Source organism: Xyrauchen texanus, chromosome 11, assembly GCF_025860055.1.
Source record: "Xyrauchen texanus isolate HMW12.3.18 chromosome 11, RBS_HiC_50CHRs, whole genome shotgun sequence".
In the NCBI taxonomy this organism is placed as follows: domain Eukaryota; kingdom Metazoa; phylum Chordata; class Actinopteri; order Cypriniformes; family Catostomidae; genus Xyrauchen; species Xyrauchen texanus.
Window position 1 is genome coordinate 8,878,107 of NC_068286.1, and position 576,716 is coordinate 9,454,822.

General features: G+C 39.2%; 1 protein-coding gene across 1 annotated transcript; it reads right to left on the reverse strand.

Annotated features, from left to right (window-relative positions):
* Nucleotides 1-71,874: 71,874 nt before the first annotated feature.
* LOC127651440 (VPS10 domain-containing receptor SorCS3-like) lies at nucleotides 71,875-420,920 on the reverse strand. Its single transcript, XM_052137262.1, has 27 exons — nucleotides 420,219-420,920; nucleotides 256,910-256,977; nucleotides 223,765-223,864; nucleotides 207,443-207,601; nucleotides 161,076-161,149; nucleotides 159,878-159,942; nucleotides 159,217-159,335; nucleotides 147,175-147,264; nucleotides 145,026-145,205; nucleotides 140,430-140,576; nucleotides 134,206-134,308; nucleotides 131,786-131,862; nucleotides 131,320-131,411; nucleotides 130,083-130,190; nucleotides 122,849-122,966; nucleotides 122,621-122,754; nucleotides 116,938-117,051; nucleotides 109,004-109,175; nucleotides 96,011-96,197; nucleotides 93,762-93,895; nucleotides 93,474-93,597; nucleotides 92,253-92,365; nucleotides 86,672-86,803; nucleotides 84,654-84,753; nucleotides 76,720-76,825; nucleotides 74,825-74,985; nucleotides 71,875-72,393 (listed from the first exon to the last, which is right to left on the reverse strand). Exons 1-27 carry the CDS (start codon nucleotides 420,918-420,920, stop codon nucleotides 72,335-72,337), a joined length of 3,738 nt encoding a protein of 1,245 aa, XP_051993222.1. The 3' UTR covers nucleotides 71,875-72,334.
* Nucleotides 420,921-576,716: the final 155,796 nt, after the last annotated feature.

Below are 576,716 nucleotides of genomic sequence, written 5' to 3' on the forward strand. Positions count from 1 at the left end.
GGTCTGATGCTGGCGTCCTCTGGACTCGTCTGAACCGGCCGGCCGGGGAACAGTCGTGAGGCTGAAGGCGGGGACACCGCGTCCATGGAGCCGGGACTGTTGAGGCCTGAAAGCAGAGTGCCGTGAGAACGGCATTTGCGGGCCAGGTGACCCCAGAGACAACAAGGAAATAGCTCTATAGAGTGTAACGAATTTAACAAAAAATTCTCCTCCCGGCCCTCCACCGGGGAACGGAGTGGTCTTACCAGCTCCGGAGCTAACGTCTCGGTCTCTGGGTCTGTCATCTCAGGAGCGCCTGGGAGCCTTCTGGGTCCTCAAGGGGGTCCGTGAGACGATGGGCGTCCATCTTCTGCGGGGGGCTCAACGCTGGGGCTGAGAGCTGGGCCCACTCACTTGTTAGTTGAGGGCGGAGCACCACTTTCTTTCTTTCTTGAAAGCCGCAGGAGGACGCCCTCGGCGAGCAGACAGGGCATGGCCCCTGGCGGCAGGTTTGCGGCAGGGCAGGATGCTTTTTTTGCTTGAAAATAGCCTTCGTCTGTTTCTTCACCACTGAGGACTGCTGGGCGAAGTCGTAAAGTGGTGTCGTCGAATGGACGGAGCTGGGAGACGGGGGCGTTTGAGAAAGCGTGCTTTGTCTGCCTCCCGTACTGCCTGTCCATCGTTGCGTTTCTGGACCACGGAGTGGCCATCGCCTGTTTGAGTGCAGTTCCTGCAGCACATCAAGAACAGGACTACCCAAGTGCAGATTTTGAAGTGCCCTGGCCCGGTGGACTTGCAGGAGGGGGCCATGGCGTGCAGGGGGGAGCGGTCTGGGACCGTTCTACCACCGAGGGTAGCGAGAGCGGAGGAGCGAGGAAGCTGGGCTTGCTCAGCTCGTCATGCACGTCCGGGAAGGAATCCAGGGGGGGGCGCGGCTGTGAGCGGTGCACATGCCCGCGGAACCAATTAAGCCCGGGGAAGCATAGCGGACCTTCTTGCGTCAGGCTCAGACTGGGCGGAGACCCGAAGGTCGCGCCCTGGCATCCGACGCCGCTGTTACGCTCTCCAATGCAGCGGTGATGTCATCATCCAATGCTGGGGAGCTCGAGGGACCGGACGGTAGGCCGTTAAGTGGACCGCACTAATCCCGAGCTCGAGGGAAGCAGGCAAGCGTGCCGGGGAGGCGGGAGGTTTTCGGGGGGATTTACCCGGCGAAAGCGTCCCGTTATTCTCCCCAGATCGTTCTCCATCGCCCGCGGCGCCTGCCTCAATCCCGTAGGAAGGAGGCGAGGCGCGGGGGGCGGCTGAGATGGCTCTCTCTCACTACAAGAGAAAGCAGAGATCGCAACGCTGCCGCGGCTATGTTCTCACACTGAAAACATAACCCATTGGAGAGAATGCTCATCCCGAGCTCGGACAGAAACAAGCAAGCGTGCCGGGGAGGCGGGGGGTTTCGAGGGGGTTCACCTGGCGAAACGGAGCCCGTCATTGTCCCCAGATCGTTTTCATCGCCCGCGGCGCCTGCCTCAATCCCGTGGGAAGGAGGCGAGGCGCGGGGGGCGGCTGAAGCGGCTTTCTCTCACTACAAGAGAAAGCCTACGACCGCAATGCTGTCATGGCTATGTTCTCGTACTGAAAACATAGACCATTCATAAAAACGCTGCCTGCGTGTGATCGCAACCCAGGAATGCAAGGCAGTTTTTATGACCGTCAGAGGTGGGGAGACATCAACCACATCCAGAAACTACACAGGGGCAGAAATATCGTCTTTAAAAAGACGCGTCCTGAGAAGGACGTTCAACGCCGCTGTGTTTTGCTCTTTAGAGCGAAATTACTCTTTTAGAATAACTCTTTCGAGTTGTCTGCGCTGTCGAAGCGCCCAGGTGCAAGAATGCACAGCCGTGCACGAAGGAGAAAGCCGCTGTTATGCGCTGTCAGATCCAACAGCATGCAGAGCGTCAGAGGATTAACCAGGAACTTGGTGTGTAACTCGCAGCAGAGTTCATGCACGACCATCGGTTCCGAAGATATTTTCTGAATGAACTCCCGTATTTGCGCCAATTAAATACCCGTATGTCCGGGGGCGGGACATGCAAATACTGGTTGCCAACTCTCATTGGCCTTTTTTCATAGTCCAGAGGTGAATATCGGCACTCAAGAGAGACCCCTAGTGTCGCTTCTCTGACACAACGTGGAGAGAGCGACAGAAGGGGAACTGGAGGTATAGACAAGTATCTATATCCACAGTAAAACAAGTCCTATATTGACATAACCTGAATGGCTACTCAGCAAGGACTAGGGCTCCAAAACTACCATAAAAAAAGCCAGAATACAGTTTGCAAGTGCACATGGGCCAACGATCTTACTTTTTGTTTTCCTCTGGTCTGATGAAACAAAAATTAAACTTTTTGGCCACAATGACCATCGTTATATTTGGAGGAAAAAGGGTGAGGCTTGCAAGCCGAAGAACACCATCCCAACCGTGAAGCATGGGGGTGGCAGCATCATGTTGTGGGTTGTGGAAAATGATGTGGATATATTGAACCAACATCTCAAGACATCAGCCATAAATGTAAAGCTCGGTCGCAAATGGGTTTTCCAATGGACAGTGACCCCAAGCATACCTCCAAAGTTTTGGCAAAATGGCTTAAGGACAAAAAAGTCTACAAAAAAGTCTCTCTATGGAGAGGCCATCACATAGCCCTGACCTCAATCCAATAGAACATTTTTGGGCAGAACTGAAAAAGCATGAGCGAGCAAGGAGGCCTACAAACCTGACTCAGTTACACCAGTTCTGTCAGGAGGAATGGGCCAAAATTCCACCCACTTATTGTGAGAAGCTTGTGGAGGGCAACCCAAAACTTTTGACCCAAGTTAAACAATTTAAAGGCAATACTAACAAATTGTAGGTAAACTTCTGACCCACTGGGAATGTGATGAAAGATTTAAAAGCTGAAATAAATCATTATCTCTATTATTATTCAGAAATTTCACATATTTAAATAAAGTAGTGATCCTAACTGACCTAAGACAGGGAATGTTTTTTTTTTTACAATTAAATGTCAGGAATTGTGAAAAACTGAGTTTAAATGTATTTGGCTAAGGTGTGTGTAAACTTCTGACTTCAAATTTATATATATATATATATAAAATCTTCTTATAACTAGGATTACTGTTTATATATATATATATATATATATATATATATAAATTCAATAATTTTAACATAATATTTTACATGGTTTATTTTGATTTATTTGTTTAGATTATCATAAATATAAACATGTCATTATTATTATTTTATAAATGATTTCCATAGTTTAATATTGAATTTTATTTTTGGACAAGGCTAAAACTGTAAAAGCTATACAAAATTTCAAAAAAACGTTTATGTAAATGATACCTTATAATATGTATAATAAACTAGATGCTATTTTTGCAATGTTTTTTTTCTTCATATAAAACTGTTTAATTAGTTTAGGCATGGGTGTTGGGTGAACAATACATTATTTAGTTATGTTTTAATTATGATAGTAAAATTAGAATGCAAAACGTAATAATGAACTGAATATGCTAAACAATAAACACTAAAATCAATCTCAAGACTTTTTATAGCAATGTTAACTAGCCTCTCAGAACCAATAAACTGGAACAGTAATCCTGGTTATAAGAAGATTTGTGCTCCCTTGTAGAGGGAAAGAAGTGAAGAGAAATGAGCGGCCATTAGCGATGAATGGCTCTGAGACAGCCTAGCTAAAGAGAAAGAAAGAGTGTGAGAAAGAGTGTGAGAGATAACTGGAAGGCACATGAGACTGCAGATTAGGGAGCAATCAATGCTACCGGGGGCCCAAGCTCAGCTGACATCTCAAGGTAACTTTCAACAGCGCCCAGGGAACTGTAACTGTGTTTGTATATGTGCTCGCCTGTTATGCAAGTGCAGTGAAGGGCACAGCTAATTCAAACATAATGATACATTTTGATTTGCTCCGTAAGACATTATGTGCCCTCGTTATAAAACATTAGGCAAACAGCCTTTTGTCTTTCATTTGTCTTGTGTACAAATGAAAGTTTATCATGGCCATTTCTTGCTTTTCTTGGATAATAACCAACTTAATCTGCTCCCTGTGGCTTCATACTCCAAGGACATTGGACTCAATCTTTTTCTGGTGACACATGCCTACGGCGAACACTGTCCACTGCTGGCATCTCTGCTAGCAGCCATCCGACTCACTATATTTAATTACCTTTAGAGCGAGAGAAACATGCACACAAGCGCAAAGAGAGAAAGGGAAATTTCATTAGCAATTAATTTCATATTAAAATTCAGACAATATTTTACATATGAAAGCAGATTTTTCTTTCATAACAGGTAATGATTGGTGACATGCACAAAGAGCAAACATCATTTGATGAGTAAAAATCTGGGATTTCCTGTCAAATGTGCTGCCAAGACATCATACTCCCTATATATGCATAGTTTCATGATGGTATGGCTGTGCTTTTCTACACAAAACATAAAAGGCTAGGTTTTGGGATAATGTTGAAATTCATGCTCTTAAAGGACAGTTTCTCCAAGTGGACTTTGCTGAGCACAAAAGGAAATATTTTAATGAAGACCCCACTGCATCTTTTCAATATGATGGCAATGGCTAGTGGCTCACTTTAACCCCTTTGTGTCTGTTCAACACACTCTCACTGCGAATCACTCCAAATGTGTATCACTCTGATTGTGTTTGTGCCATTGTAAACTAAAGTGTAAGAGCAGTGCAGATGTGTTAAGAGCTACTGTTTGTCTTTTTATATGCATTTATTTTGACATTACATATATTAGCCAGCAGGTGGTGGCAAAAGATAATTTTTATGTGTAATATGAGCCAATGTTTACATACAGCACTTGTGATCGCTCATATTACTACTACTCTACTACAGCTAGGAAATAGCTTTAAACGGCTTTAAACTAACAACGTTAGCATTACGGATCATCACAGCTGAGAGACACAACAGACTGATTATTACACAAACTGAAGGCGCTTCTTATCAGACTTTCCACATTGGAGTGGACACACTGTTTAAAATGGCAGAGGACATTGCGGTTTCTATAGTGATCGACTCTTGCGCACCGGCTACCACAAAAAGTGAGAAATACCCCCACTTGGATGGTTATTTTTCCACTGAGAAAACAGAACTTCAGAAAGCTGACAGCACCTCTGCTTGGGTGTGGCAACAGGTAATCACACACGCTCCGTCTCTCTCTCTCTCTCTCTCTCTCTCTAACACACACACATCCATCCATCCATCCTTGTTTAACCAATGACTTGTTAACCACACTCGCAATCATGCTATATGGCTCTAAAACAGCACTGCTGTTATTACCTGCGGCACTCGGCCTGCAGCCACTCTTGCTTGTGTGATATTGCTTAAAAATATATTGACTTATATTGAAAAGGTTCCACACATAAAGTATCTAGAAATGAGGATATCAAAGAGACTTGGGGATGGTCTCTTTTGACCAGGTAACCATCTAGCAACCATTTAGTAATTCCATAACATTTGCCCTAGCAATGGCTCCCATCACACCCTGCAAAAACACATTGCATAAACATAAACAAATATCATACAGTGTATACATTTTTCATTTTGAATGGCATTTTGACCAAATACAAGATTAAACAAGGTTTTAAAGTTATTTTTCAACAAAACCTTGCCATCCATTGCACGTTCATGAACGCTGCGAGAATGAGAAATGAAACGAGAGTGTGCAAGTGAAAACTTGCATTGTTATGGCTCTAAAAACAACTGTCATGGCACTCATGAACATGCAACGTAAATTTTGTCACCGAAAAATTACTTACAATTTGGTGTTGTTTCTCACCAAATCACTTTCAGATGGTTACATAACTTGGAATATATATTCAAGTATCATTTGAATTATTAAAATACATTACATTATTGTGACTGATGAGTAAAGCATTGAAAAGACAATACAAAATATTGCCTTCTGAATCCAATATATATGTATTTTCATAAAATTTAACATAAGTCAATCACAGTTCACAGGGATTCATTTTGTTTTTTAATATGTCAATATGTCTTAGATAGTTTTATTATAAGGGCTTTTGTAAGGATGCGTCAATGTACTCTATACACTTTTGTAGCATCTCACTTTGGTTGCGTCGTGTCACAAATTTACAGTTTTTAGGTTGCCGTTTCACGTTAAAAGTAGTTTGAAACTTTGAAAAACACACCTTGGGGCATGGGTAGCTCAGTGAATATTGACGCTGACTACCATACCTGGAGTCAGGAGTTCGAATCCAGAGCATGCTGAGTGACTCCAACCAGGTCTCCTGAGCATCTAAATATGCCCGGAGTCACATAGGGTAACCTCCTCGTTGTCCTGATTAGGGGTTCTCGCTCTCAGTGGGGCATGTGGTAAGTTGTGTAGATCGCAGACAGTAGCATGAGCCTCCCGTGCAGTGAGTCTCCACGGTGTCATGCACAATGAGCCACGTGAAAAGCGGAGGCAACTGTGACTTGTCCTCCCCCACCCGGACTGAGGTGAGTAACCACACCACCCTGAGGACCCTGAGAAGTAGTGGGAATTGGGCATTCCAAATTGTGAGAAAAATTGAAAATATATAAAGAAAATAAAGAAAGAAACACCTTGAGATCCCTGCATTCAGATTTGGGCTCCATCAAGGTGTTTTGGAATGCAAGAACATGTTCTGATTTTGTGCTGTCTGCTGTCAGAAAGTGTGGTTTATTCGCTGGAGTTCTGCTTACTGCCCCCTGGAGAAAACAAGTGGTACTTCAAGACTGAATGGCTCTGATGGTAGGAATAATCAGGGACATAAATTACATTCAATGCATTATATATATATATATATATATATATATATATATATATATATATATATATATATATATATATATATATATTATTATTATTATTTTATATTCACACTGAATTAACACATTCAATTGACAGCCCTTTTTTTTATTATACTTAATATTGTTTTTTTTACCTTAACTCACCTAATACTTTATTTTACAATGCTGCAACATCTGTTTTGTTAACTAGCTAGATTGCTCATTGTTAAGAGAAACAAACAAGTTACACATCTGAGTTTTCACGCATATTCACAGAGACAGACAAGTATTCCTGCTCAAATTCTTACATAGCACCTATACTGTGAGTTAAACATAGTTACACCATGACATCAAAGAAAAAGAGAAAGAAAGAGAGATGTGCACAGCTCAAGCACTTATCCAACCATTCACTTCATTAACTCGCCAACTCTCCCTAGGGACAGATTGTATTCTCTAGATGTTAAAGTGGGCCAGAGAAGAGAAAGTCACTCTCCTCTACAGACTGATTTGCATGGTCTGCTAGTAATTGGCATTCAGGAAAGCTGTATTTGATTAGGGGAACAAACCTGCACTTCAGGAGACTTTATCACACAATGTCCTTGTTCTTAAATACCCCATGAAATTGCTAGATGAGCACAGTTTTCTGTCTTGAGTTGAAATATTTTCTCCCCTGTTTTAAAAATAGCCAATGGGCTTTAATTACATCACTAACATTCTTGGAAGAGAAAGACTGTACATTTTAAATGTATATATATATATATATATATATATATATATATATATATATATATATATATATATATATATATATATATGTTAAATAAATCTGCTAAAATATAATTGTCACCTTGCAAAGTAACAAACATCACTGATGAAGAGATAGACAGCTCTGTTTGTATCTGTAAAGAGAACCACGATTATTTGATAGTGGGTTTTTTAACGTAGTAATCATGTTCATGAAATCACTATGTTAAAAAATATAGTTTTGTTACTTATGCAGCAGAACAGAAAGAAAAGAATATTTTAATGAGAGAGCAACTGTGAACCATGGCTGAACTACATGCAGTGGTCTTAAAGACGCCTGAGGAAAAACGAAAATGGGCCAAGAGTAGGCCCTTGCAGTACTTCCTCGTGTTTCAGAGCCAACGCACCACAAATAAATTATATTTCAAATGAATGGATGCTGAACTCTGTGTTTGGCCTGATTGATTACCATGCATAGTGGAACTGCAAAATAAGCAAACTCGAATGATGCATACGTATACGGCTGATTACTCGTTAATCTGATTGGTGCAGTTTTGAATAAAAGCCAGAGCTGGAGGACTGAATAGCTTCTATGCAACCTGTAAAATATGTTCATGTATTGATCAAACTGTTTCTTTATATTTGCACAATGAAACAACCCAACATGGCAGAACAGGTCATTAAAACCACTCTCCACTGGAGTGTAATTCCCAGGCATTTAGCTGAAACCATGACTGAATTAATTACTTTTATTCTTCAATTATTTTCTCTGGATTTTTTTTATAAAGGCAACAAGAAATGGTGTTCACAACCCCCTTAACTTCTGTAACAAACTCGCACCAATTTAGGGATCTTTACCATTTAAGGCTTCTGACACCCAGATACTTTTAGGGCAAAAATAGATTATGGAATAGAAAGACAAACAGTACAAGTACAGATGAGTTTCACCCCTTTGGTGTTTGGAAACCTAATGACTCCAGAGCTTTGCAGATGTACATTTCTGAAATACAAAAAAATTTGATATACAGTAGGTATCTCACTTACTAAAGAGCCACCTGTGTCACTTATTCTTCATAATAGTGTATTTTTGGACACTTTTAAATCGGGATTCTGACATTATTGTTTTTATGTGAATAAATAAAGAAATATTTCTAGTATCCATAATGTTATTTGTCCTTCAAACCTTTGTTTTGTTGGACAACAAAAAAAAAATGCTTAATACTATGTGTCCCACATTTGTTTTTTTTGTTTTTGCCCATTGAAAATTGGTCAGATTTTATTTATGCATAGAGCAACTTTGAGTGCCCCATATCTCAGGGGCTTAACTAGGGCCTTAAAAATTAATATACAAAAAGTGAAGGTCCTGAACCATAATCTAAAATGATGGGATGAAGGATATCTTTAATAATTCTGCAGTAGGCACTTCAACTTTGGAAACGAGTTGTTTTTAGCTGTACTGGCTGTAATACAGTGAAGATGAATACATATTTTATAAACTGAGACCCCCAACCTAAACCCCAAACTTAACCTTACGAGTAGAAATATAATGTTAGAATGAAAAATGCAACCACCTACTCATCGCTCAATATGCAAAAGTGATTACTTCCTGATTTCAAAGAGGGATCAGAAACCAGTCTCCCACTCTGTTGATGAAATGCATTTCCAGTCGTGCCACAAGGGAAGGTAAACACACTTGAGCTGATGCAAAAATGTCTGATGGGATATGGCGCATTCCATTAAGTCTGCCTAATGAGTCCAATTGTAGGGCGCTGTAAGTCTCCGAAACAACATGCTGACTTCCCGTGTGATCATGTTTCACTACACACCACAAAACTACATGTACAGAAAACTGGTTGTGTGAGATGCCTAGCTTTGGCTGTTCAATGCTTTACATGAATAATCTTTGGAAGCAAAGCATTTTAATGAACAAGACTGGCTTTGCCATAATGAGCTGCAATTTAAGCTCAGCAGTCTCATTGAAATGTAAGTTAATAAAGCCTTTGACATCCTTATTTAATTGTTTATAGTGCCCAGTTGCCCCCTTCCTTTCCCTTTGAAAACTTTCTGCATCAATTGACAAGAATAAAACTGCTCTAACAATGTAGTTTGATGGACAAATTACCACACCTCATGGTCAATGCAGTTAAGATTAGTGCTCATGGGTAATTATGTTATGAGCTGTGCAGCTGATTTGTTTTAATTAATGAGAACATTGTTTGTTTTGCAAACAGAGGCAGTCACGCAGATCATTTGACAAGAGATCGTTGAAGGTACAAAGGCATGACGTTAGATATTCAGGAAAACAAATAAAAAAAGGAAAGCAAGAAAAATTTTGAGGCTTGCTGATTATATAAATGACTTTATCCCCTACAAAACTTTAGCTCTAATCAAAAGCATTAATCACAGCTGTGTGAATGTAAACAATTGCTCCATATACTGTTTTTGTTGTTCACTTGTACTCTTTGTTATTTATGCATGATGCAATGAACTGCTGTCATTGCATCATGCACCTAAATAACATCTCTCATCATTACTGCATCTTATAGCTGACACATAACAGTTTGCCAAACTTGCCTTTTAGGCATAATTCACCAATAAATGAAACTGTTTTGATCATTTAGTCACCAATTTTGTTTTTCCATTCAAGTGTGTAAGTTGCAGTACCATAAACTCTCTATAGGGGGAGATGTGGGACCACCAGCACACTTTCAGCTTTCAAAAAATGACCATCCTGGAAGGGAAAAATGGGATAAGTCCTGGGCATTGATGGAGACTGTCTCTCCTCGCCTGTCTTACAGCTACGACTCCCTTTGTTTAAATAACAATTACTGTCAAGTCATACATTCATTTCTTGGGTTAAGTGCTGAAAATATACATTGGGTCAAAATATAAGGTCAAGTGAACAGAGGCAGCTCTTAAGGTGACACCGTAATCATAAGATATTGACAAAAAAACTTGGAAGTACTTCTCTTTCCGTGATTTAAAGTGAAATAAAGAGCAGTTACAAAGTTCTGTTCCTCACAACACCTCATTCTGCCACAGCTGAGGAAAGTAAGTGCTGTCCTAGTCATTCATTTGTAGTACTATGCTGCCTTTTCTGACACCAACCATAGGAGAACGTAACAGAACAAGAGGCAATACTGAGCAACACTAATTCAGTCTACACAGGTGTCAAGTTAACACACAGTATATTTGTTAATACTTTACAATAATGGGACAACATAAAGTGGAAAACAACTAGTCTGTGCATGCAAATTGTTCTAAGAGCTGGAAAAAACTGTTCCAATGCCTTTAAATGAACAAGAACTTCAGTCTTTCCATTTTTACTGTCTATCAAGCAATATACATATGTCAGATACACACTGTCTTATATGATGTAAATATACTCTGACTTATATGAATTAAATATACACTTGACTTCTTTAAAGGGACAGTTCTCCCAAAATTTCAGTTGTCTCATCATTACTCACCCTCATACATCCCAAATGTGTATGACTTTCTTTCTTATGCTATTTTTAGAAGAATATTTCAGCTCTTTCCATACAATGCAAGTGAATGGTGACCAAGACTTTGAAGCTAAAAAAAAAATAAAACACATAAAGGCAGCATAAAAGTAATCCATATGACTTCAGTACTTAAATCCATGTCTAAGGAAGCGATATGATAGGTGTGTGGGATAAAAAATATCAATATTAAAGTAAATTTTTTACTATAATTTCTCCTCCATGCCCAGTAGGTGGCAATATGCAAGAAGAATGCGAATCGCCACAAAACAAAAGAAAAGAGTGCGCTTAGGAGGGCTGTTTGAAAGGGGAGATTTATTGGTAAAAATGACATAACTATTGATCTGTTTCTTACTCACACCTATCATATCGCTTATTAAGGGAATTAATCAATGGAGTCATATGGAATTTTCACCAAAAATGACAAAATGTATAAACCTGGGTTAGTTATTTATTATACATTAGGATATCTTTTTAAGAATCTTAATGCAGCCCTTTTCCATTCAATTTCCGCAATTTCCGACGTAATTGCCTAATTCATGATAGAATTCTCATTTTTGTATGAACTATTCTTTTAATCCTCAAGAATGCTCACCAACTAGCATGCATTAGAGCTACAAGATTTCCAAATTCATTTTCAAATTCATAGTCATATTCTCTGCATTTCAAACTGGATAAACCTTAGAAGGAAGAACAATCATGACAGCCATGCTGTAAAGTCAGTCCAAACAGAATTAAAAAAAAAAATTACTTTAAAAAGTGAGTTCCAGATTACTTACTTTTACAGCCCCCCAATGCTCTCACAGTAGATGGGGCATAGAGATGATCACTTCTTTTTTTTTTTTATATTCACCCCTTTTCACCCCAATTTGGAATGCCCAATTCCTAATTCGCTCTAAGTACTCGTGGTGGGAGTAGTGACTCAATCCGGGAGGCGGAGGATGAATCTCAGTTGCCTCCACGTCTGAGACTATCATTCCGCACATCTTATCACGTGGCTTGTTGAGCTCATTACTGCGGAGATGCAGCAAGTGTGTAGGTTTCAAGCTATTCTCTGCAGCATCCATGCACAACTCACCATGAGTAACCCCACCAAGAGCGTAAACCACATTATAGTGACCACAAGGAGGTTACCACATGTGGCTCTACCCTCCCTTGCAACCAGGCCATTTTGATTGCTTAGGAGACCTAGCTGGAGTCACTCAGCACGCCCTGGATTCGAGCACGCGACTCCAGGGGTGGTAGTCAGCGTCAATCCTCACTGAGCTACCCAGGCCCCTGAATGGAACACATCCATTTTTTTCAGTGTCTGGGAGCAGCTCAACTCACTTCTTGTTTGGTATAATTTTTGGTATCTCCAGTGGATTCTCCATGAAGAGTATTGAAGATCTAAGACCTTAAAAACAAATCTGGACAAGGCAAGGAAATAAGAAAAAACTATGGTGAATACATTTACACAGGCAGCACAGTTAGGTTCAACTTACTAAGGTAAGTTCAAAAGTTAGCATTCCTAGAACTGGCCATCCTCCAGAAGAGATTTTACAGGTAAGAAGAACTTAAGAACTGAAGTTAACCCAGATGCCCTGCAACACTAAAGAGATGGTTTAAATACACAATAGTTCACAACGGTAGTAAACACACAGATCTGTATGGAATGGTGGCAAGAAGAAAGCTTTGGCTGAAAAAACTCACTCAGCTAGGGTTTGCCTGCAGGCATGAGAGAGACTGAGGGAAGATTCTATGATACTAAAATTGAACTTTCTTGGCCTGAGTGGTAAGCGCTATGTTTAGTGCAACCAAACACAGAGCATCACCTGTAACACAGTCCTTTCTGTGAAGTATGAGTTTTCTGTGGAAAACTCATAAAGGTAGAAGGAAAAAAATGGATGGTGCTAAATACAGGAATATCTCACAGGATAAAGTGCAACAATCAGCAAGAACTCTGGCACTTTTTTCATCTTCCCACAGGAGTGACTTTAAAGGGGGAAAAAAAGGTTAATGTCCCAAGTGGCCCTGCCAAAATCCAGACATCAATCTAACTGAGCATCAGTGGAATGACTTAAAAATGTCTGATCACCATGCCTATCCATCTAGCATGAGGAATTTTGAAGAAGAATGGGCAAACATTTCACTGATAAAATGTGTAGCACTTATACAGACCTATTCAATGAAAGTCACAGCTATTGTATAGTACAATTAAAGTGGCTCGACTATGTTGTCGAAGTCATTGAAACATGAAATGGTGTTCGCTATCCATTGTTCTTTCTTAATCTGACGTACTGAGTGAATGAAGATACAATAAAGAATAAAGAGTGTAATTAGGTTTAAAAAAATGTACTGTAGGGTGGGACTAGATTTTATACGTTTATGACTAGTCAAAAAGGAAAGTATTTAAAGAAGTGAAGCAAGTAAACATTGTTGTCTTTAGAATAAATTGCTCTGATCAATTGTTCACAACAATACATGGAATAAGTATTACAAGAATTTGCAAGGCCAATTTTACTATTAAACATAGTGGGGAGGTATGAATCAAATTAATGCACTTTAATGCAGTTCATACAGGTTTCTCCTTTGCGCTTTTTAGCGCTCAGGCTCTTGTTACAGTTAGAGTTATGATTTAGGGAAGGTTTCTATTCCAGATGCATTTACCTCATCTCCTATCAGTAGTACAGTGGCTCATGCAGTAGATGGCACTGCATAAATACTGTTTAGTGAACAGAATGCTTGCACTAACTAAGCAGATGCTTTAACTGGAAGGAACAACACTTACATGAGCTCAGTCTTCTGATTTTTTCCCTGTGAGACATTATTCTTGTTCTCTTCTTTGTGGTGCCTGTCTGGAGATAATGAGTCCCAACTAAAGCACACTCTGGCCAAGTAAATTTGGATGTACAATGTGACTGTAACTCACATTGTAACTTAAAACATGTTTAAAGGGTTAGTTCGCCCAAATATGAAAATACTGTCATCCTTAACTCACCCTCATATTGTTTCAACCCCATATATGTTAGGCAGAATGTTCATGCTACTCTTTTCCATATAAAGTGAATGGGAATGGATCCCAAACTCCAAAAATAGCAGCATAAAACTACCAAAATATCAACTTTTATTATATTTCAAGTTTTCTGGAGCCACATGAGTTGAAAGAAGATCCATATGTGTCGCTTATTCTTAAGATAAATTATATTTTTTTGACAATTGAAAATCAAGATTTTGACATTGTTTTTATAGGAAAAAAAATAAAGGTACTTTTATAGTTTCAGCAGAATTTGTACTTCAGAAAACTAGCTTTTGCCCAAAGAAAAAATAGCCTCATACCACGTCACCCACATCTGGTTTTCGAACATTGAAAATGGTTAAAATGTAACAATTTACTACTGGAGCCACATTGAGAAACCATATATGGCCATTACAATTAAGATAACAAAATTAATGTTTGTTCTGAAACAGAATATAAAAGGATATCAAGGATATCTTTAATAATTGTAGAGATATTGGCACTTCAACTTTCGAAAACACAATTATTATTATTATATATTTTTTGGACTGTTGGACTCAAACCATTGACTTTTCTAAGGTATTTTTTCCCCTGTAGCTTTGCTCCAAAATCATAGGCAAATATTGTCATTTTGACCCTCTCTTCCAAAATAATGGATTTCTCATTAAATATATATCCATGGCTTTTATATTTTCATTTAGAAAAGGTATATACAAAAAAAAAAAAACAGCTTAGGAAGTTTTGGTTAAGAAAATGTAAAAAATTTGGTTGATTTGACATGACCCAGATCTAAATGAATTTTGTCCATAAAGAATTCACAAGAAAACCTCACCAAGAACAAAAATTAACACCCACTTGAACCTCTCAGACTGGATAGATCCTGATAATCCTTACAACCATCTCCATTTGGTGAGAACCTTTCTCAGATCTTAGGAACACAGAGCAGTCAGTCCTAACTGTTAGAATTTCCACATCAGTCGGCCAAGTCTTACACCAGCTCTCCTCTTTGAAGGCTAAAAGTCCAACTTTCAATCCGTCAATGAAAGAAAACAAAGGGGTTTGGAATGAGACGAGGGAAGCATGTTAAAAGTCATTTGTGCTGCATAAATAAATATGGAATGAGAACCCACATTTTTTGATAGATGTTTCCTGTTTTTAAATAAAGCATTTGTTAAAATTTGATGCCTGTATTGTCTCGATTTTAAATTCTGTTTGATGACTGGTTGGTCTCTATCAGAATAAAAGTTGTACCTTTTGTAGTTTTCTTCTACGTATTACTATTATTACTCTCACATTGAGGTCTACAGAACCCTTTAGGACCATTTGGAGGAAAGTTTTTTTTAATTTGGGACAGTACATACAAAACATAATTTTAGCTGTATGACATTATTTTTATTCGCATTTCCATTCACAAACAGTAGCATATGCGATGGTGGAGAGGGGATCCAGCTCTTCCTGTTCGTTAGATCATATTTAGCCTCATATCTGTCATGGCGATTGCACTTTGGAAATTATAAACAGCCGTTTGCGATCGGAGTTTGTGTGATTCCTTTACAAAGTTTGAATCCACCAACATTAGCTGCAAGCTAAGTGGGTCTCGTTACAGTAGACGCAATAACAATGACAGTGATCCGTGAGATATCCATAATTATGTCAAATCCTGATTAATCACGATTCACCGAACCTGATGGAAATTTTAGAAAGCCCAAATGTCCAGTAATCTTTTGTAAACACACTGTTTCAACCAAAAAAACAACACTTGTGGGTTATTTTTCAGCTCAATTTGAGCAAAGCAAAAAAGAACCCGGAAGTGTCAGAGTGGAGCGTCTACAGATATAATCACAACAATGATCTTTCTACATCTGCCATATTGGTTTCCCATTCATTTTAGAGGGGTCATGTCATGAGCAATACAATTTTCCTTGATATTTTGACATATAAGAGGTCATTGTGCTATAACTAAAAATATCCTCTCCAGCCCAAAAAGAGCATTTAATGTATCAACCCAGCAAAAATGACTCGTTTTGAAATCACTTATCATTGCGGCCAGTGAGTTGACAGAGAGAGTAAGCAGCTCGCATACTGAAACACTGAAAGTGGTACTATTGTAACTGCAGTTGCTTTTACCAGTGAAAAAAGTGGAGTGGTGTTGGTGTAGTGGGCTAAAGCACATAAATGGTAAGCAGAAGGTTGCCGGTTCGATTCCCACAGCCACCACCATTGTGTCCTTGAGCAGTGCACTTAACTCCAGGTTGCTCCAGGGGGATTGTCCCTGTAATAAGTGCACAATAAGTTGCTTTGGATAAAGCATCTGCCAAATGCGTACATTTAAATTAGGACCCAGACACTGTTGTGTTCCTGTTTGTGGAAAAACAATATTTCTGCATAGGAATTTCGTTGTTGGAATCCTTTAGTAGGCTCAACTCATCAATATAGGAATAAATGTTTGAATTATTTGGACTCATGGATTAATTCTTCAGAGAACAAAGGATTCAGGCTTTGCGAAGAAGCTTGTATTGAAAGATGTGGCAGTGGCAACAATATCGGACATGAGAGTAATGCTGGTGAGTAATAAGTGTAATTCTAAAGTTTCATCTGCCTGTGATTGTTTGATACGTAAGAACTGTCAGATGTTTTTATAGCAAAATTAACCATGATTATGACCCCAAAGGGGAGTGGAGCATGCTTATTACATTACATTACTTACCAAAGAAATACATAATTCTTCACGAAATATTGATTTGAGATTCAATTATTTAAATATAGCCGAAGAACGTGGAGTGCAACGAAAACAATATGGCAGTAAGGCTCCCTTCTTTCTCATCTGTCTCATATTAGCCATGATGTCCTACATTTTGGCGAAATAAACGGATCGGGATGCACCATTTCACTTATTTAAGCAGCAAAATTATTGAGGGAGACGCTCTTCCTTCAGTCGAACGGCGACTCATTTAAAGGTTATTCCCAAGCTGGTGAACATCCCTTTTTACCAGACATGGGATGAATATTGAAGCTGGGAGATCAAACAGGGGAATCCCTGCCCCGACCATCCCTTAAAACACTCCCCCTAAAGCTTAATACATATTTATTAACCTTCACATTTGTAGCTATTTTCACTGTTTAAATAGTGTTATTTTATCACCAAATCTTGAATGCATGATAAGTATTGGGGAGTAACAGTGTGACGATTTTGTTCAGTTTTTTATTGTTATTTCAGTCGAACAACTGTTGAAGTTTAATTGTGTGCTTTTAATAAATTGGGACATACTGTATATTCATATCAATGATTGCAAAGGAATGAGTGCTTTAGGGCATTTTGTAAATCGCTTGCAAGTTTTCATTCCTTCGTCTGCTTTTCAATGATGCTAGCCAATCATAACAGTGGGTGTGTCTTAAAGCTGTACTATGGGTTAAATGGAGTGTTTCAGACAGAGGACTAAACGCAGGGTAGAAAAAGGTCATGTAATACCACATTATTGTTTTTTTGTGCTAAAACTTTACCACTATTTTAACTTTACTAACATTAAAAGTGAATTTCAAGTAATAAAATAAAATAAAATAAAATTTGCCCTTTTACCCCTTTAATAAAAGTGCTCTGTTTCGGGCCAAAGACTCTCTAACCCAACATTTCCATGTCACCCAAATTGAGTGTCAGCTATTTTGAATGTTGTTGCAAAATGCTTTATCATTCTGAAGATCGGGGCCAGTGCCACAAATTTTTACACCTAAATTGTTACATTCTATTAATATTGCTTATATCTTTTGTTTAATCTGGCCTATTGTCATGAGCATGATATCTTCACATTTCTTGTGTCATACAAAATGCAATTATATAAATGTTGCCATGGTTGTCAATTTTGCCCTAAAATTTTTAATTTCCCTGAAAACATACTTTTTTTTAACTCTTCCTACTGCGCTCTTCTGATCTTCCCAAATTTGGGTCAGATCATCATCAGGCCATGCTGGTTTAATTTATGGAAAAGTTTTAGAGAGGCCAATTTATCCCATTTGGAACACAGTGTGTATCTTGGCAATGCTTTTGACATATAACTTTATTTGATTCATACAGTGCCACTTTCTGATCAAAATGTATAAGCAATCAAATAATGTTATTATAAGCAGTTATACTTATGGTAATGGCTACAAAATCTTCAATGTAGGTTTCATAAATGTACTGATTAACAGATCTGCCCATGTCGTGCTTGTGATATAATGCAATTGAAATCTTTCTTTTGGTATTATAGCTTGGTTTACAGGGCTGTCACAAAGACACACAATTTATTTTTATTTCATTTTATGTGTGGTATTCCAAAAAATTAAATAGAACACACACACACACACGCACGCACACACACACGCACACACGCACCACACACACACACACACACACACACACACACACACACACACACACTCATTCAGTAAGTACACAGAAAGAAGGTAACAAGAAGCCATCAACAGAGCTCATTTAGAAAGCCTGAAGCATCTCCCATTTCCTCACAAACAAACACCCCAATGTTCACAGAAAAAAATTAATGATAAAAGCAAGTGCTCATTAAGAGCAATGTTCTCTTTAAAACCAGTGATTAACTGATTGTTATTTCTGCCATATCTTTAATTCAGCACTCACCATGAATCTCAAGCCTGTGCTGTACAAGCAAGGCGTTTTTATTATTATAATTTTTTAAGTCGATATATGTTAGTTGAGAGGAATGGGGTTGTGTAATAGCCTGTAATGGTTAAATGTCGTTAGCTGTTACCCCTGAGCTCTGGCAGATGGAAGGCAAACAAAGACACGTGGTCTCAGGGGTGGGACTCGCAAAAGCTATTTACACATTTCCTTTGCCAAATGGCCAGAGTATCTGTCTCGACCCTCAAAGCGAAATCAATCCAATACCGTGAAATACCTCCAAAGGCGCAGTGGCAATACGAAAACTACAAACGCTGATGATGATGAAAAAATGAGCTGCATGCAGTGTACTCTTTTTGCAATGACTGTTCTTTGGTTTGAAGTCTTGCGGCGAGTCTGTTTTGAACAGCTTTAGCATACGGTGTAAAGGAGTCAATGGAAAGGAGGAGGCGAGAACCGGCTTTTCAGTATAAATAATAGTTTAATATAAAACTTAAACAGAAGACACCAACACACATGACGGACATGTCCGTAAACTATCTCTCTCTCGTCGCACCACCGTCTGTCATCGGCCTTTATCCCTCTCGGAAGCTTAATTATCCTGATAAGGGACCGGGTCTGTATAATCACAACCCGGCCCTGCCCTCCGACCTGCCACATACGGTTTTAAACATCTGTTAAAAACAGAACTGCACTGCACATTCCATAATGTAGATAACCACAAAAATGTATTTGACTCATCCCACCTTTTCTTTAAAAAAAAAAAGCAAAAATGGAGGCACTTACAATAGAAGTAAATAGGGAAATCTATTGGAGGGTTTAAAAGCAAAAATGTGAGGCATGTAATTTTATAAAAGTACTTAATTTATTGTTAATTTATTATTCTACTAAAACTCAGGCATTATTTGAGTTGTAAAGTTGTTTAAATTGTGATTTTATACAGTCGTTTTAAGGATTGTTGATATTACATTGTCGTGGCAACAAAGATGTAATATTGGCCATAACTTTAAGCTGAAAAGTTTATTAAGCAATTTTATCACACCAACATCATGTTACCAAACATATTGTTTCCATCTTGTGGCTATACTTTTGAAACAGTGAGTATTTTAATGTTTACTGATTGGCTGCATTTACTTATATTGTAAGTACCTCACTGGAACCCATATTTTGTATATTATTAAACAATTTTAAAAGGAGGGGCAAGCTTAGGGGGGAAAGCTTAGAGGGCATCTGAGGTAAAGTAATGGCAATTTTCCACTGCACATTACAGTTCAACTCGACTCAACTCTACTCGCTTTACTTTTCTGAGTTTGCATTTCCACTGCATTTTAGTGCCTCATTAGCGTGGGTGGGATTAGGCTGATCGTCATAGTTGCACCGCCTCTACTCCTGTGACATCATCTTAAACACGACACAAACTGACCAAAACATGTGCTGCATAAAGCAGTTGTTGCATGGTGATTTTACACAAGTGTAACAGTTATATTGGCATGGTTGTTTTAGAAGCAAACTTCCAGTAGCTGGTCAACTAAATAAATTGAAGCTTTCAAGCAGAGTATAGAGTTAACATAACAAAATGTACCATCCTCCAAATGTACCGTCCAGGGCACTCCCCCTCCCATTGATTTAATTTTATTTGATTTGATTTGATTTGCTCACGGGTTTAGATAGCGTCCATGTGATTCTCCCTGACCAATCAGTGATCTGCAGGATTTTTACATCACATTTAGTATCGGCTCGGCTCGCTTGGAACCTCGACCGAGGTGGCACTAAAAAAGTATCGGGTACCAGGTACTATCCACAGTTGAAAACCCCACAGTTGTACCGTGCAGTGGAAAAGCCCCATAAGAGACAGTAAGTGTCTTGAATTCTCCACAGTACACAGCTTCAATATTTATCATCTTTTATCATAGGAGGCTACAGAATGCCTTACATAGACCTGTTTACACTACTTGACACACAGGAAATAACAGTTTGTGGGTCAATGCATGTCAACATGCATATTAGGTAAAAATAAAAATAAAACCTGAGTAGATCCATCAATAAATAATAATATTAACCCAAGAAAATGTAGTTATTGTGTAACATAATTAATACACACAATCATACATTTTCTTACCAAATTCAGACATTTTTGATAATATGTCCTAGTGTCATGTTCACTGTTGTCTTTTGTTTTTGTTCTGTTATTTTGAAGTTTAGTTTAGCTAGCTTGCGAAGAAAAAAAAAAGTACTATGGCGATAACATTGGCCCTTCTCAATCTTGGCCTCCTAATAATCCCCATCCATTCATTGGCTCTATAACTCTCCTCTCTCCTCTCCACCAATAGCTGGTGTGTGGTGAGCATACAGGTGCACTATGGCTACCGTGGATGCTGCACGAGATTCCCTCTATACTATGAAAAGTACTTTGAGTGCCTAGAAAAGCACTAAATCAATTTAAACAATTATTATTCATTATTATAATTATTATTATATCATGACTGGGTGAGATTTACCATGTTATTTAATTACTGCCATAATCGTGCTCCAAGTTTCTTCATATAATACCATAGTACATAAACCATATTACCATGGTGTTTTTGGTGCTTTTTTGTTAATGAAATGAATGCTTAATTTCTTGAATATAAAGACAGAATGAAAATAATTTACACACAACATGGGACCAGTGAGCTGAAGATATTTACAAAATGCAATACTGTCATGAATATCCAGTCATCCCTATAAAATCACTGGAATCTGTGACATTCTCTGACTTTGATATTAAATCCTCAGCTCCACTCGGACCCATTTTCACTCCTTGACTGTTACATTATAGCTCTTTGCCCTGGTGGCTCCTAAATCATCCCACACCTCCATAAAATGTTTCATCTTGTTGTAGCGCATCAGTGACACACCCCTGTTATCCAGACTACTGCGAGTGTCTGCAGTGACTGCCATCTATGCATATTAATTTACATTGGGTCTGTTTTAGCTTGGCAGGTGCGGGTCTCCGCAAACCAAGCGGGAGAATGTATTACCTCGCTATTCTCTGAGGAGACAAAGATCTATATTAGGGTGTCAGTGCTAACAGCTAATCATTAGCAGAGCCTTTCCAGGGCTGTAATTAAAGTGCAGGACTTCATTTTCACAAAGGTTAAAGGCAAAGTCATTGAGCTTAAAGAGCCACATACAAAAGGCCTAGAAGATGGAAAGGCTGTTGTTGGATTTTTGCAGAGAAGGAATGGTAAATCCATTATAGCAAGCATATTTGTAGCTTTCAGTAAACTCTGATAAAGACATAACCTTAATGGAGCAATTGTGGAAACATTTGACTGACCTTTGTCTCAGGAGAGGATTTTTTTATATATAAAACGTATTATAGAAGTAAGGGGGCAATGCATATCTTCGAAGATCTGTCTGAATTACTGTCAGTACTAACTTCAGTGAGGGCTATTTAAACAGATTTTGTAAGAATAAAATGCAAATCATCTGACGCATTCACAAAAGAGCACAAAAGTGGCAGTCCACTTTTTCAGTGACCTTGGTTCTGGAAGTGTTTTCCCATTCATTTTCTCCATAGAGAGAAAAAAAAAAAAAAAGCAATGAACCAAACCAATCAAGATGTATAAGGGTAGTGTAATTCTTCATAGTATGCAATGCATAGGGTCGCCGGCAGCTCACAAAAGCGACCACAATCATCCCTCTAAGAAATGGATGGTTATACCCATGTACAAAAACATATAATATATCTTAACCACCTTGGAGTTGGTAGATGTGTATTGAATGGTTCATGTTATCATTAAAAATCAAATTTTATATGGAGAAAAATTAATTCTACTTCAGGAAGCCTATTTTTTAAATCCTCTGTTTCAGGTTGGTGCACCCTCAACACTGCCAACAATTGAATTATTTTCTCTGTGTTGGTAACGCGAGTCAAGATTGAGTAACAGGAAAAACCAAGCACTGATTTATGACATCTCAATTTGTCGATTTGTTTCGACAAGCCATGATGATTGAAAGCTAATGCTAAAATTAATCTGTATTATGCTAACTAATGCTTTTGTCTTGAGGAGTTTATGAGCAGCTCTCTCTGTTTCTGATATTACAACAATATCATGCAAAAATATGAAAGTGTTTGACAGATTGGACAGTCGGGACATAGCTAAAGGGGCTAGATTTGAGTTGTAGCCTTATACAGGAAGTGATGAATGGGCTAAGGCGGGAGCGATACATCACGCTGGAGTATTAATTAATGTTGTAGGAGGAATGCCAGAAAGACATCTTTCACATCAGCAAAAAAGATAAAGAGAGTTAAAAAAGAGAGAATATTTTCTCACGGTTTTTCAACTATAGCACAAATTGTAGCCTCTCCAGCAACAAAGGCTAAGCGAGCTACAGTAAGTGCTTTGCTGACAGACATAAATGTTTAATGAAAATCCAGAAAGGGGTGCAATCTCCCAGAACTGTAAGACATCAGTTGCTAATGCCATCTGATTGATTCAAATTCTGACTTTAATAATTGTAATCTTAAACATTAGCATTTATAAAAATGCTAATCATTAGCTATCTTACAAATTCACTTATAAATCTATATTTTTGCTGTTGACCTTACAAAAAAAGTACTCTGGTGGTTTAATGCACAGTTATGTTATCACATGGTAACACCATGGTACTTCAATAAGTTTAATAATACTTAATGATTACCATGTTCATGTTTAATGTAAGGACACTGCTAAAATCCTTTTAATAGGTGGGCCAAATGAGCAGGCTATATAGGACCTTAGACACAAAGATAATCATATTTAGGAAGAATTGTGTAAAGTAAGGCCCCTTTTAACAGTCAGATTCCCAAAGGAATCACTGACAAATCATGATCTTAAAAGTGACAAGACAATTTTCGCAAGGATACAACTGCCAGTCAACCGTTTTCACAAACAAATTGTTGATTCACATTCAAGAGCTTGTTATTGCCAGCAAAACAGTTGCTGTTGAAATGTTTAGAATTACAAAAAAAAGAGGTCTGTTCTTTTAAATAAGAAGGGAATTGCACACACTCACTCACTCACATGTAAAAATAAATCAAAAAGAGTTTTACTTGAATGTATATACTTTCCAAAGGAAACACTGCATGTTATGGAAACAAATAATCTTAATTAAACAAATTTTCTTTATTTAGATATTATATTTTGATATTTGAAACAAATTATTCATAACAAAATGCATATTCTGTGTAATCTCTTTGTAACACCATGGTCAGGTTTGACTGACTAGATATTTGAAACCAGTACACTGTAAAAAATGATTTTATGGCAAAGTAAATAAAGCAGGAAAAATCATGTATCTTTTGCTAAGAATCATTTTGTAAAAATTAAAACTTTAGAATATTAAGTAAATCCTAATTATATACTCAATTTTTACTTGTAAATATTAGACATCCAACAGACAAGTAAATTTGACTTCTGACTCTCTGCCATATTTACACGCATTAATCAAGTACTTGAAGCAAATATTAAAAAAATCAAGTAAAATTTACGTCCTTGAAGAAAGGAATCTGCGCGTGCGCGGAAAGAAGAAAACCCGCGATCACTGAGGGATTTCCAATCTCCACTCCATCTGCTCTCGACGGGTAAGTAACAGTAAAAAACTTATTTCGGATTTGTTTTTGTAATTTATTCAGTAAATGTCTTAATCACTTATTTCTATACATTTGAAAAGTTTAATGTTCTTAATGACGAGTTAGCTTCGTAAGACGCGTTAGCCATATTTTTTTCCTCAGTTTTAAACTTTACGTTTTACACACAAGTTACGCCTAAAAACCATGAATACTTAAATCATGATCTTTTTGTTTAAGTAAGGGTTAATGCCCGACGAGGTGTCCATTGTCAGGTAACGTTATTGACGTTAATGGACGACGGTGAGGCGTGCGCGGAGGACGGTTGCCTCCGCCGAAGTCCATCAAGTTAATACCTAACTTTAGACTATGGACACCTCGAAGGGCATTGACCCGCTTATACCATGGTCACTTGCCAAATAACACATTTTTAAAACATCAGTTTAATAATAACTAATTATTTCATTTTAATTAGTTTTACAATCGAAATCTAAAGTTTTTACAAACAATAACTTGGATTCCCTGGTTACGCCTGACGGTTTATTTAGCAACCAAAGATATAGTCCGCTCAGCTCATAGAACAGTTTTTTTAAATTGTTAACGGATACTTTGACTGCCTGTTGCTATGGTTACTCACAGCTGATGTAGCCAGCGCATTTATTTATTAATTTCGAACGGTAAACAGTCAGTTTCACCAGAACTCCTTTACTAGGTGTAACATCATTTCGATAGACGCCCCGTGGGGCCGCCATTTTAGACCGTCACCCGCTCCACTCAGTGTAATCTGTTTAGCAGGTGCAATGAGCTGTCAGCGCATTTAATTAATCATACCGAACTGATTTTCACGCGGGTTTTTTTTCTGCAAATGTCATACAGGTAGCTATGATACAGGACACATGGTTCGGCGTATTTTATTATTCATAGTGGGCTTAACAGTAATAGAATATTCTGATATATGATATAAAGTGGCCATTATCCCATAAAAGGGGGAAAAACTGGGACATTTTGACTATCAATCTGATTGAAAAACCTAATGTTGTGTCTTCAAAAACAAAACGGGGACAGAGGTGGCAGTAAAGTCAAATATTTTAATAAGTTGAATAAACAATATAATTATGATTATATTATATTAGAGTCTACTTAAAACTTTTTATATTTGTCTCTCTCTGTCACACACACACACACACACACACACACACTGTACTACCACGTTGTTCTGCATCCATCTCTTCCCAGCCCTTGACATTTAGCAGCCCGCCTCCCGCCTCCCGAGTCCCAACACACACACACACACACACACACACACACACACACACACACACGAAATAGTGAAGCTACCACCATAATTCGTTGCCTTATTTAAATCAAGACGAGTAAAAAATTAGTACTCTCAAATTCCTAAATCGTTGCCATGATATATTTATCTGCATGCTGTGTGCATTAATGTGAGGAAATGGCTATGAGAGTAAGGTCATGCAGGATGTTTTAATGTTTTTGATATGATTTGGTATGTGTGAAATTAATAATGTGAATGCAAATTAATCAACTTTTAATTTAAAAGTATTTGCTGTTTACTGATTGTTTGTTTTCTCTTTTCTTAATTTCAGAATATTTCTCAAATGCAAACTGCATACTCCTTTGTGGCCTCGTTGCTGTAAACCGGACAAAGAGAGAGACCGAACACACTGAATTGTTCTCCTTAAGTCCACACAGGGGTACAATGTTTTTTATATATTGATTCAAGCATTTCAGAATGAACTTTCTTCAATCAAATCTTCATTAATTTTCACATGAGGTGGTTGTGCAAAACATGTAACTATACTACATTGAAAAGATCTGACCTTTTAAAACATTACAGACTGAAGCACGGGCACAGCACACTAAAAATATCCTGATGATTCTTGTCCATGGAAACGGAGACGGAGAGCCAGTGGTGTCCATTGTGCTTGAAGGAAGCAAGGTCCTAACTAAATGCGGAAATACTGCAAAAGCTTGTGCTCTCCTGATGGGACTGGTATATGCCTTTAATCTTCAGTATCCCTCCAAGCTGAAGTACACTTTTGAGGTTTTCCAGAAACTGTTTCTGGATATTGATGGTCTGAAGCTCTCTCCTAAAGTACGATCTTTGAAAAATAAGCTGCTTGCTTGAAATATTTCCATGGATGTTCATAGGCATTGATCTGCCTTGTTGACTCTTGCTCCAAAATGTTCATTGTGTGCAACCTTTACATTTATATTTGTATTTGTTGTTAACATAACAGATGTGCATTCAACTGAGTTGATAATGGTTGCCTCATTTGATAACTGTTTTGTACAAATGTTTTTATATTTACAATTTGCAGGATTTGTATTTCAGATTTTTTATTAGCTTAAAAAGGCTTTCTAAATGCACTTGGGCAAGGACTTTATGAGTTTCCTTTTTAAGGGTAGGGGGGTGGGGGCTTGGTTAGCAAGTTTTATTTGTGACAGCAGTTTGTTAAAGGATTAGTTCACCTCAAAATGAAAATCTCCTAATAATTTACTCACCCCAATGCCATCCAAGATATCCATGTCTTTCTTTCCTCAGTGGAAGAGAAATTAAGTTTTTTGAGGAAAACATTTCTGGATTTTTCTTTGAATAATGGACTTCAATGGCAACCACGGTTTTGAAGTCCAAATCAATGCAGTATTCAATGGATATAAGACATGGATATCTTGGATGGCATTGGGGTGAGTAAATTATTAGGAAATTTTCATTTTGAGGTGAACTAATCCTTTAATGTCATGTTTTGATACTGAGATTTAGAATTAACTTGACTTAAGTTACATGTTTTTGTATCATAGATCTTCATAGGGATTTATCTGCTTTGTTGACTCACTCATTTTGTGACTGCAGAACTGTACCCTTGAGGAAAAACCTGTTTGATGCAACTGCTAATTTTAGCGTTCTATATTATGCATTTAATGTATCATTGAAAGTAAAGGTTTAATCAGCTTGTGCGAAGATAAACTCCAGAGTGATCTTAAGCATTATAGGTTTCTGTAGATGATGCTTATTTCATAATAAATTACTCTTAACTGCACATTGTCACAGTATTATTGTCACATTATAAGAGTAACATTTAATTTAGAATAATTACCAGCACTGCATAAAACAAGTAAAATGCATTTAAAATAGCAAATGGTTTTACTTAATTATATTAATTACATCAGATTTGTAAGTAAAAATTACTCAATATAATTGAACAGGCCAAGTTATATGTACTTTTTCACTTTGTTAATTTTACTCTGCTTACTTAAGTAGATTTACTTAATTTACATAAATGTGAAATTTACTTGAAAAATATCAGTGCAAAAACTTGCCTTATTAAAATTGAGTAAATTCTACTTATTGTTTTTCTCAGTGTATATAAAACCTCTGAAAGAATAAAACACAGGCTTGAGCAATTGGACTTTTGAATTTACTGAGATTTACCCCTTGTGACAACTTCCCCTTGTGACAACTAGTCCCAATCTCCCGAATAAATCTAAACAATGATTTTAGACATGATTAACAGCTTTGACTGTCCGCAACCAGGTCTGACATCCTTATATATAAAATTAAGTGGCAACATCATGGCAAAATTTACATAGTGTGTATTTGGCTTAAGGGAAGTGGGGAGGCTGAGCTTGTGAATCCTGTTGCCTCAGTAGTATTTCTGTCAGGAGTGACGGTGAAGGTAGACATGGGACGAGGATCTAATCGCAGCAAGGTTTATTAAAAAAAAAAAAAGGCAACACAAAAGAACACGAACAAAACATCCACGATGGGAAACGGTAAACTAAACACGAAAGGCAAACACAGGGTTAACGTAACACGGAAGGCATACAAAGGGATAACTGCGGCGAAAACAATGACGGGAACATGGGAAACAGGCATCTACATACAACAAAGACCGACAAGTGAAAGGAGAAACAAACAGGGTTAAATACACAAACACAATGAAGACTAAACGAGACACAGGTGAGAACAATGAAGAGTGCAGGCAGTGAGAGAGGCCAGGAATTGTGGGAATTGTAGTTTATACACAGACAGTGAAACACGTGGCGGACAACAAGGAAAACGTGACATGGAATGTGACGTGCTGAGTGAAACAGAAAACACGGACTGGACCACAAGGAACGTGACATGGAATGTGAGAAGTGGCGTGTGAAACAGACAACACGGGGCATACAACACACGAACGTGACAATTTCAAACGTTCTTCATTATGACCATTGTAAACAGGCTGATGGAAAACATCCATCACTCCAGCATGCAGCTCTGCAGCAGGTCAAACATTACAGGTCTGAAATTACCACTGACCATTTAGCAATAGGCTGCTCCCTGATTTTGTTAAAAAATCCTTATCTGATAGTGCTAGTGTGAAAAAAAAAACTGTTGCTGGACCATTTAATATTGAACCGTATTGATGCTGCAGATGGAAAGGTTTTCTAATAATTAATTAAATTTTGTTTTATGTTCATAGCTGTGAATTCTAATGACCTTGGATATTTTACTACGCTTTTGTTTTACTACTCTTAATTGCTTTGTTAAGGCTTTGATGACATGATTCCCTGTCTGTCACTCACTCGAAGTTGTGTTAATGTAGTGACACTAGTGGTTCGCACTTGAGAGTCCCAATAAACTTTGCTTTATTCAGAAAAGTTGCCGATAAAAATTGGCAAGTGGAATTTGCATGCCGCTCTCTGCCCCGGACATACGGGTATAAAGGGAGATGCACCACTCATTCAGATTTGTTCTTCGGAGCCAAGTGAATGTGTGTGTTTGTCCCTTCACCTTGCTATCTGCTGGAATTATGCTGTATATCAGTGGTCACCCTCGCACGGTCAAGAGTCCACAGGTGTAAAAAATATATTTCTTCTAAAATAGCTCACACAATCGATTGCCGTCTTTTTAAATATTTCCTTTTGCATTTGTGCTACTGGGTGTGGCCGTTATCTCTCCCTACCGGATGGCCACGAAATCTGCCATCCGGTGATTGAATCCTCTTTCCGGTCAACGAGCGGGATGTAAGTATCTCACATTCCCTTTTTTCAAGCGAGAGAAAGCCGGCAAACAGGTAAGTGTGGCGGTTTTTGGGGCCACTCGCCCGTCCCAGCCGCCGGCCATCGTTCAGGGCTCGTGGGGCAGTATGCCCCCCCCGGACGATCTTTTTTTTTGCTCTGTCTCGCCAAGAACCACCTGCCCCGGGCCTGATAAAACCAAATCATCCCCTTGGTGCCATTAGTTCAGAGGCTGGAAGCCTGATTAGCGCTTTCCAGCCCGTTGAGATGGCTCATCAGGACAAACCGTCTCAGCTATCCGGCGATCGCCAGAAGGCCTAACGCATGCTGGCATCAGTACGATATCAGGATTGGCTCATGGCCATTGACCTGAAAGACACATACTTTCATGTATCAATCCTTCCTCGACACAGACCCATTCTTTGGTTTGCCTTCAAAGGACGAGCATACCAGTACAAGGTCCTGCCTTTCAGTCTGACCCTGTCTTATTGCATCTTTACCAAAGTTGCAGAGGCCGCCCTGGCCCCACTGAGAAATGGGCATTCAAATTCTCAATAATCACAATGACTGACTGATCCTAGCTCACTTGCGATATCTATTGTGTGCGCACAGGGACCTTGTGCTTCAGCACCTCGACCAACTGGGGCTTCAGGTCAACTGAAAAAAGAGCAGGCTTTCCCATGCACAGAGCATCACTTTTCTCTGTATGGAGTTGGACTCGGTCACCATGATGGCACGCCTTACGATCGAGCATGCACAGTCATTGCTGTCCTGCCTGAAAACCTTCAGGCAAAAGGTAGGGGTGCCATTGAAACAATTTCAGAGACTCCTGGGGCATATGGCATCCTCGGTGGCGGTACTCCCCCTCGGGTTGATGCATATGAGACCGCTCCAGTACAGGCTACAGACTTGAGTCCCGGGGTTGGCGTGGCGCCATGGCACCCAGCATGTGACCATCATGCCACGGTGCCGCCATACTTTCAGCCCTTGGTCAGATCTAGCATTTCTATGGGCAGGGGTTCCCTTAGAGCAGGCCTTGAGGCCTTGAAAGATGCCTCGATTTCAGGCTGGGGTGCCATGTGTGACGGGCAGGCATTATCAGGGCTCTGGACAGGGCCCCGTCTGCAATGGAACATCAACTGCCTAGAGTTACTGGCAGTATTGCTGTACCTACTGAGGCTTCGGCTGTTGCTTCAGGGCAAGCACATGTTGGTCCAGACAGACAACACAGCGACTTGGAGTCAGCAAATGTTGAAGTCTCTGCAAGCCACTCATCTTCCGGGCGTCCTCAAGCAGGCAGCAGACGCGCTCTCACATCAGGCCTCAGGGGCTGTGCATGTACGCATTTCCCCCACTGAGCCTCGTTGCACAGATATTGTGCAAAGTCAGGGAGGATGGGCAGCAAGTCCTGATGGTTGTTCCTTACTGGCCCAACCGGACCTGGTTCTCTGACCTGATGCTCCTGGCAGTAGCCCCTCCATGGCGCATTCCCGTGAGGTAGGACCTTCTCACTCAGGGCAGGGCAAACTCCTGCACTAGCGGCCAGACCTCTGGAGCCTCCACATCTAGCTCCTGTATGGGACGCGGAGGACCTAGCAGGCCTTCCACCAGTGGAGATAGATACGATCACTCAGGCCACTCCCTTTCGGGATCAGGTGGTTAAACTCTAAGCACTCCCTTCAGAGGAGGAAGACCCGGCCTCTGTTCGTGCCCTGCGCATTTATCTGGACCGCACGCAGAGCTTTAGACACTCAGAGCAGCTCTTTGTCTATTTTGGAGGACAGCAGAAGGGGAAATCTGTCTTCAAACAGATGCTGGACCATTATATTGTGGATGCCATTTCTTTGGCTTACCAATCACAAGATATTCCATGCCCCTTGGGAGTTCAGGTGCACTCCGCGAGAGGTGTTGCATCCTCGTGGGCACTGGCGAGGGGCGCCTCTCTAACAGACATATGCAGATCAGCGGTTGGGCTATAACCAATACTTTTGTAAGGTTCTACAACCTCCGTATAGAACTGGTTTCGTTCAGAGTGTTACAGGATAACAACAGGTAGGCCGGGCGGGAGGTCAGGTGTATCACTTGTATTTGCGCCTTTCCCCATTCAAGGAGATAATGTGCGCTATCTTGTCCACAACAGTTCCCTGCAACTGGTGAAAACTGGACACCTCTTAATTTCTTAAGTTCTATTTGGTGATGAACTCGGCGGAGGAGTAACACCGCCAGGCCCAGTACTCGTGGTATGCCCCTTTTCTGGTGACCCTGCATACTTGGGCTCAGTGCTCCATATGTGGTGATTCCCCCTTTGGTAATCCCGTATGATGCCTTTCCATTGTTCGGTTTCCCCTCAGGTAAACCCTGTGTTTCCCCTCGACAGATTTATGCTCTGCCTCGGCCACTGTTTCTGTGTACCCTCTTTGTAGACAGGTTCCTCCCTGTGGCTTCTTTCCATATATGTACTTCCCCGTTGGTAAGTCCATGTGAGGTATTTTCCACATGTTAAACTCCCTCCAGTAGGATGTAGTCTCCATAGTGCTCTTCCTCCTGGAGAGGGAAGAGCAATTCTCCAGCGCTATTCTAGCAGGTGCTTGGCAGGAAATTGTTTAATACAAAAATCAGGAAAGGCCACTGCCTGAAGCCTCCTCGGGTAAGTGCTTACTCCTCCGTACTTCGTGACACGGCTAAGCGACTGCGATGTTTCGTATAGGAAACACTAATGTTAATACATCAGCACAATGTCGAGTGAGTGACAGACTGTTCCCTGATGGCGGGAATGAGACATTGTGTCCCTCCTGCCATGGCGCTGAAATGACTGCCTCCATCAGGGAACTGAGGTTACATCTGTAATCAATGTAATAATTTTCCTGTTAAACTTTGTCCCCGGTTGAGTTGGTCAAATGCTGTTTGATCATCACAGATTTTGAGCAGCAAAGGCTATATATGTCTCCCAATGGGTTCAGTTTACTCCTGCTGGTAGATGATGTAACCACACCATTCAGTGGGAGAAAAGTCTGTTTCTTCATTTATGATAATTTAAAGTAACATTACATTCTGAAATAATAATTATTATGAATTATTAAATAATTCGATTACAGTACAAATTGTAAAAACTTCATTATATTATAGTGGATGGTTTAGCAGTGCCGATTTGTGCAATTTTACGGCTCAAGTGATTATGTGATTATGTGTAGCTCAATTAAATATGTACAGAACTGAGTGCCCATGAACAAAGATGGTAGTATGTAGGTTGCATACTTCCCCATATCCCAGTTACTGCTATAGAAATGAATGGGAATGTTAGTGACTAGTTCTATCCAGGTATTATAGATCTCCTTGATCATCTCTGCTTTGTGCTGCATGCAAATATGGATAAAAAAGACAATGAACAGTTAATATGGGGCATTTTATGTATGCCACCATAGAATTGGATATGCACCATTGTAAAGTGTTATCACATTTTGCTGAGCTTTCAGCTGATTATCATTCTCCCAGTTGGCTCTTAAAAAGGGACTCTGCCTTGCTGTGGTTTTTATCACAGTTTCTGTTTTATGCCTTATTTTGCAGTAAGAATAATAAATACAGCTTTAGAGGTGTCTTGGAATATTTCAGGGTTCTTGCCAATGACATTGCTCTTGAGTATCTTCTCAGCAGTCCTGGCTTGCTGTATTTGAATTTATGTTGGGCTGCAAAAGTGAAATTGATTTCCAATCGAGTCGAGGAGCACGACTGGGTCTCATCCAGTCCCATTAGCTTTGCATCAGAGGAGACACGTGTAATTGCTGGCGATCACATACTGTATTAGAGCGAACCCTCTCTGACTGCTGACTGTGCAGAGACAGAAGCAGAGGTAACAATGAAGCCAGCACTCATATGAAAGCTAATTACGATTTTGTAGTGTGTAGTTGTGAATGTATAGCTCTGAGCTATAAATGAAGGCCCAGCAAAATTGGTAAAGAGCAGAAACAATCCATTTGCAACATATCATAGCCCCCCAAAAATGTATTTGGACACTTCCTGTTTGTCAAATGTTAGTGGATCATGTCCAGTTAATGTGCTGAACTAAACCTGTGGTTTCTCTGCTAGAACACCTGTGTGAACTTAAGGAAAGCTGACATGATACAGTACATTCAATGAAAGTACTCATAATTGCAAAAATGTCTTAGAAATGTTCTGACAAATGGTCTAGGCCAAATAAGCAAGATGACATTCAGTACAATCAGTATCTTTTATTTAGAAGACATACAAATGTTAGTTTGTCAATAGATTTAAAGCACCGTTTTTGAAGAGTGTGCATGTGTGAACGTGCTCTAGTGCGTAAGAACGAGCCTATGATTGAATCTGGAAATAAAGCAAATAACTGAGAAAAATATGAGATAGTCCTCAGATGACATGTCCGTATTTTATAGCAAAACATCTAGCATTAATTCAATCGCAAACAGATTCATTAAAAGTAGTTTTTACTCCACCACATGTGTGACATCATTAACCAACGTGGTAGAACAACCAATTTGCGACAATACGGTTTCGGGAAACAGTTGTGACTAGCAAGTTGAGTTCTTCAATCTTACTAAGGTAGTGGAGCAGCAAGTTACGTCGTTGTACGGGAAACGCACCCCAGAGCCGTTAAATATGAGAGTTGCGAACATAGATGGTTGCGACAGTGATCTCGCCGCCGCGCGGTCACGTGATTCGTGTACCTCTCAGTAGTTCCAAACAAATTGCGTTGCCAATGATTTTAAGCGGGGCAGAGAGCAGCAGCTATTATTGCAGCAATTATCGGTAAATATTGACGCATAATGTACATTGCTTATTATGTTGACACTAACTGACTTGCATATAATAGCATTTTTTTTCTGGGGAGTAGCAGAAACACTGCATTAATACGTTTTTGTGTTTAATTTTGGAGGGAAATTGGCTGCTCCCATAACATAGAATATATATATATATATATATATATATATATATATATATATATATATATATATATATATATATATTTAATGGCGTTGTGCAGGTTTATGTGAATGTATCATAACATTAGGATGTTAATAATTATGACCATAGACACTCGAGAAAAATATATACAGTAAATAATGTAAATGTATTATACCTTATGGGAACAGTCCCTTCCCTCCAAAATTAAACACACAAAAAATGTATTCAATTCAAATATATATATATATATATATATATATATATATATATATATATATATATACATCTGACTAATTAATGTCATTTTATTAATAAATTGGTGTGTCAAGAGTGACATTAAGCAAGAGTTAAGCAAGAGTCTTGTGACAAATTATAATAGGACATTATGGCCATAAAAAAAATCATAGCACTTGGATACTTAAGTACATTTGAAGGCAAATACTTTTGTGCTTTTACTCAAGTGATTGTTTAAAGGCAGCACTTCTACTTTTACTTGAGTAATATTTTACCTTGAGTATCTATACTTTAACTCAAGTACATGGTATGTGTACTTCGTCCACCACTGCTGCTGACCCGTCTTGATCCCTTCCAATTTTTTCCCCTCCCCTTGTCCCCCTCCCCAAGCTCTAGAGAGGTGGGGCACAGCCAGAGGTGCAACGCTCCCCACCACAGAAATTAATCCATTTGACTCCAATGGTTAAATCCATGTGTTCAGACATGGTTTGATAGGCGTGGGTGAGAAACAGATCAATATTTAAGTCCTTTTTCCATCACTTTTTCCTTCTGTTTTTTAATCATTCACTGGGCAGGGAGGAGAATTAATGACAAAAAGAGACTTAAATATTGATCTATGTTGAGCAAATTCTGTCAGTTAATGAGGGTAGAAACATAAGCTATACAAGTACGTTTACGCAGACGCATCTTGCAGTGCAAGCTTGATTTCATGCGTTGTTGCATTGCTGCAAAAGGCACTGCTGCAGACAATAATGTGAAATGTCTGCTTCTATGGGGAGTTTTTTCTTTCACCTCAACTACTGTCATAGTAGCTATGGTCATATGGGTAACAACAGGGACTTCCTCTATGGGACATTTAGTCAAGTCAAGTCAAGTCAAGTGGTTTTTATTGTCGTTAAACCATATACAGTGATTTTTGGTTTAAAAACTAAAAAAAAAATAGCCTATAGCCTCTAGTGGCTATAGGCAGCACTTCAGTACAGCAACACAACACAGACACAACACATTAATCATCTTGCATCGCTTAGTCGGCCAGCAAAAAAACACATTTAATTGGTCCAGATTTCCATCTCTCACCCTTCGTGCAAAACAAGATTAGTTCCATTATATTCACTTGCACTGTAATTTAATGTTACTATGGTCACAAACAGTACATTAATATCGAGCGTGATTAAAAGTGACCGAAACTACCTGTGCATTAATCGGTTTGAACTGAACGCATTCCTGCCAATCAAAATAGGTTATTAGAACAGACCATCGTATATTTTTTTCTTTGTTTTTTTTAAACATAGCATAAAGTAAACATTATAATAAATCAAGATAATATATTATGATCTTTCTGACCATGATGTCAAAGGAATGTAAGTAATCCAGGCCACTGAAGCCAATTTCTGTTTCATGCTAACTGCTATTCCATTCTTTCCTATCACTATGATATTCAAATATCCATAACACCTCTCTATATGCTTCAATCAAGAAAACAGATTCACAGTTCAATGATTATTCCTGATTTGATTCTTACAAACCAAGGATTTATATCCTCAATTTGTCCCCTGACATTCTTCAAATAGATTGTTCCAGGTGGGACCCAACAGGAGCTCTGTGGGACATTTATTACATACAGTATAATTCATCTCTTTTGAAACACTCGCTCAAGCCTCATAAAAGCATTATTTTAGCTGTCATCAGCCTCGCTTCTGATCAATACAAGAAAAAAGAGAAAGCATAAAAAGCTAGATTTGATGGAGAAAATTCACTCCATGTGTGGAAAAGGTTTCAAAATTGCCCACTTCCGGCAATCTCTGATTAGATTTATGGCTTTCCTCAGATAATGGTTCACCCCCCGATTCTGGTTAGTGAAAAGTGGCCCAGGGTCATGGACCATGTGTATGAACACAACCTCAACTAAGGCTGATTTTCCCAGGTGATCAATCAAGTAGTGTATTGAGACATTCATATACACTCACAGTCCACTTCATTAGGTACACCTGTACATCTACTGTACATATTAATGTGATTATCTAATCATCCAGTCATGTGGCGCAGTGTAATGTATAACATCATGCAGATATGGGTTAGGAGCTTAAGTTAATGTCCACATCAACTATCAGCATGTGGAAAAAATTTGATTTCAGTGATTTATACTGTTGCATGATTGTTGGTGCCAGATGTTAGATGTGCAGGTGTACCTATTAAAGTGGCCGGTGAGAGTACGTGTCCTGGGTTTTAGTAATATCCCACATTTCAAACAGAACAAATAGCTAAAGCGGAAGTGTGTAATTTATTTACTGGCGGAATACTTTCTCATTCCCTAGCTTAATATGTATAGACAACTGTAAGCAAACCATTTGTAGGTAGATTTCCTTGAAAAGTGCAAACACTGTTTAAACATGCTCTGCTTATTTTAGCATTCCGGCAGGCCCAACACAGCAACATTGACTCAACCAATGATGTGAGTTTGGGGCAGGACTATCTGTTTGTCCCACAAATGGAAAATGGAGGGAGTGTTGGGGAAAACTGTTTGAAAACTGGAATTACATTTTCGATTCCATTTAGTGTCGCTACAGTGCATGAATTACACACTTCTGCTATTAAGTACAGCCACGATAAAGCAAAGACAACCAATTCAATTAGTTTGCTTGAAAAGTTTTTTTTTCATAAACAGAAAGATATTAAATTGTTTTGTTACTTCAGCTCTGGGAAAACCTTGGGAAGACTTGGGTATTTGGTTCGTACATAACTAGAAGACATTGTTTGTTAATTCCGACAAATACATTTTCAAATCCTTCATTCAAGAAACTTTTTTCCATCTTGAGCAATTTAATCTTGCTCCATTCCTTGACCCTTGCCCAGGGGAAATCATGGATTTTGTGTGTACAACAAAACTCTTCTAATATATTTGAATTTGAAAGAACACTAATTCCTCCTGAAGGCAACTACACACACACACACTTAATTGTTTATCATAAAATAAAATTACTCCATTGGTAGATGCAGAACCTTGTAAACACACACACGTTGGTGCAGATATCATTATGAGGGCTCTCCCAACTTTCTGCATTTTTACATTTTCAATTATACATTGTCTAGTATGTTTTTAAATCGATTTGAATTATGGGGACACTAGAAATGATCTAAACATTACCAGTTTGTAACCTAAAAAAAGTCCTCATAAACCACTTAAACCTGCCCAAACACACACACACACACACACACACACACACACACACACGTTGTGTTTCCATGTTTTATGGGGACTTTCCATAGACATAATGGTTTTTATACTGTACAAACTTTATATTCTATCCCCTAAACCTAACCCTACCCCTAAACCTAACCCTCACAGAAAACTTTCTGCATTTTTACATTTTCAAAAAACATAATTTAGTATGATTTATAAGCTGTTTTCCTCATGGGGACCGACAAAATGTCCCCACAAGGTCAAAAATTTCGGGTTTTACTATACTTATGGGGACATTTGGTCCCCACAAAGTGATAAATACACGCACACACACACACACACACACACACACACAAAATATATAACTAAATATATTATTTAATATATAAAAAGGTTACGTCTCAAAAATAGAAATCATCTATAGAGCTTGATCCAAATAATAATAATAAAAAAGGTGTAAAGTAAAATCTTATGTCAACTCAAAGGCAAATTGATCAAACAGTAGTCATAGCATGGAGTTTATACCGAGAGGTGGAGTTAGAAGGAACCACCTTTTTATTTTGTTTCATTGTTCCTTTACTATTTCTTTAATAGGACTGGGAATTAAATTAAATATACAGTATATCATAATTTCTATTTGTAAATCAGTTCTTTCCTTTTTGATACTCTTTCTCTCTTGTTCTCCACTCTGACAACAGTTGGACTTCTGTGTGTCCGTGAGGAATTGTCTGATCTAAAGTCCATCAATAGTTCCTCTCTCCTTGTGGAAGTGGCTGCCTCATTTATAATCACATAACAAATGCTCTCTGGGATTCATCCATACAGGAGCAGAAGCTTCATGCATCAGCACTTCCTACCCAAATTCACAATGAAGAGGAAGTCATGGCCAGCCGGGGTGAATCTGATACAACACACCACATGAAAACACTCGGTAAGGAAACCTCTAGAATATATATGTCGTTTTTGGAGAGGAAGGGGAAGAGGTTTCAGGCAGAAAATATGTAGTGAGGGAACCATTTTGGAAAATAAGAGCTATAAAGAAATATGTGGCCTTAAAACCCTAATGGAATGTAGATAAAGCCAAATGATGGGTTTTATGAGGTGAATATTTCCAGGATGGTGCTAAATACACAAAGGTAAAGCTGTACGCAGGTCTATAGCCTCGCTTATGCTCATTTACTATGTATTTTAAAGGAACATTTCACCCAAAAAAAAAATTAAAATCTTGTCATTATTTACAGTACATAGCTCCCGAATCTTTCTCGTGGTTGAATTTAAAAAAAATGTTGCGTTACTAAAATGTGCTAATACCAAATTACCAAAACTCTGATTATTAAAAAAGGGAAATCTTATGTTTATGATACCTTACATGTGCTCTGCTTATGAAGTATAATTAATGTAATATTGTGCATGTAATTGAGCTTAATGATGTTAACCCTGGTGTGTCGTGTCCAAAGGGGACATTTTTTAACTAAATACAATCTTATGACAAAAAAGAAAAAAAAAGTGTAATAACAGATAGGCCCATATAAATAATCTAGTTACATATGGACAAGAAGAGCTTGTACATTCTGCTAAATTGATCCTTTTGTGTTTCACAGTAAAATAATTAAGCAATATCACACGATCAATAGTGCGATATGGCCCTATATCAGCACTGCTGTGATTCGGCCGCAGGCTGAGTGCCATTGTTAATATCAGCAGTGCTGATTTAGGGCATATAGCATGATTACTAGTGTGATATTGCTTATATACAACAGTTCAATGAACAAGTACATTTTAAAACAATTTGGAAAAACTGAGTACGGTCATAAAAACACATATGTGCATGGAACTACTTTCTTACGCAACCGCTCAGAATCTGCTGTTGCTGGTTCAAAACAAATGATGCGTCCAAGCCTTCGTTACTAATTCATAAATGTCACTTCAGAAATAGTATCATGGCTTGTTCTGTTTTGAACAAGTTATTGGATAAACAAGAATGGATGGATGGAGAGAGAGACAGGTGTGCGATCACCTGTTGCCACACCCATGTAGAGATACTGTCAGCTTTCTGAAGGTCAGCTTTCTCAGTGGTAAAATAGCCATACAAGTGTGGGTATTTCTCCCTATTTCACGGTAGCTGGTCTACAAGAGTCATTCCCTATAGAAACCGCAATGTCCTCCACCATTCTAAACAGTGTGTATCCAATGTGGAAACTTCGGTAAGAGGTAAGCATGTTGAGTTCTGTAATCAATCAGTATGTTGTGTCTCTCATCTGTGATGAGCCTTAATGCTGAAGTTGTTCATTTAAAGCCATTTAAAGCTATTTCCTAGCTTTAGTAATGTATTAGTAATACTAGCGATCACGGAGCTGTTCTAGTAAACAATGACTGACGGATTCACTTCACGTCACCAACTGGCTCATATTACACACAAAAATGATCTTTTGCCACCACCTTATGGCTAACATATGTAATGTAAAAAAAAATTGATGTAAAAAGAGACACATAGCCTACATTAGCTCTTAACACATATGTGTACACACTGCTCTTACACTTTAGTTTAGGATGACGAACACAAGCGGAGTAATAGACACACAGTGAAGCATCGGAGTGCTGATGTATCAGACCATCAGTACTCATGGAACATATCTATGAGTATGAGTATATAAACACATATTATGGGTTTTGAAATGACAGAAGGGACAGTAAATAAAACAAAATCTTATTTTTTGGGTTGAACTATTCCTTAAAATGTACAGTATTGAAACCCACACACATTTACATAAAAAGAGTGTAGGTACGGTGAGAAAAAACTCTGGAGGAGTTCCAGGACCTTGTCCACATTTCATGTCACAGACTGATGCCAAACATATTGTGTATGTCTGAGAGAAAGAGTAGAGGACTGAGGCTGCATACTTATTAGCATAGCATACTGGGTTGTCTCTTCATGCCTCAACAAAACATATCAAATATGTAAATATATAGTTATATAACAGCTATGACACATAACACCTGTACACCTCACTACAGTATATATATTTGCCCATATAAGACTACTATTAACTATTAACCTTAGCTTACAGTTCAGGGACTATGTATTCTAGCAGAAGGATGGCACTTACTAAGTTAATTCAACGTTTTAATGAACATTTGGGTCATAAAAAAACTTGAATTGCTGTGCTTTAGGATGCGACAAAACAAGGCAAAACTTTTGTTTCTATTTATAAAACTTAAAAAAATCCTAATGCAACCAGATTTTCCCCCCTTTAATAAATGTAAGCACAGCTTAGTTCTAGCGGGAAGACTAGCAGCTGTACATCATCACACCATTTGCTAGTTAACTCCTAGCCAATCACATGTAAGCCATTGCTTTATAAGTCTGCTCACAATTTATCACATTGCGGTTTCATTGCGCTAACACGACAACCTCCACCATCCCACCACCACCAGTTGAGTACAGTCCTGCATGGGGGTAGGCTTCTCGCCTCTGCATCCTATCTCCGTCAGGATATGACGTTCCAAGTAAAACTTCTTAGGACCGCCAGACGGGGTCAACGCCAAAGAGAGACATTACTTTTCTGTTTTATATTCATCAAATAAATGTAATCTTAATCTCACTCAAGTCTGCAAGTCTTCCTGATAGAAAGCTATATATTTTAAGTGATATGCCTTCATTTCACAAACACTTAACCTCGATGAAGGGAAGAACTTAGCACTTAGCACATGTAATTATAAAATGTGCAGAAAGTCCTAAAACAAACAAACAAAAAAACACACAAAAAAAACATATTTAACATGTCAGATGACATTCCCTGTGCCGATTAACATAATCAAGTCAGTGACAGTTAAACAGGAAATGCACAAAGGACAATGTTAAATGCATATGAACTGGACTGTCTATTGTAATGAAGGTAGATGTGATAACTGTGACAATAACAAAGCACTACTGTGTATAATGTCAAAATACTGTACATTATATGTTTAATGTGTATAATGTTTGTCAATAAACAACACAGACAAGGATCAAAAGCAATTTTGCTATTACATTTTATTATAAAATATCCTCTCTGTACAGTAGGTGGTGATGTGCACAAAGAATGTGAATCACCAAAACCAAAAGAAGAATGTGAAAGTGAAAGTGGAGAGTTATAGTAAAAAAAAGTCAATAATAATAAAAAAAAAAGACACTGTATATATTGACTTGTTTATCACTTACACCTATTGAATCTCTTCTGAAGACATGATTGAACTACTGGAGCTGTATGGATAACTTTTTATAATACCTTTATGTTCGTTTTTGGAGCTTCAAAGTTCTGGCCACCATTCACTTGGATTTCATTGACCTACAGAGCTGAGATCCTCTTCTAAAAATATGTATTTGTGTTTTTCAGAAGAAAGAAAGTCACTCACATCTGGGATGGCATGAGGATAAATGATAATTGTTTGGTGCATTATCCCTTTAAGCATCAATCCGAATTAGCAGGTTGCCCTGCTTTACGGAGAGTAAAGCAAGGTGCAATTCAAAGCACTGATAAACAATATGGAATTTTATTAAATTAAAGGTTGATCGCTACCTTTTATGTTACGCTATTTTATTTATTTATAAAAAAAAATTTGCAGAGTAGAAATCAGTAGATTTTATTACACATAATTTAGTTTGTTGCTGATAAATTAATCAGTGCGCTACATTTATTGTAATGTGGAAATGCAATAAGTCAAGATGAATGAAAGTTGTCTTGATGACCAGGTGTGAAAGAATGTCATTAGTTTATGCCTGGCACAGGTAAGGAAAATACATAAAGTCTGATTTGCTTACATGCAGAATTTCACTTTTGAATGGATTACTGTGCTGGCAGTGGTCTATAATCAATTCTGCAAAGACATGATTGTGTGTCTGTTTGCTTGTCAGGCATTATCATTAATTTTGTCCTCTTAAAACAATAACAAAAGTAGCTCAATAACTCACTGCAGTGTAATAGACTGTGACAGCCACTGAATCTGTGGTTTGTAATGAAAATAGTATAAATCAGATGTATAAAATCAATAACAGACTAAAGGAGGCTTACATCTTTTGTATTGCAACAAAGAAATAAAGTTATAGGTGTTTGGAGCTAATGAGGGTGAGTAAATGGTGACATCATTTTCATTTTTTTCTATTCCTTTAAACATATGTGTTGCATGAGGAAATGGGATAAAATTGTTTACTAATCTTCCAATATCAATCCAATTTCAATCCATTTCAGCTTGCTAGAACTTTGGCATATGTGTATGGATAGAGAAAAATCTACCCAGAGGAAATGTCTGTAAAGCATATCCACATAAAAGTTGATCCACCTTGAACAGCAGTTACATTGGGCATTAAAACAACAATCTTTGGTGCAACTCCACAGCGCAAACAATTCAAGCTGCAAAGATTTGCCATTAAACCCTTCCTCTTAGCTCCAAAGGCTTTTATTGTACTGCAAGTGCATTACTGTAAACATGATTTTTGTTTATTTTTACAAACTAAATGGCAATTTGAAATGATGTGATTTGAAAACCAAATGACATGACAACCAAACATGTCAATAAATAATCAAGTAAAGTTTACTGCAACTATTTTTGCTGCCTCAATAATCACTGGAGATGGCCAAATACACGCAAACACAACAATACACAAGCACAAACTGCACACACAACCTGCCAACACCTCTCCCAGCTGGAGTAGTCTCTATGGAACAGGCATATCAGAGTGTCTACAAAGTACACATCTGTGTGCAGACATACTGTATGGACGAGACCTGCAAGCACACACACACACATACACACACCCACACTCCAAAGCACAGGCACCTGCGCTCCCTCTACGTCTACGCTGTAATTACATTTACTACTCTATTTCTGGGCACCGCAGCACACACACCAGGCATTGAGAGACATCACTTTCAGTTGCTCATTTTTGAGACACAGATGCAGATGTGCTCAGCTGGATGGGACACGATGATGGCCTCAGAGGTTAGTATTAACGTTGTGTTCAAAAATATCCGTTACAGTGTACTCCGCTAAACATCCCCTCTACTTTGGAGGTAGTATTTCTATAGTGCTGGAAGTCAGGCCAAGGGCGTGGGTTTAGTTTTTTTTTCATTGGTAGGGACATTTTTAAATCAGTCAAACTCTATTCAGCTGCACATACAGGTATGTAACTAATTCTGCAGTCCTTATATTTTAAGGGTTGTCACTCTACTGTTAGAGTTTGTACTGAATGATGAAGGACACATTTTTTGGCTGGTAAAACAGCACATTCTTTAGGTATGCATGTCGGTAGTAGTAATAGATTCTGGATATACTTTATCTGGGGATATGGGAATTGACCCATGGCCCGAATATATGACGTAATAACAACAACTGCGGAAATAATCTACTTTGGTTGTTTTAAAGGGATAGTTCACCAAACAATGAAAATTCTCTCATCATTTACTCACCCTCAGGCCATCCCAGATGTGTATGAATTTGTTGCTTATGCAGAATACAAATGAAGATTTTTAGAAGAATAGTTCTATGTAAGTGAATGGTGACCAAAACTTTGATGCTCCAACAAGCACATAAAGGTATTATGAAAGTAATCCATACAACTCTAGTGGTTAAATGCGTATCACCAGAAGTTATATGATACTCTAAGCGTGGGTGAAAAACATTTTTTTTCTTTTTTTTATCTTTTGTTTGTGCTTATAACCACCCACTGATTGGGACTGGTCAAAGGTGGAGATTTATAGTAAAAAAGGATTTAAAAATGTATCTGTTTCTCACATGATCTGATCATATACAGTAGTCCTGGAGTGCGTAAAGGTAAATGATTTACCATTCTGTCCACAATGGAGGGGCTTTAGAAAGGGACTGGGCTTGAGCACTGACATCCAAACCCTGCCCCGCGGACTACTTGACTACAGCAAGAAATAAAGATAATTTTTAATAATAATTTGTATAGGCCTTATAAAATATAAAGGTGGAGATGGTGAGGTGGATGGATGCCGGAATAATCGTCACTGGTGTAAGGGAAGCAGCTACTTATTTATCCTTGGGATATGGTTGGCAGGCCTAGATGAACAATGCCAAATTACATTGGGAATTTATTTGGAGATTATTACTTTTGTTTGCCCCAAAAAGACTATTCCATTCTAAATTATAAAAAATCTCTAGTAAAAATGTTTGTATTTTAAATCAGTAAAAAACTTAAAAAATGCTTCCATAAATAAAAAGAACTAAGAAAACAAAACAGGAGGAATAAATACATGAATCAACCACCTACTAGTTTGAAAATATTGTGTAACTAAAAAGCGGTTACTTGCCTATCAACAGGGAATAGAGTGCTTCATTTCAATAACACACATATATGAAACAGCTGCGACAGCAGTATTCAATTAGAAGGTTAATGACCAGCTATACACTGCATATGTTTTATCACTTAATCTATACTGCTGATTCAAAACACTAATTCATTTTTATTTAAAGGTTTATATTTTAATGAACCTTAAATATCACTACCTTCAAGGTACTTCACACAGCTCTGCTAAAATTCTATAAACCTCCTCCCAATATTGTGTCCATTATTGTATGAGATTAATTGAATGAATTACGTTTTAAGATTTCTATAACAAAATAACATCATTTGCAAGTATGAAAGCATTTTGTGGCTACTATTTTGTAAAATTGCAAGTGTTTGTCTTATCAAGCCATGATTCACATATTACAAGAGACTGCCTTGTACTCAGGTAATGCGAGGGCACATTAGAGTGGACAAGAAAAATACTGTGTTTAAGGGGTGTTGTTATTTACATCCTTATGACCAAGCTTGATTTAACAGATGTGACTCAGGGCAGCTGGCTTTATGGATCAAGCCAAAAAAATACAACAGGTCGTGTTAATGCAACATGACAAGACAACACTTGAGTAATTAAAGACTCAATTAAAATGTTTAATAGCATAGCTAACAAATCAATGGGGGTTTGAAAAGGTCACTGAAGATTTGAAATACAACAAAGTAATTGAAGACGGTATGTGACTGCATTTATCTGTTCTAAGATGGTAAAGGGACCAATGTAGCAGGGACTTAACTTGCGGCATGGCAGTTGAAGTTTAATGTTTCGGGTGGATAACCAGACCGTCTGCATGGTACACATTGGAATGGAGTGAGGTCGGTGGTTGGTTGGCGAAGGGAGTTCTGGGCGTAGTAGGCCCAAGGAAAATGACGACTCCATTGGTGCTGATGGTGGTGGCTGTATGTCCATAGGTACTGGCCTATTTCTTGAATCTCCCTCTCCATTTGCCCATTTGACTGCCTTTGGTAACCGGAGGAGAGGCTTACAGACACAAAGGAGCCTGAAGATCACCTTCCAAACATTTAAGGTGAATTTGGGGCCGCAGCCGGTCACTATGTCTTTCGGGAGGCCATAATTCTAGAATTCCATTAAAACAAGTATTAATATATTTTGCTTCTCAAATAAATCTTGTTTTAAAAATGATATTGCAAGGTACTGATCTGAAATCAGATTTTTTTTTGGTTTAGTTGTTTATTTTGTGTAAACTCAGCAAGTCTGTTTTAATTTTTGAAATCCATACAAATAAAATGAATTTGGATCCTCATTTGCTTTTTTGTATTTTGTTCAGAACCAGCTGGATCTTGTTTGACAGATTGTTGACCACGAACACATCAGCCTACAGGAGATACTGAAATTTACAGGCTACTGTTATATTGAATAGAATCAGCCTTTAGCAATCGTGCAGAAGGGAATTATATTTCCAGTGTTTTCTCCTGTGAAGCTGACACCAATCCCACAGGATAATTCTTATGGCCTGTTTCTGGTCAATCGGACAGACACACGCCTCCATCTGTGAAGCTCCATTAATTAATTTCTCAGTCCATGCGGAGTCTTTCTCTGCAAGCCGCAGGAGGAAAAGCAAACTAAATTGACCTTTGCATTGATATTTGAATTTGGCGAATTGTGCAGTACCTTTTAAATGGTCATTCCCTGTTGTTTCATGTCAGTTTATGTCTGTAAATAACATGCTCCAGCCTCTGAAACAGCAGTGAAGTCTGTGGTATCCCGCAGAAACATGGGGAGAGTGCATGAGAAAGAACCAATGTGAGATTCCTACTGTGAAGTCTAGTCTTCATGAGCTCAAATCAAGTAAATGCCATTGTATCTACACTCATACAAAGCCTTCATGAAATATAGACCATGTTAAGGATATTTGTCAGTTTAAGGAAGTGACGTCTTTGTTCCTTGAACATTTCCTACTAGTTGTAAAACTCATTTAAACCAACAGCAGGAGGCGCTTGTTTCATGGTGACTTTAACACGATTAACATTAAAAACATTAAAGGAATGCTCTGGGTTACAAGTTAAATTCAATCGACAGCATTTGTGGCATAATACTGATTACCACAAAAATGAAGGTTGACTCATCAATCCTTTTCTTTAAAAAAGCAAAAATCTGGGTTACAGTGAAGCACTTACAATGGAGGTTACAAGTACAAAGAATATGCATGTAAACATGATTTTAGTGTGATAAAATCACTTACTAACCTTTTCTGTGAAAAGTAATAGTCAATTTTACATTTTCGTTGTCATGACGATATAATGTCAATAAACCCTCAAACCCTGAAATGACTGTATACATGACAATCTAAACAACTTAACAGTTTAAACAAAACATCTCAGTTGTGAATGTAACCTCAGTTCCCTGAGATGATGGGAACAAGACATTAACAACATTTTCATCCAATAATTTTAGAGAAGTTTTAGTGCATCAAAATAAAGCTGATGAAATGCAAATTGTCGCAAAAATGTCACAGGTGTCAACATTATATTTTACCATTTAACTCTAGTGCATAAACTCTATGTCAATACTTCAAATGTCGTGAAAAACTGGTTTGGAAACACTTTTTGTCAAGAAAATTGGCATTAATGCAAAACTATAGTGTCACATGACAGAATTTACCCCAGTGTTAATCATGGCGATGGTATACATCCATGAAAGCAAATTTATTGTAGGTGATTGATCTAATGGCGGGATGTGCCCCTCGCATAAGGAACACTTCCGGAATTACATCTTTAACACATGCAAACACGTAAGCAGCTCTTTTAGAACAGTTTGTGGAAAGGAGAGAAAATTCTGAGAAATTGTGTTTTTCGCACACACTTATATACCGGACAGCTTTGCGACTAAAATGGCAGTGCTTAAACACCATGGCCAATCCTATAATTGCCGATATTGTAGAAGGGTTTCAACTAAGTCGTTGGAAAAGGAATTTCCCATGCGTCAGCATGACACTATGTCGAGTGAACTGTAATCGTAAGGGAACATAAGAATTAATATAAGTGCAATTATAAAATTCTTAACTTCACATTTATGCCTTTAAACTCTCCAAAAATCATGCTGCTTCATCTGATTTCAACTGAAAGGCTAAAAATCAGTGTAGAAGACACACTGGCTTGTGCTCTAAAGATGTCATTGAATAACTCACAAGATGAAATCTGACAAAACCGCATATAAACACACTCAAATTGTTCCCTACTGTAGCCAAAGGCAACTATATTTTGAATTATTGTCACAATTATTATTTTTTTCATTTCAGTCACGACCTGGAGCACTGGAAAAGTACCAAACTTGCTGTTTTACTTAATCGTAGAGTCGTATGTGGTAATCGTAAAGTAGTAGAAGCAATCAAATTATGTTACTTTTTTGGGGGATTTGATTACTATTTTTTATTATTATTATTTGTAATTAGTAATTAACATCAAAGCAATTGTTTAAAGTAAAAAAAAAAACATCTTAGAATGTAAGCATACATTATTATCTGTTTAACTTTATCATAATATCATACTAGCGTGAACTTGAAGTGTAAAATTGTTACATAGGCAAGAGTCAGGAACCAAATACATGCACCTAGATTACAATTAAAGGGACCTTATTCTATTCTATTTTGTTTAAGCTTTTTATGTTTTCTTTCCATGAAGTCCATTTATGTTAGTCAAAGATTTCTGCACAAAACATTCCATTCACTCACTGATTCTTAGAATTAAAAGCTGATTTTGATACGTTACAGATTTTTCTACACAAGCTGGTACACAGTGGCATCTAGATATGCTCGCCCATTTAAATATTATCTACAATAACTAATCAATTATAAGACTGCAGGACCATACACAGTAGCATCCATGGCTGACCTTTATTTGACTTCCTCTCTTGTTCCAAACTCTGTTATCTCTAACATTCCTGAGCATTATAGAAAACACCTTTGCACTTCAAGGGCATTTGCGAACAGGTTTAATAGTTACGTGTTGGTTTGTTGTTAATCTAAATTGCAACATCTTGGTTGTGGAAAAAACATTCCAGATGCTTATTTCATGAGCCATCACTTTCATCCATATTCACTCAAATGATGCCAACACGTTGTGCATTTGCAGCAAGCTCGCCTTGTTTGTTATTTATGTAAATAGGATCTCTAGTCAAACAAAACATATTTTGATGTACAGTACAAGGACAACCATAGAAGCACGGGATTCGGATTACTTTTAATTCTGAAGGTGAGCCTATAAGAAATCTGTCTGGGGACCAAGAACAATCATCTAGTTTTTTTAACCTGATCCATCATAAGAAAGATGCAAATACGATTCAAATTCAGTGACTTTCCCGCGCCGCTGAATGTCAAATCTTAGATTAAAGGGAATTGGCTCATTTGGATGTGTAGCACAGGGGATTTAGGGAAATTTTAGAAAACTGAATGTGGTTTTTCTATCCTTTACTGTTGAATGAATTCTGCAGGGGTAACAACAGAAAGATTATTTTTATTTGTTATTATTTATTTGTTTCATTTTTTTTTTACAAACATTCATTTCCCAAAAACGCAGGCAAACAGTGCACAATAACTGATGGGAGGCAGGACTTGTACCTGCTAATTAAAGGAATAGATAGTTTACGTAAAAATGAAAATTCTGCTATAATTTTTTCACCCTTGTTGAGAAGAGTCCCCTGTTCACTGTGTAAAGTGCTTTGAGTGTAGTGTCAGAAAATTGCTATATACAGTGCATCCGGAATGAACTCACATCGCTTCATTTTTTCCACATTTTGTTATGTTACAGCCTTATTCCAAAATGAATTAAAGTCATTATTTTCCTAAAACTTCTACAAACAATACCCCAAAATGACAACATGACATTTTTTGAAATCTTTGCAAATTTATTAAAAATAAAAAACAAAACAAATCACGTATACATAAGTATTCACAGCCTTTGCCTTGACACTCAAAATTAAGCTCAGATGCATCCTGTTTCCACTGATCATCCTTGAGATATTTCTACAACTTGATTGGAGTCCACCTGTGGAAAATTCAGTTGATTGGACATGATTTGGAAAGTAACACACTTGTCTATATAAGGTTCCACAGTTAACAGTGCATGTCAGAGCACAAACCAAGCCATGAAGTCCAAGGAATTGTCTGTAGACCTCCGAGACAGGATTGTATCAAGGCACAGATCTGGGGAAGGGGACAGAAAAATTTCTGCAGCATTGAAGGTCCCAATGAGCACAGTGGCCTCCATCATCCGTAAATGGAAGAAGTTTGGAACCACCAGGACACTTCCTAGTGCTGGCTGCCCGGCTAAACTGAGCGATCGGGGGAGAAGGGCCTTAGTCAGGGAGGTGACCAAGAACCCGATGGTAACTCTGACAGAGCTCCAGTGTTTCTCTGTGGAGAGAGGAGAACCTTCCAGAAGAACAACCATCTCTACAGCACTCCAACAATCAGGCCTGTATGGTAGAGTGGCCAGACGAAAGCCACTCCTCAGTAAAAGGCACATGAAGGACTCTCAAACCATGAGAAACAAAATTCTCTGGACTGATTTTGGCCTGAATGGCAAGCGTCATGTCTGGAGGAAACCAGGCACCACTCATCACCTTGCCAATACCATCCCTACAGTGAAGCATGGTGGTGGCATCATCATACTGTGGGGATGTTTTTCAGCGGCAGGAACTGGGAGACTAGTCAGGATCGAAGAAAAGATGAATGCAGCAATGTACAGAGACATCCTTGATGAAAACAACTGGTTTTTCACATACGGGTCAAAATGTACCTTTTAAAACTATAGACAATTTGTTATAAATTGTAATTTCTCTTAAGAAATTATATATATTGTTAGTCTCAACAATGTCACAACATTTGGTTCCAGTACTAAAAACAATGCAGTATTTATAACATATTATTTATTCACGACCCTAAGACAATAGGAGGGCTAAGTAATTTTAGCACTAAAACACCACGAGTTCTTTTGTATGCACACTGTGCCACTGTGAATGTGTAATGGACAATAAGATTGGAAGTAAAATGTGATCGGCACAAACCAGGTTTATCATTCACTCCAAAAATGATTTTCAATCGACACAACGTCGAGTGTGTGACAGAAGGGGAACTTCATGTTTACTATTGTAACATCCGTTACAATAGTGCTGTGTCCCTCCTGACACAGCACTAGACCTACCACTGTAGGTCCACTTGCTCCTCAGTGCAAAATTCTGACTGGCACTTGCTGCCCCGCTTCCCTTTATACCCGTATGTCCAGGGCAGAGCATGCAAATTCTGTCTGCAAACTTGACATTGGCCTTTTCTCAGGTTCAGAGGTACGTTTGGCGTCCCAGGAAGACCCCTTGTGTCAATTCATTCGACACAACGTCTCATTCCCTCCCTCGGGGAACTGAGGTTACAACAGTAACCAAGACGATTTGACTTCTTTTGCACTGCTAATTTCCAAGGCATAAATGAGTCCAAACAAAATTGCCGATGCAACATCTGCACTCCACAAAACTCGTCACACATACACTGTACCGGCACAGATGCAGTACATGGAGATTGAGGGGCTCGCAGGGCATGTGCTGGCACAAGGCACACCTCAATTTCATCCTGCTCAAACCTGCGGCCCTGCATTTGAGAACTACAACCCCTTCGATCATGACACCAATGTCCACAGGATCATCCATTGGTTCCTCATCTTCACGTCGAACAACATAAATGACCATTACCCTATGCTTCTTGTCTTTTAGGGCACTCGGGCCATCATCCTCATTCAAGCAAGTGATCTTGGACTTAATGAATATAGATCATTCTCCCCTTAAAAAAAGTTGATAAGCCTATTTGTTTGCTGTCCTAATATATGCAAATTTAAACAGTCAGTTGCATTTTAATTTTTGAATTTAAAATTGTTTGCAGCCCTGTTGATCTAGTGCTTTAGTTAACTATTTCTAATGCAGAGGGCTAAAATATCCAAAGTTCTGTATGCATATATTATGTCCAAAAATATTAATCACAAGTAAAGAAATGAACGTATAACACAGTGGTGACACTTGCACATTTTAGAAGCACAAGATATTCAAGAAGCCAATATACATTTACATTTATGCATTTGGCAGACGCTTTTATCCAAAGCGACTTACAATTATTACAGGGACAATCCCCCCGGAACAACCTGGAGTTAAGTGCCTTGCTCAAGGACACAATGGTGGTGGCTGTGGGGTTAGAACCTGTGACCTTCTGATTAACAGCCCTGTGCTTTAGTCACTACACCACCACCACTCTAATATAGATAGCCTATGGCAAAAATTTTCCATTAGAGCTGGATAAATCTGGGCATTAATGCATTATTGAGGTGGTATTCTGAGGCTATTTTTAATTTCAGGTGGAAGATTCACCTTCACATCCACAGCTAATGGCACATCAAGTATTAAAATTTACGGCTACGCTTAGATCAAAGAGCCACCAAAATGACAGTCTAGAGCCAGAGTGGTGAGAATTGCTTGAGGTAAACACCTCTGCTGAAAATTCTATGAAAGATGTTCTTACCCAGACTAAGCCTTTTAAGTAATTAACTTTATGATATTAAGATATTAATTCTTTGCAAAGCCTTTTACCTTATAAGGGATAGTTGGCCAAACTATGATGTTCCAAACTCATGATGTTCTTTTTACCATAGAAATCAATTTTTAAGAATATCCTGGCCTCTCTTTAATATAATGAAAATGAATGAGGGCTGGGTCTGTCAAGCTCCATGAATTACTAGGAATTTTTTCAAGTTTCAGGTTGGCAGTGACATCAGGGTGAGTACTGTAAATAATGACACAATTTGTATTTTTGGGTGAACTATCATGGTAAATCTAAGCAAATATTTTTGTGCAGGCTACTTCAGGAGTTTATCTACACTTAAGATACAGAATCCTCCTGATATTACTCCACATGCCTTTTGTTAGAATGTTTCTCAAAATCCCATTCTTTGTTATTGAAAATTCTGATGTAAACCATTGAAAAGTTCAAAAATAGTTTTTAATGTAGCAAAGGGATGTTGTAATTTTCCTAGTACACGATCAGTTTAGTACAAAAGCCCTCTTAATACCCAATGGATTAAAAGTCTATAAAGATAAAGGTGGGTTGCAGAGGAAGCTTGGGAGTCTTTTCACAGAGAACACAATAACTTCAGACAGACTCCATATGCTTGTTACACTATCTGGAATAGAAAGTGAAGGGACAGATGTTGTCAGGATTCATCTGGGGATATGACTTCGTCAAAGAGTTTCAGAACTCTCATGGAATTCCAAAACCCCCCTGTGAACTCACTGTGCATTTCTCGTCTTAAGTGTGTCACCTTATTGGTGTCGTACTAAATGTGGTGATAATTTTGGCACATTGTTGACATTTCTGGGTCAACGTCATATTTATTTTAGCAGGAGTGACAGAACCATCTGTGTCTGCCAAAGGATGTGAAGTGTTGCACAGAATAGTCAAGTCATCGTTATGATAATTTGACTTCTTTAAGAGAGAAAAAAATTCAGAACGATGCGGAAATGTAAGATGGGATTGGCATTTGGCATCTATAATGTTTCAGTAAAGCTACATAACTAAACTAAACTTATATACAATAGATCTCCAAATCTAAATTCTGATTAGATAAGCCATATTCCAAGATTTTGTGAAATTCAGATAAATGCACATCTGTGACTGCGCACATTATATATTAATGCAGCAAGTCTGCTATGTTGCTTGGAAACCGTACACAAACCAGACTGATCTCACAATGAAATATTAAACTGCAGATTGACCTTTTTTTATCTTTAGCTGAAATCGGTCTGTACTACCTGAAATGCAAAACACTGCCCCCAGTGGCCAAAACAGCAACTGTTGCTGGGCATATGGGCACATGTGAGCTCCAATTCAACATGATCACATGCAAAGTCGGCATGTGAGTTCTGGCACCATAAGATCAGCCACATTTCCAGATTCACCGACAAGGGCCATTTCCTATCAACATTTTTTGCATCGGCTCCAATGTGTTTACTTTCCCATGTGGTGTGACCGGATGCACATTGTGTCAGCAGCGTGGGATACCCAGGTTCAGATCCTGAGTTGAATCCAGGAAATACTAGTGCTTGCATAATCAGTGAAAAGCATGAATTTGAGGTGGCATTTGTACCTCTAACATTACATTTTTACTCTACTGATGGTTAGGTTTATGCTTGGGCAGGGCCGGAGCGGCTAATCGGGTGGATCGAGAGAATTCCCAGTGGGTTGATCAACAATTGGGCTGGCAGGTCTGCATAATAAACTTTTGCGTTTAATTTGCCATCTGTGTCATCCAGTATTTAAGGAATCAGAATTGCGTTCTGTATTATAGCATACACAGTCTCTACCATATTTTATCGTCTCACACCCAAACAAATTAGAGAGTGGACTGTGAGAGACACATTGGCTGTTGCACCATCACCGATGCTTCACTTGACAGCGGGGAAAGGATCACTGAATATCCAGTGAGAACAGACACTATTAGTTGAATGGATGAACGTGCATATCACAAGTTCAATACTGACTGTAGTCTTACAATCTCAATCAGTTAATCTCTGAAACCCTCATTCCTATAATTGCATAATGAAAACAACATTGTTTTTTGACACAAAATAAAAGAATACTTAAAGTAAATCAATACAGATGCAACAGCACAACACAGTATAATGAGTATAATGCAGCTCTCAAAGATTGAACTCAATGAAACATACTGCCTTATTGTATCATGCTCGAAAACTCTCTTTAAGAGACAGTAACCATATTGCCGCAGTAACATTTACATTCCAAGTAAATGAAAAGTAAAAAAAAAAAATATATATATATATATATTTTTTTTTTTACTTTTTCACTAATTTTTATTAAATGGCATGTAAAAATGTAAGTGCAATCACTCAACCTTCATTGTTTCCTGAGCATTTAATTGTTGCATGTATTCATTGGATCTATTGCAATGCTAATTATCTAAAAAAAAATAATAATAAATAAAAAATAATGCACTGACAATTTGAATTGTAAGTCTTTACATTTTGAAATATTTATGTACAGTTACAGTTCTATAGTGTTATTATTTGTCTAGGTAGACTTTAAAATAAACTTGACATTAAAAGGATAGTTCACCCAAAAATGAAAATTCTCTAATCATTTACTCACCCTCATGCCATCTCAGATGTGAACACAAATTAAGACTTTAAGAAGAATATCTAAAATCATACACATCTGGGATGGTATGAGGGTGAGTAAATGATGAGAGAATTGTCATTTTTGGGTCAAATATCCCTTTAATATTAACTTATTTTTACAGCTGATACAATGAAGTCTAATATCAGAAAGTGAACACTTAAGTGAATGCCATATGTGGCATAAAGATATGGAGAGTTTAAATAATTTTCAAATAACTACACATTTTGTATTTTGTTGCTGTGTTCTCATTTATTGCATTGTTTATTACCTCCCCCAACCCCGGGCTGAATATTAATTGTACTCCGGCTCTGGGTTTGTGGTTTGAATTGGGATTACGGTTTCTGAAAAATGTATTCCTTATACAGTCTTACAGCCTGTAAAGCTGAAAACAACTTACTTCATATCTCACTTTTGGTGCCCATCCGTGGACATTTCACCAAGAAAATGGAGCTCACATGTGTGCACATGCCCAACAACACTTACCTCTTTGTCCACTGGGGGCAGTGTTTCACATTTTGGTAAGCACAGAACGATTACAGCTGAAAAAAAGAGGGGGGGGGGGGGATTACGGGTGGCCCTAGCCCTAGCCCTAGCCCTAGCCCTGACCCTCCGATCCAACAGGTCCCAAAAGTGCTCAATGCAATTGAGATCCGGGCTCTTCGCTGACCATGGCAGAACACTGACATTCCTGTCTTGCAGGAAATCACGCACAGAATGAGCAGTATGGACATGTCAGGATGAGCCTGCAGGAAGGGTACCACATGAGGGAGGAGGATGTCTTCCCTTTAATGCACAGCGTTGAGATTGCCTGCATTGACAACAAGTTTAGTCCGATGATGCTGTGACACACCGCCCCAGACCATGACAGGACCTCCACCTCCAAATCGATCCCACTCCAGAGTACAGGCCTTAGTGTAACGCTCATTCCTTTGACGATAAACTCGAGTCTGACCATCACCCCTGGTGAGACAAAACCTCGACTCGTCAGTGAAGAGCACTTTTTGCCAGTCCTGTCTAGTCCAGCGAAGGTGGGTTTGTGCCCATAGGTGAAGTTGTTGCCGGTGATGTCTGGTAAGGACCTGTTAGCTGTTGTTACCTGCCTACACGCCCTCAGTCCAGCCTCTCTCAGCCTATTGCGGACAGTCTGAGCACTGATGGAGAGATTGTGCATTTTTGGTGTAACTCAGGCAGTTGTGTTGCCATGCTGTACCTGTCCTGCAGGTGTGATATTCGTATGTAATGATCTTGTGCAGGTGTTGTTACACGGGGTCTGACACTGCGAGGACTGTCCTTCCTGTCTCCCTGTCTTTGGCATATCACAGTATGGACATTGCAATTTATTTCACTGGCCACATCTGCATTCCTCATGCCTCCATGCAGCATGCCTAAGGCACGTTCACACAGATGAGTAGGGACCCTGGACATCTTTCTTTTGGTGTTTTTCGGAAGAAACGTCTAGAGGCCTAGAGGCCTACCGTCTGTAAGCTGTTAGTGTCATAATGACCGTTCCACTGGTGCAGGTTCATTAATTGTTTATGGTTCATTGAACAAGTATGGAAAACATTGTTTAAACTCTTTAAAATAAAGATCTCTAAAGTTATTTGGATTCAGATAGAGGATACAAAATTATCTTTAAAATACTGTGCCGTAAAAAGGGCATGTGCAAGACCTTCAAGTTTGGAGATGGAAGGAAGGAGACGGAGTGCAATGATGGAGTCAAGTAAGGCTCTTTTTTTTGCTGCCTTCAACACTCTGCGTGCACTCTCATTTCAATCAGATCAGTGTCACCCAAACTTTATCAACATAAACTTCTCTGAGACTTCAGCTTCACAGTGCATATAAACTTCAATCTAAACTCTTCAGTTTCATAATAAACATTTAATAAGACACGCCAGTCACTGGTCACTCATGTCGTTCTCTCTCTCTCTCTGCGGTGGTGTGGCCATTTATATGCCACTCTCCCCATGCTCACTGGAATTAGAGACCGGTGTTAGACATAATTTAGCTCAGGTGTAAGCGCCCTTACCGCTTTCTCTGTCTCCGAACGGACGCTTGACCACGCCCCGTTTCTTTTTTTGAGTTAATATACAGTATATACTGTATGTATATATATATATATATATATATATATATATATATATATATATATATATATATATATATATATATATACATGACATATGTACATACATACACATACATATGTACATACATACTCACACATACATAAATATACACACACATACATACACATATGGATAGCCTGAGGGAAAATAAACTTTTCCTGTTCCTGATGGTTCTGGTGCTCAGTGCTCTGTAGCGCCGGCCAGAAGGCAACAGTTCAAAAAGGTAATGGGCTGGGTGAGTGGGGTCCGGAGTGATTTTTCCATTCTTTTTCCTCTTTTTATTTGTGACATAAACTAAAGTCTCATGGCTATTAAAATAGGAAGAGTCAATCAATATGTCCTGCCCCAATACATGAAAGAACATTTCAGAGGGTCTTAAAAGTGAGTCATAATATGTCATGTTTTTTGTTGGTATTTTTGTTTCTATTACTATGTGCATTGCAAAATATATGAAACTCCAGCTATTACAGTGACTGTATCCTTTGCCTTTCATAAGCATAAATGTGTCTCCAGCAACAAAATTCACAGAAGAAGACATGATGATAATTCCTGACTGTCCACTATCTGAAGGTTAAAAATATGGTAAATATGTAGTCTCTTGGCTGATAAATCACCACTGGCTGATGGTGATAAATGATCAAAAAGTTTCACGGTAATTTACATGTTGGGTATATGCTGAATATTTAGTACTTCCATCTGCTCCAAAGACAAACACGTGTGTATAGTCATACATAAATTTATGAAATCCTCCACTCTAACCTTTAGCAGAGAAGATTGGAAATATGAAAGCTTTATTCATTTGGAGGATTTGAATAAAATTCAATACATTTTATAAGAGCCCAAAACAGAGAAATAAAAAGCTATTCTAAACTCCTGGGAGCCAGCAAAAATAATTTTTTGACATTAAGATTTATTTATGTAATTTTCATCTAACATTTTTTTAAGATAAAGATAAAACAGAGCATTTCAAAAAGGATTTCCATTACCGCATACTTTGGAAAAGGATGATATTGAGAAACTGAAAGTTTTTCAATGAAAACGATTAGTGCGGACATGGCCTTAGGGATGTGCGATATTGACAAAAAATTATATCTGGATATTTTCTGGAATTTTGCCGATAACGATAAACAGACGATATTTTGCATCCTACAAAATTTGTTTTGTAGAAGGCTTGTATTGTACTAGTTCCCTCTTACAACATATTAATAGCATAACATGATAATAATGATTGTTGATATAATTAATCAAAACAATATATTGAAGGAAAAGAGATCTTTATTGTTTTAAACTGAAGCATTCAAGTAAGAACAATACAAAACACTGCTCTGCTGTAAGGTGAACTGTGCAGCATACAAGCAAGAAACAAAAATTTGACATTGTAATAAATGTAATATCTTGAGTCGAAAGTCTTCAATAGTTGTTTAAAACCATCTCTCTCAACCACTTGAATTGGCACCATGTCTCTTGCGATGTAATTGGTGACAGCGTTTGTTATATCTTTCCTTATGTCGCTTTTTTTGTCGTAAGGAACATTTTTGTTAAATGATTCGGCCAAAGTTTGTTGCGTTTTTTTTGGTTGCTTTAACCATGTCCACTGCAGGCGTGTTGTGTTCAGTTGACTCGCGAAGCTTTTCATATTCCTCATATTCAATGTGGTGGGTAGTTCGAAGATGGTGAAACAGGTTGGTCGATGAGCTGCTTTCGACTGTAACTGATTTTTGGCACAGTTTGCTTTTGACTAGGATCTAACCTTTCAAAACCAAACCACCTCCATGCTATTTATGACGAACCACGTCTAGTAATTTAATCTAGCGTGGGTTGCGAGGTTGTTGATGTTTGATGATTTTCTCCTCTCACTGTTTCTTCGCTCATTTTTAACTTCTGTCATACACACTGCAATCTAATGTCAAACATCACGATCTGAATGCGCATGTGCATTAGTATATACTTCTTTGCTGCAGCACGCAATGAATTCGTGGACACTTAATACAGTTTTTTGATTGTTTTTTGAAAATGAGTGACTTACTCGATAATGTGATTTCGCATATCGTTAAAACAACAATTGCGATATTATCGTAGACAGTATATATCGCACACCCCTACATGGCCTTTTGGAGTTTTTGATTTTTTATAAACAGCTGTGTGAAAACCGTAATATAGCACTCTTAGTCAGAAAAGTCTGAAGGTCTGTGCCAAGATTGGTGGTTGTAGCTTAAAAGCTCTAGGACTTACAGTTGATAATAAAGGTCTTGGTTTAGGAACTTTGAAATAATCTAAACCATGTCTGCAGATAAATAGTATTGTCAAACAGGTTTCCCTGAACACTCCTCAACATGCCATGGGTCACAAATGCACACCATTGGTTGAGGCACTGTTGCTATGGCAGGCTGGTCAATGATGTTCAAACCAACTTAGCAATGTTTGCTTAAAGCTATTACAGGAAGACCCTCAAATCATTAAGGGTGTCTCAAAAGCGGCACAAAGTTTAATGAGATGTTGATTGTTTTTTGTTTTTTTTAAAGCAATTGTACCAAATTAACCCCACCAGTATTGTGAAACATTCTCAGTCATTGTTTCAGTCAAGGACTTTTCATAACGTCTTTCATTTTCAGTAACCCCACTAGAGGTAAGCCTGCGTCTTTTTGTATACAGAGATGCAAACCATGCCATGACCCACTCTCAAGGTTGAAGGTGATAGAATGATAGAGCACAAGGGGAGGAGAGAGATACAGATGGAGGGGTAGATTGGATGTGAAATGTAGATAGCAATTGTGCTAGTGTATGAAAGAAAGAGAGGAGAGAGGGGGCAGGAGAGAATGAGTATAAGTGGGTAGGGGAAAGAAAGACAGACAGCTAGAGAGATTAATATATCCTGTGGTGTAATAAGGCCTCTGTCTGTCTTCTTTCCTCCATGAATAGAGAAAAATTGACGATTTTTGTGCCTACTAACCATCATGCATGTCACTTCCATGTCTAAGTCAAATCTGCCAGCTGTACCCCCACCCCCAAAAAGATGAAATAATGAAGAACTTTAATGGAGGAAAGTCCTATTAACTGACAGAGTACTTTCTTACCTTGGCAAGAGCAATCCTGTGGGTCACGCTGTGGAATGACAATGTGAAATGACAATGCTGCCAACATCCTTGACCAGGGTCTTTTATCAAGCCAGGTCCCCATCATTTCATTCCCAGAGAGAGAGACAGAATAAACACGAGAGAAAATATGGATAGAAACTCCAACATACACCCACATAGACTGTTTACTAAATGTTGTTACGGGTTCAGTTTATTTCAAAGGCGCAAGATGTCACATTAATGAATATGTATCTACTGCTGGCCGAAATATGGAGCTTTGATGAAAGCACTTTACAGTGTTTGTATGTGTGTGTGCATGGCCCATATGTTCAAGGCTACGAACACAAATCCCTTAGTGATAATTAAAGCAATGCCAGCAGGAGTATGTTTCATATATCAAAGTTTGATTACTGAAGTCACAGATCCCCTACCACTGGGAGAATTTATGTATTCACAGGCCCACAGAGCTGCATTGGAACTCAGCCTTGGCTAAACATAGATTTGCTAATCTACCCATAAATCATTAACTCAATATCAGAATGAAGACATCCACTTTCATCCTGCATAAGAATTACCCAGTTAGTTTGTTAAGATTTTTTTCTTTTAATTAGTATTGCTGGCAACTGTTTAAACATTTTCATTAAATGGTGATGCATTCTTTAAATTAATCACAATTAATCACACACAGCAATATTTTATTTTATGTTACTTTTGTTTGTCTGTCATAATTTGTCACTCTTTCCTGATCAGTTTCACCAGGGATGAATTGCTGAATATTCGGCCGAGCATACCTGATAATTTTTTGCCAGTGTTTGATTAGTCAGAAGTTTTATTAGACATCTTATTTTGAGGCACAATGGTGCTATACAAGTGATCCAAAAGACGCAAGCGAGGGAAGCAAACAGGCGCACTTGTGAAGCTTCGTCAATGCGTCTTTAGGACTCTGCTTTCGAGCATTCATCTGGTAAATGTCCTCTCCCTCCCAACAAAATGAATGAACTGCTTCTGCTCACTCAAACAAATAAGGACTTATATAACTCCGGTGCTCTGTGTTTCACGGAAACCTGGCTGAATGAAGCCACCCCAGACAGCGTGTTACATCTGCTGGTCTTTCAACTGTTCAGAGAGGATCGCATCACTAATCGGGGAAAGAAAGAGGTGGTGGAACATGCTTTTACTTCAATGAAAGTTGGTGTACAGATATAATAAAATTAAATATGTGCTGTCCAAATTTAGAGGCACTCTTCTTCAACTGTAAGCCTTTCTACTCACGTCAGAGTTTTCTTCGTTTATTCTGGTGAGTGTGTACACAAACATGTGTGAACGCAATGCTGCAACAGCTGGCTGATCAGATCACAGACATAGAGCAACAACACCTGGACTCACTTATAATTATTCTGGGAGATTTTAATAAAGCTAACCTCACCCGTGAACTGCCAAAATACAAACAACACATCACATGCCTCACCAGAGAAAGAAATATATTGGCCCACCACTACACTGTAAAGGATGCATATCAATCCATGACATGTGCAGATTTAGGACTTTCTGATCACTGTCTGGTTCACGTTCTCCCAACCTAAAAGCAGAAACTAAAACGAGCTAAGCCTGTATTAAGGAATGTAAAGACATGGACCAATGAAGCAGAGCTGGAACTTTAAGCCTGCTTTGACTGCACTGATTGGAATGTTTTTGAGGCTGCAGCCACAGACCTGGATGAGCTCACAGATACTATGACATTATATATCATTTTCTGTGAGGATATGTGCATCCCTACTAGGACATTTATATCATTAAATAATGATAAACCATGGTTTACATGAAAAATTAAACAGCTTTGTCATGCCAAAGAGGATGCTTAGAGAAGTGGGATATAATAACGTACAACCAGACCAGGAACACACTTACTAAGGAAATCAGAGTGGCTAAAAGAACAGTTTTCAGCCAACGAACCGGCATCTGTGTAGAAAGGCCTAAAAAGCATAACGAAGTACAGGACACCTCCCCCTCACTCTTTAGAGAGTCAACTAATGGCTGATGAATTGAATGTGTTTTTCTGCAGGTCTCACTCCCAGTCTCACATCCCTACCCCGCTCTGATCTTCACTTCACACACACACACACACACACACACACACACACACACACACACACACACACACACACACACACACACATACGCACACACACACACACACACCAATACCTCCTGGAACCACCCTCCTCCCCCCTCTTGCTACTCAATCAGCACTTAAGATATGTGAAGAGGATGTGTGCCGGGTATTTTGGAAACAAATAACTAGGAAAGCTTCATGACCAGATGGTGTTTCACCTGCCTGTCTGAAAGTTTGCGCAGCCCAACTGGCGCCCATCTTCACACAGATCTTCAATAGATCACTGGAACAGTTTGAAGTTCCCTGATGCTTCAAATGCTACACCATCATTTCGGTCCCCCAAAAATCCAAAATCACAGGAATACAGAGCTGTCGCTTTCACATCACATCACATGAAATTGCTTGAGAGACTGGTTTTGGCCTACCTGAAGGACATCACTGGACCTCTGCTGGACCCCCATTCAGTTGTCAATATGGGACTGCATTGTATCCTGCAACACCTCAACAGACCTGGGACTTATACAAGAATCATATTTGTGGACTTTAGTTCAGCTTTCAATACCATCATGCTCATGATCATGATCTTCTCTCAACCAAACTGACCCAGCTCTCCTTGCACACCCCAATCTGTTGATGGATCACCAGCTTTCTGACAGAGAGGCAGCAGCTAGTAAGACTGGGGAAATCCACATCCAGGACACCCACTATTAGCGCTGATGCTCCTCTGGGAAGCGTTCTCTCTCTACTTCTCTTCTCCCTTTACACGAATGACTGCACTGCAAAAGACCCCACTGTCAAGCTACTGAAGTTTTCAGATGACACCAAGGTCATTGGCCTCATCCACAACGGTGACGAATCTGCATACAGACGGTAGGTTGATCAGCTGAGCTGAACACGCTCAAAACAGTGATAGTGGACATCAGGAGAAATCCCCCCGAATCCCTCCACCCAATCACCAACCTGAACAGCACTGTGGCAGCAGTGGAATCATTCAGGTTCCTGGATTCAATCATCTCTCAGGACCTGAAGTGGGACACCCACATCAATAGGTCAAGTCAAGTCAACCTTTATTTATAGAGTACATTTAAAAACAACAGAAGTTGACCTAAAGTGTTTTATTGATCAAACAAACAAATTATATATAAAAAACATTGATTTAAAGTTAAATATAAAACATAACAAAATAAATAAATTAGCCACAGAATAAAAATATGTTTTTAAAGAAGATTTTAAAATGGCTAATGATGAAGCTGACCTCACATGGAAAGGGAGACTATTCCATATATTAGGACCTATCAAAGAAAAGGCACGGTCACCCTTAGATCTATAGCGGCAATGAGGAACCTTCTATAGAAGTTGATCAGAAGAGCTGAGCGCTCTTGTTTGGGAGTAAGGGTGTAGAATGTCACTGATATTTTGGGCCATGAGACCAGATAGTGCCTTGTAGACAAAAATCTGAATTTTAAAATCAACCTTGAATTTCACCAGAAGCCAGTGTAGGATATTAGAGGCAGAAGAATTGCTGGCAATGTGACTTCAAGCTAGAAAACCCAACCTTTTAATCCTGAATTTCCTCAACGTCATAAATTAAAAGAATCTGTTGACTAAGGCGTCAAGAAGCCTGGCTGACGCTCACATCTGGCCAATAAAACTAATAAAAGAGACTTGTCTAGATCGCACATGATCACAAATTAATGATTATAGCTGATGTACCTTTTAAAATATGTGTTGTGATTTGTCATCACTGATAACTGATAAATCGATGATTATAATCATTAATCATGTATAATTCATCTCATTCTAGTAAGAATGGTAACTATTCAAGGTTATCCATGTTGTAAAACCAAATCAAGTATGATTTGTAACCAGGGATTTTAATGTTTTGTTACTTACACGTGTAATATTCTTGAAAGCATGTCACATTTAGTATGTAAATGCTTGCTTGTTTACGAAGAAAATGTTGATGACAACGAATGTCATAACTCTTGCACTATTTTCAAGATATAAGAGTTCATGATTAAACATGCACTATTTTTAGAGGGAAGTTGTACGAATCCTCCACAAAAAGGATTGTAAATCAGCTTTGAAATGGACAGACCAGTCAACCATGTGACTCTGAAAAGCTACTTCTGATTGGCTCAGGACACCTTTAGGGTGTTCAAAACTGTCCTACCCAAGGAAGAACTTCTCTTCTTCCTCTTCTGCTCTAAGGATCGTCTCTTAGAACTCTCTCTTGGAACTCAGCTTGGTGGTGCTATCTTGCACTTCACTTCCTCTGCAGCTCCTCATCCTCCGTGCCATGTAGAGTCCAAGGAAGCTCGGCACTCGAAGTCCAGAGGAAACCTCTCACTCTCTGCTTTACGGTTCATTCACCCAATGGGAGTCATCCATCAACACAATAGATATCCCAATCTAACAGAGGTCCAAAACATAGATGGAACAAACTTTTGACAAAGAGCCAAAGAACCAAGCAACACAAAGAACGCAACACAAGGAAACAAAACAACATGCAAGTACATCTCCAGACTTTTGCACAAAGTGCTGGTGGATTAGTTAAATACTTTGGGCGATCCGATTGCAAATCGATTTAGATGATGATATAGAATGATAAATGTTTCTTAAGGCATTGTCAAAAGACTCCCATTTTCTCTGTATTGATCATTGACTTCACATTCTGTCACTACTCACCAACCTGTTTCATGTTGTATGTGTTAGATTAGTTCTATGTTTAGAATAGCAATAAAGTTTGTCTGTATTCAAAGATAATTTGTCTGTGGTATATTTTGATGAATAAACTCATCCCTGTTTTTAAAAGGTTTCACTTCAAAGCTATACCTAACTTTGTGTGATATTATTTTCAATAAGCCATGAGAATAACAGTACTCCAATTATTGAATTAATCATAATTCCCTTATTAAAGCTAATTCCTTACAATAGAAATAGTGAGCAGATACAACGAGAAGTATTACAATTTTAATGGTGGAGTTCTTTTTCATTTATCATTCTTATAATTGTTGTCGAAATTGACTAATTCCATTGTAAATTTCCTTACATAATGATGATGTAGAATAAGGACAGTTTAATTTAAATCCTAGCTCACATAATGTTTTGCAAAATATAATGGTGAAGAATTGCGGCATTTTAATCTGTACCGTGTACATCTACATCAACTGAAATTTGCTACATGTAATGGTGGGTACGTGGGCACTTTAACCCATTGCATCTACATTTATACTACCAAATTTCCAACACCAGTGTGGAGATGCTAAAACTGGGGAAACGTGATCCCTCATTCTTTACCCTGTTAAAAGCCTAGCTGGGGTGTTTTGAACAAGCTGTAGGCAGGATAACGCAGTTTGGGGCAGACCAATGTACAATGATTTGCAATGGTCTAGCCTTCATGAAATAAGCGAGTGGATCACAATTTCCAAGTCTTTATGGGAAGGAGATTTTTTTTTATTTTAGCAATAGATCTAAGGTCTATCACAAAAAATTTAGGTTTTAATTGACAGCTCCAGTAACTGGACAACAGTGAATCAGAATAAACTTGAATGAATCAGAGTTCTGTAAGGAATTATATTGTCTCCATGGAGCAGCAGTTATTTTAAGAAAGGACTAAACAAATTCAAAGTCATTTCTCCCTCTTTTGCTCATCTTAACCATCTAACATGTCACATATTCGCACAGCTCCAAATGCTCAGAGCACCAATGTGCTTCTGTTAATAAACAGAGTTCAGAGGTCTGTGATAGTTTTATATGTTATAGGCTTTGCTTGTGTACTGCACAATTTGCCTCAAGCACACACCAGCAGTGCACATATTGCCTAAAGACACTAATGACAAAAAATGTATTTACAAAACAAACATTTTCCACTTTAGTTTGAATATTGTACTGTAAATTAAAAATATATCACAGACAGTGACACCTGGAATCCATACCTCATGTACAAAAATACATTTATTTGAAACAATTCCAAAATGACAGCAGTTTTCCATAGAAATATTGGAATAAAGTTAAGTAACAATAGCCATGATTCATGCAACTGTAGAATTTGTGCAACGGGAGATTAAGTATTACAATTATTTGCTTGTAAAAAGACTGATTTTCTATAACACATACATTTTATGGCAAGTATATTTTCTATCAGCTTCATTTTGCTTGAATGTTCTCAGTATCATTACTGTTACAACGTTATGATCTATATCACAAAGAGAGTGTCAGTAGAGCAAATAAAATATGATGAACATGATACTATGATAACTGCACCAAACATGATAAAATAAATAAATAAATAAAAAATCAGCCCACACTAAAAGTAGAAATTATCAAAATCAACCAATCAGAACATATATTTTAACTTTAGAGGATGAGGGGAAACTTAGAATTCACAGTGGGTGAAGCTACCAAGCACAACGCAAAAAAATAAAATAAAAATAGAACACGCCCCCAAAAAAAAACCTAAACGTAAAAATTTAAAAAAATAGAATAAAAGAAATGCATTTACATGATATTTGAAATCATCGGATTAGTCTCTGACTTTGTCACATTAAAATTTAAAAATTAATGCGCACAACACTTTCACACTTTGGATAAGCCGGTAACAATGCTGGTAAAAATGTTTACATGCAATGCGAAATCTAAACATTTTTATGTGTTGATTGATTTATACTTAAACCGTTTATAACCAAACCCTGGAAAAGGAAAGATGAAGGAAATGATGTCTTATATTACTACACACATTGTCCATTATTAAAGGAGTATTCCAGGTTCAATCCAAGTTAAGATCAATCAACAACATTTGTAGCATAATGTTGATTACCACAAAAAAGATTAAAATAAATAAAAACATAAATAAAAAATCAAGGTTACATTGATGCACTTACAATGGAAGTGAATTGGGCAAATTTTTGGAGGGTTTTATTTTATAAAAGCAAATTCATTATTCTGTTTAAACTTGTGTACGATTTGAAATGTAAAGTTGTTTAAATCATTGTTCTTTTTAGGATTGTATGGTGTTCAACATTGCGTTATCAAGGCAACAAAGTTGTAAAATGGAATATAACTTTATGCAGAAAACTATTTTGCACTAAAATCATGTTAATGCACATAAAGTGTTTATGTCTTGTGGCTATACTTTTGAAACAGTGAGTAAAGTTTCAAACCATTCACTTCCATTGTACGTGCCTTACTGCATGCATGTGTCTGGGGTTTTTACACACTGTCAAAATTGTCAGGATTTTTCTTACAATAAAATACTGTATTCAGAATTTTACTGTAAAGCCAATGTAGTCTAAGTCATTTTGTGTCAAACACAATTTGTTGCACTTTGATGTATGGAGAAAATTTGTTTAGTTTAATGATCGACTTTATGTCTGGTCATGATGTGTGGGCTACATTATATAGTGTAACTGAAAGTAAAGAAACACAATCATTTAAAAAATAGAAAATGAGGAAGGGATATTTGCAGTGCTATCACATGTTTGGTTTAATTTCATCAACTTAAAGAAATATTTGTCAACCAGGCATGCACAGATATCAACACTCAGCATATAAAACTCAACGATGGTGACAATTAACAAGCACTTTAGATAAATAAAAAAAAGATATAACATAAAATTCCAGATGATCGTTGTGATTCTACAAATGCAGCATTGCTAAATTACAGTAATTTATTGGACCTGTTCACTGTGAAGTCACACTATACAGTTGTCTATAAATTGTAGAAATAATTTTGTAAAATTTACTGTGAAAGTAATGCAACTAGTAACCAGGAATATACTGTAAACTTACACTAAAAACTTTTATAATGTAGATTTTCCTTGTGCTTCCAACATCCCCTGGACCAATGGTGAAACACATAGAGATAAACAGTTACCTACCCTAAAGATAAAAACAACCCCTAAAGATCACATCCTAGTATTGCCGCTGCCTTACTGTAACCCAGATTCACTTTTGTGGTAATCAACATTATGCTCCAAATGCTGTCCATTGAGCTTAACCTGTATTGAACCCTGAATATAATCATGTAAGATTGCTTTTATATGTAGGGTCTGGTAAGGACATTATGATATGTTTAGGCTAGAAGGGGGTTTACTGATAAACCCTTTACATTTTCATCAGAAAGTCAGAATAACCCAAAATGCTGATTAAAGAAAGGAAAAAAGGTTTAAACCTTCTTTCCAAGTTACCATGTCCGTGTTACCATTACCATGAGACAGCAACTGTGCATTTCAGAGATAAAGCAGAGTGCTAAGCTGAACATGTGAGTGTTAATGAGAGAATGCGTGGCAAGATGAAAACTAACAGCTTTCCCCTGTTCACTCAGCTCAAGGCCTGGGCTGCTGTAATTGCATGCTGACTTCAGCACACCACGGAGCTTTTGAGATGTAGACAGCAGCGATTAAGGGTAAAACACTGTTTCTTGTCACACTGCTTTTGGACTGCACGGTCTGCTATGCTTGAAAATACAGAGAAGTCTCTGTAGTCTATTTGAAGTTTATCCATGGAGAAAGCAGTGTTAAGCATAAACAGTGTACCCATATGTATCTTTAGAGACAAAACCAATGTGCTACTTAAAAACACAATGCCTTTTAAGGGGTTCTACAGCTGTTGCAGCAACTGTAAAATAAAAAAAATATATAAAAATATCAATAAATGCCAAGGTGGTATAACAAAGACGTGACGAGGCATGTGAGAATTGAAGTAGGCCTAGATATGTAAATGTTAAATGAAGGTTCTGGGTTTAATGAAAGTTTATTGACAGCATTTGTAACAATGTTGATTACCACAGAAAATCATTTCGACTGGTCCCTCAGTTTTAATTAAAAACATTGTGGTTACAGTGAGGCATTTTAATTAAACTAAAGAGGGCCGATATTCTAGTGCATTTTAAAAACCAAAATGATCACAAAGGAAATCGAAATGTTGCTTCCGAATGTCCATGTACAATGAAATCAACCCCATTCTGCCAAATTACCGGCAAGCGGCATCCCCCATCAGACATTTTTGCATCAATACAATAGTGCAACTTCCAAGACTTGGGTTTGAATCCCATGGAAATCAGGAACAAAATCACGTTCACATAAATAGTGGTGAGCGTGATTCAGAGTTTGTATGTTTGCTCAGATGGTTACATTTGGGTTAGGGTGTAAAATAAATACCATGCATTTTTCTTAACTTTAGTACATCTTTCACAACAAAAAATACAACTCACCTTTGGCGCCACTCTGTGGACATTTCACCCAGAAACTGGAGCTGTGCCCTTCCACTCAACAACATTTCTGTCTCCAACCACTGAGAGGCAGTCATTTTGGTAAAATAAACCCTTTTTGTTTTTTCAAATATGTTTTGCATAAAAAAAGAAAGAAAGAACTGAAGGATGAATCAAAATTATGTTTTGTGGTTATCAACATTATATACCACTGATGCATACAACTGAGCGTTACAAGAATTGATCTGGGAACATTCCTTTAAAACCCAAATTTTCTGCTCAAACTAATGAACCTCAAATTTCTCAGATATTAAGTTAAAAGTTTAATACCAAGTTTAGGCTAATTAGGAATCCATTTTTACCATAAAAAAAAAAAAAAGTTTAATCACGGCGAGAAATCACGTCACGTTTTGGTGTGAAAAGGGCTTTAGCCTCAAGTTATCTTGATAAAATTCTGGACATACCAATACAAACAATGAGGTTTCGGTTGGTCCAGCTGGTTTATAAGTAAACTTTGAGTCTGAGATGATCAAAGCACAAAGATGGACTTAGTGTATCGTACAACTGTTGAAGCCATATTATGAAAATGATCATATACTTGATTTAATAAGAGTATATATATATATATATATATATATATATATATATATATATATATATATATATATATACATATACATACATACACACACACACACAAAACACTCCTTGAAAGGAACTGTCCGATTGTAAACCATGATTTAAACATAAAAAAGGTAAAGCCACGAGAACTTAACATGCTTTTTTTGGTTTGTAATAAATGCCACTAATTGAGTTTTAAATGTAATTAATTGTGTGGGATGTCATTTTGGCCAAAGTCACTTCTATTCTGATATATTGCTATACATTTTCATTCACAATGGAATCCCCCCACCCCCATCTGCTTATCCATGAGTTTTTTTTTTCCATCAAGTCCAATACAAAAAAAGGAACCATATACTGAAACATTGCGCTCTATAGGTTCAGTTTTAAATAAGAGATTAAAATCAAAATGGCAACATAGATGCATATGCAGAACATATTTACTTTTGTTGTACAATGAATGAATAAAAAATATTTACAGCACTGGCTTATCTACAGCACATCAGTTAATAAAAGTCTTGATTCTGAACACACTCTTTCTGTCATTGTGTCCAGTGAAGTCCAGTCTTCACTATTATATGTACAATAAAAGCATATGAAAATGAAAATACACTTGCTGTATATATAGATAAGTTAGAGATCTCTTAAGAATACTTTACAAGTTCAATGTTTTTTTTTCTCTGGGACATGAGACACCAAATAGATAAAAAAAAGAAATTCAAATTCAATTTCATATGGCCAGACATTATGATGAATACACATAATTACAAAAAAGGCATTCTTATTTGTAAGGCATTCACTTATAAAGCAAAATGATTCTGTAAGCCATTTTATCTATAAAAACAAGTTCAAAGAACAAGATGGATGTAAAATAACTTCCTGGAATGTGCACAGATATGAAATACAGTATAAGAGGAGCTTACTGGAACTTACGTTTATCTGAAGGTATTAGTTAGATTTAAGGTTAAGCTTTTGTACCATTTGCCCTCCAAGCCACAACTTGCATTTTGTATGTAAACCAAAAGGTTTATTCCATTTAACATTGTCAAAGACGAGTAGTTAATGGACTTTGAACTAAATCTGGGAAACACAAATAGGCTTGTGATTGTTAACTTGCTAAATTCTTCAATTAAAAAAATAACTAGCCATAATATTTTTTTTTTCACAGTGCTTTTTTGAGAGGTTATTTCCCTACCTGACTGAGAAATTCACATTTTGGTTCATATCTATATGCCTTTAGATATGTGAGATAAAGGTATAATTAAAATTGTATATAAAAGCAACTGCCAATTTAATGATTCTATCAAGGCAAATGTGTTATATTGAGAGGGCTATAAAAACTTTTTTTCCCTGTAATTTTGCTCCCTCAATTAAAGTTAAAACAAGAATTAAAAAATGTATGACCTACTGAACATAAATAAAATAGAAAAAAATAAATAAAAAAAGTTTAACTGTATTAGTAACAGACAAAAAGCCCAAACTAAGCAAACTTGCAATGTCATTGTGAAGCAACAAAGTCACAATTATTTTACACTAAAAGCCACTTCTTCCAAAATGTCAACCAGAAAGAAAGAGAGAGAGAGAGAGAGAGAGAGAGAGAGAGAGACCTTTAACAACAAATGTATGTGAATATAACCTGTGCAATGGGGAAAAACTATGTTAGCATTGTGGCTTTTTATGAAACAGTCCATTAAACTTAAATTTTTCAAAATATTCAATTTCGAATGTGGGTCCATTTTTGGATTAACTAAAGATGCTTTAATCATAATCAATGGCATGTGGTTAGGTACATTTAAAATTTTCCACACAGATTGTACCAAACAAGACACTCATGCAAATCTTAGCTCCTTAGAAAACTATTAACAATGACAGTGTTTTCAAATTACAAAAAAGCAAAAGAAAAACTGTCGACCTTTAAAATTGTGATACCTCTGTACACATTATTACATTACACCACCACATTGTCCTGACTTTTTCAGACACTCGTACAATTTGGGATCTCCCTTGTGCTTTCACTGATGTTGATCACTCCTCCTAGTAAAAAGAAACATAACAAATTGATTCAAATAATTTTCTTAAATAATTTTTTTTTTTAAATAATAATGGTCAAAATTTGTTTAGTTCCAAACATGTATTACTTCCTTTCTTACAGTACATGGAACACAAAAGGCGATTTTAGGCATAATGTTAGGGACTGACAGCCCTCAGTCACTATAACAGCAATGTCAACATTATCCAAAATTTATTATTTTGTGTTTAACAGAAGAATGTCAAAAAGGTTTGGATAAAATAAAAATTTAAAAATAGCCCAAGTTCAATGTAAAAAAAATCAGGTCCTGCCCACTGATATACTGTATATAGAACTGGATTGCTCATGACATCATATCAGTGAAGCAACTGCGCCGCCATATTGCTATGCCCGAACATCCCAATGTCCCTATTGACTTAATAGGAAATCGTCTAATTTCAGCGAATAAACATTAGTCATTCAATCACCGATTGCATATATTTCCCAACAACGCAGATGTCCTACACGTGCAGTTATTTATTTATTTAAAGTCGGGAATTTTTCCTGTTTCTTTAAAACCCGAGCGAGCAGATCAGCTGAATGTAGACAAGTTCACTGAAACTGAGGTAAGATACAAGCAGATATTTTCAAGACTTATTTATTGTGAACATCGAAGTGTTTGTTCAGAGTTACTTGTTTTATGTTTTTATCAATTAAGTGCCTTTTTCTCTGCGATGGACTGGCGACCTGTCCAGGGTGTCCCCCGCCTTTCGCCCGATGTTAGCTGGGATAGGCTCCAGCCCCCCGCGACCCTGTACACAGGATAAGCGGTTGACGATGGATGGATGGATGGAAGTGCCTTTTTCTCACGGTCACTTGGATAAGAGCGCGCGCCCTCTCTCTCTATCACGCAAAGCTGTTTAAAATGAAACTGATACGTTAGATTTAAATGGCAAATGAACATGGAATGTATGACATTATCCATGTATGACTACAGAGAGCACTTCAATATGAAAACAGACAAATCCCAGGCATTTTAGGAGAATTAAAAATCCTGGTTTTACCCTTTTAAGGACCGTCCAAGGCAAACGGACATTGGGTCACACCAAGAGAGAAAGAGAGAGAGAGAGAGAGAGAGAGAGAGAAAGAAATTGTATATATTTATTCATTCAGACCCCTATTAATCCCCACACAAACTGAGATGTGGTGGAAGTCATTATTTATGTGGCACAAAAATGTTTAATCATCGCAGTTGTTGTTATCACATCGACCCCAATTTGACCCCAGGGTTCCCATTTTATTGTGTAATTAGTGCTCCTTTATAATCACTGCTTAACAGCACCAATTAAATATTAATTTACAGTTATTAAGCAATTACAGGATCACAGACGCATCCACTTGGGAAATTAGGGCACTTTGGGCCACTGTAGAGAGTTCTCATTAGTATGCAATATGTGTCAGATTATAAACTCTTATAGAATCCTGATTTCAAAGGGTGTTTTTGGGCGAATGTGTAATTATGAAAACAGAATGCTATATTTTTGTGAAAAGAGAGCTTAACAGATCAGATCCTTGACTCAAATATTCCTGAGGCTGACAAAGACTTTTGCTTTCATTATCTGTTATCCATGGGTACTACAAAAGCAGAGACTCAGTTTCTAAAGTATTCAAGGCCTAGAAATACAATGGAGCATTAAATAATGAATTTTCTAAAGATACGAGTCCTCAAAATCAGAGGTTCTCAACTTGTGGGTTGCAACCCAAAAACAGGTCTAACATCTGCTCTGGCAGGGTTGCTGAGGACAAGGAAAACTTTGCTAAATGCAAATAATAAAATAAAACTAACTAATATCAACATGCATAGTTATATAGCAATATATATTGGTTTATACATTTTTTAAATCGAAGAGAAAACACTTCCCATTTATTAAGTTGTTGATGTCAAAGGCCATGCATCCAATCAAACTCTACGGTACTTTGTTGCAAATTCATCCGTCACTTGGTAGAAACTAGTCAAATTAGACAGATGCCAACATGGACAGTTTGTGTAACTTGCATTCATTCTTGAAAACCATCAAAACAACACAGCATAAAAGAAAATACAACCCAGACTACATTAAATTCAGGTCCTTCGAACACAATTTGTTTTGCGTTAAGAATTATTGACCACCGAGGGCAAGAAACCATCAAAATCAAGAGACTTCTAGAATCCAAACACTTAAACTGTAAAGAAAAGTCTCTTGAAAAAGCCAGTTCTTTCATGGTATTAATAATAAATTACCATTTCAGTGTTTAATATTAAGTAAATGTGTTTACTTTTGTACAATAAAACTGTGGTACTGTACCGGCTCACCACCTGAGTCCAATGTAAAATCTAGGTGTTAAAGCAAAACCAGTTGAGAACCACTGATCTAAATCTAAAGGGTTGATGAGAAAGTGACTGATCATTATACTGACGTTTGGCGCGGGTTTCCAGCTCTTTCTCCATCAGCTCTTTCTGTGTGGAGAACTCACTCAGGGCGATTTTAGGTGTGGTGTCATTTTGCCCCACCGTATTAATCATCTCCTGCTCTTTCTCATGGTTCACCTCCGCATAGATGTTAATCCAGGGGATTTTTCTGTAGATGACAAAGTTTTTATTATTTGTGTTACTATTACTGTGAAAAAACATGGGTGTTGTGTGGTTTTAAAGCTAAAGTGTGTAATTTCTGTGCAGCAAGTGGCTCCAAATGGATTTCCAATCTGTTTGTTTAAATGTTGTCGGACAGACTGATCACACTGTGAATTTGGCAACAGTAGGTCAAAAGTTCTTCAGCTGAAATCGATTTGTGCTTGCAAATCACTACCCCACCAGTGGTCCGAACTGGAAGTGTTGTTGAACAACTGGGCACTCCAGCTTCTGGTTGAAATGTTCACAGATTGGCACCAAAAATAAGTAATTTTTTTTTACTAACTAAGAGTTAATAAGTTTTATTAACTCTATCCTCTAAGCCTTACCCAACCCTAAATCTAACCATCAGTGGAGTAAAAGTGTAACTTTAAAGATTAAATCCAATTTCAGAATCACACTTAACATTGTTTATGGAGTTTATGGAGTCTCTGTGTTTGCTTACGCAATGCGCTAACAGTAGCACTAGAGGAAAATATGGTCATAGTTGTCAGTAATTTGGCAGAATGGGTTTGATTTCAGGGTACATGAACTTTCGCAAGCTATAAGTCAGTCAATTCCCCATGTGATCATGTTGTGTTGGGCATGACAACATTGTCTCAACCAATGATTTTGGAGCAAGACTACCAATTCCCTACCAATTACAGAGTGTTTGAAACTTGTTGGAAAACAGATTATTTTGGTGCCGCGAGTGAAGTTAGACACATCAGCTTTACTGCTTTTCTGAAGAACATCAGTTATCAAATCAATTGACAATAAGAAATCATATGGTATTGAAAAAAATTATTAAAATGGACAAATGTGTTACATTTTGTGTCCATGACAGCAGCAAGTTGGCATTACATGCACTACGACACAAGCTAATGGCTGTGTGCATGCAAACTTGTTATACTGCGCTTGTATACATGCAATACAATACAAACATTATTTAATATTTTGTGAGTGCAATCTTTCATTGTGTTTCTGAAATTACTATGATAATTGCTGACTTTATTTAATAATTTCTTGAGCAGAAGTTGCTATACTACCATGTCTTCCAATCAGAGATAGCTAGAAGCAAAACACATTCACCACTTGTCTTGATAACTTTGCGGGACAACCCGAAACCAATTACAGAGATGTTTTTGTTCTTCCCCCAAATTTCATGGTGTGCTTTTGCAACACAGAAACCATGATGTAAATTGTCTGCCATTTCCCAAGCTCTCACTTATATTTTATTAATTAGAATAAGTGTCTTCACTTTTCAAATTATTATTAATTTTGTGAGTTAATTGCTTTGTTTTTTCAAGTGTGACATTTTCATAAATATGCTTCCTCTTTAAATTACTTGGAGGGAAAAATATATTTATTATTAATGATTGTTACCCTGAGTCTTTTCTGTTTGAATTATTTTGAGAGCAAATAAATAATTACAAAACAGTTTTCCAGTAGAGGTACCACGGCTGCATATTAAACAATGTATTTATTTTATTTTTCTCAATTTCACATAAATGTTGCTCTCATGTTTCTGCCATAGGCAAACTAATTTGCTGGAAAGGAAAAACGATCCTAATACTATTCCATATCTTGCTTAATGTGTCATCTTTGTAGTATAAAAATCAGCAACAATGGAAACTATGGAGTGCATGGAAGAAAATTATTTTTAAAGGAATGAGTGATGGACAAAGTGTTAACATAGATGTACCTCTTAAATTTGTAGATAAGGAATACAGCTAAACCCAAAAACACAACCGATAGAAGCATCAGCATAGCAGAACTGCTGTGTTTCGGGATGGAGTCAACCAGAGGAGCTTTGGGAGACAAAACAAAACAAAAAACAACAGAAGTAATTTGTGTTCGTACCCCTCTGATCTCTTTTATATGAAAATCTTTCATTTGAAATGCTTTTCACTCTGGAGAAATATAGAAAGACTGTTTAATAGATTCAATGGTTTTCTTTTCAAGTGTATAACCCTTGATTAATAGCCATGATTGTCTGATCCTACCTCCCTTTGGCCTTACATCCCATTTGAATTCAAAAGAGCAACATTTCAATAGTAAGAGGTTTTTCCAACATTTGCAAGACCACTACTGAAAATCATACTTTTTCTAAATGTTATGTATTTTCCATTTTATAATTGAATGCAAATGTTTCTTAAATTTTTTTTAAAGATTTTTAGTAAATTTTAGAAATGCTTGGTACACCAAAGCTTAATATTTTGCTTTTAATGCCAGCATGTCTTGAGCTCGCTTGGAATTCACAAATTAGTATAAAACCTGTTGATCCACTAAATTAAGACTGCTAAGCTAAGCTTTCATTACGTCTAGATTGACAACTGAATACAGATCTTAAAGAACCAAACTTCGTTGCCTTTATATCACAAATAACGTCTAGGTTACGTATGTAACCTCCGTTCCCTGATGGAAGGAACGAGACGTTGTGTCAGAGAAGCGACACTAGGGGTCTCTCTTGAGCACCGATATTCACCTCTGAACTATGAAAAAAGGCCAATGAGAGTTGGCAACCAGTATTTGCATGACCCGCCCCCGGACATACGGGTATTTAAGCGGCGCAAATACGGGAGTTCATTCAGGATTTTTCTGAGGAGCCGGAAATGGTCCGGCCACAACAGTGGCTCGGCTCAGCGACGTGGCAGGGGAGACACAAAGTCTCGTTCCTCCATCAGGGGAACGGAGGTTACATACGTAACCTAGACGTTCCCCTTCTGTCGCTCTCTCCACGTTGTGTCAGAGAAGCGACACTAGGGGTCCACTTATAAAAGTGCCACGGCTGAGCTGTGTACGTGAACTGCTGATACAGGAGCGAGCAGGTATTCTTACGTGCAGGGCGACCAACTGTATCAGGCTGCACGTACCCTTCCCCAATGCCCCATTTAAGCCATCAGGATTCCTTATCGTTACCCTGGAGGGGAACAAGGTGCTGGCCGCCAACCTGGGAACGGGCCAAGCCTGGCCGGGCCTCTTTTCTCTCTATGTTTCTCGCATAGAGCAACTTAGGCCGGGGCCCTTACACGCATTGAGGGAAGGGGGTCTTAGCCCTTATTCAGGGCGGAGAAGACCCTGTGGAGGCCACGCCTACCGAGAGGGGAGGCAGGTTTAAGTGGCAAAACCATCAGAGTCCTGACTTACGGCCTATGTGGAAAAGTCAGTGCGGTGGTGGATCCAGCCTATACAGGGGGGAACATACAGCACGGCAATCGAGGCAGCCGTGGCTGCCTAAGGGAAGCACGGGAGTCCACTCGCCAGAGGGGACAGAACCGTGGCGTTACACACAGGGGGAGTCCGAAGGAGGCCTTAACTGTGGAGCACCTATACCAGTGCAGGGTAGCTTGCGGTACCCGCAGTGGCTTGGGTTGGCGAGTTCCTCCACTGAACTGCGACCCACGAGGGCTAGGGAGGAATCAACCAGTGTCCCAAACCTTAGATCTCCTGGGAATGAAGGCGCACTGTTTCCCCTGGTTAGGGGGAAGGGCGCTAGATGCAAGCGATTCACCTGGTCAGATCGTGGGCGTGCCACCGAGTTCTACGGGCTCGGTACCTGAGAGAACACGGGACGATACTGACTCAACTCGGAGATTGTAGAATCTCGCAAAAGTGTTAGGTGTTGCCCAGCCCGCTGCTCTACAAATGTCTGCTAGGGCAGTGCCCCTAGCCAGTGCCCATGAGGACGCAACACTCCTGGTGGAGTGGGCTCGGACCCGCAAAGGGGGGGGGCACGGCCTGGTTGTGATAAGCCAGGGAAATGGTGTTGACAACTCAGTGGGTGTGTCTCTGCTTAGAGACAGCATTCCCCTTCTGCTGTCCCCCGAAGCAGACGAAGAGCTGCTCAGAGCGTCTAGTGCTCTGTGTGCGGTCCAGGTAGATACGTAAGGCACGTACTGGACACAGCAGTGAAAGGGCTGGATCTGCCTCCTCCCGGGGCAGCGCTTGCAGGTTCACTACCTGATCCCTGAAGGGTGTGGTAGGAACCTTGGGCACATAGCCCGGTCGCGGTCTTAGGATCACGAAAGTGTCTGCCGGACCGAACTCCAGGCAAGCGTCGCTAACAGAGAACGCATGCAGGTCCCCGACCCGCTTGATGGAAGCGAGCACAATCAGCAGGGCGGTCTTGAGAGAGAGGGCCCTGAGTCCAACTGAGTCAAGCGGCTCGAAGGGGGGTCTCTGGAGTCCCGTAAGGATGACCGAGAGATCCCAGGAGGGGAACAGGTTAGGCCGGGAGGGAGCTATCCTCCGGGCACCTTTTAGGAACCTGACGATTAAGTCATGCTTACCAAGAGACTTTCCGTCTACCGTGTTGTGGTGGGCCGCGATAGCGACATACACCTTGAGGGTGGAGGGGGACAGCCTCCTCTCCAGCCTCTCCTGAAGAAACACGAGCACTGACCTAACTGCACACTTCTGCGGGTCTTCGGCTCGGGAAGAACACCAGTCAGTGAACAGACGCCACTTTAGGGTGTAAAGATGCCTGGTAGAGGGGGCTCTGGCTTGATTGATTACATCTACGACGGCAGATGGTAGACCGGCTAGATCTTCCGCATCTCGTCCAGGGGCCAGACGTGGAGGTTCCAGAGGTCTGGGTGCGGATGCCAGAGCATGCCCCATCCCTGAGAAAGAAGGTCCTTCCTCAGGGGAATTCGCCAGGGAGGGGCTGTCGTGAGGAGTGTGAGGTCCGAAAACCAAGTCCGGGTAGGCCAGTAGGGGGCTACCAGAATGACTTGCTCCTTGTCCTCCCTGACCTTGCATAGCACCTGTGCAAGAAGGCTCACTGGGGGAAATGCGTACTTGCGCAGCCCCGTTGGCCAGCTGTGTGCCAGTGCATCTGCCCCGAGGGGAGCCTCTGTCCGGGCATACCAGAGCGGGCAGTGGGAGGTTTCTTGGGAGGCAAACAGGTCTACCTGGGCCTTGCCGAACCGGTCCCAAATCAGCTGGACCGACTGGGGTTGGAGTCTCCACTCTCCGCCGGGCAAGCTTTGTCTTGACAGCGCGTCCGCCATAACATTGAGGTTGCCGGGGATGTGAGTGGCGCGCAGTGACTCCAGTCGCTGCTGACTCCATAGGAGGAGACGACGGGTGAGCTGTGACATGTGGAGGGAGCGTACTCCGCCTTGGCGGTTTATGTAGGCTACGACCGTGGTGCTGTCTGTCCTGACTAAGACGTGTTTGTCCCAAATTAACGGAAGAAACTTCTGCAGGGCCAGAAAAACAGCCAGCAGCTCTAGGCAGTTGATGTGCCAGCGCAGCGGGCCTCGGTTCCACCAGCCTGCGGCTGCGCGCCCATTGCACACAGCGCCCCAACCCAATTTGGAGGTGTCGGTCGTGACCAGAACGCGTCGGGACACCTGCTGCAAGGGTACTCCAGCCCTTAGAAAGCAAAGGTCTGTCCAGGGTTTGAAGGTCTGGTGGCAGGCAGAGGTAACTTTTACGTTGTGCGTGCCACGGCGCCATGCTCATCTCGGGACTCGAGTCCGGAGCCAGTGCTGAAGTGGTCTCATATGCATCAACCCCAGCGCCGCGGCCGCCGCGGAGGATGCCATATGCCCCAGGAGCTGTTGGAAACGTTTTAGCGGGACCACGGCGCCTGGCTTGAAGGAAGCGAGGCATTTCAGCACTGACTGAGCACCTCGTTGGAGAGACGTGCTGTCATTGAGACTGAGTCTAACTCCAGACCGAGAAAAGAGATGCTCTGGACTGGGGAGAGCTTGCTCTTTTCCCAGTTGACCTGAAGCCCCAAACGGCTGGTCGATGTCGAGGGCAAATTGAGACGTGGAAGTACGCGTCTTTCAGGTCTACTGCTGCGAACCAATCTAGATGCCGGACGCCAGATAGAATTTGTTTCTGGGTGAGCATTTTGAATGGGAGTTTGGACAAGGTCCGATTGAAAACTCGCAGGTCCAAGATCGGTCGTAAGCCGCCGCCTTTCTTGGGTACAACAAAGTAAGGGCTGTAGAAACCCTTCTTCGTTTCGGTTGGAGAGACAGGCTCTATCGCGTCCTTTAATAGAAGGGAGGTGATTTCTTCATGCAGGAAATGGGCATGTTGGCCGTGTACTGCAGAAAAATGTACGCCCACGAAGGGGGGCGGAGACCTGGCAAACTGAATTGCGTAACCGAGTCGAATGGTCCGGTGCAGCCAGCGTGACGGGTTGGGCAGTGAAAGCCACGCCTCTAAACTCCGTGCTAGGGGCACCAAAGGGACGGGTTTTTGGGCGTACCGGCGGGGCTCGCGGCGGTCGCGGAACAGGTAGCGTGGCGTCGGGAGGCAACGTGGCGTCCCGAGGCTTTGGTGCTGAGAATAAACTCAAAGCACTTACCTTGCTCCGCGCACCCGGCAGGGGGCGGGTTCGTGACTGAGGAGGAGGTCTGATGCTGGTGTCCTCTGGACTCATCTGAACCGGCCGGCCGGGGAACAGTCGTGGGGCTGAAGGCGGGGACACCGCGTCCATGGAGCTGGGACTGTTGAGGCCTGAAAGCAGAGTGCCGTGAGAACGGCATTTGCTGGCCATATGCCCCAGAGACAAAGGAAATAGCTCTTTTATTGAGAATTTGGGTACCGCAGCCCCCGTTAAGGGGTGCGGCAAATGAAAAAACAAAGGATTCTCCTCCGGCCCTCCACCGGGGACGGAGCGGTCTTACCACCTCGGAGCTAACTTCTTGGACTCTGGGTGCATTGTCTCAGGAGCGCCTGGGAGCCTTCCGGGTCCTCGAGGGGTCCGTGAGACAGAGGCGTGCGCTTCCCACGGTTTGCTCGACGCTGGGGCTGAGAGCTGGGCCCAGGTTGAGGCGGAGCAGGAGCTTGTCTTCTGGCCGCGGGAGGACGCCCTCGGTGAGCAGACGGGGCATGGGCCGTGGCGGCAGGCTTGCGGCGAGGCATGATGTGAGAGATGGCCTCCGTCTGCTTCTTTACCGTGGAGAACTGCTGGGCAAAGTCCTCGACGGTGTCACCGAAGAGGCCGAACTGGGAGACAGGGGCGTTGAGGAAGCGAGTCTTGTCGGCTTCACGCATCTCGACCACGTTCAGCCACAGTTGATGTTCCTGGACCACTAGCGTGGCCATCGCTTGCGCTGTGACCTTCGTCACTCTCAGGGCGAGGTCGGTCGCTGAGCGCAGTTCCTGCAGCGTGTCGGGATCAGGGCCAGCCCCGTGCATGTTGCGAAGTGCCTTGGCTTGGTGGACCTGCAGGAGAGCCATGGCATGCAGGGCGGAAGCGGCGCGTCAGGTGGCGCTGTAGGCCTTCGCTGTCAGCGAGGAGGTTGCTCTACAGGTCAGGGAAGGGAGTACGGGGCGACCTCGCCAGGTGGTGGGGGTACCGGGTTATAGATGGATCGCAACCGCCCTATCCACCTGGGGAATCGCCGCGTACCCATGGTGCGCTCCGCCGTCGAGGGTGGCGAGGGCGGACGAGCCTGTGGCGGTGTGACGAGTGGAGAGGGGTGCACTCCACGAAGACGTCAGCTCGTCATGCACTTCCGGGAAAAACGGAACCGGGGGCGAGGCTGTGAGTGGAGCGCAGACCCAAGGAACCAGTCATCCAACCGTGATGGCTGTGGGGAGGATGGAGGGTTCCAATCCAAGCCCATGCTTTTGGCTGCCCGGGAAAGCATGTCGGACATCTGTGCGTCAACCTCAGCCTGGGCGTGCAAGCCCGAAGGCAGCAGCCCAGGGGAGTCCTCTGCATCAGATGCCGTGCCCTCCGATGTCGCGGCGAGCTCATCGGCTTCCATCGCAAGAGGGTCGGCTGACTGGCTGTGAGGCGAGTCGCCGCCGCCTCGAGCACGGACGGGAATCAACGAGCGTGCTGGGGCGCGGGTGGTCCGAGGGGGTGTACCCGGCGGAGCTGCACCCGCAGCCATCCCCAAATCGCCTCCATCGCCAGCCGGACGGTTGTAAGCAAGCCGCGACCGCAACGTTGTCATGGTCATGTTCTCGCAGTGAGAACATGAACCATCCACAAACGCAGCCTCGGTGTGATCACTACCCAGACACACGAGACAGCGCCTGTGGCCATCGGAAGCGGAGAGCACTCTACCGCATCCAGAAACAACACAGGGGCGGAAGGGCATCTATATAAAGACGCGTCCTTAAAAGGACGTTCAACGCCGCTGTGTTTTGCTCTTTTAGAGGAAATTACTCTTTTAAATAAAATCACTCTTTTAGGGAAAAAACTTGTGAGAGTTTTTAAATCTGCACTGTCGATGCGCCCAGGGGCACGAATGCACAGACGTGCAAACAGGAGAAAGCCGCTGTTGTGCGCCATGGAATCCAACAGTTATGCAGCAGAGGGATGACAGGAACTCGGTGTGTAGTATGCAGCAGTTGCAGACACGACCATCGCCCCCAAGAAATTTTCTGAATGAACTCCCGTATTTGCGCCGCTTAAATACCCGTATGTCCGGGGGCGGGACATGCAAATACTGGTTGCCAACTCTCATTGGCCTTTTTTCATAGTTCAGAGGTGAATATCGGCGCTCAAGAGAGACCCCTAGTGTCGCTTCTCTGACACAACGTGGAGAGAGCGACAGAAGGGGAATCATAATTTTCTTCAAAAACATGAGCAACACTAGGGGTGGGCTACTGTGGCTTTAACACCGAATGTTTTCAGTAAAGCATGAATGTTATCATCTTTTAGGAATGTCAAAAATACCAGTACTTTGGTATTAAGTCGATACAAAAATATAAATATATTTTGATTTTAAGTAACACTGTATATAAATAATGATACTGGCCTACAGTTTCCGTAATAACAATACACATTGTCTTGACTTGCAATCATGGATTTGTGTGAACAGTCATAATGCCTTGGAGAGACATGGAAACATTGCTGACTTAGTGCATCCAGAAGCAATAAGTACAAAATATTTAGATATATAACCCTGAAAACAGAGTAATAGAGATTGAGGAATTTGATAACTTATCTAGGACATTGTGTTTTCTGCAAAGCACTCGCTTTAGCCTATTTACAGCATCCTAATTTTCTAAACTATCTTCTATCTTCAAAACACCAGATGAATGAATACGGAAAGCTGAAAGGGACAAAACAGCAAAGAATAAATAAACAAAAATAAACAACGTTTTAAAGATAAAGCATGCAAATTCTGATTGTTGCGTGTATTTAAGGCTATGACAAAAGTTACTTTTAAAAGTTAAAAGTAAACTTTTATTGTTAAGTGTATACTAAGATTGGCCCCATGTAGAGGCCTGGGCGAAGCCCTGAATACTTAATCTACAACAGCCCTTGTCAAAAAATAGTTCAAGTTGAAGCAGCAGACTAAAAATCTTTTCAGTAGGGACCTTGTTTTATAGTCTAAAAATCGAGAAGAGCCTGTCAGCCATGATTGCTGGTGAGATATTATCCAATTATCTTACGTAAGGCTTTCAGCATCACTGGTGGAGTAAAACAGCACAACTTTTTAACAAAATATGCTCTCTGGTCCCATAAAGCAACATAATTACTTACAAGAATCTAAACAATAATGCACAGCACCTAACAGAGGCTGGAGAAGGAGATTAACTGAAGGCCCACTATGCAGTCTAATAAAATGTAAGCAGGTGTACTGTAAATCATATACAATATCTCAAAATAAACCATAATGTCATTTGATATGCACAATTGTTTCTTACCTAAAGTTAATTGTGTGATGTAAACAATAATCCGAGAGCCTGGTTTTAACTCAAACTCCACTGAGATCTGATTCAATGAGCTGACCAGGATTTCTGAAATCTAGGAAGCCAAGAGAACATTCAGAATTGTTAGACACAGACCCAAGGCTGGATTCACGAAACATTCTTAAAAAAACTAAACTACTACATTGCATCTGGAAAGTCTTCACAGCGCTTCACTTATTCAAAATTCTACAAACAATACCCCATCATGACAACGTGAAAGAAGTTTGTTTGAAATCTTTGCAAATGTATTAAAAAATAAAAAATGAAAGAAATCACATGTACATAAGTATTCACAGCCTTTGCTCAATACTTTTATGAAGCACCTTTGGCAGAGATGTTCAATTGGGTTCAAGTCTGGGCTCTGGCTGGGCTACTCAAGGACATTCACAGAGTTGTCCCATAGCCACTCATTTGTTATATTGGCTGTGTGCTTCGGGTCATTGTCCTGTTTGAAAAGGAACCTTCGCCCCAGTCTGAGGTCCAGAGCACTCTGGAGCAGATTTTCATCAAGGATGTCTCTGTACATTGCTGCATTCATCTTTCCCTCAATCCTGACTAGTCTCCCAGTTCCTGCCACAGAAAAACATCCCCACAGCATGATGCTGCCACCACCATGCTTCACTTTAGGGATGGTATTGGCCAGGGGATGAGTGATGCCTGGTTTCCTCCAGACATGACGCTTGCCATTCAGGCCAAAGGTTTCATCAGACCAGAGAATTTTGTTTCTCATGGTTTGAGAGTCCTTCATGTGCCTTTTACTGAGGAGTTGCTGGCCATTCTACCATAAAGGCCTGATTGGTGGAGTGCTGCAGAGATGGTTGTTCTTCTGGAAAGTTCTCCTCTATCCACAGAGAAATAGTGGAGCTCTGTCAGAGTGACCATCGGGTTCTTGGTCACCTCCCTGACTAAGGCCCTTCTCCCCCGATCGCTCAGTTTGGCCGGGCGGCCAGCTCTAGAAAGAGTCCTGGTGGTTCCAAACTTCTTCCATTTACAGATGATGGAGGCCACTGTGCTCATTGGGACCTTCAATGCTGCAGAAATTTTTCTGTACCCTTCCCCAGATCTGTGCCTCGATACAATCCTGTCTCAGAGGTCTACAGACAATTCCTTGGACTTCATGGATTGGTTTGTGCTCTGACATGTACTGTTAACTGCGGGACCTTATATAGACAGATGTGTGCCTTTCCAAATCATGTCAAATCAACTGAATTTTCCACAGGTGAACTCCAATCAAGTTATAGAGACATCTCAAGGATGATCAGTGGAAACAGGATGCACTTGAGCTCAATTTTGAGTGTCATGGCAAAGGCTGTGATTTTTTTCGTTTTTTATTTTTAATAAATTTGCAAAGATTTCAAACAAACTTCTTTCATGTTGTCATTATGGGGTATTGTTTGTAGAATTTTTAGGAAAATAATTAATTTAATACATTTTGGAATAAGGCTGTAACATAACAAAATGTGGAAAAAGTGAAGCGCTGTGAATACTTTCCGGATGCACTGTATTTATTGTTTATTTTCTAACTAAAAAATATACATATTTTTTATATTTTGTATTCCTTTAGACTCCATAAAATTATCTCATCTTTTTATTGCAGTGTCAACTTTTATAGCTAGATACCTTCTCTGAATTTATCCTAAGAAAAGACCTATTGAATAGCTCTTCAAAGGGAGGAGCTATTCACATGTCCTTGTCAAGTCTAATTAGGCATTGGTCCTTTAGACATTATCACAGAGATAAAGATGTCTTACGGGGGAAAGAAATATTGTGAAAACCATGGTAAAAATGTCGTCCAATGTCCTTCAGAATAATTTTGACCTACTGTATCCTTTCAGGTAACAATTACTTTTAGAGTAGCCCCAGGCAGAAGCCGATCTTTAATTCTGATCAAGGACCATGCACCTAAAATTCAACCTTGAAAATGAATAGGAAACAGTACAATTTGCATACTTTCTCTCATGTACATGTCTGACCTGCTCTAGATTCTCCTCGCTCCTTTTCCTGCCATCTGATTGGTTCCTGGGAGGAAGCAGGAAGAGTTCGGCAGCAGTTGGAATTCCAGGAAACACGGCGACCAGCAGCTGTTCCTCTGGAACATCAGCAACCTGGGTGTCACAGGACAAAATCAGTCCTCTAATTTGCATATGACTGATGTGTTATGGCCCCTTATATTTATGAGGGTTACATTAATTTAAAAAGAGTCTGATGGCTTCCAGTGTTTGATATAGAATGACTTCTAGCCAAGAAATTATTAGACGCAAGTGCTATGTTTGAGAGCAGTTATACACATACTGAATACCTAAAAACCATGATACGTACACATGTCAGAGAGCCACTAAAAACACAATGGTTGAGTCCTTATGGGCTACCACAAAACCAGTAAAAGGAAGTCTACTGACACTTACCACAAATGGGTAAAATATAAAGAAAGAAAAAAAGTAACAGGGTTGCAAATTTAGCCTAAATTAAGCTATAAATCAGTAAAGATCAAACTACATTTTGCTTTTCCCATGGAAAAACAAAGTATTATACCCTAGCCTTAAGGAAATAAAAGTTTGTAGTTAATGATATACTGTACTGTTACTCAACACTACTCCACTACTCCACTTTAAATTACCAATTACTTTTCTAATAAACCATATTACACAATATGGTAAATGGTCTGCACTTATATAGTAATTTTTGTTTTAACCTTAGCAGTTTTCAAAGTGCTATACACTGTGAACTCATTCACCCATTCACACACACAATCACACACCAATGACGGCAGAGCTGCCACGCAAGACGCTAGCCAGCCATTGGGAGCAACTTGGGGTTCAGTGTCTTGCCCAAGGACACTTTGGCATGTGGAGTCATGTGGGCCGGGAATCGAATCACCGACCCTGCGATTAGTGGCTAACCTGTTCTATCACCAGAGCCACAGCCACCCACAGTATACTGATTACTTCATGGAAAAAAGTACTCACATTACTAATTACTTTATGTTACAAGTTTATTTTTTTCACTCATCTAATTGAAAATAATGTCTATATTTCCTCCTTTTTCACTGTTGCATGCAAGTCTTACATTCAGTAGCAGATGTTTCTCCCCTCCAATGACTCATATGAAGCACACAGTAACTGTACATGAATTGAAAATATAATGCATTACACTACATTTTTACTAAAGTAATCAGATTACAGTGAATCATTATTTTGTAATCAGATTACACCTAACACCGTGGATGTATTTACCATATATTAGAGAAAATATTGATGGGTCATTACAATCAGTTATGTAAGAGGTTTGAATGGTCGTTAACAGCTAAATGTAACAAATGTAGTCAATGCAACAGTATTTGTAAAAACTGAGAAAATAGAATTGAATAATTTACTTGTCCTCTTGCAATGCTTTAGAAAACATTTAATAATTGTTACTTCTTTGGTTTTCCAGTTTTATTGAATGTTACAATTTTTGTAACTGGGTTGTATCCAAATGAGCTAAACACAGCTAACTATTATGTTTTTAGATTGATAAAATTGGCTAAATATTTAAAATAGTTTAAACATGATTAATTAAATATCAGTTCAATAGATTATGTCAAAATATGACTATTGGACTGTAAGATTTTAACTGTTGGATACAGTCAAAAATGTCTAGTCCTTGGAAGTGTGACAGGCCAAAATAATAATAATAAAAAATAAATACAAATAAATAAATAAATAGTCTACATTTAAAAGGGAAAATATCCAAACTCTGGTAAATCATCTTTGTTTTATCAGATATTACCGCATAGGGCTCAACCAGTTGTAAGACACTGGCTCAGGCTCAGACAGGCATAATTTACAATGAGCAATGCATCCAGACCCAGAGCAGTTTTACAAATCAATACTTTGAGTCAAAGTTTGTCCTCACTGCTGCAATATCTTATCGAAAAGCCCAGGGGCCCATTGAAGGATTCAGCCTATGTGCCACTGCTACTGATATTTCTAATGATTAACACACATCTTCAGTATCTAGCCTCTACATTTCTCTCAACTTAACATTAGAATCAACATACACCCCTGTCTCCCAGTGAATTAAGGTATAAAAGGCCATTAGACAGCAAAAGAGGGTCATTTTTTTAATTAAATCTCTAAATGTCAAAATTTTGCTTCCCATTCAGAAGAACTGTGAGATATTAAAGGCACAGAAGAAAGAATGCATGGTAGTCGAGGACAAAGTTGTTTTTAAAAAGTTGTTTAGACATCTGTTGTCTCTATTGTCTGCATTGTTCATCTTTTGATATTTAAGTCAATTCCTACTCAGCTATGTGTAATATTGCCTCTCCTCTATAATGCAAATGCTTTACAGGTCTAATGAGGTCTTTTGTGGATAATAGGCAGTCTGATAAGGTTTATGGGGGCCTGATGTGGTCTCTATGGGTTCATTTGTGATCTAAATGTAAGCTGACACTGTCAATTGGGGTCTGATGTGATCTCAAGGGGTCTGATGAGGTATTATGTTGTCTGATGATGTCTTATAATGTCTGATGTGGTCTCTATGAGGGCTTGAGGTATCTAATGGGGTCTATTAGGGTCTGATGTGGTGTTAAAGAAGTCTGATGTGGTCTCTATGTGGCCTGATGGTGTCTATAGGGGTCTGAAGTGGTCTCAAAAGAGTCTGATGAGGTCTATTGTGGTTTTTATGGGTTCTTATGTGGCCTGTATGCAGTCTGAATAGATATATTGGGGTCTAATGTGGTCTTTAGGGGGTCTAATTTGGTCTCTAGGGGGTCTGAGGAGGTCTTATGGGGTCTTTAGGGGGATTTGATGATGTCTAATGAGGTAATGTGGTCTCTATGGGGTCTGAAAGTGTCTAATTGGGTCTGTTGGGGTATTATGGGGTCTAAAGTGGTCTCTATGTGGTCTCATGTCATCTTTTAAGTTCTTAAGTGGTCTATTTGCTGGCTGATTAGGTCTTTTGGGGTCTAATTTTGTCTTTAGGAGATCTGATGGGGTCTAATGGGATGTTTGATAGGGTTTGATGAGGTCTAAAGGAGTCTTAAATGGTTTTTGGGGGGGTCTCTGACAATGTACAGTGAGGTCTCTAGGGGTCAGAATATGTCTACTTGGGTTTAATGTGAACTTAAAGAGGTAAGATGTGATCACTATACGTTCTGATCGGGTCTATAGGCTTCTGATGTGGCCTTGAGGGGATATGATAAGGTCTTATGGTCTCATGTTTTCTGTGGTCTCTGTGGAGTCTGATGCTGTATCTATATTGTCTGATGAGGTCTACTGAGGTCTAATGTGGTCTTTATGGGTATGTATGTATACATATACTGCCGTGAGCCTAATCTCATAAAAAATCTCATAACCGATAGTGTAATAAAGAGCAAATAAACTGGTGTGCTCTTCAAGACTCGTACCCCAATCTTTTGCATTGCAAGAGCAACGCTCTACTGGTTGAGCTACTGTGCAATTTGAACATGTAGTTTGCTATGTAAACCAAATGTTATATTGTATCACCTTACAAGCCATGTGCTACAGTAAAAGTGTCTTAAAGTCCCAAAATAGCATTGTGTGAGTAACAGGGTGAAAAACAAGTGTTTATGAGTAGATTATCTGCAATTAGTCATCATTTATGTGAAAGGGAATGTCCTTTTTGTTTTAGCACCTCTAGTGTTATTTCCCCAGGGAAATGCCAGGGTATATAAAATGAGCCATGTTAAAAAACAATTAGCAAAAATGTACGTATAGTAACATGATTCTATGAGCAGGTTGACCGCTGAATAGTGGTGCAGAAAACACAGCATTTGTATTGCTTTCAATGTCAAGGTGTTTATGGCATACATTCTGTTGAGTCTGTATGACTGACACTGCCTCTAAACTCTACTACTGAAACCCTTTCCTCTCAGGCTGTTATACCGCTATCGCCCTGGTGCACCAGAACAGACACCCACCCCCATTCGTCTTGCCTGCCCATTGCCTCAAACAGGCGTCTTAAATGGACCTTGACTTTGAGTATTCCCTCCTACTCCCTCTCTCTCCATTTTTAATACACTGAGCTGTTTATCAGCAACAGTGTGGTTAAAGTGTATCTCTGCCTCTAGGGCTCTATGGCATGTATGAGAGGATAAATGAAAGGAGTGGAAAAAGTGAGTCACTTTATCATGAGGGCTCGATGCTGAGCCATTAGGCTATGAACTTGATGTTGAAACAAAGGGAAAAAGTTGGAATAGTACACTTTCACTTCAGGTTAATCCTGTTATACCAGGTGAGCCAGGGGATCTGAGGACAGGAAGCCAGGCTGGAGGAGAATGTGTGAGAAAGCATAAGTGGAGAAGACTGAGCGAGTGTTGTCGAGGTGCTTAAGAGGCAGATGTGAGATCCATAGTTGTTTTTTATTTTTTGTGCACCGCTTTATATTCTGTCCTCATTATCAGGTGGATTTTTTTAAAGAAATGGTTAATCTAATATTGAAAAAATTGGTCATTATTGACCAAAATTGATCAAACCACAAGGATCCTATGCCATTTCTTTTTAAGGACATTGATATTGAGCTGCAATGATCCTAGTGTTGGACTGACATTCCTAGTACTGTAAATGTGTATGTGCACTTGAGAGCATGTGTGTAAGTGTCAATATATTGACCAGCAGTGTGTTCAACCTCCCTGTCAGCACAGAGCGGAGCTGAGATTCTCAAGAGTGCGAATCAGTGCTGTTGTCAGCTGACATTTAAATAAACCCCACACATGCACACACACTGCAGAGGTGCTACCAGTGCTGCAGGTTGTTTATATGATCTTCAAACACACTTGTACTCATTGACCCCTCTGTGAAATGAGAAACTCCTGAGAGACATAGAGATGTCAGAAGTAAACTGCTCAAAATTGTTTTCTTAATGAGTGCTTTTGTCTTGTTTTCTTAATTAATAGATTCATTTACTTAAGAAGTAAAAGATGATAGTACTTGTTTTCAGAGAACAGATTGATTGTATTTTTCAATAGGTGTGGGTGAGAAACAGATTAATGTTTTAGTCCTCTTTACTATCAATCTCCACTTTCACTTTCACATTTTTTTTTTGCCGTTTTGCATTCTACGTGCATATTGTCCCTTACTGGGCAGGGAGGAGAATTTATAGTAATCTACTTAAATATTGATCTGTTTCTTACCAACATCTATCACATCGCATCTCAGGATATAGATTTAACCACTGGATTCTTGTGTATTACTTTAATGCTGCCTTTATGTGCTTTTTAGAGCTTCAACATTTTGGCCACCATTCACTTGCATTGTATGGGCCAATATAGCTGAGATATTCTTGTTAAAATATTTTTTATTATTATTTGTATGTGTAGAAATAAAGGCACACACATATTGGGATGGCATGAACTTTCCCTTTAAATATGTTTATTTTATTTTATTTGTTTTACTGGACAATAAGACCAAAGTAATGACCAAGCAAATTACTTTTTGCAGTAAAAGAGAATACGGAAGAGACCTGTAAAGCAAAAAGACTCTGGGAGTTACAGAAAACAGCCAGACAAAGACAGCGAGAAAAAGAAGACGGATGGAATAAATTCCCACTCACTTGGAGAACAGCCTTCTTAATTACCCGACCAACATCCTGTCTCCATTCAGGCATGTCGGGGTTGGCCTCATCCAGATTAGGTGAGAAGGATAAAAGAAGTGATTTGAAGAATTCTGTCACAGGCCGAGGGAAGGAGAGAAACAGAAAGAGACAGAGAGAAAGAGAGAGAAAGAAAGAGACAGAGAGCGTGAGATAGAGAGAGAGAGAGAGAGAGAGAGAGAGAGAGAGAGAGACCCTTAATTCTTTCTCCCATAAGATGCCCAACCCCCTTCTATCTGCTATGATTTGTTCCAGATGATTTAGTCGAGCTGTAACGGAGTTATCATTACTGACAGGTATGGAAAGGTTAGTACTGATCACAAAAATGATTACATTCTATTTGGCTGTTGCCAGAAGGGAGTTTTTATGACTAGCTTGCAATGTCAAGAGACAATTTCCTTTCATTCTGAATGCTCCGAAAGCTGCGATAATACTTTCAATCAAGGTTAGAGTTATTTATATTTATATATAGATCAGTGTTGCCATGGAAGAAAAAAATCTCCTCACTGTGATACATATAAATAACATATGTTATACAAATCAATGCATAAACAATTATTAGCTTAGCATAATGCATCCATCAAATAACTAACACTTAAAAGACTTTATTTAGTTTTCAATAGGACAGGCTATTGATAATGATAACTAATAGCCATATAGCTATTTAGACATTGTTGCAGCAAACTCACATACAGGTCAGGCATCCATTTTGGTAGGAAACAACCACTTTTCAGAATCCAATCAATTCCCAAATTTTTTTCTCTTTCGCAAATATCCTTTAACTCACGATGACATTACTTTACAGAGGTAATATGGGTTGCGAACACCATTTCTTTTTGACTTGTACAAGCAAAATTAAACAAAATTGCACCCTTTTGTGCAGAATCAGCCCAACGTTCAACACTACTGTCAATGCAAACACTTAACATAATGTGACCAGCTCCACCATTCTAAGTCACTTTGACCGAGAAACACATTTAGAGTTTTGTGCACTAAAGTAAAATGGAATGTCTTAGCCAACATTTAAATGATTAAACCTCTGCAATGAAGCTTTTTACTTTAATGCATAAAACTCAAAATGTGTTTCTGGGTCAAAGTGACTTAAAATGATGGAGCAGGTCACAAATCTGAAATTCCAGTGAGTCATACCTGTCACAGTGTTGGACGAACGTGTTCACTCACCTTGTACTGCGATGGTTCTGGTGTCTTGTAGTATGGAGTCACTTGACGAGACCTGAACTGTTATGGTGATCATACCCTCAGTGCTAAACGTGTAGGAGATGCTGCTGTCCAGCGTGATAATCGGCTAAACCCAAAAAATGAAAATACGATGCAAAAACAAGCAGGAATTCTCATTTTATGGAATTTATGAGACATCTCATGTTCTGATTATCTTCTATACTAAAATGCCTCGGAGGCCTTGGAACCATAATGAGAGGCAAAAAATATGTAATTAGGTGCTGCTTGTACCTCCGTGTTGTTCCCCAGCCACCAGAAGTAGGTGAGCGTTCTGAAGTGAGAAGGCCAGACCACTGCCGTCAGGTTCACCTCCTTATTCTTAATGACCACATATGGTGCCAAAAGCTGAATATGCTCCACTGGGCCTGAAATGCGCGTGCACACACACACACACACACACACACACACACACACACACACACACACACACACACACACAGTGAGTACTACAAGACACCAAAACCAGGGCAGTGAAAGGCGAATGTAAGCAGAATATGCAACAGACCACACTAGGGACATTTCTATTCTTTAATCAGTACTGGAGCACAGGCTCCCTGTTAAAGTAATAGTTCAACTTAACATGGAATTGTAATTCATGCCATCCCAGATGTGTGTGACTTTCTTTCTTCTGCAGATCACTGACAAAGATTTTAAGAAGAATATTTCAGCTCTGTTTGGTCCATTCAATGCAAGGGAATGTTGCACAGGAAAAAAAAAGCATATAAAGGCAGCATAACATATATCCATACAACTCCAGTGGTGCGATGTGATCAGTATGGGTGAGAAACAGATCAATGTTTAAGTCTTTTTTTTTTAACAATAAATCTCCACTTTCACTTTAATATTCTTCTTTTGTTTTTGGCAATTAAGATTATTCATGCATATCGCCACCTACTGGGTAGAGTGGAGAATTTTAAGTGAAAAGAGCTTAAATATTGATCAGTTTCTCACCAATATCAATCATACTGCTTCTGAATACATGGATTTAACCACTGGAGTTTTATGGATTACATGTAGGATGCCTTTATGTGCTTTTGGTGCTTCAAAATTCTGGCCACCATTCACTTGAAATAAATAGACCAACACAGCTGAGATATTCATCTACAAACATTGTTTGTTTTCAGCAAAAGAAAGAAAGTCATACACATCTGGGATGACATGAGGGTGAGTAAATGTTAAGAGGATTACCATTTTTGGCTGAACTGTCCATTTAAATAAAAGAGTGTATCTTTTTTCAGGGGGGTCAAAGGGGAGCATGCTCACACCAGAATTTATGGTGATTTTGGGAGCTGCATTTTTAATTGTAGAACTACTACGAGTACTAGAAAATACCTTTTTAGAAATGGAATTAACATTGTTGATCAGATCATCATTCATGGATATCGCAATCTACTGGGCAAGGTGAATAATTTCTAGGAAAAATGGACATACATATTGATCTATTTCTCAACCACATCTATCATATCACTTCTGAAGACATGGATTTAACCACTGGAGTCTTATGGATTACTTTTATGCTGCATTTATGTGGGCCTACAGAGCTGAGATATTCTTCTAAAAATCTTAACTTGTGTTCTAGAGATTCTGAATTTGGGGTTTTCATAAGCTGTAAGCCATAATCATCAAAATTATATCAAATAAAGGCTTGAAATATCTTACTTTGCTTGTAATGAGTCTATATAATATATTAGTTTCACCTTTTAAGTTGAATTACTGAAATTAATGAACTTTTGCACGATATTCTAATTTTTCGAGTTTCACCTGTATATCGCTTCTGAAGATATAGATTTAACAACTAAGTTGTTATAACAGAGTCATATGGATTACTTTTATATTTCCGTTATGTGATTTCTGGAGCTACAAATGTCTGATCACCATCACTTGCATTTTATGGACCAACTTGAGCTAAGACATTTTTCTAAAAATCTTTGTTTTTGTTCTGCAGAAGAAAGAAAATATATACAACTTGGATGGCATGAGGGTGAGAGTAAATAATAAGAAATAAGAAAATTAAACAAGAAAAAATGCGGGTGAACACTTTATCAGTGTTTTCTTTCAATCATGAGACTTTATTATCTGCGTGGCCACTATAATTTAGCTTGGCAAATTAGAGATTTACTAAAGAAACTGATACTAAAGAAGATACTGGCTTATTTGATGTAAACATATTTACATTGCTTCATAATTAGGCGTGACAGATAATCCTGTAAAATAACATCTAAAAAGCCAGTTTTTTTAATACATTTAAATAACCCTTCGAAAGCAGAATGACCTCATAGATGACTATATTTGTTTTACAAATTTTGACAAATGCAATAAAAATACTCAGATTAATCAGTTATTTTGGATACCTCTGCATATGAAGAATGTTTTAAAGGTAAATTATAAGCTAATAAAAAGTTAATTCATATCATAAAGCATTTGAAATCACATCCTTAATTCCTGTAAAAAAAAAACAAACAAAAAAAAAAAACACCTACATGTCACATGCAGGTAGAGTGAAGACACGTCGAACCCGAGGCTGTTCTCCGCCATCGCTGATACTCTGAAAATACCAGCACTGCGGTACATATGTCTGATGCCCTCTTGCGTCCAGCTTAGGTTCGAATAGGAAACCGCTGTGCCATCTCCAAAGTCCAGCTGAATGTTTGTCCTCATGGAGTCCCCCTAAACACAACACACAGAGCCCAGTGCAATTAATACAGCAGCCCTTTAGCACCTCCCTTAATAACTTAATAACTGTTCCCTGTCTGTCTGTCACTCACTCGACATTGTGTCGATGTAGTGACACTTGGGGTTCAATCGAGAGCCAATCACCTTTGCTTAAAATAGAAATGGCATTGAGATTTGGTTCTCAAGATCGAACCCCTAGTGTCACTACATGGACACAACATCTTGTTCCCTCCATCAGGGAACAGTACACCAGTAACCCAGATGTTTTCAGCCTTGGAGTAATTCAGTTTTAGAGAAAAATATACAATTCTGCATCATTTGGTCACTAATCACAAGCAAAAATGTGTGACATTGATACATTGAAACCGGGGCGTTGCTAGACTTCAGCAACATCAAGGGCTTAGCACACAGGGCATATAAAATATAAAAATAAGAAGAATACTTCCTTCTATGACTTAAAAAATGTGTCCACCCTACCTTTCAAATAACAATTAGGGTCTATATTAAGTGCACAACACTGAAACCAGTTCAGAACTTTATTTGAGCAAATGTCAGGCACACAATAATTGGATCAAACATGTTTTGATTTTAAATTGCAGATCAAAGAGAAAATTCAAACATTTCTTCTCATTTGATAATTGCGCAGAAACTAACGCTAACAATACAATCTAAGTAATTTAACTATTTGAATTTGGAATTGTCATATTTTGTGAATAAAGTAAAAAAATAACGAGAAGAAATTTGAAGCAGCATGAGATTAAATTCATAATATTTGAGAATAAATCAAAAGGAAAGTAACATCAAAGTGATGTGGTGGACAACAGCAAAGTGGAGTGTCTGGGTCTTTACATACAACATCACTAACCAGGGAAATAACTTGGCTATGTAACCAAGCTGAATTTGCGGTAAGTTTTTGTAAGCTGAACGAAGTGTGGATTAGTACATGAGGTGTTTTTCAAGGGAGTCGTGAGATATAGGCTCAGGCCTAGTTCACACTAATACGTTTTCTTTTGAAAATGCATCTTTTTCTCTCTGAGCTTTTTGAAAACGCACATAAATTTGCACATAAAAGTGCATAAATTTGAAAAAGCTTTTCGCATTATAGTGTGGCTGTGAAAATGGATGCTTTGGAAAACGATGACGCATTATTAGTCATGTGATCTATCCAACCAAAACAATCAAGATGGCGGCCTGTTTTCTAGCTGCGCTGTTGTGCCTGATACTCACTTTGATAGCGTTGTTCAAAAATAAATGTCACTTTGTACAACCTTCACATTGCATTCCTTCAAAGGCAAAGGGAAGTTTACTAGCATGACCTGTAATGTCTCTTGTATGCCAAGGATTCCATACATGGCTTATTTGTATGGAATCATAGCATAGCAGAAGAAAAAGTGGCTGTGAGAAAAAAATATGCAAAAGTAATGCTTTACTTTCCATAAAAAAATTAAATTACTTTGTTTAGGAGTAATGCAACAAGTTACTTTAAAATAATGTTAACCAACACTGCTAATATATTACTTTATTCTCGTAATGACTATATTCTAATAATTTCTACTTTATTTTCAAAATATTTTGACTTCAGTTTCAAAATGCAATGACTTTATTCTAATAATTTTGTATTTATTCTCAAATTATAATGACAACAATTTCAAAATGCTATGACTTTATTCTAATAATTTTTACTTATTCTCATTCGAATATCATAATGCTACAACTTAATTCTTGTCATTTGTACTTTTGTTTTTATTTATTTTTTACTTGGCAATAAAATGCCATTGTGGGATCACTGAGTAAGTTTTTTTATAAATGCATCTCAAAACACCTGCATTGGGTTTCATTATTCCAGGTTGTTTTCAACAAAGCAAAGTTTAAACGCTTAATAAATGGTAAGACATTGTACAGACTAAAGTACAAAAATTAGACAAGTTCAATGTAATTTCATTATAAACCATTTAAAAACCAAGGCTCCCCAAAGAGGCTATTTAAACACAGCAGCTTAACCTTTTACCTCAGCACGGGCAGAGCACATAAACAGGCAGTGACAGTTTGATCCTTTTTGTTTGACTTTAACGTGAGATTTATCATTTTAAAACCTTTGTATTGTGCTATTTAGGCTTATAGCTCACTGTTCTGTTCTGTTCTGTTCTGTTCAGTTACATTTGAGGAAATGTCCTTGCAATAAACATTCTTTATTCCCATGTAGCCGACTGACTCCTGACAAAACCTGAAGAACCAAACAAGTTGACTGGTGCATGAATTAAAATCTACTTGGTGTGTGGATTGTTAAAAACAAATGAAGGTTAGAAATGAGGCTTATAGATTATATATTTAGAAATAAGGCTTGCATAATAAAACCTCAGTGCCACTGATACAGAAAAGCTGAACCAACGTGAGAGAAAATAGAAAGCTCCCACTCGAGGCGTTCGTAACGTGTCTGATGATCTTGAGCACGAATAGCAATTAAAAGTCAAAGTGTGAACTGTCAATTAATGCAAGCTGGGCTCACAGATCAAAATTAATTTACATTTGAAGCCATAATTGCAGCCTGTCTTGTTTCTTTTGTACACTGATATAATGAACATTAAGCCTTACTTTTTTTTATTTTAATGTTTTTAAGCACACACACACACACACACACACACACACACACACACACACACACACACACACACACACACACACACACACACATTCAGGGCCATTAACAAAAAATCTGGGGCTTCAGACCTATCAGCCAGGGTCTAGTTATGGCGCTGTTTTGAAACATGCACACTGTTTACAGCAAAAGTGGCATAGCAATAAACATCTTGGTTAATGATGTAACCTCTGTTCCCTGATGGAGGGAACAAGACGTTGTGCCGATGAGTTGACACTAGGAGTTCACTCTTGGGAGCCCAGAAATCTCTGATCTTTGAGAAAGGTCAATGAGAATTGGCATGTGGAATTTGCATGCCACTCCCCCGGACATATGGGTATAAAAGGAGTGTCGCTTGAAAACACACACTCAGATTTTGCACTGAGGAGCCGAGCCAAAGAATCGGCCATTTCAGCGGTTGGTTCAGTGTTGTGACAAGGGGAACACAACGTCTCATTTCCTACATCAGGGAATGGAGGTTACATCAGTAACCATGATGTTCCCTATCTGTCACTCACTCGATGTGTGTCGATGAGTTGACACTAGGGATCCCAATGGAAAACGCCACAAGAGCTGAACCGAGTTACGCAGACTGGCGGTGCGAGACGGGCAGAACTCTGTGTGCCTCGTAGCCAGCGCAGCAAGCCGTCGCGTAACTACCCCCAACACACTGACAGGCATGAAGCAGTCCCCTACAGTCCCCTACACCTTGGGCTCAGAAGTTTAAGGACTGGCTGGCCCAGCTATAGCCTTCTCTCTATTGTTACATGCCTGGAGACCTGGCCTAGGGGAACTCCTGCCCATAGGACTGCTAGGTCTGACCAGGGGCTGAACAGACGGCAACAAGCCTGCATGACGAGAACGCGTTGTGTGCCGTGGCGCGATGTTTGTCTCTCAACTCGGGTCTGAGGCCAGTGCTGAAGTGGTCTCATATGCATCGACCCGAGTGGGGAGACCATCACTGAGGATGCCATATGCCCCAGGAGCATCTGAAAGGATTTCATTGGTGTACGCAGACATTTCAGCACTCATTGCTGAGGCGTGCTGTCATTGAGACTGAGTCTAACTCCACACTGAGAAAAGAGATGCTCTGAACCAGGGTGAGCTTGCTCTTTTCCCAGTTGACCCAAAGCTCCAGCCGGCTGAGGTGCCTGAGCACCAGGTCCCTGTGCACACACAGCATGTGCTAGAAGTAGCCAGTCGTCGAGATAGTTGTCTCCGAGGCGCCATGCCTGCCATTGAGAGAAACGGTGTCTGGTGGTCGTGATAAAGATGGCCGGGGACACTGACTGTGAGCCCCAGGAAATTAGAAAACTGCTCTTTTCTTAGAATGTGGATACCGAGGCCCTTGGGGCATGAGATGGAATAAGAAAAGGAAATTAAAGAACCTCCACCCGGCCCTCTACCGGGGGAAGGAGTGGTGCTCTTACCAGCTCCTGTGCAGCGGATCTCATACTTCCTGGACTGGAAATGCTTTGAAGCCTTTCTTGGGTTCTTGGCAACCGGCCATGAGACGGGTAGCATCTGCTTTCTGCGGGTGGCTCGACGCCGCGTCCAGCCTACTGGGGCGGGCTGTGTGGGAGCCAGTGTTGCTGCCGCAGGGGGACGCCCTTGATGACAAACCGACGGGGGTGTGAGACATTGCGTCACGCCGGTGTAGGATGTGTTTTATGATCCCCGCCTGCATTTTAACCACTAGGAATTGCTGGGCGAAATCATCTTTGATATGGCCGAATAGGCCAACCTGGTTCGACCAAGCTTCTGAACCAATAAGGTAGACATCGCCTGCCCGAGAGACCAACGCCGTGACCATCATCGCTCGGTGGGAGAGATCGGTCACCGAGCACAGCTCCTGCATCAATCTCGGATCAGAACTACCCTCGTGCAGTTATTTGAGCGCCTCGGCTTGGTGCACTTGCAGGAGAGCTGTGGCGTGCAGGGCGGAGGCGGCCTGTCCAGTGTCACTGTAAGCTCAGTTGTGAGAGTGGTGACTCCGCCAGGTGGTGGTTCTCTGCGGGCACAGGTGCACCCCAAACGCCTTCCCAACCTGGGGAGTCGCCAAGCACCCCCTGGCAGACACATCGTCGAGGGTAGTGAGAGAGGATGGGCAGTAAAAGGTGCCCGCCGCTATCACGTGAGCTCATCGTGCACTTCCGGGAAGAAAGGTACAGGGGAGTGGCATGCAAATTCCACACGACAATTCTCATTGGCCTTTTCACAAAGATCAGAGATGTCTGGGCTCCCAAGCGTGAACCCCTAGTGTCAACTCATCGACACAACGTCGAGTTCATTCAAAATGTAATCTTTTCACTTATGTCAAAGTGTTACTAATAAAACTAATGTGTATTGATATTAGTATGCAATAAGTATATAAAAAAGTATTTACATTTTTTTTACATTTAAACCCCTATATACTGTTTACGTGTGTGTGTGTGTGTGTGTGTGTGAGCGTGTATTTATCACTTTGTGGGGACCAAATGTCCCCATAAGGATAGTAAAACCCGAAATTTTTGACCTGGTGGGGACATTTTGTCGGTCCCCATGAGGAAAACAGCTTATAAATCACACTAAATGATGTTTTTTGAAAATGTAAAAATGCAGAAAGTTTTCTGTGAGGGTTAGGTTTAGGGGTAGGGTTAGGTTTAGGGGATAGAATATAAAGTTTGTACAGTATAAAAACCATTATGTCTATGGAAAGTCCCCATAAAACATGGAAACACAACATGTGTGTGTGTGTGTGTGTGTGTGTGTGTGTGTGTGTGTGTGTGTGTGTGTGTGTGTGTGTGTGCTTTTTTTTTATACATTTAAAAAAAAAAAAAATTTATTATTAAAAGAGAGAACAGTCAGTCAATCAAAATAATTCTCAGAATGTAGGATATTTCAAGCACCTTAGCGAAACTTCCAAATGACTTTTTTTTATAAAGTATCCTGTATATCATATATCCAATGTTTAATTGGTTTAGCTTATAGTGAAATACTGTTTTCAATATCTCAAATATCTTGATGAGACAATTTTCATCATAATACCACTGCAATCATAATTACTGTTTATGAGTTTTGGTATTGTGAAGGGAATATGAAAGTACATACAACTCATATATGGTTGTGAGTGAGACAGCTGTCAGGTATTCCTCCACAATTCATATAAGCTAAAAGCAGGTATATAAATAAAATAAAACAGTTATAAAATCATCAACTTCTCATCTGCTTAATACTGTATATGGGATTACACAATTCACATACAATCCTAGAAAAGATAGAAATAGAGGAGAGAAAGTTGAGATGAGTCCAATCCTTGAACTAGATCACCCTGATACACTTTTAGCCCTTCAGGCTTTACATCTGTTATGGGAGTCTCCTGCCATGAGAGAAGGAATGCTGAAGTGTACGCACAGATGTGTGTGCATGTGTGTGAATATGTGATATTCCCAAATCCATGATTACACTTCCCAAAATCACTCTCCTTTCTCTCTTTCCGCCTTTAGCACATTGTAGACAAATGCTATTGGGATATTAATTTGTAACACCGCATAAGCAGCACATGAAGGAAAGGGAGGTTGTTTATACCCTGCATAATGACAAATCCAAGCCTGTCTGTTTTTTCCCTGTTTGTTTGCTTTTAGGCACTGCTGACTGTGAAAGCAGCCCGCCTCTGCGCGCTTCTGTGAGAGTTAGTGCACCGGGTGGCTTTTAAGATATTTCATGGCACTTTGTGCAGAAAATCAGAACTACATTTGTGGGGAAAAAAGGCGTTTGTACGCAAGATTATGGACAGTGTGTGTGTGTGTGTGTGTTGAACTCAGGAAGTTCAGACAAATTTATTTTAAGTCCGTTCACTTGGTGGCCTTCTTCCTGACTCTCCTAGGCAGGACAAGCACAGCTACTATTTACTTGAATTAGGAAATCTCCTCAAATCTCTAAAGTTGTTTGCAAAGCTTATATTAGCTTACAATTAAATCTGTTCCCTGAAAAAAGCGGAACGATATGCTGCGCTGCTAAGCTCTATGGGGAACAATCCTTATTGTGACCGAGCTGTGAATATGTGTGTGTAACACATCAATGAACATTAACCGGAATGTATAGCCTCGGCTGATGTAATCATTAGATGCACCTGTGGCCAGGCTATAAATGGATGCGTCACCAGTTGTCGTCAGATACTTCTATTTGAAGAGCAGTCCTGGGACGTCTCAGTGCGGCAAAGAAGCGCAGCATCTCGTTCCGCTTTTTTTAGGGAACAAGGGTTACACATGTAACCCGAGACGTTCCCTTTACAAAAAGCTTCACTATGATGCTGCGCTGCTAAGCGCTATGGGGAACGCAATACCCACGCCGCCGCACTGGGGTCTGTCCGAACCCCTACGGTTGTGCAGTGTCCTCACAAAAACGCGAGAGGTCTCAGACATGAGCTTGAGATGTCGGTTCACTGCACACTGCCTAACAAATTCTAACTCCTAACAGAGGAAAGAAAGTTTTGACAGGGTTTGTGAAACACACAGCCACAGAATCGCTCTGAAAAAAGAGGATCTGATGACACTTGGTGACGCATCCATTTATAGCCTGGCCTCAGGTGCATCTAATGATTACATCAGCCGAGGCTATAAATTCCGGTCAATGTTCATTGACGTGTTACACACACATATTCACAGCTTGGTCACAACTAGGATTGTTCCCCATAGCGCTTAGCAGCGCAGCATCATAGTGAAGCTTTTTGTAAAGGGAACTCCAGTTTCACATTCTTCTTCTTTTGATTTTGGAAGATTTACAATCTTCATGCATATTGCCACCTACTGGGCAGAGAGGACAATTTATCATAAAAAAGACATAAATACTGAATTGTTTCTCACCCACACCTATCATATAATTTCAGAAGACATTTAACAACTGGTTACTTTTATGCTGCCTTAATGTGCTTTTGAAGATTCTAAGATCTGGTCACCATTCACTTGCATTGTATGGGCCTAAAGAGCTGAAATATCCATCTTAAAATCTTCATTTGTTCAAGCACAAGCAAGGTCTTTGATCCATTACATTTTAAATTTTTTCTATAATTTTTTTTTTTTTTTGGCATCATTTGTTGTTTATCATATATCTTCATAGTAGCTTTCAATTAAATTTGAAAACTACTAAAGTTTTGAATGTGTTTACATGCACAAAATTATGCTTAAAAAGCCAACAAAGTATGTGGGTATGTAAATGCCATGTGGTCACGGTTTTCCTTTAGGGAGGTAAGGTCATAAACAGTTCAAGCAAAAATTGATTGCACATGTAGATATTTGTCCATTACCCCGATTTTGCTCCCCATATAAACACATTTACAGACCTTCTTACAGACTGATAACGTGTTCCAGTGTAGATATCAAAAGCAGAAAATAACCCAATGATTTCAAATGTCATGTAAAGATGGTTTTCATGCATTGTTGGGTTTTTAAACTGATATGTTGTAGTTATCTGTGTATTGGTGTGTACATAAATGAGATTTGAAGGGATTTGAGAGATTGAAGAATACATGTCAACATTTTGGCCATGTGAATATATTGAGCAGCCGTTGCTCACTGGTTTCACAGTGCATAACAAGAATTTCTAGGGAGCAAATGCAGAGATCTCATTTACTGAGATAAAAACCTCCACATTTTTACAATAGTAGAGAGCATAGTGGTCAGATAAAATTTGTTTTGACAGTAAGTCACTGTTTGCAGATACCATACAAATTAATGGGGAGCTGTGAACATATACCTGCTTGTTGCAAATGTATCTGTGTCTTCTCTTATACAACAACATTTATACAGTAGTACTGCAAATTCCACACTTACAGTAGTTCATTCCAAAATAATTGATTGCTGTAAAACAAGGCCTATTGTCTCTTTGACAGTTTAACACCCATAGAATATCTATGGGGAGCAGGGAGTAGATGGGTTAATTCAGGCTAATGTTAAATCTAAAGAAATGACTGTTGTAAAACCCAGGTGATGTATTTGCCAAAAAAAATAAAAATGATAAAACAAAAATGTTACTGAAATGTTGGACTTCCTTTCCTAAAGCCATGTTGTGTGTTGAAATTTTTTCAATACATTTATCTACAAAAATGGCCTGTCTCTTCCTACAAGGGATAGTTCATGCATACAAACACACACCCACACACTCACACACACACACACACACACACACACAAAATGTCAAAATGTACTCACTCTTGACCCTGTTAATTCTGCGACAGAAGGTTGAAAGTTCTGTTGTTGAAATTAGTCTGTGCTAAGATAAATTTGATCCACTGCCCCTGTGGCCAAAACTGGAAGTGCTGCTGACCTGATTTCAAGTGAAATTTCCATATGTTGGCCCCAAAAGCGAGTTGTAGTTTTACTTGTAAAACATAAATATATATTTTATAACTCTATAATACAATTGTGGCAGGGTGGAGGGCGGGGCCGGGTCGTGATCCTACACACCCGGTCCCGTATCAGGCTAATCAAGCCTCCCGAGAGGGATAAAGGTCGACTGCAGAGGATCGTGCGGGAGAGAGAGAGATCGTTTACGGACATGTCTGTCATGTGTGTGTTTGTCTTTTGTTTAAGTTTGTCATTAAAACTATTATTTATATTGTCAAGCCGGTTCTCGCCGCTTCCTTTCCATTGATCCCTTTACAACAATGTTCTCTTTTGGCCCATGCCACTCAATCAAGTTTGATTGTTGGCACTTTGTAGGTAAATGTTTGGGCACCCCTGGCTTAATATATGGGATTACACAATTCACATACAATCCTACAAAAGATAGAAATAGAGGAGAGAAAGTTGAGACGAGTCATATCCTTGAACTTGACCATCCTGTCACACTTGTACCCCTTCAGGTTTTACATCTGGTCGTGTCCCCTGCAGAGAGAGAAAGTACGCTGAAGCTTACGCACAAATCTGTGTGTGTGTGTGTGTGTGTGTGTGTGAATATGCGTTTTTCCCAAATCTGTGATTACACTTTCTTAAATCACTCTCTCTCTCTTTCTGCCTTTAGCACATTGTAGCCTAATGCTATTGGGATATTAATTTGAAACACTAATTTAGCAGCACATGAAGGAAAGGGAGGTTGTTTATACCCTGCCTAATGACAAATCCAAGCCTGTCTGTTTTTCCCTGTTTGTTTGCTTTTAGGCACTGCTGACTGTGAAAGCAGCCCACCTCTGCATGCTTCTGTGCGAGTTTGTGCACCGGGTGGCTTTTAAGATATTTCACCCCAATTTGTGCAGAAAATCAGAACTACATTTGTGGGAGTATAAAATGAGAGATGAATTAACAAAGTGAGAATTTGTATAGTGAAGCAAGGTTATGGAAAGTGTGTGTGTTGAACTCACGAAGTTCAGACAAATTTATTTGAAAGTAAGTAAGTTCACTTGGTGGCTATCTTGGTGACTCTCCTGGGCAGGACAAGCACAGCTACTATTTACTTGAATTAAGAAATCTCCTCAAATATCTAATGTTGTATATTAGTTTATATTAGCTTACAATGAAATCTGTGCATTGAAAAACAATAATAATATTTATTTAATTGTTGAAAAAACTAAAAAGCTAAAACAATTTGGGGAGTTCAGCGGTCACAGCTTCGCTGGATAAAACACCACGAACCACCTGCCCCCCAGCACGCTCGTTTGCATCCGTCCGGGTCCGAGGTGACGTCGCTGCAGCATCAGAGAGCGTCACGGCATCTGACGCGGAAGACTCGACTGGGCTGCCACCTTCGGGTCTGCCCGCCCAGTTTGATGCTGATGCGCAGATAGCCGACTCAGGGCGCCGCTCACTTCACAGTTAACACCAGTGCCTGCTCCCATTCCTGTCGACTCGAAAACCTTGAGCTGCTTTCTCACATTTTTTTCAAACCTGTGTTGCACCTCAATGACATTAAATATTAAGGTCCATTTGATTTGCCTAAGAAACAGCCCGGTCACTGACCATCATGAATATAAATAAGTGGAAACTCATCTGGAGAATTTTCTAAATTTTAAGACTATTTTCAAGACAATTCTCTCTCTCTCTCTCTCTCTCTCTCTCTCTCTCTCTCTCTCTCTCTCTCTCTCTCTCTCTCTCTCTCTCTCTCTATCTATCTATCTATCTCTCTTACTACCTCTCACTCTCTTAATGAAAGGAATAAGCCCTCATTTCCTCATCTCATCATACTGTAATATGACAACTCTGCTGTGGTGAGACGCCAGGGGAAAAACACTTAACTAGGATGTGTGTGTGTGTGTATCTGTACGAATCCCAGAGAGGCAGAGTAAAAAAAAAAAATGTGTGGCCATGTGTGCATTGCACCTCAATGAAAAGCTAATCCCCAGAAGGCTCGTAATGTGTATCCGACTCGCCCCACACCATCTGTAGAGAACGAAGCCTTCTCATCTGGTACAGATCTTCAGTACAGCTCAGAGCAGAGAGCAGAAAATGATGAGAGGATTCCAGAAAGTTTCCCATATCAGAATGCTGGTGAAATATGGTAAAGCTTTCTGTCCCATATTAGGACAGCATTTGATATTGAGTAGTTTTGATGGTCAGCATAAAGTCTGGTCCATTTTGCTGCTTATTCTGACCAGAAACCATCCACTTAGACAGGAAGAGATCGTCTGACCAACATGAAAGTGACCAGGGCGGGAAAAAGATGTGAAAACAGCTGTACAGAAAGCACAGAAGAAATTAGCAGAAATATGTGTGGACTTTGTAATCAGAAATTCTGTCGACAAAAAGTAAAAAGAGGAAAGCACAATTCTGTTTGTGGATATCTAATTGACTTGCTACTAAGTGCAACAAACAAAACTTAAAATATATTTTAATATTTGGTGACACATTTATGCATTTGGCAGATGCTTTTTATCCAAAGCAACTTACAGTGCACTTATTACAGGGACAATCCCCCTGGAGCAACCTGGAGTTAAGTGCCTTGCTCAAGGACACAATGGTGGTGGCTGTGGGGATCGAACCAGCAACCTTCTGATTACCAGTTATGTGCTTTAGTCCACTACACCACCACCACTCCACGAGCCTTGCAAAGTTAGGGAAATCCAGTGATTAATTCTAACTCAGGCTTATTATTATTATTATTATTATTATTATTATTATTATTATTATTTTATTGAGTATATATTGCATTCATGAAACTATTGGCTAAAGCATTTCTACAATAGGCTATTTAGACTATTCTATTAAATTTATTAAATTTCTACTAAATGTACTTTTCTATTAAGGGGTAATATTTTCCCCTTGAAATATTTTTAAGGGCTTTTTTCACCATTATGAGGGAATTGTTAGGGCATATGTTTTTATAACCATACATAAATACTAGGCATTTTTGCCCTGAGCCCTGGTTAATTTCTGACCTTGATTCCGACCAAAAAAGCAAGATGCAGTGCAATGAATAAGACAGAATGCTGGTGTCTCGAGAATGTTTTTGTCCATTGACATTCTTTTACAGCATCTAAAAACACAGCAATATGCATAAAATAAAACATTCATCCAGCTCATGTTTATATGATAACGACTGAAATGAGGACAGAGGAAGCTTTATGAGGAGGCTTGTGCGAGGATGCACAGGTAGATTAATGTGGAAATCATTTGTGTCAAAGCACCTGATGCACACATACTTTGTACTCACATCTGACACATTACTTCTAATTCAAGTTTTGATCCTGTTTGGTGGTACTAGTGACGCACACATTACATACTTCAGCTTTAAGTAATAATTTACATAAATATGCAGTTGTATTTCTTGTTTGTATTGGATATAGTGTATTTTTGAACATCTAAGCATCTGGAACCTTTCAAATTCAACAGATTGTTCAATGCAAAAAACCTGCATAAGTGTTTGCAACAACTGGAGGGTGAGCAAACAATGGCATAATTTTTTTTTTTTTGGGTGAACTATCCCTTAAAAATATACTTTTCTAGTTAACAGATATAATTGTCTTACAATTTCAAATCGACTGCTTTGAAATTGATATCTGGTCAATGATTATCTGCTAATAGGGAGTTTAGCACATCAATTGGCTAATTATTGTTCTATAATTTAGGTCTTGACTTTATATCAAGCCCATAATTATAGCTTCTAGTCAAGCTGCACTTACATTATCTGATCAGTGAATCTAATAATCTTTTATTAGCGTCAGATTTTAGTTAATCAGAATCATGATGGATCTCACCTCTTCTAGTCGCACCAGGAAGGTGACATTGCTGCCTAATTTGGTGGTGAGTTTGTCGTCACGAGTCGTCAGGACTAAACCTCGCGGTGGGCGTTTCGGGCACTGCTGCTTCCTGGCAGTATACATCTCTTTAACTCCCTTGGTGCAGTTGTTCGCTACCACTTTACGATACCTGAAATTATGATCATGCAAGAATTTCAGATGATGATTTACAATTTGCAAATAATAGGGAGTTATAGTGGCGCCAAAAAAGTTACAGTGAGGCACTTACAATGTTAGTAAATGTGGCCAATTTCTGGAGGGTTTAAAGGCAGAAATGTGAAGATTATTATTCTGTAAAATTAATGTATTATTTGAGCTGTATAGTTGTGTAAATAGTCAATTTACTGTCATTTTAGGGTTTGTTTACATTACATCGGCATGGCAACGAGGTTGTAAAATTGGCTATAACTTTACACATTAAAGTTTAGAAAGTGATTTTATCACACTGAAATCATTTTTAAATGCATATCGTTTATGTCTTGTGGCTAAACTTTTGAAACAGTGAGTATTTTAACGTTCAAAAATGAGCTCCCGTTCACTTCCATTGTAAGTGCCTCACTGTCATTTAAATTTTAGCTTTTCTTTTTTTCAAAATACATTTTTGTGATAATCAAAATTATGCCACAAATGCTGTTGATTGAGCTTAACTTGTATTGAACCCGGAATACTCCTGTAATGTGTTACAATACATAGGCCTGTCCCGTTTTATCATGTAAAACCTAACATACGTATTTAAGTGTTTTGCATAAAACATGATAATGACATGATAATCTCGCTTTTCTATAATACTCTCTTTCTTTTTCTGTAATGTGGCACTCTTGTTCAAAATAGACATCCTCTCTGATTGCGGTCAGACTTAAATTGGGTTTAAATGAAGACTTTCCATTTCACAGAGTTATCTGTTATTCTGTCTCTTTGTATGGATTGTCTATCCAGAAAGTTGTTGTAAAGACGAAGGTTACAATCTCCAGAATGTTTAAAACCTGCTCACATCAATACAGCTTGTGTCTGCTCATCAACAATAGGTTTACATCATGGCACACTTAATTAAGATGGGTTTAAAGTTAGTCTGGTTGAAATTGCTTTTCAAATAAAGTAATGCTCTCCACTTTATCTCAATGGAACTGCGGCATTCATGAAAATATTAAATACATGGACAGACTGTAATATAAGTTAACTATTGGTTGGTAAATATCTTTTTCCCTCTGTAATTTGTGTGTACAAGTCTTATACAGTATATACATATATATCGGTATATGTTATATCATGTTTTATAACATATATAACATATAACTCTAAAAATGCACAAAATGCAAATAAATCGATTCGGTTACTAACGTAACCTCGGTTCCCTGAGAGGAGGGAACAAGTATTGCGTAAGTAGCTTACGCTATGGGAAAACTCAGTTTCTCGAGAAATATTGAAGTCTTTATGTAAAACGCATTGCAGCTGCACAGCAGACAGCAATGAGCGAGGCAGCTCGGTCATTGGCTGTGCTGCGGCAACTTGCTCGAACCAATGACGGGGCGACTCTGAATGCGCAACCAATGCGCACGCTTCCCGCGCTCAGAGCCCGCCAAGATGGCCGTGGCTAAGGCTATATATTAGGCGCCCCATCATGAGAGTTCTTTAGGTTCAATCGACTGACCAAGCACAAGCACGGCAGCTTACGCAATACTCGTTCCCTCCTCTCAGGGAACCGAGGTTACGTTAGTAACCGAGTCGTTCCCTCTCGAGAGGTCTCTCCTATTGCGTAAGTAGCTTACGCTATGGGAACACCATGCAAAACGCCATGCGTGCTGACTTCGCTCTATAAAGCCAGAGGCAGATGCCTGAGCCTTAAAGCAAAGTGATTATTCAACGAGCCGGCCAACGGCGAGCTATATAATGGGATAATACAGAGCGCCTTTGCCCCAAGGTGGCCCATGGTGGGGCGCTCATTGTAAAAACACAAGCACATATCTTATGTACTGATTTTTCAATTTACTGATATGCATAAAAAACCCTCTAAGTCAGTCAGAGACGGACCTTATAAGGGAGGAGATAATGCTCAGCATATACGTACTCCAGTCCATACTACAGTCAGGCTGATAGAATATTGGAATGCAATGAGGGGACCTGTGGGATATAAAACCTGATAAATGTCGAAGGCGAGGCCCAGCCTGCCGCCGCACAAATATCCTCAATGGGTATCCCACTCGACCACGCCCATGAGGAGGCCATGCTCCTCGTAGAGTGAGCTCTGACGCATAAGGGGCATTGAAGGCCCTTGGCTTCATAAGCCAGCGCTATAGCATCTACTATCCAGCGCAATATTCTTTGCTTTGAAACTGCGAGACCTTTAGTGCGGCCGCCAAAGCATACGAATAATTGTTCTGTCTGTCTGAATGAGGCAGAACGTTCCAAGTATACTCTGAGTGCCCTGACCGGGCAGAGTAAATTAGCGTCGCTTTCGTCTGCTGGAGACGATAGAGCTGCCAGAGATATCACCTGTACTCTGAAGGGTGTGGAGAGCACTTTAGGAATATACCCGTGCTTTGGCCTAAGGACAACTCTGCAGTCGTTAGGTCCAAATTCCAAGCAAGCAGCGCTTGATGACAGTGCGTGCAGGTCGCCCACTCTCTTGAGTGAGGCGAGTGCCAGCAAGAGCGCAGTTTTGAGCGAGAGCTGTTTAAGGTGCACGGTTCGGAGAGGTTCGAACGGGGCACTCTTGAGTGCGTCCAGGACCGTGGCTAGGTCCCAGATCGGTACCAAGGGGGGGCGAGGAGGGTTCATCCTCCTAGCGCCTCTTAGGAAACGAATGATTAGGTCGTTTTTCCCTAATGAGCATTCTTTATCAGGATTGTGTGACGCTGCTATGGCAGCCACATAGACTTTGAGCGTGGAGGGTGTGCGGCCCGCCTCCAGCAGCTCTTGCAAAAAGGCGAGTACACTTGGTATCTCGCACGATTTGGGGTTCAAGCTCTTGGTATCACACCAGTCACTGAACACTTTTGGGCAAATAAGCACCTCGTAGAGGGTGCTCGCGCCTCAGTGATGGTTCTCAACACTCCGCTGGGGAGGTTCTCTGGACCCCGTTGAGGGGCCATGCATGAAGGGCCCACAGATCGGGGCGGGGATGAAGAATCATCCCGTTGGCCTGCCTGAGGAGGTCCAGCCTCAACGGAATTGGCCATGGGGCAGATTGCATCATCTGCATTAGTTCTGGAAACCACGTCTGGTTCTTCCAGAGTGGGGCTACCAGGAGCACTGCACATTTCACCTCCCTGATCCGACTGATGACCTGAGGTAGCATCGCGATCGGGGGAAAAGCATACAAGGGGCGGCTCGGCCAGACTTGGGCGAGCGCGTCCGTGCTCTTTGAGAAGAAAAGAGGGCAGTGCGCATTTTCCCTGGAGGCGAAGAGCTCGACCTCTGCCTCGCCAAAGGTTTGCCATAACCACTGAACCGTCAGGGGGTGGAGAGACCATTCTCCTGGGAGAACTTTGTCTCTGGACAGCATGTCCGCTCCCTGGTTCAGGACGCCTGGCACATGCGCTGCTCTCAGCGAGCGCAGGTTGTGCTGTGACAATAAGATGAGCTCCCTGGCCATAGAGTGCAGGGAGCTCGACCTGAGTCCACCCTGGCGATTTATATACGATACTACCGTCATGTTGTCCGTTCGGACCAGGACGCGTTAGTTTTTCAGGTACGGAAGCAGGGCTCTGAGAGCTAAGGCGACCGCTTTCATTTCCAGACAGTTTATATGTAGGCGCTTTTCCGGGTTTGACCAAAAACTGGAGACAGGCCTGCCCTCGTAAAGGGCCCCCCATCCTATTTTGGAGGCATCTGTCGTGATCATTTTTCTCCGTGTGTTCACGCCCAGACTCACGCCGGTTTGATACCAGTCGACGGCCTTCCAGGGCGTCAGGGCTTTTATACAGTCGTGATTCGCTCTGATTAAAAAGTGGCCTGAGCGCCACGCGTGAGTGGGGACACGGCTCTTGAGCCAGCGTTGGAGAGGATGCATGTGCAACAATCCTAGCTGGAGTACAGCTGATGCCGAGGCCATGAGACCGAGCATCCTTTGAAATTGTTTGACGTAGCGCTACCGCTCTGAATGATGTTGCAAAGCGCCGAATAGCGGCGGCTCTGATGAGAGGCGCGCTGTCATCTGCACTGAGTCTAGCACTATTCCCAGAAAAGAGATATTCTGGCTGGGGGATAGCACGCTCTTTGCAAAATTGATTCTCAGACCCAGGCATTCTAGATGGCTGATAATCCAAGATTTGTGCGTCGTTAACTGTGCTAGGACTAGCCAATCGTCGAGGTAATTCAGTATTCGCACTCCCCACTGTCTCAGGGGGGAAAGTGCTGCGTCCATACATTTCGTGAATGTACGGGGGGCCAATGATAGGCCGAATGGTAGTACTGTGTACTGGTATGACTGTCCCTCGAGCGAATCTCAGAAATGGCCTGTGATGAGGCGCTATCGAATGTGAAAGTAAGCGTCTTTCAAATCCACTGATAGAAACCAATCCCGGGCGAACTTGCGCGAGGATATGTTTGGTCGTTAACATTCTGAACGAGCGAATCATTAAAGCTTTGTTCAGATGTCTGAGATCTAGGATGGGGCGGAGGCCACCGTCCTTTTCGGAGCGAAAGTAGCGGCTGTAAAACCCGCCTCGCTCATAGAGGGAGGAACAGTTTCTATAGAGCCCTTCTCTATCAGTTTGAGCACCTCGGTGCGTAGAACATGTGAAACATCTTTCCTCACTTTTGTCTCGACCACCGCTGAAAAGGTCTGCGAGCGAATTGAAGCGAGTAACCGTGTTTTATTATGTTCAAATCCCATTTCGGCATGTCGGTGATTTTTTCCCAGGCTTTTGCTCGCACAGATATGGGCTGAATGCTGGCTGGGGGCGTCGCAGTGACGTATGGGCCCTGCCGGCGAATTGCCTTGTGCTAACACTGAGCTTACAGCTCTCAGAGGCGCGGGAGGTCGCTGAGCAACTTTGTTGAGTGCCGAGTGCAGGGGTGCGTGTGAGATTACAGGCACGCGCGCTATCTCCGTAATGCTCGCAGCATGAGCTGGAGAAATGTTTGAAACTGTATAGACAGTGTTTACGGGTGGGGGTGCATACATTGTAATAGGCATGCGCGCCACGTTCATAAAGCTTCCCGTTCTTAGCGGGGAGTTTCTTGGCTCGCGCGTCGCATCTGTGATGCTTGCGGCATGAGCCAGAGAACTGTTTGAAACTGTATGGGCAGCGCTTATGGGTGGGGGTGCATATACCGTAGTAGGCACGCGCGCCATTTTCATAAAGCCTTCCGCTCGCGGCGGGGGGTTTTTGGGCATGCATACAGTGTTTGTGTGTAGGGGTGCATGCATGACAGCAGGCACGTGCGCTACCTTTATAGTATTTCCCGCTTTTACTGGGGAAGTGTTTATAACTGTGGGAACAGTGCTTGTGTGTAGTGGTGCATACATGACAATAGGCACACGATCCACATTTATGGGGCGTCCAGCTTGAGCTGGGGAAGTATTCGGCACTGTTTGGACAGTATTGATATGTGGGAATGCGCACTTTAGTGTGGACACGTGACCCCTTAGTGACACAGGCAGAAAATGACTCTTTTTGTGATTTCTGTGTGTTGCCGTTAAAACGGCGTTTGATTGCAGGTGAGCGAGTTCTGTGACTGGCCCATTGACTGCTGTACAGACATTTCCAGCTGCCTGTAAGGGGACTGGGTAATGTTTTACACGTTTTGGAGAGAGTGGTCCGGCTTTTGCGAGACACGCACTCTCTCTTTTTCTTCCTATGGCTAGGAAGACTTACGAGGCTCCGGGTTCAGCACGATCTTGGGCCGAGGTCCCCGTCGCTCAGGCGGCTGCTTTCGGTTAGCGGAATGCGAGCGGCATCGAGCGTCCGTTTCAGGTCTGGGCTGGGAGATGGGAGGCGCCGCCCTGGCTCGCTGCTGCAGCTGAGGCGGTCTCTGGCGGCTCTGTGACAAGCTGGAGCGCTTGGGCAGGAAGTGACGCATAGCCTGCAAATTCTTCTGGGCTTCAGTGAAGCGTTCAGCGAACTCTCTTACCGCCGGTCCGAACAGGCCGCTTGGAGCGATAGGCGCGTCGAGGAATGGCGTCTTATCCGCGTCCTTCATTTCTGTTAGCGTCAGCCACAGATGGCGCTCAAGGACAGTCAGGTTAGCCATGGCCCGGCCGATGGATTGGGCGGTGGCCTTTGTGGCTCGCAGGGCTACATCAGTGGCGCTGCGCAGGTCCTTGAAAGCCTCAGGTTCAGGTCCAGACTCGTTCATGGTGCGGAGAATTTTGGCCTGATAGACTTGCGGCATATGCGCGACCGGCGAGAGCTGAGGTAGATCGGCAGGGCTTCGAGGGATGAGAAGCTTTGGCTTTCCATCCAGCGGTGGAGGGTGGGCACAGATGGTTGGCCATAGCCTCCTCGAGGGGCGAGGTCCCCTCGTAGCCTCTTTTTCTCGCGCCGTCCACCGAGGAGAGCGAGGAAGAGAAAGAAGGCTTCAGGCGAGCAGCGTGCTGGGCTTTCCACGACTTTGTGAGTTCGTCGTGAACTTCGGGGAAGAAAGGGGAGGGTCTCTGTCGAGGGGCCTGCCGGCGCCCTTGCAGGAACCACTCGTCCAGCCGGCTGCGGGCGGGTTCTTCCGGAGAAGACCAGTCGAGCCCGAGGTCTTCCACGGCTTTGGACAGGATGCGGACGATCTCTGAGTCCATGCTGGTGCCCCTGCTCATGTCCGCTAATGTCGACGGCACGGGGTCGAAGGCCGAGCCCGGCCAGTCGTCGGATGCAGCGTCAATGGAAAGGCTGTCATCCTTTTCACCGTCGTCCCCTGATGCGCCGAACGAGACGAGACCCACCGCTCCGGAGGGGTGCTGGTCTGTCTGTGTGAATTGAACTGGCGGCAGGGATTCCTCGGGTGGTGGTGAAGGCATCGGGTGGTGGCATGACGTCACTGAAGTCCGCGTGCTCTGGCGGCCTCCGTGAGCGGCGCTATTTCTTGCGCGGCTCGAACAGAGGGGATGGCAGCACGGTGGTAGCAGGCTCATTCGCGGCGAAGGCAGCAAAGCGAGCGCGCAGCTCGGTGAGGCCCAGGGAGTCACATTCGGGGCATCCGCCTCGAGTGAGAGCAGCTTCTGCGTGGTCAGGTCCCAGGCAGCGAGCGCAGAAAATGTGGCAGTCCCCGTCAGGAAGAGGGCCTCTGTACGAGGCGCAGGTCGAAGGCATTTGAAACAACGCCTCGAATTTGCTCTTTTACTAAATTACAAAAAAGTGTCGCAGAGGCGAACACTTGCAAAGTAGCTTAGTAAAAGGATATCAAGGTGATGCGCGCCGGATGGCGTAGCAGAAGGCTTTGAAGGCGGCTGAAGGCGCCGGCGTCCTCGTAGCAGTCCTGCTGTAGGCTTGTCGACGGCGGGCGAAAAGACTCCAATAATCCGGAGGATCCAGCGAAGAGAAGGTCTTTGCTGAAGGAGATTAAATCTAAAGAACTCTCATGACGGGGCGCCTAATATATAGCCTTAGCCACGCCCATCTTGGCAGGCTCTGAGTGCGCGAGCGCGAAGCGCGCTCATTGGTTGCGCATTCAGAGTCGCCCCATCATTGGTTCGAGCAAGTTGCCGCAGCACAGCCAATGACCGAGCTGCCTCGCTCATTGCTGTCTGCTGTGCAGCTGCAATGCGTTTTACATAAAGACTTCAATAGTTCTCGAGAAACTGAGTTTTCCCATAGCGTAAGCTACTTACGCAATAGGAGAGACCTCTCGAGAGGGAACAATACATTAAAGATTTAGAGTATTTATTTTAGAGTGGTCGTGAGTTCTCATGGTGTGTTCTTATTTAGATAGCTAAGCAAATCTGTGTGTGTGTTTCTTACCCTGTGCTGTTGATGTAGTTTTGTCCTTGGATGCAGCTTTTAGACACAGATGAGGGGTTGAACCAAAATGCCGGTAGACAGTTTCCATCCCCTCGTCTTTCAAAACCATAATCACTGCAAAACACACACAATAAAAATACTTCAAAGATAAATAGTGAGAAATAGTTCACCCAGTATTTACTTACCCTAATGTCACTCCAAACCTAAATGACTTTCTTTCTTCCAGGGAACATACAAGGTACATTTTGAAAAAAGTCTACATGATATAATTAAAGTGAATAGTCAATCTGGTCTGTCAAGCTCGAAAAATTACAAAAAAACGCCATTAAACCACATTAAAAGTAATCGATACGACGTGTGCACTATATTCTAAGTCTTTTCAAGCGATATGATCACTTCGTTCAATGAACCAAATGGAAATTATGTCCTGATTCATTCTCAAATTAAATAATATACTGTAATTAATAAAGCACTTAAATTAAATATGGCAGCTCTGCTGATAATGTCAAATCTTATTGGTTCTCATCGCATCACATGATCAAACATCATGCCACACGTAGAGGAGGTCGTTTTCATTTAATTAAAACTCAATAGAGAATTAACGTTAAAAGCCTCATCCTTTTGGGAGAAAATTGTACTCACTTTTAGTGCCACAAAGTGGATATTTCAAGTTTGAATCTAGCTTGAGACATTTGCTGACCATCTTTTCCCCTTACATGTCAATACTGTTGAAAAATAGCATGTTTTAACTACCCACGTCAAGTAATACATCTTGCATTCAACCATTTGCCCCTTTTCATGCCCTTCAGACAATTTCAACCATTGAGATGTATTAATTCTCTCATGACAAATGTCTTTTTTTAGGCTTCAGCATACTGTATGTCCTCAACGTCTGTTCATTCTCTCAAGTCGCAGAAACCCTGAAACCTGCTGAAGTGAATGTCTGTTCAAATATCACCAGTGACTTTGATTTATCAATTAATTAGTGATCCACAACAAAACTCGGACCACACATGGTCCCTCATGGCACAGAGGGGCTTCTGTTTTCCAACAGGCATTTGCTTTTTTAATTATGTGCAGTTCCAATCTAATATTTGATTATAAATGGTAAATCTTTACAATAAGGTTGTATTTGTGAACATTAGCTCATTTACTCAATTAAGCTTTTTACTGCTATTAATACACAAATCTATGCCCATGTTTATTGCTACAGATAAAGATATTATGATTTCCTAATTCCAGATGTCCTCACAACAAATACATAATGGTTGGTTATTCTGTTTCCCACAGTCATTGTTCATTCTGACAGGATACAGTATTTTGTGATAGTCTCCAGTTAGAAGACAAGTCAGAGAGACAGCACAATCTAAACCAATCACAGTCATTAGATTAGCTCTCAGTATCAGAACTATTAGATAGACTCCAAAAGATTTATAACACTTCATATCACGTACCCTGTTTTACCCATTTCAAAACAAATCAAAAGTTATCTGGTGGTTTCACAGCAAATGTGAAGTAGCAAATAAAGTTGTTTTAGTTTTCATGCATTTTTATATCATTTAACAGCAGTCTAACCTATATTAGAGTGGGTTAAATTGATCTGGCTAAAGAAAAGAACAAAAAATTAAAACAAACTTTCATAGGAAATAATGGACTTAAATTAGACTGCGGCAATTTGACCTCCTTCAGAAAGAAATCATAAAAGGGTACCAGAGCTTTTCCACATGCTGTCAATTTAAGATAACAAGCATAACTGGGTACAAATTTGCATGCAAATTAAATCTGTTTAGTAGCTTGTCGTCTCAGTATCATCACAAATATTGCTGGTGCAAATTCCATAAAAACCCATTACATAAAGGAAATAGCAATTAAACTATGCTTTATGGATCTATAATTATACAAGACAAAAAAACCTAAACAAAACAAAGCAAAATTCATAAAATTGTAAATGTGTTGTAAAGAATTTGATAATTATTCGCCTTTGTTCTGGCAGAAATTCTCTTAACTTTATTCCGATTTTAAAGACTTCATAGTCACAAAGCCCTATAGGGTTGTAAACTAACTCTTCAAGTTTGAACCAATATGCTGAAACAAAATCTAGAATTACATGTTGAAACTTGATGTTATTCTAACTCCATTAAGGCTAATTGTTTGGAACTGTGGCCTAGCGTTAAATGCATATGCTCCTAGGGTGAACTTACAAAGCCATAAATCAATCATTTTTATTTTACAAGCATTTATTTTTTTAAGAGATACATGGTCTTAATTTATTGGCTGCTATCTGACAATCTGCCAAACCATTTCCATTGCCAGTTATCTTACAAATATTACAATGAGAAATCTTAAGCTGAATTCAGGTTGGCAATACAATCAGAAAAATGCTTTGTGCTGGATTTCAATATCAGGATGAGAGTAACCGGAACTTCAGACCGGAGGCATGATTTAGAGTTAAACAAATTACTGCATCATTAAATATGCATCTTTTACAAAGAAAAAGCATTTTTTTAATTTAGAAGACATTAATTTAACAGCTGATGTCATATGGATGACGTTTATGCTGTTTGTGAATTTTGGAACTTCAGAAGAGAAATCTCCATTCACTTGCATTTTAAGGACCTACTGAGCTAAGATATTTTTCTGTTATTCTTCAAATGTGTTCTGCTGAAGAAAGAAAGTCATACACAACTGGGATATCATGAGGGTGAGTAAATAATGAGAGAATTTTCATTTTTGGGTTTATTTGCCCATGTACAGAGTTTTGGTATACACTTGTTGTTTGTAAATGTGCTCTATAAATAAATTGACCTTGAGATTGTCTTCTTGTGGTGTGTCCAACGATCATATGTATCCAAGCCATATTCATTAAGCATGTTTATTTATTTTATGATTTTTCATTATGGTCACCTATATGCTCCAGATGCGGAGATATGGTGCTGGGGGTTGAAGGTTTGAGTCAAGCCTGCAATGTGTCCTCATCTCTTTCCTTATTTCTTTACTCTTCCTGCCTCTGTCATTAAAAGTGGCCAAACTTAACATAAAGTTGACATTATTGTAAAAATTGTACCTAAAATAAAAGAAAACACAATTTGTTCTAAATTGTGCACTGCGGCTTTGGCAAGAAATCTTCTAACCATATTACTATGTGCAAAACAGTGACTCAGACCCTTTATATAAATGGTGTGGAAGGAAACTATAAGAGGAGAGCTGAGGTTTATTGTTTCCAAGAGCAGGTTTCTGCAGTAGCAGAGGTAAATCTGTAAACACAAACAGTCTGCAGGGAATATTTAAGTAAGGAATGCTAAGAATAAAATCACAGGTGTGCTGGAGAGGTTGACTTCAATCATTATCCTGACATGTAAGTGCCACAGATGTGGTGAAGAGGATGTGTACTCTCTTTAGTGTAGTCTGTACTTTTGCACATTGAGCCAAAAATGGCTCAGTCAAACAATCCAGCATTGGAATCAAAGGAATAGGGAAATTAAACAGCCAGAGATATCCTTTGGAATACTTGCATTTAGATAAAGTGAATTAGCATATCTCTAGAACAATGTTCAGATCCCTCTAATAACTTTATATGCTTTTTTTCCGAAGATACTGTTAGCTGAAAAATAAGACCAAACATGGCAAGAGAATAAATTAAGGAAAAATTGTGTTTGACAGAGCTTGGGCTCAGATGGAAGAAGATTAAACACTTAGGGGGATTCGCAATTAATGCATTGTGTGTACTATTACCGTTGTTTATTTGCATATGCTGTTTGTGTTGTTTTACCACTAGAATCACTTACAAATTAATGATGAATTACTGATGTCGTGATTAACAGAAATGGTGACTTTTTACTGCTTATTGTTAACTTCCTGCAACCTGTTGATGGTAATAATGCAACTTAAATTGTGCCAGGCAAATAGCGCAATCTGTAATGAAAATTATTATGTAGCCAAGTTGAGAAATTGTATGTATGTTAACCTAATCATAATTGGACGTGGCCCCTTTAAGGGTTTTGTTACACTTTCCAGTACTCTCTCATGTTTGAGACCTGAAAACAAACATTGTGCAAGAGAGTTTCAGGTTTTGTTAATCGGTTGATAATTATTTGGGTAAATATCAAATCTGACACAAGATGCTCATAAATTGCATTAAATATATGTTCTGAAGAGTTGTATGTTAAAATTGAGAGTTTATTATGGATCATTTTTGAAGGATGCATATGGAATGCATGTGTGGAGTTTGGTGCACACATATGAGAACTGTGTATATAAATTTAGTTTGAATCATATCTTATTGAATGATTTATAGCTCAGAGTGTTTTCCAAATAGTTGTAATACGTGTTATGCAGAGTAACGGTATTACGTATTTAAAATACTAAATATAAGTAACTGTATTCCACTACAGTTACAATTTGAATCATTGGTAATTAGAATACAGTTACATTCAAAAAGTATTTTGATTACTGAAGAGATTACTTTGCATTTTATTGTCATTTGTTTCATTTAATATTTAGTCCTTTCACATCTAATAATAATCTAATAATCTAAAGCACATAACTGTTAATCAGAAGGTTGCTGGTTCGATACCCACAGCCACCACCATTGTGTCCTTGAGCAAGGCACTTAACTCCAGGTTGCTCCAGGGGGATTGTCCCTGTAATAAGTGCCCTGTAAGTCACTTTGGATAAAAGCAGCTGCCAAATGCATAAATGTAAATGCAAATGAACCACCAAACAATCGGTCTCGGAAAATTGGTGCATCCCTTTGAAAGCATTGACGTCCAGTGACTGTGTTTATTATGCATCTAAAATCTGATAAGGAAACAACCCCACCTACACTGACCTTAAGAGGAGGTTAAGTAGCAGACTGCTGCAGAAGCACTATTCTGAGATCCTTGAAAACAGCTCCCGGACCTCCAGTCAACAGAACGCGGAGGCAGTGCAGTTTTATAAACACCTACGAGCCCACCAAAACAGCACACAAGTCCACAAAACAAAACAACTGCACTGCACCAGGAAATCTACACCACACTCAACTTTATAAAGAGGCTCTTTCAGTTCATAAATGCCAGATGGCTGTGCTATGCTGTGATAGACTAGAGAAGCACCACCTTTGCATGAGAATCAGTGACTGAATGCACTTTTTAATAAGGCTAGCTCAATCAATTATGTTGTCGTTTCTGATCGCACTGTGAACAGTAGGTCAAAAGTTCTACAGCTGAATCGGTCTGTTTACATACATAAATTGAAACCATTGACTCCAGTGGATGAATATGGAAAGTGTGGTTTTTGTGTGGAGTGTCCAAAGAGTGGCATCAAAATGGAGTTGACTTTTAAGAAGTAAATGATGTAATCAATCCACAAGAATGCATCATTTACTAATCCTTCCCTGAACCTAACCATTCATGATTAAAAATATACATTTAGAGCAAAAATGCACCATCCGAATCATGCTTACCATTGTTTATGTGAACCCGATTACATGAATTCTTACGTATATCTGCCACTTGTCTTAGGAAGACTTTATGTGCTTTTTAGGCCATATTTGGAGCTGTAAAGATTCTTCAAAATTTCTTCTTTTGTTTCTCCATTTGTTGTGGAGCACAAAACTCAAATAACAAAACAAAATAAAGGTTTCAAAGACCTTGGGGGAGAATAAATAATTACAGAGTTTTCATTTCTAGTGTGGTTTACTCACCACTCAAAGTCATGTGCTCTGCAGATGCAGGGTTCTGCAGACAGGATTCTGGAGCTGTCCCAACCCACCATACAGTAGTTACCTGGACGACGTTTCATGTAGATCTGCTTCTGACCCATTATGCATGGCTCACCCTATAAAACAACATCAAAGTTAGTTACAATGAATATCATGATTTAGAAATAGTAAATGCCCATGTACGGCTTAGGCTTACGTTTTTCTTTTTACCTGGTTATGCAGGTGCCAGGTTTGGTAGTCTCCATCTGTGCACCTTTTGGTGAATATGGACTTGTAATTAATTTTGATCAGCTGCCATTCAGACCGATGGCTGAAGTGTCCAAAAAACCTGACAACACACAAAGAAAGGGTAAGATCAAGGGAGCTCAAGCTTGCTTTACTGCAGAGTGTCATTATCATTTTGTTCTATCACACCTGTCTGCATAGCTGCCGTAGCCAGTATTGCCATGGCAATACTACCGTTATTTTAAAGGAGCAATATGTACCATTGACATCAAGCATTTTAAATGGGTACTGCAGACCAAATTCAAAATACTGCAGAGAGTTGTGTCCCCTACCCCTCCTCCCCAGACGCGAAGCTCACGCGGGTTACCAGGTTAAGGACATGCAACAGGAATGAGCAAACTGACAATGGCAAGCGACGAGCCTTACACTGTAAGTTGATCAGCTAATGTATACGTTTACAATGTTTTATTGTTTGAAAATGATAAACCAGCTCATTTGGATTGTCAATGTTGGCTAGATGTATTGCTAGCTTCCATGGCTGCAGGCGCTGTGTTTGCCTGCCAACTTGTTTCAGTTCTGCCAACCCGGGGTGTCAAAATACTATTGGGATATTGGCAGTGAGCGGATCACACAGGCCAAAACACAAACAGAAATTCTGTCCCAGAATGGACATTTCAAAGTAGAAGATACTAGCTGTAGCATTGTTTTCAGAGAAGCCAGTATTTCAACTTAGCATGTTTCATAAACCTCTAATAACATATTATGATAATTTTATTTAAAAATATCTCAGCTATGTAGGTCCATACAATGCAAGTGAATGTTGATCAGACCTTTGTAGCTCCAAAAATCACATAAAGGGAAAATAAATGTAATCCATATTACTCCAGTTATTAAATATATATCTTCAGAAGTGATATAATAGATCTGGGTGAGAAACAGAACAATATATAACAGAAGAGCATAGAAGGTTCTAAAAACATAGACCTTCCTCTCTCCCAGCACCAGAAGTGGTTGTGATGGACGAAATGGTAGAAGGCTCGAGTGGACTAACTAGTTTGTATATTCTTTGTAATCAGAGAACAAGGCATCAAGAATGCTGCTTTTAAGCAGTGTGCTCCGAGGGTAACGACTTTATACTTTTATTTAGTGATTTTTTTACAGTTTATAACATATTTAAATATAAAAATAAAGATATTGAAAACACCATTTGAGCAGCTGGTTCATTATGACAACCGATTTTGCTGGTAAATAGTAGCATGAATGCAGATCTCACTGGTTTGATCATACGCGTCTGGGTTCAGCGTAGTGCAATCACAACGGTTTGATAATACATGCAAAAGAGTTAAGTCCTTTTTGTTACTAAATCTACACTTAAACTTTCACGTTCAGATGTAAAAGTGAAAGTGGAGATTTAGAGTAAAAAAAAAAAGATTTACATTTTTATCTGTTTCTCACCCACACCAATCTGTTTCTGAAGATATGGATTTAACCACTAGAGTCGTATGGATTACTTCTGTTTCCTTTATGTGATTTTTGGAGTTTTAACGGTCTGATCACATTCACTTGCATTGTATGGACCAACAAAGCGGAGATATTCTTCGAAAAATCTTCATTTGTGTTCAGCAGAAGAAAGTCATACACACCTGGGATGGAATGAGGGTGAGTAAATGATAAGAGAATTTAAATTTTTGACCGAACTATCGCTTTAAAGGCATCTGCCAGAACAAAACTATAAATGTAAGTCAGCACATTACGGCATTACATATTGGTGGGAAACAAGTGACTGAAGAGAATGGTTGTAATGTAGGCTACTGTATATACGACACTTAAAAAAAAAGATTGTGAGATTGTTTCTCGGGCAATAAAGAGTTTCGGAAAATTTAGAAAAGAGAAAAAACAAAGTGCTGGATGAAGTGGATATTTATCTATAATCAATTGAAACTAAAAGCAAATTTTTGAGAGGTAACTCTGAGAAAATTCAATTAGTGCTTCTCTCAAAATCACCAAAATTGAACACTTTTATGCTGTTTTTGCCAAAATATTCTCACGGGGGTGCATGCCCCCAGACACCCCTACACAGTAACTTATTTATTTGGTTGGGTTTCTCTGTAGGCTAACAAATTAATTGCATTAATAAATGTATAAACAAATATACTTAGATTTGGCAATACTACTTTGACACATGTGAAGACACCTGTCTGTTATTCTCAAGTGAACCTGAATGCCTTGATTGACTGATTCAGGTGTGTTAAATACGTTATGGAAGTAAACACTTCAGGAAGGTAGATCTCCAAGAACAAAATTGAGAACTGTAAATTCCACCAATTTTCAGTTTGTGAAACCTGAACTTACTACATTGGTTTCCATACATTTCTGTACAACTGTGACATCCCCTTCTGGGCTTGTGGTTTTTCTTCTCCCTGGTGTTTGTGGGCTGGTGCTTCGCCTTGAGTTGATGAGCCCTGCTCATTAAGCCAACCCAGATTCACCAGTGCGGAGGGCAGAGAGGGCTTTTAAAAACCGTCTCTCATCATCCCCGCCTCTCCCCGATCCAGACATGCGTTGTTTTGCTAGTATTATCTTCTGTTACAATTTATTCTATGTTTTAACTTTTTTTTCTTCTTTTTAATAAATTATACTTTGAGTAAGATATCCAATGTGTAGTCTCTTATGAGCCGGCCGTGACACAACCCTTTGTGGAGACTGCTCTGCCATATTTTGCATGATTAATTCTGTATTATTAACAGTGTTATATAGTTATTATTATGATAATTAACTACAACAACCATAATCCAGGAAGAAATTCATAACTGCGATTTTACTGTAAATATGTAAGTTTTGCGGTGTGCAGAAAGTAATTACACATGCTCACAAATACTGTAATAAATAAAAAAAAAGTTAATCATTTAATTATTATTTCTGACTACTTCTGAAATAGCAGGCATTTTGAAAAAAGTCTGCCAACTTCTTTATTTCTCACTTTGCTCTACTAGATTTGAAAGAATATATCACATCTGTGTGGGTGGTTGCATACTGTTTAATCGCATAAGTTGAAATATTTCAACACAGCCAAAGATAATTTCGGATCTGAAAATGCAGAGATCTGTCGGAACCCCACGCTGCCCTTGTGCAACTCTCCATTGGAAAGAAATGAATTCCGGTTTGGTCGTTTGTCAGAAACAGTGAAAAGGTTGCTTAAAAGTATATTTTAAATACATAGTACGCTCATGTATTCACCCTCAGGCCATCCCAGATTTTTAGAAGAATATTTTGGCTCTGTAGGTCCATAAAATGCACATTCAAACAATATTATCCACATGACTCTAGTGGTTAAATTCACAATTTCATAATAGGTTTGGGTAAGAAACAGATCAATATTTATTTAGTGATTCACATTCTTCATATATATCGCCACCTACTGGTCGAGGTTGAACAAAGGTGGAGATTTATAGTAAAACATGACTTAAATTTGTATCTGTTTCTCACCCACACATATCATATTGCTTTGAAGAAATGGCTTTAACCTTTTCATGAGTAGGGTCTAAATTCCTCTGCAGCGCCCCCTGGAGTGATTTATTTTTGCATGTGACACTGCACAGCCGGCAGAGGTGGGCAGAGTGTAGACATTTATTTATTTTTATTATTATATTTTAATTATTGATTTCTTGTCATATAAAATACTGTATGTAATATAGTAAACCTGAAAAAATGGGTTATGTCTACTGTACTGTTTTTGTTTTATTTATTTTGTTTTTATAGCTGTAAAAAACAAATGAACAAATAATACCAGCAGTCCTATTTGCCTATACGCATTAAATGTTTGTGTGTGCATGCATGTGTGTGTGTCTGTGTGTGTGTGTGTGTGTGTGTGTGTGTGTGTGTGAGAGAGAGAGAGAGAGAAACAATTGCTAATGCAAATAGACTTGGCTGTGTGCATGGATAATCATGCTCAATCAGCATCTGTGAGGATACAAGGTTTAAACTGTAATCGTGGTGCTTTTGTGATAGTCTCTTTCAGAAAACAAACATATTATATGCCTGAAAAGACTGTTAAAGTAGCTTTTTGTCTGAATGAAAACCACATCTGCACCTAATAATAAGCAGATGTGTCTGCGTGCATGGGAATATTGCGTTTATATGATGGCTGTGCATATGCAATAGGCTGTGAACTGTTATCGCAGTTATGATAAGCGGTACTTTGGTGGCAATTTGGCTATTTGTTACATAAAATCAACATATTAAGTGCTTGAAAAGACTCTTTGCGTAGCTGTTTGTTTGACGAATGACAACCGCTACTAATTTAAACAAATGGCAGCATGCATCTGAGGATGATCGCATATGATGTACTGATTGTGCATATAAGAGCTGTAAACTTTTTATCGTGGTACTTTGGTGATGATTTGGATGTATGTATTTAAAATAAATGTATGCTGTGGTTTAAAAAAACTGTATGAGTAACTGTTTGAGCAAATATAAATAACAGACGCATGACCACTGCAGCCTGTGTCGGTGCGAAAGCCGTTTTGAATCTGGCAGCTTTTAACGTAACTGGCTGTTGCAGAAACACATATGCGTGACATTACTCTGCGGGGTACAGCTATTAACCATCACATATGTGGGATGGTACATATGAAAGGGTTAATCACTGGAGTCATATGGATTACTTTCATGCTGCCTTTATGTGCTTTTTGGAGCTTGAAAGTTCCGGTCACCATTTACATGCATTGTATGGACCTACAGAGCTGAGATATTTTTCAAAATGTATTTATTTATATTAGTCACTATTTATATTAGGTGGCCTTTATTACTATGTACTAACATTAAATATATACAAGACTATGCATTTACTGTGTAACTACATGTTGTTCTGCAAATGAGTAAGGGTGGGTTAGGATTAGGGGTTAGAGTTAGGTTTTGGGGAAGGGGTTGGGAGTAAAGTTAACAGTGTAACTACAAATGTAATCAAATGCTTTACTTTAAATGTAGTTACAATGCAACAACATGTATGCACATAATAAGTGCATTGTATCAAATGGTTAAGTACATAGTAGTTAAAGGAATAGTCCATCCAAAAATAACAATTTGCTGATAATTTACTAACCCTCAGTCCATCCAGTTTGTTTCATCATCAAAACAGAATTTAAGATTTTTAGGATTTCATTTCAGGCCTCCTCCTTTAAATAATGCAAGATAATGTAATTTTTTGATGGTCCAAAATGCATATTTAGGATGCATCAAAATAATCCACACAACTCCAGTCAACAAATAAAGTTTTTCTGAACCCAAATGATTAATTATTTTAGAAACAAAACAATACTTATATACTTTTTAACTATAAATGTTCACTTCCGTACTTCTCTGTGACATGCGCTCATGAGAGGGATGACGTAAGCTCTTGGGAAGGTCACACATCACATAGAGGAGGAGCAGCGCTGTACGAAAGTTTAATTGTCTTTGCTTTAGATTTGTAATCGTATAAGTGTATTGTTCAAATTGGTCGTTTGGCGTGTGTATCCGGGATGCTTCAACCTTCAGAAACCCCAAAGAAATTGCACGCTGGGAAAAATATGAACGTTTTCATCGATTGCACATACATGATCATGAACGACTGAAGCTCTGGCTTATCGCGCTGAATCTGGATATCTGTACACCCCTACATTCTCTCAAATATTGGAGGGTGTGCAGTGAACATTTTGCCCCTGAGAATTTCAGACCACTAAAAGAAACAAAGGGTCGATATTTGAATTCATCAGCTGTGCCCATGCTGTTTTTCTGGCGAACTCAGGTATGTGTGAAAACTTTGTCATTGTCACGCCTCCCTCAAGCTCTGCACCTCCCTCAGTGCTCCGCTCCTCATCACCCGATTTCTAATTCACCGCACCTGCACTCAATTCTCTCGCTCACCACTACCTGCATAAACAACTCACCTTCATGCCACTTCACTGTCAAGTCTCACACAAAGGACTCTAGTTTGACAGCACTGCTCTCACACAGTATTTATTTACCTGACTGTATTGCTCTTGATCTTGCTCTTGATCTTCGTCGATATCTGTTTAGTGCTTACCCTGGTGTTTCGCCTGTTACCTCTTCTTCAGTTCTGTGGACATCAACCTTGTGAATCCCTCTTCAGTTTGTGAAGCTTCTCTTTTGTGTGATATCAGCTGTACCATTGATCTCATTGTATAAACAATGTAAATCCTGTGAATCTCAGTAGATAACGCAGCAATTTTATTTTGTATTGTTTTGACATTATTTTGGACTGTTTTGGTTTGTGAACGTCACTTGGTCAGTTTCTCTTGTAAACAATTATGCGCTTCCTCCCTCCTCCTCCACGTGACGCATGACCTTACCAACAAGCTCACATCATCCCTCTCATGAGCGCATCACAGAGGTGTACGGAAGTGAACATTTATAGTTAAAAAGTATATAAGTATTGTTTTGTTTTGTTTGTTTTTTTTTTTTTTTTCAAAAAATTGTCAATCATTTGGGTTCAGAAGAACTTTATTTGTCGACTGGAGTCGTGTGTATTATTTTGATGCACCCTACATATACAGTTTGGACAGTCAGAAAAAGTTCATTCACTTGCATTGTTGAAAGGAGGAGGCCTGAAATTAATTCCTAAAAATCTTAAATTCTGTTTTGATTAAGAAAGAAACTCGTGGATGGCCTGAGGGTGAATAAATTATCAGCAAATTTCCACTTTTGGGTGAACTATTCATTTAAGGCCATCTAAAATAAAGTTGGTCCAAAATATAATTTATTTGTGTTCTGCAGAAAAAAGAATGTAATACACAACTGGGATGGCATGAGGGTGAGTAAATGATGAGACAATTAACATTTTTGTTTGAACTATCCATTTAAGTGTATGGTTCTTAGCTAGGATAAGCTGCAATGTGGACCAGACTTTATGCAGATAGAGAGAGATGGAAACTGCTTTAAACTACATACCATCACCAAGACATAATGGGAAGCATTGTTTATCCACTGAGACTCATAACATTAGCATAAGAGTGTAATTAATTAACCTTTCTTGAATGAGCAGTTTATATGAGTTCGGAGGAATCCATTCTTCTGTATAGCATATGAAATAACAGGGACACATTGGCTTTCTGTTTGAGTGTGTGTGTGTGTGTGTGTGTGTGTGTGTGTGTGTGTGTGTGTGTGTGTGTGTAGGAGAGAACCTGTCAAAAACAAACCATGGCCACCCACATACACTTACGTCATGATCTGGTTTTCTGCGCCTTCCTCCACCAGAACACCATCCACAAACAGCGGCATGGCAGAGAAACTGTGGCGCATCCACTGACGACCTTCATCAAAGCTGATCCTGCGAAAGAAAAACTTCAGTATATGTGATGCGACAACAATCTTGGGTTCAAATAGTAATCCCAAGAGGGTCTAAAAACACTGCTGAAAAAAACAGCTTAGACTAGACTAAGGTGGTTTAGGTGAGCTCTCAGCCTGGCCAAAGTGGTTAGGCTGGTCTGTTTAGCTGGTTTTTGAGGGTATTTGGTTACTTGTCAGCTGATCAAGCTGTGAAACCAGCTGGAACCAGCTATTGAACCAGATAAATACCAGCTAGACCAGCATAAATCAGCTTAGAACAGCTAAGACCAACAAACCAATTTATACTGGTTTAGGCCCTTTTTTTCAGAAGGAGAGGAGTGTCAAAAAAAAATTCAACTTCTTAACATCTAGAAAAGTGACGGAGGAGGGGGAGTCGACACAAGTAAGAGTTGGAGTACTTTCATCCTGTGAGTCTGATCGTGATCTCTACTGACAGCTTATCAACACTTCACAGGTGCAAACAGTAGGGTACTATGTGCGAGGTTGAAGGTTGAAACAATGCAAGGACCAAGGTACGATGTGTTGCTTTGGAAACATCCAAGACCTCTCCAGTCTGCAATAAGCAACAGTCGATGGCAGAGTGTTGACACATATCCATTAAGAAAACATGCGGTCAGGCGATTATTTGAAGTCATACTTGCAGGAAAAGACACGATTGCTCTGCACAGTTTTGACTCTGCTTACCGTCTCGCTTGAGTTGTTTAAGAGCACTAAAAACTAAAGGTGTCACACATCAGTGGGCCTAAAACTAAAGCCAAGTGATAAGAGAGAAAAAAATTTAGACTCTTGAGGATTAAACATCACTGAAGCAAAACCAGGAGGGCCAATTTGAAGAAGGAACCAATGTGTGAACTCAAGGGGGATAAGAGGGAAGTTGTGGAACACTTCCCATGGTGCGTAAAAACTAATTCCAATTTGTTCACTGCCAGCTCTTTTGACGAGGCATTTCAGTTTTCCTCCCTTGTCTCCTGTTCAAAGTATGTTTAACTAACATCAACTTAATATCAGAAAACTGACTATCAGAGAGATAGAGTACCGAAGACATGTAGGATTTTCCCCAAACAAGTATGAATAAAAGTAAAACACATTCTAGGAGGTTCTTGCCATACCAAAGATGTCTAGTGGGAATTGTGGGCTGTTTAACTGCAATCAAAGCTCCACCTTTGTCCAAAAACCAGACGTTGTGCTCTTCCTCAAAAATCTGCAAAATGGAAAGAACAATACATAATTATTTCTATCTTAGTTCTAGCTTTTGTAGTACTCTGGTTTACTCTTGAAATGTGATAATGTGACATGATAAAATCCATCCATCCATCCATCCATCCATCTATCCCAAACAGGAAATGATTACATACAATTCTAAATATATTCAGTAGTTATAAATCAGAATATATATTTAATACTCCTGAAAATATAGTTATAAATATACATATACATTTTAGGCACAATTTTTAATATATACATTGAGCAGTTATGCACAAGCCTTTATCAAATGGTTTTGACAATCATGAGATCGTGTTATTGATCATCATCAATAACATGAAACAGAGTCACAAAGAGTATGAACCCACGTACCTGTCTCCAGTTATTTCCTGCATCTGATGAAATGAACATCGCCACATTGTTATAAGACAGTTCGGAGCCAATATTTCCTGGGTAACAAACCAAATTCAAACATTATATTTAAAAATGGGAAATGAGAATGGGGAAACAATGAAGAGCACTAAAAAAAACACATAGAACATACATACATATACACTTAGCAGTGAGACTTTTTGAGCGCATACAATATGTCGATTATTTATATGGATTATCAACTGGATTATGTGGATTATCAAGAGAGCAGAGGCAACATTGACTTGAATAGAAAGAGTGTGTGTGTCACTCCACCAGGGCACTACCATAACCACAAAATAATTGCTACTCTTGTGTACTAGTTTCAATGTGTTGTATTTCGTTTTTAATGCCTACACACACAAACTCACCCACACACATCACGTCTAGCGTGAAGCCTGCCTGCAGTCAGCTCTGTTATTTGCCATTGCCCTGTTCTAAATTTATGAAAGTGAACTAAGGGGTGTAGTGATAATGTCCTTGATGGACTGTAAAAAATTTTTTATTTCCTTCAAGTGATAACTTTAACAGCAAACTCTATGGGGATGTAAAACAAGAGAACTGTTCATGCTTATAGAACGTCCATGTTCTTAAAATGAATAAATATTTCAGAACTGATATCACTTGAGGTTATTCCAAGACAAATACATCTGACCTTGAATTAAACTACACTAAGGACAAGTGAAAGGTGAAATGAGTCATAGTAGACCGAACTCCCCAACTGTTGTTCTACTTTTGATCAAAGCATATCAGCATTTGTGATACAATGTTGATTACCACAAATAAAATTTCACTCGACCATGCTTTAAAAAAAAGAAATTTTTAAAGTAAATTTTTTTATTTTTTTTAAATATCGAGGTTATAGTTAGACACTTACATTGAAATGTGAATAGAGCCAATGTTTGGAGGTTTTTAAGGCTAACGTGATAACAACTTGGTAAAAGCATTTCACCTTTATATGTATGTATGTTGTATGTGGTTTTTTTTTTTTTCATTATATAAGATATAAGTTGAAACTCATGCATTATTTGAACTGTAAAGTGGTTTAAATCATCGTTTACCTGGATTACAGGCTTTACAGTGTTATGTCGCCATGGCAATAGAGTTGTAATATTGGATATAACTTAAAGAAAAGCTAAGTAAGAACTTTTATTAGACTAAAATCATGTTAACATGCATATTATTTATGTCATCCATATTGTTTATGTCTTATATTATGTTCATGTCTATAAATGTTATAGACATAAACAAAACAATGTATGTTTACAGATTGGCCCCATTCACTTTAATTGTAATTTTTCCTTTTTTTTTTGTTGACAGAATTAAGTGTTGTGGTAATAAATGCTGTTGATTAAGCTTATTTTGTATTGAACCCGAAATCTGACCCAAAAAAAAACAATAACTACTTCAAAGTGTTATCATCAAAAAAATATCCACTTGCAGCAATGACAGCTTTGCAGATCCTTGGCATTTTAGCTGTCAGTTTGTCCAGATACTCAGGTGACATTTCATAGATGTGTCTGTCTTGTCGGGCACTTCTCTTGTACCTTACATGCTAGCTGTTCCCACAAAATATCAATGGGGTTAAGATCCATAACACTCTTTTCCAATTATCTGTTGTCCAATGTCTGTGTTTCTTTGCCCAATCTAACCTTTTCTTTTTGTTTTCAAAAGTGGCTTTTTCTTTGCAGTTCTTCCCAAAATGCCTGCACCCCTGAGCCTCTTGTTTAGTTGTACATCTGGACTTCCACAACTCTTTCTGTCCTTGTTAGAGCCAGTTGTCCTTTTACTTTGAAGACTGTAGTGTACACCTATGTATGAAATCTTCAGTTCTTTGGCAATTTCAAGCATTGTATAGCCTTCATTCCTCAAAACAATGATTGACTGACGAGTTTCTAGAAAATGTTTTTTTTTTTTTGCCATTTTTGACCTAATATTGACCTTAAGAAGTTAAGACATGCCAGTCTATTGCATACTGTGGCAAACACAAAGAGAATGTTAAGCTTCATTTAATGGACCAAATAGCTTTCAGCTGTGTTTGATATAATAGCAAGTGATTTTCTAGTACCAAATTAGCAATTTAGCATGATTACCACTTGGGTGAGTTGAATGCCACTTGGGTGAATTAAAGTACTTTTTTCCTTCTGAAACAGAAAAATATGTACATTATTCCAAACTTTTGGCCACCAGTATATATATATATATATATATATATATATATATATATATATATATATATATATTGAACAACAGCATGTTGTTCCCCTTTTTTCCCCTTGTGCTTTTAGTAACTGGCATGACGAAACAAGAAATGTGTTTGGTGCTTACAAACTTGTTCACACACACCCAGATAGTACATGCTTCTCAGTTTTGTGGTTTACCTGTAGCCACTATGATTCCAGGTGCCGAGCTCTTTGTGAATATAGAGCCTGAAAGGTATGGATTCTCCGACATCTGCAGTTGTAGGTGTAGGGAACAGAATGGCTGAGTGGAGAGAAAGTGACACATCCTCCATTAGCCACAACAGAGTTATTATGTAACTGTCAATCAAAACAAGCCTGCATGATCCCGTAGGCACAAGAAAGTCTAAGACAATAAGCGCACAAGCGGTGCTGTGTTTGCCATAACATAGGCGACTTTACGCTGAATATTACACAATTCAAAATGCAAAAACCATTCCCATAATTCACTGTCATGGCACTGGAATAATATGGATGACATTGTGTGATCTATGGCATATTGGATTCACTAAATCTTTCAGTAGAAGACTTGCGTGTACACAAAATAACAGCTTAGGTAAATCAAGCCGATAGCTTTTCATAAATCAATAAAACAAAGTCAGCCAATCATTTTTCCAATCAGCCACTCAAGGATGATAAAAGACAATCATATGGAATAATGGTATACCACAGTAGCAATCCATTGCTCAATACTTGGATTATGATCTGTATAAGGACACAGTTTTAAAAATGTATGTTCTTTTAACTTGACAATGTATCTTAAACTCTTGCGATCACCCCGCATCCATATGTGGATATTGCATTTTGGCTTCACTACATGCAAAACATAATTCAAATTAATTTAAACTGACTGAATATGGTTTACAACACTCTACTCTGTCATTTAAATGTTAAACTTCTGGAACACCAGGTCACGAGACACAACAGAATGACATACATTTTCGTGAAGCGCTCCTATGAGCTCAGCGCTGACACAAATGCCTCTGATAAGGAACCTCTTTAATTTTTTTGATTGAAACCTGTTTGCTTGTAAATAATTGTGTCTCTTGTTTTGTTTGATATGCCACTTTAAAAAAACTGATTCATTATTCGCGAGACAGCTCACTGATAAACATAGTGTAACGTCCACACAATGTATGTGGAAAATGGACCTTATTCCCTCAAAAGTAAAACAACAACAACAACAAAATTATTGTTATTTTGAATAACTTTCAAATGTACAAATCTGTGCATTATTTCGCTTCATTTTAATATAAATTTGTTATGTTTTTTTTTTTTATCACTGTACAATATGGTTCTATTAATAAGGGGGCATCCTTATAGTTTTCTATACAGCTAAGTGCATTCACTCCTAAAATCTGACAAGTTTCAGGCTTCAGATACATTTGGATCATTCAACATTTTTGGCAGACATTTGACAAGATTTATCAATACATAGATACAGAAATATATACTGCTAAATTTTATTTTAACAAGGTTGCCAGTGATTGGATGATGCTGGCCATTATTTGAATAATAATTATTTATTCAGCTTTATAGAAAATCAGCTGTAATACCTGTAGCATCTCAAAAATATGAATAACCAACACTCCTGGAATCATAATAAACAATTTAATGAAAACAATATGACTTTCTATATGTCAGGCGAGAGGAAGGATGAAAGGAGACAAAGGTTGTGTAGATCCAAATGTAGCATTTCATAAAAAACAGAATACAAAACAAACAAGTTGAAAACAAGAGAACAAATAACACTTAACATGATCAAAATCAATGATAAAGAGGGTCAGACACTGTGTACACATGATAGGTTGGAACACAAACAAGACTTGACAAGGAATAAAGGAAACTGAACCACTTAAATACACACTAGCTAATGGGGATAATGGGAAACAGGTGAGTCCAGTGAAGTGCTGATTAGGAGAGGTTGATCTTGTGAGTTAAAGAGAGACTGGAGTGGGCGTGACACTATTGCTTGGTATTATTTAAAATTGTACAAATTAGTCCCACATATGTGAATATCAATTGTTTGGAAAACTATTTGCTCATTTATCAGGTGCTACCAGTTACAAATCAAAAAGGGAAATGGACGCAGCAGTCACGCTCGTGTCTCAAGAGGTTAAAAACATGGCACTCCTGCACGAGACACTGAAAAAAAAAACAGTGAGACATGGCACAATGGTCAAAGGTGTCAGTTTACCGCATGTTTACAAAGAAACACAATTAAAAACCACGCAAATGGATCCAAAAACTTGTTCGGTATGAACAATCCCTATGGAAACAAAATGTAGCTGTTACGTCAGCATTGCTGGTTTTTGTTTGTCAAAGAAGTCTCCTTGTAAGCAAATCGCGCAACCAAATATGTAGTTGTAGCAAAACCATTTAACTATTCTTAAAATGGCCAGCCAAAGCATTTCCAAGCATTTGGAGAAAAAAAAAGTGTGATTTTATTTTATTTTACTTTTGAAGTGTAGCCTCGAGCTTACAGCCTGATTCTAATTCTGTGGTTGGCCGTGTCCACACTTTACCAATTTTGGTTGAAAACTTAAAGTCTTTGTTGAACGAAAAAAACATTCCAGTGGTGGCCTTTATAAAAATTCTCAGTTGGCAGATTAAAGATGTTAAACACTCAGATGGAGCAAAAGCATGTGTTTTGTTTTTAGATAAAGGGCAGGTGCAATGTTTTATTACTGAGTGTGACAGTGAGGAGCATGTTCTCAATTACCCAATCGTATAAGGAAAACAATGTGAAGAGACCAAATGAATAATAATGTTACAGCTGCACTAAAGAATCCAGAATTATTAAATATAATCAGGTTCAGAGTGCCCTCTGTAGAGGCCGATACCCTTACCGTGAGTGCTAATTGCTTTTTACAGTCATTATCGGCAAAGACTGGAATTTGACATTAAAAAGAAAAGCAACTCTCCTGGGACCTCCAACAAAACTAAACGAGAATTATATCTGAAATCTGTGCACTGCAAATCATCCCTTTTCACCCTCTCAATGGGTGTCATGACATTATTATGTGAATGGCAAAGAAAAACAGGATTTTAATGTCGGTAATCATGAGGATTATAAGAGGCTAATGAGAGCGTCAGAGGAGAGGGCCATTACACTCAACTTGGACAAAAGCCTCTTTAATCTGGTGGTGCTTCCTGTGTGTGTTTCTTCATTCTTTGTTTGTTTCACTTACACACACATACTGTATCATAACAAGGTATGGCTAAAAAACATTCTTGGTTCACTGAACATATCCATGGTGCTAAGTCCCTAAAACTACTTTTCATAAAAAATGGCAGTGGTAAAGAGATAACAGCATATAGAACCTGCATATAGAGTCTGTTGACTTAAATCAAATCCTTTGGCAGAGAAATATTACCTTGCAAAAATTGGAAAGTTAAGCTAACCACAAGCCCAGCCATTCTTGCACGGCAAGACATCTGTCCTATGAGATAAATATTTCCTATGTTTACTATACTTTTGTTCGTGACTCTTTTGCATTTTCATGAATAGTTAATAGTGTTGGGTCTGGAAGATCGACTAGTCATCCAACAAACGACTAGTTGTTGGTTAACAGGACTCATGGATAACTGGTATTCACATTTTATTACTTTACTATTTCATAGCTTACTAAAATTCATAATTCATTAATAAATGGTTCTTCACAGGTGTTCTCTTTACATTAAGGTACACTTTAAAAGTTTATTAACTTTCGTAACTGATTAATAAATTGCTTATAGGTGTTCACTTTACATTAAGGTACACTTTCATAGCTTATTAACTTGCGTAACTCATGAATAAATTGCTTATAGGTGTTCACTTTACATTAAGGTACACTTTCATAGCTTATTAACTTTCTTATCTCATTAATAAATTGCTTATAGATGTTCACTTTACATTAAGGTACACTTTCATAGCTTATTAACTTGCGTAACTCATGAATAAATTGCTTATAGGTGTTCACTTTACATTAAGGTACACTTTCATAGCTTATTAACTTGTGTAACTCATTAATAAATTGCTTTTAGGTGTTCACTTTACATTAAGGTACACTTTCATAGCTTATTAACATTCATAACTCATTAATACATTGCTTATAGGTGTTCACTTTACATTAAGGTACACTTTCATAGCTTATTAACTTTTGTAACTCATTCATTAATTGCTTATAGGTGTTCACTTTACATTAAGGAACACTTTCATAGCTTATTAACTTGCGTAACTCATTAATAAATTGCTTATAGGTGTTCACTTTACATTAAGGTACACTTTCATAGCTTATTAACTTGCGTAACTCATTAATAAATTGCTTATAGGTGTTCACTTTACATTAAGGTACACTTTCATAGCTTATTAACTTGCGTAACTCATTAATACATTGCTTATAGGTGTTCACTTTACATTAAGGTACACTTTCATAGCTTATTAACTTGCGTAACTCATTAATAAATTGCTTATAGGTGTTCAATTTACATTAAGGAACACTTTCATAGCTTATTAACTTGCGTAACTCATGAATAAATTGCTTATAGGTGTTCACTTTACATTAAGGTACACTTTCATAGCTTATTAACTTGCGTAACTCATGAATAAATTGCTTATAGGTGTTCACTTTACATTAAGGTACATTTTCATAGCTTATTAACTTGCGTAACTCATTAATAAATTGCTTATAGGTGTTCACTTTACATTAAGGTACACTTTCATATCTTACTAACATTCATAACTCATGAATAAATTGCTTATAGGTGTTCACTTTACATTAAGGTACACTTTCATAGCTTATTAACATGCGTAACACATTAATAAATTGCTTATAGGTGTTCACTTTACATTAAGGTACACTTTCATATCTTACTAACATTCATAACTCATTAATAAATTGCTTATAGGTGTTCACTTTACATTATGGTACACTTTCATAGCTTATTAACTTTCTTATCTCATCCTTAAATTGCTTATAGGTGTTCACTTTACATTAAGGTACACTTTCATAGCTTATTAACTTTCGTAACTCATGAATAAATTGCTTATAGATGTTCATTTTACATTAAGGAACACTTTCATAGCTTATTAACTTTCGTAACTCATTAATAAATTGCTTATAGATGTTCACTTTATATTAAGGTACACTTTCATAGCTTACTAACATTCATAACTCATTAATAATTGCTTATAGGTGTTCAATTTACATTAAGGTACACTTTCATAGCTTATTAACTTGCGTAACTCATTAATAAATTGCTTATAGGTGTTCACTTTACATTAAGGTACACTTTCATAGCTTACTAACATTCATAACTCATTAATAATTGCTTATAGGTGTTCAATTTACATTAAGGTACACTTTCATAGCTTATTAACTTGCGTAACTCATTAATAAATTGCTTATAGGTGTTCACTTTACATTAAGGTACACTTTCATAGCTTACTAACATTCATAACTCATTAATAAATTGCTTATAGGTGTTCACTTTACATTAAGGTACACTTTCATAGCTTATTCATATATAACTCAATAATTGGTTCACAGGGGTACACTTTAATGTACATTTTCATTGGTTGATAATTTGGTTAATAAATGGTTCATGATTAACTCATGATTAAACAACATGGGTGTCCATTTTGCATTAAGGTACCCATTTTTAGATTACAAAAGTTGATAAATTATTCTTTAAAAAGTATGATTAAAGTTTAAAATCCATATATATATATATATATATATATATATATATATATATATATATATATATATTGTTTGTGAACAATCTTTTGCTAAACAATAGAGAAATAAGAACTGTCAAACAATGCACTGGGTGAGCATGAAGACCCGCAAAGGACTGTGCAAGACATCACTTGGAGTAGCACCATTCTTTTTACACTAAAATGACCAGGAAAGTGGCATAAGTCAAGGCATTAGAGTAATGGATATAGACACAACACCTTTTAAACTCCAAACTAGTCACTTTTTGCTGGATCATGACATAAATCATGAATTTTTACATTTTATGATTTTGATTAAAATACGTATGATAAAGTCCCTTTATTAAGCATTTATAATGCAAGTTAAAACTTGCTCACTATTTTGGAGGCATTCCATGAAATTCATCCTTTTTTACTTCATGCTGTTATAACTGCACATAAATTATAATAATGCATTTGTACTGTAGATTAGATATTATTTATTAATGAATCCTTTTATAAACCTTTTCAAAGGGAACCTTAAATGTAAAGAGTTACCAAAAAACTGTTCCTTTTATAAAAATGTTTACTGTATCTTAATAATCACAATTCCCTCTGATTTTCTTATCCACACTTATTTCTTGCTTTTCCACATGACCTCCATATTTTCCTCTAAACTCCTTACCAGGACACAATGAATCTGATTTCCTGCCAGGTCCGTATTGGGCGCCTGCAGAAGCCTCCAGTCGTGGCCCTTATTGTAAGTGATGTACGTCTTTACCTGGTTGTCCACCTTCCTATTAGCGATGAGCATACCTTCAATCCCTGCTACCTGGGAACAGGGGAAAAGAAATATGAAACAAACATGAGCATCTACACCCAGGCTTCAAAGCTCTCGACTATCACCTAATAAAGCCTCTTAATTATGTAGACACTTGTCCCCACACTTACGATAGCTAACTGAAGCTATATCTGACATACTCACTGCTGTTTACTGCAGCTGACAAGCATCTAACCCACTGCTCATACTTGTCTTGAAACAAGTCCAAACTTAGAAATATTGAATCGTGCCTGCTGACGGCACATTTTAAAACGTGCCCCGCTAGCAAAGCATGCGCTAAGGCAGTGTCCGACTCTGTATGTGGTACTTATAGGGAGTGCACTTGACAGTGTCACAGTGACAGAGTTGCATTGGAGGGACACTGCTAATGAGGTCCCCACCTCTGTTGACCAGACCTGTCAATCACAACGTTAATTATTTATTATACTTTTTCTTCCATCTCTCCATTCCAATGTTCTCCCTGTGGACAGATGGACGGAATTTGGGAATGGTTGCAGTAGAGTGGTTCATATAAAGCATACTCTGCAAATCGCACTGAAAGAATGAACTGAGCAATCTAGTTCTGGGTTTTTGGTTACAATAACTTCATCAGACATACATGTGAAGAATTATGGAAATGAATAAAAGAAGCAATTGAACAAACAAAGCAAAGATCTGTTCCATGAACTAATACAAACATCAGTCATTCTGTCTTACATCTAATTTTCTATTTCACAAAGGGGTAAACTTAATACATAAAGGTTTTGAACACTATAAGGCAGGGTATCTGCTTATTCAATATCACTTTTGGGTGGACTATACCTTTAAGAAGCAGTAAGAAGCAATGCTGAAAGACATAAATTGCAACACCACAACGTTTGCACAGGATGCAATCACACCCATTATTAAGCATTACTGTAATATAAAATATTTAAAAGGTAAAATAACCTCACTTTTCACTGATCAATAGATAGATAACTATGAAAAATGTCCAGTCATGAACTGTATATATCCTGCGGCTCCAACTGGAGCTTCAGTGAAACAGCTTTCAATAAGCTTTAATGAAGACTGCTGCAATCTATTAGTGATATGGATGGACTGCAGATTCAGTATTGGCAGGGTGAGCATGCATTGAGCCAGTCTTGGCATGGCAGTGGGGAAACGCATCATAACCCAGTGCATTAATGAAACTATCCTGGCTTGCACTCACTAATGGAGACTATTTTAAGCTCCTTGGATGAGAGGAGTGAAATATTTCATTCCTCAACATTTTTTTTTTCATACATTTTAGAGGGACTTCTAATTTTAAAGTGATATGGTACATGCTAAGATCAGCCAATTACAGATGCCAACGTCTTACTGACATGAAGAAGCTGGAATGATTTTCCTCAATAGGCAAGCTTCTTTTATGGAAAAAAAGATACAGCAGTAGCTTGCGGGTGTCCAAATTTGGCCTCAAAATAGGGAAGGGCGAATCATTCTGTATTGTTTAAAGAAATATGCTGGTTCAATACAAGTCAAGCTCAATTGACAGCATTTGCTACATAATATTGATTACAAAAACAAAACAAAAAATCTATATAAATATATATATATATATATATATATATATATATATATATATATATATATATATATATATATATATATATATATATATATATATATATATATATAGGTTATATATATTTTTTTTGTATTATTTATTTATTTGTATTTTTTTACTTGCCACTCCTTTTCTTTAAAAACATAAATAAATACAAAATAAAATCTGGGTTACAGTGAAGCACAATGGAAGTGAGAGGGGGCCCATTAAAATACTCTTTACTTTTTCAAAAGTATAGCCACAAGATATAAACACAATGTATATAAACATGTTTTTAGTGTAATAAAATCACTTACTAACCCTTTTTGTGGAAGGTTATAGCCAATTTTACAACTTTGTTTCCTTGACGATGCAATGTCAACAAACAGTACAACAGGGCTAAAGGCTCTGCGGGGTAAAATGCTCCACTGATTTTATTTCCTCACAAAACACTAAATTGCAAACAAAACTTGGCAGTCATATCACCCTGCATCTCTTTCCTGGTTGCCCACTAAAGCTAAGCAGGGTTGAGCCTGGCCAGTACTTGGATGGGAGGCCTCCTGGGGAAAACCAAGGTTGCTGCTGGAAGTGGTATTAGGGAGGCCAGCAGGGGGTGCTCACCCTATGGTCTGTATGGGTCCTAATGCCCCAGTATAGTGACGGGGACACTATACTGTAAAAAGGCACCATCTTTCGGATGAGATGTTAAACCGAGGTCCTGACTCTCTGGTCATTAAAAATCCCAGGACACTTCTCGTAAAGAGTAGAGGTGTAACCCTGGTGTCCTGGCCAAATACCCCCCATTGGCCCCTATCTACCATGGCATCGTATTAATCTCCATCCCTGAATTGGCTACATAACTCTACTCTCTCCTCTCTCCTCTCCACCAATATCTGGTGTGTGGTGGGTGTTCTGGCGCACTATGGCTGCTGTCGCATCATCCAGGTGGATGCTGCACACTGGTGGTGGTTGAGGAGATTCCCCCTATACTATGTAAAGCGCTTTGAGAGCCTAGAAAAGCGCTATATAAATGCAAGGAATTATTAATTATTAAAACTTCCACAGCACATTGCTGAACACCTGATTGTCACAATACACAATACAATGTGTGTGGTGTCTATAGGTTGATTTTGAGGCAATTTGATCTAATTGATTATTTTTTGTTAAATGTTGCAAAAGTATGACACTAATAAATATCCCTGAAATTAATACATTTATTTTGAGACAAAATACTTATTTATCTTTTTCAGTTTTGTTTAAGGTCATTAAATCAAACATTTTTCAATAACTGTCAAATAAGTGCAAGGATAACATCTGTGATAAAAAGCCCCCCTGTTGCAGGGGCTAAAGGTCCCTATTTAACACATTGTTTTTCTTAAGTGGGTTGGGGGGAAAAGATTTGTTATAAAAAAAAAATTCAAAGCGGGCTCCCATTGACTGATCCGATCATAATAGATATTAGTTTGTTTATAGAATACTTGAGATGTAATAAAATGCCAAACGTGTTTGAGATTAACAGGAAATGGTTGACTTTTTTCTGAAGTAGTTATTTTGAGTAAGAAGCATCTTAATTTGTTACTTAAAAAAAAGCACCTTTCCATTTCAAAATGCTTTGCATTAGATGACAAATTGTGCCCTATAATTATTATTATTGTTAACATATATATTTTTTTTACCTTGATACATTCTGTTACCATAAAAAATGGGTGCCTTTATCCCCATTGTACCCTAAGTATTTTTTTTTGCTACTAAGACTTAAATGTTAACATTCTCTTTGCATGTGAACACGAGTTACAGTGCAGTGTTAATTTTTTACAGTATTTACTGTTTTTTTATTTTGCCATATTTTTAGTCTTATTTAGTCAATATTTCAACATATTATATGAATTCATTTTAGTTAGTTTTACTCAAACTAGAATGGCATATAATTTTAGTCAACGAAAATAACATTTTAATTGATGATAATGTGAAAATAAAATAAAGTGTCAAACTGTAACAGACCAAACTTAAATAAAATATTTTAAAAAAAATTAAACAATCTATAAACATGTAGCTTGAGTTGGAGATTTGCTGTCCAGTACAATGATGTTTTTATCTGTCCGATACGTCATTCACAGCCTCTTTTCAAAGTTCAAAAACCAATTGATGCTGAATTGTGCTTATTGTGAATATCAGACTAAAATTATCAGAGACCTTGTTGAACGTAAACCTAAACCACTTTTTTTACTCACTGTATACACTTATTGTTAGTTCTTCTGCTGTTTAGAATAATTATCTGAATGAAAGTATAACTTTCCTCCTCATTACCTCACCATGACTGGGTGGAATGAGTTTCTAAACAAGGACGAGGTGTTATGGACATGCAAATGTGATGGTCGTATGTTAATGTTGTGGTTTTATAACGTCAGTAACGAGCCAACGAGCTGATTTCAGAACGAGACTTTTTTTTTTAAGCTTGGTTTTCAATAGCTCCTTTAAGGACTGTCGAGGAAATTTTGAGTTCTGAAAGTTACAGTGTAAACTCATTTATCTCTAAAGATCAAGGGCAATTACGACCAGTAATTAATTTGAAAACCCTTCCCTACAACACGAAACCCAAATTGTTCCCACTGAACTAGCAATGTCTCCCTGTGAGCCCCCCTCAACTCATTTAACTACAACTCAATTCATCTCTCTGTCTTCTTTGCTAACTTTCATTTTCACTTGTAAACCCCCCAGATGCTTTTGACAATGTAGGCTATGCCTGAATGTCATGGTGAGATGTGGGCTCTGATTTGAATTTTAATTCTGCTTGAGGAGTAACAAGAATCTTAGCATGTCACCGCTGTCATGAGGGATAATGTTAGCATGTTAACAGGTTCAAGGTGAAGTTATGCCTCGTAAAGGTCGATCATGCTGTTGCCACTGAGGCCACGGCTTGTCCTGATGTTCTCCAGGGCCAAGGTGAAGTACACCCCGCACGTATCAGATATGTACAGGTTATAGGTGTCATTCTGGTTCCACTCCTGGACAGCGGCGAAAACCTGGCCCTGATCCGTGCTTACAATATGCATGTCCTATAAAAGAGGGAGAAAAAAGACAGCAGAGAGAGAAAGAAGAAAGCAGAAGTCATTAGTGAGGACCCCTGCTAGTTCTTGGTTGGCAGCCGCTGCAGGATTACATGCGTAGAGGAACATGTGTTTTAATGTATACCCAGCTGACAAAGGGAAGCCAACTGCAAAGGAGATTTTGCCCTTCAGTTCTTCAAGACGGAGAATGAAATATATGCTGGTTTTATGTTGAAAACCTCTATATACAGCACACTTGAAGATGTCCACTCAGTCTTTTTTTCCTCATTAAAAAGTTTTACATATCAAGAAATAACCTGTACTTTTGACAAATGCAGTGGCCCCAAAAAGTATCTAGGTACATAATCCACTCTTAAAAATACATATGAATGGCAATGCATTAGATAACCAATTCAAAGAGAGATAGCACAAGCACACTTTTCAAGCTAAATAATCTGCAAAAAGAAAATTGATAGGTTTTTCAAATGATAAGATTCTGTTCAAAATGAAGACAAATCGTATCCGGGCAATTTCTGTGTCCAAATGTATACTTATATGAGATGAAACCAGTCATAAGAGTGGTCTAGAGAAATCTGTTTTATTCTACACAAGGGTGGGCCAGATCACATGACCAACCAAATACAACTAACTACTGCATATCAGTATTCCCCAAATCACCAATCTGTTTGCCGAATCAATTAGTCAGGCATAATAAATGTGCATGTGAATAGAGTATTTCTACATTGTGGTATTTAAATTGCATAAGACGCCGATGGGAGTCAGAATTAAAGGTAAAGTTTGCCCAAAAAATAAAATGATCTCATCATTTTCTCACCCTCATGTCATTCCAGATGTGTATGACTTTCTTTCTATTGCAGAACACAAATTATGATTTTTAGAAGAATATTTCAGCTCTTTAGGCCCATACAGTACAAGTGAATGGGTGCCAAAATTGAAGCTTCAAAAAGCACATAAATACATAATTAGAATCCATCTTCAGAAGTGATTTGATAGGTGAGTAAGAAACAGATCAATATTTAAAGGCTCACTCAGTATTTTTTTCTCATTTAAAGTTTTACTTCTAAAATAATTAATAGAATTTTAAAACATAGGTATAAAATCATGACCACTCTTGTGAGATGAAGAGTTCAGTCATATCAGTAACCTTATAAAACCTATTTTATTCTACATGGGGTGGGGGTGCCCTCAAAGGGGCAGCCATGTTAGCATCATATGACAACGGAATACTTCTTCTTTAATCTAAGTATCTGCCATGTTATTGTACACTTTCATCTGTGGAATAAATTAATCCTGGTTTAAAGTGAATGATATTGGTAACTGAAAACTACTGTGTTTGAATGATGCAGGATCCAGAGCACTTGGTGTCACTGTAAGCCAATGTAAGCCACTTCAAAATACTTTTCTCTCTCTCCCTGCCCATTAGGGGGCGATGTGTATAAAGAATGTGAATCACCAATAACACAAGAAGAAAAATGTGAAAGTTAAATGGAGATTTACTGAGCTGGGAAGAGAATTTATAGAAAAAAGGACTGAACTATTGATCATTTGATCAGCCACTTCTATCATATCACATCAGTAGACATGGATTTAACCACTGAAGTCTTATGGATTACTTTTATGCTGCCTTATGTGATTTTTGAAGTTTCAAAATTTTGGCACCCATTCACTTTCATTGTATGAGAAGAGCTGATAAATTATTCTAAACATCTTCATTTGAAGTCATACACATCTGGGTTGGCATACGTGTGAGTAAATGATGAGAGAATTTTCATTTTTGGCCGAACTATTCCTTTAAGTCCAAGACCACTGTTGTATCAGCCAGTGCAACATAATTACAGAACGCCTTTATAGCAACTAATACCATGCAGTAGCTATAAAAATAGGAAATCATTTTGAATACATTTCCAGTATGACAGCAAGGGTAATTAATTTGAAATTTTTAAAACTAGTATCTTACCTTAGGCAAGGAGTACTTAGGAATTTTAATGCGTACAAAAGGTTCCCTTTGATAGGATACATAGTAACTCGCTCGACCAGATGTCGTTACCTGCATGGAAATGAAATAACACAAATCTTACAAACCAAATAACTGAAATCAACATAACAAGATGTGCAAACATGTATTGATTCATCTATGTACTTTAAATAAAATGTGCACAAAATGTGCCCGGTTTAGGGTTGGGCGATATGACCAAAATCTTACATTGCAGGATGAATAATTTTAAATCACTTTATTGGTTTTATGATAGTAGTATCATCATTTTTTATCATAATTTATTTTTAAATACAAATTAATGGTAGTTATTCATATTTTATTATTTTCTCTTTTAATTTGGAACTAGTTGGACTAAAAATTATTATTCATAATAAATTATAACATTATAAGTCTCACATTATTTAATAGCTATGTAAGAAAATTAATAAATAAATAATACAAATACTCAAAACAAGTTACATTTTACAGGAATATTCCAGGTTCAGTACAAGTTTAGCTCAGTTGAGAGTATCTTGAGCATTACGTTGATACCAAAAATAAATAAAAAAAAAAACTTAATAGTAAAGCATTTACTGTACAATGGAAGTAAATGGGGCAGGTCCATAAACATTGAAATGCTCACTGTTTTAAAATTGTTGTCACAATACATAAACATTATGTGTTAACATGATTTTATTGTGATAAAATCTATTTTGTACACTATTTTAGCTTGCTAAAATCGCTTAAAAGGTTTAACGGCATTACGTCGTCATGGCAATAAAGAGAGTAAAAGTAGATAGAGATAAGAGATAGCAAGACATTATGAGAATAATTTTACAACGACAAGGTTAGTAAATTATTTCTGTCACACTAAAGTCATGTTAAAAATGTATAATATTTACTTCTTGTGGCTATTTTTAAAACAGTGTGTATTTTTATGTTTATGGACATGTCCCATTCGTTTTCACTGTAAGTGCAGAGGGACGAGTCAAACATATTTTTTGTGGTAATCATTATGCCACAAATGCTGTAGATTGAGATTAACACGCATAGAATCCAGGATATCCCTTATCAACAGGTTAAGCCTTTTCTAAGACTGTGATTACACATTTCTAGATTATCTTGAAGCATAGCTTTATTACAGCTGCTGAGGGAGTACACACTGACTGTCGAAATCCACCGCTCTCTCTTTTTTATTTTTTCCCACATATGGAAAGTAGTGGAAACATAATAGTGGATTTTTTTCATTTGCTGTTGTAGCTAATGGGATTGCAAAACAATATGCAAATATTTGCTTTGGTTTCCCATTCACCACTATAAAAGTTTACCCAGCTACACTTTACTATTGTGTTCCAAACTAAGACATTTTGAAAAGAGTCTAGTAAGGCACAATGTTCCAAAGTTGCTTGGCGGCCTTTAAAAACTAATACTGCAATACTGCAGATATTGTTGACTTTTGTATGACAAATTACTTATGAACTTCATTTGTCAGTTGTGTTGGAAGAAACTGTCTGCTAAATGACTATTTGTAAATATACACTCAGTGAATACTTTATATGGAACACCTGTAGACCTAATATTCATACAATCATCTAATCAGCCAATCTTGTGGAAGAAGTGCAATGGATAAAATCATACAGATTCTGGTCAAGAGCTTGAATTAATGTTCACATCAACCAATAGAATGGGAAAAAATATGATCTCAGTGATTTCGGCCATGGTATGAGAGTTGGTGCCAGATGCGCTGGTTTGAATATTTCTGTAACTGCTGATCTCCTGGGATTTTCACATACAACAGTCTCTAGAGTTTACTCAGAATGGTGCCAAAAACAAAAAAGATCCAGTGAGTGGCAGTTCTACGGATGGAAATGTCTTGTTGATGAGAGAGGTCAGCGGAGAATTGCCAGACTGGTTTGAGCTGATAGATAGGCTACGGTAACTCAGATAACCCCTCTGTACAATAATAGTGAGCAAAATAGCATCTTAGAATGCACAAGATGTCGAACCTTGAGGCGGATGGGCTACAACAGCAGAAGACCACTTTGGACACTTCAATAGTGCTCCTAATAAAGTGCTCAGTGAGAATAAATGTAAAACGTCTCAGTTACGAATGTACAGTAAACTTGGTTCCCTGAGAGGGAACGAGACATTGTGTAATGATGCAATTGGGACTATGTCAGTGGTCTCACGTGGTCAGAAGCCTGTATAAAATCAAGCCAATTTATTGGCTGAGGGCGCTTAAGCAAATAAGCCACTGTGGCAAGCTTATGAACTTCATGAACTTACTGCTGTTCCATCAGAATGAACTTGAGAAGCAGGAGTCAAACTCTTGTCCAAATTATAAAATCTAACAAAAGTATGTGAGAGGAACATCCTGCCGTCAAACAAATGTCTTCCAAGGATGCACCTCTAGCCAATGCCCATGAGGATGACATGCTCCACAATCCAATGTGACAGTATTTGCTTGGAAACCGAAACACCCCTCACTGCGGCCACCAAAGCACACAAACAACTGCTCTGACTTACACCATTGGCTGATATATTCAACATATACCCACAGAGCCCGTACTGGGCATAGCATATGCAGCCTCTTATATTCCTCTGACTCAAATGGTGAAGGAAAAAAGGGCTGCAAATTAATAAACTGTTGATCGACAGGGCATGCGAATCACCAATCCTCTTAAATGATGCCAATGCTAATAACAGCGTCATCTTAAGAATCAGAAATGTATCAAATACTGATGTTAAAGGCTCAAACGGAGCAGCTGAGAGTGACTCTAACACCATAGATATATCCCATACAGGGACGTGGATGGGACGAAAAGGTCTAAGCCTGCGTGCTCCATTCATAAAACGAGAGACAAGAGAATGTCTTCCAATAGATAAAAAAAAAGAATCCAGCACTGAACCAACTGGGCAGTGGACTGGATCCTCACTCCTCCACCAAGAGGCAAAAATACGCTATTTAAATGTATATAACCTTCTCGTTGATGGAGCTCTAGCATTTAAGATTGTATCAGCCACAGCGGGGGCCAAACCCACAACTTCCATAACTTGGGCCAGGGGTGCCAAATGCTGCCCTGTGCCTAAGACAACATGTATATTCTATCCAAGGCATTCTCTCCAGGAGAGAGACCAGAGTCAAAAACCATACTTGAGATGACCAATACGGCGTCACTAACAGAAGCCGAACATGATCCTCCCAAACCCTCTGCACAACCGAGTGCAGCAGGTTCATTGCTAGAAATGCATAAATACACACAGTCAGCCACTGATCTGCCAGCTCATCGATGCCCAGCAGTGCTGGGGTGAGAGAGAAAACAAGATGGGACAGTGTAACATCTCGCTTGATGCAAACATGACCTCTCCAGGCACCAGTACCTGTCTGGACAGAAGATCCACCCCCAAATTCAATGCTCTACATGTACTGCTCAAAGAGACAGCACATTGTCCTGTGCCCACAGAAGAATACAACGTGCCGGCCTTAGCATGGCATGAGAGAGAACCCCTTCCTAAAGGTTGTTGTAAGCCACCAACAACCTGTTGTCTGATCGGATAAGGACACAAACTGCCATGAATGTCCGGAAGGAATAACCTCAAAGCCAACAGCACTGCTAGCATCTCTAGACAGTTTATGTGCCAATTCAGCCACTGATCTTCCCATACTCCGTGAGCAGGATGGTTCAACCAATGGCACAGTGGAGAGAAGCCCTTGCGCCTACCATCATTGTGACTGATTGAATGGGGTTTAACAATGTTTGCCTTATATGTAGTCATAATGACTGTCAACCTGAAGTTTGTTTACAGCAGGAAAATTTACAGAAACAAATCTCTTTTCTGGTGTTTTGAAAGGGAAAGTGGGTATGAATATTGGGAAAGAGCACTTCCAATTCTGTTATATCAGTCCGGAAACCCTTGGTCATGGGGACAAGGCCGAATTTGGTCAGGCAATTATAAAAAGATCTCACTCTGAATGTATTTTCAGTAGAGGACACCAGATAAACCATCTTGCCTAGCATAAAATGGGGAAGAATGTGCGAACATGGTGGAAATTGAGAGCAAGCAGGTTTGCCACAATGGCCCGAGCATTTATTATGAGGGGAACATCATGTGGCATTTATGACAGTGTGATTTGTGAACACTTGTGCTTATTATACATCAAATTATGTTATGCCTGTACCGAGACCCTTGGCCATGGGGACAGAGGCCGAATTCGATCAGGCAAATATAAAGAATGGTTCACTCTGAGTGCATTTACTGCAGAGAATGTCAGATAACCAATCTTCCCTAGCATTCAAATGGGTAAGAATGTATGAACAAGGGAAAGAGGCTGGATTCAGAATGAGTAAAAAAAGAACTTGCTTCCAAGAGTGAGCCACAGGGGAAAATGAGCCAAAGCCTACCTTTATTAGGCAAATTTTGACACCAATTGGCCCCATAGAAGAATTTTGATAACAATTTGTCTCCATATGACCCAGTGGTTTCTTATGACCTTGTCGATCATCCACACGTGCTAAATCTTGAGTGTCCGATGCGTATCGGATGGTGGACTCGCACAAGGGGAAGCAAGAGTGTGACCGATGGAGAACTCAAAACACAACTCCTTAATGATGGAAAGACTGCAAAATCTGTGAGTACAGAACTAACACATCTTAAAAGCAGAGAGATGCGCAAAGTATGGGCCACCATTGAACAGGGGCAGAGAATGAATTCGCATCTCTTCACCTGTCAAGAAAAGACAGCCGAGCAACCATTTCGGTTTCACAGCCTTGCAAACTCCTGGGACCCAGGCAGAATAGTAACACCGGCAAAGCATCCCATACGTCGGTTCAAAATACTGTATTGCAGAAAAATACAATTTTTTGAGCCTCTTAAGTCTCTGGGCCTGAGCACTGATCAAGTTCAAAAACAAATTTGTGCACTGAAGTAAGAAAATCTAACGAGATGGTGCCAAGTGCTCATTTGTACTGTATAAACCCCATATACGTTGCTCCTTATGGGCGTCGCTTAAGCGCCATCAGCCAATAAATTGGCATAGTTGCGTGCAGGCTTCAGACCACATGAGACCACCCAGAGAGCAAGGTGATGTTGATTCAATGTTGAAATTCCATTAGAATCATAATTTTGGTTGAGGTTGAATTTTCATTGCTATAATGAAATATATTATCAATATTGAATCAATGTTGATAATTCCTTGTTTTTCAGTGTTGAAAAGACAAACATTGAATCAATGTTGATTTTTGGTTCATTGACTGTCGTACATCTCTGACAGCGATTCAGTGACGTCAGGGCTACATTATGATTGGCTATCAAGGCACACGTGATCCAAGTTGACAGTTACACCTTCTCCAACGTTAGAGCAACTATCCCTATCTCACTATAGACTCTCTCACCCTCCAGGTAAGCATTAATTAAAATGTTGTCTTTAGTATTTTCTGAGGTAATTTATCTGTTAAAATTTGCTAAAATTATTGTAGACAACTTAATTGGCCTAAATTTACACCCATTTTGGTGATTAATTTAAATGGGAGTGTATTAATTGTTTCTGTTCAAACGATAAACAGATTTAACGGACAGTTGGAAAAGCAATGCTAAATTTCAAAATTGATTCAATGATAGTTTGGTTGATGTATTAACATTGATTCAGTCCCGGTCTGCAATCTGGGCACTGACATAGTCCCAGTTGCGTCATTACGCAACGTCAAAGTTTCCTCCGAAAGGGAACTAAACTTTTTCTCGCATTACCTCTTAATACAAACTTCATCCTTACCTACATTTTAGACAGGTTGCACTCTGTATTTTCGTATTCCTCCATGTTTCTTTGTTTCTCTCATGTGTAAATAATGTGAAGAAGTCCTGCCCACTGATGCACATACTCTATATCGACCGCGATGTAGCAGAATCTCTATGGCTTGAAACGTTTCTACTGTTGCACGCTATATACTAAGCCCTAACGTTTTCTGTATGCACTGTCAAATAATAAGAGCCTGTTCGAGCACATCTAACTAAGCTATAAAGTAGAGCGCTAATTTAGTTTCTGAGTGCGGTGGTTACTTCTAGAACAATCCGTTTAAAGAAACCCCCGACCATGATTGTGAGGATACTGTTTGGCCTCAGTTTGTTGATACCCTTTGCAGCTCAGGAGTCGAGAGTAGTAAATATCTTGTAGGACAATCAATGGCCTCATTATTCTCTGTCAAGAGAAATCTTCTCGTAAGCAACGGGCCTCCCCTATCCCACTCTGAGGGGAATTGTTGGTAATGATAGCACAAGTAGCAAATGCACACTGGTTGTTAGCATACACAGCAGGAGCTGTCAAAGTCTTGTCATATCTACAGCTGCACAAGAGGGAACGGAAAAATTTAATAAATTATTCTTCGGCAGCACAACAGCTACTTCATTCCTACAATGTAGCAGACACATTTAATTTATCCCACCTCTTTTTATCATTTCAATTAGAGGACATATATACACACAACATTCTTGTTAGTCTATTATGAAAATAAAATGGGTCCCTGATTATATGAGAGAAACAATTAGGGTTCTTTGATGGTAATATGCACCATTCAATAATAGAGGAGAGAGAAGGAGAGAAAGAGAAAGTTCTAAACAAACAGCATGTCTAACGTGTCTCCAAAATGGCTCTGCATGCAACATAAGCTCAGTGCAGACAGGATCGATGGTGTCCAGGGGTAGTTGAACTTCGGAAGAAACTGGGATGATCGATTTTTGTGTTTCACATTCTTTGGACTGTGATGTGATGTGACAAAACATTGGACTTTAATGTCCAGTCCTTAATGGCAGAATTTGTTATCTGCTCTGCAGAAAGCCTTTTGGAGCATCACGAGGAAATATTTTTAAACTCATCGACAATGTGTGAAACTTTTCAGTTGCCTTAGAAATACTGTAATTTGCTAAAAACAAAAAAACAATAATAACAAAAAAATAAAAATGTATTTCCAAGTTTGAAATAGAGGGACCAGATTTTGATATAGACCAAACCTATATATAATACAATTATATGTATTTTCTTAGGTACCCTATAATAATTGCTTCCTCATTTGACCTGAGTTGAAGACATTACTGTTCATGGAGTCAGAAATGAAAATATTCTAAAACTGTCCTGGATCAGAATTGGAAATTTAGGCCATTACTATTTCACTTCCTCCCATAGGCATACGATCATTATTCTGATCCACTGTGCAGTCCAAATGACACAGATAAGCAGATTTGACTTCCTTTTAAAACCACACTGTTCCTTTATACAACTAACATATTACAGCCTTAGGCTTAAGGTTTATTGATAGCGATTTGCAGCAACTAAGCATCCTGAAGTAATTCATTTTCAATTAGATTTGGTGATGTAATGCAACATTACTGTTCTTTTTGCAACTTTACGCCAATTAGCAGCAACCCGATGGGAACCGAACACAGATAACTAAAACAATTACTTTCTGTGATATCTCTCCAACAAGGAACATTATAACAGATGTTAATAAATCAAACTTTTTTCTGTAGTCCATAGAAAGACAGTCTAACACATACATACTAATCACATACTAATCATACCAGTCAATTGGTCATTATTGCAAAATAAACCCAACAAGGTGATCAGGACATTGACGTAAAACGTTGAGGACTTGGATCATCCTGAAGAGGTTTACTTTGTAATAATAACCAATTGACTGTACACTATCACATTTAATACATGGCTACTTAACAAATAAATTATTATACTTGGAATATAATTGTTTGAGTTAATTGTTTTATCATGTGAAAAGAACTAGCACCTTGTATGAGATTGCCTGCCAGGGACTATGATCATTTATACAGTTTAGTGCTCCATCCATCCATCCATCCATCGTCAACCGCTTATCCTGTGTACAGGGTCGCGGGGGGCTGGAGCCTATCCCAGCTAACATTGGGCGAAAGGCGGGGGACACCCTGGACAGGTCGCCAGTCAGTTTAGTGCTCATTATACAAAAATATTTGACCAAAGAATGCTGTGATTGTCATCAGAATCAAGACTTCCAGAGAGCTGTCTAATTATGTTTTTGCACACAGACACCAAAGTGATTATCCGAGGAAACTCGTAATATAACACTGTACTCCACAAGTTATTAGTCCAATTTCTTGATTCAAATTCTCAGTCAAGTCACAAAGTTTTCTTCTTTGCAAGACTGTGGGTTTCAAGATCACCATTCTGCCAGTGCCTTTTAAATTGTGAGCAAGGGAAATGAAAGATAAATCAATCCTAAGTGAACCTGCAGTAAGAATACATTGTGAGAGCCCAACAAGTCTGTTCTTCTAGGAAAGCCTTATTTCAGAATAACGGCAAGACAAAGGGTAATGCCGTTAATATTGTTTTAATATTATTTACACACTGTCTGATTTTCATTAATTGTGGATTTCATTGCATAATCCAAAAATAATAAAAATCTGCCATTGTTTCTATACTCCGAAAAAGTTTCAGAAGAGTCCATAACAATAGTTGTTCTTCTTGTTGAGTAACCACCATTGGTCACCTGTTCTACCAAAATTGTTTGAGTTGCAATGAGTTGCATTTTAGGTGACATTTAGTAAAGGAAAAGGACTAAGCAGTCAGCAATATATCATATACGAGGAAAGAGAAACTAGATAACCATGAAACATCTGAAGCAAAATTTGCTACTTTATGGGAAAAGAAAAAAAAATTATATCTCTTTTGAGTAACACAATGTATATACAGTATTAATTAAATTATTAATTAATTAGTAGTGGAACAGTATTTATTGGTTTGCATGGTTTGCATTATTGCAGTGTCTGAAGTAAATTTATATGCCAAGCCTAGTGTAACTGCACATTTACTGGTATCTGGAAGCGTTCTCAAATTAAACTGTCCTGTAATTGCTTTAAGTCATTTGGCTAACTGTCACAATTTTGTTAAAGGACTATTCTGGGTTCAATGCAAGTTAAGCTCAAAAGACAGCATTTGTGGCGTAATGTTAATAACCCCAAAACAAATATATACAGTATATACAGAACATTGGTGGCCAAAAGTTAGGAATAATGTAAAGATTTTGCTCTTATGGAAAGAAATTGGTACTTTTATTCACCAAAGTGGCATTCAATTGATCGCAATGAATAGTCAGGACATTAATAACGTGAAAAAGTACTATTACACTTTTGAAAAAATAAATAAAAAATCAGAACTTCTTAAACCACTTCAAAGAGTTCTCATCAAAAAATCCTCCACATGCAGCCTTGCAGATCCTTGGCATTCTATCTGTCAATTTTGTCCAGATACTCAAGAGTATTTCACCCCATGTTTCCTGTAGCACTTGCCATAGATGTGGTTGTCTTGTCGGGCACTTTTCACACACATTACATTCTAGCTGATCCCACAAATGCTCAATGGGGTAAAGATCCATAACAGTCTTTTCCAATTATCTGCTGTCCAACGTCTGTGTTTCTTTGCCCACTCTAACCTTTTCTTTTTGTTTTTCTGTTTCAAAAGTGTTATTCCTTTGCAATTCTTCCCATAAGGCCTGCACCCCTGTGTCTCTCTTTACTGTTGTACCTGAAACTGGTGTTTAGCGGGTAGAATTCAATGAAGCTGTCAGCTGAGGACATGTTAGGCGTCTATTTCTCAGATTAGAGACTCTGGTGTACTTATTCTCTTTTTTAGTTGTACATCTCTTTCTGTCCTTATGAGAGCCAGTTGTCCTTTGTCTATGAAGATGGTAGTGTACACCTTTGAAAGAAATCTTCAGTTTTTCCCGACAGCCCCACGTAACCTCTCCATCCCCACCGCCTCTGGTGTTTCGGGGTGCAGCGGTTTCCAGCCGAAATGTTGGGTGTTCTGTTGCTTCCTGTGGTCGCCCAGGACACAGAACATCCGACATCCCCTCAACAGGAAGTATCAAAATTGGTAACCATTTCAGAGAACCTGGAAGCGTTGAAGCTACTGCCGGGAATTTGTATGTGAGTCCTAAAGACAGTTGAAAAGGGATACAGATTTCAATTTGTCCGCTGTCCTCCGCGTTTCAATGGTGTGGTCCCCACTATCGTGAAACCGGAACAAGCACATTTACTGTCACAAGAGCTACAATATCCTCTGGTCAAAGGGGCCATAGAGCATGTTCTCATTCTAGAGAGCGAGTCAGGTTACTACAGCAGATACTCAAGTTCAAGATGCTAATTGTCAAAACGATCTTGTCACAAATTCAACATTGCAATTGGTTAGTCACAATCGATCTCATGGACGCATACTGTCATATAGAAATACTGCCACAACACTGGAAGTTCCTGTGGTTTGCTTTCGGAGGCGAAGCGTACTATTGGTTTCAGGTTCTTCCATTTGGTCTAGACTTATCACCTCGCACATACACAAACTGCATGGATGCAGCACAGACTCCATTGCAACTCCAGGGCATCAGCATTTTTAATTATATAGATGACTGGCTGATACTAGCACCATCACAAGAACTGGCATTACAGCACTGAAATATTGTCTTTACTCATCTGGTTTCCTTCCCAGAGAATGACATATTTAAGATATTTAGGGATTGTATGTAATTCGATCATGATGCTGGCACAGCTGTCTCCCGCTCGAATCAAACATTCAGAATACCCTGAGTGTAGCGGCGGGAAGTATGCCACCGCCTTGTGGGGGAAATATACGGGACTTAACTAAGGAAGACTGAGTGAGCAACAGGATCTTAGTCCCCCCACCCAATACTTTTAGTCTTTGTACAATGGTTAGTTGTATGTTGCACCTATAGTGTTGCACTTTTAAATGCTCAAGATGAGGTGCGGCTGGCTCCAGGGTTTACTCAGTACACGGCAGCCACCTGAAGTGTTTGTGTGCAGAAAACTCAGAAAGTATGTGTAGTAAACTGCAAAAACCCACCCTCACCGGATCTAACAATATAGGTAAGACGCTCCCACTCCTTAGTATAAGTGACTTGAGACAATTTAAGATTAATTAACAAAAACATTTATTTATACTAATTAAATTAAAAGTAGGTTATTTTCTTTTGTTTTCACAGGAAAAGTGAATCAATTTCACTTCCAATTACAACAATAATGAAATAAAAATTTATAAATCAATAAAGTATGAAAATTAACGATTCTGTGTCAGTTCCAGATGATTCTCAAACAGAATAACAATCAGTGTACTCTTTTTTAACAACACTGAAAAGTTTCACATGAACATTTACCTCACACTTTTGAATAAGTTCACTTCAAAAGTTTACTTAAATTCACATTTCAAAAACACAAAAAGATAAATTTGCTTCAGTTCAAAAATGAGTTCACCGTCGAATCCAGGACAAAACAATGGAAAAATGTGTTTCAGTCCATTCACGATTCAAAATGGTCATCAATGCACACGAACATGAAGTGTATGTATCCCTTTAGCCGGATGGGTCACTAATCACATTTCAACGAATGGAAGTTGACTCAACTCAACAGTTCTGTTTTTACTCACAGTAAAGATGATTTGCTTACCAGCAATAGGTAGAAAAATGGAAAGTAATGTACATCACCCATCTTTGGTTGCGGATGAGGTGCTGAACGATGACCAATGGATGGCAGGGTAATATCTCTCTACTCAATAACTCTCAGTGATTGTTTCTCGTGATCCTGACGACAGCAGCTTGATCCAACGAGGCCCACAACCCCAGCTGAGTGGCGCGTTGAGAAGACGAACAATAACACAACCCTACTTCGCACGACAAGCGACGGCATCCATGCTGTTTTAAGTTCGTTTGAACAAATAAAACATAGACCGTATGTAAAACACAAAAAAACAAGAGAGTATTTTAACTCCACTCACGCACGGATGCGGGAGAAAACTTTCTTTCACCTTCACATGTCAAACACCCATTAACACAAGACGTTCCCAAAGCGCTGAATCAAGCGCAGCATCTCGTTCCGCTTTTTCAGGGAACAAGGGTTACTGTCAAGCAACCTGAGACGTTCTTCTGTGCAGTCCTACGCAAATATAAACAAGACTAAAACATAGTAAGGAGAGCTCCATACCTGCACGAACATGTATTCATCCTGAACCACAAGTGAGTTGGTCTCAATATAGCTGGGGAATGGATATGTCTTACTGGATTCAGAACAGGCTTGAGCCCTGCATATCACATACTGGCAGTCTGATATATAGAGAGAGACAGAAAGAGGATCCTTGCTGTTAATAAGATTTTTGATGGGGCATTCAGTCCAACAACCCCTGTCTGACTCTCAGAATCTCTAAGAATACCCCAGAAATACAGATAAATAGGTCACATAAGTTTTGAAATTAAATGTCCAACATTAAAAGAATCCTCCCCAGGGGATGAGAGGATGGGACATGGGGGGAGTGCGAGAAATAAATATTTTCAAGGTTTTGTGGGACAAGTAGCAGGAGAGACAGATGAGGCACAGTTAAAGGGGATGAAATAGAAAGAGCAGGACACAAAAAAAGTGCTGAAAGTTTTGATGAATTTAGAAGAGGAGAAAGTTAAAGATGCTTGGGGCAAACAAACCTTACAAAAATAAGGATAACACAAAGAAAAAGTTAATAGGACAATATATATATATATAGGAGAATGTGGCTAAGAAGGAAGGAAGGAATGAAGGAAGAAACGTTTATATATATTTGCAAGATACTGTAGGAAAGAAAGAAAGAAAGAAAGAAAGAAAGAAAAGAACTCACGGCCATCAGGAGTGTGGGCTTCCATGTGCACAAGATCTAATTCCTTGTCCAGACCTGTTACTGACCTGCATTGGACACACACCACAGGAAGCAGAAATAACTTTTATTTACAGGGACAGCAAAAAAGGAGAAAAAAAAAATCACTGCTCCATAATAGATGTCTTACTGAAGGTCCATTTCAGCCAGCCAAGTAAAATAAGAGCATCTTTGTGGGCTGCCACTTCACCAAATGCCACATGATGGGAAATGGAATCAAAGTACATTTTATTTCAGAAGCAAAATGTGTGTATAAAGCCATGTATTTCTAGGTGTGTATTTGTGAATAACAGTGGGATGGAGGGTGTTGGGGATGGAGTACAGTGGTAATGAGAATGATGACACCTGTTGGAAATGTGAGAGTAGGTGTGTGGTGCATGTATTTGCATAACAACACACCCCTTAAACAACCCTACCATTTAGAAGACTAAGAGTTTCTTTTAGCTCAGGTAGGCTGAACCACATACTACTTTCTCTCTGCCTCATTAACAACTTTTAAATAAATCAGCTAAAAGCTCTGTATCCTCCCCAACCTTTAAACATTCTTCAGCGTCTAGCATTGGGTTGTACAAGCAGGGGATAGCAAGTACATTATTTCGGTTTGTGCTAAGTAAAATTATATATTCAAAATTGATGCAAGGACATTTCACCTACATTTACTTTCTTAGTAGAGGACATTCTTACAAAAGCAACTTACTAGAAAGTGCACAGATTAAACAAATAGTTATTTTTGCAGATGCATGCAATGATGAATCTACAATATTCCATTCTCTTATGGCCTCCTTAGCCACATCTATGCTTCTATTTCCTTTCCATCTTCTCCTGCCATGCTTATTCTCTCTTATCCTCAGTGCATCTTAAATTTATTGTCTCCATACTGAATGAATAAGACTTGTGCAACAAAACTCTTAAAGCTTATACAGTGAAGCGGATTTCATCTCATGTAGAAATGCACAATAGCCTGCCCATTTTCTGAGCATAAGGGGAACAAAACATGGAACGTTTTGCAACCATGTCCTTCTTCTCAATTGCTCAAAATCTTAGGATCTTGTCAATGTCAACCAGCACTTTACCAAATCCCACTTGTTCAGACAGAAAATTGTAAGCTAGTAACAATGTCTGAGAAATGGAGATGAGGTGTGATTGCAACTTTATCACATACCAGTAGAAGCGGTTCGGAGTCACTCGCTCGTGAACTAGCTGCCACTTTCGACCAAAGTCAAATGAGCTGTATAGCTGGAAAAAGAGGGAAAAAGTAAGAAGAGAAAAAAACAGGCAGTCATTAAAATCTGCAATCCTCCGCTCGGTTAACTTAAACTGTGAAGTCAGATTCTTCTCTTTGCAGTTAAGAGCTGTTATGAATAAAACTGATTCACCATTGTGATTTGGATTTTATTACATAGTTGAATGATTGCATGATGCTTTCCAGTGGCTCATTGCAGAGAACTAAAGTGATAAATTGTCATGGGTTAAGAAGAAAATCGTCATTAAGACCTAACAAATCCTATTTTGATTTCTTGGGGTCTTTAAAAGAAGTTGGTTAGAACTTTAACATCTTGTTTAGACTACTTTTCTGTATTATATATTTTTATGCCAAACATATCAAACCAATTATGTTTATCAAAGTATTATACTTCCAAATTTATCTTACGCATTATTATCACTCAAATTCCAGAATATGACAGGAAGGGAACATATACCAGACAGGAACAAAAAAAGAAACTACTGGCAGGAGTAGAAAGCACAGATCATTCGAGGTTAAGCGATTACCTGGAGCTGACAGAGCACACATCAAAATGTGTCTAAATGGAATTATTTGGACTTGAAGCTGCAAGGTGAATTTCAAGGGAGTCCTAATGGATGAGTCCACACAGGCCCTGAGGGAATTTGTTTTGTGGCTGAATCCAAGATTTCTGCCTCACTGTGTGTTCTAGTCGGTAAACTCAATCTGAGGACAAGAACATAGACTGTGCCTTCAGTTTCCAGAGCAGCTAAGCTCCAGCTTTTTTTCTAGATCTGTTGGGGATATGATTTTTTCCCCTATTTTTTTCTGCATTCTGTGGTAACCTGCATGTACAGTTTGTACTTCTTTTTTTATTTTGTATTTTTGATCAAATTTGACATAATTCTTAGTATTCCCTTATAAACTTATTTATTGTTATCACAGACATTTTTTTATTTAATGTTAATTTCATTTTATGGGTATGAGGTAATATTCTGTATATTATCAGTGTAAATTGAAAGGATTACATTAAAGTATTTTGTTATAAGAATGACACAGCATATTACATATACAATATATTCAGATAAAAAAACAAATTATGCAGCTGTTCATATCTTCAAATGAATAGAACCATAACAGTCAAACAAAGGCCTGCAGATTGCATTTTACATCTTGACAAGTCGCTGTGCATTACATTAGGACAGAACAAAGAGAGTTAGCATCACAAGCTGTTTACTGATAGGAGCTGGGAGCATTTCACAAATATCCAATAACAGGACTGATGATTTTGAGGACAGAGTTTCTAAGAATGCCTCCAATTGTTAAAGTTCAAACTGTTGTACTGTTTATATATAAAACAGTAAAAAGGTACAAATATATTTACAATTGATTTTTGTATTCAAATATATTTGTAATGGATTTGTCAATATGTTACGTTTCTAAAGCTGTAAATACGTAAAAATGCTTACGTTTTTGATGCTTTCAATTGTCAATATTGTAGATTTTATTGTCTATCCAAACATACAAACGTGTACGGTTAGATGTTACAAATATTAACGTACAAATAGTTACGCATATTAATTAGATCAGGCTGTACATGGTGATGTACACTCACGTTCTTATTTTAGAAAGCAACTGATTGGACAATATTCTGTGTAGAGATAATATTTCCCAGAGGAGAAAGACTGTTGGGGGAATTTTATCCCCATCATTTACTCTCTCCCCTATACCTCTTTGTCTTATTAATAAAAGTGACAAAATGGAAAACAATCTGGAACACAAATAGTACTAAGAGGAAGAAAGTGTGAAAAAATAGTAAGGAGCTAACAGTGGAATGAATGAGGAAGGAGAACAGATTGCATCCATCAGGAGATACAAACTATGACCCATAGATTAAGGTCCTATTCCGCCATACATAATGTTGACAGAAGCGTAACACAAGACATATTGACCATGCTCTCAAAAAAGTGCAGAGTGATATCTTACTGACTCGCTACACAACTCACCAGCCGCTACATGACATATGAAAGCCAGCATGACCCCTACAAGTTGCTAAACACATGGCCTAATTTCCACTGCTCTAATTGTGTTTCTGCACGCCCAGCCACACAATTAATGGCAACCCCTGGCACATTCCTATTACACTGATTGATGCCACTGTTGATCTGCCCCCTGCTGGGAACAGCGCACTGTTATTCTTGTCTTACAGAGAGAAGTCACAGATCCAGTCAAGCCATGGCCTATTTCAACTAAGATTTATTATGATTATTGATGGCTGATGCATGGAGATGGACAAAAAAAAAAAACCCTGAAAAAAATAGAGGAATAGAGGAACTTTAAATTTTGTGGAAAGCTTTCTTGTAGCTGTCTTAAAAGTTCAGTGGAGCTATGGCAGCTGTATTTTGTTTTGCCATTAAATGGAGACATACAGTACAGTAGCCCCCTTTGGCCACTTAAAACGATCGTGCACCTAAAAATAAAAACTATGTAATTATTGTGACATTGTATTTTTATATTTTTGCAAGTTTCCAAATCTTTATGACTTTTTCTGTGAAACGCAGTAGGAGATGTTAGGCAGAATGACTGCCATCGTCACCATTTACTTCCGTTGTATGGAACAAAGATGCATTGACATTGGATGTTAGTGTAAATAGCATACTGCCAAAGGGGGCGTTCACATTGAATGCATCCTTGCTCTAAAAACATTTATATATAAAAAAATAACAAATAGATGCAGTGCCACGGATAGAGCTAAATTAATGATCTCGAGGCGCATTTTTAACAGCTGAAGTTATTTTTACTTGACACAGTCTAAACAAACAAGGCGCTCCAGTGCAGGACACTGGCAAAACATTGACATGTGGCACAATGGTCCAATACGTCCAACTAGCATGTTTACAAAAAGAAAAAAACACTGAAAAACTGGACAAAATACAAACAAAAAACATGTTCGGTTTGAACGGCCCCTTACATTCTACAAAAGAAAAAATAGGTTAATATAGGTTAGGAACAGCCCATAATGTTATAACATAGTCTTCATTTTTTAAGGTGAACCATCCCTTTAAATCACACAGAAAATTGTCAAATTTTGTAACATGGTTGTAGATGCAAACTATCAAAACCTAGTGGCAAGGAAAAGACAGTCTGCACTCAAATGATGTGATGCTATACCTTTTCACAGAACTTCAAATTTGTTGCCATTATTTTTAACCAACTGGTCTCAGTTTAATTTGAAGTTGATGTATGAAGTCTGTTCCCCTCTTGTTCACACAGGTGTCAAATGAACTATATACATGTTCCACAAAGTTTGACAACCAGATTGACAATCACAAATATATTATATATATATATATATATATATATATATAATATATGAAAAAAATCCTTCTCAATGGAAAAATAGTTTTCAAAGTTAATCAAATGAGAGTTTTAGTTCCCTGTCAATTTTGTATACCTTTCAAAACTAGTTTCCTTATTCAGATCAAATCTCGAATTATGTGAGGCCTTTCACATTTAACGCAGTCTGTCCAAATGCAGAAAGAGACTGGATTGACACGGCTCATACTGTATATCCCTTGTCGGTGTAAGAGCCTTTTGGACCAGTGGGTCCCTCATAAGCATGGACGATGACATATTGTGCCGCTGGGTGAGCTCAACCTGTAGTCATTTATCATCCCAATGACATGCTCAATTTTAAAAGCTCGGAGCTGTCACAAAGTCGGCTTCATAGCTTCCCACTTACATCAATAAATCACTAGCTGCGGCAAGTAATCATGACAGTTGGTGACTGCCAACAGGGTGACTCCTGTGCTTTCTAATAGGAGGTGAGGGGCACCAGTAGATGAGAGCTGATTTTAATAGTGTACTTATAATGAAAAGAAAATCTATAGCTCATATTTGCATAACGCCCTGAACACTTGGATCATTTCCATTAAATTCTGATGGAGAGATGGAATAGGGAATACAATGGATGAGTGTAGGAGGAGGGTGAGGCAGAACCATGGAAGACAAGGAAAAGACAGGACATAATATATTGCATAAGTAATATGGTATCACATTATAATAAGGTTACATTTGTTAACATTAGTAAATGCTTTAGGTATCATGAACTACTAATAGTTCACATTATTTACTACTAATTAACTACTAACTAACTAACTACTAATAGTTCAATGTATATTAACTAATGTTTTTCAAATGTAACCTTATTTCAAAGTGTTACCAGTCATTTAATATCATGTAACAAGAAAATAATTATTTTGAGAAAAATATATTATCACCAAAACAATTTGAATTTAAAGTTGAATTAAAAAATAATAATAATAATAATATGATTTTGAGAATTTCTTAGTATTTGGCATGTCCCTCATTTTGCTATACTAACAGCATACAGTCGAGTCGGCAATGATTTCCAAAAACAATGTAATAAATAAATAAATAAATAATACAACATAAAAAAAGAAATAACAAAATGCTAAACGTAATGATCCTTGTTATCCAGGATGTGCAAATAAGCAAAAAAGTCTGACCAATTGTAAAAATGAGTTCAAATGGTCAATGCCCCAATTTTGTTTTAAATATTTTAAATATTTCTAATTAATTTTACATCATAAAGTTTCTTTATTTTACTTTATGGCTGAGCGATATGGCGGTATATATCGTGGCAAGGATAAAAAGTGTCAATTGCTAGACACTTTTATGTGAATATCCATGTGCGTGCCGTGTGCATATCTATCAGCGGACAGGACTTGACATTAAGAGAATTGAACAACCATGGACAGTGTTTTCTGGCATTGAAAATGTAAATGAATTTCAGCATATTCACTGACATTCATCTTGCATTCAGCGCTTCATAAGCACTAAATTTGCTTCTCATATGACACACTCATTTGAAAGACAGATGTGTGTGTCATATGAGAAGCAAATTTAGTTGTTACACACACTATCTCTGGAGCAGGAAAATGTGCGCAAGTGCAGCAGGCTTCCCGATATTTGTGTTCCAGAGACAGGAGAGCACAGAGCAGGATCAGCTAGACAACCTAACAGTTTGACCACCACTGACGAGGAAAGAAGTTACAACACTATTTATGTGCCAAAGTTTAGGGGTTTTAAACAAAACATTATTATCCTTGCTAAAATTCTGTTCAAATTATTTTAGATGTTAAGAAACAAACCCTGCCATGTTTGCCTGCAGAAATTCATATATTCTCTATAGAGATGACTTAATCATTAATTGAAATTTTCATTGGATATATATTATTTTCTTTGTTGCATAGCTTTGAAAATATGTACATTTTATTTAGGAAAGTTTACAATATTAATAATACTCAACAGCATATCAGACTTAATTGTGGCATAATGTGAAGTATTATGGTAAGGTTGATTTAAAACCAAGCTGAGATTTTTTTTTTTTTTTTTTTTTTATGTCCATGAAATTCCAAATAAGATAAAGATAAAATTCCAAAGAAAAAATTATAAAAGAAGAAGTAATTTAATTGATATAATTAATTCAATGTCTGGATTATTCAAAAATTAAATATATTATTTAATATACACCCATTTTTATTTATTTTCCAGAAATATATAAAAAGTATATTGTGATGTAATAATAATAATAATAATAATAATAATAATTTTATATCACAAAACATATATAGTACTACAAAATTATTCAGATTTTGGTCATATCGTCCACGCTATATTTTACATTTTAAAAATGTTAAAACTTTAAATGTATTACCAGTCTTAAATTTGATTATGAGTCCCAAATTTTCTGCAGTTGCTGCATTTTAGCTCTGAATCATAAGGTCTTGTTTCTCATCTCAGTCGATTTACAGAAGACTACAAGTGGGGCGATTTGTTCGAGTCTTAAAGGTGTCAATTGGATTTTAATTTTATAATGTTCCTTGAAGTCCACTTATAATGTTAGTGTGATTTTTTTCATTAGAAATAGTCATAATTTAGGAATAATTGCTCATTTTATATCCAGTTTTTGTGCCTCTGATTCAAATGTTCTGTTTTTTGGGCCGTGTGTTCTTGAAAACTTCAGTATAAACACCCACTGCATTGATTGGGACATCTTTGGATGTGGATAAGACACCCCCTCCATTACATGCATGTGTGGGGTTCTTTTGAAAACATCGGATGGTTAAAAAAATGACAACCGGAGGAATGCATCCATACATGTCAGAGTCTGATCCTGAATTAACCCCCTCCACAAACACCACAGATACTGCAGTCTGTGACAGCGTGGTAAGTAATCACTGTAATTTACTTGTCTATTTGTGTAATAAGAATTACTTTTATTCTTGTTTAAAACAAGACGTGTCATAAATGTTTTTCTTGTTCCATAGTTGGGGCATTTTCCAACGGTGAATCATTTCTGTGTTTAACAAATCCTGAGTAACGCGTGACAATACCAAATAAAGTGTAAATACATGGTGCTATCACGTCTATAATATATAATCAATATAATAATATATCTGTAAAAGAATACACTTACTATGCAACATGTAAACGCAGGGCCGCCATCAGGATTTATGGACAGGAGGAAAACATTTTCCAAATCGCAATAACAGCGGGGGGATGGGGTATCAGAATCAGATGACAAGTTGAAATGTGTTTTAATGATAAAAATGTAAGTATTTATCATGTAAATACATATGCATTCTATTTTCGGTGATATAAGTCAGTAAGTAAATTGTTGTACTTGATCCCATTAAGGGTCAACTATAGACCTTTGCATGGCCCCCCCTGGGCCTTGGGACCGGGGTCATCTGTACCCTTTGACCCCCCCCCCCCACCCCGATGACAGATCGTTATATAATCATCTATCATCATATATTCAGTGTAGAGACAAATGCATACGTTGTTCATTACAATGAGTCATGTTTTCATTAAAAAGGAAAGAGATTGTCTAAATATATTGATATCTATACTCTTTAGGTTCATTTGTGGCAATTGTGCAATCATGCCAACAGAACAAGAAATATATGCTGCTTAGTGATCCCTGTGCATTACTAAACTAATACACAAGCATCTAAAATCACAAGGATCAAATCAAATACTCAGTACACATATAACAGTCTGTAGCATATGAAGCAAAACAATTAACATGGATACACACACTTGTTTATTGCGACATCACTGTCGGGTCCAATATAGCCTGCTTCAAACTGTGTCTTGTTTGTGAAAGAATCATCGCTAAAATGAAGCGAGCAAACAAACACGCTCTTACCGACGCGATCCGAGACTTCATTAAAAATAAATGTCAGCCACTCTTTCTTTATCCTAGAATCCTTGCGAAGCAAATGCAAGAGATCTAGTTTCCCACAACATGGCAGTGCACAATGTCTTGACATCTTCATGGCCATCTTGACACCTCCTGTTGCTCCAAAAAATCTCACCGCTCTACTCTAACCGCAAGACCGGTGGGCGGGCCTAAGCAGTGTCGACGATAAATTAGATGTTAATCTGTTCATGCAGAGGCTGGCCTGTGCTTATGTAACGCCTCACTATTATGTTTTAGTGAGGAGGAAGTAGAGAACAAGCCATTTTGGCACCTAGGTTTCAATACAGCATTTTTTCTGACTAACAAAGAAGTTTTCGGATCTGACATTTACAGAATGTTTTTATAGTGCTATGAATTCTTATATGTCAAGAAATTATGGTAAATTAGATTTTCCAATTCATGACCCCTTTAAGTAAGTGTGAAAATGTTCAGTGAAGGATTGATACCATTCTGGCTTACCGCAACACCTCACATCTTTCATCTAAAGAACCATGCTCTTCATAGCATGTCTACTCACCTCGACAGCCTGAAACCTTGTCTAAGTGTTTGCTTTGAAACTCTCACATTTCCAAGCAAAGACAGCTTATACTTAAATAACTTTACAATAAAGTTGTATTTGTTAACCTAAGTTAACATTAGTTAACCCAAAAGCGCAATGGACAATACTTTTACAGCACTTATTAGCGTATTAGTTCAACATCTACATTTTTTGACATTACTGTTGATTTAGTAGAGGAAACTGTAAATGTTATGTAGCCAGGAAATAACATTTACATTTATATTTAAGGGATTATGCTGATGCTCTTTGCCAGAGCGACTTACAAATGCTTGAGACCATTGTGATCAAGAGAGGTCAGGCATGCAATTTGTATTGCTATCTGCTAAAAATGAAGTGCTTTCTTTACATAAACAGCCTTTATTGTGCTGCTAGTATAACATATCTTTAGCAGATACAATACACTAGAGAAAATGAACAAGGGAATATGAAATTCAGAACAGATTAACAGCTTTTTTCAGAAGTCACTAGGTATTTGGAGTCTTCAAGGTCTCAGCAACAGTGTTTAAATGATCCGTCAAGCACAAAATGTTTATGCTAGCAAGGCAGATGGCAGAATTAGCCCAATTTATGGCTCAGATTTGAAGCAAGAGGACAGATTTAGCTTGCTCAGGTGTGATTTTCAGAAGAGACTCATTTTCACAAAATCCAAAACAACAACTAGTTTGGCAAAATTGAGAGTGACACTGGCAATTTGGACGTTTTCAGCCATAATTTGAACACATAATTCTCTGCCATAGTAATCAGGACTGTTTTAGAGTGGGTATACCAACACCATTGGTATATCCTGATGTGTACCACCAGATTAAATAGAACACATCATATGCAAGAAAGTTTCAAATTTTAAAGATAACTAGATTTAGTTACTAAATAAACTGTTTATACTACAAAATATACATCTGAAATTTACTCCATACCATTTTCTATGTTACACTTCTTAAAAGAAATAGTAGCAATATAATTATGTTTCTCATTTCACTCAATGTACAACAGAAGTAGGGGCAGTTAGGGGAGTGATCAGGTTGTGGAATTATGGAAATGAGCAACCAAATGTTATTGTTCCTGTATCTGACCATTATCATAATTCACTTTTATACTGGCTAATTAAGTTAGCTATACATTACTGATGCACTTATATACACCATTCTAAATCATCTGCCATCCTGCAGAGAGAACTCACAATTGAAAAAGCTGAGCTAATCCTTTCTTTCTTCATTTCCCTGTCAAGCTAAGAACATGCTTCATGATCATGATCCCGAGACAACTGCAGAAGAAGGTAGCTTGGTGAAACAGCATATGCAAATCATGCACTGGTATTTTTTGGGGTTGTATTTATCTGTGACACACAGGCCTCCAACATTACACCTCTCTAACCCATCACTCTCAAGTAAGTTTGCCAAAACTGTTTGTCTCATGGGTGTTTATAAGTGTGACACATTCATTAATATGAGCTCATATTAATATAATGAATGAGCAAAAATAAGTAGAGGCTTCTGACTCACTTTTATCCTAATCACATCATTTCAACCCTAAAATGTACCGCTAAATTTACTCCCCTAGAAGTAATATGAAATTAAATGCATATTCCATACAGGATACAATTAGATGCCTGTTCTTTACAGGATACAATTCAATGCATATACTTTACGGCAGGGGTGGGGAACATCAGGCCTATAATTTCAATCCACAATTCATGGTTCACAATTCAACAAAGCATGTTCTTCGTGTGATACAGTTAGAGGAATATTCTTTACGGGATGCGATTAGAAGCTAATTTGTTATGGGATACAATAAAATGCATCTGTATGCACTGTCAATTCTGTATACATTTACTCTTATAATGTTGTAAACCCTTTATGACTAACTTTCTTATGTGGAACACCAGAGAAATTTTGACAATGTTCTTTCCCATACAATGAAAGTGAATAGAGGTTTTCGGTTCTTAACATTCTTCCTAACGTGTCCTTTAGCGATCCAGAGAAGATAGAAAATTATATGAGTTTGGAACAATATAATGGCGAGTTAATAATTATGTTTATTTCCTTTTTGTGTGAACTATTCCTTTAATAATGCAATTTTGGGATTCTTAACTAAACAAAAATTGGATGCAACGTATGCATTTTAGGGTTAATCTGCTAATAGATTAATTTGCTTAAATTATAGTTTATTTTAAGTTTAAATGGCAAAAACACAAAATATTTGAAGAAACCTTTTGTAAGCCTTTTTAATATTTTATTATTAAGTAATCCCAGGCTTGTTTAAACTAGTCCGATTTTTCTTAACTTTACAAGTAAGTTATTTATTTATGCAATGTTGTGCAGTTTTGTGTAGCAAATTAAACAGACATTGGTTGGAATCGAAGTTTGAGAGTTAGAGTTCCGAAGATGGATTATTTTTTTATAATTAAAAATATATATAAAATATATATTGGTTTTATGGTCATAGCAAAGCTACTTCAGTAAAGTGCCAGGAAAGTGCATTTGTGCATTGTTTTGGGCAACAGTTGATGAGGTGGTATTGTCAGCCCAATGAGGCAGTCAGACCTTGAAAATTAATGAACGGATTATATTATTAAACAAACTCTATTAAAGGCACAGACTTCCATAATTCTGTCTGGCATAGCATGATGCCCTCAAAAAGCAAACTAACTTAACAATAGACAAATATATAAATAGAAACTGGAAGTACTCATGCAAATAGTTTCCTCATTAGGTAATATCTGCAATGCCATGCTCATTAGAGCATTTCTTTAAAAAAAAAGTCCAATCTCAGACATAAATTGTGTTCTTCCTTTCTTTATTGCCGCACCAAGATGTGTTGAGTTTCTTTCCGAAACCTTCACAAAAATTGTGTTTTTAAATAATGACAGAATTTTCATTTTTGGATCAAATACACCTTTACCCACACACATCCCCAGAGCACAAATATATAGTACTTATTTAAAAAAAATAAAAATAAATTTTAAATCTGAAATGTAAATATGTCCCTAAAAATGACTACTGTGCATTTCACACGCTGCAAATATTTGAATAATTCATCGCAATAACACGTCAGGCTCAAGTGCCTCAATTAAGAATTTCATCATTACTATGTAAAACATATACAGAAGACACAAAACTATTAGTCCTCATAAATATTCTGAGCGGCTAAGTGGCCTTTTGGCTTGGCACTGCAATTGTGTTTCCACATTAAGGGAGCATCAGAAAGCCTGGGAGGCTTCATCGGGAGGCATTCACGCGAGGTATGAAGGGCAAGGTAAAACAGAGAGGTGACAGGCGGGAATCCGGCTAAAGATACACGCCATCTGGAAGTGCAATGAGCTGAGAAATTCAGCTCAAACGGCACTGGAACAACTGACTTTACAGCAAAGAGGCAAAGGTGCACATACATGCTCCTTGCTCACGCACACAGTCAGCCAACTTAAAGAGAGGTCACGTAGAGACATACACAGATTGAGAGTGGTAGAAAAGAAATAGCACATGCACAGAAACGAGGGAATACACACACAAGCACAAGGTTATATATATATATATATATATATATATATATATATATATATATATATATATATATATATATATATATATATGAGAGAGAGAGAGAGAGAGAGAGAGACATTTCTTATCAGCAACTTCTCAATGTAGGATCATGTGCACATTTTGGATTGCTAATACACATCTATAAATGCACCCTTGGCATCACAGATGCCATGCAGTGGCTCTGCAGGAGGAAGAATCCTGATGTGGCAACCATCGATTGCACTGGCAGAACAGCGGAATGCCTCATGGCCAGCAAAGCAAACAAAGATGGCATTTTTAACATTGTTGATTAATTGTTATTATATTAATTATGTATTTATTGCTTATTTATTTGTTTATATTATTTCATATTTATTCAACTATTCTAAATATATTGTCTGATATGAATTGTTGAAGTCTACCAGAATAAAATTTCCCTCTAACATCTGACCTGCTTGGTCAGGTACTTGCTTATGCTTGAGAAGGTTTCTATTTCTTTCATTGCTTGATATGCAGTATAAGAGCACACCTGTCTTCCCAGGTTCTGAGTTAAAAAAGTTACTGTACGCTACATGATTACTGTATCATAGACATGAAATGTCCTGTTTCTGTTGAAGTATGTCCTGGTTAATGACTAATGTTGTCCGTGACACAGATGAGGTACAGGTACTTCTTGTACAGTATATCGATGTTTGTGCACCGAACTGTACAAAGGCGGATTGAGTATCAGATTGAGTATCAAACTCTTGATGTTTGAGTTCAAAGACGACAAACATCAGGCAAGTATGTGGAATGTAGGCTAAACTGTGTCAATATTACTAAGTGTCAAACCTCCCCTGTACTTGCCAGTTTATTATAAATCGAATGTAGTCTAATACAACAGCCCTGCAATACATTTTAAAATTATAACCTTGCTGAGGTTATGTTTTTTTTTAATGTAATCTGTTTTTGAGAGGTGTTTGTCCATCCCATTTATGTGAATAAGGATAGACTAAATATTGGAAACACATCTCAGTATTACCCAGTACAGTTCAACAGCATCAAGCTGAACTGCATTCGTTTTTATCTAGGTGTACAAAGTAAACTGCCATGTCTACATATAAATGCGTAGACAGGTTAACAAAAAAGCATATTGATTAGACAAATGTACAAAGCAAGAGAGATGCAAATATGACACGTCTCCTCTCCATGACACTGCATCCTGACTCTTCTTTGATGGATTTGCCTCCTCGGTTGGGCAGCCTCCTCTTCAGCTTCTTTATAAAGCGCACCAACGCCAATCAGGTCTGATCCATTTGGATGCTATTTGTTGTATTATGTATTCATTTTCTAATGTCTGATGTCTCATTTAGTTACTAAGTCCACAATGACAACCTTTTTCCCACCACTGACTTTTTATATGTAAGCTACAGATCTTGGAACACTTAAAATATATATAGCCTATAGTCATATTTTTCAAATGAAAACGAAAAGAGGCAGTTTTATTGTTTTATTGTAAATATACGTTACAGTGAAGATAACCGGAGCATGCACGTCTTGCCAAGATCAGCTGTGGTGGGACAGAGAGAGAGAGATTTACGAGCAGCTGTCCGACACCTTTGTGCGTTTGTCATCTTGTTTAGTTCTTCATTAAACTATTATTTATATCATCAAGCCGGTTCTCGCCTTGTCCTTTCCCTTTAACCACTTTACAGTGATGTCATCAAGTTCGCTGATACGACAGTAGAATGACCGTACTGTGTCCTCCCGTCCTCGGGAGTTTGTACTCTCGAGTCGAACTTGTCAAGATCCAAACTATTAAGTACGCAAGTCTGAACTTTGTGCACTTGGTATTGAGAAACGGCCAATGTTTAGAGGAGCACAGTGGAATTAAATAGCTCTGGTTATATGACTATTTGTACCACACGTGAATTGATAACTCTTTGTAAAATACATCAACAACTACTTTAGACCCCTTTCATCCTGTTCGGTGGGATTATATGAGCTAATGAAAGTGTAGATTACCTGCAGGGTTCTAGAATCTTCTGCAGTTCTACAGTGGCTCATGCAATATCAAACGCAATATTATGCAGAGACACTGTAACAGAACCTTGGAGACTGTGCACAGCAGGGTTTCCGTTAGCTGGAAATGTCAGACAAATTCAAAAATTGTTTGTGCTGCACTGCCACAGAGGACTTTCCCAACAGTTTGCGAAGTACAAAAGCAGCCTGCATTATTCCCATCTCGCAAGCCAGTTTAAAAGTCTTCACTTAGCGCATCAGTTGATTAACAGGTGAGTAGATCCCAAAATTCATACACAAACTCAGCAGGAGAGTTAATTAATGGTAACATGTAAACAAACAACATAAAAGTTGAGCTCGCACCTGTTTGGGGTGATGTGGACAAGCAAGACACATCATTATTATAACTGGTCATATTATGCTTCACATTTTGACCACTTGTGTTTGCATTTTGTGGGAGAGGCTCTGGTATATTGACACATTAATCATTAGGCCTATGTTAGTGTATTATTGCATGATATAGTGCAAAAAGTAAAAGAAGAAAAATAAATGTTTCTCTTAATTAAACTTACATTTAATCTAAGCACAAACGTGATATTACAAGGAGCGTTCGAAGTAATTTAGTGTATACCTGAATTAACAGAGCTTCAGATCTGCATATTTAGAGATGAGATGAGCGGATTTTTTCCAATTTATCTGGCAAAATGGTGCGTATTGTTTTTGTATGCTTACTTCATTCTAAATGTACCCACTGCTTTGCTACATTAATAAAATGCTTGGCACAGGTCTCTATCTGTTTGTCTCCCATCATCTGTTTTCATATAAGGATGTGCTTTAATGGCGTTAAAAAAAATAACTTCGACAGTTCTAATATATACAGTATATATATATATATATATATATATATGAGAGAGAGAGAGAGAGAGAGAGAGAGAGAGAGAGAGAGAGAGAGAGCGAGAACCAAGAATGATAAATGTTGTAAAGGTATTTCATATTCACATTTAGTTCTTGTTAACAAATGTATTAACTAAAGTCAATAGGCCCTTTCCCACTTACAGTCCTAGGCTGTCCAAAAAGCATCATAAGCCTTAGTAGATCATAGATACCAATGGCGCCAATGGTTTCTATGGTCAACTTAAGCTTGTAATGCTTTTGGGAAATGTAGCCCTGGTACTTTTCCCTTAGTAACTTTCTAGATGTGAACTCCTATGAGGAATGGGTCACCCGAGGAGACTTTTCCCTAGTTGCATTTGCATTCATAATGTATCATCATACTCATCTTTTATCAACCATTATTATTCTGCCGTTATTTGCACGTGCGTATAAAAAGCAACAACAACAAAATCAACAAAACTGACAGAGGATGCCAGGATCAGAGCTACAATTTTGTTTGCTTTAGGGCTGTTTTATATTAACTTTGGCTGCATCGGAAAATGTAGGCAGTGGCCTTATCAGTTAATGGTTTAAACAACAGGTTTTTTTTGTAAGAATGGAACTCTCTGAACAGTTTAAAAAACACTTTATTTCATCCTACCTTCATCCATTTGTATACAGCCTCTGAAGGCATCATTTTCCAGTTTTCAGAAGCAGCCTGTCTTCAGGTTACATTTTAAACTGGGCTCATGAGCCATACACTGACAACATGTTGAAAGTGAACTATAAACCTATTTATCAACACAATCTTTTACAATAAAGTCTTTTATGATTCAACATTAATTACTGTACTAAAATTCTCACCCACTGACTTAAAAAAGACGTCTTGATGAAAGTTAACAATACAGTAATAGCATACAATACTTCCCTCATGTAAACTAGATTTAATGATGGTTTAGTGTATAATACATTTCAATTAGCCACCTTCCAAGGGTGTAGCAGCCATGGGGGATGTGGGGGACACGTTCCCCGCACTCTTTAAAAAGGAGATTTTTGCCCCCCTCACTTTTCCAAGCTAAAACCATATCTAGTCCAATGGATTTGTATACAGTATTCTTTGTGTTGTGTTACTTCGGGCTGATTGAGCGATCATCCAGCCAATGACAGGTGAGTTTCATGAGCAAAACAACCCTTATGTAACAGGCCATCAGTCAGACAAGTTGCTTTCATCAATGCTCATTTATACATGTTTTAATTTTATCAGCATTGATGTTGATCTAAATTAATAATCTAGAGATGTGGTACACACAAATGAGAGATATTTATCGGCATATTATTCTTGATTGGCAGCATTACTTGAAATGTACTGCAGAAAAAAACAAAAACAAAGGACAATCCTTCTTTAAAGCACACCTTGTAAGTCGAGTTTATTAGTGATCGACAGATATGGATTTTAAATGGCCGATGCCGATATCCAAAGAGCAGGGTGGCCTATAGGCCAATACTAGGGATGTGCTGAAGTCAAATATCTTAATCAGAAAGGCATGAATAATGACTTCAAAATGGATAATGGATTAATCTGAATAATTAAAAATATATATTTTTGTGATTTCAGATCGGATGGGAGCGGTCTCGACTCTGTTGTGGTCTCTGTTAATTGTGCACGTCTGGAGCTTAACAAGTGCAACATTAAGATAAGATTCATATACACTTTCCACTTTTTTAAATGTCTATTTTAATGTATCACACGATTCACACGTGATTCCCATGTAATCATTTATAGCCTAAACCTGAGCGCAATGTTCAATTCCTGACCTGAATTGATGATCCCACAAAGCACAAGCACAGAGTAAAAATAGATATTGTGCACATGCACAATTGTCATTATTGCAATTGATTAAATAATTTATTCAGGACCAGCTTTTGCCCAGTCTTTCATTGTCATGTGAATAAATTATGCAATTATTTTGCAATACATTAATCTTTAAAATACTACAAATATTAAAAATAAATAATATGTATATATTAATATAATACTTATATCATACTTATATATTATTATACAGTATGCTGAAATCTATTAATACTGCACTGTAAGTGTTGGGTCTGTGCGAGCCATCTAATGACAGCTTCGAGGAACTATAGTTCCTTAGGTGCAAAAGTGAAGAAAATAATTAGTTCCAGGGGAAAAGTACCTAAAACAAGCTATAGTACCACCAGTGGGAAAGACCTTAATGTATATAACCATTTCAGCTTGATTTCATTAAAATTACGTGACCATGGGAACTTTATTTGAGAACAATATTATGTGGTTCATTACACATAATGTGGCTGGTCTAGAAAAAAAGGCAAGTTAAAATTGAATGGCAAGTTAAAATTTCTCCAAGCAATCAACAAAAAAAAATCTACAAAATCTAATTTGCTACCTACACCTGAACCTATCTAATAATGTAATCAAAAGCAAATGTGAGATGAAAAACGCAATTGCTGAAGTAGCCATGTCAACTCAGTTGAGTTTAAGTTCTGTGCAATTTGATCTTCCTCAAACAAGCTTGTAAATGTTATTAGGTTAACTTATGTAAATGTTAAAATATATCGGCCTTCAAAGTAATGCACTATAGTCCGGGTGATTTGATGTCATAAGATAGCATTGTGTGTGGTACAGGGCATAAAGCAAGTGTTTATGAAATGAATATAAGCTGTTTTGCTTGTATTAAGCACCTCTAGTGTCCATTTCATCATTAAACTGCTGCGAAAAAAAATTCGCAAAAAATGTAGGTATGGTAATGTGTGTCTTTGAGACCAGGTAGTGGAGACCAAACAGTCATCATTTGAGCAAATCCATTTGGTGCCCCATAGTGGTGAAAATTACACACTTTACCAAAGATGTATCCTGTTTATGGTGGTCCTTTTAGTGGTAATCAAGGTAGTTATAACATATAAAACTGATGTGAATGGACATCACACTAATGTTGAAGGCCAGCAATATACTTCTCTATTTCACACAATGTAATCCTTTAAAAGGGCACATTAAGAGCTACACCCAGATCTTCCTTGCAAAGTCATTCTGCCTTACTAATCAAAGCAGTGATAAATAAAATGTGTCACTCTAGGCTTAAATTACATGATCCTATACGCTTAGCATTAAGAGACACAAATCCATCCGCTTCAGTAAGACATGGTACAAATTACCACCAGTAATCTCTCGAAAGCTCTCCAGAACCGAGGAGTCATCCGCTGAGACTGTGTTCGCGTGATTACTATTAACATCTTGTTCTGGTGCTAATTTTTAAAACACAAACAACACAACCAAACAATGGCATGTTGCAGGGATAATGTTTTCCTCCCGATGCATTCTATTTCAAGTATTGCCACCGATGCATGGTAGCTAGCATTTTGCCACTGTTACAATTGTGGGCAAAATTTATTAATGGCATACATTTGCATCATTAGCAAGGCTTAAGTCAAAGAATGTTTGTGAATTCAGAGAAACAACACGAGTGCTAGACTTTCAATAAAGCAGCTTTTCCCTTAGGGTTAACAACGTCGAAAACTGCTCAATCGTTGCAAGCAGGTTTGACGTTAGCAAACATACTTCAGAATGCAAACAAAGACAACTAATTCAATTTCAAGCATTTGAATGAGGGCAAACTCATTAGGAAGCACTACAAAAACAAGATGTGCTTTGTTTTGTTGCCCTACGTGTTGCTAAATCTCACAAATGCTAAATTAATTACATTCCAGGTAGAGCTATAGAGGAAAAAGACACTCATGGTCCGTAGATACTTACATAACAAAATGTTATGTAAATCACTGCTGTATCCCTGTCTCGTATGAACAAGTAGCATCCATCTGTTTTAACTAATCCTGGCCTAAAGCTGATAATAACTTTAATGAGATGTCAATTTTTACAAGCAAACATTCTATTTTGCACCCACTCCTCCTGAAAGCTAACACTTACAATCCCAGTCGCGAATTTAGGCATGGGTGAAATCAACATCTTGCAGGGGTCGTTTCCTCACTTACCCGGTGAGGTAGGAAGGTGGGCTCTCGCATCTGGCAGGTGGGGAGTTTGACTGGGGTAGTACACCTCGAAAGCTCGCTTGATCTTGATTTTCAGTATGAATAAGGACCGTGAAAGTAGGGCCTCAACATCCTTCTGGCTCTTTGGGTTTTAAGAAAAGTCAGAAAAGTTACCACAGGGATAACTGGCTTGTGGCGGCCAAGCGTTCATAGCGACATTGCTTTTTGATCCTTTGATGTTAGCTCTTCTTATTATTGTGAAGCAGAATTCACCAAGCGTTGGATTGTTCACCCACTAATAAGGAACGTGAGCTGGGTTTAGATCATTGTGATATTTTTACCATACTGATGATGAATTGGTGCAATAGTAATCCTGCTCAGTTTGAGAGGTACTGCCGGTTCAGATATTTGGTGAGTGTGCTTGGCTGAGGAGCCACTGGTGCGAAGCTACCATCTGTAGGATTATGACTGAATGCTTCCAAGTCAGAATTCCCCCTAAACATAATGATACCAAGAGGGCCCAGCAAGGAGAGCCATTCGAGACTCGTTTGTGGAGAACCTGGTGCTAAATGACTCGTAGACGACCTGATCTGCTTCAGTTTGTTGGGGGGTTGGACAGATTTCACCCAGTGTGCCATACAATGCTAAAACCACTACTGTATAATCCTGTGGGCATCTGTCAGGTCCGGTTAACCCAGGTGTAGCAGCATCTGTTCAGTGTGATCTCAGGGAAATTACTGGAATAAATATGTTGTTCCGCAAATCCTCCCAAAATCATAATCTTTTTAAAGGTAGCCATTCCTACTTCAGAAAAAGTGGTTACAAACAGTTGTTTCCTTAAGATGCCATTTCTACTAGATTGACCCTTAAAAATGACTCATATTGGTATGACATGATGCATTTAGATTGCTTGAGTCTTATTAAATAATATTTTGATGTTTGAAGTTAATATAAATGTAACACATGAAGAATACTTTTGGGGGTATGTCATAAAAAACTGTGTTTTTGTGCTTTTATTTAAAAGTATAGAAGGTGTTCAAAATAAATACATAAATTAACAATACATAAAAATAATATGAGACCGGCCCTGCGATGGACTGGCGACCTGTCCAGGGTGTCCCCCACCTTTCGCCCAATGTTAGCTGGGATAGGCTCCAGCCCCCCGCGACCCTGTACACAGGATAAGCGGTTGACGATGGATGGATGGGTGACTATGAGACCGCATGGTAAATCTTGGATTTATTTCATGCAAACCAGGAACATACAAACAAAACCACTTATGACATTAAATTAAGTTTTTTTGAAAGAATATTTTAATATACTACTATTTAATGGTAACTAATCAAATTTGAATACATTTGTGACAATGAGGTCATATTTCATTCCACTTGCTGGAAGCACAAGATTCTCTTTGCAACCTGCCTAAATCATGCTGGGATAACAAGGATCATCAAGTTTTTCACAATCTTTTAGAGTGCATGCTGGGATGCATGCCAAATATTAAGAAATTATTAAATTAATTTAGATAAAATAGTAATTACTATGTTGACAATATAATTTGTAATTAACATTTTTGTATTAAATTAGAAAAATGCTAAATAGAGGCATTTTCACTAGAGGACCACACTGTATGTCACATTCAATTGACAGCATTTTATCTAAAAATATGCTCTAAGGTACAAAAATGGACAAAACGTGATTTTAAAACACTTGGTAAGGATTTTGAGTTTAAAGTCCAAATGTGTGATTTCTCTCTAAGAGTGCTCTTTTTGTCATCTTGGCGGCATGCACTCAGGTCAATAGTTTGTGTCTGTCTCTCTCGACCTCGGGTGAGCTTCACGTTGCGCTCGTTTTGCGCTGTGCATCCGGGTCACAATCTGATTTCACATTGTGCTGAGGTTTGGTCACTTAGGTCTGAGATGTCGGGCTTATTTGTGGCCGAACTCACACACAGGTGTCTTGTCTCGTGCGTTGCCTGTTCTGTGCGTTGCATGGCGGTTGCCTCACGATGCATGCTCAGGTTTAGTGTAGTGTGAAAGTGCATCGCATTGCTTTGTTGGTGTATCCGTGCATTCTCCTGTCTCGTCTGTTGTTTGGCATGAGCGTGTGTTACCTTGTAGTTTCTGGCAATATGCACTTGTGTCATTCGTGTGTTTGTGTTTTGTTAGAGTGTATGTTTTGTTTCTGTTTTGCCACGTTTCTTACGTCATACCCGCCTCCTTGTATGTCCATTATTAGAGATGAGTTACTTCTATTTAAATGAATGGGATAATTGGAATGCCAAGACAAGAAGCTCTAGCACCCAACAGTAATTGGATGTAGAAAGGAAGTCCTGCCTTGCAGGTAATAGAGCTAATCACCTTTTAGATACAGACATCGCCAGTCAATCAAATCGCTAATGTGCATGCGCATTAGCTATACAATCTCGGAAAATTGTGCGTTTAAGCTTAATATGAGGTCAACATTTTGTTAAGTGAAACGCATTTGATTCAATACACACTGCATTAAAACATTAGTTTGCACGTTTAGACAGAGGGGTTATAAGACAAGTCTTCCATAGGCCACAACATGATACACAAAGTGAAATACTCGCTCAATTCACTGACTTATGCAGCCGAACTGCTCTGTTTTACAGTTCCCTGTAACTGGGAGAATGGGATGAGACAAGCTGACTCTGGATCAGTGGCTCCGAGCAACGTTCTACATCAATTGTGTTATGCAGAGAAAATGACTTAGTTTCTAAAAAGATTCTACATTTTTTTTAAATAATAAACGAGTAGTTTGATTTACGAAACAAATCGTTTTTATGACATTTTGGTAGCATTAAAAACAATTACATTCAAGTTGTATCAGCATGGATCTTTGAAGTTGTATGCAATCAACCAGTGGCGTCTGTAAGCACCGTGGATCAGCTTGCACTGAGATGACTTAAGTGAAAAATATAATTTTATTATCAGATACATTCCTTACACATTAGGCTGGCATTCCCCACTGAATCTTATCCTGACTTTTGAAAAACATCTTAAATGAACTCTGACATTGTCAATGGGCACAGCACATGATGACACATATGATGCAGGTTCAAGTGTTGGACTTTGCTGCTTTAGACAATGCAGTGGTTATTCTTCATTATAAAATTGTCTGCCAAGTTAATGGGAAAACAAATCATGCATATTCAAGTTACTGATTCTTTATTATAAATATGATATGAAGACCTACATTCTAAATATCTGTTTGTTTTCTATGTTGTTTTGACATGTGTTGAACAGTAGCTAGCATGACCTGTAATGTCTCTTGTATACAATGCATGTCTTATTTGTATGGAATGCATAACATAGCAGAAGATAAAGTGGAAATAGTGCTGTATGGTAACAGTTGCACAGTTTCCACTGTTTACAGTGCAGTATTGACTAGGTGAAACCACACATAAATAAAACCTTAAGTATAATCTGTGCTAACACATGTAACTGTTAGTCTCACGCTGGCTCTAAAGCCAATCGTGTCACAAAACCATGTCTGGGTGTTGTTGTATCCCAAAATCAAAAGGAAATAAATTATTAAGAAATTACATTCTGCAAATTTTTTTTAGTGCAATCACTCTGTCAAGACATAAAGACTCCCTTTTATAAAGTTGGCATAACTAAAACCAGTACAACTACAATTCTTGTGTGTCTCTCGCGACATCGGGTGCGCTTCACTTTGCACTAGTTTTGCACTGCGCATTCGGGTCGCAATCTGTCTTCACGTTGTGCTGAGGTTTGGTGACTTCGGTCTGAGATGTCGGGCATATTTGTGGCCGAACTCACACACAGGTGTCTTGTCTCGTGTGTTGCCTGTTCTGTAACTTTACACACAAACCTGTTTCATGTTGTATGTGTTATATTAGTTCTATGTTTAGAATAGCAATAAAGTTTGTCTGTATTCAAAGATGAATGACTGTGGTATATTTTGATAAATAATCTCATCCCTGTTTCTAAAAGATTTCGCTTCAAAGCAGTACCTAAATATGTGTGATGTTATTTTCAATAAGCCATGAGAATAATATTCCTCCAATAACTGAATCCATCATAATTCCCTTATTAAAGCTAATTCCTTACCATAGAACTTGAGAGCGGATACAACGAGATGTTGTATTACGATTTTAATGATGGAGAATTGTATTCAGACAAATAATCTAGTTATGATAATTTATCTAATTTATAATGGTTGTCGAATGCGAGTAATTCCATTATAAATTTCCTTACATAATAATGTAGACAGTTTAATTCAGGGCTGGACTGGTAATCTGGCATACCGGGCATTTTCCCATATATATATATTTGAAAAACACTTGCATACTCCACCAAATGTGGGCAAATGGTGAAATATAGTAAGACTCCTTATTTTGTTGTCCCGACAGACATCCTGTGGGTACAGAGTGGTGACACTAAGCTGCTCCTCTTTGCGTAAGTAAATGTCAGCCTTGTCTAGTGCCCCAATGAGGTCTTTGATAGTAAACAGAGACGACAGGTTAAGAAACAAAATAGGCAGAGAGGAAAGGATGGATGAAGTAATATGCAGTGTGATAGAGGATGGGTAAAAGGTTGAGTATTTGAGCAGCACAGCAATAAATGCCTGTCACCATGGACTTAAGTGGTCCCATGAGTCCTTAAAACCTTTGGAATCATAAAACTGCAAATTCTGAAAAGGTGCAAAAAGTAATAAAACTGCATTAGAAAGTAATGTGAATTAAAAAATTGAAAACACATACAAAATTTGAAAAATAGAAGCAAAATGATGATGATTGTAGGCCAAATATTCAAGTTTTGTTTTTCTTTGCTCACATTTCTAAGTTCTTCTTTTTTGCTCTCTTTAAACGATTACAGTTTAAACAGGGTAGGGCGAGGTTGGTACACTAGCGTCGCCATTAGTCCACTAGTTCTTTATTCACAGCTCTTCAGAAGCAATCAATGAGCCCAATTCATGTTTATTAGTTGTCCTTCTGAAGGTATTACATTGTCATTACATTACAGATTTCCCAATTTGATTTAAATCCGATTTTGATTCAATATAGATTCATATGGGTATATTTCAGTTATATTGCCCATCCATCCATCCATCCATCGTCAACCGCTTATCCTGTGTACAGGGTCGCGGGGGGCTGTAGCCTATCCCAGCTAGTTATAATGCCCATTTTACTTAAATATGAAAGACATTATCTCCAGTTAATGCTGTTAATTACACAGGGGACCTTCTAACTTGTACATTATGAAAATATTAATTTTACACATTTGTGGCCATATATTAGCTTTTTAAAATTATTAACAAAATACAGGTACATGTATTCAATTAATAAATATGATATTATATTGCATACCTTATTTTTAGCTACATGTTTATTGTTTACATGCATAATTTACTATATAAAGATATTACAGGAAGAAAACCGGCATTGCTGTAAAAAGCATCTGTTGATGAAGTCATTTTAACAAAAGAGATTTGAACGGCTTTATCTTTAGTCATGATTAGAATGAAATGCTGCTTTTGTTGCCGTTTTTGATCAACAACTGACTGAAAAGAAGAGAAAGTGTATTAAAAGAGACATTATTTATTGACAAATGGGTCGTGTGGATCTCGTATTTGGACACGCATTACACGGAACAACTTTTACTCTCAACATGCAGTGAAAAGATCTCACTGCTGAATAATCCACCACTATACTACAAAATCACTGGTGAGTGAAATCTATAAATGTATACATTTATAGGGTTTTGAAAGGGATCACATAACATTCAATAACATTCTATACAAATTTCAGTTAATCTTTGGTTATAATGAACTTGGAAACTTCATTTGATCTAAAGCATTTCAAAGCTAAAAAAGGTTTGTAAATTATTAAAAATAATCAGAGGGCATTTCTTACTGAATTTGTTATTTCATTACAAAACATCCAAACCAGTCAACCATAATGGAAATTCAGTATCATGTGATCACATTTCAAACCCTTATGACTTACTTCTGTGGAACACAAGAGTAGGTGTTATGGCCTAAAAGTGTGGTCACACATACATTCATATGGCAAAATTCTCAAAACATCTCAATGGGAATCGTGAATTTCGCGCGATGAAGACTTTTCTCAAGTTCAAGTTTAGTGAACTTTGACAGGCGAAATCGGCACAATGACCAGCAGGATGTTGCTTGGCTCGGTGACCTCTTTGTGGGCGCTCCTTCGTTAACAGCTATGTTGAATATTCACAATAGACAAGAATATAATTTTAGTGGTGAGATTCTTTATATCTTAATTCTCACTGAGTATAAAGTACAGCATTAAAAGTGATGCTTGACAATTATATTTTTGCTGGTTTACACAAAGTCAATGTCCGTCAACGCCATGATAAGGTACTGTATCCACAGAAGAGAAAACAAGTAATACAGGTTTGGAACCACACGAGTGTGAGTACATAAAGACAAAATTGGGATTTAATTTTGGGTGAACCATCCCTTAAACTTTACTTCTTTGGTTTGCTTAGTATGCCTCTCAGCATGGCTCCTGACTCCCACAGTCTACCTCTCTCTGTGACTAACACATACAGCTTTCTAGCAGTTATTATCCAAGATGTCAAAGGCTAAGTGACGGCTCCCACCTTTAAGAGAACTGGTCAGGTAAAAATTAAAAATAATAACAAAAGGCCAGTGTGCAGATGAAAAATTGCCTACAAGATATCTGAATTCTAAATACTTTCTGAAGATAAGGAAGAATCTTGCAAGGCCAATAGCACCCAATCTTCAATCAGAACTATGCCTTTTCTTTTCTTTTAGAAATCAAAGAAGGTTTTTTTTTTTCTCAAAGGACCATTACTCATCATTTTAAACGCAGTTATGCCACACTAAATTGTGAAATCTTTCAAGTGTTGGATATAGCCACAGTGCACACATTGCAAATTTCTCCTGCTAAGCAAAGTTGTGACACTGAATCCGAGCATCGATAAATATTTTTGAAGCAATTTAAACAAGGACACCGGCAACGGAATATACGGTGGTCACAAATTACGCTTGTGCACCATACCTGCCTTGCAATTTAGCCAAATGAAAGAATCACACACTGTAAATAGACATTATACCCACAGAGCCCTGTTTGTTTAGATTGAATATTGCTATATGAAACCCATCTTGTTTGTCAATATTTTTGTCACATCCTATAACAGATTTTATTTTGCAGCATTTGTACCTATAATGCACCATCTGCTAAATTCACAAAACAAGCACACTTTTTTCCAGTCCAACACAAGTGTTAATCCATCTGTCTCCTAGCACTCTTCGATATAAAGCAACAGCGCTTTATTTGAGCTTTAATATAACTTTCATTCTATTTGTGTTTAATTTTGTATCATTATTAAACAGGGTGACACTGATTCGCAGATGTGTGGCTGAGATGCATTCTTCAGAGAAACAACAGGTGTACGTTCACATTCACCTGTCTATTTCATCTGTATCCTCGACAACAACCACAGAAAAATGTGTGAAAACTTCACAGATGCAACAATTTTATATTTATATGTTGCTTATTAACATAATAAAAGTATGTGTTATTACCTAGCTATTAAACATGTATAAATGTGTAATAATTATGTAATAACATGTACTTTAACATGTACTTTTTTATTATGTCTATATAAATGAACTGTAGAAATTATGTCTAGAACAATGCATCACAATTATTGACATTTATAGATGTGTGATAACTATGCAAAAACATGTGTTTATAGCATCACTATGAGGTTTATCTTACTAAAATGTTAATGATGATGACACTTAAAAAAAATAAAGATTTAAATGTATGCATTATCTCTAAAGCTTAGCATTGGGCTTTGCAGATTTATATATGTGTAATAGTTGCAGGGGTGTATAAAGTGCTCCAAAATTATAATTAAGTGAAAGTACGGATACTAAGTGAAAATTGTACTCAATTAAAAGTCCAAGTATCTAGCCAAAAACATACTTGAGTGAAAGTAAAAAAAAATATTCACACAAAATTTACTTATTAAAAAAGTAAAAAGCAACCTTTTTCCTAACTAAAATTAAATCAAGAGAGGAAATTCCGTGAGATGATGTTGTCAAATTCGATAGGTTTAAGTCACCTTTTTAAGTCTCCTATGACTGTCATATTTCTCCCCCAGTGGGATTCACAACCTGGTCAAAAAATCATGTTACAATAACTATATTTTTGCAAAATGATTTGTATGTGGCCTGTTGTACGTAACACTGCATTTTCTAGGTGGAATGAACACTAGAGGTGCTAAAACAACACTGACTTTTATCCACTTTCACACATCACAAGTTAAACAACAGATTATCAGTTCATAAACAGGTACTTTTCGTCCTGTTCCTCACACAATGCTATCTTATGACATGTAAGCACTTTTACAGTAGCGCATGACTCATTTTAACATTTTCATTACATAACAAACTACATTCACAAACTTATTCAAAAATCTAATTGCGCAGTAGTTCAAATGATGTACGAGTCCTGAAGGGCATGCAAGTCAACATGTGAGCCCAAAGTGTCATAGAAGCACTTAAAAATTTTACTGCGCTATTTTACCACCGTCTGTGTTTGCTACTTCCCTGTCCTTGTTTTCTATTTTTATCTATCAACATGATTGGCTAGGGAGAGTCTTGTGACATCCGTCAAATCAAATCACACACTTGACCGGCAGCTGTAGATCCAGTGCCATCCGGAGGATGCCTCAAACATAGTTCAACACCTGAACATCACAACCGCACCTAAAGGGCTTTTCGCAGTGAAAACGGCCAATTGCTTGATTGTGTCATTTGAGTTTAACTTGCTCAAGCCAGATATCAGCATTAATCCTGCCTCTAATTTAAAGAAACATATTGAGGCAAATTTCATATTTTTGCTTACTAGATTCTGTGTGTCTATGATGTATCCTGTAAATTAAGTTGATGTGAGAGATTAAAGCAATGTTCTCAATAGGGCTGGACGAGAAAACAATCTTGAAGTTTATCTGAAAAATGTCCTCGATAATCGATGATAAACTTATTAGTAATGTTCTATACTTAGTCTATGTTCTACATTTAGAACAGGGGTGTTGATTACATCACTCGTGATAGCAAGACAACCACTGGTTGGTTGATCTAGATAAAATATAAAAGATGACTTTTATTTCCTGACATCTGTCGCTGCGTGCTGTTTGAATGGCAGGCGCTAATGTTTGTGAGCTAATGCGGATTCGCACCTAAATTATCAAATGCATTTTACAATTCCACCAATGCCCGTCTTGATGAGACATTAATGTCGGTTTGGTCTAAAATGAACTTTAACAGTGGGACAAAAAGCGTATTTGCATCAAAAATGTTGTTCTTGAAGTGTATATGTAACCAAATTGAGCACTGTCTAGTAGGCTATGAAAATAGAAAAGTATCAATCTTTGAAGAGCAATATTTCAGGCAGAATATTCAGTCACAAACTTTAGAAAATTATGCATCATGCACAAGAATGAGAATACAACTATTGCTGGGTTTAAAAGATACAATAACTAAATCAATGTTGAACAATGTATCTCAAAAGGAGGATAATGTGGCCCCCCATGTGCTACTTAAAGAAATAGTCCACTCAAAAATGAAAATTCTCTCATTATGAACTCACACTCATGTCATCTGTCTACAACTTTCTTTCTTCAGAACACAAATTAAGATTTTTAGAAGAATATTTCAGCTCTCTAGGCCCATACAATACAAGTGAATTGATGCCAAAATGTTGACGCTCTAAAAAGCACTAAATGCAGCATAAAAGTAATCCATTTGACTCCACTGGTTAAATCCATGTCTTCAGAAGTGATATGATTGGTGTGGGCAAGAAACAGATCAATATTTAAGTCAATGTTTGTTAGAAATTCTTCACCCTGCCCAGTAGGAATCAATATGCATGATGAATGTGAATCAACAAAAACTAAATAAGAAGAGTGTCAAAGATAAAGTTGAGATTGACTGAGTAGGGAGAATAATTTATAGTAAAAATTTACTTAAATATTGATCTGTTTCTCACCCAACCTATCATATCTCTTCTGAAGACATGGATTTAAAAATTCTAAATTGTGGCAACCATTCACTTGCACTGTGTGGACCAAAAGAGCCAATACATTCTTCTAAAAAGCTTAATTTGTGTTCTGAAGTAAGAGAGTCATATACATCCGGGATGTGAAAAGGGTGAGTAAATTATAAGAGAATTTTTGTGAATAATTCCTTTGAAGCCCCCTCTGTTGTGCAGGACATAACGCATCAAGTGACCCTGCTTTTTTAGTGGGTTTTCATAGTTTTTTTTTTTGCTTAGTTTTTTGCATTCCTTGAGTTGTTTTGAACATGTTTTATGTGCAACAATAACTCTCTCAGTCGGCATTATGGGAAATGTCGGCCCTACGCATAAACTGATTTTAATGTAATTGTTTTATACATTATGATATTGAAAAAAACTTTTTTATCTTTTCATTCCTGTAGTAATGTTGCCCTTTAATTTATTTTAAAACATCAGATTCATGTAGTGTTTAAATTATCATAGATAAGTGATGTATTTTAACAGTTGAAATGACTTATCACAAACACCTATAAAATACCTATTTTTATTATTATTCTTTCCGGCAAACAGCCATGAAAGGGAATGTAAATTACGTTATGTGTGCAACATTTTTAAACTTCAGCACAGAGTTTTTATTATAAAGGGGCATAGCTTTAGCAACTCAGTACTCAATGCTCACTACTTATGAGTACTTTTAAATTAGCTACTCTTTTACACTTACTTGAGTAGTTTTTTAGGACAGGTACCTTTAATCTACTCATACTACATTTATTAAGATGTAACAGTACATTTACTGGAGTATTATTTTTCAGTATTATTTCCACCCCTGGGTAGAAGGCATACACAAATTGTGATGTAAGAGCACCCAGCCCCTTGAGAAATAGAGAAAGATCAAAGAAATTTAAACTAAGCTTTGAAGAAAGTTACTAATTTTGTTGGTTTTGTGAATAGTTTTCTGAAGTTTGCTACCAAAGCTTGCTGTTGAGCAGATGAATGATAATTGATATATAATCAGATTCTATTATTAGGGATCAAGCTCTGAAGGAGCGAAGATCCCTATTGTTTTTGTTAGTTAGGGATCAAGCTCCAAATGGGCAAGACCCCTATTAGTTTCATTAGTGTTCCTATTATTATTATTATTATTCCACAATTGATTCTATGACAGCCCATAGAACTGTTGCAGGAGAGTTATGAAATTTGGCACACAGATAGAGGACAGTTTGATCAACTTGAATGATCATTTTTGATTTCATAACTGTCCAATCTGTAGAAGAAGCAGGCATTTAGAATAAAGTTTAAGACAAAAATTGTCAGTGTTTCTCACTTTCTTGGTCATAATTTTAAATTAACAGATCATATTCAGTCAGGCGGTCACATACTGTGTAGTTGCACAAATATTTCAACATATCCGAAGCTCAAATCTGATCCACAATTTAGCCTCTGTAGATGGTCAGAACTCCACACAGCTGCCATGCGACACTCCATTTGAAAAGTACACATATTCTGTTTAAATTGCACTAATTAAATTGCAAGTACAAATCCCCAAAAATAAGACTCAATTATAATACTTTACACCCCTAAATAACTGTGTAATAACATTATCTACAATAACAAAGTTGTATATGTGTTATAACATTATCTACATTATCTACAAAGTTGTATATGTGTAATGGCTAAGTAATAATATTATTTCCACAGCATCAATATGCCATTTATTCAAATTAGGAAGACCATGATGATGACACTTTTTAAAAATAAGGATTTAAATGTATCAATTATATCTAAACCACTGCATTGTGCTTATTGACATCAATAGATGTGTAGTAGCTATGTTATAACATGTCAATAGCATCAATATGCAGTTTATCTTAAGATCATGATGATGACACTTTTTTTAATTTATCCATTATCTCTAGAACATGATGATCATTTACAGATACTTAAAAATCATGTAATAACACATATCCAAATATGTAATGACACATCTATAACAATACATGCAGGGTAGAGTGCCTTGCTTAAGATCATTGAGTGCCTTGCTCAAGATTGCATAGCAAGACCATGATGGTGACACTTTGTAAAAATAGGGATTTAAATGTATCAATTATATCTAAACCACTGCATTGTGCTTATTGACATCAATAGATGTGTAGTAGCTATGTTATAACATGTCAATAGCATCAATATGCAGTTTATCTTAAGGTCATGATGATGACACTTTTTTGTAAATGTATCCATTATATCTAGAACACTATGATCATTTACAGATACTTAAAAATCATGTAATAACACATATCCAAATATGTAATGACACATCTATAACAATGATTGCTGGGTAGAGTGCCTTGCTTAAGATCACTGTGATGGCAGAGAGAGCCCTTTTCATGTTAGTTTACCCTGTAATTCATGAATACATTGACTGTGTAGGTGTCAACATATACTGTCGGTATGACATTTGCGTATGTCAGTGACTTTATGAAAATGCAGAGAAACTTGCTCTCAGACAGCTCTCAGTGGACATGATGCCATCTCAGGCCCTGTAATTAATGTGTGATGTGAAGCTATGCCAGTGTCAATCATGTGTAATCTGTAAAGCCATTAAAGTCAAGCATATCAAGTGATTGATCTCCATTGCCTCTCACATGGTGTTTTATTCTCCTGCAGTGAAAAGGCCATGGCATTTGATTGACAATGTGTTTCTGCCTGTGTAACACAAATGTTCTCACCAAAAGTCATAGCTTTCTGATTACCGTGGACTGGTTCTGCTGAAGATGTTATGTGTATGTCAGTTTGAAAAGGAAAATTTGAATAGTTAGAATAAAGGGTTTGAAATGAACCTAAATTGAGGGGAATTTGGTGTTGTTTACTGGCTTACACCAGTGGCAATTCAAATATCTAGCCTTTAGCCAAGTACATTAATCCTCTGTATGTTGTTTGGCCCGTTTTTCTTATTTTTTGCAATCTGCGATTATTGCCAATAGAGAGTAAAAGTGTGTTGTAATCAGATGAGGCTTTTAGAGTGAATATTTGATGGAGGTTTTAATGAGTAAGACATGCCTCCCTAACATCAAACTTTTACCTAAACCTAACCAATGTGATCTATAATTTAAATGAGAGGTAGACACACAAAAACCCCTTACCCTAAACTAACACCTAAACCTAATCGATAGCATTGGTTCAGACAAATCAGGAGAGCAACCACAGAAGCTTATCACATTGAAATAAGTGTGTAATTGTATGTAATACAAATGGTAAAATGTATTGTTTTTCAAATTATGCATCATACAAAGTAAATTATTTATCCCTGGTGCAAAGTGGAGGAGAAAGGAGAAAGAGAAAATATGATGCTGTGGCGGGGTGAGCAAAGGACAGAAACAGTGGGTGTTGCGTCAAGGCCCGGAGAAGCATTTATTGGAAATAATAATAATCATAAAACATCCAAAAATGGGGAAAATAGTGTTCAAGGGGAAACGTGTCCATAATAAAGGGGAATCTGGAATACTCCCTGTCAATGAGCATGTGCAGGAAGGGGTGTTGTTCACAGGAATGACCCATGAAAAAATCTAATAATAATAATAAAAAGCATACTACTTCAAGTACAAAGTGGTGAAGATCTGCTGGCTTATGTAACATGCTAAATAGCATTTCAGTAGCATGCTCCAGTCTGAAGGCCAAGGCCACTGATTGTGAGGTGCGGCTGGAGGTTGTGCTGATCTACTCTAAGACAAGTGCATTATCTTTTAAAATATACAATCAAGGGAGATATCCAGTGAAGAGCTGTTTTACACATAACAGTAAATATATTAGAGAAACAATATTATTTTGTCACTTAAACCACAGTGTGGGAAGGGCTCTCTTTGTTTACCAATTTACTGTTGAGTTTTTTTTATATCAAGGCAGATTACTGTTGCTGGAATTGGGTCCTTGTCAGACATTTTGTACCATTCGCTGATTCACTATTGCCCCGTCAATTAGAGGGGCTGGGAAAGCCCATGAGAACTGTACAGTATGATCCAGAGCCCATTTCATTTAACAGCATTTTTGTTTTCCACTGCTGTCCAAAACTGGCTGTTTAAAGATCTGTCTGAGCTACTGCTATACAACATTATCCAGCACTGTCAGGCTGACTGTAAAAAACAAAACAATGGTGTGTGTTGGACTTAGATGCTGAACTAGGGCTTGAACTTTGCAGATAATTCTTACTGCTCTAGAAAACTGATCTCAATGTGAATTCTGTGACAGATAGGCAGATAATTCTACTGCTGAAATCGGTTTGGTCTTACAGCAGTTTGAACCACTTCCCCAGTGGCCAAAGCAGAAAGTGTTGTTGAACATATGGGCCCACACCCAAACAGAGATGCTGTCATCTTTCTGAAGGTCAGCTTTCTCAGTAGTAAAATAACAAACAGGGGTATTCCTCTCTATTTCGATGTAGCCGGAGTGCACAAGTCATTCCCTATAGAAACCACATTGTCCTCCACCATTTTAAACAGTATATATCCAATGAGGTAAGCATGTCGAGTCTGTTGTGTCTCTCAGCTGTGATGAGCCTTAATGCTAAATCTGTTTAAAGCTTTTTCCTAGCTTAGTAATGTAGTAGTAATACGAGCGATCACGTAGCGTTGTTCTATGTAAACGGATTCACTTCATGTCACCAACTGGCTCATATTACACACAAAAATTAGATTTTGCCACCACCTGTTGGCTAATATATGTAATGTAAAAAAATATTTATGTAAAAAGAGACACATAGACTACATTAGCTCTTCATACATATGTAATACTCTTACACTATAGTTTAGGATGACCAACACAAGCGGAGTGATACATAAAGTGAAGCGTCCGAGTGCTGATGGTGTCAGACCATCAGTGCTCATGCAACGTTTCTCGTTCAATCAGATTTGAGGACCAGAACTAACGGTTCTATATTTATATATTTAGGCAGATTTATTAATTTAATTTTCTATCTCTTTTATTACCAACACTTTGATTTTGGATTCCTTTTATTCTTTTACTCATACTTTGTTTTGTTTTTTAATTGTTGTTTTAACATTTTTGCCTATTACTTCATTTAAGAAATAATATTTTTTACCTATTCATAGTAGCCCATTATTGCTTTTAATAACTGCTATTGCTCAGCAGCTCTGCAAGTTTCTGATGTGGATATGACTCACCACGTGCTTATTGTGAGCCGTCTTTACTTCGCCTTTACATAGAAGCTGCATCTGCTGCATAAATTAATTTACACTGCAAAAATCATGGGAAACAATGTATCATGCGCAGGAATGTTATATTTCTGGAAATAACGTTGCCGACTATATTGATACTGCTGCTCAACTGCTTCAGTGCGCTGGTTGTTAAGATGTTCCGGTATGGTTGCCAGATATTAAATCCAGAAATCACTATACATGAATAATACAAGACGTTGAATTTCTATTCTTTAGTGCCTACCATCAGACCTTTTAGTGAACTCGCTCCATTTTTAAAGTATCCCAAATACACAACTGTGGCAGCGGGGGCGTGGTCGAGCGCCAGTCTGGAAAGAGAGAAAGCGGTAAGTGCGCTTGCACCTGAGCTAAATTATGTCTAACACCTGTCTCTAATTCGAGTGAGCATGGGGAGAGCGGCATATAAACGGCCATGCCACCACCAGAAAGAGGTTTCAGAGACGTCAGAGTGAGAGCAAGCCAGAAAGCAGCCGACTGTTGTACCGATTGCCTAAAACGTATTCACTGTGTGGCCCCGAAGTCTTAGTGTTGTGAAGCTGAATTGTGAAACTAATTTACTGAGTGGCCATGGAGCCCGTGTTTGTGAGAGCATAAAAGTCTGACCTTGAAGGAGAGAACCTGTGTCCTAGGCCCTCCTTCCCTTGAACATCCCTACAATAAACCATGATTGTGTTTACAAATGAGCCCAATTTGCATGAAACCCTGGCAACGCTGCAGTAACGAGCAGCTGATCTGGGGAAGAGAGAGCGAGAGGACGCGTTTGCAGCACAGATCTGCGCTGTTTAGAAAAAAGATTCTCACTTTTGACAAGAATGATTTTTTTAATGCCTTATTTTGTGGTCATTATGAGAGAAGTATTCTAAAAGTATTCTAACAAAACTGTATAGAGTAACTGTACTTTAAACGTAACGGGGGCTGAATACAGTTACTTAATATTTGTATTCTGAATACGTAATGCAGTTACATGTATTCCGTTACAGCCCAAACCTGTATGTATGTATATATATATATATATATATATATATATATATATATATATATATATACACATACATACCGGTTTGGGCTGTAGCGAACTAGTGTGTGTGTGTGTGTGTATATATATATATACACACACACACACACACACAAGCTTAACGTGGGTTCCTATAAATTTGCTTTTTCAGTGTTTTTTTAACACATTTGGTGCTTAATAACAAGTTTGCACAAATCACAGTTCAAAGCACAATTTCTTAAAATGTCTTTTTACAAATCGCGCAGCCCTAATTTACATTATTTCAAATATGTGGAAGCATCATTTTTTTTTTCTGCTGAGCATCAAACTCTTTGAGGGCATTATCACAAGCAAGGCTTATATCACACCAGCTGTGTCTCTTTTAACGCTTCAAAAACGCTTCCTGCAGAGCTTGGCACAATACCTTATGAATTTCTATACTTCTGTACTATCCTCCATCCCAACCTCTCCCTCAATTTTCTATATATTATCCTCTGTCAGCTCTCCATCTCGCTCTCTTCCTCTCTCTCTGGGGAGGCATTTCCAGCTTTCTGAATTATGCAGGGGGTCAAGGAGCACCTGAGGAGTTATCCACAGGCTTTTACGAGCCGTCCCGTGAGACGGCCACCCCAGGGGAGAGGTCAGAGTGCTTGAGCACTACAGGCTTGCGATGTGACTGGGGTTTGAATGTGGTTTTATTGGCCCACAGAGGTTGATGGTGAGCAGTGGATGAACGAAAAGGTTACACATTTTGTTTGAGCACACACAAACATAACACACAGAGTATATGTTCAAAATGGCATACTTCTCATACTACATTTGCAGCATGTACAGTATACTGTTCACTGTCAAGTAATCTGTGAAAATGTGCCAAATATCTATATATAAACATTCTTGCTTCTGTCTCACTTTCTTTTCTATTTAACTCAGTGCAGTTCTCTTTCTCTCTTTGTTTCAGCGAAGAGAATGTTTGGACTGTGAGACAGTGCCCCACCTGTTTTTGTAGTGCCTGGTTTATTCCTGTTGTATATCTAATACTTAAAATCACTTAATTAATAATAAAGGATCCCTGTTAAGAAGGAAATTCCCCCAAAGGACACAAAAATCTGACACTTAAACTTGTTCTCTCTTATAGAAGACAGGTGTTTGTTTTTAAATTCGAAAGACAAGACAAAAGAGATGCTTCGAGTGAGACACAATGATTAATCAGAGTGCTTTTCTGATGTCTCACTTTTTTTTCAGAAGTAGGTGACAATGACTTGTACTCAGTGGAATAGATTAATGTTTTTTTTTTTATAAAACAAAGCAACACACTCACACAAGGAAACGTCACTCTAGCGACTTTTCTTCTACACCACTAAAATGTCACTGTGCTGGCATACCCAAACGTCACTATGGTGCGTTATTCATCTCATTTTAGAAGATTATATTACATTAAACTTTATTAGTTTCAATATATCCACATAATTATTTCCTCATGATGCCATCTATTTTGTGAAGTGCACCAGTACCCCCTGCAGCACCCTGATGGTGCCACTCCTTTGCTTCACTTCTCGGGATGGTGTTCTTCGGCTTGCAAGCCTCATCCTTCTTCCTTCAAACATAACACTAGTCATTATGGCCAAACAGTAAAATTTTTGTTTCACCAGACCAGAGGACATTTCTCCAAAAAGTAAGATGGTTGTCCCCATGTGGTGGGCTAAACTGTAGGCTCAAATCAAAGTATTGCCATAATTTGAACAATATTACAAGTCTTCTGAAGTCATACGATAATGTGAGAAAAAAAAGTTTATTCCCTAACAATCTTCCACAGTGCAAAAACTCATTTGCAATTTTGCACTCATTTGACGTTAAAAATGTGCACATACTCTATTTTCTGATGGAGGGAATGAGACATGTGTCGATGTAGTGACACTAGGGGTCGTGCTTGGGAACCCCTTGTGGAATTTGCATGCCACTCCCCCGGACATACGGTTATACAAGGAGTCAGTTTGCAACCACTCAATGCAGACCACATCCTGCCCGAAGGGGAAGTTAACATTTGGAGAATACATCAAATGGACTTACTATATATGGAAACAAGCCCCCGTGGTAGGTCCTACCCGGAGGGGAGGAACACTACAAAAGTGGCGACTGGTGGCAGAGCAGAACTGCCTGAAGGTTAACATGTGGAGAAAATCCTGCAGTAGGTCCCCCTCCTGGAAGGGAGGAGCTCTACAGTGCAGCAGCTGGTGGCAGAGCAGAACTCTGCCCAAGGAAAGATACAGATTTACAGTCAGAGCAACCATACCATGGAAAAATACCACATATGGAGCACCTATCCCAGTACAGGGGCTAACCTGACAGGGCATACTAACATGAGTACTGGGACTGGAATCAAATTCCTCCGCCGAATGCACCTACCGCAGGGTGCTGAGGGAGGAAAGACATCCAGTGTTCACTGGTCCCTGGAAATCACTTGGAAGAAAAAGCACACATTATCTCCTCAGGTTCGTACCTGCTAATACACTGGACATAACTGGCTCAACCCGGAGATTATAAAATCTCGCAAAGATATTGGGTGTCGCCTAGCCCGCTGTTCTACAGATGTCTGTTATAGAGGCACCATTCGTCAGGACCCAGGGGGATGCCACACTCACAGTGGAGTGTGGTTGTTCTCCAAGGGGGGGGTGGCACACCCTGGGCCTGGAATGCTTAAGTGATGGCATCCACAATCTAGTGGTCAATTCTCTATCTGGAGACAGCCTTCCCCTTCTGCTGTCCCCCAAAACAAACAAAGTACTGCTCAGAACGTCTAAAGCTCTCCGTGTGGTCCAAGTAAACATGCAAATTCATGATTGCAGGTTCACCACCTGATCCCTAAAAGGGGTAGTGGGAACCTTAGGCACATTACCCGACCGGGGTCTCAGGATCACGTGAGAGTATGCCGTACTGAAATCTAGGCACGTATCGCTGACAGAGAACGCCTTGATGGAAGTGAGCTCAGTCAGGAGGGCCATCTTCAATGAGAGGGCCTTTAGTGCTACTGACTCGTAGGGCTCAAAAGGGGCTCTCTGTAGGCCCAGCAGGACCACAGAGATCCCACAAGGGAACAAGGCATGGTCTATGAGGATTCAACCTCCTGGTGCTTCTAAGGAACCTGATAATCAGGTCGTGCTTCCCCAAGGACTTACCATCCACCGCATCGTGGTGAGCCAAATTGTGCCCCGTCCCTGAGAGAGGAGGTCCTTCCTAAGGGGAATTTGCCAGATAGGGGCTTTCACAAAGCGCGAGAGCTCCAAGAACCAAGACTGAGTGGGACTGTATGGCGCTACCAATACGATCTGTTCTTCGTCCTCCCTGACCTTGCACAAAGTCTGTGCATGCAGGCTCACTGGGGGAAGCTCACCGGCAGAAATGCTCCAATTAAAGCTCCCAAATCACCCCCAGCGCTAACCCCCGCGGCCTTGGACAGGGAGCTGCTATGCATGAATTCCTATGAAAGAAAGAAAGCCGCGATTGCAAAGTTACCGTGGATGCTTACTCACAGTGAGAACATGAGCCACCCATGAAGGGTGTCTAAGAGTGACTACTCGGGCAGTGCACAGGGCACGCGGATGAGAGACGATGCACCCACATCGCACCATGTGACCTTGATCAGTGAGGACGAACCAGGGCTCATCTTGGGTGGGGGGATGAGAGACGGCGATCTTGGCCATTAGAGGGATAGAGATAACGTCCGCACCCAGGAACTGCACATAAAAGCAAAGGTATCTTTAAAAAGACACCTCCGTCAGTGCTCACTTTTTTAGAGAAAATATACTCTTTTATTTCTCTTCAAGTGTGGCTACTGAAGCACCCAGGTGCGTTCTCTGCACTTATCTGTGCGAGAAAGGGAGAACCTGCTGTAATATACCGTATATCCAACAGCTGTTTTTACACTTTTGCTTTCAGAGGTGAATGGAATGGTGGTGGATTTCTTCAACAATGCTCAGCTCCGAAGAACAAATTTGAATGAGAGGTTGCAAGCCGGCTCCTATTATACATGTATGTCTGGGGGAGTGGCATGCAAATTCCACTCGCCAATTCTCATTGCCCTTTTCTCAAATACCAGAGGTGTTTGGGGCTCCCAAGTGCGACCCCTAGTGTCACTACATCGACACAACGTCGATTGATTGACAGATAGGGAACTACAATTTTTACTTTGAATTAAGTTTACAGTGTTTTTTTTAATCATCATCATCTTTTTTTATGTTAGATTAAAAAAAACATGAAGAGAAAAATTCAATTCAAATATTTTTAGTGTTTTGTATTGTGATCTTCACAATAAATATTGTTTCAAAGCAGCTTTACAGAGAAAGCAGCAGTGGCGGCTTGTCAATAGAGGGCGCTGGGGCGCCGCCCCCATCAAAATTCCAGAAATATACAAGAATATAAAAATGATATAAAAATTAAATAAAAAGAAAAAAGAAAATAGTTTACTCATACGATGTGCAGGCTGGTAGTAAGAGCCTCAGCATTTAATAAAAACTGGCTTTAATCGGTATATAATATATATATATATATACAAAAATTTTTATATGTTTTATTAATGACTCATTTTGATTCTTCTGTTTGGGACCTCGTTTGACTACTTCGTTCAACAGATCCACAAAGTTTTTAAGTATCCAGCGGGTGGTCAAGATATCTCTGTTCAGATGCTTCATTTACACCAGGGCCATCAATCTGCCACAGACTACGTAATTCTGTTCAGGACACTAGCGGCTCAAGGTGGGTGGAAAAATGTTGCTCTGAAAACCGTTTTCTGCAAGGGGCTTCACCAAGAACTCAAGGCGGAAGTGACATGAAAGGGTGAGGGTTCTACTCTGTCAGAATTCATTACCATGGCTATCAAGATGGATAACATGCTTCGTAATGCTCCACAACCCCAGTTTCACTCCGGTTCTAAGTCTACAGTCTCAGTACAGGCACAGGCATCCACTGAATCACCCGAACACATGCAAGTTGTTTAAGCCCTTGTTTCTATGGAGGAACGCCAACGTCCACATAACAAAACTTTGCTATTACTGTGGTGAACCAGGTAATATCAATGCTGCATGCCCACACAAGAAATCATGTTCCCATATATCAAAGCTGAAAGTGAGTTCCACGGACTTTGTATCATCTGTCCTTCAGTTTGTTGTTGCATGTAGAGATCTCCATTGGTGATCATATGAAAAAAATGACTTTCTGGGGCTGCTGTGAATCTCATAAATCAAGAGAAACAAGAACTCAATATGTCCACCATTCAATGCATTCCAACAATTAATATCACCACAGTTGACAACACTCCCATTGGTACTGGTATATCCCAACAGACTGTTCACCATAACCATCAAGACTGGACTGTTTCATATGGAGAAAATTTCACTACATTTCAAACTCACCCAATCACGCTCTTTTCCTGGTTCATCCTTGGCTGGCCATCCACAAACCTTCAATATCCTGGAACCAGGGTGAGCTCATGCAATGGTCAAGTTTCTGTCATGAACAATGTCTCCATGTTGCTGTCTCCATGCCTTGTCTTACTACCAGCATTAAAAGCCCTGGATTCCAAACAGTAAACATGATTCCTGAGGAGTATGCAGAATTCAATGAAGTTTTTAGTAAAGTCAAAGCTACTCAACTTCCTCCTCACCGTTCATGGGATTGCGCCATTGAACTTCTGTCTAATACAGCTCCACCGAGAAGCAAGGCTTATCCATTGTCACACCCCGTGACCCTAGCTTTGGAAACTTGCATCGAGGAAGTCCTTGCCTCCGGTTACATCCATCCCTCCACCTCTCAAGCAGCTGCAGGTTTTTTCTTTGTGGGGAAAAAGGATGGAGGTCTACGTCTATGTATCGACTATCGATGCATGAACTCTGTCACCTTGAAATACTGTAACCCACTGCCACTTATCCCCTCAGCCCTTGAACAACTCAGTGTGGCTAATATTTATACTAGGCTTGATCTAAGAATTGCTTATAACCTCATAAGAATCAGAGAAGGAGATTAATGGAAAACTGCATTCATCACCACCATGGGGCACTATGAATATCTGGTCATGCCGTATGGACTTCCTAACACCCCTTCTGTTTTCCAGTCTTTTGTCAATAAGATTTTTAGAGACCTACTGAATCGTTGTGTGGTAGCCTACATTGACAACAACCTCATCTACTCCCAAAACAAGGAACAACATATCTAGCATGTCAGGACAGTTCTATCATGTCTCCAGGAACACCAGCTATTTGTCAAGGCAGACAAAAATTTGAGTTTCACATCTCCCATACCACGTTCCTAGTTTACAATATCAGCCACCAAGGTGTAGAAATGGATGTCTCTAAAATCACAGCAGTTACCAAATGGCCTCGACCTTCCACAATCAAAGAACTACAGCAGTTTCTGGGCTTTGACAATTTGTACCACCGCTTCATCAGAAACTACAGTATCATTGCAGCACCACTCATGTCATTGCTCAAGGTAAAACCATCAAGTTGCCATGGAACGACGCTGCATACCAAGCCTTCATCACCCTCAAGTCAAGCTTCATGACCTCTCCTATACTGAAACACCCCGACCCCAAATCTTCCTTTCGTCATTGAAGTAGATGCCTCTGATTGTGGGATTGGAGCAGTCCTCTAACAACATCACAGAACCAGGCAAGATTTACCTTTGTGCATCATTCTCCAAAAAGTTAAATTCTGCTGAACGAAACTATGATGTGGTGAACAAGGAATTACTTTCCATTAAGGCAGCACTCGAAGAGTGGCATCACCGATTAGAGGGGACAGTCCACCTGTTCCAAGTTATCACTGATCACAATAACCTTGAATACATCAAGGTAGCCAAGAGACTGAATCCATGTCAAGCCTGATGGTCATCACTTACCACCCTGGCAGCAAGAATAGCAAAGCAGATGCACTTTCACACATGCACAATCCATCCCACATCCAACCTCATCCTGGATCAATCCTACCACCATCTGTAATCATTGTAACAATTAGTTGGGATATCATGGAAGAAATACAATTAGCACAACAGCAGGAACAGTCACCATCTGACTTCCCCCCAATCAAGCTTTGTGTACCACAAGCTGTACGTCTGAGAACTATCCAATGGGACCTCACTTCATTGAGCAACACCACCCTGGCATCCAAAAAACAATCACTCTGGTACGTAATTCCTTCTGGTGGCCATCTGTAATTTGTGATGTTACTAACTATGTGAAGTCTTGTCAAGTATGTGCCCAAACTAAGACCCCAAGGGAACTCTCCATGTGATTACTCCAACCACTGCCAATACCCCAAAGACCATGGTTCCACCTGTCCATCGATTTTGTCACCGACATGACAAACTCCAATGGATACACCACCATACTAGTATTTATCGACCACTTTTCAAAATGATGTAGACTTGTCCCTCTCAAGGGTTTACTCATGGTTATGGAAACTGCTAATGCTCTATTCCACCAAGTAGAGTCTATGGATTACCAGAAGACATTGTGTCCTATCAAGGTTCACAGTTCACATCCTGAGTTTGGCAGGCGTTCTGTAAGCAACTGGACATTAATGTGTGTCTCACCTCAGGCTATCACCCCCAAGCCAATGGACAGGTGGAACATTTAAACAGGAGATTGGCAGATGTCTTCGGAGCTACTGTAGCCGTGAACGGGAGAAGTGGAGCGACTTCTTGCCCTGGGCCGAATATGCACAGACTTACCTCACTCATAGCTCTACAGGGCTAACCTCCTTCCAATGCGTGCTGTGCTACCAACCCCTGATATTCCCTTGGTCATGGCAACCATCTACAGTGCCAGTGGTGGACGATTGGTTTAGGTGTAGCGAGAGGGTGTGGGACAGCGCACATTCCCGCGACAACGAGTGGTCCGAGCACAACTCTTTCTGGCTTACTGGCGGAGGAGGACTCACCCCAACTATCAGCCTGGACAGAGGGTCTGGTTATCCACAAGGGATCTCAAGCTGCGGCTACCCTGCAGGAAGCTCAGTCCAAGGTATGTGGTCCATTAAGAATTATATGTCAAATAAACCCAGTTACTTACCGATTAGAGCTTCCTGCTAACTACCGCATCTCTCCTTCATTCCATGTGTCCTTGTTGAAACCGGTCCACCCAGCGTCTGGCCCTGGAATCACAAATCCCGAGCCTCCGCCTCCACTGGAGTTTTATGGAGCACCAGCATATACGGTCAGAGAGATCATGGAATAAAGGTGATGAGGGAGCCAGATGTAATACTTGGCGGACTGGGAAGGCTACGGACAGGAGGAGAGATCATGGGTAGCCGCCAAGGTCCCTGATCTAAGAGTTACACCAAGCCCAACCTAAATGTCCAGCAATACAACCAAGTGAACGCCCCAGCAGAAGAACACCAGACACAAGAGTTGTTCATAGGGGGTGGGGGGTTCTGTAACATCTGAGGTTGTTACCGTTATATACAGCCATGCAGTTCCATTATTCATTGTGAAGTATTGCCAGTTTACCCTGCCTTACCGAGAGTTTTTCCATTGCCATTGTTTCTTGATTCATGTTATGACCATTGCCATTTTTTCTGGATTTAGTGCTTTTTGGATTACCCTTTGTTTTGTTTGCCTAGTTGGACTGTCTATTTGGTTTATTGGATTTATCTGCATGCTTTATGACTATGTCTCTCTGCCTGCTGTTTGTTTGCTTGTGTCTCTTTTAATTAACTTCCTGAACATAGATCCTAACACCATCTCCATGGCCAGTCCGTTACAGTTAGTTCATGTTAACTAATGTTAACTCTTTCCCCGCCAAACACGGAATTTTCCGTGTTTTATGAAAAAACGCTTCCCCGCCAAACACGGAATTTTCCGGGTTTCCGTGTTTTAGGTGTTATACGGTAAGGAAGACCCCTGCGCATGTTTTGAAAGAGTATGCAACTCTTTGATCAAAGAAACAGACTGCGATCGTCTCAAACATGAAGAAGTGGAGTATGAGAAGCTCAAAATATCAGACATAAACATGCCTTTTTCTCAGCTTTTTGTCTGAAATGTTGTTTTTGACAAAACCTACCTCTGTTCAAGTCGCAATAAAAAAAGAACAAATGAAGATAAAATAAAATAGTTTTTTTTTTTTGCCTAAATGCAGAGGCCCAGATCTTTATTTTGATATATAGCATCTTCATATATTCATGGAAGAAAATATTCTGCGGGCCATTAAAGTTTAGCGAAAATCGTCCAAAACCCTGGCGGTGGCTGGCAACTTTTTTTTAAAAATGCTGGCAGGGAAAGAGTTAATAAATAGAACCTTATTGCAAAGTGTTACCAAAAGAAGGAAAAAGTATTATTTACCTTATAATTCAGGGTACAATTCTATATTATATCAACGTAATCATGAGAATTAGTATGTATTCATACGTGAAAGTGTGTTTATTTTTTTTACAATATTGATGAATATACAGCATTGTTTATGTGTACTGATTGAATGGATGAATATTGAATTCATTGCACAATGAGATTAAATATTAAAATGCCATCACATTTATTTAACGCAGTCGGTGCATTGACCTAATATAACATTATAACTGTTTCATTTGGTTCTGTGTTATTTCAGGTGCCCTATACAACATTTTATAGGATTATATTAATTTAACAAAGACTAAACTTTAAAATGATTAAATATATAAACGTTTTGTAATTGTTTAATATATCATTAAGCATTTATTTTTTTATTTAGTTTGCAATGGCACACAAAATTAGTTTTCAGAATATTCCCAGATAAATAAATGAATAAAGTACACCATGAAACAATCATAATTTTGAAAGAATCATAATTTTATTTGTTCACTAAAATCTTCATATAGTTTTGTGTAAGGAAACAGACCCAAATTTAAGCATTTTATTAAATGATCTCCATCTCTATCCACTGTAGTGCCCGCAGCAAATGTCAACCTGCATTGGTTACATTTACACACTTAAAAAATTGCTGCCTCAAGAGGTGTTACAACACTGGTTTTATGACAGTGAATGCTCATAGGCTCTCAGACGGCCCATGATCAATTGCAACATGTCATATTCTGTGATGTGTATGTTTGAATGAAATATGACAGTGCCGTTACGGAGTGCATCAGGAGAAGATTTCCAGCAACTAATAATTTTAATTCCACTCTCTACCTCACACTAAACTATCATATGCCATCAGAAAGCACATCGGATGCAGCGCATCATCCTTTGGACTACATTTTACTGAATTTTGCAATTTTTTCTGAATAAATTAGTGATTTAATGTATCTGCCTATTATGTTTTTAATATGGATAATACATGTTTATGTTAGGTTTAGGGATAGGGTGGGATCTATTAAGACAACATGAATCTTACAGTTACGTCTTTTTATACTGTTGAAATATGGTTATGTTTAGGGGTTGGGTATGGATCTAAAATATCTATGAAACAGTAAAAATTTACAAATATATTTATTTAGTATAAATTAATAATAGATAATTTACCCAAATACAATTTTATTGGATTTGTGTATTCAATATATATTTGAATGGATTCGAAAATATTTTAATTTCTAAAGCTGTACATACATACAAAATATATTTTAGATGCTTTTAAAAGGTCCATATTGCACTTTTAGTGTTTATCCAGGCTGATGACATTTAACAAGACAATGCATGTCCTTTTACAATAAAATATTATTAAAATTATGGTTCTTTGTGAGTAAAATATATGAATCGACTCGGGATGCGGAAACTGGAAAGGGAGGTAGTTGTCTTGTGAGGAAGGAGCTTTCCCCGAAAGGACTTCAATGTACATTTCTTATTTTTAGTCATTCTAGAAGCGTCTACAACTTTGCCCTCGTCACAGTGGGCATACATGACCTTGTTCTAGTGTTTATGTAAATTTATGTACTCAATACATTGTTTGTTTTGTACTTTTGTAGAAAAACACCTTTAAAAAAAAACTATACAACTCTTCACATTTGATAACATTTTATTTAAATTATGTTTAAATTATGTTTCTCGTGTAATGGAATTCCTCGTGTTATATTGTCCCTGTATTTTTACAGAGAATTTCCAATGAGAATCAATCATGCTTTTGCCTTATTTCACTTTGCTGCATTAAAATATGTCCAGTCTGTTCAGGGTTACATTTTTTCATCCCATGTTACAGTGCAGGACAGATTAACACCCATATTTTACAAGAAGTTGTAGAGACTGGGTCAATTATTTCCATCACATTGTTGCCTTAATGGGCCAGCTATGAATTTGAATCACTGGAGACTTTTAAAAGTCAAAGATATCTCTTATTTTTAGCTAAATCCATCTATCTTTCCCACACTCACTCTATCACCTCAGTTAATGCTTCTACATCTCATATAAGACGTTTTTGTCTATAACCGATTCTGTTATTGCAAGCTTCACTACAGAGATTCACACAATTTGCTCATGTAATCGGAGAAGAAAAGAAAAACTGTACCAATACAAAAAAGATAACGATATTACTTAGTCACTCTACTTGCCATTTAATATCATACCAGAACATAATCATAGTCTACTATAAAGTAGCACCAAGCACAAAATACCAATCAAAGTTTATATTGCTTAAAAATCTCAAGAGGTTAAAAAATCCAAAGCAGCAAAAAAATACTAAGCCTATTATATCTTGTTTACTCTAGATACCCTTGAGGTTAAACTCATGCACACCCATACAGACCAGTGATGGCTTCAGTTTCTGAATTTTAGTTTAAGCCTAAGCTCAGCAAAGCTTACCTTCTGGTCGTGGCTGTAGGCCAATGCCCAATCCTCTTGTGTGTGATGGAAGAGAAGACTTAAGATGTAGAAACTCAAGCGGTATTTCTGGTAACTTGCACCTTCATCTGAACTGATGAGAACACTGCTTTCAAACTCTGGGTCAGTCAGCACCATTATCTAACAAAGACAGAAAAAAAAGATGTCTTACAGATTTTAACCCTCTCAGCTGATGGAACGTGGCCTTGGCCAAGTGTCTCTTTAATATATAATTTGAGTAACCCGATCTCAAATCACAGCATACTAAATGAAGTATTGGTGGTTTGACAAGGTTATCCTGTTACATATTATTTTCATTCATTCTATGTGAAAATGATTTAAATAACCTGTTCATGTTTGTCTTATGTTGTATGTTTTTAACTAGAATTGTAAGATCAAGCTACCTGCTCAAACAATATTTAAACATGTTTATATTATTTGGCCATGAGAATAATATTACTTTAAAGAGTTAAAAGTAAATTTGGTCAACTTCTAGGAGTGCACAAGCATATAGATGACATTGAAGCTAACATATATGGACTAAAAGCCAAAAGAATGAAAGAAAGATGTCTTCTAGACTCTTATTTTGAATTTACCTTTTGTACTACACTTCCCAAGAAGCCCAGTCATCATCCTCACCTGACCCCCCTTTGTTTTTATTTCCCCCCCAAGCCTTGTGCTATTTGTATTTTTATATTCTTCTTCATTAAAATACTGCATTTAGGTTCAACCAGCATCTCTCTCCTTGTTCATAGCATGACATAGTCATTCATAATTGTATATAGTTTTATTGCTTCAGTGCTTATCGAAGCTAAAAACAGCTGCCGACATTTTCATTTATGGATTGTTACTGCTTGCAAATATGTGAGCTATGTGTCTTTGATGTCTTTTTCTTTAAGTAGTAGCTACAGTAATAGACCCCAAAGCATTTCACTGAACAAGTGAGAAAGAGGCTTCACTCGATAGACTAATATAAGTGGGCTAAAGATGACATCTACACTCTGAAACAAAGGACGAGACCCCCCACTTTATTCTCGTTCTCTTCATCGCCTCCAAACAGCCTCAATGTAAATGGCTGTTTTCTTCCCTCAACTGGATTTGAATTGGAAAAACCGTGATGCATTTGTCACTGACAAAAATCCCACCCCTCTCTCCAAGAGCTTTAAGTACGAATCCTCCAGGGCAGTCATTTAGATAAATTGTTTTTCATTAAGCGCCAATAAACAGCCAGCCGAATTGCAGCCAGGATTTTGTTGGCCTGGGCATCCAATTTTTACTGTTCATTATTGTTACAAGAAGATGGAAAGAGCCCCCCTGTGTCTGCTGGTGTCTTCGGGCTTGTCAGAAGCAATTCATAGATTTTAAGGTCTAATCATTTTCCATAATGTTGTATTCAGTAACAGCATTTGTTATGAAAGGGAAATTAGTTCTCATCTTGCACTTCTTACATCTCAGTTAGTCTCACTTTCTGAAATGGGAATGTCCTGTACAATAAAACGAATTTGACTTTTTTTAGTTAGGGCTGGTGGTGTAATGCATTAATTTAGTGTGCTTAATTATGTAAAATATATACAAATCAACGGAAAAAGACACTACATCCTAAATATGTGGCATTTATGGCAGAAGACACTGAAAATCAAAGACACGACACAACCAAAGTAAGATGCTCCAAAAGTGTCTTACGTGTCTTGAATTCAAAATTGCCAAGGAGACTGCTGTTAAGATGGAAAATGAAAAAGGAATTACATTTTGGTCTTTTCTCACCCAAAACCGACCGGATCACTTCTGAAGATATTGATTAAACCACTGGAGCCATATAATGGATTAATTTTATTCTGCCTTTATGTGATATTTGGACCTTTTGAGTTCTGGTTATCATTCACTTGCATTGCATGGACCTATAGCAGTGGCGTCGTTAGGCCTGGGCTTCCGTGGCTTAAGCCCTGGGTCTTTTGATCCACAACTCCTCCCCTGACCAACACCCCCCACTCCCCCTCCCTTTGCACCCACACACACAGCCAAAGAATTGCAATACTCTCCCAATTTGACCAAAACTTCAGAGGAAAGAAATTAGGGACATCTGGGATGCAAATTAGCGATAAACACTGTATGTACGGCTTAAGGGCAGATTTATTTTGCGATAAACCAAAACTTATGCGACAAAGTGTTTTTTTTAGGCATGACGTCATCACCCACACCATTTTTATAGATAAATGGCCATTTGAATGGAAACGAGCAGAAGATTGCAAATTTCGCACATTTTTTTTTTTACGCATTTTCACTTTGTCATTAACAAATGGATGGAAACTATGCTAATGACAGTTGCTAAGCAGCCATTAACCGCTGGAAAGATTAACATTAGAAGTCCTGTAAGGTCAATATGACCGTGCCTGGTAGTTATATGTATAACATCATTATTTTCATGCATTATAAATGTGCAGACACTTTTAGGAAAAGTCAGGTAGCCGACCACCAGGATTGAATTTGTTTTATTCAACAAAGTTATAACTAAAATAATATTTTCATAATATGCAAAAGCCTAAACATTTTTTTTCCCCCTAAGCTCTGCATTTAACTTTAATTTAAATAAGAAGCAGCAGAATAAATTATTCTCTCAGTACACAGTATAGTACTGACAAGTTGCATCTTTACTTTGCTACTTTGCAGATGAGACAAGAGTGAGGGCAGATGAGAACAGCAGGCCAAGTAAGACCTAGAGCAGCAGCAGGCAGGGGCAACTGGTCGGACCATTACTGATTTAGGAGAGACCTGGACACAGACCCTAAACAAGTAAAGCTACCACAATATCCCCTTGAACGTTTTGGAATGCAAAAAAGGCCTTTTAACACAAGTGATTTGAAATCAATGATTGGCTTGAATACTCGATTGAGACCAGGAAAAACACAGAAAGACAACAAATAGTACAATATGATGGAAACACAAGGAAAGAGAGACATAGACAACAAATAGATAGAGACACCAGGAAAGACACAGAGACAGACAACAATTAGTCAAATATGATGTGGACACCATGAAAGACAAAGAGTATGGTGTGCATTAACAGAAAATGGAAGATACAGGAGTTGTTACTGAAACGGAATAAAGAGTTCTTCCATAACATGCAATTTATCAGTAATGCATTTAGCTGTATTTTGTGCTTGGGGTGCAGTGGGTCTGTGTCTGGGCTAAGCCTCTTGTCTCTTCAAACTATAAAAATGCCCCTGACCTACAAAGCTGAAATATTCTTCTAAAATCCTTCATTTGTGTTCTGCAGAAAAAGTCAGTTGTTAATACCAGGTGTAAACAGGTCTTGCGGGTCATGTCTGAGCCATACAGCCGGAAAACACAAATTTAAGGTCAGGCAGATACTGAGGGAGCATTAATGCATAATTAAGTTGTCAAGCCACAAGCACATGACAACTGTGAACAAATGTTTCTCTGCTGCACAAAGGAGTGAGAAGAGCTGCAAAGTATAATCAATAGAAGGGTTAAGGGATCTCTGTTATCTGTTAACACCCAGACTGCCAGCAACCCGCAAGCTCATCTACATGCAGCACACAGTTAACGGCCAACACATACATTCTGACTGCTTAAAGTGATTGGTGCTAGCGCTGGCTGAGCAAGGTAAACAGCAGGAAAAGGACATATGGTCTCAAATTAGTCATGTCATGTCTGATCAACTGCGTTTTATAAGAAACAGGGTGGCGGGAATTTAAACGGCTAATTTTTTTTGGCAATCATCGCATCAGCATGTAATCTCGGCTCCATCGTGATCGCCAAAAGAGCCTCTGAATTTACGCAAAGCACTTTGGATTCTTGACAAGTCCCCATTTAAGAGCTCAGGCAGAGCAGCAGAAATGTCATGCCCATCTCTCAAATTGAAAAGTGTTGCGCTAAAGGTTAGGCCTAAACTTAGCCCTGTTTGAAAATAGCAAGGGGATCTGCCAGAGCCTAATCTTTATCTGGACAGAGGAAGTATGTGTTTGCCCACTAAGGCGCTGATTTACTAAGATTCCAAATAGAGTATGCTGATTTGGTTGGGTAATATTACAAATTGTGAGGAAGGCTTTGTGAGCATATTGCGCGCGGGTGGGTGATTCTCACCCCAAAAAAAAAAGTCCTAGTCCTATTTTTGGGTCATTAAGTTTTTTAAATTGTGATATTATTTTCCTTTAAAGTAACGCACATTTACCCTCCAGTTCTCATTGCCACAAAGCAAAAAAAGGGTAGCGGTAGTGTAGTGGTTAGCGCACTGCGCTATGAACCTGGCGACCTGAGTTCGATTCCCGCTCATAGCCAACACCAGTGATGAATATCTGAACTGGTCCCGGGCTTCCCCTAGGTCGACTCAGCCTAAAATGAGTACCTGGTGCGGTGTGTAAACATTGCCACTGGGGAGACAAAAGGCGGTCGGGCGTGGTGCTGGCCACCCACCCCCTCGTGTACTGTTCTGGCCTTCGTAGGTGCTCGCTAACAGCACTTGCCCCTACAGTCTGTTAAGGCTAAACGGGGGATCTTTGTGTGTGTGTGTGTGTGTGTGTGTGTGTGTGTGTGTGTGTGTGTGTGTGTGTGTGTGTGTGTGTGTGTGTGTGTGTGTGTGTGTGTGTGTGTGTGTGTGTGTGTGTGTGTGTGTGTGTGTGTGTGTGTGTGTGTGTGTGTGCGCATATATATGCACCGATCAGCCACAACATTAAAACCACCTGCTTAATATTGTGTAGGTTCCCCTCGTGGTGACAAAATGGCACCAACCCGCATCTTAGAATAGCATTAAATAACAGAAAACAGCAGTTATCTGTGTTACTGTAGACTTTGTCAGTTCGAACCAGTCTGGCCATTCTCTGTTGACCTCTCACATCAACAAGGCTGTGGCAGCGGGGGCGTGGTCAAGTGTCCGTCCAGAGAGAGAGAGAGAGAGAGAGAGAGAGAGAGAGAGCGGTAAGGGCGCTTACACCTGAGCTAAATTTTGTGTAACACCTGTTTCTGATTACAGTGAACACGGGGAGAGCGGCATAAATTAGCCACATAGCCAGCAGACCAGGAAGAGAGAGAGTCTGAATCGTAATGTTCCATGAATCTGAAGTATTGTAGAGATGAATGTCTATTGTGAAGCTGAACCTTATTGCAAAGCTAAAAGTTATTTTGAAGCTGACGTCTATTGTGAAGCTGGCGTGCTGTGGCCCTGTGTTAGCCAAATAAAAGCCTACTCACTTGATGTGGCATGGGGGGCGTGGTCATGTGTCGGTCTGCGGGAGAGAGAGAGAGCGGTAAGGCTTGTCACCTGGTTTGGAATTACCTCTAACATCTGTGTCTTGTTATAGTGATACGGAGAGAGACATTTAAGGGACGCCAAATGTCGAGAGGGGGAGAGAGAATTGCCAGAAAGCACGACAGACGGGAAAGTGCGTCTCGATCGTGCTCTATAAATTTATATACACTTATATATCTGTGTGGGAAAGCACGATCAATAAAAGGTCTAAACTTGAACCTGCCTCGTTGTCTCCTGACTCCTCCAGCGCTCCAATCAGACCAATTCACACTTGAGTTGAAGGAACCTGTTGTCCGGTGTCGTCCCTGGGATCCTTTACAAAGGTGTTTCTGTCCACAGAACTGCCGCTCACTGGATGTTTTTTTTTCTTGCACCATTGAGTAAATTTCCCAAGAGATCAGAAGTTACAGAAATACTCAAACCAGCCCATCTGGCATCAACAATCATGCCACGCTCCAAATCATTGAGATCAACATTTTTCCCAATTCTGATGGGGAACTTAAGCTCCTGAACCATATCTGCATAATTTATGCACTGCACTTCTGCCACACGATTGGCTGATTAGATAATCACATTAATGATTGTTGGTGCCATGATTGTCATGCCTGTTGGGCTGGTTTGTGTATTTATGTAACTGCTGATGTCCTGGGATTTTCACGCACAACAGTCCAAAAACAGCATTATAAATAGTTCTGCAGATGGAAACACCTTATTGTTGAGAGAGGTCAACAGAGAATGGACAGACTGGTTCGATGTGACAAAGTCTATGGTAACTCATATGACTGCTCTATACAATTGTGGTGAGAATAATAAAATCTCAGAATGCTATACTGTGATGCTGGTCGGTGCTGTTTTGGTGGCATGAGGGGGAATAACATTTCCAAGCGAGGTCATTTATGTATTTATAAAGTGATGCGCTAAGCTGTAATAAAATTACAATGAGGATTGTCAACATACCGTTATATTTCAGCACTAACACAAGGACAGTGACTACTGCAAAGTGCAGTGTGAAAAAGGAAATAACGTTCAGAACTTTGCACATAAAGAAAACTTAAGAGCAAAGATTGATCGTTATCAGGAAACGCTGCCCTGATGCATTATGGCAAATAAAGTTAAAGTTAAAAAGCTATAGCTTGACTGTTCATCACTGCTTAGCAGTCATGACAGATGAAGGTAATTGCACACACACAAACACAAACATACACACACACGATTACTCAGTCAGTTATGTCTCTCTGCTCTGATGTGCCTTTTAAAGCTGTTAATTCAGCTGTATTACCCAGCTGTAGTAACATGGAAGTCGTCTAATCAGTCATGGAGTGAGAGACGGTGTCAATGGCTTCAAAGAAACCGCTCACTGACTGACATGCGCTGACTCAATGCACATCAAACTTAACTGGCTCATAACACATAAAGATGGTCTTTTGTCTAAAACTAAAGCCCTTCTAAGAGGAGCTTACATGAACTATGTGTGGAGTTTACTATGAAAAATTAATGTTATATTAGAAAAGACACATGAAAGTTTGCGACAGGTAGGTGTCAGTTTACGCCTCTCCCTATTCATTTATATGGTATTCGCAAACATTGATTTACTGTTGTAGCCAGCTAGTTGACCATTACACTCTCTCCTATGATAGAACCGATGAGTTTGTTATACTATATATATATATTAGAAATTCATAAATCACAAAAAAGAAAATGTGGTATCATTTATATGCTTAAGCCAATACAATTTGAATTCATACCAAAAATAAATCTGAATTTAATACCATAAACTAAAGAGAACTACAAGTTACAAATCTACTTTGACTATTTTATTATTAATACATTTGAAAATGTGAACATTTATTACATTTCAGTGTTACACTATGTGATGTATTTAAGGTTTGGATAAAACAGTAAATTCAGGTATGTATATGTAACATATTAGCCATTCTCAATTTCTGACAGCAATGACAGCAGCCATGGTGCACAACATGAATTGGATTAATACCTGCCTCTAAGTTATACTTCTTTGCACAAACAGTTACTTTTCACGATTCATTCGTGTTGTGTGTTTCCATTCAACAGTTACAAAAACATTTTCGCAAAACAGAAGTAAACAAATATCTCGCCCTTTACAAAGGAGACCTATTCTGCAGAGAAATTGGACTCATGGGACTTATGATAATGTCTGAGGGCAAATAGGGTCAAAAGTGTAAGAGCTGCTTGAAGGACTGATATGATGTTGGCTTCCAACTGTGCTCACTATTGCCCGTGAAGTCTCATGATGCCTTTGTGACATAGGGAGACCAAAAGCTATCATTATTATTCTTTTAAAATTGTAAGGAATATATACTATAGAACCTCTTTGAACATGAAATTTCTATTGGCAAACACACATTGTTTAGACCGTTCAGAGAGTATCATTTAACCAAGCTTGGCAGAGAAGCTGATAAACCTTTAGGCTTTTTACGGGTCATACACAAGTTTAAATAAATACTAACCATAGAGCATTTCTTACCACCACCAGCTGTGTATTGACAAGCTGTTTGGTTTTAATTTACTTTATTTATTTATTTTCTAACCACAAGTAAAACATTTGACAATTCATCAGGAACCACATAACCTGAAGGGTAAGTATGGATTAATTAATACTGTATTGAAATATTTGAGGCCTGTGCCCATCTGGTTTCATTAAATAGTAATAGTACAAACAAGATGTGTTTAATCAAAGTTAATTAATCAAAGTGATATCGTGAAATGCCCAAGTGTAACTATTAAACCACAAAAGGCTGAGATGTAAATAAATAAATATGCAGTCTTCATGTGGTGCATGCTGAAAAATGAATGTGTGAAGCCTGAGGTTTATTCACTAATACTGTATCTCTCATAAACAACACACCTGCTCTGTTTGTGCAATATAAAACAAATAGCAGAGCATTCATTTACTCTAAAGCATGCAGCACATGCAGACTATATGTATTTACTGTATATTTAAATCACAGCCTTTAGCCGTTTGAAAAGCACATTAAGGCATATAGCAAACTGCTTAGTCAGAAGTGCGAAGCTGTTGTCATACAACAAAACATACATACTAAAAGTCCTTCATTTGGTTTGCAGACAAAATAAAAGCTCAATTTAATTAGAAGTGTGAAATTGTGAAAAATAAATTTTGAAAGACATATATGACTACTGTATAGTAAAATGAAATATACAATGTAGTGTTCATAATAATAATAATAATAATAACAATAATACTACTAATAATATCAATAGTATTTCTATATAATCAGTATCCCACAAGTGAGAGTGCTGTTGTACTCACTAAACATGTTCATCAAGGCTTTCATATAGTTCACCCAAAATGTTTCATTCTCTCATTATATACTCACTCTCATGATATCCCAGTTGTGCATTACATTCTTTTTTCACTGGAACACATTTAAAGAATAACAGAAAAATATCTAAGCTCAGTAGGTCCTTAAAATGCAAGTGAATGGAGTTCCCCTTCTATCTCTCAATCGACGTCGTGTCGAATGTAGTGACACAAGGGGTCTTTCTTGAGAGCCTCGCATACCACTGAACTTGAAAAAAGACCAATGAGAAATTGGCAGACAGAATTTGCATGTCCCGCACCCGAAATATCAGATTTTTTCTTCGGAGCCGAGCGGTTATGTTACAGCAAGCTGAGTCTCACTACTGTTCCATTCACCTCTATCAGAGCATTGCTGTTGGATCTACGACACATTACCAGCGGCTTTCTCCCTCTCTGCATGCTGTGCAGTTCACGCCCCTGGGTGCTTCGACAGCGCTTCTGTAAAAGCGTGTATACCTCTAAAAGAGAAGTATCTTTCCCCTCTAATAGAGAGTATTTTCATTCACAAAAGAGCAATACACAGCAGGCGTTGAACGTCCTTTTCAGGACGCATCTTTTTAAAGATGTCTTTCCGCCTCTGAGTATTTCCTGGATGCGGCTGCCTCGTGTGTCTGGGCTGCGATCACATGGAGGCAGCATTTATGAATGGTTTATGTTCTCATTGCGAGAACATAGCCATGGCAACATTGCGATTACGGCTTTCTTCCTTCTGAAGCCACTTCTTGTCATATGCCACAACCTGCCTGCCAGCTCCTCCTTTGGAGTCAGCAGCAACTCAGGTCGCTACATGCCATTAATATCCTGGGCAACCTCAACATGACAGGTCTCACTCAGCAGAGAGTGGAGGCTCCACCCCTAGGTGGTCCAGCTGATTTCGGCATTAAACAGGTAGATCTCTTTGCGACCAAGAAAATTCCCACTGCAAGATCTGTTACTCCCTAACAGAGGCCCCTCTTGGGACAGACACGCTGGCACACAGCTGGCCCCAGGGGATGCGCAATTATGCATTTCCCCAATGAGCCTTCTACTGCTGTGCAAGTTCAGGGAGGATGAGGAACAAGTCACCTTAGTGGCTCCATACTGGCCCACTCAGACTTGGTTCTCGGATCTCACACTCCCAGCAATTCAACTCCCTGGAAAATTCCCCTGAGGAAGGACCTTCTTTCCCAGGGACGGGGCACCCTCTGGCATCCACGCCCAGACCTCTGGAACCTCCACGTATGGCCCCTGGAGAGGATGCGGAAGATCTGAGTTACCTATCACCTGCGGTCGTAAACACAATCAACCAAGCCAGAGCTCCCTCTACCAGGCAGCTTTACACCCTAAAGTGGCACTTGTTCGCAAATTGATGTTTTTCCTGGTCTGAAGACCTGCAGAGATGTGCAGTTCAGTCAGTGCTTTCAGTTTCTTTCAGATGTTGGAGGGGATGCTGTCCCTCTCCACCTTGAAGGTGTTTGTTGCAGCTATCATGGCCCACAACGACGCAGTGGACGGCAAGTTCTTGGGTAAGCACGACTTGATTATCAGGTTCCTTAGAGGTGCCCGGAGGCTGAATCCTCCCCGGCCAAGCCTGTTCCCCTCCTGGGATCACTTAGTGGTCCTCTCGGGACTTCAGAGACCCCCCTTCTAGCCGCTTGACACAGTTGAGCTCAAAGCCCTTTCCTTGAAGATGGCCCCCCTGATAGCGCTAGCTTCATTAAGAGGGTTGGAGACCTGCAAGCGTTCTCTGTCAGCAAAACTTGCCTAGAGTTCGGTCCGGCAGATACTCACGTCAACCTAAGATTGTGACTGGGCTACATGCCCAAGGTTCCTACGACCCCCTTCAGGGACCAGGTCATGAACCTGCAAGCAAGCTTCCCCGGGAGGAGGCAGTCCCAGCCTTCGTTGCTGTGTCTGGTATGTGCTTTGCATATCTATTTGGACTGCACGCAGAGCTGTGGATTCTCTGAGCAGCTCTTTATCTGCTTTGGCAGATGGCGGAAAGGGAACACTTTCTCCAGACTGAGGCTGCCCGCTGGGTCTTCGACACCATTTCCTTGGCCTTCCAGACTTTGGCCGTGCCCGCCCCCTTGCAGATTCAGGCACACTCGACGAGAAGTGTGGTATCATTGTGGGCACTGGCCAATGGCACCTCCCTAAGCAGACATCTGCAGAGAAGTGGGCTGGGAAACACCCAATACCTTTGCGCGATTCTACAATCTCAGGGTTGAGTTGGTTTCGTCTTGTGTTTTTTCAGGAAGAACTCGGTAGTACGGAACAGCCGACAGGGTGTTCCGCTTACACTTAGCACCAAAGTGATCCAGTGCACTCTCTCACCCAGGTTAGCCATTAAGCTCTCGCTTTCTGGATGTTCTTCCTCCCTAGACTTCTGGCCTGCGAATTCAGCGGAGGAATTTGCGACCAGACCCACTACGAGCCTCAAGTGCTCTGTACTGGGGTAGTGCTCCACAGGCCTAATTCCCTCTTCAGGCAACTCCATGTGATGTATTTTTCCGCAGTACGGTCCACCTTTCGGCAGACCCGCGTCTCCCTTGGGCAGTCCATCTCTCCCCGGTCGCTGTGTTTGTAGAGCTCCTCCCTCACCAGGTAGCACCTGGCACCGCACCACTTCCACGTGTGACTTCACAACCCATGTGACGTATTGTCCACATGTTACCTCCCCCCAGTCTGGGCAGGATGTGGTCTCTGCAGGGACTTTTCCCCCTGAAAGAATAGAAACATAAAAGATCGCCTTCCCCGATGCATGTCATAGCATTAAGATTTACCGCTTTATGCTCTATGACGAGAAACATAGAGAGAGAAAAGGCCACGGCTGGCCGGCTTGCTCCCATGATAGTCATGTCGCCTGTTCCCAACTTACGAGTTTTGGGAATCTAACGTCTGTATTTGACACCTTTTTCTGGGGGCGTTGGGGAGGGTTACGTTCGGCCGATACAGTTGCTTCTAGCATGCAGTAGCTTGCTTGCACCTGTGTTAGCAGTTCACATAACACAGTCTAGTGCATGGCGTTTTTAAATGGGACCCCTTGTGTCACTACGTTTGACACAACATCAAGTGAGTGAAAGAAGGTGAACGTCATGGTTACTATTGTAACCTCCGTTCTCTGATGGAGGGAACGAGACGTTGTGTCCCCCTTGCCATGACACTAGACCTACCACTGTAAATGGTCGTAGCTTATTCTCTGCTCTTTAGTGCAAAAACCTGACTGACAGACGTCGGCCTGCTTCCCTTTATACCCGTATGTCCAGAGGGGGGACATGCAAATTCTGTCTGCCAATTTCTCAGTGGCCTTTTCTCAAGTTCAGAAGTATACGAGGCTCTCAAGAAAGACCCCTTGTGCCACAGCATTCAACACAGAGTCTCGTTCCCTCCATCAGGGAACAGAGGTTACAACAGTAACCATGATGATTTCTCTTTTGAAGCTGAAACACACAGACAGTCAGCATATATGTCATTCAAACGACAGCAGCTGTTAAATGAAATAGTGTCACAAAGAAAAAGCGACACAGTCACTTTTGGTGCAAAAAACTTAAATATGTAAGTAAATTTTTTAACTCTTTATCGTGCTTCTGTTCTGCAGTGGTGCTTGAACTGCTTGGACGCCACCCTCTCGTGAAGTGATGGTTTATTGTTAAAAAGTAATTAATATTGATATTTTTCACACTAAAAGTGATTTAATCGCTTTAGAAGACATTGATGTAACCATATTGATGATGTTTATGCTGACTGTCTGTGATTTTTGGAGCTTCAAAGAGCTCCATTCACTTTTAATTTAAGGACCTTTTTAAGATATGTTTCTGTTTTTCTTCAAATGTGTTCTGGTGATGAAAGAAAGTCATACACATCTGGGATATCATGACGGTGGGTAAATAGTGAGAGAATTTTCATTTTAGGGTGAACTATCCCTTTAATACTGTGATTTCATTGTGCAGCACAGCATTTGATAAAAAAAAAAGAAATACAATGTTGCATTTTTTTTTATGTGGTGTGAGGATCTGCAAGCACTTAATATAATACAAATATTTCAACAGTATGTTGGAAAGTAATTATTCATTTTATATTTAATTTAAGTTCTATAAATGTATTTGATAAGACAGTTCCCTTTCGTTGAACTTGAGCTGCGTATAAGGAGTATAGGACACCGTCCGAGTGTCATGTGGTCTGAAGCCCTTATATAATCATGCCAATCATGCCAGTCTGTTTGGCTGATGGTGTTTAAGCAATGGCCTCTAGGAAGCTATGTCACGGGTTCCATAAAGGTGCTCGCATTCGCTCCATTGAGTCAGATTCTCTGTTCTTCGGTGCACAATCTTGTCTGGCCCAGGTTGTACTAGTGACTCACATCGAAGTGAAGATTTTCCCTTTTGAGTGGCATCACAGGATGGTTTTATGTAGTGCTTACCTCCGTGTACATGGTTCATTGTCAGTGAGGATTCCCATGACATGTTTGTTTCCTTTCTGGTATTTTGCCATGTGGAGGCCATGTTGGAGGGTTCGGATTACCCTCAGTGTGACTTGATGAACGTCAGGATGCTCTGCGAAAGGCTTGCCTCCTTTGGAAATTATTCAGTCAAGCCACGTGCTCGTTCAGGCCACATGTCTGCCAGGGAAGTCAGACTTGTGGAAGGCTAGCACAGACGCTGATGAGATGGGATCTGAGCATCAGGCCACCGCTGTACCGCTGGTTGTGGGGCAGTCATCAAAAGTAAGCCAAGCACTCCATCTAGTTGTTACATGTCGCGCTAAAGGCGAGAGCCATGCATTAATTCCTTTATATGCCCATCTAGTGGCTTGGGAGCAGTTGCAGGGCATTTCAAACTGGGTACTTAGAATGATAGAGCATATTTATGCCATTCAGTTCAGATGGACTCCTCCAGTATTCAATAGGGATGTTCCGACAGACATCTCTGTTTGGGAAGTCCCGTTTTTGATTAATTAAATACACTCTCTTAGAAAAAGGGGCAATAGAGGATATTTCCACTTCTCAGAGAGAATGTGGCTATTACATCCTTTATTTTCTGATCCAAAAAAAAGACATTGGCTTGCATCCCATTATGAATTTGAGACATTTTAATTTTACCCTAATGAAATGTCAATTCAGAATGCTGACAAAGAAACAAATAATGTCACAAGTACAGTCGGGGGACTGGTTTGTGACAATAGATTTGAATGATGCTTATTTCCATATTCAGATTGCCCCAAAACACAGGTGTTTTCTTAGATTCCCTTTGGGGGCCAAAGCGTACCAATTTTGCGTCCTTCTGTCGGATTTGTGCTGGCACCACACACTTTCACAAAATGCATGGATGCAGCTCTGATGCCCTTGAGGCTTCAAGGCATCCGTGTTTTGAATTATCTCGATGATTGGTTGGTGTTGGCTCACTCAGAGACTTTGGCTGCCCAACATCAAGATGTCGTTCTCAGCCATTTGAGCAATCTAAGGCTGCATATAAAACTAGAAACGTGTTTCCTGTTTCCCGGGCAACAGACTTTGTTTCTAGGTGTGGAGCTGGACTCGCAGACAATGCAGGCACACCTGTCTCCAGCTCATGTTCTGTTATTATGCCAGTGTCTAGCGTTGTTCAGAGTGAGATGTGTTCTCACTGCTAGAACATTTCACAGGATTTTGGGGCACATAATCGCGTCTGCTGTCATTCTCCTGGTGTCATTCACCTACATGTTCCAAGCTGGTTGAACTTGGGAGCGAATCTCCAGTCCAAACAGGATCTGATGCCCAGAGAATGGACATTACATACTCAGATTATGGAACAAATCTGTAGGAGGTTCAGCAGAGTGGAAGATTGGGAGATTCCAGTCAGATTGAACATGTTGTCTCACGTATGGGTCAGCATTTTTGCACCCCCGGCCTGACTTGTGGAAGTTATGAGTATTGCCCCTCAACAGAGCGCTATTTGAATGACAGGTTATCCCTCACTGTGGTTGAAACCATTCTAAATGATAGAGCTCCATCAATGAGGAGGCTATATACGTTTAAGTGGCGTATTTTTTCTTCTTGGTGTACAGCGCAACATAAAAATCCAGTTTTCTGCCCTGTCGGTACAGTGCTGGAATTTTTTCAGGAGCATTTCTGGGCCGGGGTTGCCCTGGCAACACTTAAAATCTATGTTGCCGCTATAGCGGCTGAACATGCACTTATTAATGGAGTCTATATTGGTAGACATTCTCTTGTCTTTCGCTTTATGCACGGGGTACGCAGGCTTGGAACTCTTCATCCCATCAGAATTCTTTATGGTATGTATCTGTTGTTTTAGAGGCACTCTTGGGTGCTCCATTCGAGCCCTTAACAACATTTGACTCTCAAAACGGCACTTCTAGTGGCATTGGCATACTTTAAGAGAGTCGGTGATTTGCATGCCCTGTCAGTCAATCCCTTGTGTATGGATATTACGCCAAAGTGTTCAAAGTTTGTAAAGACCTTGTTTGGGCTATTTTCCCTAGGTAATCTCTAAGTCATTTCACTTGCAGAACATTATTTTTCAGGCTATCTCTCCTCCCCCATTTGAGTCAGAGGAACATGAAAGGTTACATATGCTTTGCCTGGTTCAGGTGCTGTGAGTTTATGTTTACCACACAAGTCAGGGCAGTTGCTGGTGTCCTTTGATGGCCCCAAAGTGGTGTTTCGGTGTCTCATTGGTTAATAATGCAATTTCAATTGCTTAAGAAGCTTGCGGTTAAACTTCGCCTTCGGCTTTTTCAGTCCATTCTATAAGGAGCATGACATCTTCATGGGCTCTGGCTAGAGGTGCACCCTAAGAGGACATGTGTATGGTGCAGAGTGGTCCTCTCCGCATACATTTTTTAGATTTTATAATCTGGATGAGGGTTTGATTCCTGCTTCCAACATTCTCTCTTTTGGAACTGGTGTGAATTCATAATTCCTTTTATTCAGATGCTTTAGCTAACTTGTGCACCACTATATGCTTGACACTTGGGCTTAGACAGTTGGCAGCTACTGTTCGCATGGCGTGAATGTTTTTCATTCCAATAGCTATCATACGCAGCTTAATTTCCACGAAAGGGAACATATCGATTACGTACGTAACCTTGGTTCCCTGAGGGGAATGAGATGCTGCATAGCTGGCCATACTCCCTAGCAGCTGCATAGGCTTGTGTATTTAGCAGAAAATTTGGCTCGAAGGTGTGAAAACTAGCGCATTTATGGAGCCTTTGAGGTAGCTCCCTATGGGGATTTGCTTAAGGGCCATCTGCCAATAAAGTGGCGTGGTTGTATAAGGGCTTCAGAACACGTGACACTCGGACAGTGTCCCATAGTGATCATACTCAGCATCAGATGCTTTTATGATAAAATGTCATTAAACTATTAATCTTTAATATTTTTTTTTACATTAATAATAATGAAATAAAATGGAAACACTGAATTTGGGGGAAAAAAATGTATGGATTTAAAAAAAACAAAAAATTATAATTTCATAAAGCCCTAAAAAGCACCTCAAATGCTTATTTTACCAGAAATTAAGCCACGTAAAAATAATTTTGCAAAGATGTAGATATAATAAAGTTTTTTTCATGTTTTTCAAAAAATGCAACTAATATATATACTTTTATCCAGTGTTTAAAAATACATTATCCCTTTGTTCAACACAGTGTGAAAAACCTTCTAGAGTTCCAGTTATAGAATGTGATTTTTGGAAATTGTACCTTTCTCTTGTTGGTAGGGCATACATAGAGGTAACTCAGAACGATCTTGACTCCCACTTTATCATTCAGTCTCTCATATGTGCTTCCATAATCTGTTGATCTGCAAATAGAAAATAGAAAAATTCTTAATAAAATATTGAGGATGCATGCCCATGCAAGTATAGATATCCATGACCCATTCATGACCCTAGCGAAATGAAAACATCCCCTTCCAAAATGAATCGAGATTGGAATTGTGCAAATCCGATGAACTGAACAAATTATATTCATGAGAGTGTTTCAAATTTTTTTGTTCCGTTCCCTGGCTATTTATATTTCCCTGATCCTCTGTGATGAGTGGAAATTTTGCTTAGACAAACACAATCTGCTGAGCATATGCTGAGCAATTCTGCCTTGTTTAACAGTTAGCAAAACTGTCATCGTGCAACCCCTGGGCATGACAGTGACAACTGATCCAAAGCATACATTGATTTGTTTAAAGTGCCTAATGATATTTATACTTGTGCAATAGTGAAATTAGTTTAGATTTGGTAGTGGATGGTTGAGACATGTCCTTACCAAAGATAACATTAGAATACAGAATAATCCCTAGCAATTGCAGTTGTGACTTAATGTATTATACAAAGGTCTATTGAATGTATTATAAGTATGCTGTATCACTTTCATTCATAGAAAAAAGTATTTGATTTCCTTTATATATATGTTGAATTAACAGTTTCTTGCATGCACAAGAAGGTTTTCAGCAGTATCTAGGAGGGTTAGGAGTCTCTGATTACAAACTGCGTTTTTAATAAACTGCAAATAAATAAAAGCAAATTGCACTTAAATATTTAAAATGTAATATTTTGATTTTGATACTGTTAACCTTATGGGACATTTACTGTTTTTGTGTCATATAAATACTAGTTTGTTTGTAAATAAAAATGTCAAATTATTTGATTTTATGTGAATGAATAAAGGCACATTTCTAGTTTTAACATCACTTTAATTTGTTTGATGAGAAAATCATACCATATGACCCACATTTGGTTTTCAACCAAAGAAAATTTGTAAAATGTAACACTTTTTGGATGCAGCCACATTGAGATCCCCATGGGATTGATCAAATACCACCTTAGAAATGAAGATATAAGAAGACAGTTTGTTCAGAGCCTAAAATGACATCGATTTCTTTAATACTTAATACTAATACTTTAATACTCTTTTAATAGCATTCCAAATTATTATTATTATTATTATTATTTTTATTTGATATTTTTTGGACTCACAGCAATGAAAGTTTTATTATGTTCCTACCAGAAACACCCTTGAATACAGACACACTTTACTATGTTTGCACTTTTCAGACAATTTTTGTGTGTGGCAAAAGACCCATATTTCTTCTGTCAACCCTACAAATCCAGCTACTCAGAAACTCTTACAGCTTCTTATGTGCCTAATTCTTAATGAAGAGTTTTTGGAATACTCATTTCACTTTCTGATTCCCTTCTTTTCTTGAAATTCTCTCTCTCTTTCTCTCTCTCTCTTTCTCTCTCTGTCACTCCCCTGCGCTCCAACCTCCAATTTTATCTAATCAATTCAGACTTTCATTTTCTCTTTTTTTGCCTCCACATTTCTTTTTCTCCTCAGCATTGCCTATTTATCTGTGTAAAATATTCCTCCAGCCCATGATTTGCCCACCATTTTATCTCTCGTATTAACCTCTCATAATTAATAAAACAAAAGTGTTGGGTGTTGTTGAAATAGTTAGCTCCACAACAAATTCCTAACAAAAAGTAGCTAACTATATTGAAGCTACTTAAGAGGCGATATCTTTTAAAATGTATGTACAGTATATATATATATATATATATATATATATATATATATATATATATATATATATATATATATATATTGTTCAGACATCCAACAGGAGTTGCGGGTCATCTATGCAGAAGGCCTTGCTTCATCCAGACAATAACTATCCGTGATCATAACAGTCCAAAACATTGACTGATGAACTCTCGACAAAGAGCCAACGAACCAAGCAACACAAAGAACGCAATGTAAGGAAATGCAACAACATGCAAATATATCTCCAGACTTTTGCTCAAAGTACTGGTGTATTAGTTAAATACTTTGGGTAATCCAATTGCAAATCGATTTAGAGTCAAAGAAGGATAAATGGTTCTTAATGCATTGTCTATAGACTCCATTAATGTAATTTTATCTATATTTCACATTCTGTCACTACTCACCAACCTGTTTCGTGTTTTATGTGTTAGATTAGTTTATGTTTAGAATAGAAATAAAGTTTGTCTGTATTCAAAGATAATTTGACTGTGGTATATTTTTTATAAATAATCTCATCCCTGTTTTTAAAAGATTTCGCTTCAAAGCAGTACCTAACTATGTGTAATATTATTTTAAAAAGCCATGAGAATAATCATAATTATGTGAATTAATCATAATTTCCTTATTAAAGCTAATTCCTTACAATAGAAATTGTGAGCGGATACAACGAGACGTTGTATTGTGATTTTAATGGTGGAGAATTTTATTTAGACAAATAATCTAGTTATTTGTTATTTATCTAATTTATAATGGTTGTCGAACGCAACTAATTCCATTATAAATTTCCATACATAATAATGTAGAATAAGGACAGTTTAATTTAATTCCTAGCTCACACAAACTGCTCCTACATATAATGTTGGAGAATTGCTGCACTTTCCAAGAAAAGAGTAAGAGCAGTGCAGATTTGTTAAGAGCTGTCTCTTAACATTTAATTTTGTGACATTACATATTTTAGCCAGCAGGTGGCGGCAAAAGACAGTTTTTGTTTGTAATATGAGACAGTTGGTGATGTGAAGTGAGTCAGCATCACTCAGTGTTTACATTCAACAGCACTCCGTGATCGTTTGCATTACTACTACACTACTAATGCTAGGAAATAGCTTTAAACGGCTTTAAACTAACAACTTCAGCATTAAAGCTCATCACAGCTGAGAGACACAACAGACTGCTTAATTACACAAACTCAAGACACTTACTACTTACTGGAGTTTCCACATTGTAGAGAAAATACTGTTCAAAATGTCAGAGGAGATTGCGTTTTCTATCCATGATTTTCATGGGTGGTGAAATTACCCGTTGTGCTTTGCGCGTACTCCCAACGTGGATGCTAACGACTTATGGCATGCAGCTTATTCTCATTACCAAGCATTGAAATAAACACTAATGACAATGGAACACTCCATTTACTTAACATAAATCCCTTTCTCACTAAAATCTGTGTATGGCAATCACCTTCAAATGTAAAAATAAGTACACAATCACACACATTTACATGGTAAAGTTACTATACTGGGCTCTCACGCTTTCTACACATGCCCTGTGTGTGTGTGTGTGTGTGTGTGTGTGCGCACGTGTGCGTGTGTTTGTGTGTGTGAGAGACACACAGATATTCAGCATGCAGAGAGAGAATTCACATTTATGATGATAGAAAGCACTTCAATATGAAAACTGACAAAATCTTGGAATCTGAATACGTCCAGACACTTTTTAAGGTCCAAAAAAGGGCATTTATGTGATAGGAGTATGTATGTTCTCCCTAGGTTTCGTTTAAAAATCAGCCGATTTGAGGGATGCATCATTTGGAATTATCCATCAGTGTTTCAAAAAAAAACAGGCAAATGACAAGTAATTATGTTAATGCAACCTCTGCTTATTGCATCTTGTGCAACTCAAAGTTTCAGGCATTGACAGCTTTTGGGTGGGTTTATTGTTGTAACATTGATTTTCCAGTAATTTTTTAAGCCACCTGTAGTTGTTATAACATCCTCTAAAAGCACATATTCCTCAAGAGCCTCCAATGATCGGCATCACTAGTAACGTTTGTCTAGCTATAGCATACAATAACAACAGCTAAGCGGAAGTGCGGAGCATCCGAGAGGATGTAGCTCACCGCAATGGTGCCGCACATGCAGAAGTCAGGAAAAAGGTGGAGAGATTAAATAACTCTGACATCACACCGCCGGAAACCACTCTTCCATTTTTTTTTTTTTAGAGCAGCAGATTTCAATGGTGGAAATAGGCAGCACTGCAGTTTAAAACATCTTTTAAGCTTTATATAATGTAATAATGTCTTTTAATGTTAAAACAAGTTATTAAAAATGGTTTATCTATGGTTTACAGTGAAGAAATTATGTGGGTAGTTTTCTGAAATATCCCTTCCTGATGCAAACCCCAATGGCTGGGGGACTCTCACTCACACACATGTATAAAGTGTCATGCATGCACAATAATTGTTTTTTATTTATTTATTTTTTATGCGAGGTGAACATCATACATTCACTTTGGGTAATTCCCAGCCAAAAATGGTTTGCTATACATTCTGTAAATATCACCAGCTATATGGTACATAGCAAGCATGGAGCTCACCCCTTGCCATAATGAAAGACCAACCCTTCGCAAGTTATTTCAACTATATTTGTGAATAAGTTATAAGTTGAAAAAAGTCAAATGCAACAGCCTCATAAGAAAAACATTAAATCATTTATGCCCTCCTAATGACTTACATTTAAAATATAGGCAAAGCAAACTTGAGTGAATAGGCCTGGGTTCTCAAGCTTGAATAATTTAACAGGAGAAATGAGCTGTTAAGCAACACAATCCCCCCTAATGCTCTAATACTTCTCCATCATGTTTGCTTTCTGTTTACAGCAACAGTGCAAAGTAGATGGTGTTTTCAACAACATCACTGACCCCATATCATTGCCTCCATGGGCAATCTAATTTGACACAACATGGACAATTCCCATTTACAATAGCATATCACAATTCCTTTTTCATTCCTCATAAGTGCACACCCCCACACCGAATGGTTAATTATTATGGGTTATTTAGAGAGGATATAGTAATTTCCATGTTCTATGACATTTTAAGAATGCAATTTTCCTCATTCTTTTTTATTCTGTAACAGCAACAACCCAACCTACACTCACCTAAAGGATAATTAGGAACACCATACTAATACTGTGTCTGACCCCCTTTCGCCTTCAGAACTGCCTTAATTCTACGTGGCATTGATTCAACAAGGTGCTGAAAGCATTCTTTAGAAATGTTGGACCATATTGATAGGATAGCATCTTGCAGTTGATGGAGATTTGTGGGATGCACATCAAGGGCACGAAGCTCCCGTTCCACCACATCCCAAAGATGCTCTATTGGGTTGAGATCTGGTGACTGTGGGGGCCATTTTAGTACAGTGAACTCACTGTCATGTTCAAGAAACCAATTTGAAATGATTCGAGCTTTGTGACATGGTGCATTATCCTGCTGGAAGTAGCCATCAGAGGATGGGTACATGGTGGCCATAAAGGGATGGACATGGTCAGAAACAATGCTCAGGTAGGCCGTGGCATTTAAATGATGCCCGATTGGCACTAAGGGGCCTAAAGTGTGCCAAGAAAACATCCCCCACACCATTACACCACCACCACCAGCCTGCACAGTGGTAACAAGGCATGATGGATCCATGTTCTCATTCTGTTTACACCAAATTCTGACTCTACCATCTGAATGTCTCAACAGAAATCGAGACTCATCAGACCAGGCAACATTTTTCCAGTCTTCAACTGTCCAATTTTGGTGAGCTCTTGCAAATTGTAGCCTCGTTTTCCTATTTGTAGTGGAGATGAGTGGTACCCGGTGGGGTCTTCTGCTGTTGTAGCCCATCCGCCTCAAGGTTGTGCATGTTGTGGCTTCACAAATGCTTTGCTGCATACCTCGGTTGTAACGAGTGGTTATTTCAGTCAAAGTTGCTATTCTATCAGCTTGAATCAGTCGGCCCATTCTCCTCTGACCTCTAGCATCAACAAGGCATTTTCGCCCACAGGACTGCCGCATACTGGATGTTTTTCCCTTTTCACACCATTCTTTGTAAACCCTAGAAATGGTTGTGGGTGAAAATCCCAGTAACTGAGCAGATTGTGAAATACTCAGACCGGCCCGTCTGGCACCAACAACCATGCCACGCTCAGAATTGCTAAAATCACCTTTCTTTCCCATTCTGACATTCAGTTTGGAGTTCAGGAGATTGTCTTGACCAGGACCACACCCCTAAATGCATTTAAGCAACTGCCATGTGATTGGTTGATTAGATAATTGCATTAATGAGAAATTGAACAGGTGTTCCTAATAATCCTTTAGGTGAGTGTATACTGTATGTATATATATACACTCACCTAAAGGATTATTAGGAACACCATTCTAATACTGTGTTTGACCCCCTTTCGCCTTCAGAACTGCCTTAATTCTACGTGGCATTGATTCAACAAGGTGCTGAAAGCATTCTTTACAAATGTTGACCCATATTGATAGGATAGCATCTTGCAGTTGATGGAGATTTGTGGGATGCACATCCAGGGCACGAAGCTCCCGTTCCACCACATCCCAAAGATGCTCTATTGGGTTGAGATCTGGTGACTGTGGGGGCCATTTTAGTACAGTGAACTCATTGTCATGTTCAAGAAACCAATTTGAAATGATTCAAGCTTTGTGACATGGTGCATTATCCTGCTGGAAGTAGGCAACATTTTTCCAGTCTTCAACTGTCCAATTTTGGTGAGCTCTTGCAAATTGTAGCCTCTTTTTCCTATTTGTAGTGGAGATGAGTGGTACCCGGTGGGGTCTTCTGCTGTTGTAGCCCATCCGCCTCAAGGTTGTGCGTGTTGTGGCTTCACAAATGCTTTGCTGCATACCTCGGTTGTAACGAGTTGTTATTTCAGGCAAAGTTGCTCTTCTATCAGCTTGAATCAGTTGGCCCATTCTCCTCTGACCTCTAGCATCAACAAGGCATTTTCGCCCACAGGACTGCCGCGATACTGGATGTTTTTCCCTTTTCACACCATTCTTTGTAAACCCTAGAAATGGTTGTGCGTGAAAATCCCAGTAACTGAGCAGATTGTGAAATACTCAGACCGCCCGCCTGGCACCAACAACCATACCATGCTCAAAATTGCTTAAATCACCTTTCTTTCCCATTCTGACATTCAGTTTGGAGTTCAGGTGATTGTCTTGACCAGGACCACACCCCTAAATGCATTTAAGCAACTGCCATGTGATTGGTTGATTAGATAATTGCATTAATGAGAAATTGAACAGGTGTTCCTAATAATCCTTTAGGTGAGTGTGTATATATATATATATATATATATATATATATATATATATATATATATATATATATATATATATATATAGTCTGTTGGCTGGTTTTAGAGTGTATTTGCTAAACCAGCTGGCCAGGCTGAGAGACCATCTTAAACAAGCTAAGACCATCAAACCATCTCTGGCTGGTTTAAGCTGTTTTAATTATTTATTAATTTCAGCAGGAAAGAAAGCAGGGCAGTATCATTAGGGAAATGCTGCTATAAATAATTTTATCTGTGCACCATCAAAACATCACTCTTGTGAAATTCTCACCTCAGTTCAGAGTGTAATGCCATATCAAATTTTGGATATAATTCACATATTTGTATGATACAAAACATGGAAGTGGTTTCAATTTCAATATGATTAATCAGAATGAGCTTTATTGCCAAGTATGGTTATACATACAAGGAATTTGTCTTGTTGACAAAAGCTTCCAGTGCACAAACAATACAACAACAAGACAGAGATAATACAAATATACAATTAAAATAAAAAGTGAATAGACAATATAAGTATATATAGAAATACACCAAAAATACAAACCAAAACACCAAAGAAAGCCAATATATATATATATATATATATATATATATATATATATATATATATATATATATATATATATATATATACTTCAACTGAAAACTATTGATTTTGAATGATGCTGCAATCTGACCACTAGGTGTCACTGTAAGTTCAAGATGACATGATCAAAAAGTTACTGAGTGCGCCTTTAAGAATCGGTTCCAAAATCATTCATATGAATATCATAATACATTGGAAAATTTATATTTTTTTTACCCACCCCTACAGAAAATAATTAGCTTCTCTTTCATCTTAAATGTACCAATGCATGCTTTGGCAGAGGGGAACTTTTTCAGGGAAAAACAACTTTAATTTCATTGTGTTCCTTCATCTTTCTTCAGAAGACTTGGAATATAGCACACGAGTAGAATGGAACTAGAAAGTGGAAGTTATTTTTTGGTTTAACTTATGTTTCCTTATGAGAGTGTGTTGCATAATGATTAAATCATACAGAGACAAAGCGACCATCACATTTGTTTTTTACATTTTTGGATATTACAACAGAAGACAGCTCAGGGGAGAAATCCACAGAGAACATATATGAACTCCAACCATACAGTCCATTTGCTGACAAACATGCTTGACACTGTTTTCATGTCACGCTCAAGGATCAGAAGGGTTAAAGCTACACTAAATTACTTACTTAAACAAAAAAATCATATCACTGTCATTTCAGGAAGTACAGCAGGAAATAAACTCACTGTAACACTGTGTCTCGTTATAAGCTTCTAATTTTAGAAGACCGAGGTAGTTCTGAGTTCTGAGGTTGAGTGAGTGCATTAATATCATGACATTCTGAAAGAATAATGTTCATAATGTTCATGTCAGCGGTACCATTATTTTCATGATGGACACAGTTGCACACAGGAGTTATTATGTAGTTGTGAGTCATTCAAAATAACCTGGTATAAGTGGTGTGGCTGTTTCTTACATTTGTGCATTGCTCTTGTTACCCTAGTGACATGGGTGAATTGCATCCTTTTTTGGCAACCAAACACAACAAGAGATCAACTCAAACCCATTAGAGGACATTGTCCAAGATTAAAGTTTAGCATCTGTCCTTATAATGTTTTCCTTACACAGGGACAAAATGTTTTGTGTTAATTAATTATTTAATTCCCATCAGAAGAGCTCTTTCGAGATAGCTGGGGTAAGTGCATTTTCATATTTATTACACCTGTTATTATGTTCACAAGTTTGGATAATTGTGTTTGGGATGCATGATAAATCATTACAAATAATGGAGCATTAATAAACAGCAGGATAGCAAATGCATGGGGGGAGAAAAATAAAAAAGCTTTTGTTTCCAGTCTTGAAACACCAGTAAAATCTAAACTGTTTGAAGCAGTGGCAACCTTAACACAGCCCAACAACACAACATGGACTGTTCCAGTATTCCAGGAAAGAAATTAATGGCTTAAAAAGGACTGCATCCAATCCCAACTTGAACTGAAGGTCGGAAATTAAATGAGACATTGTTCTTTGGAGGCACATGTGAAAATGTTTCTCACTGAAACCCCTAGGACAGGTACACTTTTGTGAAATGAAAGCAATAGCTTTTATGTTTCAGATCTGTGTGAGACTGGTGTACCTTTTGAATAACTGTTGTCTTCCATTTTCACATTGAAATTGGAAAATATCAAAAGCGCAATGTATCGCACAACTTGGAAATATTCCATCTTCAGACAAAAAGACTTGAGTGTGTGTTCTACAATGTAGGGTCACCTCATTCCTAAATGTGTTTCCTGAGGTCTGACCACATGCCATCTTTGTTTTGGTGAAAATGGGCTTAGTCCCCTGAATTCAGAACTGCAAGCCAACAGCAAACCCAAGTTCTACACAAACTTCCAATGAATAAAGAAAAAACAGAAGGTAAGCGAGAAAGAGAAAAAGGCATAGAGAGAAATGCGAGGAAATGGGAGAATTGGTTGCCTGGTATCACATCAGGGATTGTCTGTGAGGAGAAGCCAGATGGTGAAGTAGTAAAGCAGAACAATGTGGAGGCATGTTATCCAAGCTCCAGGGATGGCAAGAACAATGAACTCAGTAGAGAACTTCAAAAAGTGTCACCACCTCACCAACGGTAGCAGTCTGTCAAGTGAGGCTAAGCCTCCTAAAAAATGTATTCTATGGGCGTTTTCGATTGGAGCATTTGTTAAGGACAATGCATTGTCTCCATTAGTTCAGCTAGTTTAGGCATTTAGGAACACTGCAATCATACTCAGATCTGCAAAAAAATTATTGATCAGAGACCCTCTGGATCAAGTGGTCTTGGACCGACTGCAAACGAACCCTGGAGCGGTTCACCTGTAGTGAGAATGCAATGTACCAATGAACCAAACAATATCCCTAAAAAAACACATGATATACACTGGTATATCAGTGGATAAGCTAAATCCTGGAACAGCGCACAAACATTGTGACCAGTAAGGGGAAAGCTTGATCACATTGACTTTTATCAACACAATTCGTGTCTGTTTTGAAATATTCCCTCATGAAAGGGAACCAAATCAAGGAGTAAATGCAACACTGTTACAATTTTAGGCCCTGGTTTTGAACAAATCAATCAAGCTACAGGCCTGAAAACACCACAAATAACTTGTTTTAATCAATTTCTTATTAATGTCCATATCTCATGTTTATAACTGATCTATATTATAATATATATATATATATATATATATATATATATATATATATATATATATATATATATATATATATTAGTAAATGGTATGCACTTATGTAGTGCCTTTTTAACATTAACGTTATTCAAAGTACTTTACACTGTGACTCATTCACCCATTCACACACACATACACCAATGACGGCAGAGCTGCCATGCAAGGCGCTAGCCTGCCATTGGGAGCAACTTGGGGTTCAGTGTCTTGCCCAAGGACACTTCGGCATGTGGAGTCATGTGGGCCGCGATTCAAACCACCAACCCTGCGATTAGTGGCCGACCCGCTCTACCAAATGAGCCACAGCCGCCCCCTTATATATTTATACAGTGTTTTTTTTTTTTTTATTATTTGTTTATTTGCTGTAGCCCATACTGTGAATGATATCACTACCTGAATGCCTGATGAGGCTAACAGCCTAAACACTCTTCTGATGAGTTTACTGATCAATCAGAATGACTCTGCAAATGAGGTAACCTCAAAAGAGCACAAAAGTGTCTTATGTATTTTTCAAATTTGTTTGGTTTCATAAAATCTTTCAAAGAGTTCTAAGCAATAAACCAAAAACAACCAGCTCTGAGGTAAATTGAACCATTACAAACTTTGATTTCAAGCAACAAAAAAAAAGACAAAGATACAAGATTGTGTATTTACCGTCTTTATTTGAGAGAATGAACAACAAGGGGAAAATATAAAACTATTGATTTAAAGTTGCTTATTATGTTGTACAATCAATATACAGTATTTCAAGTGTACAGCAAAATATTCAGATATTTGCAAATCTATAAGTAGTTTGATAGTGTAGAAAGACGACGCTGCTGTGATTTGTTTGCCATAATTCTTTGATTCTAGCAAATAAGGGAATATAAATAAAATGTGAATAAAATAATCAGATGTATGAGCAAAAAACATTGACAGGGCCCAATGCTATAGGGTTTTTTAAATTTATTTTTATTCTGGCCTGGTCAGGCCCAACACAAAAAGGAAAAATAGCTGTTTTTACCATCATGGCTTTAAAACATATGTACGAAGCAGCCTAAGCTGCTATATAGACTGTATATTATGTTTTTTTAAGACAATTTCCCCCAAAATTGTACCACATTTATAATTTGTAGTAAAGCTGTAAATTACATGTATATGGTTATATGTAACCCCATATAAGTGCTTAACAGATATGATTTCATAAATACATGATATATAGCAGTCCTGCCCTGTACACTTGTGTTTTTTAGCATGGAGTTCAGTGGAGCAGATGATGGGTTTTCGTCCAGTTACATGTTTAGTTATGCTGTCAACTTTTTTTGTGTGTTTTCAAAAGCAGGATGAAAGATGTAATCTTTGAATTAATAATGTGCAAATTATCACGAAATAAGACAACCCATGCAAGACAAAAACTGACAGATACTAAAAGCACAGAAAAAAATAAATAAAAATGCTTCCATAGTCCAAAAATGAGTGTTGTAACAGGTGTGTTATGAGGCTAATATGACCTCCGAGAGGGATAAAGGCCGACTGCGGAGGATTGTGCGGGAGAGAGAGATAGTTTACGGACATGTCCGTCATGTGTGTGTGTTTGTCTTTCGTTTAAGTTAACGAAAACATTACACTGTTTGAACTACATTGCACTGGTGCCGAAATCCAGGAAAGAGGAGGGATACGCCGTAGTAGAGTTCTCGCCACTACCGTCCACCCCAAAGGGGCAGCCGCAGCCATCTGCTGGGGGACGAGGAGCCCGGTTGCCTGGAGCAGTCAGGGCCGCTACCAGGGGCGGAGGAGTCCCCTACAAGCCGCTGAAACGCGGCGGGGTCTGAGACCCCGAGCGGGGAGGGGCTCGCTGCCGACCACCTGGAGCGGGAGAACTGCTGCTAGGGGCGGGGGAGACCCCTTCTGTTCCCCAAGAACGCGACGGTGCGTTCCGTCCGCCAGGGGCTGGAGGACTGCCTTTGATCCGCCCAAAGAGGCACGGCTGTCGTCCATTAGAGGGTGGAGGAGTGGCCGAGGAACAAGCTACAGCATATCGGAGGACTGGCGAGTAAGTGGTTTTTTTTTTTTCATCTCTCTCTCCTCTCTCTCTCTCACTGCCGCTCTGTGTTGGCCTTTTCCCTCTCATTTAAATTTTACAGTGTTTTTTTGGGGGGTACAACACTGTTACAGGAAGTAACATTTAATTATTTCTGTTTTCCTCCCCTTGTCCCCTCCCTCGTCCAGGTAGATGGGGATGACCTGCCGGCAGACGGGGCACCGCCCTCCCCCAAGGAAAGGGGGGTGTACGTCATGCCGGGGGCTCCCCTGCCTGAGAGAATGTGGCAGGGCGGAGGGCGGGCCGGGTTGTGATTCTACACACCCGGTCCCATATCAGGCTAAGCCGGTTCTCGCCTCCTGCTTTCCATTGAACTATGTTACAATCGGCCTCTGACAAAAATTTCCTCACAGACTACCACTGCTCACCAAATCCCTCCCCACAATAATATCTGGATGAGACCCTACAGAAGATATTGTTTTAGATACTTCTTGATTGCATAGTTGCAATTGAAAAAAGGAAATTGGTCCTGATCTGTCCCTGAGAGAACACACTATGGTCTACTTTGCTGAAGTCAGTGGGCCACTGACCAGTGTCTGTGTTGGCTGTGATAACACTAGACAACGAACACGAAATCCACAGAGAGGGAGAGTGGTGTCGGCAGAGAGCAGTGAAAAGTGAAAGAAGGTAGAAAAATAACTTCTGGAGTAATCGCTTGGCCACACATTCCCCTAAAGCCATCTGCCTGGGCGACTGGAAGAGGATTATGAATGGAAAAGCTTTTTCGTACCTGAACTTAAAGGGATAGTTCACACAAAAATGAAAACTGTCAAAAAATTTTCATGACATTCCAAACCCATATGACACTTTTTTTTCTTTTCTTTCTTTCTTTCTTTCTTTCTGTTTTTTTGTAGAATTATGGTACTTTTGTGGGTTATTTTATTGCTTGATGGCTTCCGATGGCATGCACTGACAATATATGGAAATAACAGCAACAATATTCTTAAAAATATATATATATATATATATATATATATATATATATATATATATATATATATATATATGTTCCACAAAATAATTGAAGTCACACACGTTTGGAACAATATGAGGGTGAGTCTATCCTTTAAGCTATTCAGGATAAGACTATAGACAGACTGAAACTCACATAGCCTAGACACCCTGGGGCAACAGTAAGCCTGGAGGACAGCAGTAAGCATCCAGCACTGTTTGAGTGTGTAGGAACAAAGGTGGAATGTGAGCTGAACATCAGGTGAAATGTGGGCACAACGCGCATCTGCTGGCTTTGAGATCCCATTGTGATCTATTATGTCATTTTAGCTGGATGAAACCATTAGTTGAGGACGTTTGTGTGTGCATGAGTAAGGTAGGTGCTTAATCTGACTCCTGATGCTGACATGACAGACTAACCTGCATGGTGGTTTGGGGCACTGAGAATAACAAGAAGACATGGAGGAAGGGGGAGGTGCAAAGATTTAAACAGTAACAAGGGGTGGGCAATATGGCCAAAAATATAATCACAATATTTATATGCTTGCGCTTTTAGCAACACATACCTGATCCAATCATGTAGATGAAGAACATTGGGTAAATGTAAAATATTACTCAAAAGTTTATCATCAATAAATATTAATATTGTTTAATATCACTGCCCTAACAGGAACCTTGGATGGACTAAAGGCGTGGCCACCAGTGTCCCAATTGTGTGTTCGTTTACAATTTAGAGTTAAATCGGTGACTGTAGTTTTAAAGCTCTGCTGCTGAAATCTGTCTGTCCATACCAAAATTCGAAGTAGGAAGTGTTGTTGATAATATGGGTCTGTATGAGCTCCAGTTTCCAGGTGAAATGTCTATCGAGTGGTGCCAAAAGCGAGTTGTATTTTTTGTTGAAAATTCATATCAAAGTCAATATGAAAGAATATTTTATTAGATGTATTCCCAAACCCCAACCATAAATATAACCATTAGTGGAGTACAAAAGTAATTTTTTGGTGAAAATGCAACCTCTGAATTGTTAATGTGAACGCGATTACTTCTGGCTGCCATGAGACCAAACACATATCTCTGAGGTTGTTTGCGCAACACACACTAAGAAGCATTGGAAGGAAAGGTGACCAAAACTGAAATGATGTCTTAAAATATCTGTCTGAAAATGTCTAAAATAAAGGCCTGATGGGGGATGCCACTTGTAAGTAATTCGGCTGAATAGGGTTGATTTCAGGGTACATCAACTTTCGGAACTTTTCGATTTCCTGTGAGATTGTGTTGCTAAGTAACCCGAATTCAAATATTTGCCTGGCGGACATTAAAACAGGCAAACAAATATCATATACTTGCTTTAAAGAGGGCCCAGAGCCAGTTCTTGAAGTGGAAGAAAAAAAGTGCAGGTACTCTACATGTTAGAATTAAACTTTATTGTTTTTACTGGATTTATCTTACTGTTTGTCCGTTTGACTTTGCATGTATAACAACATTATTCTGGAGGCAGGTGGTGTCAAGCAAAAGGTGAAATGTCAAGCACACATTTTTCAGTGAATAATAAATGCACATTAAAACATGAAAAGAAATGAAAATAAAATCAATATAGCCTACAAACAGGTGAAAGGTCCTGCAAGTCTATCAGGATTTTTTAAGATAAGACACCGTTATTTAGTTGGGAGGGCTTACATTATAAACGTTCTTCTTTCTTTTTCATTTTCTTTTTCTCTTTTATTTTTTAGCCTGGCTTATTAATATGAATTAGTTGATACTGCTGCATTGGTATCCACATCCCTTGCCCCACCACAAGACAGTCAGGACTTAAGGAAATACAGAGTTTTGTACTGGTAATTACAACATTGTGGTGGCATTTATGTGCATTCAATCTTGTAAATACGATAATTCTGACATGACTTAAAGGCAGCAACACACACCCAGACATTTTCAATCAAGAGTAGACCTTTCAATTTCTTCTCAAACACACATCAAAGACAATCATCACACACAAACACACACACATACACTCTCGCTCACAATTCAGGCCTCAGGCAGACCATCGGTGGCAGCATCTCTGCTCTAATAACAGAGCTTATTGAAGCATAATTGAAAATGACTTTGGGGAATTGCCACATTAAGGGAGTATGTTGGATATCTGCAGGTGTTTCAGAGAAATAAAGTGAGAAGGAGGGGTTGAAGGGTTTCTCGTTAGAGAGCGAGAAAAAGCCAAATGCGGAAAAGAAAAGAAGGGCGATAGGGAGGAATAGAAAGGGATGGAGTGTGGATAAATAATAAAACCAAACCATTCGCGTTTATAGATGGTGCACAGTTTGAGAGGACGTTTCCTTCATTTCCACAGTGCTCTCAAGGTGACCTCAAGAAATGAGACATCTTTCAGGGGAGCGATAGAGAGATAAAGGTGAGACAGGAGGAAAGAGAAAATATGAGACACTCTGTACATGGAGTGAAAGGTGAGAAATGGATATGCGGGATAAAAAAACAGCAGCTCTCCAGAAAATTTGCGAGGTGTTTCTGAGAGAATGTCTCATGTGAATATTAAAGCAAAGCTCTTCACAACGACAGCACAAAGGTCAGAGAGTTTCAGAAACAAAGAACTAAAACGCAGATACAAAAATAATACAGAAATAAATACAAAATAAAAAGAACAGATAAAAAGTAGAAGAAGTAGGTCTGTGTAGGAGAGCAAACCTTCAGGGATATCATTCCACCATCTAAAAGCAGAAATAAAAACTCTAGAGGTCACAACCTTTATTTTTGGGGTCTGTTAAAGATCAATTAGAATCAAAAGTGAAGGTTACCTCAGTAACATAATAACTGCCCTGCACAACCTTATTATAAGCTAGGATCTGTCTTCCTGACCCACAACCTACATTTAATCATTCTTACTGTAGATTTCCTTAAATGGTAAAACTGTCTGCGGTAAGAGGTTAACAGTTCAAAGGTCTGGGTCAGTTTTTTGAAGAGGTGAACAGAAACCACATCAATATAGTAGGCCTTTGTATTCAGACACTTTTGCCTGGATATTGAATCAATATAGTTATGTAAAGTATCAATATTTGTAATCATTAAGTAGGTCCACTTATAACAAAAATGAATTGTGTAGTAATACTATTTTAAAGTGAAACTGATTACATGGGTTCACCTATTTCTATTATTTGTTTTCATTATTAAAGACTTACTGCTGATAAATTGTACTACATCACAATACTTTGTGTATCACTATGGCAGTCACGATTATGAAATTTGGCTGACGATTAAATGTCAAACAAATAATGTGACTATGACAATTAATTGTCTCTTTTAGGGCTTTCGATATTAATTGCCATATAAATTGTCATATTCCTTAAGGTTCATGCGAGCTTAATACACCTTAAGAAGTCATTATTACATATTTAACTTCAAATATATGCAGTAAATCACATAATAAATAGGATATATGATTTACTTTTAAGGCTTTAAAAACTCAGAATGGCATGAAAAATTATGTTTTAAATATCAAAACATTTCTAAATAATTACAATAATATAATTTATAGATAATGCAATATAAAATAATACAAATTGTATATATTGTATATTTTAAATTATATTTATAATGCAATATAAAATACATGTTTTTTATATATTTATATAATATTATGCAACAGAAACATATTTCTGTCCTAATTTCTTCACTTTCACATGTTATTTGAATGCTCTTTGACAAAACCTGTGAACCCTTATTTCTCATGAACCAAAACATTTGAGATTTTGTTTCATAATTTTATCAATCCACTGAAATAGCGTAAGCACGAGTCTCCTCCTCTTTGTCACTGCATATTATTAACACAGTTTGAATGAACCTGGCATGACCAGAAATATTTGCCATTACACAATCATTTAAAGTTAAGCCGGAGTGCTTTGTGTTCACTAACAAAGTTTATAAATGTTAGTTTATATTTTTGCGTGAGTTAGGCGAGAACCTCTGCTTCATTGATTTTACTTATTTCAATTATGGACATTGGTTCTACATAATGAAAATGAGTTTCCTTCATATAAAATGAAAATGTAGGGTCTACTTAAATGTTTTGTGTTGCATAAACCCAAACTAATTAAATTAGTCTCACTTAAATTAGATCTGTCCACAGTTTGCTACTAGCTACCAACAATACACATTGGCACATTATAGATATCTTTTTATTTTGACTGACAAAGATGGTGTTACTGTAGGTTCACTATTCCTCAATCAGCCTCTGCTTCATGCCAAAGTAATACTGTTTAACAAAGTACATTATCGAAATCACCCATCTTCAACCTATCCATTAGCTTCACTCTTCTCCACAATGGTAACCTCCAAAAAATATCAACCATGACAGAAACTTCTCTAAATTCCAACATAACAGAACATTACAAGTCTCCAATTTCTATAATTTTGTATAGAAATACATACAAATTTAATCTCCCAATCCAGTCTCATGCAAAGCATGCTGGGAAATGTAAATCCCCTGTCCCCTTTCAGAAATACTTTGATTCAACAAATCTTTTTCACATAGTACCAACACATTTGCATTAAGTAAACACAGTTGGATTGTACACAATGAAATTTAGTTGAGACCAAATGCTAAATAATTGTTGGATTAACTCAATTTAATTGGAGAAAGCAGAAAAATCATGTTGAGTGAACACTATCCATTAAAAGTCTGAATTAATATGATGTCCATGGAGGGGCGCCAAAAGCGAGTTTTAAAGTGAGTTGTTTTCTGCGATACAAGCTGAAGAGGAAAGCATATTTTACCTAAAAAAAAAGAAAACACCAAATCTAAACCTAACCATTAGTGCATTAAAAATGTAATGAGGGAAAATGCAGCCTCTGAATCGCACTCGTAACTGATTATGTTAATGCGATTATTTCCTGGCTTCAACGTGGGATCTCAACATGGATCTCCAGCTGATGCAATGTGTTTCCAGCTACACCACAGAGGAATGTACACATGCTGGAACCGATGCAAACATGTCTGTTAGGAGATGGCACTTGTCGGTGACTCGGCATAATATGGCCGATCCTAGGGTAGTGGGACTATAGGAAACAACACACCAACATCACGTGTGAAGGACATTAGTTTGAGTATGGCTCATGTAATTTCCTAATAATGTTAACCCATATTTCCTTACCCACATTCCCTATATTTGCGGAAGAAAAAAAAATCTAATAAACCCTTGCATGACACTGTGGCAGGGTCAGGGCAGGCCGGGTCGTGATCGTACACACCCGGTCCCGTATTAGGCTAATCAAGCCTCCCGAGAGGGATAAACGTTGACTGCAGAGGATCGTGCGGGAGAGAGAGATAGTTTAGTTTCATGTGTGTTTGTTTAAGTTTTATATAAAAAATATTATTTATATTAAAACAAAAGACAAACACACACATATGACGGACATGTCTGTAAACGATCTCTCTCTCCTGGACGATCCTCTGCAGTCGACCTTTATCCCTCTCTGGAGGCTTGATTAGCCTAATACGGGACCGGGTGTGTAGGATCACGACCCGTCCCCGCCCTCCGCCCTGCCACAGACACCCAATACAGTGAACCAATCAAGGTGTGACGTTACATCCAAACTACATTGAGTTGATCCTTACTTAAAATTCTATATGTTTTTCCTCTTTATATCATTTTTTTTATTATTTTATGACAACATAAACTCAAAAAAACTACAATTATGATTTATTGCACTGGACAGAATTCTCTCAAATTGGCTCAGTTTTATATAAAAAAGGGAAAGATTGGGGATGATTACCGTATTCTTGTTTTGGAGTAAATAGATCAATTAAGATTTGTTTTTTACCTTTACTTTCTATTCCTAGAATTATGTCAAAAAAAGGAGAAAAATGCTGACTCCTTTCTGTCCTAAAGAAAAATGAGACTACAACTAAACTACATCACAACGGTGCAACCTCACATCTTGTCAAACATGCAAGTATACTCGGCAGAGCACTCTCTTTGCTTCTTGATCTTCAAGAAAGCTTTTATGCTCATAAATTAATTTTTAAAATAGAGGTATAAAAGTTTGACATTTCCACAAGGCACTATTACTCATGCATGAGGGCTGAGACCATCCTAGGTTGAAGACAAAGAGAAACATTGGTCACACATATTCGGGTGCGCACTGGGGAACGACTGCAGCCTGTAAATGGGATCAGACTGTGGTCAATTCAGGATCATCTTCGGCATGTCACCATTCAAAACATAGAGCTGGGAGAGAGGATGAGCTTCCTGTCTTTTGTGTAATCCATCTGTTACCATCTTAAAGAAAATCTACTGCATATGGAGCAGGGATGTGCTGTTCAGAATTTAATTGAGAATGTCTTTTAAATTCTAATTGAATTCTTTAATTTGAACTGAGGTAGCAAACAGAATGCAGATTTGTTATTTTAAAAATAAATAATAGAATTGAAAAGATTAATTAAAATTGAATGGAATTCAAAGATATACCAAAAATTCCCCCCTAATATTTGAAATGCCACCTACAGAAATGTGAATTTAGGTACATTCCATTATATATAATAAATTAACCTTACTTTTATAGACCATTCAGGAACACCACTTTATTTCCCCCAAAAAATCAAATGTATCCTATAGTATTCAAAAGGGAGTAAAAAAATCTATATAATATTACAGTTTTTCTGAATTGCTAAAACACATTTATTAAAACATTCACCCATTTACTACTTTAAACACAAAACCAAATCTTCAAATTATATTCACAAAACCCTTCTGGCAAAACCAAACAATCGCAGGCCAATAAACAATCACTACAAAGCATTCATTAGACACTACATCAGAAAAAGTAGAACATAGCATCCAGGGCATGAAGTTATAATAATAATAATAATAACAACAACAATAATAACATTGTATATAATAAGCACATTTTGCTATTACTGTCATAAGAAAGTGTGATAGTGATCACAGCTTACAGTAGTACATTGAATATATTGTATAATGTAAGTACTGCAAATAATACAGTATTGAATGTCTGTATAGTTGAAGTCAGAAGTTTATATATCAACACAGATGAACATTTCAAACATGACGAGTGCAGGCAGTATCCTCTCAGGATACTCAGCAGCACTAAGGTGACATCTGTGGGTTGCGAGCATGCAGGTCTGGTTAAGTGTAAATGTGTGTTTCTGACTTTCTACCAGGAAAGTGGAGCAACAGGGTAGAAAATGGAAAAGAGAGCACGTGAGAGTGTGATTTATGTTTCTGTCTCAACTTTTTTTCCTGCTCTCTATCTACTGCTGTGACACCTAAATCATTCAAAAATTGAGCAGCACCCAAATGGTATTGTGTCTTCATGACTTTCCCCGGATTCTATTGTTGGGAGGTTAAAAAGTAGAATAGAAGTGTAAACTCCAATATTAGAACTTGTTGTATCTTTCCTCCCACCTGGCATTCTTCCATTTTCAACTAGTGTGTTTGATAGAATGTTCACACAGACTCTCATTTCCTCCATAAAACTCACTTGCGTGTTTAAAAGCAGTTTTGTTGGAGTATTAAAGGCACAACACTGCAAAAGAACCACCCTTCAAGTGAAACTGAAAGTTATCATTTTATTGCCATCATTCTTTTAAAAAAGATTTTGTTTTTACCCATTTTCTGTTTCTTTCTCCCCCAATTAGTGGCTTTGGATCCAATCAGCCTAAACTTGTAACTCAGGAGAGAAATATTGTTCAAAGCTATTTTGGAAAGTTTATTTCCCATGGAGAGGACGTGCAGCCCATATCTGAAGAATCACCATTTTGAAATGGTGCAGAAAAACACCAATTTGCTTCTATTTAAGGTCTGTTACCATTTAAGTTTGTTTTGGTTGTGTACTCCATTGTTGTACTATTACGGATATGTATTAGGTGTTCATTGTTTTTCTTAATTATAGTTTGTGTGTTGAAATTGAAGTCAATTTGTTTAATACTGGGTTGAGTTTTTTTATGATTCAAAGTGCAGGCATAATTAAGGGATTAGTGTTTAGATAAGTTTTTATTGTCTAAGACAAACATCTCTATTATTATTGATCATACATATTGTAAAGGATTTGAACAAACACCTAACCCTATGTTAACTTTGACTATCGTCAATTTTCCTCCTGAGTTGATTCACTATATACACTCACCTAAAGGATTATTAGGAACACCATACTAATACTGTGTTTGACCCCCTTTCGCCTTCAGAACTGCCTTAATTCTACGTGGCATTGATTCAACAAGGTGCTGAAAGCATTCTTTAGAAATGTTGGCCCATATTGATAGGATAGCATCTTGCAGTTGATGGAGATTTGTGGGATGCACATCCAGGGCACGAAGCTCCCGTTCCACCACATCCCAAAATTGCTCTATTGGGTTGAGATCTGGTGACTGTGGGGGCCATTTTAGTACAGTGAACTCACTGTCATGTTCAAGAAACCAATCTGAAATGATTCGAGCTTTGTGACATGGTGCATTATCCTGCTGGAAGAAGCCATTAGAGGATGGGTACATGGTGGCCATAAAGGGATGGACATGGTCAGAAACAATGCTCAGGTAGGCCGTGGCATTTAAACGATGCCCAATTGGCACTAAGGGGCCTAAAGTGTGCCAAGAAAACATCCCCCACACCATTACACCACCACCACCACCAGCCTGCACAGTGGTAACAAGGCATGATGGATCCATGTTCTCATTCTGTTTATGCCAAATTCTGACTCTACCATCTGAATGTCTCAACAGAAATCGAGACTCATCAAACCAGGCAACATTTTTCCAGTCTTCAACTGTCCAATTTTGGTGAGCTCTTGCAAATTGTAGCCTCTTTTTCCTATTTGTAGTGGAGATGAGTGGTACCGGTGGGATCTTCTGCTGTTGTAGCCCATCCGCCTCAAGGTTGTGCGTGTTGTGGCTTCACAAATGCTTTGCTGCATACCTCGGTTGTAACGAGTGGTTATTTCAGGCAAAGTTGCTCTTCTATCAGCTTGAATCAGTCGGCCCATTCTCCTCTGACCTCTAGCATCAACAAGGCATTTTCAGCACACAGGACTGCCACATACTGGATGTTTTTCCCTTTTCACACCATTCTTTGTAAACCCTAGAAATGGTTGTGCGTGAAAACCCCAGTAACTGAGCAGATTGTGAAATACTCAGACCGGCCCGTCTGGCACCAACAACCATGCCACGCTCAAAATTGCTTAAATCACCTTTCTTTCCCATTCTGACATTCAGTTTGGAGTTCAGGAGATTGTCTTGACCAGGACCACACCCCTAAATGCATTGAAGCAACTGCCATGTGATTGGTTGATTAGATAATTGCATTAATGAGAAATTGAACAGGTGTTCCTAATAATCCTTTAGGTGAGTGTATATCTATATTAAAAACATTTTAAGTCTTTTGTAAGCTTTAAATAATTTGTATTGGGAAAATATGAAATTTTTTTATTTGGTTAAGTAAAACTGGGAAGCGGATTTCTAGTTCCCAGCATGATTTTTATGGGACTCAACAGGGACAGTATATAAAATATACAGTATAGAAATATAAAAGTTAAGTGTTACTGTATGTGTCTTTGTGCAAAGTGAATATAAAGGGGGATACTTAGTTTAAGGGCTTGTTAGTATTTAATGTTTAGATATGTTGTGATTGAGAATAATCTATGTTGTGTTGTAGTTTTGGGGGTTACCATCATTGTAACGAGTGGTGTTTGAGCCTAGGAGAAAAGTAAAGTTTAGAGATGAATAGAAGTTTGTAGAAGCGCTTGCTTCATAGTTATTGGAGCTGCGTGGTGAGCTTGAATGCTGTGATGAAGCGAGACACATTTGCGTAATGATTCATAAACGAGTTGTCACGCCTAACCGATTTCGGCACGGGTCTGTTTGGACAGAAGCTGTATGTAGCCATAGTGAGCTGTATCATGATCAGAGCTGATGCTGCTACGGCAGAAAGCCTGCACTAAAATGTCTGCACTGATTTGGAAAGACGTTTGAAAGGAAGTTCGCTTGTTGCATGATTGCCCCTGTGTCCCAAAAAGAATAAATCCCACTTCGAAGAGCACATTGAAGGGGGAACATTCATGATAGTCATGTTGGAAGATAACTTCAAAGGGAATTTCTGACAATTAAGGCTTAAAAGTGAGTTCTGAATTGTTTAAGCCCCCCAATTCTTAGCCCTCCAAATATCTCATGGTTGATGGCAAAGTCTTCGAAGGGAATAGGGCATGGGAATGATCACTGAATAGAACACACCCTAAACGAGCTGCTCGAAGAAGTAATCAGGCTGACAGGAATCACCTCTGTGGGAGAACCGGATTAAAACACTGAGCATTGGAATACTACTTGAATTAAATTGTTCATCTTTTGATTCCCTCGCATTAAATTAAAGCTGTAACAGAGCTCAAGTGGCATGAAGCCGAAGCAGCGCCCATTCGTGGAGTCAGCCTCACACTATTGGGACTGCTCCGGGCAGAAAAATATGATTTTTGAATATGAAAATTCAGTCTAGTGAGCACATGCTGAAGGTGGTGATGATATTCTCAATTTATTATTATGACAGACACTAAATTAAAGCTGGCTCTGGGATATAAGGGGAAGTCCCACCAGAGTGTAATTAAAAAGGTAAGAATATCAATGAAAAAAATAGAATGTGGTAAATGACCTCCTGAATAATAATCATTAGTGATTTATGATTGTAGTCAAAAAGCAAAGGGAGGGGTGAATGAGAGCCCACGGTAAATTTCATACATCTTATATATATTAAATCTGGAACAAAACCATGAGGTTTATGAGCAATGTTGAGGGTGGAAGCATGACATGGTACAGAATTAATTTCAGCTGAAAGACATTTTGTGTTCCTCTGGACTTGCATGTAAAAACACCATAATGATCCCATAGCACTTTGAAATACAATGGCCCCAAATATATTTGAACACTTTAACCATGCTTAAAAATTTATAGTAATTTTCCTTATTATTATATAGAATTAACTAAAAATGAATTGTGCCCATTAAAAGCAGTTTTTATTTAAGCACTCTGTCTGCGCTGATTCAAATGCAACTCATGCAACTGAGCAAACACCTCCACAAAAACTGCGAAGAACAGACAGAAAGAATAAACATGGCGGGCCAGACACCTAAATCTCTTAAACATACATCACCCAAAAATGAAAATTCTGTTATCATTTACTTACCCTCATGCCATCCCAGATTTGCATGAATTTCTTTCTTCTGCACAACACAAATTATGTTTTTTAGAAGACTATTTCAGGTCCATCCAATGCAAGTGAATGGGTGCCAAAATTTGGACACTTCAAAAAGCACATAAAGGCATCATAAAAGTATTTCATATGATTACAGTGGTTTAATCCATAAGTGATAGGAAATGTGTGGGTGAGAAACAGATCAATATTTAAGTCCTTTTTTGCTTGAAATTCTTCTCCCTGCCCAGAAGGGGACGTATGCATAACTTATTTGAATCACCAAAAACACAAGAAGATGAAATTGAAAGTGATCTGTTCCTCACCAACACCTATCATATCATTGCTAAAGATATTGACTTAACCACTGGAGTCTTATGGATTATTTTTATGCTGACTTTTGTGATTTTTGCAGCTTTAAAATTTTGGCACCCAATCACTTGCATTGTATGGACCAAAAGAGCTGAGTAATTCTTCTAAAAATCTCAATTTGTGTTCAGCAGATGAAAGAAAGTTATACACACCTCGAATGATGAGAGAATTTTCATTTTTGGGTGAACTTTCCCTTTAACTAAATCTGGATATAGGCCAGGTTACAGGGCTGTAGCAAGGAATTCTGGGCCCTGTGGATATATAGTGCTCTGGGCCCCTTACCCATTAAATTAATACAGGGCCCCCTGGACCTTTGGACACCTAGAATCATTACCACCTTTAACCCCACTAACTACGGCTCTGCTAGGTTTTATATATATATATATATATCTTCTCAATAATTCGATCATTATTAGATGAATAACTGCTGCCACGATTAAAGAAATATTCAATAATCAATGTTACAGTGAAGCAGTTACAATGGAAGTGAATAAGACCAATTCTTGGAGGGTTTAAAGGCTAATATAAGTGTGAAGCTAATATAAAAGCACTTACACTAAAGGGGGTCGCACACCGAATGCGCAGCGCAGCGCCGCGCCGCGCAGAGCCATGTCTTTAAAATTCTAACACATTATTCTCTATGAGTGTACACACACCGGCGGCGCCATTCGGCGTCTGTCCATGGCGCTCAGCTACGGCTCAGGACCTTGTTCAAAACCCTGCCGCCACAGAGCGCCATTTACATAGTTGTATATTAAATGTACATTTATTTGTCTCAAATCGTCGTTAATATACATACTGACTTCACCCTGTGCTGCAATATACATTTAGTTTAACATTCCTAATGTAACAGCTTGAATAAAGTCATATTGGAAAAAATCTATAACATTATAACATTATGTTACAAAGAAATAACATATCGTCAGTTACGTATATAATAAAAAAGAATATATCAAATAACTTGTTTGGTTAACGTTGTCACTCGGGTTAGCTAAACGCTAGCTAAATAAATACTATTGTATGTAACATAGTTGCCAAGACAACGGATAACGTTACAGCAAAATAACAGACTTAACAACGTTTACTTTTACTCGATTAACGATCAAACATCAGCTATTAAATTAACATAAAAAATAAATAATACATCAAGTTAAAACTCACCCATCGTGCAGCTCTTCTAGACTTCTACCAGGAGTTGATTCAAAATTGAGCTCGCGCGAATAGAATGTGCGCGTCCGGTGTGCGATACCTGTGAGTTGTTCTAGACGTGGCGCGGCGCGGCGCTGCGCTGCGCTTCTCGTTCGGTGTGCGACCCCCTTAATTCTTCTGTTAAATCTTGTGAATTATTTGAGCTGTGAAGTTGTTTAAATTGTACTTTTTTTTTATTTTATTTTTTAGCTCAGACACACTTGGAGACTGTTGTAATCAGAGAAATAGCAGATGGAGGGTGAAGCGGTCCCTCTGAGCGTTTTGCGGTACCATGACACCGTACCGGCACATTCACGAGCATTCATGTGCTGCCCTGTGCACGTGCAAATTGATCATGTGCTCCCCTGTGCACGTGCAAATTGATTGACTGGCAGAAAGTCTTCTAATTAGCTAATCTGACCATGGCCATCTTTTTTCCCCGCTGTCTTCCGAGACAATAACTTCAATTGTCTCGGAAGACAGACTTCAAAATTCTCAAGAAGTAGCAATATTTAAATTGATTGTGCCTGCTTAAACTAGACTATGAGTGGTTAGTGAATGAGATGCAGGGTTTAATTTATTTATGTATTTTATGTATTTATTTATTTGCATTAGAATATCACACACAAGTGCCACAACAGCTAAGTGAATTTGTCACTAAGAATACAAACACTTGTTTGGGGCCACTGTATAACACGGTACATCATAAATACTATATTCGTAAAGTATTAAAATGGTAATCCAAGGTATTTCAAAGGATATCATGGTATTACCATCATGGTAGTTTCCAAAACACTACAAAATAGCTTGAACAACATTTAGGCAGTTTTAGCTATGTGTATTTACTTCAGTGCAGATAAACTATACAAAGTAAATTAAAAGTTGTTGGAAGAGAAGATACAAGACATTTTAATATAAAAAAATGTTGCAGTAGGCTGCAATTTAAATGCCTGTCTTATCTTATAAGAGCCATTGTTTGGCAGCAGAAACAAAAATGTCAATTCCATAAAGGCACTGACATCGTAGAAACAGCTAGATATTCATTTCCCCTAATAAGAGATGGCACACAGAGGATCCCTGGGGAAATCGAACATTGCCAAAGTTCCTGTTTTCGCTCTTGCTGAGAGGTAAGTTCCGACTTCTTTAAAAGGTCAGGGACATCAGGTACGTCCTTCTCGGAAAGGTCTGACTGGTGTTGCACGCGCTGACCTGTGAAATATCAACTCTATATAGAAGCTGCCATTGCCAAAATGATGCAATTTGAAAGTCTGTAAGTGCTCACCCTTGCGTGACCCCTTTCGGCAGCAATGTCGAACAGAAGTAAGAAATGGTGGTTAGATGGTCTAGAAATACTTCCATTTGAGGTGGATGTGGGAACTTAAATGTAGTTTTAAAGCAGAAACAGCAGGCAATGTTAAGTTTTAAGTGTTAAGACTTATCTCATGGTTCTCTTCAGTTTCACAGCGGCTGATGCTCAGCACAATGATAGTGCCAAATGCACAAAGAGTTGGCTTTTTTCACAGACTAGTCGTACACTTAATACATTAAAGGGCGTCAAGCTTTAGTCTCGAAGTGCATGATTGCTTTTCAGTTTGATTTGAGAAATCTGAAATAATCGGAGGCAAATATTTGAAGTGCAATCTCTCTTTACACATTATCTTGAAAGTACAGTTATTTCCATAACATTATCTGCTTCATTATGAAGACATAAATTCTTCAAACTGAAGAGAGTCTCATTTACTTTTTGATAAAAGATCTTTAATGTGTGGAATGACAAGGTTGCTATTTGGAGCACAAGTCAAGTTAGCTTCTCTTTGGTATTTTCTCCATATTTGGTAATCATGTAGCAGTAATTATGACCAGAATATATTACCTTAATCATAGTTATCAATGACCAAAATGGACCAGAACCCAATAATTAATAGCTAAATGTAATTCTGGATATTTCTGTGTTGCATTTTTTTCTACATTTCTGACATTTTACAAAGTATTGGGACTGTTTGCATATTTTGGCCATAATAACTTTTTTGTCTTCCACTTTTCCATATCAACATGATTGCTACACCAAACTTGCTTTTTATCTTGAAGCGTGAATGGCGTTTAGAAACTGTATCCTTAAAAGTATGAATATTTATGAGCATGCCCCATAAAACGTTTGACACTTGTAATGCATTTTGTCATGGTCTTGTCACCTGGTCAGGTTGAGTTTCTGTCTGATGAGGACCATGACATCATTGTCTCCTGTCTATCTTGTGTTTCATGTACGTGCTTTGTGTGGGCGCACAAGTCGGTTGTTGGTTACCACCGTGCGCCCTCCGGTCACGTCATGGCATCATCGTTTCCTGGTTTTTTATGGTCAAGGTATGTTTACGTTTTGACCTCATGTGTTTCACGCACCATTGGCATGCGGAATCAGAGTTATCATGGGAACCCAAATTGTTTCCATGGGAATGCTGATCTTGACAACTTTCAGCTGTGAGCGGCAGCTGCCCCTTTTTCCTGCTAATTTAAATCCCACACAGAAAAGTAAGTTTGGAGCAGCAGAAATAGAAATAAATCTTGAGTAAATTGTCAGCTTTACAATAAGCTAAAATGCTATTTCTAGCCATTTTTACATGCACACATTACCAGACACGATCATATTTTTTTATCAAGAAAATTCACGTTGGATCATAATTCGTTTTTTTCTAGTAAGAAAATTAGGGCAAAAATAGTATTCTTGATAATATTTTTTGTATTGTTTTCCCGTAAAAATAAAAAAAAAATCTTAAAACAAGATTGATTGATCTTGTTTTGAAACATTGCATAAGATATTTAGGTTTTTCAGAGAATGTATTTTGTATTACTGTACTGGCAGAGTTTTTATAGTCAAAACAAGTGAAAAAATCTAATAGTGCTGAAGAAGTAATCCAAAGTATTTCGATTACGTTACGGACCTTGAGTAATCTAATGGAATATGTTACAAATTCCATTTTACAGCATGTATTATGTAATCTGTAGTGGAATACATTTCAAAAGTAACCCTCCCAACCCTGCCTTTGGATCTGCTCCTGACTTCCACAATGCATACACCTGTCTACGAACACACTCCTCCTTTGCCCTCTGCGCGGCAACTACGCGCACACAAATGCGCACACAGACTTCCTCACCTCCTGCTACTGCAGCCGCTGCTGGGATTCTAATATTTCACCAGCACAGTTTATGTTGACATTTGTTGTTAATAAATCCTTTGAACTGTTCTTCTGCAACTGGGTCTCTGTCTCACTCTCGCTCTGACATATTTGCCTGTTATTTATCTTCCATTCACTTTTCTACTTTCTTTATCTTTGATTAAACTAAAATCCTGACAATTTTCAAGGCTGCTTCAGACTTTAAGAGCACCATTTTGCATCTATTTGTTGCTAATGAATTATAAATAAGATATGAAGCATTTCGTCTTCCTTCGAGAATGATGTTTGCATGAGAGTGTGGTACAGAGATTTGAACATAATCATGTCAGTTTGATTACTAGCATCGAAATTTACTTAATATCCATGCACAGAGGGGTTCAAGCGCTTTGAATATTATCTGGAAAAATGACTGATCCGGCTCCATTGTTTAAGGTCATGCTGTTCATTAAAACTGACATGCCGTTTCTCAGAGCGATGCTAGTGCCCTGACCTTTCTCAAAAAGTCAACAGCTGTCTAGATTTCCAGTGCCGGATCTAAACTTCACCAATTGCTCCTTTAAAATCCACCTCTATATTAATTGAACTTTGATCTCAATTAACAATGAAGATGTGTGGGTCCTGGAACATATTATATTATGAATCTGAGTAACCCAGGCTAAATGTGCATACAGAAAGAAAATATCAAGCAGTGCAAGGGTTGAGCATATATTTTCAGTTAGCCTGTTTAAATGGTTAGAAATGACTCCCCTGAGGCTTGATTTGTGGAAAACTGAATTTTAACAAGCCATACTTTTTTCAATACATGCTTTCATTGTAATAGGAACAGCCACTGTGATGACTAGAACTATCGCTGCACAGATCCGCAGTGTTTAGCAGTCTAGACAAAACAACAGAGTGTGAGTTATTCTCTTTGATAACAGTTGGATTTGGGTTTGGGATTGTTTTTGCGTTATTGTTGATTACTATTATGTTAGTACTCTGTTGTAATACATATTTATGAGACCATATTTCTTGTTCTCTCTTTTCTTCTGTTATTTTTACTTCCCCAACAAAGTGTGTATACTACAGTGTAATAATATTGTTATTACAATGCAATTACTATGTAATGTGTGTATAGAAGGAGCCTTTCGGAGGAGCCTCTCTTAAAGATAGTTAAGAACCTTGAAAACAGCATATCTACATACACCTTAACAAAATACATTTTAAAAAAATATATACAATTTCTGACATTTTATTGTAGAAAACCTTCCCTGTCTAGGTCAGTTAAGATCACAACGTTATTATAAGAATGTGAAATGTCAGAATAATAGTAGAGATAATTATTTCTTTCATTACATTCCTACTGGGTCAGAACCCAGAAGTTAACATACACTTTGTTAGTATTTGGTAGATTTACCTTTAAATTGTTTAACTTGGGTCAAATGTTTTGGGTAGCCTTCCACAAGCTTCTCACAATAAGTTGCTGGAATTTTGGCCCATTCCAGTCAGGTTTGTAGCCTCCTTGCTTGCAAACGCCTTTTCAGATCGGATTGAGGTCAGTGCTGTGTGATGGCCACTCCAGTATCTTGACATTGGTGGCCTTAAGCCATTTTGCCACAACATTGGAGGTATGCTTGGGGTCATTGTCCATTGGAGAGTAACTTCCTGGCTGATATCTTAAAATTTAGCTTCAATATATCCACATAATTTTCCTTCTTCATGATGCCATCTATTTTGTGAAGTGCACCAGTCCCTCCTGCAGAAAAACACCCCCACAACATGATGCTTCTACCCCCATGCTTCACGGTTCTGATGGTGTTCTTCGGCTTGCATGCCTCACCCTTTTTCCTCCAAACATAACGATGATCATTATGGCCAACCAGTTACATTTTTGTTTCATCAGACCAGATTTTCTCCGAAAATTAAGATCTTTATCCCCATGTGTACTTGCAAATTGTAGACTGGCTTTTTTATGGTGGTTTTAGAGCAGTGTCTTCTTCCTTGCTGAGCAGCCTTTCTGGTTATGACGATATATGACTAGTTTTACTGTGGCTATAGATACTTGTTTTTCTGTTTCCTCCAGCATCTTCACAAGGTCCTTTGCTGTTGTTCTGGGACATATTTGCACATTTCACACCAAACTACGCTCATCTCTAGGAGACAGAATGCATCTCCTTCCTGAGTAGTATGAAGGCTGTGTGATCCCATGGTGTTTATACTTGTGTACTATTGTTTTTACAGATGAACGTTGTACAGATGAACGTGGTACCTTCAGGCATTTGGAAATTGCTCCTAAGGATGAACCAGACTTGTGGAGGTCTAATTTTTATTTTTGTTCTGAGGTCTTGGCTGAATGCTTTTGATTTTCCCATAATGTCAAGCAAAGAGGCACTGAGTTTGAAGGTAGGTCTTAAAATTCATCCACAGCTACACCTCCAATTGACTTCAACTAGCCAATTAGAAGCTAATTGGCTAATTGCCTAGAGGCTTGACATAATTTTCTGGAATTTTCCAAGCAGCTTAAAGGCACAGCTAACTTAGGGTATGTAAAATTTTGAACCATTGGAATTGTGATATAGTCAATTAAAAGTGAAACAATATGTCATGTTAGTGTGAGAATTTCATACTATGCACTTAAAAAAAAAATTTAAAAAGAAAGGCAGCTCTGAGGATATGAGGAAATGACTAGTGCGATAACTGAAAATTATTTTCATTATTTAAAATGTGACTTTTAGGCGCACAACGGTGTGTAACATTAAAAATAGCCTTTATTCTTTTTATCAAGTTTATTAAAATTGTAACTGGCTAAATTATATATTATAAATATCACAACTAGTACTGGGGACCTAAATGGCACCGAACTGTAGATATGAACCAAAATCGTGTAATAACTACAGTTTATAATTTGAATAAGTCAAATTTCAAATCTTTTAATTTGAAGTAAAAAAAAATTATTAACCTTGAAATCCCTCTGTCCTACAGCAGCTCATGAGAAGAGTATTGCACTTGTCATCTAAAATCAGACGTCTTCTCAACTCATCAGATTTAAGCACCTCAATACGAAGCTTCGCTCCATCCAATTTGAAGTGTTCAACTGAGTATGTGGAGGATAAGACTGTTCAGATCCCTCAACTGCACAAAGTATTACCAAAAACACAAGCATATTAAAAACTAACAGAGCCAATAAGGATTTCAAAGGGATGACAAAACAAATTGAGTTGAGATTGTGGAGGACTAATGGGGTTCAGATCAGTGCCAAGGAAAATGTTTGAAGTCCTTTTTCTTCTCTAAATATGGAGATAGTTCACTTTCCATTCAATAGTAGATGTTTAAACAGGAAATTACTATTTTATTAATAGTCCCAACTACAGGTGAAACCTAAACAGCTTTCATGACATTTTGGCATCTAGTGGTTTCTAAATGCGGAGTATCTTTCTCTTTTCCAAGAGATGGAAGGACATCTGCATATGTCTGAACAATTGCCTCTCGCTAATCTTAGACAAAACAACAAGATAATTTACATGCTGGAAAGAACAACATCTGAGAGACACAGAAGAGGAGGGGGGCATGCCAGGAAAAATGCATCTTAACATTGCATGTAATGAAAGTAGCAGACGAAGGCAAAAGACAGCTCTTGGCCCTGAATATGTGTGGGTGGAAGCAGGGACAGAGAGGGTAATTGAGAACGGAAAAGGGCTTAGACAGGCGGGAAGAGATGGGGTGAGAAAGCAGGGAGCTTTATCTCACCTCCATAGAGTGCTTTCTGTAACACTGCCAAGGTGAAAGTCATACAGCTTGGTGAGGATCAGAATCACCTGTGAAAAGAGAAACAAAATAAAATAAATCAATTAGTATTTTTTATTTTATAAACATCCATTTTTTACAGTTTGTGTGAAAATTACAGTTTTCAGTGCCCTAACATTTCATAAGTATGCTAGCCTGATCACAAGATAAGTCAGCATGTTGTTTCCAAGAGTTCCAGTTTCCCAGTATCATCCACAATTTGAGTCTTACTGATAAGCGTCATCTTTCATGTTTGCCTTTCCCTGTGCCTTGACAGGGAGCATGTCATGTCAGCAGCATGCGAGACACGGGTTAAGAGCCAGGAAGTAATCACGTTCGCGTAATTAGTGACAAGCGTTATTCGGAGGTTGCATTTTTCCCTCTAACATTACATATTCACTCCACTGATGGTTAGGTTCAGGTTTGGGGGTTTAGTTTATAGAACAATGCATTCCTTTTCACTATATTACAGCCTATACAGCCAAAAACAAGTCACTTCACACGTCGCTTTTGGTGACCCTCTGTGGATATTTCACTCTGAAACTGGAACCCATGCCCATATGCCAACCTAGTCTCACAGAATGACTGTTGCCCTATATACAGTTTTGCAAACTGACATGTACATGCCACTTTCTACGTTTCGCTGCAATTTCCTGGTGAAATGAACACTAGCGGTGCTACAAAATCTGTGTGCTTGCTAGGTAACTTGATAGAGCAGTGGATTTGGAGCTTGACGGCCGCAGTTCGAGTCCAGATAAATATGCACGAATGTGAAGGTGGTATAGAAGCAACACGTATTCATGTGGTTGCTTCAGTTTATGTTATCTTTTTTTAATTTCAAATTTTCATTTTTAAACACTGTAGGTTAGGGTTACGTGTTGGTTAAGGGTAATGATTCATTTATCATCTCATTTATCTATTGGTAAGGTTTAGGGTTTTTTAGGGCATTTTTAGGTTAGCAAGGAACATTTTAGTTCTTAAAACCTCACTTTAAAAACCTTGTCTGATTACAACCTAATTTCACTTGGTTTTGGCGCCCCCCGCTGGACATTTCACTTGACAACTGTAGCCAAACGTGTAATGAAGCACATAATTTCAGTTTTGCAAAAACGTTGCAATGTTGACGTACATTTCATGAAACCAAGCTGCAGATACCAACCAACACTTAACGCTTTGTCCACTGGGGCAGTGTTTTAAATTTTGTTTTGTCAACCTACTGTTTTCAATTTCACTGTGAGATCCATCTCACAGTGAATGCAATTCTAGAGCCAATTTTCAAGTAAGTCTCAGTTTTTGATGAAGGAAAACCATGATCCAGTGTTTGGTTTTATAATTAGCAGTAGAAGAGAGGGTTAGAAGTAGCAAAATCATTGTTGCAAATCAACATGTTTCATTTTCAACCTAAAACATTTTAGTGTGGACGTGGCCCAAGAAATTAATGACTGAAGTTTAAAAATATCCCATTGACTTATATTAATAGAATGTTCAGAACTCAAAATGTAACCAACAGTGATGATTTAATCGTAATATGTGCATATTAATTCAAAATTAGTCTTCTTTCTGACAGCCTTTTACATACGGAATTGTGATTGGTCTTCATTACTTAGTTATTTCACCAAATACTCTACAGCTGCCTTTACAAAGAAATTACTTTTTCACATTGTGCTGACTCTCACACAGCTGATTATAAATAAATAAATACTATACTGAATGTCATGACAATGCCCGAACTAAATCCTGAAATCTAAGTTTGTCATAAAACTTTCAACCTGTTGTCAGAATGAACTTTACTCTATATCCATTTTTTCAAACTGACTTTAACGTGCCAATTTCTACGTTTCGCTGCAGTTTCCTGGTGAAATGCACACTAGAGGTGCTATAACAACTGTGCTTTTTTACATTGTCACACAATCACAAGAACAAATTCTGATTATGACTTTATAAAAATTTTTTTTTTGCTCTATAACTCACCCCCAGGTATGTTATGATACCAAACACTTTTATTTTAATGCATGATACATTGTATATAATGCATTGTATGTGTAGATGTAGGTGATTCTATTACAGACCCACCTACATATGCACACTTATTCCACACTTACTTTAGAATTCAGTGTCTTACATTGTTCCCGAAACCTGGGTTTAAAATGGGCAAGGAGTAGGTGGGAACTGGCTGAACAGTCAAAGTAATATTTAATTTAAACAGAAAGATACAAACACAAATACACACACGAAACCGGCTGCCTTTATCCCTCTCCTCGGCTGATTAGCCCGATAGGGGGACTGATAGGGGGCCGCGCGTGTATAGTCACGGACCAGCCCCACCCTCATCAAGATTTTCAGTGACAAATTACTTACATTTTGGGTTGTTTCCCACCAAAACCCATTTAATGCTTCAGAAGACTTGGGCTACGTTTATGATTATTTTGGCTGCTTTCTTAAGCATTAAAGTGAGGCACTAAAACCATTGACATTGTATTGACAAGATGGATCTGGATTTTGTTTGTGTGTGTGTGTGTGTGTGTGTGTGTGTGTGTGTGTGTGTGTGCGTGTATTTATCACTTTGTGGGGACCAAATGTCCCCATAAGGATAGTAAAACCCGAAATGTTTGACCTTGTGGGGACATTTTGTCGGTCCCCATGAGGAAAACAGCTTATAAATCATACTAAATTATGTTTTTTGAAAATGTAAAAATGCAGAAAGTTTTCTGTGAGGTTTAGGTTTAGGGGTAGGGTTAGGTTTAGGGGATAGAATATAAAGTTTGTACAGTATAAAAACCATTATGTCTATGGAAAGTCTCCATAAAACATGGAAACACAACATGTGTGTGTGTGTGTGTGTGTGTGTGTGTGTGTGTGTTTTGTGTAAAATATTCCTTTAACACTATTCTTTTTCTGCGTTGCAAGCACTGGTATTTCCTTCAGGAAATGTAAATCTAGTTTTTTTATTTCTCACTGCAGTAATGTTCAGAAAACTTCTTCAGAGCTTTTAAGAAGCCAGTGGTACCTAGCAATGGTTGCTAAGCACTAACTGAAGGACAGCTATGCCAGTTTTCCAAAAGCTCTTCGATTGTTTCTGTTCATGACGTTGGTTAGGTTGTTTATTTCTCTTTTGTGTCAACAGACCGAAGTCAATCAGGCTTCAAAGCGTTGAGGCGGGCTGGATTGATCGTGTTAGTTCTCAATCCTAAACTTGGGCACTAACATCTGTGTGGTTAGTGGGTTGCTGTGTGCAGAGTTGTTAGCCTCAGGGTCAGGGAGAAGACAGTGAGATGGCTTTGAGTGCTGCTGAACTAGCCATCCAGAACATCAAATGCACATGCATGCACATCACAGACAAAATCACATATTCACAATGCTGACCCTGTGAAGCACACTGCCATATTTCACTGCACACAGCACTGAACATGACTTTAAAACAATGGCTTCTATGTGGCTTTGTGCTACCGAACAGTGTATGTATTCTCATGGTTTTGGTACTGAACGAATGTAAGCTGATCACATGAAATTAGGCGGATTTGTGTTCCTGGTTGTTGATCTAATTGAAAATGGTCATTTCATAATTAGAGCAACCAGATAACCAGCAGTATGAACATAGTTACACATAAATCCATAACATTACCATTAGTTAATGCATGAGGTATCATGAACAAACAATGAACAAAACAATTTTAAAGCATTAATTAATCTTGGTAAATGTAAGTTATTAAAAATACATTTGTTCATTGTTAGTTGTTGTTAGTTCATAGTGCATTAACCTATGTTAACAAATACACATTTTTATTTTAAATATGTATTAGTATATGATGAAATTAACATTAACCAAGATTCCTAAATGCTGTTAAAGAATCGTTCATCATTAGTTCATGTTAACTAATGTTGCAAACCAATGTTATCAAATGGAACCTTATTGTAAAGTGTTATTACACCTGGTAATATTTAGTTCATAGATCATTTTAGTTAATGGTTATAAAAATACACCTAAAAAGAACATTTCTAAAATCTGGTTCCCAATTCTTTTTACCAAAACAGAAACCATACACTAAAGTTAGAGGAACACTCCTTCTTCAACTTAAAATAAACAAATATGGCAAAATCACATTGGCTAACAGACAGTTAGTTTACATAATTAATATATAGCTCAACGCTTACATTTGCTTAACAAATGCAAGGCGGAAGGCAACGACTGACAGAGGGCATGCATGATTTTAAATCGCTATTGCGACACATGTTCCCTCACGTTGACATTTTCCTTAATTAAGGCTATTTCCTTCAGTCAGATGATGTTGTATTTCCTGTACATGTCTAGGTAGGCCTGAGATGATGGGTTTTATTTGCATATTCATATTAATTTTCCTTTGATAGCATTGCCTGGTGTAAAACAGGCATTTTCCTGGAGGCAAGGGGACAAACAAGCTGTCACTTTGAGTCATGTTGGTAGTAGCTGCTACACTGTGTCTGTTTCAAGAGATAAAATAAATTAAATGCACAAATAATAATAATAAATAAGAAAAAAGAAAGTAATGTAATGTAAGTGATGGAAATATGTGCTTCCTTCTCAAAGAAAAGTGTGAACAGACCAAACCAGTGGCTCCATAGAAACCAAAGGCCAGCCATGACATTAACTGGGTAAAAATGGTATTTAGGTCCATGTACATATATCACAGAAGTTTCAAGGTGAAATGTCCACTGTGAGTAGTGCTAAAAGCAAGTTAACTTCTCTCCCAAATGGATCCAACTCTAAACCTTAAACCAAACCGATAGTGTCATATAAAAGCAAGCTTGATATGTAAAATGCTATATCTGAAGCAACCACGTCAATATCTGGTGCTTCTACAAGACTTTTAGTTCACATGATGACTTTCAAGCTCATAACCTGGTCTTTTGCATCACAAGTGCAACACTCTATTATTTAAGCTACTGTGAAATTTCATTGCACTCATACAACCTTGTAAATGTAGTTGGTTATGTAAAGCAGATGTTAAAATGTATCGCCTTGCAATTCATGTGCTATAGTAATAACGTTTTTACATGTCATGAGATGTTTTACATGTTCACTCATGATTTGTTTAAAAGGGAATATAAATCAGTGTTGTTTTAGTGCCTCAAGGGTTATTTTATGTGGGAAATCGATGCGATAGGTACAACAAGCCAAGTAAAAATGCTTTTTGCAAAAATTTAAGAATAGTAATGTGTTTGTTATTCAATTCTGAAATGGTAAATAACTTCTCAATTTAATTATTTCAAGGGAGAAAAAAGTCCTCTAGACTAAGCAGTTTAGAAATTGAGAAGACTCCAGAGTAAAGAAAACAGGGGTGTGTGAATGAAATTTCCTGTTATTCCTTAAGGCATCTATTCTTTATTGTGTAAAATCCACAGACAACCTAGCTGAAGTGAGTTGTTCACAAACACAGTGGAAAGCTTCAACGTCTTGATGCCATTCTGCATTGTACATTTTGAGCAGGTCACCAGAACTCTTGCTGATAAATAAAGCAAAGATCCAACTCTGATGACTGAACCAGTCCAAACTAACCAGATATCAGTAAAAGATGGTAGTTTTTTTAATTGAATTGAAAATAATGTAATTGATATTTAATACCCCCCCTTTATGTAAACAACATAAAGGGTGGGTAGCACTAATAAGGATTAAATTAAGCAAAGTTTAGAGCTAATCCAGGGTTTGTTGAGACAAGTTTAATTTTATAGCAAGCTGTGCTGCACCACACAGAACCCACTTCCACCTGGTATTAAGATGTGTTTTTGGTGATCGGATCACATGTGGTCAGCGCTAAGAATAGGTCTAAATGGGGTCTAAAATGTTTTGTGATTGGATCTCAAAAATGTGGTCAAAAATCTGAATGCATCACATTTGATGTTTAAATACAAATACATCATGTTTGCATCAACCGCTGCGCTTGTCACGGCTACGGTGAGTTCGCCAACTAATTTGTCATTTTCTCTCCCACATGTCTCGAAGGTGCGGCCAGCATGCATGATCAGCGTTTCCATAGGAACATTGATTTTTCCCTGGGAAACACTGACTAGCGTGCAGAGCAACACCTGTTCTCCTCTAATTCACACCCTTCTTAAGCCTGTCGTGTTCTCAGTATCTTTTCTAGATTGTTGATTGATGTTGAGTACTAACCAGTGTTGTAGTACTTGAAATCGGTCTTGGTCTCGAAAAGGTCTCAGAATCGACCACATTTTTACTCGATCTTGTCTCGGTCTCAGACAAAGAGGACTCAGGATTTTATTTAAAGACCGGTCAAGACACAACTGCGGGGATATCACTAAATTGCCTGTGCATGTTCTGATTTATTTGTTAACATCATTAATGTGATTAGATGTAAAACTTCCTGCTTCAAATGCAAGCAATAACTTGACTCATTTCTTATTTGAAATGTGGTAAACATCAATTAAGATGGCATTCCAGGGACCAGTTTATGGCAGGGCCCCTCTCTAACTGCCGGTGTGGAAGGAGATGTGCCACACTGTGACTGGATCCTTGTTGAATGAACATGAACAAATGTTCAGCAACATCAGATAAGATGCTAAGACAACTGCCAGACACCTCTTATAGGGCAGGAAGGAGGACCTTCTGCACCCACCAAACTCATTCCTTAGGTTTAGACAAGAACTGCCATAAATTCCTTCAGGACCTCCCAGATACAGCAGCAGTGGAGGGAACAGAGCTCTATTCATACCTATGTGTGGAGGCTTTAAATTAATATAAACTGCAACACATCTACTCCATCTTCATGCAAAGCAGTTTATGTTAATGATTATTGACTGTTAACACAACAGTTAATGGGACAGACCTATTAATAGATAAACAAATGCATGGACGATGACTTAACTGTTTCATATCGTGTTTGGTCTCTATCTATACTATACAATGACTTTAATCATTTGAAAGGGGTTTGGTAAAAAAATTATGCATTTATATTTATGCATTTGGCAGATGCTTTTATCCAAAGCGACTTACAGTGCATTTATTACAGGGACAATCCCCCTGAAGCAACCTGGAGTTAAGTGCCTTGCTCAAGGTCACAATGGTTGTGGCCATGGAGATCGAACCAGCAACCTTCTGATTAACAGTTATGTGCTTTAGCCCACTACACCACCACCACACCTATGCATGGGTAAAACTTTAAATGCACTGTTTTAACACTGTATTTTATGCTATGCAAATGAGTTCCACACTAGGGTGAGCAACACCATGGCTAATCCCACTCCAGGATCGGAAAGTCACCAGATTTCCATCTCCTCTTAATCAGAAAGGGATAAATATGTTCCCCAGGTAGACACACCCTTGTCCTGCGCGTGGGACGTAAATATAAACTTACCAAACTTCTTTCTAGAGACCTTGGCATTATTTTATACCTGAAGCATATGTTTTTCTAATTTGCTTAGATAACAGTTACCTGGGGTCAGCTTGTCAGTGAACCGAATGAATGTGTAGAATACAACAGGTGTATCGTTTTACTCAAAGACTAAAAGCTGTTTATTTGTGCACAGCATAGATTTACAGATGTTATGAAGAGATGTGGCTTACTTGTCACGTTTCTCTCATGCAAAATAAAAGGAAAATTACAAACTGTTACATACGATTACTAAAAGCAAATTCTCCTGTTTTAAACATGTCCAAAAACACAGTGATACAATGTGTAGATTCTCTGTAATCGTCATGGAGTGCGTTTGACATCTGAACCAGTGAATGGAGGTTGGGCGGCTACTCGTGTGTCCTATTACCTGTCAGATGCAACCTCTGTCAGTGCGACTTTTTTTCTCTCTCTCTATCAACAACGTGATTTTGACACGGTGTGACTTATATTCAGGTGTGACTTTCTTTTCGGAAAATACAGTAAATAAATAAATAAATAAATGAAAAATAATTAAATTGAAGGAACAAATCTACAAATTGGAAAAGACACAAATTTGTTGTTTTTTCAATAGGCTATCCAATTAGCGCTCTTGGCATCTGTGTCCTCATTATACAGCATACTATGTTACTTGCATTTTTTGCATAGCCGAATTTCAAACATTATGAGTTCACACTACTAAGACAGACAGAAAGCAAGGACAAGTTCTTGAAAATAAAAACTATCGACAATGTTTATGTGGGATAGTGGTATGCCATGGAATTTTTTAATCATAAAAAGTGTGCCACTGAAAACAAGTAGGGAAACACTGACCTAAACCACAAAGAGTTAATCTGCAAAAAAGCCTCCAAAAGAAAACACACCAGTATATAAACTCTGCAATGCAATGCTTACCGAGATGGCTGGGACCACATCAAACTCTTATCGGCACTTAGAAAGGAAGCATAAATAAAAGGAAGCTAAATGTAAGTGATGCTAGAAAAAGCTAGCTAGGTAATGTTAGCAATCTGCCTCTTGCTACATTCCATTCAACTCAGAAAGTTACTGTGGCAGGGCGGAGGGCGGGCCGGGTCGTGATCCTACACACCCGGTCCCGTATTAGGCTAATTATGTGAGGGATAAAGGTCGACTGCAGGGGATCGTGCGGGAGAGAGAAATCGTTTACGGACATGTCCGTCATGTGTGTGTTTATGTTGTATTTTAAGTTTGTCATTAAACTATTATTTATATTGAAAATCCGGATCTCGCCTCCTCCTTTCCATTGATCCTTTACGCTGGTGCCAGAAACCCGGGAAGGAGGAGAGATACGCCGTAGTAGAGTTCTCGCCACTACCGTCCACCCCAACAGAGCAGTCGCGGCCATCCGCGAGGGGAGAAGAGGCTCCTAATCGACCCCCTGGAGCGGTCAGGGCCGCTGCCAGGGGCGCAGGAGTCGCCTACCGGCCGCTGAAACACGGCGGGGTTTAAGACCGCTGACCACGAGCGGGGAGGGGCTCACTGGTGACCGCCTGGAGTGGCAGAACCACTGCCTGGGGCGAGGGAGACCCCTTCTGTTCCCCGAGAACGCGGCGGGGCGTTCCGTACGCCAGGGGCTGGAGGAGTGCCTCTGATCCGCCCGGAGAGGCACGGCTGTCGTCCGATAGAGGGTGGAGGAGTGGCTGAGGAACAAGCTGCGGCATATCGGAGAACTGGCGAGTTTTTTTTTTTTCCATCTCTCTCTCCTCTCTCTCTCTCACTGTCGCTCTGTCCTTTTCCCTCTTTTAAATTTTACAGTGTTTTTTTGGGGGGGTACTACACTGTTACAGGAAGTTTCCCTCCCCTTGTCCCCTCTCTCGTCCAGGTAGATGGGGATGACCTGCCGGCAGACTAGACTTAAAGCACGACCTCCCCCAGGGAAAGGGGGGGGGGGTGTATGTCAGGCCGGGGGCTCCCCAGCCTGAGAGAATGAGGGAGGAATGTGGCAGGGTGGAAGGTGGGGCCGGGTCGTGATCCTACACACCCGGTTTCGTATTAGGCTGATTATGTCTCCGTGAGAGATAAAGGTGGACTGCAGGGGATCGTGCGGGAGAGAGAGATCGTTTAAGGACATGTCAGTCATGTATGTGTTTATGTTGTCTTTTAAGTTTATCATTAAACCATTATTTATATCATCAAGCCGGTTCTCGTCTCCTCTTTTCCATGGATCCCTTTACAGTTGCTATATTGTTTAAGAAAAGCCAGAGAAAAGTGAACACAAAGTTTTGAATAATTGTTTGATATATTCTGTACTTAATGATGGTTTCTAGGGGAAGAGTCATCCAGAAAACCTGATGCGATGCTTGCACAAAAATGTTATTGTTTTAGGTGGATGGTAAAACTTGAAAAAAGGAGTGTTGAATAAAGATGGTTTAGTTGATTTCAGCTCTTTAGTGTTTGAGAAAACCCAGACAAAAATTCACACACTTACAATTCACCTCTGTAATGCCTTTTGATTATTTTATCAAGACATTTCTCATGGTACACTGATACACACACACACACACACACATACATATATGGCAATAAAAGAGGAATAAAAATGTGTTTTCTGTGGGGTTATTTATGGGAATGTGGATCTTTCATATCATTTTGAGGAGTGCCTATGGTTTGCATGTTTCACATTTTATCGTAAGTTTGTCATGCAGTGTGGTCTTTACTCAGTCTCGCCCTACCTTGGTATTTGTCTCGACTTGGTCTCAACCCCTCAAGTCTTGGTCTTGTCTCGGTTTTGATACACTCTGGTCTTGGTCTTGACTTGGTCTCGGTTTAAGTGGTCTCGACTACAACACTGGTACTAACCTCACTCTCTCAGTCTTGCCAAGTGTGTGGATGCCTTCCAGTATTGCTGTGTCAGCTAGTCTTCCATGGAGAATACCTCGATACCTGTGTGTCAGGAGTAGTATCGCCCTCTTCAGCTGGGTGCTGTTATGCACCTCGAATGATTCTACCAAGCTTTTCCTGACTTACGCCCACAATCATCCTACGAACACACTCTTTAAGGATTGTCCCTGAGCAATGTGCTCAGGGACATCAGTGTGCTCGCTTCCCTGTCGCCTCTTCCTGCTGCTGCAGCCGGTGCCGGGATCCTCGACATCCACAGTGACTGCATTTTGTTATTAATAAATTCCATATACATTTCCTCTGCTCTTGGGTCTGTTTGTTTTACCTATCGCATCGTTACAAAACAATCTAGCCAGTATGGACCCAGCGGAGGAATCTACTCTTCGTTCCACCCTCTCTCAGCAGAGAGCCCTGATGGGATTGGATATTATCAAGGAGGCCTTCATTATTACGCACCTCACCAGAAGGGCTGGCGAATGTGGCACCCCATGTAGGACAACAGACATCCCTGCAGCGCTTCCTATCATGCTTTTTTCACAGAGCTCCAGCGAGTGTTTGATTGCATGGCTGAAGGTCGGGAGGTGGTGAGGGTCTTATCTGGACTATCTGAAGGAGATCGACGAGTTCCTTCCCTAGCTGCTTCGTATGAGTGGAATGATCACGCTATGTGAGATCGTTTTCTGCATGACCATTCTGACAACATTCTAGATGAGATTTACTCTTTTGATTTGTCTTCGCTCTTCGATAATTTACCAGATTTGGCTAACCTTGTTGATTAATGCCTGCTTTTTCATCGACGCCACTCTCCACCCACCCTCGATGCTGATCCTCCTTCTTGATCTGATTCTTCAGCCTTCTCATCATTATCAGCCTTCTTTATCCTGTCCAGTTAAAGACATCACTCATCATTTGGAGAGGGGTAATTGGTGAGCGCTACACCTTTGGACAAAACCCCTGGACTTCGGAAAATTCTTGCAACCCGGTTGCAGTATGGCTCTGCCTGTCACATGATTTCTGCTTTGGTCGATTCTGGAGCCAAAGGGAACTACATGGATTTCGACTTGGCTTCTAAATGTCAATTTTCTATGGTCCAGTTGGATAAACCCATCACCTCTTACACCCTAAGTGGAACATCACTGTCCGTCATCACTCAATCCACAAAGCTAGTCACCTTCGTCTCTGAGAATCATATAGAGCAGTTGTCTTTCTACCTGCTTCAATCTCCATCAGCACTGGTAGTGTTGGGGCATCCTTGATTAGTAGTGCACAACCCAAATATAGACCAACACTGTTCTTATTGGAGTCCTTATTGCTTCGTGGAGAAGAAGGATGGCTCGCTTAGGCCCTCTATAGATTATCGGGGGCTAAATGACATCACAGCGAATGTCCTCAGCCTTCAACCTCTTGTAGGGAGCATCCGTCTTTACGAAATTAGGCTAACGCAACTCGTATCACCTTGTCCAGATTAGGAATGGAGATGAGTGGAAGATGGCTTTTAACATCCATAGGGGGCATTTCGAATACTTGCATATGCCTTTTAGATTGGTCAACGCCCCACCATCTTCCAGGGGCTCGTGAATGACATGCTTAGAGACATAGTCGATCATTTTGTGTTTGTCTATCTTGACGATATTCTGATCTTCTCCCAGAATATCCAGGACCATGTGCAGCACATCAGGTATGTGCTTCAGTGACTGCTAGAGAATTTGCTGTTGGTCAAGGTGGAGAAGTGCACTTTTCATGCACAGACAATTCCATTCCTGGGGTTCATCAGTTCGTCTGAGGGAGTGTGCATGGACCCGGCTAAGGTTAGAGCAGTCTCTGATTGGCCAACCCAAGATTCTCGCAAAGGATTGCAGAGGTTTCTGGGGTTCTCTTATTATTACCGGAGATATATAAGGAACTACATTCAGCTCGCCGCACATCTGACAGACCTCAACTCCACACGCACTGACTTGTGTTGTTCCCCGTAGGCTGAGGTCATGTTATTCAAATTAAAGGAGCAGTTTTCTACCATACCCATCCTCATTACTCCTGACACTGCAAGTCAGTTTGTGGTGGAAGGTGGATGCGTCTGAGATTGGTGATTGCGGTTTTGTCACTGCGCTCTCCTTCGGCTGGAAAGATGCATCCTGTGCTTTTTTTCACACCGCTCAACACCAGCAGAACGGAATTATCACGTCAGCAACTGAGAATGATTAGCTGTCCGGTTGGCCTTGGGTGAATGGCGTCATTGGTTAGAGAGTTCTTTAGTTTAGTGGGGGTAACCTTGCACCCCCACTTTGGTGAAATATGGGTTTAAAATAAAAGATTTATTGCTCATGAGTCCCTCTGACAACACACACAATCAAGTATCTTTAGAAAGCTAACACTTGAGATTTACTATGAAATCATCAAAATTAATCAATATGTTACTAACACAGAGATAAAGAAGCGCAAACACAAAATAAAACAAAATTAAAAAATTAAAAAATATTTCACACTATGGAATAAATACACAATGTTGTGGGATAGACCCAACACAACAGGCTAAAGCCCTATGTCTTACCAAGCTATGTTTAAAATCTGAAAGTAATACTAGCAAAAATTAGGTTTCTGTAAGCTTTTCTGTAAGTGCTTGCCTGTGTGCATTTCGGAATGCCCAGCGTTGTCAAGGCGAACTAACGCGCATGTTTGAATGTTCCAATAAAAAGTGTTCTCACTAACTGTCATCGTTTTTTCATCAGAATCTACACTGCTATAACAAAAAAAGGTACGGACTCTTTACACAAAATAAGAAATCATCTACTGAGAAGTCTGTGAGTTCTTCATCGCTGCTTCAGAGTACTTCTTCCAGCACAGCAGATGGAGTAAACAATTCTATTTTCTGCGTGGATGCATTGTGTCAAAGCGTTGTCAAGGAGACTGAAGGTGTCTATGTCACAGCAAGCGCGCGTGTTTGAATCTTCCAATGAGAAGTGTTCTCACTTATGAAATGACATGATAATTTATGCGAAATATCAATACCCACATATGGCTGAATGCGATACTTCCATTTGAGACACAAAAATAAACGTATTTATATGGTTTGTTTTATCAAAGGGCACATTAGACGTGCATATTTTGTCGAATATAAAGGATGGTGTCATCGTGTTTACCGGATTTCATTATATAAACAATGGAATTTCCATGGATTTGTATACAAGTTTGCATGATTTTGGGCAAATATTTACTATGGATCATCACAGAACAGATGTATCATCATTGCTGGATCAAAATCTACACCACTATAACAACGTCCTGCTTAGTTTTTGTGCTGTCTATTGTGCACTCTTTAATAAAAATCATCATTTGAAAGTAATTTTGATTGAAAAATGCTTTCATTGGAAGGAATCTGCATCACTAGCGTAGGACGTGTGTCTATTTTTAGCAGCTTGCCCCATTTGTGTGACTAGTATGATTTCCTGTGAACCCCCAGCCGGGCTCCTCCAGCCGCTGCCTGTCCCTTCGAGACCATGGTCACACATAGCCATGGATTTCATAATTGCCCACTTATGGAAACACAGTTGTTTTGACTGTAGTGGACTGGTTCTCGAAGGTGGCTCATTTCATTCCCCTCCCCAAATTACATTCTGCAAGGAAGACAGTGGTAGCAGTCATTAACCATGTCTTCCGCATTCATGGCCTCCTGGTCAATGTTGTTTCTGACAGAGGCCCCCAATTGATGTATAGTTTTTGGGCATAGTTCTGATGACAGCTGGAGGCTACTACTAGGGGACTACTGGGTTTCATCCCCAGGCAAATGGGCATTTGCCTGGGGATGAAACCCAGAGCAGGTGAATCAGGAGCTGAAATAGGCCCTGTGCTGTGTGGCCTCCCGTATTCCATCTTCTTGGAGCTATAGTTTAGTCTGGGATGAGTACGCCCACAACTCCTTGCAGTTGTCGTCTACGATCATCAGCCCCCGCTGTTATCCACACAAGAACATTACGTACAGGTTTTGTCTGCCCACGTCTTTATCTAGAGGTACCGACACACCTGGAAAGCTGCCAGAGAGGCCCTCATAAGGACTGGTACTCACATTAAGAGATCAGCGGACCAGCATCAGGCTAAGGCCCAAGTTTACGTGTGTGGGCAGAAGGTTTGGCTGTCCTCTAAGTACATCCCACTCCAACTTCCCTCACGTAAGCTGGTTCCCAAGTTTATCGGGCCCTTTCCCATCACCAAGTTCAGTAGACAAGTAGCGATCTGTCTCAAACTATCTCCTCCCATTAAGCACATTCACCCCGTTTTCCACGTCTCCAAAATCAAACCTGTTTTACATTCTGATTTACGTCCTGCCACACCTGTCCCACCTCCTCTGCGTCTCTCCTGACTGGCATATACGGAGACTGATCGATGACAGACAGAGGGGCAGAGGGTTCCAGTACCTGGTTGACTGGGAGGGTTATGGCCAGATATGCTGGGTCTTGGCTCAGGACATCCTGGACCATGCCCTCATAGATCAGTTTCATCTCTGGCAAGATAATTCTGCTGGGGACACCAGGAGTAATCCCTGGGTGGGATGGGAGGATACTGTCACGGCTCCAGTGAGTTCGCCGTTTTGTTTTGTAATTTTTTCTCCAGCATGCATGATCTGCATGGAAACATTGTTTGTTCCTGGGGAAACGCTGATCATGCCACTGATTAGCATACCTGTTCTCCTCCACTTCATGCCCTTCTTAAGTCTGTCATGATCTCAGTATTTTTTCTAGATTGTGGGGTGATGTTGAGTACAACCTCACTCTCTCTGTCAAGATGCTCCTGTCTCGTGTATATGTTGGTATCTGTTGGATCTGTTAATCCCTAAGAGATTTCAAACAAATCAAACCAATGATTTATATGTTAACCTGATTATTTTTATACAAAAACTTTGGTGCAACAGAATTACTAGGTAAACCTTGATGTATTCTAAATGTTAATCCTTATTTGTGAAACCCACATTAAAATGTAATGGTTTTGCCATCTGATACTATGGGAATATCATGGCACCACTGCAATAGATTCTTAAAGCCTTAAGTGTCAGAAGCCTCTATAAAGAGGAAAAGTTACAAGTTCCATTCATTCTTTGAGGAATTGGTTTTGAATTTCTTTATATGAAAGCATTAGTGAAACAAGCACAATCCATTTTGTTTTACTGTTTTTAAACATTGAGTTTCACAGTTCCATTCAAGCACAAGCCTATCTGTTAATTTATTTAACTTGTCACATGATGTGTGTTCTAGTTAAAAAACGATGCAAGTAGATGCTACACCTCCATCAATGATTCTATTCACGAAACCCCAATTGACCTGTAATTAATCATAGAAATGTCAATTATCCATGACTTGGATTATCATCATTGGACTTTCATTAATGCAACCACGGAAAACAGAAATATTATTAGCATAACTAAATGTTCCATGTCCACAAAGACCAACTGAAAGTGTCAAACTCAATTTTGTAAACTGACACAGTTTGCCCCACAACTAATGAAGGGACTAATGACTTCTTTGGAAAATAGATTTGCTCACTGTCTAACTCCCTCCCTCTCACGAGTACTTTTAATTGTGCCCTAGAATCTCTCCATATCTCACTCTCTTTTGAAGTATTTTGAATTATTTTGTCCTGATATCCAGAGGCTACCACAGGGTCAACTGCATGCTGACCTGTGTGGCCATAAATTAAGCATTGCATTTTAAGTAGGAGAGTGTGAAGACTGTTTATGAATATGTTGAGTTAAATCAGTCACCAAAGTCAAGAAGCTCAGCCAAGAATTAAGGCCTGTGAAGTAGAAAGGTGCTTTTTTTTTTTTTAGCTATTCGCAATGCAAATAGATGTGAGAAATGGGACTAAAAGGAAAATATGCAAATGTTACTATGACGTAAGTTTGAAAGCATATTTATTTATTTATTTTTAAATTCTTGATTCTGAATGCTCGGTATACTTTCAGTGTGATTCAAAGGGATATTTTCAAACTTTGATCTTAAATTGCTTAAAAAGTACAGTATATAAAGTATAGATAATACAACTTTATCTAGTAAAAGATTGATTTAATGTGCAATAAGTGGTTTACAATTAATTGCAGAAATTATTATTATTGTTGTAGCTATTATTATTCATATTATTTAACATCTGCACCTGTGATTTACTACTGTAAATTATGCATCCCATGTAATGGCCGAACACATCCTGTTGAAAATATAATCACTACCCTTTGGCTGACATTTTGACAATGTTCACCATGACAAAATGGATGTAGAACAGATTGTGTATTCCTCTGCAGCAGGAAACAGATTAAATGTTTCGGTGCAACATCATGTCAAAATAGCATTAGAAGTGGTGACTCAGATTCAAGGACTACATTACTCCATATGGATTAGCCCAAAGCATTAGCCTCGATCCTCAAACATTTTGGATGTCGATGCTGTAACAAGAATGGGGAAAAACAAACTCAAATATATACCTTAATATAATAACGAGTTGTTGACCACTTTTCAAAATTAAGCTTTTAAGTCTTATAGCACTGTCCTTGCAAATTCCGCATCATGCTACATCAAGAACGTCCAAGTTTGCCACTAGCTGCACTAAGAAAAATTGCAAAAATAATAACTGTTTCCAAAAAAAATTAGAACATTAACATATAGTTCTCTGCGCACATTGAACTAGGATAAGGGAAAGTATTTTAACATTGAAAAAAGAAAAGAAAAACACTTCAGTTTCAGCATTAAATGTAACTGCATTTACAGTAGATAAGTGTGAAATATGTATATTTTTAAATCAATCTTTTGTTTGGGAAAGAATGGCTTCTTGCTCAAAACAATCTGTTGATACAAATGATAATGTACACATTACCTGTCAGTTACAAAGTGTCATTTCATAATGTTTTCTGTATGTGTGATATGTTTTCAAATGATTAGGGATAATTCATATGATACTGCGTTAACTTTGGATTTAGGATAGACCTCAACTAAACGACCTGCTGGTTGTACTGCGATGAACCTCACTGATCTCTGCCTGCATCACCTACGTAGGTATAATAATGGACTACAATCTTAAAATGGAATACATAGACTATCAATTATTTGCCAACAAAAGCCTTCATCATCATTTATGTGAACTTCTGCAGTTAATCCAGGATGAACTTTAAAGACATTACTCAAAATCTTTGTTTAAACACTAGCCCTTAACACTTACTTAGTTTACTAATTTTAAAACATGACTTGCACTGCTCACAAAAAACAAATATTGACATTATATTCATGCTGTTTAGCCAGAGAGGAACTGGCCCCCACAGTGATCCTGGTTTCTCCCAAGGTTATTTTTCTCTATAATCAGCATCTTATGGAGTTTTGTGTTCCTTACAACAGTCGCCTGCTCATTGGGGTTCTAAATACAATTTTTATTTATTTATTTGTACACAATTTAAAATCATATTTAATAAAACTACACAATTATCATTCTAAGACTTTATAGATATTACAATTTAATTTTCTGTTAATACATGATTTTCTGTAAAGCTGAAGTTTGTAAATATGTCTAGACTTGATTTAGGCTCATTCTTTTTAAAAACGTTTTTGGATAACACAGTTGTTCCTGTTCTCTGAAACCAAAAGGAGGGATAGTTTAGCCTCAGGGTAACAACATGCTGATGTTTAGATGTAGTACCAGAGAGATGCCATTTAGCTCAATATAATGGCATTGAGAAAATCCATACAGAGACATATGACACACAATGATGCTATATTGCTATTCTTAACAGAGTGTTGTTTTGTCAGTGAGGCTGTTCACACAAAAGGAGGGTAAATTCTCATTAAAGTGAACATGTAATATTCTGTGCTATCACACATGCACATAATTTATCATTTCTCTCTCTCTCTCTCTCTCTCTCTCTCTCTCTCTCTCTCTCTATGGCATTCACTGCCTTGTTACTCAATGAGGAATCAAACCCTTGCCAGCTTGTGTCATTTCATACCTGAAAATGAAACAAAGACACAGAGGCATTACGGTCCAGTGGAAAAAGCAGTTGTGGTGTGCCTGCGCCCACAAAATGTGGCCACATGGCAGGATTGCACGGAACTCCCCTCCAAGACCTGTAGGATGATCTCTCTGACAGCGAAAGCCTACAGAGCCTCCGGACACGCCTCCTCTGCCCTGCATGCCATGGCCCTCCTAAAAACCCACCAGGCCAAGGCACTTAAAGAAATTCACTTGGGTAGTTCTGATCCTGATGTGCTGCAGGAACTATGCACAGCAACTGACCTCGCCCTCCGGGCCACGAAAGTCACATCGCAGGCACTCGGACAGGCGATAGCCACCCTCGTGGTCCAGGAACGACATTTACATCTAAATCTAGTCGACATGCAGGACATTGACGAAACCCGCTTCCTCAACGCCCCCATCTCCCAGCTCAGCCCGATGGCGCCGAGCACCTCGCCCAGCGGTTTTCAGTGGTGAAAAAACAGACAGAGGCCATTCAACATATCATGCCTCCTCGTCGCTCAAGAGCACGTACCCTGTCTGTTCGCCGAGGGTGTCCCCCTGCGAAAGCTCAGGCAGCTCCGCCCAGACCTGGGCTCTCGGCCCCAGCGAAAAGATCCCTGCAGTCCCTCGTCTCACGAACCCCTTCGTTGACCCAAAAGGCTCCAAAGTGTTCCTGAGACGATCGACTCAGGGAGCAAGATGGCCTCTGCGGAGCTGGCCTCTAGACCACTCCATACCCCGGTGGAGGGCTGGCAGGGAAACCTTTTACCACACCCCATCAGGGCTGTGGTACTCAAAAGAGCAGCTTCCTCTCTCCTTGACTCACCTGATCGATGTCCACACATGCTGTTCTCACAGCAGTCTGGCGCTAAACACCTACAGTCACGGCACCATGGACGTGGTCCCCTCTCCTCCACGCCTTCATCTGTAGACCCCCGGCAGGCCGGATCTGATGAGCCCAGAGGATGCCTCAATAGGACCTCCTCCTCAGTCACTAACCTGCCCCATGCTGGGAATGTGGAGCAAGGTAACTGAGTCTTTTCTCAGCACAACTGTTTTGGGATGCAACTTTGCTCCCCAACATAATATAACATTCCGTGTGTTCATCACCCCTTCCTGGCATCAGTCATTCAACCCTTGGACAGACCTCTGTTTTCTGCGGACAGGAGTCCCCCTACAGCAGGTGTCCAAATGCGTCGTAGTCACCACAGATGCATCCAAACTGGGTTGGGGCGCCATGTGCAGCGGGCATGCAGCCGTTGGCTCCTGGACTGGTCCGCGGCTGGGTTGGCACATCAACTGCCAAGAGTTGCAGACTGTACTTCTTCTCCTACTGAGTTTTATCCCACCCTTTCAGGGCAAGCACATCTTTATCAGTTTAGACAGCTCTGTGACTGTAGCATATATAACTTGCCACGGTGACTTTCGCTCTCGTCGCATGTCGCAACTCGCCCGCAATCTCCTCTGGAGTCAGCAGCAGCCAAGGTCGCTGAGCCCCACTCACATCCCAGGCAGCCTCAACACGACAGCATACGTGCTGTCACAACAGGCCATGCTCAGTCGAGAGTGGAGACTCCACCCCCAGGTGGTCCATCTGATTAAATTCAATAGGTCGAAGCACAGGTTTGCCTCTAGGGAATCGTCCCGCTGCAAGCTCTGATACTCTCTGATGGGAACCCTCCTTGGGACAGATGCACTGGCATACAGCTGACCCCGTGGGCTGCACGAATACAAGTTTTCCCCAGTGAGCCTACTTGCACAAGCCCTGTGCAAGGCCAGGGAGGGCGAGGAACAAGTCACTCTTTTAGACCCTTGTTGGCTCACTCATACTTGGTGCTCGGATCTCACGCTTCTCACGACAGCACCTCCCTGGCACATTACCCTGAGGAAAGACCATCTTTCTCAGGGACGGGGCACCCTCTGGTATCCACGCCCAGACCTCTGGAATCTCAATGTCTGGCCCCTGGATGGGATGCGGAAGATCTAAGTGGCCTTCCACTAGCTGGCATAGACACGATCATCCAAGCCAGAGCTACCTCTACCAGGCAACTTTATGCACTGAAATGGTGTCTGTTCGCAAACTGGTGTTTTTCCCCGATCTGAAGACCCACAGAGGTGTGCAGTCGCGTCAGTGCTCTCATTTCTGCAGGAGAGGCAGCTACTGTGGCCCACCACGACGAAGTGAATGGTAAGTCCCTAGGAAGCACGACTTGACTATCAGGTTTCTAAGAGGCGCCCAGAGGTTGAATCCTCCCAGGCCATGCCTGTTCCCCTCATTGGATCTCTCCGTGATCCTCACGGGACTTCAGAAAGCCCCCTTTAAGCCACTAGAGTCAGTCGAGCTAAGTGCCCTCTCCCAGAAGACGGCCCTCATGATTGCACTCGCATCTATCAAGACAGTGACACTTGTCCGGAGTTTGGTCTTGCAGATGCTCATGTCATCCTGAGACCTCGACCATGCTATGTGCCCAGCCTGAACCTGCAAGCCTGCCCCGGGAGGAGGCAGACCCAGCCTTATCGTTGCTGTGTCCGGTACGTCCTTTGCGTACCTATTTGGACTGCAAACAGAGCTTTAGACTCTCTGAGCAGCTCTTTGTTTGCTTTGGCAGACAGCGGAAAGGGAATGCTGTCTCCAAACAGAGGCTTGCCCACTGGGTTGTTGATGCCATTGCATTGGCCTATCACACACAGGCCGTGCCTGCCCCCTTGCGGCTTCGAGCACACTCTACGAGGAGTGTGGCATCTTCGTGGGCATTGGCCAACAGCACCTCTCTAGCAGACATCTGTAGAGCGGCGGGCTGGGCAACACCCAATACCTTTGTGAGATTATATAATCTCTGGTTGAGTCAGTCTCGTCCGTGTTTTGTTAGATCCAGGCACGTAGAACTCAGTAATACGGTACAGCCGACCGGGTGTACCGCTTGCACATAGCGCTTTTCCTCTCCACTGAGGCGAACACATATGCTCACACTCCCAGATGAGCCCTCAAACTCATGCTCACACTCCCAGATGAGCCCTCAAACTCATGCTCACTGGATATTCTTTCTCGTAGTCCTCTGGCTCCATAGGTGCTGGTTATTGCTGGTTATCCGCGATACGGTCCCCCTGTCAGGTAGACCCGCATTTCCCTTGGGCAGTCCCCGCTTCCCCCGGTCACCATGCTTGTAGAGCTCCACCCTCATTAGGCAGGACCTACCACCATGCCACTTCCATGTGTAAGCCCATGTGATGTATTTGCCACATGTTTTACCTCCCCAGCCTGGGCAGGTTGTGGTCTCCGTGGGGTCTTTCCCCCTGAAAAAAATAGGATTGGAAAAGAATGCCTTTCCTGATGAGTATTATAGCGTTAAGGGCCCCAGCCGCATCTAACACCCTATGGGAGAGAACCTAGAGAGAAAAAATGCCAAGGCTGACCCGACTGTGCTTCTGAAAGAAGCCCCTAGTGTCACTTCAATCGACACAATGTCTCGTTCCCTCCATCAGGGAATGGGGGTTATAATAGTAACCTAGATGACTTCTATGTAGAGGTTATAGAACCTCGCAAAGGTATTGAGTGTAGCCTGGGGGAAATGTGTACTTGCGCAGCCCCGAGGCCAGCTGTGCACCAAGGCATCCATGCCGAGGGGAGCTTCTGACAGGGAGAAAAAAAGAGGCAATGAGAGGACTCTCGGGAGGCAAACAGCTCCACCTGCGCCTCCCCGATTCTCTACCAAATCAGCTGGAATAAATGGGGATGGAGTCTCCACTCATCCACTGAACATTACTTATCATGAGAGTGCATCCACTGCATGATTGAGGATGCCCGGGAGGTGAGTGGCTCGCAGAGACTCCAAAGGAGCAGGTAGCGGGCAATTTACCACATGCAATGTGAGCGTACGACATCCTGGTGGTTTATATATGCCACAGTCGCTGTGTTGTCCGTCTGGACCAACACGTGCGTACCCTGAATCAATCCGAGGGGGATTACCACCGCCGAGGGTGCAATATGCCCCAGGAGACTCTGAAATTGATTCAATGGCACCGCTACCCTCCGCCTGAAGGTTTTCAGGCAGGCCAGCACCGACTGTGCATGCTCGTTCATAAGGTGTGCCATCATGGTAATTGAGTCCAACTCCATATAGAGAGAAGAGATGCTCTGCGCAGGGGAGATCTTGCTCTTTCCCCAGTTGATCTGAAGCTGCAGTCAGTCGAGGTGCTGAAGCACAAGGCCCAGTGCGCAGACAATAGATCTCACGAGTGAGCTAGGATCAGCCAGTGGTCGAGATAATTGAGGATGCAAATGCCCTTCTCCCTTAGCGGGGCCAGGGCAGCCTCTATGACTTTTGTAAAGACAAGAGGAGATAGGGACAGAGCAAATGGGAGGACCATGTACAGGTAAGCCCATCCCTCGAAGGCAAACCGAAGGAAGGGTCTGTGCCAAGGAAGGATTTATACATGAATGTACATGTCCTTCAAGCCGATGGCCTTAAACCAATCCTAATGTTGTACTGATGACAGGATGCTCTTCTGCGCCAACATCTTGAATGGAAGCCTGTGTAAGGCTTTGGTCAAGGCACACAGATCCAGAATTGTCCAAAAATTGGGCACTATAAAATAAGTATTGTAAAAGCCCTTGTGTGACTCGGCTAAGGGGACAGGCTCTATCGCTCCCTTTGCCAGAAGGTTGGTGACCTCCACCCGAAGGACTGAGGCATTCTCACCTCACACCACAGTGGAGAGGACGCCACTAAACCTGGGCGGTGAACTGGGTTGCGTAGCCGAGATGGATCGTCTGGATGAGCCATCGCGCTGGGCTGGAATGCGCTAACCAGGCTCCCAGCCTCTGCACTAATGGCACCAGGGGGACAATTGGTTTTATCATGACCGGGGTGTTCATGGAGAGGCAGAGCAGACGCACCACCGGGAAGATAGCCCGGGGGAGGCGTGCTGCCCCATCAGCCTGCAATGGTGGCTGGTGGGTGGGGCAGGCGAGCGACCCCAAGAACTGCTGTACTTCCTTCAGAAATATTCTGCCATCATCACAGAGCTCAAAATGGCTTTCTCAATTTCTCTTGCTTATAACATGTGTTTTTAGTTTGTAGTAAAATGTTTTAAAATGAAAGTAATGTTTATGCATAATTTTAACTGACAGTTGACGTATCACATAATTATTTGTTCTTTGTTTGCATCACTGTCATGTCATGATATTAATAAATTTTTTGTTGTGCACACATTAATGCATTTTAAGTAAAACTATAAATGTAAAAATACGCAATTATTTGAGAAATAAAATTCAGTGTAGGCTTATCTATTATGCTGGTTTTAGAGGGTTTAGGGGATCTTGTCAGCTTGTCAGACAGGAAAAAAAAACAGCTAAACCATCTTAAACAGGCTAACATAAGAAAAACCACCTAGGCATGTGAAAAAGAGTCTCTACAAAATCAAAACAGTTTAGTTGAGGGCCTTCCTCAAAGCCTGTCATGGTTCAGTGGAGAATTCTGCATCTTTCTGGCTTAAAGGAATTAGAAATTCATGAAATGCATTGACTGTGCCTCGGATATTGACAGACAAAATAAATGTGCTGCACACTGTAATGATCAGGGAATTTGTGCCAGTTTGTGTTTGTTTGGGGTGCTTTTTTCAAAGTGTGTAGAGTATCAAGGAGAAACTTGATTAGGCTTAAGTTCTGGCTAATAAGCTTTAATGGTTGAAATAAATTGCCTAAATAGAGGCTCCATTCTCTTCCTCTTCCCTTCAAAGCTTTAGAAAAAGATTACTGCTAAGAGTCAGAGAGTACCATGGAAAAGCCTTTGATTTAGTCATTGAGATTATATGGTAAGCCAATGAGGAAACTGTTCACATGGAATTGCCTATATTTTATCTCTAGCCACTTTTTATTATCAGCAAGTGCGAGTCGGGGCAAAGACTAGTCAGCCGGGGCCAATAGCCTCTGAACTCGAGATGCAAAACTAATGCGAGCTCTGCATTCCCACCATCGAGCCAAAAGCCCTGCATCATTGCCAGAAAACCCACCCTTAATACACCACCCTGGTGCAAACAACACACACCCCACCCATTTCACAAGCCAAAACAGGGTTTTGATGTCCCTGCTCACCGTCAATGATCTCGAACCAAGGAAAGTTCTTCCTTTGGGCACTGCTTTCTCCATTGTGTGTCTTAACAGATTTGTAATGTGTGCACTATTTCTTTAGCTGAGATGCAGGTGTGTGACGTCACACAAACATGTCGGCATCCAGAGATGTACAAATTTAGTGAAAAACATTCACTTTTATTAAATTATATCGATCATTGAGTCAAAGGTCCTACATTACAAGATATTAAGCTATACTATGTAACATTTGGCCCTCTAGCGGTTAAAAAATAAAACTGCATGTGTCTTGTGGAAGGACAATATTTTGGTTGTGGTTCGGCTGTGCTCCTCTGTGAAGATGAATGTGGTTCGAGGCACAAATGTACACATAAATACAGACCAAGGTAGTAAATACAAGTTAAGTTCATTCGACAGCATTTGTGGCATAATGTTGATTACCACCCAAAAATTACTTAATAATTTAAAATGAATTTGACCAGTCCCTCCTTTTCTAAAAAGTTAAAATAAAAATAAAAATCTCTTAATTTACTCACTATCATTATGACTTTCTCTCACACAAAAGGAGAATGCTACCATCAGTCACTATTCAATTTAATTTGTATGAAAAAAAATTGATGCAAAGAAAGTGAATGATGACTGAATTATCCCTTTTACCCCAGGTAACTTCAAGTGGACTGACCTTGCAATAACTACAATGTAAGTCTCTTTAGAGAAAAAGCATCGACTGATGGATAATAATGGTCATTTATAAATCTGGTTGCTGTACGATGTTGAATATCTGGTTAAAATATACAGAGAGGTTGGATTCCCTTTGTTTTTTTGGCATCAACACAAGAGCACAAGTGTTCTTGTGGTAAACAACCACCTGATAATGTGCATACTTTAACAGTGCAGAAAAAGGCCAGCGCTTTTGCGTGTCCCCGCTGAACTCTCTCTCTCTTCCATCTGTGCACTCATTCCCTTCTTCATCTCAAATTCAAGTGTTTCTAATAACATGCACAATTGAATTGCAAAGCATTAGCTCTGTTGGTCAAATTTAAACTAAGGACCAATCTACTTTGATGTTTTTTGTTTGTTTGTTTTTTCCTCTCTGACCTTTCCAGTGCTAATTGGTTTGAATGAAATCACCCAAAGGAACATTGTTTTCAAAATGGAGTGGGGAGCCTTCTTTGGTTGTTTTACAAGCCATATTTTTCACACTGATTGTTTTCATTTTTGTCATGGTGTCAAAATTATTTAAAACTTGTATATTGGACTTTGTAGGGATCTTGGAAGCTGTGTATGGAGTTTATTGATGGCTGTATTTTCTGTAAAGCTGCTTTGAAACAATATGAATTGTGAAAAGTGCTATACAAGTAACAGTGACTTACGGAGCCCTTATTACAGGGACAATTCCCCCATAGCAACCTGGAGTTAAGTGCCTTGCTCAAGGACACAATGGTGGTGGTGGTCGTTGCTGTGGGGATTGAACTAACAACCTTCTGAGTGATTGTATGAATGTGGTTATCACTAAGTCAAGTCGAGTGGTGGTGGCGTAGTGGGCTAAAGAACTAAACTGTTACTAATTTTAACTGTGATAGCCTTACCGTGCATTCAGACCAGAGGCGGCGAGAGCGTCAAATCGACTAGAAGTCATTCATTTTCAACGACAGCGGTGTGTGCCTCAGAGGAAAGTTCAAGTGCAGCCAACATTATGGTAATGAGCTTTGACGTGGTTCTGCGGCAACCTATTGGAATATAGAAGTGCCCGCTCTAGCGAAGTCTAAAGAACACAACCGTGTAAACTTTGGTTCCCACCAAACATTAGTTCCGAAGACAAAATGGAAGAGAATCTGATTATTGCCGTGGCGGGTTTTCCCGTAATATTTGATCTGTCCCTGTTTGCTTACAAGGATATAAATAAAATTAAAAAATGATGCGTGGACAAAGGTGTCTGAAATTGTTGGTGTGCCAGGTGAGTTGATGAAGTGGATATTATGGTTTATATAATATTATATTATTAATATATTTAAATATTTCATGAGGATATATGCTACTTGTGATATGTCATCAAAAAGATATCGGTCGACATGTCTGGATGTTTTGTGGCCCCTTTAAATATAGTTCACAAAACCAAGCAATGTATTTCAATGAAATTCAATGTATTTCAAATATTGCAGAGCGTCCACGAATTTTCGATAGCGTTGTTGGCAGGGCAGCCAGAGCTAATTTTTACGCTCTCGCCGCCTCTTTCTCGAATTTTTACGCCACGGTTACCCTTAGCGCTACTGGTAGTGTGTTGCACGCAGAGGCGGAGCCAGAGGGGTGTCCGGGGTGGCACTGGACACCTGCACGAGCAACCTACCAAACACAGGCTCCGGTGGTCTTGCTTGAAACAGGAAGTAATCACAACATTTTTACTTAATTTATGGTTCGGTTTAGGGTTTGGGAGTACAGTTAATAAAATATGCATTTCTGATGAGTGGATAATATAATTCAAACTCGCTTTTGGCGCCACACTGGAAATTTAAACCAGAAACTGAATCTGACACGTGCCTAGACGTTTAACAGCACTTCCAGATTCGGACACTGGAAGGCAGAGATTTGCATTTTGGTAAGAACAGACCATTTTCAGTTGCAGAACTTTTAATCTACTGGCGATGAGTTGACAGTGTGATAAAACAGAAAATATAAGCATCTGCGACCACACAATAATTAAAAAATTAGTGCATCAAGTTTCGATGTTGCTTGGTAACCACAAATCACTCCCCTTAAAGGGATAGTTCACCCATAGATGTGAATTACTTTTTTTTCATCAGCAGAACACAAACAAAACAATCTTAGCTCTGTTGTCCATACAATGCATGTGAATGGGTACCAAACCTTTGAATCTCCAAAAAGCACATAAATACAGCATAAAAATTATCCTTATGACTCCAGTGGTTAAATCTATATCTTCTGAAGCAATAAGATATGTGTGGGTGATAAACAGCATATCGCTATCGCAAAATCTCTACTGCTTGACACATTTCTACTGTTGCATGGTGTATACCATCATGCCACTCAGCCCCACATGACTAGTGTTTTAAATGTCTATTTTTTTTTATATTTTTTTTTTAATGACAAGAGTTTTCAAAGCCTGGATCCTGTCCAATCTAGTGGTGGCAGAATAGTGTAAAAAATCTATTTATTAAAATAGATAAAATATATATAATTTCTCAACAGATTGAATTTCTAAAGCATTTCTGTCACTTTAAGTGGCATTTTTTGTGTAGTTAATGTTTGACACTGGCACAGTGTCTCTTACATAAATAGTTCTTCAGTCATCAACCTATGGTGCTTATAGGATTAGTCGTTCACCTTTCTTCTCATGTAATGTTCTCTTCTTTCGCGCTTGAGTCTAGGGGTAAAGTTCAGTGCATTGGAGCTGAAATGGTGACTCATTTGTACGGACCTTGAGAGGGCTCTCAGTGCACGTCAGGCCGAATCACGGCATGCAAAATATGGCAAGCCTGTTTATCTACATTTGCTCTGGGGAGAAAGGGATTTTGAGGAAGTCTAAACTCGTGTGAAGAGTTTCTTCATTGCATTTTGCATTCAGTCTTTCCACATGGGCAATTTCATTCTCTTATTTTCATTCTTTCTTTTTTTCACGATTTTATAAAATATTGTCAGCTTGATCTCATGAAATTATGTGACGATGATAACAAAAGAGCAGTTCTATATTAGCTGCTGTATTACACGTTATGTAGGTCCACACAATGCAAGTGAATGGCGAACAGACCTTTGAAGCAGTCTCACAGCAGTCGCACAACAGATACATTTCATTACCCCAACGCAAGTTTATGGTTTTCATAAAGTAACAAATTACAAATACTCTTGTTACTGTAATTGAGTAGTTTTGACCAATAATTGTACTTTTTTAAGTAGTAAAAAAAAAAGTGAAAAAGTGTACTTGAGCACATTTTAAGTGCTGTAACTGTACTTTTACTGCACTATTTTCCTTCCGTCTGCGTTCACTACTTGCCTTTCCTGATTCTATTTTTATCCATCAATGTGATTAGTTACCAGAGTCTCGTGACTCCCGTCAAATCAAATCACGCATAAAAAACATGAACGGCAGCTGTAGATCTGGCGCCAACTGCAGTGGATATGGAGGATGCCTCACATCGACACCTGAACATCCATGGCCACACCTGAAAAAGGCCAAATGCTTGATCATGCTATGTGAGTTTAGCTTGCTCAAGACAGTCGAGATATCAGATCTGCCTCTAATTTGAAGAAACATATTTCATGAGGCAAATTTAATATTTCTATGTATAACGTACCTGTACATTAGCTATGTATCACTGAGGTTATTGGGCTGCTGTGAGAGATTTATGTAATGTTAGCAATATGGCTGGCCGATAAAACGTTCGCAATATTAATCAGAAAAAAAACTCTAAATAGATGATACATTTTAGAGTAAAATTTTATATTTATCCTATGTTTACATCTAAAACAGATTAACTGTGAATTTTTTGTAGAAAGTATTTTAATTTGAATAAAAAATGACCAGGAAAGTAGAAATTATAAAATAATCAATAATTATGCTCTGACTTGATCATGTTTTTCTAATGACTCATAGAGAAGTATGATCCTTTATAGAGCAACACTTCAGGCTGAATAATTTATCAGTCACAAACTTCAGAAAATTGTGCATCATGCATTAGAATGAGAAAACAATTATTTCTGGGCTTAAAAGATACAAGAACTAAATCAATGCTGAACACTGTATCTCAAAAGGAATATAATGTGACCCCCTCGTGTACTACTTAAAGTCCGATGTGGCTCCTATACCAAAAAACTATGCCCACCCCTGCTCTATACAGTGTTTCCCAACCACTGTGCCGCAGCACACTTGTGTGCCGTGAAAGATTGTCAGGTGTGCAGTGGAAAATTTTCAAATTCCACTAAATTAATAGATACCTTTTTTCCCGGAATATAAATTGCAGATTTTTTCATCATCTGAAAGGTCCTGCGATTTATATACATAATTATATTGACTGTAACTGATATTGGCTGTAACTGATATTGGCTGATCAAGCACCATAATGGATGAAAACAGAGAAGGCATAGAGGCGGTAGAAGCATTTTAAATTATATCAAACCTCTGCCAGTGTGATTTATACAGAGATGTGACTTATATTGTGTGTTTTTTTTCCTCTCAACAATGCGGTTTTGACTCGGTGTGACTTGTAGTCAGGTGCAACTTTATTTCCGGAAAATACGGTAAATAAATACATAAATAAAAAATGTATTTGCTGTAGATTTAATTTGCAAGAACAAATCTACAGATTAGAAAAGACATAAATTTGTTGTTTTTTTTATTAATTAGCGAGCTTGTCACCTGTGACCTCATTACACATGTGATGTGATGTGACCCTACACATAAACCGATTTTAATGTTTTGTTTAATATATTATGATTTAAATTGGTTATCAGTGTTTTGAAAATAACTTTTTAAACTTTTCATCTCTGTAATCATGTCTCCCTGTTATTTTTTGGAATAGATATATGTAGATAAGTGATGTACTTTAAAAGTTGACAGTGAAAAGTTAAATTGTTGGAGCATAATTATATTTTTCATTCTTTCTGACAAACAGCCAGACAATGGAATGTGAATTACAGTACAGTATTCAACATTTTGAAATTGCTGCATACAGTGTATATTAGAAGGATGCATTTCGCTACTCGGTATTCAGTTCTAACTACTCATGAGTACTTGTAAATGAGCTACTCTTTTACTCTTACTTGAGTACTTTTGGACAGTTACTTTTAGTCTACTCACACAACGTTTTTAAAGAAGGAACAGTACTTTAACTTGAGTATGATTTTTCATTACTCTTTCCACCCCTGTAAGCTTCATGTTGGTTGGCTCCTTTCTGAAGAAGTATGGGTAAATTAGAGCAGTCTTGGAATTGAAGAGTACTTTCACCTTGGTCCATAAATAAATAAAGTATATATTGAAATTAAATGCAGTTTTCTATGGGTGGGTTACAACAATAAGTATTAATCTTAGATTTTGATTAAATCAGGATGTATCTTATTGTTTTATACCAAACTTGAAATTGTGTTTAAAAATAATCAGGGTTACATTTAAACTATCATTTAAATCCTGATTTAAATTTCTGATTATAATCTAGATTAACTTTAATCCTGTTGCTCTATTACTTTTAAACTCTGATTAAAATCTCATTTAGGGGTTCACTTTTAAAACATTAAAACGCCTTAAACTTTATTTAAAAGATTTTAAAACACAATTAATCATAGGAGAATGTTTTAATCACAGGTAAAAAAAATATCTCTGATTTGTTAAACTCTATTTAAAATTAAGTGTTGCAACACAATTCAAATTTAAATAAAATTTGCATCAACAAACACTGGATTAGCTCTAAACTCTGCTTAATTTATTCCATACTGATGAAACCCGCCCTAAAGGTGGTGTTTCAGACATTGGTTAGTAACACCTTGCTATATCCTCCTGTCTTAATTACATCCCTCTTGTCACACTGAGTTACTGATGGGTCACATTTAACCTCAAAAGGTAGGGGTAAAAAAATGCACAGTTGAAAATGGAGCCACATATAACTAATAGTGTCACGTCAAGGCATCAGTCATGGGAAATTAGAAAGGGAATATGTTGTCTGTTTTACAGCTGCGAGACATGACTTCTGCCCAGTAGGTGTTACCACGGAGACTGCTTGCTGTCATCCATCAAGTAATGAATTCTTGAGTAATAAAGGGTATTACCTGATTGATGATGCAAGGCTACTTATCAAAGCTCAGACTGTCAAGGCTAGCATGATGTGAGAGCTACATTTTTAAGATAGATCTGGTCTTCATGGATACTACAGTATGTTACTAAGGCTTGCAGTTCTTTGCATGACTCGTGCACCCTATCAGGGTTGCAGAATATGCCTCTAATTTCCAATTCAATTCCTGATTTTATTTTATTTGACATTCCCAGCAGCAAGCTGAATTATCATTTAAATTCAAGGAAGTAGAATTACAACAAACCCTGACAATAGTAATTTTTTTGTAGGAATACCATAAACATCTTTTCATGCACAACATAAATTGTTTATTTATATATACATTAGATGATACTAATCTATAGGATGTGCTGTGTGTGTGTGTGTGTGTGTGTGTGCTATGTTTATACTACATTGTGGGGACAAAAGTTCCTCACTAGGAGATCACCAACCTTGTGGGTATCAGCCAGTGGTCCCCAAGATGGAAATGGCTTATTAAATATACTTAATTATGTTTTTTTGAAAATGTAAAAATGCACAAAGGTTTCTGTTATGGTTAGGTTTAGGGGTAGGGTTAGAGGATATAAATGATTATTAGATCTATATAAAATCCATATATGCATGGAAGACTATGGAAAGTCCCCAAAATGATATAAAAACAAGTTTGTTTGTGTGTGTGTGTGTGTGTGTGTGTGTGTGTGTGTGTGTGTGTGTGTGTGTGTGTGTGTGTGCTCTTTCATTGCTGAGGAGACTTATGAAGGTATACCTGTAGTTCACCCAAAAATGTATTTCATTACTTACTCACCCTTATGCCATCCCAGATCCCCTTAAGGGATAGTTCACCAATAGATATGTTTGAATTTCTTTCTTTTTAGACCACAACTTGTGATTTATAGAAACATATTTCAGATCTGTAGGTCCATACAATGCAAGTGAATGGATGCCAAAAAGTTGATGATCAAAAAAGCACATAAGGGCATTAGAAAAGTAATTCATAAGACTCCAGTCTTTTAATCCATATCTTCAGAAGTTAAACAATAGGTGTGGGTGAGAAACAGTTCAGTATTAAGTCTTCTTTTTTACTATAATTGTCATCCCTGCCCAGAAGGTGGCAATATGCAAGAAGAAGGTGAATCACCAAAAACAAAAGAAGAAGAATGTGAAAGTAATAGTTAAAGCAGAGATTGACTGAGCTTGGATGAGAATTTAGAGTAAAAAAAATACATATAAAATACTTAAATATGAATCTGTTTCTTACCCACACTTATCATATTGCTTCTGAAGACATTCATTTACCAACTGGAGTCTGATGGAATACTTTTATGCTGACTAATGTGATTTTTGTAACTTCAAAGTTTTGGTCACAATTCACTTGCATTGTATGGACCCAAAGAACTGAGATATTCTTCTAAAAAGCTTAATTTGAGTTCAGCAGATGAAAGAAAGTCATACACATCTGGGATGGCATAAGAGTGAGTAAATGACGACATCATTTTAATTTTTTTTATTAAGTTTTCAGTTATTTTATTTAGTTAGCAAGCAAGCAAACATTTGGCAGAAGCCTTTATCCAAAGCAAATTACAGTGCATTCAAGCAATACATTTTATCAGTATGTATAAATATTTATTTGAAGTAGCAACATTGTCTTGGATGTGTCACCGTAAATTAATTTGGTGAAATACAAAATGAAGCAAATGTGACAATTGTTCAACATACAGTAAGAGTAAAAAGGGATAGAATTCATCTTGTAAGAATTTGATGAGAAATGCTTCATTTTATATTGAAATCTGACTTTCATCCGCAGACTTTTGATATCTAGGCAAATCTGAGCATAGTTTGAGATGTTGAGATTTCAACGGAAACTGTAAAGGATACACTTGACAAACCTGACACTTCACAAATGACAAACAGCTGACTTGAGCAAATGTCTCACTTTATGAAATAATTTCTCTCTCAATTTATGCTGTATGTATTATACAGGGAACTTCTAATTTGGTACATTATGAAAATATTCATTCTAAAAATTACAAACGCAATTAAATTGCTATTTATTCAACATATATAATGCTCAACGCAAGCTAAGGTGGGTATAGTAGCCAAAAACTGTACTCAAGTAAATTAAAAGTACTTGCATAAATAATTACTTGAGTACGAGTAAAAAATTAACCAATTAAAAGAGTACCCAAGTAGTGAGTAACACCATTCACTTTCAATATATACACTCACCTAAAGGATTATTAGGAACACCATACTAATACTGTGTTTGACCCCCTTTCGCCTTCAGAACTGCCTTAATTCTACGTGGCATTGATTCAACAAGGTGCTGAAAGCATTCTTTAGAAATGTTGGCCCATATTGATAGGATAGCATCTTGCAGTTGATGGAGATTTGTGGGATGCACATCCAGGGCACGAAGCTCCCGTTCCACCACATCCCAAAGATGCTCTATTGGGTTGAGATCTGGTGACTGTGGGGGCCATTTTAGTACAGTGAACTCATTGTCATGTTCAAGAAACCAGTTTGAAATGATTCAAGCTTTGTGACATGGTGCATTATCCTGCTGGAATTAGCCATCAGAGGATGGGTACATGGTGGCCATAAAGGGATGGACATGGTCAGAAACAATGCTCAGGTAGGCCGTGGCATTTAAACAATGACCAATTGGCACTAAGGGGCCTAAAGTGTGCCAAGAAAACATCCCCCACACCATTACACCACCACCACCAGCCTGCACAGTGGTAACAAGGCATGATGGATCCATGTTCTCATTCTGTTTATGCCAAATTCTGACTTTACCATCTGAATGTCTCAACAGAAATCGAGACTCATCAGACCAGGCAACATTTTTCCAGTCTTCAACTGTCCAATTTTGGTGAGCTCTTGCAAATTGTAGCCTCTTTTTCCTATTTGTAGTGGAGATGAGTGGTACCCGGTGGGGTCTTCTGCTGTTGTAGCCCATCCGCCTCAAGGTTGTGCGTGTTGTGGCTTCACAAATGCTTTGCTGCATACCTCGGTTGTAACGAGTGGTTATTTCAGGCAAAGTTGCTCTTCTATCAGCTTGAATCAGTCGGCCCATTCTCCTCTGACCTCTAGCATCAACAAGGCATTTTTGCCCACAGGACTGCTGCATACTGGATGTTTTTCCCTTTTCACACCATTCTTTGTAAACCCTAGAAATGGTTGTGTGTGAAAATCCCAGTAACTGAGCAGATTGTGAAATACTCAGACCGGCCCGTCTGGCACAAATCACCTTTCTTTCCCATTCTGACATTCAGTTTGGAGTTCAGGAGATTGTCTTGATCAGGACCACACCCCTAAATGCATTGAAGGAACTGCCATGTGATTGGTTGATTAGATAATTGCATTAATGAGAAATTTAACAGGTGTTCCTAACAATCCTTTAGGTGAGTGTATATATATATATATATATATATAGCCCCAGATCTCCAACACTCTCGTCTGAATTCACTCATTTTGTTCACTTACTGCTGAGATATAGTGCACTAACTGCCATTCACTATATAGGTAATTGTGAATGAGTGAACGATAGCGGTCACAGCCACTCTCATCGTCACAACCGCCTCGCGCCCGCATATCTCACATGCGCATGCCCAAATGCTGTCTGTTTGCGTCCCCAAATGTTGTCTGTTCCCATGAATGGCAGTGATTTACACTCAATTTGGGTTTAAATGGATTTATACAGTTACTCCTCTTGAAGTAGCAACGATAATTTCCAGTACCCCACGAGGGCGCGGAGTAAATGCATAAATACTGCTTATGACATGCGGGACAAAGCACACTGATTAATTGCTGCACTAATTTAAAAATGTACACTTAAAAACTGATGTCATAAGAGCCCACTTACAGAATCACCCTGAAAATGACCATCTCATTACACCGAAAAGCCCACGTTAGACTTAGAGCCAAAACTTACCTCAGCGTGCTGCATTAAGTTGGAGCTGTGATGTTAATCTTGAAATATCACCTTGTCTTAGTGTTAAATGAAGGCATTGCATGACAAAACTATTCTTTTTTTTAACTGTGTGGAGTGAAGAAAATGTTTCACTTTGATTAGTTTGATGCTGCTGCACTGATGATTTGAGTCTCATCATTCAAGTGGGAGCGTCTCATCGCGCACAGCTGTAAACGTCCTCTCTCGTAAATGTCCCATTCAATAATCTCTCAATAAATTACACAATAATTCAAATTAAACCCAGTAATGTAAAGACAGTAACGCCACACATTCTAAAGTAAAAGTAAAAAAAAATCAATTCAAAATTTACTTGAGTGAGAGTACAAGTTCCCACTTTTAAACCTACTCTATAAGTACATTTTTCCCTAAAAAGTTACTCAAGTAAAGGTAACGGAGTAAATGTAACAATTACTACCCACCTCTGAACACAACCAGAAGTGAAGTAAACTTTAAAGTAAAAGTTAAAGATAGATCTTAAGATTTTAAGAATTGATAACTGGATCGTTCTAATGAAGATGGTGGTTATTTGGAAAATCAATATTTTTACCCAGCCCTACTATCCATTGTGTATTCAAAAGCATTTACTGTTTATGGAGTTTCATAACAAAGTTCAGGAGGAGCATGTTCATTTAATCTGACCAATCACATCACCAGAGTAAGTGTACTGTATATAAACAGCTACATACTTCCATGCTGCGGCGATTCCTCCAGCATTCGGCTCCACCCACTTACCTACAAAAGATCCATGCGACAGTTTTGGATGACACACTACTCTACACAAAGCATTCATCAGATAAGCTCTTCCATCTCAATCATTATGTTATTAAGCCACTATTAATATTTTATGGCAAGGCTGGCTTCAAATTTTACCTTTTTTTATTTTCATCTTTCCTCACCGAAACAGACCTGGTGTCAAAGCTGCCTCCGTACAGGACACTGCTTCAGTGTATAACTGTCATACAGCCCCTTATTGCTGTACACAGGTCCTCTTGTACAATTTTTCCGCCCAGAGCGGTCCCTATAGCATGAGGCTTCCTAAGTAAATTGGCGCTGCTTCGGCTTCATGCCACTTGAGCTCTATTATAGCTTTAATTTATTGCACGGCAATCAAAACATTAACAATTTAATTCAAACATTATTCCAACGCACTCCAGTGTTCCAATCTGTTTTCTTGCACAGGTAATTCCCGTCAGCCTGATTACCTCACCGTGCAGCTTCGTATTCCACTCAGTGATCGTTCCCAGGCCCTTTTCCCCTCGAAGACATTTCCATCAACCGAGCAATTTTTGGAGGGCTAAAAAGTGTGGGGCTCAAAAAATTCAGAACTTACTTTAAAGTCTTTATTATCAGAAATTCTATTTGAAGTTATCTTCCAACATGACTATCATGATTGTTTTCCCATCAAAGTGTCCTTCGGAGTGTGATTTATTCAATCTGGAACACAGGGGCAATCATGCACCAAGCAAACTTCCTTTCAAATGACCACTACTCTAATTACAAACATCCAAAATTCCAAATCAGTGTGGATATTTTAGTGTGATCTCGCCGCCATAGTAGTATCCGCTCTGACCATACTACAGCTCACTATGGCTATATAGAACTTCTGTCTGAACAGACCCTAGCCGAATTTAGCTCCGCAAGTGGCGGGTCCAGCCCTGCATCACAACTTGTTCATGAAACATGTCTGGCCTAACTATAAAGCAAGCACCTCTAGACTAAAATCAAAATGATGGATTGATTTCACAAGTCTTCTCTACTTTTGCCTGAATCATTTGATTACAAACTCTTAACAAGCTTGACTATAGAACCTTATTGCTGCATGACTTTTAAGTATTTCAACAATTTTTAATAATCTTGTGTTCCACTCAAGCTTAAAGTAACTTGGCTAGCCGCAAGGTTAGCTGCGGACCAATGGGATCTATGTCTGCCACTTCAGGCTCCTTTGGCCACATTCACCAATGGCTCTAATACCAACCCACTGCAGCCTCAGCATTTTACCATGCTTCTGCCGTAGACGTAGCCTTTTGTCTATGCCTCACCAAGCCGTAAAAAGCCCCAACTTTGCAACTGCAAGTCCCTTTCTCCTCAAAATCATACCCGGTACCTCACCATAAATCCTCTCCTCAGACAGTGCTCTCAAGCTTGGAGACACTGCAACCGTGGCACCCCTGTTATTGGCTTAATGCATCTCTGAAGCAGTGCAAACGTCTACAGGCCATGCGTCTAAGCATCCATGGCTCCGTAAACGTGATTTTATTTTTTTCTTGCTTAATCGTCCCGTAATATGCCACTTATACCAAACTAACCATTACCCACTTGGTGATTGACAACAATCAGGCTGTTTTAGGTCGTCCCTAAATAGTTCACTATAAGCCTGCATCTCTGCATCAATAAATTTCATTCAAATATAGCCTACTATATGCCCTCCCGTTTAATGGCGAGCTTGACGACTTATCACACGAAAACATGGGCTCTTCCTGTTAAATGCCATGGGGTCCCGTGCTCAAAAATTCAGCCTCTTCATTTTGCATAGGGAGTTCTTTTAAAATGTAGAACATATCACTTTCAGAAGAATCAAGCATCCTACATCATTACGGATTATATAAATAGGATCCTTAGGTTGCTGGTTTGATTCCCTTTTTTATTCATTTGTTGATATCTGTGAATCTTTATTGTTTGCTGTTTGTATATTATGAGTTGAACTGGTGGCAAATTAGTTTCCCCCACAGGGATTAATAAAGCTGCCAATCAATCTTAAAAATCAAGGAAAATTGAATTCATCATGAAATTTTAACATATTGTAAGCGATTCTGAACTTCTATTCTGACTTGTGGGCTTGGCGATGCAGAGCTGAATGAGAGTAGGCTATAGAGTGAGAGAGAGTTGTGGTTCTACCCAAAAGGGTTTTAAATTCTATCATGCACTAAAGCCTTGCTGCCTGTAATCCAAGCAGTCAAATGATGTTATGTGGTCGACTTGCTTGAGAGGTGGCAGGGAGAAGCAGATGCACCCTGGGAACAGTGAAGTGGGCATTTGAGGGAGTGGAAACAATAGTCTCTGCATGTTTTTTTTTTGGAGAAATGTCAACAGGATTATAAGTTCATGCATACCTTAGACATGTATAAAGCAAGTGTCTAAAAACATTTTTTCTCTCTCTTTGGAAAGTGATGCTTAGTCTCAAATAAGTTATGTAAGTTTTTTTTTTTTTTTTTATAAACAAACATATGGTTTAGGATAATCCAAACACTTTTGAGTATAAAGTTACAGTGGCTTTAACATTTTGACTTGAGACAATTTCAATGGCTACACATGTTGTAATGCATTTATAGTATAAATAGTTTCCTGATGATTGTCAGCTAGTCGCTAAGAGCCAAAACTGATGTAGCCACATATTTTTGTGGTGGGCCTTGTTTCCATAGTAACATGCTCCTTACAGAACTGAAGTGGGGAAGAAAGTGCAGTCAACAATATTTATTACTTACAAATCTGTTTAACAGATTTATATTCCATGAATGACAGCCATAAGCATGATTGAAGTCTTTAATTACTTTTTCGATTAAAATTAAAATTCTGGAAACACTTCAGGGTAAAGATGTTTGTAAAGATGAAACCCTAACATTAGATGTACAACTTTATATTTACCATTCCCAAGGCTCTGATTGAGTATATATTTAATTGCAACAAAAAAAAAGATATCAACATGAAAAAAAATCATTAAAATATGTTAGTGGAAACATTATCATTCAATAAAGCTTTTATTTTCCCTACTACCAGTAACAAACTACCTGATGTTCAATATTAGGGGGGACAAAAGATACATTTCAATATCTAGTCAACTGGTCAAAAACCTGTATTGAGCACATTAACTTCTAATCTGAATATTAGAGTGGATGTGTTCACCTCAATATCCATGAATTTAATTTCCACTTATTAAAAACTAAAATTGTGTAGTCAAGAATGTTTTTGACAGATGGGGTGTAAAATCCATATTTTATAGATCTGCTTAATTATATTTCCCTCTCTGTCACTCAATCAACATTGTGTTGATGTAGTTACTCTAGGGGTTCACTCTTGAGAGCCCCAGTCACTTCTGCTTTAGTTAGAAAAGGCCTATGAAAATTGGCGATTGGAATTTGCATGCCGCTCTCCGCCCCGGACATTCGGGTATAAAAGGAGATGGCATGCACCACTCATTGAGACTTGTTCTTCAGGGCCGAGCGCACATGTGTGTTTGTCCCGTCACCTCGCTAATGTTACTGGAATAACGGCGCGTATCAGCAGTCACCCTAGCAGGGTCGAGTATTGTGCTTCCCCTGGGTGCTTTGGCCCACAGGTGTAAAAGTGTATATTCAAAAAGAGTATATTTTCTCTAAAAGAGCTCACACAAACGATTGGCATCTTTTTAAAGATGTCCTTTCGCCTTTGTGCTACTGTGTGTGGCCATTATCTCTCCCCACCGGATGTCCACGCAGCTTTTGTGGATGGGTCATGTTCTCACTGAGAGAACATGCCCATGAGAACATAGCGGTCGCGGCTCTCTTCCTTGTTCATGAAGTAGAGAGTCACTGCGATTGCTTCCCCACCTGGTCCGTCCTGTCGGTCGCAGCATCGGAGAGTGGGCTTCTGCTTTCGGAAGCAGACGAGACTACTGAGCTCCCGTGCCTGGGCGGCTGTGAACATCGGGCTTGAGTGGAACCCTCCGCCCTGCCCTGAGCATTCACAACTGGATGATTCGTTTATGGGCTTGGAGCGCAACTCACAGCCGAAGTGACGAGAAAGTGCACGAGGAGCTCGCAAAGTCGTGGAAGGTGCCTTTCTCCACCTGGACAAGCTTTGCGGGCTTGGCCACCTAGACTACCCTCCACGACGGAGTGGCCAAGGGATATGTTGTGCTTCCCCAGATCGAGTGTGCCATGGCGCTGCACCTGTGCCCACATAGTGCAGCCACTTGGAGGAACCAACCAAGGTTCCCTTCCAAGGTATGTAAGTTTTCATCTTCATTAGTGGTGAAGGCTTACAAGGCCATGGGTCAGGCCACCTCCACTCTGCATGACATTGCTATCCTGCAGGTTCACCAGGCCAAGGCGCTTAAAGATCTGCACGAGGGTAGGACCGACCCAGGGCTCATGCAGGAACTGCGACCGACCTCAATCTATGGGTGACAATTGTCAAAGCGTGCGCCCTGAACTGGACAATGTCCACTTTGGTGGTCCAAGAGCAGCACCTGTGGCTCAACCTTGCGGAAATGAGTGACACTGAGAAGGTCAGTTTTCTCAATGTGTCCATCTCCCAAAGGGGGCTCTTTAGCGACATTGTCAAGGATTCGCTCATCAGTTCTCAATGGTGAAGAAGCAGATGGAGGTCATTAAACACATTCTGGCATTGCGCGACTTGGCAGGCCTATAATTTCCTGGGCCCCATTTGCCTCTCGCCAAGTCCGTTCTCCTGCAGAGTTGGCTCCGGCTCCCCCAACATCGGAGCCCACACACCGGCCTCTGAGAAGCAGATCCACCCACAGGAAGGTGGCATCGGCTGCCCATCAGCTGGTCGCCAAGAACCAAGGACGGGCTTCGAAGCGGCCCTGAGACAGACAAGCCAGGGATAAGGCTGCTGAATTTGACTGCCCTGACCCAGGTGAGCATACGGGCTCCACTCCCGCCCCTGGGCCAGCATGAGGGTAAGTACCCTCACAACATCGCTGAGTGCCTCCTGGGTCCTGGCACCCAATTTGTCAGTAAAAGAGTAGTTTCCTCACTCCCTGTGTCATTCTCCTATTCTCAGCCCTTCCGGCCCTCACAACGGCCAGGCGCTGAAATCCTTTCCGTTCAATGAGTGGGATGCGACAATCTCACTTTCCCTTGTTCTCTGTCGAAAGGATGCTGGCAATCATTTAAGATGTCTTTAAATAAATTATAAAACATTGGAATTTGTCTTTTGAACAAAAGTGTTTCATAAGTGTGAATATTGAGTTTGCATGTCTATATCGAGTTTGCATGTCTAATTGTTTCCACGTGTTTAATAATGTGCATCAACTTTTCACATACACAATAAAAATTAATGTGTACATCCGTCGACTCTCCAAGTTAGTTTGAATATTTCTTAAGTGTAGGCTATGTGCATGCACCATGTTGAAATGTATTTAACATGGTAGCATATGTGCATACATCGAATTACATGGATGCGTGAGTATTTTATAATTATTTACGTGTAATGTTCTGGCAGGCTGAAGACAGGAACAGACGAAAACCATGAGGAAGACAATGTTGGAACCCAAATGCAGTCTTTATTTACAAAGTGGCATCCAAATGTGATATTCCTCCAAGACGTAAAACATTAACTTGAACATGAAGGAGAACATAAACTGTAAACTTGAGTAGACTATAATGAACTTGACGTAGACTTGACAGAGACTAAGACTTGACTTGAGAATGACAACACTACAACGTTACCGCAAACAAAAGGCAACAATAGGGCTAAATACAGAGACTTGGGGAAAAAAAGTTAACTAGACAACCAATGAAAATACAAGACTGATAACAACACAATGAAACATAAACAAATAACAAGTGAAAACTAATAAACCAAGGAAACAATAAAAAAAAAAACACATGAAACATAGCGGGAACAGGAAATAACATGACATACATATACAGGAAAAGGAAACAGTGATCTACTTTTCAAAATAAAAGACTTAAAATAGCAAATGAACAAAAACACACAAAAACGTTACAATAGGCATCCTTCAAGTTACATATACAATATGCGCAAGCATTTTTGAAATATGTCCGCATCCGTGCATCGATCCAGTTTTCACGCATGCGCGAGAGGGTGCCTGTTCACTTTTTCCCTCCACAAACTAAGTCAGTTTTTCTTAACAATGTGCATGCTCTGTGTATTTCACAAGTACATGATTATCCTTCGAGTGACACTAATGCTCAAGTATTTTCGAAGTATACTGTATATGCATCCATGGGGTCGCTGGTATGCATGTGATCCTGACATTTTCCCATTTGCTTTCTGTATAAGTAGGCAAGATTTTTTACTTGAGTGAATATTTTTCAGCGTAAATGTATTTATTTTTAAAAAAGTTAGCTCCTGCATAGGCACCATAAAATATTGGTGACCAAAACTCTGTATTAAACACGTCAACCGTTATTTCAAAGAAAAAAGGTACACTGAACCCCTTAGTTACTGAGATGTACTATAGCCTCTGTGACAACACCCCCCGTGTGACATCTAGTTCTGGTCTCCCCTATTTAATTTTGTGTGTGCGTGCAGTTGTTTAGCACATGAAGTAAGTGCAGTTTGAGTTAAACCGTTAATGGGTTTTTCTCATTGTTTTCTCTTTTAACTTTATCAACATGTGAATATACGTACATCTTATATACACCATATAGCAGCAAGACATGTTGTGCAGCAACCTTTGGAATCAGCTTGAAAGAAAAGCATTCAGAGGTAATGATTGCTAATTGCACAGTTTGTCTGCTTTGAAGACAATGGAAGAACATGACTGTTCTGATTCTGTTTCCATCTCCACTGAAAAGTTCTGCACTATGATGCTTTTAATAATTTAATCCAATTTCTCTATTTCTTTGTTGTTCTTTCTGCTATTAGTATCTGCTTATTTGGATGGACATTTGTTGCACACTGTTATGATGTGTTCAGCTGTCCAATTGACAGCCCTCATGTTTACCATTGTCCTTTATCTAGTATTGATGTGAGTTCGTGTAGTTTATTTCCATGTCATGTCATGTCAAGTTTAAGCCTAGCCTAGCCTAAATTAGCAAAGTTCATGTTTATGTTTCAAGTTTATAGTATGCTGTATTCATGTTTATAGTTAGGGTTTATAGTTTTCACATGTATTAATAAATTGCACTTGGGTCCTTCATTTCATTGTCTTCATCATTGCCAGCTACAGAACATTACACCATCACTCAGTTGGGGAATACACTCTTATTCCAACCCCCTTGTTCTGTGGCTGGGCTCACCAGTCCATGCATGATCCCCTCTGCCGCAAGCAGCGCTTCGAACAGGGAGGAGAGAGAGAGAGAGGCTGAGGCCGCTCCTCCATCACCTTATTCATGTGTATTCTCCCAGAACAACACAGAAAAAGACAATAGGGACAAAGGGGCCCATTTTGTTTCTTTATCGTCCAACGATAAATTCACTCATACAAAAAAATTGAATGGTGACAGCTCACAATGCACATTGTCTCTTGCACGCATTATTCAACAAAAAATGGCTGCTGAGCTAAGCCTCAGAACATGTCCAACGAAACTCACGCTTTCATTCAGGGGGAGGGCGACAAACACAAGGAGGATTCCAGTGTCCGTTTGCACTCCAAACTTCTCAGACACAAAGCCGAAATCCCAACCTTCTCCAGCACAAGGAGCTCCAAATCTGGAGGTCGTAGAACTGGAAGAAGTGGGGATAACAACTCGTGGTGAGAAATTGCAAGCTTTGACGAATTGCCGTTGTCCTCGTCGGTCCCTTGTAATGTTTGGAAAAACACATTGAAATTTCTCCGAAAATGTAAGCTGTGTCACTGACATCCACATGTGTTTGCCACTCATAATGGAGAAAAATAATCCTCGCTTCAAGGTGAGTTGCTAGGAACAAACACGGGCTTAGACAATTAGTGTCCTGAAGAACAGAAAATCTGACTCGATGGCACGAAATTGAGCATCTTTATGGAGCCGGTGACGTTGCTCTCCAGGGTGCGTCGCTTATCCGCCATCAGCTAATAAATTGGCCTGATTGTAAAAGGGCTTCAGACCACGTGACACTCGAATAGTGTCCCATAGCTATCATTAGCAGCTCGAGTTCCACGAAAGGGAACATGTATTTTTAGTTAATTCATTTGAATAAAAGGTTGAATATTTTGCGTTTTTCATCCTCATAGTAAACACAGATTTACATGGTTTTATTGTTCTCTTTCTATTTTATATATATATATATATACTATTGTTATACCCAGAGACGTATATTAAATCAATCAATTAAATGTAACTAGTGTAGGATCTTATGGGCAGAAGAATTAACAATTTCTACATAGAATGACTTAAATCCAGGATTTACACAGATATTTACTTCCAAGTTATTAAAACTAATTAAAATTAAGACACAGAGAGGCCCCCGCAATTCATCAATGTCAAAAATTAAAGACTCTACCTGCTAAGGTCAAAAAGTCTACCAAAACCGGGCATAAGCAAGTTAAAAGCTGCAGTATTGAGCATCGACCGTCTTGAGAACAAAGACAATTCTGTGGATGCACCAAGACCCCTCCTCTTCCATGTTGTGTATTAGAAATGCCCAAAACGTTCATGGTCATCACATGACTGGCCATTCGCTGAGGGACAACTCTTCTATGAAACCCATGGAAATTCTTTTTCCTTTGCTATAACCTATTTACACTTAAAAAATAGACTAATAAGGGAGCACGAGACATTCTCTGTGGAAGCACGACCATCAAATGCTAAAATTCATTGTTCAAAACAGAGAGACTGAACAGACACGCACTGGATCTGAACCGTTTAGCTGTTTTTAGTTGGACACAAAAAAAACAATTCTTATCTCTTCAAAAGACAATTTTATGTTTTTTTACAATACAACATTATGAACTATAACACTATCAAAAGACTTTATTGTATCATCATTCTACACTGCACAATGGCCGGTCTATTTCTATAGTAAAAAAGTATCTTACACAGATGTTTGTAGCCTGATGTAACCTTTAAAATTTGTGTAGTGACTTCTAATTACTTTTATAACTGCAAAATTGGTGATTTATGAATTTTAATCTTGTATTATTCATTTTGAAATAGTTAGTTAACTATTTTTCAGAGCAAATGTATTGTGGTATGTCAAGGTTTGTTTTCCCCATGAGGAGAGCAATGGCTGAATTAATTTATTGTTATAATTAGTTTTATTTAAGATTATACATCAATTGTGATACACAATGGGCCATAAATTAATTGTTTTGAGGGGAGGACAGAAATGACCATGTGACCCAGCAAAAGACACATCTGTTCGGCTCAAGACACCTTTAGGATGTGGCCAACCTTAATTCAACAAAACCTCCCCACCTAGGATGAACTACTCTCTCTAGTATCTTGCTCTTCTCTTAACCCTTCTTCAGCTGGCTTTGCTCTGGCGCCCCTCTGCCCAGGCTCCGCACAATGTAGAATTCTGGAAAGCTCGGAACGCAAAGTTCCAAGAAGAGTTCTCTTCTCTGCACTATGACTCACACAAGTGAAGGGGAGTCACGAGTCTCCCTAGCGGGAGGCCTCGCTTCAAAGCACCACCTGATCATTCCAGCACCGAACCATCCGGCATCCACAAAACATCAACAGAGAACAACCAGAACTTTCGACGGACCCAGCCAAAGAGCCAAAGAACCAAAGCAACACAACAAAATGCAACACAACTCAGCATGGCCGAGTGATCAGACGTACACCTTAAGTTTTTCAATGTTCACCGAATTAATCATAACTTCCTTCTAAAATTCATTTGATATAAATTGTGAGCAGATACCATAACCCTGTAGAATTACTTATTTACTGGTGGATAATTTTTATTCAAATTTCTAATCTGATCATTTGTCATTTATCTTCATATAATGGTGGTAGGATCCAGCCACCATTAGAGATGGTTCCACGAAAGGGAACATGTATTTTTAGTTAATTCATTTGAATAAAATGAATTATTCCCAAACTAATTGACATAACATTTTTACATAATATTGGTGATGAATGCTGGCAGTTGCAAATAAACCGTGCCACAAAGTTGCTAATTTCCTACACTAGCGAAGCATGGCACAAATAAAAAGTGAAGTGGATGTATTACAGATGTCCATGAGATGGAGACCATGGATCCATGAAAAAAGATGTGCACAATGGTCATGCATCTCAATTAATATGCCAAATTATATATTTGTTTACTGGTACTTGACTGGGTTTTCCATTTTCCTCCTGTAGATTGTTATGGAGAATGTTTAAAACAACTTTCACAATTAGACAAACATATTATAGGGCATTTTTCAACTACAGACATGTTAATATTCCAGGGGTTTATTTTAAATTAATTTACAGATTTAAACTTTTTTTTCCTTCTTTTTATTATCAGGGACACATTAAAACTTGTGACTTTTTACCATCATCAATTTTTGTTGTTTTTCACATGTCTTTTATGTTATATTTTATTGTTTTAGCCTTGACACGAACCTAGACATTCAATCTTAAAATTGCTATGCATCATTTGCATTGCTAGCTATGAAATTAGCATTTGCAAAACAAAAGAAGTGTTAAGTAATTAAATGTCATTTCCACAACAGAATAAGAAGTGATTTAAGATGTGGTTAAAAATTATATTTTTAATGACGATTGAAAAAAAGTACAATAAAAACGAATGACTTTGAAAAGTATATTTTAAAGGAATTCACAGGACCAAAAGTTGAAAAATAAATGAATAAAAGCTTTCTGTTATGTTACTCTTGTTTAATAACAATGTCTGGATGGAATGAAAAAGAAAGTGGGAGTGTTGTGAAGAGAATTCTCCGAAAATCATTCCACTTTAAATTACCCAATTCCAGCATTCAATTTCCACTGAAGCCAAACTAATGTAAAAAATAATACAGCTATTTATATTTCATTTAAATCTGATGCTGCATTGTTTAAAGTATTTAATACAGCCGCACAAAATAGAAAAAAAAAATAGTGGCAAAACAACTTGTCTAAAACCAACAATAGTCATTCGGTAAACAACTGAATGCGATTTTATAAAGAAAACAAATAAATCGATATGACTTCAGTTATTACAGTCTGGACTGGATGCTGCAACACCACTGTATATTAAAATGATAAAGATAGCAGCCTGCCCGCAGAGAAAAAAGATGAGTCTTGAAATATGGCATAACTCCACAGTGTCACCGTTCTTTCTACTTTATTGGAATCTTCAGAATAATTTTTAACCTCAGGTGCTCTTGAACAGGCCTAAGTTATCCCAGCACTGTAGAAGCAAGCATGTGGATATAAAATAGTATTTCTAAATAAAATGAAACCCTCATTAAAGTGATGAATTCTTCATTCTCCACCAGGACGAACAATAGAGGCATATGAGATGTTTATATGTGTGTGTGACAGTATTTTTGTAAAGATCTGGGTGTGCAGTTCAAGACTTTGAAACACAATCAACAGTCCCATACACATTTAATTGTATTCAAATGTAAATGAGGCTCTGCAGGATGATAGCACAAGCTGTTTAAAATATTGTACTGTTGCCTGGGTGTGAATCCTTCATCGCTCTGTTCCAAAACCCAGTGTTGCCTTAGAAGATACTTTTGTTGGTCAAATTCTTGGGAAACATCAAATATATCCTTTTTTATTTTTGTATGAAAGTATTTCCTTTTATTTTTCTAAAGAAAGGGAGCCACATACACACTGAGGTTACAGTGAAAAATACAAATATCAACTTCTGGATCAGAGGTAAAAGAGAGGTCTGTACATATGGACATGGCAAGCATTATGGATCAGTCTTTTACTGATACTTGCACTTCAAGGCAGAAGTCTGGTATTCAATATTAATAGAGATTGGTCAACGTATGCAAAAAGTAGATTTTGTCACTGTGTGGTAAATGGGATATATTAAAAATAGATCCTTTTTAAAGGAAACGTCTGTGTTCAATACAAGTCAAGCTCAACAGGCAGCATTATTGACATGCTGTTGATTTACACAGATAATTTGGATTCTTCCCCCAATTTGTAAAAACTGTAAATGCACTCACAGTGAAAGTCTATGGGGCAAGGCCATCAAATATATCCTTCAGGCCTTGAAGTCCTTTTATCCTAAACTTCCGTAAACATGTGTATATAATCTCTCATATGCTCCACTGTCACCTCATCCCTTTTAACTATCCACCATTCCCTCTGTCTCTGTTTCCCTGGGGCACAACCAAATCAATGTTCCTCAATGGTTAGCCTGCAGCGCTTCCGCTGAGTCAGATGGGTGGGAAAATATACTGAAGTCTGAAGAAAAAAAAAGAAAAAACACCCCAAACCCCAAGAAACAGTCCAAGCCTCTGTCTCTCCTATACCTCCAGCCACTGTCAGGCCTGTAATGGCTCCCAGGATACATGCTGTATAAGCACAAACTGGGACAAAGGTCTGAGGAAATTTGTGTCATTGTGGGATGTTTCAGTCTGTTCGGAGTAAATATGTAGGTCTAAACACAGACGCTTAATTAAATACATTCACTGCTGGCTAAAGTCAGCCAATTCGTTTTCATTCATAATCTTTCATTACTTGGTCATTTTACAATATTCGGGGGAAAAATTATTTACCTCATATGTTTTCATCACATTGCACACTGAAATGCCACATGTGTAAAGTTAAAAATAGTTCAACTTGCATTCTGTTCTGTCAGACACTATTTAGCAGAGATGGGCCACTTCTATTCAATGAAATGGGAGAAATTGGAATGCCCAACCAAGGAGCATTAAGCATTAAAGAAGTCCCACCTCACTGGTAAAAAAGCCAATCACCTTTTAGATACAGACATCGCCTGTCAATCAACACAAAAATGTGCATGCTACACAAGCCAGAAAATGTGAAAATTACTGTGTTTAATGATCCAGCATTCAGGCCACTAGGTGTCACTTTAAGCCACTTCGACATACTTCTAAACATTACTGAGTGCACCTTAAAATGAGTAAATGTTTAAGGCGATTTTTATATATAGCGCGCACACACACACACGCACGCGCGCACGCGCGCGCATCTTTATTAAACTGAAAAATAAACAAGCTAACTCAGAGGGCAAGCAAGCATAGACAAAACATGCAAAAACCGACAAAGGAAACAGGGAAAACAAGGGCTTAAATACACAAGGGAAAACAAGGAACACCTGGGGAAACAATCAGGGAATGAGAAAGAATTAGGGAGAACCAATCAAGGAATAAAACTAATAAGGACTACAAAACTAACACAGGAAACTAAACACGAATTCTAACATAAAACCACAAAAACAAAAGACAACAAGGAATATGTGTCATATGCATGCCCAAACTATGCTTGGGCATGCAAAAGTATATTGGGCACTAAAAAGACAGAATATGATGTCATGCTCCAGAACTTCTGGTTTTAATAAATAATAAATAACAAATAACATTAAATTAAACATTTTAAAATATACCATCTACTCACTTCCATGCATAAAAATAAAAAAATGTGCAGGTCAGAGTTCACCAAACTTTTGTGTGCTATGGAATGCAACATATCTTCACATAAGCTTGCATTTCAGGTATTTTGCATTTAAAAGTGTTTCAGTGTGAGTGAACAGAGCTCAAAACTTCATCTTAGGAGTATCATGTGATTAGTTAAGCAACATGTTAGCGCCAAACTCTTTTAAAGACAATTTTAAGTTGAGTCTCCCATGCACATTTTAATGAGGAACGCTATTTGTAGGACACAGAGATTTTATGCGTATAAAGAGTGTTCCAAATTGGCAGGCCTATCCACCTTTATATATAAACACACACACACACACTGGTGGCCAAAAGTTTGGAATAATGTACAGATTTTGCTGTTTCGGAAGGAAATTGGTACTTGAATTCACCAAAGTGGCATTCAACTGATCACAAAATATAGTCAGGACATTACTGATGTAAAAACAGCACTATCACTATTTGAAAAAAGAAAGTCATTTTTGATCAAATCTTGACAGGCCCTACTTCCAGCAGCCATCACTCCAACACCTTATCCTTGAGTAATCAGGCTAAATTGCTAATTTGGTACTAGAAAATCACTTACCAATAAAACAAACACAGTTGAAAGCTATTTGGTTCATTAAATTAAGCTTAACATTGTCTTTGCATATTGTGGCAACTCAGCAACAAACACAATCGACTGGCATGTCTTAAGGTCAATATTAGGTCAAAAATGGAAAAAAGAAACAGCTTTCTCCAGAAACTCATCAGTCAATCATTGTTTTGAGGAATGAAGGCAATGCAATGCTTGCAATAGTCAAAACAAAACTGAAGATTTCACACAAAGATGTACACTACAGTCTTCAAAGGCAAAGGACAACTGGCTCTAACAAGGACAGAAAGAGATGTGGAAGACCAGATGTACAACTAAACAAGAGAATAAGTAAATCAGAGACTCTAGTTTGAGAAATATATGCCTCACATGTCCTCAGCTGACAGCTTCATTGAATTCTACCTGCTCAACACCAGTTTCATGTACAACAGTAAAGAGAAGACTCAGAGCTGCAGGCCTTATGAGAAGAATTGCAAAGAAAAAGCCACTTTTGAAACAGAAAAACAAAAAGAAAAGGTTTGCATGGGCAAAGAAACACATATCTTGGACAACAGATAATTGGTAAAGAGTGTTATGGATCTTAAGTGTTATGTGTGATCAGCTAGACTGTAAGATTGGAGAAGTGCCTGACACAGCCACATCTATGGCAAGTGCTACAGGAAGTGTGAGGTGAAATGTCACCTAAGTATCTGTACAAACTGACAGCTGGAATGCCAAGGATATGCAAAGCTGTCATTGCTGCACATGGAGGATTTTTTGATGAGATAGTGGTGGCGTAGTGGCTAAAGCATAGGGCTGTTAATCAGAAGGTCACAGGTTCTAACCCCATGGCCATCACCATTGTGTCCTTGAGCAAGGCACTTAACTCCAGGTTGTTCCGGGGGGATTGTCCCTGTAATAAGTGCACTGTAAGTCGCTTTGAATAAAAGTGTCTGCCAAATGCATAAATGTAAATGTAAATGACTATAAAACAGAAAACAGACAATTAGAATCATAATGGGGCCTCCCAATGGTTGCTCAGGAAAACTATGACTATGGAATCAGTGCATATAGAGTTCTGTAGAAAACTGCACATTTCCACAGATTTGGAAGACCTATCATTCACAAATTTCCACTAATGCCCTCACATTTAATGAACATATTTGTTCATTAAATATTTTGTTAATTTAAGTTTGCTTTTAACAGCCATTAAGATTGTATTTCTAAACCCAGCTTACCAAATTGTAATGTGTTTAAACAAAAGCCCACTGAATTCCACTGAAAAACATAACAATAACAACAACAACATAGAAAATGTCAAAAACGTATGCAGATTTGGGTTGGACCTGCATATTGGCCACTTAGAAAGTTCCACTGTAGTTGAAATTTGTTTAGAGCAGTATAGAGCAACACAGCTCTCTTGGGCTGTGTCTGAATTCTCTTACTTCCATAGTATGTACTGAAATCAATGAAGAAAGTCAGCCAATTCATCTTCATTTATACCAATCTGTCATAACTTGGCCATGATAAAATTTACAGGGGAAAGATTCTTTACCTCGTCTCCTTTCCTGATGCTTTGGGCTAAATAAATACCAAACAGAGCATAACAGCGTGTGTGTGTGTGCGTGTGTGTGCTCTAGTGACTACAACCACAGTGTTGCTTCTCTGCATGCTAGGGAATTTCCATATGTCTCTGTGGCTACCCCTACCATCCATCACAATTGTTCTCTGGGCGAGACAGCTGTCCTCTCCTCTGGAATATTCACAGCCCACCAGCCCATCAAATTACATCTAATTCTCTTTCAGTCAAGCCTGAGACTCCAAAGAGAAGTCCAAAATGGCCTCTGACCATCGCTGAGAGGGAATTACAGGGTAGTGTTGTTGTAGTTGGAGGCACAATGTACTGTGGTCTTTTGAGGAACATGAGGAACTGTCAGATAGACTGAATGATTCAGTGGCATTTAAGAATATTAGACTGGAAACAAATATTTGTGTGTGTGTGTGTATGTGTGTGGCTTTTGTGTGTATGTATGAGAAAACGACAGAGAGAGAAGGTCAACGAAATGTGAGACATCATTAGCTCTTTTTTTAGAAATCACTAAAACTTCCACAAAAAGGAGGCATCAAGTAAACGGCTATCTTTCTCCTCTGTTTCTATACTTATATTCAACAACTTAAAATCAGAGGTTTGTGTAGGCCTACTGTATATTCGGACTGTTTTTCCTTTGATTACGTCATTCACAATGCTTCATGGGATTGTAATATGTTACTACACAGTCTTGTACCTATGTGTCTGATTTTCAAATACTTGTTTTGCTTTAAATCAAATCTTGTAATCTTGTGATTACAACACCTTAGAGCTGGCTGATATGGTTTGTGGCTTAGAACACTTTTATGAAGACATTTATGAAATCACTATGGGGAAAAATGTATGGCAAAGATACTTCCAGAACCAATATGGATGAAAAGTTGGGCGGGCACTGCTGACCTCTATATGGTGGCTGTAGGAAAAGGAACCCCAACTTTCAGTCGAATAAGCCAATCGCCTTTTTGATAGAAGCAAAACTTCTGTTTGTTTTTAATATAAAATGTGCAAGTGCATTATCGGAACAAGTCTGAAAAATTCTAGAGCCTCTGTCTGCATTCCCTCAGTTTTGTCTCTTTCTATGTCTCTCCTCAGTTAAATGTCCCTTTGCAGTGACTGGCAACTCAGTTTGTACATGGCCGGTCTCCTGCATAATTGATCACAGACAGTCATTTGAGAGAGTCAGTTTTTGAGGGGTCCCATTCCATCCCAGCTGTTGTGGTGCCATACTGAAACACCCCTCTGCTGATCCACACACTGCCTGTTCCTTCCTCAGTTACTCTACATAATGTCTGTTTGCACTTGGCAGGTGAAACATTGTTTACGGGCCAATGTGCAAAGTGCAGCAAAGTATTAGAGGAAAGAAATCCAGGATAGTGTGCTTTTTGCAAATGAGCAGATGCAGCAGTTTTGTGACGCTCATTTTTAATAAAAGATGCAGACTACATCTGGCATGCTTCCACCTCGGGCACTTTTTTCAGGATGTCTGATTTTAGCACTTCCTGTGTCCTCGCTTCTTGTGTGGCTCAATGAGAGAAGACAGCAAACTCTGCACAACCAGAGACAAAGGGTGTGGGAGCATTATCATATCAGTTTTATGCCAACCTCACATACTATGTTAGGTTCAAATGTGCTTTTGTTCCTTGGGGCCAATGTTAGTTCTCTGCTGACTCCATATGGGCCCTCTTTGTTGGCCTACTTTAGGAATCTGGAGTGTAATTTATTTGATGTTGGATGCATCTTACCAGACAGGCTTGATATTCCTGTTCAGTCCCTTTTACCGTTGCTCACCATTCTTTCTTCTCTCTTTCTCCCTGCACTCTCATTATAATGAAGAGACAGCTCTAGTTCAAGTGAGATCCACTTATATGACTGTAAGTGTTGTCATGTTACCCTTATGTGATATGAAAAGGCCTTACAGAGCACACCCATGGGCCGTATGGATGCATATTGTAGATGGCAAAATGTGCTGGGAAACGGTGTTAACAAGGTACCTTGTTGATCTTATGATGGCTTGTGAGATATTTTGTGTTTTGAGGTACTTAGTAAGGGATGAGAAATTTTGTTGTCGAGTACTAATAGAAGTAATCGTAATCGATTACTCGTAAATTAAAATGTAAGTTCAGTAGAACACAAGTTAACTTAATCCTCCATTGAGCATAGTGTAAAGGTGTTTGTCTCGCTGTCTTGGGCTCAAGGCTAAAGACTTGACCCAAGCTCGTATACCCCCTAAAAATAAGCCAGGAAAAGGCACAGCAAATTGTTGAATACAGAGCCTTGTAGTACAAAGTGTTCTGTTGGGAAGAGATACATATTTCTACGGTGTGTGTGTGTGTGTGTGTGGGGTGATGTGGGGTGTGGTAGGGGGGTGTTGTCTCGCTAAGTCTTTTGTGAGATGGCCAGAGATGCCAAAGATGAAAGAAAGAGCAGAGCCATTAGCGGAGGCAGCTGTGGGGGATGGGATACTGGGAGGTGCAGGATAGGTAGATAATGGAGGATGAAAATAGGCTGAAGCACAGAAGGGACAGTGGCGGTTATGGCCACTTGGAAATGAGCTCTTGTGGGAGCTGTTATTGCACTGGAGGGATCTGCTATGCCTGAAAACAGGAGCCGTCCCCGTGGTCAGGCAGGAACGTCTTAGGCGGAGGCATGAATCCAAGCCACCCAGACCTGACCTAAGCCCCCCAGATGCAATTGGTTTGATGGAATAGGCCTGTGCAGCGATTGACTGAACCCCATAGGATAGGGGCTCGGCTGCCACTCTAGCAGGCAAGCCCAACCTGCGATCAAATGGGGGCTCTCACTGCATTCAAACAGGGGAGACCTCCCAGAGCTTCGAACGTGAGAGCCCACTATACGAATAAACATGAGTTGGCTCACACTGCATTCGAACGGGAGAACCCTCACTGTGATTTGAATAGGAGAGCCCATGATGTGCTTAAGCAGGCAGGAGATTTGAGACGGGAGTGTTCCCGGACTGGCTGGGGGGGCCCTCATGGCGTCAAAACGGTAGGGCCGTCCTAGTGAACAGACAAGGATGAAGTATGCGCCCTCTGGCCCGACTATAACGTTTTTGTGATTAGACCAAATCTTCCAGAATTGGCCCTGTAGCTTGCTAGCCTGTTTAGCAATACATATTCTTATTCTTATATGTTCATCATTTATCCTTTGCCATTTTTCCACGTGCTTTGGGTTTTTCTTCTTTTCTACTATTTCATCTGTGTATTATACCCCACACACCCGTTTTTCACATTTATTAAATTTTTTACACTTTTTTCCGCTTGTCTACATCTCACATCTCAACTGCGTACATTAGTTTTCTCCACTGTGTTTTCCACGGATTATTGCATCAATCTCAAACATCTGCTGATTAGGAACCACATCGATCTCAAACCCTCGCCACTGTAACAACAACAAACTAATGCAGTAAGTCATTGAATCCGCTCATGTAATTTCTTCCTGCATTACATGCCACATGTTTACTGTAGTTTCTGTCAGCAGTGAGAGATTTTCATGTGATAAATTAAGGAATTAATTTAAGAAGGAATAAAAAGGAATTATTCAGGCTGATGGAGAAGGTTAATGAGTTAGAGGCACACATCCAAACACTAGTGGAGGTCAGGGACTGGGAAGAGAAATCAGACCAGGATTTTAAATGGCGGGGGGTGTTTTCTGCATATCACAGTGCCATTTTGTGGTCCGTTCTGCATAACGCAGCGGCTCATTGGGTACTTTTCGCGGCCGAACCACCGGCCCGCTAAGTTCTTACGATGGACATTCCACACCTGATCGGCCCAAAAGTGCAGATTACCAGTCCAGCCCTGGAGGTCAGTGAGAAATACTACAAAGAGATACTGTTTTTGATGCAGGTAGAACAGCAAACAACACACACACTTTGGTTCCAGCTCTAGAGCCCCCGCAGCAGGGTGACTGGGTGACGTCTGGTCGTCATACTCGCTCAGCAAAACAACACCACTCTCCCATTTCCTTTCCAATTAATTATCCCCACTCAGTGATGCACCCATGTTGAAAGAGCCCTAATAATTGGTGATTCTATTGTAAGGAACATGGAATAAGAGACAGCAGCCAACATTGTTAAATGCATTTCTGGGGCTCGGGCTTCTAACATCAGATCAAATTTACAAGTGCTGGCTAATGCTAAATGTAGATTTTCTAAATTTGTTTTTCATGTCAGCACTTGTGATGTCTGGCGTTGCTAGTCGGAGATCACTAGAGATAATGTTAAACAGGTGTGTGAACATGCAAAAACTATGTCAGATACTGTAATATGCTCGGGCCCCCTCCATACTCATCGTGGTGATGAGTTTTATAGTAGATTAGTGTTACTGAACGACTGGATGTCTGAGTGGAGTCTGGAGGACAGCATAAGATTTATAGACAATTGGAAGATTTTTTGGGGTAGATCTGACCTGCTAAAGAGAGACATACTCCATCCCTCCAGGGAACTTGCCGCTCTCATCTCTAGTAATTTGGCTCATAGTCTTAATATTGACAGTATCTGACTAACTGGGGCCCAGGTCAGGAAGTAGACAAACTAGTTAATCCGAACATTTGCTAGCTGCCTTGAGACATCACATAGGTCACATAAACTACAACAGATAGAGACTGTATCACCTAGATAACATATAGAGACTATGTCATTTCCCTGAACTACCAAACATAAAACTCACACTAAATAATTTAGAAAAAAAATTATTCATGTCGAACTTGAAAAAACATAAAAACTAAATTGAAGATAAACATCACATAAAGGTAGGGCTACTAAACATTATATATCTTTCTACCAAAGAACAAATTTTAAATGAAATTATTACAGATCATAGTTTGGATATACTCTGCTTGACTGAAACCTGGCTTAAACCAGATGAATATATTAGTTTAAATGAATCTAGTTCCTCAGGTTATTGTTATAAACATGAGCCTCCTCTGAAAGGTCAGGGAGGACGTTTTTGGTGTTACTCAGAGGACAGGATATACGTTTTTTTTTTATTTCATTACATCAAATAAATAAATAAATAAACTGATCAATTGTCACACATTATACATACATTTCTGCATATACATGGTGAAATTATTTATTTTTCACATATCCCAGCTAAGCTGGGGTCAGAGTGCAGGGTCAGCCATGATACAGCACCCCTGGAGCAGATAGGTTCAAGGGCCTTGCTCACGGGCCCAACAGTGGTGTCTTGGTGGTGTTGGGGCTTGAACCCCTGACCTTCTGGTCAGTAATCCAGAGCCTTAACCACTGAGCCACCACTGCCCTAATTACATCTTATATTAGTTAAGTCTATATCTGTCATCTTTTGCCCTTGCTACAGTATATAGATCACCCGTGCCTTACTCTGGTATCCTGTTAATCTGATCTAGCAGTTAGATGTAGATAGAGCATTAATTGTTGGTGACTTCAACATTCACATAGATAATGCAAATGACACATTGGGATTAGCATTTATTGATATTCTCAACTTTCTTGGAGTCAGAAAAAATGTGACAGGACCAACCTATCACCATAATCATACGCTAGATTTAATTCTGTCCCATGGAGTTGATGGTGATACTATAGAAATTCTACTGCAGAGCAATGGCATCTCAGATCATTACCTCGTCTCTTGTTTGTTGTGATGAGCTAATGTCACTCAATCTACACCACACTATTGTTCAGGTAGAACTATTCTTTGAACCACAAATGAAAGCATCACTTTTAATACTCCAGAATTGTCTCACATTCTCAGTAAGCCAAAAAGTCTAGAAGAACTTGATGAAATAACAGAAAACAGAATTCCAGTTCTCTAGCACTCTTGATAGTTTCGCCCCCATTCGATTAAAGAAAATTAAAGAAAAAAGTCTTACACCATGATCACACTCATGCTCTCAAGAGAGCAGCTCGGAAAATTGAGTGCAAGTGGAAGAATACAAAATTAGAGGTATTTTGCAGTGCATGAAATGATAGCAGCATAAGGCTGCCGGGTCAGCATATTTTAGCAAACTCACAGAAAATAACCACAACAATATAAGGTGTTTATTCAGTACTGTGGCTAAAATGGTTAGGAATAAAGCATCGACTGATCCAGATATTCTGTCGCAGAACAATAGTAATAACTTCATGAATTTATTTACTGATAAAATGTAAATAATAAAAAATAAATTTGAAACTATGAAATCAACTGTCACAGCACCTCAGAAAACAGTGTCACATAATTTTGCTCACGAGCAACTTCAATCCTTCGCTGTCGTAAGTCATGAAGAGCTCACAAAACTTTCAAAAGCCACAAAATGAATGTTAGATCCAATACCTACTGAGCTCTTATCTCAGAACCTCTTCTTAATTTCATTAACTCCTTGCTATCCTTAGGACATGTCCCAAAAAACATAAAAATGGCAGTGATCAAACAGCTTATTAAGAAGCCACCTCTTGATCCTAGAGAATTGGTTAATAACAGATCAATTTCAAATCTACCATTTATGTCGAAAATACTAGAAAAGGTAGTGTTAATTTCTACAGATAAATGGAATACATGTAGAATTTCAGTCAGGATTTCAGTTATAATTGATACCAATCTGTCCTTTTGAAAATCACATTTCTGATGTTTGTAGAACAGCATTCTAACATCTGAGACATATAACGTAAGGAATAATTGACGACGGGCCGTTGAATTATTAGAAAAATAATGCACACCCGGGGTGGTAATGCGGTCACGACGCGAAGCGGAGTGGCCGTTACACCTCGGTGTGCATTATTTTTCTAATAATTTAACGCCCGGAGTCAATTATTCCGCTTATACTACAGTTACCACACCTCGAAACATTGTTCAGATGATGTGATTCTAGACGTTTGTCAAGTTTTTGTCATTAAAACGCTCTTGTATGTAGGACTAATTTCTTACGCATCTAATCCCATGCCTCCGTTGCTAATTCCAAAACGTCATTTTAGAGTTAGTAACGGAGGTTTGAGCCACTGACAGCAGATTAATGCAGTTATTAGTGTAGTTATTAAAGAGACAGAGGTTGCAATAATGATACAGAAAATTATGTGCATCATATTATTTAATTTATTTATTAATTCATACGTTATAATTCATTCGTTAATTCGAACGAATTTATTTATTAAAATTAAACTGCACGTTAAACACATTGACAGCCCAAGCTGTTGTTTTTTTGGTGTTTTCTTCATGTTTTTCGCCCTCGAGTCGGTCTAGCTGTTCTTCGCTGATTGTTTTATGTCTTTTGTTGTTGCCGGCTGCCTTTGATGTCCTCTTCCGTTTATTTGTTTTTTCATCTGAGCTATCCAATACTGCGGTCGCCCAGTTGTTAAAATGTTTATTTTCACCATAAATATTAAAATTTACTTCCGGAAAATCAAAATAGTCTGTCATTTTTTTTCCTCTTGAAGTTGAAGTGGATTTGTCGCTGTCACTTCTTGTTATGAATTGTATCCTATTTTCCGTTATTACAGTTGACTACGCGAAGTGATATGGAACTGTAATGCGGTCAAGACCTGCCAGGAACTACTTTAGCCGTGCGTTTCCCTGAAAATAATTGCACACCTTAGAACGTTCTCAACCAATCAGAATCAAGCATTCAACAGCCCTGTAGTATAATAAACTACGACACATGCTCTGTTGCTGATGCTGAAAAATGAATTAATGTGTTCATGACCTCAAGACTAGATTATTGTAATGCATTACTGGGAGGATGTCCAGCAAGTTCAATAAATAAACTTCAATTGGTTCAAAATGCAGCTGCCAGAATGCTGACTAGAACTAAGAAATATGATCATATTAGCCCAATTTTAAATTTCATATTAATTTTAAATACAAAGTTTTGAATGGTCTAGCTCCACAGAACTTAAGTGTCCTTCTTAAATGCTATATTCCATCACGTTCATTATGATCACAAATTCTGGCTTATTAATAATTCTAAGAATGTCAAATCCACAAAAGGAGGTAGATACTTGGCTCCTAAACTATGGAATAATCTCCCTAACACTTATTGGGATGCAGACACACTCCCTCATTTTAAGTCTAGACTAAAGACTCATCTATTTAGCCAGGCATACACCTAATTTATCCTTCAACTCATAATTAGGCTGCTTTAGTTAGGTCTGCTGGAACAGAAACATCCATCATAATCTATAACTCTGCAAAAAATGTAATGGCATCTATGTTATTATTATTCTATTTGTTTCCATGTCTCAACCTCGGGATTCATATTTTTTGACGGAAGAGACGTATTGTGTTTGGAAAGGACAGCCATATTGCTTTATACGGGAGAGTCGTACTGCATTTGAACAGGAGAGCCCATGGCCTGGATGTGGTGACTCACTGCATTTGAAAGGGAGAGCCCTTGCTGCAATTCAAATGGGAGATCCCATGCTGCGTTTGAACAGGAGAGCAGCACTGGGCTTGAATGGGAGAACCATACTGCATTGTAATAGGAGAGCAGTACAGCGTTTTAATGGGAGAGCCGTACTGCGTTTGAACGGGAGAGCCATACTATGTTCGAATGGGAGAACCCTTGCTGCGATTCAAGAGGGAGAGCCTGTGGTGCATTTGAAGAGAGCGGTAATGTGTTTGAACGTGAGAGCCTTACAAAGTTTGGATGGAAGAGATGCATTTGCACGGGACAGCCATACTGTGTTTGAATGTGACAGCCTTACTAAGTGTGGACGGAAGAGCTGTACAGAATTTGGTGGGACAGCCATACTGTTTCCGGAAGATGTCAAGGTTGCGGCACATGGACAGCATGTTAGTGCTGCTTAGGGATGTATTGAGTCAAATAGTAGGGGCACTGTGGTTGCACCTGAAGCGGTTGGACATCGATTGCATTGATCAGCATCTAATTTACATTTACGGATAATGTAAAGAGTAATATGTAAAACATGCATTTGCAGAAACACCTAGCATTAAATAGCATTGGCGATTAGGGTAACAGACGAATAGTTTAGCCAGGATCGTAAAAGAGGATTCCCTGTAAAGCACTTCCATGATGATGTTTCAGATTTCCCCAAAATTGGTGTTGCAAGACACCTGCGAACACGCTTATACAAATGCTTGTTCAGGGATACGTGGTAAACATAGCATCTGCGTCCCTCTTGAACTTAATTGTTTGCTGGATTAAATGTCTGGGACATATTTGAAGCAATGTCAGGAAACATGCTTGCATGCGTACAATGTAATTTAAAGTTTGTTTGTCATGAAATTAGAAGGCACCTGAAACTAAGTACCAAGATGAATATAGTAGTCTGATATTTATTTAACTTAATCGTATGGTTTGGAGCTTTATGGATTGTGACCTGACAGACATGCCGCAGTTGGAGCACCTAGATAGCACATTTGCACTGCTTAGGAGATGGATTGAGCCACTAGTAGGAACACACCACAGTTGCGGCACCTGGACAGCACATTTGTGCTGCTTAGGAGATATTTTCCAACGTAATGAGAGTAAAACTTTTTATTATTTGCATGGGGTGAAACGTCTCATTTTGTCGAGGAGTTTGTGCCTGAGAATTGGATTTAATAGATACTATATAGTCTAGAGATGAGTAAAAATGTGTAGAAGTGCTTGGTTTATGGTTATCGGAGCAGCATGGCAGGTTGAGTTTGAATGCTGTGATGAGGCAAGACACATTTGTGGAATGTTTCATGAACTAGACGTGGAGGTTAAACGGCCTTTCGCTGAGCCGACCATGCTACAGCTTCTGCTAACTGTAATAGAGTCAAGTGGCCTGAAGCTTCAAATTTCAGCCTTAAATTCTTTCAAAAATGTGCCCTTTTCACTTGAATTATAAGTGCCTCACTGTAACCACGATTTTATTTTAATTTGTTTTTCAAGAAAAGGAGGGACAAGTCGAAATATTTTTTAAGTGGTTATCAACATTATACCATAAATGCTGTTGATTCAGTTTAACTTGCATTAAAATTATGGAATGTTATCTGGTATATTCCTTTAAAACCTTTGGCACAACTTTTTTTGATCACTCATGTTAAAGCTTGACACAGCAAAAATATGAAGAGTTTGTTAAAGCTAAAGCGTAGACTCCTTCAGCTAAAAAGGACAATTTAATGTGAGCCTAACAGGAGGTTATTCAGAACTGAGTTCATGTGAATTAAGAATGTTAATGTGAGTTAATAATGTGCTTTTGTTTCATTGTTTTGTTGACAACTGAAACCAGTTACTCTGAAACATGGAAAACTTGTAGACAAAGAGACAAATGTGATTTAAAAATCTCGGTAACACTTTACAATACGGTTACATTTGTTAACATTAGAACATGCATTAGTGATCATGAATAAACCTTTAATAATATATTTGTTACAGCATTTATTAATATTTGTTAATGCTAGTTAATATAAATACAATTGGTCATTGTTAGTTCATGTTAACTAATTTTAGTTAAATTAAAATGGCTTTTAATGGCTTAAACACTTAAATTTCACTTCTTTTGTTCGTATAGCATGGACGTTCCCCTTTAGCCCATGTACCATTGACATTCAACTCTTTATTAAGTCTGTACGCTGCATGCAGAGGGTTGTGTCCTACATTTTCCAAAACTTAGTGGTCAAATGATGTCCCTTGGCAATTGGCCTTTTCTTACTTATCAGCTATCAGTTTCGAATCTGCCTACTGCCTCATTATCAGCCTGGTATTTGGTAACAGCTCTTACGCTAACCAGCCGTGATAGCCTACATTTGCTGTGTTTGTAAAGGTCAGTGTAAGACTTAGACCCCGGAATGAGGCTCACAACAAATCATGATAAATAAAACAGTCCTTAGAGCTTAGCTAAGTTATAATGGTGAGTAAAGGTCAAGATGTCTTTACCTAGTCTGTATTCAGTAAATAAGAAAAGAAAACATAGCCATAGAATGGTGCATTTTTATTTATAACAACATTCAGGTAACAATGCCATAAAATAGTGCTGTAATGAATAGTTCACCCAAAATAGTAATTTTGTTCTTCACTCATCCTCATGTCTTTTCAAACCCATATTATTATTATTATTATTTTAGTTATTTTTATTTATAATTTTTTTTGGTAAAAATAAATGTTGATGCTCTTTTCCATTCAATTAAAGTCGCTGGTGAATTAAATGGGCTAATTACCCTTAAATGATTAGTTCATCCAAATAAAAAATTTAATTGTCTAATAATTTACTCACCCTCATGCCATCCCAGATATATATATATGACTTTTTTCTTCTTCAGAAAACTAATTAAATTATTATTTTTTTAAGAATATTTCAGCTCTGTAGGTCCAATGCAAATGCCAGTGAATGGGTGGCACATGTTTGAAGCTCCAAAAACCACATATAGCCATCATAAAAGTAATCTGTTTGACTCAAGTGGATTACTTAAATTCTTCTTAAGTGAAACTCTAGGTGTGTGTAAGAAATGGATCAATATTTAAAACATTTTAATAAATATTCTCAAGGGTCGAGGTCTAGCGCATTGGCAAGTTCACTCGAGAGCTGATACGTAAAATATGAAAAAAAACTGAAAAAAAGAACTGGAAGCACAGAGTTGTTTACAACAGAGGATCATAGAGAATCATGCATAAATGCCTCATTCGGCTGGTTTGAATATGTCAACTGCAGAGCAGTGAACAAAGGGAGCTATTTGAATTGGTTTGAATGCAAGTGAGTTGCCACAGACTGAGCTCCTTGCTCAGATGCTGCATTAACTCCTTTTGTGTCAATAAAGTACTGTGGTTCATAGAAACAGCTGCTAATAAGGGTTCTATGTATTAATATACATGCAGAGGAGGCTTACGTGCTTACATCACGTCACGCGAGAGCAGTGTTGTGCCTGAACGCGTTCATTGAACGATAGTTCATGAACGCGTTCATATTTTGGGCGAACGTGAACTGAACGTACTGTATTACTGCCTGATGAACGTTACTGTGAACGCGTTCATTCTGGAGTCTGTGAACGCACGCTCTCTCAGTTTAACTTCGTTCAATAGGGTGCCAGATTTCTAGAGTCTTCCAGGCGAAACCCCGGCTAAAACACATCGTAAACAGGCCTTAATATCTAGCGGAATAAACACAATCTGGCAACACCAGCCACCAGTGTCGCACCGCCGCATGCGTCATCAAAACAAAAACTAGCATGGAGGCGACAGCAGCATATAGGCGACGAAGCAGCAAGGAGGGGTCGTATGATAATATAAAAGAGTTTTATGACCACGTCGGTGAGGATGGAACAAATATGACATTTCTGTGCAAACTTTGCCCGCCGGCTTTCCAAAAAAAAATACGCACTTCAGTCACATCCACAGCAAACCTAAAACGGCACATTGAACTGAAGCACCCGACTAGCCTTTCAAGGTATGCGCAAGCAATTAAAAATCTAAAGATAGGCAAGACAGGTCCTCGGCACAAACCACATTAACTGCGTACAGTAGCGGGTCCGTTGTCATCTCCCAGCCGCAGCTGGACAACCTGGTGGTGCAGTATATCGTCGGAGACCTGCAGCCTTTGAGAAAAGTGGAAAGCCCAGCTTTCATAAACTTAATTAAGGGGTTGCAGCCATCCAAAAACGTGCCATCAAGAAAAAAGGTACAGACACTGTTAAACAAGAAATTTAAAGAAAACATATGTGACCTTAAGTCTGAACTGTCTGAGATTGATGTTGTATGCACAACAGCAGATTGCTGGTCAGCTGTGAACAAGGCATTTATGGGCATCACTGTCCACTGGCTAAACAAAACTGATGCACCCTTACTACTGTCCTGTTTTTCTTTTACCAATTCCTCATTTAAAAAGACCATTCAAGCAGCATGTTTATCTTCATGTTTTTGAGAATATACTGTAGTAGTAGGGGTGAAAGCTGCAGCTGCTACTAGTGTGGACTGAATGGAAAGCAACAAAGCGTTAAAGCAATAATGGGGAAATGCTGTCCCACTCTCCTCAATGTTAATGTAAAACCTGATTGAATAAGGATTCAAAATTTGATATGAAGATGAAATCTGACACATAGTGCAGTGTTAAAACTGATGAAATAATTGCTGTCTGTAGTTCTGTATGGGCTGTGTCAATCATTTTGAAAAATAATAGCTCTCAGCAACATATGGAACTATGAACTAGTTCATTTTTGGAAGTATGAACTATGAACTGAACTAGTTCATTTTAGAATGTGTGAACTGAACTTTGAACTAGTTCATGTATAAAGTGAACTTTCCCAACACTGCGCGAAAGGCAGTTTGAACTCCACCCTCGTCAAAGTTCGAACCTCAAGCTGGCCTGAAGCAAAACATTTTTGTAAAAAAGAATACATATATACACACTACCGGTCAAAACTTTTGAAACACTTGACTGAAATGTTTCTCATGATCTTAAAAATATTTTGATCTCAAGGCGTATGCTTAAATGTTTAAAATTAGTTTTTTTTAGATAAAAATATAATTGTGCCACCATATTAATTTATTTCATTATAAAACTAACATTTTATAAAAAATATATATATATATATTTTGAAATTGAGGACCAAATAATAAAGAAAAGCAGCCAGTAAGTGCCCAACATAGATGGGAACTCTTTCAATACTGTTTAAAAAGCATCCCAGGGTGATACGTCAAGAAGTTGGTTGAGAAAATGTCAAGAGTACATGTCTGCAAATTCTAGGCAAAGGGTGAATTCTTTGAAGATGCTAAAATATAACACAGTTTTGATTTATTTCGGATTTTGTTTAGTCACAACATAATTCCCATAGTTCAATTTATGTTATTCCCTAGTTTTGATGACTGTACTATTATTCTAAAATGTGAAAAAAAAAAATAATATTTGTATATATATTTTTGAGTGTTTAAAAACTTTTGACCGGTAGTGTATGTATATATATTTAAGCAATATCACATGAGCAAGAGTGCGATATGGCTCTATACATCAGCACTGCTGTGATTCTGCCGCAGGCCGAGTGCTCTAGGTAATCATAGCAGAGCTGATGTAGGGCCATATAGCATGATTGCAAATGTGATATTGCTTATATACAGCAGTTCAATGAACAAGTCAATTAAAAAAAAATATAGGAAAAAGCGAGTACAGTCATAAAAACACATTTGTGCATGGAACTACTTTCTTACGCAGCGGATCAGAATCTGCCATTGCTGGTTGAAAACAAATGATGCGTCCAAGCCTTCATTAGTAATTAAAAAATGTCACTTCAGAATTAGTCTCATGGCTTGTGCTGTTTCTAATAAGTAAATGGATAAACAAGGATAGACGGATGGATGTGTGTGTGTGTGTGTGTGTGTGTGTGTGTGTGTGTGAGAGAGCACCTTTTGCCACACCCAAGCAGAGATGCTGTCAGCTTTCTCAGTGGAAAATAGAGCTCCAAGCGGAGGTATTCCTCCCTATTTCGCATTAGCTGTGCGCAAGAGTCATTCACTATAGAAACAGTGATGTCCTCTGCCATTTTAAACAGTATGTATCCAATGTGGAAAATCAGATAAAAGGAAAGCACCTTGAGTTCTGTAATAAATAAGTTGTGTCTCTCAGCAGTGATGAGCCTTATCTTATCTTACACACAAAAAGTATCTTTTACCACCACCTGCTGACTAACATATGTAATTTCAAAAATAAAGTCAGTAACTCCTAGCAGATCTGCACTGCTCTTACACTTTTGATTAGAACTGCATGAACACAAGCGGAGTGATACACACACACAGTGAAGCGTCCGAGTGCTGATGGTGTCAGACCATCAGTGCTTATGGTATGTTTCTCGTCCAATCAGATTCGAGGATTTGAACTAACTGTGGTATATATATATATATTGGTTCATTCATGAGGTTTTATGAGAAGTAGCGATCTGATTCATGAAAAAATCCTTCAGACTTGTTTTGTGCTTTTTAAGTTGCTAAAAGCACAAAATGACGGATAATATGAACAGTTCAGCACAAATTAAGCTTGCTAACCCACGTTTTTGTGTGATCTTTCTTTAAAGCTTGAAAGTTATTTGAATGAATGGCATCTATGGTTTTGTGAAATGATTCTCATTAACAACACAGTCTCATCAGCAATGCAGTAAATGCTTAATGTTTTATTAATGCTGTATTCTGCCAGAGGGAGGAATGTTGTATTGCTATTCCACACACATATAAGTACATGGAGATCTACAAGCTAATATACAATTATGTAACCATTGCTAAATTAATTGAATTGTCTGTTGTCTCTTCAGTTGAAAATAAATTATCATTGTTTTTTTTATTTAAATGGCAAAGTGGCATTACAGTGTCATTTGTATTTAAGTATGAAATTCTGCACTCTTGCATTATTGATTTGCAAAACTTTAAGCTTGTGCACCAGTTCTCACGGAAAACAAAAGAATAAACCTAACTCAATATAATTGATTCTACACCTGCTTTCTTTTCCAATGTAAATTTTTTTTCTGACCTTATTTAAACAAAAACATACATCTAGTCAAATTACAAATTCAAGAAAATATGAGTCATTAAGTCCAGTATTATATGAATCAGATGTTGTACACAAACAGCTCTACACCATACTGTGATAAGTCAAAACATTTCAGTCCCAAAGGACTTCAGTTTCACTTTTTTGTGCACCATGTATACCTTTTGGTTGATCAAAATATTTCACTGTGGTGGTGGTGTAGTGGTCTAAGCACATAACTGGTAATCTGGTAATCAGAAGGATGCTGGTTCAAGCCCCACAGCCACCACCATTGTGTCCTTGAGCAAGGCACTTAACTCTAGGTTGCTCCAGGGGGATTGTCCCTGTAATAAGTGCACTGTAAGTCGCTTTGGATAAAAAGCGTCTGCCAAATGCATAAATGTAAATGTATAGTGCCACAGAGACGAAGCGTTTTCGAGAAAATTAACTTCTGAATGACTTACTTGTTGTTGTGTCTGCATATTAAGCTGGGATAGAAGGAAGTATTTTAATACTGAAAATGTTATGTAATTCAGCTTTAATAAGGTGTTTTGGAGGACATGAATTCCAGATTGGTTTCACAGCGAAATCAGAAACAGTAGGTTGACTTTTCTTTAGCTAAAATCGGTCTGTGCTCACCGAAATGTGAAACACTGCCCCCAATGGCCAAAGCGGTAAGTGTTGTTGGGCGTTTCGGCAGGTGTGAGCTCCATTTTCCAGGTGAGTCCACAGGGAAGGGCCAAAAACGAGTTGTGAAACAAGTTGTTTTCAGATGTACAGGCTGTATATAGTGAAGAGTAATGCATATTTTATAAACTGTAGCCTCCATGTGCTTGTCACTGATTATGCAAAAACAACATGCTAACTTCCAGTGTGATCACTTGAAAAAAATCTTCCAATAAGACTATGGCCCTCAATCCACGATGTCACTTAACTGCTATTTATTTATTTTTTTATTATTATTATTATTATTTAGTTATTTAGTTATTTTTGTACAGAACAAATGTATTTCTATTTCTGAATACATTTCACCTTAATAATCCCAAGATTCTGAAATCAAATTTATGCTCATGAAAACCAAAGCCCACTTGCACAACTCTACTACTTTGGCTTTTTGCCATTAGATCGCAAGTATATGTGGTGCATCTTCCTTTACACATAAAATACTGAGTTCAGTTTACTGAGGCAGGCGAGGAAAACAGAATCAGGGCCAAGCCCTTGACCCCTGGCCTACTGGCCAGTCAAGGTATCCAGTCTGCAGGGAGAAGAGCTCTGGTTTTCCCCTCTGGATACAGAAATATAATTCAAAGGAGCCTCAGCTAAAACCCTGACCCTATTTGTGTGTTTGCACACCCCCTCCCTGCTCTGTTACACCTCTCTATATAATGAGAAAATAAAAAGCTTGCTCAACTTTTACTTTGTTTGGTTTACTTGTTTATATGCTCTTTCGCTTCATGCAACCCAAACCAATACATCATCCATGGCTGGCTTTTCTGCTCACCTGTGCAAGGTACACCATATGGCATAGATAAGTAAACAAGTACAAATCTGAATTTGTCTTCATTGCAAAGATTCCAAGCTGGCATCATATATGAAGCACCATTCCAGTCTTCTGCTCAAACATATTGAGATGGCTTTTTCTCTCTCACCAAAACAATTTATTTGCCAATGTAATGATCACTTAATAAAACGTTTTTTAAGTTGTATACAGTGTCCTTATTTGTGAAAAATGGAAGAGGATGTCTTTTGAGTATGAATAAAGAGAGAAATACATTCCTAAGAAAAATAGAAAAAATATGTACAATAGATTGTTCACCCATAAATGAATAAAAGATAGGTTGATGGAATATTTGACTTCTGTCAGGCACCACTAACATGTCTGAGCATTGAAGACAGGATGAAACAGAATATATTAACTTTCTTAATGTGACATATTCCAAAAGAAAAAGGAAAATTCAGAAGAAAATAGCGTGCTAATGATCGAGTTGATTGTCTCCATTGGATCTGATTGGAGCATGAAAAGTTGGCTATAATATTGTTATTTCTCCCCACTTCTGTGGTTACGTCCACCTGAATAGACAAGTTCTTTTAAAGACATAGAATATCATAATATATTGATGAAAGATTGTGAAGGCAAACTATCTTCTTTAAAAATAATGTGCACTGATGAATCGAGCGCAATAAGAAAAATTGTGCGCAAAGAGTTGCAAATTAGGTCAATATTGATTTCAATCTAGCTTTTGGCTAAGGACAACTCCTAAACTTAAGAAAAAAAAAGATATATATATTCTTTTTCTTTAAGTTTAATAACCCAAAAGCAGTTGCATCTATGGACGGTACAGAAGCACTGATAGATCACCCATCTACAAAAATACCAGTGAATATTAAGCATTAAATTATGAACGAATACACAGAATGCATAAAGCTTGTCTTCCTCAACTGTACTGAAACCTAAAAAGATCTTTGGGACCATGTAGGACAAAATGTAAAATGCCACTTAATACAGAGTCCCATTTGGGGCATACGCACACACACACACACACACACACACACACACACACACACAGACAAGCATCGTTTCACCTCTATTGAAACACACCAGAGTAGGCTGGGATCCTCAGTGTACAGTAATCCCGGGAGCTAACTGGGATTAGTTACGCTGTAGTTCGTTCATAATTGTTTTTGTCTTCTTCAAACAGAGACCTTTTGTGTTGAAAACAGGCTTTTGTTTCTTTCAGAAAATGTCATTGCATATCTTTGATCACCTAATTTGTGAACCATATCGACTTTGTGGCTTTGGTAACATCCTGTACAAACTAAAAGATATCGATAATTGTAAAACCTGTTTAACTTTCTGATTGCATTCAGTATTATGCATAGTTAAAACAAGTTAATAAATCTGTACTACATCCACCTTTATTCAGGTAGATAAAAAGCTTTGTAAAGCACTGGAGCGGAAGAGAGGAATTTGGTTAACCCCTCTTTAAATTCTAATGAACGACAAATAAACAAAGTGTGCTTGCATACTCGTTAAGACAAGGACATTTCATTATGACAGGGATGTGCCACATTATATATTAGATATGTAGCTGCTTCTGCTTTTACCAAAGGTCTTTTTGGAGTGCATGAAAACCTTAATTCCAAAATGAAAACAACATGTTGCTTAACTGATGTTAAAATAAATACATAAAAGTGAAGATGAATGCAAAGTAGAGGAAAAAATATATTTCTGAATGTGATTTTACTAAGAAATTCAAGTAATTCATGTATTTTCCTTAATACCTTCACATTAGGTTAAGTTTATTTAAGTTCTATCACAAAGATGTACATAAATTATTGTGACAATAATAAGAGTTATCAGCACGGGTGGAAAGAATGTAGTATGAGTAGAGTAAAAGTACCTGTCCTAAAAAAGTACTCAAGTAAGAGTAAAAGAGTAGCTCATTATAAAGTACTCATGAGTAGTGAGCATTGAGTACTGAGTTGTGAAATCTATGCTCCTTTATAATAAAAACTCGATGCTGAAATGTAAAAATTTAGCACACATACCGCAATTTACATTCCCTTTTATGGCTGTTTGCCAGAAAGAATAAAAAAATATATTTTTAAGATTTTATAGGTGTTTGTGATTGACAGCTTTTAAAATACTTCATTTATATATGATACTGTAAACACTACATGTATCTGATGGAAATTATAAATACAAACAATTACATTAAATCAGTTTATGTGTAGGGTCTAAATTTCCATTAATGCCGACAGAGAGAGTTACAGTTACATACGTTATGTCCCGCACAATAGAGGGGGTAGAGCAGTTGTTTGGTACAGGGGCCACATCAGGCTTCAAATGAATAATTTACAAAAAATATTAAATTCTCTTATCATTTACTCACCCTCATGCCATCTCGGATGTGTATGACTTTTTCTTCAGCAGAACAAAAATTAAGATTTTTAGAAGAATGTATCAGCTCTTTTGGTCCATACAATGCAATTGAATGAGTGCCAAAATTTTGAAGCTCCAGAAATCACATAAGTCAGCATAAAAGTAGCCTAATTTATGTGACTCCAGTGGTTAAATCCATGTCTTCAGAAGAGATATGATAGGTTGGGTGAGAAACAGATCAATATTGAAGTAAATTTTACTATAAAGTATCCTCCCTACTCAGTCAATCTCAACTTTAACATTCAAATTTTTCTATTTTTGTTTTTGGTGATTCACATTCTTCATATTCAATATTTATCTTTTTCTCACCCACACCTATCATATCTCTTCTGACTATATGCTTTGTGGAGGGTCAAAACTTTGGCATCCTTTCACTTGTATTGTATGGGCCTACAGAGCTGAAATATTCTTCTAACAACCACACTTTGTGTTCTGAAGAAAGAAAGTCATAAACAGATGGCATGAGGGTGAGTAACTACAGTAAAATAGTGTTTGTGAAATATGTCTTTAAGTAGCACATGGGGGGCCAGCTTGTCCTCCTTTTGAGATACAATGTTCCACATTGATTTAGTTATTGTATCATTAAAGCCCAGCAAAAGTTATGATAGCATTTTTTTTGAAGTTTGTGACTGAATATTCTGCCTGAAGTATTGCTCTACAAAGGTTCTTTTGATATAAATCACAAATGATATCAAAATTATGACCTTGATGTATGATTTTATCTACTGCAGTATAGTACAGGAAATTGTCACAGACCTGATTCGATATTACAACCTTATTTACTTGCAAAATCTAAATGTATTGTGATTTTTAAAGTATTGCGATTCTGTATTGCAATTTTATGCTTTGATATATTTTGCTTTGTTAACTCGTAGGGATGTGCAAAACTATCAGTTGACTATTCTGTGCATTGTCTGAGCTATTGGTCGACTAGTAAGTGATGAGGAACCATGTATTTCTTCTCCTAGGAAAATTTATGGGACACCAAAATGCACCCTTTTCATTAAAATAATATATTGTTAGGCAAACATCAATTTTCATAAACTAAATGTTCACTATGTCTCAGCATGGCTTTTCAGCATGTCCAGTTCTCATTGTTAATGTCCTTTTCTGTAATGCCAGTTATCATGAAATGGAAGCTGTGTGCAAGGAGAACTGAATGTAAAATATGGCAGACATAACAGAAGACAAAGGTTGAACCTGGCCTTTGGCAAAGCTAGAGGTTCTTTTCTATCATGAATCAGCTATTCACAAACCACCAGCATTGGGCAATCATTAAACAACAGACAACTCTGGACTATCTGTCCTAAAGAACTGTGTTATTGTGTGTGTCATGTGTTGCTTTTTCTCTGATGACCGGAACATTTGGGATGTTTTTGGCAATGATTTCCAAAACACAAAAAGTTTTGCACATGGCCTAAATATATGTGCATTTCAAACAACTTTTCAACACCAAAAAAGTTAGATTACATTAGTCACAGTGGGTATTATGACTTGCCACTGAATTGACGCTTGTGAACAGTCTGAGAGGGTAACCTTAGTAACAGTAGGGTACAGGAGCATATTTGTTAGTTACAGTATTGGTGTAACATCAACCAAACATGAAAAGAACTGTGATTATTTATCACTTTACGTAAAGTATTTACTTTTAATATATGGCATAGTTAAAGTCCCTCCTTTTCTAGGGAAGCAAAAATCTTGGTTACAGTACGACACTTGCAGTGGAAGTAAAAGGAACTTATTTGTAAACGTTAAAATACTCACTGTTTCAAAAGTCTAGCCACAAGACATTAACAATATTTGTGTTAACTTCATTTTAGATAGATCCAATTTTACAACTTTGTTGCCATGACGACATAACATAAACCCTAAAACCACAGTTTTCAAACCGGGAGGCGCGCCTCCCCAGAGGGGCATCAGGGCATGCCAGGGGAGGTGCGGAGAATTATGACAAATTCACCAATTAAAATCAAAAGATAAATAAATAAATACAATACAAATGTTTTATGAAGATAAATGAAAATAATTGGCTTATTAGTCCATCTTAATAGACAGTAGCTCTATTGTGTTATAATTCTTTTAAATGTCACAAATAATTCAAGAGTGCATCTGTACCAGTTGCATGAGCGCGAATCTCTCCCATGCAGATTTACTATATGCTGCTCAAAGAAATCTCCCGGCTCTCTTTCAGAGAATGTACGCTCAAAACCAGTCATGTGCACTCACAAATCTATTGTAAAGCAATGTAGCTCTGCGTTTGTTCATTCATCAAAATATTCTGCGTCTGTTGATGTGTTACATCGAGGAAGACACAAACCAGAGTTTGAGGAATCAACTCGTCATTTGGCCAGTAACTATTAAAGAAATGCAGTTTAATACATGGTTAAATTCGTTTTGAATAAGAATGATATTCTGGTGATCACTGATGAGAGGTGAGAAAATCAAATGACATAAACGGTCAACTAAGAACATCTGTTGCGACTCACATCTTCTGTAGCCTATCTTCAGTGGAAAACATAGCTGCACAAGTTTATCTAGGATGAAACATGGTAAAAAATCACGATGTTCAACGTGATCTTGGGTCGACGTGTCTTCATGTGTTTATGTTTGATTAACATAGAGATGGAGACTGGGTCATGTGATGTGATTTTATCACAAATATATGTGAAAAAGTTAAATAATCCCACTATCATACAGTAAGTAGGCTATATTTTTAGCAAAAATGCAAAATACTGTTTCATATTATTAATATAAATATTTATTGTCAAATATTTTTCACTCATCCGGTGTATGACGCATTGCTGAATGAGTCCGTCAGACTGAATTTAAGGTTATTGATTTTCATTGGTGATTTGCTCCAACACCTGAAAAATTATGATTTAAAAAATATAACACTTTGAAAACCCCTGCATTAAAACAACTGTACAAAATTCTTATTTATACAACTTCACAGCTCAAAAACACAAATTTTAACATAAATATTTTGTGTTTTAAAAAGAAAATAAGCTTCATATTTCTCCTTTCTAAATGCAATAAGGTGTATGTGCAGGCTTGGGGAGTAACTGAAGACTTGTAACAGCGTTATGTAATCAGGATACAAACAGGTAACTGTAATCAATTACAATTACATACAGACATCATAATTAGATTACAGTTAAAACAATTTTTAATTAAGATTACTGTCAGGATTACAAGTTTTTATTTCTGATAAAAAAAAATAGTGAATTTTCCTGACATGAAGTGATACAGACAGCTGTTTGTTTAGAGTGTGAGATGGTTTAGATGCACGTTCTCTTCAGGTTCTCTCTCATGACTCACTTGACCCAGGCGAGCCTTTTACAGTTGCGTGCGCAAATAACACCATCTCACATCAGAAGCACTCTCCTCTTGAGACAAACAGCTGCTTCATTGTGATGGCCATGAAAGAACGTGCATTGTTTTCTTGGAAAATCACATTAGCTAGGTTAGCTAAAATTAGTTAATTTTAAAATGTGTTAAAATTTGTTAGCCTTAGTGCTCAAAGAAATCAGGAATAGCTGCCAATACTGACATAGAAATCCCCTATGTCCAGGGTTGTGAGGGTTACTTTTGAAATGTATTCCACTACAGATTACAGAATACATGCTGTAAAATGTCATTTGTAATGTATTCCATTAGACTACTCAAGGTCAGTAATGTAATCTAAATACTTTGGATTACTTCTTCAGCACTGGTAGATTTTTTCACTTGTTTTGAATACAAAAACTCAGTTCAGTAAGACAAAATACTAAATATCTTATGTAGTGTTGTTTCTAAAACAAGATCAATCAAATTAATCTTGTTTTAAGGACTTTAAGATATTTTTACAGGAAAACAATAAAAAAATTATCAAGAATATGATTTTTGCCCTAATTTCAAAGGTCTTACTAGAAAAAAGAAATTATGATCCAAAGTGAATTTTCTTGATAAAAAAAATATGATCGTGCTGTAACAATTATGGAAATGATGAAGCTGGGGCCTGCTTGACAAGTTAGACCGTCGTGAGACAGGTTAGTTTTACCCTACTGATGATGTGTTGTTGCAATAGTAATCCTAAACGCAATGATACCGCAGCGCCTCGGGACTCCGATTGGCCGGGGATAGCCGGCCCGCTAGGGCCCGGCGAGGAGAGCCGTTCGAGACGGGCTTAGGGCGCGGTCGAATGAGTGCCGCCCCTCACCCATCACGCACTGTAAGTTTGTGGAGAACCTGGTGCTAAATGACTTGTAGATGACCTGATGAGACCGTCGTGAGTCAGGTTTGTTTTACCCTACTGATGATGTGTTGTTGCAATAGTGATCCTAAATGTAATGATACCGCAGCGCAGCGGGACTCCGATTGGCTCAGCGAGGAGAGCCGTTCGAAACGGGCTTAGGGCGCGGTTGAATGAGTGCCGCCCCTCACCCATCACGCACTGAAAGTTTGTGGAGAACCTGGTGCTAAATGACTCGTAGACGACCTGATGAGACCATCATGAGACAGGTTAGTTTTACCCTACTGATGATGTGTTGTTGCAATAGTAATCCTGCTCAGTACGAGAGGAACCGCAGGTTCAGACATTTCGTGCGTGTGCTTGGTTGAGGAGCCACTGGTGCTAAATGACTCATAGACAACCTGATTCTCTACGAGTCGTCTATGAGTCATTTAGCACCAGGTTCTCCACAAACTTTCAGTGCGTGATGGGTGAGGGGCGGCACTCATTCAACCACGCCCTAAGCCCATCTCAAACGGCTCTCCTCGCCGGGCCCTCGCCGGCTATCCAGGGCCAATCGGAGTCCCGCGGCGCTGCGGTATCATTGCGTTTAGGGGGGATTCTGACTTAGAGGCGTTCAGTCATAATCCCACAGATGGTAGCGTCGCATCAGTGGCTCTTCAGCCAAGCACACGCACCTCTCGTACTGAGCAGGATTACTATTGCAACAACACATCATCAGTAGGGTAAAACTATCCTGTCTCAGGACGGTCTAACACGCTACACTTAGACATTTATTGTTGCACTTATTCAGTCACACACAATAAAGCCACTTTTCAGCATTACATAAAATGTTTGCTTTTCAGCAACACCACACTGACATGCAGATATTGTGACGGATTCATGTGTCTCTTTCTCTCGTCTACCGCTTTCTCCTCTCCTCAAATACTCCCGCCACCCCTCACTGGAACGCTAGACCGATGTGGCACACAGGTGGAACTCATTCACCACTTATCTTCCCAGCCTCACTCTGCCCAGATGCCGCTCGGCCCCGCTCTGCTCGCCACATACGCCTGGTAACATGTGCATGTAAAATGGCTAGAAATAGCATTTTAGCTTAGCATAAAGCTGAAAATTTACACAAGGTTTATTTCTATTTCTTCTGCTCCAAACTTACTTCACAATTGTCTGCTTGTATGAATGTAACACATCATAAGAAAATGTTTCACCGCTGTACAAATGCACTTTGGATCACATCATTTATATGTATAAATTGAAAAATCCTCCTTAAACAGAAACATAAACATAGAAATCATAAACTGTTAGCTGGTGATGTTTGACTGTCTTTGGATCATGAGCAAGCAGAGGAAAGACACTCTCCAGCATTTAATTATGACAATAATAACGATGATGATGATGATGATGATGATAACATGTGATCTACCTATTGAATACATTCTGAAGTTAATGACTAGAGCAAATTACCATTGCCTATACACACTAAATGCAATACATGGTAGAATTACACTTCACAGTGTTTTTGAATCTGAGGTATATCCTGTCAGATTTAGTTTAATGTTAACCAAGACACAATTCAGTGCATCTGATTATATTTGCTTTATGAGAAATTTTCATTTTCTGTAGCAGACAGAGAACTCACCTGATTTCTTTAAAAATATTGAGTTGTTCAACATTAACAGCTCATTTTATGTTTTCTTGGTAGGGTGCAGTGTCCATGTTTCTTTTCCTTAGATATAATAACAGCTACAACAGCACTCATACTATTACTCAAACTTGTTCTGTTTGCATTCAAGTCACAATTGAAAGTTTTAGAAATCATACTGATTGTTTCTTGACTTTATTTACATATGTGGTGTGGTAATCCAAAAGTAACGAAAAGTAACCCAATTACATACATTTTATATTTAAGTAATTAGATGTGTATGTGTATGTGCATGTTATAAGAACCACCTCACATCACTGATCTACAGTAACACAATTGAAGACAAATTGCAATACATCTTTCGCAGCACAGCGAGTGCCCCAAGAGGAGATTAATACCTTTTGACATTGGATTAATGTGCGTGCATTTTTTCTGGAGCAGCGCATTACAGTAAATTGTCTGAGAGACACAATGAAGATGACATCTGACTAAAGGCTGTACATGAGCTGCTTATATTCTGTTAATTGTTTTTAACACCTTTGTGGGGAGCAACATTTGCTTTCATAGCATGAAAACATCTGCAGCTTTAAAAAATACACAAAAAACAAGAACAATTTGAGATATATATATCTGTGTGTGTGTGTGTGTGTGTGTGTGCATTTTTTAAAGCTGCAAATGTTTTCAGGATAGATAATATATATATATATATATATTAAAATCTGGAATGTAGCGCAAGAGTTGTATGAATTACTTTTTACAGCATTTTGTCATTTTTGCAGCCTGACAATAAAAAATCATTGACCATAATAGAAATAAAATATTGGGGCAATGAAAGGACAATTTAACAGAATCCTCAGAACGGAGTTGAGTAATGTTTTGAGGTGCACAGAACAAAGAAAGTATTTTTTTGAGAGAGAGAGAGAGAGAGAGAGAGAGACTGTGTGGCATGACTGCCACATTTTGACTAAAGATCACTTGTGGGCATTTGCTCGGACAACTCCCATCATCTCCTCACAGCTCACCACCAGTCTCCACCCCCTGCCCTACTTTTATTGTTCCTTTGATGAATTTTAGCCATCTCATAGAACAGGTTTTCCATCCTCATTAACCTCTCATTGCTGGCGTACCTCAGGGCTGTTCTGGGCCCTGTATTGTTCCCTCAATGGTACATCTCCATGTCTCTCTCTCTTCTTCCACCCATCCATTTGACCATTACGTACCACAGGCGTACCATTTAATGGACCTTACTATAGTCGGTCATTCAGATTTTATTCCTTCCGCTGATGAAAGGTTTCTTCAATTTGCTCATTGTAACTAACCACTGATGGTGTTGTAAAGTTTAGTCCAACAACCATTTTTATGATCACAGATGCATAATTGTCCTAATTATATTTTACCCTTATGTTTGGTATACAGTAGATTTAAACATAGTTCCCCTTCTGTCGCTCTCTCCACGTTGTGTCAGAGAAGCGACACTAGGGGTCTCTCTTGAGCGCCGATATTCACCTCTGAAATATGAAAAAAGGCCAATGAGAGTTGGAAACCAGTATTTGCATGTCCCGCCCCCGGACATACGGGTATTTAAGCGGCGCAAATACGGGAGTTCATTCAGAAAATTTCTTCGAAGCCGATGGTCGTGTTTGAAGACTGCTGCGTTTTACACACCGAGTTCCTGCTATCCTCTGCTGCATGCTGTTGGATTCTACGGCGCACAACAGCGGCTTTCTCCTGTTTGCACGGCTGTGCACTTCCTGCCCCTGAGCGCATCGACAGTTGCAGATAAGAAAGATCTCTCACGAGTTCTTTCATTCATAAGAGTGATTTTATTTAAAAGAGTAATTTACTCTAAAAGAGCAAAAACACAGCGGCGTTGAACGTCCTTTTAAGGACGCGTCTTTATAAAGATGACTTTCTGCCCCTGTGTTGTTCCTGGATGCGGTAGAGTACTCTCGCCTCGACGGCCACAGGCGTTGTCTCGGTGTCTGGGCAGCGATCACACTGAGGCTGCGTTTGTGGATGGTTCATGTTCTCATTGCGAGAACATGACCATGACAACGTTGTGGTCGCGGCTTGCATACAACAGTAAGCAGGCCACTCCAGCCGCCCCCCGCGTCGCTCCTTCTTCCAACGGGATTGAGGACGATGCTGCTGGCAATGGAGGCGATTCGGGGATGGCAGCCCGTGCAGCTCTGCCGGGTACGCCCCCTCGGACCACCCACGCCCCCGGCACACTCGTTGACTCCCGTCCCCGCTCGAGGTGGCGGCGACTCGCCTCACAGCCAGTCTGCCTACCCTCTTGCGATGGAAGCAGATGAGTTCGCCGCGACATCGGAGGGCTTGGGCTCTGATGCTGAGGGCTCCTCTGGGCTGCCGCCTTCGGGCTTGCATGCCCAGGAGGAGGCCGACGCACAGATGTCCGATATGCTTTCCCGGGCAGCCAACAGCGTGGGTCTGGATTGGAACCCTCCATCCTCCCCACAGCCATCACGGCTGGACGATTGGTTCTTGGGCGGCGCTCACAGCCTCGCCCCCCCCCCGGTTCCTTTCTTCCCGGAGGTGCATGATGAGCTGACGTCTTCGAGTGGAGAGCACCCCTCTCCACTCGTCGCACCGCCAAAATACTCGTCCCCTTGGTGCCCCTAGCACGGAGCTTAGAGGCATGGCTTTCACTGCCCAGCTCGTCACGGTGGCTGCACCGGACCATCCGACTCGGTTACACAATTCAGTTTGCCAGGTCTCCGCCCCCCTTCGTGGGCGTTCGTTCCTCCGCAGTGCACAGCGAACATGCCCACTCCCTGCGTGAGGAAATCGCCTCCCTTCTAATCAAGGACGCGATAGAGCCTGTCCCTCCGTCCGAAACGAAGAAGGGTTTCTACAGCCCTTACTTCATTGCACCCAAGAAAGGCGGCGGCATACGACCGATCTTGGACCTGCGAGTTTTCAATCGGACCTTGTCCAAACTCCCGTTCAAAATCCTTACCCAGAAACAAATTTTATCTGGCGTCCGGCATCTAGATTGGTTCGCAGCGGTAGACCTGAAGGACGCGTACTTCCACGTCTCAATTCGCCCTCGACATCGACCCTTTCTACGGTTCGCGTTCGACGGCCAGGCGTATCAGTACAAGGTCCTCCCCTTCGGCCTGTCTCTGTCCCTCAGCGTCTTCACGAAGGTCGCAGAGGTGGCTCTTGCCCGCTACAAGAGGCGGGCATACGCATACTCAATTACCTCGATGATTGGCTCATTTTGGCCTCCTCGCAGGAATTACTATGCGCACACAGAGACCAGGTGCTCGAGCACCTCGGCCGTTTAGGGTTTCAGGTCAACTGGGAAAAGAGCAAGCTCACCCGGTCCAGAGCATCTCTTTTCTTGGTTTGGAGTTAGACTCAGTCTCAATGACAGCACGTCTCTCCAACGAGCGTGCTCAGTCAGTGCTGGAATGCCTCGCTTCTTTCGAACCAGGCACCGTGGTCCCTTTGAAGCGTTTCCAACGGCTCCTGGGGCATATGGCATCCTCCGGCGGCGCGCCACTGGGGTTGATGCATATGAGACCACCTCAGCATTGGCTCCAGGCTCGAGTCCCGAGACGAGCATGGCGCCACGGCACGCGCGTGGAAGTTACCCCTGCCTGCCGCCAAACCTTCAAACCCTGGACAGACCTCTGCTTTCTCACGGGCAGGAGTACCCTTGCAGCAGGTGTCCGTCGGCGTTCTGGTTACAACCGGCGCCTCCAAATTGGGTTGGGCGCCGTGTGCAACGGGCGCAGCCGCAGGCGGTGGAACCAAGGCCCGCTGCGCTGGCACATCAACTGCCTAGAGCTGCTGGCCGTTTTTCTTCCCCTGAAGAAATTTCTTCCGTTGATTTGTGGCAAGCACGTCCTAGTCAGGACAGACAGCACCACGGTGGTGGTCTACATAAACCGCCAGGGCAGAGTACGCTCCCTCCACATGTCACAAGCTCGCCTGTCGTCTCCTCCTTTGGAATCAGCAGCGACTGGAGTCACTGCGCGCCACTCACATCCCCGGCAACCTCAATGTGATAGCGTGTCCGCTGTCAAGACAAAACTTGCCCGGCGGAGAGTGGAGGCTCCACCCCCAATCGGTCCAGCTGATTTGGGACAGGTTCGGCAAGGCCCAGGTAGACCTGTTTGCCTCCCAGGAAACCTCCCACTGTCTGCTCTGGTATGCCCTCACAGAGGCTCCCCTTGGGACAGATGCTCTGGCGCACAGCTAGCTCGCAGGGCCTGCGCAAGTACGCTTTTCCCCAGTGAGCCTTCTTGCACAGGTGCTATGCAAGGTCAGGGAGGACAAGGAGCAAGTCACTCTGGTGGCCCCCTACTGGCCCAACCGGACATGGTTTTCGGATCTCACGCTCCTCATGACAGCCCCTCCCTAGCGAATTCCCCTGAGGAAGGACCTTCTTTCTCAGGGACGGGGCACGCTCTGGCATCCGCATCCAGACCTCTGGAATCTCCACGTCTGGTCCCTGGACGGGACACAGAGGATCTAGCCTGCCTACCTTCGGCCGTCATAGACACTATTAACCAAGCCAGAGCCCCTTCGACCAGGCATCTTTACGCCCTGAAGTGGCGTCTGTTCGCAGACTGGTGTTCTTCCCGAGTCGAAGACCCGCAGAATTGCGCAGTTTGGTCAGTGCTCGTGTTTCTTCAGGAGAGGCTGGAGAGGAGGCTGTCCCCCTCCACCCTCAAGGTGTATGTTGCGCTATCGCGGCCCACCACGACTACGGTAGGCGGCAAGTCTCTTGGTAAGCACGACTTAATCGTCAGGTTCCTAAAAGGTGCCCGGAGGATGACTCCCTCCGGCCTAACCTGTTTCCCTCCTGGGATCTCTCGGTCGTCCTTATGGGACTCCGGAGACCCCCTTCGAGCTGCTTGACTCAGTTGGACTCAGGGCCCTCTCTCTCAAGACCGCCCTGCTGATCGGCTCGCTTCCATCAAGAGGGTAGGGGACCTGCATGCGTTCTCTGTTAGCGGCGCTTGCCTGGAGTTCGGTCCGGCGGACACTTTCGTGATCCTAAGACTGCGACCGGGCTACGTGCCCAAGGTTCCTACCACACCCTTCAGGGATCAGGTGGTGAACCTGCAAGTGCTGCCCGGGAGGAGGCAGACCCAGCCCTTTCACTGCTGTGTCCAGTACGTGCCTTACGTATTTACCTGGACCGCACACAGAGCACCAGGCGCTCTGAGCAGCTCTTCGTCTGCTTTGGGGGACAGCAGAAAGGGAATGCTGTCTCCAAGCAGAGACTCGCCCACTGGGTTGTCGGCGCCATTTCCCTGGCTTATCACACTCAGGCCGTGCCCCCTTTGCTGGGTCCGAGCCCACTCCACCAGGAGTGTTGCGTCCTCGTGGGCACTGGCTAGGGGCACTGCCCTAGCAGACATTTGTAGAGCAGCGGGCTGGGCAACACCTAACACTTTTGCGAGATTCTACAATCTCCGAGTTGAGTCAGTATCGTCCTGTGTTCTCTCAGGTACCGAGCCCGTAGAACTTCGGTGGCACGTCCACGATCTGACCGGGTGAATCGCTTGCACCCAGCGCCCTTCCCCTAACCAGGGAAACAGTGCGCCTTCATTCCCAGGAGATCCCAGGTTTGGGACACTGGTTGACTCCTCCCTAGCCCTCGTGGGTCGCAGTTCTCTTGGAGGAACTCGCCGACCCAAACCACTGCGTGGTACCGCAAGCTAAACTGTACTGGTATAGGTGCCCCACAGGTAAGGCCTCCTGTTCGGACTCCCCCTGTGTGTAAAACCACAGTTCTGTCCCCTCACGAGTTGACTCCGTGTTTCCCTTAGGCAGTTACAGCTGCCTCGGTTGCCGTGCTGTATGCTTCCCCCCTCTGCGAGGCTGGATCTACCACCGCACTACTTTTCCGCATAAGACCTAAGTATAGGCCATGCGATGTATTTGCCACTCAAAATTTGCCTCCCCTCCCGGGTAGGTGTGGCCTCCACAGGGTCTTCTCCGCCCTAATAAGGGCTAAGACCCCCTTCCCTCAATGCGTGTAAGGGCCCCGGCCGTAGTTGCTCTATGCGAGAAACATAGAGAGAAAAGAGGCCCAGCCAGGCTGGCCCGTTCCCATGTTGGCGGCCATCACCTTGTTCCCCCCTCCAGGGTAACGATAAGGAATCCTGATGGCTTAAATGGGGCATTGGGGAAGGGTACATGCAGCCTGATACAGTTGGTCGTTCTGCACGTAGGAATACCTGCTCGCTCCTGTATCAGCAGATCACGTTACACGGCTCAGCGCATGGCTCTTTTAAGTGGACCCCTAGTGTCGCTTCTCTGACACAACGTGGAGAGAGCGACAGAAGGGGAACGTCTAGGTTACGTATGTAACCTCCGTTCCCGATGGAGGGAACGAGACGTTGTGTCTCCCCTGCCACGTCGCTGAGCCGAGCCCCTGTTGTGTCCGGACCATTTCCGGCTCTTCAGAAAAATCCTGAATGAACTCCCGTATTTGCGCCGCTTAAATACCCGTATGTCCGGGGGCGGGACATGCAAATACTGGTTGCCAACTCTCATTGGCCTTTTTTCATAGTTCAGAGGTGAATATCGGCGCTCAAGAGAGACCCCTAGTGTCGCTTCTCTGACACAACGTCTCGTTCCCTCCATCGGGGAACGGAGGTTACATACGTAACCTAGACGTTTATAAATGATGCTTCCCATATTTAAAAATATTTACATTGGACTTTGGTGCTTTGTCCAGTTATATTTTTAACGTGCTCTTCATTTGGTATTTGCACCACCTTTTCACATACTTGCTTTGAGTGGTGGTTAATATCCTTTTAAAAACATGAATTCTTATTGTTTATCTATTAAGTTTGTATGGTAAAATATCACAATGGTCAAAAATAGAGCAGTCCATTTGTTTGATCAGCACTTTTTTATAAAAGGTCAAGCTTTTTTTTATGAAGATGAATATGATGAACAATTAACCCAATGTTATTAACCCAGTCTTTTCCATTCATCTTCAGTTTTTAATATAGATGGTTCTGGATTGTATTTGCTAATCTCAAATGATAATTTAAACTTTTGCTGCAATGCAATGTGATCAGGTATCCATTGACCAATAAGAATGCCAGACAATTTGGTTCTGCTTTCAAAGAGCAAATTTCCTGTATTTCCACTTAATTTCAAACTGTCATGGCTCTTTCCACAAACTGGCCTTATGCATTCCTGCCTGTCTGAGCTTTCTCTAGGAAGAAGTATGTAGGCCTAATAAGGAACATCTATACTAATATGTTTTAGTTTAAAACACATCTTTTTCTCTAAATTTTGGCCTTCCATCCACTGAAACAGGATTTTTTTCTAGGGAAAACGGAGCTTTTTGAAAACACTTGCCCAATTGGAAAAAAAGGGGGCGGAGATTATTTATAAGCATATTCCCATTCATATTTTATTTTTTTAAATACACCTGTGTGACTAGGAACATGAAATTGTTCAGCCATGACTTCCTGTTTCACAGGTGTATAAATGTGATGCAACACACTAGCCAAACTCCCTTAGTCATCAATCACAATGGTAAGACCAAAGAATCAATTTATGTTGTGTGGCAAAAGGGTGCTGAGCTTCACAAAATGGGAAGTGGCTATAGGAAAATAGCTAGCATTAAAAATGCCCATTTCCACCATCAGGACAATACTCAAGAACTTTCAATCAACTGGAGATGGTAAGAATCGACCTGGAAGGGGACGTGTGTCTATATTGTGTCCATGCATGGTGAGGAGGAAGGTTTAAGTGGAAAAAATTCTCCAAGGACCACAGCTGGAAAATTTGCAGAAATAAGTTGAGTCTTGTGGTCAGAAAGTCTCAACACTACAATCAGATGTCACCTACATCACAACATGTTGTTTGGGAGGGTTTCAAGTAAAAGCCACTGCTCTCATCCAACAACAAACTCAAGCGTCTTCAGTGAGCCAGACACTACTGGAACTTCAAATGGGATCATGTTCTATGGTCAGATGAAACAAAAATAGTGCTTTTTGGCAGAAAATATCAGAGAGAAGTAGCCAAATGGAAAGGACCTCATGCCCACGTTTAAATATGGTGGTGGATCTTTAACGTTGTGGGATGATTTTATTCCAGAGGTCCTGGACATCTTGTTTGGATACATGGCATCATGGACTCTATTTGAGAATCACATTTTTTTTGCTTAGAATAAATTCTCACGATTCTCTCTTGATTTTCTCACAAATATCTTGAATCACGAAGAATGCTTATTTCATGGATTTACAAAACCTGGACATAAGGGTACTTAACAAAGTAACATGCAATTTACAAGAAGTTCTGACTAAATGTTCTTTGCTTCAGTCTATGCAAAAATGCAATAAAGTTGTAAATCAAATATATTAATTTAAAATGTCCTTAGTCCAAAAGAGGGTGCAACTAACACAGCCACAGCAGTCCAAAAGTATTGTTCAAACAATTGATACTGTTTTAAATCCAACTAGAAATGCTTTTCAGGAAGCCAACCAAGTGACACGTGAAACACTTCTAAACTTCTTTACTCAAAAAACTAAGCAGATTAAAGGTGCTATTGTACCTACACAATTGGATAAACCACTAATACATTAGTATCACTTTCAACCAGTTACGTCAGCACAGTTAGCAGGCTCCAAGATGAAGTGTTCTAGATACAAGCTGGATATTCTTTCACTGCACCTTATTAAAGAAGTTTTCATAACTACCAGTTCCTGTGTAACAGCTATAATTAACAGTTCCTTAGCAAGTGGAGTTGTTCTAAGTAGTTTTAAACATTCAATTCTACATCCTAAAAAACGAAATACGGCAAAACACAACAATTCCAGACCAAACTTCAAACTATCTTTTATTTCCAATATTTTGGAGAGAGTTGTTTATTCACAGCTCTACTCCTATCTAAATACATTTAACATTTTAGATACATTTCAGTCTGGTTTTAGGCCTTTGCACAGCACTGAATCTGCATTGTTGAAGGTCACTAATTATATTTTTCTCTCCATGGATTGAGGTTCATCTGTTGTCTTAATTTTATGTATGGTTGGCATCCAGACTATGGCCCTCCAGTGGTTTTCCTCCTATCTAAAAGAAAGTACATTCTCTGTAAATTTAGGTAATTTTTCTTCCATGTCATTTCAATTACAGTGTGGTGTCCCTCAATGGTCAATTTTAGGACCCTTGTTATTTTCCCTGTATGTGCTTTTTCTGAGCTCTAATATCACTGTTATGCTGACGATTCACAATTTTACTTCCCAGTGATTGTAGACAAGAATTGTTCATTTGAGAACACCCTAAATTGCTTCAAAGATATTAAACATTGGCTGGCAAACAATTTTTTACAATTAAATGAAAGCAAAACCGAAGTTAACTGGCCTCGTTGCCCAGTTAGGTCCTCTGTCGTCGAATTTACAAGATCATCTAAGGAGTCGTTGAGTGATTTTAGACTCCTCACTACTTTTCAATAAGCAGATCAGTGCTGTTGTCAAGGGTAGCTTTTTCCACCTGAGATCTATCACTAAAATAAAACATTTTCTTTTCCATAAAGTCTTGGAAATTGTGATCCACTCACTTATTTCATCAAGGTTGGACTATACTCATTGTACATTGGTCTCCCCCAAACTGCATTCAAAATTCAGCAGCTAGTCTTTTAACAGGGTTTTAGCATCTCTACACTGGCTTCCTGTGAAATTCAGGCACGACATGCAGCTGCCGTGTGTGTTTATGAGCAGTTGCGGCCTTACGCCGGGGGATGGAGGAGTTGCTGCTGGCCGCCAGGACTCGGAGGAAGGACCGCAGTCCTCGAGGGGAGGAGGGCCTCGCTGCCGGCCACCTGGAGCAGTGTAGCTGCTGCCAGGGGCGGAGTGGCTCCCTACCAGCCCCTAAAATGTGGAGGGTAGTTCTATCCACCATGTTCAGACACACGCATGTGAGCGTTTAAGAGCAGCCAGCTGTAATTAAACAGCACACGCGTAGCCAATTTAGTCAGATCTAGGTAATTTCTGGATTTTTTTTTTGCATCAGTATTCGTTAGCTATTCAAATATTGAACTGAGCAAAGCTTTCATCACACTTCTAGCTAATCATGTCTGCACCCTGAAGTTTGTAAAGCACTGTGCTGGACAAACGTCTCTGGCATTGCATTTTAGTTTATTCAGCTTCATGTGTAGGAGCGTTGTGTTTTGTAGATGCCATACAAAGTTTAGAGCCTTGGTCAGAGAGCACCAGAGTGAACAGTCGGAGGATTCGATGAGTGTTGTCCGTCCAGACCAACACATGCTTGCCCCGGATCAACAGCAATAGCCTCCTTGGGGAAATTAGTACCGCCAACAACTTGAGGCAGTTGATGTGCCAACACAGTCGCGGGGCCGGTCCAAGGGCCTCCTAGACACACTGGGAGGCATCTGTCGTAACCACGACATGCCTGGAGACCTGGCCTAGGGGAACTCCTGCTCCTGTCCGTGCTAGGTCTGACCAGGGGCTGAACAGACAGCAACAAGCCTGTGTGACGAGAACTTGGTGCGTGTACCGTGGTGCCATAATAATCTCTCGGCTCGGGTCTGAGGCCAGTGCTGAGGATGTCTCATATGCATCATCCTGAGCCCCCGAGTAACCATTGCAGAGGATGCCATATGCCCCAGGAGCCTCTGAAAGGATTTCAGTGGGACCATTGCATTCTGTCTGAGTGTACGCAGACAGTTCAGGACTGGCTGCACGCGCTCATTGGTGAGGCGCGCTGTCATTGAGGCCGAGTCTAACTCCATACTGAGAAAGAGATGCTCTGAACTGGGGAGAGCTTGCGCTTTTCCTAGTTGACCCGAAGCCCCAGCTGGCTGAGGTGCCTGAGCACCAGGTCCCTGTGCGCACACAATGTGTCCCGCGAGTGAGCTAGAAGTAGCCAGTTGTCGAAATAGTTGAGAATGTGGACACCCACTTCCCTTAACGTGGCAAGGGCTGCCTCTGCGAGGTGACAGACCGAGGGGGAGGACCTCGTACTGGTATGGAAGTACGCATCCTTCGGGTCCACTGCCGTGAACCAATCTTGATTCTAGACGCTCACTAATATGCATTTCTGCATCAGCATATTGGATGGGAGTCAGTGCAAAGCCTGATTCAGACTCACTGGGCCGTACCCCACCGCCTTTTTTGGGTACATTGAAGTAGGGGCTGTAAGACCCCTTCTTCACCTCGGCTGGAGTGACAGGCTCTATTGCATCCTTCTGTAGGAGTGCACCGCTGGACTTGGGCGGGCACCTAGAGAACTGAATCGAGTAGCCGAGAAGGACAGTGTGGATCTGCCATCATGGTGGGTTGGGAGCATGAGCAATGCCCCCAAGCCCCACACGAGGGGGAACAATCGTGTCGGAAATACCAGCGGGCAGGACCTCACGACGGGGCGGAGCCTGAGGTGCCACTTGTGCCTGTGCTGAGTCAAGAGACGTCAAAGCACTTACCTGGCTCCTTGTGACTGCTCCCGGAAAAGCCTGGGACGGGGAGGAAGATTTTCTTCCTCGAAGCCTGTGGAGAACATCACATCAAGGGTGGATTCTGCCACAGCTGGGTGCGCAGGGGCGGGAGGCCTGCCTCCGAGGCACCATACTTGCCAGAGAGAGAAACGGTGCCCGGTGGTCGTAATAATGATAACTTGGTTCGACCAAGTTGGGGTGGGGCTCCTGGACCACTAATTTGGACATCGCCTACCCGAGGGACCACGCTGTGACCATCATCTCTTGGAGGGTGAGATCGGTCACCGAGCGCAGTTCCTGTATCAATCTCAGGTCAGAACTACCTACGAGCAGTTCTTTGAGCACCTCGGCTTGGTGCACTTGCAGGAGAGCCATGGCATGCAGGGCGGGTTAAGCCTGTCCAGTGGCACTCTAGGCTCGGTTGTGAGTGAGGTGGTGGCACTCAGCGAGCGCAGCGAGGAAGTCGGCGAGCACCCCCTGGCCATCCCACCGTCGAGGGTGGTGAGAGAGGATTAGCCTGCGAACCGGGTCCGGGAAGTAAAAGGTGCCTGCCGCGATCACGTGAGCTCATCATGCACTTCCGAGATGAAAGGTATGGGGTGGGGCGCGGCCGTAAGCGGTGCTCGGAGCCCCGGGACCAATCATCGGGCCACAAGGGTTCAGGGGAGAGCAGGGGATTCCACTCCATTCTGACGCTCGCCGCCGCCTGGCAAGCAGGGCTGTCAGCTGCGCATGGCGACAGACTGAACCAACCCACTCTCCAATGCTGTAATCGAAAGCTCATCCACTTCGTGAGCTGCAAATGTGACCGCGAACTCGCTCTGAGACGAGCTGGTGGTCACATCGTGGAACTCGCTGGGGCAAACGAGTGTGCTGGGGAATGGGAGGTCTGTGGAGGATTTCCCGGCAGAGAGGCTCCCATTGAAGTCCCCAAATTACCCCCAGTGCTAACCGACCCCGCCTCATACCTGCGGGTATGAGGACCGAGTTGGGGAGCCGCTGGAGTGGCTTTCCCTCTTACAAGAGAAAGCCGCAACCGCAACGTTGCCAAAATCATGCCCTCGCTGTGAAAGCATGACCCGTCCACAAGCGCTGTCCCCGCGTGGGGAGTGCCCAACACGAGAGGCAGCGGTAGCGGTCGTGGGAAGTGGAGAGGAAATGATCGCTACCAGGAAAACACACATAAACGAAGAGGGGTCTTGAAAAAGACGCTTTCGTTTGCGCCACTCTTTTAGAGGAAAATCATCTCTTTTATTTGTGTGTGTGTGTATATATATATATATATATATATATATATATATATATATATGCAGCTCTGCTCAGCTGTCAAAGTGCCCAGGGGTGTTTACTCAGCACAACCGTTGTGTGTGAGGGGGAGCACCACTGAAATGCATCGACACAATGTCGAGTGACTGACATATAGGGAATCAAGGTTCTGCCATGGCCATCCCAGTTCCCTGGCCTGAACACCTTAGAAAACCTGTGGGGTGAACTAAAGAGGAGAGTCCACCAGCATGAACCTTGGAATTTGAAGGATCTGAAGAGATTCTGTAATGAGGAATGGTTTCAGATCCCTTGCCATGTGTTCTCCAACCTCATTAGGCATTATAGACGATGACTCAGAGCTGTTATCGGCAAAGGGAGATTGCACAAAGTATCGAATAAAAGGGTGCCAATAATTGTGCCACACATATATTTGACAAACATATTTATTTGTTTGATAACATTTGCATTGTGTTTGTAATTGTTTGATATCCATTTGAGGAAAGATGTTTGTGAATATTTTGAATGAAAGATCAAAAGTATAAACAATAAAGACAGATTTGTTTACAGCCTTCTTTGCTCATATTTACCAAGGGTGACAATATGTATGGCCACAAATGTACTTAAAAGCATTAAGATAAAAGATAAAAAGTTGAAAGATAAAAATATATCAATCATCACTGTATTCTCTCTTACAGCACTTGATACTAAAATTGGACACTTAAGCCACAATTAAAAATTTATTAATTTCACTGTATCAATAACAAAATATCAATCCAAATGGCAACTATAGCAAATAAATTATGCTAGACCTTTTCTCAGAAGTTACACAGCTTTGTTGTTTATTTCAATAATTTGTATTACATTTTAATCGCATGTTCACAAATTCTTAGAGTAAGACAGGTAGTTCATCATAGTAATGGACATTTTCCACATTTAAAGACCAGAAAGTGTCCAAATACATTTTCCTTCATTTTGTTATTATTTATTTATTTATCATGAAAAGTGTTTTTCTGCTATCTTTCTTTAAAAGAAATGCCACCTAATATTTTGTTATCTAATTCAATCACATTAATTAATTATATATATATATATATATATATATATATATATATATATATATATATATATATATATATATATTCTTTTTCTTTTTTTTCTTTTTTTAAATGTGACTAAATAAATTATTGGGGCCACTGTAGCCTATATGGTTGCCCTTTAAATAATGTAATGATAGCTGATATATCTGATTGCTTCCACATAAACACATGTAAAAATAATACATAATGTGCTTTGATTAAAATGTCTTGGTGTTTAAACAAAAAGCAGACAAACTTTATGAATGTGTGCAGACTTAAGGAGATAAATAGAATTTATTATGCTATTGTATGTCTGGCCTTGAGTTAAATCTGGCTTTATGTTATTAGTTTCCCTTCAATATGTGCCAGAATTATGCTATTTGTGCCACCAAGAGCAGACATGAATGATGGCATTTCAACAAGCATTCCCTCAAAGGCAAAGCAACTGGATTTGGGGACAGAAGGATGGAGGCCTTACCAAAGTCTAAGAATGTCATTCAACATCTGTATCCATTGTAAAGCATTACATCATCATTACAGGTCTCAAAGACCTCATTACAGCATTGAGAATGCAGTTCTATGTCCCATGTTATTATATTTCCTGTTTAAATAGAAAGTAGGGGTGGGATATATTACTGTAAAGGGCTTGTCCCTTTAATAATAATAAATAAATAAATAAATAAAAACAATAGTCTTTAGTTTGTCACAGCTGAGAACTATGTTTTTCTACGTCCTGTTGGCAATCCTTGGCTGGTGGTATTAAGGGAAGGGACATTTTCACTCTAAAGAGCATCTGATTGGACAAAGAAAATGGAAAAAGTTTCAATCTCCACAATGTGCATCATCATATTTTTGAAACAAGAAGTATCGTGCCATGATAAACCATTACACACTCATAATACGTCATCATCTTTCTTAGCAAAACTAGTGCCGCCCATTTACTGTCTGTCAACACATCCTGAATCCATCAATGATAACCAAGGGCAGGTTCCAAGCAACATTTTGTCTTGTACATCCATTTCACCACAAAATGAACGTACATAAGTCAAGATGCTAAACATTCACACTCATTTCTCAAGTCCTCAGTAACAGTTATTTAAACTCTCTACATGTGATCCTCCCAACCCTGGCAATACATAATAATTTCAGAGGACTGTTCTATTAATCTTGGTGTGATTTTGACAGCATAACATATTCTACTGTGTGTAACTTTGTTCAGTGAGTCAATGACGTTATTTTGTTTTATGGGGCTTAAAGAAAATGTGGTATATCTATACAGAGGAAGAAAAAAAAACTTATTTTAAATGTTTAAAATCCTTAGTAAAAAAAAAATTAAAGTGCAAAATTTACATTTAATTTTTCTTATAAAAATGTCAGTGAAACTATTTATTTTTAAATATGATAAATGCTTGAAAAAGATTTGCCCACCAAATCAAATTCAGTAAATAAAGTAAGTAATAAAGGCTTAGAACAACAACAATGGCGAGTAAATTACTGTATTTTCATTGTTGGGTGCAAGGTTATTATAATTAACTGAAACTAAAACTGGAACTAAATAAAAAAAAATAACCCCAAAAAAAAAAATACGAAAATAAAACTAAAACTATTTTTTTTTTCCAAAAAACTACAACTAAACTGAAACTATCATGGATTGCTTCAAAACTAACTAAAACTAAATAGAAATTAACTTAAAAACTATTATTATGTAAAAACATTCAGTTTTCATTTTTAATATTTTGACTTGTGCTTGTTAAAAAATCAGTTTTGTTCTTTTAATGTCTCCATCTGTTGCATTGCAAACATGCCATCTACAGGCCATGAGTTTTATGTGCCCACATTAAGTTATGTGCTCAATGTTTCAAATAAATTGACTAGTTGTTTTAATCTTATCATCCATTGCTGTTCAAACAAATAAAGGGGTGCATACAGTCACCAACAATTTTATTAGATACACCTGAACACCACATATTCACTCCATTATCTAATTAGCCAATTGTGTGGCAACATTGTAATGTATAAAATCATGCAGATACGGGTCAGGAGCTTCAAGTAATATTGACATCAACCATCAGAACGGGGAAAAAAATGTATATCAGTGATTTCTACAGTGGCATGATTGTTGGTGCCAGACAGGCTGGTTTGAGTATTTCTGTAACTGCTGATCTCCTGGATTTCACACACAATAGATAATCAATTTAAGCTTATCATGGTTTTGGGAAATGCAGCCCAGACTGGTTCGAGCTGACAGAAGGCTACAGTAACTCAGATAACCACTCTGTATAATTGTAGTGAGCAGAATAGCATCTCAGAATGCACAACATGTCAAACCTTTACAACAGCAGAAGACCATGTCAGACAATTTATTAGAACCATAGTGTTCCAAATAAAGTGTTCGATGAGTGTCTCCCCACATTTGTAAGTCCCTTTTGGTTATTTTTACCATGTTGGGTGTCAGCCTAGCTATACACTATGTAGATCTATGTGTAATCTGGACTGAATAGGGAATAGTTTAACTTAAAGAACATTACACAATGTTGTCCCCTGCAAAGTAATTTACTCATTTGTGTCAACTGAAATAATAATAAAAACATATAAAATATATTTATAGACAAAAAAAATTTGAAAACTAAAATTTATTGAAAAATTAAAACTAAACAAAAAAAAGTTCATAAAATAACTGAAACTAAACTAAATATTAATTTGAAATTGAAAACGAAATAAAAATTATAACTAAATTAAAAACCCAAAACTATAATAACCTTGGTTGGGTGAACTATTTCTGTAATAAAAAGTTACAATAGTTCCATAACAGTCAACGTGATATTGGTATTTTTTATGTTTAATCACACATTCTCTATACCTGTAAGAATAACAGCACAACGGAAAGGGAACGCTGTCTCCAAACAGAGGCTTGCCCACTTGATCATGGAAGCCATCACTTTGGCATACTAGGCCCAGTGTGTGCCTTCCCCTTTGGGATTCTGAGCACACTCCACTGGAGGAGGAGTGTGGTGTCCTCCTGGGCACTAGCCAATGGCGCCTCTCTAGCAGACACCTGTAGAGCAGCAGGCTGGGCAACATCCAATACATTTGCAAGATTTTATAATCTCCAGGTTGAGCCAGTTTCATCCCGTGTGTTGACAGGTACGAGCAGGTAAGTGTGCGGGCAGCTGACCGGGTGTACCATTAGCGGACAGCGCCTTTCCCCTCCCTGAGGGGAAGACGAGCGCTTTTTTCCCCCATGCGAGTTCACGAGTCGGTGAACCCTGGAAGTTCTTCCACCTTAGCCCTAGGACTGGCAGATTTGCCGGAGGATTCCGTAGCCAGGCACATTACGTATACTAGTATGCCATGTAGGCGGGGGAGGTGCACCGTCATTCCATGTAACACAGTTTAGCTGGTTTCATATAGGGACACCTAGTGTTACTAAATCGACACAACGTCGACTGAGTGACAGATAGGGAACGTCTTGGTTATAGTTGTAACCTCTGTTCCCTGATGGAGGGAATGAGATGTTTTGTCCCTCTTGCCACAACACTGTACTACCCGCTTAAATGGCTGGGACCCTCTCTCGGCTTCAAAGTGCAAAACCTGAATGAGTGGTTGCGAGCCAGCTCCTTTTACACCATATGTCTAGGGAAGTGGCATGCAAATTCCACTCACCAATTTCCATTGGCTTTTTCTCAAAAATCTGAGGTTTTTGGGGCTCCCAAGAGCGACCCCTAGTGTCACTACATCAGGAAACGGAGGTTACAACAGTAACCAAGACGGTAACAATGTGAAAAAGGAAATGATTTGCTACTTAAAAAAAAGGAATGTTACAGGAACATTTTTATTATCCCTGCCTCATTACGAGGCTCTCTCATTTCTCACTGAAACAAAACACAGATGGCTTACAAACAAATGGGCAACAAAATTGATGTGCTTACAAACAAATGGGCCATGAACATTGTGGTCCAAGTTCTCCATGCATGGTGTGTGTATATCCCTAGTAGTGAGAGAGAAGGGATATAAAAACATGCCAAAACCTCCTACCAACAAATAACGTGTGACATTTTTTCAACGTTCCATCATTTTGTCCTTAATTTAACAGAATGACAATTCCAAACAAACACTGTCTTTAAAATTAACTTTTTAATTACTTTAACATTTTGTCCAATCAGTCAAAAGTGTGCAGAAACTATTAAAAGTTCCCAATTTCTCACAACCAGCCACGTGTCAGCTGTCATGACTCATGTCTACCTCAACTGACACTCACGACCATTCATTTTCACAAGGTTTCTAATTAAAGATACAATGATGAGGGGAATGGAATTGTGAATGTGAATTTGCATTTATAATGTCAACCATTTGAAAACAATCATACTGAAAAGAGCTTGGTGCGCTCTAAAAATATGAAATGTCCAACACCTTTCATTATTCAATCTAATATTAATGGCAAATGTAAATGCATACATAAACCTATAACTATACCTTTCACGAGCCAGCGCACCTCAGGTTCTTCCTGCATTACATTACATACATATTTGATAATGTAGGAGGTTTGAATAAACTCAAATACTCTAGCATGAGATGCTAGCCACTAATCACTGGACATGCACTAGATTTTGTGTCAATTGGCACATTATTGTGAGTGGAAATGGAACGGAAAGTTCAGTCATTGCTAATCAAATGCCTTGATGCATCAGGATGGAGCGCTCTTCAATAATTAGCATAATTGTTCATAGTCCATACTCAACATAGGTGGTAAGCCATTCAGAACAGCACTGTGGGTACATGTTTATTTTCTGGTCTCAAATGTCCCTGTTTTTATTAGTGTTTATTGAGTTTAGACAATGCTAATCGTGGGCAGTTGAGGATAAAGAGGTGCTCAAAGGGTTCTAAAAAACAAAAATGAATGGGCACATATTGTCAAGTGATACTTAGGGAAATCAAATACAAATATGTTGTCCAAATAATTTTTTAAATGGAGAGATCAAGTGGAATTCAATTTTTGTTCTAAAGTGGGCAATAAAATGGGGTGGGACAGTTCATTTTGTATTTACCTACAAAAAACTACAATTCAGTAATAATTAAAGAAAATGGCCTGGAACTCTCTGCAAAGGTTGTTAGGGCTAGGTATGTATTCTTTTCATTTAATAGATGCAATATAATAATTAGCACAACTAAAACTGTCAAAAGTACACTTGAAATAAAAAAATATATATCTTGGGGTTTTAAGAAACAATATTGGGTCTATTCAAATTAAGAATGTGATTAATATTGATAATAGTATTGATCCATAAATTTATATTTTCACCCACCCCTTACATTTAGAATAAACACCAATCAGCCACAACATTAAAACCACCTGCCTAAAATTGAGTAGGTCCCCCTTGAGCTGCCAAAACAGCGCCAACCCGCATCTTAGAATAGCATTCTGAGATGCCATTCTTCTCACCACAACTGTACTCAAACCATAAATACAGAAATACTCAAACCAGCCCATCTGGCATCTAATCAGCCAATCGTGTGGCAGCAATGCAGTGCATAAAATCATGCAGATACGGGTCAGGAGCTTCAGTTAACGTTCACATCAACCATCAGAATTTATCTTTAATGTTGGTGCCAGATGGGCTGGTTTGAGTATTTCTGATCTCCGGGGATTTTCATGCATAACAGTCTCTAGAATTTACTCAGAATGGTGTTAAAAACTAAACAAATCCAGTGAGCGTCAGTTCTGTGGAAGGAAATGCCTTATTGATGTAAGAGGTGAGAATGGCCAGACTGGTTCAAACTGACAAAGTTTACAGTAACTCAGATAACCACTCTGTACAATTGTGGTGAGAAGAACAGCATCTCAGAATCATATTCTGAGATGAAGTTCGGTGCTGTTTTGGTGGCACAAAGGGGACCTACATAATATTAGGCAGGTGGTTTCAATGTTGTGGCTGATCGGTGTATAAATATGTGAAGAAAACATCAAGAATGGTAAAATACTTTGTGAGCAGAATTTCCATACAGAAAAGACATCAAAATATATATTTCTGATTGGTTCTTCCTCATAACAACCACTCACATTATCCACCCAATACATTTTAAACACAATATTGTTTCCTGGCAAACTGATAAAAGCCTGTTCAACTCCTCAAAGTTGTGTTAAAGTTGCGCAATCAGTTTTGAGTTTTCAATTTCCACAAGTACTTTACAGTTTTCTGCTAAAATATGCATCAGAATATCAATGAACAGACTTGTGGGTGGTCTGTAGGTGTGCCATCTGAGGCTGAGGCTAATAGTTAGAGGATTTAATTGTGCAATAATTTCACCATTTCGATTGCATTAGTGTTTCTACTAGGGATGAACCGATCCACCGAAACTGATGTTTTTAACCAGATCGGTTGTTTCGAGAAGAGCACAGGAGGACCATTTAATCAGATTTTGAGTGAGATGCAAGATTTGTGTATATTGGTTATATACACAAATCTCTAACTACACATTTCAATATAAATATGTAGCCTATATATTAATATTCTATTATTATATAGTATTCTATAATATTCTATATAAACTAAATAAGAAACAAACAACACTGGAATCGGATTGGGATCTGTATTGGCCAATACCGAGAGTTCAGGTATCGGAATCCGATCAGTAAAGAAAAAGCAGTATCAGAGCATCCCTGTAGTTTCTACCCTACTTGCCAATTAAATGTTTAAGGATTTAATTTGGGACATGGCAACATTCTGTAATTTTCTCCCTGTATCCTACTGAATAACAGAGCATTATCTTTCTCTGTACTGTCTCCATTGCCTCTGTAAATGTCCCAAGCAACTGGACAGGATGAACAGAGCCTTGTCTCTCAATCTGTCACTTGTGCAAACACACACACACACACATACAAAGAACACTATCCCCAAGTGGATACAATTTTACAATACAAATGTCTTTTTCTAGATCATAATGGGATTTTTACTAAATACCCTGTCTGAACAGTAATTGCATTACTCATTACTTTAAATGCTGAGTTAATTTCTAAAACCCTTATCAACCAATTCCATATGGCCATAACATAATACATTACCTACATGTAGAACAGCTACAAAAAGTTTAAAAAGCTTTAAATTTGTCCTGTCACTAGACTCGGTAATCTGCTAGGTTGAAACATCTGACATGAATCACTAAAGTTAGAGCCAAGCCAATAATAAAAAATAAGGTAGAAGTATCGTATGCAGTAACCCAGCACCATTGGGGGGTCCTAGTACAGTGAGTTGAACAGTTTTCAAGTTTCTTTGTATGTTCACTTCAAAGGCAAGTGTCAGTAAAATGACGCATGGCACACAGTAACGTGTTTCGGGGTAAATGATCCATGTATTAGCTGGGAGGGATAAAAGTGTGTATTCAGATACCAAGGTTTAGACAGACTTTATCACATAGAGGTGTCTATACATCGAAAAGTATCATCAAAGCACACAGACACCAATATCTGACAATGGCAGAATAACAAAAAAAGATCTTTTTGAAAAGATGCAGTCACATTTTTGAGGATGATGAATTATAGAAAAGGAGCTCTATTTTAAAATGCTTTCTAACAATGCATCATCTGTATGGAGACTGATGCATTGATCTAATAGTGGAGAGCATTTAATACTGTGACAAGATTCCTGCTTGTGGAAAATGGGACACACCCCTCCCAGAAAAAATTATATTGACATATCCTTACCTATGCTCAGATCAATGTGAAGTAGAGGGTGCATCTATATCCGTTATAACTGTTGTCACCTTGTAATTTTCACTGGCAGCAATTTTTGTCAGTGTGCGCTTGTCTTTCAAGAGTTTATCATAAAAATGCAGAGCAGTCCAGTACAAATTTAAGACGTACGGAAAGCATTAACTTCATGGCTGTTACACTGAGTCAAGATTTATCCATGCTGCGTTCATTAATGAGAACACGCTCCACAGATGCAGATGTCCCAGGCATGCAAAAAACAAACTCCACGACCTCGAGTAAGACTCCGAGGTTGATGGTCTTGCTCTCCAGCTCAAGAAAAATGTCTGTCCATCTCTCAGACACAGCCATCTTGTTCATGTTCCACTCAGCAATGTGACAAGTGATAATGTTTTTCACGCAAGCCCACACATCAAAGAGTGTGGGTTTGTCAATCATACTGAGAGGAGGGATTTTGGAGTAGAAGTGTTCGAGGCTACTCTGAATGTCTTTCCACTCTGGGATGTCTCTCAGTAGGGCCCACTCAAGTGTTTCGGTGTTCTCCAAAGAGGGGCTCCAATTTTGGAGGTAATCCAACGGTGCTGAATAAAAGATTCTGACTGCACGAAAGAAATCATCTGCTTGCATGGCACCAGCTTCTACCAGGGCATCCAACTGCTTTTTAATGTCAGAGGGTATGAATGATTCTGCCATCCTGGCCTACAATGCTTTTCTCAGGTCAGGAATGTGCAAAACTATGGCCGTGCACAACAGAATGATAAGCAAAAAGTGGTTCACTTGCATGCACCTTGTCAGATTTGGAACTTTGCTTCACAAAAAAAATGCTACTAAATTACTTTTAGTAGCATTCAGGTGCTTTTTTTTGAACTTGTTGTGCAATGTCGGTGCGGCCTACAAGGGCGATGGAAAAGTGAGCTCCACTAACTGGACATCTATTGACAGGAAATTGTGATTGGATAGTTTAATCTAATCGTGTACATAAAATAACACTATTTCATGTACTTAAAGTGATTTTATTGGTTTTACAATCTGTATCCATGGCTACCTTTGATTAGAATACTCATGTGACTGAGAAAACTGCATAGGCATTAGAGAAATTTTAGAAGAATGGAAAATATGGGACAAAACTAAATGTTTTCAGAATAAGTTGGGACACTAGAAAAAGGTCTCACTTAGTTTAAGATGTAAAGTTCGCACTAAGGGCTCAGTAGCTACTAGTTAGTTTGTAACTAAGTCAGTGCTTAATTTGGTTACACCACCTGTTCTTATGGCAAGTCTTAACTAGAAGGTCATAAGCTCTCCTTATAGTAATGTGTAGTCACATAATATGACGTTTACATGTATTGACCCAATAATCAGTCTTCAAATTTGTACAAAGAAGTGTTAAAAAGTCGTGAATTTCAGTTTGATTCATTCCGGTTGATGTTCAAATCTTGTTTGCTCATGTAAATCATGCCAGCTATAATAAATGATATACCCATTGAAAAACAATACATAATAAAACAATATTTCATCAATAGAATATTTAGATTATGTTAATAACAATATTCAATAACTGTTTATTAAATTAACAAGGGGCAGTAAATAAATAAATACTGCACCTGTATTCAAATACCAAAATCACTATTCAGTTATTCTGTATGTGTGTAGAGGTCTTCAACCTGATCTGAGTCCGAAGGTACCTGACAAACCTACAGGTTTTGGGCCAGGTTTGGGTTCGTTTTTCAAGTAGGCTATAGGGCGAGTTACGGGCTGTTTTTTCACACATGCGTCTGCTCTGTTTTTCAATTCATTTATTTTTTTCTATGTAAACACGCACTAGACGGATGTCATCGATCATTGCGAATCACAACTCACTTTTTCAGCATATTGTGCAGGACCATCACATTTTTTAGACAAATCAACATTGATTGCATCTTAATATTACACATGATTCCAGATTGTTTTTCACCTGTCAAATTTCAGCGCTAGAAAATTGAACCTGCCCAGGAAGAATTACGCATTTTCCTTTGAATATGAATAGGCATCCTATGTGGCAGGCAGTGACAGAGATTATTTGTGTTCGACTTAAATTGTATTTTATCATTTGAAGATCTATGTATTGTGCACTTTATTCCCTGCTAATCTGAGTTTGTGTTTGATGTATCCATGCAAATACATGTTTTTTATTCCTGAGTCCTGACTCCCGACAAATAACAGAATAACCATTTGTGTACATATTTAGGATAGTTAAGGCATCTTTCACGTAATCATTAAACATTAAATGAATGCATTACATTTTTAAGTCCTCCATACTGTTGCACAATTTCTGTTGCTTATATGAATTTAAACCATCAGTTTTATAGACATGCAGGGTAAACTGCACCTTATCTTTGTGTTTGAAAGTATTTTGTCAATCAAAGTCTGTTCAAAGTCTCATCTCTATACCATATCATGACTTTCCCTCCTCCCGCCCAGGACAAACGCTTCACGCAGGTAAAAATCAATACATAATTTTTGTTACAGACAAGTCTTCTCTACTTTCACCTGAATCATTGGATTACAAACTCTTAACAAGCTCGACCATATCGCTGCATGGCTTTTAAAGCGTTTAAACAATCCATCATAATCTCACGCTTCACCCAAGTATAAATTACCAGGTTTAAACTGACCCCAGATGATTCGGCTTTGTACTTTCCTTCATACTCACAATATTTGAGTTGCTCTGTAGATTTTATTACAAGTCATCATAACAAAGTTCACAAGATTGGCAAGGAGGAAGCTGGGACTGGCTTGACAAACACGTAAGACACTTTAATGTGACACTTTTCAGTGGACATTAAACACTACACATGACCCTGACACACAGACAGACAGATTTGTGTGTCTCTCTCTCCCGTCTCCCGTCTCCCATCTGCCACTGTCTCCTCTCCTCAAATACTCCCGCCGCCCCTTACTGGAACACGAAACCGTCGTGGCACACAAGTAGAGCTCATTCATCACTCATCTCCATGGCCTCGCTCTGCACAGACGCTGCTTGGCCCAGCCCTGCTCACCACAGTCATCAATATAAACAAGTCGTTTTATTCACCACAGTACTGCAAACGGTGCTCTTATCGTATCTATTATATCCAGGCACAAACTCCAACGATTTCATTCATCCTCATCAGAACGAGATGAGTCACCGTGAGCCAACAAGACAGAGTTACGAATGACTTGCATTACGTTGGAAAACAATCTACAAAGCTCCAAACCATACACTCAAGTTAGTAAACTTCAGACTACGGTATTCATCTGGGCACTCAGGTGTCTTCTAAATTCATGACAAACCAACTTTAAATGACGTTATTCATATGCACATGCAAGCATGTTTCCTGACATTACTTCACATGTTTCCGACATTTAATATAGCAAACAATTGCGTTCCGGCATCAGCAGACGCTATGTTTAACACATTATCACGTTTTCTATTGGCTCAATACATCGCTAAGCAGTACAAATGTGTTGTCCAGGTGCAGCAACTGCAGTGTCTTTTTCGGAACCTGCAACTAAACCTCCTACTACACTGCAAACAGCACAAGGCTCTGTCCAAGCACTGCAACTGCATTGTCTTTCGGTCCATGTGATAAACTCCCACTACACCACTAAAAGCGCAATGCATCATTCACATGCCACAACCATGACACGTCTTTCAGGCAATTCGTCTAAGCTTACATGACTCCATAACCCATATTATGCCATTTATTCCAAATGAATCATTACCCACCTGGTGATCGATAACAATCAGACCGTTTCAGGTCTTTCCTAAACAGTTCAACACAAGCTGCATCTCTGTATCAATCAATTTAATTCGAAAAAAGCCTTCTATACACCCTCACATCAAATGCCGTGCTCAACGACCCAACCTTTCGTATTGCAGGGTGAGTTCTCGCTCATACGCAGTGTAAACCTTTCACACAAAAACACTGGGACTTCCATTTTCCAATGTTTCTCTCCTCTCCACATCCTCTTTTGCCTCACACCTCAATCAATCCAAAAACATCTATCCATGAACCATCAAAGTTTACTTAAGCGCCATCCATTTGTTCTATAAATTCCTCCTCAATAAGAGGAAGAGGTATTATGGAGGCCAGCAGGGGGTACTCACCAGGCAGTCTGTTTTGGTTTCAATGCCCCAGTACAGTAAAACTGACTATACTGTAAAAAGGCACCATCCTTTGGATGAGATGTTAAACCGAGGTCCTGACTCTTTGTGGTCATAAAAATCCCAGTGCACTTCTCGTAAAGAGTAGGGGTGAAACCCAAGTGTCTTGGCCAAATTCCCCCATTGGCCCTTCTCAATCATGGCCTCCTAATAATCCCCATCCTTTAACTGGACCTATAACTCTCCTCTCTCCTCTCCACCAATAGCTGGTGTGTGGTGAGCGCACTGGTGCACTATGGCTGCTGTTGCATCATCCAGGTGGATGCTGCACACTTGTGGTGGTTGAGGTGAGTCCCCTGTTCACTGTGTAAAGTGCTTTGAATGAAGTTTCAGAAAAGCACTATATATATGGAATGTTCATTCATTCATTCATTCATTCAATTAGTCACCCCAGATTTCACTTCTCGTCAAGGGTCTCCACAAATCTCTACCACTCGCACTGATACCAGGCTTCCCCTCAAAATCGATCTGCTAATCCGATGTTTAAATACACTCTGCCAGGGCTACATTTCCCCAAATACCTCAAAAACAATAAACACAATGTTTATCCTTGCCTTCTTCAGATTTCTTCACTGTTCAGAAGTCACTACCATTGCTAAATTCGACCCAAGAATCCATCCCACCATTTCGGACCCCCATATCATAGACAATGAGACAATCAGATTCCTTATCAAACAAAGAAAAACAGATCAGACCAAAAATTCAAATTTTCAGTCTGCCAACTCCCATCCAGCCTTCTCAATCATTAGCACACTATCTCCATTATAGAGGGTCCCTAACCAGAACCTCGCTTGTTCCACTTTCCGTAGATGACAAAAACCTAGCAGTTTCCTGATTCTGGTTCCCAAAAAAACAAATCTGTCCGGCTCAATTCCAGCATCTCAGATATAACTATAATCAATCCATTCCTTTTGCATTGGTGCTGCAACCACAGCAGCCCACAAAGGCCTGCCTGAGCACCAAATATGATTACTGGGCCACTGGTCATCCGACGCATATCTCAGCTACATCCACACCAAACATCTCCATACCAGGAAAGCACAACAAGCCCTAATTAACTAATAACAACGTTCACAATCGGGGTAGGGGGACACTTGCTTCATTCTCGTCTGTTCAATAAGCCGGCCCCACCATTTAGATGCCGTGGAGGCCCTCCCAGCCAGCCACACATGTTTACATTATCCTCAGTGCAGGATTATATTTACTTGCAAACTACTGAAATGGCCTTTGAAAGCAACAGCTATTCAGGAAGCAGATATTTCACACAGTAAACCCCAAAATTAAAATTGTATTACTTGAGTCTGCCATTATATCCACATTCTGTGCTTCTTGGAAATCATAGGGCCCTATATTTTAGATATTTTACAAAAAGTTTGAACGTGGCTCTTTTAATCATAAACCGAGTCAGTTTACTTGCCACTAACTGCATATGTCCTATCAGATGATCTCTATCACAGGGCTCAGAATGACCCAAAGGACTAAGGCTGGTGACTAGAGATAAAACAATGCTTAAATCCTTCTCCATCCCCTGAAAGCTTCACAAGAACATCAGCAATTTAGCTGTCCCTACTGTGTGGGCTAGACCTTATCCAAACAGCCAATTAACCAGCGGTGCTTGGAAATATTTGAGCACTGAACCCTCAAACTCCCAACACTTTTGACAGAGTGCATCAGAAGCTTTTTCTAATGATGGGTGAAACACAAAAACAGCTCCTCCACTTGTCTCTCACTCTTGGTCTATATTTGATGGATGAAGTTGGAACATGACTTTGCCATCAGTTTCTCTTGACAGCAGTCTGCCTTCAAGTCGTCTTTGACAGTTTTTTCGTGGCAGTGTGGGTGCCAGATTTTAAGAGCTGAGGTACAAGCTTGCATCTTAAGTGACGTTTTGGAAGAAGGAAAAAAGTTATTTGCTAATGCAGGAAAAATCTTTATAATTTTGTCAACGTGGAATTGATAATATGGATTTGAATGTGGATTTGATCATGGATTTGAAAAGAGAGTGATTCAAGGCTGACAAAATGCATTTTTAACAGATAAAAGCTAAGATATCATTTAAAATGTCCAGTCTTTCACTTTTTGCACTACATAACTTTTTGTCCAATAAAGTTCTTTCAAGAATGATAATCCAACTGACCAGCAACTAGCAAATCCTGGATCAGGACTGTGATGTAACTAAACCCTATTGGCAATTAAACAAATAAAATTAAATAGACAATTACTTCGGTATATCCAGCCCCAGCTTCCTGTTTTAGTAGGAAATGCGTCAACACAGGACAAGACAGAAAATGAATAAGTTTTGCGTTTCATCACAATTATTGTGGGTTGCCTTGCAATAGCTTTATTCCTTATGGTTTTACTACAGTAACCATAGTTGAACTATGGAAGTAATTTTAGTAACCACAAAATATACTATGGTTTTACTACAGTAAACTCTAGTTCAACAATGTTTTTAGTAATAAAACACTATTGTAATCACAAAATGTGGAATGGTTCTACTAAAGTAACTATAGTCAGGGATGTTTCTAGAGACTCTGGAGGCCCCAGGCAGAAAGGGCCTTTTCCTCTTCCTCTTACTTTCGTTTCCTTTTAATATGCCCGGATGGGTAAATCCGCTCCATGGTCCATCATTTAAATTGCCGCTCTGAAACTTTTGACAGCAAGCTCGTAGCATGGGGGCCCCTTTAGGGGGGGTTCCAGATGTGTCATTACAGAGTCTTGTACCATCAAATAATTTAAGGGGGTTCCATGTTGTCGTTGCTGTGGTCCAATGTAATCAGCTGTCCTTAAGGGGGCCCCCTTCCAGCTTGGGGCCCCAGACAATTGCCTGCTTTGTCTACCCCATTGCAACGTCCCTGACTATAGTTCAAATATGGTAGTTGTAGTTGTAAATCCATATCTACAAAATTTCCATTGATTTACTACAGTAAACATATATTAACCATGATATTCCTAAAACCATACTAGTTATACAGGAAAACCAAAACTATGGTAATAAAAATCATAATCATTCTGCCAAAAACATGGTTAGTTTTACTATAGTAAATCTTTGGTTCTTTAGTGGAACATTTATCATGGTTCTAACCACAAAAATTGTTACTACAGTCATGGTTACTGCAGTTTTACTATAGTAACACCATGGTTAATATTGTGAGTGCATGTGTTTTGCTGGAAACCTTGTATTATAAATTAGCCATGGTGTTACCATTTGTAAAACTACAGCAGCCATGCTTATTATTATTATTATTATTATTATTATTATTATTATTATTATTATTATTACTATGGGTTTAATATGAATGTCATGCTTAAAACGCAGTTACTTTAGTAAAACCATGTTCAATTATGAAGTTACTATGGTTATACTACAAATAGCATAGTTTAACTATGGTTACTGTGGTGAAACCTTGGTCAGTATTCTTAAGGAATGTATACTACTCTGAGGGAACCTAAAATAATTGTGAGAAAATGCAAACAATTATAATGGTATATGTTCTATTCCATGAGCTCTTCATGTTCACTAAATATTCTAGTGCATTCTACAACATTTGATCACTTCTTTTATTAATAAGAAAACTGTTATTGGAACACATGAATACCCCAGTTCCTACTGGAACCCTTCTGTAGTCATTCTCTACAGCAAGCCTACATATAACAATGGTCTTTTATCACAGAATCAGCAAATACAGTCGTTAATAAGTTTGCCTTTCAAGGGACACAGTCTCAAGGAACCAGTAGCTCTGTAACACATCAGATCAAACAGCACAATTTAGATTTGGAATCAGACAGGACCTACTATGGCATAGTCAAATCTTCAGTTTGTTAATTAATGAGTGGTCTTGTCAGAGGCGATCTAACAAAGCTCAAGCTCTGTTAAATATTTAGGTTTAGCCTATTTAAATGTTCCACTAGCATTTGGAATTTGGAGAGGGGAGGCTTTGAAAGTTTGTCAACTCTGATCTGAGGCAAATGAGAGGATATTAGCTCAAAAGAAGATAGGGAACTCAGGAGGTAATGACTTCTAGGTAAAGATTTGGATATTTTTAATCAGTGACTTATTGTATTTGGCCCATCTTCTTGAGCTTCAATCTTATTCTTTAACAAGAAAGAAGAAAAAAAAATTATACAATAATTAATGGCTGAATACTATCGAATTAGTAATTTTTGCCGTACAAACTATAGCCTACTCATAGGATTTGACACTGTCTGTTGTTTGAATGCAAAAAAAAAATACAGCCACAAGAAACTAAACATTCAAAGTTGCATAAGTGGATAGAGGGATACAAGTGTAAAATATGCCCTCTAAAAACAGAATCAAAGATTCAGCCAAAATTAGGGAGGCTGGAATTTTCAGCTGTGAGCACATTAAGTCATAAATTCATTTTTAGTGTAATACACTTCTCTCTGGCAATTGAGAGAATATCCATGTACAGGAGCCAGGTCACTTAATAAAAAAGGCTGAAAAGTACAGACGAATGTGAGGATGAACATTTCAGGCAAAGGTTGTGGAAAAAATTGACATTTTCCTTGTAGTCTCGATATTGATTTTCTACAGATATTTGCACTACCTGTATGTGTTAGCTTTCTCATACAAGGTTTGATGGACTTCATATCATATCACACATATCCATGATAAATGAATGAACTAAGTACTTGTGTTTGTCTTTTTCCATGTAACAAGAGGGACATTCATTAATTAAGTAGGCTAAAAGTAATACACTTTTTAATCAAGTAAAGTAGTACCTCCACTCAAAGGCGTGTTCTGATTGTTTCCAGGCGTCCTGAGTATGTTGTAAATCATGATCTTCATCACTGACATAATGTGTTACCTATGATAATGTGCCTGTTTTCCAAACCAGCACATATGCTTACTAGTAATAGAACTGTCCAATCCAATGGTGCTGAACTGTGCCCAAATATTTTTGACACAATTATATGGAATTTTTCTCCATAAAACAATTTAATTAATAATAAAAAAAAAAGAATAATAATAAAACTAAAAGACTTAGAAAGCTGCTTTGGGACAATAATGTGAAAAGTGCATGGTAGAATAATAATTATAACTATTATTACTATAATTATGTTTCTTTAGCTCAAATGGTAAAGCATGGCATCAACAATTCCAAGGTCATGGGTTTGATTCCCAGGGAATGCACATACCAATTATTTGGTGCATATCTTAAAGGAATGTTCAGGGTTTAATACAAATTAATCTCAATCAACAGCATTTTTGGCATAATGTTGAATACCACAGAAATTAATTTCGACTAATTTCTTCTTTTCTTTAAAAAAGAAAGCAAAATATCGGGGTTACAGTGAGGCTTTTTTTTTTTAAACAAAAGGAGGAATGAGTTGAAATAAATGTTTGTGGTAATCAACATTATGCCACAAATGCTGTCAATTCAGCTTAACTTGGAATGAACCCGGAACATTCCTTTAATGTATAGCTGGAAGGCACTGTCAGTTGCTTTCTTGTCTGTCATAAATGCATAAATGTAAGTGTCATGAAATGGTCCAATGCTTCTGAATATTGTCAAGTAATAGTATCACCTTGCTAAAAAAAAAAAAACTAAATGTAAATGTAAAAGAAAATGAAGACATTAATGACTGTACGCCCAAACAAAAACGTGTAACATTGTGTAAGCAAGGTGGTGTGCTCTTATCAATCACAGTTTTATTCACATTTAATACACTGCATACACAGATTTCTAGAAATCTAGAAAACAATTTATAATGACCCGGAAAGGCAGAGAACCATCTTTATGAGGTAACGACAAACAAATCCATGACATTAACACACAGACAAAAGGGCTACAATGACAGTCAAGCCAAACTAGTACTGTAGGGCTTCAGTGTGATACTTGGCATTAAGACAACAGTTTCACGATGACTAGGACACCTAATGGGCATCATACATTACAGTGACTTACATCACAGCAGCATACAGTAGCAAGGAGGCTATTGACATTTGAAAAACTCTCAAGAACTTGGACCAAACAGCCACCACCAAAACATGACACTGAATGCTTATGCCAGCCTAGTTCAAACTTTAAAATGAAACTGATAAATTGAGGCCTGTTATGCCAGCAGAGATCACCACTGAGTGGGTGTCGGCTTTGTTTATGGAACCATAAGCAATCATCTGATGGATTGCAATTTGCCACATCCAAGTAACTGTAAATTGTGACTGCCAAGCAGAGTAATCTGGCAGTGCAAAGGCCATTGGAGCAATCTTGGAAACGCATTTGGAGGAAGACAAGGTTGACAAGGAAAATGAAGAGCAAGATGATGCTTACCAGGCAGCAGCAGATGTGAGTCACTCTTGAAGAACACATTTACTCCAATCTCTTTTGTCTACCCTGTACATTTATTCATTTATATAGAAATTGGGATAGATATCCAAGGAGAGATGCAAATTTCTTTTTTTCATTAGGTGAATGTTGTTTCACCTCATAAAAAAGAGGTGAAACTGACTTAGAACGGGGAAAGATATATTTGCACTTATAGTTGTAGGGGCCGGTCAAACTGTGTTTTTGTATAAAAAAGCTAAACACAGCACAATACATGGAACAGAATGCAGATGCCTTGAGGTGTTCTTAAACGTTTAAGCTCTTATACTTGACACATCATCTTAAAACATGTTGTTTAAGCAAGAGATGCTACAAAAACAGTTTTGTTTAAGGCACTGAGCAACAAGCAAACTTCTTTCCAACATCTACATTTTCTGATTTACCCACCCTAAATGGCACTTAAAAACAACTTAACAGTGTTTGATTGCTTCACATGTTGGTAAGATTGTCTAGTCCTGTCTGAGTCGGCAGTTCTTGGCCAGAATAAGAGGACCAGACTTTATGCAAATCAGATGCAAATATTATTTTATTTCTTATTTTTGTATTTATTTATGTATTTATTGTTTTAGGAGCATATTCTTGGTGAGAAAGTTGCCTTGGCAAGAAATGATCTCCTAAAAAAAAGACTGTCAAAATCTGTAGTAAATTAAATACACGTTTGTATTTATGAAAAGCATTTATGACACCAACCCCTCACACAAATGCCTTTACCCATTAGCAGTCATATTTGAGGTGCTGCTAACATGATTTCGATAAATCTGCGGCTCTGTTGGCCTTTGTCAGCCACTGAAATTCATGAAACTTTTTTTTTTAAATGTGTAAACATGAGACAAAAGGGAAAATGTGGACATTAGAGTTCTAAACTGCACAATGCTGTCCAGGGTCGAGAGTAAACAGCAAAGATGAGAAGCTCTGCATGTGGGTGGTTGCTTTAAAAGGGAACAAAACTGTGGTTTTCTTCCACAATAATGCCAGCTGTGCTGCCTCCCTTCAGCAATAGTTTGGATGCTCAGTTTCACTTGCATTTATTTTGTCGCTCTCACTTGTTCCTTTCTGGGTGCTGAGAGAATAATTTAGCCTATACATTAGCACCAAAGCAAGCCAGTCCTGTGTAAAAGGTCTTGTTCAAGCCGTGAAAGATATTAGCCAATATCGATGCAGCCCAGCAGTCTACCGAGAGCCAGAGTTAATGACTAACAACGAGTAACCTGCAGGTGGTTTTACACCTCTTTTTTCCCCATACATTTTTCCCTCGTTTATCAACCTGTATTGAATTTTCTTTAAAGCAGCATTTTAATTAACATGACAAATTAACTTCCACTTTTTAAAAGCATCAAGATAGGTTTGATATTACAGTTATCACAGTACAGTGCATCCAGAAAGTATTCACAGCGCTTCACTTTTTCCACATTTTGTTATTTTACATCCTTATTCCAAAATTGATTAAATTCATAATTTTCCTCAAAATTCTACAAACAATACCCCATAATGACAACGTGAAAGAAGTTTGTTTGAAAAAAAAAAAAAAAAGCTTTTGCCATGACAAAAATGAAGCTCAGGTGCATCCACTGATCATCCTTGAGATGTTTCTACAACTTGATTGGAGTCCACCTGTGGTAAATTCAGTTGATTGGACATGATTTGCAAAGGCACACATCTGTCTATATAAGGTCCCGCAGTTAACAGTGCATGTCAGAGCACAAACCAAGCCATGAAGTCCAAGGAATTGCATGTAGACCTCCGAGACCGGATTGTATCGATGCACAGATCTGGGGAAGGGTACAGAAAGGTTCTGCAGCATTGAAGGTCCCAATGAGCACAGTGGCCTCCATCATCCGTAAATGGAAGAAGTTTGAAACCACCAGGACTCTTTCTAGAGCTGGCCGCCCGACCAAGCTGAGTGATCAGGGGAGAAGGGCCTTAGTCACGGAGGTGACCAAGAACCCGATGGTCACACTGACAGAGCTCCAGTGTTTTGCAAGAAGTGTTTTATTTACATCTGATTTGATGAATACGCTGTGTTGCAATTTGAAATTACCTTTGGCAACAGAATGATGGCAGTAAATGCAATACAGATTTCATTTATTTCCAAATACATGTTCCTCAGAAGTAAGAATTGCTAATAAAACAGTTAAGGAATCAGAATCCTTAAATGTCATGTGGTTCCTATCGCTAATGACTAATCACTATGGAGTTGCAGGAATATGACATCATGAGAATGCTGATTGGCCTAGCCCCTCACTAGCAACTGAGCAGTGACTTTAAAGGAAGCAGACAGGGTCATTTGACTCTTATACCCTTCAAAAAATGTCAATGGCAAATGTACTTTAATATGAAAAAAATTATATATATATATATATATATTTGTGTGTGTGTGTATATATGCTATTTATAGGTTGCATGCAGAAAAACGTGTATCATTAGAATGCACAGCTACTTTTGAATGGACGACAACAGTGTAACAGGCCAACAAAATGGTATAATTACAGTATCTGTCAGCAGGGGCTAACTGCCCATGCTAACCAGCCAAACCTTGATTTTTGCATCTGTTTAACAAAACCCAAACCCAATTTTTTTAAATGTATTTTCTTTTCGTATCACACACTCTCATAGTTTGTTGATAAGTTTTTTGTTGATAAGTGAGTCATTGAAAGTTACTGAAAATGCTCAACACTGCCTATGTATTGATCCTCTGTAAAGCTTCTCACAGAGCTGGGCCTGAGGATGGGCCTGAAATGAAAGACTTTAGACACTTGGTCAGATCCAGTGCCAAGTGTTCCCAGCCTTGTCGTCTGCCAAGCCAAGAATACTAATTGGCCTGTTTTGCTGCTAATAGTAAGAGGGCTAGGCGCCGAGATCACTGATTGGTTTGGCCCGGAATTGTAGCATTGTCTGGTGTTGTTCCTTCCTACAGTACACTTTGCACTTATGTAGTGTTAAAAAATGCAAAATGACTACATAACAATGTTAAAGGAACGGTTAGTCCAACTATGAAAATTGTTTTAATATTTACTCATCCTCATGTTTCTCGAGACACGCATAGATATTCAGTGAGTAATTTCTTGAAAAATGGTCTGTTCTTCACACAAAGCTACCGTAAGATGTGTCGGAATGACCAGCACATTCTGCATCTCTGCCTCTTCTAAAGGCCATTCTTCAGCCAGGATCACAATGGGAGTGGGCATGTTAGGGTTTGGAGGAGAGGTGCCATTTATTTAGCCTTGTTTGGCAGTGGATGATGAGACACACCTGAGGTGAATGGAGCCTTATCACCACTGCCTTTAAAAGGCAGGGCGTGTCTTTCTTCAGGAAACCGGTCTCTAACTCAAGTGCATGCGCACACTGGTGTCCTCGCAGATCCAGGAGCAAAGCAGTGAGGGTACCGGCTGAATTAAAAGCACTGACAGACACTCTCCCCAGAATGTCAGGCTAGGAAGCTTAGGAAGTTAGGCCACCAAAGAAACCGGCACCCCTTGCGTCCCAGAACTAGGAAGGGAGCACATGCGGCCATTGGACCTCGCCCACGTCCTGGACCATCCCATTGCACTCCCTGACCTTCATTAACCCCACGAGGATGCCAGATTCCCCTTTTTTTGTACACTATTCCCCCATGTATGCATTATTTCCCTTTTAATTATTTTTGTCCATTTCATGTTGTTTTTTTATTTTAAATAAATGCCTCTCCAAGGCCTGACGCCACACCCACTGTGTCTGTCTCTTTCTCTCCTCACCACAAAGGCTTCAGAAGACTTGAAATATTTATGTGGCTTTTTTTGTCCTTTTTGGAGCTTTAAATCTGTCTTTGAATGAAAAATACAATTTTCATTTTTGGATGAAGAATCCCTTTAATGTCACAGAAGAATGAAACCTTCTACATTCAGCTTTATTGTGAAGGATTTAAGATAATTTCAAGATTTCAATGGAGTCTACAAAATTCATAAAATCTGACAGTTCAACAGTTTATATACAGAGATTATGAGCTTGTCTTATTACATTTAATCATTTTTGCACTGTATATCCCTTTATTCTCTCTCTGCTCTTCTATTCCAGAGAGGAGCATTGGCTAGAAACCTTTTTTCTTCTTATATATTAAATATTCACACTTTTGGAGGGCTTTAAATTTATTATGTCAATGTTCTTGCTGACTGACGTCTGTCTCACACTTTGCACACATGGGAGCAAAGTAATATTTAATTGCCACCTTTATTAAGGAAGAAACAAGGAACCTGCAGTGCCTACCTTACTGGCAAATCTTCTCCTAAACAAATCATAGCTCAGCGAGTAGTAGTACTACTGTGGCAGAAATGAGCTTCAGCTCTGTGGGGTTTCTAGTGCAATTAATGATGTGATGGTATATTTATTTAGGTCTCATTAGACTCCAACCCCTGAGGGGCTCATCCTGTCTCTGGAAACCCTCTCACTTGAGAGTTCATTTTATTTAGGATACATAACAAAGGATAAATTCAGCATAACTAACAACCCCATGAAGTGCCGTGTTTGCTTAGTTCAGAGCATATTGTAAAACAGTTATAATTAAATATGAAGCTAGTTGATGTTTTTGATGTTGTGTTTGTTTGGGGTCATGCCATATCAATGGCCATTTCGATTGTTTAAGCTTACTTTGGCCTTGTTTATACCTGGGGAACATCCTCAACATCTGTTTTGGTAACCAGATCACAAATGCATTGACCCTTGCATACATTTTACCATTTATATCTGCTTTCACTTTCACAGTGACTTTGTTGCTTCTTGTGCACAGCCAAAAAAAGAAGAAAAAAGGACGTGTGTTGAGTCAATTCAACAGCCATGTGGTACTATTTAAATTGTATAAACTACATTTACATTATACATATTTATGACAAATGTTATTGGCTTCTTTCTCATCATGTAAACAACAGAAAGAAAGAAGAATCCTTTATTTTGGTCACACATTATACACACAGTTTTTTTGCATATATACAGTGAAATTTATTAGTTTTCACATATCCCAGCTAAGCTGGGGTCAGAGTGCAGGGTCAGCCATGATACGGCGCCCCTGGAGCAGATAGGGTTAAGGGCCTTGCTCAAGGGCCCAACAGTGGCATCTTGGTGGTGCTGGGGCTTGAACCCCCAACCTTCTGGTCAGTAACCCAGAGCCTCAACCACTGAGCCACCACTGCCCAATGCATACATTTTTGCATTATTAATAATTGCTCTGTTAAAAATTAGAGGTGGGTAAAAATATAGATTTTCCGATGCTTTGCGAGCTTCATTTGAACGTTCTCAATATCGATTCTTATATTTAAAGTTGTGACAAATGTTATTGGCTTCTTTCTCATCATGTAAACAACATTAAATGCATACATTTTTGCATTATTAATAATTGCTCTGTTAAAAATTAGAGGTGGGTAAAAATATAGATTTTCCGATGCTTTGCGAGCTTCATTTGAACGTTCTCAATATCGATTCTTATATCCCAAGATCAGTCTTTTACTCTATGCGCAACCCTCTGCTACAATGATGAAATCACTGGCATTTGCAAACAAATGTCTGACTATGCGGCTAATATGTCTATATTTGGGAACTGGCTTGTACATGTTTAGATTTCACTCACCACTGATTGTGCAGTATTGTAGTGAAGATCAGTACAGCAGTGAGATCCTTTCACCGCATGTTGAGAGTAAAAGTTGTTCCGTGTAATGTGTGTCCAAAGGCGAGATCCACATTTGTCACTGAAAAATGTCTCTTTTAATACCCTTTCTGTGCTTTATAGTCAGTTGTTCATTAAAAACAATGAAAAATATCCAATTAACTCTAAGCATATATAGAATAGATGATGTGAAGCTGTTCGAGTCTCTTTCGATAGCATGCACTCATTTACAGACACTCTTTCAGTTTTAGTGTGCTGTAAACAAATCAATGTAAATACAAGTAAATGTTAATTTTATTCAATTAAACAGTAAAAATGTAACAAAAAATAATATCTAAAATATAATATGTTATTTATCGATTGAATACATGGATTTGTTAAGCCAAAATGTGACCAAAATAATCAAATATAATTAGTAAAAATTATATTTTAATAATGTACCTTGTTAAATTGTAGCATTAGCTGGAAAATAATTTATTTAATATGTAATTAAAAGGGATATTATAGCTGAAATATACCCCTATAAATCTATATCAAATCAAAATTGGAATCGAATCAAATCGGGAAAACTGATTCAATACCCAGAACTATCACTAAAAAAAGGCAAACTGACTAATGTCAGTGATTTGACAATTGCCAGTAAAGTTAATTTATAGGGATGTCATGTCACACCTCCCTGGCCAAACCAGAAGTGTAACCGTTCTGAGAGACACAGACCTAGATCATTTCTAGCAAGAGAAGATTAAACTTCCCTGCAATCCTCTCCACATCACAGCTATTTACACTCAAAACCTTTTGAGCCCATCTTATGCATTATAAATCAGAGAAAATACAATCAGGAGTCTTTTCAAAGTACAAGGGGAAAACTCTGCGTGGATGCCCCACTGTGAAATATATTGCTTGGTCCTCATCTAAACAAATGCATTAATATGAGCATAAAATACTGTAAGTGTAAAGTATATTTTTAAAGTGTATCCTCTTTCTTTTGAATCAATGTGTGTCAATATTTTGTTAAAAGTTTAAAATGGAATTGGATTAATAGGGACAATTAACATTAATATTTTTTTTTTTTTTCAATGGATGCATCACAGAGTAAATACAATATTACAGTTGTCCCAGGAATAAAATGATCATGATTAACAAGAACTCATTATTATAAGCACAAATATTTTCTCCTAAAAAGTGTCATTAAGTGTTTAAAACTTGCTATTATGGGAAATGCATCCAGGGAAGATTCTACAAAATGAAAGTGTTGATAACTAAGTCTACAGTGCAGGGTTGAGTTGTATTAGTTCTTTGTATAGATTTAGTAAATACAGTACTAGAATTGCCCTTAGCAATTGATGAACTGTATATATACTGTACAGTATATAGAGTGTGATAGTGTACAATCAGTATTTCTCAAGATAGGTATATTTTTGAGAATCAACTATACATAGTCACATACCTTGAAGTCTTGGCTACAAAAAAAGCTATTGAATATTTTTAGTTATTGCACAGAAGAAAAAATATATAAAAATGAAAAACACTTCATTAAACTCATGTTGGCCTTCTATGTCAACATGCCCTTTTCAACAAGGCACTTTTCACTCAAATTGTTATGCCAACAACATAATTAGTTTTGAACTTTTAATTAAATTAAAAAGAATGTAAAATGCTTGTGGAATGGTAATTAAGGGCTTGTTGTGTGAGAATTCACTGAACAGATTTGTTCTAACTCATTGAAGTTTGTAAGCCAGAGAAACTAACCAATGCTCGTGAGAGCAATCGCTTAAACGGCAACAAAAACCATTTTGAGTTCCTTTGACAACCACATTAACTTTGATATCACAGTGGAGGGTGTTCTTAGTTTCATCTTTCTGATCTCTCCAGGGACACCCTGGCCTTTATAACACCCACAATGGCCTCCGAGTGTCAACAGACAAGCCCGGCATCAAAGCCGTGGCAACATGGCCTGGCTGCAAGGATCTTAGCACAGCTATTCGCTTGATCACATTCATAGAGCTAATGCATGGCTATCAGGATTAGAGAAAAGAAAACTACAATTTCAAAGAGCTGGATGATTCAGATGAGAGAATATAATCCTTTAAGTCAAATTCAAAGAATCAAATTGAAAGCAACCGTAGCATTAACAACAAAAGTGCACTTTTTGTTTAAAGGGAACTGTGTTGTTTATACCACACATTAATGTTACACTGTACACTCACCTAAAGGATTATTAGGAACACCTGTTCAATTTCTCATCAATGCAATTATCTAATCAACCAATCACATGGCAGTTGCTTCAGTGCATTTAGGGGTGTGGTCCTGGTCAAGACAATCTCCTGAACTCCAAACTGAATGTCAGAATGGGAAAGAAAGGTGATTTAAGCAATTTTGAGCGTGGCATGGTTGTTGGTGCCAGACGGGCCGGTCTGAGTATTTCACAATCTGCTCAGTTACTGGGATTTTCACGCACAACCATTTCTAGGGTTTACAAAGAATGGTGTGAAAAGGGAAAAACATCCAGTATCGCGGCAGTCCTGTGGGCTGAAAATGCCTTGTTGATGCTAGAGGTCAGAGGAGAATGGGCCGACTGATTCAAGCTGATAGAAGAGCAACTTTGACTGAAATAACCACTTTCGTTACAACCGAGGTATGCAGCAAAGCATTTGTGAAGCCACAACAAGCACAACCTTGAGGCGGATGGGCTACAACAGCAGAAGACCCCACGGGTACCACTCATCTCCACTACAAATAGGAAAAAGAGGCTACAATTTGCAAGAGCTCACCAAAATTGGACAGTTGAAGACTGGAAAAATGTTGCCTGGTCTGATGAGTCTCAATTTCTGTTGAGACATTCAGATGGTAGAGTCAGAATTTGGCGTAAACAGAATGAGAACATGGATCCATCATGCCTTGTTACCACTGTGCAGGCTGGTGGTGGTGGTGTAATGGTGTGGGGGATGTTTTCTTGGCACACTTTAGGCCCCTTAGTGCCAATTGGGCATTGTTTAAATGCCACGGCCTACCTGAGCATTGTTTCTGACCATGTCCATCCCTTTATGGCCACCATGTACTCATCCGCTGATGGCTACTTCCAGCAGGATAATGCACCATGTCACAAAGCTCGAATCATTTCAAATTGGTTTCTTGATCATGACAATGAGTTCACTGTACTAAAATGGCCCCCACAATCACCAGATTTCAACCCAATAGAGCATCTTTGGGATGTGGTGGAACGGGAGCTTCGTGCCCTGGATGTGCATCCCACAAAACTCCATCAACTGCAAGATGCTATCCTATCAATATGGGCTAACATTTCTAAATAATGCTTTCAGCACCTTGTTGAATCAATGCCACGTAGAATTAAGGCAGTTCTGAAGGCGAAAGGGGGTCAAACACAGCATTAGTATGGTGTTCCTAATAATCCTTTAGGTGAGTGTATATCCATTATGGTTATTTTAATAGCTTTGCAATGTAACATCATAATGTAACCATCATAACCATCATACGCAAATACATTAATAGTCATGTTATTATAGGATAGACTTAAAATGCAACACTCCAGATTTCCATAATACAGTATATAACTGGCGTGCCTTCAACTGGTCACAAACTCTCTCACACTGTCCCCAGGCCATCGGGCCATCCTTATTATCTAGCCGTACATTCTATATTTCCAAGACGCTCTCTCTAGCCCTGTACTCTATTCTCTCTCATAAGGGAAAACTTTCCTTTTTGACATATTTCAAGGAACATTTTCTCATTCTCCTCCACTCTGATTGGATCAGTGCCTGAGGAGTATTTGGGAGTGACCTGCCAGTCTCTACGAGCGTGCATATGGCATGACTGACTTTTAATACAGCATTCTAATTGATATGTGCATATCTCTCAGAGGGACTGGATTAGGTTTGGCAGAAGAGAGAGATGGACAGAAATGAGCATTGTGCAGGGCTGCACTAAGAAACGCAAGTCGAGAAGAGGATATCATGTATTCCGCTGACTCGAAATGCCTGCCTCATCTGAATTAAAGCCTGAAATCTGAATTCAATTATTTATTTGAATTCTCACTTTAGTCTTAATGAAAACATGTCTACATGCTCAAGCGGTTCAGTGGACCATCTTTGCTCGATTAAATGAACCAAAAGTGGAAATTCACACTCGCACTCTAAGTAATAATTGAGACATTCATATCAAATATTCATTTATATTCAAGTGGGGTTTACGAATAAATGAAAAAAATAAATACAAATTTTTACAAAAAATGTCTCATTTGCAATCGTGTTCATTAATTTATCTGGAGAAGTAAAAACATAATCTGAGCATCTGAGAATAAGGATCTCTCAAGTGTAGCCAACAGCTTTAGTGAAGTGTCTGAGCACTCCCTCAGGTATTTTTGTGATGGAAGAAAGAAAATGAATCTTTCCTTCTCAAGGTCAAAGAGAGAAGTGAAAAAAGACCTGGAGAAGATATTTAGAGAATTAAATGAGAAAGGGATGATGTACAGTCAGCCAGTCATTATCGTAATACAAACACTAACTGTGTAATCCGGACCCTGATGCAAAGCAGAGGCTGAAGCGACCTATTACATGGCTACTTACCAAATAAATACATTAATGGGCATTAAATATTGATTTTAGCTGACATTATTTTATCATGTGATAAGAAAAAGACAGCACATTGTTACGAGAGTCACTTCATTAGCACAGCTTGACAGGGTCAACAACCAGCTATACCGTTTAAGAGTAATTGCACATGAATATTTAGCCATAGAATTCCACGGAATTTCAGTTGGAATCAAGTTTTCCAGAGAGCTATGTAAAAATGAATAAAAATGAGGAGGGAAAAGCCTCTCAGTAATTTTTATCAGTACAGCTTCACCAGAAGTCTTCAGGCAAGCCACACATCAAATATTGAATTCTCTTGGAAATACTTCCTTTTTGTTTGGGGGAATAAAAGCCAAGGAGTGAAGGAGAAAGCAAAGAATTTTTGAAGAGAGTGAACACATTTCAAGAAGTATTTTTCTGATCCCTAATTTTAGCTTTGAGTCATTTGAAAATGTCTGCCATCCATACAGTGGTCAGATAATAGTGTTACGGTGGACTGAATTTTTTTTTTAAGGAGGTCAACGAAGTGCAGTCAGGGCGTTATTCCTAACTTACATTTCCTGTGATTTGCACTCTCGTTTTTACTCTCTAATGGAGGAATCTCATGAAACCTGTCAAAAAAAGGTAGGATCATATATTCACACCATAATAAATAAAAAAAATAAATAATATATATATATATATATATATATATATATATATATATATATAGTGCTTAAAAAATAAATAAATAAACTTATACACCACCATTAAGATTTATTTATATATTTATTTTTATAACTATTATTATTATCATTTTTGATTTAGCACAAATTTTCATATCATACTGCAAAATGCAAAAAAAGACAATCCAGTAATAATGACAATCTAATGAGTATCCCCATTAAGAGTAATGGAATTAAATAAATAAATAAATAAATAAAAACATCCAAAATCAACCTCAAATTTAAAGGTGCACTCAGTATTTTTATTTTTTTTTCATAACTTAAAAAGTTTTACTACATACAAAACAATTACAGTATTGAGAAATTAGGGGGGAAATGTGCTTGTAATGGAAATAATGTCTCAATGCAAAAAGAGTCTTAAAAAAAGTCTAAAAAGCCTAATGTTCCTAAATCATTTCATTTTGGGTTGATATATGCCCCTGGATATGTTTTTGTAAGGTCCACCCTAATAGTGTTCACCATCGGCATCGCCAGGTCATTGTTTTGAATGTTTTGACTGTAGCCCCGAATGTAATTTTACATGTAGGCAACACAAACTTTAGGTGCAGCTCAACAACAACAAAACTATTTTCTGTATGAATATGCAATAATATTAAAGAACATAGGCTACCCACAATAATATTGCTACATTTTGTTTGAGGTTCACGTGCTGTGATATCCTCCCCCTCCTGCTACTAGAGACAGGCAGCTTGTGTCACTCAGGAGTAAAAATGAAATGTCCAAAAAAAAGAGGTAACACTTTACAATACGGGTGCATTCATATGCATTAATTAATGCTTAACTAATGCACAGATAATATTTTGTTAATGTATAACTCATGATTAACTAAGCCATTCATTAATGATTGCCACATCAGCAACTAATGAAGTGTCTGTCTGGTGAAAATATTAAGTCATATAAAAATTGCTATTAATTAAATGTGTCATCTTGGATTAATTCCCTAACAACTTATCATATGAACTAATAGTGTTAATTAATGTGTTAAATACTACAATGCGCTGAAACCATGTATTTGAACTTACACCCAATACGGGTGCACTAATATGCATTAATACATGTTTAATTACCGCATTATTACTGCAAATGCATGTGTTAATTACAACAATTAAAAAAAGAGATATACAAAATATCACATATACTTATTTATGTGTGCTATTTTGTATATCTCTTTTTATCTCTACATCCCTCTGTTGTTGTATTTTTCTTTAGTGAGGCAATGTTTTTGGAAACCTATGTTAAATAAACAGCTTTTATAAAGTCCAATGATGGTCATTAATGATAAATTAATTCTCAAGTCATTACTTTTTAGGCAGTAACAGTATTTGTTTTAATTAATTATTTACTAATGGTTTGCAAAGTTATCATTATGTTATGACTTTACTTGTTGAGGCACATGATTATTAACTCATCATTAAGTAAGTGTTGTAATTAACACATTAACTTTCAGTAATAATGCATTAATTAAGCATGCATTAATGCATATGAGTGAACCCGTTTTGGGTGGAAGTTCAAATACATGGCTTTGGCTCATTGTTACATTGAAATTTATGCATTTGGCAGACGCTTTTATCCAAAGCTTATTATATAAAGTGCAATTACAGTGCAATTATTACAGGGACAATATTATATAAAGTGCAATTACAGTGCAATTATTACAGGGACAATCCCCCTGGAACAACCTGGAGTTAAGTGCCTTGCTCAAGGACACATTGGTGGTGGCTGTGGGGTTAGAACCAGCGACCATCTGATTAACAGCCCTGTGCTTTAGCCACTACGCCACCACCACTCCATAATGTCCAAAATTAACACATGCAGGGCGGAGGGCGGGCCGGGTCGTTATCCTACGCACCTGGTCCCGTATTAGGCTAATTATGCCTCCGTGAGGGTTAAAGGCTGACTGTAGTGGATCGTGCAGGAGAGAGAGATCGTTTACGGACATGTCCGTCGTGTGTGTTTGTGTCTTCTTTTAAGTTTATCATTAAACTATTATTTATATTGTGAAGCTGGTTCTCGCCTCCTCCTTTCCATTGATCCCTTTACACACTATTACTTTATATAATAAGTTGTTAGTGAATTAATCCATGATGACACATTTAATTAATAGCGATTAATATATTACTTAATATATTGATCAGACAGACTCCTTATTAGTTGCTGATGTTTCAATCATGAATGAATGGATTAGCTAATCATGAGTCATACATTAACCTAATATTATCTGAGCATTAATTAAGCATGAATTAATGCTTATTAATGCACCCATATTGTAAGGTGTTACCAAAAAAGCAACGCAGCCTTTTGGACTTTATTAAAAAGAAGAGTAATGGTGAGGCTTTACTGATGTTACCTACATGTTTAGTTTAATTTTTTTAAGCTTGTTGGCTGATCAAGGACGTCCAATTGAACAATTCCAAGAAATAAACATAATGTTATGGTTAGCATTACTAGGTTAATTGGCAAAAGGTTACACTGCTTAAGGCTTCACTAGCTAGCTATAGTTAGCAGTCTGAGGTAACGTTAAAAGATAAAAAGCTGAAACTGACATCCCTAGTTTTTACCCTGCTTTTCAGAATGAGCATACAAAAAATATTTTAAGAGACGTCAAACCCCAGATGAGGAAGAGACATGGTGTCTAAGTTAAATGAGGCCCTGAGAGAGATCAGATAGCACCACAGACTCCAGCTCAGAGAGAAAATTGTGGGTCGGGTAGTGTCACTCCAGCTAATTTTAGTCAATCACTTTTGGCAGATTTACAAAATGTTCTTATGGGGGAGCATGCCCACGGACCCCCCTACAGGGTCAGAGATCCACCCCCCATAATCTCACAAAATCCTGTGGAAAACACTGTATTTTGATTGTAAGTAAAGTGCCATAGTGCTGAAAAAAAACATAATGGTACAGTGTGTTTATTTTAAATAGATGGGGGGATCACCTAAAGCCACACCCACTTAAATATGTCTGGGCAAAGCCCCGAACCTCCTCAAGTCCTAGAAATGCCCCTGGTGTTCACAGCCAGAAAAATAGAAGTTAAGACAGCCTTTCCTGACACACTCTACTGGTAAAGGTTTCAAGGTTTTTGAAAGTATTCAAACTAAATTTAAAAAAATCTATCTTCCATGCCTTGTACGTGTAATTACAGATAGATCGGATGTGCAGATAGTGCAAAGTCTAGTGCTCAGATAAGATGGATAAAAATAGAGATTTTCCAACCGAGTTACATCTCAGATCAAAAAAAATATATTTATAATCTAGATGTTGGAAAATCTATAAGGCCTGTGATATGAAAACAGAAAAGGAGATAAGCCAGTATTTGTGTGTACTTCTGTAGCGGCACGCATGTTGAACACATAGTATCTGTGTGCAGTTGTGTAAAACTTGCATAAGCACGTGCACAAACACGCCGCATGCAGATCAGAGACTTTCCAGCTGGCTGCATCAGCTCTCCATTTCTCCCTGTCTGTATCAGGGCTGGAAATGATAGCTCCAATGCTCTTGTGAATTTAAAAATTGTCCATGTGTTCTCCAGCACAGCAGGACACAGCATTTACTTCCCCTCAGATACTGGTCACATTATCAACCAGATCTGAGCAGTGGACAGAATTTACTGGGGATTTTGGGATGACTGGTAGTATATAATGAGGAGTCAACTTGTGGGTTATTCTTGTCTTTTTTATCAATTTGAATGATAGAGGTAGGATCCTCTACCTTCCTTACTTATACCCTCTTGTATATCTTGCATCCAAATCATTTAGCCGCACACCTAGCCATGAATTATCCCGCTTATAACATGGTTACTTGCCAGCATTGATTCGTTTCAACTGTCCTTGATTTGTAGTGTATTATATCTAGACTGGAATAATAACAATAAAGGTTAACTTTCTCTACAGGTTGTTATATCTCGAGTTCTGGAGACCAAACAGTCTTTAAAAACTGTTTATTTAAATACTCAGTCAATAAATTGTAGTAGTCACATAATGTAGAAGGATTGGCACTTCTCAGAACATGTAATATTTAATTCCTGTTATTTGTTATTTTCACATAAATGAGAAAAATAGCGGCATTGCTGTTGTGACTGTTGCTGTTGTAAAAGTAGCTTTTACTGTTCATAATGAGGAGAAAAATCTTCCAAAATGCTCTAATCCTGCAGACATTGACATCTGAAACATACATCTGGTATCCATTGAGGCTGCATGATTAATTGAAATAAGATTAAAATCGTGATGTGGCCTTGCAAGATTACTGCACCGCAAAAGGCAGCGTGCTATGAAACAGTCTCATCCAGAGCTTCAGTCAATGATGTGTGATCGTGGGGCACCCTCTAGTGCACATGTTAAGCAGGGTAGCAATTTTAGATGATGTTTTATCATATTACAATGCAACTCGTCTTGCCTTGTCTTGTCTGACAGCAAAATATGCATTTAATAGGTCCAGGTTACCTTCTCTCCCCCTCCGTGCAAAACAGCTGAATGTCAAACCATACTTTTAGGTGAGTAAAACGGGGCTGACTGAACACTGCTGGATTTTCTGTTCTTCCTGCAGCACTTCACACTTGATTTAAAAATGTTATTGCATGACATGTTTTTTTTGTGATGTGATGGTTAATCCCAGCTCTGAGACTATATGAGGGTGTTTGAACAGAGGCATAAAACATTCGCAATGTGTCGTTATGGAGAACAGCAGAGAAGGCGCATTAAAGGGATAGTTCACCCAAAAATGAAAATCTCTCATAATTTTCTCGCCCTCATGCCATTCCACGTATGTATGACTTTCTTTCTTCAGCAGAACAGAAATAAAGATTTTTAGAAGAATACAGGTGAAACTCGAAAAATTAGAATATCGTGCAAAAGTTCATTAATTTCAGTAATTCAACTTAAAAGGTGAAACTAATATATTATATAGACTCATTACAAGCAAAGTAAGATATTTCAAGCCTTTATTTGATATAATTTTGATGATTATGGCTTACAGCTTATGAAAACCCCAAATTCAGAATCTCAGAAAATTAGAATATTGTGAAAAGGTTCAGTATTGTAGGCTCAAAGTGTCACACTCTAATCAGCTAAACACCTGCAAAGGGTTCCTGAGCCTTTAAATGGTCTCTCAGTCTGGTTCAGTTGAATTCACAATCATGGGGAAGACTGCTGACCTGACAGCTGTGCAGAAAACCATCATTGACACCCTCCACAAGGAGGGAAAGCCTCAAAAGGTAATTGCAAAAGAAGTTGGATGTTCTGAAAGTGCTGTATCAAAGCACATTAAAAGAAAGTTAAGTGGAAGGGAAAAGTGTGGAAGAAAAAGGTGCACAAGCAGCAGGGATGACCGTAGCCTGGAGAGGATTGTCAGGAAAAGGCCATTCAAATGTGTGGGGAGCTTCACAAGGAGTAGACTGAGGCTGGAGTTACTGCATCAAGAGCCACCACACACAGACGGGTCCTGGACATGGGCTTCAAATGTCAAACGTCTTACCTGGGCTAAAGAAAAAAGAACTGGTCTGTTGCTCAGTGGTCCAAAGTCCTCTTTTCTGATGAGAGCAAATTTTGCATCTCATTTGGAAACCAAGGTCCCAGAGTCTGGAGGAAGAATGGAGAGGCACACAATCCAAGATGCTTGAAGTCCAGTGTGAAGTTTCCACAGTCTGTGTTGGTTTGGGGAGCCATGTCATCGGCTGGTGTTGGTCCACTGTGCTTTATTAAGTCCAGAGTCAACGCAGCCATCTACCGGGACATTTTAGAGCACTTCATGCTTCCTTCAGCAGACAAGCTTTATGGAGATGCTGACTTCATTTTCCAGCAGGACTTGGCACCTGCCCACACTGCCAAAAGTACCAAAACCTGGTTCAATGACCATGGTATTACTGTGCTTGATTGGCCAGCAAACTCGCCTGACCTGAACCCCATAGAGAATGTATGGGGCATTGCCAAGAGAAAGATGAGAGACATGAGACCAAACAATGCAGAAGAGCTGAAGGCCGCTATTGAAGCATCTTGGTCTTCCATAACACCTCAGCAGTGCCACAGGCTGATAGCATCCATGCCACGCCGCATTGAGACAGTAATTAATGCAAAAGGGGCCCAAACCAAGTACTGAGTACATATGCATGATTATACTTTTCAGAGGGCCGACATTTCTGTATTTAAAATCCTTTTTTTATTGATTTCATGTAATATTCTAATTTTCTGAGATTCTGAATTTGGGGTTTTCATAAGCTGTAAGCCATAATCATCAAAATTATATCAAATAAAGGCTTGAAATATCTTACTTTGCTTGTAATGAGTCTATATAATATATTAGTTTCACCTTTTAAGTTGAATTACTGAAATTAATGAACTTTTGCACGATATTCAAATTTTTCGAGTTTCACCTGTATATCAGCTCTATAGGTCCATACAATGCAAGTGAATGGGTGCCAAAATAATAATAATAACAATATAATATAACTAAATCAACCTGGCTATATTAGATAAGAAAAATAGCTCCTTAAGGTAACAACTGCACAAGTTAGGATGTTATTATTTCCATAATGATATCTGATTGGGTGAATCTCACAAAAACATGTGTCATCCCAAAATCACAAGAAAACCTATTTTGCATGAATGTAATGTAAATGTAAAGGTTGTTTTAAGAGCATAAATATAAATTCAGATCTTTTACACAATTAATCAGGTCATAGATCACAAATGCCTATTCATGTCTGGTGCTTTATATTGTGACTGAAAAAGAGCCAAACAAACACCATTGCTACGTTATTATACACTCACTTTAGCTACTCCTTTTCCTTGGATTTCACTCACATTATTACACTAACGAAGGGCTCAAGTATATTGCAGTAAAGACCCAAACTCTTGCAACAGAGTGATATTGGTCTGGGGGCCATATCTCTACTGAGAAGGTGAGTCAGGTTTGTTGCCCGAAACCCCATCTGAGGGTTAGGAATTAGTTAACCTGCCTCTCTCTATCACTTAAGCCTGTCATATACCATGCCGTGGGAGGAATGCGGATCTAACAGCCCAGTGGCCTTTGAGCCGATGTTGGAAACTCAGGACTATTCAAGTGCCGGGTAAGCTCATGAATATTGCATTAGTTGCATCGATGAGGACACTGACACAGAAGAACTGACATTTTTTAAACAAAAGTCTTGCTGTGTCTTGTTTTGGTTGGACTTTGTTGAGCCACTCGTGTTGAATGTCTGGCATGAAATAAGGCCATACATTGTTGCATAGTGACACGCAACTTAAGATCCTTTTTTGGCTTCATTTGAAAATTGTTTGTTGGTAGATATACAAAATAACTAGCCATATTGTATATAAAACATAAGTTACTCAATATAAGCTTGTTAACTGAACTGCTATATAAAATCAAAGAAGCCAAAGTGCTGTTGTACTGAATATATGGACAATGAATTAGAAATGCTTTTTTTCTTTTTTGGTATGAGAGTCACATAGTTGCCTAAAAATTTAAGGCACTGGAAGAACCGCAAGCCACAATTGTCACCACAAAAGACAAAATACCATCTACTCCAAAAATACTTTGCTTACTGTTTTGTTTCCATTTCTGGTGTATATGGTGCTCGACGTGAATCTTTGAACCCGACTAAATCTGTAGAATTTGTCTGTATTCTGGATCTCGCCCCACGCTGTTTTCTTCCTCTCACCATTTCCTATAAACCTTGTGATTATGGGGAGCTCATCTAAATGTCTTTCTTCTCTTGAAAGCACAGCACAGAACTCAAACTTTCCATCTGCTTCGACTGACTTTTTATTCGCCTTGAAAACCAGTCACAGGAGCATGTTCAGGGAATCGCAGCCCCAGTGAAGTCATCAAAAAAGAAGCCATTTTAACAGCTCAGCGGGAGCAGAAAATGGGACGCCTGCAAAAAGGATCATCACAACCCTTAATGAGATACGAGTACAGAGGGATCACCACAGAATGTGTTTCCGCTTTTTAGCTTCAAGCTGCATACACCCCCTAGTGAAAAGTTGAGCAAATGCCTCAGGATTTTTCTGTGGGCCATCACGCAAAGAATATCCTCCCATGTCGAAATGAGGAGATAGTGTATGTGTATTTGTGTGAGGCCGTGGGATTTTACACACAGGGACAGTAAAGACATATGTGTATTTGTTTGTGCATCTGTGTTGTGTGCACCCCAATGAGCCTCAAGTGCCAAAGAGGTCAGTGTCCATTTTTTGGCTCATCGGTGTGCACGTAACATGGCAGTAAACACACAAATGCACATATAGAATAGAACAGATCTGACCTCTTGGTCTCTTGAGTCAGTAATGCTCACATAAAATGAATTCTCCATTGGTGGAAATGCCAAGAAGCTGCGCTTCAAAAGAAGAATCTCTGTAGTCAAAGCTGAAAAACACAAAATAATGCTGGTTTGTAAGATCTCCTACACTGCTATGCTAAAACATTTCTCGAGTTCTCTGCAGAACCCATGATGATCTACAGAGCTTCGAACCATCTCCTGATAAATTATTCCAACACACATCACATAACCCTTAAATTGTGTTCTTGATAATGTTTGTCCATATTTGACTCCTGCGGCTCTGAAGCCCCCTCTGGCTCTGCCTCCACCCTGAACCCTTGACACCATGGCCGTCAGACCCTGTCTCTTTCCTGAGGCCTCCTCCTAGACCTCCAAATAGTCCATCGGCTCCCTTCCAGGAGCCCACACTCAACTGCTGGACCCTGCTCCCTTCCTGGAGCCTCTTCCCTAGCTACTGGCTCTGCCCTGGACTATTGTCATTTTTTGTCACCCTTTAAGGTGAAGACCCATTGGTCTTCCAGTCCACCACTATCACCCGCTCTCTTTCATCAACACTAATCTCATCATTGGAATCACCTAACATATACTAATCAAGAACTATTTATAATCACTACTATCTTTTTTAATGTTGTTAATCTCTTTTTTTTATTAATCTGTGGTATCTCTAAGTTTAGAATTGTCTGCATCACTAAAACAGTGCATTTGGGTTCACCTGCAGCCTCTATGTTCATCTTCATCCTCAAGCATGACAGTATGATCCTCTCGAACTTTTGCTCTGAACTTCATCTAACACTTCCACAATTAAGTCACCTGTAACGTGATCTGCAATATGAACAGAAATCCCAGCCTGTTTTGTAATATGCTGGAATTTAAATGAATGTGGACAGAGGGTGAAAAATACGTTTTAATGGTTTTCAGTGAACTCAAATGGTTGTAACCTCACCACGGAATAATAAGCAGCAAAACGATCTTTAAACTAGAAGAGCTGAAAATTATTGCTTTAAAATATTTATAAAGCTGGCTATTTGCATACTTGCACACTTCCATTGTATTCTAATAAGATGGATCATCTAGGTATTTAAATATATGAAATCTCTACTGGCAGAGGTCAGATCTCTCGCCCTCTCATAAGCAGTAAATATTAATTGACCTCTAACCTTGATAAAACACGCTATGAGCCAATACACATTGTTACAGAAGTTAGGGCTGAAAAATCCAGTTGACCCAAAACTAAATAATTTTTCAAACCCATATGACTTTCTTTCGAGGAACACAAAATGAGTTTTCTAGCAGAATGTCTGAGTGATTATTTTTGCATACAATGAAACTGAAATTTCATTGTATATAAAAGAGCAGTTTGTGATTTCTGGTTAATATCTCACTGATTCTTGAGATAAGGGACAACACATTTCATTTTTGTTTTTTATACTAAATTAATTTGAATTGGATATATTTGTAGATGAAGGTGTCAGCTAACAAACCAAATAAGGAAACGGGTTATTATATATAAAAAATAAATAATTTTAAACTAAAAATTGACATTTATTCACTTCATAACTTGCATATTACTGTAATTTGTCAACTCCGTCAGACACTCTAAAAAGCATGCTATATTAATTTGATCCATCCAACAAAAGTGTAGAGTCTTTATCTAATAACAGTGTTCAGTGTTCAGAGTTAAGTGATGAAATGCATTCTATAAATGTTGTTTTTGTTGTTGTTGTTGTTTAAATTCTTTTCAGAAAATTCTGATGGAGTTGACTAAATTAAATATTTTTCCATCTTAACCAAGTGATGTACTTTGGAGCCATTTAGCTTTTTTCCTCAGTTAAAGCTGACACTATAACCTAAACTAAAATGGCAAAATGTATCCTACAATTCCAACAGAAATGTAAGCGCAGCATAGTTCTAGCAGGAAGACTAGCAGCTGTTCATCATCACACCATTAGTTGGGTAATTCCTAGCCAATCGCATGTCATGCTCACAATCTATCACATTGCTGTTTCAGTGTGCTAAGATGGCAACCTCCACCACCCCACCGCCACCAGTTGAGCCCTGTCCCGCACGGGGGTAGGCTCCTCACCCCTGCCTCCTATCTCTGGCAGGATATTACGGTTCCGAGTACAACTGCCTCGGACCGCCAGACGGGGCATACGTCAAAGAAAGACATTACTTTTCTGTTTTACATTCATCAAATAAATGGCATCTTAAACCTCACTCAAGCCTGCGTGTCTTCCCGATAGAAATAATCATAATAGTGACCACAAGGACTTAAACATTTTGTTTGTTAACAATATATAAAATTTACCAGACCACGTGTCCTACTGTTACATCCACCATCTGCAAGAAGTGGGAAAGGGTTACTCAGAGTTAAAGCTGGCCACGACATTGTCTGATTTATTCCTGATTATTAAAAAAAGTTGATGCAAAGAGAGGACACAAATTTAATGGACAGTTTTTTTTTATGGAAAATATCATTTAAAGTTTACTTTGTGTACTGTTTGATATCTTTTAGATCCCTACCTTTCATTTGATATTTATATTTATGAATATGTTGCATTTTTAAAAAACTTTGTTTAAAGCATGCATTTAAAAAAAATGTAAATGTAATGAAATTATTTAAAAAAAATAAAAAAAAAAAAGTAAGAAATGTCCTGAGAATACATATTTCCTTTATATTGAACTTTTCCAGTATTTATGAATTTCTTGAATTTTAAAGATGAATTTTTTATGTAAGACATGCTTTGTCCCTTATCTCAAGAATCACTGATATCCTTTTGTGTTTTACAGACAGAAGAAACTGCAAAGAAACAACATGAAGGCGATAAAGTTGACAGATGTTTTTTATTTATTATTTTGATGATGATGAACTATCCATTTAAGTAACACATCAGACTTGACAGGGTAACACTGATGTAAGGCTCAAATAAAACATACAGCTCTTTAGATAATTACTATCGCTGTTGTTCCAACCATGTGTCCGAAAAGCAAAGTGGCCGATATGTCTTTTAATTAAACACTCTTCTTTCATCTTTTAACTGATTACATGAAATCTGGTTTAGCTACTGAACAATGTCTGAAGTGCAGTTCTCCCAAATGGAACCATCCTCCTTTGTGTTTAAGGTGTGAATGTTTGATATTATTATGAGGAGTGTGTCCACCCAGCACACTTCAAACCCCAACAGTCATCTAATTTGCACAAGATGACTAAGATGGAATCAGGAAGGGGGGCTGCAAAGGATTGGGCAGATAACAAATGTATTTTAACTGCTCTTTTAGTTTAATGGCACACAGAGAGGAATAAACATTGGCTGACTAAAATACTAAGAACTGAGACTAACAGAGTGACAGTAGCGAGACAAAAGTGTGCTAGCCAACCTGGGAATACCACGGCATACTACAGCACTCAAGAACTCTGTTGTGTTAATCTTTAAAGAAAGAGTCATTTCCAATGTTCAGTTATACTGTTATTTTTGTCCGTGGAGCACAACAGGATCATATTTGAAGAATCTTCCCACAGCTTTTGCCATACAATGAATTCATAACTACTGTATACAGTATCTATGCATGACATTTCAAATATTCTGAAAATATGATGAAAAAGCACTGAAATAAAATGTATCATCTGTGCCGCAGGATGGCCATCAACAACATCAATCTTCTTTGGTTCTTGTGTATCTTGTGACCAAACAGCACAGATTTGATGGATATCTGAATTGAGAACTACAACGGAGGGGAAGATTTTATTGAATAAATACGAATATTTTGGTTTGTTCCTCATTGAAAGCTATCGTATGACTTGGAGTAAAGTGCACATGTCATATGGACTATTTGAATTGTGCTTTTATGTTATTTTGCTGTCTTATTTGGAGTTTGACAGACATGGTCACCATTAACTGCCACATTATAGAGGTCTGCAACCTGACCCAGTCCCGACAGGACATGAGAACCCAACAGGTATCAGGCTGGGTTTGGGTCCGTTTTTCAAGTAGGACTTTGTGATCGGGATTATAATTGAATGAAAAAATAAACAGGCTTACCGAACCTTGTTTCGCAAACACGTTCTCACTGACAGACATGCGTGAACAGACGAGTTAGGGGTCGAACAGGTTTTTGCGTGCATCTGTTCTGTTTTCCCATTGTTTAAACACATGCTGGACGAATGCCTTTGACATTTTCATCGTGTTTCTTCAGCGTCTCACACAGGACTGGCATATTTTAAACAACATGTCAAGTTAAAAAGATCTTAAAATTTTCAAAAACACATATTGAGACACCTGTGCTCTGTTTCATTCTTTGTGCTGTGTCTAAATTGTTTTTAGTGCAGTTGAAAACAAAGATTCACAAAGATTCAACATTATAAACAAGTTCGGACTGCATAGAGGGGACTGTTGCATTGTTTCAGATTGTTCTGCACCAAGTGAAGTTACAGCAAATAAACGGTAAGGCATTGCTTTTTTCCCTTCTGCTCTAGTGTATTGAGGGGATGCTGTGCCTTGTTAAAATTGTGTATGTTTACTGTTTCAGTACTATTACGAATGTTGCCTATATGTTACATAAAATACACAGTATTTGCTAGGAGAAGAAATTAGATAGCAAACGATTTCGGGTCGGAATTGGCAGTCTTACCTGTGACCAACACGCTCCGGATCGTCATAGTAACAGCCATGGTGAACAAACCTAGTGCTACTCAGTGACTCTTTTAAATGGGCAGAACAATTAACCACACATGTATCTACACATACTCACTTGGCGCTGGCATTGGCTTGTTGAGTGCTTAGACAAACACAAGTTATTTTTCTTCCTTGTTCATGCTATCGAATGCCTTCATCTTCGTTTTGCAATGTCTTTCATACACCTATGTATTCCTCTTCCATACTCTCTCGCTCTCTGATGGTCTGATTCACTCGCTCCCTGTTTGCCTTACTTTGCATTTGGGGTCTTAAAGTTGAAACAAGATTGGAAACATGTTCAACATGTTTATTTGTATGTTTTGTTACGTTATATTGCATAGTGAACATTGTAATAGTATTTGCGTGTGTGTGATGCTCATCCATCATTGCAAAACTGCTGAAAAAACTCATGGTTCATTCTCAAAGTTGTCTCTCACTCATCAGTGTCTGACTCCGGTTCAAACATATTTGGCTGAACACCACTATTTTAGCTGTCAGTCGTATTGCATATGATGTCTGGTTATCCGAAGCAGAGATGTCAAAACTTTGCCCTATTCTGGATTTGGGGTGGGGAGCACCAGCTCATTTGCATTTAAAGACACACAATAAAACATCTCATTTTTATTCCCACACAAAAATTGTCATTTTGAGCTGAAACTTCACAGACACATTCTGGGGACACCAAAGATTGAAATTTCATCTTGTGAAAAGGGGCATAATAGGTGCCCTTTAATTTCTGTGATTAATAGTTGACTGTTTAACGCCTTTAAAACATTACGTAACTAATGCAGTATTCTTTTTTTCAATTCCTGAAAGGTTTCTCCCACTTTCTGTGGCTACAACTGGCATATATATATATATATCCAGAATGTACACACTTGACTTGACTGCACATCCTAGCACAGAAACTGATTGTGTTAAGCACTGCACGCCTGTTCATTACACGCAACGCATGTCCCAGGCATAATAAAACATGGGAGTAGATTTACTGTACAGAGAATGGAGACTTCACCTGCAAGTGGTGAGCCAGTTGTGGGAGAGATACAGGCAAGTTGGAGTATCTCTTCACATCACCGAAAATGCTCACCCACTTTCATCTTAACCACTGTCAAAAGCTAAACCGTGAGAGAGAGAGAGAGACCTAGCATCAGCACAATAGAGACTATTAACTTCAGCAAATTAAACATTATTATACATACAGTATACAGTAAATATGTATGTACAGTGCCTACTAATACATTGGCAATGTACACAAGTTTATCTTTCTGTTTTTACTTAACATTTCCTAGAAAAAACTGAGGAAGAGCTAGCTTAAAGAAAGCTCCATCACTGACCCTCTACTAAGCCCCACTCCCCTTAGTTATTGCTGTTGACGCCGTCAGCTTTCTTACCGGTGCCTGTTCTGCTGCAATCAGGAATAGTCCTGTATATCACCAACCCCTTATGCTAACATAGAATATGTGGTCACAGGTGTGTGTTTATTATAATTTTACAACAGTAAAATTATTAAGTCTGAACTATCTGTTTTTCTTTTCCTTTTTTTAAGAGTCCACATTGATTTCATGTTGACTTAAAAGCAAAGTATGTAATTTCTGCACCTCTTGCGGAATTGCACCAAATGCAATTACAAATGAACTTTCCTGAATACTCCATCTGTCTGCCTTTGATCAATATTGTTAATAGAATAGTTCACCCAAAAATGAAAATTCTCTCCATTTACACACACTCATGCCATGCCAGATGTGTATGACTTTCTTTCATCTGCTGAACTCAAATGAAGAATATTTCAGCTTTGTAGGTCCATACAATGCAAGTGAATGGGTGCCAACATTTTGAAGTAATCTATACAACTCCAGTGGATACATCAATGTCTTCTGAAGCGATGTGATAGGTGTGGGTGAGAAATAGATCAATATTTAAGTCCTTTATTTACTTTAAATGATCTTATATGCTCAGTCTCCATTTTCACATTCTTCTTCTTATGTTTTGGTAATTCACATTCTTCATGCATATTGCCCCCTACTGGGCAGGGAGAAGAATTTCTAGCAAAAAATAAATAAAAAGATATTTTTGGATATAAAAAGTATTTTGATCTGTTTCTCACCCACACTTATTATATCACTTCAGAAGATATGGATTAAAACAATAGTCATGTGGATTACTTTTATGCTGCCTTTATTTGCTTTTTGGAGCATCAAAATGTTGCACCCATTCACTCTCATTGTATGAACCCACAGAGCTAGGTCTTCTTAAAATCATAATTTGTGTTCAGTAGAAGAAAAAAGTGATAATTTACATTTTTGGGTGAACTATCCCTTTCAGTAGTGTGAATTAAGTTAGCGTATTATATCAGTATCAGTGCAGACAATATGCTAAATATGTGGTTTCTACACAGTGATTACCTAAACAGCTGAGCAGGCCTGTTTAACACTGAGAGTATGAAATAAAAAGGTTAGATAAAGATTGTGAAACAACACCTGCTGTTCCTAATGAGTACGGGTGAGCACGGAGCCTGAAGAAGCCAGGGTGGGTAGCTCCATAGACACAATGTGAATAGACAAGTTAATTGGGTGTACAGTATGGGTCAAAAACTAAATAAAATTAATTAAGAGAAACTGATTCTTGGTTATGGGGTCTACGGAGGGACAGTGTTGCCATAGCGATACCTCTACTCAGCAATCTTTCAACAGTTTAGAATCTTTATCAAGCACATTAAATAAAAATCACTTGAGGACCACAATACCACAACACACAAAGCACTTCTTATAGACATGGACACAACACCCACAAATCAAAACACAGATAATTGCCTGAACCCTGGTACAAGACTCAAGACTTCATCAACCAAGACAAATCAACAGCTCCCACCTTCTCAGCCATCATCCACTGGAAAGTACCAAACGACTACCTGATAGAGCCCCGCCCTACAGAGCCCTTCTCAGAGAACGCCCATAAAACAGAGCCCCGCCCAGGATTATCCAAACAGCTCATGGACATGAGAATCCCTACAGTGGCCTATGTCACTCACCTCATAACCCCATCCAGCAGGCATCGCCTCCACAGCTCTATACTTACTCAGAGGCGCTTCGAGGTAAAAATAATCTAGATTTTTCAGACATAGGAGAAGTTCACCAACTACTCAAGCTTATTTGTAAGATATTAGGCTAAGTAGTAATCTAGAATGCATTACAATATGCTCTTTTGTTTTTACAAATGTGGAGGAAGGAAGAGAAAGGGTAAAAAAAAAAAATAAACGTTCGTTATTCTACATTGCTGTACTGTGTTACTTTACACTGCTATGCTGTATTATCTTATCTTTGTATGTAACTTTTAACTCACAAAATTACACTTCATGAAAAATATCTGTACAAGCTCTTGGAATATCCAAGGCCTTTTTACTTAAAAGCTCAAATTCAGAGTTACTTCAAAACATTTCTGATCAAGATATTCTAATCTTGTTAGAAACATGGTATTGGTGAGATGTAAACACCTTCTGTCCTTCAGGTTATAAAGAAATAATCCTGCCCTCCTACAAACACAAATATGTTAGTCATGGCAGAGACTCTGGTGGGGTCATTGTGTGGTATAAAGAAATCCTCTCATCACATTTATCAGTCACAAAGACAGCACTCACACATGTTTGGCTAAAATTCCAAAAGACATCATAGAGAATGACAAAGATCTCTATATACGTGCAGCTTACACCCCACCTACAGAATCACTATACCATAATGAAGAATTTTTCTCCATCCTACACACAGGGATCAGTGACATTCAGGCACAGGTAAACAAACTGCTATGTGTGGGGATTTCAATGCTAGGACAGGGCACTGAATGTGACAAGATAGACACTCACGGAAATAACCACATTTTCAAGATTTCCTTGCAACTGACCCCCACAGCAACTGTTCACAACAACCTTGACCACATAGTTAACAGAAATGGAAAGGAGTTATTACAGCTGTGCCAAGGCCTCGGCCTGTACCTGCTAAACGGCCGAATCCGAGGAGACTCATTGGGCCGCTTCACACATAGCTCAGATCTTGGCTTGAGTGTTGTTGATTATGCTATCACAGACGTGAACACCTCCTTTATAAGTGCTTTCACAGTCAGACCACAGACATACTTCACTGATCATTGCCAAATTAACATTTTCCTGTTAAGAAGCCACAATCACAGTATACTCATAATCTTTGTGAACTAATAGAAATGAAGGAAAGCTATAAAAGGAATATTGATAGTGAAACCAAATACATCAACACAATCAACTGTAGAAATAACTAACCTCATCAAAAGATTCCTTGAAATCCAATTCAAGCCAACCATAACAGATGTAAACATGGCAGTAAAATTAAGCAATGAAATATTCTACAGATCTGCTACCAAAGCAACCCTTATCAAAAAAAAGCAAAAAAACAAACACCTAGACACAATAACAAACTGGTTTGATGATGAATGCAATTCTATTAGAAAACAAATTTTCCAACCTTAAACAAAATCAACCTCACAACTCAGAATTAAGAGAGAAATACAATGAAACACTTAAGATATATAAAAGAACGCTTGACAAAAAAAAAAGTCTATTACAACAGAACTTTAAGTGATATTGAAGAGTCCATTAATACAAATGTCTTCTGGAAGAAATAGAATAATTTAAATACAACCAAAAATCAGGACATGCCTATATCAAGCGGAATATCTGGATAGAACATTTTGAACAAAGAACTCCCATCATAGTTGGGACTATGTCTATCACCCCAACAATTAGCAAGCTTGAAACACTAGAATCAGCAATCAAAGACAGCCAGAACCCTTTAGATTCAAACCTCACACTAAAAGAACTGACACATTCACTTAAAAAAATAATAAAATAAAATAGCAAAGCATGTGGCCCTGACTAAATTAGAACAGAAATGCTCAAAAACAGCTCCCCTGTCTTACAAATTGATTAAGATATTCAACCTTATTTTACAAACGGGCCACTTTTCTGAAATCTGGAACAAGGGAATAATATACCCTGTTTATAAGAGCAGAGACAAATCTGAACCCAACAATTACTGGGGCATCAGTAACCTGGGGAAGGTCTTCTGCTGTATTCTAAACACCCGAATACAGGCTTTCCGTATAGAGCACAATGTCCTGTGTAAACTCTAGGGCTGTCGATTTAACAAGTTAATTCAGTGCGATTAATTCTATAAAAAATAACGCGTTAAAAAAATTAACTCAATTAATCGCATGCCCATGGACCATAATAAGGAAGATTCCTGAGTAATGCAAGCTTGTAGTACCACCTGTTTACTCCAGAGGGCAGTAAGTGAAATTTCAGCTGTATGAGCAACGCGCAGTTTTTACAGTGAAGAAAACACTTCAGTAGGAAGAACAACACAAACATGCGTTACGTTCTTGCATTCAAAACACTCGAAGGAGCGCAAATGCAATCTAAAGGATCTCAAGATGTGTTTAAAGATTGAATATTAAATTATATTTAACTTGACACAGTGACCTAAACATTTTATGTTTATGACGCAACACAACCGAGCCGTCTGACGCAGGTGTAAATTGAAGGGCCCTTAAACAAGCCCTCATAATAAATCTCGAACTGATTGACAAATTCACTTGTCTGATTATATTTTATAAAGTTATAAATATGTCTATTTTTTCATACAAAAACGCATCACTTCACTTCAGAAGGCCTTTAGTAACCCCCTGGAGCCATATGGATTACTTTTTTGATAGATGGATGTGCTTTTTTGGGCTTCAATATCTAAGGTACCATTCACTCGCATTAAAAAAGTTTGAAGGAGCCAGGATATTTTTTTATATAAATTCGATTGTGTTTGGCTGAAAGAACAAATACATATACACCCAGGATGGCTTGAGGGTGAGTAAGTTATTGGATAATTTTTATTTTTGGCTGAACTAACCCTTAAAGTCCAACTCTTTTAACATGTATATCAATGAATTGGCAACAATACTGGAACAATCTGCAGCTACTGGCCTCACCCTAAACAACACAGAAGTGAATTTTCTACTGTATGCTGATGATCTGGTGCTACTGTCACCCACATCTTAAGGTCAATAGCAGCACCTAGACCTGTTCCAGCAGTACTGCCACAACTGGGCCCTGGCAACCAATCCTATTACAACCAAAATTATGATTTCTCAAAAGAAAGCCAAACTTCAAGACATCAAATTTATTTTCACACTAGGCAACACCACCCCAGAACACACACTAAATTAAGACTATCTTGGATTAAAAATGAGCACTTCAGGTGGCTTTGGTCTGGCTGTTAACACACTGAAGAAGAAAGCAAGGAGAGCATTCTATGCCATTAAAAAAAATTTCATAACATAGAAATCCCAATCAAAACCTAGATCAAAATATTTTACCGTGTCATTTTAGCCGTTGTCAGGGCTGGACTGGTAATCTGGCATACCGTGCATTTTTCCGGTGGGCCGACACACTTTAGGGCAGACTGGCCATCGGTAGAACTGAGCGTAGCGGTGGGTCGGCAGCGAAACCGGCAGAATGGGCCGCGATAAGCAAAAATGAGCCTCTGCATGAATGTACCACAAAATGTCACCGCGATATGTAGAAAAGGTCAGCATGACTTCACTAAATGGGATAAACACCCTGTTGAGGAACATTTTAAAAGTCCAAAAGAAAATGCTAAGTAATGCATGCCTCGCCAAACTAGGCAGATCCCCAGTAATATTACATATTCAAAAGAGATATATACAATTTTGGAAACACCTTAAATCAAGCACCCATCAAACACTCCACCATGAAGAATTTTTAGACCAAGAGATGAACCCGAAAAGCAGTCCTCTCAGCCAACTGGTCATGAAACTCACCAGTTCAAACCAGTAACCGACCAGCACTCCTGAAACAAAATATATCAAATTCGGCCAAATCATAAAACACAATAAAAATACCTATTACGAACATTGGGAGAATGTAACTAATTACAATGCTATAGAGGTCTAAAAAGAAAATATTAATAACCAGTTTATCTGTCCTCCTTCAGAGATGTAAAACAGAGGCACATCCTGACCAAATACAGGCTGAGAGATCATAACCTTGCCATAGAAAGAGGGAGACTTAAAAAGTATTGGCTCCCCAGAGAAAACAGGACATGTGTTCACTGCCAGAATGGAGAGGTTGAAAAAGAGATGCACTTTGTCCTCCACTGTGGAAAACACCAATTCATTAGAAACACATTCTTCACAAAATGCAGTGACTCTATACCTGAAATACATGAGCTGCCTGAAATTGAACAAATTCATATCATATTAGGAGAGAAAGAACACATGGCCCCTACAGCTGCTAAATATGTCACACTCTGCCATAACCTGAGACAAAGAAATCTGAGCACTAAACCAAACCTTTTCACTTAAATGTATACATATGTTCATATATTGTTTCATTATATATACTGTATATTGCAGTGTATCAGTGACATATTTCCATACAATGCATTTGTTTATTTGTTTGTTAATAGCTGGCATCTGGACTCCAAAGCCTACATACTGTACACACAGACCTTTAAAGAACAAGAGCCTTTAAATATTAATCCACATCCATGTCTCTGCTCTGCTCTTCAGCAGTTTCCATTAAGACACTTTCAAAACTGTTATAGAAGCTTTAAATGTTTAAATTGAGTTTGACACCAAAAAATATATAAAATAAAGATAAAAGCATTCACAAAAAGTCTCACAATTTATCCATATGTTTTTTGTTCTGTTTACTTGGAGCAAATGGATCATTCTATGAGTGTCATTTCAAGTTTGGGGATTCAAATACATTTTTGTAGGACTTAAAACATTCAATTAGATAAATAAAATTTAAGGGTTAATTCATTTAATTCCGTGCCACTACATAAACGCCATGATTCAGAGGTGTATCATTGGTTATCTTTCAACAAAAATCTTAAGCAAGTATTGTAATCAAAGGTTTGCCATGAATCCAACAGGCTCTTCTTCTTTTAGATACCCACTGAGCTCAGATCCTTTGGCTTAGTCACATGACTATCAAAACTTCAATGACATCATTAAACGGAACACATCATAAGCTATCTTTTCCTCAAGGTTGAGTCAGGCCTTTTCCAGCTGTTATTTTTAAACCTTAATATATTTATTTATTTATTTATTTGTTTATTTTATTTTTATCAATATATATTGTTTGTTTTATTTGTCTGTATTTAAAAAAAAAAACTGTTTAAGTTTGCTTATTTTGAAACCATTCTTGGTAACGTTTGTGAATAAAATTATATACAGTATAAATGTTTATGTGTCATGTTTGTTATTTTTAACGTACATTTTAATTCACAAGTTATTAAATACTCATTGCTTGTGGGATAGAGCGCTCAACTACAAAATTACTCGAAAATACTCATCCCCATATTTCATTATGTATCTTTTTTTTTATTATTTATCGTCTAGCTTGTTACTTTAAAAAGGGCTAAATATGACATGTTTTAATACATACATTGGGTACAAAAAAAGTATTTATAAAAATTCAAATAAAATCTAATAAATAGAAAAAAAGAATGAAAATTAAATAATTAAAATAGTTAATTTTATAATATAGCAAAATAGAACCACAAAGGCACGGAGAGGCCAAAAAGGCATTTTCATGTCACAGAAAAACAATACAAATAATAAATAAATAAAGTATATTTAAGAAAATGTCTACGTTAACAGTAAACGTTGCCATCAGCTATTCATACAGTATTTTTTTTTCATAGCCTACTGTTATGAGTGACATAAATGGCACTCCTTTTGATGAATGACCCAAATATTGGGCAGCCTTAATTTAGGTATTATTATTGTTTATTTAAAAGCTGCATTTGTGAAGAATACATTCCTTGGCTAAGCATCCCTTTCCCCTATTTTTGTCTTTACGTATTTAAAAAAAAAATGTCCAGCAGACTACCACATCAGCAAATGAAACACACATCATCCATGTAATCGTCCTTCTGGATAAGGCAAAATGTATCCTCTACTTGTTTTGGGTGTTTTAGCTGGTTAAGCATCCGATTGCATGCCAGGGAGTAAACAACAAAGCTGTCAGAAACTGTAATAATGTTAATGTAGCATATTTTGATTTCAGCCGGTGAAGATGAGCTAGCAGATTAGTTTTAATTAGACAGTGTGTAGATAGAGTGCTTTTTCTGGGGAGTAATCTGTCATAATTAGTCTAAATCAAGAGAGGCTGCAAATGAACATGATACACGCACATTTGTTCAGACACACTCTCTGCAAAACTTGCACGCACACAAACTCATGCATGCACGCATGCACACACACACACACACACCAGTGAACAGATTTTCCAGAGTTGACTGTGAGTGTGTAGAATGTCTATGGTCATGTCTTGTTCATCCATCCTCTCCCCTGATTAGAATGTGTGGGAGAGACACTTTAAGGGCACGTTCACATTCCCTGAAAGAGGGCACAAAAATGGTCAAGATTAACTCTCTGGGTGCATTTACAATGACAGATAAAAATGTTGTGCCACACCAATATTTGCACAAACCTACTGGACAGCATCAAGTGAATCCATTGACAGTTATTTAAAGTGAATATAAACATTGTTTTGACAATGTCAAAATATCGGATCTGTTTCCTCTCACTTTATGCACTGTTCTGTTATTGACTAAGTGAACATGCACAAAAAAAAATTATTACTGTCTCCTTCTTGTTTCAATCTACTTTGCCTTTCACCTATAAAATTGTGTGCTTGTTGGCATCATCCTTAAAAAAATTTATTTCCATTCAGAATTGTGTACCTTTTGCATCCCAGATGTCCCCAAATTGTGTCCACAAATCTTGGTAAACTGACAATTAAATGAATTAAATGAATTGATAATTAAATGAAATTGGCCAGCGTACTGTCATTGTAATTTCACAAATAATTGCAATAGTAGGAAATATCAGAAGACAATGCTGAAATGCAACAGTTGTTCATCTGATAGGACTGTAATTAACTGCCCTAATGCGCCAAAGCCCAAGGGTCTGGGAGGCAAAAGGCAGGGCATTCTGGGAAGATCTGTTAGAGACACTTTAAGTGTCTTGTGCAACTTTTTAGGATGTCATGGCTGACGTTTGAGGTGCTGAGCCAATTTATTGGTACTGATGTTGTGTCCATCGCAGAGTACAGAGTAGTGGCAGAAACTTTCTGGGTTAGTAAAACGACCATCCATCGATGTGTATATGCTGTGTGCTCAACTATTAGAGAAAAATTGATGCTCCATTATATCAGGCAGACAACTGTAGCGGAGGCCAATAAAACCATGCACCGTAATTCCTTGGCGCACCATGTGCCACAGGTTTACACATCCCCATTCTTCCCCCGACGAATGGCTACTGTGATTACTTTAATCTCAAAAGGTGGCCATCCATTGTTCTCCATGCACTTGTTGATGACAGATGCATTATATGAGATAATTGTGTTGGCACTTCTGGAAGTACCCATGACGCAGCTGTGTTTTTCATCTGTACAGGTAAGCCTAACATAAATGTGACACGTTATTTTTGCCTTTTAATGACATTTTTTCTCCACAAAAAGAGTTTCCAAACTAGTTTTTCATGACATTTGAAGTACCTACATAGAATTTCTAAAAAAGATTATGTCGAAACTTACATCAAATATTTTTATTTTAATTTTATCATCAGCTACATCTGTAAACATTTTAATGCGCTAAACCTTTATTCACACAAGATCAACAAAATAAATTCCTGGAAACATAGTTATTTTAAAGACAGGGTGTAAATAGCAACCAAAAGTATCATCTTTGCACCAAGTGCAAATAGTCATCGATGCTTTTGCAACACCATGGTTAATTACATTAAAATTACAGCTTCAAATTAAAAAAAGATGGTTACCTCAATATTAATATAGTAAACCCATAGTTAATTTTGCCCAAATCAATCCTTTCTATTAACTCCCCGACCTTCCGTGACCAAATTACTGCAAGGAAATCAACCATTATACTAATTTTAGTATTCAATTAAATAATAAGAGTGGTGAGTTTGAATCCAGGGCATCCTGAGTGACTCCAGCCAGGTCTCTTAAGCAACCAAATTGGCCCAGTTGCTAGGGAGGGTAGAGTCACATGGGGTAACATCCTCATGGTCGCTATAATGTGGTTCTCGCTCTCGTTGGGGTGCGTAGTGAGTTGTGCGTGGATGCCACGGAGAAAAGCATGAAGCCTCCACACGCGCTATGTCTCCATGGTAACACGCTCAACAAGCCTGTACAAGAAGCACACATCCACAGAGTCTTCACACACCACACCATTGAAGCAACTCACAGAGATGCAGTTTGTCTTTAATTTGAAGTGTTTCCACCAGACTATTTGAGTGCAAATAACCATGTGTGGCAGGTGCTATTAACATCTACTGCAAATAGTTACTACGTATTTTATATGCTACTTTCAATAACCCAAATTAAAGTAATACTAATATAAGACTATAATAATATTAGAGTCTTATTATTATTAGAATATTACAGTCTTATTACAAAATACTGGAATGTTAATTAACCCAATTAACAAAGTCTCAAACAGGGACTAAAAACTAAATGTTTTTCATTTCGATTCGTTCTGAGCAAAAACTGTATTTTTCCGGCTCAGAGGTTCTGCAGCCTCCTTTCCAAATGGTAACCAAATGGATCAAAGTAAAAGAATGGTTAATAACGTTCTTTTTTTAAATGACAGTACTATGCTAACTAAGCTGGGGTCAGAGCGCAGGGTCAGCCATGAAACAGCGCCCCTGGAGCAGATAGGGTGAAGGGCCTTGCTCAAGGGCCCAACAGTGGTATTTTGGCGGTGGTGGGGAAAGTGGTGGCTCAGCGGTTAACGCTCTGGTTTACTGACCGAAAGGTTGGGGGTTCATGCCCCAGCACCACCAAGATACCACTGTTGGGCCCTTGAGCAAGGCCCTTGACCCTATCTGCACCAGGGGCGCTATTTCATGGCTGACCCTGCGCTCTGACCCCAGCTAGTTGGGATATGTGAAAACAACTGTGTTTCATTGGCTCTGTATGTGTGCAACGCACAATGACAATAAAGTTGAATCTTAATCTTAATGTGCTATGGGGTGGGTGAAATACCATTTGGAGTGTTGCCAGATCTCACAAGAGAAATAATTTTTGTTATGTGAACTGTTTTTAGTTCCTGGTCTCAAACAATGTACGCTTTGGGAAGATTTACGTCATTAGTAGGTGCAAATTACTATGAAATTATTGTTCAAATCATCCTTGGTCACATAAAATTACAAGACCATTTAGTACTTGTACACTCCAGCGATCATGACACAGGACCAATGGATGAATGATGTGAGAGCGATGGAGAACTCCAGTGAAATTCTGTTCACGTGAGAGAATAATGGAAAATCCTAGTTCATTTTTGAAAAGTACTATTCATTTATTTAGAGGTAAAACTCTTTAATGAGTAAAATAATACTGAGTGCAGCTTTCATATGAATCCAAAGAGATATTTAGTTGAGTAGAGTTTTATTTTAATCTACCACAGAGTATAGCTCTGTCACACATCCGATAGAGGGATAGAAAGAAAGACAGCGCAAAAGAGAGACTTCCTGAGCAACCCTGTGGAGAACAAAGTGTTTAAAGGAATAGTTCATCCAAAAATGAAAATTTGCTGATAATTTACTCACCCTCAGGCCATTCAAGATGTAGAATGGAGTTTCTTTCTTCATCAAAACAGAATTTAAGATTTTTAGGATTTCATTTCAGGCCTCCTCCTTTAAACAATGCAAGTGAATGTCCTCCATTTTTGATGGTCCAAAATGCATATTTAGGGTGCATCAAAGTAACCCACACGATTCCAGTCGACAAATAAATAAACCCAAATTATTATTTATTTTAGAAACAAAAAAATACTTATATAAGTTTTTTGCTTCCATACACGAGCTCATAAGAGGGATGATGTAAGCTCATTGGCAAGGTCAGGAGGAGGCAGGAAGCGCGTCATTGTTTACAAGAGGAGCAGCACTGTACAAAAGTTTACTTGCCCTACCGAAAACATGCGTGATGGAATGAATCAGGCAGAGACAGATATGGGTTACTGCTAAATATAATTCTTCTTTCTTTTTGTAACAAATTGTCGCAATCCAATCACCCAATGGTAATTACAGTGCAATAGTGAAACAACAAATAACTATTTACAGAATATGTTCAAATGGTAAGACAAAGACAAACCAGACACAGGAGTGAAGGACAATGAGCAGGACTAAAGCAAAGAAATCAACAAAACAAAACATCTGCTATCTTACATCTTTTAAGTCCTAAGCTAACAAAGAAAACTAAGATATGAAAACATTACCTAAACTATGATAACTAAACAAACACATTGTGGCAGCGGGGGCGTGGTCAAGCGCCCGTCCGGGAGAGAAAAGCGGTAAGGGCGCTCACACCTGAGCTAAATGATGACTAACACCTGTGTCTGATTTCAGTAACATGAGGAGAGCGGCATAAAATTGCAGCAGCGACGGAGCATGGGGAGCCCAACAACCCGTCCAAGAAAGACTGTGACACAAATATATGTATATATTTAGTAAAATAAAAAGCTTACCGCTTAAGCTGACACCTGTTTCCGTCCCTTCCTTTGGCGGTTGTCACATTGGTGCAGAAACCCGCGAACATTTTTTTTTTTTTGTTATGGAACAAGATCGCCCCATAGAGTCCTCCCAGCTGGCGGAAATCCTCCAGTCCCTCGCTACTCTCCATCAAGGCCACCAACAATCCCTGCTTGAGCTCCGGCAGGATCAAGATCGGCGGTTCTTCGAGATCATGCGGGCTCAGGCAGAGGACCGGCTCGCTATCCAGAGCCTCCTCAGCCAGGAGGCTGCGTCCGCCCCAGCCGCGACCCCGGACACCCACGCTACGCTGCCCCCGCCCACGTTACAGAAGATGGGGGTAGCAGATGATCCTGAGGCCTTCCTCGACTTGTTCGAGAAGACGGCTGAAATCTGGGGCTGGCCGCCCTAACAGTGGGCAGCCCGTCTAATTCCTCTCCTGTCCGGGGAAGCTCAGCTCGCGGCACAACAACTGCCGGCGACGAACCTCCTGGCTTACTCTGACCTGAAGAGGGCCATTCTGGTTGGTCGGAGCCCGGAAGAGAATCGCCAGCTCTTCCGGAGCATGAAGCTTGAGAAGTCCGACCGCCCGTTTGCGTTTGCTCAACGGCTCCGGGACGCCTGTCGGCGGTGGCTGCTCGCGGGGGACCGCGACATCGAGGGAGTCATCGATCAGGTGGTACTGGAGCAATTCGCGCAACGACTGCCCAGGAGAATGGCGGAATGGGTCCAGTGCCACCGCCCGGCGTCGCTGGAGGCAGCTGTTCAGCTCGCGGAGGACCACTTGGCGGCGATATCGAGGGCGGATGAGCCCTCCCCCTCTCTCTCCCCTTCCCCTGTGTCTTCCCCTGCTTCTCCCCCCCTGTTCCCTCTCGCTCTGCTCTCTCCCCAGGGCCCGTTCCTGCCCCCCGCAGGCGTGGAGGATACACCAGGCCAACTTCCCGGCCGTGGGAGAACCCGCCTAACCCTTCCCCGTCCTTCAGCCGCTCTCCTCCTCAGGTGGTGGCGCCCGCCAGCATGGGTGCGGCCGTGGCGCCTGGGCCGGTCTGCTGGAGGTGCAGAGACCCAGACCACTTCCGGGATCAGTGTCCGCTGATGGAGGTGGGGACGGTGGTGCAGGTCTCCGATGTCCCGCAGGCTGCCCCCGGTCGGGCTGGAGCGTACCGGGTCCCGGTAAGGATCCAGGGGGGTACATACCAAGCATTGATGGATACCGGCTGTAATCAGACCACCATCCACCAACGCTTGGTTCAACCCAGGGCTTTGGGCACAGCTAAACGGGTGAGGGTGAGGTGTGTGCATGGGGATATTCACAAGTACCCCATGGTGACTTTAGCGATCAAATTCCGGGGAGAAAAACATAGTGTGGAGGCAGCGGTTAGTTCCCGCCTCACCCATCCGCTAATCTTGGGTACTGATTGGCCAAATTTTAGAAATGTATTAGAGGGAGTTTGTGCAGATGGGTCCTGCATGAAAGTGAAGAGGTGTGTGATGTGCGATGCTTTGGTAGGGGAGGCGGAGCCGGGGCCGTCCTCGGCTGCTCCGAGTGACGAGGGAAGGGGCGAGGGGGTCACCCCTCCTCTCAGGGTGTTCCCTGAGGTTGACTTCCCCTTGGAGCAGTCGCGGGATGAAACCCTCAAGCACGCTTTTGACCAAGTGAGAGTAATCGATGGTCAACAACTCCGGCCGGGTATCGGCATTTCATATCCGTATTTTTCAGTTATTAAAGATCGGTTGTACAGAGTGACGCAGTGGCAAGGACCCTTTGAGGTCACACGACAAGTAGGGGACCTCGATTATGAAGTTAAACGTACCGATAGAGGGGGCGCGCGTCAAATATATCACCTCAACCTCCTGAAATTGTGGAGGGAAGAGGCGGCCTCTGTGACGTTGGCAACGGTAGTTCCGGAGAGGGCGGAGCTCGGACTGGAGGTAAACAAAGCCTGCAATCCTAACACCCGGTTCCTTGTGGAGACCACCTCTCATCACGCCAACTCGCAGAGGTTTCCGAACTACAAAAGGAGTTTGCAGACGTGTTCTCTCCTCTACCGGGCCGCACAGACATCATACAACACCACATCGAGACCGAGCCGGGCGTACTGGTACGTTGCCACCCTTATCGCTTGCCCGAACATAAAAAGAAAACAGTTCGGGAAGAATTGGACGCGATGCTTGACATGGGAGTAATAGAAGAATCTCACAGCGATTGGTCCAGCCCGGTCATCCTTGTTCCCAAGAGCGACGGGTCTGTACGTTTCTGTGTGGATTATAGAAAAGTCAATGCGGTGTCTAAATTTGACGCGTACCCAATGCCCTGTGTTGATGAACTGCTCGATCGGTTAGGTACTGCTCGGTTTTATTCGACCTTGGATATAACGAAGGGTTATTGGCAGATCCCCTTGACACCAATATCCCGTGAAAAAACGGCCTTCACCACGCCGTTCGGATTACACCAATTCGTGGCCTTCTTAAAATTGGCAGCTTAAGATAGATGAGAAGAATTAAAGTTAAGGAAAGAGAAAGTGAGAATTCAGAAACCAGAAATGGGGTTAAAGGAAAATGGTTTAGATCACTTCACTCTGCATGCACACAAGCTGTAGATAAAGGCTTCATGTAAATTATGCTAGCAGCTAACTGTTGAAGCTATTAGTTAGCTTAGCCTAAGCTAAGGGGCTGCTAAGTTGGGTTAGCTTAGCCACCTAGGCTGGTTTGTTTACAAAATGGCGTCGGAAGGAAACACATGTGCTATCTGGAGTGAGCACTTCCTGTGACAAGTCGTTGTCATGGGAACCAATGCACTTCAGAGTTTCAGTGAGTGAAACACAGGTTTGATCACCAGGAAGCTAAGCCTTTAGATGCACAGATAAAGTTTCGATGAGGGACATCAATCTAACTATAATTTGTAAGGCCTTTATACTGTGAAAAGGGGAGCATCGCCCAAATCTACATTTATATAACACTGTACTGAGATTTCTTCCTCAGAAACAGGTTAAGCAATCAATTCTGGTACAGTTTACATGCCGCTGAGCTGAGATTCCTTCATCAAAACAGACTTACACTTTAATACTGAAATTAGGGTTTCTTCGCTAAAATCATATTACTTCGTACACTGATACCTTTTGAAAATATGCTTAAATGTGTTAAGACTCTTTCAATTACAGTAGAGATGTCAATTCAAGCCATCACCTTATCCGCATCCAAACAAGCCAGCAACTAGTGAAGCAAATGCCGTTTAGCATGTCATGTCCTATTCTGACCGGAATTATTCAATGCACACTTTTAGGTTGACAGTGGTTAAAGCTCATAACCTTTGTTTAATCATGCCCGCATCATTCTCCACCATTATGTAGCGAATCAGCTCTATATTCTTCCACCATTAGGTAGCGAATCAGCTCTATGAAATATTAATAATCAATCATAACTTGTTATAATCGATTATGAATATTTGGATCAGTTAATCGGGTTAACTTGATGTAGCTACATTAACATTACAACCAAATACTCGGTTCATCCCGTGAACACTCAATTTTGGTTATTAATTAATTAATTAATAGAAATGTACATTTCGGGGCAAGGGAAATGTCTTTCTTACTAAGTATTAAGAGCAAGTAGTCAAAATCTATGATTAGTGACTTTAGATATGAGCTTGAGACACAGACAACTTTACATGTGACATGAACAAGACTTTATTAACTAGACTAAACATTTAAACTACTCTAACATACATATACATACATTCATACAGTTTACCAAGGGAAAGAGGGCTGAAGCAGAATACAGGAAGGCAAGAAGTTATAGCATTGTTTGAAGTTCAGCAGATCAACAGCCTGAGCAAACCATCATATTAGTTCTGACACGCCCTTTTTAGAAAGAGGTTAAGGATACTTAATGTATCAAATAATGAGACTAAGTTTGATACTTGCATGTCCCATTTGAAATAAACTGTCCTGATGCAATTTGTTGAGGCTCCAGTTGATCTTTGATGTTGTCTTGATGAGAGAGAGAACCAGTGAGAGTCAGAGGATCTTGGTGAATGGGCAGTCAAGGCCGTAGGTAGCCTGGCACATGCTTGGGAGTCCTTGGGGCCTTCTAGTGTGGCATGATTCAGCGAGAGAGTGAGAGAGCACAAGGCTCAGAGGGCAAGAGAGCAAGAGATAGCGACAGGGCTAAGAGCTGAGCTAAGAGAGAGAGAGAGAGGAAGTGGGCGCAGCAATTTTATACCCTCGGGAAACAGGTCCCACCTCTCATTGGCTCGACCAATAAGAAGGGTTTGAGTTCTAGGTGGGAATTTGGTTTATTGCTCTTTGTTGTAAAATTGCCCATTGCATGTGCAAGAAAGAAAATAGGAAACATACTGGTAATACTAATATGTTGTTGTTATCGACATATCATGTACACAGTCATTTCAATCTTCAAAATACCAAGTTATAGAGACCAAATATGCCACACATATGATTTTGGTTAACCATAGTATGCAAAGTCTGAAACATTAACCCATTAGTTTGCAAGAAAACATAGATCAAGCACATTTAAGGGAAAATGTGAGATGGCACATTAGATACATGTCAATATTTATCACATGGATATATAGAATATATATATATAGGATTAACAGGGTTCATTTCTCTTTCTCAGTAAGAGAATGAAGGGAGGGTCAGCACTTCTCTGAACATTCCTTTGGAGGTCGTAAAAGTCTCCATTACTCTGGGCAGGAGAATGATTCCTTTGTTCAGTCACGGCTCATTTGCATGTTTCTGGCTGGGTTTATGACGGTAAGAGATTTTGGGCTGAATGACTCAAAAGATAGTAAAACATCGCGTAATATCATTCTACAGAGATCTTATATTCGAATTCAGCTCGGACAAATCGTAAGGTTTAATTTGATACCAAGAAAGGTATATTTAGTACACTTAATAAGGGAATATACACTGAGGCTATTAAATATGAGGCCTCAGAGTTTAAAACACACAACGAAACAGTTCTAACGAGTTTGATATACCTCAGAAATACACAACATACAGGGATTACACGTATTTCATTAGCAATATGCAGTTCTGTGTTTAACTGAAAACACACACACACACACACACATTTTTACGTTCAAAGTTTCCCCCTTCCTGTCCACATGATAAGCACGTGGTGAGCATGCGGATGTCACATGCGGTTCTCTGTCAATAGTTCATTGTCTCTTTGTCAATACATTTATTGTGCTTGTGGAGGCTGGTTGGCGCTATTTCAGTAATTAGGGTGGTTTTTAACAGTAAGTTCTTGTTTGTTCGGGAATCTGTTAAGGCACTGATCCTCCGCCATACCTTACAGCCTCATGGATAGGATCCTCAGACCGCATACTGCTTACGCCGCTGCCTATCTAGATGATATCATCATTTATAGCAATGATTGGCAGCGGCACTTGCAACATCTGAGGGCCGTCCTGAGATCGCTGCGGCGGGCGGGGCTCACGGCAAACCCGAAAAAGTGCGCGGTTGGGCGTGTGGAGGTACGGTATGTGGGGTTCCACTTGGGTCATGGCCAGTTCGGATTACACCAATTCGTGACGCTTCCTTTCGGTTTGTTCGGGGCACCAGCCACGTTTCAGCGCCTCATGGATAGGATCCTCAGACCGCATACTGCTTACGCCGCTGCCTATCTAGATGATATCATCATTTATAGCAATGATTGGCAGCGGCACTTGCAACATCTGAGGGCCGTCCTGAGATCGCTGCAGCGGGCGAGGCTCACGGCAAACCCGAAAAAGTGCTTGTGGTTGGGCGTGTGGAGGTACGGTATGTGGGGTTCCACTTGGGTCATGGCCAGGTGCGTCCCCAAATTGACAAGACCGCGGCGATTGCGACTTGCCCTAGACCCAAGACCAAAAAGGGGGTGAGGCAGTTCCTGGGGCTGGCTGGCTATTACAGACAGTTTGTACCTAATTATTCGGATGTCACCAGCCCGCTGACTGACCTTACTAAAAAGGGGCTCCAGATCCGGTCCAATGGTCAGAGCAGTGCCAACAGGCGTTTACACAGATTAAAGCTGCACTTTGTGGGGGCCGCTTTTGCATGCACCTGACTTCTCTCTCCCTTTTGTTTTGCAGGCGGACGCTTCAGACAGAGGGTTGGGGGCCGTACTCTCGCAGGTGGTGGGGAGAGGAGCGCCGGTGCTGTACATTAGCCGGAAGCTCTCCTTGAGGGAGACTAAGTACAGCACCGTAGAGAAGGAGTGTCTGGCCATCAAGTGGGCGGTCCTCACCCTCCGGTACTACCTGCTGGGGCGGGCCTTCACCCTCTGCTCGGATCATGCCCCACTGCAGTGGCTCCACCCCATGAAAGATACTAACGCCCGGATCACCCGTTGGTATCTGGCCCTCCAGCCTTTTAAGTTCAAGGTGGTCCACAGACCGGGGGTGCAGATGGCTGCCGCTGACTTCCTCTCCAGAAATGGGGGGGAGTGGTAGGCAGGCCGGATGATGCCCCGGCCTGAGTCGGGCGGTGGGGGTATGTGGCAGCGGGGGCGTGGTCAAGCGCCCGTCCAGGAGAGAAAAGCAGTAAGGGCGCTCACACCTGAGCTAAATGATGACTAACACCTGTGTCTGATTTCAGTAACATGAGGAGAGCGGCATAAAAGTGCAGCAGCGACGGAGCATAGGGAGCCCGACAACCCGTCCAAGAAAGACTGTGACACAAATATATGTATATATTTAGTAAAATAAAAAGCTTACCCCTTAAGCTGACGCCTGTTTCCGTCCCTTCCTTTGGCGGTTGTCACACACATATACAGAGGGTAGCACCCACTACTTACCTGGTATGTTTAGACAAACTCAAACGCTACGTAGTGTAGATCATGTGACATGCTAACCTATCCCTCCTCCCTCCTTAAGCAATGCAATGTTTACATTTAGATTTATACATTTGGCTGATGCTTTTATCCAAAGCGACTTACAGAGCCCTTATTACAGGGACAATCCCCCTGGAGCAACCTGGAGTTAAGTGTCTTGCTCAAGGACACAATGGTGGTGGCTGTGGGGATCGAACCAGCGACATTCTGATTAACAGTTATGTGCTTTAGCTAACTCCACCACCACGACTCACATTAAGAAACATAGCTTTAACAACAAAATGTTTGTTTCACTAATACATCAATCAGAAATTCTAACACAAAACAGCAAAACGAGTCTGAAGACTATCGGGAGAAACACGAGCCTGTTTCCTCTTGTCACTTCCAGGTTTTATCCAGAGAAGGTGAGTCTGGTTTGGTTCCTTGATGAGTGTCGTCACATTAACTAATGATGATTGATGTGATGAATAACCAATCACAAAACCTAAGAATCATGACAGTAAAGAATGAATGAAAGGAGAAAAGATAACACAAGCAAACTATGCTGCAGAACGTAACAGTATTGTTCAAATTGGTCGTTTGGCGTGTGCATCCTGGATGCTTCAACCTTCAGAAACCCCAAAGAAATTGCACGGCAGGAATAATATTAACTTTTCATCGATAGCATATACATGCTCATGAGCGAATGAAGCTCTGGCTTATCGCGTTGAATCTGGATATCTGTACACCCCTACATTCTCTAAAATATTGGAGGTTGTGGAGTGAACATTTTGCCCCTGAGAATTTCAGACCACTAAAAGAAACAAAGGGTCGATATTTGAATTCATCAGCTGTGCCCATGCTGTTTTTCTGGAGAACTCAGGTATGTGTGAAAACTTTGTCATTGTTACGCCTTCCTCGGGCTCTGCACCTCCCTCAGCACTCGCTCATCGCTGCCTGCAATTAATAAGTTTGTGAAGCTTCTCTTTTGTATGACATCACCTGTACCATTGATCTCATTGTATAAACAATGTAAATCCTGTGAATCTCAGTAAAACGCTCTCTCACTTGGTTTCACTAACTACAACTTGTGTGGCTTGAATTTCTGACAGTCATATAGCCTATATATTTCTGCTAAAGAAAAAGCACAAGTAGATAACGCAGCGGCATTGCTCTGAAAAAAAGGATAGTTATTTACTGCAGTAATGTTTTTTTATTATTATGTTTTGGACTCTTTTGGTTTGTGAACGTCACTTGGTCTGTGCAAGTTTCTATTGTAAACAATTACGCGCTTCCTCCCTCCTCCTCCACGTGATGCGTGACCTTACCAACAAGCTTACGTCACCCCTCTCATGAGCGCGTGTCACAGAGGTGTACGGAAGTGAACATTTATAGTTAAAAAGTATATAAGTATTGATTTGTTTCTAAAAATGATCAATCATTTGGGTTCAGAATTACTTTATTTGTCGACTGGAGTCGTGTGGGTTATTTTGATGCATCATAAATATGCATTTTGGACCATCAAAAAATGGAGTACATTCACTTGCATTATTTAAAGGAGGAGGCCTGAAATGAAATCCTAAAAATTCTGTTTTGATGAAGAAAGAAACTCAGATACATCTTGGATGGCCTGAGAGTGAGTAACTTATCAGCACATTTTCATTTTTGGGTGAACTATTCCTTTCACTCAACACAGATTAAACTAAAATCACATCTGACATTGTTATATCAGTGTAATTAGCACAGCAGGAAAGGGAGATTCACAGACACCCTTGTTGCTTGCTTGGGTTCAGCGACCAAGCGTGTGATTATGCCAGAGTGTTCTCATCTCGAGAGGGTCCAGCCCTTCCACTATGTCTCTGTCGTCCCCAACAATGGAGATAATGGTTAAGTTTAGGTGGCTTGTAAACTGATTCTTCACCATGCTCATTCAGTGGATGATGCTTTTATGATGGAGGGGGATGTGGCTGATACGTTGGTATGCAATGCCCAACCATGGACTGCTTGGAGAGCTGAATATTAGAGAGATAAATGAAGTATAAACGCAGAGGTAGATAAAAGGAAATTACATTTTCTACAGTTCTGAATAGAAAAGATTGTGACGATAAGTGCCCTGACATTTTCAGTGTTTCATAATGCTGTTGAATTGTTGAATGCTCCACGAAGGGCCTCTAATATTTAAAGGTGAAGTGTGAGACGTATATTGCACTAGTGTGACCAATGTAAAATAAATAAATAAATATGAAAAAATAATAAATAGTTATCGGTCAGACAAATACGTAAATAGCCCTGCACCAAATTCATGCCATTGGCTGAGCCAATATTGTGATGTCAGGATGGTGAACATGCTCAAATATAGAGAGCAATGTGTGAAATGTAATAGAGCAAATTGTTTACTTGACTAGTAGTCTCTGCAAATTAATACACTGAAAAAAGTGGTAACCTGCAATTGTTACCCCAGTGATCTTTTTTTCTTGATCTAAATCATAAAAATTACTTTCGCTGGTGTATCTTTAATTTGTCAGGTTCATTTATTTAATAGCATTTCTCACTTGAATACAACAACGTCGCACCGGAAGTCAGATTGTTGTTTCCGAGAGTACCCTAGGATCGACCACATTATGCGGACTAATTGACAAGCGCCATCCCCTATCAGACATTTTTGGATTGGCTCCAGCATGTTAACCTTCCCTGGTGGATCCGGAAGTGCGTTGCGTCAGCAGTGTGGTAGACCTGGGTTCAAATCCTGTGTTGATGTCACAACAGTGAAGCTACTGCACCACCATCTTTGTATTCCCTAACATTCTGTACTCCCTATGGGTCTTAATGGGAAATCATCTGTTTTTGGTGAGTAATCTTTACCCATCCAATCACTTTAAAAAATACAAAATACAAAATAAAGTCTGCATATCCAGCATCACAATGCAATCTTCCTATACATGTAATTAATTCTAATTTGGACTCAAATTTTTTTCCCCTTCTTATTGTAAGTTTGAGTGTGTTAAGCAACTCTCTACTGCAGCAGCATTACCTTCAGAGGTGCACGCGTTACCTCAATAGAAGTTTAAGAAACTATAGCTTGATAGCAAAATAGCTTGTTTTGGTCACCACTGTGTGACAGAGCGGAGGGCGGGGCCGGGTCGTGATTATACACACCCGGTCCCTTATCAGGCTCCGAGAGGGATAAAGGCTGATTGCGGACGGTGGTGCGACGAGAGAGAGATCGTTTACGGATATGTCCGTCATGTGTGTGTGTTTGTCTTTTGTTTAAATGAATCATTAAAATATTGTTTATATCACCAGGCCAGTTCTCGGAGGCTTAATTAGCCTGATATTTTATCTTTGTTACATATTGTTAAATAAAAAAGATGATTATTTAAAACATTTCTAGGGATGGGCTTGCTGGCAGTAACTGACCTTTATATCATACTTATATATTTTGATATATATATTTTTGCAGTACAAACTTGCCCATAATTTTCCTAAGCCATTTGGAGTGTGATGCAGCAAATGTTTCCTTGGCAATGAAGTGGAGCCTGATGTTAGTGTAGCTTTCTGCAGTGCACTTTATGAGTATGAAGATGTGATTGTTGTATGGTTCTAAGTTGAACATGTGTGCCTCAAGTTCCTTGAAAGCTGAACCACCATAGAGTTCCAGAACATTTGTGTCAAATTCAGAGATTTGCCTTGTGAGTGTGTGCTGTTGAATAAATCTCTCAGCTGTCTTGCAGACTTTCAGGACACTGTCTGATGGTCTACGACTTCATGTCGATCAAGTTCATCTTGGGAAGAGCTCTCAACACTGAGTGCTGATAAACAGGTCATGCACTGAATCTTCTTTATAGTTGTTTTAACTACAAAGCCTGCTATATCCCCACTACAGCCTCTTTGAACGTAAACAAGCTGGGAAGATTTACAGTGATGTTTTCTCTGTGTCTTCTGTTTCAGGGTGAACGTCACTTTGCTGAAATGCCAGTATATCAGAAGGTGTTGCCTCCAGTACCACTGTGCAGTCCAGTGGAGAACAGTTGCCACTAGCTCTGATGGCTTGTCTTGCTACCATTCTTTTGAAAGCTGACTTAAATTGCCTTGCTGTGGGATTGTTGTTAAATCCATTAGCAGATTTGTCCCCATATATATTTGCCTTTGTATTGTATTGTTCAGTTTAACAGTCAATTTATGTGTGTTCTTGGAAGCTTCTGTTATTGAACAAATATATATGTATGATTTCCTTGAGTGTGCATAAATGTGTGCAGCGTAGTTCTAGCAGGAAGACTAGCAGCTGTACATCATCGCACCATTAACTGGGTAATTCCCAGCTAATAACATGTAAGCCGTTGCTTTATAAGTCTGCTCACACTCTATCACATTGCTGTTTCAGTGTACTAACACGGTAACCTCCACCACCCCACCACCAGTTGAGTCCCGTCCTGCACGGGGGTAGGCTTCTCGCCCCTGCCTCCTATCTCTGGCAGGATATGACGGTTCCGAGTACAACGTCTTCGGACCACCAGACAGGGCCAACGCCAAAGAGAAATATTACCTTTCTGTTTTATATCCATCAAATAAATGTCATCTAAACATTTTACTCAAGTCTGCAAGTCTTACTGATAGAAATGTCAATATGCCTGTATCTGATTATGATTTAATAGATCAGGGGATTGTGGAAATATTGATTTATTGATTGGTCAATGATTAAATGCTCACAAGCTGGTAAGTGCGTATTCCAGAAATTAATGCTAATGCATGGGATGATTACATTAAGTAAAGGTAAATTCATGTATATACTACATACAGCATATGAACCTGTGTGTATATATACTTTACTAAATTTTTATACTTGACTCTTCTTAATTTAATCTAAAGAGGTCTAGTTACAATATCAAAACAAAGCTAGTCCATTTTTTTTTTTAAATCACTGATCTCAAATTAAATATTATGATCGTTATGCCCACTCTACTTGGAGATAACAGTTAAATGTAGCACATTGGGCCATCTTGAGAGTTTCGTCCGTTGGCGGTCTATGCCCTCTTTCGGTAGGGAATAGTAAGATGGCCGCCAGAGCACTTCCGGTGGCTTCACCTACTGCTGGCAGTTTAGAATTCTATGAGCAATCCAGTTTATATATATATATATATATATATAGAGAGAGAGAGAGAGAGAGAGAGAGAGAGAGAGAGAGAGAGAGATCACTGGTTGAAACCAGTAAGGAATCGCGTTTGCATTATCAGTAAAGAGTGCGTTTCAGATGTTGCATTTTCCCCTCTAACATTACATTTTAACTTTTCTGATTAGGTTTAGGTTTGGGGTTTGTGTTGGGGAGTACAGTTTATAAAATGTGCATTCATCTTCACTGTATCACAGCCTGTACACCTAATAAATTGCAGTGTTTAGAATTTTGGTAAGCACATTCCTCTATCTAATTTCACTGTGGGATCAATCTGAATAAAATCAGTATATTTAGATGTTACCACATTAAGCACATTTTTTATGTTACCTGACTAAACATTTCTTATATTATAGAAACAGTAGAAAATGTATTTTATTAACAATAAATAACACAGCATTAAAATGTTCCACTTATTTTCATTTTGTATCCTGAAAAAATAATTTGTGCTTAGGAGTTGAGTATGATATTTCCCACTGATCTTGGTATGTCAGCCTGGATTTTGGCTCCTACGGTACAATAATAAATACCCTTACTGTACCAACGGCTCCAACCAGAAGGACCTCAGCTGCATTAAAAATGGCCGGGAAACAAATGTGTAAACACTAATTGGAGGTTGGAGGGCATATGACATTGTGTTAGCTAAATTATTTATGACATTCCATAGCCTCTTTTATTAGTAATTAGCATATACGCTAAATAAACTAACCACTTTACAAAGCATTAGTGCAACTACATCATGTTCAGGAATGGGAAATGCTGTTGAGGAGGGAGCAAAAATCTATTCTTGAGTTGTTGGTGATGAACTGCTGTTAGCCTGGGTGCTTTAAACGTTGAAGTGTGCTTAAAGTGAAGTGTTGGGGTAGCAAACCATTGACGAGAGGACGTATCTATTTATTCATACTCTACAGATATCTGTATACATATATTCTGAATTGATAATATACAATAACATATTTACAACTAATTTTACAATTTAGGTTAAATTTGAATAGAAACATCTTGCACTCTTCGTGTGAAACACATTCTAATTATGGACACGCTCCCTCATTAAAATGAGAATTATGGGTTCTGGATTACAGCCCACTGAAAATAGCTCATGATTAATTAGAAAAAAAAAACAACCCTTAAAAGATACAGTGATTAGCCACAACTTTAAAACCACCTGCCTAATATTGTGTAGGTTCCCCTTGTGCTTCGAAGCAGCGCCAACCCGCATCTCAGAATAGCATTCTGAGATGCTATTCTTCTCACCACAATTGTACTGAGAGGTTATCTGAGTTACTGTAGACTTTGTCAGTTTGAACCAGTCTGGCCATTCTCTGTTGACCTCGCTCATCAACAAGGCATTTCTGTCCACAGAACTGTCCCTCACTGGATATTTTTTTTTTTGTTTTTTGCACCATTCTGAGTAAATTCTAGAGACTGTTGTGTGTGAAAATCCCAGAAGAGCAGCAGTTACAGAAATACTCAAAACAGCCCATCTGGTACCATGCATTATAAAAGTGAATAGAGTATATTTTGATTTCAGACAATGAAAAATTACACACAGCTTTAAAGAAGGTAGGGTTCTGAGCATCAAAATACAGAAAATCCACTCAAAAAGACTAGTGGGTACCCCGACTGGGCCTTCATAAACAAACTAAGAAAGTCCAACAGAGTCACCAGACCCACAAGCAAATGGGACAGCAGAACAGACAGTATCCTTGTCTATACACGGTTGGAGTCTTTGACAAACACAGCATGCAGCCTGCTGAGACAATAACTTGTAAAACCGAAAAATCACCTAAATGTAAACCATTTTATATGAAACATCAACTTGCAACACTGTTCTCCCATCGTCCCATTTGCACCCCAATTCACACAGCAATCTGGATTCAAAACAAAAAGGGATGTGACTCCCTGAGGATACATGCCAGGGAATCTCCACCATGCTTGATGACAACATTCTCACTTTGATTGTATGGAAAAAAGATAAAATAAAAGGTGGTTGAGGAGTTTTTATGAGGTTGAGAGAAGGTTGACACATTTTTCATTTTGGGATAAAATTGTCTTTAATTAATAAAAATAATAATATATATAAAGAAACACACACATCCAAATAGCCCTGAAAATATAAAAAGTAGACAGAGATAAAAGATAGTTCATGTAGCTCAGCTGGCAGTAAATGGAGCTAACAATGTCAATTCAAACACAATTCAAGCCACTAAAATTGAGAACTTAAGTTAAATTGCTGCTTTAAATGTGTCAGCAGTGCAAAAATTACATCCTGGTGAAAGTAGTTAATTGCACTTTTTGTCATCCATGAATTTTGCCAATGAAGAAAATCGATTTGAAACTCTACAGTATAAATGACTGAAATTATTGGAACAAGTTAAATGAATGGTAAATAAATACAAAACAATTTCTATAGTGCAGAGAAATCACCTACTAATCCAATATGTACCTTGAATTTACTGTAAATCGCTTTGGCCAGAAGTGTTTTCTAAATGGATAAATATAAATAGTTAAACACTGAACTGGGACTTGTTTTACATTTAAACCAACAAATCAATGCCAAAGGTTTTTCCATTGTCCCCTAATTTAAGCAAATTGCATAACACCTCTAACATGACAGCACATCTTTCTAGGGAAACTATTTGACAAAGCTCATTTACCACAGCAGTCCACGTCTGTATTTTATGCTTAGATATTAACTGAGGTGTTGCAGTTTCAAAGAGATCTTTGGAAAATGTGACATTAAGTTCTAGAATGACCCAATCTTCATGAAGTAAGACTATTTCAGAATCCATTCGTGCATGCCAGGCTAACAACTTGGATCTTATGCAAATCTGATGCTTTATTTTCCTCCTGAATGCCATCAAAGCTTGATGGAACGTGTGAATCATGAAATATATAAATAAGTGATGTAAAACTTAAAACGCCAGTGTTAAGCTCCAGTGGAGTGGATCTTTCTTTCTACCCAGTTATTCACTCTCTTTAATGTGTATCATTCTTATGATGTGATTATGGGTCACATGAAGACAGATTTGAACTTTGAAGAATGTCTGAAACTAGCGCTAAGCTAAAATGATAGCATGATAGAGAAGCTGAAATCTGGCTCATAAAATACCAATATACATACATACACTACAAGCTCAATTTTTAATATTATCATTTTCTATTTTGTAAATAATAGTAAATTCTTCAGAACTATAAAATAACAGAAATGCAAATATGGGAAGTACTGTACTGTACTATCTACTCAACATGATCACACAGGAAGTCAACATGTTGCTTCCAAAGGTTAATTTACCCTGAAATCAACCCCATTCAGTCAAATGACTGAGTAGTGTCATCCTCATCAGACATTTTTGCATTATTTCAATTGTGAACACATTTCTTTCTACCAGAGAGACTCAGAATAAATGACAATAATCATGGATAGAGGGAGAAAATATTTTCCATTGGCGTAAGCCCAGTGCTACGGTTCAACGCTCAGATTCACGCTCGAACCGTCATATCCTGCAGGAAGACTATGATGGCAGGGGAGAGGAACTTCCCCTTACAGCAGGAGAGGACCTAAACTGATGGTAAAGGGGTGGTGGGGAGAAAATAACATGGCATAACTAGTGATGAAAAACAGCTGGAGAATTTATCAAGAAGATGCTGGATTTTAATTGGATGAAAACACAGCTAACTGTCCTTGAACACTTCATTCATCTATCATAACATCTCCAGCCAATGAAGACAAAGCTCTCAGGCAGGCATGCAAGCAGGGAAAACATGCTCGAGTAGACAGTCCCTGAACAGGACAAAATCTTTTAAAATGGCTGTCTCAGTCTTGAAGATAATTATGGGAGATTTACAGCTATGGGAATGAGGGAGGGGACCTGACGGGCAGTAACACTTCCCCAAAATTGCTGTAGCTCTTTTACTGACAGCTACTAAACAAGTTAATAAAGCCGGGTGTAAAATGCCTGGACCGGGTCCAAAAATTGTGGGCTATTTCTTTAGATTTATAGCATTTCTTGTGCAACATCTAAAGACAATGGATGAGGTGGTCTACTTGATAAGGTTGAGTCAGTGGGATGTTTAATTGAGTCTGATTTATATAACTTGCCCTCCTCGTACTGCTAGAGACATTATTTCAAAGATATAGCAAAAGAGCCTGTTGACTTCAAATGAATTTGATTGTGACACAAATAGCTTGGAACAAGCTTTATTTTTGAGAGGTTAGTATAGACACCTGAGATGTATTTGTTATATTATATTATATTATTTTTATATTATATAATATAGTAGCTATTGCAAATACATAAAAAACAGGCTTAAACATGGTAGAACTAATCTGCCTTTCTCTCTGCTCTCTTTCCTTCTCAGATCTCACTCCATTCTACTATCATCAAACACCACCTGCCTGTGAACCACAAATCCAAACAACATCCAGATCTCCTTAAAGCACAAATTTCCAGTTATTTTTACTTTCCGTATTGAAGGACAGGGTTATTTTGGCTCATCTGCCTCAGATAGGTAGATCTCTACATTATTAAGAAGTGGTATTCTGAAGTCTGCTATCTTGCCAATCCAAAAAATCTCAGGCAACACATGTCTGTCTCGCACCCAAGTGAGCAACAGACAGTGCTGCGTCCAGGAGGCTCCAGCCAACAAACTGCGCTCTCTAAAAGCAAACCATTTCAGCGGAAAATGATTACTGACAATGCTGATGATGCTTCATATTTAAATTAATATTTGCAGACTTTCCTCCTACTGTCGTAAAAAAATAAATAAATACAAAAATATCCAAGAAGTGCGTATCAAAGTCTTTCATGGCAATAATGCGTGAAATTCCAATTCTAGAGATCACATTATGCATCAGATCTTCATGGTGCATGAAGGAACAGATGGTTAACACAATGTTCTGTAAACGTTTTTCTTATGTTCAGAGCGCATTGGCATTATTTTAGTGACAACAACTGAAGTTGACATGAGCCATCATAGCAAAATGTGACACCAAAGACTCCTGAATTCAGCATCATATGCCACAGCTGTGATAAAAGTGGGGGTTTATATATTAGAATGGGTTTATATTGGACATTGAAGCAGCCAAGTGGAATTGGATGTTGCGGACTTACGCTGCTGTTCTTGCCGGACCAGTAAACGACTGCGTGGTTGTGCGCGGAGTCTCCAGCCAGTGCAAAAGTGCTGCTGGCCAGTTTGGGTTCGTCTGGTCTGGAATCCGATACTTTGCCATCATCCTCCTCGTCATCTCTGTTCCAGCGAACTTCGGCACGTTTACTCTGCCTGTCCAGTCGCAGAACAGTGCTCTTTCTCTGCTCCTCCGAGCGGGCATCACCGCTCCTCTGTGCGCTCTCCACAAACTCGGGCTGCTCCGGAACGCTTCTTTGGACTCTCCTTAAAGCGGCGTACTTTTGATTTACGTCGGATTCACTTCCCATATATTCATCCGAAAAGAATTCTTCGTCCAAAGCGGACTCAGTGAAGTTCTCCACAGGCGCACGGGAATTTAGCTCCTCTGCGTTCGCGTCCCTTTCCCATTCAGGAAAATCATCCACCGCGCTTCCATCGGGTACTCCAATATTCGGGTAAAGATCTGTTGTCATTTTGGGTTTCTTTTGATCCTGTCGTAGATTTTTCCCCAAATCGGGCGGGTCGCGCAAATACACATTTCCTCCATTGTACATTTGCATTGGCGACACGCATGTTGCGCAAGTTATATCTGCCTTTGCATATGGAATAAAATATAAGGATGATAGAATAAGCCAGGTAGAAAGAGTAAATTGTGAGCCAGGAAAAAAGCCCAGACTGGTCTCCATTGTTTGAATAGATTTTGGGGAATGGTTCTCCCTTTCCTCCGACTCTAACGCGCAGGGAAACAACTCAAGCGAAGTGTCGGGGTTTTAAAGAAGTGCTACTCAGCTACAACGCTCGCGTTTGGGGATGTGATGGAGTAAGGCAGCACATAGGGAGGTACTGAATCCAAGCCAAGCCGTTGCTGCGCCAAGGGGGTGGGGGGGTGGGGGGGGTCATAGTGACATCGTGCGTATTATTTATATAAATAATTATATAAAAATATATACAGAAATAGTACAAATATAATTCAAAAATGATAATAATGTTTTTTTTTTATTATTATTAGGCTATTATTTATTATACCCTTATCGTTCTTATTGTTAATGCTCAAATGGATTAATCTGAAAAAATGCATTCATTTATCTTTTTATTTATTTATTTTAATAATTTTTATCAGGCTATTATTTGCTTCAGACATGTTGTCCTGTTTGCATAACTGATAACACTGACTTCATGTGCGCAAACCAAGCTATTAAAAATCGGCGGATACCTAGTAGCATAACTTATGGAATTACCTTTATACCAATAAACTAAAAAAATGCATTCCTAAAAATTTGTTTTTTCTTTTTCATAATGTATCACTAAGAAGAGGGAGATCTGGTTGGTTTGGCACAAGCACGCGCACAGCCGTGACATTTGTTTTCTCCTGTCATCCACGCGCACGGAGATGCAGTGGCCAGACAAGGAGCTCTTGTGTTGACAAGGACAAAATTGCAGGAGCTCAGCATGGATAACCAACAGTCCTCACAGATCAGCGCGCATGGGCTGCTTCAGCAGGCTACCTTTCTTCAGTAGAGACAGTATAACCAATATGGCAAGCTGTTTTAACATGTATTCCTTAAAACTTACTAGTATCTATTTGTATGTTACAAGTACTTATTTTTTTTTAGTGACTAACTATTTCATTAGATATAGTACTTTTTCATTAGGTACTACTATTTATTCAAAAAGTGCTGGCACTTATTCTTTAGGTACTAGTACTTATTCAATAGATACTAGTACATATTTATTAGATACTAGTTCATATTCAGTAGATATGTGTGTTTATTCATTAGATACTAGTAACTATTCCATTAGATACTAGTAGTTATTCATTTGATACTAGTACTTATTTATTAGATACTAATGCTATTCATTAGATACTAGTATGTATTCCAACAGTGACTAGTAACAATTCAGTTGTTACTAGTAACACATTTTTATTTGTTACCATTGATTCCTATGGAGATCTGTAGTTCAGATATCACCTATTCATTTCTTATGATATACTAGAATGTATTCAAATAGATAATAGTACCTATTTAAAAAGTACTAGTACATATTCAATAGATAATAGTACTTATTCATAAATGATAGTTCCTATTCATAAGATACTAGTAATTATTCTGAATGTTACAAGATTTTTTTATTTTACTAGTAAGATGTTTAATTGTACACTACAGTCACCATTCTTACTAGTCGTTACATTTGATGGGTAATAAAAACAAATGTTACCTTAAGATATGAAATGTTACCAATAATAATAGGAAAAGACACTAGTGCCTAATAAATAGGCTCTAGTATCTAAATTAAAAGTACTAGCACCAAATGAATAAGCAGTTGTGTGTAATAAATAAGTACTAGTAACTATCGGAATACATACCAATCAGAATTTAACAGTTGATATCAAAAACAGAATAAGTACTAGTATCTTAAAGTTGGAGGTGTCTCCAACAACAAAAGGAACTAGTAAGAATGTGAATGGGGATAACTTCTTCCAAATTGATCATTGCATAAACATGAGAACCTTTTAGCTAACATATTTGTGGTATTTTACACATATTGATTGAAATGAAATGAAATTTTGATAGAATTATAGTTTATAGCTAACCTGAATAGTAGCATAGCATCAATGAAAACACAAAGAAAGAGACATTTGTTGAATTTGGGTGTTTGTTGCATTAGTTATGGAATGAATGTCAAGACTCGACTGACATTTGAATACATTATCATAATGCACTAACAGCCTTCTACCTCAAATTATATGTTTGCATCACTTATCCATTAAATCCAGACAGATATACATCTTAAATCTTTAATATTAACCATGGTGTTACTACAGCAATATTAGAGTGACCATGTTTAATTTTGTGGTTGCTTTGCTTTAAAATACGATGGTAATATATGGTAAGGTTAAGTTTAGGTTTAGGGGTAGGGGATGGTGTGGTATTCTAAACAAACACAATAAACACGCTGCAGTGATGCCCCTATTTGCATGTTAATATTTAATTAAGAGTGCAAATAATATCTAACACTACTCACACTTACTGCAAAGAAGATGCTTTTTGTTGCTTTTTAGTGTAAATAGCTTTCATTAATTTTAAACTGAAGTTCTAATGCTTGGTAAATTTTTTAAAAACATTTTACCGCTGTTAACATCATGACAGATTTATTCTGTTCTGTGTGATGTCTATGGAAGAGCAATTCAATATGCAACGGTGCCCCCATGTATCACTAAATGATGGATGACCTAATAATCAGTATCATAATTACTACAAACTTTATTGAGAGTTCCATGAGAGGACAGTAGCAGCAAAAACATCTGTAGCCTACAAGAAAGCATCCATATAGTGTAGAAAACCTGTTATGGCCATTAATGGGCTTACATTCGTGCCCCTGTAGAGTTTAGACCTCTAACACAGATTTTACCAGAACTTAAAAAACAATGCAGATGAAAAGCAAGAATGTGTCCTGTGTGAACTGCCCTAAACTAAAATTGAGTCATTTGGATGATATACATTTTATTTCTTATAATTCCATAAAAAAAACTATTCTTTAATTGTCATCTTTTTTCTACTTGCATTTACCTAATTTGACATAATCTGCACAAATGCAGATTTTTCCTAGACAGCCGCACCTGTGTCAAATTGTACCTGATTCTGAGTTAAATTTGTCTCCCCTGCCGGTGTTGGAGGGAGCAGAGAGAGAGAGAGAGAGAGAGAGAGAGAGAGAGAGAGAGAGAGAGAGAGAGAGAGAGAGAGAGACTGTATCTACCAATACAAAACTAAATTTAGAATAGAAACAATAATTTTTGAACTTGCTGTTGTATAGGCCTACTTGATTATGGACTATGCCATTATAATGTCTATGCCATTTAATTGTTCATTCAGCAGCATTGCTGTTTAAGTTTTCTACTACTAGGTGTCACTGGGTGTAAAAGTGAAACTACCCATTTATGAAAGAGAGTGGCCTTGCATTTATATTCAACATAATAATTGCATAGTATAGAAATGTGGTCTGGAAATAATACTAGTAAATATTAAGTTAAGGATATATGTGGGCTAAAAAGTTAATAGTCATCAAAAATTAAGTACTAGTGATTATATTTTCTAGGATAATAACATTTAAATAGATACTTGTCAATATTAAAATAAGTACTAGAATCTAATGAATAAGTACTAGTATCTATTGAATAATAACTACTATCTAATGTAATAGTTACTAGTCACTAAAAAAGAAGTACTAGTAACATAAAAATAGATACTAATACGTTTTAAGGAATAAATGTCAAAACGGCTTGCCATAGATCACATGCTGTTTAATGTTATGTGAGTTAGGGTGGGCCTACATGTGCACCCGTGTGTCTAGAAGTTAGCAAAATCTGCCAAAAGCTGTGCTGATCTTTCCCCCAGCTGTTTCTTTCAAGTGTAGCGTCTGTGTAAAGCAACATCTGATATCTCAAGCGAAAGGTGTGTGTGTTTCAGGTCAAAATATCTCAAATAGGGAAACATTCTCAGCAGTTTGGGTGTGTGATGCTAAAATACATGACAAATGGCATTGCGTATGGATTTCATATAGAATGCAGTTTTTTTTCCTTATTTTACAGGTGTTTGGCATATTTTGTTAATTAATTTGACCTGATACTGCTTCAGAGTGAGGGTCTCACTCTCTCTGCACTCACTGTCATAAATTGGTTGTCAGCGGCATGGAATAGTAGAAATCAAGTGATAGTGCACCAATTACAACAAAGAATCTCCAGTTTCACAAAACAGCAGTTCAATACAGTTTAAGGAAAACTAACGACAGTAGATTATGGACTTTTGAAGAAGCAAAACAAGTGGATGTACAGAGGGTATATGCAAATATTGATTCTTAGAAGTCGTTATATGCAAACAGCACTAGGAAAAAAGTAAGCTTACGGCAAATACGTGCGTATGGCCCCCGACTACACCGCTGGTCTGCTCTAAAACTTAGTGAGCTGCCTTGTCGTCTCCTGCCTACATCGCCATCTGTCTTCTTAGGTAGCATCCTAACTGAAATTAAGTCTCACAAGAGACTTATGCTTGAAATGCTCTACAGAGGCAGCAACTTCACGCATAATTCATGGACTGTATCCTTATTGTTTGAAGGCATATATATAGGTCCCAATCTGCAGTTACAATGGGTGACATTTCACTATTTGCATTTACAGCAATACATTAAATAACATTGTTTGTTGGTTCATTTATTTTTTCTGTGTGGGAGTAAATGTCGTACAATTTTGTACAAGCCAACTTGTACGATCACTGAGTAAATAAAAGATTTAGTTGAATCACTTCCAAAAAGTAAATGAATAAGTAATATTTGATTTGGCCAGTGTTCTGTGGCTTTTGGTTAGAGCACATGTATTCATCTTTAACTCATCAGACTATTGTAATTTACATAGAGCCATCGTTTTTATGTGGGAGTGTTTGGCAATCTGTGCAGAATGTTAATGGCCACGGTTTCTTAAAAGAAGAAAGAAAAATTGAACTCTAGAAAGAGTCTTGTCCCTTTGGTCCTTCTTGACTTAGATGCCCAAACATTTTTATGAATCTTCCAAACTTTATTAATCAGCGGTGTGAGGCTTATTCTTCAAATTTCAATACCTCTGAACATTTTTATGCAAATCGTCTCATATTTGAAATCCCAAATCGTGCTTGGATTTAATCAAGTAGTTGTAATATACTTGGAAAGAGCTTTCCATTTGCCTTCCCATTCATGTCAGTAGCAATTGCTTGGCTGGTGCATGTCTCGGAAACACTGTTCCCTGCACGCGTGTGCAGTCATGCACATCATATATTGCTTCCGTGCAGACAGAAAAAAATATGTATATAATATATTTAGGTTTTTGTAGTCTGAACAGGACAAACACACATTCGTAGGTGGTTTGGAATCGGATAAATCCGATTTTTTCATTAATCTCAGTCTGAATGGTCACATTGCATTTTTATGTGTTTTTTCGTCATTGGACATGACGGGTTGTTACATCAGATGTTACGACGAGAAGACATAAACTGCATTCCATACAGCATAAATGATGCTTCTCAGGACATACCAAGGGAATACAATGATGATGGTCAGATTGTAGGATTTTTCAATCAAAAAATGTCTTAATGAGTTTAGAATGACAGTTTTATCAAACCATTAAGCACTCTGACAGTGGAAGGTAAAGGGGAATAGGTATTATCACTTCTGAATGTAATGCACCCATCATGTCAAGTATATGTTATTAGTTACAGGGCAGCAGGGCTGAAGCCCCCTGGCTGCAGGGGGGCCCCAAACTCCCAGGGGGTCACAGAGTTCAAATGTTCCATAGTAAAAATGTTTTCAAATTGCACACCAAAGACTGGAAAGATGCTGTGAACTCGTGCTTAAATTTTAGGAATGCTCCTCTATTTCACATATGCATGCACAGTATACAACCAAACAACCTATCTACACAAATGGTGTGTACTCATACTTTTTATTTCATTCCCTCTGTAAAAGTTCTCATCTTCTTTTTTTCTCCCCAATTCATAAAGCCCAATTCCCAATACTTCCCAAAGTCCTCATGGTGGCGTAGTGACTCGCCTCAATCTGGGTGGCAGAGGACGAATCTCAGTTGCCTCCGTGTCTGAGACCGTCAATCCACGCATCTTAACACGTGGCTTGTTGAGCTTGTTACCGCGGACACATAGCAGGTGTGGAGGCTTCACACCAGTCTCCGCGGCATCCACGCACAACTCACCACGCACCCCACAGAGAGCAAACCTCATTATAGTGACCACGAGGAGATTACCCCATGTGACTCAACCTCAGTTGCCTCCACTTCTGAGACAGTCAATCAACGCATCTTATCACATGGCTAGCTGTGCATAACACTGCGGACACTCATAGCATGTAGAGGCTCATGCTACTCTCAGCGATCCATGCACAAATTATAACGCGCCTCATTGAGAACGAGAACCACATAATCATAACCACAAGGAGGTTATCCCATGTGACTCTACCCTCCCTAGAAACCAGGCCAATTAGGTTACTTAGAAGACCTGGCTGGAGTCACTCAGCACACTATGGATTCGTACTCACGACTCCAGGGGTGGTACTCAGCATCAATACTAGCTGAGCTACCCAGGCCACCACAAAGATTGTTTCTTAAAAATGTGTAGTTTCTGTGTTACTAGCTTCAACAAATGTAATGGCAAAAATAATGACGGTTTTCAAACAGGTTTCCCGAACACTCCCCCATCTTCTATTGGTTGAACAAGCAGATATTCCTGATCCAAGATCAAGTGATTGGTTGAGCCAATGTTACTATGTCAGGCTGATCAGGATGCACAAATAAACATAAATGTCTGATTGTGTCACAGATTCATAATGTTTACACTTTTCAAGGGAATCCACCTGCGAATGGCTTAGTTATATTAGTCTCTGCTTAAACTGGGATTGGAGAAAGTATTTTTACAATAGTAATGGCATTATAATTCTGTGTAAACACACACTGTTGAATCAATTTGCTGTATATCTAAACCATATCTGCTTGGGGAGCCCAGCTGGTGTTTCTCCAGGGTTGCATTTCACCAAGACCATATTAGGAGTATTTGCATGTCAAAATGTACCTCCATTCAGTCAGTGTAGCCTAGGGCAACAGATTTCAAGAGTTCTGATCAGAGCCCAGCTGGAGAGGAAGGATAGAAGGAAACCCATCCCATATAAGACCAATGGCAAAAATCTAAACTACAGAGAGGAATAAACAAAATAAAAATACACTCTTAACACAGGGAAACAGTTTGAATATGTCTTGTGGTGGAGTTGTACTGAGAGAATAATGAAAAACAAGAAAGCAACATAACTTTGACATTTTGATGTTATGGATGCATTTAGCGCTTCATGTTTCAAAAGTACAATTATAATGACGAATACCCAAACAGGCAGCTGAAACTGGATGATAAGGCAAACATACTCACAAACAAACCTACAGTTATAGTTCTGCTAATGATCATTCACACATGGTTACGAGATGGCAAAATGATCTGTTATCTACTGTGGCCGTGAAGTGCAAAATAAAACAACAAATCTAAAACCACAACACCAATTCAGAAAACACAACAGCATTTCAGTCGAAACGGAAGGTTAGGTATCATAGCTTCTCACCTGATTGACTGTGTGAATGAGACATAGTCCTTTCTTCGGGATTGGTTTACTGATTATATCAAAATCCACGCCAAAAGGTCACTCACTGACTGAAAAAACTACATAATTTGGAGTGTTATATCTCTCAGGAAAACTGTAACAAGAAACTTTATAAGACAGAGAGTAAAAACAGCGAGCGGGAAAAGTTAGTTTTAGGTACAATGTTCATCTATGGTCTCATGGTTTATCTAGTGTGTAAGGGACCATCTTAAAGTCCAAAAGTTGGTGGCATCCAAGCGTTCATTCAACTTGCATGTTCTAACTTAAATACACTACCATGTATTTTTTACATTACAAAGATTGCAGCAGGCTGCCAGTGGTGTGAATGACTAACTTACATTGTTTGTTTTTGTTTTTTTATATAATTGAATATTCTTGTCACGGTCCTGTAACTCTGTCAGTCTGGGTGAAGTGTGACAGGCCCGTGACATCATTTTTATGTGTCTGTCTTGTGTGTTGTCTTCACTCTTCTGTCTGTCTCGTGTTTCATATCTGGAGCATGGTGTCTAGATCCTGACTTCCCTGTCTGGTTCGGTATTGGTTTTGGTGTCGGGATCCGGACATTCATGCTCCATGTCTTGTCTTGTACTGGCATGAGTGCATTGCGCTTATGTCACCTTGGCGGTATGCACTCCCATCAACAATCTGTGTCTGTCTCTCGCGACCGTGGACGCGTGTTGTGCTCGCTTTGCGCTGATTGCCCGGGTTGCGAGCTGTCTTCACGTTGTGCAATTCTATATGTATAATTCCACATCCTGGGAAAATCTCACCTAGAGTAAGTCAGCATATCTAACAGCAGACTTATACAACCTTTACAATATGAAAATAATATATTTCAGCAATTTATTTTCTTTATCTAAAATAATTGAACACTGTACTCATAATTGGACATGCTGGCTTCAAATGAAGAAAGTGAGCCATCACGCCAGCAGTCTACTGCAACCTTTTTAATGAGAAAATGCATTATTTCATAACAGTGTTTGTTATGTTAGACTATGCCAGTCTATTGAATGGATGCTTGGACACTGGTGTTTTAACACAGTTTGTGGACTTTTTAGACAGTCCCTTACACACCGTAGATGAACATCTTCCCAAAATTTTTCCCGCTCGCTGTTTTTGCTCTCTGTACTATAAAGTGTCCCATTAGTGATTTACTGAGTGACAAACCACTCACAGTTTTTAGTAATTGAGCATTTGCAATTAATTTTGAAATATTCGCTCAAGTTGGCAGAGAACCAGTCCTGAGGAAAGGACTTTTGTGACTATTGCTAACTGCTGTTGTGTTTTCTGAATTGTTGTTGTGTTTTCGGATTTGCCGTTGTGCTTTAGGATTTGTTGTTTTGTCTGAAATGTTCTAACTTGTTGTTTCGTTTCTGGATTTGGTGTTGTGTTTTCTGATTTGCTCTTTTGGTTGTGTTTTATGATTTGTTATTGTGTTTCTGAATGGTTATTTTGTCTTTGCTCTTGTATTTTTAGATTTGTTTTGTTTTGCACTTCATGGCCACCGTAGTTATCCACAATTGCTCCAAAAAGTATTTGTACTCAAACACCACATTTAAAAGAATATTTTGAAGGTGAAGACACAAAAATTTATTTAGACTTGTCGCTTCTTTTCTTTTGAAAAAGCAAAAATTTGGCACTTGAAATGAAAGTGAATGGGGCCAATAGTTAAATGTTAAAATATATAATAAATATTTAAAAAATAAATAAATGTGTCAAAATTATAGCTACAAGACATAAACAATAAGCGTGTTAATATGCAGAAATTAGTGCAATAGAATTGCTTACTAACCGTTTTTATATTATATCAGCTTTGCATGACAATGCAACACCGGAAACCATAAAACAACCACAAAATCGATGATTTAAACAACTTTACAGCTCAAATATCAGAAGAATTAATTAATTGTTTTTATAAAGTTAAAAGGCTCACATTTCTGCCTTTAAACCCTCCTCAAATTGTTACCATTAATTTCCATTGTATGAAGTGCCTCTTTGTAACCTTGATTTTTTTTTCTTTTTTAAAAATGGTAGCAGAATTTGTTTATTAGGTAATCAAAATTATGCCATATGCATATCTTAGCATAACAAAATATTAAACCAAGTCTCATTATCTTTAAAGGAAGATAGCACAAGTACAATTTACAAGAAAACAAGTTTGTTGTTTATTTGTTATTATTGTTTTTGTTTTAAATTATACAATATACAGTATGCAGTGTGCAGTTCAGAATTAGTATTTCAATACTTTCTAGTTGTCAACCGTTATTGGAACATGTCAATGTGATCAGAGGTAAAATTTGTTCTGAGCTCTAGCATTTTTTTCAATTGCCGCTTGGTTTGATATTTTGTTATCCAAAGCAATGAAATTCATACATTTTAAGTATCACTTGAGTGTCCAAATTGGGTCCAATGTATACAGGATGGCATTATTCGGAAGGTATGGCTTCAAAAAGGCAAGGATAGTAATTATCCAAACTATTCAGATAATTACAGAGCCAAAGAATAATAATAATAATAAATAAAAATAAAAAGCTAAATTTGTGAAACATTCCTGTCTTGTATACAGTTGTTGGTTCAGCCGTCAGTACATCTACAACTGCCCATTTGCTTGTTAATGGAATCAACAGCTCAATCAAGGCATCATTGGGTACTTCCAACCCAAAATTTAAAAGGTGCGCCTCTCATTTAAATGGGGAAAAAAAAGCCTGTGCAGACATTGTCAAAATTTACATTACAATGGCTCAGGCAGAAGTCGCTTTGCTCTAATCTTCGACCAGACGTCCTCAATTAAACCGTGTAACCACCCTTAAACCAGCACTATAGGGTAACTACAACATCTACCCAAGCTAATCTTCTCTGTTTGGAAAGTTATTTCTTTACTGTGTGGATTTGGAGGATGCTTTATACCCTCTGGCGAGGTTGTGTGGGTTGTCTTGAGTACCTGTCTTAATATCCCTGTGCATTTGAGAACAACATTCTTCTCTTGACATAACTGACTCTACTGTGAATTTCATCTGTTGCTGATGAATTGCAGTTTTTATTCATATTCAATCTCTGAGGGGAAATAAGCTAACACACACTCAGACATTATATATATATATATATATATATATATATATATATATATATATATACATACAGTATATATTTGTGTAATTTGCTTTCCTCCAAGACATTCCTTTAAATTCTTTAAGGTGCTTTTGCAATTGAAACCCAGTAGTCTTCACTCAACCGAGAGGGTGTTTCACATGTCTGAAGTTAAAAATATATTAACCCTATATTACAAAATCCCTGAGGCCAAAACAATATTATCTGACACAATACTTAGGATACTTTACAACGTCTATGTTTCCTAAACATCTTAAAGTCATTATTTCCTGGGTTTTCTGAATCAGCAGCTCATGAATAAAATTTTAACTAAATAGATTCACAGTGAAAAGCATTCACATCAATTTCACAGAGATGTTTAGTCATTTTATTTAATGGCTTGGTTTATTTTTAACAATGATTTCCATCATCATGCTCATTTGAACTGATGAAATGACCCTCAGATTTTTAAACCAACTGCTGTGCAGTGAACAAGCACTACACGGCCACCTTCAACAGTTGTGCACTGTCACCATGTCAACAACCGTGTCTCCTGCTGAAAACGTTTAAACCCGCTTCACCCGCTGGGCCCCATGGGAGTTGTAGTTCCCTGGGCTTCAGCCCGTATAAGGCAGTGCATTAATGCCCCCCTGAATATGGCCAAAAGTTTAGAATAATGTACAGATTTTGCTCTTATGGAAATAAATTGTTACTTTTATTCACTAAAGTGGCATTCAACTGCTCACAATGTATAGTCTAGACATTAATAACATGAAAAATTACTATTACAATTTAAAAACACATTTTCAGACCATCTTAAACTACTTATAAGGCTTCTCATCAAAAAATCCTCCACGTGCAGCAATGACAGCATTACAGATCCTTGGTATTCTAGCTGTCAGTTTGTCAAGATACTCAGGTGACATTTCACCCCACACTTCCTGTAGCACTTGTCAGGCACTTATCCAATCTTACAGTCTAGCTGATCCCACAAAAGCTCAATGGGGTTAAGATCCATAACACTCTTTTCCAATTATCTGTTGTCTAATATCTGTGTTTCTTTGCCCAATCTAACCTTTCCTTTTTGTTTTTATGTTTCAAAAGTAGCTTTTTCTTTGCAATTCTTCACATAAGGCCTCCTGAGTCTTCTCTTTACTGTTGTACATGAAACTGGTGTTGAGCGGGTAGAATTCAATGAAGCTGTCAGCTGAGGACATGTGAGGCATCTATTTCTCAAACTAGAGACTCTGATGTACTTATCCTCTTGTTTAGTTGTACATCTGGCCATCAAAATCTCTTTCTGTGCTTGTTGGAGCCAGTTGTCCTTTGTCTTTGAAGACTGTAGTGTAAACCTTTGTATGAAATATTCAGCAATTTCAAGAATTGTATAGTCATCATTCTACAAAACAATGATTGACTGATGAGTTTCTAGCGAAAGCGGTTTCTTTTTTGCCATTTTTGACCCAATATTGATCTTAAAACATGCCAGTCGATTGCTTACTGTGGCAACTCAAAAACAAACACAATGTTCATTTAACGAACCAAATAGTTATCAACTGTGTTTGATATAATGGCAAGTGATTTTCTAGCACCGAATTTGCAATTTAGTATGATTACTCAAGGATAAGGTGTTGGAGTGGTGGCTGCTAGAAATGGGTATAGATTTCATCAAAAATGACTTTTATCTGTGGACATGGGTAGCTCAGCAAGTAAAGATGTTGAGATTCATCCTCCGCCACCCAGATTGCGGCGAGTTACTATGCCACCACGAGGTCTTAGGGTGCATTAGGAATTGGGCACGCCAAATTGGGGAGAAAATGAGAGAAAGAAAATCCTGTCTGTAAACAATTGTTGGAAAAATGACTTGTGTCATGCAAAGTAGATGTCCTAAATGACTTGCTAAAAGTATAGTTTGCTAATATTAAATCTTTTAAGTGGTTAAAAAAAAAAAATTGTTTTAATGACTTTAACCTAAATGTGTGTATACTTCTGACTTCAACTGTAACTATCTCCAATAAAATACTTCCTGCTGGGTCCAATCTTGTTTGTTCTGTCATGCGACACAGATATGAGTGAGGACCCAAATGCAGGAGGAAAATTGAATGAGCTTCATTAACAGATAAAGCAAAACAGAAACAAAACTCTCATGAGGGAGAAACAAATAATAACAGGAATAACCAAAAACAAATAATAAACATGAAAAAATACTAGACCGACTGAAGAGCGCCACAAATCATCTGGAAGCAAACTCTTGGAACAAACTGGCAAAAACATGAGGGAAGAAGGCACAGTATAAAAGGAGGAAAGCACAGGAGGAACAGGTGACACCAATTGAGATTACGAGGTCTAAACAAGGACTAAACAAGTGGGTGTGGAAAGGAAAATCAAGCATGTGTGGTTGAGAGCACACTTGGCAGACATAAACAAAGACAAATGCATGTGTACGAACACTCTTCAGACAGACATAGACCAAAACCAACAGAATAGGATGTTCAGTCCAGACAGGATTATTAAAACTTTTTCAAATAGTGATGGTGATGTTTTTCACATCAGTAATGTCCTTAATATACTTTGTGATCAGTTGAATGCCACTTTGGTGAATTAAAGTACCAATTTCCCTCCGAAACAGAAATATATATATTTACACACACACACACACACACACACACACACAGCACACACACAGTTTACACATACACAGGCTAGATATAAAGTTTGGAATAATGTTTATATATTATACATATATATATATATATATATATATATATATATATATATATATATATATATATTAGGGCTGTAAAACTGACGTTTCATCACGATACAATCTTATATCAATTCTCTTTGCCTGCAATCCGATATATTCCGGTAAGTCTGCAGCAAATACATTTCGATTTTTTTCCGATTCAGGGCCCTGCAATCGATATTCCGATATAATGTGCCTATTTTACACAATCAATAAAAAACAAAATTGCCCTCAAATGCACCCAAAATATAATTTGAGTATTTTATTGAGCTCTCTGAAAAGTGCAAATTTAGTATCCACATTGGGACATCCACAACAAAATAAGGTACTTCATGAAAAAAATTATACTGAAAATAATATAAAAAATAAAGTCACACTCAAGTGATCATCAATCATTTGGTTATAGCTTATTTTTCAGTTGAATCAATTTCAAAATACTTACATATCCATGACTTTTTTCCTACTATCCGTGCTATCCTTGATTTTCTTGTCTACAAATTCCACAGTTGTAATTGAAAATTCTGTTACAGTTAACTGGAATAAATGTTAGTAAGGGTGTTGATGTGTAGATGTGTATAGTCTTATATCTGATGCTGGAGCTGAGCAGCAGGTGTTTCTCTTTCCCTCATTAGTGCTGTTCACAGGCCTGCCATCAGGGGGGATCAAAGGGTACAGATGACCCCGGGCCCAAGGCCCAGGGAGGCCCATGCAAAGGTCTATAGTTGACCCTTAATGGGATCAAGCACAACAATTTACTTACTAACTTATATCACAGAAAATAGAATGCATATGTATTTACATGATAAATACTTACATTTTTATCATTAAAACACATTTCAACTTGTCATCTGATTCTGATTCCCCATCCCCCCGCTGTTATTGTGAAAATGGTTCGGAAGAAATACCTGGCCAATCAGATGTGCGGAACACACACGATGTGCATTGTGCAAAGCGGGGACTGACTAGAGAGTCAAAATGCCTCAACAAAGGCTAAAATCAGGGGCACAAAAAAAGAAAAGAAAGCAAACAGAGAGCAAAAGTGAACGAATGAAGCAGAGAGGTGATGGCCAAATTTCTTGCCAAGCATGAAGCACTAGGTATGACAGGCGAAGCTGAACGTGGCAAAAGCGAGGAGCTATAGTGTAGACTAGCAAATAAAACTGCAGCTAGCTTAACATTTAAATAACATTAGCATGTTCACTTAACTAGAGAAGATATCAATATAATAGATAGATACAAATGCCCTTATAAGTAGGGATGTGTACCAAAACCCGGTATTAAATGTGTTCCAGTGCTAAATTATTAAAGACTGTAGTATTGATAAGCTACGACATTATGGTTCTTTTTAATGTTTTGGTATAATTAATAATCACGTTGCTGCAGCCTCTCTACTCTGTTTTGGCGCTGTGTTCCACAAACACACACACACACACACACACACACACACACACACACTCACTCACACGCACACACACACACACACACACACACACACACTCACTCACTCACACGCACACTCTAGGGGTGACCAGATCCCAACAAACCAATTGTGTGACAAAGAGTAGCTATGTTAATGTGGGACACGTTACATTGCTGATAAGTCTACATTTTTTATATGAGGTCTATCTAAATTAAAAAATAAACATCACAATTTTCCCTGGCTCAATGTAGGCAGCAAAGACGGTGACAGGTCCACCTGCACTTGACCCACATGTGCGCAGTTTAATTGACATCAAAAACAGCCCTTTGACAACAGCCTTCCCTGCTTTCTTCACAGCCATTGGATACAATAATTTTATTGACATTTTAGATTTGTTTCCAGTGACATGTTGAGTTTATATGGTGACTTTGCTGTTGTAGACATTACTGTTGCTAGTCTAGAAACAACATTCTTTTAAAAAATAATATATTCTTATCAATTGTTAATAATTGATAAAAAATCTGATAAGGTGTATCGATCAGAGTAATAGTATTGATAAAATCCTAACGATACACATCCCTATTTATAAGGCAATTATATTGCAACCTGCTTGCAATTAGCTCATTCTTAGGCCTGATGTCAGCAAGAAAATAATCAGACTCTTCCTATGATATCACCCTCTATCAGAAACTGAGGGAGAGATGACAATTCCCACCATGCAGAGCAGGTTCACTGAGGGAGAGACCAGCATCCCTAAACAGTGAGTGAGTAACACAAGGATGGGTGTATGGTGGTGGACAGTGCTGGAGTGTGTGTGGATGAGGGCAGTGCTGCGGGAAGTAGGGGTTGTTGTTTTTTTAAATAAATAAAACAAAAATCATTCAGAGTAAGAAAACACTCTTTATTAGAATATTAGTTTTTCATATTCAGGTTGTCAATGAGCATGTACAAGCACATCGCACAGTCAAAGTCTGTCGCAAATATAATAATAATAATAATAATAGTAATAATAATAATAATAAAATGTATGTATTTTTAGCACCTTTGAAATTACTTTTATGTATATATTTTATTGTTTTAACCTTGTCCAAAACCCCTTCCTATTTATGCAATGTCTCATAGAATGAACGTTATAAACATTTTTGCATTTTGACTTCACGTGCCGCATTATAAGTTTCGTTGCAGTTATCTGGTGAAATTAGCACGAGAGGTGCTGCAACAAAAGTCTGTTTTATTTACTTTCAAACAAATCACAACTACAACTGATTAATTTGACTTTATAAAAACTCACACACTGTTATGTAATGATTTCGAAACACCTTTACTAGAATGCATCATTTGAAAAATAATACTGTGGCAGGGCGGAGGGCGGGACCGGGTGTGTAGGATAACGACCCGGCCCCGCCCTCCGACCTTCCACAAATACATTTTAACTCTTGTATTAGAGACTCACCTACATTTACACACTTATTCCTATATGATTAGCTTCTGTGGTAGATCATCACATAGAGTTTTAAACTAAATTATGAGACAAGATATTGGGGACAATATTTGGACGTTAAAATACTCACTTTTTCAAAAGTATAGCCATCAGAAATAAAAAAAAAATATGCGTGTAAATAGGATTTTAGTGTGGAAAAAATTACTTCCTAACCTTTTCTGTGAAATAGCCAATTTTACAACTTTGTTTCCATGATGATGTAATGTCAACAAACACTAAAATAACTGTAAAAATGACAATATTACTTTACAGCTCAAATACTACATGAGTATTAGCATAGTAATTCATAAAAATGCTTTTATAAAATTATAAGCTTCACATTTCTGCCTTTATTACCTCCAAAATGTGTCCGCATTCACTTCCATTTTAAGCGTCTAACTGTAACGTACATTTTAGATTTTTCTAAAGAAAAGGAGGGACAATTTAAAATAAATTGTTGGTGTAATTAACATCATGTCACAAATGTTGTAGATTGAGCTTAACTTGTATTGAATCCAAAACATCTGTCGGATAACAACACAATTTCTCTTGCTTTTGGCGCCCCCCGCTGGACATATCAATGGGAATCTGCAGCCAATGTATAATAAGACACGTAATTTAGTTTTGCAAAAATGTTGCCATGGTAATGTAATGTTCATGAGAGCAGGTCACATGAGAGCAGGCTAAAATAATTTTAGCTTTGTCCAATGAGAATCCAGTTATAACAATACAAATTATTACATGTTTAAAACTATGATAATCTAATCCAATCAAGCTGTTATTTTGCCAAATGATGCAAAAAGTGTGGACATTTGAGTTAATTGAGTATTTAGGATACATAAAATTTTATTTATGAACGTAGCCTAAGCAAGTCAAAGAAAAATATTCCATCACCATTATTTCCACTTCTGAATTACAGAATTTGAGATGTGGTGGGTGTTTCTGAAAAAAACAAAAAAACAAATGAAAACAGACTAGAAAAGAAGACAAGCAAAATTAAATCAAATGAAAAAACTCTTCAACAAGATTATATTTTTTCTAAATTCATATGGTTTAAAGTGCCTGAAGATGAAGAAACACCCATGAGGTTAGGATTTGCTCCCATTTGCACACTCTAAGAAGAAAGGTAGTTGCATGATGCCTCTACCGATTACCCTCTGTAACCCTGATGGCAGTGTTAACAAACACATTTGCGGTCAGAAAGAAAATCCAATGACATCAGTGTAAGTGATAACAGTATCAGACACGCCACAACTGCGGTTCACACCTCTTTAGCTGTGTGCTAGTGCGCATTAAAATCTCATAATAATCAGTCTGAGTGGCATTATGATTACACAGCAGTATGAATAAGGAAAAGATTCACTGATTACCACATACATTCTAGGTTTATTTTTTCCTGGTTCTGGCTTGATATTTTGCTACAGTATGTGGCAGTATGTGTATGAAAACACATCAGTTTGTTAAACTTGTATGCAATCGTCTTCGAAGGCCTCATAATGTCATGTCTACTGATCTAAAACAAAACGAGTGAGCTTTGGATAGATCCAAGCTCATATTTAGTTACTGCAAGAATTTGAGTCATATGTTTATAAAAATGAAAAAATAGGAAAAAAACATTCACAGGATCAACATACATCAGACAGTGAAGGATATAACTATGCTGCATTCAAAACCGAATAGATGAAGGAAATATAGCTGACAGGATGTTAGACAAGCAATGGCTTCGACCACATCTTGTTGCCTTCCTACCTTCGTATAGCTACTGCCTACACTGGCAGCGTTTTATAGCTTTCGAACACAGACTGTGACTCAGCAATGCTGTGTTGCTAACAGGCTTATTTGCTATTAGCAAGCTGAGGATTACACAGTGAGAAAAATACATCCCCCAACTTCCCCCAGGGTCCTCTCAATGTAATGCAGAACTTATTCGATCAGCCTGTCTCAATCTGGATGACTTATTCTGTTGCAGAGTTTAGCTCTATGCTGTAGAACTCAGCTAATTCACTGAAGCTGTGCTAAAATAGACCTACAGAAGGAAAAATTGTTCCCATTACACTTATGAGGTGGAGTAGAGGTTCGACATAACTTGCAGAGCCCAGGAAGAATTATCACTTTCAACTAAGATTCTTGAAACTGAAAGTTTACTTTCAACCGAAGGATGGAAAAAAGTCAAGCCTTTCCGGGCTCAACTTTGACCGGACTTTTTAGACTGCTATCAATTTCATTTACATTTATGTATTTGGCAGACACTTTTATCCAAAGCGACTTACAGTGTACTTATTACACGGACAATCCTCCTGGAGCAACCTGGAGTTAAGTGCCTTGCTCAAGGACACAATGGTGGTGGCTGTGGGGATCGAACCTACAACCTTCTGATTACCAGTTCAGTGCTTTAGCCCACTACGCCACCACCACTAAAGACCGTTTACTAAAGACCGTTTTTATTATCAGTTTACTAAAGACCAGATCATGACTACTAATAGTACATTTTTAAAGCAATGCCTACTTATTTCATATATTTTTTTAGCTGATTTTTTATTAGCATCTTGATTAGCAGGTTGAAGGGAGCTAGGTCATCTGGAAAACTTGACTTTCAATACCATTGATCAGATAATTTAAATACTACATAACTGGCATTTGGCAAGTGTACATGTTTGTCACCAATTTATTTAAAATTTTAAATGCTGAAAAGTTGTCACTGTTTGTCTTGACTAAAGTGAAACATTAGGGCTATATTACTGGGCTCTCTAGAACACTTCATTGTGATTGGTCAATTGTGGAATTCTGCAGTCAAATAATTTAGTTTATTGCATTTCCCTCTGAAAAACTTGATTCTGATTTGTCAATGGTGCAATCTAGAGGTCTTATATCTCTGAGAAAAATTCACACATCCAGGGATTAAGACGTTTCAAACCTGTCATCTGGGTATTGGGAGTCTTCTTTCCTGCTTATCAGACCACTGTGTTTTCTCTAAAGGTAAGATAATACAATAATTTAAACTCTCACTGTTTCATGTCCATTTATTTCAATATTTGTCAAGTAGTCTTGTAATAGGCTGGATAATGAGTCAGACGGTCATTTTTACACAATAAACACCAACAGAACTCTGATGTCAGAGGTGGATTTCAGGTGATTTATATTAATTCTAACATTATTAGAACTACATGATTTCAACACAAATACATATTTCATGTACATTTATTATGGTTAGTACCCATGTAATAAGTGGGATAACAGTCAACTGGTTGCAAAATAAAGTCTGACAGGGTGATTTTCATCATGACTGCAAAACTGCATTGATAGTTGGCCCAGGCATCTGAATTCCTACATAATTATGGCTAGTTTCACATCTCTCTTATAACTTTGCAATCTTTCCTTTCACATAATAAATAATTTGAAATCAATATTTCATATCCATTAATTTATTTACCTGTCAAGTATCCATGTAATAAGCAGGATAATGTCCAATCAGTCCATCGTTATGGCAAAATAAAAGCCTTTAGGGTAATACAAGACCACTTTACTTCATGTTGGGGTCTTGTTGTTTCATTTTGTTTTTCGCAAAAATTGCTGGATAACTGTTATTGTCACTTACTTGTGATGTTACCCTAATTTTGCTGCCAATGGCAGCACAACATATTATGTTGAGATTTTTCTTGTATTGGATGATCTGAAGTTACCCTGTCTTTCATCAGCTTTCTCAGTTCCACTTCTATGACACTGGCCACCGGTGTTTTGCTTCAAAAGGAATAGAAACGCATTAATTATGCATTGATAAAACCTCCTGTATCAAGGCCTTAAGATTAGCTAAAAATAAATAAATAAACTGGCTAGTCTTCAATGTAGTGTAAAACCTTAACTAAATGTTCAGACTTACCACAGTGGTGAAAGATTCAAAGTAAGCTGTCAGTAGTGACTGTAAATTACGCAGAACACATCCTGTTCGCTAAGTGCATTTCAAATCATATCAGCTCCTGTTTTTTAGATTAATATTTTAAAAGTCTTTGAACTCAAAGAACCACTTTTCTTTTGTTTTCCATTCATCTCTGTGAATATATTTTAGTACATTCTGTAAAGTATGTCATGTGTTTTATGACAAATGATTGAAAAATATAGTGTTCCCCGTCTGTCGCTCACTCGACGTTGTGTGACACTAGGGGTCTTTCTTGAAGGCCTTGGTTACCTCTGAACTTGAGAAAAGGCCAATAAGAAATTGGCAGACAGAATTTGCATGTCCCTCCCCCCGACATCGTGCATCGGTCCATTCTGAATTTTTCTTCGGAGCCGACCGGTTGTGCGATCAGTGAGCTGAGATCATTTCTGTTGGATCTACGGCACGTATCAGTGGCTTTCTCCTTCTCTGCACGCCAGTGCAGCTTTGCTCCTGGGTGCTTCGACAGCACTTCGACGGAGCTTTTGAAAAAGAGTATTTTCTTAAAAGAGTTTAATTTCTCTAAAAGAGCACACACAGCAGGCATTGAACGTCCTTTTCAGGATGTGTCTTTTTAAAGATGCCCTTCCACCTCTGTGTAGTTCCTGGATGCGGTCGATATCTGTCCACTCCTGACGATCATAGACGCTGCGTCGTGTGTCTGGGCCACAATCACACTGAGGTGGCGTTTGTGGATGGTTTTTGCTCTCACTGCGAGATCTTAACCATGGCAACGTTGCGGTCGTGGATTTCCTTCCTAAAAAGGAAAGCGAGGTGATTTGAGGATGGCAGCAGCCTCGGTTTCACCAGATAAATCCCCACGAACAATCCGCCCCCGGCACGCTCGTTGACTTCCGTCCGGGCTCGAGGTGAGAGCGGCTCACCTCACGGCCAGTCTGACTACTCCTTCGGACCCCCCTGAGCTGGATGAGGAATTCACCACTGCATCAGAGAGCGTCCCGGCGTCTGACGCATAAGACTCAACTGGGCTGCCGCCCAGATGGCCAACATGCTTGCCCGGGCCGCCGTGAGCATGGGGTTGGATTGACACTCTCTGTCCTCCCTGCAGCCCTCACGGCTAGACGATTACTTCCTTGGGTCTGGGCGCCGCTCACAGCCCCCCGCTCACAGCCCCCGGTTCCTTTCTTTCCGGAGGTGCACGATGAGCTGACAAGGTTGTGGAGGGCACATTTCACTGTCGTTTATTAAGTCGTCACTGACCCCCAAAGCCTACAGCACCAACGGATATACGGGTATTAAATCCGCTGTGACCTTCGCTCTCCGGGCCACAAAGGTCACAGCGCGGGCACTCGGGCAGGCGATGGCCACTCTCGTGGTCCAGGAACGTCACCTGTAGCTGAACCTGGTCGAGATGTGGAAGGTCAATAAAGCCTGCTTTCTCAATGCCCCCATCTCCCAGCTTGGCCTATTCGGCGACACTGTCGGCCAGCAGTTTCCAGCGGTGAATAAACAGATGGAGGCCATCTCTCACATCATGTCTCACTGACGTGTTGATGCATTTGAGACTGCTTCAGCACTGGCTTCAGTCCCGAGATGGGCATGGTGCCACGGCAAATACTGTGTGTTCATCACCCACTCCTGCCACCAAACTTTCAAGCCCTGGACAGTTTTCTGCATTCTGGTCACCACAGATGCCTCCAAACGGGGTTGGCATGCAGCCGCCGGCTCCTGGACGGGGCCCTGGCTGGGTTGGCACATCAACAGCCTAGAGTTGCTGGCTGTGATTCATGCCTTATAGAGGTTTTTCCAACTACTTTGGGGCAAGCACGTCTTGATCCGTTCAGACAGCACCACCATGATGGCGTACATAAATCGCCAAGGCGGCGTGCGCTCTTGTAACATGTCGCAACTCGCCTGCCATCTCCTCCTTTGGAGTCAGCAGCGACTCAGGTCACTGCACACCACACATATTCCGACCTCAATATGGCAGCGGAACGTGCAGGTAGACCTGTTCGCTTCCCAAGAGACCTTCCACTGCCGACTCTGGTACTCCCTACCATAGGCGCCCCTTGGGACAGACATGCTGGTACATAGCTGGCCCTGGGGGCTGCGCAAGTATGCATTTCCCCCAGTGAGCCTACTTGAATGGGCGAGGAACAAGGAACAAGACGAGGAACAAGTCACTCTAGTTGCCCCATAGTGGCACACGCGGGTTCTCAGATCTCAAGGACCTTCTTTCTCAGGGGCGGTGCACCCTCTGGCATCCATGCCCAGACTTCTGGGACCTCCACGTCTGGCTCCTAGATGGGATGCGGAAGATCTAAGTGGCCTATCACCTGCTGTCATAGACACGATCAACCATGACAGAGCTCCCTCTACCAGGCAGCTTTACGCCCTGAATTGGCGTTTATTTGTGAATTGGTGTTCTTCCCGATCTGAAGACACACAGATGTACGTAGTCGGGTCAGTGCTCTCATTTCTGCTGGAGAGGAAGGAGGGGAGGCTGTCCCCCTCCACGTTGAAAGTTTATATAGACGCTGATCATCAGGTTCCTTAGAGGCACCTGTTCCCCTCATGGGATCTCTCCATGGTCCTTTCAGGCCTCCAGAGACCCACCTTCGAGCCACTAGAATCAGTCTAGCTCAGAGCCCTCTCCTTGACGACAGCCCTCCTGATTGCACTCGCTTCCATCAAGAGGGTTAGGGACCTGAAAGCGTTCTCTGTCAGCGACACTTGTCTGGAGTTCGGTCCGGCATATGCCCATGTCATCCTAAGACTTTGACTGGGCTACGTGCCCAAGGTTCCTACGACCCCCTTCAGGGACCAGGTAATGAATCTGCAAGCGCTGCCCCAGGAGGAAGTGGACCCAGCCTTATTGTTGCTGTGTCTGGTACGTGCCGTGTCTGGTACGTGCCTTGCGTACCTATGTGCACCGCACACAGAGCTTTAGATGTTCTGAGAAGCTTTTTGTCTGCTTTGGTGGACAGCGGAAAGGGTCGTCGACGCCATCGCTTTGGCCTATCAGTCCCAGGCCATGCCCACCCCCTTGCGGGTTCAAGCACACTTGACGAGAAGTGTGGCATCCTCTTTTGTACTGGCCAACGGCATCTCCCTAGCAGACATCTGCAGAGCAGCGGGCTGGGCAACACCCAATACCTTTACGAGATTCTACAATCTCAGGGTTGAGTCAGTTTCCTCCCGTATTCTCTCAGGTCCGATCACGTGGAACTCGGGAATACGGAACATCTGACCGGGTGTTCCGCTTGCACATAGCACCCTCCCCCCCCCCCGAGGTGATCATTTCTCCCAGGAAAGTCCGCTAAACTCACGCTCCCTGGCTGTCCTTCCTCCCTAGCCCTCTGGTCCGTGAATTTAGTAGCGGAATTTCTACGGGTACTAATTACTCTGTATTGCAATAGTTTCCATGTCTCCCTTGGGCAGTCCCCTCCCCCTGGTCACTGTGTTTGTAGCAACTCCTCCCTCGCTAGGTAGGATCTACTACCGCGCCACTTCCACATGTGACCTGAAAACCCATGTGATGTATTCGCCATACTTAAACTCCCCCCAGCCTGGGCAGGAAGTGGTCTCCATGGGGTCTTTTCACCCTGAAAGAATAGGAGTTGGAAAAGAATACCTTCCCCGAAATGGCCCCAGCCACTTTAACTCTATGCGAGAAACATATAGAGACAAAAGGCGCGGTTGGCGAGGCCTGCTCCCATGCTTGGCACGTCGCTTGTTCCCCCCCTTCGTGGTTGCCTGGAACCTAAAAATGTTTATGACGTTTTTATGGGGTTTTGGGGAAGGGTACGTGCACTCTGATGCAGCCTGCTACTTTGGCATGCAACTGCCTGCCTGCACCTGCATAAGCAGCACATGTACACGGTTCTGCGCATGGCGTGATTGAATAGGGATCCCTAGTGTCGCTTCATTCGACACAATGTCGAGTGAGCAACAGACAGGGAACGTCTAGGTTACTGTTTTAACCTTTGTTCCCTGATGGAGGGAACGAGACGTTGTGTCCCCCCGGCCACGACGCTGTACCGAGTCACTGTAACGGCCAAACATTTTTCTCGGCTCCTCAGTGCAAAACCTGAATGACAGATGCATGATTCCCTCCTTTTATACCCGTATGTCCAGGGGAGGGACATGCAAATTCTGTCTGCCAATTTCTCATTGGCCTTTTCTCAAGTTCAGATGTAACCAAGGCCTTCAAGAAAGACCCCTAGTGTCGCTTCATTCGAAACAACGTCTCATTCCCTCCATCAGGTAACGGAGGTTACAACAGTAACCTAGACTTCTTTTTTTTTACCCAATTAGCATATATGTAGAGTGACAAATATAAAATGAATTGGCCTAAAACTAGAGCAGTCCAGTCTATATTTTTCATCAGTGGGTGAATGATAAATTTAGCATTCGAATCTCACAGAAAATGCTCTCTTTTTATGGCATAAGATAATCAAATCTAACAGGAGGGGGATGACAATATCCCCTATATCGAAGTAAAGCTCTATGCAATCTCAACCAGGCAATTTTCCTTTTTATATAGCATTATAAAATTTATAAAGCGATCTAGAAGTATCAAGAACCCTTCAAGGACATGACATTTCTGTTATCATTTACTCCACCTTGTGTTATTCCAAACCCATAAGACTTTCTGTCGAACACGAGGAAACGTTTTGAGGAAAGTTGATGCTGCTCTTTTTCCATATAATTAAAGTGAATGGTGTCTAAGGCTGCCATTCCCTAGTATTATATCTAAATTCTCCTTTTGTGATCCACAGATGAAAGAAAGTAATGCAGGTATGGAACAGCATGAGCAAATTATGACAAATCTTTTATCTTTTGCTGAACTTATTCTTTAATGGGACCATTGAGGAAAGCTTCTCTGTGCTCAGTGTTTGTGTGTATTTTTGTATCTCTGACTGGTAAAGGTAATTATAACACTTTTAACAGCTTGCTTGTCTGTAGCACCTGACCGTCCTTGTCCCTGCAGATATAAAAGATTCTGATTCATTATACTTCAGTCACACAGTCAAGAGCCTTGCCTTTCTCTATCCTTACAATAATGCTGCCTGGTAAAATAAATTCCAACTCTAGACATCAGGAAGGAATGGTATTTGCCACACAATGCGATGAGCAAGGTAGCTATTTCCGTGGAGAAAAAACTATTTGCTGGTATTCAAGCAACTTTATTTTCCTCTCAAGATCAGAGGGTTTACTTGTAATATGAAGATGGGACAAAATACAATACATTTCACCATAGTGAAGCACTTTGTGTTTTCCTGTAATACTATGGCCAGTGTAATATCCAATGAGTAGTTCTGAGTGATACTTCAATGTTTGCTTGGAGAGCAAAGGTGTGTTTAACTAACAATCTTGTGGTTTTCATTAAGACACGGTCCTATATAGGACCAAAGATATAGGATCAATTAAAAAGAAAATAGGATGGAGTAACCTTTGCCTGGTTATCAGGGGATACAGTAATACAGTAAGAAAGGAATGGGATAGTAATATTGTATATAATCAGTCCTGGATTGAGATTTATGGTGAGCAGAATAAAACCTGTATTTATGAACATCTCAAAGTTATTTGTAATTTTAAATTATTTGATTCACAAAACAAGCTAAATTAATTTGATTTAATGTTAGATCATTTCTGACACATTAAGAGTTTTACTTCTCTTTGTTCTTTTACCATCAAAAAAATCTGAAAAATTAGTAACACTACAATAAGGTTCCAATCGTTAACATTAGTTAATGCAATACGTATCATGAAAACACAATTAACAATATGCAGGTATTTTTTACAGCATTTAGTAATCTTTGTTAATGTTAGTTAATTAAAATACAATTGTTCATTTTTATTTTTATTTTATGTTAGTTCATAGAGCCTTAACTAATGTTAACAAATGCATGTACAACTTTTAATTAAAAAAAATATAAGTATATGTTGAAATTAACATTAACTAAAATTACCAAATGCTGTAAAAGGATTGTTCATTATTATTTAAAGTGAATTAATGTTATTAGCTAATTTTAACAAATGGAGCCTTGTTGCAAATTGTTAATGAAAAGAAAAAAATGGTTGTAAAAGTGCTATCCAAATAGGCTATCTATATATATATATAAAAAAAAAAAACATATAGAGTGGACCAAAAATGTATTTGGACACTTCCTGACAACCACAAAATGAAAAATTTTCATTTCAAAATTCAGTTGGATAAAGTATCAAAAGTGGCACCTGGAAGCAAATAGTGCTACAATTCTTTTTTTAGTACTAACTAACACTTTTCTGTGCAATTTCTAAAAATTACTTTTAACTGTCCCAATGTAATTTTTTGTAAATGTGTGGAGTCAGTTGCTCTCAATTTCACACAGGTGTCCTAACAGAGTAATTACTCACTTTAACTATGGACTTGTTCCACTTCTGTTAACAACAAGAAATTTGGTTCAGTGTCCAGATAAATACTAAAATCTTCATTTGAACAGTAAAGCCGATGTTTTATCATTTAAAACTTAACAAAACTTTTTGTTAATTGTTTTACATACAAAGTGTGCTTGTGCTATTCTTCTTATACATAAATGCCATTTGGCTTGATATTTTGTTATTTTCTGCAATGACATTCATATAATTCTAAGTGTGTCTAAATAATTTTTAGGGCCATTGTAACTTTTATTATATCTACCGATTCTTACTCCAGTATTTCCAATAATTCAACAGTCTGTCTTTACAGTTTTTCCTTACACATAAATAACAGAAACAAAACTGAATTTAAGACAAAAGGTACAATCTACTTTTTTATTAATTCCAGAAAACTATCTATTCTTTCCTGTACTTTGTAGTTCCCTCTGAGTTACTAAAAACTGTCTCTTGCTTAACAAAACAAACAAAAAAAATTTGCATTTTGAATGGAGCACTGTGTGACTGATTTATCATGCCATTGCATTTTTGTGTTAACACATGACTTGAAATTCTTCAAAGCTACTTAGCTTTGGAAGTTTGTTTCCATTAGTGTGTAGATTACAGTGGCTGTTACTTTTTCATTCTTACGATTTTATCTTAGAGAACCCCATTTGGAAGAGTGAATGTCAAAATACTGCTTTTACTGTCTTATAAAAGAGAACCAATCTGTCATCAGAACACATAAAGAGCACCAATATTCACCAGCACTTAAATGCAACTTGTTTATGGCGCAGAAAGAAATATTAATCATCAGAGCTTTTCATTGTGCATTTTTTCATTTAGTTACACGTAAATGCGGGAGATGAAAGAGGAAGAGTTATTGTGCAATTTTGAATTATTTATGGCATATTTTTCTGTGTCTGTTAGACAGCTGCGATGACAGAGTTGTGTTTTTTAAAGAGGGCAAGATGTTACTTAAAACATACCCTCTTCCTCCTTCAAAATGCCCCACACACCCCAATCTGTTTGTCTGTCTGACTTTGGACACTACAAATCGTTTATGAAAAAATATATTCCCATCTGGCTCTATTTAGATCTAGATTCGGTTCTGTTCTGAAAGGGTCGCAGAGAGCAGGGGAAAACAATGCAAAATGCAAATAATAAAATGCAACCATGCATTAGAATAGAACAATAAATAGACTTATTCATTTTTAAAAGGGAAGAGGATATGCTTCCAATATATTTTGTTGTGGCAGTCAGTGGCTGTGAATGAAGTTGTTTCTACTGGTCTAAATGCATACTTTAGTTACAGCACTTAGCACATTCTCAAGTTTGCTAGATTTGATTCTATACTCTTATTTACACAAACATACATAAGCACTAACACTCAAAAATGAGCAATGTAGCAAGTATTTGAGCAATGTTTTTTTCATTTTGCCATTGCTTAACAGCGGTATTGGCAATTCACCATGCTGGGATCAGTTGAGGTTTCCTCTGAGCAATTCTGGTTTATGGACTCAGCTACCTTCTTAGCCTTAGCGACCATGTGGAGACTCTATATTCCCACACCAAGTTTTAAATTATTGTCAGTGTGGTAGAAGCCAGATGCTTTAAATTCATTACTATTTTTACCTGCAGAAGAAATGCACTCAAATAATGTCTCAAGAAGAAATGCATGGAGTGGTGGTGGCGTAGTGGACTAAAGCACATAACTGGTAATCAGAAGGTCGCTGGTTCGATCCCCACAGCCACCACCATTGTGTCCTTGAGCAAGACACTTATTCCAGAATATCAAAATCAAAACCTGCCTTTGAAGTAAGCTTAGAATATAATAAATTGGCAAAATGTTTTTTTTGTAGACTTATTTTATGCATGAACTGATGGTATCACACATTGTATTTTACTGTAATACATGCATGAGAAACCATGTTAATATTCAATATAACAGCTCAATTGTAAGTGTGATATTGCTTTAATACTGTTCTATTAAAAATAATTTAATATAGAGGAACTTTAATTTCAAAACTAGCCAAGCAGGATCAACCCTGCATGTTAATTCTTTTTAGCCATTTTTGACCATATTAACTTTTCCCTTGTGAAATTCACTTTTTATTTTTATTTTTGAAAATGCAACACGCTCCAAAAACGTAGGCGAGTCGAGTGTTTACCACTCTGAAACATCACCATTTTTTCTAACAAGACTTATTAAAGGTCCCCTGACATGAAATTTTCACTTTCTGAGGTTTTTTAACATTAATATTAGTTCCCCTAGCCTGTATTTGGTCCCCTCGTGTCTAGAAATTTCAGTCGGTGTAAACCGAGTTTTGGCTGTCTTTCTCTGCCTGTGAGAAAATGAGATCTCAGACGGGCTGATCTTGAATCTTCCCTGTATGACGTCATATGGGGGAAAGGTTACCTCCCCCTTCTCTGCTTTGCCCGCCCAGAGAATTCGAGCTAGGAAGTACGAACGCGCGCAATTTTAGTTTATCCTCGAGAGATATCATGGCGTGTGACCGATCGAAGCACAAAAGTTGCTCAATAATTGAATGCACAAATGATCACAGAAGTCTTTTTTTACTTCCTTCATCCAATCCCCAGAAGGATCAATGGATAAATTTCATTTACTCTGGGAATGCACCGACACAACACACCAAATTTTTGTATGTCTGCGCCAAACATTTCACAGACGACTGTTTTCACAACATGGGTCAGTTCAGAGCTGGGCATGCTGAACGTCTGAAACTGAAGTCTGGATCAGTACCAACTCTCTTTGGCTCACCTACAAACCTCGGACAAGTAAGTCAACTAATTATATATAATTGTGTTGCTTTACTATTTATGGTTACCTAGCTTGTTACATGTAGAATGTGGCTGTAACAATAGCTATGCAGCTAACAGCCGAGTTACTGTCGCTAATGTAAAGGTAGATAGCATCAGGTATATGTGTGAATACACACACTGTAACGCAAGTGTTGTACACTTCTTTGTTATTTAGATATCCGTTCTCCTGTTGGTGATATGTTTACAAAATTACAGACGTTTCAGATCTCTGCGTACTAGAACATCTAACGTTTTTTCCCCATGCTATCTGCACACACTTGGCTAATGAAGCTCATTCTGATTCTGATTCAAACTGAAACGCTTGAACGACTGCGTGTCTAAGTGCCATTGCAATATATCCAATGTAAACATGCATGGTACCGTTGCCGCAAGCTGGTCAAGACCACACCCACACTACACCTTGCCCCGCCTTTCTCCTCCTCATTAGCATTTAAAACTACAGACACCAAAACGGCACGTCTGAAGGAAAGCTCATTATGGGTTGGCTTGTAGTGGCTATAATTCTGTACCAAGGCTGAATTTTGTAAAAGAGATTTCAGATACAGTACTAGGGACCACTAAGGCCTATATCAAAGCCTACAAAAAGAAGCATGTCAGGGGACCTTTAAGCATTTGGGCACTGAGGACACATGTTTGTTAAGTTTAGAAAGTGGGATTTTCCCTTATTCATCCATTATGCAGGTCTTGAGCTGCACAGTTGTACGGGGTTTTTGTTGTCATCTAATGCGCTTCATAATGCACCACACATTCTCAGTTGGAGACAGTTAAGGACTGCAGGCAAGCCAATCTAGCACTCGCACTCTCTGCTTAGACAGTAATGCACTTGTAATCCGGGCAGTATGTGGTTTGAAGTTGTCCTGCTAGAAAATGCAGGGACATCCCTGGAAAAGACGGTTCTGGATGGCAGTATATGTTGCTCAAATGTTTTACATATCTGTCTGCATTAATGGTGCACTCACAGATGTGCGAGTTACCCATGCCATGGTCACTGACACACCTCTGGTCTGAACAGACACCGGCTTTTGGACCTGATGCTGATAACAGCTTTGATGGTCCTTTTCCTCTTTGGCCCGGAGAACACAACGGTGCTACTTTCCATCTAAGATGAGACCGAGCCCAGAGAAATTGGACAGTGTTGATGTATGGCTTCTGCTTTGCATATCAAAGTCTTAACTTGCATCTGTGGATGTAGCGGCGAGTGGTGTTCATCATATCATTACAGATGAATGCCGTATTTTAAGACAGTGACGTCTGAGGGATCAGACATCACGTGCATTCAGAAGGGGTTTTCATCCTGCCCTTTACGCACTGAGATTTGACCAGAATCATTGTATCTTTTAACTATATTGTGCACTGTAGAGGGTGAAATGCCTAAAATCCTTCCAATGTGTCTTGGCAGAACATTGTTCTCAAAGTGCTGGACTCTTTGCATCTTTTGGAAATTGACAAGTCTCGAATGATCCTTGCTCTTGAAGGACTAGGCTGTTTTTGGAGGCTCCCTATATACTATCACACGATTACATTTATATTTACATTTATGCATTTGGCAGACACTTTTATCCAAAGCGACTTACAGAGCCCTTATTACAGGGACAATCCCCCCGGAGCAACCTGGAGTTAAGTGCCTTGCTCAAGGGCACAATGGTGGTGGCCGTGGGGTTTGAACCAGCGACCTTCTGATTAACAGCCCTGTGCTTTAGCCACTACGCCACTACGCCACCACCACTCTTGCCTCACCTGTCTCAACGATTTTGGTGCATTTACACACACGCACGCACGCACGCACGCACACACACACACACACACACACACACACACACACACAATGTGTAGCTGTAGTGCTTTCAATGTAGCAAAGGGTGAATATAATTTACAAACCAGCCCTTTTTGTTTTTATTAGCATTTTTCATACTGTCCCAACTTTTTCAGAATTGGGATTGTATATATATATAATATAAGGATTTATAAATAAGAGTAAAAAAATAAATACAACTATATTTTTCTTTCATTTTAACACTGCTTGTCCAATCAATTTAGAGTGGCAGAACTAATGATTGTAGAATGTTTATAATACATTTATCAATATAAAACAGAAGTGAATGAATTTTCCTTTCTACGATAAATATTTTCTGTGCTGGCGTTACCACCAATAATTGTAAATATTGGCCTAGTAACTAAATAAATAGAAATCATGTACTAAATATAGCTAGCTTACAATAATTACTGACTGTCAGAATCTTTAATAAACAATAAACAAATTAAAAACAGAAACAGGAAAAGATAATAATGAGCAAGGAATAGAATACAGCAAGACAACAAAATGAAGGTTAATGGATATTTGTTGGCTGATAATGAGGTTTTCCATAATCACTTAGAAATGGGCTTGTAGGTGAGGTACTAGCTATTCTGCAGAGCAATTTCACTTCTCTGAGCTTTTATAAAGGTGAGCACAAGATTCATTTTGACCACCATGCGCAGAATCTAGCGGGAACTGTCCAAGGTGCTGGCCTTTGATCCACAGTCTTCACCTCGCCTGTCTCAAGACACCCAATTTAAAGAGAATAATTTAGAGTGAGAAATAGGATCATGGAGCACTTTTGTTAAAGAAAGAGTCTCTTCAGACTGAGAAACCCAATTTGTACCCAAAAGTGAGGCAGAGAGATCAATTAGCATGTGGGAATATAATTCCATTTTATATAGGGACAGAAAGACAAAAATAAAAAATTAGGCAAGTTGAAATAATTGTATCAATATAGATTCAAATCTGCATTTGAGTGAATATGTACAAGAGATAAATACTGGAGTCTAATTTCATGAATATTCAACATGTGTAAAATTTAGTTTGGCAACAGTGTTTAAATCTAGATGTTTTCACGCCAATAACATTTTTTCACTCCCATTATTTGGACCATAATGTATTTAACTAAGACTTTTTGCCACTCATCAACACAAAGTATTCTGCAACAGTTGGTTTTGCTTCAAGGCTCAGATTTTACTTTGAATATCAAGCGGTCACCCAGTGACACAGTTCCAGAAATGCTTAATATACAAAAAAAAAAAAAAAAAGTTATTTATAGTGTATATGTATATGTAAAAATATTGATACATTAAATACAAAATAAAAAAAACAGACTCTCGACAACCAATAATTCACTACACAAAACACATTGTGGCCGGCACAAACCATTTTTATCCATGTAGCAAGTCAGCGTGTATTACATGTAGTCTGAATCATATTTTCTTTACATTTGTGTAGTTTTGTTTATGTTTTTTGAGGATTAGGACATATCATGCAACTGTATTGATTACCTTGTCTTGTTTCACCGTTGCCCTTTGTTTATCATTTTTTGTCACTTTTGTAATTCTTTAGTTTTCACTTTTGTCCCTTGTGTAGCTCCATAGTCTCCCTGTTAGCATTCGTGTTCACCGTTCATTGTTTTCACCTGCCCTCTTTAATTTGCCATTGGTTTCTGTTCATCACCATGTTACCTTGTTTGAGTTCTGTTTGTTCATTGGCCCCTTTTTCCCTTGTTCATGTATTTAAACCCTGTCTGTTTGTTTAGTCTCTGTCGGTCGTTGTTTGTGAATGGATGTATGGATCGTTTCATGTTTGCTGTTCTTGCCCCTGATGTTGATTCGTGTTCGTCCGAGGTTCCCTTTCCCCTTCGTGGAGGTTTGTCAACTTGTGTTCACCCGTGTGTCACTGTGTGTTTGAATGCACTTTTCCCATCGTGGACTTTTGATTTGTTCCAGTGTTTGTGTTCTTTTCATCCATGTGTTAGTTTGACTTTGAGTTTATTTTCCCATCGTGGACTTTTCTTTTGTTCCCGTGTTTTCTTATCTGTGTACATTCATTAATAAAAACCGCGTTTGGATCCGCATCTACCGTCTGCCTTCTCCTGACTCACCATACCGTGACAGAACGACCGACCATTATTATGGATCCAGCGGTCCAGCAGGCTAACTACCAGCTGCTTTGCTTGAAGCAAGGGGACCGACCGGCATTGTTCCACATTTGTGACTTCGTGAAACTGGCTAGCGTCTCTGACTTCCCGGACTCTGCCCTGTTGCTCTACTTCAGGGGCAACCTGAACGCATCATTGAGGGAGCGGTTGCCGCCAGCAATGCACGAGTGGACTCTCTGCAGCTTCGTGGAGATGACTTTGCGGGTCTACGGCTCCGCCTCCCGAGCCCTCTTCGGCTCCGTCTCCCGAGCCTCCTACGGCTCTGCCCCCAGAGACTCCCGAGCCTTCCAGGCCTCCACCTCTAGAGCCTCCTACGGCGCCACCTCCATCGGCTCCACCTCCAGAGCCTTCCAGGGCTTCGCCTCTAGAGCCTCCTACGGCGCCACCTCCCTCAGCTCCGTCTCCCGAGCTTTCCAGAGCTCCGCCTTCCGAGCTTTCCAGAGCTCTGCCTTCCGAGCTTTCCAGAACCCTGCCTTCCGAGCTTCCTGAGCTTTCCAGAGCTCTGCCCTCCGAGCTTTCCAGAGCTCCGCCCTCCGAGCTTCCCAGAGCTCCACCTCTCAAGCCTCTCGGGCCTTCCAGGGCGCCGCCTCTCAAGCCTCCCGAGCCTCCTACGGCTCCGCCTCCCGAGCCTCCTACGGCTCCACCTCCCGAGCCTCCTATGGCTCTGCTCCCATCTGCTCCAGAGCTTTCTAGAGCTCCGCCTCTCGAGCCTTCCACGGCTCCGCCTCCCGAGCCTCCTACGGCTCTTCTTCCAGAGACTCCCGAGCCTCCCACGGCTCTGCCTCCCGAGCCTCATATGGCTCTGCTCTCAGAGACCCCAGAGCCTTCTAGGGCTCCGCCTCTAGAGCCTCCTACGGCTCTTCTCCCTGAGCCTCCTACGGCTCCGCCTCCTGAGCCCTCTTCGGCTCCGTCTCCCGAGCCTCCTACGGCTCTGCCCCCAGAGACTCCCGAGCCTTCCAGGCCTCCGCCTCTAGAGCCTCCTACAGCGCCACCTCCATCGGCTCCACCTCCAGAGCCTTCCAGGGCTTTGCCTCTAGAGCCTCCTACGGCGCCACCTCCCTCGGCTCCGTCTCCCGAGCCTCCCTCGGCTCCACCTCCCGAGCCTCCTACGGCTCCGCTTCCCGAGCCTTCCAGGTCTCCGCCCCTAAAGCCTCCTACAGCGCCCCCTTCCTCGGCTCCACCTCCTGAGCCCTCCTCAGCTCCGTCCCCAGAGCCTTCCAGGCCTCCGCCTCTAGAGCTGCCTACGGCGCCACCGCCCTCGGCTCCACCTCTGAGCCATCCTCGGCTCCGCCTCCTAGGCCTTCCTCGGCTCCCCCTCCTGAGCCTTCCTCAGCTCCGTCTCCTGAGCTTCCAGAGCCTCCCTCAGCTCCGCCTCCTGAGCCTCCCTCAGCTTCGTCCCCAGAGCCCCTCTCAGCTCCGCCTCCGGTACCTGTCTCTGTCCGATGGCCTCCTCCCAGGCCCCCTGAACCGGCCCCTGCTCTACGGCCATCTCCCAGACCACCAAGACCTGTCCCTGTCCGAAGGCCGCCTCCCAGGCCTCCTAGACTCGTCCCCGTCTTGTGGCCGTCTCCCAGGCCTCCTCGACCTGTCCCGTGGCCTCCTCCCAGGCCCCCTGAACCGGCCCCTGCTCTACGGCCATCTCCCAGACCACCAAGACCTGTCCCTGTCCGAAGGCCGCCTCCTAGACTCGTCCCCGTCTTGTGGCCGTCTCCCAGGCCTCCTCGACCTGTCCCTGTCCTGTGGCCACCTCCCAGGTCCCCTGAACCGGCCCTTGCCAAGTGGCCAGCCCCCGGGCCATCTAAACTGGCCTCTGTCCTGTGGCCACCTCCCAGACCCCCCGAACCGGTCCCTTTTCCTTGTCTGCCCCTCGTTGCCCCCTGGACTGCCTGTCTGCCCCTCGTTGCCCCCTGGACTGTCTGTCTGCCCCTCGTTGCCCCCCAGACTGCCTGTCTGCCCTTCGTTGCTCCTCTTGGTCTGTCTGCCCACCACAAGCTCCCCCCCCCAGTCAATGGACATTTGTTATTCCTGTTTTTTGTTATGTCACTTTTGAGCGTCTGGAATCCGCTCCTTTAAGGGGGGGCTCTGTAATGATTACCTTGTCTTGTTTCACCGTTGCCCTTTGTTTATCATTTTTTGTCACTTTTGTAATTCCTTAGTCTCCCTGTTAGCGTTCGTGTTCTCCGTTCATTGTTTTCACCTGCCCTCTTTAATTTGCCATTGGTTTCTGTTCATCACCTTGTTACCTTGTTTGAGTTCTGTTTGTTCATTGGCCCCTTTTTCCCTTGTTCATGTATTTAAACCCTGTCTGTTTGTTTAGTCTCTGTCAGTCGTTGTTTGTATGGATCGTTTCATGTTTGCTGTTCTTGCCCCTGATGTTGATTCGTGTTCGTCCGAGGTTCCCTTTCCCCTTCGTGGAGGTTTGTCAACTTGTGTTCACCCGTGTGTCACTGTGTGTTTGAATGCACTTTTCCCATCGTGGACTTTTGATTTGTTCCAGTGTTTGTGTTCTTTTCATCTGTGTGTTAGTTTGACTTTGAGTTTATTTTCCCATCGTGGACTTTTCTTTTGTTCCCGTGTTTTCTTATCTGTGTACATTCATTAATAAAAACCGCGTTTGGATCTGCATCTACCGTCTGCCTTCTCCTGACTCACCATACCGTGACAGCAACCTGTCCATGATGGCATCTGTCTTTTGTTTTTTGCATTTACCAAGTGACAGATTATTATTCTCCTTTCTTTTCAAAATTAATATGCCTATTAATTTTGCTACCCAAACTATGCACAATTATATGGCTAGTTTAGCATTGTTTAACTCAGCATTTTTATCTAACTTGCCATCTATGGTCCCATCAGAAAAGACCTGAGAACCATTTTTCAATTGTGAAATTAGCAAACCTCTGCTTTCGAATGTCAAAGTCTGAAAAAATCAAGACACTATTTTTATTTTATATTTCATATTTATTTTGTATTATTTTAAGCATACAGTGCATATGTACTTAACATTACACAGTGACAAAAAGTGCACATCCAAGAACATGTTCTTAGAAAAAAATGCTGCTGAAGGCAATGTATTAATTTCCTTTGGCTATAGCTGGAAGCACTATGAAACACATCATTAAAAAGAAAATAAAATATACAATGATAACTTTGAGCATAATAGCTGTAATGCCCAGGCAGCCTATTATATCTCAGTTGAAGTGTCCCACAGGTGACTCTGAGACTCAATATTTAGATGGATTATTCTGTATTATGATGAGACCAAAACTGAACATTGGAGATTCAACTTGGTGGTAGTGGTAAAAATCATTAGGATGAATAGAAAAATAGATGGAGCTAAATAACAAGTACTGGATAAGAATCTAACATTCATATATCTAATCATGGCTACATAACATAATAATGTGAAAGGGTCTAAAAGGGGTGATTATGTTTTACAGGCTTTGGAAGCAGGAATTAATGGGATAGTTCACTCAAAAATGTAAATTCTCTCATCATGTTCTCACCCTCATGCTGTTTCAAAACCATATGGCTCAATTTCATCCATGAAACACAAATTAGGCAGTTAGGCAGAATGTTGGGCTTTGCCACTATTCACTTTTATTGTATGGAGAAAAACAAAAGATGCAATCAAAGAAAATGTTGACTGAAACTAACATACTGTCTAACATCTCATGTCTTCCCTGGAAGAAAAAGAAATGTCACATGGGTTTGGAACAACATTTACATTTGTTGGGTGAACTGTTATGAGTTCAATTAATGGAAAAGCAAATACAGATACATTTTTTTAATAATATTAATAATTTTATTTTGCTATAGTTATTGTTTGAAAATGCAAAATGAGTAAAATGTGCATTTAAGATGCCGTTAGCAATTTTAGCGTTCTGAAGCTTTCACGTGACAGAGCACTGAACTAGCCACGCCTACTCACTAAAAACCCCACCCTACAAAATTAATTTTGAGACCAAAACTGAGCAAAAGAGCAGCATTGTTTGTTCCTGTGGCTGTCAAATTCAACAGTGGCACAATAGCGCCCTCAACTGACAAACATTATGAATCATCACCTCAATGATCCACTTCAAATACAACACTATGAGAACAAGCAAAATGTCGGTCCGTGGACATTTCTATTTGCTATTTACAAAGTCTCCAGCTGTCACAGAGACTGGTGAGATATCTCAGGACAATTAATTCATTAATATCTTTAAGGGAGTAGAATTTTTTTTCCATACTTCTCCATGAAAAAGAAAATCACTTACAGCACCTTCAAGGTTAACTCATTCGATTAAAAAAAAAAAAAAAAAGTGTTATTATTTTTTTTTTGAATTTAGATCTAGAGTCTTGACAACCAGTGGTTGTCCTTTTTGCCATGGCAAGTTTTCTAGCCATTATCACATCCATAATTAAAGAAGCATGTTGAACTTTGTAATAGGATTTTGATGGAGCTTAAGACATGAGCAAAGTAATTATACAAGTACGTCTAGGTTGCGTATGTAACCTCCGTTCCCTGATGGAGGGAACGAGACGTTGTGTCAGAGAAGCGACACTAGGGGTCTCTCTTGACCGCCGATATTCACCTCTGGACTATGAAAAAAGGCCAATGAGAGTTGGCAACCAGTATTTGCATGTCCCGCCCCCGGACATACGGGTATTTAAGCGGTGCAAATACGGGAGTTCATTCAGGATTTTTCTGAGGAGCCGGAAATGGTCTGGCCACAACAGTGGCTCGGCTCAGCGACGTGGCAGGGGAGACACAACGTCTCGTTCCCTCCATCAGGGAACGGAGGTTACATATGTAACCTAGACGTTCCCCTTCTGTCGCTCTCTCCACGTTGTGTTAGAGAAGCGACACTAGGGGTCCACTTATAAAAGTGCCATGCGCTAAGCCGTGTACGTGAACTGCTGATACAGGAGCGAGTAGGTATTCTTACGTGCAGGACGACCAACTGTATCAGGCTGCACGTACCCTTCCCCAATGCCCCATTTAAGCCATCAGGATTCCTTATCGTTACCCTGGAGGGGAACAAGGTGCTGGCCGCCAACCTGGGAACGGGCCAAGCCTGGCCGGGCCTCTTTTCTCTCTATGTTTCTCGCATAGAGCAACTAAGGCCGGGGCCCTTACACACATTGAGGGAAGGGGGTCTTAGCCCTTATTCAGGGCGGAGAAGACCCTGCGGAGGCCACGCCTACCCGAGAGGGGAGGCAAGTTTAAGTGGCAAAACCATAAGAGGCCTGCTTAGGGCCTATGTGGAAAAGTCGATGCGGTGGTGGATCCAGCCTCATAGAGCACGGCAGCCGAGGCAGCCATGACTGCCTAAGGGAAACACGGGAGTCAGCTCGCCAGAGGGGACAGAACCGTGGTGTTACACACAGGGGGAGTCCGAAGGAGGCCTTACCCGTGGAGCACCTATACCAGTAGAGGGTAGCTTGCGGTACCCGCAGTGGTTTGAGTCAGCGAGTTCCTCCGCTGAACTGCGACCCACGAGGGCTAGGGAGGAATCGACCAGTGTCCCAAACCTGAGATCTCCTGGGAATGAAGGCGCACTGTTTCCCCTGGTTAGGGGGAAGGGCGCTAGGTGCAAGCGATTCACCCGGTCAGATCGTGGGCGTGCCACCGAGTTCTACAGGCTCGGTACCTGAGAAAACACGGGACGATACTGACTCAACACGGAGATTGTAGAATCTCGCAAAAGTGTTAGGTGTTCCCCAGCCCGCTGCTCTACAAATGTCTGCTAGGGCAGTGCCCCTAGCCAGTGCCCATGAGGACGCAACACTCCTGGTGGAGTGAGCTCAGAACCGCAAGGGGGGGGCACGGCCTGGGTGTGATAAGCCAGGGAAATGGCGTCAACAACCCAGTGGGCGAGTCTCTGCTTGGAGACAGCTTTCCCTTTCTGCTGTCCCCCAAAGCAGACGAAGAGCTGCTCAGAGCGTCTGGTGCTCTGTGTGCGTTCCAGATAAATACGTAAAGCACGTACTGGACACAGCAGTGAAAGGGCTGGGTCTGCCTCCTCCCGGGGCAGCGCTTGCAGGTTCACCACCTGATCCCTGAAGGGGGTGGTAGGAACCTTGGGCACATAGCCCGGTCGCGGTCTCCGTGGTTCCACCGGCCTGCAGCTGTGTGCCCGTTGCATACGGCGCCCCAACCCAATTTGGAGGCGTCGGTTGTGACCAGAACGCATCGGGACACCTGCTGCAAGGGTACTCCTGCCCTTAGGAAGCAGAGGCATGTCCAGGGTTTGAAGGTTTGGTGGCAGGCAGAGGTAACTTTTATGTTGTGCGTGCCGCGGCACCATGCTCGTCTCGGGACTCCAGTCCGGAGCCAGTGCTGAAGTGGTCTCATATGCATCAACCTCAGCGGCGCGGCCGCCGCGGAGGATGCCATATGCCCCAGGAGCTGTTGGAAACGTTTTAGCGGGACCATGGCGCCTGGCTTGAAGGAAGCGAGGCATTTCAGCACTGACTGAGCACGCTCGTTGGAGAGACGTGCTGTCATTGGGACTGAGTCTAACTCCAGACTGAGAAAAGAGATGCTCTGGACCGGGGAGAGCTTGCTCTTTTCCCAGTTGATCTGAAACCCCAAACGGCTGAGGTGGCTGAGCACCTGGTCTCTGTGTGCGCATAGTAACTCTCGGGAGTGGGCCAGTATGAGCCAGTCGTCGAGGTAATTGAGTATGCATATGCCGGCTTCTCGGAGCGGGGCAAGAGCCGCCTCTGCGACTTTCGTGAAGACTCGAGGGGACAGAGACAGGCTGAAGGGGAGGACTTTTTACTGATATGCCTGGCCGTCGAACATGAACCTTAGGAAGGGGCGATGTCGAGGGTGAATTGAGACGTGGAAGTACGCGTCCTTCATGTCTACCGCTGCGAACCAATCTAGATGCCGGATGCCAGATAGAATTTGTTTCTGGGTGAGCATTTTGAACGGGAGTTTGGACAAGGTCCGATTGAAAACTCGCAGGTCCAAGATCGGTCGTAAGCCGCCGCCTTTCTTGGGTACAACGAAGTAAGGCCTGTAGAAACCCTTCTTCGTTTTGGTTGGAGGGACAAGCTCTATCGCGTCCTTTAATAGAAGGGAGGCGATTTCTTCGCGCAGGGAGTGGGCATGTTGGCCGTGTACTGCGGGAAAATGTACGCCCACGAAGGGGGGCGGAGACCTGGCAAACTGAATTGCGTAACCGGTCGAATGGTCCGGTGCAGCCAGCGTGACGGGTTGGGCAGTGAAAGCCACGCCTCTAAACTCCGTGCTAGGGGCACCAAGGGGACGAGTTTTTTGGACGTACCCGGCGGGGCTTCGCAGCGGTGCGGAACAGGTAACGCGGCATCGGGAGGCAACGTGGCGTCCCGAGGCTCTGGTGCTGAGAATAAACTCAAAGCACTTACCTTGCTCCGCGCACCCGGCAGGGGGCGGGTTCGTGACTGAGGAGGAGGTCTGATGTTGGAGTCCTCTGGAATCGTCTGAACCGGCCGGCCGGGGAACAGTCGTGGGGCTGGAGGCGGGGACACCGCATCCATGGAGCCGGGACTGTTGAGGCCTGAAAGCAGAGTGCCGTGAGAACGGCATTTGTGGGCCAGGTGACCCCAGAGACAACAAGGAAATAGCTCTATAGAGTGTAAAGAATTTAACAAAAAATTCTCCTTCCGGCCCTCCACCAGGGAACGGAGTGGTCTTACCAGCTCCGGAGCTAACGTCTCGGTCTCTGGGTCTGTCATCTCAGGAGCGCCTGGGAGCCTTCTGGGTCCTCAAGGGGGTCCGTGAGACGATGGGCGTCCAACTTCTGCGGGGAGCTCAACGCTGGGGCTGAGAGCTGGGCCCACTTATTTGTTAGTTGAGGCGGAGCACCACTTTCTTTCTTTCTTGAAAGCCGCAGGAGGACGCCTTCGGCGAGCAGACAGGGCATGGCCCCTGGCGGCAGGTTTGCGGCAGGGCGGGATGCTTTTTTGCTTGAAAATAGCCTTGGTCTGTTTCTTCACCACTGAGGACTGCTGGGTGAAGTCGTCAAGTGGTGTCGCCGAATGGACGTAGCTGGGAGACGGGGGCGTTTGAGAAAGCGTGCTTTGTCTGCCTCCCGTACTGCCTGTCCATCGTTGCGTTTCTGGACCACGGAGTGGCCATCGCCTGTTTGAGTGCAGATCCTGCAGCACGTCAAGAACAGGACTACCCAAGTGCAGATTTGAAGTGCCCTGGCCCGGTGGACTTGCAGGAGGGGGCCATGGCATGCAGGGGGGAGCGGTCTGGGACCGTTCTACCACCGAGGGTAGCGAGAGCAGAGGAGCGAGGAAGCTGGGCTTGCTCAGCTCGTCATGCACATCCGGGAAGGAATCCGGGGGGGGCGCGGCTGTGAGCGGCGCACATGCCCGCGGAACCAATTAAGCCCGAGGAAGCATAGCGGACCTTCTTGCGTCAGGCTCAGACTGGGCGGAGACCCGAAGGTGGCGGCCCAGGCGAGTTATCCGCATTCGGCGCCGCTGTTACATTCTCCGATGCAGCGGTGATGTCATCATCCAATGCCGGGGATCTCGAGGGACCGGCGGTAGGTTGTTAAGCGGACCGCACTAATCCCGAGCTCGGGGGAAGCAGGCAAGCGTGCCGGGGAGGCGGGAGGTTTTCGAGGGGATTTACCCGGCGAAAGCGTCCCGTTATTCTCCCCAGATCGTTCTCCATCGCCAGCGGCGCCTGCCTCAATCCCGTAGGAAGGAGGCGAGGCGGGGGGCGGCTGAAATGGCTCTCTCTCACTACAAGAGAAAGCAGAGATCGCAACGCTGCCGCGGTTATTTACTCACACTGAAAACATAACCCATTGGAGAGCATGCTCATCCCGAGCTCGGACGGAAACAAGCAAGCGTGCCGGGGTGGCGGGGGGTTTCGAGGGGGTTCACCCAGCGAAACGGAGCCCGTCACTGTCCCCAGATCGTTTTCATCGAGGCGCGGGGGGCGGCTGAAGCGGCTTTTTCTCACTACAAGAAAAAGCCTACGACCACAATGCTGTCATGGCTATGTTCTCGTACTGAAAACATAGACCATTCATAAAAACGCTGCCTGCGTGTGATCGCAACCCAGGAATGCAAGGCAGTTTTTATGGCCGTCAGAGGTGGGGAGAATCAACGCATCCAGAAACTACACAGAGAGCAGAAAATCGTCTTTAAAAAGACGCGTCCTGAGAAGGACGTTCAACGCCGCTGTGTTTTGCTCTTTTAGAGCGAAATTCACTCTTTTAGAATAACTCTTTCGAGTTGTCTGCGCTGTCGGCGCTCAGGGGCAAGAATGCACAGCCGTGCACGCTAATGAGAAAGCCGCTGTTGTGCGCCGTCAGATCCAACAGCATGCAGAGCGTCAGAGGATTAAACAGGAACTTGGTGTGTAACTGCATGCACGACCATCGGCTCCGAAGAAATTTTCTGAATGAACTCCCGTATTTGCGCCGCTTAAATACCCGTATGTCCGGGGGCGGGACATGCAAATACTGGTTGCCAACTCTCATTGGACTTTTTTCATAGTCCAGAGGTGAATATCGGCGCTCAAGAGAGACCCCTAGTGTCGCTTCTCTGACACAACGTGGAGAGAGCGACAGAAGGGGAACCCGAATTTTATGTTCCTTTAGCATAGAAATTTGACTTTTTAGTCTTTGGAAATAATTGGGTCAGGCTAACCTTTTTGATTCTATATTTGGGCATCGAGGGACACCGATAAACTTATTAACTCAGTGGCAATAGAATTGAGACCGATTCTTCCTCTCTCACAGGTCTGGGCAAAGTGGCAAATCTCTTGCCTTGTCAAGGAATTCATTACAGGTCAAAACAAGCTAGTGCTCTTTAAAGCAGTGCCCATTACTCTTTGCTAGACATTTTAGGAGGTCTTACTTGCATGAAGGAGCACAATAGCTCCTGGGACTCTGGGCAGATCTAGGTCTGGCAGAGTGGGTTTTGTACCTTTAAACTTGTGGAGAACCAACTTCCCCTGCCCAATTTGTCATGTTAACAGCAATAGAAACTGCCAAACAGGACTGGGTCCATCGCTAAACTTGCTAAAGACCTACAGATATTGGTATAACTAGGTTATATAGGTGGTGAAGTGGGACTTTATAAATCTGTTTATTTGATTTGAGAGCCAAATATACTATTGGATTTGGATGCCTAAAACAGACAATTCAGCTGTTTACGTTTCTATTACATAGATAAAGGGATGGGTCAGTTTGGTCATCTAGTCGTTGAAAAACCGACTATTCAATCTTTATTTTAAAACTTATAACTTTTTGGTATTTTTATCAAAAGTGCTCACATTAGCTCTTATACAATATCAAAAATCTAATTAGATTGAGTAATCTAAAAATAATAAACATTATGTTTATAATAAAAATATTCAAAATAAATGTGAATTCTTAAAACTTAATGTGAGGGATTAACTTTAAATCTTTAAAAATGTGTATGTTTTAAACAACACAGTTTGGTAAAGGACAAAGCAACTGTATTTGACTGTATTTATTTTTTTATTAATTTGCATGTTGGTTGCAGATAAATACTGTATGTGCACATATATACTGTATATATATATATATATATATATATATATATATATATATATATATATATATATATATATATATATACATATATACATACACACACACTGGGGCCAAAATTGTGGAATAATGTACAGATTTTGCTCTTGTGGAAAGAAATTTAACTTTTATTCACCAAAGTGGCATTCAACTGGTCACGATATATAGTCAGCACATTAATAATTTGAAAAATGACTATTACAATTTGAAAAACAAATGTTCAGAACTTCTTAAATTACTTCAACGTGTTCTCACCTCCATGTGTAGCAATGACAGCTTTGCAGATCCTTGGCATTCTAGCTGTCAGTTTGTACAGATACTCAGGTGACATTTCACCCCACACTTCCTGTTGCACTTGCCATAGATGTGGCTGTTTTGTCGGGCACTTCTTACGCACCTTGCTGTCTAGTTGATCCCACAAAAGCTCAATGGGGTTAAGATCCACAACACTCTTTTACAATGATCTGTTGTCCAATATATGTGTTTCTTTGCCCACTTTAACCTGTTCTTTTTGTTTTTCTGTTTCAAAAGTGGCTTTTTCTTTGCAATTCTTCACATAAGGTCTGCACCCCTGACTCTTCTCTTTACTGTTGTACATGAAACTGGTGTTGAGCGGGTAGAATTCAATAAAGCTGTCAGCTGAGGACATGTGAGGCATCTATTTCTCAAACTAGAGACTCTGATGTACTTCTCTTCTTGTTTAGTTGTACATCTGGCCTTCCACATCTCTTTCTGTTCTTGTTAGAGCCAGTTGTCCTTTGAAGACTGTAGTGTACACCTTTGTGTGAAATATTCAGTTTTTTGCCAATTTCAAGCATTGTATAGCCTTTATTCCTAAAAACAATGATTGACTGATGGGTTTCTAGAGAAAGCTGTTTCTTTTTTGCCATTTCTGACCCAATATTGACCTTAAGACATGCCAGGCAACTCAACAACAAACACAAATACAATGGTAAACTTAATTTAAGGAACCAAATAGCTTTCATATGTGTTTGATATAATGGCAAGTGATTTCCTAGTACCAAATTTGCAATTTAGCATGATTACTCAAGGATAAGGTGTTGGAGAGATGGCTGCTGGAAATGGGGCCTGTCTAGATTTGATCAAAATTGACTTTTTTTCAAATAGTGATGGTGCTGTTTTTTACATCAGTAATTTCCTGACTGTAACATTTTGGCCCTCATTGTGTATATATATATATATATATATATATATATATATATATATATATATATATATATATATATATATATATATATATATATATATTCTGACTCTATATTGCAACATTACTCTATGCAGCTATATTTGTTGTTTTGAGTGGTAAGGCATACTGAAAATTTGCAGGTTCAAACACCCTAAGAAGTGATCCAGTGCCTTTTACCATTGTGTTTAGCTGTTAATTCAACCTCTAATCTCATGTTGCTCCATGATGACTGCCCCTGTAATGGGTATAATGGTATTCACTTTGGATAAAAGCATCAGCTAAATAACAATTTACTATACTTGCATACAACACATAAATATGTGAAAATGAGATTTAACATATTTAATTACTTAACAGATGCAAAATTAAAATAATACATAATTTTCAAGTGTAATCAATACCAGTGTTAAGCACATAAGGGTCATAAACAGCCCACAAATGCATGTTGGGGTAGTGATGCTATTCTTTTATAATTAAACAAATATATAAATTCAACTAAATGTAAAAAAGGTGGTCAAAGACTCCTTAACTGAGGAATATATGGATTGTCTGATGAAAAGACCAAATCTTGTAAAAATTAAAATGAAGATGGCAATGTCATTTTTGCCCCTGTAACAAGGTTAAAATGGGCAAGGAGGAGGCATAAACTGGCTGAACAGTCAAAGTAATATTTGATTTAAACTTAAACAAAAAGACACAAAACGCAAAACCACACACGCCTGCTGCATTTGGCTCTCTCTCTTGGCTGATTAGCCCAATTGGAGGCTGGGTGTGCGTAGTCATGGCCCAGCCACGCCCTTCTCCTCATCACAGACCCATATGCATTTTAGGGTTTATTTAACCATTTGTTTACACCCTATTATTGCTGGGTATGCACTGTATAAAATTGTCCCTTAAGAAAAGACTCATTGGGGTAAGTTAAACCCAAATCTAGCCTAAGTATACCTCCTTAATACAGATTTGGCAACCTACTGACAAGGTGATCTTGAAAATATATGTTTTTGCACATCCCTACATAGAAGAGCACTTTTTTTTTGCTCTCATACAGTCTCTCACGCTTTTGTGAATAAACAGCTTTTGACTGCCATTTATATTTCTGCTCTACCTGTTCAAAATCTTCCAGACAAGACCTTCTTGACAATCACAAATCCAATGCTAAAGTTAGATACCACATAAACAAGCTGTCTAATGAGACCTCATTTTAATTCAATTCTAATATGGGTAAGAGATTATCAAGGTCGCACATGCAAAGCTAAATGCTTCCTGCTCTCCCACACGCTGGCATTGAACATAATGTAGTGAGTCATAGGTGGCCAATATTACAGCACACCAAAGCACAGCCCATTTGTGTTGGTCTGCAGTCAGCCATTCTTGTTTTTTGAAAACCCTTTCAACTAATAGGCACCGTACCAATAAACCCCACCCCCTCCCCCCTCCATCCAACAACTTTTGGGCCAGTTTTTATGTAAAATCCAGCTAATCTACCCAGGCCACCAAACAGGCCACTCGGAAGGGTGAAGTTAAGATAAACAACTTTGATTTGGCAGCAGGACGCGTAAGAGGCAGTTCGTGTACAGAGGAAGCAGGCATTTAAAGATGCATCACACGGCAACCATGAGGAATGGTTCAAACAAGTAATTTTTTTCTATAATGTTATGAATCATTAGGTACAGACGGTGGTTTGGCTTTGTGCGGTCGATATAAATATATAAATGCTGGAGCTACCACACTGCCAGGGTTGGGATGGTTACTTTTGAAATGTATTCCACTACAAATTCCAGAATAGTTTTAATAATTACATGAATTAGATTAGATTGGGAGGCTGTGGCTCAGTTGGTAGAGCAGGTCGGCTACTAATCACAGGGTTGGTGGTTTGAATCCTGGCCTGGCTCCACGTGCCGAAGTGTCCTTGGGCAAGACACTGAACCCCAAGTTGCTCCCAATGGCAGGCTAGCACCTTGCATGGCAGCTCTGCCGCCATTGGTGTATGGGTGAATGAGTCACAGTGTAAATCACTTTGAATATCTTTAAGGTTAAAAAGGAGCTATATAAGTGCAGACCATTTACCATTACTCAAGGTCAGAAACGGGGTGTCGCTGTCCTTTTCTGCATATCACTGCCTCCTTCAGCATATCGTGGTGCCGGATGGCCTGTCTGCCCCTGATTGCCCCAAATTGCGTCGGACCACCGGGAAAATGTGACTCCAGCCAGGTCTCCTAAGCAACCAAATTGGCCCAGTTTCTAGGGAGGGTAGAGTCACATGGGGTAACCTCCTTGTGTTCGCGATTAGTGCTTCTTGCTCTCAATGAGGCATGGTAAATTGTGCGTGGATCGCAGAGAGTAGCATGAGCCTCCATTTGTAGCGTCTCCACGGTGTCATGCACAATGAGCCAAGTGATAAGATGAGTGGATTGACTGTCTCAGAATCAGAGACAACAGAGGCTTGTACTCTGCCACTCGGATTGAGGTGAGTAACCACGCCACCATGAGGACCTACAAATTGGGAGAAAATGGGATAAAAAATAAATAAAAAGAGTGGCCTGTTTGGAAATAAACTTTGGCTTTTGTGGCTCAAAACCACAAAGCCTTCACACATAAAACACTAATGGTGATGTTTTGAATTACCAAGGAGAGATGAATGCAGAATTTGTATGTTCTTTCATAATGACAATGCTTCAAGGTGGCAAACTGTGTATTTGAAAAATGCTGTTAATAGCAGCTCTCCAATTAGATATCAAGCCCAAAGTCAATGCCACTAGATTGAGATAATTACAAAAAGTATGCAAATTCCAAGGCTATTGATTGAGTATCCTATTGGAATAGGTATTGCTCAATGGTCTGGCTCAGGAGAAGTCTCTGTTCATTATGATTAACCTTTTAGGGTCATTCCATGCTGAAAAAGCAGTTAGTTATTACCTGTGGTAAGATAAGGAAAGATAATGTCATATGTACACCAGTTCCCATTATAATTTAAAAGCCTGTTCTATATTCATCACACTCAATCTGGTAGATAGGATTTTTGGTTTTCAAAACAAATATTGTACCGAACATAATGTACTGTTAAGTTAGTGTGTATTTTTTATGTTAAAATACTCAAATCTCAGTTTAATGTGCAGAGACAACTATTAGTATGCCATTTGTAGGTTGATTTAGTGTAACACTGAGGCTCTGTGCTGCTTTTACTACAAATTATTACCATTCATTGAATGGAAGTCAATATTTAGACTGTGCTGATAACGTCATTCTTAAATGGTTATTATACATCTGACATTTGTAATGCAGGGTGAAAAGTAAAAGAGCCATCATGATCTTCACAAGCATGATTGAATATCTTTTCAGGCAAAGCACTCGACCAAAAGAGAGATCATTTGACTGAATGTGGATATAATTTAGCATGAGTCAGTGACATGCAAACGCAAACCACGGCTAATCCCCAAATAGGCCTATTTTATTTTAAATCTGTGAGAGACACATTTGAGAGACGGAGAGTCTCTTTTGTTACTTTGGATTGTGTTTAATGAGGCGGTTTTGAGCAGAAGCGGCTTTTGGAGTCATCTCTTACATGCCAAAGAGATGCCCAACTGTTGCTATGTAGATTGAGCTCTGTTAGTTAGAAAAACATGTTTATGCAATATACTGTGACCCCAAGAGGTTTTTGGACACTTTTGGACAACTAGGTCACCTACACACTAACGCTTTGTCAGAAATGCTGTGAATCCACTGATATCAAAAGGGAAGGTGAATCACAGGAAAAAAAGCAAGCATTTACTAAAGTTATGCTCCACCATCATGGATGTAGATTGCAGGAGGCCTAGTGCCCCAATGGCTAAAATATGATGTTTACAATAATACAATAAAAATATTAACATTTAAAAAAATATAAATCAATAAAAAAATAATTTATATAAAAATATATTCAATATATATATATTTGCTGAGAAAGCCCCTCTTATAACAATAATTCAATATATAAATATTATACATAGTAATCTTTAAATATTTAAAAATAAACAATATTCAGATAATTAAAATGAACATTCTTGTAGCAGAATAGTTAATCATTGATAAGACACTACAAAAAGCAGCTTAGAATTCAATGTATTGTTTACTACCATATAAAAGTCAATCATTGGCATACAGTTCACAGCAATCCATTTCACAAGTGAATTTGTCAATCAGTTGGAGATTTATTATGAGGGCTTGTTTAAGAGCCCGTCAATCTACACCTGCGTCAGACATGCTTGTGTAGCGTCTCGGGTGCGTCGCATCATAGACTTACAATTTTTAGTTCACTGTTTCAAGATAAATTCTCAAAACTTTAAACACATCTTGATATCCCTTAGATCGCATTTGCGCTCCTTCAAGTGTTTTGAACGCGTTGCTCATACAGCTAAAATGTCACTTTCTGCCCTCTGGAGTAAACAGGTGGTACTACAAGCTTGCATTTCTCAGGAATCTTCCTTATTATGGTGTGATTAATTGCGTTAATTCATTTTTAACGCGTTATTTTTAGTCAAATTAATCGCACCGAATTAACTTGTTAAATCGACAGCCCTAATATATATGGTTGGGAGGTTTACGTTTTTCAATGTATTCCACTACAGATTACAGAATACATGCTGTAAAATGTAATTTGTAGCGTATTTTGTTAGATTACTCATGGTCAGTAATGTAATCTAAATACTTTGGATTACTTCTTCAGCACTGGTAGATTTTTTCACATGTTTTGAACATAAAAACTCTGCCAGTACAGTAAGACAAAATACACATGTTAAAATACATTCTCTGAAAAATCTGAATATCTTATGCAGTGTTGTTTCTAAAACAAGATATATCAAATTGATCTTGTTTTAAGGATATATTTACAGGAAAACAATACAACATTTATTATCCAGATTACGATTTTTCTCTTACTAGAAAAAATAAACTATAATCTAACGGGAATTTTCTTGATAAAAAAATATGATCGTGCCTGGTAATGTGCATGTAAAATGGCTATAAACAGCATTTTAGCTTAGCATAGAGCTGACAATATACACAATATTTATTTATATTTCTTCTGCTCCAAACTTACTTCAAACTTACAACTCTGTCTGCTCGAATTAATGTAACACATCATAAGAAAGTGTTTCACCACTGTTCAAATGCACTTTGGATCACATCATTTATATGTATAGCATATAATCAGAGCTGGAAATGGTGGCGAACGCGAGAGAACAGAGTTTGTGGGCGAATGGCATTTCCGTTCAAACTGGCTTCTTTTGTTAGGGGAATGAAGAGTATTTCTATCTTTTCTCCACTCAATAGCCTATGAAAGCTATGCGAGTTCCGCACATAAATGTGTGGGATTTTCTGCATCTGTGGTTGCAAAATCTTGACTATTGTGAGTGGCCAGAACACTTGCATGCAACACATCGACAAACGCACACAGGAATCTATGGATAACCGATCCACACATGCACGCAAAAGATCCACATGCTCAATTCACAAATCCAGGCAGCAGAAGAATACAAAAATATATGGTGTTCTTTGATAACAATACCATCCAAAAGCACATAAATCATGGAGTATGTTTAATTTAATGTACAAAAACATTTTGTAAATTGTTTGTAAATACATGCCCATAACTTGCATTAAATATGTCTTCAGAAGAGTTGTATTTTAAAATTTAGTGTTCGTTATAGGTTATTTTCGAAGGATGCATATGGATGGCATATGTGGAGTTTGACCACATGTACATGCGAGGATCTAAATTTAGTATTAATCATAGTTTTGAAAGAATACAAAAACTTGATCTAATAGGGACAGAGAGAAGTGGACAACAAATACATACAACATCAAGAAGACAAGTACATCAGAGTCTCTAATTTGAGAAACTGACTCCTCACAGGTCCTAAACTAGCAGCTCTAATGAATAGTATATGCAAGACGTTTGCAATTAGAGGATTGGATGAACATAAAGTTTGAAGAGTACAGCATTTATTTGAAAAGAAGAATTGTAACATTATAAATGCCTTTACTGTAATTGTTTTTTTATTTTCAATCAATTTAATGAATATATATATATATATATATATATATATATATATATATATATATATATATATATATATATATATACTCTGCACCATCCTCCACAGTCGGCCTTTATTACTCTCGGAGACTTGATTAGCCTGATAAGGGACGGGGTGTATAGAATCACGACCCGGCCCCGCTCTCCGCCCTGTCACATTCCGTTATACATTTCCTTACCTAATGAGGTACAATAAGGACAGTTTAATTGAGTTTATAGCTCACAAATTTTGAGACTCTAAATTCCCATCTAAATTTAGCATACCAAATATCCTTACATATAATGGTGGTAGAATGCGTGCAAAATACGTAGGGTATTTTGCACGCATTCTACCACCATTATATATAAGGATATTAACTGATAACTGATCCCGTCCGCATCTGTAAATTATATATGTAATACCCTACAAGGGTATTTATATACAGTGAGCTAAATGAGGGAATGGAAATCAAGTGGGGATGACGAAGAACAGATGGAAGTGATTGGGGCAGTGGATTCTGAGAAATATAGTGCAGGGGAAAATATCAAAATAAGACTCCTTGTTGATGAGGGAGACAGACTGTGACAAATAATCTAGTATTAGCAATTTTCATAGTAGCCTAATAAATGGAACATTAATGACACCAATTAATTTAAATATACATTTAATATCATACCATACCATACCATTGTTCTTAGCAGTGTACTCAGTGTACATGCCAGCAAGAAACTTACCCTGATATACATATTGTAAGTTGTAAGGGGGGTTAAAGGGAAAGGAGGCGAGAACTGGCTTAACAATAATAATACTATTTAAGTAAATAATAAAGCACACAAATACACACATAGAGCAGCTACCCATAATTCTCTCTCTCTCGCACTGTCGTCACCGCCGCCTTTATCCATCACGTGCCCCATCATGCTGTGACATTTCTAAATTTCTTATAATTGTGTGTAATTGCTGTTAATAAGTAATTTAAAAAATAGTTAACCATGGTTTTACTAAAGTAATATTGTAGTAGTAACCATGGTTAATTGTGTGGTAACATTGGTTTTACTAAATACCATGGTTAAACTATAGTCACTGTAGTGAAATGGTACATTTTAGTAAGGGTAAACAAAACAGAATTCTAATCATTTTCTATTATGTCAAAATAAAATTATGACGAATTATGAATACAAATATTATTATAAATTACCCATTTTATTCCATGTAATTGAAAAAATGTATAGAAGTATCTGTATTGGTATCGGTATCAACGATATTGGACTTGAAATTATTGGTATCGGATAGAAAAGAAAACGAGTTGCATCGCCCATCCAAAGAACAATAAACAAATGATAACCTTATACATTCCTAAAAAATATGTTGTAAATGACAAATTGTTTAACTCATTTTACTGATAGGACACATTTGGCACATTAGGATTAACGACACTCACAAAGGCATTAACTGCAACTGTGCCATGTAAAACTCTTTACTGAATATCACCTGTACGTTTCTCTATTGGTGGTTTATATAAAAATCTCCAAACAGATTTACATCATGATCCAAACCCAGTTTCTCTCTCCAGACTGGATCAAAATGTCCTTTTTAAAAATGCTTTATTTAAAACTTTTACAAAACATTTATATACTACCTTACTCTGGACATCTTGTAAACTTAACTTTAAGTTTAACTCTAAACCCTTTAAAACTAGAAGAGGTCCAGACACTCTTTTAAGATCAGGAGTAAATGCAATGTTTGTAAAAGAATCTACTCTCTTAGGAACTATTTTACCATTGTAATTGTCATCCAGCATATTTTTTTATTCATCGGTTAATCTTCGTTTTAAAAGATCCAACACTTTTCCAACCTGTCATACATACTGAATGCCTAAATGCGAAGCCACTGCCCGACCAGAGATATCCAGCAGTTGATGTAACTTGAATGTTTTAGTGGAACACAGAATATGAAACAGTCCTGGTGTTACTTTGCAATTCAAATCAAACCAAACTCCATAGACAAGAGGTTCCCCTAAAAGCCAGTACAATGAAGAGAATTGTTTCTAACCTTTGTTTCCTGAGTAAGTCCAAAGCTTTAAAAGTCCTTTATAAAATGGAGATAACCCATTGCACTTCAAATTGCTTGAATCCATTAAAAACAAGGCAGAGTCCAAATCTAACCCATCAGCTTGTTTAAAGTTTATGTAAGCTACTTTTCTCCAGACTAGATCCTCAGGTGCTGTAAGATACCACGGGTTGAAAATAAGTAAAAACCAATCCTCTACTGGTCAGATGTATTAGTCCTTGTCCTCCATTTCTGTGTTAAAAAAATATATACTCTGGGGTACCTGGTGAAAACTTCCCAAAAAAAAGTCCACTATAATAGCTTGTATTTTAGCCAAAAGTCCATTGGGAGGATCAACACAGGCCAAACGATGCCACATAGCTGATGCCACCAAATTATTATTAACTATAACCCTCCCTCTAAATTACATGTTTGGCAAAAGCCATTTTTTCTTTTTGAGTCATCCTTTTACTTTGTGTAAAACGCCCTAACAGTTTTTACCTATTATAAAATTATTGCCAAGATAAACTCCCAAGTTCTTTTAACCATCTCTCTTCCAGGATAAACCACCTGGTAACATATAAAGACCCCTGGCCCATTTTTCCTCATGCTATGGCTGAAGATATGATACCAAAATCAATAATAATAACGTTGTGTCCTTTAATTACAACAATAATATAATTTGCATAAGCAGATAATTGAACCATTGTTCCAGAGTGATGTATAGTCCAACCTTCAATATTAGCCAAAATCTAAACCAACAAAGGTTCAATGGGTAGAGAATATAACATTCCAGAAAAACATTCCTTGGTCTAATGAATTCTATGAATCTATGATACCTCTATAAATTTTAAAAGGAGTGCTCAACCCACCATCAATTTCCAGTACACTCTCAATGTCCTTATACAAAACCCTGATCATAGCAATAAAACCAGAGCTGAAACCAACCTCATCTAACGCTCAGCAAATGCTTTTTCCTAATCAAAGGAAATAAGACCAGTATCTAAATCCAATAGCTTAGAGACATACAAAATGTCCTGAATTATATAGATATTATAAATAAATTGACCAATTAGGTACACAGTAGGTCTGATCTCAATGGTCTGATAACTATGGTCTGATAACTTGCCCAATCATCTCCCTCAGCCTGATGGCCAAAGCCTTGGAAAGAAACTTTAGATCAGAGCACAGAAGGGAAACAGGGCGCCATTTCTTTATTTCTTTTAAATCTCCTTTTTTTGGTAATAGATTTATGACTGCCATGCTGCAGCTCAAGGTATCAACTCGCCAGCCAAAATATTACAGAAAGCAAGTCTTCCCTCAAAACTGACCAAATAGCCTTGTTAAAATGAATCAGTAAACCTTAAATTTCGGAGGCCTTAACATATTACATGCTCTGTAGAACAGCATACATTTCACTTACTGAAAGTTGCCTTTCAAGCCTCAGAGTTAGCTTTATCAGATCATTTTGGTAGCCCTATATACAAATTACTAGTCATCTTATCCATCTTATCTTTTTTACATTTCTTTAGACTCTGTGATTTCTAACCCATTTGATGAGTTCAAAGAATGTATATTCTGACTATGGCCACTCTTTTTTTTTTCCAGGCTGAAAAATAACTTAGTTGGCCCATCCATCTGCACCACACTCTGAAAACATGTTTAGCAATGAGGAGCTCAATATGTCCTCAATTTCCTGTGGACTCTACTTATTTTTGCAATTCCACTATTTAAAAACTCTAGAGCTTTCACTGACCAGGAAATGTCACTGTCTCAAACATTGAGCGTGTACTGACGGCACAGTCGCTGTATCTCGATTTTTCCATAACCATTGTTGGAGGGAACTAAAATAATTTTTCCTAGAAGTGAACTGTTTCCAAAAAATATTAAAAACCCCTTTTAAAAAATTATCCTGCAACAAGGAGATATTAAAATGCCAATAAACACTCTTAGGCTTTACATTAGTTACAAATGCAGTGCAAAATAGCTAAAATATAATCAGAAAAATCAACTGTAAAATATCACATTTCTTAATGACATTAAATTGGTGCTTGAAACAATAAAACCTATCCAGCCTAGCCATAGAAATAAAATTCTCCTTTGCTTGAGCCCATGTATACTGTCATTGATCTTTATGCAAAGCTCTCCACATATCATACAAATCACGTTCCACAATAAGCTGCATAATTATACACTGAGATGCTTCATGTGGCTCTTTATGATTTCTGTCTATTTTATCATTCTCTGTACAATGAACATAAATACTTCTTGTTTGCAATTTGACAAAATATTTGCAAAAATATTTTGTCAGGTCCTGAAACAGGAGCATTTTTTTATTTATTTATATAAAAACCAAAACAAACTTTGCTATAATTTACATCAACTGCCCCTAACAATATGTTTTACCTCATATGATATAGGTTTACTATTTTTCTGCACAGCTAAACCCCGACTACAGTGATTCTAATGGCTTAAAACAACCTATCCATCCCATTCCATCACCCCTTCATTTTCATCAATAAACATTGCTTTGTGTTTCCAGTACCAACATAACATCAATTGCCTTTTGTTTTATGAATTCATAAAGCATTATTCTCTTCTTACTATCTCATGCAACATTTAAATTAAAGGGGACCTATTAAGCAAAATTCACTTTTTTTGTACATAAATGTGAGTTGGCAGTGTGTGTACACAACCACCCTACAATGTTAAAAGTCCACCCAGTCCTCTATCTATATTTCTATTAATCAAAAACAGTGTGTCAAAATGAATGTTTTTTGTTTCTGCTCTAAAGTGACTTCACGTTAGAGCAGGCCTCGCCCACAACTGGTGACGAACTCCACCCTATTATCATAGATCCTCCCTAGTGATCTACACACAGTCCACCATTTTTTTCTGCATTGGAGCAGATACAGTGAGAAGAAGAATATCTCAGCTTCACAAGTGTCATAAGTGTTTTGTTGTTGGCTGTAAAAGTGAACACAAGAGTCTTCTTGTACTCCCGGAATCAGAGCCACTGAAGTCGCATTGGACAAGTTTTGTTTTTGAAGGAAATGTACCCATAAACATACACATTTGTGTATGTTTGTGCAGATGATTTTACACCAGACGGCTTTGTTAATGAATCATTATAAAGCAGGATTTTCCAAAAATGTGATTATCAAGCATGGATCAGTACCAATTGTTCGTGTTACAGCTTTATATCCTGAAGATGTAAGTATCACACTTTATATTCTGTGAATGTTTGCAAATCGCCTTTCCGAATGTGCTTGTTAGCCAATTCCACGGCTAATGCAGGTATAACATGGTATAATAAATGATCTGTCGGGCATTTTGAGCTGAAACTTCACAGACACATTCTGGGGACACCTGAGACTTATATTGCATCTTGTAAAAAGGGGTATAATAGGTCTTTTTAAAAAAGTATCTTATCCTACTAATAAAAAGGTAAAACAGGCACACCAAACACAAATACTTTGCAAAATAAAAAAAGAGTTCAGACTGCTTAAATTTCATTATTCAGAAAATGTAATTTCAACTTCCGAACATTGTTCTTCAGCCTAAAATTCTCTTGTTCAGTAAAACCGTACACTCCCGTCTCCATCATTAGCATTCTTGCAGAAATAATAAACAGTTCAAGGGCTGGAAAATTCACATTAACTCCTTTCATTCCTGTGGTTGTCTGCAGAAATGTCTTACTTTTCTCAATTTTCACAATGAACAGATAACTTTTGTGAAACAGAATCTGACGATTCACTCCCACTTTCCTTAGCCAACTCATCAAAGTCTAAAGTGAGTCTAATACCAGATTTTTACCATTCCCAAAGGTTTTTCCAGTCGACTCATTTCCAGTTACTTTTATGGCCCTTTTCCCTTTTCCTTTACCCTTGGTTTTTCCATTTTAATGCTGGTGTTTTAAATATAAATTCACCTCTGCCATATCAATATAATCCCCACCTTCTCCCATTATGACCGATTCAACTACCGAAGTAGCATTACCCTCTCCCACCATTTCATTCGTCAAGATTCAATCTTTCATCATTGTTGCATCCATCACATATACTAGCTTTAATAACACTACTTTCAGATACATCACTAGTTACTCCAATAATCTCTTGTATTAGCTCCTCACCTGGTCCTACATTTTCCTCTGCTTTACCTATATTATCATCCTGTTTCACTCTATGTTTTCCCTTCACAGATCACGCACAAAAAATATGTTCCTCCTGCCCACAACCAAAGCACCTCATAGTCTCTGAGTTTGCATAGATCGCATAATCATAAGATTCAGAGTTAATTTCAGGTCTTCAGTTTCATTCTTTAAGATCATGTGTACCTGCCTTCTAAACAACAACACAATCTTCAATTGTGGTGATCTGCAGCCCAATGAGATCTTTCACATTTTAGACACCATTTTCCATGTCTTGACAGTTATAATTATAACATCTTTGATAACGGGAGAACATTTGAAAGGGGAGAATCTTTTTCGCTCATTGCACTAAATGCATTACAGGAGTAAACATGTCATTAACAACAATCCATGTTGATACAATTTCAACTTTACAATATCCAAACATAGCACTACTACACTAAGTTACTACTATGTCCAACAACTTCAGCTACAGTGAGAGTACACTTCTCAACTGAACAGCGTTCATTGTGGAAGACTTTAATTCCATGCCACCGCAATAAATTCTCACAACTCATGGCCTGAGATGCTGCCATGTCCATCAGCACACACTAATCGACAGCGCTATTATACAAACACCTCAAACTACTTTATTGTATACCTAACCAAAATCTTACAAGCAATAATGAAAGAAAAACAAAAAATAGAAAACCCACTCACAACAGCTGAACTTTGTTACGTGAATCGCTGATGCAGGTGCAAGCAGGCTGCTGCTTGCTTAATAGCAGGTGCATCAGACTGCATGTAACCTCCCTCAATGTCCCAAAAGACGTTATGTAGTTTCCAACATCCCTGAGGGAACTGCGAACTCTCTGAGGGAGACGTAACTAGCATGGGAGTAGGCCACGCCAGTCGCTGCCTTTTCTCTCTATGTTTTCTCTCCACAGAGTATTAGATTCGGCTGCGGCCATCTAATGCTATAATACGCATCGGGGAAGGTGTTCTTTTCCTTTCCTATTCTTTCAGGTGGAAAAGACCCCACGGAGACCACATCCTTCTCAAAAGGGGAGGTCAACATGTGGCAATATGACGCATGGGCTCAGCAGCCACACATGGAAGAGGTGGGGTGGTATGTCCCGCCACGAAAAGGGGGGGGCTTTACAAACACAGTGAAAGGGGGCAGAGAGAGCTCTGGCCAAGGGAGACGTGGGTCCACTGACAGGGAGACCATACCGCGGAATATACATCACAGGGGTTACCAGAGTAATCAGCACCTGTGGAGCACCTATCATAGTACAGGGCATATTAGACCCTGTAGTAGGGCTGGCTGCGAACTCGGAATTCCGGGAAGTCTGTTTCAGGCAGCGAAAGGTGCCCTCCACAACCTCATCAGTTCGTTGTGCACCTCCCAGAAGAAAGAGACCGGGGAGGTGTGGTCGTGAGCGGCGCCTTGAACTGAGGAACCAATCATCAAGCCACGAGCGTTCAGGGAAGGGTGGAGGGTTCCAGTCCAACCTTGTGCTTGTGGTGGCCTGGGCAAGCATGGCGGTCAGCTCTGCGTCAGCCTTAGACTGGGCGAGTAGACCCAAAGGTGGCAACCCAGTTGAGTCATCGCTGTCCGACATCGCCAATGCACTCTTTGATGCAGTGATTGAAGCCTCATCCTGCTCGCAGGTCCCGAAAGAGACGTCATGCTGGCCGTGAGGCAGGCTGGTCTCATTTTGGTACAAAATCTTTTTTGCAGGGGGTGGCAAGTGAGGCTTTCCCACAGAAGATGGAAAGCCGCAACAGCAACTTTGCCATGGTCATATTCTCGAAACATCGACACAACGTCGAGTGAGTGACATAAGGGGAACAAATGCCACTTGGTTAGACGTTTTGTTATATAATTCAAAGACATTAATACTATACTATACTATATTTTATAGTGTTTATAAATACAAAAATAAACATTGTAGCTTATTTATTAAATTATATATATATAAAGCTGGATATTTATCAGCAGTATGATTCTGACAAAACTCTGAACTGTCATTTGATTTGCTGTACTTTCCTGTGTCTCTTTGGGAGCATTTATAAGGGCCCAGTAATTTAACCTTAGGGGTCTTCCTTAAAGGACCTTAAAGATGCTTTCTCAGCTGCACTTACACAATCTTCTAATCTCTCTAAAGTCAACTAGTAACTTACAGTATCAGTCAGAGATCAGACAAAGAGAAACACTTTCACTCAAGTATAATGCTAACCACAGCAGCATGTACAACACATATATGCACCAATTGCATGCTTCAATAACTGCATATTTATCTAGATATAGGCCACTTCTTTGTATTTGACAGTTGCAATAAATCTGCAGAACTGAAATCATCTAAACATGCCAAAATGCCAAAGAGAAAATGGTCTGAGACTGATCAGCAAGTGTAGCATTATTTATTGTATCATCAGTACTACTTACTAATTCAAGTAATTAAAAAATGGAACAAGGCATGGCAGCATGATGTTTTTTTTTTTCTTTTTTTCACTAGAGTCATGGTGACTATTGGAACATATTGGGTCATCAGCCATCCAAATACCATATACAGTTATTTTATTATTTAACCTACCTCTCAAAAAATATGTTTTTATGTATGTCTCCTAGCTCATATATACATATATGTGTGTGTGAATATCTTGTGGATGATTAGAAGATTCTACACTTTAGGATTGGCTTTTCATTAGTAACTACTGTAATAATCATGGTAACTAACTAGTAATGACTCAAGTGTTACTGCATACTTCTATGGGAATTACCATCTAAAACTTCACCAAAAACTTCAAAAGCTTAAAATGACTTCAGTGTTTGGTTGCACATGATATTTATTCATCATGATGGAACAATTGCTGATTTTAACAAGACACATGGAACAAGCAACAGCTAAAGTGGCTGTGTGTATAGCCACTGGGCCAGAACATGCATGGAATGGTATTTATCATACAAAGAAACACACATACACATGCATAAACAGCTTATTTTTGTGTCTCATAAAAGTCTATAAGCAAGCCAACTTTCTTTTTGTTTTCAGTGGTGCTTTGCACTGGCTCCTGTCTGTATAATTCTCTGCACCGCTCTGCAAAATCATACAGTTTCTTTCCTCTTTGGAAGGTGCCTCACACAAATTTTTGTAGACCTCTATGTCACAAGCTTCGAGCTCCGCAATTAAAGCAGTATCAGCAATGGTCTTTCTATCCACGCCACATTTGAAGTATGCCTGGATTTTTGTTGTCCCACCTTTCAAATAGTCCAAGACCTTGTTGTACCACTTGATGGCTTGCTCTGAAAGAAAGACTGACAAAGAACAGAGAATAAACCATTAATGTGTTATGCTAATGCAACGTATATTTTATAAATGAATGGAAGTCGGAAGTCTGCTACGGGGAATTACAGCCTAAAGGTCTTTGCTGTGTTTGGTGGTTGAAGGCTCTAAGAGGACCTTCTCTTGGAAAATTAGAGTCTCAGAAGAAGAACCATACACTCAAAAAAAAAATTTGTTGAACGAACGTAATTAAATTAAGGAAAGGTTTTCCACGAAATTTAGTTACATTGTTCCAACAAGATCTAATTTGTTTGATATGATTTGTTGTAATCTTGTTGTATGAACTTGAATTCATTTAGTCAAGACTTCTAAATAAAACTGTGTCATTCCTACTAGATTAAGTTTCGCCATCCCTAATAGAGAAAATCTTTTCAGGTTAACTATGTCTAATTTTGCCATGCCTACTCTAAAAAATAATGCCCTGTTAACTACATTTAATTGTCTCATGTCTAATATATCTAACAAAGCCATGTCAACAACATACATTTTTGTCCTGCCTACTAGATAAAACATTAATAAACATTACATTATAATAAACATTATAATTTTAGCTAACTTGACTCTAGTTACTTCCAATGAAAGTGAAATACTAATGTTCAATTAAATTAAAACCACTTTTTACATAGTAACAATAAATATTACTTGTCTACGTGAGGTTAGTCTACTATGAAGAAAGTCAATATGTTTTGCAAACAAGGCACTAGAATCGTTCACTAAGTTAAAAAATGACAATGTAAATAAAACATGCATGAGCACACAAGAGAATATAACAGCATTTCCTTTTGTTTATTACTGTAAATATTAACAATTAAAACAGTAGCAATTAAATGAGTGAGACTTGATGACCTCTGCTCACAGTGCAAAAATGTCAAACAAGAACATGAGTATGCTAAAGAATATAATCCAGCATTTTCTTGTTTATTACTGTAAACATGAGATAGCAAGCAATTAAATGAGTGATAGAGACTTGAAAACCTCTGCTCACAGTGCAAAAAATGCCAATGCAACAAGAACACGATGCTAAAGAATGTAATCCAGCATTTCCTTTTGTTCCTAACTCTAAACACAAGACTGCCAGTTACATGAGTGAACAAGAAGAAACAAAAATCACAGTGCTCTGCTTATAGTGCAAAAACGCCAATGCGTCTCCTAAACCAGCATTTCCATTTGTTCATATGGTTACATGAGAATGTCAATTAAATGAATTTAAATCCAATAGAGAAACTTAAAATCTGCTCAGAAAATGTTCAATGAAACATGAGCAATTACAAATTTAGAAAAATAAAATACTTCTGCTCAGAAAAATTTAAACATTCACATATAACTTAACCATGAACACAAAAGGTAAACATCTAAGTGAAGAGTTTTGTCTTCAGCGCCTGTGCTTTTCCAGACAACTTATTGGAGTCTAGCTCCAGGATTACCTTCTGGAGCACTTCAAATGTATAACGGAGCTCTTTTGGGTAGGTAAGATTTAAAGAGTAAATCAGTCCAAGTAGCATGGCTGTAGCCATTGCTACATTACCTAAACAAGAGAGTACCTCCACACCTTCCAGCACAATGCCGACATCTTCAGGGTCTTCTGTTGCCTCTGCAAATTCATGCTTTACCATATAGATTCCCATTACTGTCTTCTTGATGTCCGCCTCTAGCTCTCAAAGTTAACATCCTTCGGAATAAAAAATAAATACAATTAAATTATATAACATGTAAAAAAATGAAGACTTCCAGAAAATATGCTGTATACAGTATGTGACTCATATTCTAATTGGCCAATCTGTCTTGTAAAATAATCAAATGCACAGGCATTAAAGGGATAGTTCACCAAAAATAAATTCTGTCATTAATTCCTCTCCCTCATGTCATTCCAAACACGCCTTTCAATCATCTTCAGAACACAAATTAATATTTTTTTGATGAAACCAAAGGATTTCTGAACCATCAATATACAGCAACATGATTGCAACTTTCAAGGCCCAAAGGTAGTAAAGACACAATAGTCCATGTGACGACAGTAGTTCAATCAAAATGTTATGAAGCGACAAGAATACATTTTGTGTGCAAAAAACCCCAAATAATGACTTTATTCAACAATTTCTTCTAATCTGTGTCAGTCTCCTACACTGTGGATGTAGTAAATACACTGCAGCGCTTCCAGGTTCTACATCAGAACTCCACCTCATTATTGGCTAGCTCCTTCGTCAGAATCACACACAGGCGCCATGGTGCTCACGGGAACAGCATCACCCAATGGTGAGCCGGCGTTCTGCCGTAGAACCTGGGCTGCAGTGTATTTACTACTTACCTTAACTCTCCCTACCAGCTTTTTAAAGGACAAGTTCGGTAGTTTACACTTAAAGCCCTGTTTTAAGATCGTTTCTGATGAAATAGAACGGTTAAGATTGAAATTTGGACAGATGCTGCTGTCCCGAGAATTTTCGGTTTCTGTGGTAGCACCCCCCCACCTCCACAATGGTTGCATAGGTGCACTGGAACAATCCTTCATAAAACGCATTAAACTTTAGTTTACAAAGACGTGAAACTCACCGAGTGGTCTGGGGTGTTCACTGATAAGCTCACACAAAAATCGCTGCAAAAGATGCTTTCCAACAGGTTTTATCGTAGTTTTTGTCCAACTCCATTGGACTTGTGTTGGATGTTCTGAGGTACGGTATTACTCCGCCGCCGGAGTGTCTACTATTCAAGCTCTCAACGGAAGAATGTACGGGTGTGAGGCGTTTGGAAAAATAGGTCCACAGTTTTACAACGAATGGTAAAACACCTGTTGGAAAGCATCTTTTGCAGCGATTTTTGTGTGAGCATATCAGTGAACACCCCAGACCACACGGTGAGTTTCACGTCTTTGTAAACTAAAGTTTAATGCGTTTTATGAATGATTCAATCAGTGCACCTATGCAACCATTGTGGAGGTGGGGGGGTGCTACCACAGAAAGCTTAAAATTCTCGCCCAGCAGCATCTGTCCAAATTTCAATGTAAACCGTTCTATTTCATCAGAAATGATCTTAAAACAGGGCTTTAAGTGTAAAATACCGAACTTGTCCTTTAAATAAAGTTGCCAGCCAGTGTTTTTTATAATTTTCACAAAACTTTAATGGTCTCCAAAATATTTTGTTGTATGCATTTCTGGATAAAATATTTATCAAAAGAAAGAGGCTCTGCTTTTAAACAAACCAAACCGCTTTTAGGCTCTGTTCACGCTATGCGTCTTTTGCACATTCAAGTTCGTTATTAGTGATTATTTGTTTTTGATGAAAGAGAACTCCAACTCACCAAATACTCCTTCACCAGATTATGTGGATCTTCATTCAGGTAGATGCATAGCCCCTTGAGAATGCACTCTCGCTTGGTCTCTATGGTGCCATTCTGAGAATACAGACATAATGATACATTTTATTAAAGATTTGTTTAGTGTTGGTTATGTACATTTAATTTACATAACACCCTCCTATACAATACACATCAGCCCTTATGCACTACAGAGCATTACAAAAATAGCTTGTTGTAGAAGAAAGCAATTTAGTAAAACAAACAAATAAAAACAATATAACCTGAGACATTGGCACCATCACATCCTGAATCCTTTTCTTGACTACTCCACCCCTTTTGGTAAACACCTTTAGCAGATCATCAGAAAACCGATCCAGTTGTGACAGGAACTTGGATTGTAAAGGAACGGTTGTGATGCGACTGAAATTCAGCATTTATCTAAACACATAAGTTAGAGAGGTCTTGTTTATGGGCAATTCAACATAGACTACAGGACAGCTCTGATAGAAAGGAAACGTCAAATCACTTACCTCAAGCACTTGAAAAAGAGCAGGCCATCTGCTTTTGAAGGCTGTGACTAAAGGGGAATCATGGACAATCTCATGCCTTCTGTAAGCTGAAAGTCATGTCCATCATCTTCCTCACGGTTTCATCATTGTTTTTTTCTTCAGTTCAGCAAGAAGATCCACCCTCATCTTTTCCTGGCTTTCTGCTGTTTCACCTGCAGGAAATCCTGGACAGTAGTTCACTTCTGCCTTCTTAGGCTTTTTTATCCCATAGGCAGGGCTGGACGTTCCTTCTGGTTTGTGCTTAAGGGCATTTACTGTAACTTCAGGGCATCCCAGGCTTCTCAATCTGCTCCTGTAGTTTGCAAGTTTATACTTTAAACTCATCTTCCATCCACTGTAGCCGCTGACAGAACCTTGCTCTTTAAGGCATGGATGTTTGGCTACCAATGCTTCTGCCACATCACTGAACTCGCTGTCAGATGGATATGCCTTGTAGTTAATTATTTCCTCTGCCAAAGCATCAAGGATACCTGACTTGAGTTTGGGGTCAGGAATGCAAAATTTGCCATCAGTCCTGAATGCTGAGTTGCCCTGATCCAGTTTCAATTGCACATCATAAGGGAAACGAGGTAGAATGAAAGGTGTTGGCCATAATGATGACCTAGCTGATGTGGACTCAGAAGACGACAAAATGTCAGTGTCTGCAGACGAGTTCTCAGCATCAGCATCACAGGAGTCAGAAGAAAGAGAATGGGCAAGAGGAGTGGACTCAGCAGGCATATGGCTGAAGGAACTGGAGCTAGAGGTCAAAAAACAACCCTGACCGTATCTTTGTCATTGAGGTCAGAGACTGATGTCAAGTTCATGAACTCATTGAAGTCTTTATCCATATATTGAAGTCGAAATTCCTGCCCTTGGAGGCCACATTCATTTTCAATCTTTTGGAGAGTGCATTCAGAGATGCTGGCATGCCATCACTGAAAATGAGCCTCTGTGAATTGTCATTTCCCCATATTATCCGGAGTTTGAATGATGCCATTTCCTTTCTTACCTAATCTGTAAAAGACAAGACCATGTTTTAGTGTCAACCACATATATGAAACCAATTTAGTAACATAACTTAAATCTGAACAATACATAGAAAAATTACAATGTTTATAACATCATTACATGACCACGCACAGGCCACAAAAATGGAAATGTTTTGCAGAGCCATGGACATTTTTACACAATGATTATGTAAAGCAGCCCATAAAGTTGAACTTAACAAAAGGGAAATCGCCCATTAGCATTGCTTGGGCAGAACAAACATGTAGTACTACAAGGGAAAAGTATGACTGCTGGACAACAAACCTGTCACGGTCAGGAACCGTTTCAAAGTAACCATCCTCATAGATTCAATGGAGTAAGCTGCCAAAGGATATGGATCAGGTAAATCAGCAACTTCAAGCAAGGCGATATCACGTGTAGCATGTATTTCAAAGGCACGGTAGTGTTCTCTGTACCATGATGACAGCCTTTTCACGATGAAGCACAACCTGTCCTGAACCAAGCAGATTTGAAGGATCTCACAAAAGTCTGGCAGCCCACTTGTAGAGCCTTGTGCAACTATCATTCCATTTCTGAGCTCAACACCCTTACTGATCACTTTTTTGGTCAGGTGTACTTCACTTGTACTTGGATACTTCAACTTAATTCTCTCAGCAGCTGCTTGATTCAAAATATCAACTGAAACAGTTGATACATCATGGACTTCAAATTCAGGCTTCTGTAGGCTACAAGGTCTCATGTAGTAAGAAATCATCAGCTGGTGTTTCACTGCTAATGACAGTGGCACATTCTTAAAGCATTTTGTATGGCGTGAGACCTGCTTGAAGAAGCTGTGCTTAGCTTCAAACCGCATGGTCCACTGCCCTACAAGTGGACCATATAGCTTTGTGAGCTCAGGGTAGTGCTCCACAAAATGATGTTTGGGTCGCAACAGAATTCCTGGAAAAAGCTCTGTGTACTTCTGTCTATGTTCAGTAATTTTGCATTCAAAATATGCAAGTGTGTCATCTGTGTGAAACCTAGCAACAGCAAGTTCCACAATGTCCTTTAAATCCAAAAGAACTTGCCATGCCAATTCGTCCTCTGGAATCAAATGACCTACCATCAATGGTAGCAACCTTAACAATGTCCAATTTTCATGCCCATTGCCTCCTATGGTTTTTTTGCTTGAAATGTTATGTGGTATCACGTTTGGTTTGTTTGTCTTATCTGTTCCTGTATAAGGAAATTTAACAATGATTTTGTTGAGATTTTCTACAGTGAAATATTTTTGGATACAAGAACAGCAAGGCACTGTGCAAGCTCAATTGGCACGATTCCCTCCAAAAGATCGTGCAAAATATCTGGTGGATACCCAGAGGTAACACAGAAGTGTTCAAGATGCTTTGTGAATACACACTCTTTTTAACACCAAAGGAGGGAGCATTTGTCTGCTGAGCCAGCTTCACATGAGATTCATGAACTTCTTTTGACCTTTGTACAAAAGAACCAGAGCGGACATCATTTGTCTGAATATCTGAGCGTTTCGCTAAGCAAAATCGACAGAAATATTCTCCAGAAAAGTTTTCAATAAAGCCTGCTATCCCATGCGCTCCAAGGTTATCTGCTACTACAAAATGAAGATCCCCTTTGAGGAATTTACCCAACTGAGAGACAAAGACTCCATGTCGCTCAAGAGTACACAAATCTTCAATGAGAGGTTCCAGAACTCTGTGGTACCCAAATTTCTTCACATCATCAGTTTTACAAAGCACTGCTAAGTAAATATTAGACAAAGCTGAATGTGATCCAGGAGGTAGATTGTTTAAAATCCAATAAATAGCACAGAGTTTGTGTATTTTCCTAGAGGTACCAAGGGGATTGCAAATTTCAAAATCGTCCACATATAAACTTAAAGACAGTCTCAACTCCTCCCCTGAGAATTTTTTCTCTTTGTGAACTTTGCCGTCCTGAAAAGTTCTGTACGCTTTACAATTTTCACTGTGCAGCTGAACTCTGTGGTTCTGTACAATGCTGTCCACTACATCTTTTTTTTTCAAGATCTGCTGCAAAGATTGTAGAATGGGGATATACTGATAGGTTTTGTTTTCTTTTAAACCAAGAATGTATTCAATTGGTTCTACAACATGAAAATTGTCTTTGTAATACTTCTTGCGGTGGTATGCAGAGTTAAGAGGTCCACCCTTGCCAATAGCTTTGAACAAAGTGTTAGATCCTGAGGCTGCTGAAGCAATTTCCTGTACAACTGCTTTATCAACAATAATGTTATGGCTCTGCAACACGTCCTGAATACTTTTAATCGAGAGGGGCACCGATGCAGATGTATGCAAAAAATGCAATTCCTCTAAAAATTCATTGACTACAGTAGCTGGCACATGACTAATATGCTCTAATTTCAACAATGCTGCAGCAAGATTTGTCAGAATTATTTTTGACAAGTCTAATACTTCAGAATCACTGCTTTGATTAACACTGACTGTTGCATCTACAGTACACGTATCGTCATCCTCCAAAATGTCATCTTGCAAGTCCTGAGATTCCCCTGCAGGTTTAACTACACCAGGCTTGAAATCTTTGACTGAATGTGGAGTATGCTTTCTGTTCTTGTGAGACTGATAAGTTGCATATATATTTGTCTGAAAGCTACAACCAATAAATACACACTGGACTGTCTCGTTACTCCGTAAATGGGTATTCAAATGCAGAAAAAATTCCCTTTCAGATGCAAGATCACTACGTGCACATACAGGGCAATTAAATGTTGACAAGGGAATTTGTTCTTGTGAGGTGTGTGTTTTGTGGTCTCTACTTAAATGTATGTAAAGGCTATTCCATGTTTTGAAGGTATTAGGGCAAGTCAAATATGGACATGGATAACGCCTGCTACAACTATAATGCCTATGATTTAGTCTATAATGTTTAAGCAACCGAGACCTACTGGACTCTACAACAGTACACTCTCTACACTTCCACATGCACTGAAAAAGAAGAGAACAAAAAAAAAAATATATATATATATTAGAAAAAGAAAAAAAAAAACAAATCGCTTTGGACTAACTACATAATGAATTTGCACTTACCTTTTGTCAATTACAAATCGTTGGTTATAACAATGGTTTGTGATGATGACAGTGTACTCAAATCTAAAATAGAAAAACAGGAAACAAGTCATAACCAGGGTTGTAAATAAAAAAATTATCAATTTCGCAAACACTAGGTTTTTTGGAATCGACTTTGACTACTCTTCAGTAGGCAGTGACTTTTAGAGGTCACTGTCCAAATAGGGCTGCATAATATAATGTTTTGGCATCGATATCGTGATGTGCACATCTGTGATAGTCACATCGCATGATGTGCAATGTCAAGTATAGGGATCGTAGTTGATCCGTGATCCATACAGGCAGCTGCACCCCGGTTCAGAATGCATGATTCACGTATTAATTGCAAAGTTTGCCCATCATAGTGTAAAAGTTTATCTTTTGCATGTATTTTAGGTAGAGTTAGGCATCAAGCACAAGAGGAATCGCGCGCTGTTTTCTGCGAGTTTTCTGTAGTCTATAGACAATTATTTCAGAATTAAATAAACAAGGAAGAAGGCAGTCTTTAATGAATTCATCTTATTATAATGGTCATGTGATGCACATGATCATAGTCTTAAACAGTGCTTGGACAGAAGAGTTAAATATAATGTACTCTTATTGATATGTTTATTCTTGATGTGAGTTTTTTATGATTTATGGTTAGTTTGATTATGAACATAACGTTAAGCATGGAAAACCAAATCTATATTTATTGTATTTATATGACAATTTAAACTAATGTCATGGTGTATGTATAAACTATAGTCATTATTACAGTTAACTATTTCTAATGTAATCGATGTAAAGTTAGGATAAATGCACGTGACAATGTTTCTCGCGACAGCTCTCTGACGCTGTAAAATACGCCAGTGTCTAAATTCCTCGCTTCATTTATTTCTGACACAGCAACAGAGTCGACAGCCGAGTCGATTCCTGTGCTGGAATCGATCCTGACTCTGAGGCTATTCAGAGTCGAGGAATCGACTCTTTGGAGTCAATTCCTCGATTCCAAACTCTGCACGAAAACACACACAAACATAAACGTGTGCAGATCTAAATATAATGCAGTGAATTAACATCAATCACGTCTCATTTCACTTTAATCGCAACAACTGTAACGTTAGTTTTAGGGCTGGGATAAACGATTATTTTTTAAACGATTAATCTAGCGATTAATTTTTTCGATGCATCGATTAATCTAACGATTCATTTTTTCCAGTCCGATTCGATTTCAATTTGATTAATCGACTTGTGACAACACCGGTAATACCGGTTTCATCGGGGTGGGGGTGTATAAAATGTTAAAAAAAAAACATTTGCCGGAGTTTGATTGACTGGCGATCTGATCAATCAATCATAATACGCCATTTTTGTCCGACAAAGTAGTCAGGAGAGAGAAGATTAACGTCGGTGGATTTCAATTTGAATAATGGATTGTAGGCTACTGTACTGACATCTTTCCGCGGTTAAAACAACAGTCCTTCTGATGTAGGCTACATTCATGTTTAGCCTATTTGATGCTATAAATTAACCAAGGAAAAGATGATCGGTTCACGAGCAGCTTTAACTGAGGCAATCTGTCACGACACATTAAAGAGCCACAAAATAGTTGGCCTATTTATGGTTAAATTTTCTTTGAATGACCAAATTTGAAAGTTGAGACTTTATTAAATGTTACCTGCTTGGTACTGTCTGTCAGCGCGTTGTCAGTGTCCTCTATGTATTTTTCACGACATTAATAGCTATAAGCTGAAAACTTTAGGTGTCGACTAACGTATTATAGCCTACTCCAACATCGAGTACAAAGTGGGGAGTTGAAAAAAAAAACTTACGGTGCTCTGTCATCTGCAGCTGCTCCGTGGTGCTAGAATGGAAGGCCATCTCCATTTTGCAAAGACAACATATCACGGAATTGTTTCCTTTTAAATTAAAGAATTGCCATACTTTAGAGGAACGAGTGCATGCCGCCTTGCACTTCTGATAGTCTGAGGAGCCACTCGTGTTGCTACTATTCGCCGGCGCCGCCATCTTTGTTTTGGGTCCGACGAATCGACGCGCATATTTTGCGCGTCGACGTTTTTTAGCGTCGACGTCATCAGCCCTAGTTAGTTTCATTTGTGTGGGGAATGTTTTTCCCTTTACCTTCAATTTGTGATGCACCTACAACCCCGTTCATTTCAGACCCTGTGTAGTTTGCATTACGATACGTTATCATATTAAATGCTTCGATACGTCAAATCTGACCTCGTTTTCTTTCAACGTTCACTGGAATGAGCTCTGTCTGCTTTAATTTGATTGGTCATCTCAATCATTTTGACATTGACGAGCAGTTATAGGTTTGAGGAAAAACAGCCTAAAATATAACTTTCAAACCTTTTTGTCATCCTAATAACAGCTGAATGCAGAGCAACAATTTCAAATATCGGGGAGACAATTTGGCTATTTTTAATGAACGTGTCTGTGACGGTTATGGCTTTGCCCTTGATAGCATAAGTTACATTATCACGGCACTGAATATATTAACAGGGTTTTCTGTCCACTGTTCCTATTATACATCGAGATTCATCATGCTATATGTTACTTTTAGTAAAAAAATAATGATTGAATTTGAATATTGCATATGAATGACTGCACCACATGTAACGTCATCTACAAAACGACACTATTACCAGCTATTTTTCATACTGAAAGTACATTTTCTTTCTGGTATGCAACAAGATAACAATAAAGCACATTTATTTGTTAAATAATTTACAAAAGTATATGGATGGTGATAGATTAAAATTACCACTTACCTGTCACTCTTCTGCTTCTGATGATCTGCGCATGCGTCAAAGTTTTCGTTCCGTTGATGACGTATAACCGGTTTAAGACGAACGAAAAATATACATGTTGACTCAATTAAATTTTTTTTGGTAAACCTAATTTTTTTAAAATTACATTGATTACACTTAATGAAATTAAGCTGGAATGATTTCTATGAAGAGTTGTGTCGTATGTGCTCATTTTAATTAAAGAAATTGAACAAAGAGCTAAAATCATTTTTTTGAGTGTAATAATAATAATTTTAAAGTGCCCCTATTTACAGTGGGAGGCACTTTAAAATTATGCATGTAGGTTTACATGCATCAAAGGTCAAAAAACACTGTAATTTTCATTGCAGTATTATCTCTCTTCTCATAAATGATTCGGTCTCTCTAAACCTCTCTTTTCTGAGAGCCTACTCTGCTCTAATTGGTCAGATGGCCCAGTCTGTTGTGATCGACAGCGCATATCAGAAATTAAATTCCATTACATTACACAGTAACGATGGCATCAGTTTAACCGTTTCAATTCAAGTCCTTTGCAATTTTGACAAATTAATACAATCAACACCAACTTCAGACTTTTTCCAAACAAGTCTTACTTGAAATATGTGCCCTACACTTTTCTTTATCATCTTAGCTCTACTCATACACTGTTGTCAATTCATACAACTTAAAGGGTTAGTTCACCCAAAAAATAAAATTCTGTCATTATTTACTCACCCTCATGTCGTTCCAAACTGTAATACTTTGAGTTCATCTTCAGACCACAAATTAAGATATTTTTAATGAAGTCTGACAGCTTTCTGATCCCTCCATTGACAGCTACGCAACTACCACTTCCAAGGCCCTGAAAGGTAGTAAAGACTAGGGCTGCCCCATAATATTCAACTAATCGTTAGTCGACTAAAAGAGGATTAGTCGACCAAAAATTGTATTAGTCGGTTAGTCACAGAAAAAAATAAAAACTTGTGGCGAAGTCATGCAGTTGGTGAGGGACAGATTGTTAACGGTGGGTGCTTGTGGTATTTACAATATGTCAGGCAGGAAATCCAAATCAGTGGTTTAACCTAAATTTATGAAACCACGCGAGTGCTTTGTGTGTGTTGTAATTTACAATATAGTTTACCACTTTATTCACAAAATATGAATCTTGAACACGTGTTTACACAACGTCTGCTCTTGCATCAATACAACATGTATGCGTTGTGGTGCTCTCATGAACGCACGCTGGAGATTAATATTTTGTAAATGTAGTAGATTATGTTCATAAATTGAGGTTAAACCAGTAGAGACACATGGATTACTTTAATCATGTCTTCACCACCTTTCTTGAAAATGCTAGTTGTGTAAGCTGTCAATGGAGGGACAGAAAGCTTTTAGATTTCATAAAAAAATATCTTAATTTATGTTCTGGAGATGGAGATTTTGGAATGACATGGGGACGAGTATTGACAGAATTTTATTTGTGGGTGAACTGACCCTTAATAAATGGTTGCACAGTAAACATAAATAATAGTTATGTACTAAAAACTCTGGCCACACTGGGCTGAAACTGTGCACCCTTCTTTTTCACCATGTCAAATAGTGTGTTATCTGATCTGTTTAAGTAGTGTTTTCTGTTTATATTGTTGGCAAAGGAAAAGGCAGAAATTTCAAAACATCTCTAATACTTAATGTTATAGATGCAAGAAATGAATTAAGCACAAGTATAATTACAGTAAATTAATATGGGTCGCAAAGGAAAACCCCAGCTTCTTTAAGATTAACTTTAAGAATAGGCATTCTGCAGGCACAGGTTAACGTCACCATTTCCTTCATTTGTTGGACAAATCTATGGCATTTTGCCTGCTTAAATGATCCCTCAAACATGAATGAAACCATAGACTCCGTCAGACTAATTGCAACAGTCTCTCCATCCACACCATTGTCTATAATATAAAAGAGATAATGAAATGTACAATTTAATTACCCATCAATTAGAACCATGCACTAAACCAGTGTTTTTGAGGCTGAAACACTGCACCACTGCCTGTAAGGTCAAGTACACACACAAAAATAGTAACCTGTGGGGAACACTTTACAGAGCTAACAAATAAAATAAAGATTCAAATAATAAAACATGAAACATACATGAACACATGTAACAAACAGCTGCATTTTATAATTGCAGTGGCATAATTCTAAACAGAAGTCCAAATGGCAATCAGTGATTTAACAGGACACAGCTTTGGCGTCACTGTTTTTTTTGTTAGTGGATAATGCGAATAAAAACCTAACTATAATTTAAAAAAAAATTATTTGCATTTATTTTGGATGATGAAGTGGACTTTTAAAATTGAAAAGTCATTTTTATATCAATTTTTATAATTTTTTATATCATCAAGTCTGTTTGATGGCCGTGTATAATCTGAGTTCCGACTTGCCATCATATATGAACAAAGAAGAATATATAACATCATCCCACATTTACCTGAAAACTGTGTCCTCCAAAAATGCTCGACGCTGGAAATCGTGATCTGAAGTTCTGTCAGACGAACAGATCAGGACCGCACCGAACGACTCACTCAAGCCAAGCGGGAGATTGTCGCGTTGCATTGGGGAATTCTCGTGCGGCCTAACAAAATGTCGCAATCCCAACGGCAGGACATTTTTGGTCTAAAAATGTAAAAACTGAGATAACCACTAATTACAATGGCTATCCCAGCAAATATATAGTGTTTGTCACAGTTTTTATTTAAAAAAAATATGGTATGAGAGGCTAAGGTATGAAAGTTTATAGTCTATGGATAAAGGCCGTTGTCACCGAGAAGAATCCTCGAGAAAATCCTCGAAGCCTCGATTTTTTTTTTGAAGCATCTCAACATCTGACAATTAACGTACTCACGCTCTTCCCAATCGGTCAGTAACATACCATAGCCAGTCTGACTTTTCGCGGGCTTCAAGCAGGGGAACATAAAATTAGACAAAATCAACAGAACTTGCCATCATACATGAACAAAGAAGAATATATATAACATCATCCCACATTTACCTGAAAACTGTGTCCTCCAAAAATGCTCGATGCTGGAAATCGTGTTCTGAAGTTCTGTCAGAAGAACAGATCAGCACCGCACCGAACGACTCACTCAAGCCAAGCGGGAGATTTTCTTAAAGCGACTACAACCGTAACGTCTGCATAAGCAATAAATATGTTTTGAATGTTTTGTTGCCATTCATTGTGGTCTTTATTTTCTTTATTTCTGATCAAATTAACGGTCAAATTAATTAATTTGATAAAAAGTTTTTAAAGCAAAAAATGAATAGAAGTTATTCTAGTTGGCGCTCAACTGTAAAATGGACCTTTCACATCCAAACCTAAAAAGTTGTACCTTTATAAGTCATTTTGGGAACATAATTGTACCCTAAGGACCTATTGTGGACCTTTAAAGGTACAGTTATATATGTTGTACCTATAGGAACAAAATTGTACCTTCACTGTACCTTTTTTTCTAAGTGTGTAGAAAGCAATAAATTGTTTTTTCCAGTTCAGGCATCACATGGTTTTATGTTTATGTGAAGCCGTTACATTAAATGGAAATGGTACCAGATGCTTAATAAATAATTATAAAATGTATAAATGTTTATAAAAGTTACTTGTTTCATGCCTCATGTTTAAAGCAATTTTTCTAGTCATGATTTGTTCAACCAAAGACTAAAGTAATTTCAAGCGTTTTATATTTTTGGTGAACTTTTAAATAGTATACGTTTAGAAAATGTCTTTATAAGTACGTAGTAACACTTGAGTCATTACTAATTAGTTACAGTTTTTATTACAGTAGTTACTAATAAAAAGCCAATCCTAAATTGTAGAATCTTCTAATCATTCACAAGATATTCACACACACATATATGTATATATGATCTAGGAGACATACATAAAAACATATTTTTTGAGAGGTAGGTTAAATAATAAAATAACTGTATATGGTATTTGGATGGCTGATGACTCAATATGTTCCAGTAGTCACCATGACTCTAGTGATTCAATGACAGTCCGGAGGAATGCCTGGAAAATTGGCCACAGGACAAGTGCATTTAAAAATCAATTTCTTTAAAATTATTTAGTTGATAAATAGTTCTCTAGGAGACAGCATAAGCTAATTATTGACAGCTTTCCCAAATCATAAGTCTGCTATGCTATTACATAATGATAATGTAAACAACCTTGTGTATTCGTTTACAGTACCAGTTAAAATGTTAATGTAGTGCTAGTCATTTGTCCTGCATTAGATATGGATTAGTTTTGCATGAATTATGAAACTTTTTCAGTAGTTCTCTGGGAAGCATTAAAAAAAATAATAGATATTTATTAGTTAATAGTGAACTACCACTTTCATCTGTGTGCTATTACTTACTAATTCGTTAATCAGAGTTTCATGTTAGTTAATAGTAGTTAATAGATTGTTAATATTGTGTTACTCATTTGTTCCTGTGTAGTTATTTCATTAACAAAGGAACCTTATTCTAAAATGTTACCATGAAATTACGTGGTCACCAATAAATCTTGCACCATAAAACCAGGAATGTTCATTTATAATGTGAATATGACTGAATTGATGACAGTATTTCCATTTGTGGGTGAATTATCCCTATAGAGACTGACTTTTACATACGTTTCATTTAATTACTTGAAAAGTACAAAGTTTAACAAAACCAAAAATAAAGACCACACCTGAAGTCTGGAATTATCTTCAAAACAAATCTAGAATTGAGTTTGTTTGCTAAGCAATTCAAGCTGAATTCACTGCCAAAAATTGTGGAGAAAAAGTAGAAGAGAAATTTTAACAAAGTGCGCAATGTGCAAACACATAATAAACATTGGTTGAAATATCTCTACAAATGCCATACTCACCTATGAAGACAGTGAGATTGACTTGCACAGCTAACACATTCAACCTGACATGTTTCCAAAACTTAAAACCAGTATGTTGACAAAGTGGAGATGTTTCAAAACATACAGAACAACTAAAAAAAAAAAAAAACTAATCTCAGCACCCTAAGTGTCGTCTTCGCAAAGAGAGAGGGAGAGAAAACAGCAGCCAGTTAATATCTCCTGAGAAAGCTGCTTAGAAGCTAATTGAAACAATTTTGCTTTGCTGCAGGGGAGGCCAAATTACATCATCTTTGAGCTGTACGATTGGGAAAAGGAAATTCTTTTAGTGAATTTAGAAGTTTGCAATTGTTCAGAGACTGTGTGTGAGAAAAGGCAATCGTCAGAGAGACAATTGTAAAACAAATAGCCATTTCTTTGTCGTTATCATGGTTTTAATTTACACTTTCATCATATAGAACACATTACCTCTCAGACATAGCAGGAACAAAAGAACAAGATACAAGCTGAATGGTGAGGAGACGTCACGCAGCGACAAGGTATGGAGAAGTGGCTATGTAAATTGATATTAGTGAAATTCAATTGGAACCGGTCTGGAGCACAAGGCATCACTGAGACAAGGTAAGCATCCCATTAACAACATTGAGGGCTACTCAAAAGTTAATGGGGGCACAATGGTGCCTACTGGACAGAGAATGGTGAGGACATTTGCATTTAAATTGGACCAACTTCCAAAATCGTATCGACCCACAGATGAAGAGAAGTCGAGTGGAGGTGAGGATTGAATGTATATAGTTCTGGGTTGATAAACGATTATAGAGACACTATCAATGCGAGTCCACTCTGAGGGTGTAAAGAAAGATGGCCATCCATAGATCCTTTCTAGAGGCCATTGTATATACTAGAATCAGCCCCCCCCCTTTCTATCCTCCTTAGATTACACTTATTTTTTCTCTACTCAAAAGGTCAGATCATGGCCCTGCAAGGTTCTTCAGTTAGTGGGTGGATGGTTGGTTTGTTGAATGGATGGATCGCAGGATGGATGGATGGATGGATGGATAGAGGGATGGATGGTTAGTTGGTTGGTTGGATGAACAGACAGATAGATATAGAGGAATAGAGAGAGGAAGACCGATATTTGGAATAATCTTGGCCTGTTTGAACAATTTGCCAATGTAAGCCCAGAAATGTGATTTCCTGCTGTGCTGTGTCTTTTTTTTCCAAGCCAACCCAATCAATTTAAAATCACAGTTTTAAGAAGAACCTTAATTTAAAATGTTTTAGAGTAAAATGTGAGATGTAAGGTTACACAAATATGTACTTGAAGTGATGACTGGAAATAAGTCAGATTTTGGACCATAAATTTTTATTGAACTCCTGTAAATGCTGAAACCATCTGCTCTACCCCTCGTTTCTTTTTCTTATGACATTTTGGAAATTAGTGCTTCTTTCTTTGGCCAAGCTTTCCTATTTGGGTGGGGTTTTTTTACCTTCCTCATAAAACTATCCACTAGCTCATTAAAATTGAGTGGTCTGACAAGGTCTTATTCTATAGACAGGAGTTTGTGCAGAGAGGCCTGAGACTGTGCTCACAAAGGGGCCATAGCAGTCAGCTTGCACTGTATTGGCCAAGGGGCAGATGGGCCCTGGTGGTCAATTTGTTTTGCATGTGTCAAGGAGCCTGGGGATCCTAGAGGTCTGCCTGCACCAAGTGCTCCAAGAGGCAAGTGTAACCTAGTGGTCAGATTGCTCCGTTTGCGCTAGTGTGCAACATTCTTTGGCAGTCACAGGTCATGTGGACTGAGACTTTGGAAGCCCCATTAGCATATGGTAATGAAGTGAGCTGTTGCACTTATGACAGATTATTGCAATATGGGGGGACACATATTACCATGTGCTGCTCTCTGCGTGTTTAATCAGATTTACATTAAATAATAATTTCACCTACAAATTACAATTTTGTCATCTTTCACTGAAATTGCATTCACAGTCAAGAATTCTCAAATTTGCCATGTCACCATCATTGACGTCAAACCTGACGGGATGCATTTTATTGTACCCAGAATGACATTTAAGATCAACAAGTACTTACAATTTAGTTTGTTCTTCACACAAAGCTATTGTTATGTTGTATGGACCACAGCTATGCTAAAGCCTAGTCACATTGCAAAAATAGTGCATGAGTTGCACAGACTACTTATATATTTATTTCATGGTGCTCTTTTTGGTGCTTGGCACTGAAAATCGCCCAACGTCACCTATTCACTGTCTCCAACATTAGCACATAACTGTCACATTTCGCCCCCTAGTGGCAGTCATGAAAGAAAGTTTTGAAGTTAAAACTTTAAAGAAAGTTATTAAGGGTTGTTGGTTTTGCGAGTTTGTTGTATGGGGTTTGCTACCAAACCTCAGAATGTCATTATGGATTCACTGCATCTTCAACGGGTCTGTATGTTACGGAGTATGTTAATGACTCTCCATTGTAAATGACGGATACAGTGAAAACACAGTTTTCCACTTTCATGTGGAAAAGAGCAGCTGGGACATGGAAGAAAGAAAACAATTAGGAATCTGAACGAAATAATGGTGAGTAAGTTACAGAATTTCATTTTTAAATTAACTATTCCTTTCAGTTAAGAACTTTATTAATACAGTTTTTTGTGTGTGTGTGTGTGTAATGGTACATCACAATGTGCCATGGTGACACATGCAAACAAAATGAGAACAGAGTGACCTCAACCCTTTCGCAGGGTAAAGTAATTTTTCCATTGCTCTCTGCTAATGCTTTTCTGTAACTGCCTCCATCTCTGTCTCTCTCACTGATGGGCTGGTCAGCTTTCTCTCACTCCGGGTTTCCCTCTCCTACTCTGGTCAAACCTGCTGAGTGCCCTTATGAGCACTTACAGACAAAAGCCACCCTCGACACTGCACACGGCACATTTATCAGCCAGCAAATAAAGAGCATCAATTAATACATTTCAGGGGTTTGTAAAAACATATCTACATGAAGAAATCTGCTTACATTAGCAATCATTCTAGCATTTCCGAGTTGTGAAACTTTGAATTCTTCCAAAACAACAGGTAACTAATGCAAAGATTAATCATTAGATTATTGATTCTTGTGGAATTGCTCATGTACAGATTAGAGTCTCTAAAAAAAAGATGTCAATAAAAATGTTTTATATCTATACGGGTGGACAGGCCAATTCAAAAGAGATGGCTGCATTTCGCCAGCGGAATTTCGCTATGGAAAGGTAAATGTCAATATACAGGCCATTTTGCCTTAGACACCTTGTCTACAGTATACATCGGATAGGAGCGCTGCAACATGTCATGACGAAAACAAATTGCTCCCATTGTAATCAATTGATGTCGTCTACACTGAATTGCTTTGTTGTGTATCGCCAGAGCCGGTTCTAGACATTTGGAGGCCCTAGGCAAAATGTATGTTGGAGGCCCCCCGCCATGCCCTCCTCCCCTCCACCTTTCAGAATTCACGAGTTCACACTTACATCAAATTAAATAGAGTAAAGATCATGCGTATTTGGCATGCTGTCCAGGGGAGGGCTCCAGGCTCTGAATTTTGGCCAGATTTACACAGTATTACATTGGATTGCATTGTATTTTGGATTGTGTTGTTTACATCCAATAAGAGATTATTAAAATTCAAAGTGAGGAGATGGGGGTGGTGGAGGGATGCTGATAAACTGTCAATGAACAGAGGTAAGTCTGCAGTATATATACCTCTTATCTCGTTGATTATCTGAATGTGCTCCTCCCGAACTTTGTTAATAAAACATCATTTAATAAAAAAGACTTGAAAACAAATATGATTCCTAACCATTTTATTTATACAAAACCTGTTATCAGTATTTTTATATTTTTACTTAAATGTGCATATTAATGTAACTTTAATTAAGGTAAACAAAAAAAATATGTTTTGGAGGCCCCGCCTCCAAGGCCGAGGCCCTAGGCAACTGCCTAGTTCGCCTATAGGTAGCGCCGGCCCTGTGTATCACTGCACCGCCAGAGAATGGATGCCCAGTTTTATTTCTGACACGGCATTCCAGACACTTTAACCCGCATGTCTGAAATAAAATTATTTTACTTACCAAATAAATGTTTATGCCAATGGATTTCCATTAAAAATGAAGAAGGTTACAGGTTTTTAACCCATTTAACCATTGCTCAAGTCTAGCCTTGAGCTAACACCTGATTGCTCTGCATTTAGTCCTACATGTCAGAATGTCCACTTCAATGCATCAAGTGTAGACAGGCTGCAATACTTCTGTATGTAATACACCTAAGGGCAAATTCACAAAGCATACTTTTGCACCTGGTATTTCAACTCAAAACCTGCGTCTTATTCACTAACCACCCGCAATCTAGTTTAAGCAGACACAATCAGTTTGAATATATAGATTAAGTCATTGTCATTCCTTTCCCTCCAAACATGCCTCCTTTCGATGTAAATTAGTCTTATAATCTTATAGTCTTATAAAAAATTGCACTTAATTTACAAAAATTGCCCTGCACAATTTACAGTATATCACTCTATTACAGCCAGATGAAAGCGTGGGTAAGATTTATTTTATTAAAAAGAGATATTTGTGCAAATTCTCTTGAACAAAACAGCAGTTATTCATCAAATTATGATCAAATGATTGAGAAAAGTGTTATAACCTGGCATATATCCAGATGTCCCATGTGCAGCATGGTCAAGCACACTTTTGGGGTGTTGAAAATATATTTTAGGTGTCTTGATCACAGTAGTGGAATGATGCTGTTCAGTCATGGCAAAGCAAGTCAGATCGTGGTCGTCTGCTTCATCCTCAGCTACATGGCGTTAAGAATCGTTAACTTGTAGGGACATTGCATGGAGTATATATTCAAAATGTTGGTGTTACAAAAATGCAAGAATGTCAGTCTGGCTATATTAGTAAAATAACTTTATTTTCTCATATAACAAGTCTATTTTACCATTTCTTAGGCCCACCACTTTAATTAAAACTCATTTAAATTTTTGTTAGTTTTTTTTTCTGAACAATAAACATGTTTAGAACCAAGTGCTGCACAATATGGAAAAATGGCACAAGTGTAAAAACTTGTTGGATTATGCAACAACGATATTGTAAAGAAGGTTAGGATTAAGGAGGACATGTCTGGCTTTAGTCCAACAGGGGTATCTGTAAGAACAGAGACCAGTAGTGCAATTCCATTTGACCATTTTATTATCGTGGGGAACGGAAATCGGAGCTCCGAGTTATTTTCAGAATTCCAAGACCGGAACTGACAAATGGAATGCCCCCTGATGTCGAAAACTCAGAGGACCACTAGTTTAGAAAGCAAGATGGCTGCAGACAGCATCAACTGCAAGTATGCTGTGAGTTTAAAGTTGTTTTTTTTAGCACTTTTGTCTTTTTTGTGTCTAATCTAGTAAGTCGTATACACAATACAATATTACCATTGCCTATAGGCATGTTGCTAAGATCCGGTTATGCACGAATACAGCGTAATGTTTTGTTTATAAACGGGTACAGCTAAAATTGGCTAGGTCGCTGCTGCTAACAACAACAGTCAATGTTGCTACAACAACACTGTCTAACGTTACAAACCGAGCAGAAATGGGAGCAGGAAATTGTAATGGAAAACACATTAAAAAAGTTTTAAACATCTGTTAGGACCTGCGAATCTGGTTGCATTAAAATACGCAGAAATATTAACATACCTTCTCCACTTTCTGTCATCTTCCTCAAGGTCTCTTAGATGAAGGGCATACTCATTTTGTAGCTCTCTGTACTCCGAAAGAGCTAGTGCAACAATTACTTTCCTGGAGGCGTCCATCTTTTTTTCCCGACTTGACTTGTTGTGTGTAAATGGAAAACATCAAACTCGGATTTCTTTTTTTTTATAGATATGTCATCGATCCGTGTCCGAGCTCCGACTTTAGAGACAAATGGAACACAGCATTAGTCCATTAAAGCAGGCTGGACAAAGCAGATGAGGAGAGAGTACACAATGTGTGATTTCTAGACAAAAGCAGAAATCCAAACACTTCAATCAAGATAAATCGTATTTAAATTACACAACCAAAAGATACAAAAGGGAAATAAACTTACCACACACACACACACACACACACACACACACACACACACACACACACACACACACACACACACACACACACACGTTGTGTTTCCATGTTTTATGGGGACTTTCCATAGACATAATGGTTTTTATACTGTACAAACTATATATTCTATCCCATGACCCTAACCCTATCCCTAAACCTAACCATCACAGAAAACTTTCTGCATTTTTAGATTTTCAAAAAACATAATTTAGTATGATTTATAAGCTGTTTTCCTCATGGGGACTCACAAAATGTCCCCACAAGGTCAAAAATTTCGGGTTTTACTATCCTTATGGGGACATTTGGTCCCCACAAAGTGATAAATACACGCTCACTCACACACTCACACACACACACACACACACACACACACACACACACACACACACACACACACACACACACATGTTGTGTTTCCATGTTTTATGGGGACTTTCCATAGACATAATGGTTTTTATACTGAACAAACTATATTCTGTCCCCTAATCCTAACCCTACCCCTAAACCTAACCCACACAGAAAACTTTCTGCATTTTTACATTTTCAAAAAACATCATTTAGTATGATTTATAAGCTGTTTTCCTCATGGGGACTCACAAAATATCCCCACAAGGTCAAAAATGTCGGATTTTACTATCCTTATGGGGACATTTGGTCCCCACAAAGTGATAAATACACGCTCACTCTCACACACACACACACACACACACACACACACACACACACACACACACACACACACACGTTGTGTTTCCATGTTTTATGGGGACTTTCCATAGACATAATGGTTTTTATACTGAACAAACTATATTCTATCCCCTAATCCTAACCCTACCCCTAAACCTAACCCACACAGAAAACCTTCTGCATTTTTACATTTTCAAAAAACATCATTTAGTATGATTTATAAGCTGTTTTTCCTCATGGGGACCGACAAAATGTCCCCACTAGGTCAAAAATTTCGGGTTTTACTATCCTTATGGGGACATTTGGTCCCCATAATGTGATAAATACACGCTCACGCCACACACACACACACACACACACACACACACACACACACACACACACACACACACACAAAATCAGACAGCTCCAAAGTCGCTCAGTTTATTGTGCATCAATTCAGGCATTTATGAATCAGGACCAATTAGCACAATGCTGCAGTAATTGGTTAATCAACAGAGGGCGTTTACAAATTAATAAGCAACTAATTGGAAAGGAACTAGAACTAATGAACAAATGAAACTGGAGCATATTAGTCAAGCAAACCAGGAAAAGAATTGTAAACAATGACAAAAAAAAATTAATCTTTATTACAGCTGCCCGCAAAATTGTATCAGAAATCAGCTTTTAAGTTGTCCACATCCAAAAAATAAAAGGCTTAAAGGGAATCAACATAAACAGGAATAGGGACAAGACGTGATACAGGTCTGATGTACCTTTTGTCCATCACTTGAACCTCAGCAATCCTTACTAGGATGAATTGCAGTGACCTTCCCTGTAGGCAAAGTAGCATGAGGAAGCTGGGGATCAAGAATCATCACAACAGAATCAACGGAGAGGTTAGGGTTTTCACTGCACCATTTTTGTCTAGACTGCAACAGAGGGAGACAAGTCTTAATGAAATAGGCACAAAAGTGGTCAGCAAGAATCTGGCTGTATCTCCACTGCCTACGGCTAAGAAGTTCTGTATCAGAAAAATGCACCAGAGGTAGAGGGGCATCGTGCCTGCTCATCAACAAAAGATTTTGTGTAATTGGATCATGATCTGCCACATCTGAGGAAAATATCCTAAAGGTCTCGAATTAAGGATTCCTTCTATCTCAATTAAGACTGTATGCAATACTTCCTCAGAGACAGATTGAGTTCCCAAAGATTTCTCTAAAGCTATCTTAATGGATCGGACCTCCCGTTCCCATGATCCAACAAAATGGGGTGCAGAAGGTGGAATTAACTTGAAAGCGATTTGATCCCAAGATGGGCATGGCACCATGGCACATACCGTGTGACAATCACCCCCTCCTGCCGTCAGACTTTCAACCCTCGGACAGACCTCTGCTTCCTGCAGACCGGAGTCCCCCTGCAACAGGCATGCTGCCACTGGCTCCGGGACAGGTCCCTGGCTGTGTTGGCATATCAACTGCCTAGAGTTGCTAGCTGTATTCCTTACCCTGTGGAGGTTTCTCCCACTACTTGGGGGCAAGCACATCTTGATCCGTTCAGACAGCACCGCAACGGTAGCGTACATAAATCGCCAAGGCAGCATGCACTCTCGTCATATATCACAACTCACCCTCCATCTCCTCCTCTGGAGTCAGCCACGATTCAGGTCACTGCACGCCACTCACATCCCTGCCAATTGCAACACGACGGCAGACGCGCTGTCACGACAGGTTTTGCCCAGTGGAGAGTGGAGTCTACAACCCCAGGCGGTCCAGCTGATTTGGGTTTGATTCGTCACGGCACAGATAGATCTCTTTGCCTCCCAAGACAACTCCCACTGCCTGCTCTGGTACTCCCTGACAGGAGCTCCTCTCTGGACAGATGCGCTGGCACACAGGGGGCTGTGCAAGTACGCATTTACCCCAGTGAGCCTCCTTGCACTGGTGCTGTGAAAGATCAGGGAGGACGAGTAACAGGTTACCTTGGTGGCTCCTTACTGGCCCACCCAGACCTGGCTCTCAGATCTCACGCTCTACTCGACAGCACCACCCTGGAAAATACATTCTTTCCCAAGGATGGGGCACCCTCTGGCACCTATTCCCAGACCTCTGGAACCTCCACGTCTGGCCCCTGGATTGGACATGGAAGATCTGTGTGATCTATCACCTGCAGTCATAGACACGATCAACCAAGCCAGAGCTACCTCCACCAGGCAACTCTACGCCCTAAAGTGGCACGACAGCACCACCCTGGAAAATACATTCTTTCCCAAGGATGGGGCACCCTCTGGCACCTATTCCCAGACCTCTGGAACCTCCACGTCTGGCCTCTGGATTGGATGTGGAAGATCTGTGTGATCTATCACCTGCAGTCGTAGACACGATCAACCAAACCAGAGCTACCTCCACCAGGCAACTCTACGCCCTAAAGTGGCGCTCATTTGCAAATTGGTGTTCTTCCTGTGCTGAAGACCCGCAGAGATGTGCAGTTCAGTTAGTGCTTTCATTCCTGCAAGAAAGGCTGGAGGGAAGGCTGTCCCCCTCCACCCTGAAGGTGTATGTAGCTGCTATTGCAGCTCACCATGACGCTGTAGATGGCAAGTCCCTGGGCAAGCACGATTTGATTATCAAAGGCGCCCAGAGACTGAACCTGCCCCAGCCAAGCCTGTTCCCTTCTTGGGATCTCTCAGTTTTACTCAAGTGCCTTCAGAGACCCCCCTTCGAGCCACTTGATTCAGTTGAGCTCAAGGCCCTCTCCCTGAAGATGGCCCTTCCCCAATGCTATATCCCTCACAGCAGTGAGACTGCTGCTCTTAGAGAGATAAATGAGGTAAATTAGTGTCATCCCAATCATTTGTTCTGCCCCACAGATGTCAAACAATCGTCCTCCTTGCAGAAGGCCTAGCTTCATCCAGACAAAAACTATCCACGATCATAACAGCGTCCAAGAAATCGATTGAACAAACTTTCTACAAATGCCAAAGAACCAAGAGACATGAGGAAATGCAACACAAGGAAATGCAATGACACGCATGTCCATCTCCAGGCTTTTGCTCAAAGTGTTGGTGTATTAGTTGAATACTTGCAAATCGATTTAGACACAAAGAAGGATAAATGGTTCTTAAGGTATTGTCAAAAGACTCCATAAAGTTCATTCTCACTGTATTGATCATTATGTCACTTTACTCAAAAACCTGTTTCATGTTTTATGTGTTAGATTAGTTTATGTATTGAATGGCAATAAAGTTTGTCTGTATTCAAAGAATTTGACTGTGGTATATTTTGATAAATAATATTGATAAATAATATTACACATATTTAGGTACAGTTTTGAAACTAAATCTTTTAAAAACAGGGATGAGATCTTTGAAATATTTGAGAGACAGAAAAAGTTGGAGCTTTCAACTTTCAGCGAAAGTTGGAAAAGTACTTTGTTTGCGTTGCTTTGGTTCTTTGTAGAAAGTTCTGTTTGTTCTGTCAATGTTTTGGACCTATTAAGATTGTGGATTGGAATGATGAGGTGGGGCTTTGAAGAGGCCTCCCACAAGGGAGACTCACGAATCCCTGTCATGTTGGTGAGTCATAGCACAGAGAAGAGCTTCTTCAGAACTTTGCAATCCAAGCTTTCCTGGACTCCACATTGTGCAGATCTTGGGCAGAGGGGCGTCAAAGCAAAGCCAGCCGAAGAAGTGAAGAGAACAAGCATCTTGGGAGAAGAGGTTTTGTTGAGTTGAGTTTGGCCATACCAGAATGAAATGTCTTATGCTGGGTCACATGGTCATTCCTGTCCTCACCAAAAGATAATTAATTTATGGCCCATTTTGTGTTGTGTTTCCCTCTAAAAATTCGAACAATTTAATCATTCATTTCATAGGAAAATATATAACTGCAAATAATCCACAGCATCATTCTGTAAATGATATAGTCAGGCTAAGCCTGGTGTATAACATTATATTGTATGTTTGGTCCAACAGAGAGCTTAGGCATCTTGGGTTGAGATGTATATTGAGTCAAAATTTTGGTGTCTGCATGGAAAAGTTCAGAAGTTCATACTGAGTCTTCCCTATGTCACTGTCCTGTGGAGTGCAGGGCCTCCTTAACCATTGGCCTTTTTGTTTTAAATCATGTGGTTTTGCTGTTTTAGCACATGGTTAGTCTCCTGACTATCTCCTGACTAACCATTTGGCACTGGTTAGTCTCCTGACTATCTCCTGACTAACCATTTGGCACACATTAATTATCTCAAATCAGCAACATAAAAGGAGATTCGGTATCCCAAAAGGTGACTCCCTGAGGTTAGTGTGATCTCTCTGATCTTTCTTTTGTTTAGTGATGTGATGCAGGATGGAACTGGGAGAGGACACCTCAGACTTTTCAACACTAAATGTATAGATTCACAGTTTTATGGCCTGGAAAGGCCCTAAGGTTATTCCTCCAGAAGGTTCTGCTTATTGCTTTGTGTGCTCTTTGGAATGTTTCAGGGCCTGGTGCACCTAAAGTCCTACAGTACTGTATGTAAAATTGGTTTAATTGGGTCTTTTATGAGAAATTTCAATTGGTAATGCGCAAATGCCATCGATTGTTGGTGGACTACTGTGTGTACTGTAATTTCCTTCTTTCTAATAAACTCAGCAAAAAAAGAAAAATCCTCTCAAATCAACTGCTTTTATTTTCAGCAAACTTAGCAAACTTATACAATATTTGTAAAATAACATAAAAAGATTTAACAACTAAGACATAACCTGAACAAGTTTCACAGATATGTGACTAATATAAATGGAATAATGTGTCCCTAAAAAAGGAGGGGGTCCAAATCAAAAGTAACAGTCAGTATCTGGTGTTTATTATGTACTGCAGTGCATCTCATCCTCAAGGACTGCACCATATTTGCCAGTTCTTGCTGTGAGATATTACCCCACACTTTCATCAAGGCACTTGCAAGTTCCCGGACATTTCTGGGGGAATGGCCCTAGCCCTAACTCCCCAATCCAACAGGTCACAAATGTGCTCAATGCAATTGAGATCCGGGCTCTTCGCTGGCCATGGCAGAACACTGACATTCCTGTCTTGCAGGAAATCATGCACAGAACGAGCAGTATGGCTGGTGGCATTGTCATGCTGGAGGATCATGTCAGGATGAGCCTGCAGGAAGGGTACCACATGAGGGAGGAGGATATCTTCCCTGTAACACACAGCATTGAGATTGTCTGCAATGACAACAAGCTCAGTCCGATGATAATGTGACACACCGCCCCAGACCATGACAGACCCTCCACCTCCAAACTGATCCCACTCCAGAGTACTGGCCTTGGTGTAAATCTCATTCCTTCATCGATAAACGCAAGTCCGACCATCACCACTGGTGAGACAAAACTGTGACTCGACAGTGAAGAGCACTTTTTGACAGTCCTGTCTGGTCCAGCGAAGGTGGGTTTGTGCCCATAGGCAATGTTGTTGCTGGTGATGTCTGGTAAGGACCTGCCTTACAATAGGCCTACAAGCCCTCAGTCCAGCCTTTCTCAACATATTGCGGACAGTCTGAGCACTGATGGAGGGATTGTGCATTCCTGGTGTAACTCGGGCAGTTGTTGTTGCCATCCTGTACCTGTCCCGCAGGTGTGATATTCAGATGTACCAATCCTATAAAGGTGATGTTACATGTGGTCTGCCACTGCGAGGACAATCAGCTGTCCTTCCTGTCTCTCTCTGTAGTGCTGTCTTAAGTGTCTCACAGTATGGACATTACAATTTATTGACCTGGCCACATCTGCAGTCCTCATGCCTGCATGCAGCATGCCTAAGGCACGTTTACAAAGATGAGCAGGGACACTATTTCAGAGTCAGTAGAAAGGTCTCTTTAGTGTCCTAAGTTTTTATAACTGCGACCTTAATTGCCTACCGTCTGTAAGCTGTTAGTGTCTTAACCACCATTCCACAGGTGCATGTTCATTAATTGTTTATGGTTCATTGAACAAGCATGGAAAACAATAAAGATCTGTAAAGTTATTTGTATTTTTACAAATATTATCTTTAAAATACAGTGTCCTGAAAAAGGGACATTTCTTTTTTGCTGAGTATATATAAAAAATATTTTCACGCAGCAATAAATCACTAGAATTTTATGACTAAACAGAAATCAGAAGAAACAGATGAAGAAGAATCTTATTTTTTTTTAAAGATAATTAAACAATAAATGTTTATTCATATAACTTATTAATATAAGTTTTGTGTGAAATTGAGTAAATATTGTGCTAAATAAGATTTATTCATTTTTAAGTTATTTACTATATTATATTGTGTGATAAATCGGCATTGTATTGGGATATCGGCCACCCTGCTCTCTGGATATTGGCTTCGGCCATTAAAAACCTATATCGGTTGACCACTAATTAACACACATGCTTAAACTGTCAGCAGAGTCAAAGTGACTCCTTTAGATCTCAGGTCTTTAGCTTGTAAATAAAAAGCCAATGAGATCACCAACACTGTGAATACTAACAGGTGCTGAATAGAAGTTAGATTCAGAGGCAAATTTCACAAATCTGTGATTCTGGAATTTTTTATAATTATTTTTACCACTCTGACCAATTATTCCTAGTTTGTGGAGTGTAAAACTAAAACTAACTGTGCTCTATACCTGTAAAATGCCAATACGTAAACATAGTTACCACAATTTAGAAAAGAAAAGAGAGTGTCAACAACAGTTCTGTCCTCTTTTTTAAGAGTGTAAGTAATGAATTGGACCTGCATCTTTCATACATTTAGTTATTTTTAGGACTCCTTTACATTTTACTAATTTATATATTTTGGAAAATGAAAGATCAAAGCAATGTTGGGATAAATTCATTTAAAACAATGTCTGGTCCCTGAGAAACTACAACAAAAAGGAACTGTAAAAGAACAAAAATACAACAAAAATAATTCGGGAATTCGGGATCCCGAGAAGTGGGATCATTATTTGCTGAGCATACCAGCAAAATAAAATTGAAGTCAAAGAGATATAGCATCCTTAAATATGTGCAAGAGAAATTCAGCTTTAACAAAAATAACTCAAGTTTCTCTGAAAGGGTAATTAATGCAAAAAAAAAAAAAAAAAAAGAAAGTCTGAATATTCTAGTCATTAATTTTTTATTATCAAAGTTGTTTATGGTAAAATATATATGAATGTAAAAGGAAAGAGTGTATTTTAGGTGCTGTTACTGGTCATATGCATCCATCCATCCATATATACTGTAGTGTAGATAGAAGTCATGGAAGGAATGCATTGAGACTCTACATTTCCTTTCTCTCCGGACCATCCCATACACCTTCAAAACAACAACGTTCTCAGCTAAAAGCTAATGAAGTTTAAGGAGTTAAAAGCTGCAATTATCAGGTGCTGATCCATGATAAGCATAGAGCTCCATTAAGTGGAAGCCACTGCACTTTATGGATTGTTCTCAAGATTTTTTTACAAATGCACCATGTTTGATATAAAACTGGCAATATTTGTTGTTGTTCTATGTAGTTAGTTAGGCTTATCCGGTACCTTTAAAAGGTTTAAAAGATGATTATAGTTCCAACTGGGAAACTTTTTTAAAAATCTTTTTTTGATGAAAAAATAGCCTTATCTCATCTCACTAAATGTGCAAATGCATCAAAATTTCAGTGTGATATTAAAATACATTGCCAGACATTCAAGGACAGCCTTTTTGGCTGGAATTCTACAAGCATGAATATAAAACTATTTGGATCCAAAAATGACAGGAATGGGGGGGAGAGAGAAACAGAGAGATAGATTAACATTTTCTACTTGCACATTCACTCATTCATCATATTGCTTATGTTAAATTCATCATCATTAATGATTACCTATAGTGAGTTATATGCTTTGTCTGTTCTTTCATTTATGCAATGCACATTGGAAGCTGAAATAAAAAAAAAAAAAAATCACACACGTGACATTTCTATCAGGAAGACTCGCAGACTTGAGTAAAATTTAAGATGACATTTATTTGATGAATATTAAAAACATAAATGTAATGTTTCTCTTTGGCAGAAGCCCCATCTGGCAGTATGAAGAAGTTGTACTAGGAATCGTCATATCCTGCTAGAGATAGGAGGCAGTTGGTGAGGAGCCTACCTCCATGCAGGACGGGACACAACTGGTGGCGGGGCAATTTGATAGATTGTGAGCAAGCTTATAAAGTGATGGCTGATGCATGATTGTCTAGGAGTAACCTAATGGTGCGATGATGTACAGCTGTGAGTCTTCCCATTAGAACTATGCTGTGCTTACATTTCTATCAGGAAGACTTCCAGACTTGAGTAAAATTTAAAATGATATTTATTTGATGAATATAAAAAACAAAAATGTAATGTCTTTCTTTGGCGTAAGTCCCGTCTCTCGGTCTGAAGAAGTGGTACTCGGAACATGTCCTGCCGGAGATAGGAAGCAGGGGACGAGGAGCCTATCCCAAAAGAGAGAAAATATAATACTACCCAAAAATTAATTCAGGTACAAATCAGGTCTCATGTTTGGTGTTCATTCTTGAAAATACGAAATGTGAACCCCTAGAATTGACACTTGCATGAAATACGCAATATACCTGGCATGGTTGTGCAATACCTTTGCAACAGGATAAGCTGTGCTTGCATTGACTTATGGCTTTTATGACACTTAGGGGACACTTATATTTTGGAGATAGATTTTTGTTTTTTCTTTGTTGAACAATGTGATATGAGGCCCTATGGTAGGCCAACATTGCTGTGCAGTATCTTTGTTGAAAGATAAACAACATTTGATTATGAACCCTCTGATGAAGGTGGCGTTGATTGCAATGTCTTTGCCAAAAGATAAACAACATAGCGTAGAGCCATACAATAATGGCGATGTTGCGTGCAAAACTCTACATTGAAAGAAAACAACATTTGATTATGATCCCTTCAAAGAGGGTGGATATTGTTTGATGGTTGTCTTTGGTGAAAGATGAACAAAGTAGCATAAAGCTATATGATCGCAATACTTGAGGGGTCAGATGCAGATTGTGAACTAGTTTTCAGATACAGTAAATGCAGTGGAGGTTTCGAGGCAGGAGGAGATGGAGATTATAGATATCATTATACTACAACCGCACACCGTGTGGTCTGTTTAGGATTGTTTGAGAAAAAAGGGTGAAATGAGTGTGGACTGGGCAAGTCCTTTCTGCATGAGTTTTAGCGGAATCTATAGGGGAGGAGTGAGGGGCTTAGTCCAGTACAGGTTAAAAAGGTGTGGGCAGGGGACAAGAAGTATGCTGGTGGAGGGAAAAAGTCGATGGAATGAGGTAGAGAGTAGCGATTTAATTGAAAAAACTCAGGAATGTGCTTGGCTGAGAGAATGGGATAAGTTGGTGCTCTGCCATGTCAAATGTGTCATGCCAGAATTTGAGAAACGTAGAAGGGCTATGCTATTTCCACTGGAGAGGATATGCCCAGTTTGTGAGAATATTTGTTTAAACATCCAGGTGGAGCAGAGAGTGGCATGGGAATAGAGGAGCAGAGAATAGGTTCGGGTGCGTATGGGCGGGAGCTTAAAATATTGGAATGATCCGGTATGAGCCTTCAGACAGAGGTTTAAATGTGCAGACTACTGGTACAGTTATTTGTGAGTCAGACAGTGCAGTACATTTTGCTACATGATACCGAAATGAGCAGCGGGGTGAATGGGTATGACTTTTGGAAGCATCTTGATGTTTGCATTGGAGAGGAGGGCACTGTGCCCAGCCTTAAATGGGGTTGAAGTATGTAGATGAGAAAGATTTGATGATTAAAGCTTAAGCTCCTGATAAAGCCTGTAAAATCAGCAGCATGACGCATGGCCATTTACATGTAAAGTTTCAGTCAAATGGCCTCCACATGCGGAGTGGCAAAATGCATTACGTTGGTAATTAAATTATCTGATGAAATAAGGAATATAATGGCAAAGCCTACCGCTAGGTGTCAGAGGTACGCAAAAACACTGGCGCTTCCTTGTCTGAATGGAGTGATGAGACTTCATACAATGAGCAGTGTGCATCATAATATGCATGAATTATAGATGAATTATAGATAGAATTATAGGGGTACAGTAGGGTATATAACACGGCAAATTAATATGAATGAATGTTACATTTATACTAACACCAGTCAAAGTGCTTTACACAGTGAATAGGGGACTCTCCTCAACCACCACCAGTGTGCAGCATCCACCTGGATGGTGCGACAGAAGCCATAGTGCACCAGTATGCTCACCAAACACCACCCATTGGTGATGAGGAGAGTGTAGAGATATAGAGCCAATTAATGGATGGGGATTATTAGGAGGCCATGATTGAGAAGGGCCAATAGGGGGAAATCGGCCAGGACACTAGGGTTACACCCCTACTCTTTATGTGAAGTTCCCTGGGATTTTTAAAGACCACAGAAAGTCAGAACCACACTAGGGCATTAGGACCCACACATACTGCAGGGTGAGCACCCCCTGCTGGCCTCCCTAATACCTCTTCCAACAGCAACCTCCGTTTTCCCCAGGAGGTTTCCCATCCAGGAACTGGCCAGGCTCAACCCAACTTAGCTTAAGGGTGCAACCTGTCTTGAGCTACAAGGTGATATGGCTGCTGTATAAGCATTTTGAACCTTGAAACTATGAGAGCCAAATACTCTAATGAAATGAAATATTAGCTCTTGATTTTGATATTGATGCAGATGATGGTAATGATGAACAGACAACATAGGCAACAGGAAGCCTACAAATGCATCCTCTGAATGCATTTGATGGATATGATTGAGATTTTGGCTTATTTTTGATGGGAATCGGGACAGACATGATGAGGAGCACGCTCCTTCTGCACTAGGTTGTGCATTCTGATTGCAGTAGATGCAGTGGTCTCCTACATGAATGAGATATGGATGAAGATCCGGGTTTGCTGATCATTTACACCCGTATGTTTGATGTGGGGCAGAAAGTTGTGATGTAGCAGCAGCATCGTTGGGGAGGGAAGGCGGGCTTCCCGAGATGTTATATGAACTGGTTCACCAGTGGCCTGGAGAGACTGGACTTGATGGAGATCTTGTTAACATGTCCATTATCATTTCAAGAGGGCCGCGATCCCAATGACAATCCTGAAATTGCAGATGCGTGTTGCGGCAAGGAACTGCTGTTCCTAGATAAAAGGTAAGGAGCAGTGACTAATACATGTCCAGAGCTGGATGTTAGCACATTGGGGAGTGAATCTGACCCGACGTCAGACGTAGTGAGCTATAGAATGATGTTTCCATGTTGGCATACAGAAACAGTAATGTGATAGATTGTGAGCAGGCTTATAAAGCGATGGTTGACGCATGATTGAGAATGCTTCTTCACAGCATTTGGAGCTCAATGCTGTGAAGACAGTGGAGATGGTCATAGATTTCAGAAAGAACCCAGGTCCACCCACCTCCATCATCCTTTGTGACTTTCCATTTGACACTGTGGAGTCCTTCCACTTCCTGGGAACCATCATCTCCCAGGACCTCAAGTGGGAGCTGAACATCAGCTGTCAAATTAAAAAAGCACAGTAGAGGATGTACTTCCTGCTGCAGCTGAAGAAGTTCAACCCGCCAAAGACAATGATGGTGCACTTCTACACCTTCATCATTGAGTCAATCCTCACCTACTCCATCACCATTTGGTACACTGCTGTGAGTCATTAATTCTGCTGAGTAGGTTACTGGCTGCAATCTGTCATCTCTCTAGGACCTATATGCCTCTAGGACCCTGAGGCAGGCAGAAAAGATTGTGGCTGACCCCTCCCACCCAGGACACAATCTCTTTGAGACACTCCCCTTCGGCAGGAGGCTACGGTCCATTAGGAACAAAACCTCACGCCACAGGCCAAATACAGCCAAACTTTATTGCTATTCTAAACATAAATCTAATCTAACACAAATATATACATGAGACAGGTTGGTGAGTAGTGACAGAATGTGAAATGAAAGGAACTTCAAGGAGTCTATCGACAATGCCTTAAAAACCATTTATCCTCATTTGAGTCTACATCGATTTGCTATCGGATTACTCAGAATATTTAATCAATACACCAGCCCTTTGAGCACAAACTGGAGGAGTACTTACGTGTATTTGGTATGTCCAGGCGTTCTTTACGTCGAAAGGTCTTGGTTGAAAGTTTGTTCCATCGATGTGGTGTCTTCTGTATGGTGGAAGTTTATTGACTGGTATGAATGATGTTAGCTGTGAAGCGATGCCTTCTCACTCCTTCTCGGGACGTTGAGTCCCAAGTTCCCTTGGATCTCACATGGGAGGAAGAGTGTTCAGAGAGCAACTGAAGAGCAAGATAGCAAGAGGGTCCAACAAGAGACAAGAGGGAAGCAAAGGGCAAGTTTTTCCTGTTTGGAACTATTTGAACTGAGATTGGCCACATCCCCCAAAGGAGTCACATGGTCGACTGGGCTGTCCTTGCCGACAGCTGATTTGTGACCCTTTGTTTCAGAGTCTTACAAATTTCCAGCTCAAAAATAGTGCATACTTAATCATCAACTCTCATATCTCGAGAATGGTACATGATACATGATATTCATTGTCATCAGCTTTCTCTGCGTACGCCCGTGAATGTTTACATACTAAATATGACATTGTTTCATGAATATTGTACATGTAGGTAACAAAACATAAAAAATCCCTTGTTACAAAATCATACTGGTCAGTTCCTTGGTTATACAACATGGATAAACATTACACATATTTTAAAGAGGTACTTTAAGAGTTGTAAAAAGGGCTATAATCCTTCATTTGTCAGGTATGCAATTTAACACAGTTCAAAGCAATTGTCAGAATTACCTATCAAGACTAGGTATTGTATAAATCATGGATTTAAATGCATTCTGTACATTTTAGACGGTTAAATCAGTAAAGTTCTGTGACTTTGTGTAAAATATATCTGGATTAAGCTGACATGTCTTAGTATTCGAGTCAGGCAAATCTGATGGACTTTTGAAAGTCTGCTTTAACCTCTGTGTGTGGGTCACTGCCGAGGTCAGGCTGCGGGGCCTTTCTGACCAATGAGGATGCTTGAGCAGCTTAATTCATGATGGTGAAACATTTCAAACTGACAGTCTGGGTTTTTCTGTTTCAAATCATGTTGGTAGAATTTTTCTGCATATATAATCTTACACTCAAACTGTGAACTTTTCTTTGAACTGTGAACAACTGTGAACAGCGAACATTTGCACATTCATTGGTTGATATTCTGCACATATTATGCACATCCCTGCACAACAGCACATATTTTGCACAACTGTACAGCTCCTTTATTAAAACCAGTCAGTTTAATTTTCTCTATATACTGTATCTTAAATATAGTTTATTATTTATCTTGCTGTGATTATTGAATACATCAACACCAAAGCAAATTTCTTATATATGAAAACTTACTTGGCAATAAAGTCAGTTCTGGTTCTGATTGGCTAGGAGTAATAGCTAATGGTGCGATGAAGTACAGCTGTGAGTCTTCCTGCTTGAACTACACTGCGCTTACATTTCCAGTTGTTGAAATGGTTAATTATTTCAGTAATCTGTGAGACTGAACTGAGACACTCGAAACAATGGGTGCATTTCAAAACCTAAAGAGCTGCCTACAGAGGCAGCAATTTAAATGATAAGTTCACAAAAAATGAAAACTGTCATTTTTTATTCACTTCTCATGTCATTCCAAATGCCTATGTCTTTCTTTCGTGGAACACAAAAGGAGATGCTAGGCAGTATGTTAGCCTCAGTCACCATTCACATATATACACTCACCTAAAGGATTATTAGGAACACCTGTTCAAGTTCTCATTAATGCAATTATCTAATCAACCAATCACATGGCAGTTGCTTCAATGCATTTAGGGGTGTGGTCCTGGTCAAGACAATCTCCTGAACTCCAAACTGAATGTCAGAATGGGAAAGAAAGGTGATTTAAGCAATTTTGAGCATGGCATGGTTGTTGGTGCCAGACGGGCCGGTCTGAGTATTTCACAATCTGCTCAGTTACTGGGATTTTCACGCACAACCAATTCTAGGGTTTACAAAGAATGGTGTGAAAAGGAAAAACATCCAGTATGCGGCAGTCCTGTGGGCTGAAAATGCCTTGTTGATGCTAGAGGTCAGAGGAGAATGGGCCGACTGATTCAAGCTGATAGAAGAGCAACTTTGCCTGAAATAACCACTCGTTACAACAGAGGTATGCAGCAAAGCATTTGTGAAGCCACAACAAGCACAACCTTGAGGCGGATGGGCTACAACAGCAGAAGACCCCACCGGGTACCACTCATCTCCACTACAAATAGGAAAAAAGAGGCTACAATTTGCAAGAGCTCACCAAAATTGGACAGTTGAAGACTGGAAAAATGTTGCCTGGTCTGATGAGTCTCGATTTCTGTTGAGACATTCAGATGGTAGAGTCAGAATTTGGCGTAAACAGAATGAGAACATGGATCCATCATGCCTTGTTACCACTGTGCAGGCTGGTGGTGGTGGTGTAATGGTGTGGGGGATGTTTTCTTGGCACACTTTAGGCCCCTTAGTGCCAATTGGGCATCGTTTAAATGCCACGGCCTACCTGAGCATTGTTTCTGACCATGTCCATCCCTTTATGGCCACCATGTACCCATCCTCTGATGGCTACTTCCAGCAGGATAATGCACCATGTCACAAAGCTCGAATCATTTCAAATTGGTTTCTTGAACATGACAATGAGTTCACTGTACTAAAATGGCCCCCACAGTCACCAGATCTTAACCCAATAGAGCATCTTTGGGATGTGGTGGAACGGGAGCTTCGTGCCCTGGATGTGCATCCCACAAATCTCCATCAACTGCAAGATGCTATCCTATCAATATGGGCCAACATTTCTAAAGAATGCTTTCAGCACCTTGTTGAATCAATGCCACGTAGAATGAAGGCAGTTCTGAAGGCGAAAGGGGTCAAACACAGTATTAGTATGGTGTTCCTAATAATCCTTTAGGTGAGTGTATATATATATATATATATATATATATATATATATATATATATATATATATATATATATATAAAGATGCAGTTGAAGTGAATGGTGACTAAGGATGTCATTCTGCCAAACATCTCCTTTTGTGTTTCAAGGAAGACAGAAAGTTATATGAGGTTGGAACCACATGAGGGTGAATAATGATTACAGAATTTTCATTTTTGATTGAACTATCCCTTTAAATGAAGAATGAAACAGGAACATTTCAGTGACAATAATACACTTTATTCTATTCGAGAAGGCAACAAAAACTGCCCTAGTGTCAGTATGTTGACTATAGTGACAGTCTGAAGAGCTGGCTGACCTGAATAAAAAAGATAAAGCATGATATATTAAGAGGGGATGATGGGCGGATGGGTGAATGGGGTCCTGGGGGACAGTGATGGGCATCAGGATTGCTGTTCCAGGACTTGAAGTGACTTCTTGTTGTGGGGCTTAAGGCTTAAGCCCACTCCAGTGCATTTGGGGCCATCCGGTCAGATCAGTATAGTCAGGCAAGACTATACTCCTCCCTGCAGAGATGACAGAGGAAAGATAGAGATCAGATACAAGAGTTACGAGACAAACACAAAGGATGTCTTCTGGGGTCCTGCGTAGCACAGTGAGTACTGACGCTGACTACCACCCCTGGAGTTCGAATCCAGGTTGTGCTGAGTGACTCCAGCCAGGTCTCCTAAGCAACCAAATTGGCCAGGTTGCTAGGGAGGGAAGAGTCACATAGGGTAACCTTCTCGTGGTTACAATAAGTGGTTCTCGCTCTCAATAGGGCGTGCGTGTGCATGGAGAGTACCATGAGCCTCCGTGGTGTCCTGCACAATGAGAGATGTGATAAGATGTGTGAAGAGTCCCAAAGCTGCTCTAGGGACAGAGCTATATGCATCCTTTATTGTTGTGTAACAATGATCCAGCATGTTCCTGTCTCTTGTGGGGCATGTAATGTGTTGTTTGTATTTGGGCAGTTCACATGTGTTGCTTTGTTAAAATCCCCAAGAATAATAATGACTGTGTAACACAGGGAACAAGTCAAGAGAGCTGGATCTTGGTGCGGCAACAGAGTTTAATGAAAAAATAAACAAATAGAAATAACTGGGAGACACAGGAACAAAGAAAACATCGACGATGGGAAACAAAAACATAAACAGGCAAAAACATCCACAAAGGGCACGGGCAAAACCTGATAGGTCTAGATACATCCAAATACATATAACAACTGACCAAGAACAAGCAAACAACAGAGCATTATATACACACTGGGTAATGACTTAATGAAACACAGGTGAAGACAATGAAAGACAGCTGGAAGTGATGAGAGCAGGGAATTATGGGAAGTGTAGTCCATGGGGAACAGATGACAGAGGCAAAACACTGGGCAGACAACAGTGAATCTTGACAGACTGAGTCTGGGTATTGTTGGTCTGTGTCTGTGATTTGATCAGTCAAATGTTGCAGCTCTGTGTTCACACACATGTTTGGCGCAATATACACACTCACCAGAAAAAACAAGGAAAAGTCAGTTATACAGTACAGCTTCCGAATTAGGACAGCTCATCCTCTTTAAAGTTGTTACATCTGTACACCAACTTTAATTGATGTAAAAGCATGTTCCACTGCCTCTCATTTTCCCCATTAACTCCACGCTGTGATCCTTTCTGAACAGCTGAAAGCCCGGCAGATGTAACACGCTATCCGGAATGGCTTCACTCAGCCAGGTTTCTGTGAAGCACAAGGCAGCAGAGTTTGAAAAGTTCTTGTTTGTATGGGTGAGGAGATATAGTTTGTCCATTTTGTTTGGAAGAAAGGGGAGATTCTCTAGATAAATGCTCGGCAGCGCTGTTTGAAAGCCACGCCGACAGAGTTTGACCAGAGCACCAGCTCGCCTTCCTCACCTGCGTCTCATAGCACGTTTATCAACGCAGCTGCACCTCCGAATAAAATGTCCAGCAAAACGCATGAATATTCCAAAACTGGGAAAAAGTTGTCTTGTATATGCTGCTGAATATTCAGCAGTTCGTCCCTGGTAAAACTGACTGGAAACATATTATTAAACACAGGACAAACAAAACAAAGAAGAACTGAAGAACTACGATCCGAGGCGGCCATCCACAGCGCCATCTTGTTGTCAGATGGATGTCATTGATTGTCGCATCACGTCTCACAGTTTTTTCCAGAATGCATAAGCGAGTCAAAAATGACCAACAATTACACACATTTTGTTTGAGTAAATGATGAGAGAATTTAAAGTTTTTGATGAACTATCCCTTTAAACGTGTATGTAATTAGGTCATGTGACAACAATTGCACATACTACAGTTTGAAATGTTCATCAATGCATAATTTATACTGTTCACATGCTATTTTTAGAAAATAGCAGGCAGAATACAGTATATATTCTTTAAGCAGTATTATTTTATTCCATTCTAAACATAGCCTCTTTCTACATCCCAGTAGAGAACATCTGCTATCATCCAGCTCGCTTTCAACTGTGCTCCAGTGATCATAGAGCTCACAACTCTCGTTAAACTCACTATTATTCCAGGACCACACACACCACACACACACACACACATCTCTAACTTTGTTTGTCCAATACCAAATGTCTTCAATTAATATTCACTGACTGTGTAATGTAATTTCACAGTGGGACCGATGAAGACATTTGGCAAAAAGCTTTAAACACACACTTGAACAAACAAATAGCTCGTCCAACCTTTGTTTCTCCCATTGGTAAACAAAAATAAGATGAAATATGCTTTGATTCTTGGATATGGATATGGTTCTAGACATCTGTAAAATGTTCTTGACAGGTATTGTCATTGTCATCTGAAACAAATGACTTCTGACAATCCGAGGATCAGCCGATTGATTAACAACTCAGGTCTTTGGCCAGTGGGTGGGATGTATTGAATGAGGACAGTGTGAATTATCACTTTTGTGTGCCCCAGGAATGAGTTGACTAGATGCAGTTCTCTAGTGTCATCTCTGTCTGGCCATCTTTACAATTATCTAGACAATCACAATAATTTAGACAATAGTACAAACAAACAAATCAACCTACAGTATTCTGCCTGACAAAGGCAAAATGTCGTAACTACGCCAACACTGAAACTGAGAAAAATGGCTTCAAATGTGGACAACTGGGGTTATGCACACTTTAAGGATTACATAAGCAAGTTCAAGGGGGTTTGTGAAAAGAATTTTAATTTTGCTATGTTGAGCCAATAAAACAAAACTAATGGCTTAAAATAAAAATAATAGGTATTAGGGATGTTTTTCTGATCCCTAAATTTCTGATTAATTGTGCTCTGTATTTAAACAATTCTAATATTGATTTTTCAATCCCAAAACTAATCTTTTAATAAGATAAGATAACTGATTAGTTCACCCAAAAATGAAAATTCTCTCATCATTTGCTCACCCTCATGCCATCTAAGATGTGTATGGCTTTCCTTCTTCTGCAGAACAAAACTGAAGATTTTTTGGGGAATATCTCAGCTCTGTAGGTCCATAAAATGCAAGTGAATGGGTGCACTTATACCCATAATAAAAGTAATCCGTACAGATTAATTAATGTCTTCTCAAGTGAAACACAAGGTGTATGTAAGAAATAGACTAATATTTAAAACGTATTTACTAAAAAAGTTTGCTTCCGACCAGCTCGTTGACGAGGGTGGAGTTTAAACTGCCTCTCATGTGAAGTAAGCATGTAAGCTTAAGTATGGAAGCACAGTGGAGCATAGATAAAGCAGATGAGCATAGATAATCATACATAGATGCCTCATTTGGCTAGTTTGGATACGTCAATTGTGCTGCCATCTTGGAATGGTCAACAAGTCGAGCTATTTGAATCGGTTAGAATGCAAGTGAATGACCGAGCTCCTTGCTCAGACCACAGCATAAACTGCTTTTGTGTGGAAACAGAATCACGTTCCATAGGGCCAGCTGCTAATAAGTCAATTTAATCCACTTTCAGCTTTTCACAGTCACCAGAAAACAACCAAAAAAGAAACATTTAATTCTAATTACACATTGGTTTGGTAAGGAAGCTCTTTCGTTAATATCTACTCAACCAAAACCAAGGCGCTCTAAAATACCTGGAGAAGGCTATTTGTTAGCATTTTCATTAATTTCAAAGGCATCTGCTCTATTATTGCAGGGTTCATAGAAGTACGCAAACTGGAGGCTGCCATCTTTGCTTTTTGGGCACTCATACGTATGCAAGTTCAGAATTCATTTGACCAATCTCTTGGTAAGGGATAGGGAAAAATAGAAGTCTCTTCATAGCCCTTCAAAAACAACTTTCCCTTGGATTTTTTTTTTTACTACTGTATATTGTAATTAAAACAAAAACGTTTGCCATCACAGTACCAGCATCTACCAGCTGGTGATAACAGGGAACTTCTAACTAGCCAGTTCACTTCGGTCACATGCTCGCTTCTACATTGAACTGACAACATGATCACATGGGAAGTTGCCATGTAGTTTCCGAGAGTTCTGGTACACAAGGATCAGCCACATAAGGCTGACTCAGTGACAAGCCCCATCTCCTATGTATTTATTTTCCCCTGTGGTGCATGTTACTTCACCAGCATGGGAGACCCAGGTTCAGATCCTGCATTGAAACCAGGCAGTAATCACATTTGTGTAATCAGTGACAAGCACGATTTGGAGGTTGCATTTTACCCTCTATCATAATGTTTTTACTACACTGATGGTTAGGTTTATGTATGGGGTTTGGGTTGAGAAGTACAGTATTTAAGATGCATTCTTCTTCACTGTATTGCAACCTGTACAGGTGAATTCAACTTGATTTTGGTGCCGCTCGCAATGTGGAGCTCACACATGCTCACACGTGCTCACACTATATATATAATATAGAGAGAGAGAGAGAGAGAGAGAGAGAAAGCAATTGGTATACAGAATTTCATTAAAAAGCGATTTTCTATCTATCATGGCAGCATTAACCCTCTGGGGTCGAAGGACGCGCCGGCATGTCCTGCTGGATATTTTCGTAATTACAGCAGAAACAACTTAAAATACTCCATCATTTTTGGGTATAAATCTGATTATATGTCTAAATGTTTTCCATCTGAAAGGACTAAATATTAAATAAAACAAATGACAATAAAATGCAAAGTAATCTCTTCAGTAAAAAAAATACTTTTTGAATGTAACTGTATTCTAAATACCAAAATTGTAACTGTAGTGGAATACAGTTGCAATACCTTGCTCTCAGAAACGGCCTACAAGTTGGGAATTGTGCTGCGCAAACCGTGTTTTTTGGGCAAGTTTGTGCCGTTCCATGATTTTCATAATTGCTTCAGAGAATTGGGAGCTAAAACAACACAGACAGCACACTATTCAGTTTTAGTGAATTCCCTCCTGAATCAGACCTGCATACTGACATACATATCTCTTCCTGTCCTCTGACCCTTGTTGTTATTGCCAGTGACATCTAAATATGTTCTGCCATGCTTTTCAGTACATTTAAATGCCAAAAAAGAAAACAATAAAGAAAAAGTAAACTGCAGTGTTGTTTTTGTCCCTGTTTTCCAATTATACCGTGGCCCTCCATCAAATTTATTACATGTATTGTTTATTAAATGTACGATGGATTAATTGAAGCAAATAAATCTATCAGCATGTTGAGCAGGGCTGTAATAACAGTCTACGGGGAGTTTCAAAATCAGCGAATTAGGAATCAGCACAGGAGCATATTATATGGAATTACGGGGAAAGCAGTTAGGTTCCATGCAGAGTTTATCCAATACATCCGCATGCGGGCAGGAATAATAAAGGGGAAGATATGGTTATTTGCTTGTCTTTCAAATCAGTCCGGTCACTCCATCAGGCTGATTATATGTCCCCCTTACCACGGTAAATCAGTTATGATCTATAGTTCCACGTAGGCAGAGAGAAACAGAGAATACTGTAAAAAGGGAGAGCGTGAGAGAGAGAGGGTGGGGGGAATGGGCACTCTAGATCTTATAAATAGCAGACAATGATGTGTGTGCTTGGAATGTGAAGGTTTGAAAATCTTTGAAAGTGAATATTTTTATAACATGCTTTATATTTGCTCCCTAACCTTTCATTAGTTGAATGGTATTTTTTATTAAAAACTTTTCTTTTTCTCTACCACAAATCTTGCTCTCTTACTCACAATAACTGCTGGAGTATGGAAAGATGTTCGGACTTAAATTGTTAGCACTTATTAACGCCTACTCACTCTCAACCCTAATGGTATAATCAATGATTAATGACTAATGAAACTCTGAGAACTTCAACCCAATAGACCCTTTACAGACTTTAGATTCATTTGGTGGAATTTAATTCAGGGAATTATAATTCGCAATATCACAACATAAAGGGTTGGTGGCAGCTATTTATGGTTTTATTGTCTAATGTAGCATTAAACATTTTTATGTGTATATTTTGTTTTGTGTGAGCAGTCTAGCCTGTCTAGAATCAACATTTGTGCCATTTGAATAAATTTTATTACTTTTAATATCTCTTTTCTTCTTTCATTCTCTACTTATTTCATATCTCTTAAGCCAATTTTCCACCATCATGCTGAACATTTCTCATTGCAAAATCGTGCCTTTCTGTGCTGATCTGTGCTCTCTGGCTAGGTTACCGCTACTTTTTCCACTGCGGTGCTTGATTGTACGTAACAAATTCGTCAGTTGGCGATGACATGAGAGGGAAGCATTGAAGAGGATGCAAATCATGAAGATACACCAAACATACAATTTTGAGTAAATTTTTTTTTTAATTATTATTAACCTTACCATAGTGAACATTGTCAGCTACCTAGAAACAAATAAGTTGGCAAACTGACAATCGTGAGTTGTCACATACTAAAACCATTTTACCAGCAAGTTCACGAAAAAGCTCAGTTAGCTACCATGACAAGAAATTCAGATTGAGAAAGGTTTGTTATCGTGCTGTGGTGAAAATTGCATAAGTGGAAATGCTACTGGAAAACGTTCCTTACTGTGCACAGAACCGTTCCACCAGATGTTGGAAAAGCAGCTTGAGATGCATGTGGCTAAGTACGCACTGCAGCTAAAAAAGGTCATGACTTCTCTGATGAATGCTTAATCATGTTCATGAGTGCTGTGAAGCGCAAAAAACAATGCACGTTTCCGTATGGACATGCGTGCCACTGTGAACGAGCTTCACACATAGTACTCATGAACTTTCAACATTGGGTGAACTATTACATTAAATGCAGTTGTCACAACCAAAACATGGCAGTGTGTACAGGGCTGTCTCAAGTAAAGGAGGGGACCTATGGCAAAGTTGAATGTGTTTGCCATCTTGCCATCTGATGTTGAAAGGGGGATGGGGGGGTTGCGTTGCGTTGCTGTTCCCGTCGATAGTGATCACATTCTGCGGTATTCCGGAGTCCCCCAATAGGGGTCGCCTTCCTTGAGAGTCCCCCTCAGTAGTGATGTGCGGAGCCTGGTGCCACTGCTCTGATTGTGCTCTGATTATGTACATGACCTATGTATCTGTGTAAATAAATCTCCCTTTACAGTTTCATACACACACAAACACTCACATCCACAGATGAATCCATGAAAGATTTGAAACTTATCCCCCTGTAAATCAAGTTTACAGAGACATCAAACAGATCTATAAACTCCAGGGAAATAGACAATGTTATTGGACCCAAACATATTATCCCTCTTTGAACATCACTGGACACGTTTCAATCTAGTATCAACTGCATACTAATGATTCAAACATTGGAAGCTGCTGTCTGTGAGATGAGATTTTTCCAGAGTGCACAACAGAGGATCTGCTTTATGTTTGGGCACAAACACAAACGAACTCGCACACACATCTCACCCATAAGACCATGGCATTGATTGTGATGGCCTCAAACATACTGTAGCTTCCTAACCACTAGGTTCACTCCTAATTAAAGTTCAAAATGCTGCTTTTAAAATGCGGAAACAAAATGACAGTAAGCGGAGCAATTACCCACCTCAATGCTAGCTAAAAAAATAGCAAAGGTTGTGTAAACCCAATGCAAATCAGTCCCCACATCTGTGTTGTCAGGCAATCAGATTATCAAACATCAAAAAGCTTTTTAATACTTTATCAGAAAGTCAGGGTCGGCGCTGGCAAATTTGATGGCCTACACAGAGCTCCGCAACTGTCAGACAGCGGAGTTGGGGGTGTGTGTTGACGGGGACGGGGGGGTGCGAGGCAATAATATGAATTGGTGCATGCTGCAATGCTATAATTTGTGTCCCTTGACTTTTATCGGGTCCTTGAATTATGTATAACGTGCAACAAAGGGCAGCCGGTGGAGTTTCTGGTGCCCCACAAGGGTAAGATGCCCCCCCACCCCACGGAGTTGGTGCCCTATGCAGACTGCTTAATTTGCGAATAGGGAGCATTGGCACTCTAGTAAGCAACAAATACAAGATGTGCATTAAAATGTGCTCCCCTTTCCACACTCAAAATGTGCTTCTTTAAACTAAAACAAATGGCGATAAAGATTTTGCATAATTTAGAAGATGTTCAGAATTTGCTATCTTCTTCTTCTCTGTGAGTCCAGAAAAAGATCAGTAGCAGAACTGACCTTCAACACAAGTTTTTTCGGTATTTGGAATCCCCTACTGGTCTTGCTTCCTTTAACTAACCATATAGTTGCCAAAAGGTACTGGCCACCTTGGCTGCCGGAACAACAGGGGCAGGCTTGGATTTGACCCAGGATTGTTATACTGATCTCACAGTGAAATTGGAAACAGTAATTTGACTTTTCTTTAGCTGAAATCAACCTGTTCTTACGGAAATACAACACTGCCCCCAGTGGCCAAAATGGTAAGTGCTGTTGGGCGCATGGGCACATTTGAGCTCCATTTTGCATATGTAATAAACTCATGCTGCACGTCTGAATTTGCATAATGCCAGAGTATGTACTGCATTTGATGATGAATGTACTTCTTTGCCATTACTTATGCTCTTTTAGTATGAAGGTGAGTAGTATGAAAGCATTCCCCGAGATAATACGTGAACGTTGGCATTGTCCCATGACACGGATATAAGGTGCAATATAACAACAGCAAAAAATATGTATTCTGGTTTTGTTAAAGTCAAATATAACCACAAAAAACTTTCTGGGAAAATATAGCACTTACAGTTAAAAAGAGCCAATCATCTCGATTTTTTTTTTCAGCATTCAGATATCTTCTCAGCTCCCATGTCAAAATGGAAGTGTCCAGTGGATGCACACTTAAAAATCTTACTAGATGTAGTAGGTCATCCGTGCCTTTCTCGCATACTCTTTTATGAATATTGAGGATTCAGACATGCAGTTGAGATTCTGTGAGCTGTCCTCACATTGTGTTGAGGTTTGGACACTTCGGTCTAAGGTGTCGGGTATGTGTGTAGCATAACTCTCACACAGGTGTCCTGTTGCTCTTTGTCACCTGTTGCGTGCATCGCTTGGCTTTTGCCGGTCAGTCCTGGACAAAACTCGTATGCTCCCAGTCCAGCTTCAGTGGGTTTCCAGCTGTGACTGTGTTTTCCCCTATGGGGTACTTTTTGTTTGCCTTGTTTTTTGTTAATAAATTCCCTTTTACTCTGTGTTTGGGTCCTGCCTCTGCTTCAACCCTTGACAGGGGAGGGCTACAAACTAGGCTGGTTGTGACATCACAACAACGTTCCACAGTCAATATGACCAATTTATTGCAGAAAAGCTTCCAAGATGTCAAAATCACAGTGACTGACTAGTTATTTATCTACATAAATATAAGTCAAAAACATATAAGTCTCCTTACACAGTTCAAATTTTTATATAATCAAACTGTAGCGAATCAGCTCTATGAAATATTAATCATCAATCATAACTTGTTATAATCGATTATGAATATTTGGATCAGTTAATCGGGTTAACTTGATGTAGCTACATTAACATTACAACCAAATACTCGGTTCATCCCGTGAACACTCAATATTGGTTATTAATTAATTAATTAATAGAAATGTACATTTCCGGGGCATGGGAAATGTCTTTCTTACTAAGTATTAAGAGCAAGTAGTCAAAATCTATGATTAGTGACTTTAGACATGAGCTTGAGACACAGACAACTTTACGTGTGACATGAACAAGACTTTATTAACTAGACTAAACATTTAAACTACTCTAACATACATATACATACATGCATACAGTTTACCAAGGGAAAGAGGGCTGAAGCAGAATACAGGAAGGCAAGAAGTTATAGCATTGTTTGAAGTTCAGCAGATCAACAGCCTGAGCAAACCATCATATTAGTTCTGACACGCCCTTTTTAGAAAGGGGTAAGGATACTTAATGTATCAAATAATGAGACTAAGTTTGATACTTGCATGTCCCATTTGAATTAAACTGTCCTGACGCAATTTGTTGAGGCTCCAGTTGATCTTTGATGATGTTGTCTTGATGAGAGAGAACCAGTGGGAGTCAGAGGATCTTTGGTGAATGGAAAGACAAGGCCGTAGCCTGGCGCATGCTTGGGAGTCCTTGGGGGCCTTCTAGTTCAGCATCATCTTCATTAGGACTTCTCAGGAAGGACCAAGACAGTAAGAGAGCACAAGGCTCAGAGGACCAGGAAGCAAGAGGGCCAGGAAGCAAGAGGGCCAGAAGCAAGAGGGCCAGGAAGCAAGAGGGCCAGGAAGCAAGAGAGAGAGGAGCAATTTATAACCTTAGAAAACATGTCCCACCTCTCATTGGCTCGACCAATAAGAAGGGTGGAAGTTCCAGGCGGGAATTTGGTTTATTGCCCTTTGTTCTCAGGTTGCTCATTGCATGTGCACCCTGGAGGGGTGGTAGCTGATGAAGAAACTAGAAAATATTCTTGTAATACTAATATGTTGTTGTTATCGACATATCATGTACACAGTCATTTCAATCTTCAAAATACCAAGTTATAGAGACCAAACATGACACACATATGATTTCGGTTAACCATAGTATGCAAAGTCTGAAACATTAACCCATTAGAGTTTGCAAGAAAACATAGACCAAACAACATTTAAGGGAAATCGTGAGATGGCACATTAGATACATGTCAATACATTTATCCCATGGATAGAATATATAGGATTAAAAGGGTTCGTTTCTCCTTCTCAGTAAGAGAGCACGAGGCTCAGCACTCTCTGAACATTCCTTTGGAGGTCGTAAAAGTCTACTTTATTTGGGCATGAGAGAGTTCCTTTGTCCTGTCAAGGCTCATTTGCATACTTTATGACTCGGGGTCAGGACTTTGGTTTGAATAACTCAAAAGATGGTAATACCTAGCAGAACACCATTCTAAGGTAATCTTATATTTATATTCAGCTAGGACAAGTCGTAAGGTTTAATTTGATACCAAGGAACGTGTATTTAGTACACTTAGAAAGGGGATATAGACTCATATATGCATATATGAGAAGCATATATGAGGCTATTAAATATACGGCCTCCGAGTTTTACTACACAACTAAACAGTCTTACTAGTCTTAAAACATATTTCATTAGACATACATTTCTAAGTTTAAAACTGAAAAACACACACACACACACACACACACAGTTTTACGTTCAAGATCTCACATGGTAAAACTTGCAGTGTGAGGCGAGTCGTATGGGAAAGGGGGGGCTTAGCAGGCACGAAGATTTCCTGTCAATAGTTCATTGTCTCTTTGTCAATAGCGCATTGTGCTGTGGAGACTAGTCGGCGCTATTGCAGTAATTAGGGGAGTTTTAACAGTGGGTTCTTTATTGTTCGGGACCGGCTGAGTTAATGATTATCCTTCACTGATTCCTCCAGACGCTACAGTCCCCCTTTTCGCCAGGTGATGTCCCTGTTGAAGACATCATCGGGCGACAATCATCACAATGGCGGATGGCAGGTGAATCATGAGGGTTTTGTAGCAGGTGGTTATTCCACGGTGGGTGATGTAGACAGTAGCCAAATCCAGGTCTCTGCAGCAGGTGCAGAGGCAGCAGGTGCCTTGACAGTGTGTCACCTGTCATTATGAAGTCAGTTCGTTTGAGGCAGGTGCTTGTTTGTGGCTGCAGGGAGTGGTTATGGGCATTGTGTAGTGTGGAGAGAGTTTCAGACTGACCTAGTACTGGTAGCAAAGGGCAGCAGGTGGCCGTTCAGCCCTTGGTTCGGCACCCAGTCACCAGGTGTCTGAAGTCTGCAGTGTTACTCTGCTCTGGCAGCAGTGCTGACTTGAGCTTGCCTGAGTGGTGTTGGGCAAGAGTCAGAGGTTTGTTCTTCCCAGTACTCCTCAGGGGAGTTCTGTTCCAGGAGCTCTTTTGCTAGTGCTAGCAGCTCTTGTAACTCAGAAACAGGCATTTCTAGCTGTCTTTGTGCAGCCTCTGTTTGGCACCTGTTTGAAAGGTGTACAGGAGGATGTTGTTGTAGACTGCTGTGGGACGTCCTGTGGTGTTTGCTGGGTGAGGATGTTCTTTTCCATGGCTTCTCCCAGCGGTTGGTCTTGTGTCTAGATCTATGGCCATGGTGACGGTTCTGCCCTCTGCTGGCTAGTAATGTTTCGTTGAAGGCTCTTGCATTGTGGCAATGCTGGGTGCCTTCTTGTACCAGCTTTGGATTCTGGATTTTGCAGTTCAGAATCACTGGGGTCTTACAAACTATTTTTGAGGAGGCCTTGTGTTTGTTAAAGGCCTTCTGTGTCAGGTCACACAGTTGTTGGATAGGCATTGTGTGGGGGCAGGCCATAATGCCTAAATGGTGACTTACCATAGGATGGAGGTTTCGGAGGAAAAGGCTCTTGAAGCTGGTGTCCTCCTCCATCCCAGGTTTGTTCGTGAGCTCCAAGTAAGCTCGTCTGAGTCTGTGGTAGTAAACATAGGGAGTTTCATGCCGACCCTGTTTGGTGTCTAGGGCAGCGATCAGTCCGTTTTTAGACTCTGAGAATTCCCTTATGATGGCTTGTTTCAGCTGCTGGTAGTCAGACTGGATGTTTTCTGGCTGTCGAGCCAGAAAGCGTCGCAACTCTGGGCTGAATGTGATCCAGATCAGATGGAGTCTATCTTGATGGTTCACACTCATCAAAGACTGCAGGTGAAAGTCAATGTCTCGCAGGTAAGCGTGGACGTCGTGGTCTCCTGCAAGCTCTGGTGTAAATGCAGGGATATGTCTGGCCATTCGGTTGAGGTCTTTGAGTGTTGCTACACGTGTCGTTTCAAGATTCGTCTGAATCAATCCTTTTCCTTCCACGGCTGCAGAAGCTTTAAGGAAACTGTCCGATGACGTGTTAAGCAGAGGGGTTTGTCTCCCCCCTTTGTAACTCTGTGCTTGGCTGGGGAGGTTTCTCTGCTGATTGCAAGTGGGGAGTGAGATGTCTCTCCTGCTGTGGTTCCTTTTGCAGCAGGTAAGAGTGTCTCAGTTCTCGTTGGACCATGTCAAGTTCATCTTTGGTGTTGTCCAGCTGCTGGGTCAGCACTTTAACTCCAGCTCTGGACACATTCAGTTGACCTTCACAGGCCATGGTTCTGGCATCATTGTCCAAGAGTTCAGAATTTGCTGTTTTTAACAGTGAATCTTTGTGAAAGAGTACCTTTTCCAGGTGCTCTCTGGCTGTCTTTTCCAACTGCTCTTGTTGTTTAGCAGCTGTCAGAGCCGTTTGAAGTCTGTGGATTACCTTCTGTGACTCCCTTCTGCCAGGGTTCTTGTGTCTGTCCTGAGCCTCCATCTCTAGCTGGTCTATGCGGTTTTTAGCATGTGTCAGCTCCGTTTGGGACTCAGTGATCTGGCGTTTGAGGTTGTTTACCTCCTGTTTCAAACCTGTGAGGTTGTGGGCCAGGACGATAACCTCAGTCAGATATTTGTGCTCATACCTCTGGTTTGAGTCATCGGTCATTAGTTCTTTTCCCTCGTTTTCCAGTTGCTTTTTGTTCTGTTGCTGAAGGTCGTCAGCAGCCATGGATAAAAGGGTGTTCCTCAAAACACCTAGCCAGTCCTTTTGGCCTGCCATCTGGGCAGTTAGGCTGAGTATCTGCAACATTTTGGCACACTTCTGGTGAGAGTAAGGGCAAGAGACTAATGCAAGATCAAACAGAATTTGGAGCTAAAGGCAAAGTGAGACAGCAAGGTGTATAATGTACAGCTAGGTTTTGCTAGGTGTGGTTAACAAGTGAAATGTGTTCCTGATTATTACTATCTTAGCTGCAAATAGCAGGATGCTCAGATTTGTGTGGATCTGAGTGGTTTGCTAAAAGAGCGTAAGCCTAGATTTAATAAATGACTTAAGATGTTTCTTTGGGTCAAATCATTTATCAGCACTTACTGATAGCATACAACAGGCTTGATCTTTGAACACATGAAGAAGAGAAAGAAAGAGGAAGAAAAGAGCTTTCCTATTAGATTGTGTCTATTAGTGGTGCTCAAAATTATGCCATAGAAATCGTCTAGATTACTTGTGTAGCTGGCTCATAAAATTTAAGCAACTTGTTGCAAATAAACACAAAATCGAGAAGAAAAGTATGTCTAGTTACTTTTGCAGTTTTATGGGGAAATAAAACCACACTAGACCAAGAGGGTTAAATGGGAAAATGAATAGCTGACTTCTATTATTAGTAAAAATAATAAAAAGACTTGAAGAAGTGATTAAAATAGCAGAATAACCTTGTATTGGGAATAATCAATAGCACTTATGATCAACAATTAGATTTGCTTTGGACATCATTCTATAGTTGGTCACAGCTGTTGCGTGTTCAAGACCACACAATGTGTTTGTCCCTCTATAAAGTTTAGTCAACGTGCCATTGAAAGTTCCCAATAACTATAAAAATTATTCTCTATCTAAACAGTTTACATGTAATTAAGTTTTTAGATTTAATTAACAAAGTAACTGCAAATTTAGCTGAACAGCGTTCAGTAAGGGATGCACCTGAAAGTTGCAGGTGAAGTTAGATGAGAAGAATTAAAGTTAAGGAAAGAGAAAGTGAAAATTCAGAAACCAGAAATGGGGTTAAAGGAAAATGGTTTAGATCACTTCACTCTGCATACACACAAGCTGTAAATAAAGGCTTCATTTAAATTGTGCTAGCAGCTAACTGTTGAAGCTATTAGTTAGCTTAGCCTAAGCTGAGGGCTGCTAAGTTGGTAGCTTAGCCACCTAGGCTGGTTTGTTTACAAAATGGCGGAAGGTGACATGTGCTATCTGGAGTGAGCACTTCCTGTGACAAGTGTTGTCATGGAACCAATGCACTCAGAGTTTCAGTGAGTGAAACACAGTTTTGATCACCAGGAGCTAGCCTTTAGATGCACAGATAGTTTAGATGAAGGACATCAATCTAACTATAATTTGTAAGGCCTTTATACTGTGAAAAGGGAGCATCAGCCCAAATCTACATTTATATAACACTGTACTGAGATTTCTTCATCAGAAACAGGTTAAGCAATCAATTCTGGTACAGTTTACATGCCGCTGAGCTGAGATTCCTTCATCAAAACAGACTTACACTTTAATACTGAAATTAGGGTTTCTCCGCTAAAATCATATTACTCGTACACTGATACCTTTTGAAAATATGCTTAAATGTGTTAAGACTCTTTCAATTACAGTAGAGATGTCAATTCAAGCCATCACTTTATCCGCATCCAAACAAGCCAGCAACTAGTGAAGCAAATGCCGCTTCGCATGTCGTGTCCTATTCTGATCGGAATTATTCAATGCACACTTTTAGGTTGACGGTGGTTCAAGCTCATAACCTTTGTTTAATCATGCCTGCATTCTCCACCATTATGTAGCGAATCAGCTCTATGAAATATTAATAATCAATCATAACTTGTTATAATCGATTATGAATATTTGGATCAGTTAATCGGGTTAACTTGATGTAGCTACATTAACATTACAACCAAATACTCGGTTCATCCCGTGAACACTCAATATTGGTTATTAATTAATTAATTAATTAATAGAAATGTACATTTCCGGGGCATGGGAAATGTCTTTCTTACTAAGTATTAAGAGCAAGTAGTCAAAATCTATGATTAGTGACTTTAGACATGAGCTTGAGACACAGACAACTTTACGTGTGACATGAACAAGACTTTATTAACTAGACTAAACATTTAAACTACTCTAACATACATATACATACATGCATACAGTTTACCAAGGGAAAGAGGGCTGAAGCAGAATACAGGAAGGCAAGAAGTTATAGCATTGTTTGAAGTTCAGCAGATCAACAGCCTGAGCAAACCATCATATTAGTTCTGACACGCCCTTTTTAGAAAGGGGTAAGGATACTTAATGTATCAAATAATGAGACTAAGTTTGATACTTGCATGTCCCATTTGAATTAAACTGTCCTGATGCAATTTGTTGAGGCTCCAGTTGATCTTTGATGATGTTGTCTTGATGAGAGAGAACCAGTGGGAGTCAGAGGATCTTTGATGAATGGAAAGACAAGGCCGTAGCCTGGCGCAAGCTTGGGAGTCCTTGGGGGCCTTCTAGTTCAGCATCATCTTCATTAGGACTTCTCAGGAAGGACCAAGAGAGTAAGAGAGCACAAGGCTCAGAGGACCAGGAAGCAAGAGGGCCAGGAAGCAAGAGTGCCAGGAAGCAAGAGAGAGAGGAGCAATTTATAACCTTAGAAAACATGTCCCACCTCTCATTGGCTCAACCAATAAGAAGGGTGGAAGTTCCAGGCGGGAATTTGGTTTATTGCCCTTTGTTCTCAGGTTGCTCATTGCATGTGCACCCTGGAGGGGTGGTAGCTGATGAAGAAACTAGAAAATATTCTTGTAATACTAATATGTTGTTGTTATCGACATATCATGTACACAGTCATTTCAATCTTCAAAATACCAAGTTATAGAGACCAAACATGACACACATATGATTTCGGTTAACCATAGTATGCAAAGTCTGAAACATTAACCCATTAGAGTTTGCAAGAAAACATAGACCAAACAACATTTAAGGGAAATCGTGAGATGGCACATTAGATACATGTCAATACATTTATCCCATGGATAGAATATATAGGATTAAAAGGGTTCATTTCTCCTTCTCAGTAAGAGAGCACGAGGCTCAGCACTCTCTGAACATTCCTTTGGAGGTCGTAAAAGTCTACTTTATTTGGGCATGAGAGAGTTCCTTTGTCCTGTCAAGGCTCATTTGCATCCTTTATGACTCGGGGTCAGGACTTTGGTTTGAATAACTCAAAAGATGGTAATACCTAGCAGAACACCATTCTAAGGTAAACTTATATTTATATTCAGCTAGGAAAAGTCGTAAGGTTTAATTTGATACCAAGGAACGTGTATTTAGTACACTTAGAAAGGGGATATAGACTCATATATGCATATATGAGAAGCATATATGAGGCTATTAAATATACGGCCTCCGAGTTTTACTACACAACTAAACAGTCTTACTAGTTTGATCTAACATCAGACAAATACACAGGGATTAAAACATATTTCATTAGACATACATTTCTAAGTTTAAAACTGAAAAACACACACACACACACACACACAGTTTTACGTTCAAGATCTCACATGGTAAAACATGCGGTGTGAGGCGAGTCGTATGGGAAAGGGGGGGCTTAGCAGGCACGAGGATTTCCTGTCAATAGTTCATTGTCTCTTTGTCAATAGCGCATTGTGCTGTGGAGACTAGTCGGCGCTATTGCAGTAATTAGGGGAGTTTTAACAGTGGGTTCTTTATTGTTCGGGACCGGCTGAGTTAATGATTATCCTTCACTGATTTCTCCAGACGCTACAAAACTAAAGAGATTCAAATGTGATTCCGCACCAACAGCACAGAGAGACTGGCTATACGCTTGTATTTTTATTCACATCACATGTCTTTGATGAGGCAGCTGTCTTCAGTTTCAGATACTTCTCGAACACTGTACTAGTTCAATGGTGTGTTCTTGTGCATGGGTCCCTCCTTTTTATATGTCTATTAAATCGTTTGACAGTATTGTTTGTGTCTGCATTTAACAACGTTACGCAAGCACAATACACCCTGTGTTTTATACCATTTCTAAAGCAGCATTTTGCATTCAACATTGTTGACATGATGAGGTATAGGTAATAGTTATGTAATGTTATGTAGGGTTAGTACAGGTTTACATTTTTAAATCAATGTTAGGTGCCAAAACTACATAGAATTATAGTCCTTACCAGGATTATCTTGTACCGTCTGTTGTTGTTTACTGTATGCTTGGGGACTTGATATTGGCTGTTCCCTTTACAAAAAGCTTCACTACGATGCTGCACTGCTAAGCGCTACGGGGAACAACTCTAGCTGTAAACCGAGCTGAATAATGTATGCAACACGTCAATGAACATTGACTGGAATTTATAACCTCGGCTGATGTAATCATTAGATGCACCTGCGGCCAGGCTATAAATGGATACGTCACCAGGTGTCGTCAGAAAGTCTTTTTTCAGAGCGATTCTGTTTCACAAACCCTGTCAAAACTTTCTTTCCTCTGTTAGGAGTTAGAATCAGTTAGGCAGTGTACAGTGAACGTTGTTCTCTTTTCTCTTCTGTTTAGAAAATATAATATATATATATATTTCTAAAAAAGAAAGAAAAAAAAGAGAGAATGACTGAAAGCCGCAAACGGTGCATGTTCCCCTCTTCTCCCTCTATAGCTGAAGATGACACACATCAGTTTTTGCTGTTTGTTTGGAGGTAAGAGCACGCTGCTGTCGCGTTGCAGCAGGGCGGGTGCGAGCACTGCGATTTGCTTTAACAGGCAGAGTGCGTCGTGCTCACCTCACTTGCTTCCGGGAGTCAGCACTCACAAAAAAAAAAGATCGTTCGTGGGGCTCTTGCATGGATTTGGCTGAGGAGCAAGAGACGGGTTGTTCCCTTTCTTTCACTTTCTCCCCAAACCCAGCTGGTCCTTCACGTGATCTCGAAGCGCGTTCCGACGCTTCTTCGGATCATGAGGTGGATCACGATTCTCTTCCCGCCTCCGAGCTTTCCGTCTGCGATAAAAAATCTACGGAGGAATTGCTCGATGTTGTTACTCGTGCGGTTGCCAGATTGGACTGGCCACGCGAAGAGACCCCCAAACGCTCCAAATTAGGGGATAGATTTTATCTTCCAGTCTAAGAAAGGGAACGCCTCATGGGTCCCTTCCCTTCTTTGATAACCTCCATGAAGAACTTTTTCCGCTCATGGAGAACCCCTAAAAAAATAACAAAAAATAAAATAAATATATATATATATATATATATATATATATATATATATTCTTCCGTGTTCACATACCCTCGATGTCATTATATTCGACTATCGTGGGTGCTGAGGCACGGGGGTATTCAGTGATGCCGCCGGTCGAAGAGACGCTTGTGGGCTATCTCTCGCCGGGCTCGGCATCGTCACTTAAGAAGCCCTCTCTCCCCTCAAAGCCTTGTAGGACAACCTCCACTTTAGTGGGAAGGGCTTATCAAGCAGCAGGTCAGGCTGGTGCTGCTCTGCACACTATGCTGTTTTACAGGCGTACCAGGCTGACCTCCTGGATGACCTGAGTGTGGGTTGACGAGCAAGGTTGACAAGCAAGCCTCAGACCTGCCTCGGTCCTGACTGAAGGGAGGCTCAAAAACAAAGCGTGGCGAGTCGTGCTCCTCCTCCCAGGGATTGGGTACAGTCTCGCCGCCCTCACCAGCCCCCAAAGCAAGACCTCAGGACTATAAATTCTAGTAAGAGAAAACCCTGGCGGTCTTGCGCCTAGATTAGGGGGTAGCTCCCCTCGGGACGGGGCGCGTGCTTCACTTCATCCCTCCCGGTACCTCCTCGAAGCCCCTCCATTCCTGCCACCTCTTGGTGATTCGGGTTGCAGAGGCTTCCGTCAAAATTGGGTGTTATCGCTGTTCCTGCATTTTATTTAGGACGCGAAACACTCGACAACACCTCAACAGGAAGTGTTAAAATATAATACCCATCTCAGAGATCCTGGCAGCGTGGAAACTTCTATATTCTTTAAGGGCGTCAGGATTTAATTCACTCGGCGCTTTTCCGTGTTTCAACGGCGTGTTCTCACTACCGTGAACTGGATTTCTTTTTATGTAAAAACAAAAAAACTCAATCTCCTGGTTAAAGGGGCCATGGTATGTGTTCCCCTTCCAGAGAGAGAGTTAGGTTATTACACTAAATACTTCCCGTTTCCCATGGAGGGTGAGGGGTGGCGTCTGGCTTAGATCTTAAAGCTTGAACTACCCGTGGGTGTTCAAGTCCAAGATGATGCCTGTCAAGACGGTCGTGTCTCAAGCCCTACAACTCGTTTGGCTGGTCACCATCGATCTTATGATGCACTTCTATACTTCATTTAGAAGTTCTGCCACAACATGGAAAGTTCCTGAGGTTCACTTCCGGGGGCAAAGTCTTCCAGGGTCAGGTTCTTTCACTCAGCCTAGCCCTTTTTACCCGCACATTCACAATGCATGATGTAGCGCTGGCTCCTTGCGACTCCGGGGCATCTGCATTCTGAATTATGTAGACGACTGGCTGATCCTAGCGCAGTTCCAGGAACTGGCAGTTCAGCACAGGGACATCGTCTTAGCTCATCTGTTTCTCTGGGGTTGAGGCTCAACGCCAAGAAAAGCATCCTCTCTCCCACTCAGAACACTGTCTATCGGAGCATCATATGGAGTTCAATCACAATGCGGGCACAACTGTCTCCCGCTAGGATTGAGTCCATTCAGATAACCCTGAGCAAAGTCAGGCTAGGTCAAGGTTGCACTGTTGTCAGTATCAACAATTTCCAGGTCTCAGGGCGACCGCGTCCACGGTGATCCCTCTGGCCAAAAGCCAGGGGATTTCTTCCAAGGGCCAAAACCCCAAGGCTAAAAAGGGTTATGTGCCTCAGGCTTCGTTCCCTTTCTATGTGGTTCAGACCCCGGTTTTCTGCCTTGGGTCCCACTCTATGTGCGTCTTGTTGTCGAAGACTGCTAACAACAGACGCCTCCCTGACGGGCGGGGTAGAGGCCTTAAGTGGTCGTCCAGCTTAAGGGGATAGGAGGGTTGTTAGCTCGGTTGTCACAGTCACTGTCTCGGGTTGATGGCTGTATTTCTGGCCCTGAAATACCTCCTCCTGAGGCTGACATGTCTTGGTGCGGGTGGACATTACAGCGGTAGCCTCTTACATAAATCATCAAGGAGACCCACGTTCTTGTCAGCTGTATTTCTGACACGTTGGATTCTCCTTAGGGCCCAGGGTAAGCTCCTGTCACTCAGGTCAGTTATATCCCTGGATGCCTGTATACGGGAGCAGATTTTTGGTCCTGACAGAAAATACCAACGGGGGAGTTAAGAACTCCACCCTAAGGTAGTAGTTGCCCAGAGTTCGCCAGCAATCGTTTTTGCCTCTTACTGATAGCACCGCACTGGCCGAACAGGGCTTGGTTCTCGGAGCTAATCTCTTCCCTCGACGGCTCGCCTTGGGCGATTCTGAACAGGAAGGATCTTCTATCTCAGGCACAGGGCAATATTTCATCCCCGCCCCGAATTGTGGAATCTTTCATGTTTGGCCCCTAAGGGTACCAACTGAGGGACACAGGGCTTTCTCCTGAGGTTATCGAGACCTTTTTAAATGCTGGGCTTTTTCCACTTGGAACAAGTTTGGGTGAGATCTCAGGGCAGAAGAGGACTTCTTCGCCTCTATGAATAGTGCAATGTCTCCTCTACTTCTCCCTGAAATCACCCAGCCCCCTTGGGTCTGGACGTTAAGACACATACATGACCCAGAATGCGTCCGTATGCATTTCTTTCCCCAGTTTCTCTGCTCCCGGGAGTCTTGGCGATGTTCACCAACAAGGGTCTTGCCTCCTATTAATGGCGCTGTGCTGGCTGAACAGGATTTCTCGGAGCTAATTCCTCTCCTCGACGGCTCGCCTTGGCCGATTCCGAACAGGGAGGACCTTCTCATCCTTGGCCCGAATTGTGAAACCTTTCATGTCTGGCCCCTAAGGGTACCAAATGAGGTTCACAGGGTTTTCTCCTGAAATTATCGAGACCATTTCAAGTGCTAGGGCTCCCTCCACTTGGAACTGATCTGGGTAGATTTTACAGGGCAGAAGAGGACCTCTTCGCCTCTGTTGATAGCGCAGTGACTCCTCTACTTCTCCCCGAGTCGCCCAGCAACCCCCCCCTCGGGAGGGGCTGATCGTAGTAACGCATACATAGCACAAATGCACCTGCATGCGTTTCCTTCTAGTAAAGTTCTTATTACAGAACCAGCTTACTGCCAGTTTGCTTCAGTTCTGGATTTTCTGTAGAAAGAACTGTCAGCGGGCACTTGCCTCGCCACTGCCAGGTTCTATGTGGCCACTGCGGTTTGCCACGGCTTGGTGGGCGGGGTGCCCTCAAAGAGGCATCCACATTATTGCCCGGGCCTACGAGGCGCGCGGTCAAGCTTCGCCAGTAGGTTTTAGGGCGCACTCTACCAGAGGGCTCTCCTCCTCTAAAACCTTGGCTAGAGGTCTCCCTCTGCAGCAAGTTTGTGATGCGGCAGGTTGTCCTCTCCGCACACATTCATCAGATTTTTATAGTTTGGATGTTTTGCTCTTATGCCCTTGAGTTGACATCTCAAGCTCATGTCTGGACAAGTTTGTGATGCGGCAGGCTGGTCCTCTCCACTCACATTCATCAGTTTTTATGACAAGTTTGTGTTGCGATAGGGTTCTCTTCGCACACATTCATCGAACTTTATGGGCTAGATGCTTTGCTACTCCGGACTCTTATGTCCTTGAGTCGACATCTCAGCCCATGCCTAAACAAGTTTGTGATGCGGCAGGTTGTCCTCTCCGCACACATTCATTGGACTTTTTTAGTTTGGATGTTCTGCACTCCGGGCTCTTATGCCCTTGAGTCGACATCTCAGCTCATACCTGAACAAGTTTGTGATGCGGCAGGCTGGTCCTCTCCGCTCACATTCATCAGTTTTTATGACAAGTCTGTGTTGCGATAGGGTTCTCTTTGCACACATTCATCGAATTTTATGGGTTAGATGCTTTGCTAATCCGGACTCTTATGTCCTTGAGTCGACATCTCAGCCCATGCCTAAACAAGTTTGTGATGCGGCAGGCTGATCCTCTCCGCTCACATTCATCAGTTTTTATGACAAGTTTGTGTTGCGATAGGGTTCTCTTCGCACACATTCATCAAACTTTATGGGTTAGATGCTTTGCTACTCCGGGCTCTTATGCCCTTGAGTCGACATCTCAGCTCATGCCTGAACAAGTTTGTGATGCGGCAGGCTGGTCCTCTCCGCTCACATTCATCAGTTTTTATGACAAGTTGGTGTTGCGATCGGGTTCTCTTTGCACACATTCATTGAACTTTATGGGTTAGATGCTTTGCTACTTCGGGCTCTTATGTCCTTGAGTCGACATCTCAGCCCATGCCTAAACAAGTTTGTGATGCGGCAGGCTGGTCCTCTCCGCACACATTCATCAAAATTGAATGGTTTAGATGTTTATGCTCTTATGCCCTTGAGTCGACATCTCAAGCTCATGTCTGAGACCTCTCACATTTTTGTGAGTACACTGCACAACCGTAGGGGTCCAGACAGCCCCAAGTGCGGCGGCGTGGGTATTGCGTTCCCCGTAGCGCTTAGCAGCGCAGCATCGTAGTGAAGCTTTTTGTAAAGGGAACGTCTCGGGTTACATGTGTAACCCTTGTTCCCTGAAAAAGCGGAACGAGATGCTGCACTGCTTTGCCGCACTGGGACGTCCCAGAAGTATCTGACGACACCTGGTGACGTATCCATTTATAGCCTGGCCGCAGGTGCATCTAATGATTACATCAGCCGAGGCTATAAATTCCGGTCAAAGTTCATTGACATTTTGCACACATTATTCAGCTCGGTTCACAGCTAGAGTTGTTCCCCGTAGCGCTTAGCAGCGCAGCATCTCGTTCCGCTTTTTTCAGGGAACAAGGGTTACACATGTAACCCGAGACGTTTTATTTGCATAATTAATGACGTACGTCTGTGCCGGTTTTGGGGACCGTTGGGGTGTTATTAATTTACATTTAAAAGTAATTGGTGTTATAGTTATGTGTCAAGTTCCATTTATTTTTAATTATGTCATTTTATGTTATAACATGGGTTTATTTTGTAGTTACCCTGGGTGAGATTAGAGTTCATTTGAGTTTTGTGTGATCCTGTTTGATTTAATTGAAGTCTAATGTATTGATTGCCAATGCAAGCCTTCAGTCTGATCATTATTATCTAGTATCAATGGTAGGAAAATAATGACTTATCATTGGGTTAGTTATTTCTTTCCAGCCAATTTCCACTCTGTACTACTTTTAACATGTGTGCTAGAAGCATGTACATTTTCATATCAACCGAAGTTCAGTTGAGGTGTGGGCTAACAGTGGTGGGGCTGTGTCCATTGTATTTTTTTAACACTTGAAAATTCCCACCACAGTATCATTTACACCGCCTCTCAAATTCTGCAATGTGTTTCTGAAACATTTTAAACTAAATGTTTGACTGCTTTATTTTGCTAAGGATAATTTCATACCTAACATTATTTGTATACTAAACACACAAAATCAAATGATTTTTTTTTTTTTTTTTTTTTTTTTTTGCACCATTTGACAAAATTGCTGCTTGACTGGAAATTACACCCAATAAAAATATTTTGCTTCCAAGTGATATTTACCCTGTTTCCTTGATACATCACTCATCTCATTTCATGTGAAGCGTGCTCATCACTGACACTTTTGTCAGCTTGGTCAACAAGTACACTACAAATTTGGGTAAAAAACTCTAATAGGGCCAGTATTATTTGGTGTGTTGGAAATTATGGCACAACTGTGGGAAAGTCATATTTCTTTAAAATAAAGAATTTATACAAATTATTTTCATAAAATTAATATTGAAATTGTTTATGTTTTTTCTCGTAATCGTAACGTACTAATTTGTATTTTTTATGATTATACTGAAGTTTTAACTGTAATAATTTAGTTATTTATATATATATATATTTTAAAGCGGCCATGGCATTACTTTTTTATTATGTTAATATGTTCCTTGAGGTTTACTCATAATATTAGTAATGTTTTGGGTTTTTTTGCACCAAAAAACAGTCATATACATATATTTGTAAAATATGATTATTTTCCACTCTCATTCCAACCCTCTGTCAGAAACAATCAGTTTTAATCTGTTAAATCTCAATATTACTCTCCTAATACACTCATACTCCACAAATAACATACAGTGGGAGTTACTGTAGCAGTCAGTGAAATGTCTTACAACTCAGGAAGCCTAACACAAATCTTCCAGCCTTCAATCAAACCGTCACAAGAAATTAATAGTATGTACATGCTCACTCAACTTCTAAAACATTATTCCTGAAGGTCTGTATTTGTGTTTATATGTGTGTACATATGCATGCTAAAGTGTTTTTGCACCTTGTCACACTTCATCAGGTCTCATCACTGACATCTGATTGCATCACATCTCATAAACAAAGCTACTTATGGCACCCGTCTCCCTCTCTACCTGGAATGCAATAATCCCCCTGTCCTCATTTGCATGCAGTTTATTGTGAACTTGTCAGCTTCAGAGTTGCCTCTTGGCTATTCTCTCTTTAAGGCAGAAGGCATCAAGACAACATCGTTCATCACACATAATCTAAATCAGAGAATTGATATGGCAAGACAGCTGTGCTTATATTTCTTTTGGTTCTGTACAGCAAGCGAAAACATGGTTTTGAAATGAATGATTCGATGGCAAACAGCATTAAAAATCCAAGTCAGAAAGTTTAAAATTATTTGTTTGCTTTGCAGCGGTTAGAGAAATGTTGATGGCCTGCAACAAATGTAATTTGGAAAATATACAGTATATCCCAGCACAAAATATTCCTTAAGTCGATATAAATAAATAAATTAACTGATAACATTTAGGCCCTCAACAAGTGCTGTTTAAATATTCTTAATAGCTATTGATTTTTTTATTTTTTTGCTGCTCTGACATTAGTTTGAAATAAATGACCTTCATTTCTATGAAAGCACAAATAAGAGATCAAAGTAGGAAAAAGTGAAGATTCAATTCAGGCTTTTATTAATTGATAGATTGAGATAATGCTTTAAGTTTATAATTACACATTTTTCAGAGGTAGTGGGGAAGGAAGCAAACAGTATTTATTTGCTCTCCTCTCAACGTTTTATTAATGGTTCTATAAATGTGTGTGTGTGGGGGGGGGGGGGTTGGTTTTGGATGACTATTAATCCTGTGTTTGGAGATGGGGTTCAATAACAGAGATGTCTTTGAAATGAAGACTTAACCAATCCACTTTCCTCCTGAAAATACATATTTTTTTGTTATTACAATATTTAATCTTCAATTAAATGTTCAATCTTATACTCCTGAGACCCCCGCGTGACTGCTGTGTGGATTTTCCATTTCCATTTTTGATTTGTAACTAGTAAAACCTAATAAACAAGCAAAAAATTAGAATTATAACTTTCTTGAGCAAATAGTTTTCATAAAAATATGTGGAGCTACAGAAAGTCAGATTTATTTCATCAAATATTTAATTATGTGTCCAGGAGTGTTGGTTATTCATGTTTTTGAGACGTTATAGACATTATAGCTGATTTTCAGTAAATCTGAATTAATAATTCTTATTAAAAGTAATGGCCAGCATCATCCAATCACTGCCAACCATTTTAAAATACAATTATGCATGATAACATTCTGAATCTATGTACTGATTATCATTGTCCCATGTCTGCCAAACAAGTGGTTCAAACATCATCTACAGCCTAAACTGAACTTTTGGTCAGATTTTAGGAGTGAATGCACTGAGCTGCATAGAAAGCTATATGACGCGTTCTCGCCAATACATATCATATGCCTTCTGAATACTTATGTAACCTATGCTAAATATGATGCACAAGTCTCCTGGATTAAGTTTATGATCCTTTTAAGTCATCTTTTAAGCTTTAAAGCAAGGCACTATCAACTGCCATTATACTGAAAAGACAGACGAAAGCAGGTTTGGACAGGTTTGGAACGTAAATTATGACAAAAATTGTATTTTCTGTGAACAATTTCCTTACAAGGTCTCTATATGCACATACCTTTTCATGCTTTTCATTGCCTCATAACCCTTTTCCATCATTATCCATTTTTAAGATTCCAACATGAATAGCTACTATTCCCTGTTTTTGGGCGCCAAGACACTTAGATATCGTTATGTTCACTACGGCTGTGCACCATTCATGTCTGTGAGACATTAGCTTACTGTGCACCATTCATTTCTGTGAGACATTAGCTTACTGTAAGCTTAAATTCAGACCTGGCACAAGCAAGCCAAGCCTTTGTGTTCACAAATACAAAGTGGTTCACACTTTGTACATGAAGCCAATGTGCATGGCGTTAAAAACCACAGAGGAAGAACAGCATTGTATGGATAAGCAGCCAAGGTTCTGAGCAAGACAAGTGTGGAGCAGATGGAGCCACTTAACACACTTCAGTGAAACCAAACAGTACAGGCAGAGAGAAGGGAAAGGGTTTGAGATTAGGTTTTAAATGGTCGGTGAGCACATGTGAAAAGTGAGGGAGAGAAAATGAGAAATAAAAGAGAGACAAAATAAATTGAATGAAAACAATGGCATTGAGCACGAAAGACTCATGAAAGATGAATTATAAAATACAATCGGGCAAGAAAGAATACAGAGTGGTAAACTTATGTAAACCTATAAAATAACACAAAGGTTATAGGTTAGCTTCTTCCCTGTGATGACAGATTATCCAACTGTCGAATAACGTCTTATTTTTAATCTAAAATTAATTAGGGAAATTTCATTGGGTCTTGAAAGCAATAATGCAGTCATTATGGGTAAAATTACTCATTTTGATCAGAGTCTGCCATTAGGAACAAAGAGAGAGCGATTAATTTACTTTATAATGCCCTTGCTGATTCTTTGAAATGTCATTCACGCTTTTAAACTTCAATGCAGAGCTACAACACTTACGTCTAGTGATTGCTCAGGAAAACTGTGGATAGTATTATATTGAACTTTAAAGGGATAGGTAACCCTAAATGTAAAATGATGTCATTTACTCGACCAAATGTCATTATAAACTCTTTAAGATTCCCAAGGAATACAATAAATGTCAAATACATCTCTACGGGTTTGGAACAACATTATGTCGAGTAAATAATGACAGAATTTTCCATTTTCGGGCTTATAGGCTAAACGGTTAAACAAAAATCCACTGGTCAGAAACCCTTATCCACAAAGGTTTTTATTATTTATTCTACCGTTTAACTATCTAAATCTATTCAATGACTCATTTTGACCCATCTAAATCTTTTCATTGATGTTGCTATAATTGCTACTTTAAGCTTTGAAAGATTTTTTGCCCATTCAGAATGTAGACAGGGTGGGCTGCAACATGTGCTAGTCAGAAAGGTTAAATTACCTAGGCAAACAGATTTCTGTTCCCTTGATTCAGTACGTTCTTTTCCTGCTCATGCCCGTTCCTCTCATTCCATCTTATGTCAGGAAACTCAACCACCTCCTCCTCATGCTGTTTGAGGAGATGTTTACATGAAAATGGGGTCAAAGGCTTGAAACATATTTTATGCAAGCTGTGGTGGTAACAAACCTCATTTCTCAAGGGGCGAGAGAGTTACCTTTAAACGTCTGGGCCATTTATCTGGAGGTGTTATTAGTGGAACGTTGTTACTCTTTGACCATGCACTACACAGAGAGATTTTTTGCACAGTTTTCCGCGAGCGGCAGAGATTATTTTATATGTTTGGAGATAACAGTGGCAAATTCATGAGCAACTTAAGTCAGATTGTAAGATTTATCAGCCAATCAGATTGATATATTTGTTCTTGGTTTGTGTGATCTTTTGGATATGTCCCGGTCGAGGCCTTCTAGCTGGCCTTGAGTGATGCAATCACATTTTAAAAACGTATTTCAAGAGCGAAAAGTGAGAGATCTGTCTGACGAGCTGGCTGGCACTGCCACATTACCACTTAGAAAGAGATCTTTATAGATTAAAAAACAAATACACTTATTTTCTAAGTGTAATGTAGGCTGAGATGTCTCCTAGCAACCATAATTTACCATGTTTTGTTGTTGTGCACCATCTCTATGAGCGGTTCCCATTGAATGTGTTTACAAACACCTCCTCCAATGAGCGTTTATGGGTTGCAAAAGGTTTAGTGTCCCCCCGGAAGTTTGGTGTACCCCTGCAGCTACAGGCCAAGGGGTGCCTGCATACGAGCTTTTTGTAAGAAACTGACTGAGGTTGAAATTGTTATTGACTTATAATCCTTTCCTCCGTAGCAGCTCTCAAATCACAATCTCCATTTCGCATATATTAATAAAATAACACCATGTTCGGTTATGATTGACACAAGAACCACTGGCATGAAAGACATCAGACCTGTCACGACACACCTAAAGGCATTGTAAATGGGGTAATATTTGTTGTATTTAAACTAAAATAATTTTTATTTTTGGGTGAACTAACCCTTTCACTTCATAATGAGTGTGCTAAATCAAAAATCAATCATTTGATCGATAACCACTGTTTAATTTACCCAAGATTCAGTTACAAATCAAGGTGCTTGTCTTTCATTAAAGAACTGCTTCAATTCAGCTGCTTTGTCTCTAAGCTCTTTCCTTAAATATCTCTATCCTTTAGCCAAATGCCTTTATCCCTCAGTTACGGTGTGGAAATCAAGACGTTCTCCATTACCTGTTTTACTTGGTGTGAAAACATAGGTATGGGATTTGTGAAGAATTAAGCCATTGGTCTGAGCTTACAAAATGTCAGAGAAAAAAGGAAATCAATACACTGCCCATCAGCCAAGCTTAAGAGCAATGTATAAATGTGCAGCCAGGAGAATTCAAAACAGCAAGACTTTAAAGGAGGAAGAGATGCCTGCAGTAGGCCAGGACAAAGGGTTTCAATGTTGAATTAATCCACAGATTTAGCCTTGGACTGCTGATTATGATTTCTGCAAAACATGACAAAAATACTGATTAAAAAATAGGACTTAGGGAGTTTAACTTATTTAGTAAATATTGTTGGACGTTTTAATGAGCACATCTGGTCTTCTTGATACACAGCTTGCATATTAAACATTTGGCACCTTGGTAAAATAAAACACTTACCACATGTTACTGACTAGTGAATGCTCTAACTGCTAAATACTACAAATACAAACAATTCTCTAGGATAGTGAAAGACTTATATGAAGAAGTCTAAATAGCATCTGCCACACAGTTTGGCTATTTGCATTATAATCGCCTGGTGGAAAAACTCAAATTGAGTGTTGCTGAAGTGGCGTGTAGTGTAACGATGGTGTGTGCTTTTTTGTGTGGATGACCCAGGTTTGATTCCGCCTTTTGTCCCACTTTTCCCCATCCTGTTTCCTGTCTTCACTATTAATGTTTTCAAAGACCCCAGAAAAGTAAATAATTAAACTCACGTTTTGTCTTAATTATAAATCAAGTCATTCTCTGGAATTAAGTTATGAAAATTAATATCATCAAAGATGACAGATGCTGTTTAATTTTCCTCTCATAAGGCACCACACAAAAGCAGACAGGCAATTCTCCTTAAACCCCCACTGGTCGGTCACCATGTCTAAAATCTGTCCAGCTTGAACACAGTGGGGCATTCCATGAAGTGACAGGAAGTAGAGCAGTTCTACTACTGGAGACTGGCCAGACAGATCCAAGCAATATGTGCCAGTTGCCATAGGTGTGCCAACCTCTAACCAAAGAGTGATGTGTCCTCTCAACATATTCAAGTGTCACTGTAGAGTGACAGAAGGGAAATGTGGCCTGCATAGGACTTGGAAGATGTGCGAGGAGTTTAAAATCAGATGTTGATAAAACAAATCTGTGAATTGGGTTTATTCAGAGAACATGAGTAATTGGATTCACCCACCAACCCATTCATTCATTCATTCATTCATATTTTTATTTTTACTTTTGGTAATCAGGTAAATCTCACAAAGAAAATTCAAAAGAAATTAAATCATAATATTTACAGTATTTAAAAAAAATTCAAAGAAATAAAAGAATAGTTGCAAAAACAAAATGAAGTGATTCTTAGGACCATTAAGATAATTGCAATGTAAAAAGAGAGCACATGTTGAGCACATACCAGTTATAAAAAACATTATCACTGTGATAAGGTGATAAAAAAATAATAAATAAAAATAACATTTTAAATACTGTAATAATACAGTAAAACAGTAATAAGAAAAAATTTCTGGGAAAAAAATACATTTAAAAAATAATGAATTTAATAGAAATGTTTTTATATATTAAAATAATAATATAAAAATAATTATATATATATTTTTTATTCAGAACAAATTAAATTCAATACAACAAGTATTACCATTTTACCATGTATTACTAATTTACCATATTTGTATTTATTTGATTATTTATTTTATTATTATTATTATTTAATTTTAATTGTAATTTTTCACAGAACTGAGAATTGGGGGCAATGCGTTTAAATAATTTACTCATCCTTATAGAGGGTTGGGAGGGTTACTTTTGAAATGTATTCCACCTCAGATTACAGAATACATGCTGTCAAATGTAACATATTCCATTAGATTATTCAAGGTCAGTAATGTATTCAAAATACTTTGGATTACTTCAGAACTGGTAGATTTTTTTTTTTCAATTGTTTTGACTATAAAAAGACAAAATACACATGTTAAAAATACATTCTCTGAAAAACCTGAATATCTTATGCAGTGTTGTTTCTAAAACAAGATACATCAAACTAATCTTGTTTTAGGGATTTTTAGATATTATTACTGGAAAATAATGTAAAAATTAATTTCAAGAATACTATTTTTGCCCTTATATCATAGGTCTTACTAGAAAAAAAGAAATTATGATCTAACATGAATTTTCTTGCTAAAAAAAATATAATCGTGCCTGGTAACATGTACATGTAAAATGGCTAGAAATAGCATTTTAGCTTAGAGTAAAGCTGTTTCTCATTATTCTACTCATTCAAATTTACTTCTCTGTAACTGTATTCTAATTACCAATGATATAAATTGTAACTGTAGAGGAATATAGTTCCTTATATTTTATATTTTAAATACGAAATCCAATTACATGTATTCCATTATTCCCCAACCCTGTCCTTATGCCATCCCAGATATGTATGATTTTCTTTCATCTGCTTTCACATAAAGGCATCATAAAAGTAATTCATAAGACTCCAGTGTTTTAATCCATATCTTAAGAAGTGATGTGAAAGATGTAAGTGAGAAACAGATCATTATTTAAGTCGTTTTTTACTATTAATTCTCCTCACTGCTCAGTCAATCTCCACTTTAACTTTCACATTCTTCTTTTATTTTTATTGATTCACATTCATCATGCATATCACCCCCTACTGGCCAGGGAGAATAATTTCTAACAAAAGAGTACTTGAATATTGATCTGTTTCTCACCCACACCTATGATATCACTTCTGAAGATGGATTAAAACACTGGAGTTGTATGGATTACTTGTATGATGCCTTTATGTGCTTTTTTTGGAGCATACAAATTTTGGCACCCATTCACTTGCATTATAAGGATCTACAGAGCTGAAGTATTCTTCTCAAAATCATAGTTTGTATTCTGCAGTAGAAAGTCATACACATAAATGATATGAGAATTTTAATTTTGGGTGAACAATCCATTTAATTGGCAAGAAAATGCAAAAAAAAACTATATATATATATATATATATATATATATATATATATATATATATGTATGTATATATATCTGCACTCCGACACTTCACTGTGTGTATCACTCTGCTTGTGTTTGTGCCATTCTAAACTAATGTGTAATAGCAGTGCTGATCTGTTAACAGCTATTGTTTGTCTTTTTTTTACATTACATATGTGGTATGATAATTTTTGTGTGTAATTTGAGCCAGTTAGGTGATGTAAAGTGAATCCGCATCAGCCGGTTATATACAACAGCTCTTCGTGATTGCTTACTAAACTTCACTACTAAAGCTAGGAAATAGCTTTAAACGGCTTTAAACTAACAACTTTAGCATTATGAGCTGAGAGACACAACAGACTGATTAATTACACAATGGGTGCTGTTCAAATTGGCGGAGGACATTGTGGATCTATAGTGATTGACTCCTGCGCACCGGCTACTGTGAAATAGGGAGAAATACCCCCTGCTTGGATGCTATTTTTCCACTGAGAAAGCTGATCTTCAGAAAGCTGATCTTCAGAAAGCTGACAGCATCTCTGCTTGGGTGTGGCAACAGGTGATCGCACACGCTCTGTCTCTCTATTTCTCACACACACACACACACACACACACACACACACACACACACACACACACACACACACACACACACACACACACACACACACACACACAAACTCACATCCATCTATCCTTGTTTGCAGTAATAACTTGTTAGAAACAGCACAAGCCGTGATACTATTTCTGAAGTGACATTTTTGAATTACTAATGAAGGCTTGGACACATCATTTGTTTTGAAACCAATGGCAGATTCTGATCCGTCACGTAAGAAAGTAGTTCCATGCACAAATTCGTTTTTTATGACCATACTCAGTTTTTCCTAATTTTTTAAAATGTACTTGTTCATTGAACTGCTGTATATAAGCAATTTCACACTCGCAATCGTGCAATATGGCCCTTAATCAGCACTGCTGTGATTACCTACAGCACTCGGCCTGAGGTCGAATCACAGCATTGCTGATGTAGGGCCAAATCGCACCCTTGCTCGTGTGATATTGCATATATATATATATATATATATATATATATATATATATATATATATAAAATGGACTTAAAATATGCTTAATTTTCTGTATGCAAAATATAAATTCCTATTTTGATTTTGAGTTGAAATATGCCCTTATATTTTCATTACTGGTGTCGTGAGACTCACCTACCTCCCATATGGAAAGGGAAGGTTAAGTAATGTTACTAATGTCTGCGAAAGCGAGTGTGTGTTGAACTAAAGTGTGATGGATGTAAGTGGTTGTGATAAGTGTGGGTTTGTGGGACTGTGTGTATTTGGGTAATATTAGTGGTTAGCAGGTTTATGTAGATTGCATATATACAAATCAGTCTTCAACCAAAAACACACTCTCTTCCAAGTATAGAAAATAAGGCTCTGCCAGTTTAAACGCTTTCCAAAGCCCACACGATTAGTCATAATTTCATTAGATTGAAGGCCAAAATAAAAAGAACTTGGCAGGGTTCTTCTAATCAATGCATCACTCTATAATTGCTTGTGTCACAATTTGCTCTGAAGAATAGACAAAATGAGAGAAATCTCTCCAAATGGCTGGCTCATTGATTTCTCTCCAACTCTGAATGCCTTTTTCCATTTTTTCCCCCTCTGCCCGTTATTTAAGGTATAATTTTTGGCCATGTCAGAGGATGTCGTTCACATCTGCTTGCTGGCAATTTTGAAGGTCATTTTCTGTCAGGACCACAACTCAAATGGATACACATACATCACATAAACACACACAAATACTCCAATGTTTTCTGCTGTACTGACAGCTGTGGGTATAATGTTTCATTTTATGCTGATATGAGATAAATGTCTTCAACCTGAATCCACACACATACCCAAACACTCACGCAGCTTAATTTTTTGGTTCAGTAGATGCATAGCTCAACTTTTTAACCGGTCTCTCCATTTCTGTGCAAGGTATTTTTTCTTGACCTCCTGAAGTTCATGGGCCAGATGCTAAAGCTCATACTTGTAGTACTGTGGTTGGCTCTCTTGTGAGCTCAGCTGTAAGGGCCTGTAGAGAAAATATATGGGTGTTGGAAGTCAAAATGTTGTTATTAACCAAATAGTTCCATTAGTGTCATTTAAAATCTGATGGGACAAGCAACGTTTCCGACTGATAAATATTTGTTCTGTGAATGCTTATGAGCACAAATTAGCTGGATTAATTTTTAATGTGCCAGGCTGCTGCAAATTTGCTTTGCAACAGAAATGTCTGGATCATATTTTTTTAATTATTGTATTGTACTGTTTTTGTGCTTCCAGTTACACTGCAAACCATCTTAAACTCCTTTATTAATGACTTTCTAATGTTACCTAAAGGTGTGCTCACCATACAGTGTCCCCCTCTTTGCACTAAATGTATCAAAGTTTCAAAGGAAGCTCCTAGTTGTACAGTAGGGACCTATCACTGAGGATGTGTTCTGCTGAAACACATGGTCACCTCATCTCTCCCTCTGAACAATGAAGTGATTTCCTCTGTGGCTTCTCATTGATTTCTGTCAATTTTTTGCACATATCTGTCAAGGTCTAATTGTCTTTATTCCAATGTGCTTGAAGCCCAGAGCTCAGCCCAGAGTTCAGTAATCACAAGATCAGACAGAGGAAGAAAGAAATGCTAAAATGAAGGAGGGATAAAGGACAGAAAGTGAGAGAGGGAAGAAGTAGAGTAATAAAAGAAGAACTGCCATATGCTCCGTGCTGCAGAGAGAAACTGGTGCTTGACTGGATGATTTTGGAAGGATATTGTACATGAGAGGAATTTGAAATGTTTTTGGTGAATTGGAAAGTTTTTCACATTAACTTGCTTTATTAGGTTTCTCCGTTCATGAAATTGAATGTGAATAAATTGCACATTTCACATGAAAATTGTCTAGCTGCGATGAATAGTTCATTGTTGCCTCAGGTTTGACATAACTAAGGATGGGAATTATAAGGAATTTAATGATTCCGCTCTGATTCCAATTGATTTTAATGATTCTGATTATATAACATTTTCAGGCAGAAAAAAAAAGAAAGAAAAGAGATTAGGAAATGCATTTTTTATTGTATTTATTGCCCTCAGCAATCTGTTACCAAATGATGAGATCATTTGAGATTTCAACATATCAGACATAACAAACCAGAGATAATTCTTGTAAAAAAGTGTGTGTACACAATCTTTAAAGAGGCATAAATGCAATTAAATAATTGGTCCTACTGTTACTATATATTAAATACAATGATATAACATGGTAACAGTTCTTGTTTAATTACAAGCTAGTCAGAGTCTCTAAAAAGAACTGGCTAATAAGAGTCATTAGTTTGGGAACCGCACTACACTGGTCACACTGTAGATTAAAAAGAACCTGCTCATAAGAGCCATTCATTCTGGAATTGCATTAACCTGGTTGTTTCACGTTGTACATTTAGAAGAGTGGCAGTGGCCGCTGACTGGTGCAGCAAGAAACATTTTTTGAGTTTGTAGTATGATGTTCCATCTGCATTGGTGTAAATATTCTTGTCAAAAATGGTTAAGGGAACCAAAAGTAATGAGAATCATTAAATTCCGGTATTTTAATTCCCAATAAAAAACTGTTCTATCAGGAAGACTCGCAAACTTGAGTTAAATTTAAGATGACATTTATTTGATGAATAGAAAACAGAAATGTAATGTCTCTCTTTGGCATAAGCCCGTCTGGCTGTCCGAATGCTTTGTACTCGGAAATGTCATATCCTGCCGGAGGTAGGAGGCAGGGGCGAGGAGCCTACTCTTGTGCAGGATGGGACTCAACTGGTGGTGGTGGGGTGGTGGAGGTTGCCATGTTAACACACTGAAACAGCAATGTGACAGATTGTGACTTATAAAGCAATGGCTTACATGTGATTGGCTAGGAGTTACCTAGCAAATGGTGCGATGATGTACAGCTGCTAGTCTTCCCACTAGAACTTCGCTGCGATTACATTTCTTGGTTCCTAACACTAGACATAACTGTTTGAAAGCCAGATATTTTCCAAAGTCTCACCAAATAACTCTTTGCCAGCATTGGCCGAAAGTTTGATAAAAGTTCACCACTGCCGGTGATAAGCTGCAAACTTCTGGCAACTATTTTTGGCAAACTGTTTTTAGTTTACACAAACGCAGCTTTTGCAAGGGAAAATAAACCTCAAACAGGTTTGATGGAAATTCAGATTCAGGTTGCAAAATCTTTTAAGCAAAATCTGTCCTTTTGGCACATAAATATTTAAATAAACCAAAATACTTTATCTGCTGTGAGGTTTTTATACAGCTTATGATAATATGGGGCATGCTTCAATCAAAACAAAGAGTTATATGATTTACTCTTAGGCTCATTGGTGGGGCTTCTGTTCCAATGTTAACTACACTCAAGCCTGAGACAGAGTTTTGTTTAATTATAGCTTTGCCAGTGATGGTATATAACTAATTTTAACATTATCTGAATGCTGAACTCCCAGCACCTCTACATTGGGGCCATCATATTTTTTAGCTCAGATATGCAAGAGAGTTTTATAGTACTAACTGCAGATATTCTAATAGATCAGTTCTCAGTTTCTGCAGAGCTAAGGAGTTTTGAGTCTTTAAAGTCAGTTCCAGTCATTTCTTTAAAGAATGCCAAAGCACATTCTATTGTCTGACTGCAGTGGCTGATCCTGAATAATTTTTCTGGATCCATATTTTAGACATTACCTGTCAAAAGCAGACTGATCTCAAACTAAATCAAGGCCATATGGACATTATATGGTCACCCACCTCAGTGGAGACTCATACGTTTTAACTGCTCTTCTTTTTAATGGTACAGGAAAGAAGCAGCTTAAACCAGACTAAATTATTAAAAATGACTTGAGCACTAGCTGTCTCCAGATGGACCTGGACTCTTAATTAAAGTGGTGAAGTAACTAATTATTCATTTTAGGAAAGAGGGAGGAAATAAGTAGAGGAGAATGAGGGGAGATGAGTGAAAGGAGGAATGATTTATGCGAGAAAAAGACCTTCAGAATGAGGAGGGGGGTCTAATAAAGATCTGCCCCCAAAAACACAAACTACTGGACCTGACAGAACACAGAACAACAAACCATCACAAGACATTACCGGAGAGAAAGCGAAAATAATAATGCTAAATTTGCTGATGTTAATTTGTAATTTTACTCTGCAATACAATGATATATATATATATATATATATATATATATATATATATATATATATATATATATATATATATATACATATATATATTTATTTTTGTAAATACTACTTTTAAAGACAAATCAATTGTCTGTGAGTCACTTCTGTTTAATAGTTAATTACAAAAATCTGTATGATACAGTTTCAACATTTCAAAACATACTTATAAAAAATGTAATTAACTTCAATAAGTTCTTAGATGTAAACTTAACAATCCCTCACTGACCAATGCCTAACTTCTCATTATTTCTATAATTTTTAAGAGAAGATAAGAAATGACACAAGAGACAAGAAAAAGCAAAAAATAAATGAGAAGAGATGAAACCAGAAATGACGAGAAAAGAACAGGAAAAGACGAGACAAGAAGAGAAGAGATGAGATGACACAAGTTGTGAAAAGAAGAGATGAAATGAGATGATAAGAGATGAGAAGAAAACACAAGAGAACATAAGAGAATAGAAGAAAAGAGATGAGACCAGATGAAAAAGGAGCAAAAGAGATTAGAAGAGATTAGAAGAGGCAATAGATGACTCAAGAAGAGATAAGAAAGAAAAGACCAGATGAGTAGAGAAGAGATGAGAAGAAATGAAATGAGAAGAGATGAAAAAGATGAGAAAAAAGAAAGGAGACAAGAAGAGATGAGAAAAAGGCAAGATGAAAAGAGACAACAAGAGAAGAGATGAGAAAATAAAAGACAAGAAGAGATGACAAAACAAGAGGGACGATGAGACAAGACTAGGAAAGAAGAAAAGAGATGAGATGAGAGTAGAAGACGAGAAGATGAGACAAGATGAGAAGAGATGAGAAGAGAGGTTTAACACATCTTTATTAAATACAAATCTCCTTCAATACATCATTGCCCATTAAAAAATGAATAATTCCTCATTCAAATCACATTACCTTTTAACCATTTAGTACAAAACATTTTAAAAAGGCATTCTTTTAAAAATTAAAACTAAGTTCTCCCTCATAAATACAACATAAAACTTCTCTTGCACACCACTTTTCTTCAAAAGTAAATAAATCTCCTACCAAGTCATAATAAGCAAACTCAATTTTTAATCTATTTGCAATTAACCCCTTCAACATTCTCTCTGGATCCACTCCAGTTAGACCCAGAATTTTGTTTTTTCTGGTCTTCCAAATTGCCAATTTTGCTGTACCCATGACATAGTTCAGGAGACACAAAATTGTCTTGTTTGACATTCTGTACTTTACACCTCCTATAAAAGTACATTCAGAAAAGGTTTCACCAAATCCTCTAAACCATTCAGTCAAAACTCTAAAAAGCTCCTCCAATCGTTTACAATTCAAAAATAAGTGTTCCACAGTTTCGTCTTGACTGCAGAACCCACACTCCCCACTTACTGCTGGATTAAGGTGAGCCACATATCTGTTTGTAGCTATTGCCCTGTGAATAAGTCTCCAATGCAAATCTGCAGTTCGCTTCTCTATTGGAAACTTATACAGGGACCTCCACTGATCTCTCAAGGGGAAAGTTGGCCCAAAGCACGTTTTCCATCTCAATGGCTGCTGTTCCTTCAGTGTCTCTTTATGAACAGTCTTGACACTTATGTTATAGAATACCTTTTTAGACATTTCCTCAATTGTCCATGTCTCAGAAGTGTCAGAATCCTCTATATGTTGATCTTCCAACATACTGTTGTTATAGGTAGAACAAATTAACAGCTTTTGAGGGATAACATCAGTCTGTTCATTCAGATCTTTTCTTTGGATAACTCCTCTATAAGAACCCGGCAAAAAGGAATGTATTTCTTCTAAAAACCGCATGGCGAGACGTGGAGATCGCAGTCCCGTCAAGTACATTATATCCTCCACTGACTTCCAGCCATCTGGGTTGACCAAATCCTTCAGCTTTGTGCAGTTTCTTCTCAACATATTCTCCTGTACACTCCTAGAAGACATCAGTGTACCATGAACCACTGGATTATGAAAAAGTGGTTCCTCCATCACCCAGTTTTTAGGAATCTCAAAACTCTTTTAATTTTGAAAGATTTATGCCATGCCTGTAACACTGATTTATAAAAGGATGAAGTCTCTGTCAGGTCCATCTCTTTAATTTGTATCCAAAAAAGATGTACATTATAGTTCAACCCCTCTACTCTTCGCAGAATTGCACCTGCTGTACCGGTCCACATCAATTATTTTCTACACAGAATTTTTTGTGCTGAAATCAGTCTGAAAGCTTGAATTCTGCTCTTAATGTCTATCAAGCCTTGTCCTCCTTCACAAGGTGGCAAATAAAGTTGTGCAGCTCGGATCCAGTGTTTACCGTTCCAGAAAAAGTCTACTAGTGTCTTTTGAATAGAAGTCACCAATTCTTCTGGCGGTTCAACCACCATTAGCCTATGCCATAATGTGGAAGCTGCCAAGTTATTAATGACCAAAACTCTCCCCTTATAAGATAGTTGTGGTAACAGCCATCGCCATCGAGACAATCGGGCCACCACCTTCTCCAGCAGTCCCTCCCAATTTTTCTCCTGAAAGAGAAAGAGAAGTTCCAGAAGAACCCAAAAAGACACCCAGGGCCTTAAAACCTTCTCTGCCCCACTTTAATCCAGCCGGTAACTCTGGAAGCCTTTGATTTGTCCATTGACCTGCTGCATATCCTTCACTCTTACTCCAATTTACCTTTGAAGTGGATGCCTTTTCATATATCTCTATGCTTCTTGTAAGATTGTTCACATCATCTTGTCCATTTAAAAACACTGTTATATCATCAGCATAAGCAGACAACACCATTCTATTACAATTAGAATCATTTGGTATACAAAATCCTTTAAGATCTCTTCTGATTCTTCTTAATAATGGTTCAATGGCAATGATGTATAATTGACCAGAAAGTGGGCACCCTTGCCTGATTCCTCTTTTTACAGGGATTGAGGCACTCAACCCTCCTCCCACCTTCACCAAAACAGAAACATCACAATATAACAGTTTTATCCAAGAAATACATTTGTCGCCAAAAACAAAAGCACTTAAAGCTTTGAAAAGATACCCATGGTCCACTCTATCAAAGGCTTTATCTTGGTCTATTGATAGAAAACCCATATTAATATTTTCTTTAAAACTCAAATCAATAGTATCTCTTAAAAGAAACAGATTATCCATAATAGATCGCTCGGGTACACAATAAGTCTGATCACTATGAATAATTATGTCCAGACAGCATTTTAACCTGTTCGCTAAACATTTGGTCAAAATTTTATAGTCCGTACATAAAAGAGAAACAGGCCTCCAATTCTTCAAAAAACCTAAATCACCTTTTTTAGGTAACAGGGATAATACTGCTCGTCTACAGCTGCTTGGAAGACAACCATTTTCAAAACACTCTTTAGTTACTTCATAAAAATCCAGTCCCAAAATGTTCCAAAAATGACGATAGAACTCTGTGGTTATTCCATCAATTCCAGGTGAACGTCCCACTGAAAGTTGCTTGACTGCATCTGTGAGCTCTCCTAAAGTAATCTCACAATCCAAAGTTTCTTTCTTTTGCATGGATAAATAATGCTCTTCCAGTAACTACTTCTTCAATTTTTAAAATATCAACAGTTAGTCTTTTTGAAAAAAGAACAGCAACACCAGCACTTGTATTTGACCCATGACTGAGTGCATACTTCCCCTCCCACCATAAACCCCATTCTATTTCATTAGACCTATCAGAATGAGTCTCTTGTAACATTATTATATCAATATTCCTAATTTTTAGAAATTCTGATAATACTGCCCTTTTAGTTTGATCTCTCACCCCATTTATATTAAAAGAGCCTATTCTCATTTGCATTATATTAATAAAAGTAAAAGAGACAGTAAATAGCAGAAAAAGACAGGAGAGAAAAAACACCCAGTGCATCAGACTCATTGTTCTATTTATTTGAAGACGATCATTTACGCTTTCTTAGTTTTGTAAGAAGTTTCCTCAATTGAAACCTCTTTTTATACGCTGCAATTTGACCACCGATTTTACGAATCTTTCAATGTCCGGAAAAAAATCACTAATTTCTACCACTCTTCCAAACGTCTCATCCAGAAAATCATTTATCTCGCGGAGAGAATAAAGATTGCTGTCTTCCATCTGAGACCCTGTTTCAGAAACACCTGACATTTGAGAGAATGTATCATCATCTCTCATTTCTGCTTTCTTTTCATCTTCCAGTAGGCCTACCACACTATTCTGCATTTTCTCATATATGAGCATCTCAACTCCACTTGTACTCGCAATCTCAGAAACCAAAACATTCTCATCACTAATATCTTGTACTTCTGTCTGTACTACAGTCTGATTTTCATCTTGTACCACAACTTCCTGAACCTCAATTACATCATTATCACATTCACGTACTTCAGCTATAGCCTGTTCAGTTACTGTTTCAGTTCGATCAATTTGAGTATTTTCTACAGCCACCTCATTCTCTTTAATTTCTACTTTATCAACATTATTCTCCTCAGTGTTCACTTGAACTTTATGAGGACAAGCGAACTGTTTGTGACCAACGTTACCACATTCAAAACATTTCAATCCAACAGTTGAAGCATAAATCATAAACGACTTACCTTCATCCACGACACAAAACGATATATCCAGCGTTGGTTCTTTTAAGAACATGAAAACTTGTCGTCGAAATGACATAACATGTTTTAGTTCTGAACTTTTACAACCCAGTGATATGGATTTTATCGGGCTGGCGATTCTTCCGAACCTGATGAGCTCGCTCTCAATAACTTCGTCGGGGATAAACGGCGGCACATTCGAGATAATTACCTTAGATGTTAACGTTGCCAACGGAAAGATTGGACAAAAACCTCCATTAATCATGACACCACTTTCGATAAGTTGTGCAACAAAAAGCTCCTCTTTTAGAAAGATCACTACCGCTACCACTACCGTTCATCCTTGATGCCGAAGATATATTCTCACATCCGATTTGTTCTCCCACCGCTAACAGCACACTTTCAACCGTGACTCCCTGCTCCGGCACGCAATTAATTCCATGGTGGAGTGAAGGAGATGGCACACGCTCACCTGGGAGCGACGCCATTCTCACACTCACCAAATTAACAACACAAAATTAACTATATTTATAACTAAGAAAAAAAAAAGCAGTTTTTGAAAAATAAAGAAAAGATAAAGAAAATATATTTAAGCAGACAGTTTAAACCAATTTGTTCTTCCCACACCAAACCCTCCACCACTCTCCTACATCTCGCGAGAAGAGAAGAGAAGAGAAAGGAAGAGGTGAGACAAGAAGAGGCATGAGATGAGTCAAGAAGAGATGAGAAAAGACAAGACGAGAAGAGATGAGAAGAGACAAGAGAAGAGATGAGAAGAAACTAGATGAGAACAGAATAAAAGAGATGAGACAATAAGAGAGGAGAAAAGATGAGAAGAGTAGATAAGATTGGACAAGATGAGATAAGACTGTAAAAGTAAAGAAGAGATGAGGAGAGACAAAATTGAAAAGAATAGAGATGAAACTAAAAGATGAGAAGATTAGACAAGATGAAAAGTGACAAGAAGAGACAAGACAAGATGAGAAAAGAAGAAAAGAGCACCTTGTCCACCTCAATGGCTGCTGTTCCTTCAATGTCTCTTTATGAACAGTCTTGACACATAGGTTATAGAAAACCTTTTTAGACATTTCCTCAATTGTCCATGTCTCAGAAGTGTCAGAATCCTCAATATGATGGTCTTCCAACATACTGTTGTTATAAGTAGAACAAATTAACAGCTTTTGAGGGATAACATCAGTCTGTTCCTTCAGATCTTTTCTTTGTATAACTTCTCTGTAAAAACCCGGGAAAAAGAAGCATATTTCTTCTAAAAACCGCATGGTGGAGATCGCAGTCCCGTCAAGTACATTATATCCTCCACTGACTTCCAGCCATCTGGATTGACCAAATCCTTCAGCTTTGTGCAGTTTCTTCTCAACATATTCTCCTGTACACTCCTAGAAGACATCAGTGTACTATAACCCACTGGATTCTGGAAAAATGGTTCCTCCATCACCCAATATATAGGGATCTTGAAAACTCTTTTAATCTTGAAAGTTTTATCTCATGCCTGTAACACTGATTTATAAAAGGATGTAGTCTCTGTCAGGTCCATCTCTTGAATTTGTATCCAGAAAAGATGTACATCATATTTCAACCCCTCTACTCTTCGCAGAATTGCACCTGCTATACAAGTTCATGTCAGTTCTTTTCTACACAGAATTATTTGTGCTGAAATCAGTCTGAAAGCTTGAATGCTCTTAATGTCTATCAAGCCTTGTCCTCCTTCACAAGGAGGCAAATAAAGTTGTGCAGCACAAATTTTTCTTTGTATAGAAATCACCAATTCTTTGGGCGGATCAACCACCATTAGCCTATGCCATAATGTGGAAGCAGCCAAGTTATTAATTACCAAAACTCTCCCATTATAAGAAAGTTGTGGTAACAGCCATCACCATCGAGACAATCAGGCCAACACCTTCTCCAGCAGTCCCTCACAATTTTTCTCCTGAAACCTAGAAGAACCCAAAAAACACCCAGGGCCTTAAAACCTTCTTTGCCCTACTTTAATCCAGCCAGTACTCTGGAAGCCTTTTATTTATCCATTGACCCACTGCATATCCTTCACACTTACTCCAATTTACTTTTGCAGTGGATGCATTTTCATATACCTCTATGCTTTTTGTAAGATTGTTCACACCTTCATGTCCATTTAAAAACACTGTTATTTCATTAGCATAAGCAGATAACACAATTATATTACAATTAGAATCATTTGGTATTAAAAACCCTTTGAGATCTCTTCTCATTCTTCTTAATAATGGTTCAATGGCGATGATATATAAGTGACCAGAGAGTGGGCACCCTTGCCTGATTCCTCTTTTTACAGGGATTGAGGCACTCAACCCCCCTCCCACCTTCACCAAAACTGAAACATCACAATATAACAGTTTTATCCAAGAAATAAACTTGTCACCAAAACCAAAAGCACTAAAAACTTAGATACAAATGATACACATGGTCCACTCTGTCAAAGGCTTTTTCTTGGTCTATTGATAAAAAACCCATATTAATAGCATCTCGTAAAAGAAACAGATTATCCATAATAGATCGCTTGGTTCCACAATAAGTCTGATCACTATGAATAATTGTGGCCAGATAGCGTTCCTGTTTGCTAAACATTTGGTCAAAATGTTGTTATCCGTACATAAAAGAAAAACAGGCCTCCAATTCTTCAAAAAACTTAAGTCACCTTTTTTAGGTAACAGGGATAATGCTGATCGTCTACAGCTGCTTGGAAGGCAACAATTTTCAAGACACTCTTTTGTTACTTCATAAAAATCTTGTCCCAAAATGTTCCAGAAATGATGATAGAAGTCTGTGGTTAGTCCATCAATCCCAGGTGAACATCCCACTGAAAGTTGTTTAACTGCATCTGTGAGCTCTCTTAAAGTAATGTCACAATCCAAAGTTTCTTTCTGTTTAGGTTGCAATTTAGGAAGTTCTTGAAAATGCTCAGCAGCATTCTCTTCGTCACATTGTCCAGCATTAAAAGTCCACAATAAAAATTGCAAGTTTTTGCATTTCACTTGGATTGTCCGTAATTATTCCATCTGGATGTTTTAAATAATGCATAGGATTATGTAGCCCCACATTTGGCTCCAATTTAAAAAAATAAGTGCTAGGAGCATCCATATCCTTAATTGAACAAAAACGTGACCTTATTAAAGCATTTTTAACTTGCTCTTGCAATAGACGTTTCAATTCAAGCTTCTTCTTACTTAAATCACCACATTTATTGGTCCCTTCTTCATTGTCCATCAACATCTTTTCCATGTCTCCTATTTCACTTTGCAAATTTTGAACTGTATCTCTAACGTTAAGTGAAAATTGAGACTCATAACTTTGACAGAAAATTTAAAAATGCACCTTTCCAACCTCACACCAATGACTTTTAGTCTCATAATTATTTTTCTGTAACCTCCATTTGTAACAAACTCTCACAAAAATAACTTATTATATAATAATTTCTTATTAAAATGCCAATAATACTGTGATGTAAAAGTTGTTTTTTTTATTTATATCTAAAGTTACCATATGGTGATAAGAGAAACCTCTAGGAATTATAGCAGCATCCATCACTCTAGTATTAAAAGACTTGCTCGTATAATTCCTGTCTAATCTAACCCTTTTAACTTCATTATAACTTTTTTGATAAATGTATATTTTTTATCCCTTTATTCCTATTTCTCCAAACATCACACACATCATGTTCTTGAATCACCTTAGTAAGTACTACAGCTGATTGAAAATGAGGTTCTTCACCATTTCTATTAACCTTAATATAAACAGTAAACATAAAAATGTTTATGATAGTTCGAAATGTGCCTCTTAATATTCAAAAATAGTTTAACTCTCTCTGAACCAACATTTGGTGCATAAACATTGATAAATAAAAATGTTATTCTTTCAACTTCTGCATAGACAAATAATGCTCTTCCAGTAACAACTACTTCAATTTTTTAAATATCAACAGTAAATGTTCTTGAAAACAGAACAGCAACACCAGCACTTGTATTTGACCCAAGACTGTGTGCATACTTCCCCTCCCACCATAAACCCCATTCTATTTCATTAGACCTATCAAAATTAGTCTCTTGTAACATTACTATATCAATATTCCGAATTTTTACAATTTCTGATAATACTGCCCTTTTAGTTTGATCTCTCAATCCATTTATATTAAAAGAGTCTATTCTCGTAAGCATAATATTAACAGTAAAGACAGCAAATAGCAGAAAAAGATAGGAGAGAAAAACACCCAGTGCATCGGACTCATTTTCCTATTTGTTTGAAGACGAGACTTTACGCTTTCTTAGTTTTGTAAGCAGTTTCCTCAATCGAAACCTCTTTTTTTCATTCAATTCATCTAGTCCAACAATACACTGCAATTTGACCACCGATTTCACACATTTTTCAGTGTCCGGAAAAATAAACTCAAGATTGCTGTCTTCCATCTGAGACCCTGTTTCAGAAACACCTGACATTTTAGAAAATGTATCATCATCCCTCATTTCTGCTTTATATTCATCTTCTAGTAGGCCTACTACAGTATTTTGCATTTTCTCATACTTAAGCATCTCAACTCCACTTGTACTCGCAATCTCAGAACTCAAAACATTCTCGTCAATAATATCTTGTACTTCTACAGACTGATTTTCATCTTGTACCACACCCTCAATTCCTTCATTATCACACTCATGTACTTCAGCTATAGCCTGTTCAGTTACTGTTTCAGCATTTAAGCCCACCAGCAACTATAGTTGCCGCAGTGTATAGTTGTCATTTTCCTTTTGTAAGTATTTTTCTAGATGCTATCCATGTTTTATATCTCAATGACTTGCAAGAAAACAACCAAATTAAGGATTTCAAGAAAAAAAATGGTGTTCACTTCCTTCCTGTCACATAATGCTGTCAACTTCCTACCTCTTCTTCCAGGAAGCATGGCAAAGTCAAACCCTCCCAATAAAAGGTCATTTTCAAATTTAAGAGATTATAAGCTAGAAGCAGCTTTTTTGGGTTTGCAGTGAATGTCTTTACACATAATACATTTGTTTATGAATAAAGATTGATTTGTTGAAAGCAGTTATTTTGAGAAAGATGCCAAATGTTCTCCTCCTATACAAATTTAACATTGAAGGCGTGCATACAACATATTTGCCCACCGGCAACTAAAGTTGCCGCACATTCAAATATGTTTTTCAATTTTAGTATTTTCTCCAGCCAACTCATTCTCTTCACGTTCTACCTTATCAACATTATTCTACTCATTAGTGTTCACTTGAACTTTATGAGGACAAGCGAACTGTTTGTGACCAAAATCACCACATTCAAAACATTTCAATCCAACAGTTGTAGCATAAATCATAAACAAATTTTTCTTCATCCACGACCCTAAACGATATATCCAATGATGGCTCTTTTAAAAACATGAAAACTTGTCGTTGAAACGACATAACATGTTTTAGTTCTGAACTTTTACAGTGATGTGGCTTTTATCGGGCTGGCGATAAATGGTGGCACATTCGAGATAATTACCTTAGATGTTAACGTAGCCAACGGAAAGATTGGACAAATATCTCCATTAATCACGACACCACTTTCGATAAGTTGCGCAACAAAATGCTCCTCTTGTAGAAAGATCACTACCGCTTTGTTCATCCTTGATGCCTTGATTTTCACAACTGATTTCTTCTCCCACCACTAACAGCACACTTTCCACCATGACTCCCTGTTCCGGCACGCACCTAATTCCATGGCGGAGTGAAGGAGATGGCGCATGCTCACCTGGGAGCGACACCATTCTCACACTCGCCAATTAATATAAAACGACAAAACCAAAGATCTAATTTACACAAAATTTTAATATAGATATATTTATACCTCTCCTACATCTCGCGAGAAGAGACAACCTTTCTTCATTAAGACAATTTATCTTTTTTTACATTTATGCATTTGGCAGACGCTTTTATCCAATGCTCAAGGACACAATGGTGGTGGCCGTGGGGTTAGAACCTGTGACCTTCTGATTAATAGGGCTGTGCTTTAGCCACTACGCCACCACCACTCCATCTTATATATTAACATCTTTCACACATTTAGATTAGTATACAGTTCATCATTTAAAAACAAAAATGAAAACAGATTACAATTGTTTAAATACATGCATGTTTCAAATTCAGAATGTTTTAAATATTTTAAATGAACTGTTCTTCAACAATGCAACAATGTGCTATAAATTATAGGGTTATGGAACAATAGTTCCTTCAGGCCCACCTCGTGAAGTTGTACCCAAAAACGATGTACACCATAGTTGAAACCCCCTGCTCTTCAGAAAAATGTCCATGTCAAATCAGTACTATAGAGAAGTGTCTGGATTGGCTGTACTCTGAAAGCCTGAAGTCTGCTCCTTACACCCACCAAGCAGGTAGATTTGTGCAGAATGAGCCCAGTGCTTCCCACTCCAAAAGAAATTCACCAGTCTCTTTTTATATATAGTGACTAAACCATCGGGGGGCTCCATTACCATCAATCTGTGCCACAATGTGGAGTGAACAAAGTTATTTGCAACCAAGACCCTCACCCTGTAACATAATCGTGGTAACAGCCATTTACACCGAGACAATCAGGCAATCACCCTACCCAGCACTCCTTCAAAATTTTTCTCCTGAAAACTAGACGTACCTAAAAACACAACCAAGGCTTTTAAGCATTCTCTACCCCATTTTAAACCTCCCAGTATCTCTGGAAGCCCTTTAGTTACCCACTGACCTATTGCATACCCTATACATTTGTTCCAAATCACTTTAGCAGAGGATGCCTCCTAATAGACATCTAGGCTCTTTGTCAGATTATTTACATCCTCTTTCCCATTTTTAAATACTATTATGTCATCTGCGTAGGCTGACAGTGCAATTCCATCATACAATCTCAATTCTGAAAAAGTTTGGACAGTATGAAAAATGCTAAAAAAAAACAAATTTGTAAATTATATTCATCCTATGCTATATTGAAAGCACTTCAACTAAACATTATATGATGTTTTACATTGTGAATTTCATTGTTTTTTTATGTACAATTATTTCAAATCAGATGATTGCAACACACTCCAAAAAAGTTGGGACAGTCGAATGTTTGCTACTGTTAAACATCACAATTTCTTTTAATAACACATATTAAGCATCTAGGCACTGAAGACACAAGTTTGTTAAGTTTAAAAAGTGGAATTTTCCCACGTTCATCCATTATGTAGGTCTTCAGCTGCACAATTGCATTGGGTCTTCTAATCTAATGTGCTTCATAATATGCCACACATTCTTAATTTGAGATGGTCAAGACTACATGCAGGCCAATCTAGCACATGCAATCTCTGATTATTTGGCTAGTATGTGGTTTGAAGTTGTCCTGGTGAAAATTCCGGCACATCCCTGGGAAAACAGGTGCTAGATGGCAGTATATGCTGCTCCAAATATTGTACATATCTGTCTGCATTAATGGTGACCTCACAGATGTGTGAGTTACCCATGAAATGGGCAGTGACAAACACCTGGTCTATACTGACACTGGCTTTTGAACACGATGGCTGTGTTTTTCAAAATACTTTTTTAAATGTGGACTCATCGGACCAAAAAAAAACCACAGTTCCACTATACTACTTTCCATCTAAGATGAGACCGAGCCCAGAGAAGTCGGCAGTGCTTCTGTACAGTGTTGATGTAGGGCTTCTGCTTTGTACAGTAAATTCTTAACTTGCATCTGTGGATGCAGTGGAGAATGGTGTTGACTAACAAAGGTTTACTAAAGTAATCCCAAGCCCATGCTCATGATATCCATTACAGATGAATGATGTCTTTGAAGACTGTGATATCTGAGGATCGTCTTCAGTTTTTACAGATGTCTCATCTAGGAAATCATTATTCTCTTGCAGAGAATAAAGCTGATCTTCCTCTACCTGAAACCCAATTTCAGAGACTCCTGACACCAGAGACAGTTTGTCCTCATCTCTAATTTAATATCTACTATCATCCTCCGGTACCACGGCTGTTAGTGTGTTTGATATAGATGGCAAATTGTCATTAAGCATCTAATTTCCATCTGTGTTCTAAACCTCAACACTCAAACCAGCTTCAGAAATAGTGTTTTGAATTTATACAGACTGATTTTCATTTTCTACCACATTTCCTTGTTTCTCAACTTCATTATTCACACTCTCACATGCTCCATTCATGGACTGTTCTACTACTCTCATAGTTTTGGCCTTTTCAGTTTGTTTATCTTCAGTTCCCTCACCAAACCATTTGCCATCTACACTAGTGAACATCTCAACATTACCTTCCTCACTAGTGCTCTGGTACACACTTAACTCGTGGCGGAGTAGACGCTTTTCTTGCACCCGCCAATCGAGATTAACACGCAAAGTATAAATTATGAGAAAAATGACTATGAGTTCACAAAATGTAACATGTATAAGAATAGAAAAACACAGTTTGAAATAAAGTAATAAAGTATATGCAGACAGCTGAAACAATCTTCCCCACCGCACACTCCACCGCTCTCCTTCATCTCGCGAGAAGAGAAGAGAAGAGAAGAGAAGAGAAGAGAAGAGAAGAGAAGAGAAGAGAAGAGAAGATAATATATCCGTGAAAACAATGTAAAAATCCTCGATCTGCTGAACATCTATTGTTAGAAACACCACATGCACAATCTTTTTTTCACCTTACATGTTGAACCTCTTGAAGACACTTATATGGATTATTATTTGTTCCCCCTTATTAAAAAAAAGGAGCATCATTGAGATCTCTTGTTTAACAATAGTCTTATCGAAAGCTGCCACTCTTTCATACATGCCTCAAGAGAAAAATTCTCCAGCTGGATTCAGATGCCTGACAGCTAATTAATTATGTAAGCTAGTGTTAATTATAGAAACACTTGAAGAAAAGAAAGATGAATAGCCAAGATCATCTAATGACACATCCCACTCATACATACACACACATCGACCATCGATGTTGCTAATTAGAAAGGAGGTACTGACCAGTTTGAACTCATCAATGTTAATAGATGCAGACTGTCTGGTGTCTAAGATGATCACTAATAAAAAGGCTCTGAATTTTCAATGGAATTTAAATGATGTGCCACAGGAGAAATCATGAATTCAGAAGGTTTAGACCATCTGAAAGAAGATCGTTTAGGATCAAAAGAATCTGCATTCCCAATGAAGATACACCCATTGCCTTAACGACTGCAACAATTTTTTTCCCTCAAACACAATGCTCAACTACACACACTCATACAATATAGATTTATTGTAAAGCCTGGAAGATTACCAGATTTTCCCTCTAAACCTTTTTCTCAAGATTATTTCTGACCTTTTTCGCTCTAGACCTCTCTATTTTCTTTATCGCCATGGTGGCCATTTCTTCATAATTTCATCAATAGTTAAGTGAGTGTGTGTGTGTGTGAGAGAGAGAGAGAGAGAGCGAGAGAGTGAGAGAGAGAGAGAGAGAGAGAGAGAGCGAGAGGCAGTGAATGAATGATTTATGACTGAGAAGTGTCTGGATTCTAATATATTGACTTTTATAGGATTACAACAAGGCAGAGATCAAATCCAGTATCTGTCTTCACCTTACACCAACTCTCTCGCTCTCACTCCTGCAAACATCTCCTCTTGTAATGCTTATCAAAGAACACATCGCTTTTGCATCCGAAAACATATTTCATGGACCTATGTGGGATGACCTTAGATAATTCTATTGAACTAACATGTGTGTTCAACAGAAAGGATGCCCACCAACCTGTCTATCTTATGAAGGTATTTTTGGTGCAAATCAACTGACTGCCTGTGACAGTTGAATTTGTAGTTGTAAAGATTAGCCACACATGTGTATCAGTAAATATTAAGGCACAGAAAACAACGATTTTATTCTCTTCCACTAACACAACAGTTACACCTTCTCAAATTCTTCATTGCAGGTTCACAAATCCTTTTCTACGTATCACAAATTAAGAAACGTGTACGCTAAAAATTTTTGATACAGTTGCTGCAGTGAATATGGTGCAAAACAGATTCACAAACCCTCATCAAAAAATGTGAAGTCACTGAAAAATTTTGCTCATCCGCAAATCAGTATGAGAATTCATCCAATGAGAGTTGCACACTTGTAGAATATTTTCTCACAAATATATATATTTTTTTCTTAGATATTTTTCTAGCACAAACAGTTACATAACTACAACTGATTGAATCTGCTGCTACAAGTCTAAAAAAGTTTTTTGCGCACTCTCCCTTTTGCACCACATATCGGTGTAAAATATGGATAATATACAGAAGAGCTAGTTTGGGCGCCTCACCGTTGGTTGGTGCCGGATTGAGTAGGGGAAAAAAAAACTTCCATGAGCATCTTCTCCAGCTGGCAGTGGCAAATACCAATAAAGGTATGTTTTGTCTTACTTTTTCTGAAATCACTCACTGTTATACATTTGTTTATGAGCGCTGGTCACTGCGCTGGTCACTGCGGTCAAGCCAGTCGTGATTTAAATCCGAGTGCGCACATATTGCAGTAATAACGGTAATTTTACGTTAAAGACATGCTTTCTGACTCCTGTTGATTTCAGAAGATAGCGAGTCTTACTGCATTTACTTATTAAGTGTTTGTGACGTTCTTGTGTTTATTAATATGTTTGATTTAGCCAATGTGAAAGTTGACTGGTTTAGAAGACTCTTGGATAGGTCAGTTAAATAATTTATAACCAAAGTGTACTACATTTTCATAACATAACATTTACATATTGGAAATAATAAATGTTACTTTTCTGCCAAGGATCTCACATTGTCATTCATATGTACCTTGTAATAAACTTTGAATTGTAAATCCTGAAAGTTCATCAGAAACTGTATAGTTTTTGAGAAAATTAAAGGCAATATCACCCCAAAATTCTAATTGCATCCTAGCACTTACATCATGTCCCATATTCAAGCGGCAATAACAAGCTTTCCTTAAGAGGTTTGCTCACATTTTCAAAGGATCATATATTAGAGTGACCCTGAATGTTGTTGTATCCATTTTCAAGTAATTTAACTCTACAGTGTATGAAACAATTAAAGGCAAAATCACCCCAAAATCCATCCTAGCACTTGCATCACTTCCTCATGTTCAAGCTCAACATAAAAAGCTTTCCTTTTTAGGTTGTTATTAATATAATTAAAGGCAAAATCACCCCAATAATCACATTTTGTCCAGGCACGTGGATCAGATCCTAATATTCAAACACTCATAAAAAGTTTCATTTTTGAGTACTTGTTCAAACATACCATGCTTATTAACATATTCAATTAAACTCATTTAATGTAGTATTGGAAAAAATTACAGGTAAATACCCTCTTGACATCAAACACAGAATGTCTTCTTACATTTTACGTTTTATATGGTATTGAGATGAACTTAAGCTTCAAAATTATCTATCTAAATTAAATTCCAGATACAACAAGTGACAGATCAGAGAGATAAGGAAAGAGAGTTGGTAACACAAAGAAAAATCAAAGCGATGCAGTGTCATGTACTTTCGGCATGCTGTTGTACTCATGCACAATCCATCAGAATGCACAACAGTGTCTACTGTGGCTTCAGCACCTGTGGACATTTTTGACACACACCTAATACAATTAGCTTCTCAGGTTAGGTTTTTGTCTTATTAGTTAAACATTACATTTTTGCATTTGTATCTACTGTGACAACACATGTTACATAATATTTGTCACACCATCTTTCTGTAATTGACTCTGTAAAACTCTTCTTTAAATTGCATTAGGTTGAGTTGCAGTATTCTCATTATCAATCAATACTGTGCTTAAGGTGTCACTGAGTGTCTTGAAAAGCACCTATAAATAAACTGCATTATTATTATTAATAATTATTATAAATTATTACAGGAATAAGCTGGAGTAGAGGCTGCACTACGCAATTATGCATTTTCCCCAGTGAGCCTACTTGCACAGACCCTGCGGAAGGTCAGGGAGGACGAGGAGCAGGTCGTCCTAGTAGCACCCTAATGGCTCACCCAGACTTGGTTCTCGGACCTCAAGGTCCTCATGTCAACCTAAGCTTTGCAACTAAAACATGAAATTACACATGTGAATGTGTTTTAAAGTTCTATATCCTATCCTAAAAAAGTACCCCAATTTTATTCATATGCCACCTAGAACAGCAATGTACATGACTATTTTTAGACCACAGCAAAAAACCTCTAGATTAAATGATCTATGGCAAAGCAAATCCCATATACGCCTGAGGCAAACCAAGTAGGCACGATGCTACCTGCAAAAAATGTGCTTTTGCCACCTGAATAGAAAAAAAACATTTTCCATAAATACTATCATCTGAATTTATCCATCCTCACTGAGTCAAAGGAAAGAATACCTGGCTCTCTTCCAGTGACCGCATCCGATCTTAAAATCCTCATATCTCTTTTTCCTCCCTCTCTTTCTCGCTTTCTTTGTTTCCAGTATTGCATTTCCATCTCTCTTTAATCCAATGACATCTTTCAATAGCCTGCATTCATCCTCTTATGTAAGAAATATTTTTATACTTTTCAGGGCTCCAGACTTAAAAAAAAAAATGACTGACTTACTACTAAACTGAAACATTAAGGAGCCAAATGGTTGTTTTTAGTAGCCAAATCACAAAATTGCTCAATTTAGATTGCTGTTCAGAAACAAGATAGAAAGACAAAGGAAAGGAAGACAGCTGATAACCCATTAATTGGAGGTTTAATAAACAGTATAAGTAGAAGATAAGTTTGCGTTCTCTTTTGTTTCATAAATGTTTACACCCCTTTCATAATTTAAACAAATAGAAGAATTTTTATTTTATTTAGTACTGCTCTTCAGAATCTACATTATATATATTTGCATACTGTGCAAAGGTTTTAGGCACTTAAGACGTTTAAAAAACATTTGTCTTAAGATGGTTATTTATATCTTTAGCTTTAGTGTGTGAATAGGAAAAATACATTTTAGACACCGAAACATTACTTTTAGAAATAGAAAATATTAGGAAAGAACAACGGGTGCTCTGCAAGTGATGGCATTGCACCCACAGTGCCCCCCTCTGAACATTGAGTCAGTCTACATAAAGAGACAGAAGCAATTGAGACAGCCTAAATAGATAGAATAACTGTTGCAAATTCTCCAAGAGCCTTGGAACATCCTATCTGCCAACAACCAATAAAAACTGTGTCCAGATGTACCTAGGAGAATTGGGGGTGTTTTAAAGGTGGCCACACCAAATATTGATTTTTTTTTACTGGACTTCATATGATGTTAATTGATAAATTAAAATCCCCACAGCCACCACCATTGTGTCCTTGAGCAAGGCACTTAACTCCAGGTTGCTCTGGGGGGATTGTCCCTGAAATAAGGGCTCTGTAAGTCACTGTGGATAAAAACGTCTGCCAAATGCATAAATGTAAATATATATATATATATATATATATATATATATATATATATATATATATATATATATATACAAATCATTTTAATTGTTTAAAAATGTTGCCTTAGTCTTTCTTTACTATTATCAGGTGGCCCCTAATACAGAGACTACAAGAGTGCAAATTGTTGTTGTAATCAATTATTTTTGGTCACATTTGCGACCATTTTAGTCACAGTCTTTAAGCAAACGTAATGACCCCCTTAATATTAAAAAATATTAAGACTTTATTTACATCAAAGACATGAACCATGATCTGCCACTTGCTAGTTTGATGCATGTGCTTTTAAGGGGAGCGAAATTCCCGTTCCAGAGTGCATTTGATTGGGCAAAAATCTGTGTAGTGCAACATGAGTCATCAATATTTTGGGGTTATTTTAATGGAAAACAGAATTTGAATTTCAAATGTGTATATCTGTCCATTATGTCAATTTCTAGGAGTGCACTCAAATAAAAATGACTTCAATTGTTGTAGAAATGGATTTAAAGCCATAAAAGTGCACATTTAGAATGGTTATGGGACATTTAGAAAAGAGGAAAAGTAGCCAAGGCAAAAAGAAGTCACAGTGCATCATAGCCTCATTCTGACATAATTTCCTCCATTTATGCCTGAATAATCAGAATGGACTGTCTCGGGTTACTTAACTGTAACCCCTGTTCCCAGATAAAAGCGGAACGAGATGCTGCGCTGATCTAGTGCTTTGGGAACGTCTTTAGGAGTGACCAGCTGTGAATATGTGTGCAGTTCGTCAATGAAATTGACTATAGTTTATATCCTCCGCCGGTGATATCATCAGGATGTGCCGGTACAGGGGCTATAAATAGATGCGCCACAGGTGCATCGTCAGGTATTTTATCTGAAGAGCAGTCCTGGGTCTCGTTCCACTTTTATTAGGGAATAGGGATTACAGTTAAGTAACCCGAGATGTTCCCTATCAAAAAGCTACACTTTGATGCTGCGCTGATTTAGCGCTTTGGGAACGAGAACACCCACGCCGTGGCACTGCGGATGTCTGGACCCCTTACGGTTGTGTAGTTGTGCTCACAAGAGCGCGAGAGGTCTCAGATATGAGCTTGTGATATAAGAGCCCAGAATGGCATGAACATACAAACTATAGAATCTTATAAATGTGTGCTGAGAGGACCAGCCTGCCGCATTACAAATATGTTGCAGAGGGACACCTCTGGCCAAAGCTTCAGAGGAGGCGATCCCTCTGGTAGAGTGAGCCCTGATACCTACTGACTTCCTGTGTTGTGGCAGAATTTCTATTTTAAAGTATGCATCCATGAGAGCGATTGTGACCAACCAATCGCGATGTTGGATTTGTGACACGACCGTCTTGACAGTTAGCATCTTGAACTTGAACGCCCTTACTGAGCGATTCAAGCCTGGAAGGTCTAAAATCGGACACAAACCCCACATCCTTCTTGGGAACCAGGAAGTATCTGCTGTAGTAACCTGACTCTCCCTGGAAGGGGAACATGTTCTATGGCCCCTTTGACCAAGAGATTTTGCAGTTCTTTCCATAGTAGACTAGCTTGTTCCGGTTTCATGGTAGTGGATACCACGCCATTGAAACGTGGAGGACAGCAAACTAATTGAATTCTGTAGCCTTTTTCTAC

Coding starts and splice junctions, on each gene's coding strand:
- LOC127651440 (XM_052137262.1), bottom strand. CDS start 420,920: ATGGAGACCAGTCTGGGCTTTTTTCCTGGCTCACAATTTACTCTTTCT. Junction 92,366..93,473: donor CAGAACCATCGCAGTACAAG/GTGAGTGAACAC, acceptor GGCCTGTGACAG/AATTCTTCAAATCACTTCTT. Junction 72,394..74,824: donor GCTGGAAACCCGCGCCAAAC/GTCAGTATAATG, acceptor TCTTTTTACTAG/GAGGAGTGATCAACATCAGT.